The 418,142-nt window shown below is 52.0% G+C and overlaps 137 protein-coding genes across 137 annotated transcripts, besides 1 other annotated feature; 74 read left to right on the top strand and 63 right to left on the bottom strand.

The window, feature by feature from the left end:
* Window positions 1-290: 290 nt before the first annotated feature.
* On the top strand, window positions 291-1,395 carry CTRU02_203823 (fructosamine kinase; the record flags this gene model as incomplete). The annotated part of the gene is made up of 3 exons (XM_036722396.1): window positions 291-477; window positions 556-1,243; window positions 1,302-1,395. 3 exons carry the CDS (start codon window positions 291-293, stop codon window positions 1,393-1,395), a joined length of 969 nt encoding a protein of 322 aa, XP_036586002.1.
* A 672-nt stretch (window positions 1,396-2,067) lies between these two features.
* CTRU02_203822 (protein sey1) lies at window positions 2,068-4,782 on the top strand (the record flags this gene model as incomplete). Its single annotated transcript, XM_036722395.1, has 4 exons — window positions 2,068-2,159; window positions 2,225-2,656; window positions 2,714-4,449; window positions 4,499-4,782. 4 exons carry the CDS (start codon window positions 2,068-2,070, stop codon window positions 4,780-4,782), a joined length of 2,544 nt encoding a protein of 847 aa, XP_036586001.1.
* Window positions 4,783-4,960: 178 nt separating this feature from the next.
* On the bottom strand, window positions 4,961-5,989 carry CTRU02_203821 (Ribonuclease H2 subunit A; the record flags this gene model as incomplete). Its single annotated transcript, XM_036722394.1, has 1 exon — window positions 4,961-5,989. The coding sequence occupies one exon, from the start codon at window positions 5,987-5,989 to the stop codon at window positions 4,961-4,963; it is 1,029 nt and encodes a 342-aa protein (XP_036586000.1).
* A 585-nt stretch (window positions 5,990-6,574) lies between these two features.
* CTRU02_203820 (cupin domain-containing protein) lies at window positions 6,575-8,727 on the top strand (the record flags this gene model as incomplete). Its single annotated transcript, XM_036722393.1, has 4 exons — window positions 6,575-6,651; window positions 6,736-6,884; window positions 6,947-8,545; window positions 8,600-8,727. 4 exons carry the CDS (start codon window positions 6,575-6,577, stop codon window positions 8,725-8,727), a joined length of 1,953 nt encoding a protein of 650 aa, XP_036585999.1.
* Window positions 8,728-11,694: 2,967 nt separating this feature from the next.
* Window positions 11,695-13,710, top strand: CTRU02_203818 (heat shock 70 kda protein; the record flags this gene model as incomplete). Its single annotated transcript, XM_036722392.1, has 2 exons — window positions 11,695-11,741; window positions 11,808-13,710. The coding sequence occupies 2 exons, from the start codon at window positions 11,695-11,697 to the stop codon at window positions 13,708-13,710; spliced, it is 1,950 nt and encodes a 649-aa protein (XP_036585998.1).
* Window positions 13,711-14,121: 411 nt separating this feature from the next.
* CTRU02_203819 (uncharacterized protein) lies at window positions 14,122-14,859 on the bottom strand (the record flags this gene model as incomplete). The annotated part of the gene is made up of 1 exon (XM_036722391.1): window positions 14,122-14,859. One exon carries the CDS (start codon window positions 14,857-14,859, stop codon window positions 14,122-14,124), a length of 738 nt encoding a protein of 245 aa, XP_036585997.1.
* Window positions 14,860-16,188: 1,329 nt separating this feature from the next.
* On the top strand, window positions 16,189-18,000 carry CTRU02_203817 (mitochondrial escape protein 2; the record flags this gene model as incomplete). Its single annotated transcript, XM_036722390.2, has 1 exon — window positions 16,189-18,000. One exon carries the CDS (start codon window positions 16,189-16,191, stop codon window positions 17,998-18,000), a length of 1,812 nt encoding a protein of 603 aa, XP_036585996.2.
* Window positions 18,001-21,135: 3,135 nt separating this feature from the next.
* Window positions 21,136-23,384, top strand: CTRU02_203816 (uncharacterized protein; the record flags this gene model as incomplete). The annotated part of the gene is made up of 7 exons (XM_070204268.1): window positions 21,136-21,197; window positions 21,250-21,613; window positions 21,713-21,995; window positions 22,060-22,402; window positions 22,480-22,526; window positions 22,580-22,858; window positions 22,918-23,384. 7 exons carry the CDS (start codon window positions 21,136-21,138, stop codon window positions 23,382-23,384), a joined length of 1,845 nt encoding a protein of 614 aa, XP_070062031.1.
* Window positions 23,385-28,547: 5,163 nt separating this feature from the next.
* CTRU02_203815 (mechanosensitive ion channel family protein) lies at window positions 28,548-31,366 on the top strand (the record flags this gene model as incomplete). The annotated part of the gene is made up of 2 exons (XM_036722388.1): window positions 28,548-30,044; window positions 30,092-31,366. 2 exons carry the CDS (start codon window positions 28,548-28,550, stop codon window positions 31,364-31,366), a joined length of 2,772 nt encoding a protein of 923 aa, XP_036585994.1.
* A 295-nt stretch (window positions 31,367-31,661) lies between these two features.
* CTRU02_203814 (dienelactone hydrolase family protein) lies at window positions 31,662-33,020 on the bottom strand (the record flags this gene model as incomplete). The annotated part of the gene is made up of 6 exons (XM_036722387.1): window positions 31,662-32,087; window positions 32,197-32,322; window positions 32,405-32,556; window positions 32,765-32,805; window positions 32,864-32,906; window positions 32,957-33,020. The coding sequence occupies 6 exons, from the start codon at window positions 33,018-33,020 to the stop codon at window positions 31,662-31,664; spliced, it is 852 nt and encodes a 283-aa protein (XP_036585993.1).
* Window positions 33,021-33,538: 518 nt separating this feature from the next.
* Window positions 33,539-35,675, bottom strand: CTRU02_203813 (ARS binding protein 2; the record flags this gene model as incomplete). The annotated part of the gene is made up of 2 exons (XM_036722386.1): window positions 33,539-35,176; window positions 35,223-35,675. The coding sequence occupies 2 exons, from the start codon at window positions 35,673-35,675 to the stop codon at window positions 33,539-33,541; spliced, it is 2,091 nt and encodes a 696-aa protein (XP_036585992.1).
* A 1,518-nt stretch (window positions 35,676-37,193) lies between these two features.
* On the top strand, window positions 37,194-38,036 carry CTRU02_203812 (7alpha-cephem-methoxylase p8 chain related protein; the record flags this gene model as incomplete). The annotated part of the gene is made up of 1 exon (XM_036722385.1): window positions 37,194-38,036. The coding sequence occupies one exon, from the start codon at window positions 37,194-37,196 to the stop codon at window positions 38,034-38,036; it is 843 nt and encodes a 280-aa protein (XP_036585991.1).
* Window positions 38,037-38,427: 391 nt separating this feature from the next.
* CTRU02_203811 (deacetylase complex subunit) lies at window positions 38,428-40,093 on the bottom strand (the record flags this gene model as incomplete). The annotated part of the gene is made up of 2 exons (XM_036722384.1): window positions 38,428-39,624; window positions 39,680-40,093. 2 exons carry the CDS (start codon window positions 40,091-40,093, stop codon window positions 38,428-38,430), a joined length of 1,611 nt encoding a protein of 536 aa, XP_036585990.1.
* Window positions 40,094-40,893: 800 nt separating this feature from the next.
* Window positions 40,894-42,048, bottom strand: CTRU02_203810 (uncharacterized protein; the record flags this gene model as incomplete). The annotated part of the gene is made up of 1 exon (XM_036722383.1): window positions 40,894-42,048. One exon carries the CDS (start codon window positions 42,046-42,048, stop codon window positions 40,894-40,896), a length of 1,155 nt encoding a protein of 384 aa, XP_036585989.1.
* Window positions 42,049-42,477: 429 nt separating this feature from the next.
* On the bottom strand, window positions 42,478-44,263 carry CTRU02_203809 (c4-dicarboxylate transporter malic acid transporter; the record flags this gene model as incomplete). The annotated part of the gene is made up of 7 exons (XM_036722382.2): window positions 42,478-42,872; window positions 42,921-42,963; window positions 43,013-43,274; window positions 43,331-43,480; window positions 43,577-43,754; window positions 43,808-43,847; window positions 43,946-44,263. The coding sequence occupies 7 exons, from the start codon at window positions 44,261-44,263 to the stop codon at window positions 42,478-42,480; spliced, it is 1,386 nt and encodes a 461-aa protein (XP_036585988.2).
* A 2,111-nt stretch (window positions 44,264-46,374) lies between these two features.
* On the top strand, window positions 46,375-47,865 carry CTRU02_203807 (uncharacterized protein; the record flags this gene model as incomplete). The annotated part of the gene is made up of 2 exons (XM_036722379.1): window positions 46,375-46,563; window positions 46,621-47,865. 2 exons carry the CDS (start codon window positions 46,375-46,377, stop codon window positions 47,863-47,865), a joined length of 1,434 nt encoding a protein of 477 aa, XP_036585986.1.
* A 406-nt stretch (window positions 47,866-48,271) lies between these two features.
* Window positions 48,272-48,478, bottom strand: CTRU02_203808 (uncharacterized protein; the record flags this gene model as incomplete). Its single annotated transcript, XM_036722380.1, has 1 exon — window positions 48,272-48,478. One exon carries the CDS (start codon window positions 48,476-48,478, stop codon window positions 48,272-48,274), a length of 207 nt encoding a protein of 68 aa, XP_036585985.1.
* A 1,304-nt stretch (window positions 48,479-49,782) lies between these two features.
* CTRU02_203806 (mitochondrial 37S ribosomal protein uS5m) lies at window positions 49,783-51,324 on the top strand (the record flags this gene model as incomplete). Its single annotated transcript, XM_036722378.1, has 2 exons — window positions 49,783-51,031; window positions 51,104-51,324. The coding sequence occupies 2 exons, from the start codon at window positions 49,783-49,785 to the stop codon at window positions 51,322-51,324; spliced, it is 1,470 nt and encodes a 489-aa protein (XP_036585984.1).
* Window positions 51,325-51,611: 287 nt separating this feature from the next.
* Window positions 51,612-51,959, bottom strand: CTRU02_203805 (dash complex subunit dad3; the record flags this gene model as incomplete). The annotated part of the gene is made up of 2 exons (XM_036722377.1): window positions 51,612-51,785; window positions 51,852-51,959. The coding sequence occupies 2 exons, from the start codon at window positions 51,957-51,959 to the stop codon at window positions 51,612-51,614; spliced, it is 282 nt and encodes a 93-aa protein (XP_036585983.1).
* A 660-nt stretch (window positions 51,960-52,619) lies between these two features.
* On the top strand, window positions 52,620-54,419 carry CTRU02_203804 (cysteine protease domain-containing protein; the record flags this gene model as incomplete). Its single annotated transcript, XM_036722376.1, has 2 exons — window positions 52,620-53,181; window positions 53,233-54,419. 2 exons carry the CDS (start codon window positions 52,620-52,622, stop codon window positions 54,417-54,419), a joined length of 1,749 nt encoding a protein of 582 aa, XP_036585982.1.
* Window positions 54,420-55,654: 1,235 nt separating this feature from the next.
* On the top strand, window positions 55,655-59,287 carry CTRU02_203803 (ubiquitin conjugating; the record flags this gene model as incomplete). Its single annotated transcript, XM_036722375.1, has 1 exon — window positions 55,655-59,287. The coding sequence occupies one exon, from the start codon at window positions 55,655-55,657 to the stop codon at window positions 59,285-59,287; it is 3,633 nt and encodes a 1,210-aa protein (XP_036585981.1).
* Window positions 59,288-60,576: 1,289 nt separating this feature from the next.
* CTRU02_203802 (Protein phosphatase 2C-like protein) lies at window positions 60,577-62,503 on the top strand (the record flags this gene model as incomplete). The annotated part of the gene is made up of 3 exons (XM_036722374.1): window positions 60,577-61,268; window positions 61,321-62,325; window positions 62,386-62,503. 3 exons carry the CDS (start codon window positions 60,577-60,579, stop codon window positions 62,501-62,503), a joined length of 1,815 nt encoding a protein of 604 aa, XP_036585980.1.
* Window positions 62,504-63,951: 1,448 nt separating this feature from the next.
* On the bottom strand, window positions 63,952-65,990 carry CTRU02_203801 (serine threonine-protein kinase nrc-2; the record flags this gene model as incomplete). Its single annotated transcript, XM_036722373.1, has 4 exons — window positions 63,952-64,309; window positions 64,364-64,742; window positions 64,796-65,095; window positions 65,156-65,990. 4 exons carry the CDS (start codon window positions 65,988-65,990, stop codon window positions 63,952-63,954), a joined length of 1,872 nt encoding a protein of 623 aa, XP_036585979.1.
* Window positions 65,991-69,384: 3,394 nt separating this feature from the next.
* Window positions 69,385-70,467, bottom strand: CTRU02_203800 (C2H2 finger domain-containing protein; the record flags this gene model as incomplete). The annotated part of the gene is made up of 1 exon (XM_036722372.1): window positions 69,385-70,467. One exon carries the CDS (start codon window positions 70,465-70,467, stop codon window positions 69,385-69,387), a length of 1,083 nt encoding a protein of 360 aa, XP_036585978.1.
* A 1,015-nt stretch (window positions 70,468-71,482) lies between these two features.
* CTRU02_203799 (short-chain dehydrogenase) lies at window positions 71,483-72,386 on the top strand (the record flags this gene model as incomplete). Its single annotated transcript, XM_070204267.1, has 4 exons — window positions 71,483-71,534; window positions 71,590-71,884; window positions 71,937-72,243; window positions 72,288-72,386. 4 exons carry the CDS (start codon window positions 71,483-71,485, stop codon window positions 72,384-72,386), a joined length of 753 nt encoding a protein of 250 aa, XP_070062030.1.
* A 372-nt stretch (window positions 72,387-72,758) lies between these two features.
* CTRU02_203798 (translation machinery-associated protein 46) lies at window positions 72,759-73,871 on the bottom strand (the record flags this gene model as incomplete). The annotated part of the gene is made up of 2 exons (XM_036722371.1): window positions 72,759-73,188; window positions 73,240-73,871. The coding sequence occupies 2 exons, from the start codon at window positions 73,869-73,871 to the stop codon at window positions 72,759-72,761; spliced, it is 1,062 nt and encodes a 353-aa protein (XP_036585976.1).
* Window positions 73,872-74,495: 624 nt separating this feature from the next.
* CTRU02_203797 (uncharacterized protein) lies at window positions 74,496-74,657 on the top strand (the record flags this gene model as incomplete). The annotated part of the gene is made up of 1 exon (XM_036722369.1): window positions 74,496-74,657. One exon carries the CDS (start codon window positions 74,496-74,498, stop codon window positions 74,655-74,657), a length of 162 nt encoding a protein of 53 aa, XP_036585975.1.
* Window positions 74,658-76,175: 1,518 nt separating this feature from the next.
* On the top strand, window positions 76,176-76,653 carry CTRU02_203796 (RNA recognition domain-containing protein; the record flags this gene model as incomplete). Its single annotated transcript, XM_070204266.1, has 3 exons — window positions 76,176-76,406; window positions 76,461-76,490; window positions 76,516-76,653. 3 exons carry the CDS (start codon window positions 76,176-76,178, stop codon window positions 76,651-76,653), a joined length of 399 nt encoding a protein of 132 aa, XP_070062029.1.
* A 1,068-nt stretch (window positions 76,654-77,721) lies between these two features.
* On the top strand, window positions 77,722-78,282 carry CTRU02_203795 (uncharacterized protein; the record flags this gene model as incomplete). Its single annotated transcript, XM_070204265.1, has 1 exon — window positions 77,722-78,282. One exon carries the CDS (start codon window positions 77,722-77,724, stop codon window positions 78,280-78,282), a length of 561 nt encoding a protein of 186 aa, XP_070062028.1.
* A 684-nt stretch (window positions 78,283-78,966) lies between these two features.
* CTRU02_203794 (cs domain-containing protein) lies at window positions 78,967-79,893 on the bottom strand (the record flags this gene model as incomplete). The annotated part of the gene is made up of 4 exons (XM_070204264.1): window positions 78,967-79,133; window positions 79,219-79,239; window positions 79,349-79,741; window positions 79,866-79,893. 4 exons carry the CDS (start codon window positions 79,891-79,893, stop codon window positions 78,967-78,969), a joined length of 609 nt encoding a protein of 202 aa, XP_070062027.1.
* A 1,522-nt stretch (window positions 79,894-81,415) lies between these two features.
* Window positions 81,416-82,163, top strand: CTRU02_203793 (Snf7 family protein; the record flags this gene model as incomplete). The annotated part of the gene is made up of 2 exons (XM_036722366.1): window positions 81,416-81,463; window positions 81,525-82,163. The coding sequence occupies 2 exons, from the start codon at window positions 81,416-81,418 to the stop codon at window positions 82,161-82,163; spliced, it is 687 nt and encodes a 228-aa protein (XP_036585972.1).
* A 4,680-nt stretch (window positions 82,164-86,843) lies between these two features.
* CTRU02_203792 (uncharacterized protein) lies at window positions 86,844-87,697 on the top strand (the record flags this gene model as incomplete). The annotated part of the gene is made up of 3 exons (XM_036722365.1): window positions 86,844-86,901; window positions 86,968-87,150; window positions 87,216-87,697. 3 exons carry the CDS (start codon window positions 86,844-86,846, stop codon window positions 87,695-87,697), a joined length of 723 nt encoding a protein of 240 aa, XP_036585971.1.
* A 3,309-nt stretch (window positions 87,698-91,006) lies between these two features.
* CTRU02_203791 (uncharacterized protein) lies at window positions 91,007-91,207 on the top strand (the record flags this gene model as incomplete). The annotated part of the gene is made up of 1 exon (XM_070204263.1): window positions 91,007-91,207. The coding sequence occupies one exon, from the start codon at window positions 91,007-91,009 to the stop codon at window positions 91,205-91,207; it is 201 nt and encodes a 66-aa protein (XP_070062026.1).
* Window positions 91,208-98,679: 7,472 nt separating this feature from the next.
* CTRU02_203790 (uncharacterized protein) lies at window positions 98,680-99,138 on the bottom strand (the record flags this gene model as incomplete). Its single annotated transcript, XM_036722364.1, has 1 exon — window positions 98,680-99,138. One exon carries the CDS (start codon window positions 99,136-99,138, stop codon window positions 98,680-98,682), a length of 459 nt encoding a protein of 152 aa, XP_036585970.1.
* A 6,989-nt stretch (window positions 99,139-106,127) lies between these two features.
* CTRU02_203789 (uncharacterized protein) lies at window positions 106,128-106,592 on the top strand (the record flags this gene model as incomplete). Its single annotated transcript, XM_036722363.1, has 1 exon — window positions 106,128-106,592. One exon carries the CDS (start codon window positions 106,128-106,130, stop codon window positions 106,590-106,592), a length of 465 nt encoding a protein of 154 aa, XP_036585969.1.
* Window positions 106,593-108,893: 2,301 nt separating this feature from the next.
* CTRU02_203788 (uncharacterized protein) lies at window positions 108,894-110,122 on the bottom strand (the record flags this gene model as incomplete). The annotated part of the gene is made up of 2 exons (XM_070204262.1): window positions 108,894-109,403; window positions 109,490-110,122. 2 exons carry the CDS (start codon window positions 110,120-110,122, stop codon window positions 108,894-108,896), a joined length of 1,143 nt encoding a protein of 380 aa, XP_070062025.1.
* A 9,880-nt stretch (window positions 110,123-120,002) lies between these two features.
* CTRU02_203787 (idc1 protein) lies at window positions 120,003-125,139 on the top strand (the record flags this gene model as incomplete). Its single annotated transcript, XM_070204261.1, has 5 exons — window positions 120,003-120,417; window positions 120,479-120,605; window positions 120,661-120,972; window positions 121,040-122,333; window positions 122,368-125,139. 5 exons carry the CDS (start codon window positions 120,003-120,005, stop codon window positions 125,137-125,139), a joined length of 4,920 nt encoding a protein of 1,639 aa, XP_070062024.1.
* Window positions 125,140-126,889: 1,750 nt separating this feature from the next.
* CTRU02_203786 (GPI-c transferase complex) lies at window positions 126,890-127,645 on the top strand (the record flags this gene model as incomplete). The annotated part of the gene is made up of 1 exon (XM_036722360.1): window positions 126,890-127,645. The coding sequence occupies one exon, from the start codon at window positions 126,890-126,892 to the stop codon at window positions 127,643-127,645; it is 756 nt and encodes a 251-aa protein (XP_036585966.1).
* Window positions 127,646-127,751: 106 nt separating this feature from the next.
* On the bottom strand, window positions 127,752-129,617 carry CTRU02_203785 (tRNA pseudouridine synthase A; the record flags this gene model as incomplete). Its single annotated transcript, XM_036722359.1, has 1 exon — window positions 127,752-129,617. One exon carries the CDS (start codon window positions 129,615-129,617, stop codon window positions 127,752-127,754), a length of 1,866 nt encoding a protein of 621 aa, XP_036585965.1.
* A 405-nt stretch (window positions 129,618-130,022) lies between these two features.
* On the top strand, window positions 130,023-130,726 carry CTRU02_203784 (rho-like small; the record flags this gene model as incomplete). The annotated part of the gene is made up of 3 exons (XM_036722358.1): window positions 130,023-130,090; window positions 130,169-130,382; window positions 130,445-130,726. The coding sequence occupies 3 exons, from the start codon at window positions 130,023-130,025 to the stop codon at window positions 130,724-130,726; spliced, it is 564 nt and encodes a 187-aa protein (XP_036585964.1).
* A 106-nt stretch (window positions 130,727-130,832) lies between these two features.
* CTRU02_203783 (DNA-directed RNA polymerase III subunit rpc9) lies at window positions 130,833-131,401 on the bottom strand (the record flags this gene model as incomplete). Its single annotated transcript, XM_036722357.1, has 2 exons — window positions 130,833-131,144; window positions 131,261-131,401. 2 exons carry the CDS (start codon window positions 131,399-131,401, stop codon window positions 130,833-130,835), a joined length of 453 nt encoding a protein of 150 aa, XP_036585963.1.
* Window positions 131,402-133,377: 1,976 nt separating this feature from the next.
* Window positions 133,378-135,000, top strand: CTRU02_203782 (ribose-phosphate pyrophosphokinase; the record flags this gene model as incomplete). Its single annotated transcript, XM_036722355.2, has 4 exons — window positions 133,378-134,088; window positions 134,237-134,512; window positions 134,567-134,870; window positions 134,924-135,000. The coding sequence occupies 4 exons, from the start codon at window positions 133,378-133,380 to the stop codon at window positions 134,998-135,000; spliced, it is 1,368 nt and encodes a 455-aa protein (XP_036585961.2).
* A 1,271-nt stretch (window positions 135,001-136,271) lies between these two features.
* On the top strand, window positions 136,272-137,288 carry CTRU02_203781 (uncharacterized protein; the record flags this gene model as incomplete). The annotated part of the gene is made up of 3 exons (XM_036722354.1): window positions 136,272-136,376; window positions 136,497-137,018; window positions 137,121-137,288. The coding sequence occupies 3 exons, from the start codon at window positions 136,272-136,274 to the stop codon at window positions 137,286-137,288; spliced, it is 795 nt and encodes a 264-aa protein (XP_036585960.1).
* Window positions 137,289-138,103: 815 nt separating this feature from the next.
* Window positions 138,104-140,710, bottom strand: CTRU02_203780 (pumilio-family RNA binding repeat protein; the record flags this gene model as incomplete). The annotated part of the gene is made up of 6 exons (XM_036722353.1): window positions 138,104-138,634; window positions 138,685-139,199; window positions 139,242-139,311; window positions 139,375-140,352; window positions 140,398-140,475; window positions 140,615-140,710. 6 exons carry the CDS (start codon window positions 140,708-140,710, stop codon window positions 138,104-138,106), a joined length of 2,268 nt encoding a protein of 755 aa, XP_036585959.1.
* A 1,306-nt stretch (window positions 140,711-142,016) lies between these two features.
* Window positions 142,017-142,480, bottom strand: CTRU02_203779 (mitochondrial 37S ribosomal protein mS33; the record flags this gene model as incomplete). Its single annotated transcript, XM_036722352.1, has 4 exons — window positions 142,017-142,036; window positions 142,087-142,133; window positions 142,186-142,391; window positions 142,442-142,480. The coding sequence occupies 4 exons, from the start codon at window positions 142,478-142,480 to the stop codon at window positions 142,017-142,019; spliced, it is 312 nt and encodes a 103-aa protein (XP_036585958.1).
* A 458-nt stretch (window positions 142,481-142,938) lies between these two features.
* CTRU02_203778 (nucleolar rnase) lies at window positions 142,939-144,230 on the top strand (the record flags this gene model as incomplete). The annotated part of the gene is made up of 2 exons (XM_036722351.1): window positions 142,939-143,190; window positions 143,286-144,230. The coding sequence occupies 2 exons, from the start codon at window positions 142,939-142,941 to the stop codon at window positions 144,228-144,230; spliced, it is 1,197 nt and encodes a 398-aa protein (XP_036585957.1).
* A 1,416-nt stretch (window positions 144,231-145,646) lies between these two features.
* Window positions 145,647-146,692, top strand: CTRU02_203777 (Autophagy-related protein 37; the record flags this gene model as incomplete). Its single annotated transcript, XM_036722350.1, has 3 exons — window positions 145,647-145,662; window positions 145,777-146,074; window positions 146,140-146,692. The coding sequence occupies 3 exons, from the start codon at window positions 145,647-145,649 to the stop codon at window positions 146,690-146,692; spliced, it is 867 nt and encodes a 288-aa protein (XP_036585956.1).
* A 919-nt stretch (window positions 146,693-147,611) lies between these two features.
* CTRU02_203776 (uncharacterized protein) lies at window positions 147,612-148,256 on the top strand (the record flags this gene model as incomplete). The annotated part of the gene is made up of 1 exon (XM_036722349.1): window positions 147,612-148,256. The coding sequence occupies one exon, from the start codon at window positions 147,612-147,614 to the stop codon at window positions 148,254-148,256; it is 645 nt and encodes a 214-aa protein (XP_036585955.1).
* Window positions 148,257-148,953: 697 nt separating this feature from the next.
* On the top strand, window positions 148,954-151,480 carry CTRU02_203775 (NADH-ubiquinone oxidoreductase 78 kDa subunit, mitochondrial; the record flags this gene model as incomplete). Its single annotated transcript, XM_036722348.2, has 6 exons — window positions 148,954-149,068; window positions 149,135-149,158; window positions 149,209-149,260; window positions 149,316-149,330; window positions 149,404-151,308; window positions 151,363-151,480. The coding sequence occupies 6 exons, from the start codon at window positions 148,954-148,956 to the stop codon at window positions 151,478-151,480; spliced, it is 2,229 nt and encodes a 742-aa protein (XP_036585954.2).
* Window positions 151,481-152,731: 1,251 nt separating this feature from the next.
* Window positions 152,732-154,687, bottom strand: CTRU02_203774 (YdiU domain-containing protein; the record flags this gene model as incomplete). The annotated part of the gene is made up of 1 exon (XM_036722347.2): window positions 152,732-154,687. The coding sequence occupies one exon, from the start codon at window positions 154,685-154,687 to the stop codon at window positions 152,732-152,734; it is 1,956 nt and encodes a 651-aa protein (XP_036585953.2).
* A 1,146-nt stretch (window positions 154,688-155,833) lies between these two features.
* Window positions 155,834-156,961, top strand: CTRU02_203773 (nadph-dependent alpha-keto amide; the record flags this gene model as incomplete). Its single annotated transcript, XM_036722346.1, has 3 exons — window positions 155,834-155,941; window positions 156,085-156,205; window positions 156,252-156,961. The coding sequence occupies 3 exons, from the start codon at window positions 155,834-155,836 to the stop codon at window positions 156,959-156,961; spliced, it is 939 nt and encodes a 312-aa protein (XP_036585952.1).
* A 314-nt stretch (window positions 156,962-157,275) lies between these two features.
* Window positions 157,276-158,582, bottom strand: CTRU02_203772 (mitotic apparatus protein p62-like protein; the record flags this gene model as incomplete). Its single annotated transcript, XM_070204260.1, has 4 exons — window positions 157,276-157,710; window positions 157,741-158,040; window positions 158,110-158,305; window positions 158,380-158,582. 4 exons carry the CDS (start codon window positions 158,580-158,582, stop codon window positions 157,276-157,278), a joined length of 1,134 nt encoding a protein of 377 aa, XP_070062023.1.
* Window positions 158,583-160,469: 1,887 nt separating this feature from the next.
* Window positions 160,470-163,511, top strand: CTRU02_203771 (cytokinesis regulator; the record flags this gene model as incomplete). Its single annotated transcript, XM_036722344.1, has 2 exons — window positions 160,470-162,888; window positions 162,940-163,511. 2 exons carry the CDS (start codon window positions 160,470-160,472, stop codon window positions 163,509-163,511), a joined length of 2,991 nt encoding a protein of 996 aa, XP_036585950.1.
* Window positions 163,512-164,507: 996 nt separating this feature from the next.
* Window positions 164,508-166,828, bottom strand: CTRU02_203769 (25S rRNA (cytosine-C(5))-methyltransferase nop2; the record flags this gene model as incomplete). Its single annotated transcript, XM_036722342.1, has 2 exons — window positions 164,508-165,204; window positions 165,261-166,828. The coding sequence occupies 2 exons, from the start codon at window positions 166,826-166,828 to the stop codon at window positions 164,508-164,510; spliced, it is 2,265 nt and encodes a 754-aa protein (XP_036585948.1).
* Window positions 165,245-166,420, top strand: CTRU02_203770 (uncharacterized protein; the record flags this gene model as incomplete). Its single annotated transcript, XM_036722343.1, has 1 exon — window positions 165,245-166,420. The coding sequence occupies one exon, from the start codon at window positions 165,245-165,247 to the stop codon at window positions 166,418-166,420; it is 1,176 nt and encodes a 391-aa protein (XP_036585949.1).
* A 431-nt stretch (window positions 166,829-167,259) lies between the features above and the next one.
* Window positions 167,260-167,925, top strand: CTRU02_203768 (uncharacterized protein; the record flags this gene model as incomplete). The annotated part of the gene is made up of 2 exons (XM_036722341.1): window positions 167,260-167,370; window positions 167,422-167,925. The coding sequence occupies 2 exons, from the start codon at window positions 167,260-167,262 to the stop codon at window positions 167,923-167,925; spliced, it is 615 nt and encodes a 204-aa protein (XP_036585947.1).
* A 347-nt stretch (window positions 167,926-168,272) lies between these two features.
* Window positions 168,273-169,134, bottom strand: CTRU02_203767 (cofilin; the record flags this gene model as incomplete). The annotated part of the gene is made up of 6 exons (XM_070204259.1): window positions 168,273-168,413; window positions 168,468-168,516; window positions 168,573-168,646; window positions 168,709-168,892; window positions 169,056-169,066; window positions 169,132-169,134. 6 exons carry the CDS (start codon window positions 169,132-169,134, stop codon window positions 168,273-168,275), a joined length of 462 nt encoding a protein of 153 aa, XP_070062022.1.
* Window positions 169,135-170,063: 929 nt separating this feature from the next.
* Window positions 170,064-171,392, bottom strand: CTRU02_203766 (heat shock protein mitochondrial; the record flags this gene model as incomplete). The annotated part of the gene is made up of 1 exon (XM_070204258.1): window positions 170,064-171,392. One exon carries the CDS (start codon window positions 171,390-171,392, stop codon window positions 170,064-170,066), a length of 1,329 nt encoding a protein of 442 aa, XP_070062021.1.
* A 1,398-nt stretch (window positions 171,393-172,790) lies between these two features.
* CTRU02_203765 (uncharacterized protein) lies at window positions 172,791-173,318 on the top strand (the record flags this gene model as incomplete). The annotated part of the gene is made up of 1 exon (XM_036722339.1): window positions 172,791-173,318. The coding sequence occupies one exon, from the start codon at window positions 172,791-172,793 to the stop codon at window positions 173,316-173,318; it is 528 nt and encodes a 175-aa protein (XP_036585945.1).
* Window positions 173,319-176,465: 3,147 nt separating this feature from the next.
* On the bottom strand, window positions 176,466-177,755 carry CTRU02_203764 (uncharacterized protein; the record flags this gene model as incomplete). The annotated part of the gene is made up of 1 exon (XM_036722338.1): window positions 176,466-177,755. One exon carries the CDS (start codon window positions 177,753-177,755, stop codon window positions 176,466-176,468), a length of 1,290 nt encoding a protein of 429 aa, XP_036585944.1.
* Window positions 177,756-179,215: 1,460 nt separating this feature from the next.
* On the bottom strand, window positions 179,216-180,127 carry CTRU02_203763 (uncharacterized protein; the record flags this gene model as incomplete). The annotated part of the gene is made up of 3 exons (XM_036722337.1): window positions 179,216-179,879; window positions 179,944-179,996; window positions 180,050-180,127. 3 exons carry the CDS (start codon window positions 180,125-180,127, stop codon window positions 179,216-179,218), a joined length of 795 nt encoding a protein of 264 aa, XP_036585943.1.
* A 1,314-nt stretch (window positions 180,128-181,441) lies between these two features.
* CTRU02_203762 (uncharacterized protein) lies at window positions 181,442-181,966 on the bottom strand (the record flags this gene model as incomplete). Its single annotated transcript, XM_036722336.1, has 2 exons — window positions 181,442-181,567; window positions 181,637-181,966. 2 exons carry the CDS (start codon window positions 181,964-181,966, stop codon window positions 181,442-181,444), a joined length of 456 nt encoding a protein of 151 aa, XP_036585942.1.
* A 1,229-nt stretch (window positions 181,967-183,195) lies between these two features.
* Window positions 183,196-183,812, bottom strand: CTRU02_203761 (uncharacterized protein; the record flags this gene model as incomplete). The annotated part of the gene is made up of 2 exons (XM_036722335.1): window positions 183,196-183,573; window positions 183,654-183,812. 2 exons carry the CDS (start codon window positions 183,810-183,812, stop codon window positions 183,196-183,198), a joined length of 537 nt encoding a protein of 178 aa, XP_036585941.1.
* A 1,406-nt stretch (window positions 183,813-185,218) lies between these two features.
* CTRU02_203760 (uncharacterized protein) lies at window positions 185,219-186,061 on the bottom strand (the record flags this gene model as incomplete). The annotated part of the gene is made up of 2 exons (XM_036722334.1): window positions 185,219-185,935; window positions 185,990-186,061. The coding sequence occupies 2 exons, from the start codon at window positions 186,059-186,061 to the stop codon at window positions 185,219-185,221; spliced, it is 789 nt and encodes a 262-aa protein (XP_036585940.1).
* Window positions 186,062-186,738: 677 nt separating this feature from the next.
* Window positions 186,739-187,149, bottom strand: CTRU02_203759 (uncharacterized protein; the record flags this gene model as incomplete). Its single annotated transcript, XM_036722333.1, has 1 exon — window positions 186,739-187,149. One exon carries the CDS (start codon window positions 187,147-187,149, stop codon window positions 186,739-186,741), a length of 411 nt encoding a protein of 136 aa, XP_036585939.1.
* A 2,163-nt stretch (window positions 187,150-189,312) lies between these two features.
* CTRU02_203758 (Actin cytoskeleton-regulatory complex protein PAN1-like protein 1) lies at window positions 189,313-190,373 on the top strand (the record flags this gene model as incomplete). The annotated part of the gene is made up of 2 exons (XM_036722332.1): window positions 189,313-189,464; window positions 189,797-190,373. The coding sequence occupies 2 exons, from the start codon at window positions 189,313-189,315 to the stop codon at window positions 190,371-190,373; spliced, it is 729 nt and encodes a 242-aa protein (XP_036585938.1).
* Window positions 190,374-191,308: 935 nt separating this feature from the next.
* CTRU02_203757 (uncharacterized protein) lies at window positions 191,309-192,921 on the top strand (the record flags this gene model as incomplete). Its single annotated transcript, XM_036722331.1, has 5 exons — window positions 191,309-191,424; window positions 191,621-191,821; window positions 192,027-192,188; window positions 192,448-192,609; window positions 192,705-192,921. The coding sequence occupies 5 exons, from the start codon at window positions 191,309-191,311 to the stop codon at window positions 192,919-192,921; spliced, it is 858 nt and encodes a 285-aa protein (XP_036585937.1).
* Window positions 192,922-194,267: 1,346 nt separating this feature from the next.
* Window positions 194,268-195,031, top strand: CTRU02_203756 (uncharacterized protein; the record flags this gene model as incomplete). Its single annotated transcript, XM_036722330.1, has 2 exons — window positions 194,268-194,425; window positions 194,557-195,031. 2 exons carry the CDS (start codon window positions 194,268-194,270, stop codon window positions 195,029-195,031), a joined length of 633 nt encoding a protein of 210 aa, XP_036585936.1.
* Window positions 195,032-196,033: 1,002 nt separating this feature from the next.
* CTRU02_203755 (Ubiquitin fusion degradation protein 1-like protein 1) lies at window positions 196,034-197,300 on the bottom strand (the record flags this gene model as incomplete). The annotated part of the gene is made up of 3 exons (XM_036722329.1): window positions 196,034-196,870; window positions 196,934-197,239; window positions 197,298-197,300. The coding sequence occupies 3 exons, from the start codon at window positions 197,298-197,300 to the stop codon at window positions 196,034-196,036; spliced, it is 1,146 nt and encodes a 381-aa protein (XP_036585935.1).
* Window positions 197,301-197,780: 480 nt separating this feature from the next.
* Window positions 197,781-199,178, top strand: CTRU02_203754 (lin1 family protein; the record flags this gene model as incomplete). Its single annotated transcript, XM_036722328.1, has 1 exon — window positions 197,781-199,178. One exon carries the CDS (start codon window positions 197,781-197,783, stop codon window positions 199,176-199,178), a length of 1,398 nt encoding a protein of 465 aa, XP_036585934.1.
* Window positions 199,179-199,371: 193 nt separating this feature from the next.
* Window positions 199,372-200,904, bottom strand: CTRU02_203753 (tbp-interacting protein; the record flags this gene model as incomplete). Its single annotated transcript, XM_036722327.1, has 3 exons — window positions 199,372-200,548; window positions 200,611-200,837; window positions 200,896-200,904. The coding sequence occupies 3 exons, from the start codon at window positions 200,902-200,904 to the stop codon at window positions 199,372-199,374; spliced, it is 1,413 nt and encodes a 470-aa protein (XP_036585933.1).
* A 1,814-nt stretch (window positions 200,905-202,718) lies between these two features.
* Window positions 202,719-205,179, top strand: CTRU02_203752 (uncharacterized protein; the record flags this gene model as incomplete). The annotated part of the gene is made up of 2 exons (XM_036722326.1): window positions 202,719-203,019; window positions 203,090-205,179. The coding sequence occupies 2 exons, from the start codon at window positions 202,719-202,721 to the stop codon at window positions 205,177-205,179; spliced, it is 2,391 nt and encodes a 796-aa protein (XP_036585932.1).
* Window positions 205,180-207,596: 2,417 nt separating this feature from the next.
* On the top strand, window positions 207,597-209,902 carry CTRU02_203751 (uncharacterized protein; the record flags this gene model as incomplete). Its single annotated transcript, XM_036722325.1, has 2 exons — window positions 207,597-208,096; window positions 208,159-209,902. 2 exons carry the CDS (start codon window positions 207,597-207,599, stop codon window positions 209,900-209,902), a joined length of 2,244 nt encoding a protein of 747 aa, XP_036585931.1.
* Window positions 209,903-211,425: 1,523 nt separating this feature from the next.
* Window positions 211,426-212,669, bottom strand: CTRU02_203750 (glyceraldehyde-3-phosphate dehydrogenase; the record flags this gene model as incomplete). The annotated part of the gene is made up of 2 exons (XM_036722324.1): window positions 211,426-212,313; window positions 212,541-212,669. The coding sequence occupies 2 exons, from the start codon at window positions 212,667-212,669 to the stop codon at window positions 211,426-211,428; spliced, it is 1,017 nt and encodes a 338-aa protein (XP_036585930.1).
* Window positions 212,670-216,819: 4,150 nt separating this feature from the next.
* Window positions 216,820-217,848, top strand: CTRU02_203749 (NAD-dependent epimerase dehydratase; the record flags this gene model as incomplete). Its single annotated transcript, XM_036722323.1, has 1 exon — window positions 216,820-217,848. One exon carries the CDS (start codon window positions 216,820-216,822, stop codon window positions 217,846-217,848), a length of 1,029 nt encoding a protein of 342 aa, XP_036585929.1.
* Window positions 217,849-218,097: 249 nt separating this feature from the next.
* Window positions 218,098-218,907, bottom strand: CTRU02_203748 (dj-1 family protein; the record flags this gene model as incomplete). Its single annotated transcript, XM_036722322.1, has 2 exons — window positions 218,098-218,253; window positions 218,311-218,907. The coding sequence occupies 2 exons, from the start codon at window positions 218,905-218,907 to the stop codon at window positions 218,098-218,100; spliced, it is 753 nt and encodes a 250-aa protein (XP_036585928.1).
* Window positions 218,908-221,207: 2,300 nt separating this feature from the next.
* CTRU02_203747 (uncharacterized protein) lies at window positions 221,208-223,200 on the bottom strand (the record flags this gene model as incomplete). Its single annotated transcript, XM_036722321.1, has 4 exons — window positions 221,208-222,056; window positions 222,109-222,367; window positions 222,465-222,526; window positions 222,871-223,200. The coding sequence occupies 4 exons, from the start codon at window positions 223,198-223,200 to the stop codon at window positions 221,208-221,210; spliced, it is 1,500 nt and encodes a 499-aa protein (XP_036585927.1).
* A 3,819-nt stretch (window positions 223,201-227,019) lies between these two features.
* CTRU02_203746 (hlh transcription) lies at window positions 227,020-228,536 on the top strand (the record flags this gene model as incomplete). The annotated part of the gene is made up of 2 exons (XM_036722320.1): window positions 227,020-227,086; window positions 227,158-228,536. 2 exons carry the CDS (start codon window positions 227,020-227,022, stop codon window positions 228,534-228,536), a joined length of 1,446 nt encoding a protein of 481 aa, XP_036585926.1.
* Window positions 228,537-230,575: 2,039 nt separating this feature from the next.
* Window positions 230,576-230,662: a sequence feature (Short protein (CTRU02_203745, KAL0940982.1) was converted to a misc_feature.).
* A 794-nt stretch (window positions 230,663-231,456) lies between these two features.
* Window positions 231,457-232,576, bottom strand: CTRU02_203744 (uncharacterized protein; the record flags this gene model as incomplete). The annotated part of the gene is made up of 2 exons (XM_036722319.1): window positions 231,457-232,346; window positions 232,429-232,576. 2 exons carry the CDS (start codon window positions 232,574-232,576, stop codon window positions 231,457-231,459), a joined length of 1,038 nt encoding a protein of 345 aa, XP_036585925.1.
* A 477-nt stretch (window positions 232,577-233,053) lies between these two features.
* CTRU02_203743 (WD domain-containing protein) lies at window positions 233,054-236,974 on the bottom strand (the record flags this gene model as incomplete). The annotated part of the gene is made up of 3 exons (XM_036722318.1): window positions 233,054-233,098; window positions 233,154-236,709; window positions 236,766-236,974. The coding sequence occupies 3 exons, from the start codon at window positions 236,972-236,974 to the stop codon at window positions 233,054-233,056; spliced, it is 3,810 nt and encodes a 1,269-aa protein (XP_036585924.1).
* A 534-nt stretch (window positions 236,975-237,508) lies between these two features.
* CTRU02_203742 (RNA recognition domain-containing protein) lies at window positions 237,509-238,023 on the top strand (the record flags this gene model as incomplete). The annotated part of the gene is made up of 2 exons (XM_036722317.1): window positions 237,509-237,829; window positions 237,883-238,023. 2 exons carry the CDS (start codon window positions 237,509-237,511, stop codon window positions 238,021-238,023), a joined length of 462 nt encoding a protein of 153 aa, XP_036585923.1.
* Window positions 238,024-238,279: 256 nt separating this feature from the next.
* CTRU02_203741 (uncharacterized protein) lies at window positions 238,280-238,787 on the bottom strand (the record flags this gene model as incomplete). The annotated part of the gene is made up of 4 exons (XM_036722316.2): window positions 238,280-238,416; window positions 238,474-238,536; window positions 238,648-238,663; window positions 238,725-238,787. The coding sequence occupies 4 exons, from the start codon at window positions 238,785-238,787 to the stop codon at window positions 238,280-238,282; spliced, it is 279 nt and encodes a 92-aa protein (XP_036585922.2).
* Window positions 238,788-239,135: 348 nt separating this feature from the next.
* Window positions 239,136-239,660, top strand: CTRU02_203740 (cytochrome c oxidase polypeptide vib; the record flags this gene model as incomplete). Its single annotated transcript, XM_070204257.1, has 4 exons — window positions 239,136-239,173; window positions 239,253-239,460; window positions 239,513-239,576; window positions 239,626-239,660. The coding sequence occupies 4 exons, from the start codon at window positions 239,136-239,138 to the stop codon at window positions 239,658-239,660; spliced, it is 345 nt and encodes a 114-aa protein (XP_070062020.1).
* Window positions 239,661-239,969: 309 nt separating this feature from the next.
* On the bottom strand, window positions 239,970-240,824 carry CTRU02_203739 (uncharacterized protein; the record flags this gene model as incomplete). The annotated part of the gene is made up of 1 exon (XM_036722315.1): window positions 239,970-240,824. The coding sequence occupies one exon, from the start codon at window positions 240,822-240,824 to the stop codon at window positions 239,970-239,972; it is 855 nt and encodes a 284-aa protein (XP_036585921.1).
* Window positions 240,508-240,834, top strand: CTRU02_203738 (uncharacterized protein; the record flags this gene model as incomplete). Its single annotated transcript, XM_070204256.1, has 1 exon — window positions 240,508-240,834. One exon carries the CDS (start codon window positions 240,508-240,510, stop codon window positions 240,832-240,834), a length of 327 nt encoding a protein of 108 aa, XP_070062019.1.
* A 391-nt stretch (window positions 240,835-241,225) lies between these two features.
* CTRU02_203737 (40S ribosomal protein eS10) lies at window positions 241,226-241,881 on the top strand (the record flags this gene model as incomplete). Its single annotated transcript, XM_036722314.1, has 3 exons — window positions 241,226-241,264; window positions 241,341-241,753; window positions 241,839-241,881. The coding sequence occupies 3 exons, from the start codon at window positions 241,226-241,228 to the stop codon at window positions 241,879-241,881; spliced, it is 495 nt and encodes a 164-aa protein (XP_036585920.1).
* A 3,648-nt stretch (window positions 241,882-245,529) lies between these two features.
* CTRU02_203736 (l-threonine 3-dehydrogenase) lies at window positions 245,530-246,435 on the top strand (the record flags this gene model as incomplete). The annotated part of the gene is made up of 4 exons (XM_036722313.2): window positions 245,530-245,712; window positions 245,796-246,061; window positions 246,124-246,221; window positions 246,278-246,435. 4 exons carry the CDS (start codon window positions 245,530-245,532, stop codon window positions 246,433-246,435), a joined length of 705 nt encoding a protein of 234 aa, XP_036585919.2.
* Window positions 246,436-248,315: 1,880 nt separating this feature from the next.
* On the top strand, window positions 248,316-249,147 carry CTRU02_203735 (uncharacterized protein; the record flags this gene model as incomplete). Its single annotated transcript, XM_036722312.1, has 2 exons — window positions 248,316-248,395; window positions 248,466-249,147. The coding sequence occupies 2 exons, from the start codon at window positions 248,316-248,318 to the stop codon at window positions 249,145-249,147; spliced, it is 762 nt and encodes a 253-aa protein (XP_036585918.1).
* Window positions 249,148-251,568: 2,421 nt separating this feature from the next.
* CTRU02_203734 (HECT-domain-containing protein) lies at window positions 251,569-255,177 on the top strand (the record flags this gene model as incomplete). The annotated part of the gene is made up of 2 exons (XM_036722311.1): window positions 251,569-254,206; window positions 254,255-255,177. 2 exons carry the CDS (start codon window positions 251,569-251,571, stop codon window positions 255,175-255,177), a joined length of 3,561 nt encoding a protein of 1,186 aa, XP_036585917.1.
* A 400-nt stretch (window positions 255,178-255,577) lies between these two features.
* CTRU02_203733 (mitochondrial 54S ribosomal protein mL61) lies at window positions 255,578-256,425 on the bottom strand (the record flags this gene model as incomplete). Its single annotated transcript, XM_036722310.1, has 3 exons — window positions 255,578-256,022; window positions 256,118-256,224; window positions 256,387-256,425. The coding sequence occupies 3 exons, from the start codon at window positions 256,423-256,425 to the stop codon at window positions 255,578-255,580; spliced, it is 591 nt and encodes a 196-aa protein (XP_036585916.1).
* A 307-nt stretch (window positions 256,426-256,732) lies between these two features.
* Window positions 256,733-258,929, top strand: CTRU02_203732 (DUF974 domain-containing protein; the record flags this gene model as incomplete). Its single annotated transcript, XM_070204255.1, has 2 exons — window positions 256,733-257,264; window positions 257,314-258,929. The coding sequence occupies 2 exons, from the start codon at window positions 256,733-256,735 to the stop codon at window positions 258,927-258,929; spliced, it is 2,148 nt and encodes a 715-aa protein (XP_070062018.1).
* A 743-nt stretch (window positions 258,930-259,672) lies between these two features.
* CTRU02_203731 (type 1 phosphatases regulator ypi1) lies at window positions 259,673-260,252 on the top strand (the record flags this gene model as incomplete). The annotated part of the gene is made up of 2 exons (XM_036722308.1): window positions 259,673-259,871; window positions 259,933-260,252. 2 exons carry the CDS (start codon window positions 259,673-259,675, stop codon window positions 260,250-260,252), a joined length of 519 nt encoding a protein of 172 aa, XP_036585914.1.
* A 536-nt stretch (window positions 260,253-260,788) lies between these two features.
* Window positions 260,789-261,795, top strand: CTRU02_203730 (urease accessory protein; the record flags this gene model as incomplete). Its single annotated transcript, XM_036722307.1, has 2 exons — window positions 260,789-260,973; window positions 261,156-261,795. The coding sequence occupies 2 exons, from the start codon at window positions 260,789-260,791 to the stop codon at window positions 261,793-261,795; spliced, it is 825 nt and encodes a 274-aa protein (XP_036585913.1).
* A 249-nt stretch (window positions 261,796-262,044) lies between these two features.
* Window positions 262,045-264,580, bottom strand: CTRU02_203729 (pre-rRNA processing protein; the record flags this gene model as incomplete). Its single annotated transcript, XM_036722306.1, has 2 exons — window positions 262,045-264,380; window positions 264,472-264,580. 2 exons carry the CDS (start codon window positions 264,578-264,580, stop codon window positions 262,045-262,047), a joined length of 2,445 nt encoding a protein of 814 aa, XP_036585912.1.
* Window positions 264,581-264,959: 379 nt separating this feature from the next.
* On the top strand, window positions 264,960-266,673 carry CTRU02_203728 (small nucleolar ribonucleoprotein complex subunit; the record flags this gene model as incomplete). Its single annotated transcript, XM_036722305.1, has 2 exons — window positions 264,960-265,652; window positions 265,702-266,673. The coding sequence occupies 2 exons, from the start codon at window positions 264,960-264,962 to the stop codon at window positions 266,671-266,673; spliced, it is 1,665 nt and encodes a 554-aa protein (XP_036585911.1).
* A 625-nt stretch (window positions 266,674-267,298) lies between these two features.
* Window positions 267,299-268,088, bottom strand: CTRU02_203727 (peptidyl-trna hydrolase 2; the record flags this gene model as incomplete). Its single annotated transcript, XM_036722304.1, has 2 exons — window positions 267,299-267,624; window positions 267,692-268,088. 2 exons carry the CDS (start codon window positions 268,086-268,088, stop codon window positions 267,299-267,301), a joined length of 723 nt encoding a protein of 240 aa, XP_036585910.1.
* Window positions 268,089-268,703: 615 nt separating this feature from the next.
* Window positions 268,704-269,593, top strand: CTRU02_203726 (nicotinamide riboside kinase; the record flags this gene model as incomplete). The annotated part of the gene is made up of 3 exons (XM_036722303.2): window positions 268,704-268,843; window positions 268,902-269,019; window positions 269,060-269,593. 3 exons carry the CDS (start codon window positions 268,704-268,706, stop codon window positions 269,591-269,593), a joined length of 792 nt encoding a protein of 263 aa, XP_036585909.2.
* A 111-nt stretch (window positions 269,594-269,704) lies between these two features.
* Window positions 269,705-271,984, bottom strand: CTRU02_203725 (glycosyl hydrolase family 15; the record flags this gene model as incomplete). Its single annotated transcript, XM_036722302.1, has 6 exons — window positions 269,705-270,795; window positions 270,858-270,989; window positions 271,040-271,113; window positions 271,165-271,312; window positions 271,365-271,586; window positions 271,690-271,984. The coding sequence occupies 6 exons, from the start codon at window positions 271,982-271,984 to the stop codon at window positions 269,705-269,707; spliced, it is 1,962 nt and encodes a 653-aa protein (XP_036585908.1).
* A 2,283-nt stretch (window positions 271,985-274,267) lies between these two features.
* Window positions 274,268-276,280, top strand: CTRU02_203723 (sart-1 family protein; the record flags this gene model as incomplete). The annotated part of the gene is made up of 2 exons (XM_036722300.1): window positions 274,268-275,087; window positions 275,148-276,280. The coding sequence occupies 2 exons, from the start codon at window positions 274,268-274,270 to the stop codon at window positions 276,278-276,280; spliced, it is 1,953 nt and encodes a 650-aa protein (XP_036585907.1).
* A 303-nt stretch (window positions 276,281-276,583) lies between these two features.
* Window positions 276,584-277,171, bottom strand: CTRU02_203724 (uncharacterized protein; the record flags this gene model as incomplete). Its single annotated transcript, XM_036722301.1, has 1 exon — window positions 276,584-277,171. The coding sequence occupies one exon, from the start codon at window positions 277,169-277,171 to the stop codon at window positions 276,584-276,586; it is 588 nt and encodes a 195-aa protein (XP_036585906.1).
* A 1,236-nt stretch (window positions 277,172-278,407) lies between these two features.
* On the bottom strand, window positions 278,408-278,620 carry CTRU02_203722 (uncharacterized protein; the record flags this gene model as incomplete). The annotated part of the gene is made up of 1 exon (XM_036722299.1): window positions 278,408-278,620. The coding sequence occupies one exon, from the start codon at window positions 278,618-278,620 to the stop codon at window positions 278,408-278,410; it is 213 nt and encodes a 70-aa protein (XP_036585905.1).
* A 721-nt stretch (window positions 278,621-279,341) lies between these two features.
* On the bottom strand, window positions 279,342-282,144 carry CTRU02_203721 (pre-rRNA processing protein; the record flags this gene model as incomplete). Its single annotated transcript, XM_036722298.2, has 3 exons — window positions 279,342-280,159; window positions 280,261-281,208; window positions 281,325-282,144. The coding sequence occupies 3 exons, from the start codon at window positions 282,142-282,144 to the stop codon at window positions 279,342-279,344; spliced, it is 2,586 nt and encodes an 861-aa protein (XP_036585904.2).
* A 994-nt stretch (window positions 282,145-283,138) lies between these two features.
* CTRU02_203720 (ornithine carbamoyltransferase) lies at window positions 283,139-284,305 on the top strand (the record flags this gene model as incomplete). The annotated part of the gene is made up of 3 exons (XM_036722297.1): window positions 283,139-283,468; window positions 283,523-284,213; window positions 284,265-284,305. The coding sequence occupies 3 exons, from the start codon at window positions 283,139-283,141 to the stop codon at window positions 284,303-284,305; spliced, it is 1,062 nt and encodes a 353-aa protein (XP_036585903.1).
* A 397-nt stretch (window positions 284,306-284,702) lies between these two features.
* On the bottom strand, window positions 284,703-285,476 carry CTRU02_203719 (acetolactate synthase; the record flags this gene model as incomplete). The annotated part of the gene is made up of 1 exon (XM_036722296.2): window positions 284,703-285,476. One exon carries the CDS (start codon window positions 285,474-285,476, stop codon window positions 284,703-284,705), a length of 774 nt encoding a protein of 257 aa, XP_036585902.2.
* A 1,397-nt stretch (window positions 285,477-286,873) lies between these two features.
* Window positions 286,874-288,886, top strand: CTRU02_203718 (KH domain-containing protein; the record flags this gene model as incomplete). Its single annotated transcript, XM_036722295.1, has 8 exons — window positions 286,874-287,075; window positions 287,132-287,367; window positions 287,544-287,565; window positions 287,620-287,672; window positions 287,726-287,890; window positions 287,936-288,144; window positions 288,196-288,805; window positions 288,863-288,886. The coding sequence occupies 8 exons, from the start codon at window positions 286,874-286,876 to the stop codon at window positions 288,884-288,886; spliced, it is 1,521 nt and encodes a 506-aa protein (XP_036585901.1).
* Window positions 288,887-291,323: 2,437 nt separating this feature from the next.
* Window positions 291,324-292,364, top strand: CTRU02_203717 (DUF974 domain-containing protein; the record flags this gene model as incomplete). Its single annotated transcript, XM_036722294.1, has 2 exons — window positions 291,324-291,394; window positions 291,458-292,364. 2 exons carry the CDS (start codon window positions 291,324-291,326, stop codon window positions 292,362-292,364), a joined length of 978 nt encoding a protein of 325 aa, XP_036585900.1.
* A 4,097-nt stretch (window positions 292,365-296,461) lies between these two features.
* CTRU02_203716 (uncharacterized protein) lies at window positions 296,462-296,757 on the bottom strand (the record flags this gene model as incomplete). Its single annotated transcript, XM_036722293.1, has 2 exons — window positions 296,462-296,659; window positions 296,719-296,757. The coding sequence occupies 2 exons, from the start codon at window positions 296,755-296,757 to the stop codon at window positions 296,462-296,464; spliced, it is 237 nt and encodes a 78-aa protein (XP_036585899.1).
* A 1,712-nt stretch (window positions 296,758-298,469) lies between these two features.
* On the top strand, window positions 298,470-302,022 carry CTRU02_203715 (DENN domain-containing protein; the record flags this gene model as incomplete). Its single annotated transcript, XM_070204254.1, has 2 exons — window positions 298,470-301,533; window positions 301,586-302,022. 2 exons carry the CDS (start codon window positions 298,470-298,472, stop codon window positions 302,020-302,022), a joined length of 3,501 nt encoding a protein of 1,166 aa, XP_070062017.1.
* Window positions 302,023-302,903: 881 nt separating this feature from the next.
* Window positions 302,904-304,077, bottom strand: CTRU02_203714 (alpha-soluble NSF attachment protein; the record flags this gene model as incomplete). Its single annotated transcript, XM_036722291.1, has 4 exons — window positions 302,904-303,318; window positions 303,420-303,726; window positions 303,810-303,933; window positions 304,045-304,077. 4 exons carry the CDS (start codon window positions 304,075-304,077, stop codon window positions 302,904-302,906), a joined length of 879 nt encoding a protein of 292 aa, XP_036585897.1.
* A 643-nt stretch (window positions 304,078-304,720) lies between these two features.
* On the top strand, window positions 304,721-305,287 carry CTRU02_203713 (DUF726 domain protein; the record flags this gene model as incomplete). Its single annotated transcript, XM_036722290.1, has 1 exon — window positions 304,721-305,287. The coding sequence occupies one exon, from the start codon at window positions 304,721-304,723 to the stop codon at window positions 305,285-305,287; it is 567 nt and encodes a 188-aa protein (XP_036585896.1).
* A 229-nt stretch (window positions 305,288-305,516) lies between these two features.
* Window positions 305,517-308,103, bottom strand: CTRU02_203712 (uncharacterized protein; the record flags this gene model as incomplete). Its single annotated transcript, XM_036722289.1, has 3 exons — window positions 305,517-306,232; window positions 306,283-307,152; window positions 307,200-308,103. The coding sequence occupies 3 exons, from the start codon at window positions 308,101-308,103 to the stop codon at window positions 305,517-305,519; spliced, it is 2,490 nt and encodes an 829-aa protein (XP_036585895.1).
* A 1,609-nt stretch (window positions 308,104-309,712) lies between these two features.
* Window positions 309,713-311,525, bottom strand: CTRU02_203711 (DNA polymerase; the record flags this gene model as incomplete). The annotated part of the gene is made up of 3 exons (XM_070204253.1): window positions 309,713-311,031; window positions 311,087-311,384; window positions 311,463-311,525. 3 exons carry the CDS (start codon window positions 311,523-311,525, stop codon window positions 309,713-309,715), a joined length of 1,680 nt encoding a protein of 559 aa, XP_070062016.1.
* Window positions 311,526-314,562: 3,037 nt separating this feature from the next.
* On the bottom strand, window positions 314,563-315,664 carry CTRU02_203710 (GTP-binding protein RhoA (Ras family protein); the record flags this gene model as incomplete). The annotated part of the gene is made up of 5 exons (XM_036722286.1): window positions 314,563-314,721; window positions 314,824-314,958; window positions 315,046-315,243; window positions 315,421-315,448; window positions 315,597-315,664. The coding sequence occupies 5 exons, from the start codon at window positions 315,662-315,664 to the stop codon at window positions 314,563-314,565; spliced, it is 588 nt and encodes a 195-aa protein (XP_036585892.1).
* A 3,875-nt stretch (window positions 315,665-319,539) lies between these two features.
* Window positions 319,540-320,761, top strand: CTRU02_203709 (mitochondrial 54S ribosomal protein uL24m; the record flags this gene model as incomplete). The annotated part of the gene is made up of 2 exons (XM_036722285.1): window positions 319,540-319,977; window positions 320,036-320,761. 2 exons carry the CDS (start codon window positions 319,540-319,542, stop codon window positions 320,759-320,761), a joined length of 1,164 nt encoding a protein of 387 aa, XP_036585891.1.
* Window positions 320,762-320,993: 232 nt separating this feature from the next.
* Window positions 320,994-325,329, bottom strand: CTRU02_203707 (Elongator complex protein 1; the record flags this gene model as incomplete). The annotated part of the gene is made up of 5 exons (XM_036722283.2): window positions 320,994-322,665; window positions 322,718-323,060; window positions 323,114-323,896; window positions 323,947-324,887; window positions 325,139-325,329. The coding sequence occupies 5 exons, from the start codon at window positions 325,327-325,329 to the stop codon at window positions 320,994-320,996; spliced, it is 3,930 nt and encodes a 1,309-aa protein (XP_036585890.2).
* CTRU02_203708 (uncharacterized protein) lies at window positions 322,492-322,650 on the top strand (the record flags this gene model as incomplete). Its single annotated transcript, XM_070204252.1, has 1 exon — window positions 322,492-322,650. The coding sequence occupies one exon, from the start codon at window positions 322,492-322,494 to the stop codon at window positions 322,648-322,650; it is 159 nt and encodes a 52-aa protein (XP_070062015.1).
* Window positions 325,330-326,597: 1,268 nt separating the features above from the next.
* CTRU02_203706 (uncharacterized protein) lies at window positions 326,598-327,722 on the top strand (the record flags this gene model as incomplete). Its single annotated transcript, XM_036722284.1, has 1 exon — window positions 326,598-327,722. One exon carries the CDS (start codon window positions 326,598-326,600, stop codon window positions 327,720-327,722), a length of 1,125 nt encoding a protein of 374 aa, XP_036585889.1.
* A 6,967-nt stretch (window positions 327,723-334,689) lies between these two features.
* On the top strand, window positions 334,690-335,434 carry CTRU02_203705 (histidine phosphotransferase hpt1p; the record flags this gene model as incomplete). The annotated part of the gene is made up of 3 exons (XM_036722282.1): window positions 334,690-334,710; window positions 334,817-334,989; window positions 335,176-335,434. The coding sequence occupies 3 exons, from the start codon at window positions 334,690-334,692 to the stop codon at window positions 335,432-335,434; spliced, it is 453 nt and encodes a 150-aa protein (XP_036585888.1).
* Window positions 335,435-336,572: 1,138 nt separating this feature from the next.
* On the top strand, window positions 336,573-337,469 carry CTRU02_203704 (uncharacterized protein; the record flags this gene model as incomplete). Its single annotated transcript, XM_036722281.2, has 1 exon — window positions 336,573-337,469. One exon carries the CDS (start codon window positions 336,573-336,575, stop codon window positions 337,467-337,469), a length of 897 nt encoding a protein of 298 aa, XP_036585887.2.
* A 1,054-nt stretch (window positions 337,470-338,523) lies between these two features.
* Window positions 338,524-340,202, top strand: CTRU02_203703 (uncharacterized protein; the record flags this gene model as incomplete). The annotated part of the gene is made up of 3 exons (XM_036722280.1): window positions 338,524-339,376; window positions 339,458-339,667; window positions 339,742-340,202. The coding sequence occupies 3 exons, from the start codon at window positions 338,524-338,526 to the stop codon at window positions 340,200-340,202; spliced, it is 1,524 nt and encodes a 507-aa protein (XP_036585886.1).
* A 2,107-nt stretch (window positions 340,203-342,309) lies between these two features.
* On the top strand, window positions 342,310-343,101 carry CTRU02_203702 (uncharacterized protein; the record flags this gene model as incomplete). Its single annotated transcript, XM_036722279.1, has 1 exon — window positions 342,310-343,101. The coding sequence occupies one exon, from the start codon at window positions 342,310-342,312 to the stop codon at window positions 343,099-343,101; it is 792 nt and encodes a 263-aa protein (XP_036585885.1).
* Window positions 343,102-344,922: 1,821 nt separating this feature from the next.
* CTRU02_203701 (hsp70 protein) lies at window positions 344,923-347,183 on the bottom strand (the record flags this gene model as incomplete). Its single annotated transcript, XM_036722277.1, has 5 exons — window positions 344,923-345,255; window positions 345,323-345,851; window positions 345,900-346,151; window positions 346,199-346,798; window positions 346,984-347,183. 5 exons carry the CDS (start codon window positions 347,181-347,183, stop codon window positions 344,923-344,925), a joined length of 1,914 nt encoding a protein of 637 aa, XP_036585883.1.
* Window positions 347,184-351,977: 4,794 nt separating this feature from the next.
* Window positions 351,978-354,406, bottom strand: CTRU02_203700 (uncharacterized protein; the record flags this gene model as incomplete). The annotated part of the gene is made up of 2 exons (XM_036722276.1): window positions 351,978-354,170; window positions 354,233-354,406. 2 exons carry the CDS (start codon window positions 354,404-354,406, stop codon window positions 351,978-351,980), a joined length of 2,367 nt encoding a protein of 788 aa, XP_036585882.1.
* A 13,516-nt stretch (window positions 354,407-367,922) lies between these two features.
* CTRU02_203699 (stc1 domain protein) lies at window positions 367,923-369,276 on the top strand (the record flags this gene model as incomplete). Its single annotated transcript, XM_070204251.1, has 6 exons — window positions 367,923-367,951; window positions 368,009-368,041; window positions 368,113-368,347; window positions 368,403-368,567; window positions 368,618-369,094; window positions 369,151-369,276. The coding sequence occupies 6 exons, from the start codon at window positions 367,923-367,925 to the stop codon at window positions 369,274-369,276; spliced, it is 1,065 nt and encodes a 354-aa protein (XP_070062014.1).
* A 681-nt stretch (window positions 369,277-369,957) lies between these two features.
* CTRU02_203698 (uncharacterized protein) lies at window positions 369,958-371,751 on the bottom strand (the record flags this gene model as incomplete). Its single annotated transcript, XM_070204250.1, has 4 exons — window positions 369,958-370,117; window positions 370,269-371,251; window positions 371,325-371,473; window positions 371,637-371,751. 4 exons carry the CDS (start codon window positions 371,749-371,751, stop codon window positions 369,958-369,960), a joined length of 1,407 nt encoding a protein of 468 aa, XP_070062013.1.
* A 1,561-nt stretch (window positions 371,752-373,312) lies between these two features.
* CTRU02_203697 (uncharacterized protein) lies at window positions 373,313-374,532 on the top strand (the record flags this gene model as incomplete). The annotated part of the gene is made up of 3 exons (XM_036722272.1): window positions 373,313-374,116; window positions 374,168-374,247; window positions 374,307-374,532. 3 exons carry the CDS (start codon window positions 373,313-373,315, stop codon window positions 374,530-374,532), a joined length of 1,110 nt encoding a protein of 369 aa, XP_036585878.1.
* Window positions 374,533-381,712: 7,180 nt separating this feature from the next.
* CTRU02_203696 (uncharacterized protein) lies at window positions 381,713-383,312 on the top strand (the record flags this gene model as incomplete). Its single annotated transcript, XM_036722271.1, has 2 exons — window positions 381,713-382,499; window positions 382,600-383,312. 2 exons carry the CDS (start codon window positions 381,713-381,715, stop codon window positions 383,310-383,312), a joined length of 1,500 nt encoding a protein of 499 aa, XP_036585877.1.
* Window positions 383,313-384,291: 979 nt separating this feature from the next.
* CTRU02_203695 (uncharacterized protein) lies at window positions 384,292-386,288 on the bottom strand (the record flags this gene model as incomplete). Its single annotated transcript, XM_036722270.1, has 4 exons — window positions 384,292-385,232; window positions 385,282-385,384; window positions 385,439-385,938; window positions 385,985-386,288. The coding sequence occupies 4 exons, from the start codon at window positions 386,286-386,288 to the stop codon at window positions 384,292-384,294; spliced, it is 1,848 nt and encodes a 615-aa protein (XP_036585876.1).
* Window positions 386,289-387,835: 1,547 nt separating this feature from the next.
* CTRU02_203694 (sphingosine-1-phosphate lyase) lies at window positions 387,836-389,685 on the bottom strand (the record flags this gene model as incomplete). The annotated part of the gene is made up of 3 exons (XM_036722269.1): window positions 387,836-388,829; window positions 388,882-389,487; window positions 389,585-389,685. The coding sequence occupies 3 exons, from the start codon at window positions 389,683-389,685 to the stop codon at window positions 387,836-387,838; spliced, it is 1,701 nt and encodes a 566-aa protein (XP_036585875.1).
* Window positions 389,686-391,616: 1,931 nt separating this feature from the next.
* On the bottom strand, window positions 391,617-392,660 carry CTRU02_203693 (alpha-mannosyltransferase; the record flags this gene model as incomplete). Its single annotated transcript, XM_036722268.1, has 3 exons — window positions 391,617-391,832; window positions 391,888-392,312; window positions 392,366-392,660. The coding sequence occupies 3 exons, from the start codon at window positions 392,658-392,660 to the stop codon at window positions 391,617-391,619; spliced, it is 936 nt and encodes a 311-aa protein (XP_036585874.1).
* A 1,110-nt stretch (window positions 392,661-393,770) lies between these two features.
* CTRU02_203692 (uncharacterized protein) lies at window positions 393,771-394,754 on the bottom strand (the record flags this gene model as incomplete). Its single annotated transcript, XM_036722267.1, has 1 exon — window positions 393,771-394,754. One exon carries the CDS (start codon window positions 394,752-394,754, stop codon window positions 393,771-393,773), a length of 984 nt encoding a protein of 327 aa, XP_036585873.1.
* Window positions 394,755-395,389: 635 nt separating this feature from the next.
* On the top strand, window positions 395,390-396,458 carry CTRU02_203691 (proteasome A-type and B-type; the record flags this gene model as incomplete). The annotated part of the gene is made up of 5 exons (XM_036722266.1): window positions 395,390-395,433; window positions 395,483-395,502; window positions 395,592-395,642; window positions 395,692-396,288; window positions 396,340-396,458. The coding sequence occupies 5 exons, from the start codon at window positions 395,390-395,392 to the stop codon at window positions 396,456-396,458; spliced, it is 831 nt and encodes a 276-aa protein (XP_036585872.1).
* A 3,311-nt stretch (window positions 396,459-399,769) lies between these two features.
* On the top strand, window positions 399,770-404,376 carry CTRU02_203690 (dicer-like protein 2; the record flags this gene model as incomplete). The annotated part of the gene is made up of 6 exons (XM_036722265.1): window positions 399,770-400,021; window positions 400,081-400,109; window positions 400,164-400,212; window positions 400,263-400,515; window positions 400,564-403,014; window positions 403,064-404,376. 6 exons carry the CDS (start codon window positions 399,770-399,772, stop codon window positions 404,374-404,376), a joined length of 4,347 nt encoding a protein of 1,448 aa, XP_036585871.1.
* Window positions 404,377-404,793: 417 nt separating this feature from the next.
* On the bottom strand, window positions 404,794-405,968 carry CTRU02_203689 (uncharacterized protein; the record flags this gene model as incomplete). The annotated part of the gene is made up of 5 exons (XM_036722264.1): window positions 404,794-404,962; window positions 405,008-405,116; window positions 405,167-405,267; window positions 405,319-405,520; window positions 405,575-405,968. The coding sequence occupies 5 exons, from the start codon at window positions 405,966-405,968 to the stop codon at window positions 404,794-404,796; spliced, it is 975 nt and encodes a 324-aa protein (XP_036585870.1).
* A 1,731-nt stretch (window positions 405,969-407,699) lies between these two features.
* Window positions 407,700-409,054, bottom strand: CTRU02_203688 (uncharacterized protein; the record flags this gene model as incomplete). Its single annotated transcript, XM_036722263.1, has 6 exons — window positions 407,700-407,843; window positions 407,894-408,108; window positions 408,162-408,280; window positions 408,333-408,403; window positions 408,479-408,537; window positions 408,595-409,054. The coding sequence occupies 6 exons, from the start codon at window positions 409,052-409,054 to the stop codon at window positions 407,700-407,702; spliced, it is 1,068 nt and encodes a 355-aa protein (XP_036585869.1).
* Window positions 409,055-409,886: 832 nt separating this feature from the next.
* On the top strand, window positions 409,887-412,384 carry CTRU02_203687 (intracellular protein transport protein; the record flags this gene model as incomplete). The annotated part of the gene is made up of 2 exons (XM_036722262.1): window positions 409,887-410,415; window positions 410,463-412,384. 2 exons carry the CDS (start codon window positions 409,887-409,889, stop codon window positions 412,382-412,384), a joined length of 2,451 nt encoding a protein of 816 aa, XP_036585868.1.
* A 1,086-nt stretch (window positions 412,385-413,470) lies between these two features.
* Window positions 413,471-416,494, bottom strand: CTRU02_203686 (WD repeat protein; the record flags this gene model as incomplete). The annotated part of the gene is made up of 1 exon (XM_036722261.1): window positions 413,471-416,494. The coding sequence occupies one exon, from the start codon at window positions 416,492-416,494 to the stop codon at window positions 413,471-413,473; it is 3,024 nt and encodes a 1,007-aa protein (XP_036585867.1).
* Window positions 416,495-418,142: the final 1,648 nt, after the last annotated feature.

Below are 418,142 nucleotides of genomic sequence, written 5' to 3'. Positions count from 1 at the left end.
TGAGCTATCGATCCAAGTGGCTGTGGAAGCTGACATTTGAGCTTGTGTGAGAGTTGATGAACCAACATGGTGAGGACACGGTGGTAAGAACCCGTAAGGTTGGGGGTTTGGTGGAGCCAAAACTGCGGCCCGCTCAATGTGGAGACCGTTGCCGTTCTACGTCACTCAAAGCTCATCTAATGTCTGGGCTGGATGGGCCGGTAGCTACGTGCTTAAGTTGAGTGCAGCTCATCATGGCAGCGATTCTTTTTGCAACTCGAAGCTCATAATACTAAATGATTTAAAGCAAAATGCCACCAAGCGTAGATCCTGCGATCATCGAAGCTCTCCAGCTCGACCCCGAGCAGACCAAGATCGCCTCTCACGGCGCATCCGGCTTCGCATCATCTTTCAAGCTTACATCGGTCGTTGATGGCCAGCCCACCAACTTCTTTGTTAAGACTGGTTCCGGGAAGGATTCCGAAGTCATGTTTAGAGGTAAAATTTGGTTAAGCCAGAATTGCTCCTCAGACACTCTTTGCGTCATAAATCAGTATAAGTCCTGACACTTGACAGGTGAACATGAATCGCTAAATGCAATTCACAATGCCGTCCCTAACTTCTGCCCCAAATCTTATGCCCATGGACAATACCAGTCCACACCCGGCAAATATTTCATGGTTACAGACTTCCTCGACCTGGGTTCGTCGGCCTCAGGCGGCTCTGGGCTTTCTCTAGCGGCAAAGCTAGCTAGGCTGCACACAACTCCGGCCCCTATACCGGAGGGCTTTGACAAACCAATGTATGGGTTTCCTGTGACTACATGCTGCGGGTCGACGCCGCAGGACAACTCCTGGAAGGAGTCATGGGCCGAGTTCTATGCTGAGAACCGACTGCGAAACATCTTGCGAGCAGGCAACAAGAACAACGGCTCCGACGGTGAGCTCTCAAAAGCCGTGGAGACAGTCGCTAGTAGAGTTGTTCCACGGTTGATAGGTGATGGCCATGTGCAGGGTATGAAGCCAGTGGTGATCCACGGCGATCTCTGGAGCGGGAACCACAGCAGGGGGCAGATTGCCGGCAAGGGCGGCGCGGAGGAGGTTGTTTACGATTCATCGGCCGTGTACGGTCACTCCGAGTACGAGCTGGGCATCATGAAGATGTTTGGTGGATTCGGTAGCAGTTTCTGGAACGAGTACAACAAGCTGGTCCCCAAGGCGGAGCCAAAGGAAGAATGGGAAGATAGAGTTGCGCTATATGAGCTGTAAGTGTACCCCCCTCCCCCCTGCGTTGCCTGGTCAACAATCTAACTGCTTTTACAGGTATCACCACCTCAACCACTATGCGATATTTGGTGGAGGATACCGGAGCGGAGCGATGGGTATTATGAAGAAGCTGATTTCGAAATACGGCTGATGGGCATGGTACCTAGTTGACTATTTGGAGGCATACCCGAAATTCTATGGGTTGTGAGTTAATTGAAGGACCCTTCTATATTAAAGCGGCCCGCGCCGTTTAGAACTTAGTGCATCTCCGCTAGTAAATGGCGTTTATTTCCAGAGACGACGCGTATCCATTGAAGGGCTTAATTCGTCGCATTTTGAGGGCTCATGCTATGGCCCCTCTGCCCAACAAACCTGAGGCTTTTTAATGTTCAATGCTCTGTCAAAACAGCGATGGAAACATGTCAGTGGTGTCGTCATGCCATCTGATGTGAGTCTAAGGGCATTTCCTGCAACAATAGGGGGGGTTGCCGGGGTTCACATGCCAGGGGTTGCCCTGAGGCCGAGCCTATTATGGACGCTGGTTAGGGGGAGACACACGGACCATCTATTCATCCGGCGCATTTGCACCGCTGGAAATCAAGATTAACAGCCCATGACAGGGTAATTTGATCACAAGGGTTGATCTGGACACTTCCCATCCTACTGCCAACTCCGATAGCCACATTTCCCCCCTTGCTGGTAATTGCAACGCACCGACGCCTGGCCTTGTCTTATTTCTTGGGAGGAACGACAATGTCCATATAGAAAACACAAGCTCTTCTTCGCTTTCTTTTAGATATTTGCCTCAACCGTCCCTGCGACCATGAACGGGCACTTTGCTGCCGTCGGCGAAGAGCCGGACGCTCAGAACTATGAGCATGGCATTCAAGTCATTGACGACCAGAAGGACTTCAAGTGCAACTCCCCTCCCCCGCCATTACGGCCATACGACATATCATAGCTAACGTGCAACCTCACAGCGTCAATGTCAGCAAATACTTACAAAAAGTCCACGTCGCCGAGGCGGGGTTCAACTACCACCTCATCTCCGTTTTCGGTTCCCAGTCCACCGGCAAGTCGACGCTGCTGAACAACCTGTTCGGAACCGACTTCTCCGTCATGTCCGAGACTATGCGACAGCAAACTACCAAGGGTATTTGGATGTCCAAGAACAAAAAGGAGGCCGGCATGGCGCAAAACATTCTCGTCATGGATGTTGAGGGAACCGACGGCCGCGAGCGCGGCGAGGACCAGGACTTTGAGAGGAAGAGCGCCTTGTTCGCCTTGGCTACGAGTGAGGTACTGATTGTCAACCTGTGGGAGACGCAGGTCGGCTTGTACAACGGCGCCAACATGGGCCTCCTGAAGACTGTCTTCGAGGTGAACCTGCAGCTCTTCCTGAAGGACAAGCAGTAAGTCGTCTGTGCCGCACGAGCAGACCGCCACTTTCTGACATGCCACCACCACAGATCAAGCCTTAGGTCCCTGCTCTTCTTCGTCATCCGAGACCATCTTGGCACCACGCCCCTCGCGAACCTGCGCAACACCCTTGTTCAGGATCTGACTAAGATTTGGACCTCTATTTCAAAGCCGCAGGGTCTCGAGAACTCCCGCATTGAGGACTACTTCGACTTCGCATTCGCCGCGCTTCCCCATAAGATTCTACAAGCCGATAAGTTCGCGACCGAGATCCAAAACCTGGGGAAGAGGTTCACTGCGGGGCACCGCTCGGGTGGAGCCACCAGTCAGGAGTTCGAGGGCGGTGTGTTCCTGCCCGAGTACCACCGTCGCATTCCCGCCGACGGATTCTCGATCTACGCCGAGGGCATTTGGGACCAGATTGTCAACAACAAGGACCTGGATCTGCCAACACAACAGGAACTGCTTGCTCAGTTCCGTTGTGACGAGATTTCGCGTGAGGTTCTCATTGGATTTGATACCGCTATTGTTCCCTTGGAAGATAAACAGGCCGACGCTGCCAGGGCTGGCAAGCCTGCCGTCTTATCGGAGCTCGGTGTTACTGGACGTGAATCCCGTGAAAAGTGCCTGAAGGCGTTTGAGATCCAGGCTAGCAGATACCATAAGGGCGTCTACACGCGCAAGCGCCAGGATTTGGAGGGCAAGATCGACGCCAGGCTTAAGAATCTTTACAACGCCCAGCTGTCTGCCGCACACAAGTCCGGCATTGCGTCCTTCAGTGATGCTGTTTCAGGAGCCGTCAAGGCTGGCCAAAAGTCCGGTGCCGCTTACGAATTTGCCGAGATCGTTGCCGCGGAGAAGAAGAAAACTCTCGAGTCTTTCAAGACTGAGGCTGAGAGCCTCGCCATTCCAGGTGTTGCATGGTCCAACTTCAAGTCGCAGTACGGATTGTTTGAGAAGGAGCTCGACGATGTGAGCGGTAAGCTGCGTAAGGAAGAGATGCGTCGGTTGGCCACGAGAGTGGAGCGATGGGTCAAGTCTCGATTGGGCGATGCGATTGGGCTCGAATTCAACAAGTTGGGCTCTGGCAGAGCCGGTTCTGGCGCACCTGAGACGGGTGATAAGCCGTCAGAGAAGGACCTCTGGGACCGTATCTGGAATGTGTTTGTCGACATCGTCAAGGATGCGCAGAGCAGGTTCACCGATCGTGCCAAGAGCTTTGAAGCTACTCAGGAGGAGGTTGAGATCGGCCTCTGGCGCCTTAGACGCAAGAGCTGGGTAGCTCTGCGAGAGAAGATCGAAGAGGAGGTTATGGAGGGTAACATTCTGTTGAAGCTGAGGGAAAACTTCGAGGACAAGTTCAGATACGACGAGGCGGGTGTTCCTAGGATATGGCGACCCACCGACGACATCGAGGGTATATACACAAAGGCGCGAGAGTCGACGCTGACTCTCATCCCTCTGTTGTCGAAGTTCAAACTGTCAGAGACCTTTGGCCCTCCCGACCTGCCTTCTTGGATCGGCAACCAACCGCGGGGTGTTGAGGCGAGCGATGAGGAGGACCTTACGCCGATCGGCGGTGTGGATGAGGAGGACGGTAAGAGTCTTGAGGAGGAGATGACGGTTCTAAGCGAGAGCAAGCGTCAGGATCTTGTGATCCGGTTCAAGAAGACGGCCGACGGTGTGTACGTGGAGGCCAAGCGCAGTGCCATTGGTGGTGTTGCGCAAGTACCTCTTTACTTTTATGCCCTGCTCGTCGCCCTGGGATGGAACGAAATTGTTGCTGGTAAGTATCCGACGATATGCTTTTTGACAACGATACTAACGTGGCATAGTCCTGCGCAACCCCTTTCTCTTTATTTTCCTCATTTTGTTGGCGGGAGGCACCTATGTCGCCTACACGTTGAACATGCTCGGTCCCATGTACCAAATGGCCAATGCGGCGGCTAACCAGGGAGTCGAGATTGGCAAGCAGAAGCTGCGCGAGTTTATCGAGAACTCGGACACAGCGCGCCAGGCCCTGGCCATGCCTGCTCGCGATAGTGATTCTGTTAGCATGGACACGTTGGACAGTCGGGGCAAGAAGAAGAACGCGGAAGATGATATTGATGACATCTAGATTACTCATTGAGCTGAAACTCAGCTGCGGTCCAGACGCAAGGGACACCAAAAAATGCAGTCATGGATATAATGTCTATAAAATACGTTTACAGTAAACTTGCCGATTGTCCATGGTGATCCTACATGATATACAAACGCTGAACGCCTCCCATTACCCGAAGCCCACACATAACTTCTCAGAACGCCTCAAGGCCTGCAGGCCTTCCGAACCAAGTTCCCAACTCATCACCGTCCTCTCTGTCTGCCGACATGAAGAAATCGGTCATGCGAGCCTCGCCGTCATCGTCGACCGGCCAATCCACTTTCAAATTCCCCTTGGCCTCGAGCATGTCCTTAGCAGTGCCCCAGCTGAACCGGCATTCGGGGCCCCATCCGAAGACGGGATGCATGTTGCCCCTCATCCATGACACGCATCTTTGGTCAGAGGGGTAACCAGAGCCCCAAGCCATGCCTTCCTCCGCTTCAGCGGCCTCAGGCGCACGCGCACGATACAGAACCTCGAGCGCAGCGTCGCGAGTAACCTTGGCGCAGACGGAGGCCGCCGAGACGCAGGGATACAAGCTATCCGCCTTCTTGGCGACGGTGATCTTGGTCGCGGGGAAGAAGCGCTGGAGTTTTGCCTGGTAGGCGGCGGGCTGGCCGACGGTATCGACATAGATCTCGGTAACATTGACTCCGCGGGCAAAGACACCCTTGATGAGATCAACGGTGGCATCCATGGCTTGAGCGTTAAGGTTGTAGGTGGCGCCCGGGCGGAGCATACCCGTGGAGATATCGCGCGCCGAAAGGGATCGGGTGGCGAAGCCGCAGGACTCAAAGAGGTCGGAGCCGGGGGTACAGAGCGCTGTCATGAGTTGGGAGCGGACGGCCGGAGTAAGGACCTTGGAGTCGTCGAAATGGTGGGTCTCGCGGAGGAGGGGATCTGAGAGGGGAAGGGGAAGGAAGAAGACGCCGTAGACCATGGGCCCCAGAACGGGGCCGCGGCCGGCTTCGTCTACGCCGAGGCAGACGGGGGTTCCTGTTGCTGGTGTCTCTGAGGATGTTGTGGTTTCTGATGTCGGCGGAAGAAGTGATGGGGGAATGGGCGAGAAGTATGAGTATGAGTCGCCAGACAGGAGGGCCGTTTCATCGATTGAGGGTGGAATAAAGACATTTGAGACCGGGGTCTCAAGGGCGATGTCCTCGACTGTTTGAGAGTCCTCCATTATATAATTGGAGATTGAAAGAATGATGTGGGTGTATTTGATTCTCAAGCCTTGTAGAAGATGAGGAAGGTTCAAGTATCGCCTAGGTATATATTTGGTGAAGTACCGACTTCTCAATCTTTGATTCGAACCCTTCAAAATCAAAACCGAAAATTCGTTGAGCAAACAGAAAGTGAAGACTGAAAGAGAGTGACTTGATCCGGCAATCATTAGTCGCAGATCCAGCCCCTCGACGCGTCCCAGTTGACTGGAGACGCGTTCTGGTCGTTAATTATAGTGGGTCCAGCCGCACACGTGCCCCATCAACTTCCGGATTGCAGCGGGTCAGCCACTGACAGGCCCGGGAAACATTGCCAGTGCCAGGAGTCTCTCGGCGCGCGACGCCATCTTTCCACCATCCAAAAAGTTGCGCGCCCAACACGACGACAACCACCAACCTTGCTTGGGGTAAACAAATACGACTTTTTGGCTTGGGATTCTGCCCGAAACTGCCCGCAAACTCTGGAAATTGTGCTCGAGGCTACAATTTTGCTCCGGCAACTGAGTTGATTTCTTTTTGAGCTCTCCTAGGACCCCACAGTCGCGATGCCACCGCGACCGACGAACGTCCGGCGTCGCGAGACGTCTACGGGCGATTTTCATGAGCTCGGTGTCAAGGGCCGGTATGTTATGACTTTTACACCACAAAGCTCGAGCCACAGCTTTGGATTAGGACACACGAGGGCATTGGAATAACTCTGCTATAGAAAAACCGGTATTGAATTGCCTGACACCGGTGTACGCGATGAACATGGCATGCAGCCCATTGATGGGCTATTTTCCTCGCCAGAAAAGGATGGCGGATCACCGGGCGACGATGCCACGAGAGGCGAGCAAGATATGGAGCTTGACTCTGGTGAGTTCTCGCTGCTGGCGGTACGCACCGTCGTGTGCCTTCTAACGAAACCCATGTGGTAGATACCGGAGCTGGACCTGCGACCATTTTGAAGGGCCACCCCCGGTTGATCCCCCGTGGAACCTCGCCACGGAAGACGAACCTTTCTTCACCTGCAGTACGACATCCCAATTTTGGCGTTTCATCTTCACCGACTCGAGGATCTCCCTACCGAGGCTCCCCTCCTCAATCGCACTCTCAACCCGTCCGTGGGGAGTCCGTTTCTCGTCGACTCGATTATGGTGCTTCGGAACGACATGGCGCTGGCCTAAATGGAAAACGTGCCAATGGAATTAATGGACGCGCGCGCTCTACCGAAGATGACGAGGATGAGCCTGTAGCAAATGGGTCGCCAGTCGATGATGGTGGTGAAGAATCAATGCAAATGGTAGGCATGGATGGGGGCGATCAACCCGAGCCGGAATCCGAGGTGGAGGCCCCCGATGTGGAACAAAATAATGTCGAAGAATCAGAGGAGGAGGCACCTAAGCAAGCAGTCAAGCGTAAAGGACGACCACCCAAAGCGAAGGCGCCTGTTATTGAGGAGGCTGAGAGAGAGTCTTCGGATGCCCCCGAACCTGAGGATGAACCAGCACCACCGAAGAAGAGAGGACGTCCGGCTAAGGGCAAAGGGAAGGCCACGGCCGACGATGTTGAGCTCGAACCGGAGGTCAACGCTCCCAAGCGCAGGCGCTCACGGAACTCCAAGGGCAACGAGGACGAGCATGGGAGAGAGGAGGCGGAGGATCGCGCCTCTAAACGTCAGCGCACAGAAGTTGAGACCGCAAAACCTGGCAAGCGTGGACGGCCCAAGGCTACTGCTCCAGTGGAAGCGGCTGAGGCATCGACCAAGCAAGCCGCCAAACCTGCTGCCAAACCTGCCGCCAGGGGCAGGCCGGGGCGCAAGCCTCAAGCTGCCGTTGGAGATGATTCAATCGTCGGATTGGTGCAGAAGGGACCTCCCATGCCGAAGGCTCGTGGCTTGGTCTCTCAGAAAAAGCAGCAAGATCCTCATACTATCACAAAGACAAGATCTGGCCGCCAATCGTACCGCCCACTGGCGTACTGGAAGAACGAGCACGTTACTTATGACGACGACGAAGCTTTCGAGGCTGGCAAGAAAGACAGGTTTTTGCTACCCAGCATCAAGGAGGTTGTTCGTGTCGAGGAGGAGCAGGAAGCACGCAAGAGGAGGACGAGGGGTCGGAAGCCTGGAAAGGGCAAACGGCGACAAGATGATTCCGAGGATGAAGAAGAACCGGAGCCATGGGAAATGGATCCCGGCAACATTGAAGGCGAAATCGTCGTTTGGCAGCCTGAACACGAATTCAACCCGCCTGCTATTAACGAGCAAGTCGAGATCGACGAGGACCGCATTGCCGTATCGGCGAGCGCCATCCAGACGCGTGATATTCGGGACGCTACCTTCCGCTTCGCAAAGACACTCAGTTTGCCCTTCTTTGGTTCAGGCGTTGTTGACCTTCCGCCTGGCGCAGAGAAGCGACCCAAAAACTCGCGTAAGATGCAGATGGTCTTTTTCGTATTCCAGGGCAAAGTTCTGGTGACGGTTCACGAGACGCAGTTCAGAATTGGTGCTGGTGGAATGTGGTTTGTGCCGAGAGGTGAGGATTACGTCTTCGGAAACCGACATCAATCAAGCTAACAAGTCATGACAGGAAACTATTACAGCATCCACAATGACTACGAGAACCCAGCACGTATCTTTTTCGCCCAGGGCTGCGAAGTGAGCAACATGATGGCTGGGACACCGGGTCCCTCGCAAGATACTACCATTATGGGCTGATTTTGAGCAGACGAAGTAAGACCACGCGTGGCTTTTTCTGAGGGACTTGATGGATTAGGCGGAGTACTATTTGCATATCGATGAAAAGCTGCCCTTTGAGCTTTTAATACCCTACAATAGCTTTATTGGGTTCCATCAATAGCGGCGTTTTGAAGGCCCGCAGGCCGGAGATGGGAAACGCTTTAGCGGACGTAGTGGCATGCTATAATGCGAGCGTATTGGGTTTCAAACCATTTCATGTTGGAATTTTACGAGGTGTAGCGATTTATGGCACGAGAGAAGATGGAACGGCGATGGATTGGCATAATCATACGGTATTTCCGTGTTCATCATATCAGCAAGTGCGTTAACTGTGCATATGCGTTCCCGTTCATGGTGATACTCTTGTTGCCCTCCAGCGAATGTGACATCTCGGTGGTGGTGTCAGCAGGAAGACTAGTTGCTACTTTTCGCGTTATCTAGCCCTGGCTGCAGTCATGATCCTGGTTTATACCACCTTCCTCCCTTCATCGCCAACGCTCATCTTTAATGATGGCACGTCTATTGTTGGCATGTTGGAGTCCTTGGCTGTACTCCTTTAACCTACAAATTCATTCATATGCGAGTTGGCATGTCGCCTGCTCGTTCGCTCGCATATAGCGGATATAATTAAAGCGCTCAGTGGCCTATAGGTCATCGACGCCCTGTTCTTCGTTCCCTCTGGCTTGGTAAGTCCCCGCCCTGTAGATATTTGGTTACTTATAGACCAATTCACTGCGGCTCCAACAAGAATGGTACATTCTATACGGGGACACGGTCGAATCTGGTCAGCCTGGATTGGATTCCCTATGCTTCAGCAATAAAGCTCAATTGATCACTACAAATGAGCATTCGATGAACGAGGCTGCCGCCCAACCCACTTTCCCCAGTCCCATTGAATCTATCTATACTCTTCTTAACGGCTGCTGTGGTTGCCTCAGAACCCTTCGAGGCATAGACTTACTAATGGCTACATCCCTCGGGTATTTACTGCAATCCGAGATGGTACGATCGCTGACGATGGTAGTGATGAACTTTTGAGGTTTACTCACTTCCATTTCTATGGTCAGGTTCAGAAACAAGGAAAATTGGCAACCCAGCAGAAAGCTTTGTGGGAGCAGCTAATTAGATCAATTTGTGTACGCGACTAAAAGACATCTAAAGACCAATACAGCAATCTCGTTTGAGACCGCCACTAGCTTAATATGTCTCGTCATTACTACGTATGAAATAGAATCCGTATGGACAGTCAGTGTTTCCGGAAGATACCTCCGTTAGAGGAAGTAGTGAATGCAGAATCTCGCCTTCCCTCCCGGACTGACGCTCCGAGTTAATGACCCGGGTACAGTTTCTCAGTGCCCTCCCCTCCGGTCATGTCTGTCCACATCCGTGACCGATAGCAGGTCCCACGCCGAAGTAATCGCCATCCCGCATCGGGAAAATTCTCTGGGGGCTGCTGGCCCCAGCCCAGCCGCGAAAGCACGGACTCTGAAAGTGCCCACCACCGTCTTTTGCCCCTGTATTAGGTAAGTCCATCTGCGGGTGTGTAAGGCTATCTTGGCACGCAATCGCAAGGTGCCCTGCACTCAGATCGTTGCCTAGTTGTCACCGGGCGGACACATGCTTGAGGGATTGGAGGGGGAAGTGAGGGAGGGGAAAAAAAAAAAGTTGCCCGCCGCGCTGTGGCTGCCCAGCAACAAAGAGATGAATTTTTTTTTTTCTGTCTGCATGCAACCATTGAGATTGAAGTGGAATATTTTTCACACATATGGTAGTTGCTATGAATAGAAGAAATCTTTGACATGGATGGATGCACTTTTTTTTTTCCATGTCTCGGGGATGCTATCGCATTGCTCGTTTTGCGATCTGCTTGTCGGATGCAATTCCATGGCTGTGTCCCCTTACCTTGATGTTGGTTGCTGACTGTTCCTGCCTTGTCTCTGGCCGTCTTGCCCCCCTGTCCTCAGACTCTAGTCTATTGCTGCCATTGTCTCTGTTGGCGTCTATTCACTTCTCTAACGCCTGTCCGATGTCTGGCCACTCGATCCCTGTCAGCGTCTTCCATTGCCTTCTTTGCCATCAATCTTGGTTACGTGCCTCCGTTGCCCCTGAACTTGCCCCAGATTATTGGGTTGAGAAGCAGATAGAACTGCAAAGCTCCTATGTTGGCTCTACAATACAGTGGGTATCAAGTCTCGATGCTTCTTGCAGAGTCTCAGAACCACCTAAAAACGCTCTGGTGATGGGGAATGATATCACTAGCGGTGTGGATTTCTGGCAGAGGATGGCTGCTGTCGGAGGGGCTTTGGAAGGAGGGGGAGGTAGAAGGTACCAAAGTCTAACGTGCACATGGGACGAGGACTAGGGTACAGGAGACATGGGGGGTGTTGCCCCTCTAGCGATTGTAGAAGCTTCCTGTGGATATGATGTCAACGAATGGACTCAAACGGATTCCATCGAATTGCTTCCAAAGGGAAGGAAAGCCTTTCGAATCCTTGGAAAACTGGGACTTGCCCTCCTGAAGAGGCTGAATCGGTTGCTAGTGTGTTCTTAGATCCTTGTAGAAAATTTCAGCGCCTTCTCGAGGCGCCCTGAATCAAGTGGAAGAGTCTTGCTGGGCCGCGACGCTTGGTTCTACCCCACCATTGGAGAGCAGGTGGAAGAGCGAAGAACCCTTTCGAAGTTTTGCGGGGCCTGGCGTCGCTCTTGCCATCAACCTTTTAAGACCAACTTCATACCAGACAAATCCGATTCTTGTTCTTCACTCTTCACGAAATTCCTCTACATCAACAAATACCCTAAATAAACAAAAAGTGTCCATTGCGTCTTTTTTTCTCACGGAAAATTGATCGCTGATATCTTTCTACCGGAAAACACACAAACTACCGGTTTTCGCGCATACACTACTTTGATACCCCACGTACACATTCACACATCACAACCATCACAATGGCTTCCGGCAAGGCTATTGGTATCGATCTCGGTACAACCTACAGGTAAGAAATTTATTCTCCAGTCCTCTTTCCTTGTTCAATGATAAGCTGCTAACTTTTTCCCGATAGTTGCACGGGTTTCTTCGCCAACGACAAGATCGAGATTATTGCCAACGACCAGGGTAACCGCACCACCCCTTCCTATGTCGCCTTCAACGACACTGAGCGCCTGATTGGTGATGCCGCCAAGAACCAGGTCGCCATGAACCCCCACAACACCGTCTTCGACGCTAAGCGTCTGATCGGTCGCAAGTTCAACGACCCTGAGGTCCAGGCCGACATGAAGCACTTCCCCTTCAAGGTCGTCGACAAGAACAGCAAACCCGTCATCGAGGTTGAGTTCAAGGGCGAGACCAAGACCTTCACCCCTGAGGAGATCTCTGCTATGGTCCTCGTCAAGATGCGTGAGACCGCTGAGGCCTACCTTGGTGGCCAGGTCACCAACGCCGTCATCACTGTCCCTGCCTACTTCAACGACTCCCAGCGTCAGGCTACCAAGGACGCCGGTCTCATTGCTGGCCTCAACGTCCTCCGTATCATCAACGAGCCCACCGCTGCTGCCATCGCCTACGGTCTTGACAAGAAGGCCGAGGGTGAGCGCAACGTTCTCATCTTCGATCTCGGTGGTGGTACCTTCGATGTTTCCCTCCTGACCATTGAGGAGGGTATCTTCGAGGTCAAGTCTACCGCTGGTGACACTCACTTGGGTGGTGAGGACTTCGACAACCGTCTGGTCAACCACTTCGTCAACGAGTTCAAGCGCAAGCACAAGAAGGACCTGTCCTCCAACGCCCGTGCTCTGCGTCGTCTCCGCACTGCTTGCGAGCGTGCCAAGCGTACCCTGTCTTCTTCTGCCCAGACCTCTATCGAGATCGACTCTCTCTTCGAGGGCATTGACTTCTACACCTCCATCACTCGTGCCCGTTTCGAGGAGCTCTGCCAGGACTTGTTCCGCTCCACCATCCAGCCCGTCGACCGCGTCCTCACCGACGCTAAGATCGACAAGTCCCAGGTCCACGAGATTGTCCTGGTCGGTGGTTCCACCCGTATCCCCCGCATCCAGAAGCTTATCTCCGACTACTTCAACGGCAAGGAGCCCAACAAGTCCATCAACCCTGATGAGGCTGTTGCCTACGGTGCTGCCGTCCAGGCTGCTATCCTGTCTGGTGACACCTCTTCCAAGAGCACCAACGAGATCTTGCTTCTCGATGTTGCCCCTCTTTCCCTCGGTATCGAGACTGCTGGTGGCATGATGACCAAGCTCATCCCCCGCAACACCACCATTCCCACCAAGAAGTCCGAGGTCTTCTCCACCTTCTCTGACAACCAGCCTGGTGTTCTTATCCAGGTCTACGAGGGTGAGCGTCAGCGCACCAAGGACAACAACCTTCTCGGCAAGTTCGAGCTCACTGGCATCCCCCCCGCCCCCCGTGGTGTTCCCCAGATCGAGGTTACCTTCGATGTTGACGCCAACGGTATCATGAACGTCTCTGCCGTTGAGAAGGGCACTGGCAAGTCCAACAAGATCGTTATCACCAACGACAAGGGCCGCCTGTCCAAGGAGGAGATCGAGCGCATGCTTGCTGAGGCTGAGAAGTACAAGGATGAGGATGAGGCTGAGGGCCAGCGTGTCGCTGCCAAGAACGGTCTTGAGTCTTACGCCTACTCTCTCCGCAACACTCTCGGCGACCCCAAGGTTGACGAGAAGCTTGACGCTGACGACAAGGAGAAGCTCAAGACTGAGATTGACAAGGTCGTCACCTGGCTCGACGAGAACCAGCAGGCTACTCGCGAGGAGTACGAGGACCGCCAGAAGGAGCTTGAGGGTATTGCCAACCCCATCATGATGAAGTTCTACGGCAGTGCTGGTGCTCCCCCTGGTGGTGCTCCCGGTGGCTTCCCCGGCGCTCCTGGTGCCGGTGGCCCCCCTGGCGCCTCTGACGACGGCCCCACCGTCGAGGAGGTCGACTAAATTGATACCCTTGATGAGTCCTTTCCTTAGAGTCGCAGTCATGGGTGTGACAACAAGGAGGTTGTCACTGAGTTTCACGACTAGACTTTTGCTTTCTTTGCATTTATGAAATCACGATGGGAAAAGCACGGTTACGCATGGGTCAGATGTATTCTAGTTTGGCTGTCCAGGTTTAGGAAGCCTAATACAAGAACGTTAAAAAATAATTCCGATGTTCCTCTCGCTATGTGACATGTCTTCTGTTGGTATAACTTGAACGCACTAGTACACTAAACACAAGGTTTGTTGGGTGTTTCAAGGACTTTGCTACTAAATTGATATGTGTGGGGGATTCTAAAGACATTATAAGAAGGAAATGTTGCTACCAGTCCTTATATACTACCAAGCTCATGCCGATGTTCATTTATCAATTCATGTCGATGCTGTCTCAATGCCCAAGCCAGTCCTGATTTGACGTCGTCGCTCCATCTCAGCCCTTTGCCATTCCTCGTCATCGAGTGTAGGCTCCTCAAACTTGTCCATGAAAACTGTTCCTGGCGGGACCTTGGTCGTCCTCGCCTGCCAAACATCCTCGCTGTTCGGCTTCCCATCACCATACTTGTCGTGCTCCTTCTGCCGGTAATGGCTTTTGATTGCCTCCTCCTTCATCTTGCCTGTATAACCCTTGATTCTCATACAGAACCAAAAGTCCTCCCAGTGCTCGCTGCACGAGCGCATTGTTCCGTATCGATAGATGCTATTCCACTGGCCGCCTACGGACTGGCAGTGGAAGGCCATGTCGAAGGCCTGACGACAAGACATCTCTGTCGGCAGAAGGGATTCGGAGACTGAGTTGGGGTCTGCAGGTGGCGTGATCTTGCGGTTGTTGGTCTGGGATGGGGCGTTGGGAGAAGATTTAAGAGAAAACCACGAGGAGGAAGCCTTCGAAGGTGCTGAGGAAGATGGTTGCGCCGGTTCAGGGGTAGGCTCTTCGGGTTTGTTGCCAGATTCTGACTGGAAGAGGGAGATGAACTTCTGGATCTCAGGGTCGATATCGGAATCAGTCGACTTTGGGGCAGTTGAGGATGGCGGGGTTGTGGTGGGAGCTTGGGAAGCTTGTCCCGGGGCGGGAGATTTAGGGGGAGACGAAGATGCCCAGAGCCAACCCATTTTGACAAGTGATTGAGGAGTGAAGAATAGAGGTTGGAAACAGCGAAATCAAGCTTGAAGTACAACGGTCTCAGTCAATTTAGCAAGCGCCTAAAAATGAGGGGGAACCGGTTATCACTACCCGTCGATGACCTTTGAGAACGGCGCGTCGGGCCAATGAGTGCTTGCATTATTTTTGCTGCACTGCAAGTGCTCTGGTGGGGCGCCGGTTCGGATAAGACTATTTCCGCCGCATCCCAGCGTCGAATAAGGTTGTGGAGAGGACAAGGTCCAGCCCATGGTAGTGGGACCTCAGGCGATGATATCATTTATCGCGAACGGGTTCGTGAAAAAGATAGGCGAGTAGCTCGCTTCACCTTCGCCCAGCTCCGCCCATGCCCTTTCTTCCATCTTTCTTCGTCGCTCCTCAGAATACCATGTGAATTGCTTCAATCCCAAGGTGTCGCTATGTTTTCCAGCAGAGCGATGTTTCGCTCTGGTCCTGCAGCCATGCTGCAGAGGACATGGGCCCCTGTTCGACCAATTGCTGGATCCCAGCATCACCAGGGAACAATTGTGCGAGCCGCGACAAAGGCGTGGGAGAGTACTTCAACAGGGGACGACAATTCTGGACATATTACAAAATCCCAGAGCGAATCGATTCTTTTCTTTGATAGTAAGTTAATTGCTGCTGGCATGGCTTTCTGTCACAAGGGAAGTGGGCTGACCTCGATTTTCTTGAAGACCTCTTCCCGTTGAAGCTCACCCACCTCCTTCGGTCTCGGGCGTGGCAGTCAGATCGCGACTTTGGGGACCTCCTTCAGCGTTTTGAGACCTCGAGCTTTGGTATTGGTGACCCAATCAACTTGGTGAAGCGAGCTATCCCGAGCGATTTGCCTATCAAGGTCACCGAAATTCTACCGCGGTTCAAGGATGGTGGAGTATACGTCAAGTTCAGCCATGGGCCTGAAGTTGAGCCAAAGGAAATTGAAGGTAAAGTCAATCGGATGCAACAGAGATCATCATGCCTGACTGCAGCCAGGTACTCTCGCACGGTCGTTGGAAAAAAATCCCCTACGCCCATGGTTCAATCCCTTTCGTAGCGTTAAAGCAGGCCTTGTCAAGGGAGTTCCTTGGCTGGAAGACTTATACCGGTTCCCTAAAAGTAGGGTCAAGGTCGAGTTTACTGGAAAAGATGCTGGTGGTGAGGCCGTTGAGCTGTCCCAAGAAGATCTGTACAGTCTCTTCCGCAAATACGGCAAAATCGCTGAAATTACGTCACAACCATCCGACTCCAAGGTTCTACCAAAGTACGCATATGTTGATTTCGCCCTGGTTCGCGATGCCATCATGGCAAGGAATTGCCTTCACGGCTTTGTTGTGGGAGAAGCTCTTGGGGGAGGCAAGAATGGCACCAAACTTCGCCTGTCGTACGAGCAAAGGGTCAAGCCGCACAACATCTGGAACTGGCTCTCCAGCCACCCGAGGATTGTTGTGCCAATAGTCGCTGCTCTTCTCGCCGCCATCACCGTAGCAATCTTCGACCCTATTCGCGAATTCTTCGTCAAGGCTCACATCCAACATTCTTTCCGATTCTCGGACAGCAAGCTCTACAAGTGGGTTAAGAGTCAGACATCCGATATTATTTCTTCCTTTGGGCACAAGAAAGCAGACAAGGCTGGCTTCAATGCTGTATGGCAACATCGGCGAGATCTCATCGAGCAAATCCAGACCTGGCTCCTCGAGAGCTCTGATACTTTCATTGTTATCCAGGGCCCTCGAGGTTCCGGCAAGAAGGAGCTCGTATTGGATCAATCACTGAAAGGTCGCAAGAATGTTCTCGTCATTGACTGTAAGCCCATCATCGAAGCCAGAGGAGAAAGTGGCACGATCAAACGCCTCGCCAATGCCGTAGGATATACGCCAGTCTTCGCATTTATGAACAGTATGAGCAGCATGATCGACCTTGCAGTTCAGAGCACTACTGGTGTCAAGGCTGGGTTCTCGGAGACCCTTGAATCACAAGTAGTCAAGATCTTACACACCACTGCGGAAGCTCTCAAAGAAGTTTCTCTCGCCGGACGTGACAAGGACGGCAAGGATGCCGACCTTTCAGACGATGCCTACCTAGAAGCCCACCCTGATAAGCGGGCAGTGGTTGTGATTGATAACTTTCTGCACAAGAACGAGGGCTCGAGCATTGTTTACGACAAGGTTGCTGAATGGGCAGCTGCCATGGTTCAAAACAACGTCGCTCATGTCATCTTTTTAACAGACGATACATCCTATTCAAAGTCCCTTGCTAAGGCCATGCCGGATCGGGTTTTCCGACAAGCAGCTTTGGGAGATCTTTCTCCCGATGTCGCCAAGAACTTTGTCATAAGCCGTCTAGAGGAGGATGAAATCGAGAAGGTTCGGGAGCATTCAAAGGAAGCACAACAGGAGACAGAGGACAGCGCTACTGTAGAACCGGAAGCAAAACCTGACCTTTCGGAGCTCGACGCAGCCATCGGTATTCTGGGTGGTCGTCTTACAGACCTTGAAAATCTCGCCCGCCGCCTGAAGGGGAGACAAAGCCCGCAAAAGGCTGTCGAAGATATCATCAATCAGAGCGCCACGGAAATCGTCAAGATGTACCTCTTGGGCGGTAAAGATACGGTCGAGGGCAAGAAGTGGTCTACTGAGCAGGCATGGTATCTGATCAAGCAGCTTGCCTCGCATGACGCTCTCCGATACAATGAGGTACTCCTCTCAGACACTTTCGCATCCTCCACCACCCCCGGAGCTGCAAACGGAGAATCTGCGCTCGATGGTCTCTCCAATGCCGAGCTCATCACAGTTGAGACGTATAACGGTCGCCCGCAGACTATTCGCGCCGGCAAGCCCATGTACCAGGCAGCATTTGGCATGTTGCTTCAAGACCGTGTTCTCAAAGCCAAGATGGACCTTGCTATGTTGAAGGAGCTTGCTAAAGTCGAAGCTAAGACGATCGAGAAGGTTGAGAGCGAATTGGCACTTTTGGGTAGCCTGCCAAAGCAGCCTGCTCAGACCGGTGCCCGGGTGTCTTATTTACTTGATAAGCTTCAGGGAAGTCAGGTAAAGATTACCAAGTACGAGAAAGACATGGCGGCACTTAAGCAGGTCCTCAAGCACAACTACTAACCCTCTGGTACTCTTTCTGTAATTGTATCTCAAACACAGTAGTCATGCGGTGTGACAACGAGAAGCTGTGGTTGTGGAAAAGTGCCGAAGTTACATTTAATGGCGAATACACGGTGGTTGATACCCTTCTCATCATTTTTGTAATAGTATGTGGAATCTCAAGTATATTCTACTACCTCAACAAAGATTGTAGAATCCATATGTGACGAGTGTTCATCTTAGTACTAGCCAATTGGACGTTCACTCAAGACGCAAGCACTTGAGATCTAATTTAAAGTCCCTCGATCAACTAAAGGTATGAGCTATATTGAGTTTCTCCTAACTGAGGCGGTCCTTGCCTACATGCGGAGTATTAAAACAATAAATAAAAAACTAAGAGCATATTATAGGTGTCAGGCAACCTCACGCTTGGCATACCTACGCTTCCAAATTGGCAACACTATTCCTGGAGTTTCTGCCTGAATGTCCGTTGTGCGCGGATTTTCGCACTGGCCCCACCACCACCACCACGGAGCCAGCTGTTGGAGGGTGAAGACGCTACGAGACGAGCATCTCCCCGGCCGGTTGGAGAAATGAAACGAACTGCATTTGGCCCCCGCGGGGGTAAAATGAGGATCCAATGGAGAGGGGAACAAACACCCTTATTGGCCAAACACACCACACTCGAACCACTGTGTTTTCTCATTCAGTTCAAGACGACACGACTCAGGCCTCACATATCGACCGGGAAGTTGACCAAGAACCAAGATATTTCAAGACAACCCCGGTCGTATAGTCGGCCTGATGTGAACGCTAGGGTGTGGACGGTGGCCAGTAGTCGTCCAACAGCTGTGACTCCAGCCAGTGGCGACGCATGGCCTGGAAGCGACCACCAGGCAGATGGAAACCCTAAAATGCCTGGCCAGTCAAACTTTGCGGTGGCAATACAAGCCTTTAGGAGGGCTGGGCATCTTCTCGGCATTCCTGGGCACTAAAGGCGGCTCTTTCAATGGCACGTCTTGGCTGTAATCCAACAACGACACTCCAACTCTCTGGTACTTGTTTAGCACCGAGGAAAACAGAAAAGGGGTTTTCGTTATCTCACGAGGGAAATTTTAAAAAAGAGTTTATTGGAATAATTCAAAGGTGCCTACAATAGCGGGCATGCAACGTTTCATACTGTTGCCTCTTTTTACCGCCCGAGTGAATACTTCCAACCACTGTAAGCTAACCAAGGTGAAAAATCTATCTACCTAGCACTTCATTCGGCCTTCAAGTGGATATCTAGAGTATAGTTTCTTAGTAGAGACCAATAGCAAGCATGCCGTCGAAATCTAGTGACGTCGTCTCGCTGCCTTCGAATGAGGAGAAGTTGGCCAACCCCGGTCGCGCATGCTCTTTTTTTGCGCAGGACTTCTTTCGTCGCGGCCGCTTCTCCGCAACTTGGAAACAAGGGAAACGCGTGGTTATCTCTTTCTCTACTATTGCTACGTGAATATCTATGAATGACAACATCGTTGGACACACAGGTTCTCGATAGAGATAGAGATGCTAAAGATATGATGGTCTGCAGCAGATCATCGTCGCTCTTGGCTAAGCTTTGAGGATCTCTTGTCTTTTTCTTGGCTTCAAGATTTCCCCATGGCCAAAGTAACCTGGCCTGGCAGCCAGGTCAGCATCCGATGATCCAAACGACCAAAACGGTTCCACTTTGGACAAGCCCACCTCCAGCAAGCTTGACAAATAAACGGCACTACTCCGCAAACATGGTGGGATCGGCACTTAGTGACCTCTTGGTCGTCTAGTACCTGTCCCGTATCTCTGCCACATGCCGGGTGTGCCTGCCAGGGGCAGTGGCCATCACCGCGACTTCCAAGTCGGCTGAGTTTGCCGGGACATTGTACTTCTAACGGAATTTGTCTGACTGGGTCCCCGTTTTGATTACGTCTAGAGCCCGGACCAGGGACTCCGTGCCACCAGCCGTAACGTGAAAGCCCAAAGGGTGGGTGCTGGAGCATGCTTCTGCTGGGGAAGCCTGGGGAAAACGTTAAGCTGGAGAAGTAACTTGTTCGTCAACTTGCAAAAGGAAGCCCACTCCGTACTTTCAGCCAAGTTTTATGACTTTCAATCCGCATGAGCAAGTGAACACCTATACATAAGAAGATGTGGACAATATAGCACCAATTACTTCGGTACCTAACAAGTTCTCAACCTTCGCTTCGTTAGATGTGCCATTTTTCTTCAGCGAGCTGGATGGTATTCAGCCAAACCGCCTGCTTCACAGGTTGGGTCGTCTTACATACAAGCTGCAACCACTATAGCCGGTATCATCTGTGCCGATCTCTGCCAACTCTGAAGAACGCTACCGAGGGACCGGGCATTGATTCGCACCCCAAGTTCTGCGAGTGACAGACAGCTTGGTGGAGATGTTTAGTGATGGCTACCAACCAACGCGCCTTTCCTGGCGGAGTATTGTTACATTGGCACATTGAGTCCAATGTAATCTTGAGAATGACAAACTCCGGTCACAAACTCCGGCCTTTCGCTCTCGCAATGGACGGGTGAGGAGGCTGTCGACTGCTGCCGCAAGAACCTCCCTTCTCCACACTCGAGCGGTCTACTTCATCTGAACATAGTGGCTACCTCCTTGGCGTCAACCCCAGCGGACCCATCAACGAATGCTTGGATTTCTCCATGGTGCTCCAATCGTAGCAAGCGCTCGTCGATGAGGGGAACTCTGAACCGCCAGGTTGTTTTGCGGGGGAAGGTGGTTGCGCCGGTCTCAACCATGCGACCCGTGGGATGAAATGTCTGTGTGCCATCTACAAATACTACCGTGTCCATCCCATTGTTCCCCTCTTCATCCAAGCCTCGGCCAGGTTGCTATTCACTCACTTATACCTCAGCTGTAACTTCACGGAAAAGTGCTCCTATCTTGCACTTGTTGGAGGAGTCCAGTCTTACGGCAACATATACCGGTTATAGGAAACTTGTTCACAAATCGGAAACACTGCTCAATTGGATTTATCCACCTTGTCGCAACCATGGCGGACGACAAGCGTGCTGGCGGTGGTGTTGAGCCGTACGAGCTCCCTATTCATCTCATTTCCTTCTTCAACTAATAATGTCAGATTGGATGGCAACGTCGTTTCCAACATGGAAAAGAACCGCCGCGGGTCCCAAGCAACCGTGGATCTGAACGACAATACTGAGGCCAAGTCTGTATCACTGAATCTGATTCTGCCTTGAGGGATGCTAACCTAATACCAGAATCAAGAACCCCCTTCTTGGCTTAGCCCGCGGCGAGCTTCTCCGCGATGTCGAACACTTCGCTCATGACAAGGGGTTAGACGAGTACCTGCCAATTCTCAAAAAGGGTGCTCTTGTCGCACAAGACCCCACCGGCTTTGAAGACATTGATGGCCCTGAGGCTCTTGACACCGATGAGTTGCAGGCGCTGCGCGATGAGATCCTACACAAGTGGCGTATTCCCAAGATCCTATACCTGACCATCATCACCTGCTCCATCGGTGCCGCTGTCCAAGGTTGGGATCAGACGGGAAGCAACGGCGCCAACTTGTCTTTCCCCACGGTCTTTGGCATCGGAGGAACCTCACACCATGATACTCTACTTGTAAGTAAGAGACTACTGTTTTGACTGTCATTCTTCCCGAATGCCCCTTCGGCTGCTTTTCTGATTTGGTCACATGAATTGTGTACTAACAGAACGTAGGTTGGTCTTGTTAACAGTGCTCCATACATTGGTGCTTCTGTGGTTGGTTCTTGGCTCTCTGATCCTCTGAATAATTATCTAGGACGCAGAGGAGCCATTCAATTTGCTGCCCAGTTTTGCATTTGGCCGGTAATTGGTGCCGCCTGCAGTCAAACATGGGAGCAGCTCTTGGTCTGCCGTCTCCTGCTCGGCATTGGCATGGGCGCGAAGGCCAGTACCGTTCCAATCTTCGCTGCCGAGAATTCGCCCGCGGCTATCCGAGGCGCTCTCGTAATGTCGTGGCGTGAGTAGAGCCCCTTTGACCCAGCTTCTTCTTCGATAACACACATATACTGACAATATATCAGAAATGTGGACTGCCTTCGGTATCCTTCTGGGCACTTGCGCAAATCTTGCAGTTGGTAAGACAGGAGATATCTCATGGCGTTTGCAACTCGGTTCGGCCTTCATTCCTGCCGTCCCGCTCGCCGTTCTCATTTACTTCTGCCCGGAATCCCCGCGATGGTACATCAAGAAGAACAGGTACCAAAACGCCATGAAGTCGCTTCTCAGATTGCGCAATCACCCAATCCAAGCTGCGCGTGACATTTACTACATTCATGCCCAGCTTCAGATCGAGGCCGAGATTATTGGGCAGTCTACCTATGCCAAGCGATTCGTTGAGCTGTTCACCATCCCTCGTGTCAGACGGTAAGTAAACCTATACTATAGCAAGCAACATCTTAGATGATGAGAGGATAAGGACAAGGCTGACACGGAAGATTTAGAGCTACACTGGCTTCCTTCACCGTCATGATTGCGCAGCAGATGTGTGGTAAGAGACACTTGATGGTTCCCCTCCTGATCCAATACTCACAAAGCATGAAGGCATCAACATCATCGCATTTTACTCCAGTACCATCTTTAAGGAGGCAGGCACATCCGAGTTCAACGCACTCCTTGCGTCTTTTGGCTTTGGCATGGTCAACTTTATCTTTGCCTGGCCCGCCATCTGGACTATCGACACGTTTGGGCGGCGCTCACTGCTGCTCTTTACCTTCCCTCAAATGGCGTGGACTTTGCTCGCGGCCGGTCTTTGCACTCTCATCCCGGGGACCGGAGGTCTCCATCTCGGACTTGTTGCACTCTTCGTCTATCTCTTTGCTGGTGAGTCAATCCGACTTGAGGGTCCCGTTCGATATCCCAGGGCTAACGTGTTACTCAAGCATTCTACTCGCCCGGCGAGGGACCCGTTCCATTCACGTACTCGGCTGAGGTGTTCCCTCTATCCCACCGTGAGGTGGGAATGTCATGGGCAGTCGCGACTTGCCTTTTCTGGGCGGCCGTTTTGTCCATCTCCTTCCCCATCATGCTGGCAGACCTGGGCGTTATTGGATCCTTCTGCTTCTACGCCGGCCTGAACGTGGTGGCGCTTGTCATGATCTTTTTCTGGATGCCCGAGACCAAGCAGCGCACCCTCGAGGAGCTCGATTACGTCTTCGCCGTTCCCACCAGGGTTTTCATGCGGTACCAGCTTACAAAGGCGCTTCCGTACTGGTTCAAGCGCTGGATCCTTTGGCAGCGAGATGCCACTCTTGAGCCGCTGTACAAGTTCGATCTTACACATGAGGACCATAATGAGAGCTACGAGAAGCCCCAGGTCGAGATGCGGGATACGAAGAACAGCACCTAAAGGGATGGTAGTTGTCATCAAGCGTGGATGCAGTTTATCAATTAAATGAAGTTTTCGAAAGGCAGCATGTAAATACTCCCGGCCACCTCCCGGCCGAAACAAAGCTCAAAAAAGATGATTGATACTTGGAGAGTCTAGCAATCTTCAGATGATACTCATAGTATATATACCATGTTCGATCATTATCTTTTTTGAGGTGAACGTATAATGGAACGATTCATGGCTGGTCTATGAACCGACAGTATAACTTGTTGACCAGCAGGCATGAACACCTTGAATTAGCTGTCGGTTGAGGGCATCTGTTATCAACCATAACAATGAATTGTTGCTCAAGATAGGGCACATTTTGCTACTGATTTGACAAAGAATCCAACTATACCCAAGGTATCCCAGCTCCTGGGTCACATCACCCTGTCAACATCTGCCTTTTCGACACTGATATCATACCCCCATCTTCGCAGCCGATAGCCCGACCGCGGCCACCGACCGAGGTGTTTTTGACAATTGACGCAAAAACCCCCCACTCCGGCGCCCCAGTTCAGGAGCCGCCGTCTCGCGCCGGCTCGGACGATCACTGAGACTTTTTCCGACGCCCCCCCCCTCCCCCTGACCGCCTCAGCCAGAGACATTCCTTTGCCCACCTCCCCTCCCCTTCTCTCTCTCCGACCGGGCTAAGTGGCGGCTGGGAATGTGGACGAGCCCTTTTAAAGAATGTTGTCATGATTCGTGAAGACGAGAGGCGCAGCTGAACTGCAAGTCATTCTTCACGGAGACGGGGCGAAGGTGGTAATCATCGGGGCGTATTCCGAACACGTTTTTGATAATGTTGAATACGGATTGTGGACGACAGGGATGGAAATCGATACAAAAACACACACACACACACACACACACACACACACTTGTTGTCGAGTTCGTCGAGTTCCACATGGTAAACTCGTCAACGATTACGTCGGTTTGTATACACGCCCCCCGGTTCTCCTACTTCTCTCTGATATCGAAACTCCCTCCCCCAGGTAGATCCGACGGAACGCTTGTTCCCCCTTGTTTTTGAAATGTCTTTTTTGTGTGTTATTTCGATTAGTCTTTTGAGGATTGCATGAGTAAATGGAGGCGCGGTGGATTTTCAATGTGAACCAGTAAGGTAGTGTTGATCTGCATACTTGCTTTGCCAATGTCTAGCAACTTTACAGCTCAAGTATCCAAAACTATCTTCAAACATTCAAAACCGTTGGAGAGGTTTTGGAATAATTAAGGGCATTCAAGAGCAGTTAACGAATCTGGCATCCGAGGATATCATTTACACAACTTTCCAACCCCATATGCGAATGCTTTTTTCTTTACAAAAGAAGAAATTGTTTCAGCTAGTAATTTTTGTTGACGAGCGGGTAAGAAGAAAAGCCCTCGGCCATTTGGAACCGTCTTGAACATGAACAGTATCCCCGTGCGGCCCCTTTACGGACAATGACGCAAGGAATGGGGGGATGATCAAAGACGTTTACGGCTAACGCGTGGTTGAAGGAAAAACAATCCCGACTTTGACACGAGGGTAAACGGCAGCTAGTACGGGCAAAGGGCGGAAACTTCCTTTTCGATTGGAGAGTCTCCGCGAACTGTGCCAAATCGAGATTCCTCCTCGCCTTTGCGTGTTGAGCCTAGCGTCAAACCCCAGCAATGCAGTCTGAGGCGATCAGTTAATAATGATTTTCGCTCACGGCCTGCAGATCCGATCGCTTTTCCCCCTCCCGGTAGCAGATTGTCGAGCATGTGAGACGTGGCACGCCGTTCTGCTGCAGGATGGACAAGCCTATTATACGTATACAATGCAGTAAATAACAGAAAGAGAGAAAAAAAAAAAAAAAAAAGCAAGCACATTGGAATGGACGAGTTGCGCGGGGCGGGGGAGGTTAGGTAGTTCCTCGCGCATCTGTTTGTGGCTTTGTTGTGACTCGCGCCTCAACCTCGTTCCGTTTGCACTTGCAAATCTCTAGCGCTTGCTTTTTTTAAAACTTTCTCAGGTACCCGTGTCGGTAAGGGTCTAAGATGTCTCTGACGATCCCCTCGGGTTTGGCAAACGTTCTTGGGGAGAGCAGTTGTGTCATTGGTTGCCACTGGCGCGAGCCATAATCAAGCCAACGTCGGGCTAGAGGGACGCCGTTGATGGCGCCGGCTGCTGGGCTGCCGTGTGCCGCGGGAACAAGTAGTGGCACTTGCGGCTGGGCCAGGCCGGGTTTGGACGGTTCATTGACTAAGTCCCGGGAAGGGCTACAGTACCTGTGTGAGAGAGGCGCCGAGACGACGGAGTGACAGGCCACCGGGGTTGAGCCGGCGCGTCAAGGACACGAGGATGGTCAGGTGTTGTTATTACTATTATTGTAAGGAACATTTGGAGCCGCAGTGTTAGAAACAAAGAGACCTTGGATTAATTTCTCAATTTGTCGAGTGCAGGATTGAGTGGCCTGTCCAAAGCAGGGGCCATGGAGCACTCCAGACCATCCAGACTCGAACGCGCGGTGCTTCCAACTCCTGTGACAGTTTGTCTCTCTTTCTTTTCCTTGTAAGGCTCCGCTCGGCCGCAGGGGGTGGAGATGTGGGTTTTGAGGAAATAATGGGGGGGAACTGAAAGTTTACCACGGAGTGCTACTATGTATGTACCGTAGAGACGAGACGGCGGAAAGGGAAAAGACAACGGACGTAAGTGGGCGAGGTAGAGGCTTGGTGCCAACAAGATGCGAAGCCGCGGTAACGAAACAGAAACAACATCGGATTGTGGGCAGGCTTGAATGTATCGTATGTCGTATTCATTGGTAGGGCCAGTTTTTGATACTAAAGACGGGTCGGCATTATTGTCGAAGACGGGCTGTACCGGCGGCAGCAGCCAGGAAGGAGGTGGAGGGAGAGATGGAGAGAACATGTGTGAAGAAAAAAGGGTGCTTGGGGTGGTGGGTGTGCCAAGAAACGCGGATGGTCTCCAAATGGGGGAGAAGTAATCGGTTCCAAGAAGTTGGATGATAGGCGATGGGCTAAATCAGTGGATGCCATCATCATGCACTGAATGGATGATCCTTCTCGACGCTGTCAATGGCAAACATGCCACTGAGAGGCCCTTGACATGTGCCGACAGCGGGCGGTGGGGGTAAGGGAAGCCTCGACCCCGAAAGCAGCAATCCCTGAGGGGGATAAAAACTCTCCATGCTCGTATTCCACTTGGAAGTGGAGCTTGGTATTTTGTCGTGAGTTGGTGTGTTTATTCCTGGATCGCGTTGGCCAGCAGGCCAGATCGTACACTAAAATGTTACGAAGAGGTCAACATGATCCACGCAAGGAAATGGCAAAGGTTAAGCTTCTAACACTCCACCGCGTTTCCACCTCGGCGGAGAGATAGGCCTCTATTGGAAGCTGACTGGGAAGCGACTCGTCATCAGGGTGGGCCATTCTCAAAGAGATGTTGTGAGGCGACTATCGTTAATGTCCCCTGTGTTTTGTGCTGGCTGAGTGGTCAGCGGATTACAGAGGACGGGGCCCCCGTAGACGCTACGACGTCAGCCAGGAGTGTGGCGGCTGTTCCGAGCAAGGGGCCGCTGGAATTGCTGGGAAGATGGAAGGCTGGGGTCCGAAGAATCCCTTCCACTGCCCACTAACCCAAAGGCTCAGCTCATTCCAAAACAGTAAAACGGGGCCTTCAGACTGCCGGTAGAAGTCTTGACCTTGGACATATGTGATGATATTAAGGAACAAGAAACGACTGATGAATGCGTGCATGGGGACATGGAGTTACACATCTGTAAGGCGCACTCATTAAACAATACTGTGCAGTGTATGCAAGTACGCTTTGTATACAGAGTCTTTGAAGAGATATCAAGCTTCTGCAATTGGGCGGCGCCCGACACGGAGCACTGCCTTCAATGAGGCAATGATAGCCAGTGCAGGTCAATAAGGTGTTCCAACTCTGCCAGCTCAGAGTTCAGATGGTAATTACTATTATGGAGTATTGTCCAAGTAGGAATTGCCCAGTGGCGCTCTATGCCGTAACCTCAACCCTGTATGCAGTCATATGCAGACGGGAAGGAGTACCTAACTCCCGACGCGTCCATTCACCTTGTCGGGCAGTTTATCCTGCACAGCACAGTCACCAGAAAAAAAAAATAAAAAGTTGTTGTTGTAATTAATTGCCCTGCACTCCGTACCTCCAATGGCATTCCTCACCAACAGGGGAAAAAAGGCCCAAGAATTTTATCGGGGAGCACGGCATCTTCAAGGTCCACCTGGCTGAAAGGTGAGGTACGTTCGCTGAGCTGAAATACGTACTTGAGTGGAGCTACATCCTGTCCACCACCCACAGTATCGGCACCGGCCAATCCCAGCAATCGATCCGAGAGTTCTGAAACTCGCCTGTCAGTGGCTTGCCCCCTGCATCAAAGCTACCAACCGGTCCTGTACCTCAAAGCCTGCCATTTTCGACCTGGTCACTAAAAGGCAGGTACAGGTACGTAACTATTGGACAGGCTTCTGGAGGAATCCCAGAGGTCACAGAGAAGGAAACCCCCTAAAAAAAAAAAGCCAACTTCCAGGGGTTTGCACGCTCCAAGCCTCCGTCCCTCCACTAACGCGCTCTAGCGGCTGTGGCCCCTTTCGTCCTGTCTTTGAAGAGATCTTCAACCAGAGCCAACCTTACCGTCACTCTTTTCCTATCACTCGCCTTCGCTTAAACCCTGAAATGCTTCCCCTCCTCACGCTCTTTTCATCCTGACCTCTCCTTGCTCCGACCTCTTTTCTCTCTCCCCGCCCTGCTCTATCTAACATCCACCTCCTCATATTACGATACCCTTTTCCTTGTAATTACTTTCGCTTTAGGAATCGAGCTTGTCGTCATACGGAGCACAACACAGACTCCTACTTACCCACGCGCCAACTTAGTAGCAGAACCAAACTCGATCGTTACCTTGGCTCTCACGCCCTTTTCCACTTTTCCCAAGTTCTACGAGTCTTCAATTGCCTTCTTGTCAGAGACGGATTCGATATCCACTCACCTATGCGTTATTAGACTGCGCTTGTGCAACGAGTGGCACACCCAGCCTTCACCAGTTACTCTTATACCACAGCATTCTTCTTGCTTCCTCGGCTAGAAACATATATACTTCACCCACCTCTCGTGAAGTCGGCATGCCCGGGCCCCTCTCCCCACGGCACTCTGGGTTTTTACCTATCGGCGGCACACAGTCTAACGATATGCCTGAAGTTGAAATCCCCTTGACCCAGGTCAAGAGCGCCGCCTCCACGGGTGCGCGGAAACCCACCATGAACGCTGCCGCCAACGACGACTCTGGCACCGGCGACAATGAGAAGCATGGCCTTTTTCATCGCAACGGCAAGGGTGGTCGTCGCAAGAAGGCTGCTGAGTTAAGCCGCCATGGAACTGGTGGTTCCGACGATGTCAAGGTCAATGCCATGGGCAAGTTTTACAGCAAAATTACCAATGCCTCTGTCTTTACGCGTTACCTGGTCTACATTATCCCAGTGGGCCTTCTTCTAGCCGTTCCTCTCATCGTTCTACCCATTCTCGGCCTCAGAGACGACATTCTGTTGACCGGAAACCTAAAAATAGAAGAAGACCAAAAAGCAAACTTCCAGCACCTCTCACTATTCCGACTCTTCCTATGGATCGAGATTGCCTGGCTCACCCTATGGGCTGGCAAGCTTGTCGCCTGGTTCCTTCCTCACATCTTCATGTTCTTCTGCGGTGTCGTCAGTTCCGGTGTCCGAAAGTACGCTACCGTCCTTCAGAACTTGCAGATCGCTCTGTCTCTCTTTTTCTGGGCCCTCGCATCCTGGCTATCTTTCCAGGGCTTGTTCAAAACCAGCAATACTGATACTCCTTCATGGGCCACCACCATGGTGCGCATTCTCGGCGCTACCATGGTGTCGTCGGCCGTCTACTTGGGCGAGAAGGCCATTGTCCAACTTATTGGTATCTCCTATCATCAGCGGTCCTTCGCCCTCCGCATCAAGGACTCTAAGCGCGAGGTTCGCCTGCTCGGTCTTCTCTACGATGCCTCGCGAACGCTGTTTCCCATGTACTGCCCTGAATTCGAGGACGAGGATTACATCATCAACGATAGTCTTGACTTGATCTTGGCCAAGGCCGCGAAGGGTGCCAAGGGTAACGGCTCAGCCACTCCTTTGCGTCTGGTTGGTGACATTGGTCGCATGGGTGACAAAATTACGGGTGTTTTTGGCAACATCGCCTCTGAAATCACCGGAAAGCAGGTCTTCAACCCCAATTCGGCTCACTCCATCGTTATCGAGGCGCTTGAGAAGACGAAGCCTTCAGAGGCTCTTGCTCGCCGTATTTGGATGTCTTTTGTCGTCGAAGGAAAAGATTCGCTTTACATCGAAGATTTCCAGGAAGTTCTCGGACCCGCTTACTCTGAGGAGGCCGAGGAGGCCTTTGGTATGATTGACAATGATCAGAATGGCGATATTAGCTTGGACGAAATGACGCGCAAGGTTGTCGAGATTGGCAAGGAACGCAAGGCTATCACCGAAGGAATGAAGGACATTGGTCAGGCACTTCGCGTGTTTGATAAGGTCCTCATGTTCGTTGTTCTCTTGATCGTCGTCTTCATCTTCCTCGCCTGGTTCCAGTCCAGCTTCTTGACTGTAAGTTTGCCAATCGCTGGACTTCAGAGTATTGCTAACAGCCGTAGACCGTCGCTACTGCCGGAACTGCACTTTTGTCTCTGTCTTTCGTCTTCGCTGTCACTACCCAAGAGTTTCTTGGTTCTTGTATTTTCCTTTTCGTCAAGCACCCTTATGACGTCGGCGACAGAGTCGACATTGCTGGTGGCGAGAAGCAGCAGCTTATTGTCGACAAGATTTCCCTTCTTTATACCGTCTTTACTCGCATCGATAAGATGCAGGTGGTACAGGTCCCCAACATTCAGCTCAACAACCTTTGGATCGAGAACATCTCCCGTAGCAAGGCCATGAAGGAGGTTATTGATCTCAACATCTCATACGACACCACTTTCGAAGACATTGAGCTCCTGCGCGTTGAGATGGAGAACTTCGTACGCCATCAAGACAACTCGCGCGACTTCCAACAGGATATCGCCATTGGTGTATACGGCGTGGGCGACTTGGACAAGCTGCAACTCAAGATTGCTATCAAGCACAAGTCTAACTGGCACAACGAAGCTGTCCGGGCCACCCGCCGCTCCAAGTTCATGTGTGCTCTTGCCCTTGCCCTCAAGAAAATCCCCATTTACGCCCCCGGCGGTGGCTCCGATGCCCTTGGTGCACCCGGCAACCCGTCTTACTCTGTGGCTGTTTCTGACGAATTTGCGGCGGCTGCCCGTGAGAAGGCCGCGAAGGCTAAGGATGAGTCACGCATGGTGCCCTCTGCAGCCGCCGACGGTTGCGACAGCAGTGTTAACTCTAGCGTTGAGAAACAAGCCGTTAATGAACTGAACACGCGCGACATTTACGCCGACGAGGAGTGGGGATACCGAGTGGCGGACGAACAGACATTATCGGGATCAAGGGACCGCAAGTCGGAAGACCGCCGCCGCTCCAACGATATCGAACGCGTCCGCAGCCAACTGCTGAAGCGAGGTAGTACCAAGGGCGGTGGTGGCCGTCGCAAGCCCGGCGAGGCGATCCCCGCTTCTCCTCTTGGCGAGGGCCCCAGCATGTACCTGACGCAAACTACATCGCGTAATCGCGCGTACGACGAGGAGGCCGAGACTGGCGTGACGGGAACCTACAACTCCCAATACTACGGTGCCCAAGCCACTGGCTACTCACAATACGCGGGACAATCTCTCTCACCCACAGTCTCGCAGCCTCCCGGCACAGCAGCATCCCACCTCGACGCACCCCATCCTCTGCAAAGCGCTCCTCCATCCGGCCAGCGCCCTAGAGGACGGAGTGTGTCCAACAGCCAACAGCAACAAAATGCTCAGCAAAGCACCCAGAAGTAGTAGTAGTAGTAACAATGGGAGGATGTAAAACAAAATAAATGGAGAAAACTTAATACCAAGCCGGTCAGACACATTAGCAATGACCGCTCTTTCATTACTGGGCATCGAGACTGGTTCCTCATGCCTAATGAATTTCCTTACTCGCTATGGGGGGACAGATAGATTACGAATAGAGTATGATGACATGTCGTCCGCAGTTTAAAATACAAAAACATGCCATTGAGAGTGCATAAACTCTTATTTCCTTTTCTACTCAGCGCGAAATCTCAGTGACAAAAGATTAATCCGGAACTGCTTAGCAAACGTGTTCCGGCTCACTAATACCCTCCTTGAGCCCCAGATCCGTCTTCAACGCGCGTCCAAACAACTCGAGCAAAACCTCGAAGCAGACCTTGGTGATGGCCGGGTCGTAGCGGCCCTTGCTCAGTTCGTCGCGGATGAAGGCGTGCTGGGCCCACGCGAACTCGTAAAAGGACGTCGTGACGCCGGCCTCGCGCAGCTTGGCGCGGATGAGGTCGCGGCCCTCGGGGGGCACGTGGGTGTCCTTGACGCCGAAGATCATGGCGACCTCGGCGTGCTTGAGGGTGTGGAAGAGGTCGAGGGTGTGGGTGCTGTTCTCGGGAGGGGTAGGGGAGGTGTTCTTGGCGGTGTGAGGGCCGAGGGTGCGGCTGTGGATGTCGGTTGCGAAGTAAGAGACGCAGGCGCTGATGCGAGGGTCAAGCTGGCAGGTAGTTGGTTTAGTTGGAGGTTAGGGTGTAGATGGGATTGAAGATACAAAAAAAAAAATGAAGTGGGAGTTTGCGAGATGGGCCAGGGAGGTTGAGACTTACGGAAGCACGCACGGCGAGGTGGCCGCCAAGGCACATGCCTGTGCTGCCGACGAGACCGGTGCAGGTGGGCAGGCTGAGGAGGTGGTCTACGGTCCGGCGGGAGTCCTCGTCATAAGACTCGAGGGTCTGATGGTATGAACATATCGTGTTAGTGCGATGGCACATGTGATGGAAAATGATTGCTTGGATAAGGATAAGACGGCTTCACCTTCTCGACTTTCCAGGCATTGCCCTTGTCGGTACCGGGAACATCGTAGGCCAGAGGCTCAGGGCCAGTGAAGTCGTGGTAAGACGAAGGTGCGGCGACGATGTAGCCGTGTCCGGCGATCTGACGGGCAAATCTGGCAACGGGGCCGGTCACTGGTGGTCACTTTGTATGAGCGTACTGACAAGTAAGAGCAAAATGGAATAGGATGTAAGTGGGAGCAATATGTTCGGTAAAGGACCCGGTGTGGGCCGGTGAGCCCCGGTGAGTGTGGGGTAAAAACGTGGGTGTGGAGGGGTTCTGCAGTGCTGTGCGGGGAGCGCGCAATTCAAACCCCGCCATGGTGGGATGAGGTGATCTGACCTTGGTAGATCTCAGAAAACAGGGCGACGCCGGGGAATTTGCTGTGGGAAAGTCAGTACGTAGTCTGTTTGAGCTTGCAATTGAACCGAGAACTCTTACGCGTTGGGGTAGCCGGGGATCGAAGGGTGGAAAAGGAAGATTCCTGGTGAGACGTTAGCTTTCCTGTCTGAAGGAGGATTTGGAGAGACAAACGCATGGTGCCATCCTTGCCGTCGGCCGTGGTCGGCACGTCGACGTAAGACTCTTGGATAAGCATTTTGGCGTACTTGTGAGGGACGAACAGAACAGTTAGTGCTCAGTGTGAAAAGCTTGTGAGCTTGAGATGTTGAAGTTGAGTGGTTTTACTTCCCATTGGTTGACCGGGTTTGACGTTCACTTTGCGGGGACTTAGTAAGCCCTTCCTCCACATCTAAAGTCCATCAGCAAGAGCCTGTCATCTCTTTGACATTCCCTTCTTATTATCACAATCGGCCTTTTTTCAGACGTGATGAGCAGCATGAGGCTGAAGAAGTACAAGAGGGAATGTGTCATGAATGGTGGTATAACTAATAATCCTTTCGGTCTTTAATACCGAACCTGATGCAATTCTCCTAAACCGTACGCCTGCTTGACGCCTTTGGCTATATTGCCCAAATGCCATTTATCGCTCCTTTGCTCCCGAAAACCAAACCTGAAGCTTCCCTATCCCCAACGGCCACTTTGCCACAATGCTCTGTAGTGTTGTCCATTTTACGTAAGAATTCCTGGTCGTGTCAGATCGACGTTCCCTTTCGATTACGGGCGCTCCTGTTCCCCAAGCTCTTTGGCATCCGTGAACGTTTGATTTAACGACGACAACACCCCTGCCCTCAGCTCCTGGAGCTCTCGATCCCTCAGCTCAGATACTCTCAACAAGTCTCTGTACCTCGTTTCCCAGTCCGATTCCGGGGTGGTGCCTCCCCCTATTGTTGTCTTTTCGACTGGCTTATCAGTCTTCTTCTCTTCCTCGGTCTTCTTCCACCGGTTGTACATAACTGTTTGTACCATGTTGTAATTGCCACGGATATTACCCATTCTAAATTGCCATGAACAACTGTATATGGCGCGGTCCTCGTATTCAACTTCCCTCTTTATTTTCAACTTGCTCGTGTTCATCAGTGCCCTGCCGCCCGCCAATACGGCTAGATTAATCATGAATGCGTCTTCGTTCGCCGCCGTCTGCCACATTCTCTCTATCGTTGTGTGCACCAGCGCATACGCTTCAGCCATGCTACAACCCTCGATAGGGTTGTTCTCTGAGTCCACCCATTCCCCGTTAGCTGTTTCGTGAATGAAATAGCCAAGCACCGCTTCGATATTCGTCCGGTCTTCCATGTTCTCGAACATGCCGATAGGGATGTCGTTCGGCTGCGGCGCAGGTCCGTTTCCTTTTCGAGGGGGCGGTACGTCTGGGGTTGTTTGTTGTGCCTGCAGACATACGGGAGGTTTCGGTGGCGGTTCCAGAGGAACGTCTACAGGGGGTGCCGTTGCTGTTAGATTCCCGGCGTCTGTTATATTCCCGTTGACTATTACGACCGGCGGCGGCGGTGTTGCGAGACGAACGGATCCGCCATGGCGTTCAGGGACTTGTAACGAAATACTGGGCTTCGCTGGCCGGGGCAAGGGCGGTTGATGATCTGGGGCCACAGCTGGCGGCGTGCTCTGTGTTATTGATGCCTCGGGTGTGATTGGTGTCTGTATACTTTTGCTCTCTGGGCTTGGGTTGCATGCTGATCCTTCGACAGGAAAAGCTACAAATGGCCCATCGGTGTTTGTCTTGTTCAACGGCGGCCTACCACGAGCCCTGCCAGAAGCACCCAGCGCACTGCTCCGCCATGCGGACGATACGACCTTCGCGCCGTGTCGACGATGCGAAGCCTTAGATCTCAATGGCGTGACTGCCGACTTCGGCTCAGAATCGGCCCAGAACGCAGTGCGATTTGTTGATGGTGTTATCGCGGACATTGACCCTTGAGGATATGCCGAGAGTGGTGTCTGAGTCGGGTCAGGTGCTGGTAGCCATCCCGACGTTGAAGCCGTAGTTGCGCCCTGCTTGAGCGTATCCGAACCGCCATAAGTGCTTCGTCCATCTACGTGGGCGGACCATGGCCCAAGACTGTCTCCACGATAACCGTCTCCAGTCGACGGGGAATCTAGCCGCGCCCTTTGCAATGGAGACTTCGCGAGGTCATCCTCATCCGGACGTTTCCTACCACGCCGAGGTCTGATCTCGGGTAGCAAAGCGCGAAGAGCCATATCGTCCTCTGCCAGTACGCCATCCCTCCCAGTTTCGCATACAGGAGTTGGGTCAGTGGGGATCTCAGTCCAGTATGGATGCGGGTGATCCATTAAATACTCAAAGAAGGCATCTACGTGCATGGAATGCATCCAGCGCTGTAACTGTCAGTATCTTCTCACCTACTGGGCTCATCACAATTACCTTGAGCCGGACAGCATACTGCTGAATCTTCTGTGAGCTCTGACCTTTGTCCTGGTCAGGGGGCTCAACGCCCAATTTCAGGGCCAACTCGGCCCACGTCTTGATCTCTTTAACCTCCAGTTGCCGGATGAGCTGAAAGAGGGTAAAAGTGCTAAAGGTCTTGCCGCCACTCTTGGGCGGTATCCGAAACGCCTCTCGCAACCCGGACGTGTCTGTCTCAGCCGGCACAGCGGGGTTGCAGTACAACACAAACTGCACGTAGGCGTCCTCGATAGTATCTGCCATTACATTTCTGTCTGGGAGAGCCGAGCGCGCTGTCACCACCGACGAGGATGGCCGTGGAGAGGCTGACATCTGCTGTGCCATGGCAGGTGACTGGGATTGCTCATGCAGGCCAACTGGAGGCTGCTGTTGCTGATGCTGCTGCTGCATCGATACCTGTGGGAAAATCATTGCGCATGAGTCGATGTTGAAGGGTTCTGTTCAATAAACAACATCACCGAAAAAGCGTGAGCTGGACAGCGGGCATTGACAGCCGGCGCGAAGCAAGGCGATGATGAATAGACAACAGGGGACGCGACGTGGCTGGGGATCGTCAAGGTATTGCCGGACTAGAGATGATAATCATTGACGGTGAACATACTTGATACAACCAGGATGTAAAGCTGATGTCGACGCGATTCTTCTATGGTTTTGGAAGTTCTCGGCTCCGTCTTAATGGAGCTTCCGTCAAGATGAGAAAGCTCGGTCAATCCAACCATCAATCAACCGGCAGGCAAAGTCAGGGTTGTGTTAGGGCCCTTGCAGATTAAGTTGGGAGGAGGTCACGGCTACTAAAATTGGTGTTGAACGCTAACCATTGCTGAATTGCGAGGTACGCTCTCTTTCACAGCTGATTGGGTTTCTAGACCCAGGGCCTTGCTGCAAACAGCGCGTCAGTGCATCCTAGCCCGCTCAAAAAAACCACTAGGCGCTGAAGAAAATCAAAAGGAAGCCGGCGCTTACCTGGGGATAAGAGAGCGATAAAGCCTGCGACAGTTCACTGACCGATAGCACGGTATATTCGCACGGATCTATGTCATCATCGACCAGCTTCCCCAGACCAAGTTGATTATGTTATTGAGATCCTTATTCCCGACAGTCCCAGTGCGGAACGCTCCCGGGCTTCTGTCGGCATGCCTCAGCGCCACGATCTGATCCCGCCACATTAAATTGTCTGGTGAAGCTGCAAGAAATTGCACCTTAACTAAGCTTCTAGTGAGCTGAAGGCGGACCCTATCATTCAACCCTTTAAGACGGAAACATTAAAGATGAGCCATTTAATCCTGTCAATCTGGAGAGGAAATTGAGCAGTCCTAATTCATATCAAGATCAACTCGATCCCCTGTATTATCTCGAGTCTCTCGCCCATGCAGCAATGAATTCTCAGGGCCCAACCAATGGCGCCATCTTATTTCGCTCGGAGGAATTTGAAGTATCTTTCATACGCCCTTGACTAATGCTGTACAGTGGCCAAGCCAAACAAACCTCAGGGTCTCCTCCACTCTGCACTCTTCCAGAATTGAAGTTGACTAATCCAATCCCGAGGGGCTCCTCCGCACTGCTCCCTTCCCGCCCAATCACCGAAATGACGTGATTACTCTTTCGCAAGCAATGGCCATTTTGTGGTTCATAATTGCTTCTCGTTCCGTCTTGCTTTGAAATACACGACAAGCAGCTACAAGTATAAAGAAAGTAAATCTCCCATGTTGTTAGTGATTTGAATGTCATCAGATCCAGCTACTAAAGCATCATCAACGGCACATTGTGCATATCCTTTACCGATTTGGCCACTGCATACCTCAGTATAAGTCATTTTGACCTCAGTTTCAAACCTCATTCCTAAAACGCAGCGCAAAGTCTGAAAAGAAAACTACAGGTGACCTGCTCAATTGGTTTCCCAAAACTATTTTGTAATATACAATCACCAAAATGGCCATCGACACCGTCCCTCGTGGAGACGTTCGCGCAACCTTGAACTTCTTCGCCGGCCCCGAAGACGGCTCCGCTCCTTACAACCTCATCGTCCCCCAGGGCCTCCCAGGACGCAACTACTCTGACGACCCACAAGAGGCCCTCCTTCACGACATCCGCGGCCGTGAGTCCGACTTCAACCTTGACCACGACGCTTTCGCCGTGATCCGCAACCAGCCCCCTTCTGCCGAGAAGGATTTTGTGGATGACGAGTCCATCCAGCAGAACTACTACCCCGAGCTTGAGAAGCTCCTCCTGGAGCATGTGCCGGGCTCAAACAGGGTCCTCTTCTTTGACCACACCGTCCGCCGGGCAGACCCAAAGGCGAACAGAAACCCCGTGACCAGGGTGCACATTGACCAGACACCTGTGTCTGTAATCCAGAGGGTCAAGAAACATCTGCCAGAGGAGGCGGACAAGTTGCTTGCTGGCCGTTATCGGATTATCAATGTCTGGAGACCGCTGAACAAGAACCCTGTCGAGTCGTTCCCCTTGGGCTTCGCATCTTCGTCGACGTTGGATGATGCCGACATCGTTCCCATTGAACACCGTTACTCTAACGGGTATACTGGTCAGACCGCCGGCATTAAGTTCAGCCCTAATCAGAAGTGGTATTACTTGAGCGGTATGACTGGTGACGAGAGGCTGCTGCTTGAATGCTTCGACAGCGAGGGTCTCCGAGACGGTACTGGAGTCCACGGAGGAAGGCTAGCTCATACTGCCTTTGTGGACCCAAGGACAAGGCCTGATGCCGAAGGTCGCGAAAGTATAGAGGTACGGGCACTGGTATTTGGGCCATGAGGGATGGGGTTTGATGAGAAAGGAGGGGAGGAAGATTCTAAGCTAATATCACGAACTTTATGAGAACATGTTTTATTAAGAGCATTAGGGTATCAATGCATGCGAGCTGTTCTAAATCAGACGGGGACTCGTCTATCCCCTCGTAATTGTAAGCTCTCGTGCTACATGCCACCCTGTGTCTTGGAACCATATGCGTCCACGACGTTCAATCCTCAATCATAGAAGCTCCTTATTGTGAAAATGCAAATTCGCTCTATGCAGCGGAGTCTACCCGCGGTAAGGGGGGCCGTCTTCCCCAAATATTGTCCGTATGAAAGCCTCCTTGACAATGACTAGGACAGTTATCATCCCAATTCCAAAAACTCCGAGACTCCGAGAAATCATTCGCGCATCATGACTGGTTCTTGCGGCCCTTGCCACGGGAGCTGCCCTGTCGGCTCATGGCTGCGCCACCTGCGGCACTGCTAGTGCGACTCATTGGGACTGCGGCTACAGCCGCCAGCGATGATACAGGGGCTTCGTCTCTAACGCTGCTCTCGATCGGTTGAAGATCCTCCCTAAGGTTAGTCGGGTCCGGTCGAGGGCCTGGCTTGAAGCCCGACCACGGCGTCCTGGTGTAAGGTGTTATGGCAGCTTCAAGAAGCTTTCTGCTGCCGTTGGGATGATCAATTGAGTCGCCAGGCTTGTGGCTAGCGTCATATTTTTTGAACAAGTCCATAACCATGATGTCGGAGCTTATCTCATCTTGCGACAATGATTGTGGGAGATTGGCGTCGGTGTTGCCTCTGACCGGCTTGAAGTAGTTGGTCATGGACGATGATGGCAGCTTGGCAGGCTCATGCGGGTGCATGATTTCAAGGTACTTGGGCAGTTCTAAGCCATTGGCTCCCTCAACAGCGTCAATGAGGTTCTGGTTAATACCAGCTCTTGTGCTCCTAGTCGCGTGAGAGCTGGTGCGCTCCATCATCGGCGCTGCAGGCCAAGCCTCGCTATCCTGGTCGCCGTCCTCGCCGTGACCGGAGTCACTGCCAGGGGACGAGCCACCATTTGCGTAAGCTTTGTGTCTCAGGATGTGCTTATGGGCAGCAATAGCTGCGGCGTTATAAGCCATCGTAAGCTCTTTTTCGGTAAAGAGCTTGTCGATGCTATATGCTGGACCGTTCTGCTTGGCGGCGACGCGGAGCTTCTCGTTCTGCCAGAGGGGCGTCGTACTGTTAGGGTCGAGCGCTCGTCGGGACGGAACAGGAGAGCCGTCGTCCTCGCCTGGATTTCTCTTTCGCTTCTTGCTGTCCGAGTAGCCGGAAAGATCTTCGGCATCCTTGCGCAATCTCGTCGCTCGCTTTCCATGTGTGCCGCCCGGGCTCGCTGGGTTGGTAATGCTGAATTGATTGGGGTGGAGTAGCAGCGCAGAGGAATCGGAGATCTCTAAAGCCTCCTTCTCTTTGTTGAGACGGTATTTTCTCGAGAGAAGAGTGTTGACGAGACGGTCACGGAGTGTAGCAGAAAGGGCATTATGCTCGCGCTTTGCAGTTTCGATCTTGTAGAGGTATTCGTTCTTGTACTGGTGGAGGCGGCGCTCATGTTCGTGCTGTTGTTGCAACTGTTAGCTTGGGCCGACTAGACGAAAAATTGGTCGCACTCACCATGTGTTGGAGCAAATGAAAGTCTCGGTACTCAATGAGATCCTCGATTCCCTGGACAAAGTCCTCAAATTTGGGGCCAGCCATCTGCAGAAGGGTACGGCTGTTTTCTGCGAGCGGTTCCTGCCCCTGGGTTTCGTCATGCTCCTGGCGCAGACTGGCGATGACACTGAGGACATCTTCCGAGTAAGGGTCGATACGTTGAACGAGGTTGGTATCAACCTGGACCTTCTGGAGCTGGTCACGATATCCGAGATCACGATCTCTGTTGAACTTCTCTTGTAGATTGTTAATCTTGTCGGCAAGCACCTGGCGCTTGCGGTCGCGCTTCGATTGTGGTGCTGGAGACGCTCTACCAGGTTTTGCCTGATCAGAGGCGCCCCCCAGGTTGGGGGGAGCTGTGTCATTGGAAGCCATGACGGTAGTATATTTGGATTCCTAAGTCAGTCGGTTATATCGTGAGCTACCAGCAGAACTGGTCGAATGAGAAGATTGTTGTTTCTGGGCAGAGAAGAAGTTGGCTGGGTAGTGTGAAGGCCGGGTGTCGCAAGCCGCTCGGGCGAGAGGACTGTGCTGGGGAAAGAAGAGAATGTTTATAAAAGATGCAGCAAGATATGTGAGAGAGAATATATCTCTCAATCACACCTCTCAAGAAGGGAGAAAAACCGTTCAAGGCCCATTCGAAAACAGCTCTTCACGATGATTGTGTGGGAGATCAGATTTGGGAGAGAGGTGAGGGCACTACGAAATGGAATGGTCCTGTGCCGGTTGGCCTTGTCAGCCTTCCCGCTAAATGGCTGCATGGGTATCCGTATTCTGTTCCTGACCACTGAGGGGCTGAATTTTCTCATTGGCTGTTGGGGTCTCCGATGACTTCCGCTGGGACCAGGCACAGTGTACCCGTGGACAGAAGGGATGCAAAAAAGAGCAGCACTGTGCCATGCTAATTATTAGTGTGTTATCCCTGTATGTTACTCGATGTTCACCGAACAACAGCAACAACACTTTCGATTCAAAGCCAAGGCCGGAATTTCAAAGTTAGCAACGATATGGAAAGGGAGGAATTCCAAAATAACTTATTTCGTATTTTAAACTTTCTAGAGTTAATGATTCAGCGCTCGTTGATGTACCTATTGGACCGGCAGTTACAACATGGTACAGAGAAGATTATCCTCTCGAGTCTTGGTCAAGCCATCTCAAGCCCATCATGTCACGGTCTACAAGCCGCTTCTAAGCTTCTGCAGTTGACTCATTAAGCCGTAACCGCCGAGATAGGGCTTGTTCTCCACGGCGTCCGCATGAACACTGCCCTTCCTCGCCCTACCCTCGTTCCCATTGCCCTGACTCCGGCTAGCTTGATCTACTTCCCTCATTAGATCCCGATGGCGATCTTCGACCATTTTTGCCAGGCTCTCAATGAACTTGGTTCGGCCCTTCTCCTCCGCCGTCCCCTTCCAAACCTGGTTTAGGTCTTTGAGCTCCTCAATTCGCTGTGCCGCCTTTTCTATACCCTGAACGGGGTCTTCCGACTTGTGCAGAAGCTGCGATATCTCGTCTCGCAGGTTTTGAAGTACTTGCTGGCCCTTGTCTTCTGTGCTATGCTGATCCGAGCCTGGCTCCGGTGCTGAGACAGACAGAAAGGAAGAACTGACTGAGAGCTCAGACGGCGGGAACACAAATTCCATGGCGTCGCCGAAAGTCTTGATAACGGAGTCCAGTCGAGACCGCACGACAGTCAACGTCCGGAGCTGGTGAACGTATGGTGGCTCCGCGGTCGTTGTTTCGCCCTCTGTTGCTGCTCCTGTCGCCAGGGTCTCTTCCGACTTGGCTGCACTGACTGACGCCCTCCTCTCTCCCCCGTCTGTAGCCTTGGCAGACGACTCTTTCGCAGCCTCCTCAAGCCCGCCAGGCACGAATTTCTTGATGTCGTCCTGTAGAGTATCGTTCATTGTCTCCGCAAGACTCAAAGTCTCGCCTCGTAAAAGCTCAACCTCATACGCAAGCCGGCTCCCGCTTCGCAGGATATCGTCTGTAAGCTGCGTCAGGGTGCCTGATAGCCTCGTCGTGTGGACGTTGAGCTGGGACAGCAAAGTCTGCGCTTCACTAGATAGATCCGCCAGCTGGACGGCCTGGCTACCGCCCCTTGAGGAATGATGCCCGCTCGGCTGCAGCTGCGGCAGAGAGGCGTTTAGGTATGCCGCGGGATCGAATGATGGGTCCAGAAAGTCTTGTAAGAAGTCGTCTGCCACATGTCTCGACTTTGGCTGGATCGTCGGCTTGGGCTCCTGGCTTGTATGAATAGGGAGGTTCTTGGTTGAGGCAGCGTTGCTGCCCTGGCGGCGACGCGATACCGACTTAGAGTCCCACGACATTACTTCTGTTGAAAGGTTGTAGCTGATTATGCAGTATTACATTGAATGTATGTGTGTGTGGAAAGTAGGCTAGTTGGTATATCAACCTAATTTCATGATAAGGACACCTGACATCTGTGAGGTGAGGCCCTGCTATGAGTTTACAGGAGGTTGGACACGCAGGACACTTGGGACACCACCTGGCCCCACTCACATCCCGCTGTCGCTCTCCCTTAAGCGAATGACAGGCACTGCCGGGGCATCGATGTCGGGACGTTCACCGCAGGGGGTTATCAGGATGCGGCGATACTTCTACTTCCACTGAACATAATTGCACGCCATGAGCATGATGACTGTAACACTTTTTCTTCCAGGACCTGAGTACGAGTCGCATGCATCTGGTACCTCATGTTTAATAAAACTGCATGGGTTCAGTCTAGTACTAAACCACTACTGGGTATCTTTCGGCCACAACAACTCTTTCTTATATAAGCATCGAAGCATGGTGACAAACACAATGATCCAGACAATGATCAAACAAGCAGCCATAGTACACCCAAATATTTGCAGGCCTTTGTTCTGTAAAACATTCCCGAGAGCAGTGGTGGCGGTAACGAGCGCTGTGTTTGGGAACACGAATGACCACCAGGTCATCTGAAAAGGCATCTTGCGTTCCGGGCGTACATACTTCCATAGCGACCCGACAGAGACGATGAAGAACCAAACAGACAGACCCCAAAGCCATAATCCGATCATAACAGAAAATACTTTGACGATAGGCACGGCTAGGTCAGTGCCTAAGAAGTCGTGAGGGAGAATCTTGTCCGCTTGGTTTCCGAGTTGGACTGTGATGATTAGCTCTATATCCTCCAATGCAGGCTAAGAAAACATACCAAGTCCTCCGACTGTGAACGCAAATGGACCGATCGAAATGAACTAGACACTGATAAGCCTTGCTTTGGTTTTTGTATACAGCCGTACCTACCACACCAGGCCGCTGAAAGTCCCGAGGGAGTTTTTGTGTCATCAACCGATAAATGAAGGCAGCCGAAATCATGAAGGCAATTAAACATCCGGCGCCTTGAGTAGCAACAGCGCATAAAGCAATTGCCGTTTTATTTAGGACTACCTGCTGCTGGTCTGTCTGTGACGCAGCCGTAATAAGTTGTGAGGCGAAAGGAGCCGTGAGAAGAAGCGGATACGCCGGAAATACCCAAGTTGGGGTCATGGTATGAATGGGGAATACACTGCCATACGTTTAGTCAGTCTCCAGGGCTGGACAGTTTAACAATAGATAACGTACAGTGTCGACCAAAGGATGAGATACATGGTGGCACTGGATAACACGCTCATGGCTATATATGACCAATACAATATTTGCATGATCCTCAAGAGCCATGGTCCGACATGTGGAACACCGAACTGGCATATGTTGATTGATATGACAGCAAATCTGTAACATGTAAGACACCACCTTGGCTATTTGCAGAAGTACTCACGAGACAACCTTGGGCTCGCATGTTAGCTATGTGCGTAGAATGTTGGAACCTTACTTACAGATGACGGAATAAAGAGCGATTCTGTCTGGTCATTGAATGAATGCGCCAGTGCCCCTGGCCGGAAATGAAAACGGAGTGCCGCGAGGGTACAGTTGATGATGAAGAGAACAACATTCAGTAAGAAGAAGGCCACGGCTATACCATTTAACCAGGCAGCTTGCTGTGGTACTGTTCCGCTGTGAGTTATAGACTAAAGCTCACAAATATGCAGAAATACTGACATGAGTGTATCACATTTGCCATACCCCCAGTTGCCTGTGGCGCTGTGAGTGAAAGTTGAAGGGAGTGAACTGGTATCTCATACCATTGTCTGCTAGCGGTTAGCTGGGTGAGTCTAGGTGAACGGGACAGGACCCTACCATTGTAAACCATGTCCATTTGTGACAGGCAATCCGATCTTGGAGTCCAACTCGACCGTTGCCAGGAGACTTTTCCATACGAGCATTCAAATTGTCAGGGCTTTGGCCATTCATGTCCGGTAAACCGTCAGGGTTTGAATTTTCTGAGCCAAGTTCCGGCGGTAGGACTGGCCCATAAGACGGATGAGGAACAAATGGCGGACGCCTCACTGGAGCGTGGACGCTGGGTGAAGAGGTTGACGGGGCATCAGCGGCAGGAGCGAAGTAGGACGGGCGGTTATGCTCATCCGGAGTCTGGTAGCCACAATCGGCTACCATTTGGGGACGGGCGGTGGCCATTTCGCTGTAGGGGAATCCCAATCTTCTGGTCCTCGAGCCAGCAGTTTAGATACAACATAAAGAGGGAACAGCAGACTGGGCTCGGCATTAGTCAAGGCGATATTCATGTAGACGAGGTTGGTGATGAAGACGACATGGTCGAGGAAGAGTGATCCAAGATCGAAGAGAGGCATGCTCCAAGCTGGGCGGGCGTTCAGAACGCAATTCCGCACACCGCGCTTCGAGCCAAAAGGTAATGGTGGTGGTGGAGGAGCACGGGGGAGACGGAAGAGGGAACAGTTAGCCCCGGGTGGTCGACGAGATGTGTGGGTGAATTTAGTCAGATGCCGACCCGAGTGTGTAGTGGTACAGGATTGCGGGTGCAGATCCTGGCCTCTTCCTTGCGCGAGAACGGAGCAATGAGTCGTCAAACGGCTGCGGCCAAGATAGCCTGGTGTTGTTCAGTCTCTCTGACTACCTGCCGCGGTGGTTGGTCGTCCCTGATTGGTGGCGGTGGTCGCGTGGATGATTCACACTGGCACCCGCGCAACTAGCGACGTTGTGCGCGACTGGTTACAGGTCAAGAAGAGCGTTGTCAGGGTGTGGGTTGATGCACACGCGCATGCCTTGGTGATATGGTCAAGGATTCCTTGGAAGTTGCGAGAATATGTTCCGTAGTGGTATGTGCAGGCCCCAGCAGGAAGTTGAGTTGTGCTATCTAAAGTGGTCGCCTGCGTCATTGGGCTTTGGCAGCGGCGAGGTCAAGCGTCCTGTCGTGCTTGCCCACAAAATCGGATGCACTATGCCGAGGATGACACTGCGCGCACTGTAAGCCCCCTGCCGATTAGCCATCATGTGGAACTTCTCAAGGCGCTATTAGGCCTTGGGGCCACCCTTTCGTATCGTTGTAGGTACATCCACTAGCAGTTCGAGTGCGCCGGAAGATTTACGCTAACCCAAGCACACAGCAAATACATATAAGGCTGTGGCTCAACGGTTCAAGTAGCGCAAGGTGGCGCGGATCGGCCGCCAAAAGTTGCTGTTGGTTCCTGTAGAAGCTGGCGGGCAACGAATATATTAACGGTTCTTGCAGTTCCTTACACACCGTGCAGCATGTAAGAAGCTCACACCAACCCCGCAAATGAAAATCCAGGAATGACAGGAACTACCTGCCAGCATACCTTCTCTACCTTACCTGACCCTGCCTGCACGTTACAGAAGCCCGGTGAATAAAATACTGTGCCGTTAGTTGGACTCGGCATGGCCTTCCAGCATCAACTCACCTTTCTAAACCTACCAAAAAGATTCGGACCAACTGCCGTGGTATCAGGCCGAATCTCATTGTAGTGAAGGAAAATGGGCGTCCGTCTCATTCTCGGAATTCCCTATTCTGCGCAACTCTGACCATGACTACATCTGTCATCGATTTAGACCATTTCACAATGCGCAACACTAATACCACAGCAAGCATTACTGTTGCATCCAACCTTTCCCTCCGTTCGTTATGCGGCGAAATCCAAATCACGACTGCTGACGAGCTTCGGCACATTGTCCACCAAGGTCGGGTGCAGATCTCCAAAGCTTCAACATGTCGACTGCATATTTCAGTGATCGAGGAGAGGTCCGACGGTAAAATCACTAATCCCAACTTCATTAGCCACGTGGCCTCCTGTATCCAGAACTGCTCGGTGAGAGTTTCCATTTAGAACGGGTAGCTTTTACCTAATAAAAGTACTTAGATATGGAGTCAGCTAGGGATCGATCTTGTCTGCGATACTGAATTCTCCCCGAAGTCCCGTTGTGTATCATTCAAGATCGAATATCAAGACGCCATTTCACAGCCCACTGAACTACCGGGTGTGCTGGATGTTATATTACAGCACCTCACATGCACCTTTTATTTTCATCAATCAGTACAGGACGATTCGGATGCTCAGATGTTGGCCCAATCAACAAGCAACCTCCCGGTCCTAACCATGAGCCCTGGCAACTACAGGAGTTGGGATTCCGATGAAGTGGCTGCGAAATAGGAGAACCAGCATAAAATCGGAAACCTTTTGTTAGCTCAAGGCTCGAGACATTGTGTTGATCATCCTGATGACGAAGAAAAGATGGAGTGGTCTATCCAGGACCATGGCCGATCTTTGCTCTTCCACTCAACACGGGGCCTTGTAGAAGCTAGTTTGTACAACCTTCTGGCTGGCCCCCAGAAAATGCCCGGGTTTCAAATGATTGTAGAGATGAAATCCCCTCCACTAGGCCTTTTACTGCCACAGGTTCTAGATAGGAGGTATCTCTCGGTATGGTAACCTAATGGCTGTGAGGTCACCCCTTAGACCACGAACTAACAAATCTAGGCTATTGCCATTCGATCTCATCTTCTGCTCAAGCTTGCTTCCATATTCCATGACGTAACACGCATCGACTCTAGCCGTTTGAAAAGGGCTCAAGGTCTTTTGGCTCAAGAAACAAGTCAAAAGCAGAAGCAGGCCGAAGTCGCGAACGGCAACGAAACTGAGCTTCTTTGCCAGCACTTATGGGGACTCGTCAACACCAAAACCAAACTGCGTCCACTTCGAGGGCACAGTCTGCACAAACGATGGGAACCGCCTAAGAATCGAAACAAGTTCCTCGCAGCTTTAACCATATACAGCTCTACACAAGACAATGAAGAATCCAGTGGCACAATTCCGGGAGGAGTGAATCACATCATTGACGGCAGAATGACGTCGGAGCCACTTAGAGACCCTCATAGCTGTTATACTTCGCCAGATATTGACTATGACAATCAGTACGGAAGTACTCTACTCGTGAAAGAAAGCTCAAATTCTGCTATCACCTCGACCCGAGAATCTTTCGAACACCACTACGACGAACACCCCGTTCAGACCTTTAATCGGGAGAAACTTAGGAACCAAGAGATGTTCTCTCATCAAGACGCCGTGGAAGAAGATGTCTATTCCCCACAGCCGTCATTAGCCACTGAGTTGGACCAGCTGGTCCACGACCAATGCTGTTGCTCAATTTCGCCTTGTGACAGTATCAATACAACGAGCCCAGAGCCAGACACGAATATTGTCGACGAGCTCTTGAATGAGTGGTGGAGCTTGCGGGCCAATACGCAGAAAGAAATATATAGTGACCAAAACCTGGTGCCATTCGACAGCGCAGCAACTGAGAAGTGGGTGTTGGGACAGCTTTCACATACAATAGACTACAGTACGGTCACTGGTCCAATATCTGAAGATTTCCAGAACTCCGACCCGCTCATGGCTCTAGATGATGGACTTCCTGCAGAGAGCCCAAGCTATGCAGACTTCATCGCGGCGGATGGCGATCATTTCCATCACGTAAATGATGGATTTTTGACAGATGAGGTCGGTTTGAGCCTTCAACCTGTACAAGCCGAAAGCCTTCAACAACCCGACATAAGAATGGAAAACAGTTTCTCAGATATACCATCAACTATAACATCATGGTCGGACAGCATCCAGGACAATTCCGACCTCGACAACGTCGAACTGCTGCGTCGTCCAAAAACGTGGCTGGAGGAGTTCGAGGATGAGGGCGTAACAGAACATCTCGAGTACGGACAGGAGTAATGATTATAACTTCAACTTTCGAAAGCAGCTGAATTCAGAAACTCGATTGATATCCATATCTGAGCGCCTGATAGGTGAGAAAATCTATACCGAAATAGGTAAGTTGCAAGAAGTTGACATCAAATGCAGCCTGTGACACTTGAATATCATGATATGTGGATCCGCCCTCCATCATGGCCGAACAAGGCCAGATTCAAACTTCCCGGCCCTCTTTCAGCCCATCCATTATTCAAACTCGCCGTTGTGTTGTTTCCTCCAACACGACATCGTCCCACCTGCTTCTCGTTCAAACCTGAAAGTCGCGCTTGACAGTAGTCAAGGCCAGCACGGCCGCATTCCAAATGCGCCAGCAAAGGTGTTGTCGAAACAAACTCGTCAACAAAACATATCCCCTTCCCAATATCCTTTATTTCTTGCCACCCTTCTTGGGCTCCTTCTTTTTCTTTTGCTCGGGCTTCAGCGTCGCGAAGTGAATGTACCAGAGCAAAACGATCTGGAGGATAATGGCGACAAGAACGATGAGTAGGATCGTGAACAGAATCGGTTGATCGTTCAGGACGGCAACGGCCTGAGGCGTAGCGCCAATGGATCGGAACCAGTCAAATTGACCCATGTTTGCGGTCTCGCGGTTACGCAGCGATTGATGACTTCCGCGTGATAGGAACGGCGTTTGACGGTGCTAAACGGCTCAATAGGTTGCTGATTAAAGTCGACGGACACGCAGACAGGAGGTTCTGCTCGGAAAGGTTGGGTGCGATCGGTATGGACTGTGGTGCTTTGGAATTAAAGGTGTGTATCGTAAAGTCAAAATGAAGGTCTGAGTCTCAAGTGCGCCAGTCACAAGGGAATAAACACCACAAATGTACAGGTGGGATGGGAGGGCGTGATTAGAGCGAGAAGGTTTCGAAGGATAAGAGGAACACGAGATGCAACGAAGGAAAACGAGGGAGGGTTCGCAGAGGGCCAAGATGTAGAAAAGATCCGCTCAGGTTCTCGAAACGGGAGACGTCACATTCAGGCACGCTTAAGGACCTGGGAAAATGGCCCTATGGTGGTCACAGTGCCCTCGCAGGCTAGACCGCCTTGGGTGGATGAGACTGGGACGCGACATCGTTTTAGTGATGAGTGTGAGGATGTACCATCCTGCCCTGCCACAGGGGAGGGGCCGGGCTCACTGCGTGTTTCAGGCCTGCAGCAGAAAGTCGACTGATGTCTACAGCAGCTGATTGGTTGTTCAGAGACGAGCTGCAGCGGTTAGTCGGCATGGGCAAGGGGTCCAGCGAACAACACCTGGTTTGTGGTTGTGCGTGTATTGAACATCTATGGGCATTCAATGCGGCTTCCGGTCTGAAGAGGTTTGGTGAAGCTGCCGGGGACACTGCCGTCAGGAACCGTGATCATCGTCTATACTAGCATCCGTTGCCTTTGAAGGCGGATATCAGCCAAAACGATGCTGAGTGAAATGTGAGAGCAACCAAGCGCCTTGCTTAAGTAACCCGACCCTTGGAAATTAGCCAAGCAACGCCTTTCGGTGAGACACCCGATTTCAGCTAAGCCTCAAAGGCACTTCTGAATGAGGCTTGTCGTTGTGGCACTTGCCCACCATCATTCTCCCGAATCATGTGACTTCAGGATCAATTCTGGCCCGGCTTTCGGGATGAGACGCACGAGCCAAGGGCAGAAGTCTATGGGGCTCATCCAGCCAATGAAGTCGTCTCAATCAGCCTCAGGCAATTGGACATTGGCCGATCCAATTGAGCTTCCAAAAAAATTATCGACCAGCTGGCGCGCGACCCTGAGCTCAATTCGAGTAGCCATCACGCGACTGCACCTACCACCACCGCCACCACCACCACTCGCAAGACCCTTTGCAGCCAGCGTTGGACTGGCGCAGAGACGTCGCTCCTATCCGCAGTGATGAACGCGGTACGCCCGGCCCGGGGCGTCCTGTCGAGATGCGTATCCGCTTCCTCGAGCAGCACTGCTCCGGCACTGCCCATCCGCCTATTCCACAGTTCCGCTAGCCGGTCGACACGGAGAAGATCGAGGTTCAAGAATGTTACCGCCGAGAAGATGGGTCTGACAACCCCCGAAGCGATCGATGAGTATGCGAAGCGGCGGTTCCCCGAGTACACCCCGGAAGAGAAGGAGGCATTGCGGCAAAAGTACACACCCGAGCAGATGGAAGCCCTCGAGGCGGCGGAGGACGCCATTGACCCCAAAGATCTGGCTGTCCAGGGCCGGTTACGTGTCGATCCGTACAAACAGAACTACATTGAGGATTTTGCGACCATTCAACCCGTCATTGATATGAAACCTCAGAAGCCGGTGCAGCCACGAGAGGTAGAGTGGCTCCCGAGAAGGGAATGGGTCGACAACTACGTCGAGAAGATGGCAGATCGGGTCGAGGTTCAGCTCAAAGACTCCATGGGCAAGGCCTATGCTAGAGCTCTGCGCAAAATCAAGAAGACGAACCCCGACAAGCTCGACTTTACCGAGGAGGAGCTGAAGGAGCTTGAGTCCAATCCGGAGCTGCGTAGGAAGTTTTTGGTCGACGAGGACACCGATATCCTCGGGAAGAAATCGTCGAAGAAGACCAGTGAGGCTCTGGACAGTGAATGGCTGAGCAAGCTTGATCAGGAATTCTATAAGGAGCTTGAGCAGTCGTTCAGCACGGATGAGAACCCCCTCGAGACGTCCCGCCTGGATTCATGGAAGGCCATGGAGGGTGAGGACGGTGACTCGGCGCTGGCACCCAAACTTGGCAAGGTTGAGGGTGTCAAGGGCCTCTACACCCCTGAGGACGCCGAGGAAGATGACCTTGATCCCACGGGAGACTTTGCCAAGATTAAGGCGGTTACCGGTATCAAGATCGCCGACCTCCAGACTCTCATTACCAAGCCCATCGTCGTCCGTCAGGTGCACAACCAGACCCGTCTGGGTAAAATCCGAAGTGTTTCCGTCATTGTTGTTGCTGGTAATGGTAACGGCAGACTCGGACTGGGAGAGGCCAAGTCGACGGATTTCGCCGTTGCCAGGACCACAGCCAGAATGTTGGCTATCCGCAACATGAAGCCGATCCGGAGGTACGAGAACCGTACCATCTACGGCCAAGTCGAGAAGAAGATTTCCGGAACTGTCGTGAGACTTCAGTCTCGTCCTCCAGGTATTTTATTCTTGCTGCCCCCTCAGTCTCTTTTTGACATGAAAGAAATGACATGCTAATTGCACTATGTAGGTTTCGGACTCCGCGTCTCCCACCGCATCTTCGAAATGGCCCGCCTTGCCGGTATCCACGATCTGGCCGCCAAGATCCTCCGATCCAAGAACCCTTACAACACGGTCAAGGTCGTGTTTGAGTGTCTCACAAACCAGCCCGACCCTGAGCAGATTGCTATTGGTCGTGGAAAGAAGCTGGTTGACGCCAGGAAGGTGTACTATGGCGGCTCTGTATATTAATTTGTGTACCACTTGTATACCACTGTAACATGTCAAGCGCATCACTAGAGATCTCCCACAACCGATTTGTTTTTTATGTGATTATGCCATGGAATTCATGACCTTTTCTTCAGAATGCCCTGCTCTGAATCAAGGGGTATATCCTCTCAGTCGTATGCTTCATCAGCCCATGTATGCCCGTGTATTTCACCCACGTAGAAGGTATGTGCCCTCAATCATGACCATTGGTCAGCGGACGTGCGTAATCCGATGACCTTTCTCGTTTCAACATGTCTCTCCTATGCCCTCTACTGCTGGTTACCAGCCTGGTCGCCCCAATCAATCTCCTGTTGCAGCACTATACTGTACACGCTCGCCTTGAGAAGGGTGAAGACCAAGCTTGTCTTGCGCTCCAGCTCGCGTAGCCCGTCAAGGATCTCGGTGCTTGGAGAGCTGCTTAAGTCTTCTAGTGTAGATGCAAGCTGTCGTTGCGGCCTGGTTAGCACATACAGCTTTTAATCTACCTTCAATAGACAAGAAGAACGAACTTTTTTCATGTTGTCTGCCAGCTTTTCGTATTCCTCCAAGACCTCACCCTCCAGAGGAGTTAGCTCGGGCTGCGAGTGTACCAGCGTTGAATCTCTTCCTTGCTCCATGGCGTCGCTAAGTCGAGCTGCAGCCGTATCTGGCGACTGTGTGGTAGGGCGGTGGTGGTTGATGTTTCGGTGAGTCGCGGCGGACGCGTTGTGGTTGCGAACCCGCGGGATGACTACCCCACTTAAGGGGGGCATCGGTGAACATCCAATAAAATGACAGCGAATCAGGCGCCACACCACATGGTTAGCTTCGCGCCGTCGAGCCATTACTTCTCAGCATGGACACAACCTTCTTCAAGAATAGGGAGGGGGGGTAAAGCGCCGGCTTTCATTCATGAATGCGCGTGGTGCAGCCTGACGTGGCAAGCTCTGTTGATCTCCTTGAGTAGTTCCAAGGTTAGAAGCTCACCAAACGCCACGCCTATTCTCATTTCACGGAAAACCCGCCATGGAGCTGTCATGGTTGTCGACTATACCAAGTGGCTTAGGCTAGGTTAAGGGGAAACTAGTGTCCTCTGGCGGATTGGTGAGGGAATCTTAATACGGCAATTCGGACGGTCTAGTTCAGGTCACTTGACGGCCTTGTGGACAAGCATGCCCGCTATGGCAGTCTTTTTTAATGACAACAATTTCTCCCCTGGTGAAAGACTATGTCTAAAGGTGCCAGTTCCATGAAAACGAAACCTTTGCGAGACGAAACTCTTGGGAAGACTTGCAAAAATGTCGGAGAAGCTTGATCAACAATCACCACCTCTTACAGCGAACGATCCTGCCGAACACACGAAGCGCCCCAATAGGCCGGCATTGCTCGTCCGCAGATCATCAGTTGGAAGCAAGCTTCCCGAGACTGGGTCTTCCGCTTATGTCCTCGATTGGGAGGGCGGTACATGTAGACAACGACTCTTAAGCCGTGCCGAAGACCTTTTAGGAGAGTCTGTCGGGCGGAGGAGGCTTACCATCATTCAGGGGCTCCCATTGGACTTGGTTCAGGTTTTGAGGGACTCGCTGGGTGTCAGCCCGGGATTTCTCGAAGCGCATGCGGGAAGACGACGGTATCGGCCGGTGACGCAGGACAATGGCGAAAGCTTCGTCTCTTTTGAGTACCCAGAGCTCGTCAAGGTCCATCAGGCTGCTATTGGGCCAGATCTGGGATATAAGCCGTCGGCAAGGCAATCGGACTTGGTAGATGTGATGGATGAGGCACCATTTTATTCAATGTCTCGGGATGGCCAGGCAGTCATATTCTGTCATGCGTCCTTATGGATGGGCAGTAAGGCTGATAGTATGTCTCTCACACTTCGTATGATGTCGTCAGTCGCTAACATGTTTTCAGTCTTATTTCTAGATCGTCCAATATGGCATGATCCTTCGTCGCAACTCAGAAAAGCACGACGGCCGCTGTCTGTGGCAAGATCATGGCAGACAAAGATTGACGAATCCCAGCACGACGGCACTTCTGTGTGGAACGTGTTGATTGCGGAAGGAGACGAACTCCCAGGGCTTGAAGATAGCTTGCTGAGAACGTTCCGGCATACGAATGTGACTAGACAGACATTACCTGGTTTACTGTGCAACGCGGTATATGGCAAATGGGCCGACTTCTTCGAAACTCTTCCGTCACATTCCCAGCCCGAATCCCTCCAGGACGCGACTCTTTTTTGGCAGGCTACAGAGTCTTTGGAACAGAATCTAGACGTTGCCCATGATCCGGCGCCTCCTATCATACACCACCCTGACTGGCGTCGCCTACTTGAAAGACTACAACGCCGCGTAACGATCTCACGCCTGACCACTACAGCTCCGCAAACCTCCTGGCTGCCCTCGACGCAGGGATTGACGACAGCGCAACCACAAACGCGTGGAACAGGCATGCTTGATAAGACGTCAAGAGCGTATCCCGTTGCGGATCGTGACTGGCTTGGTGAAAAGGAGATGGACCAGCGAGCTCTCGACCGTGTCACATATCTAGGAGGCATTCTCCTCCCTTTCAGCATAGTGTCAGCCATTCTATCCATGAATGACGAATATTCCCCAAATGCCCCTCGATTCTGGGTGTTCTGGGCAGCCTCCATCGGCGCTGCTATTTTGTGTTTATTCATCATCTACCTAGACCGGCTGCGGTGCCTCGAGGTCTACTTCGAGATCTCTGCCGCGGATACAATCGAATCGATATTCGCATCTGGTGACGGCAAAGCCCGTGTCTACAGCAGCAATGGGCTCGGGTCAGCCTCTATGCTGCCATCTAGGCTGCGACTGCCCTCACGGTGGAACACGGAGATGCTTGTCGACATGCCGCAGCCTGGTGTGGGCGATATGGAAGTTGTAGCCGACTCCGCGGTAAATCCAACGATGATTGTGCAACAATGCCGGGACGGTTCAAGGCCTAAAGCGTGGCAGAGAGGCGAATTGGGCTGGGGCGGCGCTTTCAAGAAGGTTATAGGGTATTATAGGTGGAGAGGCGGCATGCCGGTGCAATTCAGTACGACTGGACCGGAGAGGTTTCGTATGAAGATGATTTAGTGGTTGTTTAGACATATCGGCGGTTTTGCTATTTTTTGCGAAGTTGGCATGCAATGACCATTCACGTATACTGGAGTGACAAAAAGATAACGCTCGAAAACGTCCAAACACAGCGGTTCAATAAAATACACATACTCTGCCCTTCGTACCTTATCCCAGATGACAACACGAGAAAGGTTGCAGCTTATTGCCAGGTCATCTAGCCTATTGAAGCTGCCCGGCTTATGGACCTTTTTTTTTTTTTTCTCGCTATGTCCTTCTCATTTCATGAGTTGGGTCCTGCCATCAAAATTGAGCCATCTAGGTTACTTAGGCTGCATTGGTTCGTAAGAAAGTACCTAGTTAGTTGGGTATGCTCAAAAGCATAAAAAGACTTAGGCAAGTACGGGACGGCGTGGGGCCGGATGTCACGTCCGGCAAGGTTATACAACACCCGGACTTCTGACCACGTTTTTGAATATCTAAATTGTTTAACCAAGTACGATATTCTGGGAACTCCCGGGCTATAATATCGAGCGAGAGCAAAGGAACCTTGGATAGGCGGACAATCGCCACCTGCAATGGAGCCTTGGCGGAGGTCGGGTCACACACTCGCGGTTGTTGGATGACTTTGGCTGGTCAGCAGGCAGCAGGCGGCGCTGCAGCCTGGGCCAAACGACCAACAATCTTTAAGCGGCTCACGTCCCTTCTCACCTACTTTTTTGGATCGGAGAAAGAGTGTAATTATTGCTTGGACCAACCGCAACCCAAGCACCTATGGTCTGACTGATTACTCCAAAGAGGTAGCTTGAGGAAAACGTTCGAGGAAGGTGTAGGCTAGTCACTGAACCTTCCCCGCCGTTCCTTCCCAAATTCTTCTAGGCACCTATTGAAGGTATTATTTTTTCTCCCCTTTCTCACGTTGCCAACCTGTGTTAACCCTAAACTTCTTTCCATTATAGCTGTATACCAAGAAGCACACCCGCTTTTGTCGTTCTTCGCACAACCAAAGTGAGTTCTTCACCAGGTTCTTACCTTCCTTGTCACAAGCTTTGTCGCCATACTTCTTCATCACATACTCCATAACCATCCTTTTATTCCTCACTGAACATCCGCCTAGAACATATGTTCTATCTTAACCGCCAGAGGCTACAATGCTGATTCGCTGATTGTCCTGTCAGACCGTGGCTCACCAATAAACACATCAGTCCGGTTTGTCAAAGTCTAGTAACAGACTTGTTGATGACGGAGTCGCCATGACCCGTAAAAAGTTCAACTCCGACTTGGCTTACGCTTCCCAGCAGGCAGTAACGCATATCTCCAGTGTCGCCAAAGGAGACGATGATGGTCAGATTGTCCTCACCTTCTCACATGACAATCTGTCATCCCCTCTTGTCATCCGTTTGATCGCTCTGAGTATCGATAGCTATCCAAGCTGCTCTGGCTTCCTGGCTTACACCGACGATGAGGCTATCCCTCATGCCGTTTCTGGTCTCTTTGACGACCTCCCCAATCTGAGCCAAAGGAAGACAGTACTTGAAACGCTGGACTTGCTGTCAAAGAAACTCAGTGCTGCCCTCACTTCAGAGTCCGATAACGGTTCTGATGTCGAGATGACGGATGTGGATGACTTAGACGAACAAAGCATTGATACAGAGGATGAATACGACTATGGATTCAACGACGATGTTGATTTTGGTCTTGGTACCACAACCCCAGCTACTCTCCAGCAATTGCCCACAGCCACCAAGGAAGAAGTTAAGATCACCAGTCGTTTTATTGACGATATTCGCAAAGCCAAAGAGGTTGGCTTCAAGATTGCACTACTCAGTGACGTTTCCAAGCACCAGACAGACTGCATCTTTGCACTTTCCCTACCCGTTCACCATCTTGGACTTCCAGACGACACTCTCGAGGCCTGGGATGTTGAATCCTCAAGTTATGTCGTCTTGCTTTGCCGATATACTTCTGGATACCCTTGCGTGGAGAACTTTACAAATCTTCCTCCTGGCCACCCTTCAACAATGCAGTTCCTCTTCGGAAAATGTGCAAACTACAAACCCACTTTGAGCTCGGCCGTAACTGCGTTCAACCCCAAATTCAACCACATCAAAGGTGAACCAGTTGAAGGTTCCCTACGATATGAAACTGAGGAGCAGGGCGCTCCATTCGTTCAGATGCCCATTACCAACTCAATCAACACATTCATGAACACTGAACTGGCGCTGCTGCTGAAGTACCGATTGAAACATGGAGTTTCATGGGACCGAGCTAAAGAACTGCTGCAAGAACATGCTAAAGCAGGTCATCTGCGCCAAGATGATGGCATTTTGGCTCACGATACTAGCGATACTGCAGAAGAAGAAGAACAGGTTTCAGCTACAGCCCGACCTTTGCTCAACCGGGATTATGTTCAAGACGGTTATGCTACCGCCAACTCCCCCCCTCAAACTCAGCAGCTAAGTATGCCTTTGATCGCTATGCAGTTTGCTTTGCGATACTTCGTTAAAAGCACAAAATATTGTGTCGTCTGCCATCGAAAGGCAGAGCCGGGCTTCACCGCGATTAAACCATACGTTTGCACCGAGCCGCTGTGTCTCTTTCAGTACATGGCTTTGGGCTTGGGCCCTAGTATTGAGCATGAAATCATTGCCCGACCTTATGTTGTCGATCTTCTCGTAAGCTTCTGCGCTGCTGGGCTGCATTCTGACCGAATCAGAGAGTGGCCACAGGGCTTAGCTATCAAAGTGCCTCTTTTGATGACTCACTCCTTGCAGAAATTACTTGAATACACTTCAGGGGATACCAACAGTTTCGGCGACCAAGTGGCAACGCCTCCCACTGAGATGGTCGTTCATGAGCCTAGATCTGTGTGGACTTCGATATCCGCCGGTGAATTTAACCTGGACAGTACACAAAACTATCCACTGAAGGCGGGAGATATCATCATTTTAACCAAAAAGCCTTCTGTCACCGATAGAAGCAATTACTATGAAGTACACCATTGTCGAATTCGAAATGTGGACATCGCCCGCGGCGCCGACGGGAACGTTGCTGGCAGAATTGTTGAGTTTGACTGCCTGGTGTCTGCGCCACGATATCCCAACATAAGCAAAGAATCACGATGCTATGGACCGGAGTCGCTTTCAGTTCCAGCCAACGAAGACCAGAGCAGCGAATCAACCGAAAACAACGAAGGAAATATGGAGCTATACTTATACGAGCACGACCTTGACGACCTACCTCCTGTGTGTCAAAGAGAGGCTTTGCTTACCCTGGTGCAAGCTGTGCCCCCTATCCGGACTTTGCGGGAATACCTCCTAAGTCACAAAGGCTCTTCTCTGGACAAGTGTGACAAGATTCCCAAATCTGCACTTGCTTTGCTTCGATGGATTGTGGCCTCTAACCGTTCGTACATTGTTCAACTTGAACAGAGCGACGAGGTTGACAATGGCTCGGGCGTGAACAACCGCAGCAGAGAACATGAGAAGATAGACGGACTGGACAATACCTGGATGCAGTTCCGTTTTGCGCAGGGATCTCCTGAAAAGGAGCACCGATTTAAACAAGCCCTGGATCAGCAGACGTCAAGCTCTCACCCTACAATCTTTGCGTGGCACGGCAGTCCGCTTGGAAACTGGCACAGCATCATCAGATCTGGCCTTGACTTCAAGGATACACTCCACGGCCGTGCCCACGGACACGGAGTGTACTTCAGCAATCAATTCGGTACCAGTCAGCACTATAGCGGACACGGAAGTAATCCCACTGTCTGGGTTGGATCGGAATTGAACGTAACTATCGCCCTCAGTCTTTGTGAGATTGTCAACAAAACAAGCCAGTTCCGATGTATATCTCCATGCTATGTCGTCGACAAGGTCGACTGGATTCAATGCCGCTACCTAGTTATCCAGAGAAAGCTTTCTCCCACGCCTCAAGTCCCCACTACCGAGCAGGACGATTCCGAAACACGATACATTGCTCAGGATCCTAAATGGGTTGTTTGTGGACTCAAGAGTCAACCCGTAAGGATTCCTGCGGCTGCTCTTCCGAAATGGCGTCAAAATGCGACAACTTCAAGCCTACCTCTGTCTCAACAAACCAACGCAGACGATGAGGCAAGCAATGCACTCGATGATGAGTCCGACGACTTCGATACTATCGTAAACATACAGGAGAATAACTCACAAAATGATCAAATAGAAGATGAAGAAGAGGAGAATAACACAATCATCCTTGGATCTGACCCGGAAAAGTTGAGCTTCACACAAGGCACCCTTGATGTGGCCTCGCTCCCCCAACTCCCACCCCCGATGTGGGCCACGGACAACGGACGGAAGCTGCTCGGTAGAGAGCTCAGCAAGCTACAGAAGCTTCAATCAATGACTCCTCTGCATGAGCTTGGCTGGTATATTGACTTTGAAAAGATCACGAACATGTTCCAATGGATTGTCGAGCTCCACAGCTTTGAGCTATCTCTGCCACTGGCGCAGGACATGAAACGTAACGGCGTCAACAGTGTCGTTCTCGAGATTCGATTTGGTCAACAATTTCCACTCTCTCCGCCTTTCGTCCGCGTCATTCGTCCGAGATTCTTGCCCTTCTCGCAAAGGGGGGGTGGTCATGTTACAGGCGGCGGCGCCTTGTGCATGGAACTTTTGACGAACAGCGGTTGGAGCCCAGTGAGTAGCATGGAGAGTGTGTTGCTCCAAGTCCGCATGGCGATGTGCAATCTCGAGCCGTTCCCAGCCCGACTTATGGGCAGTTCTGGGGGCTCTTCGACGAGTGATTATGGAATATCTGAGGCTATTGACGCGTATAAGCGAGCTGCCGCCGCTCACGGTTGGCAGGTGCCTTCTGATCTGGATGCAACAGCCCGCGGACTTTAATCAACAAACGACAGCAAGGAATTTGGAACGCTCCAATCGAGAGCAATTACCTTGTTGAGCATTTTCTTGCACTTTGGCCGGCGTTGGGGGATGGAAAGAGACGTGTTGTACATGGTATTAAGCAAACGGTTCTGGATGGTTCAGAATCACAATACACAGGGTCATTGTGTCATTAACAGCATAGCATAGAACATAGTGCAATAGGACAACGAACAATCGGACATCAAGGCTCCCTGCGTGGTCTGTGAGCATGGTTGCCCATATCTTCCGTTGGATTGCCTCCTCGATCGTTCATGTGTCACTTTTGCAGGCCCTTGGCCTGCGACCGCAGCCCAGAAGATGGTGACACTTGGCGAAGCAAAATGCGCCACTTTTCTACCACCAAACCTCCGTCTGGAAACCTGTCAGAGTCTCCGTACCTAGTCAGAAGACAGATCTGCGCACACACTGTTCGGATCTGGCTTCAGAAATTGGTTCTGAGAGCCCGAACTGCGTTGGAACTCAATGAGACAAGCCTAGATTTCAATGAGCTCTTATGCGTCTGCGTACAAATCCAGATCGACTGTTGGTTTGTGCATATTCGACAAGTCCAAATCAAATATGTCAAGGTACTGGCGAATATTATTAAAGTGACATGGTCCAGGCTTTTGTCTTTCGGAAACTGCCAACCTTGAGATGTACGAGTCAACTGGAGCAAGCAATGTGGATGAAAGATCTGGGGTTGGCGGGCCCGTTCGAAGAAGCGGTCCCTAGTGTAGTGTAGTGCAATTCGGTTGGGCGGGATCAGCAGGGCGATAAGATTAACGTCGTCCTGGATTAGCATATTTTGGGTGGCATGGGTGAGACCCTGTTTGCTGTAGTGGCTCCTAGAGAAGCAACCACCACCCCCTTCAGTTTCCTTTGTCATGTAACAAATAACACTCAGAGCTCAGGCTGATCTGGGTCAAGTGAATCCCTGAAACATCCGACGACACAAATCACTTGCTCGATCCCGTGATTGGTGTCATATCGTTCGTAGCGCAGTGGAAACATCGTCTTTAACTGACTTACAGATCTTCCAATCTATACTTAGCAGCATCGCAATCACGACAACCAACGACAGAACGCCCGCCACCGCGGTTCCCCCAGACGCTAGCCTGAGGCACGACGTCTCGGCACCCACTCCCTCCCACTCAATCCTAGACCGGCAGCTTCACTCCTCAAACCCTCTCACGACCGCTTTCTAACCTCCATAGGACTCGGGCCGCCATCCAGTCCAAACGCTGCACCTTCTTCCCGGCTCGCCCCAAATGCATCGCGCAGCAGTGAGGGCCTTGCGGACAACCTACCGATGTACGGCTCGTAGCTTCGCACGCAACAGCCGACGAGGTCTCTTCGACCATCAACCACCTTCCTCATTCTCCTACTCGACCCGACACGGCCTGCGATCCTCCTCTCAGGCGACCCAGCATCACCAACCATACCCTGAGCATGCTGTGCAGCCGCTAAAGTCCTCCATGTACATCCGCCGCTTCTCAGTCGCCCTTGTGTCTACCCTCGTCGGTTACGGCGCCTGGTACTCGTACAACGGAACCTCCAGCCTCGACAAGTCCCAGAGCTTGACGAGGAGCTTCACCACAGGTGCCGCCACCGGTGGAGATGCTACCCCGACCCGCGCTGTCCTTGTTGTTGGAGCCGACCAGCTACACACCGGCACATTTGTAGGGGAAGGGCCCATCTCCAAGACGACCAGCGACGACGGACGCAAGGTTATCGAGATGTTGACACCTGAGCAAGTTACGGAGAAGCTGCGCAAGACTGAGCAGTCATTCCTCGTCAACAGAGGACAGGGTGTCGTGAGATATGACTTGGTTCAACTGCCCAGCAACGACCCCATCGAGGACGATCATGCCGAAAAGATCGTCGAGGTCCCTAACAAGGCGGCCGGTGCGGAGGGAAAAAGCAACGACTGGATGTTCTGGGGTGTCTTTGACGGCCATGCGTAAGTTGCACACGGAAAGACAAGCAATCGCAGACACTAACAAGTTCGGCAGTGGCTGGACTACCTCGGCGAAGCTTCGCCAGGAGTTGATCCTTTCTGTGGCCAAGGAGCTCAACACCACTTACCAATCGTCCACTGACTTGTCACCGCCCGCCGAAGCCATCGATGCCGCCATCAAGTCTGGCTTTACCCGTTTGGATGACGAGATTGTCAACCAGAGCGTCGAGAGGGTCCTGAAGGCTGGCTCCAAGACCATGGCCGCAGAGCTTCTCGCGCCCGCTCTTTCTGGATCCTGTGCTCTCCTGTCCTTCTACGATAGCAGATCGAAGCTGCTGCGCGTAGCCTGCACCGGTGACTCCCGCGCCGTTCTCGGTCGCCGATCGGCTTCTGGTAAATGGACGGCTACCGCGCTCTCCGTCGACCAGACGGGCAGCAACCCCGATGAGGCTGCTCGCATGCGCAAGCTCCACCCTGGCGAAGACCGCGTCGTGCACAACGGCCGCGTCCTCGGTGGCCTAGAGCCCACCCGTGCCTTCGGCGACGCAAGCTACAAGTGGAGCCGCGAGATCACCAACCGCCTCAGAGAGTCCTTCTTCGCCCGCTCTGCCTCGCCCCTCCTGAAGACGCCTCCCTACGTCACGGCCGAGCCCGTCGTCACGACGACCAAGATCGAGCCCGAGAACGGCGACTTTGTCGTCATGGCCACTGACGGCCTGTGGGAGATGCTGACCAACGAAGAGGTTGTTGGTCTTGTCGGCAAGTGGATCGAGAGCCAGAGCAGCGGCTCCGGATCGCAGTTCGACTCGGCCTGGTCTAAGATCTTTGGCTCGAAGAAGTCCGGTCTGCCTGTCGAGCAAGCCAACGATAAGGGTGTCGATGGCCAGAAGACACCTATCCGCATGCAGCAGTGGGGACTCTCCCCCGACGCTCCTGAACGCTTCGTCGTCCAGGACAAGAACGTGGCTACTCACCTTGTGCGCAATGCCCTCGGCGGCAAGAACGAGGAGCAGGTTTCTGCGTTGCTGACCCTGCCCTCCCCCTTTTCCAGACGTTACAGGTAAGTTTTGTGTGTTTTTTTACCTAACCGATAGACCAGAACTAACCTACATTGAACCAGGGACGACTTGACCGTCCAGGTCATCTTCTTTGGCCATGGCGAGAAGACGGGTGAGGTCAACCTCAACGAGGAGGCTACGGCCCCGTCCAAGCAGCAGCCCATCAAGGCGAAGCTTTAAACTTTTAAGCCACACATTTCCCCCCTCGCGGCAGAGCTCTGACAGCGACCATCAACGGGGATATCTGTTTTGTGTTGTATTAGAGGTTGTGTATGTTTTGACTGTATCAATGTTTCCGGTCCGCCCAACAGAGCGATGCAAGGCGAGGACAGGAGGACAGAAAGTAGGAGTCGTTGAACGGCTTCCAATAACTTTCTGTAAAGCGACAACAGGAGGCTGTCCAACGAGACAGACACCGGACTTTTCTATTTTGAGAAAGGAAAAAAAAGACAAATAAGATTTATTGTTCCATTGGGATTCCTGCGTGTAAACGATTTTGAGTTGAGCCCAAATCCATCTTTAAGCCCCCCTCCCCTCACACGATCTGTAGTTCCTACCGACGGAGTAGACGCCCGATCTCATCTCATCGTGTCCTTGGTAATCCTTTTTTTTTCGACTGAAGAACGCGCGCGGTCCGTCTAGTCTTTTCGTGATGAGAACCAGGATGGGACGGACGGATGGAAAACCCAACAGACCCAGACCCAGACCCCGTCCGTAGTCTCAAGAGCTCGTTCGTTCAATTGACTCACATTAAACACTTCAGACCGGGGGGGGGGGGGGGGGGGGGGGGGGCACTCGGCGCACAGGCAGATACTGCGAACATTACTGTTTTTTTTTTCTACACTTCACAGGATGAGAAAGATGGGAGGATTTACAATACGTTTACATCTGGCCTTCCACAGATACTCAACAGCCAGAGACACCTTCACACGCAGGGACACACGCAATTTTTTGTTTTTTAAAAAAAGCTTTCTTATCTCCTATCCATACGCTCCTTCCTGACAGTCCCTCTCTCTCTCTCTCTCGCTGTCTGCCTGTCTGTGTCTTTGGTTTGAATGATTCCCACTCGAAAAACGCCGGGGGGTTCGGTTTCCAGTAAAACAAAGCAGGTTTCGAAGGCAAAAAAACAAAAAACAAAAAAAGGCGACCGAATAAGATATAAAAGAAAGAAAAAAAAAAAAAAAACATAAAAACTCCCAATGATGAAGGCACGGAGACCATATGCTGCTGGTTCGATTTTGTTTTCGTCGTAAGAATCCCAAGGAGGACCGAAGGGTCGTAAAATGTGATTTTTTCGCCTTGCAACGCAAGACGTGGAATATCCTTCCCTGCTCTCATACTCGTCGTTCTTCCTTCAGATCTCTGGCTTGTTTCTTTCCCTTCCCTTTCTCTCTCCAATTTCGTCGTTGTACAAGATAATCCATGATTACAAGCACTGGGTTCCCCAAACCTAGCACTTGCTCCCCCTCTCGTGCGCGAGGGGGACTCATCCCTTCTCATCAAGTCCATAAGTAAAAGTCAACTCGGCTAACATCGATTCCTATACACATAACCTTCGTGGCAGGTCAAAGTTTGCAAACTGGTGCGCGTGCACAAACCGCGGAGGGCGATTCGTGGATCGGAACCATTCACCTTGAGTGATCGTCGTCGCCGTCGTGGTGAAGAGTGACACTGTTGAATTCCTCAAAAGGATCCGCAACATCACCACCGGGAGTCGCCAGGCCGCTATCCAGGGGTACTCCCTTAACGTTCATTGGCCGTGAGCCGCTCAAGTCCACGCTCTCGCTCTCCTTGACGTTGCGGAAGTTGACCGTGTCGACACCACGTCCTGCAACAGGCACAATTGGTGGCTTCATGTGGCGGATCAAAGCCCATTGGGTCGTCCTGAAGAAAGGGTGCGCCTTGATGTCCGATGCACCGGCCTTGGCACCTAACCTCCGGTTCTCGTCCTTGATCAGGAGCTTGCGGATCAGGGATTTACAGAGACTGTAAGCTTGTTAGTGTCCGTTTTCTCTGCCATAGCGGCCTTGGCGGGCTTACTTGGTTAATTGCGGAGCCCCGGCATGGTCGGGGAAGGGAATGTCTTCTCTCAAGATGTTCGCAAAGGTTGCATTGCGGTTTTTGCCCTTGAAAGGAGTAGTGCCGTAAAGCATCTCATAAATCAGGATGCCCAGCGTCCACCAATCTACCGCACTAGTGTGGCCGCTACCCTTGATGACCTCCGGTGCGATGTACTCTTCCGTGCCGACAAACGAGTTGGTGCGGAAGTTCGCGATACACGATCGGGTATCGACGTGCATTGACGTAGTGCTGGCCCCATTCTTGCCGACGATCATGGTGGGCTTTCCACCAAGGTCGGACTGCTTAGACAAGTCAAAGTCCGAAAGCATGATGTGACCCGACTGGTGGAGCAGGATGTCTGCGATTGTGTCAGCAACCGATTGGTAAGCAATTGTCCCATTCCAGACTCACTCTCCGGCTTCAAGTCGCGATAGATGAAACCCATCAAATGCAGGTATTCCAAAGCTGCAGTTACCTCGGCGGCATAGAATCGAGCGTCTTCCTCGGGAATGCACTTGCCAGGGCGTGTCTGGAGAGCTCGGAAGAACTCTCCACCACTACAGTACTCCATGCACAGGTACAGGTAGTCCTCCGATTGGAAGGAGTGGTAGAGAGTGACAATGAACGGATGGTTGCTTGTGGCCAGAATCTCCTGTTCGGCGAGAGCGCGCTTGATCTTGTTTCGCTTGATCATCTCCTTCTTGCTCAGCACTGCAGCAAATCAGCATCACGTCGGCGATAGCGGTAGAAGCACCCTGTGACTGCGCCTACCTTTCATGGCATAGAGCCGACTGCTCTTCTTCTCACGGACCAAATAAACTTTTCCAACATCTCCCTTTCCAATCAACTTGATCTTGTCAAAGCTCTGAGGGCCGACTTCGACGTCGCGGACCTTGATGGAGTTGGAGCTATACGTCCTCCTGAAGGCGAGGCTGTTGCGGTTGGGTGGTGGCAGGTTGCCAAGAGTGTCCTTATCGGGGATGCCCAGGTTGGACGCAGACGCAGCACCATTGATGCTGGCGGCGTCAACCATCTCGAGGGTGCCCGAGTCTTTGTTGATCACAAGCGGATCTTTGGCCAACTCGGCGGTGGCCGGACGTTCGGCACTACCCTTGCCCTTGGAGAACATGCCCTGGGCATTGGGAGCGCTGGCGACTCTCCTAAGTTTCCGGGCCAATTCCTCTCTCCCGGCGCTCGTAGTCTGTTCGGGGCCGCCGTCAGGGCCCTGGATCTTAAAGTTTGGGGTATCTGGGGGACTGGGTGGTACGGATTCGTTATTATGGTGGCGAAGGCCTGGCTGGCCTTGATGGGCAAAGTAAGGGTTCGCATGTGCGGTCGGACTCAGAGCCTCGTCGAGAGGGTTACCTTCGCTGGCGGTGGTATTTGTCCTCAATCGGCCGACGGTGCCCTTGAAGAAGCTGCTGCCGAACTTGCTCCGTGCTTCGGGGCGCGTGGGCGTGGCATCTTGCGAGGAGTGGACGTGGGCGGTGGATTTCTCCCTGTCTCGGTCTCGGTCGGCGCCGCTGTTTAAATTGATGCGGAAGAGGTTCTTCAGCTTCTGATTGAACTGGGCGGCGCCATTCTGATGGGTTCGGCTGGCAGGCATATCGGTATCTCGGGGGTGCGCAATCAAGCGACCGATGCCATGGCTAGGCGGGCAATTACAGGCTGAAGATGCGGAGGGGGGCCGATGATTTTGGGGGAGATGGAGACGCGGAGAGAGAGAGAGGGAGAGAGGTGTGAGGGGGAGCAGTAGAGAATGGGGGAAAAAAAGACGAGCAGGTCGAAGGGTGGAGAGAGGTGTAAGGTGGTGGTGGTGATGAAGTGAGGGTGAGAGGAACGTGGGACAAGACGCGAGGTGTAAGTAGCGTTGGCAAATGTAATGTACCAAGGCTGGGTTGGAAGGTAAAGAGGTATGGGCGGGATGGTAAGGTGACGGGGAGAGTTGGAGCGAGTTAGTAATGTGGGCATAGCGTCTTTCCGGACGGCTTCACACCCTTCGCTTCTCTTGTCTCTCTGTCTCTCTCACACTCACTCACTCACACATAGTGCGGCACACCCCCGCTGCTCTGGGCTCGCTGCTTCGCACACTGGCTGGGCCACCCACTGGTGTGGGAGACATGGAGAGCGTGGTGGGCGTCCAGGCCCGCTGAGGCGGAAAGCGGGCTGGGCTTGGGTGGTCTCGCTCCTATGGCTGACCACTCACCTGGGCCTGCCCTGCCCACCTTACTGGCGCTCTCGGGCAGTGCAGCGCAAGGCACAGGGGGCAGCCCAGTGCAAGCCGAGGACCGCAGACAGCGAGAAACACGCCTAGGAATAGGAAAGGGCAAGGGAGTCAGTCGGCCTACTGTGTACGTAGCGCTCCGTACAGTACCTCGTCTACCTAGCTCTGGCACACGCTGGACCAGAACGGGACGGATTTATGGCAGGGGTGTCCGGTGAAGGCGGGCCCCGGCTTGGGATGCCTACCACTACGTAGTACTAGTAGGCCGGGCCCCAGTGTTGGCGTCTGTTGCGTGTGTTCCCTTGCTGATGTCTCCTTCCTGGTCCTCTCTGGCTCCGTTGGCTCATGGGCTGTGCGATTGGCGTGGCCTTTTTTTTTGCCGTCCTTTACCCATGTCAAACCACAATCAGCGCCTCCTCCTCATCCTCTCTCCAAGCATTGTGTCGATTGCGATCAGAACTCCATTCCACCCATCTACGTGCGTTGCTTTGCTTGTAGGTACCTGTTCTGTAGCTTCGTGGTACTGCTCTGGTAGACGGTTGGCTTTGTAATTCAGAACCGAAGCCATCTCTGATCCGATCCCCCTTCTTCTTATTCTTTCTTTCCTCCCCAACTCTATCTCTGAATGATGCTTGTTCTTTGTCTCAACGTTGTACGTGTTTGTTTGTTTATTCGCCCGTTGTTGAACTTCGTATCACGATCCCGTTTTATCCTTTCCCATGCCCTCTCAAAGCGGCCGGCCTCATCTTTACTAATGAATGCACACGTACACCCTACCTCGTCGTTTGACGATGCCACACGACTCAGGGAAGAAGGAGCCGGAGGCACATACGGACGGAGAAATGGGACGCCTGGCCGAAGGGCTTGGTACTGAGCGCAGCCCATGCACACATAGATAGTACTGGGGGCCAAGAATAACCCAGCGCAGTTGACGATACGAAAACACATCGGCAATTGCATGCCAAAGACATATCCATGGCAATCCATCCCCTGTACTACGCAGTAAATCCCCCCTGCGACCAAGACCGCCACACCGCGGGATTCTGGTTGCTGTTGCAATGGGCTTGTTGTTTGGCTCGAGCCAGAAAGAAACATACCTAAACACCGTGAACAGGAACCGATCGGATGCAATGGCTAGGCGAGAGCACAGATGTTGGGTGCATGCATCCTCATTGCGTTCGGCCATGCAGGCCATTCCATCCATGCCTGCGGCTTTCGGGTGTGGGGAGAAGGAGGGGGGGAAACTTTGGGCGTTGGGTTGAGGACTGGATTGGATTGGTCTTGTCTCTGTCTCTATGTCTAATAAGACATTCACGATACCTGCGAGACACCCGGGCTTTTACTTTTTGCACTTACGGATAACCCTGCCAGCCAAAAGGCATACCCTGCTCCCGTAATCGTGCCGTGCAATCCCGCGCTACGGACACTTCCTTAAAGTAGTCCTGCTGCTGTGGACGGCAATGGCACCACACTACGTCGTAGTGGAAGTACAGGTAGTGCAAGTACACCACCACTTACTACACCCACCCAACCTACCAGGGACCGTCAGCGGCACCGGCCTTTTTCCTCCCCTCCTTTCCCCTCCCCTCAATCGGTCCATTCTAATCAATCCACCCATCGATGAGAGGGCTGCTTTCTGACTGGTGAACCAGCAGCTTGGGGGGCCCTTAGAGATGGCGGATTTCGGTTTGCCGCTTCAAATGCGAGAAGCAAAGAGAAAAAAATCGAACAGCACGCCAGCGCCGCCAACCCGCCTAGCCCATCGCCACTTGATCCCCTAGCCTGCTTTCTCAGCGAATCATTTGCCCCAATTTCTCAGCTCTGTATTGGTCCATCCGCCAGTCCGTCGACTTGTGTCGCCCTGGGAAATATTCTAGAACCGATCTTCAGGTCCTTTCTTTTGAATGTGTGTGTGTGCGTACGTATGGGTGTTGATCTTTGTGATGTGTAGTACTACCTACCTTTCGTCCTTTTTTCCCCCCATTGCTTTGCCTGATATGCGCCGTGCACCAGAAACTTTCGAAACTCGATGCAAACTGAAGATGCGGTGTTTGGCCTAGCCGTCCGTCCCTCCAACCCCTTGCTGAGGTGAGGGCGAAAGAAAAATGGGCTGGGACTTGTTTCTTCTTGAACAGCGGGCCTCCCTGGATGCTCAGGTGTCACTCCACCCCGACTCCTCATGCAACGTCCAGCAATCTCCCCCACAAAACACCGCATATCCCCGCCTATGATGTAAGGTGGGAATGCGTGCCAAACCCCTTCCTTTTTTTTTTTTTTCTTATTAACCGTTCAATTTCGCAAGAGCCGCAATGCCAAGTCATCCTCTTTAGGTGAAAAAGAGTACCGTGCTTTGAAATTGGAGACGACCATTCTCCGGCCCATCCGCTCCCGCCTTCCGTCGGCGAGAAAGGCCCTGGCAAAAAAAAGCCATCCACCGTTACGTCTGGGGAAGTGGGAAGCCCGCTTAACGGGCCTTCTCTCAGTATACGAACCAGGGCTCCTTCTATCCGATGATTCCAGGGCGCGCAGAACTATACTGGACCACGCCCCGTCGTCTTGACGTCGACCTCCCCCCCAGAGAGCGAGGCGCAGTCGATTAACCATCATCTGAAACCATGCCACGAAGCTTGGTTCCTCCTAGTTTAATCCAGCCCGTCTTGCCTGTCTTTTTTGGTTCCGCTGCTTCCCGTCGCCGTAGTCGTTCGTTCACCTACTACTAGGGCGGGGTGTAATGAACATGAGAGATGTATGCCATATTATGCAACGATCGGTCACATCACCCGCCTTCGGGCAGCTCTTCAACTCCGTTCCCCTCCTCCTCCTCTCCCTCACTTGCCATGTTCTGATCTCGCAGGAGCAAAAGGTCCTTGAGTTTCCGCCTGTTGTTGCGCCATGTGAGAAAATCTTCCTCTTTCTGATCCCGGATCGACGGCGTGATCTGGTTGCCCGCCTTATCAAAAAGGTAGTCAGGAAGCTCGGCTCCGTCATCGGGGGCGTATCGCTTAAGTGACACCTGCGGCCCGTCCCCCACCTGCCAGGCGATGGGAGGCATATGTAGATCTTCCGTGTGTGACTTGAGGTCCGCCGATGTGGAGAACTCACGAGGCGGCTGTTGTGCGGCGCACTTGGCCCATCGACACTGAAATGGAGGCTTCCGGGTGTGAACCACAACGACATGCTTCTGCAAAGTCGCAAAGTTGTGAAGTTCGGCGCGGCACCCTTCCCACTCGCAGATAAAGACGTTGAAGTGCGGGTCCAGACCCTCGTAGATTGCTCTAGGTTTGGGTGATGGTGCCTTTGGCGGCCGACCTCGCCGCTTTCCGGCGTACATGCTCCCGACCTTTGGCCTGTCCGGCCGTAGAGTTCTCGCTCCGGTTGCAGCCGCTCTGTCCTCTGAATCCTTGGTGACGGCTGCCTTTGGCCGGCCACGCCTTTTCGGCTGTGGCTGAGGAGTTTGACCTGATGAGGTTGCCTCTGCGTCATCGGTATTGGCGGCGGCTGGCAGAGCCGGCTTGGAGAGGCTGACACTCAAGGCCGCCTGAGCCGCAAGCCTCCTGAACTGAGGTGAGAGATCCGATGTGACCAAGTCGTCCGCATCGTCCTCCACCGTCCTCATTGGCGTCGGTTCCAAGCGTTTGTTAGGGCTTGATTTTATGACCACGGCGAACGTCGATCTGGGCTCGGGTTGTGCCGGTGACGTCTTCTTTATAATTGCCGACGAGGATGAAGCTGGCGGAAAACTGGCCCCCGACCGACTGAAGAACTTGTCTAGAGTGCCTTGTCGTGCCACGAGTGGCTTGCTCTGGCCTCGGGAGGGGCCAGCCTTCGCCGCGGAGTCTGGGGAAATTGCCGGCGGCATCGTGGCAGCCTTATTGTGGATTGTGCTTGACTTGGGATGTGGAAGCCCAAGTATCTTAACTCAGATGAACGCGCGCTTGAGACCAAAGTGAGAATTCGACTGAAGAGATCATGAGGTGGGGTCATTTAGCAGGCCAACAGGGCTGAAACAGGTGGTTCGATGTATTCTGAAAATCAATTGGATGAGAGCCCAGAGGAGGCCAAGATTTCAGCAGGTTTTTGGCATACTTGAAGCCAGATAATTTGATGAATGTGAGGTCACGACGCGTTAATAGGTCTGAAGCGCGGTTCGACCATAGAGGGTCCGGAATCATTTGGTGGGGTTGCCTGATTGGTTACCTGAGTTACAGTAGGTGGCTACCTAAATAGTTCCTGTCCGGTACAACTCTCCCCTTCCTCCTGGCAGCGCATACTACGCTCGTTTCCACTGCGCTCAACATGCCACTTTGTTGTATGCCTGGAGTCCATCAATTTGGGAGGTCGTCAGAGTTCAGAGTGTTTCATGTGCATACGCTGAAGTTCTATATAGCACTCTCTGTGAGAACCCAAAGGGCTTCTCACAGTGAACTCACGTAAGTATCAGCCATGGTACTCCTCCATCACCAAAGCGCCAGTTTATCTGCCATTTGAACGTACAATGCTAGTGCACAGTACTTGACCGTCTTCAAACTAGGCAAAAACTGGACTGTTTCATTTCAGTCAGCGTTGCTTCACAATCAGTTCCGCCATCTTCTGTCGGACCGGGTCGGAGACCGTAATTGGAGGAGCCGGGAAGAGATATTATTAATCGGCCATCCCGTTCGGCACTCCGCTCATGCCGTCATGCATCCGAGCAATGGTCTAATCTCCCAAAACACCACCTTGAACACTTGTAAACTTGCAAAGACTTAAATGCTTCATCCCTCATTCTTCAAAGTCGTTTCCAGTAGTCCTCAATCATAATCCGCGAACCTAATAACGCTCGATTCATACATTGTAACGATCTCACTTCAGCAACAGATACAGTAACAGAGAACATGGCGTCCAAGTCCTTCTACGCAATCATCGCCGGAGCCGGTTCCGGAACAGGTAGACAGGCAAAATCAAGCCTCTAGCCAAGTAACGCAGCTCACATTCACTGCAGGTCGTGCTGCGGCTGTCCGCTTCGCCAAGGCTTACCCTGTCGTGCTCCTTGCGCGCAAGCCGGAGAGCTACAACGACATCGTCAACGAGATTAAGCAGTCTGGCGGCCAGGCCTTCGGCATCACGGCCGACGCGACAGATGACGCCGCTGTCAACGCCGCCTTTGAGACCATTAAGAAGGAGCTGCCTGGCAGCAAGCTCGCCGCCGCTATTTACAACATCAATGGCGGCTTCGCTCGCAAGCCGTTCCTAGAGCTCAAGAAAGAAGAGCTTGAGGCCAGCCTTGATGCCGCACCGTGCGTACATCGCCCTTCTGGTGCCAACAAGCATGACTGACATGAAATACAGTAAGGGATTCTTCACGTTCGCTCAAAAGACGCTGCCTCTGCTTCTGGATTCGGTAGCGGACTCTCCTCACCCGCCATCCTTGATTATCACAGGCGCCACGGCGTCTGTCAAGGGCTCTGCCTACTTCGGCTCCTTTGCCGCGGGCAAGTTCGCTCTGCGCGCTTTAGGCCAGTCTCTGGCTCGAGAGTTTGGTCCCAAGGGCGTACACGTATCGCATGCCATCATCGACGGAGGTATCGACACCCCTTGGGGTAAAGGGGTTGCATTCAACGATGGCGTGGAGGATGGCAAGATTTCCCCCGATGCCGTAAGTTCGCATTAATGTACTTTATCGAACCTCATTGCTGACAAGTTTTCAAGATCGCCGAGACTTACTGGCACCTGCACACTCAACACCGGTCTGCCTTCACGCAAGAGGTTGACATCCGACCGTACGTGGAGAAGTTCTAAGAGAAGTTCTAGGAGAACAAACTTGTACTCAGGGTCGAGGGTATAACATTCTCAAAACTCGTTTCCATGCCTGATATCCGATTGCCAGTCTTGCACTGGCATGTCTAAATAGCCAGAGATCCTCAAATCATACCCCTCTAATTGGATGCCTCACGAGTTCGATTCTCAAAACGTGATATGTACGTCGCGAACGTAGTCATACTTCATTGATCTTAGGGCTGAAAAAGTAGACGGTTCCGCCTTGCGGCCTCGCGTCGCATCCGCACGGCCGCCGTGTAGACCTGGTCTTGCAGGTGCTCGGAATCGGCCTGTTTCGTGATGATGCTCGCAGCCTTGGGCGTGTACAGGAAAGTTTCCTTACCGTTAGCAACCTCAAGAGACGGACGCTTCCGCAGTCGCTGTACCCAACTCTGGAGGCACGACACCGCCGTTGGCCGCCATCAGGCGTTCCTCCTCCTTTCTGTCCCGCAAAGCCTTGGTTTCGGCACGCAGCTTCTCCAAGTTCCAAACACCGTCGTCATCGTCCTCGGATTCGTCGTCCTCTGTTGACCGCCAGTTGCCACTCTCAAAGAGCGCACGACCAGTCGCTTCCTTGGCCTTCTTCGCCTGTTCCTCAGCAGCCTTCTTATCCAAACGCTCCTTCTTCCATTTGGCGAACGATTCAGGTGTGACGGGTGTGAGAGTTCCGGTGAGCTTGTGTCGTTCGGACTCGAGGAAGTCTTCGAGGGTCAAAGTCTTGAGAGGTGACTTGTCCATCAGTGCCTTCTCTGCCGCCCGTTGTTCCTTGGTCTTCAGGACGAATCTGCATTTTGTTAGTTTTCTCTCAGTTTTGTATAGTGTGAATTTGACTTACCCAGGTGGCAGAGCATGCTTGTATTTGCACTTGTCACCTCCATTTGGACAAATCCAGAACCAACCGTATTTACCGTCCTCGATGGCCTCAATGAAGAATTTGCAGACCTTGTCCGTAGTGGTCTGCTGGTTGCCCTTCTTAGAGAGAACGACTGACCGGAGTTTGTCTTCATCCCAGTCGGCCGAAGTCTCAGCCTTCTTCTTCTCCTCCTCCTCTTGACGAGTATCAGTGTACAAACTCCTCTTCTCCGTCTTTCTCTCGTCGTCCAAGTTGTGGGAAAATTTGCACTTCTTTCCCTTCTCGCAGTTGCCCTTCTTGAAGAAAATGCAGACAACGGTTTTGGGATCCACGCCAAAAGGAACCTTTTGGATCTGGGCAGGCTTGTTCATGAGCAGTGCAGCCTCCTTCTTAGCGTCCTCGGCAGCCTTCTTTTCTCTCTCCCTCTGCGCCTTCTCTGCCTCCTTGCGCTTCTGTTCAGCGTTGCCGCCGTTCTTTGCCGACGCCTGCATCTGGGCAATCTGCTTCTGAGCGGCACCACCCTTCTTGTTCTTCATACCGAAGGTCTTGTCTTCGACAGCCTTGGTCGCGGATGGCTTCTTGCCACCGCCTTTTTCGGCCTTCTTGGGAGGCATCTTGGCGGGGTATTCGACGAGGCCTAGAAAACTGTAGTGGGGGAGCCTGATGGCTTCTGTAAGGACTGTGAAGGCGAATTTGGGATGCTCGATGTGCGTTGGCGTTGTATGGGTGCCGAGGAGGTCAGAAGTCGCTTCGATCGACGGGACGCAAAAAGTCGACTCTCAGGAAACCCGAGTCGAGTGGGAGGGCGTGGATGAAGTCAGAAGTTCAAGTCATAGTGGGTTGGTCACGTGAAGGGCTTGTCTTGGTGGGGGCGGAGCGTCAAGGCCGCCTGGCCGGGGCTGGGGTGCGGTAGTGGAGGACCCAAGTCCAGTGTCACTCCGGGCGGCAGGCCTTAGCGCAGGAAAGCTCCAGTGGTCTACCTGTCCCGTTCAGATCACCACCACTCTCAGAGCTCATCTGTGTCGCGCGAACATCTTCCCCCGAACCATTCAGATAACCAACCGAATTTGTCGCATTGAAACTCTAAAAGGGGGTATGTGAGTTATTAGCAATCCTAGTTCTGGATATTCCACTCAAAAGCAAAAGGCAAAGCTAATGAAGTAAGTGTAGACATTGCCTCAAGCTACCTTCTGAACGCCCACCCCTATTACAATCCCGCAGCCGATCCTTAGCCTACCATGATTTCCGACAACGACCTTTACCGCCTTGCGATTTTCCTTGGCTCTGCTGCCATGGTTCTGATTGTTGTCTACCACTACGTCGAAGTCAACACCAAAGAAAACAACAAGGTCGAGCAGAAGACTGCGCAGTCTGTCAAAGCCGCGAAGGCTTCATCATAAAGGCGCGTAATTGCTCCGGCAGTCGGGATGTTGATCAAGGAATGTTTGGATGTATGATATTTGGCACTGGGGGGGTTTTCAGCGACTTGTTTACTCGCGAGCGCTTCTCAACGCAAGCAACCCTCTCAGCATTGGGAACATGATTTTCAGCCGAGAGGGACAAAATGCTGCAATCAGCATGCAGAAGAGCATCACGAGATGCTCTTAAGAACAACAATAGAACATACAAAATGGGAAAGTCCTTTTCACGGTTTCTCCCTTTGTAATGCGAAGGGAGCTACAGACAGAACCGCAGCAGCTGCAGGTGTCGTCTTTCTCAGTCTACTTAATTCAAGACATCTGAGCATCCAGGTTCCTTGATTGTTAGAATTTTGAAGACTAGAGAACTGCTTAGCAAACACTGAACCTGTACCATAGCGCACTGAGAGTCCGTTAACTTGTCGACTTTCGATTCGACTCTAACGCGGTTGTACTTGCAAGCGCTTCATAGAATCCGTCGCAGGACAAGCGCTAGAATCATAACAGCACAGAAGACAAGTATGACCTCCTAGACTTAACAGAGCAGCTAGGGGAGAAATAACCATGCATCTTGTTAGCACTGATGACTTTCCCAAGAAAATGGAATGATTGTGAGAACGACATGCGTTTTGGAATCCCGCCCGACACAGTGTCAGTGGAAAAGCAGCTGCTACCCGATCATACAACAAGAACAACAACAACAGACAACAAAACTGCCAGGCACAGACGGATAATAGAATTACCACTTGTAAAGCCCCGTGTAGCTCTTATGGACTTGAATTGAGCTGACTTCGCAGTCCTCACCGACAGTATACCTCGAAGGGAAAAGGTGCGAACTTTGCCTTACGTAATGTCAATATGAGACACAGCTTCAGCAAGCAAGCAAATCGTTGCCTCCCTGAAATGGAACAATCGGAAGGCGCAGACGGAGGAATCGTGGCTGGGGCGCGAGGCAGCAGCTTAGGCGGATCCAGCCCAATATAGACTAGTTTCAGCCAATCATGCCTTTGCCTGACGCCCCTCTGTTTTTGTCAGGCGCGCCAGAGCCTGCTCCTACTCTGGGCCAGCCGCTCTGTCGGCAAGATGGGGCTGCTGTCTCCTTTCCCTTTTCGCCCGCATCTGACTGTTCCATCTTCCTTCTGCAACCCTCTTCTCCTTTCCCCCAAGGCAAATCTCATAAGAATCCCCAAACACCACGACCATTTCCATTTCCAAGATAATTCTTTTCTTTCCATCGCTGCACCGTTGAGATCACCTCGCAGCTTCTGTACTGCTCATAACATCTATTTCGGACCGACCAACGCTCACAAGAAAGCTCTTCGCGCAAACTTTCTACGCGTCAAACCTAGATCCTCTCCTTCACATCACCAACGCCACGTCGCATCGCGTCAATAGTCGCCTGAATAGTGCTTAGGAGCGACCGACCCAGCTGCGCAAACTCATCGCAGCATTTTTATAATCACACAAACTAAGCGAGCTATCCCAATCACTACATACACCATGTCTGGCAAGCTTGACCAGTCTCTTGACGAGATCCTCTCCACCCAGCGCCGCTCTTCTGGCGGTCCTCGTCGCCGCTCTCAGCGACGTTCCACTGGCCGTCCTGCGCCTGCTGCCCCAGTCGGCGGTGTTCAGAAGACATCGAAGCCTGCGCGTGCCGCTGCAAACAAGCCCAACGCCGCCAAGCCTGCGCAAGGCACTGGCGACAGCAAGGTTATCGTGAGCAACCTGGTAAGTTGTCATATCTACGTCCACCAAGATGGATCTTTACTAACTCTCGTATAGCCCAAGGATGTCTCCGAGCAACAGATCAAGGTATGTTGCCGATAAGGCTATCCAGCCCTCGGACTTTGTTCGACCTGTTATTTCTCGCCCATCCTCTTTCCCAGCCGGCATCGTAGCGAGATCAAGATTCCCCTGTGGCCATTGCCACTTTCCAGCTGGAACATGCCAAGATGCCACAAGACTCCTTCCCTGATACTGCAGTCCTGAGATACGGTGCATAATCGATTGGAAGTTGAGCACGTCCCTGTCGCGCAATGATACGTCTCTCTAGGTAGCCTGGTCAGCACCTCAGTAGATTGGTAGCGCAGACTGAAATAAATGGGACGTTGGTTATCCATGAGGCATGTTCATCTCAACAGCTTGGCTTGCAAAAAGCTGGTTATTCAGCATTGCAAACGAGATGAAGCCCTTTTTAGCGAGCACAGCAGTGAGCATCAATGCAGCACAGGCTAGGACGGCTTCAATATCCGGCTTTATGGCTATCGATATGCCTACCTATGACAACTCGAACTTCGGCGGGATCTGGGGGCTAATGCGGCTGATCAACAAAGTTGAAATATGCTTTGTTGGTAATGCTGCCAATGCCATTTGCTTCGAGATTTGCCTGTGGCTGCTGCCTCTCCGACTTGGGGTGATACCCTTCGAATAGATGGCGAACAAGCACGAGACGACTACAGCCTTGATTGGCCACTTTGTGGGAATAGACGCTAACATGCGTACTAACGCTCACTGCTCTGCTCGCTGCCAATCCTCCTGTGTTGTCGGCAAGACTTGGATTTTCTCGGGGTTTGCCCCTGCTAGGCGCGGTTTCGGACGACGATCATGACTGAACTACAGCACTTGCGGATAACTAACATCGAATTTCCCATCAGGAGTACTTTCTCACCTCAGTTGGACCCATCAAGAGGGTGGAGATTTCCTACGGACCCAACTCTGTCAGCCGCGGTATCGCCAACATCACCTTCCGCGAGCCGGATGGCGCTAGCAAGGCCTTCAAGAAGCTGAACGGCCTTCTTGTCGACAACCGCCCCATTAAGGTACACTTGGACATCGCATTTATTTCCATCATGCTCATACTAACGTTGTCTAGATCGAGATCGTCGTTGGTGCTTCCCAGGCCGCGAACGTCATTCCTCCTTCCAAGACCCTTGCTGAACGCACCTCGTAAGTCTATCTGAACGTGAGGATTGACGATGACCGTACTAACACAATCATAGTCAACCTAAGGCTCAGCCCAAGTCCGCTGCCAACGACAAGCGGAATGCCAACGCTAAGAAGGGACCTGCTGCGGCGAACGCTCGTGATGGCAAGAAGCCTCGCCGTGCTCGCTCTGGCCGCCCTGCCAAGAAGACCGCGGAGGAGTTGGACTCTGAGATGGCTGACTACTTTGAGTCCGGTGCAAACGCCAACAACGAAAACGCCGCTGCTCCTGCCGCTGCCCCTGCTGCCCCCAGTGGTGACGCTGCCATGGAGGAGGACATCATGTAAACGGTACTTTGATACGAACTTGGCCTCGAACACGCCCACGAATGCCAAGAATTGCGGAGGTCGAAGAGGAGCAACGCGTGGGGGCGCCTTGATCTTTCCTTTTTACGCGTTTCGTGGAACACTCAAACAGATTGCTGGAAGGGGAGTAGACAAGTGGAGGCTATGGGATTCTGGCTTTGGTTTTGACATGCATTGGTTTTCAAGCTTACAGATTGCCTCCACAGCCTTCCGGCTCTACCCAAAACTACAAAAGGGCGTACCCAGCTGGAATGAGCCGGATTACTGCCAACAACACATTTGCTTCGCTCGGTTTAGTAACGGGCATGTATTATAGCAAACCCCCCCAAGTCAGAGAGACTTTAATACACAAAGCGCCGAGCCCCCAAAGAAGAATTATCATGACGTGAATATAGTATGGATTATAGCAATGGCCCTCCAAGGTTGTACATTACCTTCATGTGTCGCTTTTTTCCCAATAGAAGTGATTGGTGCGTGTTAGCATTCAGCGTACAGGTCACGTAGTCTTGATGTCTAGTAAACAGTCGGCGTGTAACTACGCATCCTTGAGATCCATTTCCTACATTGCGTAATCATATGCGCATCACTCAGTAGTCAAGAAGAGAGATCTGGGTGGAGAAAACTGCTGAATTTACTAATGTATCGATCCGTCTTCTTGCATATTGCACCCTTCACCGAGATTATACTCAAATTCGGATGCCTATGAAAAGTGGTCGTATACCGCCACACAGTTCAACTCCCTCCTGGGTAGGGAAGCAGAGAACATCACGTCCATTCGCCGCGTGCCTTCTCTCTGCTTTCCGCCAGTAATAGATCCCTAAAAGAACATCACGAATCGTCTTTTTTTCGTCTTGATCAAAGAGTACATTCAGGTCATGAGTCTAGAGCGTAGATTCCGCGGCCGTACAAAGAAGCCGAAGATGCTGTTGGCTTGGCCCTGCAATCGGAGGAATTCGACCTCGCAGTCGATTTGACAGGTATTAAAGGGGAAAAGACTAGCTTATTTCTCGGCAGCCTTGCCGGCAGCGGGAGCAGCCGCCTTGTCGTCCTCCTCGCCCTCCAGAGGGGGCATGTCATCGTCATCTTCCTCTTCGTCATCAAGGTCTTCCATACCGGGAGCACCGCCGCCGAGCTTGGAGAAGTCAATGCCGCCGAAGTCGCCGCCGCCTACAATCTTTGGTTAGCTCTCTTTTCAACAGATCCAAGTTTGACCATTGGGCAAGCCTCCGGTCTGTCCAGAGTCTTCACGTACCACCCATACCGGGCATGCCACCTGTTGAAAAAATAGCGTTAGCGTTCTGCAGAACCGAAAATGAAGAGCAACGAAGCGCCCCGCCAGCGCGGGGTAGACAGTTCGCCAGGGGGTTCGAGCTTCTACGTACCCATGCCGCCGAACTGAGAGAAGTCCTCCTCACCAGCCTCGTCCTGCTCGTCCTCATCGACCCACTTGTCGAAGTCGGTCTTCAGGAAGTGAACCTTCTTGGAGTCCTTGAGAAGACGGGGCCAGTACTCCTCCTTAAGCTCCTTCTTCTGGAGCTTGAGCTCGACGTTCTTGGCGGTGTGGTTAATCTTGCTCTCGGCGGGGTCGATCTCGGCGTAAAACTCGAGGTCGACAGCGTAGTCCCGCTTGAGGGTGTTGGAGTGACCACTGAAGGAGAGACCAGTAGGCTTGAGGTCGAGCTTGAGGTTGGAGGCAGGGACGTCAGGGACGGAGATGGTAAGGTAGACGAAGTTCTTGGAGGCGTCGGAAGAGCTGGAGCGCTGGGCCCAGAGCACTGTTAAGGGTCATTAGCTTTCGGCGCAAAAAAAGTATACAACAGAGTAGGAATAATGAATTGATGATGAGTGTTTTATATGCGGCGGTTAACGCCACGAATGCGACAGTGGTCTTGCACGTACCTTCAGGAGTTGCCGTGGTGTTAGACATTTTGATGGTGGTAAATGTGATTCGCGTAGGGAGCTATGACGGGGATGAGGGGTAGTTCTTTTTACGCGGAAAGGCGCAAATACGTCGCAGTTAGGCAGATCGCGAGATTGCAATGTAGCCTAAAGAGAGGGAAAAATTGAGAGGTTGATGTAATTAACCAACGACTAATTTGGTGGTATGTGAAGCAAGTTGAAAGTGTGGGAAGGGGAAAATGGAAGCTAGAAGGGGTTTGTGAGGCTACGCGGTTGAAAAGGCTGGGCCCTTGGGTTGGGGTGAGGTCGGGTGGGTTCCAGTCGCAGTTACCGCCTGGGAGATCACGGGCAATTGTAGAAGGCGCTCGAATCCGAAAGATTTGGTAGGTAACCCACCAGACTTTGCACCGCTGGACCGCTGCGGACCGGACCCTGGCAGGGCTGAACGCACTGGACACCAAGGAAATCCCGTTCCCTTTCTTCCCCTCCTCTGACCCCCTTACAGTCCCTTTGCTCCAGGCACCTGGGCTTGCAGGCTGAGCCTCGCACACCTCCCTTCCAGTAACTGCCAGGTACCTCCCCCGCCAGGCTAAGTCCCACTCAGCCGGAGGTACCCTCTTCCCTGCCTTCCCCCTCTCTGCTGACGTTGCTTTTCAATCGCTTCAGGCCTGGTGAAGCCTAGCTGTATACTGTTTGGCTTCCAGCCCCCCCTGCAACCCCACGAAATTCCAGACGCATCGCAGTGAGTTGTCTGAACGAGCTTATCCACTGCAGCTCAAAATGAGGCGCATTGTTTCTCAAAACTCCTTTCATTGGTCCTATAAATATTTTCTTTCAAAAGTACGCATACAGCCGTTCTATCTCCCCCATTACCGCAGAGCGTTTCCGTACCATCAGACCCCGTTTCTCTATCCGAGACACCATGTGCTCGTCAACAGACTTCGCCTCATCTTTTCTGCCAAATGGCAGTGAGATCATCGTGGGTCCAGCCAGGCCCTCATTTTGTTTCTTTACGGGACCTAGCCAAGTCAAGTAATCTTTGCCTGCTACCTCTGGTTCATGCATTTGTCCACCGGACATCCTTTGGTAGACACAGCTTGTTTCGTTTTAGATATGATCCAAAGTTGTAAAGAAAAGAAGCATCTTACTAAGGATATCAGAAGCCAGCTTCAAAATGAACCAGCTAGTGTAAATCTAGGCCATGCCTGCCTGTTCAGAGCCAGCCGATGGTTTCCACGCCTCGGTTGATGATTTGCATGCGCTATGCTGCAAGAAATCTGGATTAAATGATGTGCGGCTTACTTGCATACCAACATCTGTTTCTCCACGTGACGCTAATCCCCCACCACGGCCCGTATCAGTTGAGGTAGCGGACCAAGGAATGACGACACATCGCTTCCCGACCCAAGGCAGCGCTTACTGATTGCCAACAAACGAGGCTGGTGACCGGCCATCACGTATCCATCAGCTTCGCGTTCGCACCTACAACTCAAACCAAAACCCCACAGATTGACGGCTTCCACCGGCCATTGTCCGCCGCCTAGCCCACCATGGAGACTCTCAAGTCGCTGTTTGTCAAGCCTGACCCGCAGCAACAGGTATGCCAGGTCCATCGCAGCATCCAGATCTGGAATACTAATTGTATCTTTTTTTACGAAGTTGCGAAAATGTAATGCCCTCATCCGATCCAATATCCGCAAACTAGACCGCGATATCAATCAAGTCAGGCAAGTCGAAGCCAAGACGAAGAACCTCATTGTCCAGGCCGACAAACGCGCGCAACGAGACCCCACGAGAGCAAAGCAAGCACAGAAAGAGGCACGCGACTTCGCCCGTGAGCTCATCCGAGCGCGGAAAACGAGCTCTCGGCTCATAACTTCCAAGGCGCAGCTTAATAGCGTGCAGATGCAGGTCAACGAAGCCTTCGCCGTACGCAAGATTGAGGGTAGCATCCGTGCGAGCGTCGGTGTCATGAAGGATGTCAACCGGTTGATCAGGCTGCCCGAGCTGGCCGGTACGATGCAGGAGCTGAGCGCAGAGCTGATGAAAGCCGGCATTATCGAAGAGATGGTCGGCGAGAGCCTACCTGAGGACATGGACGAGCTCGAGGAGGAGGAGGCAGAGGGCGAGGTTGACAAGGTGCTCGGCGAGATTCTCAAGGACCGCATGTCCAAGGAGAAGTTGCCCGCCGCGCCCGTCACTCAGGAACCCAAGCCGGTCGAAGCCGAGGAGGAGGAAGAGGAGGCCGAGGCCATGATGAACCAGATGCGCAACAGGCTCGAGGCTTTGCGGAGCTAAATGGGGCGACATCCATCTTTTGCATATCGATATACACGGCGTACACGGCGTTCGGTTGCGGGAAAGGTTAACGTGGGTTCTTGATACAGCGTCGCGTAGGCGCTTGGCACCGAGGAGCTTGAGCCAGTTATATCTTGGCGGCCCTGCTGCAACTCATCCGTTTGTTGTTACACATATCATCTACATGTCTCGTCCGGCGTTTGGAGAAGATGAAATAAAGAGATATACAATTCCTCAAAGCCCTTCCGAGGTCACAAACTTTACTTGGGTTCTTTCAATGGGCAATTCGATGATATCATGACGATTCGGAGTCCTATTAATAGGCCGCATCACCGAATAATCCGAACTGTGAAGTCTGCTGTACCAGTCAGTAAGGAGGATCAAAAAAAAAAAAAAAAAAGAGAGGCCAATGGAAGAAGATAAGAACAAGTATGAAGATAGACGAATTTTACACCACTAGGTTGGTCAATGCCACAAATTCATCAGCAATTGCGTTTTTACCCGTCCAACTAGATAACCACTAACTTGGAGGCCAACTGATAAATATATGCTCGAACAAGTCCAAGCTCAAGTGAAAGTACTCAGCTCATGGTATGGCAATAATAACGAACTGTGAAACGTAGGTAGTGAATAGCCCACTTTGAGCATATATAGAGTTGTATACACTGTGTCCTGTGGCGTAGTAGATAGAAATAGAGATCCCGCTGCTGCAGTCTGACAGCTTCATTAGAGAAGACCTAGCGAGTCCCGTCCAGATGAGCCCTTCTGCCCCTCGCCTTAGTAGCGAACCAACTCTCACCAGAGCATCTATCTGTAGCTGGTGCTGTTATAAGCAAGGCGAATTGTCTGCCGATGAGTTAGCCGTGAAGAACCCATCTATACGCATGCTGCAGTTGATAATTATTCTGTCAAGGATGCGGTGTCATCAACGGTAGAAAACGAATAATGCTGGTCGTCATAAAGCATGCCGTAAGGGTCATTCAGAAACTTGCAATCCCTCCAAGTCACTTGAGACTCATTCGCAAACATGGCGCTGTATTTGCCTAGACTCACTCCAGGTGAGGCCTAATGAATGTAACCTCTATTCACTTGATGATCTCACGGACAAATCGAACTAATGTCTGAATTAAGATGACTATAAAATCGGGGTGTAATGTAGCTGCACGCTAAATATCGGCATCTATTGGGTATTAGGGCATGGGATCATGGACAATCGTCTGCGTGTGGCCGTATGGCAGTGAGATAGGCATTCATCCATACCAGAGACATCATTGAGTGATTGTGGCCTTCATAACTCGGTAGATATCATATTGCTTCTGTAGGCTAATACTCGTTCACCTGGTTCTTGACTAAATTGTGTCACGTGGTTCAATGGGTCTCGACGATGACTCCAAACATCTCCTTGGGAAGGCATACACATTCGAACTGCTTCGCAGATCGGCGACTTGACCCAAAGGAAATATTTGCAAGTATATGCCACATTTCATGTCAATTAGATGGCCAGCTGGGTGTGAGCTGAAGCCATCTCCATTACGAGGATGAAACTTGTATTCGACTCATACCAGTATGTGCATCTATGTACACCTATCAAAGATTTTTCAAGAGATTTCTGTCCTATTATGTTACCGTTTTGATCTCCGTTGTAGTCTTGGTGTCGGGAGAGGATATGAGATGAAGGCTGACATTATTTAGGCAAGCTTGTATTTTACGTGACAAGAGCCAACTCAGGAACGCTCCCGTTGTGCTTTTCATATGTCCGCGAGGATAGCTAATATTTCGGCTTTACATAGACTGATAAATAGCTCGTAGGGATATCCTTTGATTCCCATTACTGCTGAGCGTCAGAACTGTGCTTCACTCTCAAAAGTTACGGTGCAGTGGAACTCGCTCAGTCGTTCAGTTGTGCGGACGGATTGTGAGTCTTTTGCAGAAAATAAAACGGCGAGGTACTTGTTGGAGATGGCATCATTTTACAGTCTACATTGTTTCACCCGAGTTATATTAATCCTGCTATTTGAGTTTTACTATTCCATAAGTAAGATACGAACTATAACGACATCAACTTTGTTAAATAAACAATTTACAATTATGGTTGCTAGAAAACTTCAAACTCGTTGTATATTTCGCCTTTAAACTTATCAAGTTCTATTGAATCTTTCAACTTGTCTGGTTTACTTCTATTCTATCAATCCTTACTCGGCGCATCCTCAGCCTTGTGATAATCGGCCAGCTACGACTGTCTGCTTGACATTAGGACTGATCCACACACTTTAGTCAGCATACAGCAGCTAGGAGACGAGTGTATGTGGTAGAAGGATTTAAAGCTTAAATTTAAATCATTCTTATTGTTCATTCCAGTCCCCGCCGAGGCACGTGGTCTTTTTGGGGCACTTTTACACTACCTGTATAAACATATCAAAATGGCTGCTGTACTGCATGTTTAGCAGCTGTTTGCATGAATATTGGACTCTATCAATGTTTTGAGGCAGCTAATATTACGCTGTAGTCATGTGAATTTAACCAGATTACGATTCAGGACCAGGCAGCCTACTTGATGAGTTGAGCGTGGCCAAGCAAGCTACGACCAACAGATTATTTGGTCTGGGGAATCCAACAACGCCTCGCAGCGTTCTGCATGACTCAACTACCTGCTTACAAAGATCTGAACCAAGAACTACTTCTGCTGATTTCGGATATTTTCACAGGCCACGTGGAACATCAGGCCATAATTTGGTCTACAGCAGCCTTCTGTCCCACACTGCCGGGTACGTCTCCGCAGTCATGCATAATGCAACGTCTAGAAAAGGGGCCGCGAAGCTTAACGTCTCTCATGGGAGCTATGCCATTGTTGGCTGTCGAGTGTTGACGACATGTGTCGATTGGAAAGCAAAAGTCTCAACCGAAACGTATCTGTCTCCCAACACCACGCCGGCGACGCGTTACTTCAACCACGGCGTACGAGAGGATTGACTAGTATACTTCGTGGCAGTACCAACAGTTACAATCTGAAGGCATTCTGCTTGCGTCGGGTGTCTGCCTCTTTGGTATCAACCACGCCTCGTAGCAAAAGTTCAAAGCTACTGAGAGACGTGGTACTAAGATCAGTAGTTCAATTCAAGAGAACAGCTCTGCTTTTTACCGTTGTCGAACACTCATCCATAGAATACTCTGCCCATTGGCTGGTGTTTGTCGTGAAAAGTGCCAAAGCAGCGTTTGCCAACAATGGCAACAGCCTCAATTGGCTTCAAGTTTGCAGGTTGATTTCCAAGGTTGACATTGCGCCGACACTATGAAATATGAAGTGAGAATATCCGCCCATTGCAACGTTCATCAGCAATTATTTGGTCAGACGCTTGGATGCGCTCGCCTGGGATCATATCAAAAGAGTGCTTGGAGAATGAAATTTTAGAGACTGATTAGTCGGCCCAATGTTCGAAGAAGCGACTGAGCATTCCATGTGACATATTAAACTTGAGAGAGAGTGTTTCACCAAAAGAAACATCAGCCGAGGCAGAAAAGAAAACCGAGGCGGGATATTTCGGCTTCTTCGTTAGATTTCTCCGTTGAAGTTGATAGAGATAATTGGCATTTTTTTTCGCCCTAGGTGGTTGCTTACACACGTTAGCATAACAGCTTAGGAATCGGGCGCGATCGCGGCATCGGCGATGGGGGCTTACCCCACAACGGAGCGGGACGCACTTGTCTAAGCAGAGCTCCCATCTTATCAAATGCCAACCAGGGTCCTTAGCTAAGCCAGCACCGAAGGGTACCGACGCTAGCAACCCGCCATGTCCAACGAGGTAGGACCTACGTTGCGTGCCTAGGTCGAGCGGGGCTTTAGGAAATGAGTTATTGATGCTGAGGAACCGCTTCCACGACGCCTGGTGACATCGCTTTGCGTCAAGCTTAGTCAAGCCCACGCATCGGCTCGAGCACCGAGATCTTGGGGATGCTGATTATGCCAAGCTTATTGACCAGTAGATGTGAGATTGACAACTTCGAGAATCTATGGAAGAAGTCATTCTCCGCAAATTCTCGCCTATTACACCATGGCATCGGACTGAGAGTGGATCTCAACGGCGGAGTTCCACCACCGTCCTCCACTTTAGGCCGCTCGGGATAAACGAACGGTCCAATGACGGCTCTTCGAAGTGCCGTAGAGGCTTAAGATCTGCCAAGACACAACAGGGGGAGCTGACTAACGTACAGTAAACCGTTACAACATCCTTCATCCAAGCAGCCTTTCACCATCTTGCTGAATGGGGAAATTTCTGAAGGGCATGGCTTGGATGGGCATTTTTTTCCCAACCGTGCACGACATCGGAAGTGGCTGCCTGTCACATTGGAAGACAGCCGAAGGGGCGGAAACACCGCATAGTTCGGCACGCACTGCGAGTTGTTCAAGGGTTGAGTTGACTATTGGCAAGAAAAAGAGGCCCGGTCAAGAGACTCCGGCCTTAGCGGAGCCAAGTCCGAGATGAGGCCTTGCAACAGCGGTATCTTTGATGTTGGGTATCTCGAAAATTCTGTATATAAGAAGACTGTTTTCTCGCCATCATCGGTTTGTTTTCTCTCCATCCTCATCCAGCAGACAATTCGAGCTCACAGTCTTCCTCTCAACTCCCAACAGACTTTAAGCCTTTCGCTCCAGGACCAACCCTCCAAACACCCTCCAGCAAAATGAAGTTCTCTTTCACCCTCGCGGCTTCTGCCCTCATCTCCGCCGTTGTTGGCGATGGTAAGTTTTCCTAGCTTCTCTTCGAAGCAGCAGCAGCAGCAGCAGCTCGACTAACACGCCTTACAGCCGTCCCTTTCGAGAGACTCAACAAGAACGACACCCTGCTCCTCGTCGTCGACATGCAGGAGGGTCTCTTCAACATCGCTCGTGACTTCGATGCCACCCTCTACCGCAACGCGATGCTCGCCCACTCTTCTCTGGCCAAGGTCTTTGACCTCCCCGTCATCCTGACCACCTCCGCCGAGACCGGTAAGCACCTAACCACCCTCTTCTTGCTCGCACCAGAAACCCGATGCTAACAAAATAACCTCAAGGCCCCAACGGCCCCCTCCCCCAGGAGATCCTCGACCACCACCCCACCGCTCCCCTCATCAAGCGCAACGGTGAGGTCGACGCCTGGGACAACTCCGAGTTCCGTGACGCTGTCCGCGCTGCCAACAAGTCCCAGATCATCCTCGCCGGTATCACCACCGACGTCTGCACCACCTTCCTCGCTCTCTCCCTCCGCGCCGAGGGCTACTCCGTCTGGGCCAACGTCGAGGCTTCCGGCACCAACACCGAGCTCATCCGCGACGTCTCCAACGACCGCATGGCCGCCGCCGGTGTCCAGATCGTCTCCCTCTTCTCCATTGCCATGGACCTCATGCGCGACTGGCGCAACACCCCCGGTGTCGGTGAGGTCCTTCCCTGGCTCGACCAGTACTACCCCGTCTACGGCTACGTCGCCCGCGGCCACCGCGCTGCTGTCGAGAACGGCACCATCAACGACGGCCAGAAGGCTTCCCCCCGCCGCTAAGCTATCCGCTCGTCGTGTTGGCTTCTTCAAGCTTTCAACGCAACTAATATGAGAGATTAATGGGAGGATGGTACGATTCCCGGGATACAAGCAAAAATAAAAAAAGGCAAACAAACGGCAGGGAATCCTCAAGGATGAGGATGTCCCCTCTCCTGTTTTTTTTTCATCTTCTAGTCTCTCATTGACGAGCCCCGTGGCTATTCATTAGAGTGTTTCCGTCCTTTGAACGGTCTTGTTTCGCGACAGTCAAAAGCAGGTTTAATAGAGAATCTATGCACTTAATCTTACCTCGAGTCCCCATTGCGTGATACACTGACACTTGCATTTTCATCTCATCTCATTTCTTAATCAATCATCAAGAGAATTCCACTGCTCCCTTTTGACTGAAGTAGCTCACTTCCGAATGCGAAACTTCCATCCCGTTCATCGTCTAGTCTCTCCGCTTGTCAACCCGGTGTTCCGACGTTGACATTCCTAAAAAGGCAAGTCATGGGTCCCCGGTTCCGGACCCCAACGGTCAGACGGTGTCCGTCAAGTGGGGCCGCCGCGAGCACACCCTCACGGACCACCACGGTGTAAACGGGGCCGAATGGGTCAAGGACGTCGCCGCCGATGATGGGGGAGCGGCAACGGCAGACTGCAACAAGTGCCGCGGCTCCATCTCTCACGCATGTATACATGCAGGAGAAGTTTCCAGAAGAGGAGGCACAGGGGAGCAACCGGGGAAGGCCTGCCGTATGCGGGGATAAGTGAGAGAAGCAAACCTCCGCGAAACCTCCTCTAACCTCTCCACAACCTCACGATACGGAAGCGGACCGGGCAGGGTATACTCAGAAAGCTGTACGATTGCGATCGATCGACTGCTGGAAAACCCCATGCGACATAAGCATCGCCGGGATGGGCAGTCTCTTCGGCATGCAAAGCTCGGACGACGACCCCTTTCTTTTCTCGGGGGGGGGGGGGGGGGGGGGGGGAGTTCGCGGACCAAGTTTTTTTTATTTTATTTTAAGGTATTCTGCAAAGCTCGCCAGGCGAAAGCTTCCTGCATCCGCGGGGTAGCACACACACAGGCACACAACAAGGTCCAAAGGTTAGATGGGAAACCTTGAAGTAGGCTGTCTGTGCTGTCCACCGATCGATGAAGAGCACACATCGGCAGTCGATCGCCATCACATCCGGCGGGCGGGAAAGGATACGGGGGAAAAAAAAAAAGCATCTTCTCCTCGCATCTCCCACCCCCTGAGCCACATCATTCCTCTCCCGTCCTTCCCCGGGCCAGGGCATGCAAACGAAAAAAGGCACACAGAGAGAAGGGGGGGAGATGAATTTGAGTGTGGTCAGGGCGCGCGCGGAAGCATCAACGGCCACCGGGAGAGAGAGAGAGAGAGGGATCGTGCGTTTCCCCCTCCAAAAGCAAGTTTTCGTTGGTGTAAGTGAGAAACAAGACCGCCGCATAGCAGTCGGTTCCCCCCTTCCCCCCTCTCCCCCTGACGATCTGACGTCTGATCAGAGACAAAAGACAAAAAGGATTGGGTGCACCTGGCAGTTGGGCGCTGCGACCGGGGTATATGTCGCAAACGGGATCACGGTTGGAATGTGGAAGTCTCGTTTTGGCGATGTCTTCTTTTCTTTTTTTTTTTTTTCTTTCGGGAGGGGGAGTGTGAAAGGAAAGGGGAGTGAGACAAGACATCTCTCAGGGAGATATCTCACTTACAACACAAGTGAGACCAGACCGCCAAGATCGCAAAGGATCATGTCTCGCAGCCTCGTTTTTAATCATTCCTTTTTTTTTCTGATAGCTAATTTTCTTCCCCCTTGCGTGGATCGTGATCGTCATGGAGCGGTGAGACCTTTGCATACATGTCGATTGGCGGTATGAGAAATGTGACTTGGACAAGGAGGGGGGCGTAGAGGTTTCAGCTCTTGCTTGCGTCCTGTATGTTTTCTTATTCCTATCGGGATGCAGATGTAATGCACGATGGGTGGGAAAAAAAGCACGAATCGGGGAATCACCTCACCCACATGGACGACAAGCACCGTCCGTAACCTAGCGCACGTAAGGGAAATGGGATTACCTGCTTGTTTTTAATTTTCCTGATTATTGCTCCTTTTGACCCTTTGACAGGACAAATATACACACATGCAGGGCCCGCGGAAGGACGGGAATGGGAAGAAGAGGGTGTGATGCAAGGCTGTAAGCTTCAAGCCATCCAGGTCTATCGAAAGCGGCGGCCCGCCGCCGGATGTGACCCAGAGGTCGCAGCGTTGCGCAGCCCATCGCAGCGGGGAATGGACGGCATGCCGCCGGGAAATTCGAGAGAGGGACCGTAAGAGGAAAAGGAACGAGGATGACGGCAACCTACACGAAAGCCTCTTTTTCGTATTACGGGTGTCAATTTAAGTCTTCAAACAGTGAGTCACCGACCTGATGGTTTGATTGAAAACTATCATTCGCGACGACAGCACCCTCGGCAACCCATTTGTGTGTGTGTAACCAAGTGTGTAAGTGTGTAAGTGTGTGTATGCTATGCGCCGGTGATTGGAGCGCCGGAAGTCGATAGTTTCGCACGCGCCCGACCAGTCAGGTCCCGAGCGCCGGCCATGGGACGCGGTGCCATGGGTCCCACCTCTCCCCCTTCACCCTGCTGTTGAGTTGAGGCCAAGTTGGTTGGGTCGCCGACGGAACCTATCAGGGCAGCATATCGCGATGGGCAAAGACGATTTGTCCGGCGTCCGGTTTTCGGATTGTTGAGAGCGCGAGCAGTCTTCAACCAAGCATCCAAGGCCACCCGCGCTTTGGTGCGTGGGGGGGAAAACCCAAAAGGTTGGTGGGATAGATGGTGTGGGAATCGCGAATCACGGTGAAGGTATTTCGACATCAGCATTACGAAGAGGGGGACCGCGAAAGGAGTTTGCGACCGTTGGGATGACAAACACCCCCTTTCCCTCCCCCTCTCTGTGACTCTTCTTCTGTCTGCCCCTGTGCTGCCCCCTCTATCGCTCCATCACGGCGGGTATGAGAATGCGATGGGTGTCAACCAGACGCCGAGGGTGTGAGATACGGGTATCCAGTATCATGACTGAGATCGGGCCCTGACCTCTCCCCCTCTGAAGGGGGCGTGAATGCATGGTAATTGCGGTATTCACCGCTGACGGAGGGGGCTTGCAGGCCCCCCTGGCAAACGATACGAGACAGCGGGTTCTGGGTCTGTCTGGCTGGGGCTGGTTTTTCGCGTGGAATGCGTGATGGGATATACGGAGTACGGGGGTGATGGATAGGAGCACCCATCCATCTCCCGGGGACGCAAAATGCAAACAGAGCTTCCTTGCTTGCTTGTTGCCGCACAGCCTTGCTTGTCTCCTGCGAGATGCGGTCGTGGCCGGACCCAGGCCTTGGGTTCGCCGGACAGCTGGGTTGTGATCGACTCGCTGGGAGATTACCCGACCCTCGCCGCGGAGCCTGGCCCGGTCACTTGTCATTTCGTCTACTGCCGCCCAGGGCCGATTTGATTGATTTCACCTTTTATGGGGGAGGTTGCGGTTGGGCTGCAGAGAGGAAAGAAAAAACGAAGCAAGCGGCGCCATCATAAAAATAAAATGACAGAAAAAAAAAATTGAACCTTGTTGTTGTAATGAGGTGATGATGGTCGTTGGGCAGAGATGAAAAGAGGGACACACCGCAAAAAGCAAGTTGCTATGGCATCTGACGATAACCTCGCAAGCACTGCCAGCGCAGAGAACAGCAGACAAGCAGGCACGCACCCACGCAGAAACAGGAAATTGGGATGCTCGGGGGAAAGAATGCCCAGGCGGAGTGAGTCCGGCGGTCCAGATCACATCACACATCACACATCAATCACACACACACACACACACCACACATCACATCACATCACCGCCTACCCAACCAACACCCCCACGTTCGCGCCATATAGACCGTAATATATCGTCGGTGTCGGGAAGAGTAAATAGCCAGCACATGTGAATACCCCCGCGACGGAAATGGCGCGGACTCGGAATCCGTTTTCGCTTATCACAACAGCCCGCAAACCCGTCTTTTCCTGGCGCTGAGCTTCGTCTCGTTCGGATTCCGAGGCCCTAGAATTATACCAAGTATACGGAGTACGGAGCTACGGATAGCAAGATACGGTATCTGCTATCCGTACAGCTGATTAGGCTCTGGGGTGTAAGTGCTGGCGCTGGGGCGCTGGGAGACACTGAATGGGACGACGGCGGGATCCTCCAGGGGGGTGTTGGCCCTGTGGCGCGCGCGTCGGGGCTGTCGGTTCCTGGAGCTGTCTAAAGATAAACACACACAAGACAGCGACGGACTTTCGGACGGGAGCACGGAGCGCCCACGCGCCCACCACCAAGCCTCAAAGCCTACTATAGTATACTAGGAGGGGGTATGGGAATATACTACGTACAGAGCGGACTGTGCAGAGGCCTCACGGAGTCGTAGGGCACTTGCAAGTGCCCGAGGAGGCGCAAACTGGCTTGCGAGTTGTAACGTAACCGCCGCGATGGAGGTGTCACGGACGAACCGGCGTCCGTCTGTCTACCTCGTTTTTCCACCCTTCTCGTGGTGCCACCGGCGCCCGACCGCGAGTAGGCAAAGGTTGAAAATAGCAATGCCAACGCCGATGACAGCATACGAGAATGTTCGCTTGGTGGATGGTGGATGGATGGGTAAGCAATACGGGCACGGCGATAAGACCATTCCTGCAGAGAGGTGAGGGTTTGTGCGGCGTATTGCCGGAGTGTGTAAAGTTCACCCCACGCCGCCCTCATCCACTCACAGCACACACATTGACAGTCAGTAATGGTAGACACAATGGAACAGACAGTAATGGCTTATCTTATCCATGACCTAAGCTGAGCTAAGATAACGCGGTAACGGCGGGTAGACTAAGTACACTAGCGACGCAGGGTCCGTTTTGCCTACCTTCCGTTTTAGGCAGTCAGCAGCCAACGTTCTATTTATTCCGTCCCTTACGGCCTTTAATATGATACGGGGTTACGTCCGATACGGTTGTGGAGGATGGACACCCTCCGTTAAATCGACTCCCGAAGCGCATCGCACATGCATGCACCTTTCCGCTCATCTTTGTTCTAGGCCCTTGTGGACCTGGAAAATCCTCAACGGATGAACCAGACCCGTTCCCACCAGTCAGCGTCGACAAATCCACCACGCAACGTATCCGAGGGCCCATTCCCAGTTACCCGCGAAACGTGCACGCAACGAGGTCGGTAACTGGGGTTTGGGCTTTCGAAACCCTTTCCACACTGCTACCGTAGTACTGTAAATAACCCTTCACCATTCTCATTATCAGACGGCAGGCAGATCTCCCGGAAAACCAAACCCCCCCATGCGGTTGTTGCTCCAGCCAGCAGAGATGCGATACGGCAACTGACGGATCTGCCGTTTCTGTTGGCGAACAAACACGCAAATGCAAACGCAAACGTAAACAGAGACACAACCCTTACACTTCGTACTGGATGATCCTCGCCCTGGTTCTGCGTCTGACATGCTGCTGCAACCTGTGGTTGAGAAGCAAACCAAGAAATAAAACAAAAAAAAAAGTCATGTCTTGCTTAAATCTGGGCTTTTGTTGGCTTTGAATACGCATATGAGACTTGTGAGAAGTGTCTCGTGTAACGCAAGTCTATCTCTGACGCACCCAGCCAATGGGGTTACAGAGTACACGGACTCAACGTGGCTTGACGCCATGGGTTTCAACAAATCACCAAAAAAAGAAGACGCCGGCTTTTCTTACCCCAGGTTTTTTTTTTTTTTTTTTTTTTTTTCCTTTCTTTAGTTTCTTGTTCTTTCTTTCCTTTCCGTTAGCCGTGCTACGTATACTTCTCTTTTTTTTTTCCGTGCCCTTATTTCCTGCTAGTCAGGATGGTGTACGAAAAACGTCACATATTCAGGTACGGGTGTGTCCAGCGCTTCAGGATGCCGGCAAGGAAACCTGATGGTCGTCTGTGCGGGTGGGCCAAACCGCGTGGGCGTCCTGCGAGATGATGCTATTCGAGAGATTCCAGAAAACTTCTGCTGTCATGATCCTGGCTGCCTTGATCTGGGGAAGAAGAAGATTTTTTTTTCTTCCATTTGCTTGTGAAAATCGTGCCCGGATAGAGTCAGTTGAAGTCATAATTGACGTCTTTCTGACTATCATCTACGATTCGTGGGGTTCGCGATTCATTCAAGACCCTGACAGGAAGCGGAGAATTGCGTAGGAGGGGGGTGTTCTTTTTTTCTTTGTACGTATCACTCAAGTGTATGTGTGTGTGGTCCCGGCATAGTAGAAAAGAGTTTACGGCAGAAGATGCGCTTGAGGATGCTTCTTTCGGTGGGTAAACGCCTCTCTTCCAGGGCCGTGGTTGACTTTGCGCCACGACTCATGAGCCACCGGAACCTTGCCCGGAGAGAAGACCGGGAGGGGGGTGTTCATCGGACAGGCTCCGACTGGGGGTTTTCTTGGTAAGTGTGTGCCCCCGTCTCGGTGTCGTTTCGGTAAATGAATCGCGACACGCATACCTGACGGTGGCTGGCAAGCGAAAAAGACCTCCTACCACAACACGAAGGGGAGAATTAAAAGAATTTTGAAAAGAATTTTTCCATTAGTGGATCTTTATTACTGCTGACTACGGGGCCATACTGCCGAAGAAGAGCCTCGGAAAGCGGAACAGAAGGGGGGGGGGGGGGAAGGGGAGCCACTAAGCAGGAAAAAAAAGGCTGGACGAACGGGACGTATAGATACCCGCCTGTCAAATTTGCATTTGCCAAAAACCGCTACCAAAAAAAAAGGCCCGTTTTGCTGACTACTGACTTCCATGTAGTACCACGCAGTATATTGCCTTCCCGTTGAGCATCCTCTTCTGTACAAGCGTTATCCGTTATCATCCCCTGCAGGCAATCCCCCAGGCCCCTTCTATCTATCCCATGTGGGTTCGGCAGGCAAAAAAATTTGCTGGAACGAGGAGGAGGAGGAGGAAGACCTTGATCCTGGAGCTTCGAAAAGTTCCACCGGCAAAATGTTGCTCCCAAAGAGGATCCCTCAACCCCCGGTCCAGAGGACAAAATGCCTGGAAAACGGGTCCCCCCTCCGCTCTTGGCCCTCCTCCCACCCAGACGACGGGACGATCGCTCCCGGGGGTTGACACGTTTGGGTCCGCTGGGTCATCCCTTTTTGTCAAACTTTCCAATCTCTCTTCCCTGTCGGGGGTTGAACATGGGTTGTGAAGAGGGCCCAGGCGCCGGGAACCCATCCCGGCGCAGGGTTAATCAGAGAGCAAGAGTCATATCCCTGCATCTCAGTTCCCCGTTCTGGCGGTCGAGAACACAGAAAACGGCGGGGGGGAAAAGGAAAAAGGAAGAAAACGCAGCTCCTCGCTGGCTCGGTTGATCATTATACGAAATGATAACTCCCCCCCTTGTCAACAGTAACTGACTGCCCCATCGAGGGCGTGCATGTAGATTACGGATGTTACTTGGGACAAACCCCATGGCTGCTTTAATTCATAGCCGGCGGACCGCGCTGCCACCTCCCCCCCATAGGGCCTTTTGGTAAAATGGCACAATTCAAAGCAGCAAGGGACCCAGTTATGGTCTGTGGACCCTGTGGTGTGCTCTGTAGTGGGTAGAGAACAGCCCGTTCTGCCGGTACGGTAACAAACGGAGAGAGCAATTTGTTATCTCAACCCACACTTACTACCCCGCGCAAGCAAACTTTGCGGGGGAAGATGGCAAAGGCGTTATCGTCCCCCAACGATTACGATTACGGATCCCGCCCTCCGTTCTCTCCCGTAATGCTTGACGCACTTACGCAGCCCTACCAGGGATATCAGGGATTTTGTTACTACACACGAGAAAAAGATGAGTCAATGACAGCACGAAATCAAGGTCAAGCAAGCCCCCAAGATAAACATTACACACACACACACACACACAACTATCAAAAGCTTTCTAGACGACATTACCGGTTTCGCAGCCCGATCCCGGGAAGAGGAGGAGGTGGTGGGAGGGGTGTGATTTTTTGGCGTGCAGATACCGAGTCGCTCCCTTCTCGGGGTTTTCTGAGGGTGTAGAAGAAGTTCGGAATAAATGACTTGAATGTGTTATGTTGTCCAGGCAGGCCAGACGCACTGTGGAATGTCTGTCTTTTCGGAGCACCTTGACTCTCCAAGCCTCGGTCAATACCCTCCATGCCCGTCTGACCCCCTCCGGAGCCGCACGTAGATTGACCGCCGGAAGGGACCATGCATGCATCATTATTATTATCATCATCATCATCATCAGTATAGCGAATCCAGGAGTGCGACGTGATGAATAAGATAAATGACCCAGACATGACTCCCTCGTACGCCACAATCTCGATTATTTCCCCAAATCAGAGATGAATCACCGCCAGTCAAACTCGCGAAAAATAAGATCGTGATGTGTCAAAGATTGGCGGGAAGGCGTTGACTCGGAACCATGCTCGAAAAGAAAAGCTTGAAATGCCAATACTGGACGGATCAAGTAAACAGACGTGTCACTCACAATCACTGACGACAGCCTCACCTCACTCAACACCACCACCACTACTACCAACACCACAAGTCCGAAACATTCCGTATCTTTCGGCACATTTTTTTCTTGGTAGTCCCCCTTCAATCAAGCTCCCCCCGCATCAACCACTCTCGTCATCGGCAAAAGAGCTCCATGTCCATCAATCACAGCTCTCTCCCCAGATCACCGCCCAGTCAGCAGCAACCAACTGTGTAGTATAGCTTTTTGGATTTTTCCCCGGACTCTCGCCCCATCGGCAGATCACCCCCGCGTTCCTTTAGGTGAATTATCTAGCGTATTTCGCAGAATTACAGCCCAGCTTTTCCGAAAACGCAGATTAATGGAAATGGTGTTTCGCAACGCACTCTTCGTACTGCAAATCCCCCCCCCCCCCTTTTCAAAAGCAACCACTAACCAAAAATTGGGCGTTGGGCGCGGGATCCCTTTCCCTTCTCACTAAAATAATCATGGCTGATCCAGACCGCCGGATCTCCGGTCCACCCCGAACCTGGCCCCTAACCCCCAAAGAAAAGCCCCTAAAAAGCCCTGCTGAAGGTGCCAAGATGTGCAAGTAGGTGGGTGTCGGAAACCAAAGGGCAGCAGGCACCGTCGGACGCAAACGGTTGCGGCAATCGCAGTGTGCGAAAAAAGGCCTAAACTGCGAAGATACCGCGACCGCGGTAAACTCAACTCTAACCCTCATGAAATCCAAGTCCTCGTGCCGAGGACGAAAATTGTAGGTAATGCATCTGGGCCTCGGCCGAACATATCCCTCCCTCCTCCCCGCGCGGCATCCCATAGTAAACTGTGGCGGTGATGACGAATGACCTTGGAATCCCCCCAAATAGCAACAAATCCCCATTAATCCGCCTCTCCAGAATTCCAGTTGATCCGTGTTTTTTGCTTCTGCTCGACGGTCTAGATTGAACGGGGGGCAGTGTAGGCGGAGCAACGGCATAACTACGGGTGAAGCGTATCAGTATTAGTGTCCACTTGGAGGAGGTTAGATACGTAGTCCTATTAGTAGTGTAGTTGCTAACCCAACCCCACAAATCCCCCGAATCTGGTATTTCCCGACCGTTCCCGACCGTTTTCGAATTTCGCCCAGTCGGTCAGTCCTCCACCACCCATTCGGTCCAGCCCCAACCAGAACTCGCCGAAATACCAATGACGACATTCTTCCCTGTGGCTAATGGGGGTCAACCCTTCAGCCCGACCCCAACACACACACACTCACACACACACACTCTCTCTCTCAATCAAGAATCAGCGAGCGAGCATGCATGCTGCCCGCCCTGCTGCCGCTGACTGGCCCTGCCGCCGCAAGCTTGTGGCGGCACATGCTTACTGAATGACTTGACTGACTGACTGACTTGGGCCAGCCAGCCCGTGTATGACTCTCTGTGTGGCCTCAACATGACTCTGAAAATCTCAACTCTGACGTTTTCGAGGCAAGGGGTGCAATGATCTGTAAAGTCTGTTGCTCAAGTCTTCACTAGTCACTGAGTCGAGGGATGCAAAGGCTCTTTTTTGTTTGGTTGGTGAATAGAATCAAATATTGTCTTGTCGCGCGTGGCGAAGGGTATCTCGTACTACTTAAAAAGCTAACTACTAAAAATTGAAAAAAAAACATGACGCTGATACTATGATGGTTCCCATGCTGATCCCAGAAATGTCCTGATACCTCGATGCAGTGATGCAGTGGGTGTACTGTTACCCTTTTCCCATGTTCCCTCCCAGACAAGATGTGATAAAAACTCCATGCGACAATAGATGACTGTTCAACCTCAGAGGGTTACAGCAAGGGGGGTATCAACACGAGAAGAAAAAAAAAACCAAATAACCCAAGGCAGCAGCGACATGTGAAATGCCTGCGCGCCCATGATGAATCCACGAGGCCACAGCGTGCGGTGCGATGCGACGAGGCAGCGCACCCGACCTGCCCTCACCTGCCACACTACCAGTGCCCGATGACTCCTCGGTAGGCCACCTGTTGTGGTGGCCGATACCGCCCAGCTCGTGCTAGTGTGGCTGAGACACACTACTGCGGGCTCCCCCACGATCGGCTTTGCTTGTGTTCCCCCACACACGGGCTTCCGAATCGCCCCGTGCTGGAAACCAAAAGCTGCCTTCCTTTGGGGCGGTAAAATCCCCAAAGGCGAGTTTGAAGTGTTTGATTGCCGGCGACCTGAATCGTCGGAGCGAAAGGCCATGTTCGCTTCGTCTGTATCCCGGATTGGTGGCCTTTGCCGTCACTATTTGTAGATGTGACCGTCATTAAGTATTAGAGTTCGCCGAGGCGAGGTGTAAGCGAAGCCAGGCCATGTTCTTCGGAAGGTCAACCTTGATCGTCCGAACAAGAGCTGGCTATGCGCATCGCCCAATATTGTAGTTGTTGGTTGCTGTAAGATTGTTGGGGAAGCTTTCACTCGGCGATGGGAGTCATGACGGCCTGCTTGCTCTTGGGGCTCTTCTTGGAGCTACCACGGCGGGTTTGCTTTTGCCTCAGGGCTTGCTGACGACGACGCTCCTTCTCGAGCATGACGCAGCGCATGGCCTCGCGCTGGAGAGCCATCCTCTCACGTTCCATCTCGAGAAGCTCGGCCTCGGTGATCTGGGGAGAGCGCGAGCTGGGCGAAGAGAAGCTGGCGGAGCTGGCAACGCTGTGGGTGTCGTCCTCGAAGTCTTGGGGAAAGAGGTCCTCGTCGGAAAGGTAAGAAGTAGCTCTGGACTCGCCATCAAAGTCGGCGAGGGTGTCGCGGCGCGGCCACGAAGGGAAGGCGCAGGAGCGGTCGTGGGCGAGCATGTTGCTGGGGGCGATGTCGATGGGAGCGGTGATGGACACGGCGCTCATGGAGCTGTATGATCCGTATGAGCCGTACATGGCTGCGATGTGGATGTGAAGAGTGGAGTTGGTTCTCGTAAAGGTCTTGTTGGTATAAGCCTTTTGAGCTTTGAGTGTTGATATTGTTGATCTCACGTAGAAGCCGAGAGTGTGGGAGAAGGTGGACACGGGAGACTTATAAGCAAAGGCGCGTCTGCCTGCCTCTGGTCTTGGGGGGTGTAAAGGGGGTGTGTGGTGTGCAGGGTTGCACGAGCTAACGTTCCGAGGAATTTCGGAGAGTGGATTTTGCAAGCCTAAAAATTGGGGGGTACGGTCCTGGTTACCTGTGTTCCCGGGATCCCGAGGGGGTGGGAAAACAAGGCAGGGAGGCGGTGACGGAGATGGGAGAGCTGACACTGCAGGGAACCTTGGGCTGGACCTTGAGGGGGGGTGTCTCGTCAGGGCGGGAGCGGTTGCAGTTGTCGTTGGGGGCGTATGTCAGATGGGGGGTGTAACTGACGGGGGTGTCGGTGGTAAAAAAAGGACCGTAATGTCGGCGACAGGGCTGGGCTGGAGTCGCGGGAGGATGTCCGTAATCCGTATTTGCTTGGTGCGAGTGTTACTGTTCCTTGTGGTAACGGACGGAGGCTTTTGGCTTTTTGCTTGCTGGTGGCAGCTTGTTGCTTTTGGGTTGGACGGCCGAGCAGCTGGTGACTATTCTTGACGTGGCGTTGCTGAGGACTCGGGCAAGGCTTTTTCTTGAGTCGCTGTTGTCCGAGTGGAAATCCTGCTTTGTGGTGGGTGGTGGTAGTGGTGGTGGTGATGTGTAATGTACGGGCAGACGGGATCTTGTTGCTGATTGTTTGATGACGATGACTCCGACGCTTAATTTGGAATGACGATGTATATAACTGACATGTAGACTGTTGTCGTTCCCCCTTAGATGCGAATAGGTAAAGGATCGAAACAGAGGGATGACTCGAACAGGTGGGCAATAGAGTCATGGAAATATACGCGCAGACGACAGATGGGAGGCCTTGATGAGTAGCAATCATGATCATGGCGCAAACAAAGCTGAGTCGTAAAGATGGGGGAATGTGAGCGGACGGGCCAGGCTCAGTGGTGCAAGCGGTCGAGGTTGCGATGGACAGGTACGCAGGGAGACGACATTCCTGACTGTACGGTTACCGTAAAGGGAAGTACCTGATGTATTCATGGTGTAGTGATTGATTTGATTGATTGATTGTCCCCCACGCCGCAGGGACAAACACACAAACACCCCCCCCTATTGCTACCCCGGCTATGAGGCTTGCCAACTCTCTACTTTCTTTATTTTTTTTTCCCCTTTGATGATGTGTCCCAGGCCGGAGGGAGACATTATGGCAGAGACATGCGATGCGAAAATGGACGACATGAGACGGAAGGGGGCCGCATACGGGGAAGCAACGGGAGAGGACAGCGGTAGAGCGGGCAGCCACCAAAAAGCAAGGAAAAGTAGTGGAAAAAAAGAAAGCAAAGAAAACGGAAAAAGAAGAAGCGGTGTTTGACCGCCTTGTCGGGAAGGGGGTGTGTACCATAACTTCCAAAGTGAGTGTGTGTGTGTGTGTGTGTGTGTGTGTGTGTCGGGATTCATTGGGTAGTAACTACCCCCTCCAACCCTTTCCAGCCGGTGGACCATGACTCTTTTCCCGTCCCTTGGGCCAGAGGCGGCAGCTCCTTCCTTCTCTTTTTCAGGCTCAGGTCCCCCCAGGCCCCCGAAGCCCCCCCGTCTTCACAGTGCTCTGGCCCCCCTTTAGCGGTTCGCTTAGAAGAGGGGCCCCGGGAGTAACAGCAAGCCCCAAGTGATTGCGTGCCTGCCAATTTCGTCCCGACAGCGGCACAAGTAAATTGCTTGGCTACGCTCTTTCCTTCTTTGTGGCCCTGCCTTCCCGCCTCCAGACTCTTTTCTTTCCCTGGCTAATATAACAAATAAAAAAAAGCCACGGTACCTTCCAGGCCCCCTTCCCCCCTCCAGGCTCAGTGTCCACAGCTTCTGGCCTTCCATATTTTCTTCTGGCGGGCCCATGTCCCCGGGGACACAATCTGGACTGCCCCGGGCCTCGGGGCCAGCCAGCACGGGCAGTTGGGTAGGTACCCTGCTTGCCTCGGTGCGCTCGGTGCTTCTCCGTCCAGTCTCAGGCACTTCTGTCGCTGTTTGCTGGGTTTTGTGTGTTTTGGGATTTGCCCTTCATTTTGTGTCCGTATTTGGCTGATCGCCAATGCTTTCCTCGTGGTGTTCACCCCAACCCGTCATTGGTCACTACTTTCGTCCTTTTCTCGCTGAAATCTTGAACTTTAGCTTATTTACCGAAAAATTCGAATCAAGAGGGGAAATAGATTTGATTGTTGTACGTGTCGTGTACTTGTCATGCTGTCTACGTCTTCGCTGTCGTACACCCCCTCACTATCCCATTTTCAAACAGCTTCAGGTTGATCGACCCGAAGCTATCCATCACACCCCCTCATTCTCAACAATCGTGGATCGTCAGGTTCCAGCTTCAAGGTGTTGTTGTTCCCTTCTTTGGGCGTCAATAGGTCCCCTCTTTCACTTTCCAGAGGGAGGGGCCGACCAGGGTGATGGGAGGGGCAGTACATTGTAGAGGGGATAGAGCGTAAAACTACGAGACGACCGCGTTCGGGGAGCCACAGTAGTGAGTACATGGATGGTAGCAATCAATTACAATCAACTCCAGTAAGGTATTCGCACCTCTACGGCGCACACACTTACAAACGCCTCACCGCCGCCTAGACCCTTTCCCGAGAGACGTCCTCCAGTGCCGGCCGGCTGACTCTAAAATGGAGGTGTGGTTGTGGTTACGTCTGATCTCGTTCCTGTTCCAGTAACCGACAACACCGCTCTCTGTGGGAACCTGTTTGGTTGGCTATTATACATAGTACACTGCATCTCAGCAAGCCCACTACAGACAACACAACCAAAGCATCAAAAAGTAGGTGTGCCACCAGTCTGCCGTGGCTGCATTCGGCACACCGTTCCCCGTCCCGTCCAGGGCTGAAGGAGTCGAGTCGGCGGTCTTTGGGGCGGCGCATCGCATCGCATTGCATCCGCGCCCATCCCGCTCCAGTTACATACGAGAACGGCGAAACAGAGGTGAAATTTCCTTTTCAGATTACCAGAAGGGGTCCAACAAAAAAGCAATCACGGCGGGGTGTAAAAGGCCAGGAAAGAACCACAATAAATCGATTGAGTAAAGGTGTGAAAAGAAAAAAAAGAAAAAGAAGAAGCCATTTCCGTACCCCTGGCTCCCGACCGTTGTCTCTCCATCTCTCCTTCCCCATCCAAACCACTGGGCCGGGTTGGGCTGCTTGCATCTCATTAATCCTTTTTTGATTTTCTTTTTTAATTGATTTTTTTTTTACCCTAGGTGGTGAGTGTGCCTTTTTCGGCAGCAGTTTACCTGTTGCAAAATTTTATTTCCCCGTCGCTGTCTTCCTCGGTCTCTATTGTCGCGATGCTCGACTCTACCCTAGCTCGTCCTACCCCGGCATCTCATCTTAATCATTTACATGTAGCCCACGACGTACCAGGTGCCCGGAGTCAGGCATAGATAACATGGCCAGGGCCAGGTGAGGCGAAGGTATGCACCCTCGTCATTTGCGGCGCTTCTTATTTCTTCCGTGAGATTCAAGACTCAGGGGGTGTGTGTGAAAGAGAGGGGAAATCAAAAAACACCGTCAGTTATCATCCAGCCATCATTATTACCACGGCAATGAGATTCATAAAATTGTTGCCCTGGCAGGCATCGAGACCCGTCCAGTCAAGGTTTTACACCTTGAATGATTCAGGACAATTACTTGACGAGAATGCGACTGGCTTGGATGGGATGGCCCGGATGCAACAATGCGACGAAGATGTTTGTTTTCCTGTGGAATTCCGTTGGATGCCCGAATTTCCTCCATTCCTCCAGACAACCACCGACATCACCATTTCTGATTGCGACCCCCCTGTTCCCCTCCCGCCATCGCCCTCCAAGAGATGCGACGAAAGAAAACTTACGAATCCATCTGTTTGTCGGGATGGGTGCATCGGCTTGCCTTCCGACCGTCACTACTGGTTTCTGGCTGCTGTCTGACTAGCCGTCCCCCAACGTCCAATGTTTCCGAATTCACCTATTGACACCTTGACCGTCAGTACATTTCCCATCCAACACGCGATGCGACTCAAACAGGGTACAAACACACCGAAGCACCAAGCAGCACGCAATAGGGCAATACTCTTTCCGCAACAGGCGGTATCAGTATGCAGCACACAACACGCAGCAGGGCGGTGACAGCTGCATCCCTGACCGCCTTGTCCTCACCACTTGCTCACGTCTCTGACACTTACCGCCTGCCCTCCCATACAACCTTACTCTCACCTCCTAAACGCAGAGTACTTACTGTCCAGACATGGCTTGTACATCATTCGTCCATATCTCTGCCCTCCGTGAATCCGGCCGAGCTGACTGGCTGAGCCGTCTTCGCCTGTGTCTGACCCGAGACGTGTGTGTCCTTCCCCAAGCTGGCCTGACTCAGAATGGGGGTGGCGCCCCAGATTACACTGACTTACTCTTCCTACTCGGTCTTAGCCCACCACTACCTTTGTTTCCCCGGATCGTCGTGGCTGCTGCGGGTGGGTGTGTTGGGTGTGTGGGTGTGTGCCGCCGGCCCAGCCAGCCAGCCAGCCTTGGGACGAGAGCGGTGTTACTCGAATGCCACACACCTTTTTTGTTTGACCGAGCTTTGCTGCTGCTGCTGCTGCTGCTGCTGCTGCTGCTGCTGCTGCTGACCTTACCTCAGAACAGGCAAGAAAAGCCGTTACGTTGCCTTGTGTAGCTTGCTGCTTGTTACTTGGCCACCCCCAGCCCGCTTCGCACAAACACTTGGACGGCGAGTTCGGATTGGGCCTTGAACGCAGTTTGCGATGGCCTACCCCATCCCGTCTCGTCCCATCGTTTGCGTCGTAAGCCAACCGAAACGGAGCGTTTGGCGATATTCTATTCTGGCCTTCTTTCCCCCTCTCAAATGATATGACACAGTTGCTCCCTTGCTATCTGACTGGTCCCCCGCCATCAGCGGCAAATGCTCATCCGGATCGAATAGAATCGAATTCTATCATGGGAAAGGAGAAAAAGAAAAGAAAAAGACGCCCCTATTCACCCGAAAAAGGCGGGATGCAGGCACGCAAGGGAAAGTCATAATGATGGCGCACGCAGGGGGTTGCCCAAAAAAAAAAAAAAAAACACCATCTTTTGCCTCTCTTATTGTGTTGTAACCCCCTTGGGCGATGAGATCAAGCTGCGGTCGACTCAGAATGCCAAAAAAAAAAAAAAAAAAAATGCCAATGCTGATGCTAATGCCAATACCAATTCCTTTTCGTCTTGTTTCAGGTCCATTAAACAAGACCACCGAGACGGATGCTACTCCAGCACATGCCTTAAGGGGCCATCCGGCTGCATCCAGTCGCATCCGGGTCCGTGCCAACGACGGGACTGAGTCGGCGATCAAGAGCAAAAGATCAGATTGAAACGGCAACCCTGACATAGCTCCTCATCTTCCCTTCCGTTCTCTCCTGCTGCTACATTACTAGTAAATAGTAAAATTGTAAATGAACAGAGGCCAGGTCCGGACGGATAACCTCCAGGAGCGGTTACCGACACCGAAAAAAAGGGAAGACACACCGAAACAAAAACCCACGCGCTTTTCCGAATTCCACTCAAAACAGGGGGTTCGACGAGAAGAACTACATCCATCAAAGGAAAGCTACCCCGTGGCCCGGCGCACATCACATCTATTTGCAAACACAGGCGAAGCCCGAGCGATCCCCCACCATGGGTACTTCGCCCACAGGTACAAGACACCCGGTTGACTGCTCTCGCTCGCGTATACTATTATGAATTTCGTGATTTTAGCCTAACCAGCAGCTCCCCTAGCTCTCCTCAATCTGGGCCCCCCGGTCCCGTCGCGCACTGACCGGCAAAATGGGAAATGGAACCTGGATGCACACGTTGTTTGCTCGGTCAAGGAAATTGAGGGCTTCTAGAAACCGCCGGGGGGGTGGTCACCCCTGGGGCTCCATATCCACCACCAGAGCTCCCTCCTGAATTTGGCCGGCAGCGGCTCGCGGGACCCGGGGCAGGGGGGGCTTCCCTTTAGGCAAGGCTAGCGGCCATGTTGTTTGTTTGCTGCTTTCTGTTCTTCTGCCCGCCCTCCGGCTCTTGCTCGGGTTCCCAGCCGGATTGGTTTCCCGGAGAGACGGAACCGATTGTGCATGCAGCTCGAAACGTCTGCATAAAACTCCAAAGACGAAAAAAATTATGTGCCGCAAACGGTATCTGCGGGGGAGGAACGGTCTGATGTAGAGATCGACGTTCGAGAGAAGGCCGTTGGACATTACCGCATGCGCGCTGGATACTGCCCCCCGTGGTTTGAGCATATCCTGACCGCACTTGATATATTGCTCTTGTTTGAGGACGTCGTCGATCTGACTTGAGGCCGCGTACGGACAAACCCGACAGAGTCGCAAGCGGTCCCTCACGCATTTAATACACACGAGTACATACTTTCACCGCTTGAAGAATAGTGAGCCAAGATGCATATAGAACCTTTAGCAACTGCAAGTCCTCGATATGGAAACTCGTCGGCCAATGGAGAAGTCCCCTCCACCAGGGCAGCGTCGTTCTGATTGGCGCAGGACAAGTGATCTTCAACGGCCCTATCCGTTGTCGAACAAACATCCGATGCGACGACCTCGAGGGGCTCGTTGTAAGGCCATCGCGCAGCATTCGTATGGAGTATTGCTTCCTTCGAGGAGACGATGTTGCAGGGAATCTCCACTTGACCCCTCTTCTGGCGGCCGCGGTTCACACAGTCACTCACCTTATATGGCGAGATCACCGCAAGAAGAACAATCGTAGAGACCGTTCATAGAAAACAAACTCACAAATAATCTCCCGTCGTTACTCTCCGTGTGTCTCGTTGAAAAGGAGAAAGAAATAAGAGAAGAAAAAAAAATGAGTGCAAATCCGATAGTCCCCTACGAAATCGCTGAGACGATCCGCCGCAAAAAGGCAAAATACTGCCGATACGCAGACACGAACCAGTGGCACCTGTTCGACCAGATCGCGCTGCCGGACGCGACGTTCAAGTTCGTCGACAAGAAGAACGAGGTGGTCAGGCAGAACGGCGCCGCGCACGAGTGGGGGTCGCTGGCCGAGTTCCAGGAGCACTTCACCAAGACCAACGCGCACATCGACGCCATCCACATGGTCAACGCCGGCGAGCTCGAGATGGTCGCCGACGACGAGGTCAAGGCCATCTTTGGCGTGCTGTTCCACGCCGGCGCGCTCGACTCCGAGGCCGGGTTGCACTCTACTGGGGCCGGGCACTACCACGAGGTGTGGAAGAAGGTTGGGGATGATTGGTTTTTGAAGAGTTTGTGGATGCAGTTGATTTATTGGAAGGTTCAGGTCATTTGAGATGAGCGTGCGCTGGGGTGGTGGGTTTCGTTTTGGTGAAGTTGTGTCTTGAATGGTTCCGGTCTGTTTGAGGAGGAGTCGGATGCGGTTGGAGTATGAGTTTGATGAGTTATATTATGAATGAAGATCATGCGGTTCGGCATCCGATGTGTTGAGTTCACTTCCGCACACTTGTCATTTGCGGCGTCAAGTTGGGGAATGCGTGAGAAACAGGATCGACGACAAGGTTGTCTTCGTCTCGCGGCTCTCGGGTATCCTGCAGCTCACCTGCGTCGAGGGGTGCTTTTACGGATCTCAACTGCAGGCTGGAGTGATTATCCGATCTCGCCGAGCAAAAAAGTGATCACGATCCATCGCGGGGTGGAGGGTGTGCGGATGGCCTGGGTGTGTGCTTGGTGTTTTGGAGGATGCCGCGATCACGCGATGCCAGAGAAACCAGCAGTGAAATTTTCCGTCTCGATGAAGTGGATCATGGACATCCGTTTCTTGGTAGGAGTTGTCTGTTCGTTCTGCTGACGGCGATTGGTGCAGGTTTTGTTCGATCGCGGAGGCTGGCGACCCGAGACTCAACCTCCACGATCGGGACATGCGGTCCGTGGTATTGGGTGTGCACACATGAGCCTCGACGAGCGAAGACGGGCCGCCATCGAGGAAGAGATTGGTTTGTTTATTGGGGGGATACGAAATGCTTCTTGGCGGGTGTCTGCTTGCGCGGCGTCGGGTTCTACCCCGATGCTATACTCAACCAGGACTCCGGAGGAGGTTTTTCGCAGCAAGATGTTGGAGGTACGCAGAGAACGTGTTGATGATTTATACTATGCTATGACAGAACGTTCGGTCACTTTGGTACATGTCGAACATCAGGGGCTTATGATTTGAATCCTCAGATTAAGATCAGTTGGCTTGACCACTTGTGCATCACACCTTGGGTGAATCTATCACTTGACTGAAGGGAACAGCATTCTCACCAGCTACACCACATCACTACGTTTGAAGTAAAATAATCATTCACGCATAGGCGGCGCAATAATGGCACCGCTGGATGCTCGGCAACTGTGGGCTGCAACAGGCTCTGGCAAAGGGAACTGTAAGATACGCCCACTTCATTCTGGACGGCTCTGCGGCCGCGACGGGCCGCCCATCTGAACTTGCCAAGCTAGTAAGATAATTGTAAGCTGATTCTATGACGGGACTGTCGTGCCGAATAGTGACATGGCAGTTCCCCGCGAGTTAGCATGCGGTGCCGGCCCGTAAATTAGGTTGCTGCCTAGTGTTGATATGTCGTCTTCTTGAAGATAACCCCGCTATGAAAGAGTTGGCGTTGAAGCTACCGGCTGATTAGTATATGAGCTGGCCTGGGATGTCTCCGTGTGTCAGGGGCAGTACTGTCAAGGTTTGAGGTCACCGAGGCAGACCGAACTGTCGCCTGGGGTACCGTGGAGGCATAGGACCCTTTCCGCGTCCGCCAGTCTTTAAGCTGCTGGACGTGGAAAGTGATATTTCTGCCCTCGAGACTAAAATTGCGTACCTTGACCTCTTTCGATGAACTCGTTTAATGCTATGTTTGGCAAGCGTGTACTCAGAGGTGGCCTTCATATTCTCACCAGCCCGGCTTTCGTCTGCTCTTTAACACGGAAAAGAGACCTACTATGTGGTGAGTTCCGCTTTACTTGTCAGGGGAAAGGCAGGGATTTGTGCCTCCGTTACTCAGAACCGAATCAGTTTCCAGCATGAGATGAGAGTGATGTGCTTCTGCATCGGCATGATCGGTACGACTACACTAGCCATATGAAGCGTCAGGGCTGCACTGATACACAGCAAGTATTCAGGTGAAGGAGAGAACAGGGAAGATTCAACTAAGACTTAGCGGAAACACAAATAGTATGGAACTGGACCAGACTGTTTTATTTCTCGGCCCAAAGGTATATCCATCAGGTTGTGGTACTTAAACGCATCGCACAAGTCCATGAAGGTGACTGTGGTTCTACAACCTCACAGCACAGATGTTCGTCCTCGATTACTCGACGGCGCTTTACCAACTTACGATACGTCGCCTTAAGAATCTGTATTCGCGATAGTCATGAAGGATGGGGACAGGCCGCCAAGTCCAGATCTTTCATGCCCAGCTTGGCAACCTTTTCGACCCTATGGGCGGCCTCTCGAGTATCCTCGACAAATTGATAACCATCAAGTCGCCTCTGGACTCAGAGACGTATTGTGATGATGTGGGCTAAAGACGCAGTTCTGCTTGCTCTGCTTAAATCACGGGCTTTTACTGAGGTATTAATGATGACATTATGACTACACAACGATACCCCTTTCCAACAATTCTCTCTCTGCAGGACGAAAATTCTCCAATGTTGACTTACTCACTCCGGTGACAAAATTGACGTTGGAAACCCAACGTGACGTCTCATCCTCTACTGGGTTAGACTTTACCTCGTTCTCCCGATCTCTGAGGAGATAGACAACCCTTATTTTGCCTAACCTCCTAAGAAACACTCCGTGCGCCCGGCTGATGAACCTTTTCCACACACCCTTGGAGTCTGTCATCCGGAGTGTGTCAGCAATGAGCATGACATCTTCCTGGAGACGGTAGATACGCCATTCCCCGGAACCCGTGTTATCGTCAACGAAGTTGTCGATTCGAGGGACGGGTATGCTTCCAGGACCCATCGACCCCCGAACTGATCCGTAGTCATGCCCGACCGTCGTCTTGAAAAACATGACGGCCATTCTCTGCGTCGACGTAAACGGGACGATGGAGTTTCGCTCGACAGGTGAGATCCCACGGCGCTGATTCTTGGGCGACCACTAATGATGAATACCGAAATTAGTCCTCACTCACAAGCACCCACGCATGAGCCGAACACGCATGTACGAAACAGAGCGCTCACCTGCCCCCCATACAGCACCAATCGAGACTTGCAAAGCGACTTTAGCAGCTCAATCTGCTTCTCCATGTTCGACGCGGCAATGTACGCCTTCATGAACACGAGTTCGATGATGGCGATGCTCCGAAGGGTGATGTAATCCTTCAACCTTATGGTCGAATCGCCGTGCAGGACAACCGCGACGTAAATCAGCGTGAAGAAGTTCACAAAGGGCGTATCAGACCATATGAACCGCCCGGCTCTCCGCAACGCGAGGATCACCATCAGCCAGCTCTTGCGACACGAAAAGATCGAGGCAACCCAGCAGAAGCCAAATGTGCACGAGACAAGAATATTGAGGCTCAGGTCGGAGAGGAACAAGTTCATCGCGACGGCGGAGGCAAGTGAGACGCCGAGGAGGAAGAGGCCTGTGTTGGTGAAGTACAGCTCCGCGAGGTCGCCGTCGCAGTCGCAGGAGAGCACCGAGGTGTAGCCATCGAGAACGACGGAGCGCGCGATCCCGTGTTCGTCATTGCGGGCGAGGACAAGCCGACAGGCGATGGAGATGACGTTCAAAGCTTCTTTGATGATCACGGTCAGGCAACTGTGCAGCAGCAATGCGCTTGCGAAATTGATGTCTGTATCCCAGCCGACCATATTGAAGGTCACATTTTTGCAGATGAGTTTGGGAAGGGAATTTCGAAATCATGATCAGGCTGGCTCATGTTGTGAAATGGATCGAGTTATTTGTTTGAAGGACCAGCATCCCTGTCCGCCTTCTTTTCGAAACGCGTCGATGTGCAGCTTGACGAACTCACTAGGACAAACTTGAACTCGGTCTTATCTTTGGTGGAGAGGCAGTGGGGAAAAAGAAACATCTCAGGGGCCGGAACAAGCGGCGAAAGGGGGAATCTGAACGAGGTAAATCTATTGTGTCGATTGCCGCTTTGAATACATACGCAAACGAGAATTTTGGTCAAGGAAAATGTGAAAAAGTCACAGCCTGATTTGCAGCTAGAAATTTGAGAGTACCTTCGAGGCTCTCTCGCGTTTGTGGCTGTGGCTTGGTTGAAACGTCCTGCAGGGGGGTTTACAGCCTGATCACTCTTGAACAAGCCTAACTTTATACGCTACAATGCCAAAAGAGCGATGCTAGAGGGATATTTAGATAGATATGCGCTTCAGTAGGATATGCGAGGTTCTTCAATGGATAGGTAGTTGCCTTTTCTACAGGATAGGCTTGTCGTCTATTCCATCCGCTCTAATATAGAATATGATCTAGTCAAAGAGTTTTCAAGCAACAATAAACGCTGTAGGTTCCTAAGCACTAAGGTATCACAATTACATGTGTCCTTACTCTCTCAAATTAATTGTAAAATCTAAAGCTCCCGTTTCAAATCCACTTCTAGGCAAGCCTCGTACCTACCTAGATGGGCACATCAGCATTTGCCAGAAGAGTGTTCTGCGGGACTATTTGATGGCTGGGAATTCATTGATGATGTCTATTGGAACTATTATGCATGTTTTTAGCCTGATTTAGTGCATTGTGCACGATGTCTTGTCTTGGTTCGTTACAGCCAGTTACGATTGTGAGCAATACAGTTGTGTTGTCATTGTACTGAATTGTGAAGATGCATTTTGATTGTGCTTGGAAGGGATTGGGTTAAAAATGATATATCTAGCTTCACTATTTGAATAAGAAAGTACGCAGCGTTCTAATTGGCAATGTCTTTATCTGTTTCCTTGCCGACGTATGCGTCTACTACTAACAATCGTTGAGCCGCCAACCGTTATGTGTCAGTGCCTGCACTATTCGCGTCTTTTCTCCCTTTTATATTCCTCATGATCATCTCCAATGTGTTTAAGAACATAGAACCTAGATCGTTGAGCTTGGGTACAACTATGACAGATCAAGAGCACGACATTGGGATCTTGAGTTACCTTTCAGACCCTGATACATGGTCACAGTCTTGTATTAGCCGGGGTTGTATGTGCTCCCAGTAGTAATTACTTTCTTTCCCAACGAGCCGATCTGATACAAAGCAAATTTTACGTGGCATTCTGTCCACCACAAGGACAGCCATGACATTAAGACAATAACTGTGAAGCTTTGATGTGTCTGCTAGTCTCAAATGTTGGAACATTCCTCCCATCTTGCAAGACGACCAAGTTGGAGGATTTTGCATTGAAAAGGTACGATCGAGCAACAACAGCTCCGAGCCGTATATCTGAGCGCAAACCACTAGCTAAGTTGAATAAAGCTTGGTTTCGAGGGTATTTACAGGATGGGTCTAAAAAAGAAAGTCTACATCAGGATCCTCCAACAGCCAAGACCAGAAACGAGAACACAAGTTCATGGTCAGTATATTCAAATAGCACCCGAAAGACGTATTTAACATGCCATCACGCACTTCCTGAGAGCCATGAACAGAGCAGCACAACTAACAATTCCAAATATCGATGCCAAGTCAACTTTGGCCAGAATCCCAAAGAGCTTCAAAACACAAACCCTCCATTACATCGACTTATCAAAAGCCATCTTCGTCCTCCACACACCAGCAAGGACCACCCGACGTCAGACGTCGTCAAAATAGACCTGCACCGTTGCAACGGGAGAAGCGGGGCAGATCTGAGACGCATCCGGCCCGGCGCACACCGGAGCGGGTCCCCCTAGCCCGAGACCGGGGACGGGTATGCAGTCGTCGGCGTCGGGCCACAACCCCCCGTCCCTTCTTCTCCTTGCATCCACCCCGGGCAAGGGGTTTTTCCAAGCGTCACCGGGATGCAAAGGCGGGAGGGCAGCGGTAGGGGTGGTGGGAGTGCACACTACGATTCCCCGATTGGGCATTCACACGCGGGATGTAAAAATCTCGACCGAGACATGATGATACCGAGACGATTGCAACAGTTGAGATGGCTGGGAAACACAACATAACTAGCTCTACTCTCTCTCAACACAGTAATCTGTATACCTTTTGTTTGTTTGTAATCAACTTGATCCATTGCACGAACTAACGCACGGGAATACGAATATCGTCATCTGCCTCTACTCGCTAGTTCCGCATAGGTGTCCGACGTCGCTTCACCGACTTCGCTGACCTTTGAACGTTCCCCTCAATCCCCCATCCCCCTCCGGACTGGCTCCCGGACAAGTGATGACTTCTACATTTCGTCTCATGCGCCCGAAATCCCTGGCAAATGGAGTTACACCGCGACCGCCGTTCTCGGGTCCCACGAGAACAAAAGTTCACAAATGGCCCCCCTCCCCCCCGAACAGTGTACTGTGTGCCAATCAATCACCTACAGCCCCACGATGAGGTCTTGTCGACCTTCCCGATAAACGGGTCGCACAAGACCACGTGCCCGACGGTTGGGCGTCTAACAGAAGGAAAAAGCAATAGGGCACAGATCGTTGTGGCACGAAATAATCAAGGCACTGAGATAAAAAATAAAAGATAAAAATAAAAATAAAAAAGCCACCCCCAACCGCCCCTGATCCCTCGTACGTTGGACAGGGCACATGACTACGGGGGATGCATCTTGCATTATGCTCGCTCACGTTTTTTGCGCTCACCGCTTGGCCGTCCAGCGGACGCTCTTATTGTTTCCGTTCAGAGATGCTCAAAAATTGGCTTCGCCGAGGCACGCATTTGCCCCCCTCCCCAGCCTCCCCCCTCTCTCTCACCCCTCTTTCGCTATAGAAGCGGACAGCACCGGCTTGAGACATACAGCGGCTCCAAGAAAAAGGCATATAAATTTCCCGAGACACTTCGCTGGAAAATACGAGGCGCAGAACGAGTGAGATGGAGGCCAGAGATATTCAAAACTCACTTATGTAAGTAATCAGCAATGTCCCAACGCCACCAACGAACCAGGCCCTGTTCGATTCCTTCCATCACAATCGCTTTGAGTGTGTAGCCCCCGGTCCGCCGCTCGCCGCCCCGCGCGAGCCCTAGCGTGCCCGTCGCCCGCGAGCGTTGGCTTGCCTCTGGCTCGTGCCGGCCGTAAACCGGGGGCTTGCACTGCGGGTCCATGTCAAGTCACAGATAGCGCCGTTCGAATCACACGCGGCTAGACCACATGCGGGTGGTAGGGCGGCTGGGACCCAGGGGTCCAGGAGTTGTAAGTCAGCACAGCAAAACTTGGATGTCAGCAAAAGGTAATCGCCATCGGCTGTTAGACATCAGACGGGGTGACTTGCTGTTGTTGGCCAAGCCCGGCGAGCATGCGGTGACGGTATGGTAAACAGAACGAAGAACATGTGTGATGGGACAAGGATGCGCTCGGTGGTGATGATCTATGCAGACGGGGAACAGCAGCTAAAAGTGATCGGAGTAAGGGCACCAGCGCCAAGTGGAAATCTGTTCTTGGTTTCCCCCTGGTATTATGCTACACAGGTCGAGCTTTACTTGATGAGATGCTCTAATCTTCTTGTTTTGCACATTTTCTGACAACCCTTTTTGAGGAGTTGAGAGAATCGGTTCAAATGCACCACCGCTTCCGCCGAGAAGGATGAGGGGACAGGGGTAAGCGAACGTGCCCAAATGGGCTTTCCTTCACAGGCACAGTTTCCGTATTGCCACGAGGTGGTGTGTTACTCTTTTTGATGAGACATGTCAAGTCTCCAATGAAAGCCCAAAGACGAGGTTTTCATCACCTTTGGTGATAACTGAGTAGCAACCCTCAACCATTCATAAGCATACGCCCAGGTCGAGGCCGCATCTACTCGTAGTCACGGGACGCCGCCCTTCCGTGGAAGTTGAGACTGGCGGTCGTCGGCAGAGGCCTCTTTGAATTCTCACAGTTAAGAGACCTCTATTTGCAGGGGACTTCTCCTTGACACAGATATATGAGTGTGCAGGCCCGATTGAAGTTAAAGCGTTGCATGAGCCACTCATCGAGTATTACGTGACGTCCATTCTGTAGGCGAATTACAGCTGACCGCCAATAAGAACGCCAAAGCGGCACAGCAACCTCCCATTCGTCACACAACACGCAGCGGCCCCGGGCACCAAGAGTTCCTACAGGTATGAATAGATTGCGGACTGCGCGGTATTCTCAAAATAATTGTTAGTATTGATCCTATCGTATTGTTCGTGAGGCGCGACATTCGAATCTAGTTGTCGTGAGATTTGACAGAAATCGCAATCGTGGTCACAGTCCCTGATGGCCGTTACGGTTTGGGTCGGGGGATACAATTGGATATCGGTCGTCGGCTCTGAGGGGTAATTCGAGCCGATTACTCCGCAGTAGCCAGCCATCTCGCAGTTGTCTATACACAGGCACGAGAATTGTACGGCCTGTGTGGTGCGGGCACTGAGAGACAAATCGGAGCCGATCACCACGGGCCCCGACGCCTTCTGTAAGCAGATTGTCAGAGACGCCACTCAATCCCTTTCCAACGAGCAAGATCCTGGCGTTGATTTGAACGATCAAATGTCAGATTTAGCAGCATTGCGTGAGGCAACAACTGCCAAGCATTCAGGGCCTCCAGCGGTGGCATTGCCCGCCGAATTGCGAATGTGTATCAGCGTGAAATGAAATGTGACGGAATATGCCTCTCAGCTCATTCAGCAGGCTATATCAGATTGGCATGAGGGTGACATCAGTTTCCGTCACATAATTGCACCAGCTTTGGAGCATTTTGGTGCAACTGATCTGAAGGATGAGCTGATTAGCCATGCCTAAAGTGGCTTTCCGAGCATGAATATCACTGTTGCATCAAATGCGAGAGTAAACCCAGGTGCCTAATGCTGGCTCCGATACAGCTCAGTGGCAGGATTCTATTGACAGGGTCAGGGATACGCGTGCCGTGAATTTTGAATTCCTGTGATGGGTGTCGATCATCGATTTTTAGTCTACGATTACGACTCACGACGATACAAACCGAGTCTATGAACGGGGATCGGATTCGTAATGGATGAATGTTACCTAATGAGCGATTATCTATCAAACAGACAGCACTTGATCAAAAATATCCAACCTCAGCTGAGCGAGGAGGGCAGGCGCCAGGATCAAAATGGAAAGTTGACCAGGAACATGAAAGAACCAGAAGGCCAGAGATGTTAGCTTAACGGCAAAGCAAACATTTGACCCCTGCTGCCGAGCCGAGGCCATGTACGACATGACAGGGGGCCAAAGCTCTGCCCACTAACGCATCTCTGAATTGGAGGGAACCCTCTCAAAGCCCGGCTTTAAGTTGCCTAGACCATTAGTTATCGATCATTGAAGTCCACCGTCGGCTTGTTTTCTTGGTACACGAGCTGGGCACTTGCCAGTAGATTAGGCTCGATTACCTCTCCACATAACTACGATGTCGCAATGGGTTGTCTTGTCTATCTTCAGGTCCCGTTTGTCGCCCAGAGAGAGCGGTGACCATTGATAATGGGACCATAATGATAATGATGGCATTATCCAATTAGTCCTATAATCGTTCGCCGATACCGAATGGCTAATGCCCCCTACTCAATGAGTGGGAGGCAGGTCTATAGTACTGTGAGACACAAGGTATAACTTGCACGTCGACCTGGACGCGACTGTCACAATCTGGATGCCTAAACGATTCAAAGACGAAGTCGCCCAACAAGTAGCTACCCGGTGGAAGAGTGTGGCATGAAAGCCATGATGGTTGTCGCAGGGGGATTAACCACCCGTTCCGGGGTAGGATCGTGGAATTACGAGAGGGGAAGAGCACGTTACATATCTATGGTATGTGGCGTCAGCTCAGCCGTCGCCTTGGGCAATGCTTCATAGGTGAGGCGACCGTGGGTTGAACCCTGCCCTGAAGATGCAGCCATATCTTATTATGTGCTTCATTCATGCACGGGGAAGAGGCCGGCGAGGTTACATGCTAAGCCAGTGTGTGCGGTGTAAAATCTCATTAGCGGCCGATGAGGGAGCCGTCAATAATGAGGCTGTCCCATTCCTCGACATTATTGGGCTGCAATCGGATGGTTTTCCAGGGGTTGCAGCGTGCAATTGATATCCGGGGTCTAAAAAAGCAGACCCGGCCAGGCCCAAAATTTTGAATGGGTGTAGCGAGGAGCGAATGATAACTCCAGCAGGCCGATGAGGAATTCGATAGCTGCAGTGAAAGCCGTTTCTTCGGCCGTGGATGAGACAACTGCTTTTTGCAGTCCATGACACCAAATCAAGATGATGTAACAAGATCCGTTCCATTGTGTCAAGTGGGATATTGCGATGGACCTAGTTGTTGACCAATTCTCCACAATGGCAGATACATTGAATGAGGGCCAGCACTGGTCCGACAGAGCATCAATACTTGTGGTGAATCAGAGCCGGATGCCAAAGTACGAGGCTTTATCTGATACGAATCAGTTAGGGGGTCTGTGTCGTGCATAGCATTTGTAGTAGTGATCGGCCCGCAAGCACAACGAGCCAACGGCAAGCGAATGCAGTATTACTGCAGTTTGATTCCTGGATATGGTTTTGGGGCTGCAGAGGCGGAGGTGGGCCACTTGAAGGAGCCATTGCACGCTGTCAGGTCGTTGAGTTGCCCCATCTGTGTGCAGGAAGTGTGAGAGGGGGATACCACGATACCTACAGAGCTCCGAGCTCGAAGCAGGTGTGGGGATCGGTGATGGATGGTGGCCGCTTTTGTGCCGGCCAGCGGATTGTGATTCCAGACCCACGCCGGCAGAGCCGATAATAAAGGATGCAAAAGGTGGCGTCCAAATACAGCTTCTGGAATCAAGGGGCTAATCGGGGGCGTAAGATGAAGAGTTGATGTTATTGATGGGAAATGGTCTGAAATACGAGGGCAAACCTCTCAGGTTGGTGGTAAGTGAATGATTGCCTCGATCTTGATGAAGAATGGTAGATAGTGCGCGGGACGAGGAGTTTGGCAAGAATTCGTGCGATAAGAAATGGAAAACTGTCATGTAGAAACAGCTCCCACATAGATGTGCCGTCGTTGACAGCGAGAAAGAAGCAATGAGCAGAGAGACACGATGTTCATGCGTCGTCACTTGGAAGAGGTGAAGTTCGTGAGGTGGCACAGACGGGGAAACAGCCACAAGTAGCGGCTACTTCTGATTTTGCCGCTATCCTTCCAAAAAAAGGCAGGACCAATTCGTACCGGCTACTCTTTGGTGGGTCAGTGTGGGGCATCCAACGGGAGGTTAAAAGGAAGGAACCAGTCAGATGCATCTACAAGGGTATCCTTGTAATGCAGCTGCTGAACACAAGGCACATGCGGCTCCGGATTGGCCCCATGCAAGTTCCATAGGCGCCATCACCCTTTCCTCGGCGCGTAGATTGTTCAACCCCGGCTCCATGTCACCACATCAGAGAAAGAAAGAGACAGAGCCCAGAGCTTTGCCCACTCCCACTTTGGTGGACTCCTCTCATCTGCGTCCATCCTTCTCCTCCAACTCCCAGCTCCCTCTTTTGAGGAGTCTGCTTGCCTACTGGCTCTTCTCCCGGCTCCCCCAACCACGTTCTTTTCCTCATTCCCGCCGCTCTCCATCGGCTTCCCTTCCATGCATTCGATAGGCTCTCAAGCCTGTTGATGAGACTGTCCTAGAGGTACTAGCGATGGCTGAGAAGGCGAATCAAGGCTGCCTGTGCCAGGATTCACAACCGTGACCACCGCCGAGAGGAGGGGAGTCATGCCACTCACACTCACACTTCCCCCAGACAGATACGCATGCCTCTGTGCACATACCGCGCATTGCGCATTCCACAGCAGTCTGTAAGGTACCTCTGACCAAATCTTCTGTTACATTTACTCCGCTACTGCTTGCTTGCTTGATAATGCGAAATTAAAACTTCGAGGGCCAAGGGGGCCCAATAGCTTCAAAGCGAGACACGCTTGTTGGAGAACAGCCGCCGACAAGACGTCACTGCGGACCAAACACGGGACGATGCGCTTTCTTCACTTGAAAGTGGTCCATTATGCTTTTTTGCCTCGCTAAGCCAGGACACGGTCTATGGAACTCTGGACAGCATGGCTTAGCTGTTGCGACAAGCAGGAGGCCATGTCAATTAAGCTGGCGGAACGATGCTTCGACTCCTTATGATAGGCCGGTATTCCTGTAACCCGCGCACACATACGCAAGCGGGCAATATCGCAAGCAGCAAGTAGTAGCAGCAGCAGCAGCAGCAGCAGTGCCAGCATCGAACCGCATCAAGCAGGAAAGGAAGCGGAAGACTAGATGTGAATACCTCGAATCAACTCGATTTGCGAAAGGAACTAAGAAGTCAGAGACCTAATTATGGCAAAATATTGATGTACTGCCCTGTTCAGACACACTTTGCTTGCCCCGACCCTCGACGAGCTGCCCAACCAGGCCGCCTCTCCCACTTGACCATCTCCACCATCCCCCGGACCCTTGTCGACTTGCTGCATATCCCCCAATTCTGAACCCCTCGGCACGCGGTGGCTTGCACCTTGCACACCTTGGGCGGTCCCCTCGACTGGCTTGACAGGCCCCTCGACAACCACCATCCCCGGTCTGGTCTCCAGAGCCATGCAGCGTCTTGGCTTGACCAGATGAGCCGGACCGTATCCGCTCCTAGATTCCTCGACCGTTCAACGAAAAGCTCTAATTTTGTGGTCAAGGGTTGCTCGTCCAGTGACAAGCCATTTTCACGACTTAGGCGCCATGCTCCATGTTGCTTGACTCTCGTCCTATTTGGCTCCATCACACCCCGTCCACACCCCCTTCAAGCGCAACCTCTCTTATTTTCTACCGGCCTTTTCGATTCCTTCCCTTTTCTTTTCCTCTCTGTTGCTGCTACAAGCAAAAGGGCTTCTGGCTTCTCTTGTTTACACACATCTTTGTGTTGTGAATCGGCAGAACCGACCTGCAAGTCAAGCGCCGGTACACCCCCTCGAACGGACCTTATCCAGTGAGATCTTTAGCCACCACCAACAGTGCCGCCTTGAACGGAGACAACTGCATCACCTCACACCCTCCGTCTGCGTCTATAGCGTCTCCCCCCCTCAACTCGTCCCGACAGACTGTAACCGTCTTTTAACACCCCATCTCCCTGAATTTTATTTTCTTCTTCCTTTCCTGTCCTACTACTTCTACTTGGTAGCCCGCTGGAAGCGAAGAAGAGAACCCCGCGTCGTAGGAACAGAGACATCGCCAGAGTATCACGGCACAACCATCAACCGTAACACGACGGCAAGCCAACGATACCGCTTTTTCGAAAGAAGCTCGCGCCGAGTTTCCGCAAGTCCGGAACCCTGAAACGTGGAAGGACAGCCGGTCCGGGAACGGACATTGGAAAGTGCTTCATGTGATGGTTGGAGTGAAAGAGGTGTAGCTTCCCGACTGTCTTTGGTTCGCCACGAAGCAGCCGGACGGGCGCTGTATTGCCGCGGATTGGTGAGTAAACCTGTCTCACAAAAGTCATGCACCCTCTTCTGGGGTTGAGGGGGGCTTAGAGGTTCCGGTAGAAATGGACCTGCAGTTGTTTCCCAGGCCTTGTCCTCCTTGAATGCAACCTGCCGGCTAACATCGCACCGGGTCGCAGATCGAAATCCGAAAAAAGATATAGTGCCATCATGTCCGCCTCCGCCAGAAATCGAACCGGCACCGTGAGCTCCGGGAGGTCGTCAGCAAGAGGTCGGAGCAATGAGATGCAAGACTTTACCATGTCGCAGCCCAACATTATGCGCTATTTCGAGCCGTGCGCCGCAACGGCGTCCATGTTCTTGTACGCGCAGGGCTGTTCCATTGTGTGCTGTCATCACGATACCCTTACGATCGAGAGAAGGTTTTCGAGGCACTCGGACGAAGTCCGATTACTCGCAGTTGACACCCAGAGCGAAGTTGGAGCTGGGAGGTTGGTAGTCAGCTACGATGCAGGCCAAACAGCAATCGTATGGGATCTTATGACGGGTGACGAAGTCGCCCGATTTGCTTCTTATGAGCACTTGACCACCGCTGCATGGATGCGCAACGGCAACGTCGCGTTTGGTAAGCATCGCTCGCCTACTTCTGTAACACCACGAAATGACAATTGCTAACGCAATGTCAGGCAACACACAAGGCAACATCATTCTGTTTGAGCCAACAACGTCAGAACACATATCCTCAAGAACAATTGACCAAATAGCAGTCACGGCTCTTGCACCGGCCGCAGATTGCCGGACATTTGCAATTGGGTGAGCTTGGCAGAAACCACCAAGACTTGGCTACATGAAATTGACCCTTTGATAGTTACCAAAATGGCTCTCTGTTGGTTGCAACTCTGCAGCCACGATTCACAATTCTGCACAATCTGGGAACTTCAAGAGCACCCTCGCCAATTGTGACACTAAACTGGCACGCCTCATCGTCTCGCCAAAAGTCGGACATGTTGGCAACCCAAACTCATGACGGTGACCTCCGGGTCTGGAGCGTGTCCAAGTCATACAGCAGCGACGACCCTGCAAAAGTCGTCAGAATCCTCAAGCGCACCGATAACTATCAGACTGGCCCAAACTGGATGGGCTGGTCGAAGAACGGCCGAATTATTCAGTTCTCAGACTCGTACGTCACTCTTGCCACTTGGGCATACGCGCGCGCTTATGATAGGCACTGACAATGCTCACATCAGGGAAACACTTTCATGGGACGTCCGTACCAAGCACGTTACTTGGGACAGCATCCCAACTCTTGAACACGTCAGAGGTCTGGCAGTTTATGGCCCTGGTGCCAGTCTATTCACTCTCGGTGCCAACAACACCGTCCAGCAGTTCGATCTCAACACACCGTCAATCATGGTGGCTAATGTACAGCACCCAGCCAACCTGTTGCCGCCGTCGCCGCCTGTCTCAATCGAGGAACAGCAATCGCAGAAGACGTCGACGACAATCGCAACCGACTCGGATGCTACATCAGGCACAATCGAGATGGGCATTTCCGAGAGCGATGAGGACCACATGTCCCCCTTCGACCGCATCGTTGGTCGGAAGGAGACGAGCAATGCGCCGGTCAAGATGGCGCTTGACCCCTACGATGCCGATTCCGCCAGCGCGGCGTCTAGCCGCAGCGGACACTCCATAGGGCTCTCCACCATATCCAAGGGATCAGGTTCCGGATCACGGACACCCGGCGTCTATCCTTCGTCAGCTATTTCGCGAGGAACCGAGAATACTTACATCTCTGTTGGATCGTCGTTGCAATCTTCCGCTGCACCGTATCAGGAGCGGGACATGTATTCCATGAGCGGAACTTCCATGCTGACCGGCACTTCAATGTCATCGTATCGATCTCGTCGTTCCAGGCCATCCCGTCTGCGAAATGAGGTTATCCCTAGCCCTGTGGACAACAAGGTTACAGATCTCTTCAAGTACATCAGAAGCCGATTGAGCGATATTCCCTACAAGCACCCAATTGCCGCCGACAATACCCGTCTTACCAATGATGATCTTCGCAAACAAATGCTGAGCACCATCTTTGGATGGAACAAGGGAATCGAAGACTTGATTCGAGAAGAGTTGAGCCGGCACCAAGCCGGTGCGCCTGCCCGCATCCTTCTCCTTCGATGGCTTGGAGACCTTGATGCAGATGTCTTGGCTGCCAGCTCAGCTTCTATGACGTCGTCCGACTGGATGTTGTTGGCCCTTAGCGGCATTGGAGGTCATGCATCGCAGCACAAACTCGGTCGAACATATGTCCAGAGACTCCTAGAACACGGTGATATCCACGCCGCAGTCACCATCTTGATCGGCATGGGAGACCACACCGATGCCATTGAGATCTACGTATCTCACAAGAAGTATATGGAAGCCTTGATCTTGACTTGTCTTTTCTTCCCGGCCGTGTGGGAACGACAGTCCGCCATCATCAAGAAGTGGGGAGAATGGGCTGTTATGCATGGACAGCAGCAGCTCGCCGTTCGATGGTATGTCATTTGCTTAACACCCAGTGATCGTCTGCTAACTTGTCCACAGCTTCGCTTGCACTGGGGCTGAGTCTGATGAGCCCTGGACATCCCCATCTGCCGCTCAAGTAACTTTCCAGAGTATCAACCAAAACGTCAACCAAGGCATCCCAGAGATCCTCTCCCCACCTCTTTCACCCCCCGGCGTCAATCGTGGACCTCAGAGAAGCATCGCCAAGACCTCCGCACTGAAGCTTATCACCTCTTTCGGTGACCAAGGAGGAAAATCCAAATTCTTCTCCCAGATGGACGGAGGCCAGACGCCAATCGCTGCTGGCCCTACCCCTATCGCAGATTCCGCCGTCTCACCGGGTGGGTTCGATGTTACGACTGCTTTCATTCGCCCACCCAACCGCAGCCAGTTTAACACACCAAACTCCGCCAGATCTGGCACTTCTGCGTTCAGTCGCAAGCGTCTCCCGTCTATCGGGGAGGTCCCGGGCGACTTGTCGCGAGAGCAGCTCAAGGGCGAAGCCGACGATATTAACGCTCGCCGCGCCGCTCACATGCGCATGTCCTCCGCCGAGCAAGACAACCTGGCAGCTGGCCTGAACTTGCAGAGAGCCGCCACTGCTAGTCCCATGATGATGCGCGACCAGTACAAGATGGTCACTAGGACGAGGGACCTCCCTCCCCCATCTCCTGACGCTAGAATGATCATCAAGATGGAGGGTAGCCTGCACCAGCGAAACGGCTCTCGCGACCGCAAGCCTAAAGGTCTTGTTCTCGAGCTGGAAGGCCTTGACAACCCCCTAGCCAACGAGACCATCTCTCCCGAGCAGTCCGTTTCATCCTCGACTCGTTTCCACTGGCCCTCTCGACGACGAGGCCCCGGTTCTGTCACGAGCTCTGTCAATTCTCACTCGACCACGGGCAGAAGCTACCGTAGCAATACTACTGGCGGCGGAAGACAAGACTATATTCACAGTTTGGACACTGCACAGCGTGTCCACCAACGGAAGCAGCGTAGCCGCCACGGCAGCCGGGAAGGTCGACGTGACGGGTCCACTGGCCGCGATCGCGAGAATAGCCGCAGCCGCAAGGCACCATCTCGTGAGACGTCGGCGGATCGTGGCCGCGCTGCCAATCGTACCTGGCCCAAGCCGAAGCGTTCCCCTACCTCCCCGATTCCCATGTCACCTGAGGATCTTATTAACTTGAGCACTCCAAAGCTGCTGCCTGATTTCGTGGATCCTCCCACGGTGAGAAAGGCGAGCGCTAGCAGGAAGGTCGCCAGTCGTACATCTAGTCGAGGCAGCCAAGTTCGCCACAAGAGCCCCGAAAGCAGACACCGCCCTCCTGCTCTTGAACTCCGCGGTCGCAGTCAAGACCGCAAGGGATCTCACATCAGGTCGCCCTCATCCCCTCTTCCCCTTTCAGCCAATATTGGCCACTACCAGGGGTCCGAAGATGAAGAGGATTTCACTAAGGCTGTCATCGCGCAAGAAAACTTCAGAAACAGGCATAACAGAAGCACTAGCCACACTGAGGGACGTAAAGGCGTCTCCCCTGAGCTCACAAAAGAGTTCCCCCAGCGCGATCGATCTGAAAGCCGCCGTCGTAACACGGCTGAGAACATAGAGCACACTCGGGAAGTTGTTGCATCACAGGCCAAGTCGCGTGCCGCATCAACCGAGCATGCCGGGGATCTCAAGGCCATGAAGGACGAAAGACAACGCAAGAAGGAAGAAGCTGCCCGCGAACTCGAGGAGCGTCGAAAGTCGCTTGCGCAGCGTCCATCAGCGCCCCCCATCCCCCACCCCAACCAGATTCGCGTGGGTGTTGAGCCTCCAGAGAGTTCCATTGAGCTTCCTCCTCGCAGCCACACTGCCGACTCGCCCCAAGCCCACAGGAGCATGTACGCCCGCAGCTCCAACGTTCATATTGGCCTGCCGGCAACGCCCAAAGCCATGCGTCTCATTATTGAGTCCGACAAGGAGAAGGGCCAGAGCATTCCGGTGCCCCCAATCCCAGCCACATTTGCACAGCGGCATTCGCCGTTGACATCGCCTGACCAACTGTCTCCCGAGAAAGGCCAGGAGGGCGAGGGGCTCACGCTCCTCCCGCAAACCACATATCAGCCCCCAGTCCGCGGTATGATCCCTCGCAGCATGTCCGCTCCACCAATCGACGTACCCTCGCCCAAGACCGTTGGTCCCAGTGGACTTGCGCTTTCGAGGGGTCCTTCGATGAGACGGGGAAATTCGGGAGAAGTCCGTACCGTTGACCATCTCTTTCACTCCAGGCGCGCCTCTCAAGAGGACAACGACTACATGAATGTGCCGCCACCACCCCCTCCCCCACCAGTGTTAAAGGAGCTGCAGCACCTCGCCATGCCTCCTCCACCACCACCGGCGCCGCTTCCTTACGCTGTCCAAAATGGCGCCGGTGCCATCGGCTCGGGCATGATTGAGATCGTCATGGACGATGACGAGCCCGCCCCTGCTGCTGCGCCCATGGATATGGTTGTTCCTGTCATTCCAGCGCCAGGTCCTCCCGTTTCTAAAGGTCACAGCCGCGGCCGCAGCTTTACCGAGCGTGAGCACAGTCTTGCTGGCCGTATTTCCAAGGCCACCGACCGCTTCAGATCCGGAAGCCGCAGCCGCAAGGATTCTGCTGCCATGAGACCCAGACAAGATGATTACGAGTTCGCGCCTTACGAGAGCGTGCCGATGCCGGCTGCTTATGGCCGCGAGACGTTGAGATCTCCAATCACAGCACAGAGGCAAAAGACTCTTCCTACTGGCTTGAACGCCGGCGACCTTATTTAAGCTACCAACATGATCAAGGCTATGCCGAGCTACTACCCCAAACAAATATCACCCCCTAATTATCTATTACCCATTATGTTTCGATTCGATTCGTTGCATGGCGACTGGCGTTTTTCGATGAATCTTGATACCACTACTTTTCGACAACAGAGGAATACAAACATTCGCGGCACGGCATCCTTCATGTGTGTCAGGTTGCCGATAGCTGAAAACTTCTGATTAGAAAGCGCCATTTGTACACTTCAAGTCTGTCCTTCATGACTACCTTCAGAGCACAGAGCGAACTATTTATCCCTTTTTCTTTGCTTTTTTTTTTTTTTTTTCGTTACGTTCGCATTCTTCCTTCTCAATGATGACTGATGATGGCTGGATCTTGGACTGGGTAAAGCCGCGAGGCACACGCAAAGGAGCACATGATATCGTGAGTAGCGATGTACCTGAGGGAAGGACACAGGCCGGGAAATCGGGGATTTATGGAAACGAAAATACTTTTTCTTTTTACTTTTTTTGGGGAAAAAGTGAGGATCGAAACGGTGCCGACGCTGACTGTTTCGCCTCGATGAGGTTGGAAAAGATGGGGGACAGAAAAGTGCTGGAAACATTCGTCTTACAATGTTGCCTCACGGCATCTTTGTTCATCTAGTTGAAGCAGGGTGATATCTTCCTGCTCTTTATTTTCTTCTTGCACCTTCTGTTGGGTGTCGCCTTTTTGTTCATTGTTTTTTTGTTTTTCTTTTTCTCTCAGGGGAGGATGACAATGTATGTAGTTAGCTGCACGATCTAGGATAGCCACGTACAGGCTGAATATTGAGAAGAATGCAACTCGACCTGGCTTTTACCATTTTGTGCAACTAATATTAAGTTTGATTTGTCCTGGTTCGATTTTCTACAAAGGAAAACATGAAAAAAACCGAAAAACCTGCGTTGCGAAGGTGACTCGAACCATGTGCGCGGCGTACTGTGGAGCATATTTACACATCGCCATTGTGACTTCGTTAGCAGGAGATTGGCTTTGCACCAACATAACACCATCATTATTCGAAATTCATGGAAATTAGGTGTCGCTCATATAATACAGCAGAGGCAAAAGTAAAACAATACATACAATCATGAACATGACCACTATAGGGAGGGGTTCAAGTGGATGTGTGCATCGAGACTTAGAAAATCATCAAAAAAAATTAAAAAATTGGAGTTGACATCTCCATCCCCAACCACTACCTCAAGCCCCTAACGATCGTAATCCAGCACGCCATGCGACGGTGAAGATATCTCTGCAGAGTGAAACCTCCCTCAAGGGTTATCTTCATTGCTTAGGGCCACACGCAGCAATCGCAGGTTACCCATGCGAGTGGGTGGCCACCGCAGCATTCGCACTGGGCGCCATTAGAGGGTTCTAATGGAGATGGGGTAGCGGAAGAAGAATAACGAAAGCCTTCAACCATTTGACCATTACAGCCGGTAGTTTCCGCCCAACTTTTTGGTTATATACCCTCTACGCCCACAGCTAGGGCCGTGCACCCAGCCCCACCCAGGTTAGGTAAGCGGCTGTCATGCACTGACGGTGGGCAAGATACCGATCGCCGACTTACAGTTCCAGCTTCTTGGAGCTGCGATTGCATCCCAGAGGATCTGGTGCCAGGACAGCGGCGAGAGAGCAACTTCTCAGAGCTACCTCAGCACCTCCAACCACCCAATGGCATGAATAGCACCGCAACTGTATAACTGCGACGCAGAGCGCACCTCCGACATGCTCACCAGCTCCCCACGCCTCCACGTCCGGCGCCCCTCGCCCACGACAGCCGAGTTCACAGTAACGACACGCCCCCCACCGACCCTGGCCGTTCGGCTCCTCTCCGCTTTCCTTCTTGGTCTGCGCGTAGTGGTATTCTTCTCGTCCATCCTCCTCCTCCACGCCGCCTGGGTTCAATCGCCCTACGCCGCGTCCTTCCTCACCCCCTCGCCGACCTCGACGGGAACATTCGAGCCGGACGAGTACGCAGAAGAGACGCTATTCTCGGGCGCGACGCTTTCACAGGCTGTGAAGTTTATCGACAACTCAATACCCGGCCGCCTAGCCCAGCGTCTCGCTTCCTCGCACGCCATTCCCCTCCCCGTTCTTATCGTGGGATGTCTCCTTGCGGCCTACGCGACGCTGCTGCGCACACATACGACGGAAAGCCTTCTTGTTCTGCGCGGGCTGGGTATACAGACTAGTTCGACAAGCGGGAGCTACCTCTCGTCTGCCGCGACGCGGTTCATCCCGACGGAGAAGATACAGGACGTCCTCGTCAACGAGGCGTTCAGGGGGTTCGAAGTGCGGTACTACCTGATTGTCATCGTCGAAGGGGAGGAGGACCTCGTCGTTGTGTTCCCGCAGATATTACCCCGCAAGAAAATTGTAGAGACGGTATGGAGAGGCGTCAGGGGTTGTCTATGGGAAGGGGATGGGAGCGGCGGTTACGGGAGTAAGTGGAAGACGGACGATAGATGGCAGAATGCCTGAGCAGAAAACAAAAAAAGACTAGCTTCTTTAATGAATTCATGAACTTTTCTTTATTTTTTATTTTCATTTTCTTTTTTTGGAATTCCCTGTATTAGGAACTCTTGCGCTATTCATCGGCGTCACCGTTGACGGAAGCCGCCTTCTTAGCGTCCTTCGCATCTTTGATCGCCTTCCTCCAGTTCTTCGACTCCCTCATCTCGTCAGAGTTCTTGAACCCCTTCCTCTGCGCCCACCGGTCATTGATCTCCTGCGGCGTCGGCGTCAACTGCTTCCTCTTGATGGACACATACTCCCCGGCCAACTTGCCCAGGTGACCGCCGCCAAACACCCTCGTCCCTTTGGCCTTGCCCTCAGTTCCCTGCACCTGCCCGGACACCAAATCGAGCAGCCGGTTAGCCAGCAGCTCGTCCATCTTCTTGTCGCGGTAATACGTCCACAGATTTTCGACGATGTCAGCCTCGCCGTGCACCCACTTCAGCGCGTTCTCCGCGCCTTGTTGCGTCCGGCTCTCTGGGTCACCGGGGAACACGCAGTTCCAGAGGACCAGGGGCGTCTCGTGCGCGAGGTCGTAGTTGGGTTTGCGCGGCGACTTTTCGATGTCGAGCAGCTCCGTCACGATCTCGGGCTTCTCGAGGCGCTGGCCCACGAGGAACAAGATCGACACGATATGCCGGATCTGGTGCCACAGGAACGCCGTCCCGCGGATGTTGAAGGAGTACACCTTCGGCAGCTTGCCGCCGTCTGCCGCGCTGACGCCGAGGTACGGCAGTGCCGATCCCACGTCCTTTACCTCCTCCACGCCGGCCTCGAACATGCGCCGTTCAAAGTTGGTGATTTGCTTGCTGCCGTCTACTTTGCAGAAGTTCCGGAAGTCGTGGTTCCCCACGAACCGCTGTGCCGCCTCGTTCATCGCCTCGATGTCGAGGTACCCTTCCTTCAGGCCGTCCGCAGATACACCTGTCGTCGGCGCGAAGGCAGGCTGCGTGAAGAAGTAGCGGTACTGCCTCTCTTCGCAGGAGAACCGCGCCGAGAAGTCCGGCGGCGGGGACGGGCACCACGCCAGTATGCGGATGTCATCCGGCAGCAGACGGTTGAGGGTCTTGATGTAGTCGATCTCCCTTGCGTCTGACCATTCCACCTCGGGCTTTTGCTTTTTGCTCTTCTTCTTCTTCTCGTCCTCTTCCTGCGCCTCAGCCTGCTCGGCTGTTCCCTCCATCGGGGTATCTACATCTCCCTCCGCCGCGGGCACAGGCTCCGGTTTGGGGAGCGGCTTGTTGCTGCGCACCCTCAACCCGATAACCTGCCCGAAAGCACTGACACCGCGGTCCGTACGGCCGCACTTGGAGTACTCACAGCAGTCGAAGTTGACGACCTCCGGATCCTCGGGGAAGATGAGGCACGCTTTGGTAAGTGCGTTCCACAGCTCGCCCTCAATGGTAGGCAGAGCCGCCGAGGTGGCGTACTCGAACCCGCCGTACCGCTTTCCCAGGTACGCCAGCTTCAGGGCGATGAAGCGCGTGGAGTACCGCGAGGGGTCGATCTGCTTGTTCTTCTTCCGCTTCTTCGCCGGTGGCGGGGCGGGTGCCCCTCCATCCGCCTTACCGGCCTCGGGCCCGGAGGTCGCCGCGGCGGCGGCAGCATCCCGCTGCTGCTTGTTCAGTTCATGTTCAAGCTGTCTGATGCGCGCGATGAGACGGTCCTTCTCCCATGTATCGTACTTCCCGGCCACGTCGGCCATTTTTGCAAAGTGGGAGATGCTCAGATGCCGAGATGTTGCAGGCAGATGAGTTATGAGATGAGTCCCGAGATTGTGGTGCTGTTTTTGGGTGTGGGCGGGTAAAATCTTTCGACAGCCGTGTAACTGTCTTTCTGTATGTCTGGATAAGTGCAGATTCGGGCTTAGCGGGCGGTGCAGACGTGAGCCCCGGAATAGTCCATGTAAGAGCCTCATAAGCCCGCCGCTTTTTCTCATATGACTCCCTCTTTTTTTTTTTACAGTAATTTTTTGGATGGAGGGGGCTTTAGACCAGCATCATGCGGGTACTTTGCGCGCTGTCACTCGGAGGGGGGCCGTAATGCAGCAAAAATGGACTTTTTTTTCTTTTCTTTCTAATTCGTGTATGGACACTCCGTGCATAGTACGTAGTTAAAAAATTCGCCCTGTAGGAAAACAAAGTGTGGCTTGAACAATGTGGCTGGTTCCCACTTCGATTGGAAGGGCCTGAACCGATCTGACGGGACTGGGGGGGGGGGGGCGTCTGGCGGGCAGTGCGTAGACTGCGGCTAGGCCCTTTGGCCCTGCGCCATTTGTTCCCCCAGACATCCGTTATCAGAACGACACTCGAAGGTCGACTTCGAGTCCGGATAAGTATCGATCATGGAAGAAGATGCCATCAAGATATTGCTAGTTGGTGATGAAAAATGTGGAAAGACGTATTTTCTCTCGTCCGTATGCCCCCCGCCCGGTGAAGCCGTTTCCCCACACTCCGGACCTTATCGCTAATGTGAGCGGCCCCCGTATAGGAGACTGAGTGCCGGGGAGGGGACCGGTCCAGTGAAGTTGCTCAGGGACATTGATCAGCCGTACATCTTTGAGATTAAGCTGTCGAGTAAACCTTATCGGATGGAGTTCTATGATACAAACAGTCCCGAGAACTGGCGGCTCCTCGAGCCCGACCTCGTAATCATTTGCTACGACATAAGCCAGCGGCTCAGTCTTATCAATATGCAGAGACTCGTGCGTTCTCATCCCCCATAATCCCTACTCTTCACTCTCCACGGTCTTAACGTTCAAGATAGTGGCTCAAAGAGGTGAAAACCGCCTTCCAAAGACCTGACCGTCTCCCTATCCTCATCCTGGGCCTCAAGAGAGATCTTAGATCTGAGGCTGATCCTAACGGCATCATCTACCCCCAAGAGGCTTACCAGATGGCGCAATCGATGAGGGTAGATAGGTACATGGAGTGCTCCGCCATGACTGGGGAGCTCATCAAGTTGGCGTTCGAAGACATCTGCACAACAGCAATCAAAACGCGAACTGCCGAAGGAGGGCAGAGCGAGGGCGGGTGTGTCATCATGTAAATGATCGTCAGTTCTCTATTTGAGAACTCGACTGCGAAGGAGACGGAGCCCCGTCGTGCTCGGCAGGTTCTGGAATAGGCTCCAGAGTACGATCCGGGAGGGCCTTCTAGGCAGCGCCGTTCGCCTCATCATCGCCGGCCTCTTCCTCTTCCGCCTCTTGAGGGAACGAGCCGAGGACTTCGGCGATGATGTTGACTATCTCCTCCTGCTGGGCATCGTCGAAGCGCTCCGTCATCTCCTCAATGACGGTATTCAGCGCAGCAACAGAGGCAGGGCGGAGGTTGAGGATCATGACGACCTCACCCTTGGCGAGGTCGTAAGGCCTGAGCTTCTCCAGGAGCTGGGTGATGCAGTTCGGGTGGTAGGTGATGGGGTCCTGGCAGAGCGGGTTGGGTGGTGTACGCAGGTACTGCACGAGCTAACCGGATGAGTCAGTCAAGGGCATACGTACAGTAATAGATACCCAATTTTATTCATTTTCCTCAATAACATGTGTGAAGGAAATTTTTCAAAATTGTTCATTGGGCAACTCACCTCTTTCGCTAGGGTCTCGAGGTTACCAGGGCCACGACGCTCTCCTCGCTTCTTCTGGCCCTGGCCGAGCTTGCGCTCCGTGAGGTGCTGGTAAACCTCGTAGTTGGTCAGGACCGCCGTCTGAGCCTCGAGGATCTTCATTGTAACGGTGTACTTGGCGCGTAGGGGGTCGTTCTGTGTTGCGATTCCGGGAAAGAAAACTTGGTGGGATTAGGGAATCCTGTTCGTTGACAAGGCCCAGCGGCACCGGCAACGGCGGTGGTAGAAGAGGCGGAAATGCAGGTCGCGCTTAAGTTGAGTGATTGGTGAAAATTGACTTGTCGGTGTAGAAGGTGAGCGAGGCTAGTCCCAGCGTCCCTGTCACTCGTAATGGGACCTAGTAGGTGCACCTAAAAGGCCGGGTGATGACGGGGTCGAGTCACACGCAGCCTCGAACGAGCTGATGTCTAAGTTGATGCTCTTTGACAAGGGCAGCCTGGAACAGAGATAACAAAGGGACCCAAAAACACACAGGGTGAGTTCGTCTCAAAGTTCAATGAAGACCAGACTTCAACAACAGCGGGACCGAAACAAACAGACTAGAGTCTGGGTAGCGGTTTAGCACAGTAGAAATACGGACAATACGGTTTATGCGGTGCGGGTTGCCGTGTGAATATTTTTTTCTTACAACTGCCCCGCGGTGGTTGTCACAATTTTGCAGCCGCCTGCATGAGACAGACACATTCGCGTAGAGGGTAGCAGAGCAGAAAAAAAGAAAAGAGAAAAAAAGGCTGCATCAAGACGGCCCAAGCCACCAATCATGCTGCCCATCGCCCCCACTCGCGCCATGTGTTAATGTGGTCCAGTACGTACCGTTTTTGGGAATTGCGCAATGAGGAGGGGAGAAAGCGTTGGCGGGCTTCCAGACGGCGCCGACGCTGCATCTAGTTTTCTGCACCTCTCATTTCTCTCATTCCTTCCATTCTGTGTCTGAGATTGGTCTACAACAATAACGAGAGGTATTTAATTGCTGTCATACCTACATCAGTGGAATGTGCCGCCAGAATGAGGCAACATCAGATGCTTGTTCAATTTCACTATGCACTATGTATGTACAGTTTGAATTTACAGTACCTGGTCAAAGAGTCACAGGTGCATTCCATGCTGGTTACAATTCTTCCATGTACGCGGCTTATTTCCGACACTGTCAAGGTCCTCATGGTTGGTCGCTGTCGCCGCTATCGCTTCAGGTACCATGGCAGCTGCATGATGACCGTTCTGCGTAGCCTTCGAGGAGGCTCGGTACGTGGCCACCATTAGAAACACAGTGCATGGCCAGACCGCCACGGGCGCAAAATCTCTGCCGTACCTCAGAGTCATGGAGGGCACCAAGGTGTCCAGACCTAGCCTAAACGAGCACATTCTGCACCCAAACACCCTGTATTCTACCCTGTGTCGTGCCTTCTTACCCCACCAAGCCAGCATTCTCACCCCCTCAGTCCACATGGTAGCGACCGCACCCGACCCGATACTTGCAATTCCCAAACAAACTTATCCACTCAGAGATTTTCCTTTACAACTTCTCGACAACCCCAGCTTCAGAGAAATCCCCCCGCTAAGAGCTTTTTTCTTTCTCTCCTCCCACTCTTCCCCTCGATTTATGTTCGTCATGCTTCCGTTGTGATCGCATCTTAGAGGCTTTCCCCCTCTTCCTCATTGTTCGCCCTCTCCATCCTCTTACCATATTCTGTCTACAACCTTTTTTTTCTGCGCATACCCTCGGCTCGGCACATTCCTAGTCCCTGTGACGTCGCCTTGCACCCCACTAGCAGATTTTTGACGCCTCCAGCAAACCCGAGACCGGCACTGCTCGTTCGCGATTCTCCATCCCGCACACGACATCCCACCACAACCACCTCCTCCTCCAATATTTTCAACCACCAAACCGACCATTCTGTCTGCAAAGCTCTTCATTGTAGCTAAGCCAGACGTTTCTTCAAATCTTCCGAGTCTTATTCAAACCAAGTCGTCACGAGGTGTACCACTTTGGCTTGACCATTACCGGTTCTGCCCGACCCCTCCAATCATCTATCCTTCTACCCGACCACCACCTCTTCTGAGACTACAGACCTGTCACAATGGTCCGCAATATTATTGTTCTCGGTGGTAACACCCATTCCGAGCTGATTGACAGCGTCTGCAGCAACCTCGGTCTGAACCCTTGCGAACGGGTTCTCACCAAGTTCTCTGTTGGTGAGAGTCGTTGTGAGATCAAGGACTCAGTCCGTGGTAAGGATGTCTTTATCATCCAAACCGCCTCTGGCTCAGTGAACGACGCTTTCATGGACCTGTGCATTATGATCTCTGCCTGCAAGACCGGCTCTGCTAAGAGAGTCACTGCCGTCATGCCTTTGTTCCCTTACTCAAGGCAACCCGACGTCCCTTACAAGAAGGCCGGTGCGCCTCTCTCGAAGTCCTCTGCAGAAACCCCCAAGAACGGCTACACCTTCGAAAGCGTCCCTGCGACCCCCGGCCCCGGCATTGCGCGCACTACTGGCCTCCTCAACGGCATTGACGGCATCGCCTCCAAGCTCGCTAAGAGCAAACTTAACGACGAGAGGACCAATGGTGTCAACGGCGACTACTTCAAGAACGGCAATGGCGAGCCCAAGACCAATGGCCGCAGCCACCACGATTCGATCTCATCGCAGGTCAGCTACACCACCCACGACTACGAGAACCAGAGCCGGATCAACGGCTTCGAAGCGAAGCCGGGTTACAAGCAATGGGTTGCTCAAGCCGGCACTCTGGTTGCTGACCTCCTCACCTGCGCTGGTGCGGACCATGTGGTATGTACTCCCCCAAAAAATCACTGAGCGGGTGTTTGAGCGCCCCAGTATCCTTTATTCGTCAAACACTAACACCACGCAGATTACGTAGGTTCTCTCATCTTCTGTGGCATGCTGCTCTGCGCATGAGCCCTTGTTGCCAATTCAACAAGAACATTTGAGGCTCCTTGTCTCCTGCGATTCATTGCTTCTTTTCGAAGCAATTGCTAATGATTGCAGGATGGATCTCCACGATCCTCAATACCAGGGCTTCTTCGACGTTCCAGTGGACAATCTGTACGGTAAGCCTCTTCTGAAGAGGTATATCCAGCAGAACATTCCGAACTACAAAGACGCCGTCGTCATCTCGCCCGATGCTGGTGGAGCCAAGCGAGCTACCGCCATCGCCGACGAGTTGGACATGGCGTTTGCCCTGATTCACAAGGTAGGTCGATTGTTTCCTTGGGAGGGAGTCCACGATTCATAATTTTTCTTTCAGGAGCGACGCCCGACCAAGTATAGCGAGCAACGCAACGCCAGCATGATGCTGGTTGGTGATGTCAAGGACAAGGTTTGCATCCTTGTCGACGATCTTGTCGACACCGGTAACACCATTACGAGAGCTGCCAAGTTGCTCAAGAAGAATGGTGCTACTCACATCTACGCTCTCTTGACCCACGGCATTCTCAGCGGTGATGCAATTCCCCGCATCAACGCCTCAGCCATCGACAAGATCATTGTGACCAACACAGTCCCTCAGGGAGATCACATGAAGGTTTGCCCCAAGCTTGGCTATCTGGACGGTTAGTGCTCTCAGTTTTCCGGTGCCATCTTGTTTCTGACTAAACTTTCTCAGTCTCCCCTGTCTTCGCGGAGGCCATTCGCCGCGTCCACCACGGAGAATCGATCAGCGTCCTATTCCAACATAACTAAAAGCATCATCACATGGCGTTTGAAAAGAACATCGGCTTTTGCATCGGAGGGTTTATTGGATTCCGCAACTACTTCTAGGGAGATTCGGCAACGGTTGTTGCTATTTTACAGGCGTTTAGCTCAGGAGGTGGTCAAGTGTGGCATCCTTTTTGCCATGGACATTCTAGACGTTTTCTTTTTTTTCCTCTTTTACCCAAATTACCCACGACATACCAGCTTGCTTCCCTTGGGAAGCAGAGCTACTCATTGGCGGCCCTACACGGCTCGTCATCTTGCTACACACAACACACAAAACACACAAACATAGGACCCCATCGGTAAGATGGAGGCTCTCTGTACAGCAGACCGGATTAGCGGTCCTTGGTACTGCGGCCTTGCTATACACACACTTTTATGCCCCGCATGGATTACAAATGTCTGTTTACTGTCTGCGATCTTGGCTGTTTCGTTTCTTTTTACGTGGGAAGTCGCGCGTTTTCAGGCAGTGCTGTGCTGGTTCAATAGCTCTTATGCTACAGCCCGTCCACATAACATGAAATCATCCGTAGGATCTCAGCTGGAGTAGTCCCGGGGAGGTTCCGCCGCTTGCACACCGTGAGCGTAGTCGTAGATACTGTGACATATAAGATAGACTAGACCATCTAGCAATCAAGATATACGAAACCTCTGTCAATTGAGCCCGTGATGCTGTCAGTTTATACTGTGTCGCTTGACATATCGTCTCACTCATACCATGCTGTCATGACTTATTACCAGTAGATCTTGACTAGGAATTTTTAAGATATGACCTGTGGAAAAATACAGTTCATAAGTCACAGTGATAACTAAAGCGTCACACGCCATTTTCGCGCCCTTAATTCGGTATCTCACTATTGAGTTCATCCAAGCAAGTGTCACCCTCGCAATGCCGAATCCCAATCTCCTCCGACAAACAGAGAGCCACTTACACCTCAATCCAAACGCACCAATCAAGCCTCGGAAAAAGCAAGGCGATGACGATTGTGCAAAGGCAGAAACACAAACCCGGAATGTCTCACTTGAAATTTCCCCAAGTGCGGCCCCGAATCCCCACAAAACCTGACCGGGCCCGATGCGGGGTGCATCCCCTGCCCACACCCCGCTTATCTTATCGTACCTAGCCAAGCAAGCTTCCCCCCCACCATCCACCCATCCCTCCCTCCCTACCTAAGCTCCCGCCTCCATCAACTACACCTCGGCAACCGAGTCAAACACACGGGAGTCCCACGCGCCGCTGCACGACGATCAACGAGATGGCGACACTATCCGGCGTAGAGCGCATCCGCGCGATATCAGACGAGGACGGCATGTTCAAGGCCTTCGACTCGTATCCCTGGAAGAAGGATAAGATGTTCCTGGTAAAACCAACCCCTCCAGCGCAAAGCTGCCGGCCCCTTCAAAACCAGACCGCTCCATTACATCTCACCACCCAAAAGTTCACAGTGACAAACAAACAACTGACAAATCTCCACAACCAGTCCGGCCTGGCCGCGATCCTAGGCGACCCAAACACAGAAAACCCCAGGGGGACGCCCTCCGAACTCGCGACGCACGCCCGCATCTTCTACTACGCCTCGCGCATCGGCGTGACCATCGATTTCAACAAGTACAAAGACTGGCTCGCCCGACACCCGGAACACACGCCACCCGACATCCTCCCCGAAGAATACAAGTCTCAGACCTCAGAAGGCACTGCCGCCGCCGCCGCCGCTGCATCGACAAGCGACATTCCGGATCTGACTTCGAAGCTCAACGACCTCAAGACCGACTCCGATGACAAAGAGGAAGCCGGCCCAGAAGACAGCAAACTGTCATGGCAAGCGGCGGCGCCGAAAGCGGACCTCTACGTAGAGCGCAAAGCTCCTTCGCAACTCGACGGCTCAGGACAAGGGGACGAGCCAGCTTACCCCATGGGTTTCGCGGAGATGTTGCAGATGTTGCAAAAGGGCATTCCGATCCCTGGAATCAGACAAATCCCAGACACGGTAGTCAGGGACGCGGTACGTCTAGAGGGCTTTTGATCGCCATGCCGTCACCCTTCTTCTTCTTCTTCTTCTTCTTCTTCTTCTTCTTATTTCCCTCTTACTTATTCTTTGCCGTAGTCCGTGAAACCATTCGGAAAGCGTGCGGTGCCCAAGAAGCCGTGGGAGAAGGACGACCCAGCTGCGGAAACAGAAGCAGCTGAGAAACCCTCAGTAGTTGACGCCGAGTTCCCACCACTTGAAGAGACAGTAGCATCTGAGGCCGAAAAGCCGAGTAAGGAGACGTAGGATCGTGATCGAAGATTGGGACCTTCTCAAGTGATGTTTTATGGAGTTAGATAGATCTTGGTCATTTTTAAGCGAGTTTCTGCTGGGTATAGCGAGAAAAGGCGTAGATTACTGATTTGATGCAAAAGCTCAAGTACACCTTTTTTTTTTTTCAGACAAGCCAATTAAAGTCAAACGGGGCTGTAAGAAAAAACCATTCTCTAGGAAAACTACCTAATGTTTGACTGAGGACTGCCACAAATAGCTGCCCAGTACGGACCAAAGGACATTCCATGATTCTGGAGTGCCATAAATGCTACATACAATCGTTGCTTTTCTGTTTTGATATTCCCATACTTGCCCAACTGTCCACTTCGTTCTCCTCCAATTCACCCCTCCAGTTGCCTGATGAAACTGAGGACAGGTCAGGGATGTTGTGGATGTGTTGATACCCGCCACGTATAGACCCATAGCATCCTGGCTGAGCTTCATGACGCAACTTCAACTCTCAGGATGAGGTTACAAGGACACACTGAAACACTTCCTCCATATTGCAAAATCCATAACCATGATGTGTCCAATGCACTCGGACAAGTGATAACTTGCCCGGCGTAGGATGACAGCTGATCTGTAAATTAATGGCTGTGGAAGATGTTTTCGTAAGCGCGGACAAATGCTGCGGTGCGATGACTCGCCAGAGTTGAGAAATTCAGAATAGGAATGGTGAAGAATTAGGACAGGAGACAATGATGACGTAAAGAACGAAAGAACAGGCAGAAGAGGCTCATGACAATATTGAGCAGATCATAACACCCGTTGGGGCTGAAAAAGAGACTTTAGCGAAAGCTGTTGCTGCTGGCATAGCGAGCGTTGCCTCCCATGCGATTCATACCAGGTCCAACTGCCGGACCGGGACGGGTTGCGACAGCGGGGTTGGTGCAAAGCATGCCAACTCGAGAGCCAAACTTAGATCCGCGCAGAGATACCATGTGCTTGCGGATGTGAGCAGCAACGATCTCACGATGCTGAATGCCAGCGTGGGTGAGGATGTACTGAATCAGGTAGTTGCCATACTGGTCGCTGGCAATGTCGACAAGTGGAATACGGGGGCGGTCAACACGACCCTCGCACACGCGATCAAGGTAGCGGCCAAGGAACTCTCCACCACCAATCTTGAGACACTTTTCGACAACTTTGGAGGCATACTGGTCAGTACTGTACTCTGCGGCGTAGCGGATGACGTGATCGATGGCACGAGAGCGGTCAGCAGGCGCTCCATGCTCGCAAATGTGCTGAATGCACCAGTTTCCAAACTGGCCATGGGCCACAATGTCGATGTTGGCAAGAACCTCTTCAATGCAGGGGCGCTAGAGAAGCCGGTTAGTACAGTGTTGGAGACCACCAAAGGATGACTTACCTTGTCTTCTTCAAGACAGTTCTCGAAAATATTCTGAACAACCAGACTTCCAGTCTCTCCAAGGGCAACCTCGTGCCACATGCCGCGCAGAGCATCGTTGACATACTTCATGATTTGAGGCGGAGACTCGGACCATCGGAGCTCAAAGAGCTTCTGCCAAACATGACAAGCGTACCGATGGATGACGGTCTCCGGAATCCGACGTAGCAGTTCGTGAACCATGATGGCTTTGTAGTCCTCGGGAACAGAGTCAAAAGCCTTCTGAACAACGTGACAACCGAAGGGGTCCATGGAAAGATTGAGAGTATTGCCACGGATAGCCTCTGCAATCTTAACCACCTGCTCAGGGGTTCCGTGCTCAAAGCAACGTTGAACCAGGAAATTTCCGAAGCGGTTGACCATGAGGGGATATGCTTGGGCAACAATGGCCTCCACAATCTCATACTTCTGGTCCGGAGTGCCCACCTTCAACTTCTGCTGCAAAAAAATGGAGGCCTGCTGGTCGTTGTTGCAGACTATCTTGTCAACGATGTACTTCTAGTTGCAGTTGACATTACGGTCAAGCAAGCGACGGTAGTTGAGGGGTTCAGTGGTTGGGAGGTACGTCTGGCCCTCAGTAGCAATGGCCTATCCAGGGCAGAAAGTTAGCGCAACGAATTAAGCATATTTGGTGTGGCTCCCTAGACATACCTCACTCTTCCAGCCAGAACCAGCTGTGAATTCAGTTGCATGAGGTGAAAGTTGGCTTCCAGCGGGCTGCTGGTTGTATTCCTGGTACATGCCAGAAACCATGTTGCCTCCAGGAATACCAGGACCCCCAATCAAGGGCTCAAAGGGAGCAGAGGGGGGGCCGAAGCCGCCGTAATTTGGTCCAAAGTTGGAACCACCATACGGCTGGGGAGACGGCCAACGGCTGTTGTCGTAGCGATTGTTGCGGCGGTTGCTGGTGGGACGAGAGAACATCTCAGTGTCCTGGCTCATGCGATCTCCACGGAAGCTGTCTCCCATATGATAAGGGCCGTTAGGTTCCATGTAACCCTGATTGAACCCGCCACGGCTACCTCCGTACCAGTCTCCAGTCATTGCCTGAGACCCAATTGCCTGAGATCCGAAGACTGGAACAGCCGCACCGCCGTTGGACAACGGAGCTCTAGAGTTGGTCCAGGCAAGCTTGGAGCGACTGTAGCCTCCAATAGAAGGGGTATCAGCATCCGAACTATGGTCATCATTAAGACCCCAGGCATTTTCAGCTCCGGGCATAACGGGGCGTGCCGAGAGAGGCAGCTGCACGTTATCGTCCTCCTGCTTGATGGAGCGTGTCTGGGCAAGCTCGTGATCGAGACGAGTGATCTTGCTTTGTGCCCGGGCAAGTTCTATCTTAAGTCGGAGGAGCTCCTCCGTGTTGCCGCGATTCTCCTTAAGGGCGGCGCTGGCGGGGCGAGTCGTGGGTGCGGTCGTAGGAAAGGAATCCGTAGCTGGAGTGATTGGGACGGAAGTACTTGCAGAGGATACCGGTTCAAAGCCACGGGCGCACAATCCATCGGTAGAATTCTTCAGAGCCTCGTTCTGCTGGTCGATAGCAGCTTGCTGCTCCGAGAGCTTTGCAAGGAGCAAGTCCATGGGATTCGTGCCAGCGATGATGGACGACTCTTGAGTGGCCTTCTTCTGCTGTCGCTGTGAGCGAGGCAATAGACGCCGAGTGTGAGAACCAACCTTCAGAGTGTTCTGGTTCACGAGCTTAGACGAAGCAAGGGTCGAGACGTTCGGCTTTTGGTGGTTAGCCAAAAGATTCTGTTTGTGCGGTTAGCGGATTCTTCTTCAAAAACAGGTGTGTGTTGCTTGGTTATTGAGTTATCGTCTTCGTGACCCTTCGGGTGGAAACAGACTCGCTATGAAGGGCAGATAAAGAAAAAAGAAGGTCGAGACCTACATTGAGGGAGGAGCCGGGTGACAGTTTGACGTTCTCCTCCTCGAAGAAAGGTTTCGAGGGGGGAGACTCTCGCTTGGGAGAGGGAGACGCGGACATGATGGCAAACTTGCGTACAATGTCTCGGTGAAGGATCGATACGTGGCAGAAAATCAGACAGGGTATCGGCAAAGGTGACAGACGAGATTTAACAGATTCCTTTGCAAGAGGTGGAGATGGGAGAGGGTTCGTGAGGATTTCTCTCAGTATTGAGGAGGTTTGTAGTGGTTAAAATTGACCGGTGGAGGGGTCAGGGCAGCTTTTTGTTTGGGGGGTCGCTGAGGAGATAAGAAAGAAGAAAGTGAGGCGAGGAAGGTAAGAGGGGCAATGAGGTAACTGCAGGGAAGGAGACCGTTCTGGGTAGTAGAGGCGTTTCCTTCTGGACGAACTGGGTTCGGATTTCCCACAAAAGCTGGCAGCTACGAGGCGAAGAAGGTCAAGATAAAGTGAAGATAGAGCAGGAGTACTGCGCTCGTTGCCAAGGGGTACTGATTTTCGGAAGAGGAAGGGGGACAATGGGTATAGAGAATGTTGAGAAGGATCGGTAGATGCGGCCAATATTCACAGAATCCACCTTTTGAGGGAGGGTGAAGTCTACATCGTCTGAATTTGAGGCGAGGGGGCTCTCTCCAGCGTGAACCAGTAGGAGGCTAAACAGTAAAGTGAATGAGGCGGAATATTCATGGCGAGCAAGTCTTTCACCGTTGCCTAGCCCTATTTGATTTCAAATGAACTAAACATAAACCACCTGCAAAATCCTCGCTAGCATTTGGTAGGAAAGGCACCAAGCGTCGTCGTAATTGCAGTTTCCTTGAGCCATTTAGCGTTGTGAGAAGCAGTTGTGAACAATGCCTACTCTGGCCTCAGACTGAATGGAATGAGCAGGATAGGCTATAGCTGTCCTTTGATGACTTCCTTGTGTCAGCTTAGCTATTGACCACAGGTAAGGTCTCAAAGAATGTTTGCAAGAATGACTTTCCAGTCTTGACGCAAAAAGCGATCAGCGAGCATCACACTTTGAAAAGGTAATGTCATGAAACCGTCCAAGTTGGTCTAAGCATTGCAGCTCTTGCTACGAAAGACCTCCATATACATCGAGATATTATACATTGGATGCCCTGTCTATTGACATCCATCTCCGATCCCTGTATGCCAGAAACTGTCAAGTAGCATACTGGATTGCCCTTGGTACATTGCAAGATTCTTATGCATCGCACGAGCAGAGCGCAGGGAAAGTATAGAGCTACAGCGGGAGGCAGAATGCTGATCGTGCCGTGTCTGGGATATTTTGGCGGGAGTGATTCTGACGGTTCGTTTGGTAGTTGTACAGCGTATCGTACAGTAGAGTCGGGCTCGTGGGCAGCGTTTATTTCTTCTTCTTTTCGACTGCAGCGCTGTTAGTAGACCTCTCAAAAATAAGTAGCAGGAAGCCATACCCTTCGCCTTCAGCTTCTTTGGCGCACTCTTTCCTCTGGCCTTCAGTCTGTATCGGATATTAGTGCTAGCCCATTATCTACATCTATGCCAGAACGCACCCAGCAATGTGGTCCAATCGGTCCATCTCGTCCATGTCGATAGTCGTAAGCTCAGGGCCGAATTCTTTCTGGACGTCTCGGACGGTGAGAACCTTGCGAGGGTAGTATGAGGCGAGAGTAGGTCCCTTCAGACGTTGGCGCAGGATCTTGTTACCCGTCCGAACTCCCTGGGGGTTAAACACTGTCGCAAAGATATCGCATTGGGCCTGGCTGAGTTAGCTAAGAGGTAGAGCGATCAAAAGTACTGCAGTCATACCTTCATGAGGTCCAGCAACCTCGCGCGTGGGACACTCATCTTTGCATCGTCTTCAGTAGCACAATGACGAGATGCGGAATTTTGTCGCGACTTCCATCAAGCTAAGCCGTGAGTTCAATCCCTGGTCCACATTGTTGTCCAATCAAACGGGTGTAACGGATCATTGATTGGCCGCCAAGGGACAATAGCAAGGGACTACACAGCATGCGATGGGCACACACCATAGCGACTGGAGTGAGAAATGCCCCACTTAAGCTCTTAGGTACCTGCTACACGACCAGCAAAAGCTGTTTATACACACCATAGCTGCTATCTGGAATAGGCCTTACAGGTACATACGGCATTCCTATCTTCTCTTCCTTGTGTATATACAAGTGAATTCGAACATAGGTAGTTAGCAGGGATAACATTGAGGACATTCAGGTGCACCTGAGACACCGATTTGGTACTCAAGAAGGACTGCTTTTCCCACTCAAAGCCAGTCAACAGGCGTTACGATGAGCAAACGCTCAAGCTCAGGAGGCCTTCCTCCAAGCAAAAGAAGACAGATGGGCCAGGATTCTCTGGACTTGCTTCTTTCACATAGCGACGAGCTCATCCAGTGTCTCCAGGCGCTGACTAACTCATCTAAGCGCGAATGTGAAGCGCTGCAGAATCTTCGCGGACTCAGCAAAACACTCCTACCAGCATTCAAATATTTGGCTGGTGAAGAGCCGTCTCCAAGTGAGCCAGAGAGACTTGAGACAGAGGTAAGAGCATAACTGCCATTGCCGTAATCAATAATATTTCTGTTCATGTTTGCCGCAGTCTATGGTATCTTGCAGTATCACTAACAAAGTCCCAGGAAAAAACAACAAACAATGTTGTCCACTCTGGCCCACCTATTCCATCTTTCACTTTTCTCAAACCATGGACGTCTGCGGACATAGCCACATCACTCCCGCCCCTTCCTCAAATCAATAATCCTGTCTTGGAGACGGCAGCTTTTACTCATCAAGGTATGGTCAAGAACAAGGGCGACTTGAGCTACGACCGTCTCGAGTGGCTCGGGGACGCTTACGTGGAGTTGTTCTCGACATGTCTTATTTTCCAGACTTTTGGGGGCATGCCCACAGGCAAATGTGCCCAATTACGAGAGCTCCTTGTCCGGAACGCCAATATTGGGGAGTATGCTACAAAGTATGGACTCCTTGAAAGAGCAATACTCCCTCCGGAGTATGACCCGAATAGCCAAGTGAGGATAAAGGCGAAGCCTCAAGAAGTCAAGAAAGTCAGAGGCGACCTGTTTGAGGCTTACGTCGCCGCTGTAATTCTCTCCGACCCAGCAAACGGCCTTTCAAGAGCCGCAGAGTGGTTACGGGCGCTATGGAGTAGGACAATTCAGGATCAAATCCGGGCAGCCGATAAGAAGCCAGATGTACGGATGGTGAAGGAGCTAGGGACTACATCAGAACCAGCTGAAGTGGTTACGATAGCCCCAAAAGTCCGCTTGTCACAAACCATCGGTGCCAAGGGCATACAGATTCGATATGAAGACATGCCCAACGGCAATAAGAAGGATAAGTACAACAACAAACTGGCCCTGTTTACTGTTGGTGTGTATTTGGACGGATGGGGCGAGACGAACAAGCTACTAGGGACAGGCAGCGATCTCAATAAGAAAGAGGCGGGGCAAAAGGCAGCACAAGTAGCGCTGAACAACAAAAAACTGATGAAGGTTTACCAGGAGAAGAAGGCAGCGATGTATGCAGCCCTTGGAGAGTCAATGGAAACCACACCCAATGCCTAGAGTAATGCAGTTGTATACGTACCAACAATGTCAAAGAGGAAGGAGGAGGGCCAATGCCTGTGATTGCGGTCAGAAGTTGTGAAGTAGTAGTGTGATACCCACAATATCCATGTGCTACAGCATTTTTGAGACACTTGCCACACACTTTGTGGATTGGCTAATAAGGACTGCCTTGGAGGTTTAGAAGGAGGCTTGCTTTTGTTTCTTCGGACGGCTGGTATATTGTCTTGCGCAGCGTCAGAAGACCTATAGCATCAACGGCGAGGAGCAAACACCTAGACCACTTCAATATCTAGTCAGCGATGGAATTAGCGGCGACATACCCTAACTGGCAACTTGGCCGCGCCCCAGCTGTATGATATCTTATAGGGGTATCATAAAAAGTGGTGCAGGGGATAACAGTAAGGAGCTCCAGGAGCGCGTGCTCATTCCAGAGCACAATGCCGAAAGACGACCTTCGGCCGGGGTACGCACGATTCCTGTAGGCTCAGACGTCCCTCGGCTCAGTGTTAACCGGCCCAAGGAGCTAGCGTCAATTGACTGAAGTTTAAAGAGCGAAAACAAAACCAAAAAAAAAAAAAATCAATGGCACCTCCAGTCCCCCCAAATAACCCTTTAGCTTGAACCGGCTGCCCGCATTTCACGTGTCTTATGTCTCGGCCGACAACCACCAGCCGGCATCACACTACGTAAGGAGAAAGACGCGGGGTGATGAAATTAATTGCTAGTCGGGATCTCGGAGATGCAAACCCCTGACAAGCCCGCGTCAGGCCCGCGCGCCCACCCCCGGCTTGTAGTGCTGCTACTACTGCTGTGGAGAGGTTGGTTGCGTTAGTTGCGTTGCGTCGTTGCGTCGTTGCGTGACCCGGCCGAGGCAAACGATTATCGGCAACTCACTCTCATTCTCACTCGCACTCGCACACCACTCCCGCTGCTACGTATCCGTACGTCGGTACGAATTGCTGTGTAGCGCTCTAGACAGCTGATTGCTGCTAGCTAGCTACCCCTTGTGTCAGCACCACCCCAGACGCTGTAACTTGCCTATCTTGCCTTTCCCGCGGCATTCCCCCAGAACGCTTGCTCGTGGACGACGAACCGAGCAATTCCATGGCGGATCTCTCACATTATGCATGTCAGCGTGCTGAATTCCTAAATCTGTCTTTCTGCCAGCACCTGTTTTCTCAACCCATTGTTTCAGCTCCCGCTGCCAAGATACCTTGTAGGTGAAGCAGAAGGGGGCACTTATCTAAGTTATCCTCGCCCGGCTGTTGAGCCGAACCCAGCGCCCCGACCCCGACCCTGCCGCCGACTCAGATCTAAACCTCGGCCATAACGCGACTCTATCTCCCACCCCCATCACCACCCACCACAAATCATTCCTGTTCGGTCTGTTTTCTTTCCAGGACAGCCGTCCAGATGGCTGACTCCGTGGGTGAGTTCTATTTCTTTTTTTAGAAGAAAACCTAACTTCTAATGCCTTTGCCCCTGTTGTGGGGTGTGTAATTCCCCGGCTAATTGTGTCGTTATGCTCTTCCTCCGTCCGCAGATCGCGTTTTCGTCCATGCCTTAAATACCGTCAAAAAGATCCCCAAGACGGGGGCCTCGCGTCCCCCGCCGTCTGACAGGCTGCGACTCTATGGTCTTTACAAGCAAGCGATGGAGGGGGACGTCGATGGCGTCATGGAGAGGCCGACTTCGGCTTCCGGAATGCCCCCCGATGAGCTGCAGCGCGAGAAGGACAAGTGGGATGCTTGGAACTCGCAGAAGGGCCTGACCCGGACGGAGGCCAAGAGGAGGTATATTGAGGCATTGATCGAGACGATGCACAGATACGCGACAACACCGTAAGGCTCAAGTTCCTCTCTCGTCGCGCATGTCGTCGCCAAAGCCACTGACTCGTTGTCCGTAGAGACGCTAAGGAACTTGTTGCGGAACTCGAATTCGTATGGAACCAGATCAAGAACAACAGCCCGAGCTCGACAGACTCCTCGCCGAAAGAAACGGGGTATACCGGCGAGCCGCGCCGCTTCCTGCAGCCTTTAAGCGGATCGGAGGGGCCCATGAAGGTACTGAGCCCGATGAGCGAAGACGACGCCGCCGAACGGGACTCAGATAGGAGGCTAGGATATAACGAGGGCGTTGAAGAGGAGGCACTTGTGCCGAGCAGCAACTGGTCACGAAGTGTGGAACGCGCACTTGAAAAGCTAACAGCCGAGGTCGCCGCATTACGAGAACAAATAACGACTGGAAGAGAGTGGAAGTCTAGAAAGCAGCGCAGCTTTATGGCATGGATTCGATGGCTTCTGTGGATCGTCATGAAGCATCTGACCATCGATATCGTTCTACTGGCGTTTATACTACTCTGGTTGCGCAAGCGGAAGGATAGGCGGTTAGAGGATCTTGTCCGGGCAGGGCTGAGGCTGGTGAGAGAGTACGTGCGGAATGTTCTACCGTCCAGATGACAACACATCTGCGGGACGTAAGACACCCGCTTTTCACAAATCATGACGGAGAACAGGGTTGGGTCGTCCTTTACAACACCATCACCATTATGCCAGTAGAGGGCAAGATTAGTCTGCAAATCAGTCAAAAGCGAAGCTGAGAAGCTCGCTCGACGTGCACGCCAGCTCATCACTCGGATCAGCATCATCCGGCTTGAACTTATACGTCAGTTCGACAACACCTCATTTTCATAAGGAAGTGCATCGACGCGTGCTATAGCTGCCGACATTTTCAGATCTTCCCTTCGACTATGCCATCGATCCACGACATCGATAGGCGCCGGTGATGGCCACTCAGCCAACACCATGGAGCTTTAAATGCCGAGCCAAGCAAATATTGGTGTTGGCTCAGAGTACTATAGGACGACTGGACCGTGGGGGAAGAGGCCTACATGCAGTTAATGTAAATCTCAATGCTAGGTCTTCCACCATGTTGTAGAAAATCAGTTATCCGTCTTGAGTAATAAAACAAAAACTGCAGTTTTTCATCCTTCTTCCTTGATGCATCTAGTGCTTCCATCTTTCGCAAAAATGACGGCAAGACAGCCAACGTAAAATGTAGTAAGTATTGGTCCAAGATGCAAATATAAACATCGTTTCACAACTGGTCGAATTCTACACTCTAGTAGTAAGGGGGCTCAAGAGTGTGGTTTCCGCATTAGGGAAGTTTGGGCATGGGACCTTGCCAGTCATGGGCCCAAGCTGACTTCCTGCCTTGAACCAAACTTTGGGCCGTCTGGACTTAGACTGTTTTCCCCAAAGATCCACATTTCAACAAATCTAGCGATGAACCAAGTTGAGGCTCCTCGCCTTCAGTGCCTATGAACTCATACAACCGGACAATTCAATTCCCCGGGGCGGCCCAATAGCAACTGAAAAGATGCAGGACACAGGCAAAAAAGAAACCGGAGGTGATGGGTCCTCATCCGCTTCGACGCAGACGAAGAATGACCCTCTGGAAGACGAAGATATCCCAATCTATCAGGAAGGTACAGAAACCATGGCTATGTTTGTCCCCTTAGAACATTCTCTCTTTGAACCTTTCGAGCCACCAAGAGACAAAGTCGACCGTCTCAAGGTTTCCTTGGAAACCTTTGAAAAGCACTCGGCTGCGGTATCAGCAAATCTTGAGTTCGTTTACGAGCGAGAACGTCGGCGCATTATCCGACATGCCCAAGGGTTGGAGGCAACCGATGGTGTTGTAGAAACCAACGCCGGTCTCGAGCCCCGCGACGAAGAACTTATGATGGCATACGTCGAGGCACCGATGCCGCCCGGCGCTGACTACAACAACCGGCACCTGTCGACGTACAGGCCACCTAGTCCGCCGCAAGTGTGTCCGCCCAGGCAGGCGGCCATTCGTTGGTCGCTCTTCAATGCCGGGCAGGCGCTGCAGCAGGTTACTGGCTACGCCGCTCACGCCCAGACGATCAAAGACAGCTACCAAGCATCGATCCAAAGGGAGCAGAATTCCGCAGGCGGACAGGCAGCCAACAGAGAGGAGGGCAAGGACGCTCGAAACTAGAAGTTTCAGCGGCCGAAGAAAAGGGTGCGGTTTTCATTGCCGGAGGGACACAGGAGCACAAGTTCGGCGGGAGCCAAAATGAGACATCATGAACAAGCGGCATACCGTGCCGTTCCCGGCACAACGCAGCTGGTAGCAATGCAACCAAACAGATCGAAAGGCTCTCTTAGTAGATAGGCACCAAACATAGCCATCATGAGATACCCGCAAATACACACACGAACAAGTCTACAATTTGGTCATCAAAAGATGTAACGACCGGCGGTAAGAGGCAACGGTCATTGAGGTATTCTCCCATGCTTCCATAAACGGCGTCAAAAATGTTACTCTAGAGTCACTAGATAGAGGAAGGCTCGACAGAAGCAACCTTGCGGCGCTCAAGCTCACCTACGATAAGTGCCCATGTACAATTGATGAGGAAAAAAGAAAAAGAAGAATCTTGCGAGGAAAATTTACCCGAGGACATAAAAGGTGCACGGAGGAGTTTGTGGGTGCCTCAGGCCTCAAACAGCTCCCGGCCGGCTCAGCCAATCACGATCGACGTAAATTAATCGCGATTTACGCACTAGCGCCACCAAATCCCCATGGCCCGGGACAGAAGAGCAGTTCCCTCCCGACGTCAACGATTGAAATCAATCCGCCTCCCACATATCCGCCTTCCCCCGTCTCGTCTGGCTCAATCCGTCAAGGCGACACGATGCTGCGGCACACTCTAGCACGTTCGGCTTGGCGGACTGGAAAGCAGGCCGCCAATGCCTCGCGAACTTTTGCTACCACAGCTCGCAGGAATGCCGAAGTTGAACTGACGATTGGTACGCCTATCCCGCCCTTGCCACGACTCAATTGGGCTTGATAGAGATGGCTAACATGATCTACAGACGGAAAGAAAGTTTCAGTCGAAGGTGAGATGTGCTGTATTCGTGTCCGAGGATTCCTGCTCACAGTTACCCAGCCGGCTCTGCCCTGATTCAAGCTTGCGAAAAGGCAGGCGTAACAATCCCCAGGTTCGTTCAGACGTTGAAAAAATGCGTTGGATGCCATTAACTGACTCCTCGATAGATATTGCTACCATGAGTACGAAGCCCTTTGTTCGAATCGATGACCGTTGCCGTTCCGCGGGATAACCCCGACTGACAAATACAAACAGGAAGCTCATGATTGCCGGTAACTGCCGTATGTGCTTGGTCGAAGTCGAAAAGGCCCCGAAGCCCGTTGCCTCCTGCGCATGGCCCGTCCAACCCGGCATGGTCGTTAAGACCAACTCTCCCCTCACACACAAGGCTCGTGAGGGTGTTATGGAGTTCCTGCTCGCCAACCACCCCCTCGACTGCCCTATCTGCGACCAGGGTGGTGAGTGTGATCTTCAGGACCAGTCGATGCGTTACGGCGGCGACCGCGGCCGTTTCCACGAGACCGGTGGCAAGCGTGCCGTCGAGGACAAGAACATTGGCCCTCTCATCAAGACCTCCATGAACAGATGTATCCACTGCACAAGATGTGTCCGTTTCTCCAACGACATTGCTGGCGCCCCCGAGATGGGCTCCTTCGGCCGTGGCAACGACATCCAGATCGGTACCTACCTCGAGAAGAACCTCGACTCCGAACTCTCCGGCAACGTTATCGACCTTTGCCCCGTCGGTGCTCTGACATCTAAGCCCTATGCCTTCCGCGCCAGGCCTTGGGAGCTGAAGCACTCCGAGTCTATTGACGTTCTTGACGGTCTCGGCTCCAACATCCGCGTCGACTCCCGTGGCCTTGAGGTTATGCGTATTCTCCCCAGACTCAACGACGACGTCAACGAGGAGTGGATTAACGACAAGACCCGTTTTGCCTGTGATGGTCTGAAGACCCAGAGACTCACCATGCCCTTGATCCGCCGTGAGGGCAAGTTCGAGCCCGCCGACTGGGAGCAGGCTCTCACCGAGGTTGCCAACGCCTTCCACCACATCCAGCCCAAGGGCAACGAGTTCAAGGTTATCGCCGGTGAGCTGACTGAGGTTGAGTCTCTGGTTGCCATGAAGGACCTGGCCAACAAGCTGGGCTCTGAGAACCTGGCTCTTGATATGCCCTCCGGAAGCAAGCCTATCGCCCACGGTGTCGATGTCCGCTCCAACTACCTGTTCAACTCTAGGATCTGGGGTATTGAGGAGGCTGACGCCATCCTCATCGTCGGCAGCAACCCCCGCCACGAGGCTGCCGTCCTGAACGCCCGTATCCGCAAGCAGTGGCTCCGCTCTGACCTCGAGATCGGTGTCGTGGGTGAGACCTGGGACTCCACTTTCGAGTTCGAGCACCTCGGTACCGACCACGCCTCTCTGAAGCAGGCTCTTGCCGGTCCCTTCGGCAAGAAGCTTCAGGCCGCCAAGCGCCCTATGATCATCGTTGGCTCTGGTGTCACTGACCACGAGGACTCCAAGGCCTTCTACGAGACCATTGGTGCTTTCGTTGACAAGAACGCCGCCAACTTCCTGACTGAGGAGTGGAACGGATACAACGTTCTTCAGAGAGCCGCTTCCCGTGCCGGTGCCTTCGAGGTCGGTTTCGTCACTCCCTCCACCGAGGTTGCTGAGACCACCCCTAAGTTCGTCTGGCTCTTGGGTGCCGATGAGATCTCTGAGAAGGACATCCCTAAGAACGCTTTCGTTGTTTACCAAGGCCACCACGGTGACCGCGGTGCCCAGATCGCCGATGTCGTCCTTCCTGGTGCTGCTTACACCGAGAAGGCCGGTACCTACGTCAACACCGAGGGCCGTGTCCAGATGACCCGTGCTGCCACCTCCCTGCCTGGTGCTGCCAGAACTGACTGGAAGATCATCCGCGCCATCAGCGAGTTCTTCGGCGCTCCCCTGCCCTACGACGATGTTGCTCAGCTCCGCGACAGAATGGTCGAGGTCAGCCCGGCCCTGGCGGCCTATGATGTGGTTGAGCCCGTCTCTCTTCAGCAGCTCAGCAAGGTTCAGCTGGTTGACCAGAACAAGGGCGCCAAGGCCACTGGTTCTCCCTTGAGGAAGGTTATTGACAACTTCTACTTCACAGACGTCATCTCAAGAAGGTAAGCAATCGTCATCCCCAGGCATATTGAACAGTTGCTAACAATATATCATAGTTCGCCGACAATGGCCCGCTGCTCTGCGGCCAAGGCCACTGGTAACCCCAAGACCAACTTCATGGCGCCTGGCATGGAGGAGGACAGGCCGATGGGCCAGATTGCGTACGGAGCATGAGAAGCAGGCTGTACGATCGTAGTGAAGACAATAAAAGAAAGTTCTTTTGTCAGGGTTGGGTGCATTGCTTGTACATAATAGGACGCGATGGTAGAGCCGGGGTGGAAGTTGAAGAAAGTAAATAACTTCAACCTGTTGTTCCTTTTGTGAAAGCAATTGATGATTAGTTCTTGATTTGTGCGGCCGAGTACTGAGTATCTGGCCTTGTTTCTTGTTCGACGTGATGTGTTTAAATTACCGAGTTATGTCTTAACGTGGTACTAATATCCATTCTACAGCATCAAGTCTGTCAAGATTCAAGTTATTCTGTAAGTGGAATGCTCATCAACATCCAACATTGAGATACCCCAACAATTCTTGCTTCCTTACGGCAAACCGGTGTGAGTCTCCTGCTATTTACGAACCCCTACATCAGCTTCTTGATATGAATCTACTATCCTCGCGTTTGTATAAACCCAAATCCTGCCCAAGCAGACGGAGCAAGAACAAGATACTAAGGGAGCTATGGGTTTTTGTTAGTAATTTGACACATTGAATGCTGTTCAAAGCAGCCGTCCGCCTTGTGTTTGCGTGTCACATCCGGTACAGCCCGAGGCATATCGGAAGAGGCGTGATATACTCTCATTGCAGCCTGACCCGTTTTCATGATGACCACTTTGGATTTCCGTCGTTCTCGTTTCTAGGGATCAAAGTCCGTGGAGTCAGGCCTAGGGAGCAGGAACATGATTAGACGATAATGTGGTTCGGTTACATGATGGACCTGTTACAATAAAAGACTTATTCCAGGTTGCAGATACCGCATTTCGCCGGGATTCCTGGGGGTCCACGGGACATGGGCCGATAGGATATACCTGTCCTCGGTACTTGGACCGAAACTGTCGAGTTTGTAACCACTCCTCCGACAGTCAAGTCGACCACAGCGCTTTTCGCAACATAGGAGAGACCATGAAAGATATGGCTTTAGTATTGCAGATACTCCGTCAGTAGGAATTAACAGGAGGTTGGGACTGCATCCGGTACAAGATTCTCTTTTACAATGTAGATCAAGGATTGGCATCCGCCTGAGCACCTTCATTAAGACTTGATACGATAACTCCGGCTCTGTAACAACAGCTGTGAACATTGCCTTAACATGTTGATTGCAAATATCTTACACCACAAATTTTGAACAAGCAGAAAGTAGTAGCACATGAGAGCCAGTCTCAATTAACCTTGGACGGAAACTATTTCATTACGACTCAAAGTAGCACATCAAGAACTGCAGCTACACTGGATAGCCCGCTTCATCTTGGGCACGTCGCCGACCCACCGTTCCTCCTCTTGCTTATCACCCTTGTATGTCTTGCCTTCAAACTCTGCTCCATCCCAGCTATCCGCGAACGGATTCAGGGCCATGTGCATAACACGCCTCAATACATCCCTCTCATCTTCCTTCTCAACTCGCCTGATGATCTCATCAAGTACCCAACCGCGAGGCACAAAGTTGGGGTTGACGGCCTTCATGGCCTTCTCCCTTTCGGCATCCTTGTCCTCACCCCAGTCCTCAACCACGCGGGCCCGCCACTTGCCGAGCCAAGTGCCAACATCAGAACGGCCCTTGGGCTCGCCGCCAGTCACGCCCTCGTTGTGGAAGAAGCGTGTAGCGACCTCGCGGCAGGCGTCTTCGTCTGCAATTTCCGAAACCTTGACGGAGCTGAGGCGGCGGAAAAAGTGGTTAAAGTCCAGCTCGTGTGTCTCCATGGTGTCGAGGAGGTTGCTGAACAAGTGATCAAAGTCGCTATCCTTGAAGTTCTTCAGTCCCAGACGGAGAGTCATGAGACGCTTGTACTCTGCCAGGAACAGCGCCTTGTACTCCTCGCCAACCTGCATGATCACCTTCTCCGCACGTGCGACGAGGGGTTCGGCTTCACTCTCCTCGACGCCCTGGTTGACGAATGTGTCATCATCAACGCGAGCTCCGGCGCCGATGAGTTCACCCAGCGACTCACCAAAACGGACGAGGTTCCACCAGATGATGGTCGGCTGGTTCTTGTAGCTGTACCTCAACATGTAGTCATCGTGGTTGGGAGTATAAGAAGGGTCGAAATTGTCCATGAACGCGAACGGGCCGAAATCAATGCTCAGGCCCATGATGGATGTGTTGTCCGTGTTAAGCACGCCGTTCATGAAGCCGTAGGCCTGCCACTGGGCAACTGTCAGCGCATTGCGGCGAACGACTTCACGGAAGAGCCGAGTGAATCGGTTTTCGGCAGAGTCTTCCGGTCCCTGGATCTCTGTGGAAGGAACACCACGGGTGGGTGCCGGAGACTTGGCCGGCTCATCCGGATTCTCGAGCCGAGCGGGCAGGCTTTCCCAACCGCCGAGAACATCCTCAGCAACATAGGTTGCGAGAGTTCGGATGAGGTTGCGGTCACCTCTTGCACGGGGGAGATCGAAGTTGCCGAGGCGGATCCAGGATTGCGCAAAACGCAAGACGATAGCGCCAGGCTCAATGGTTTCTCTCCTAACTCTGGAATTCGGCAGAAGAGTAAGGGACAGAGCGCGTGTGCTGGGGATGCGGAGGGCATTGAGAGCTTCTGACACAATAAACTCGCGGATGCTGGACCGTAACACGGCCTTGCCATCTGCAAACCGCGAGTACGGCGTCAGACCCGCGCCCTTAAGCTGCAACTCATACCGGACCTTAGTCTCGGGGTTTGTTATTTCAAACAGAGAGATAGCTCGGCCGTCTCCGAGTTGGCCGGCCCATTGACCGAACTGGAAACCACCATAGCATTGCGCCCAGGGGTACCCTCCCTCCAACTTCTCTTCATCCCAGCCGTGCAATCTGTTTCCTGCCACGGTCTGCTTAAACTCCTCCGTATTCTCGTCACCTTCCTTTATACCGATGTCGCGTAGCGCTGCGGGACTGACAGCCAGAAGCTCTGGGTCCTCGGCCTTCTCAGGACGTACCCATGTGAAGGCGGCTTCGCGGACCTGGCGGGGTCCGATTTGGTCGCGAGGGGTCTTGTGCGAGTCGGCGGGGGTGGGAAAGAGGGAGTCGGGAGGCAGAGAAGAGGTGTAATGCCATGTCTTGGGCAGTTCAGCTAGTGGAAGGCGCGCTTGGCTATTCGGAGTCGGGGCCGACCCGTTAGACAGTTGGGCGGCCATGGTAGGATATGTAATGACTCTTGGGACGGCTCGACGGGAGAGCAGTCGCGAGAGCATATAAGCGGATTATAAACCGTTCACGGCGCAGGTGATGCGAAAATCAAAGATGAAAAATGGCTTCTGCGGTAGAATTATAGACGAGGGGTATCTTTGTTGAGTTTATAAGAAAAGAGAAATCAGCCAAGTGAAAGTAGTATTTGGAGGGGTATTTGCTAATAATGATGATGGTATAAGCCGTCTTTAAACCGCTGGTGATGAACGGTTGACCTTCCGCACGTCTTAGTGGCGACTGAGAAATTTCATGCTGACCTAAGCTGGATGTGCGCACCTGGATAGAACCTCGGCACCCAGCTCAACAGTCGCCGAAGGTCGACTTAATTCCGATCACGGAGCTTTAATCCAATTCAAAAAAAAACTCCATTGTTTATTGTCTGATGCTCTGCTTGGTCGCCGGTCCAGAGCCGAACGGGTCGTCTTCCACAGTAGCCGGCTCGGGCCCGTGTTCCAGCAGTAGGCTTCCAGCACGCAAAAGCTTTAAGAGTGTCGTCATCAGACGTGCTATGAGTTAGGTGTTACTCCCTGCAGAAGCCCCGCGTTCTTGAGTTTCCAGCGCTCAACAGCTCCAATTGGGCAAGTGGGGTTCCAGAGAGTGCCCTGTGCTGAAGTGAGAAGCTAGCAATAAGCAACTGATGCTACTCTTCAAGGACATTGGCCGGCACATATAATTCCCTTCCAGCACACCGGCAGAACCGGCATCCTGGATGGGGTGGGAAGGACGCAAGCCATAATTTCGTCACGGCACCTTGTGCTAACGTATATCGGCGCGGTACCACATGAATGATGTCAATGGCCAATCCGGACAGTGCTAAGGCGGGCCTTGATGCATGACATCCATTCATCGGAACGAGGAAAGCGGAACACGCACATTCGGGGGATAGTGTTCGTAGCTACCTGTATCATCCCATCGCCCTGATACACCAAGTGCAATTCCACAGGCTCGTCTGAAAAGGAAGCATAGATCCATCTGATTAGAAATACAAGCCTGCTTCAGCTCCATTGACCCTCTGGCACCTCTCTTTATCGTCTTTCCCACCGCCGCAAGTTCCTCACTAGACGAGCTCAAGATTGACCTCAACACCATCGTCTTGGCTTCGTCATCATTTCATTCCGCAACTCATCAGTCACCAATTTCAATTGCCCAACATGAACTCAATTCTGTCAACTTTCAAGCCTGATGCCTCTGGTACGCCCCCGAAGCAGATGCCATACATTCCCTGGCTGAAGCTAAATGATGGCAATGAGATCCCTATGGTAAGTCTCGTCTTTCTGCCAGAAGGTGCTTGCGGGAGGATCCACAACTCGGTAATCCGTGTCAGCACCATAATTCCCGCTTGGGATCTTGGTTGGCTGTCACGTTGCTTGAGAAGCTACGGCTAATGCTAGTATATTTATAGCTTGCATATGGATTGGGCACTGCCAACTACAAGTCTGGCGGCGCTGGATTCGATGAGAAGATTGTCGACAACACCGTCACAGCCATCAAACTCGGTTATCGTCATCTAGACGGCGCAGAAGGTATTTTAACAGCCCGTCTTTGCAACGATGGTTCTGACAAGTACAGTCTATGGCAATGAGGAGGAGCTCGGCGCAGCGATCAAGAAGGCTGGCGTCCCAAGAGAGAAACTGTTTGTCACGGCCAAGATCGCCGGAAACAAGAAGCAGAACACCGAAGAGGCCTTCGCTCGCACGTTGGAGAAACTCGGTCTTGAATATGTTGACCTGTACCTGATTCATGCCCCCTTTTTTGCCGACTCCGACGAGGAGCTTCAGCAGAAATGGGCCGACTTTGAGGCTATCAAGGAGTCTGGCCGGGCCAAGTCTATCGGTGTCTCAAACTTCCTGCAGTCTCACCTCGAAGCCATCCTGAAGACGGCTAAGATCCCCCCTGCGATCAACCAGATCGAGTATCATCCTCACCTCCAACATGGTGACTTGCTGGACTTCCATCGCAAGAACAACATTGCTGTTTCAGTCTATGCCCCCTTGACACCGATCACAGCTAATATTGAGAGCCCAGTCAGGACTATCTGGGCCAATCTTTCCAAGAAGTATGGCGTCAGTGAGTCCATTATCGGACTCCGATGGTGTATCGATCAAGGTCTGGTCACTATTACGACCTCGTCAAAGGAAGAAAGATTGCAGAGTTACCTGAATCATCTTCCTGCTATCAAACTGACACCGAGGGAGGTGAGCGAGATCGCAGAGGCTGGAAAGTCTAAACATTTCCGAGGCTTCTGGAAGAACAAGTTTGACCCTGAGGACACTCGTTAAATCTGACAAGGGAAGAAACCCTCACTAATGGCCGTCGGTTACTTCGCCCTCCAATTCTGCGGGAGCCTTATAGCATTCCGCTCAATACGATTAATTAACATGATGTGGTTCCTTCATCTGCATAATGGCATAGAAGCTAAGATGGTGATCCGAGGTGTGAGTTTTGAATCAGAAATATATACCCAAGAACAACGCAATCGAATGTCGGCCTCGCAAGACGTTTCTGAATGACCAACCATGACGCCGCCGCATTAACTAGACTTAGACAGCATGCAGTGAGAGCCACCATTTCTGGCCACTGGTAATCATCCACATCACAACTCGTCGTCGGATTCTGTCTCGCTGTCCGCAGGAGGCGGAGAGGGTTTAGCCGGGGCTTGCTTCTTCCTAGCAAATGGCAAAGCACGCTTTGGTGGAGGTGCCTCTTTGGTTGCTGGCCCTGGCTTCTCATGTGACTGTGCTGACTTCTTTGGTGGTGCTTGCTTTGCCGGTGGTACTTCTACCGGGCTGTCACCATCTTCTTCTTCTTCACTTGCCGTCTCATCTTCGTCCTCAGTCGTGTCGCGTTGTTGGTCAGACAGCTCTGGAGCAGGCTCCATAGCTGCATCAACATCCATTTTTTCAAATTCTTCATCAGAATCATCATCATCGACTGGTGCAGGTGCAGCCTTTCTTTTGGTTGCTCGCGACTTGCCTGCCGCACGCACAGTGCCTGAGCTCGACAGGTTTGGTTCCTGCGCAGGGTCTTCCTGCTTGACAGCTGGTGAAGCCAGTCTCTCCGGGTCGACGGAAGCAGACGCTAAAATTCGTTGCTGCTGCCGGATCTTGACCTTCTTCTCATTAAGCAGGTCGCGGAACTTCTCCAGGAGCTCCGACTCATCGGCCTCCTTGGCCGCAACTAACTCATCGAGCTGAGCTTTGAGCTCGCGCACGGTTTCTTCAAGCTGGCTGGCTTTGGCGGTTGCTGAAGCTAGAGCCTCCTTGGCCTCATCCGCGGTCTGGACCGACAGGCCACACCAGTCGTATAGCTCAATCAACTCGCGTGGGTTGTGGCTTAACTCAATGGCGCCAAGACGTTGCTAACGACCAACCATCAGTCTTGCCTCCCCGAGCAAGGCTGGAAAGGGGTTTGCGTCCAGGACACTTACAGTAAATTCTTTCCCCTTTTTGCGAATGGTTAGGGTGATGGATGACTGGTCTTCAACAGAGGCAAGGACCTCAATATCGCTGGCTGGGTCTTGCCTGAGGACTGCAGTGAGTATAGAAACCCACTCATCCTCCGAACAGGGGCTGTTCTTGACACGGAAGGATGAGACTTTGTCATGACGCACTGCCAGAGGAAATCGTCATTAGCATCATAGTTCTGTGATCGTCGTGCATGAGTTCACTGCACGAAACAAACGTCGGCCAAGACCCACCTGACCGGGCCGTAGTGATCGGCGGTCAGGGAGGTGGCGGGATACTGATTATTCAACTCACATGAGATGGCATACGGCTCCCTACCATCAGTGCCCACCAACTTGACATCCAAGGCCTTGGAACGAGTTGACGTAGCCTGAACAATGACAAAAGCGCCTTCCTCATCTGACCGGGGAAACCGGAGGACGTGCCCGGATGTCATGACAGTCGATGAATGAGATAGATTGCACTTTATGTTTTCCGAAATGAAAGTAGTGGCCTGAGGAGTGGGCGTATCCACGAGTCTATAGTACGACTGTCATTCGCAAGTGTCAATGGATTCTTGCTGGCGCGAGGTCTCAGGGATTGCGTTATTAATTTTTTTCTTGAGAATGTGTGGCATGCAATATTGAATTGTCGCTCGGCATGTTGTAGCAATCTTGTTGTTGTTGTTGTTATCGTTTGAGTGTAAGAAGTAAGACAGGCGGGGAAGGTCAGGCTGGAGTTTCAAACGTCCGCAAAAGCAGGTAGGTGTTGGTGAACGCAGCTACAGCGGCATTGAACTGCATGCTCTGGTTGATGTTTGGCTGGCTGTTTGAAAGCGAAATGCCCTTAAGTACGAAAGTGGTAAAAGAGGGTATTCGTGCCTGAGTCACAAGGGTCTAGAGGATGCTGAGCTGAGAACTAGGCAGCTGCGGCGCTCAGACAGGCAACGAAGGGGATGATGGCTGGTAGTGCATCGGATGGCAGGCAGCTCATACGAGGTTAGGCCATAGCCTTAGGCAGCCTGGAAATTACAACTGCAAGGTACCTAACTAACAGTGAAGTAGATAGGTACCTACCCTGAGGCAGGAACAGGACGGAGGGCACGGAAGACGGAATGCAGCAAAGTATAAGCGGTTTGTTTTGGTGGGAACTATCAACAATAAATAATAAACAGGACCTTTTTCTCCGAACTGCTCTTCGGCTGGGGTTGACGACACAGAGAGCGGGCTTCTGTTCAGATGCATTTAACCTTAAAGAAAAGGGGAAAAAAAATTCAGATGAATGCAAGCATCGTTATTGTCGATGGTGAAACAGATGGAGTGCAACTTGCAGGCTATGATTTGATGCTCTCGTTTTCTCCCTAAGCTGCAGTCCCGTTCGTCCCTGGTCCAGACGAGAAAAGGGACATCGCGCCTTCAGCGCGTCAGAGTCGTGCAAAGCGTTGCCATCCCCGCATTTGATGGTTCGTCACCCAATCAACTAGCCAGTATCTGTCCCCGCTAAATCACGTGGTACGCCCGGGAAAAATTCCAGATTCACCTGGCAAGTGCCCTGGGCCCCATTTTCCGTCCTCCCACCCGTTCTGCCCACCTCATTCTGCGCAAGTCATAGGCTCAATTCTAGTGGGTTCCCCCCGTCAGCGCCAGTAAGCAACACCAGCCACCCACCACATCACCCACTGCGCACGCTACTCCTGCATCCTGTACACCACTGGGCAGCCCTGGGCCACCCAAGACTGCTGACTGGACCCAGCCCACCATCTCGCTGGCCTACCACTTCGCTTTGTTTGGCAGGCCCGATCCATCGGCCCCCAGCTTCCCAGCCATTTTTGCTTCACTCGTCCAACAAGGACGCAAATCCAGTCTCCCCCCCGACCTCACGACTGCCCTGATCTCAATATACTCCAGTCCGGCAAACGTCACCCTTCGAGATATTGCACCCTGACGCAAGTTACCCCTACGACGGCCCTTTTGGATCACCTCCACTTGCTCTGCATCTGTTTGCATCTCTGGCAAAGCATCCTACCAATAGCCGACACAGCGCACATTCCCGAAAACGACGATACTCGATTCATAACAATCAAAGCCGCCATTTCTACGCCCTCCCACAAAACGAAAACTCTAGCGCACGCAGCGACCCTAACGAACCGCCCATCACGCTTGCGACAGCCATTTTTCTGAAAGACTATGTCGACGAGCCGTAGCTGCTGTCATTGTTGACGATATGATCTTGCTTCATTGACAAGCAGAACTGCGCTGTCGGGAGTCTCTCGAAAAACGACTGCGACTCCTTCAAACCCAAAATCAATTCTGCGCTCACACAAACAAACCGATATAACGAAATTATGGAACCTTTACGCCTAAAACCACGCCTGCCGGTGGCAGAGCCCGATATCGAGAACTGGGACGATGACGACTTCCAAATCGAAACCGAGGACCTCACCTTTCGGACCGCCTCTACCGCTACCATTGCTGCCCCAGCACGACGCGACTCTGCGTCTTCTCACATGTCTTTTCGCTCCGAACTCGAATCAATTCTTGACGAGGAAACTCATGTGCATGTCCCGGGTGACGATGAGAAGTCGACAATGGATGCTATTGCCGCAGCCACACAGGCCGGCATCCCCATACCCAAAAACGTACCTTCTTCTGCCCTAATGGGTGGCACTATTAAACGACTAGGTGGAAGGAAGATCAAGAAGATCATTCAGGACGACTGGGAAGACGACTTGGTGCTGCCAGAATCAAGTCAAGGCCTTCGGATCAAACCTCAAGACAGCACCAAATTCCCAGACATGCTGAGGCAAGTCAGTGGAGGCTCTAACCAAACCAGCCCTACGAAGCCCATGAAGACCCCCCCAACCTTTTCACAATTAGACCGGAGAGAGTCGTTAGACCGGAGGCAGTCAACGGAATCGAGGACGAGCACGCTATCAGCGGCCATTACCCTTGATAAGTTCCGTGACAATGATGACGACGACGACGACTTTTTCGGCGATGGATCGGAGACTATCAAAGTGTCCAAGACCCGACCATCTAAACCTATTTCACTTATTACCCCTCCAACGCCTTCAAAGAACGAAAAGCCACTAGATGAGGATTTCGAAAATGACTTCGAATTGCCTTTAGATGGCAAGTTGAGGCTCTCAACTCGCAAGGACATCCCGAAAACTCCAGCACCATTTGCTGATGACCTCGACTGGGGTGAGGGAAGCCTTGGTACCCGCTTTGGAGGCACTCGCAGAGACGCTCGTTCTAATAGAAGCTCATCTGTCTCAGCGATGAGCCCCAGTGTCTCGAGCTCATTCACCTTTGAGAGCGAGGATGAGAATTTTGATGGCCTTGTGCTTCCAAGTGGCCCCGTCAACTTTGAAGAAAGGCTACAGAGGAGGAAACTGAGTCGTTCGCCCGTCCGACCCGTGGAGGAAGAACCCCCCAATCTTAAGACACCCAAGGCTGAAGCGGAGACTGAAGACTTGCTGGATGGTCTTGACGTTGGCGACGGCGACGTGTTCAACCCTGGCAAGCTCACACTTCATCGCAACATCCGCTTGAATGAGAATCGACCTCCTAGCCCCGCGCGCCCCAAAACGGCGGTCTCTCTCACATTCTCAAACAAGCCTACACCGTCACGCCTGCCACGTCCAAGTCATGAGAGGACAATGTCTGCATTGGAGCCTGTCTCTGAAAGTGGCGGGCCCATCTTCTCCCGCTCGCGGAGGTCTCAGTCGCGCATGGGTCATCAATCCCAATCCTCTGTTACCAGTGTCCACAGCATGCCAACCCCTACAACACCTTCTCCAGCCAACCCTCTACTACCCGCTACTCCACGGAGAAGGGAGCTGGGCTCCAAAGCATCCGCCACATCACTGCGGAATGAGCCTACAACTACAAGCTCACAGCTGCTGAGATTTAAACGATCTCTGCCGGCAATGAAGGCATCTCATTCGCCCGCCAAGGGAGCCGGATCCCGCTATGAGAGACCGCCTTCAAGGACCGAGAGTAACCGCCAACAATCGGGGGTGCGACCGAAAACACCGGTCGAGAGGACCCGCCCTGCCATGGTGGAAAGCCATGCTGCACAGCAACGACGGCCTTTCCTCCCTGCTGGGGCTTCACAATCCCAGTCGCAACACGTGACCGCTAAAACTTCTCGCACCTTTCGGCGTCATGATTCCGAGAATGCTCTGGACCTGCGGCCAACCTCGAGAGCATTCTCGAGATCAACGATGCGATCGCCCAGCCCCAAGAGGCTCAATCGGCATTCGGATCATTTTACTCCCGATGGCTTCTCCAGTCTGTCTTTCCGTAACATGACCAAGCCGCACCGAAGCCGAAATTTCGGTGATGGTCACGAACTGGACGGCTTTGACGACCTGCCTACCTCAGCACAATCTGAGGCGAAATTCATTCGACAACCTGCCAAGGCGCCGCTTCGCAACAAGATCTACCAGAATGTGCAGGCGGACCGGACTACCACGCCATCCCCGGCACCGTACTCGTCCCCTGCAAAGTCTGATTACACGCCCCATTTCGCCCGTGATACCCAGGCTAGCCGAATTGCACGGGAGACCTCGCTTGCTCAACGAACTCCATCAGGCCCACTGGCGCCTCTCACCTCGTCACGCGTCTCGCAGCTATCGTCGAGGAACAATTTCACCCCCGGCATGCCGCAAGCCTCGGTACGGTCCAAGAAGAAGAGGAACCCTCCTCAATTGAAACCTCATCTTATATCGAACATGAATAAAGAAAAGACGCCACAGCGTAGGTGCAGCAGCTAATTGCGCTTTCATTGCATTACTAATGGCATTGCAGATCTCCAGGGCATGTTTTATAACCCCGAAACATTTCGTTGGGAAGGCAACGAAAATGTATTGAACGCGTTCGACCCACCCGCTTCATCACCATCGACAGCATCAGTGCCGCAGCACATGATGCGAGATAAGGAGACTTCCACCCCCAGACCGGCTTTAATTACGAACATCAGCCATACAAAGGGTGTGCAGGTTGTGGGGGGAATGGTGTTCGACCCACAGAATATGTGCTGGCTGAAGCTCGGTCCACAGACAAATTCAAAGTCCGAAGTTCCTGACCCCATGGACGGCTTCAACGCCTTGGATGATGACGAAGATGTCTTCAAGGACATTCCCGATCTTGAAGATAACCAGGGCGATTCCAAAGAGTCCGGCCGCGTTAGCGAAGTCAAGGACGAGTGGCTGGTCGGCGAAGAATTTGACGTCGGACCAGAGTTCATCCGAAGACAACGAGAAGAAGAAGACAGGTGGAGGAAGAAGTGCGAGAAGTGGCTCGGCGTTGGCGACCGAGATCGCGATGCCTGGCGGTGGGCGATTCGCGACATTCTCCTTTACCAGAGGGCTGCCCAGTAGACCTCATCTCACGAACAGCATTTTATTTCGGGAGGCATTTCATGCGCTATTCTTCACACATACTTACTTTAATATCCCCGGCTAGCATTGGCGAAGGCCAGGGCAACTTACGACAAAGGCGTTTTGGGAGAGAGGTTACGACGAGCAACATTTACGACGATTCCGGTGACGACTTTCTGGATTCCTCTGTGTACTACATACTCCAAAAAGGTTATGATACCATTCATGACATACGGCTTTGATGATGAAAAGAGGTACGGCTGTGGAAAAGGGACACGCCGACCGCAACGATAACAGGGAGGATACTATGCGAGGAAGGGCTCGATACCATCCAGACCTTGACTGGATAGAAAGGGTTCATGACGAGGGACGGATTGCTTTTTAAACGTCAGTTGTTTCTGTACAATGTTCCTCTTTTTGTTTTTCCTTGCGTGTTTAGAGGCAGGTGAAGGATGCGCAGGCCTTCCTACGTCCACAACACCGGTATGTGGTCGACTGGGCATCCATTGCCTAGGTGATGATGAGAGACGTCTTGATGAAAAGCTTTGCTTAGACTTTTTTTTTTTTTTTTTTTTTTGGCGTATTGGATTAGTAATACTGCATATTTTTCAATTCTCTTCGGGCCAATTGGGGCATTTGGTGAAATCGTGAAGGCAGTCGAATTGAGGCGACACTTTTAATAGCCACTTTTGGTACACGGTCACTTGCGATCCGGACTGCGGGATATAAGACTTGAGACGACAAGGTTATTGATGAGACGACAGGACGATGACGGCTTTATCATTGTCCCATACACTTTTTATATTTTCCGAACCCCCTTTTGAGCTCCGACTCCCTAGTAATAGGTAATTATAATGCAACGACAAAAAAAACAGGTCCGACATCAACCTCGACCTCGCCATGATGCTCTCGTCAACTACAAAGATACATTTTGAGAAAAAATCATTTGACTATGCAGATGCAATTTTGCGTGTCTGTGTTTCAGCGTTCCCCTCCTTACTTTCCGCCCTTCTTTTGCTTGGGGCTTTTGGTCTTGGGGCTCTTGGTCTTGTGACTCTTTTCTGTGCTGGTTGGTGTCTTCTCCTCGGTCTTCTTCTCAGTCTTGTCTGCCGCGGCCTTCTTCTTCTCCTTCTTCTCGGGCGTCTTCTCAGGAGTCTTCTCGACTACTGCCTTCTTCTTGTCCTTCTTCTCAGGGGTCTTCTCGACGGGCTTCTCGGCCTCAACCTCGGCCTCGGCCTCCTCTGCTTCCTTCTCGCTCTTCTTGCTCTTCTTCTCCTTGGCGGACAGAGCGTTGGGGTCGAGACCTCTCCTACGCATGGCGTTACGCTTGGCCTTGTTGATGTACTCCTCATCGTCCTCCTCGTCGAAGCCGCCGAAGTCGTCGCCCTTCTTGTCGGAGGCGGCGCTCTCGTCGTCGGTGGTGATGGGTGTCTTGTCGACGACCTCGGCACCGCTGGCGGAGTATCTGTCGCCGGAGGCGCCCTTGGCAGGTGTAGGGCCGACCTTTTGGAACTTGGCGACGAAGAAACCGTCGACGTTGTAAGTGTGGGGGTAGTAGCGGCGGGTGAGCTTGAGGGAGGGGTCGAACTTCTTGCCCATGAAGCTGGTGAAGCCCTCGCGACCGAAGGGAAGGTTGGTGTCGACGAGCTTGACGTTGGGGCGGCGGGAGAGCGCATATTGAACGACGGCCTCGCTAGGAGTTTATTAGTATATATCACTTCAAAGGTAGAGAGATGAGTGATGACTTACTTCTCCTCAACTGTCACGGAACATGTAGAGTAAACGATGTAACCGCCCGTCTTGCTGTGGTGGTTGACAGAGTCAATAGCAGCAAGGATAAGCTGCTTCTGGGTGTGCGGGAGCAGCATGAAATCTCTCTCCGTCTTGTTGGTCTTGACGCTAGCATCCTTGGCAATGACACCGGTACCAGAGCAAGGGGCATCGAGCAAGACACGGTCGAAACCGCCCATGGGCTTAGGGAACTCACGAGCGTCGTAGTTGGAGACGACGACGTTGCGAGCACCCAGACGGTGAATGTTACCGATCAGACCCTTGGCACGCTGCTTGCTGGGATCGTTGGCAATGATCATGCCGGTGTTCTTCATCATCGCGGCCATGTGCGTCGTCTTACCACCGGGAGCGGCGGCCATATCCAGCACACGCTCGTTCTCCTGGGGCTCGAGAGCCATGACGGGGAGGAACGAAGAGGCAGCCTGCAGGATGTAGTGGCCGGCGAGGTACTCGGGAGTGGCACCCAAAGGAACGTTGGACTCGAAGACCTGAAGACCGACCTTGGACCACTTGCCGACGGGCTCGAGGGTAACACCGCGACCGATGAGGGCTTGAGCCAGATCACGACGGTGAGTGCGAAGGGTGTTTGTTCTGAGGACAACGGGACGGGCAGACTCGTTAGCCTCGAAGAAAGCGAAGGCCTCGCGGGGAGAGAACAAGTTAAAGAGCTTCTCGGCAAGGTACTCAGAGTAGCCGTAGTAAGAGCAGATATCCTTGATAAGCTGGTTGGTGTACTCGGCGCGCGAGCGGCCCTCTTCGTGGAGTTTGGCAAAGTCGTCAAGAACACGGATGTTCTCAGTGATTCTGGTTCTCAGGAGCTGCAGATCAGGAGCCAGCAGGCCCTTGGTCTTGATGGCGAGATCGTCTTCTTCTTCGTCATCCAGGATGTGCGGCTTGTCACCGTCAATGTTGGTCTGCAGACCCATCTCCTCGAGTTCGGCCTGGGCGTCCGCCTCCTCATCGGCGATTTGCTTATCGAGCCGCCTTGCGAGACCCTCGATGTTGGCCTTTGTGAGCAGTTCCTCGCCGTCAGAGTCGTCCTCGTCCTCCGAGAACATGTGCTTTCCGCCACCGCCCTGCTCCTGGTCCGAGTCGAAGACAGAGTCATCGTCGTCTGATCCAAGGAAATCGTCTCCCAGACCCTTGCCCTCGAGGTCGGAAAACTCGTCGGCCGCATCGCTCATGTCAGAGTCATCGGCCGCGTTAAAGTCACCGAGATCATCGTCGTCAGACATTTCCTCGTCCGAGTCGGGTTGGGGCTGCTTCTTCGACTTCTTTCCGTTCGCCTTGGGCGCGGCCTTAGCCGCTGGCGCAGCCTTGGCGCCATTGCTCTTCTTCGTGTCCTGCTTCTTCGCGGCAGCGCCATTGGCCTTGGGTGCGGGCTGCTTGGTTGTTCTCCTCTTCTTCGTCTCGGGGGCCTCAACGGGTTCGACTGGCAGACCGGCCTTGCGCTTAAGCTTTGCGAAATGGGCCTCCGAAAGGGGTTCGGGAGGGCCCTGCTTCTTCATGCGACGTCCGACACCCATTTTGACCGGTCAATTCGTGTCGAACTTGGAAAATAGGGAAAAGGGTATAATGTGTAGAAAGGGTGTATGGTAACGGCTGGTCGGCCGCCAGAAAATTACTGCGCCAGACGGTCCCCTCCAAAACTTTTTTTATCATGCACGGGCCATGTCCCGATAAGATTGTGATTAGAGCCACGCCGCCCAGAGTGTTCGTGCTCCACACCCCAGCTCCGCCCCGCCATCCATCCCTCCTGCGTAAGTGGTGAGTAGCAGACGTGACACCGGACGAAGTCATCTACTCAACCTGTCAACGTTCCCGTCAAGCCGATTCCTAGCGCTTTAACCTTACCACTCCTGCATTATACCCACGCGCGGCTTAACTTCCAAACTAAAAGCGACGACCACTAAAGAACACAACTACGAAGGACTGATCAAGAGTGCCATCCGCAATCATGGCCGAAGTTGTCTTTGCCAGATCTTTCCTGGCGACGTTGGAGTCGCGGCCGGCCAAGCTGTCGGCCGACCATGTCGAGGACCCCAAGAACTTCCCGGCTCGCCCTCCCGTAAGTTGCATGACCCTCCGACAAGTCAGACGATAGCTAACGTCACTCCAGTACATCCTGCCGAAGATGCCCAAGGCGATGAGCAAGCCGACGAGCCTTGCGCCAGGCCAAGAACGAAGCGTCACCGTCTCACTCAAGTCCCTTCGTAACCCTCCACTGGATATCAAGCTGTCCTCTCAGTCACTCAACACCTCGATCCTCGACATCAAGGCTCAGGTTGAGTCGCAATCGCGGATACCTGTGGACAAGATGAAGCTGCTGCACAACAAGAAACCAGTGCCGGACAGCAAGGTGCTAAAGGACTTGCTCACGGATGACCAGTCATCCGTGGAGTTTTCGGTCATGGTCATCGGTGGAGCTGCAGCAATCAAGCCTGCTGAGCCTGTGGCTGTTGCGAATGACCCCGCACAAGGAGAAATCGGCGAGGCTGCACTGGAGACGGAGGAATTCTGGAGCGACCTCAAGGGCTTCTTGTTGCAGAGACTTAAGGACGAGAAAAAGGCAGAGGAACTGTCAGCGCTGTGGCGCTCGACACACCAGGCAAAGAAGTCATAAGCGCGGCATCACATAGGACGGGACTAAAACATAGATAATTGTCTAATAAAGTGATTCTGTCGTCGGACAACAACATGAATGCTCTGCATTCCGGCATGAGATGTTTTCCTATGGCAATGGGTTGGTATAACCAGGCGGGCAGCCAAATCTGGAAATTTACTTGTCACGCCCCAAAAGAAACTCGGAGTGGTAAGGTCTCGGCCCTGAAACCGTCAGGGAAGAAGTAGCCTTCCATATTCGTCGTAAACTCTCCATGATCGTCGTCAATCGTCCCGGAAGACTGCAGCCGCCAAGTGTATGCTCCGGCTTGCATAAGGAAGGGGGGTTTGTTAGAGGAACGAAAATATTTAACCAGCCAGGCCCTTGCTGACAGTCTTGAGAATGCTGTCGTACTCAATGTCATCGGGGTCGTTGGCCTGGAGCTCGGTTGCGATGCCGGTCAGCGAGCGCTTAAGAGCCTCCTTGGAAGAGGCGTAGACCATCTTGGCCTTGGCAAGAGTTAGCGACAGCTACAATTAATTTGACGAACAGTAAAAACTGACCATGACACCAGCATCATCGGGGGACCAGGCAAGGAAGGTAATCTTGTTGCTGTTCTCGGGTTAGCTCCTAGTGCTTTGTAGGCGGACGGATGCGGGGCTCCATACCGCTCACCCTCGCCAGAGGCAAGGCTGTACTCGAAGTCGTAGACGGCGTAACGGGGGCCCTTGCCAACAGCACCCTAGTACAATGTTAGCATTGAACCTTTGGAAGTTGCAGCAAAGGAGTTCAGGGTTTGCATACGCTCTTGGTCTTGGAGGTGGCGTTGATCAGCTTCTCGCGGAAGGCCTCCCAGTCCTTATCGGCCGAAGCCTCCTCGACAACAATCTGCTTGTTATCATCCGAGAGCTTGTAGATGATGTACTTGTACTTCTTGGAGAGCTTGAGGTCGTTGTAGGCCGTTATGCACTCCTGTGCGACGGTCGCTCTGGTAGGAAAATCGGGTTAGCATTGCGGCGGTTCTGGCGGGAACGGAAATGGAGCCAGCTTGGCCTGCTCCGCCGGTGATCGTCATCGAACAAGCGGGATTCAATCGCTCATCAAATGTCGTCGGCGCGGGATGTGAGGCTCTGCGGAGGGGGGAAACCAACCCGGATTGCGACTGCGATTGTGGTTAGAATGGCGATCAACTAGACGGCTGATCCTTGGAAGCTTTTAGTTACTCACCATGATGCTGGTTTATGGCGGGGGTGTGGCTAGGAGAGAGAGCGGGAAAGTGGGCTGAGAGCAGATTAGCAACATAAAAAGAAAGCACGGGAAATTGGAAATGGGTAATTAATAATTAGGGTGCAATGGGGGAAGAGATGGAAGCCTACTTGAGATGGAGTGGTCCGGCCGGGGGAGGTTTGCTGCACTTGAGGTGGTGGTGGCAGGAAAGGCAACAGCTTGCGTCGGGCTGGTGAGGTATCTTGGACAGAACGGAGTGAGTTGGGTCACAGTGGAGGGGAAGCGGGCGAGAAAAACACCCGCATGGTGGGGTTGTTGTCCAGGTGAGATTGGAACGCACGTGACTCTCTGCGTCAGCCACAGCACGTTGACGAATCACCCCTAGGCGGCAGTCAATAAGTGAACGGGATGGACCCCCGGACAGGATGAGGTTCATTTTAGGCGGCCAAATGCATGAGTGTGCAGTTCTGCAGGCTGCAAGAAAGGGAAAAAGTAGAGCACAATGGGTGCCTGTTCTAGAACTAAACAGTTTCAATGGCTGCCTTGAAGACACTTGTCGGTATCAGGCCAAGGAAGCTTTCCTGACACAGGTCAACTAAAGTAGCGGCCGTGGCCTGTTCTCATTTGCGGTAGGTCGAGCCCCATATCAGTTGACAGACGTCACCGTGCACTCTTCACCATGCACCATCAGTCAATGCCTTTGTCTCGCTTTCACTTTTGCTCTTTAACTGGTTTTGCTTTCTTCATCTTACATAACTTGCTAGTGCTATTGTACAATACAGAGCTCTTCAGTCCCCTCGGGGAATCTGCTGGTAAAAGGGGTTAAGAGGGGAGATTAGTACAAAGGGCCGCAGTTATCCATCTTTTTAATAGTAACACCGTAGCCATGCCCCCCATTTTGACTTTTAATACAAGACGTTGAGATCATTTTTTTACATCATACCACCCATGCCGCCCATACCGCCCATGCCACCCATGCCAGCCATAGGGTTGGCAGGGCCCTTCTCCTCGGGAGCCTCAACGATGGCAACCTCGGTGGTACCGAGCAGGGAGGCAACACCGCTAGCGTCAACGAGACCAGTGCGGACAACCTTGAAAGGGTCAAGGATACCAGCAGCGATCATGTCAACGTACTCGCCCTTTGCGCTGTCGAAGCCCTTGTTGAACTCGTTGGCGTACTCGTCGGTGAGCTTGCCAACGATGACAGAGCCCTCAAGGCCAGCGTTCTCGACGATGCTGCGAGCGGGACGAGTGATGGCGTTCTTAACGATGCTGACACCGAGCTGCTGGTCGAAGTTGCTGGTCTTGACATCCTTCAGGGCCAGGGCAGAGGCCTTGATGAGAGCGGTACCACCACCGGGCAGGATACCCTCCTCAACGGCGGCGCGGGTGGCGTTCAAGGCATCGACGAAGCGGTCCTTCTTCTCACCAACCTCAACCTCGGAAGAGCCACCGACCTTGATGACGGCGACACCACCAGAGAGCTTAGCAAGACGCTCCTGGAGCTTCTCCTTCTCGTACTCGGAGGTAGTGGGGTCGTTCATGACACCACGGATCTGCTCGCAGCGCTGAGCAATGGAGTCCTTGGAGCCCTCACCGTTCAGGAAGATAGTGTCCTCCTTGGTGATGGTGATGGAGCCAGTGGAACCAAGCATGTCAGGGGTAGCCTTCTCAAGCTTGATGTCAAGCTCATCAGTGAAGACGGTACCGTTGGTGAGGACAGCCAAGTCACCGAGGATAGACTTGCGGTTGTCACCGAAGCCGGGAGCCTTGACGGCGGCGACCTGGAGCTGGCCACGGAGCTTGTTGAGAATGCAGACGGCGAGAGCCTCACCCTCGATGTCCTCGGCGATGATAACCAGAGGGCGGCGAAGCTGAGTAGAGGCCTCAAGAGCAGGGATGATGTCCTGGACAGCAGAGATCTTCTTCTCGGAGAGGAGGATCAAGGGCTTCTCGAACTCAACCTTCTGAGACTTGGCATCGGTGATGAAGTAGGGGGAGACGAAGCCACGGTCGAAGCGCATACCCTCGGTAACCTCGAGCTCGTCGACAAGAGTCTTACCCTCCTTGACGGTGATGACACCCTCCTTGCCAACCTTCTCCATAGCGTTGGCAATCATGCGGCCGAGAGCCTGGTCACCGTTGGCAGAGATGGTGGCGACCTGAGCAATCTCCTCGCTGGTGGTGATATCTCTCTTGTTCTTCTTCAGGTACTCGACGACGGCATCGACGGCGGCCTGGATACCACGGCGCAGGTCCATGGGGTTGCAGCCGGCGGCAACGTTCTTGACGGTCTCGGAGAAGATGGCACGGGCAAGGACGGTGGCGGTCGTGGTACCGTCACCGGCAGTCTCGTTGGTCTTGGAGGCGACATCCTGGAGGAGTCTGGCACCGAGGTTCTCGAACTTGTCCTTAAGGGTGATTGCCTTGGCGACAGTTACACCATCTGCGTTTGGTCAGCTCGGGAATTCATCTGGAAGCTTAACTGGGCTTTTCCGTACCCTTGGTGATCTTAGGAGAGCCATAGCTGGACTCAATGAGGACGTTGCGGCCCTTGGGGCCAAGTGTCGTCGCGACAGCCTTAGCCAGAGTCTCAACACCAGCAAGCAGGGACGCGCGACCCTCAACACCGAACTTCAGCTCCTACAGAACGAGTCAGCATACCGTCACTGATGGCATTGATAATGCTACATGGCATTTTGACGAACCTTGTGGGCGAAGCGAAGCTGTTGTCCCAGGCCGGCACCGGGACGGAACTTGGTAGCGGCAGAGGAGGCGACGGACGCTCTGGCCCGGGAGGCAAGTGCACGCTGCATCTTGATCTTATTATGAGGGTATCTAGATAAGAAAAAAGAAATACAGAACTAAGGATTGAAATGTATCGCCGGGTTGAATCGCAGAGTTTCGCTCACAAGGAGTTCGGGGAGAGAAGGAAAAAGTTCAGTAATGATAGAATTGGAGAAGCTTCCTGACGCGCCGGCTCCAAAAATTTATCTCGGACGTTCGGCTAAACGAGGCCCCTTTGAGGCGCTAAATCCAAATAGTACTAGCGTATGGAGCTGCATTTCCACCGTCTTCCAATGGCATCTGTCATCATTCACACATCCGCACATGGTATCACCCAGTGAACACACCGATTGATTGATATGGATTGTTGCCATTGGTTGGCAATGGATGCTCATGGGTTAAGTCTTTTGCGGCATCGGCGAATTCGTCGAGTAGCCGGCACTTGATGGGTAATCAGTTGGCTGTAAGCTTACATACTATGTAGTAGCTAATTGCCGAGTGCTCCGTACAGTGTTTGCCTTCCAAGGCTGTGTGAAGTTACAGGTTTATTCGATTGTGCCAACCTAGCAGCTGTTTCTTTTCATAGGCAGTTAAGCTCCCCAAATATTGCTACAAGTCATTGTACTTGAAACAATGGCGACCAAGTGTTTTAATGCATCCCCTAACCTTTTGGCTACAACGCCACCTAGACAAGTTATGGAACTGTAAGTGTAAATCTGTTAAAGGATCAGTATTGAATAGATGCCCATGGTCTCAGGTGTTCCTCACAGAGATGCAATTGAAATGACATAAATACCTTTGGGAATCATAGATTTTGAGTCGCCTCTGTGCACTGTCAGACCGCCTTCAGAATTTCTTTCTGGTCCGTCAGTATGAAGCTCTTATTCGTCACAATCATCGTAGCTTCAGCCTCTGCTGTGCAGAGCGCCATTACCTGGACGCTGGAAAAGGCGGCAAACCCATCAGCCGACCAAAACGAAGCCTACAAAAAGATTGAGGCGGCCATGAAAGCAGCCGCCGCGAGACACGAAAAAATAGGCAACGCCAACAAGTCGGTCAAGGTCTTCTATACACCCGGCGTGCCCACGGCAGAGGCGAGCTCTAACGGCGACGTACGCTTCGGTTCGGACCGCTCCTTCATGACCGAGCGGACGGCGCTTCACGAAATCTCACACACGCTTGGCGTCGGCATGACATCCGCCTTTAATTCCATGTGTTCGTCCGGCGATTGGAAAACGGCATGGCCATTACTCAAGTCTTGGGACGGCGATGACGCGAAGATCAGCTGCGGCGGCCAACATTTTTGGCCGTACGGTCTGAACTACGAGAAGGAATGGACTGAAACCACTGCAGACCGCCATGTTAAAATGGTCAACGCCATGATTGCTGATGGCATGTGAGTGGAGGTTTGGCCTTCAATATCTTATTCATGATACTGTATGTATTGGTCGACTGGGTCGAAATACATATTTAATCCTGTACATGAGTTTACTCTTTTACCAACTGGCGACGCCTGATTGGCGCATTGACACCGCTAAGTCGGAATTGGGGCCGTTGCACAGTGGCCAATGACCCTTGACAGGCAGGCATTGAGCGTTGAGTTGCCGGACCAATGGAACACTGATCAATCCTAAGTGCTTACCATCAGCGAACTACAACTCTAACTCGACCTCGCTTCTGCCCTTGTCTCCCTACTAGATATTGTGATTGTAATTTTCCATCACGGAGAAAGTTCAGCCGGATACTTTGTCCGTGTGAGATGTCAACTGAGCATGTTTGCTTGAAGAAGAACGCCAATCAAGTCGAGCCGATCTTACGTGCGTAGCAAAACTTGAACAAGCATATAGCATGTGAGTGAAATGACGCCTTTGGCTTTCAAGGTATTCATCGCATCTCCAGATATGAGCTTTAGACGGTCAACAGTGAGATTCAGTCGTACCAAAAGTATCGTTGCTTGAGCGCCATATGAATGCCGCTGACAAATTAGGGCTCTTCAAAGATAGGAAGGAAGCGAGGGCAACTAAGGGGGGCTTGGGAGCTCTCCGGGTTGCTCTTCTGCTTCTGCCCCTTGAATCACTTCAGTGTGAAAGTGCCCCGCCACAATAACATTGTTGCCATGTCAAGAAAATCAATTAGGAAAACAACTCAAGAACTTCTATAGGAATAATCACTTTTGTTTTCCTGTCTCCCCCCCCCCCCCCCCCCCCCCAAAAAAAAAAACTGTCCTATCCACTGAACTCCTCTCCTGTTCTTATTCGTGCCCATTACCCAACGGCCAACAAAAAGCCAGCTATTCCAACTTCAAAAATGATCTGACGTCGGGGTCATCCTCTTCGGCCATGGCACCATCGTCTCCGAAGTGGTTGTCGTCGGAGTATCCGGCTCCCTGATTGGCAACAGGGAAACCGGCAAACAGAGACGAATACTGGGACGGGAAGGTCCTGGCAGAAGAGGAATCCCTGTGGGAAAGACCGATTTGCGGAGAGCCAAAAGGAAAGGAATTGAGGGAAGGGTTGTAGGCAGCAGCTGTATACATCTCCTGCTGGTAGGGATTAGACATCGGCATGGTGTTGTACGATGCCATGGGCATAATATATGAGTGGTTGTGAAGCTGTTGTGGGTTCACATGGGTGTATGGTGCCTGAAAGCAGTAGTTTGGGTCGTTAGGTGATCCCTGAAGGACACTGGACTGAACAACAGGAGCCTGCGGCTTCTGGTACATTTCCTTTATGAGACACTCGTCCTAGTGAGTATTAGCAATGAAAGTATTACCATCGTGGCAAAGGACTCACCTCTTGCTCATGGGCTTTGTGGTCCTCCTTCTTCAAGTCAAGGGCAGGGTTCACGTAAAGGGCCTCTCGGTCTTCACCTGCAGGGAAGCAATCTTTCTCGTCAATCTGTTCCGAGTAGAGGACGGGTCGAAGGGCGGACGAGTCTCCATTGGTGTCATCCTTGATGAATCCCCGGATGGTCACGTCAACTGCCGTCTTCTTTTTCCACGCTGGTGGGACAACGCGGCCCTCTCTAATATGTCTCTGGCGAAGTCGATTGAAATATTGCTCAACAGCATTGCCCGTCAAGTTGGGCTGGATTCGGTGGGCAGTCTCATCTAATGGGAGCTTGATACCCTTCTTGTCACACTCATAAATAAGGTTGAGAAGCACCTTCTCCGCTACAGCTTTGCCTGAAAGACGGTTAGATATCATAGCCGATAATCCTGAGGTCTCTGAAGCTTACGATTCCACATGTACAGCTCGCGACCCTGAACTCGCCCCTTGCCCTTGATTTGCTCATGGGTAGGAAGATTATGAGTTGGGATTAGCTTGTTTGGGACCAAGCCTTGAGCCAAGGTATGAGTGGGTGGAGCCAAATCTGAGTTAAAAGAGGCAGCGGCGGATGGATTAACAGAGTTGGTAGTCGGAAGGGAAGCCTTGGTGAGTGTTTCCTGATCCTTAAGTTTCTGTGAGGTGCGAAGCTTCTCGCCAACCGGGCGCGACAGCTTGGCGGATGCCTTAGAGGGAGTCTTCAAAGAACCCATTTCCTGTGATTCGATCCATTGTTAGATTTTGAGGCTTCACATTTGAGTTGAGTATAGACAGTGAATAGGCGCAGATCAATGCCCATCCTTGTATGGATGAAAGAAAAGTTCATTTGCTGAGATCATAGAGAGAGAGAGAGAGAGAGAGAGAGAGAGAGAGAGAGAGAGAGAGAGAGAGAGAGAGAGAGAGAGAGATGAAAGGGTACTTACTGCGATTGAAGTTGATGATACTTGTTGATCAAGCGCGGAGTGAGAGATGAACAATACAGGTGAATTGTTCTCGGGAGAAGAATTGGTGTGTTTTGAGGTAAAAGTTGGGTGATGAGATTCTTACAAGTGAGGTGAGGTAGATATTGGTAGGAGAAGAGGGAGAGGGAAGGAAACTATCTGCCAGGCACACGTAAAAGGCAGGCACCGGGCGGATTGTGGGAAGGCACGCTGAGATTTTCAGGTTGGATAACTCGGTAGCGCCTGCTCTCCATTTGGAAACAGACGACAGCCAGCTCTAGACGGTATTGGGATTTTTGGATTGAAAGACACTCCATCTCTTATGCTTGCTCGCAGAGCCATCATGGCCATTGTGAGATTATGAATACTCCTGTGTCGCGAGATTCAGTGTAGAAAGGAATTGCGAGTGTTAATAAGTACAACATTTTGGTATTTTGTTGAAAAATCCTGAGCCGCTCAAGGGCAGCAAGTAATCAACAAACATTTTAAACCAATTTATGTTCATGTTTCTGTTTTAGACTCCAGGTTCCTACCCGGAAATATGAGGTCACTGCTGCAAAGGCTATTAATAGGATGAATTATTAGTCTCGCAATAAGAGAGAAAACTAGTAGTGATCTACAAAACCAATGCCCTTCTATGATGCCTGTGATCTTTCCAACTTCGGTGGCCAAAGATCTCCCTATCGTCCAGGTCAAGGACGATGGTTCGTAAGTCTGGAAATTCCGTATTGATACCTCACCCCGATATCCCTTCCTTCCGGTCCTTGACTTCTGTACTGCGTCATTTCATACCGAACTTTCCCAGTAACCTCCTCAACCTTGATCTTGGTTCTGTTTTGCCACCGTGTGGTGGGCACTCACGACTCTGTTGCTTCAAAGCCTGTTGTGTGTGATCGGAATCGTGGACACACCCAGGAAAATGAGTACTGTTGCTCATATTCGTGACGTAACTGGGTGGTGCATCTGCGGTTGCGTGGGCTTGTTGATGAGGCGTGTGTTGATAGGACACGGCAGATAATTGTTCACGTACGGCTGCTTGAGTTGCGGCAGCGATGATGGCTGGCAAGTCAGCGGTAAACTTTTGCAAGTCCGTTGTGACTATGCTTAGCGATGTGTTGAGCATATTCATTGACTTGTCAAATGTGTTGCTCTGGGCCGTGAGCATAGTGTTGAGGGTACTGAGCTGGCATGACATTGATTGGTTCAGATTAGACATGACGGCATTTATTGTGTTGACTTGAGCACTCATTGAAGCATTCACTGCATCATTAATAGATGACAGGCCGTTCAACTGTCCAGAAAGGCCGTTGAGCTGGCTGTCGAAGCGGCTTATGTTGCCTTCCATCCGACTGGCATTCATCCGCAGGGGATTGGCGACGTCCAGCAGCGTCCGCTCCGCGATCTGCATGAACTCCTCCGCGATGGCGTCCAAGTCGTCTTGTGTGGGATTGCTGATGCCCTTGCGCTGGAGTGCGGCCTGCGTAATCTCCAGCATCCGGCTCTCCTTGTTGATTGAGTTCATCCAACTTTGAACTCTGTTGTCCATCTCTTGTAGGTTGGCTGAGCCGCCTTGAGCTTCATCGCGAGCCTTGATGCGACGAGCGATGTCGACTCTTAGCAGGTTATATTTCTCAGGAGGTGGGTTGGATGGGTTGCCCCTGGCATCTCGAAGGCGCTGAAGGTGTTGATAGTCTTCCACAATTGTTTGGGGCTCTTCGGCGCTGATTGTGCTGCTGGGGAACTCTCCTGTGCTCCGTGCCTGGAGAAGAACGTCACGTCTGGCTTGTATCTGCCCAGGAGTGTACAGCGTCTGCCCTACGATAATATGGTTGGGGTGATTAGGCATGCTTATGACGTTGGCTTGACTTGAAGTCACAGGCTGCTTTGTGTCATAATGCTTCGGGCTCAGGAATGACATCTCAGTGTTCGCGGGCGACTCAGGCGTACTCGGCGTCGAAAACAAGCTGACGGGCGAGCTCGAAGAAGTGTTTGATCTTGGAGAGGAAGCACTCGACGAGAGCTCCCAATTGTGCTCATTATCGGTGACGAGCACTCTCTTGGGGTTGTCCATTTTGATTATAACTACGTGGTGTCGATAGGAAGATTCGGTCGCGGAGTAAAAAGTTCGGATCGTTTGTACCTGCTCAGATGGTCAATTGTGCGTCCGACAGCCACGAACTGAGATATGAGGACATGGAGAGGATTATAAGGGGATTCTCTGAGAATACTTACCAATTGGTCGGAGAAAAGGTGTTCTTATACGTAAAAGCCGCCGAACAAGGTGGTTGCAGAAAAGAGCAGAGGTTGTGAGTTGTTCGTGTAGTGATTAGTTGCTTTTCGCAGCAATTGGGAGAAAAGAAAAGTGTTGGAAGAAGGGAAGAAATTTTATTTTTCGGCGCGTCTGAAAAAAATTCGGTCGTGTGTGTGAGCAATAGTTGAAAATTTCGTCCTTGTGTGGGCTGCTTCAGAGTGGTTGAGAAGAGGCGAGGGCAGGAGCTCAAGTCAGATGGGAAGGTGCGGATGGGAGCTGAGAGGAAAAGTGAGAAGATACGGGCGGTATGAGGACTTAAAGTCATCAGCTGAACTATGGCACAGGCGAGAAGTTTCTCGGTGAGCGAAGGTGGGTTAGGATTCCCTTACCGACGTCTGCCTGGCCACCACATCTACCTTAGGCACTGTGCTGCTGGCAGCTCTGGGCAACGACCATGCCATCTGTACTGCCTCGAAGATTAAAGGCATCTCTGATTCTCAAATACTAGCCCACGGGACTGTGAGCTTGCCACATTGCCGTCATCAATCCTCCACAAGCAATTCAAACATATTACGGATGCCGGTTGTCATTTCAGAATTGCAAGACACGAGGTCATGAGCTGTATGTTGACGAGGAGTAATTGAACCGCTAAGTACAAATTTACCTTGGATCATTCATCAATATATCTTGCATCTGTTCGTCTGCGAAGGTTTCTTCGTGTGTCGTGTCTCTCGCTAGTGAAAGTGGTCCACTGACACAACGGCCTGGGCGGCGCAGATCATCCTTATAAGGCATGACTAAACCTTCAGAGATCCATTCTTGCAGATCAATTTCATTTTACAGCTTATGGTCCAAGACAAATGTTCATTGTCAAATCCATCAAAGCCACACAGTCGTGAAAGAAGCAAGCTCAAACGGCGCAAGCATGTCGTCCAAATTAGCGCCTCAGTCTTCGGCGCAAGAAGCCACATCCCTGCTCCCCCGCAAGAAAACAGCCCCCACCTGCCCGATCTGGCCGGTACACATTGATCGACATATCGTCAACGGCTGTGGATGTTCACATTTTTGTCAATTTTGTTAGAGTCATTAAGCTGCATAGTAGAGATAGAAATAATGTAAATTTTTATTTCCTATCTGTCCTCTCGTGCCCGAAACAGCCCCAAGATGGCACCTTTGCCAAGAACTCAGCTTTTGTCGCAGATCGCCTTCGTCAAACCAGGCAGGTCTCCGTCCTGCAGGTCGTGTTGTTAGCTTGATCCCATGCAAGAACTTGGATAAGACTAACATATCCCAACCAACTGGACAGCATCTCGATCTTCATGTATGCATGTGTCTGGCCAACTCGGAAAAAGTGAGCCTGGCATCAAACCCCAAGCATGATACGAGGCTGGTAGCTGGGTGAAGTTAAGCCTGGAACTGCTCATCGGCGTTGGCAGCATCTGCGTGGAAGAATCAGTGTTAGTATCGCTCGAAACGGAAACGGATGGCGGGACTCGATATTCGCCGGTATCGTGAATGGGGCAACCGATCGTCTTCTCCACGACGTAGAGAAGTTGCAGGTCGTCGTCATCGTGATTGCGGGCTCGAGGATTATCGTAATACGAACCAGTAGTGGTGAATGAATCAACATCGGCATGATCTTCCTTCTTCATCTTGAACTCATCCTGTTCCTCCTCATCATCTTCATTGTTGTAAGACGAGACAGCAGGGTGCGAAGCGATGAGCTTGGCGCGCTTGGTGTTGCTCGTGGGGGAAGCAACAGGAGCAGTGCGCTTGCTGGCCGACTTGTTCTTCGGGGTGGCCTTGCTAGCACCTTTGGAGGGAGTCTTTTGACCGGTCTTTGCGGGACTCTGGGTGGGGGTCACGTTGCTGGCGGGACCGCCCTTGGAGAGGTCACCAGGCTTCATGCCGTGAGCCTTGAGGATGCGCTCGAATCTTTTGGCCCTGTATAAGATTTCTCATCAGTTTATACTCTTATTAAATTCAACATTTGAAAAGGGCAACCTACGCAGCAGCCTTGGAGACAATGGTGCAGTCATTGGCAACGGCTTCGAAGTCAACCTATGAAAGTCAGCGCGCCTTCTTGCCCCGGAGTCGAGTTAAGAGATTCGCACTTTGCCATTGGCTGAGAATCGAATGCAGCTCACGAGGAACTTGACCTGTCCCTCAGCGTCGGTTCCGACAGTAGCCATGTTGAGCGGTGTGATGAGTTGAAGGCTGAATGAGTTTGTATGAGCAGCTTTGGCTTAAAGGCAACTGTACTTCCAAGAACGTCAGTAAAATGTTGAGGTGAGTGTGTCTGAAGGTTACAGGCAATTGACTGGAGTTGAGTGGGATGATGTCTGTTTTATTTTAGGGTGCTGTCAATGGTGGTAGGGTAGACTAACGGGACTGATGGGTAAACGCGGGCAGGCACCTCGGTAGTAATTAGGGGAGAAACACCAACTGAGTAGCAGGTAAGGCAGAAGAGGAAAGTGCCTGGGGTATAAAATCAGGAGAAAGTTCGACGTAGCCTGAATGGAGGCAGACACACTTATGTCAGAGGTGGTCTAAGAGTTCAGCAAAAGCCGACGTTAGGAACTTTGAAGAGTGTGGTTTAGTGACTCTCAACTTGAGATCAAAAGCTTACCGATGGCTTTTCAGATTTCTTGAGAGAGTCGCAGAAAGCAAAAGGGCCTTAAGTTACTTACAATGACTTCGAAGTCGACTCTGTGGCAAGAAGGAGGTGCAGCAAGTGGTAGGAGGAAATTGTAAGATTGACGAGATCCCTTGGGTGCTTGAAGAAATTGACAGATGGAGGTTTTCAAGGAAGTTGCAACTGTAGATCGTTATGGAGTGGTTCACTCTAAACGTCTCGTAAATTCTTCGTTGCGAGCCCAACTCGATCAGAACGCCTCGATGCCCCTGTATCTCAAATGACGTGGGAGAACAGGGGCAGGAAGTTGAAAAGTCTCAAATATCCCATGGGAGACACACCAACAGACTCAAATATTTAAGCAAGCCAGCCAAAATCGGAGCCAAGGCTGCTCCAAATGTTCAAGGCGAGGACAAGACATGTCCTCTCAAAGACATGATGCTACCTTTTGACTTGTTCACATTTGGAGAAAGAGTAAACAAAAGGCTACCCTCCAAAGACAGCTATGTTGTTGGAATTCTATGAGACGTTCACAACATATTGAGCCTAAAAAAGACTGGAAGCTCCATGAAAGGTCCTGTCCACGCAACGTGGTAGCTTCTGGAACATGCCAGCCAGGGGGATGTGGCACATGGGACCAACATGTATCTCAAGAAGCTTCAAAGGCGAGACCAAAAACTTTTACCAGCCATGAATCACATCAAATAGAAACTTTTAAATGAGAGCAGCAAGATCTTATTGCGATTATAGGCTACCACCCAAAATCTGGATCCAACCTGCCTGAATTTCATGACCCTCCATCATCTGAGCATTGCTGCAAATCTTGTGGTTCTCTAGCGATAAGCGAAACCAAAGCTGTGATTTGAAGAGTTTAAACTTCGTCTTCGTTGACACTGTCCATAGATTGGTCGTTGTCAGTGCCTTTTCCGTCACTGTCGGACTCCAACTTCGCAGAAACGTCCTCATCGTTGTCCGATTCAGCCGGTTCAGCCTTGGTCTAAAGAGACGGCTGTCAGTAATTGCGAGAACTTGATAATATGAATAGACTCATTCATCAGCCACATACCTTCTTGCGGGCGACTCCCTTTTTCTTAGGGGTTGCCTTCTTGGCAACTTTGTTGGCATTTTTGGGGCCCAGAGTACCCTTGGCTTTGCCGGAAGGGCTGTTGCCACCTCCGCCGGCGATAGAGCCGTTGCCAGACCAGTTGTGGCGCTTGCTTAGGGTTCGGAAACGCTCCTTGGCAGACTTGGCTGTCATGCCCAAGTCTTCGCCGACTTCGTCCCAGTTGATGTCGGGACGCGACACCATGTGGTCGAACATCGACTTCACAAAGCGCGACTCGGCCTCGTTGAGGGCACCAGCCGGCTGGTTGTCAGCATTCTTCTTGGGAGGCATGTTTTCCAATGTGTCGCCTGTAGAACATCTAGTTAGAGTGCTGCCTGGAGGAGTAGGAGGTGATAATCTGACTCACGTATGATGACTAGTTGGTCTATACTATTTTTGTTTGCTTCGGTGATGTTGAAGGGAGAAGGCTTCGGCGTTGAGAGACTACCACACAGAGGTGAAATTTGGTAGTGAGGAAGAAAAGGAGATGGAGGACTTGGGCCTGAAGGAAGATCTTTATAGCCTTAAATTCTGTTCGTGAGTGCCCTACGAAACGCTGGCTGTTTCTGGGCTGCACCCGCCTTGTGAGAGCTGGTGATCTCGCAGCTGGGCGAGAACCCAACTGTTTGTCTTGACGATTCAGGCGAGAGCATTCGGAACGACATTTCAACTGTTTTCTGGGGTGCACCCGCCTGTTCCTCACAACTGGTCAAAGCGAGAGCACCCAGAACAATGAGCTAGCTGTTACCTGAGTGTGCAATCGTCTTGTGGTGGTCATTGTTTTGCTAGATAAGTCGAAACCCAGCTTTTTCTCTTGAATTATTATGGCGGGAGCCCTTGAGACAGCGATTAAAGCAATGCCTGTAATGAGTCCGCCTGTTTCTCAAAAGTTATCGAGGCGAGAACACCTTAGCTAGGAAGTTAACTGCAGTCTTAACGCTTTGTGAAGCTGTCTTATATTAAGAACACGCAACATAATGAAGTTTCAGCATGAGCTGAAACAATTACAAGAAGAAACAAGAGAGCTCTTAAGCGCTTCATGGTCATTAGTGATACCAAGACCTTGGGGAAGTCTTTCGACTTTGAGTTAGTATATAAAGAACAGTATTAGTTGGGCTTACTTTGAAACCTGGTACCCACACATAGCGAGGCATACAATTTTGATAATTGCCTGCTTCGAACGATCAAATATTATTAACAGCATGAAAAAGGCCAGATAGAGATTATTTCTGATTTGTTGCTGGCAGTTGACGAGGACGGTGGATTAGCAACAGATGGTGGAGGCCGTCTGTAGGCGTTTCATGTTCATAGTGCCACAGAAATGGCATGACACAAAACCTCACTTGTGAATAAAAGCCAAATGGTTGATGCTAAAAAACTGTCTTATTGCAAGATGTACGATGTACCGAGCAACCTTCCTCGTCGGGTAGACACATAGAAAACCAGAATCGGGTATGCGCCTCTCCGGCTGGGCGAAGCCAAATACTCACTATAGAGTTCAATGCAGCATCCGAAGCACTTTAGATCTCGGACTGTTCTTCAAGCTTGATGCAGAAAGCACCGACTTCCTCATCGCCATCGTCCTCGATCTTCAGGGGCATGGCAGCGTTTTTGCCTTTCATTCCTTTGGCGTCACCACTGCCGAAATCTTCCTTCTTGATCGAAGAGGCTCCATAGTCAACGCTCTCCTCGGTCTTAAAACTGATCTTGGCATAGTCTTCGTTCTCCTCGGCCATGGAAGCGGTCTTGCCCTTCTTTCCCTTGGTGCCGACGCGACCAGCACCCGTCTTGTTGACCTTGGAGGCAGAATTACCCTCGCCAGCAGCTTTGCGCTTCTTGACCGGCGTAGTAGCCATCTCGTTGGTGCCGAACTTGCGTTTAATCTGACCGTATCGGGTCTGCCCAGGACTGTTAATATCTTAACCACAAAAGGAAAGAGTGAACGTCATGTTTTGGCCCATCCCAGGAGACTACTTACCAGAGCGACACCTGCACTTTTGAAGCCAGCCGCAACGGCAAATGCATCCCAGTCAAGTACAGGCTTCTCTTGCATGTGGCGAAAGACGTGAACCATGAAAGAGATGTCGCCAGGAGTGGGCTCTTTGGAACCCGTGGTGGAGGAGTTGTTGTCAGCCATAATGTTAAGTTCTGTTTTGGCGATCAGCAAATGATTTTGTATGAGAGCGGATATGATTCTATGACTGAAGACTTACCTCTGAGACGATGAGGACCTAGATAAAAAATCGCGATCGCAGAGAAAAAAACTGAAATTTGAGATGTCAGCGCAAAAGAGAGTTTAGCTAGGTGTAGGAACAGACAAGTATTTACTCACCTTTTTGAATGATGTTGTAGATGTCTGAGAACGCTGGCTGATAGTGATGGTTGGGGCAAGGTTTTGTGTAAAGCAGAGAAGTGAAGGGATACGGGCTGTGTTGAAAGCGGTGATGGGAAAGTAGCAGGTTCGGGAAAGAGGACCCCCCGAGTAGGTAGAAGTTTTATATCAGGAAGGAAGGTGGGAGATGGTAAAAATCAAGATAACAAGGAGACGAAGCTACGTGTGGTGGAAAACGGAGACTTCTGCCTCTTCCAGAGTTTAAGAGAGAACGTTTCATATAATATCAGACAAGAAAGGCAGCTAGTTGGTTTAGGTCGCGAAGGTGAGCTTCAAAAATACGAGCGATAGAATATCAGGGCGAAGATCGGGGTGGCGATTATATGCTTGGCTTCAGTGGTCTTTTCGATTCTCTAGATTGAGTTACGTGAAAAATGTCAATCAATAATTTTTTTTTTTTGGCAAAAAAAGAGTGGCATACACAACTGCACGAACTTGTATAATGTATGTTTCCATTCTGCTAGTCTTCATCCAGTGCTGATCATGCATGCCCAAAAAACCTCAGCTGGCTGGCTGAACCCAAGTCATCCTGCAATGGAAAAAAGACGAGTCTGGACGCAAGGCGGTGAGCACATCTTGTATTTTGAAGGGCCGGGATTTGCAGGTGTTGTGACCCTATTGTGAACCGTTGCCTGAGCGAGAGCCTAGAAGCCAGAGGTTGCCTGAAATGGGGGGTACTAGAACCCAGAGGCGAAAGCATTTGCTCACGAATATGGTTTCTGCTCCCCTGCATCGGAAATTCTCTGGAATCAGATGCAGACCGGTCAGTAAACACAAAAAGGAATCTTAAGTCTATCATATATGCATCTTTCTAACTGATCAGAGAGGCAATGTTTCAGTTGCGGCATCGCTGGAGCAGGTGGCTGGGGAGCCGGGGACCAGTACACAAAGTCATGGGTCGTCAAAGTCATCATGTTTCTTGAGAAGTTCTAAAACCCCCTAACTCTGGGGCAAACATTCTAAACCAACCGAACGCCGTCCAGGTGTGCATAACATCATTAGTACAACTGGCCATCCAGACAGGAGAGCGGAGTGACCAGCACAAGACAATAGAAAGAAATAAAACCAAACAACAGCAATCTTTTCAACCATTTCCAACCTGGACTCGGCATGTATAGATAACCCCACCCACCGCATTTGGTAGCAACGTATTAAGAATGGAATCGAGCATCCCAGTGCTCGTTCTTGATGTTCATATGCTCGGGCATGAGGCTTGCCAGTGTGGGTGACCCGTGCAGCTCGCCTGAATGCCCTTGACCGTGTTGCTGGTCGCACATAGCACCTATGTTAAATCCTTCAATGTCGTAGGCGGCCTCGAAGGCCGAGTAGATAGGACTTGATCCCCAAGGGCCGTGCTCGTGCTCGTGGTGGTGCTCTTGCTCGTGAGCGCAGGGCAAAACTGATGGAATATCGAACGCAGGGTGTGCCCCCACCATGTTGGCAGACGGACTAAACTGCAAATTTTGGGGCGCTGAGAACATGTCGTCGCTGCAAGGTGTGAGGAGTCTAGGCTGGAAGGTTGATTGGCATTCAGGGGCAGGAGGTGATGACATGGATGCCGGCGTGAACTGCTGTTGGTAGGGAAGCTGGCTGTGCTCTTGTTTGACCTTGACTGGAGATCTTGCACGAGTGTCGAACTCGCCAGTCCCTGGCTCCGGTTTGACGCGGTCGTCGTCTTCTTCCTTCTTCGGTTTCTGCTCCTTCTTAGACTTGGTGACGCGGTTCTTGTTTGCAACAGTGCGGTTGCGTTTTTGAGGCTCGAGACCTAGCATCGCAGAGCGGAAGCGGGAATATCTCATGCGAGCAGCGTGGCCGTTGGTGATGGGTTGCAAAAGTATCGGATCATGGGCGACGGCGTTCCAGTCAATCTGGAAGCTGTGAGAAAAGGGATAAGATGCTGTGGAATAGGTAAAATGACTTACATCCTTCAAGTTCTTCTGCTTCAAGATGGCAAAGAGGAATCTTGTCATTTGGTTGTCTGTGTTGGAGGACATTTTGAAGAAGTATTGAGAGGCTGGCCGCCCCGAAGCTCATCCAGTAAGAGACTGGTGGTGATGAGACCGATATCGAGTTCAGTGAGCTGGAAAGATAGGAGTAATGTAGACTGCACAGCAATGGTTGCAGAGGCTTTGGGGCGGCTTAGTCAAGCGGCACACAGCAGGCAAAAGTGATGATGTTCGAATAAAATGAGTCACTGTGAAGATCGGTGAGGCGATACCGAAGAGATATATGGCGGCCAAGTCAGCAGGTTGCGTATTGGAAATGGTGCAACCAGTGAGGGCGAGATCAGTCACCCGTAGGTGTGGGTGGTGAAGAAAGATGAGGCGGACAAAAGAGGCAGACAAGGAGGCATTCGACTACTGTCAGCCAAACAACCCCGGGACACCAACGGTAGTTATAGGTGCTTTGGGAGCCTTGGGTTATGGGGCTAAAGGGAATGGGTATGCATGTCGGCTTGATGCTGCACTGGGGACCGAAGATGATGGAGCCAGCCAGAGGCGATGAATAGCGGAGCTTGAGCTAGACCAGTACAGTATGAAGAAAAAAGAAAGACGAACTCGCATGCTTTCAGGGAAGACGCCGCGCGCTTGGGCCGATATTTTATTGACCTGTGAGTGGCAAACCTGCTTAAGACACAAAAGGAATCAAAATAGTCCCTTGTTGCCTGGAGTTACGGCAGGCTTTGACAACGAGGACCTTTTTTTTTCCTCCCTGGGGGGAGTGACATTCTGGGGGGAGGGGTGATGTGCAGGCATGGCTGCAAGAGCATGGCACCCATGAGTGGTTGATGGGTGATGCAGTGTGGATGGGTTGGATGGCGGAAAATGGTGGTGGAGGGGTGAGAGAAGACTTGGAAGGTTGAGGGACCAGGTAGTGGTGAAAGTGGTGTCGCGGGGGGCCGTGTAATCGCGTAAAGTGGTTTTTCTCTCACCTTTCCTCTTTTGCCGAAGCCACCCCTGCACGCAGCCGACAAGATGGAGTACACTTGACTTTCCCCGACGAATAAATGTTTGAGCGGAAGGACAGGAATCGCGAGGCATCTGACTAGTGCACCCACCGACATGCAAGCACTATCGGTCATTTACGCTCACGAAAGAATTGACTCGTCAATTGACACACAGCTCTGGCGATGCTGGGGTCATTCTGGCCCGGTCAAAATTGGCCGTGATGCAAGATCCAGGAACGCCCGCGGACCACTTGAAAACGCAGCAGGGATCCTAATGGGATGAGACACACTGATGGTAAGGATGTGTGACTCACACAGCCGAGTAAGATACATTAGCTGAGAAATAGAGGGGGTTGGGCCCATTGGCTATGTCATGTCGCAAAGCCCATTTCGTACTATTCATTGGTAGCTCTCCCGCATCGAGGTCGTCAAACAAAACTTGTGCCGCACCATTTTGATCAACGAACACTTTTGTCGATGCATAATGCTTGCAGACGCCTAGCTTTCAAGATATTTTATGGTGCGCCTGGGTGTTGGACTATGGAAGGGAGTGGTTGTTGAGGCTTGAGTTGGCGGACTACGACATGCAAGCTACGGTGAACAATTGCAAACAGAGTTTGAGCCTTGTGATTTGGCTAGCTTCCCCCTAGATTCTTTCCTCGGACTACCATGCAGTCGTAATCATTATTTCGTATTTGACGAGAACATCGGCCGGATACTGGCGATGATAAGCATCGAGAAAGGGGCACTTGAGATATATGATAGTCGTAGCTGGCAGTTGTGGTTGAATTAGCCATTCAACGAGTAAAAGCAAGTTGGATCCCGGACAAAAAGGCAGGATAATCAAATTCTGCATATTGAAGGCATTTTACTGGTGTTTATATCTTCTCAATATGCCGTTGCTGCCGTGGGCGACACGCGATGAAGTTGGTGGGATGGAGGGAGGTGGTTAGGAGACGCGTTCTCGCGAACTTTTGGGTGGCACTGTGTGACAAGGTACTCGCCAGGTTTCCACGAAACCACGTGATGTGGGTCCGATACGTAGTCTTGTTGCCTGAATTGTGCCTGAAATACCTCCTTGCCGCAGCACCACCAGTCCGACTTGGGAAGTTGTTGGAGGTCCAAGGTTCTCCACCATGTCGACTTCTGACGCTGAGAGCTGCAGCTGAGGTAAAAGCAGCGGTGGAGGACGAGGATGAATTACCTTTGGCTGATTCAAGCGCCCCTTTTGCTCACATCGGGTGACGAGCTCCTGAGAAATTTTCCTGGCTTTGGACAGGGTCTACGTCGTGGTGTTGGGTAAACGTCTTACGCACCTGTAGCCGGACTCTCCCTCCGACTTCGAGTCTGCTTCGGTGGCTAATCCTCCTTCGAGTCTTCTTTAAAGCAAGACTGATCGGCATCGGATGCGTCCCGAGGCAGGTCTCCCTTGAACCAGCGAAAACTTTTGGAGACGGCATTTTCTCTCGCATGTCTTGAGCTAAATCTCGACAGAAACACTTATGACAGGAGCAAACGCTATTGCCAGACCAGTTGTCTTGGAGCGGAAGCGCGCCTCATCGGTGTCTCCCGAGCTTATACACTCATACAAGGCTTGGCGCACAGGCTTTCTTGTCGGGAGAAAGGTACAGGTATTGGATAAGAATGCAAGTTTCGCTGCATGTTTAAGATACTGTTCGTATTCATGAAGGAAAGTGACAGATCGAATATTTGTAGGAATATCGTCTGTTTTCCACCAGTGACCCTTCCAGCCATTGTTCTTAGGTACCTCAGATAGGTGCTCTACCAGCGCCATCTGTTTTCCCCTCTTGACATTTGGTGCTGATGGTCTGGGTTAAGGGGTTAAACCTCGGCTATGCACGGGCCCCCTGCTCCGCTTGGTGGCTATCACCAACGTCTTGAGCATGCAGTATTGCGAGGCAAGATACTCGATAAACCAGATTGCAAAAAGACAGGAAAAACTTTCAGGTATAAACTAGATTATTTGATTTACATTAGGATCAATTTTCTTGATTCTTAACTTCCGGAAAGTCGAGGTAGAGGAGCTACAAATGTATGCCTCCCCGGTTAATTGTTAAGCCGAACCCATATACCCCACTTCTTTGGAGGCGCCTGGCACGGGCGCCCCAACATCTGCCCCAGTTTCAATCTCAGCTCCGTCGCGCTGTCGCCGCTCACTACCAATTTTCTCATTTGATCGAGTAGAGCTGTTAAGACTACTAGCAGCTTGGTCTCCATTCATCGGTATAAGTCCCAAGTATCATTGTCGCATATCGCCTACCCTCTCCGCCCGAAGTCATGAACAAGAATTGGAACGACAGGGCCGACAAGGACCTCTTCTTTACTATCTTGTCTGTTAAGAACATTGGCGTCATCAGCGGTTCGGAATGGACTACTATTGGCAACCACATGCGCTCTTTAGGTTACGGCTTCACCAATGAGGGATGTCGGTAAGTTGATTCTTTTATGTCTTTTGACTTGCATGCCAGACTTGGCATCCTCCTCCAACTTCGCCTTCGATGTCATTTCAATGCTTTTAGAGCCTTCTTATTGCCCATACTATCTACGGAGGGATTTATCATCCTCAAAGCTGAGTTATGCACATCTCATCTTCTCATGTTTCACTCATCCGCCATATGAGAATGTGGTTCTCGGATATATTATTCCAAGCATTCGCGTTGTGCTATTGGTACTCGTGTGACCAACGCTGGCTACAACTCACTGTCTTTTCAGACCGAACGCCTACTTGCTGCCTGCAACTTCCGTGACTGACATACCATAGCCAACATTTCCAAGGTCTTCGTCGCGCTCAACACAAGGCCGATACCAATGGAGGAAGCTCAGAGAATCCCAGGAAGGTCGATCCGACGTTGAATCCCATCACTCGTCGCCCTGGCCCAGGCCGCGGGAGGCCCAAAAAGCAGCCTCAGCAACCTGCCCCGATGCCGATCCCCTCGCTGCCGGCACAGGCCGCTCAGCCTGGCCAACCTCCTCAACCTGGCCAGCCTCAACCTGAACAGATTGCCCAAGAACCTCAACCCCATACGCCCACACCTGTTATACCTGATGGTCTCCCTTCTTTGCCCGAAGCTTTGCCCGAAACTTTGGACCTTCCCATCAAAGACGATACTTTAGACATGTCTCTCAAGGACGATGACCACGATGAAAACGACAACCACGATGCTAAGCGTATTAAACTTGACGAACCACCCCAGGACCAATCCCTTGACGATGAAGCGGTGCTAGCTTTAGCTGCCCACAGCAATCCCCCCTCTGTTGACGCCTACGCCTCTGAGTATCCCACAGCTGGTCTTACCGGCTCAGACCCCCATGCCTTTAGCTACGGCGGCGAAACATAGGAAGAAAAGCTGGCGCCTGTGGCTGTTTTTGTTCAACGAGGCCCAGGCGCCGGCGACCATTCAGACGCCATTCAGCCTGGGATCAATGCGATTCATCAAACCGACGTTCCTCCCGGATCTATCTGACAGGTAAAGACATGATACATAGGAGCAAGAGCGGTATCAAGAGCGAAGTGTACATGAATACGACGGATGGGCGCTTTAGGAGTTCGGATCAAATGCCTTGTTAATATTTTCTTTCCTATCACTCTTATGGCTCATGAAGAACGTGCGCCTTTCTGGCGGCAATAGGTTGCTCACGACAAGGTATAGCTATTATCGGGAGAATCATTCAAGCGATTATGTTACCTTTCAAACGGTTCAATGTTTTTAGAGACCCCTTTGTTGCGAATGTTGCGTCGAGCTCGGGTACTCCATTCGCGGACAACAATCAATAAATGTCCTTCTGGTTCAGTCGTATTCCACCAGTTCCAGTAGCTTCAAGGTGACATGTAAATATCATCCCGGCCTAGTGCTCTCCTTGCATTCTCCATGGATTTCAAGCCGCTTCTGCATGATGACTAGGAGCGTTACAACGTAGGCCTCTTAAATCAACTGGTGCCTTTAGGCACAGCGTTGTCAGAGTGATATTGCCTTCCACCAGTTTCGTTCCTTTCGTCCTACAATTCTCTGGGCAGGAGCTGCTTTCTTCTTCCACTTTCCACTTGCGCCCTTTCCCCCGGTTCTGGACGCAAAGTAAGTTAGTCTACTTTTTATCCACAGCACCCACCGCATCCGCTCTCGTCTACAACTTCCACAGTCTGCTACACCTTTCGGGAACACGACCGTCTCTAGCAACACAAGTCCAACACAGTCGACAACCACTGCAACTAATCGGCACGATGTCTGAAAAACCCGCGGGCCGCTGGTCTAACCCTGAATTTTTGAAGAGCCTAATGATGTGCTTCTACGACCAGCTCAAGGGTGACGGTCTCACTACGGAGACGAAGAACGCCATCGAGGCTCGTCTTCACAAAGAAGGTTTCGAAGATGTCACCTGGAACGGTATCCGGTAAGCACCTTCCTGCTAGTTCTCTTTCTTTTGCCCTTCTTCGAGCAAAGTATTTTCGTCGATCTCATTCGCTGGCTTTCCTTGCACCCAATTTCTTTCCCTATTTACTTCCACCTACACCACCTCACTTTTCTACCACTTCTACTTTACACCAATCATTCCATCGCCCATACTCAGTCAAACCTATTACTTTAGTTACCCATATTACATTCTTCACCATGTCTGAGGCGGCCACTCCCAAGGGCAACGGCAAGTGGGCCAATCCTGCCTTTCTGGAGGCTCTCCTGGTTGCCTTTTATGGCGTCGCCAAGGAGAATCTGAACAAGGAGGTCAAGGATGCGCTCGTTGACAAGGTCCATACCCAAGGCTTCCAGGATGTCACCTGGGAAGCCATTAGGTAACTCTTCTCTCATGTTGAATGCTCTTGCTTTACAAACCTTCGATATGCTCCTTCTCTTGGTGTTTTTTTTTCACTTCTATACTTCTCAGGCGCTTCTAAACTTCATCTGGCTGAAGCCGACACTTTAAAACTTCACTTCTTCCATCACCCTATATCTCTCGTCTCCGTTCGCTCCATACAAAACACCTTTGTCACTGAACAAACTCATCACAATGTCTCGCAACCTTATGAGATGGACCTCTGAGGTCGACCAGCATATTCTCGTCGCGATGGTCAAAACCATGAACCCGACTAGCGAGCAATATGACGCCATCTTGAATTACCTTGAGCCTTGTGGTTACAACTTCACTGTCTCAGCTCTGAAGTGAGAAGCTGCTCCCTACTCTAATTTCATTTGAGCGACCCTGCCTTTCTCTTCACTGACTCAGTTGCCACTACCTCCCTGTTTGCTTGCTCTTTCCTTCCTAAAGTTCCCACCTTTCCCCTTCATCTTCATTAAAGCTACCTTTTCTTCCCATCTCGACTCACTCGTGTTCTTGTGCCACGCCACAATCAAAATTCTCTCTTGATACCATAATCCCCTTCCCCCTCCTCACACCGATACATTACCAACTGTTATCGCGGACATACTTCATTATGGCACCTAGTACTGTCTGGGACGATAAGGCTCATGCAGACCTCTTGTTTGCGCTCTTGTCTGTGATCAAGCCGACGAAAGAGGCGTGGGATCAGGTCCTAGCTGTAGTTCACGCAAAGGGCTATATCTACACCTCTGGGGCTGTCATGTACATCATTTCCTTTCTGGTTCTTATCTCATTCATTGCGTTTTTTTGTCTTCGCGACTTATATGCTTAAGTTATAGATCCTAACATATTCACAGGCAGCACCTCCAGAAACTTCAGAAGAAAGAGGTCACTGCCTCTGCTGACGGCGACGGTGGTGCTTCCGCTGCTTCTACCCCGGCCAAGACTCCCAAGAAGGCTGCTACCCCGCGCAAGCGCAAGACCCCGGCCAAGAAGGTTAAGTCTGAGGACGACAACAATGAGGATGAGGAGCAACCTGCCAAGAAGCCTCGCACTCCTTCCCGTCCCTCGTAAGTGATGGTCTACAACGTCACTTCTGCCCCTGATTCATGCTACCAAATACTAATGATGCTTTTTGAATAGCTTCCAAGAGGCTAATGAAGCCCAAGCTAAGGAGGAACTCATCAACTACCAGAACGCCGGCAACAACTCCGCCTCTAAGGACGAGTCCATCTGATGACTTACCAACATTGATCCAACATCCAGCTATGTTTGCCGATTGCTCAGGGGAAGAAGTGGAGAGACTCGGGACCTTGGATGGAAGATGGATCTCATGGTTGACAAGAAATATCTGATTGCTTGGGAATGGTACTCGACAGACTCTGGTTTTACATTGGGCTATGAATAGTCCTCAACTTTGCAGACAGACTGAAAAAAATTGAGAAACATGGATGTTTTCTCGTATTTGATTGACTGAAAAAGTAAATGTGAATAATTCTTTCTTCAATGATAGGGTTGTTCAATGCTCTCATGCTGTGAGCCTGCTCTTTGTCGCTGAATATCTAACCTTGTGTTCCATTGCTCATTTTCTCTAGTGAACTCAGCCTGTATCGTCGGGAAACTATGCTCATTTCTCTTACGCGCGGTTATTCCTTTCCTTTCGTAGCCATCATCATTTCTACGACAAGCAACAAGCATCCCGTGACGACTCATAACTTTGATCTGACTCCTTCAAACATAGGTCTGCAATCCAAGTTTGTTGACCTATAAGAAAAACTTTAGCGTGGCTCCTTCTCTTTTTCCTCGTCTACGGGCCGGCATTCAGATACAACTCCATCTTTTCTTCAAACCTCAAGCTTCCTCACTCTCTTGCCAGACCAAACCCACGACCTACGCAAAAAACACAATCTACAGCCTCCAAAGAACTGTTTCTTAACTTCGCAAACCAAAAACAACAAAAACATATCATCATCAAGGTAAGCACTTTTCCTATTTATTTATTTGACTCCAAGATCTATCAGACTTTTCCCATGGTGTTTCTTTTGCTCTCCTTCCGTCTAGGTATCTTAAAATCCTCCTCGTCTTGGCCTAACTAATTCACCCCTGTTGAACTGTTCTTCTTTCCTCCATTAATACCCGCACCATACTTAAGATCTTGTTAGAGAGAGGCCTTCTCAAAATCAACACTCACATGGGTTCTGGGCTTATCTTCCTTCACTAACTACCTTCCGTTCCTTACAATATCTCTTTCTTACACTTCACCTCACGTGCTTTCCTTCAACTTATCCCAATTCCTACTTCAACACCTCACCTCGTCAAAACCTTTCCATTACCACAACTCACCCCACCCAATATTATTCATACTTGATCATCACAGACACAAACTGGCCTTGGCTTACTTGAGAAGCGCTTCATCCAGCATGGCACCCAACACCTGGACTGAGCAAGCCGAGAGAGATCTCATCATGGCTCTGTTTTTTAACAACGCCAACAACGGTCCTCTCCCGAAGCTTGATTACGCCAAGGCTCACCAGATCATGACCGTTCTGGGCTATTCGTTCACCAAGGACGCCCTCAAGTAAGTCTCTGATCATACTCATCTTTGCCATTACCCCAGCTTCTAGATGTGCTTTTCTCCCTCTTTGATATTTTTTTGCTTCTAGTCGTGTTACCGTTATAATTCAATTCATTTACTGATATGTCTTGTAGCCAGCGCTGGAACAAGGTTATTCTCAAGGGAATCCGGGAGCGCCTCAACACTATTGCCACTGGCAATAGTACCGGCCCGGCTACCGCCAGCGCCTCTCCTGCCTCACGCAAGAGAGCTGCCCCCGCCTCCAGCGGCAAGAAGACTTCGACTGCCCGTTCTGCCGGTCGCAGCAACCAAGTCTCCGTCCAGATGGCCCAGGCTGCCACCTCCCATGACGATGGTGGCGATGACGAGGAAGATTTGGACACCAAGCCTCCCGCTGCCAAGCGCGTTAAGACTAACGTCGGACTTGTCGCTGGCCTCCAAGGTCAGAACATCGACCTTACCAACGACGAGGCCCACACGGAACTCTGTTTCTACAATCCTGTTCAGGTCAAGAATGAGGTGAAGATGGAAGAGGGTGGCTGTGGTAACCCCATCAATTTCCCCGGCTTCGCTCGTGAGCGCAGGTTAGTAGCCTTCCCATGCCTATAATCGCTAGGCACACCTGATACACCATTTCTTGTTATTATTATGAGCATTTGGTAAACTAACATCTGTATAATACAGCACGACCTTGGCCCCTACCGCCTTCAACAAGGACGGCACCCAGAAGATGGCTTCTGCCAAGTTTCGGAACACTGATGACATGAACGAGATTTAGGCGACATCCGAGGCCCGCTTCGCTTTGACCTATTTCCGCCGTCTTGATGCTCTGAACGATATGGATGATGAGGGTGAGAACATCGTTTTGGAGAAGTACTGAGGCTCTGCTTCAACAACTTCAACAAAACTTTCTTATTTTTCAGAATCACACGCGGCTCTGGAGTAGGCTGGCATTAGTAAAGCCTGCTAGCTTTGGTTTAGTGCTTTCGCTCTTTTTTTGCTTTCGGGTTTTCAGCTTTTCTTTTTCTATGGCCTTTTCTTGATTTCGACCCGACTATTACGCCTGCTAATACCACTTATTGGTTTTGAGTTGGTTGGTTGTGCTCGACTTCAGGCTTGGGCTAACTTGGAACGCGAATACGGACACACAAAAAAGGCTTGTGCTCGACGATGGATGGCTGAAGGGTCTCGTTTTTCATGCATGAGATTTCCGAGGACGGACAGATGAAGCTTTTTCTTTTCTGAGATTGTGCTATAGAGCTCTGAGCTGGCAGCATTTGCCTGCGTTTATATAGAGCTGAATGCACATTGAGATACACTCACTTTGTTGAAGTTTGCAGTGACTGGGCCCTCCAAATAAGATGACTTAAGGAACTTCAACAATTTTTACGCCAAGCCTAGTCAACAAACAAGCACGATGCGCACTGTCCACTTGCTCAAAATTTTGATCATTCCTCTCATAGAGGTTCTGGTCCCTATTTGATTGTCCCTTATGATGCCCTTGTAAGTACAACGATGCGCCCTGAATGACCACCGACCCTGTCCCTGAACGCCAACCCGCCCCCAAGTCATGAGGATCCAGACGAGAAACTCATTTTGCATTCATTCCATTCAAGGCTTGCGACCGTCCAATCTGTACCCCTCACTGGGTCCCTTCTTCTCAGGCGCCTTGGCCTTGTCTTCTCCTTCACCCTTTCTCTTTACCGCTCCTCGGAGAGTCTGGCCAGCACCCGCAAAATGAGGCCGGTTCGCCTCCTCCTTCTCACGCTCCTTATCTGCGTCTGTCTTGACCGGCTTAATCTCATAGCCAAAGAAGAGCTTGTTGGGCGGTAGTCTAAGGGGCATGGGCCCGTTCGCCCGGCGTGGAAGGGGCGCAGCGGCGGGAGCGTTAGCGGACGCACCGGCGACTGGTGTCGCTGGCTTAGGAGTTGATGTCTTGCTGCCCTTCTTGTTGAGCTTCTGGCCCTCACCGTAGAATTTGGTGTTAGTTGTCGTCGCTGACGGCGCGATGGCGCTATAGTTGATGGACTGCGCCATAGATCCCTGGCTGTGCAGAAGTCCGCCAGCTGGCAGGCCGCCGCCGCGGACGCTGCGAGGGGTGCTCGTACCACTGCCGCGCTGCTGCTTCTCGGGCTCAACATAGCCAACAGGAGGGGCAAAGTCGACCTCGACATCTGTTTCGATCATGCAAACACCCATCTTGTCCGTCTCAGGCTTGACTTCAAGCACGGCCACGTGGTATATCTCGTCATTGTACTCGAAGTTGAAGACGTCCCCCTTGGTAAGAGCGGCAAAGTTCCTAAACGCCTTCTCCAGCACGGCCTTGGGGTCGCTGATGTCGAGGAAGTTGGTCGACTGCGGCTGAAGCTTAACCAACCTGGCAAGCTCGAGAGAGGTGGTCTTGATCTGAATCATGTCGCCAACATCGAGCTGGAGAGTTACCATCATCTATTCTCAGGTTAGCATCACCGCTCAACCGCCTGTCACCATCATAATGTGGCGAAAACGAACCCATTGTGGAAGGTAAGCTCTGCCCTCCTCTGCGACGAACTCAAGCACACCAGCGTGTGAGTGCTTTCCCTTCTCTCCGTTTATGATCTCCATCAGCAGTGGCCACTGCACGTGGAGCTTCGAAACTTTGTCGAGGGCGGAAGGTGGCAGGAAGATCTTGGAGCCATAGTTGAGATCGGGTCGCTCGGGGCCAGGGGCCATGACCATGGGGTAGCATCGGTAATACTCGTCGAAGCGCTGGACGATAGGACGGCGGCCACCGCGGGCGAAGTTATACATGTCTGCTTCGCTAGGGTCGAACTGATACTACGAGCTCACGGTCAGCTTGAAGTTCAGTGATGCAGAAGCCAGCCAGGTAGCTTACCATCTTGGCGGTCTGCAGAGGTGGAAAGGTGGATGTCTTGTTTGTAGATGAGGTGAAGACAGACGTCTCGACCTGATTTTTTGTGGTCGAGATTAATAAAGGTATGTCAGCAGTTTTGGATCTCAAAGCCAGTGATCTGGTAAAAGAAGGGTAGCTTTGGCTTTGGATTTGGGTGTGAGTGATTGAGGGCCCGGTTTACGTGGGGCCGAAAGGCAACTGATGAATGACGAAACTCGCTGGAAGGTCGGAAAGGCCCCACTAAAAAATCCCACGCTTTGGACCCCAGACGGTACCTCAATGCCCATGCAAATTGGGTGGATGACGAGATGCCCACCCGCTCTCAGATTTGTTCTAGCTCCAGTAGGTACATTCGAGCTGCATCCAGCCCACCTTTGAAGCTCTCGAAGATAAAGCCCAGCCGATATGACTTACTTCTAAACACCCACGAAATTTCAGGAAATAGACCAAAGAAATAGCTTTAATATGTCATCGAGACACTCAGCAGCTCGTCCGAAACGTGCGGGCGAAACATTCGCGCGGACGCACCATCACGACGAGGACGAAGCCCATGACTCCAAGAAGCTGAAGTTCGATGTCCGTAATCCCTCCGCGCTGGCCCCCGACGCACCAGACGACGACGCGATCCTCGATGCAGATGTCATCGGCGCAAATGCCGGCGCGACAAAGCGCGGCGCTGTGAACTTGGACGGTTACGACAGCGATTCGGACAATGAGCGCAACTTCAAGGGGCGCGCTGAGGAGCGGCACCGCGGCAAGAAGGGTGGCGATGCAAACTTTCTCGATCAACTTGACAATTACGACGCCAAGAGCAGTGGCCCTAAGGGCGGAGACATCAATGAGGACGACGAGGATGATGACATGTTCGCGGCAGACGACGATGAGGAGCAAGAAGGCAAAGCGGCGCAGGAGGCGATTAAGGCTTCCGGTAAAAAGGACAAAGCAGTGCGCTTCCTCGAGGACGATCAGATTGAAGGCCAAGAACTCAAGAGCAAAAGTGGAGGACAAATCCGGCTGGATGAAGACGAAAGCAGTGACGACGAAGCGGACAAGGATCTGGCGATTCAAGAAGAAGGCATCGACGAAGAGGTCGGTCTAGGTGGCCTCAAGCGCAACGCACCAAAAGTCGAAGCTTTCAACATGAAGGAGGAACAAGAAGAGGGCCGATTCGATGAGGACGGCAACTACATCAGAAAAGCCGTGGATCCGAACGCGGTACACGATAAATGGCTCGAGGGCCTGAGCAAAAAGGACATGAAGAAGGCTGCTGCGGCGCATGAGAAGCGCGAAGCTGAGGCGCGGAGGTTACGCATGGAGAACGACGACCTTTTGACTACGGACCTTCTCAAGGCGCTTATTTTGAGGTTAGAGAGGGGCGAAACACCGTTGGAGGCTTTGGCGAGGTTGGGCAAGGGACAGCCAAAGCAAAAAAAGATACCCAAATGGAAGCTGAAGAAGCAGAACAAGGGAGAAGAGGACGGTATGGACGTCGACCAGGAAAAGGAGATTACTCCTGAACAGGCGAAGAGGAAAGAGGCTATCGAGGCTATCACTGACGCTGCGGATAAGCTTCTGAGCCGTGATCATGCGGAAATTTACGACCAGGAGAGAGAAATGCTCATCCGCGAGTGGCAACGGGAAACGGGCGATGAGTGGACAGAGCCCAAAGAAGAAGCCAGTGATGATGCGTCGGCGAAAATGTGGGAGTTTAGGTGGACAGACGGGCGCGACGGTGCCGATAAGCAGGGCCCGTTCGACGGCCCAACAATGAAGGCATGGCAGGATGCCGGCTATTTTGGCGAAGGGGTCGAGTTCCGGCCAGTAGGTGAAGAGGGCTGGACTAGAGTCGCCACGTTTGCATAATTAGTGTTCTCACTCGAGGACCTCTCACGAAAATGCGATGTTATAAGTCAGGGAATCAAAAGCCTAGCATTCCTGGCGTTGTTTGCCATGCAACCACGCAATCATTTATGGTACATAATCTATCACACATTCCCAGGGGTGGCCTCCAATTTTACCGCCCAAAAAACGCCCTACGTAAAGACCCGTGCTGCCCTTAACTCAAATCCATCGTCTCACCGTGACCGTTGGTGACGGTAAAATCGACGGCTCCGTCGTTGCCTATCAAACGCTTTTCCGACTCGGACACGAACTTAACGCTGCGGGCCGGGTCGTAGAATAGGGAGAAGCTCCTCTGGACATCCGCAATCTCGACCTGCTTCGCTCTCCGCTTGTTGCAAATCAACTGCGATGTCGTGATGAGGTTGCTAGCATAGCGCAGGCCGGCCTCCTGGCCGATCTTGGTGAGCAGAGCCAGAGCATCCGCGGAGACATCAACCTCTTCTTCTTGGGCGCGGATGGTAAGAATTTGCTTAATCTCCTCGGGGGTATAGGTGTTGGTATGGATGATGACAACACGGTCAAGGAAATCAAGAGGCAGACCGTGGGGGCTGCGGTAGTCGGTTCCCCTGATGCGGGAGTTGCCCCTGTTGCTGGCCATAATGACGACGGGCGCCAAATCATCTTCGAGTGCACGGTTGATGTATGAGAAGCACTCAATGTCGAGCATGTGGACCTCATCGATGAACAGAACTCCGGGAACGATCTCAGCCTTGCCCTCCTCTTTCCACTCGCCGACCTTGGTGTTGATTTGGTCGCGAATCTCACTGCGGATCTCGCCAGTGTCTCCTGAGAACAGGGCCAGGAAACCTTGTGTTCTTGAATTGATGACATCGATCTCGTGCAGCGTAACAGTGTGAACAACCTCCTTGCGCTTCTGCAGCTCGCCATCAGGGCACTGCAGGAACTTGGTGTCAACGCCCATGGCGTCGTAATCACGCGAGCGGGCGTATGACCGACCGAGCTTAGTGATCTTGCCGGAGGACTTGTCGATAGAAATGATGTCGCCGGCCATGACGCGCTCCTTGGTCATGGCGTCAATCATCTTCGCGCCCATGTCATATACAGCTTCCATGTCGGTAGTCTTGATAGTAAGCTTGCCTTGCTTCGCGCCACCAGTGACACTGCGGTCAATCTGAATCTCGACAACTTCTCCCTCCATAATCTCGCTCTCTTCCTTGATGCGAACGCCAATCGACTTTCGGAAAGCTTGTGTAAGGGCTTCGGTCTTGGACATTTCGAGGGAGAAGATCTCGGAGGAGGCAAGACTGGTGAATGGAACGTCGGGTCCAAGGGATTGGGCCATGCCCATGGCAATGGCGGTTTTGCCCGTGCTATGCAACATCAAGTCAGCTGATTGACTTTTCACGAATGCCTGCATCATGAAAATGCTAACCTTGGGGGGCCAGCGATCAGTACGGCTCTTCCAGCAATCTTTCCCTCCTTGATCATCTGCAGGATAACAGCGGCAGCTTTCCTGGCCTTCTCCTGTCCAACAAGACCCTGGGATGCAGCCCTGGGCTCCAATGTTGTTCCATCAACACCCAGACCTCGGATGTGAGAGTGAGCTGCAATGAGGTTGAGTCCTCTGAGCTCTTTGCTCTCGGAGACGGTCATGACGGGCTGCAAAAGCTTATATTAGTTTAAAAGAATTTGTCACCAAGGGAAGCTTGACACGTACCGCAGCCATCTTGATGTTGGTTTCCAAGCCGTCCGGATAGTTAAATTATGGATTTGAATGTACGGGATTAACTGTCGTTGTTTCGGCAAGATGGTAAAGGATTGGGAGTCTGCAATGCGACGCGAAAATACTTTGTCAATGGTTTGCCGTCGAGGCTGAGAGCTGGTCTGCGCGTCCAGAAATTTGGAGATGGCGCTTAGCGGTGCAGCGTGGCGCGGCTAGCGCTTCTATCGGTACGTACACTGGCCTGGGCTCAAATCTCGGGGTGTCTCACAGCCCAAAGTTCACACCAGCTCCTCTCAAGAAGCTAAATTCTACTTCAACTCTGAGGATTTGCCGTACGCTGGAGTGGACTTACGAAATCAGCTTCACTATGGTCGTCGCAGTGGTTGCCGCTGTCAAAAGGTCTTCTCGCGAAGATAGTCAGAAACACATAAGTTTTCGAGAACTATCCAAACTGAGTAGCTCTGTAGCTCACATCAAATCGATTTTACTGTTCTAATACTTGAAACAACTCCGATAGTGTTAGGCAGGCTTTCTCAAAGACTGAAATGGAATTGTGCAAAGATGGCTTGAAACTAGGGCCGTTTTATTTGCTATGTAAATTCCTGAAGCATTCAGATTCATGGCCATGGTTGGCATGCATTACATACAAGTAGCTAGGTATTAATAATGCAAAAGGAGAGAAAGAAGGGCACCAATCGTAGGAGTAATAAATCTTGCCAGGGGTATTTTGTTTGGAGAGGGAGAGCAGGTACGTGCGCAAAGATGGCAGAAAATTCAATGGTAAGGTCAGAGTAGGTGCCCTGCATGGGCCGATGTGTCCCCCTTATCCACTTCTCTCCCTATTGCCTTGAATTTCGTTGGACGGAGCTGCTCCCCGGGAAAAGCAAACATGCCTCGACCAGCGACCACTGGGCAAACATTCCATGGCGACATAGTAATCATGTATGTCACTGGCGCCTTCCACGTTTGAGCTTCCCAGCAAATAGACAACGACCCCACCACCAACGCTTTATTCAGTTGGTTGGTTGCGCAAAAAGCTCAACGTGCTAAAATGAGATCCGTCGCCTAATAAAACGGACCCTTGCGTTCTGGGTGTTTGCGTGTTTGGGCCCAGACCTATAACAAGCCAGCGCCAGCAAACGGTCTTTATTACTTCTGACAAGACGTTGCAGCTGCAAAAATCTCGAGGGCTCTTCCCCCCGCCCCTGAAAACCCACGGCCACTAGACTTTGACTTTTCATTCCTTTATTTGCCAACCTAACCTGGACCCGAGGATCATACATTCTTCCTCAGATCTGGGTGGCGACTTGACCACACCACACCCCAACCCACCCATAAACGCAGTTGGAGTGATCAGTGTGTGCGGTGCAGGCGCACCCCTCGCGTGGGGTAAGGTGCAAGACGCGACAACTATTCAAGCTTAATCCACACCATAAGAAAGTGTTGAAGCACGAAAAGACGCACTCACTCAGAATTTGCCGTGGAAGCCCTCGCGATTGACAACAGGGGATCTGTGGGCGAAACCAGCACAGAACGCTCAGAATGGGAAAAGTGGTGTTGTTGGTTGGAAGAACTAACTAACTGGCTAGAGGGCTGTGGAGGCTGGCTAAGACCAGTGGTGGCGGCCGTCAGCCCACGTGACGGGCCGGCGAGGCCTGCCACCCACAGGATCTGTCAGCAGTTGGGACGAAACTCCGAAAACACTCGTAAATAAAAGAAAAACCCCTCTTGTATTCGCCTTATCCTTTTACTAGAGTCTTTCATCTACGCAACCTCTATGAGACACAGCAACCAGCACGGTCCTTTCCTAGGTCAGAATGCCTTCCTCTTGCGACAACATGTCGACATATAGGCGCTCAGAGAATTACCGCGACCGCGATCGACGCCTCGATCGTGAGTCGCACAGTCACTACGACCGGCGTGGCCGTGATCGTGAGCGTTCAAGGTCTCGCGAACGTAGATTACCAGACCGAGATGGAGACCGAGCTATGTCAGATCATTATGATAAACCGCCTTCTGGCCCGCGAGACACTCGTCCTTCGCAGAAACGCTATTCTTCCCCTTTACATATCAACTCAGCCGGCTCAGATTCACGGCTTGACAACCGCCCAAATTCTTGTAAGAAACTTCAAACTGTTTGAATAAAGAAACAAAAAAGTCTGTGTGCTGGGACTAACTATGGCAATAGCTCCTCGAGGACAGCCGTCGAACTCCACGAATTCCAAGCCAACATATGAAACCGTCCATGTTGGCAAGATCACTGAAGCCCTGCGAGTCGTCTCGAAACGAAGCTACGATCATGTAGCAATACAGTTGCGAAAAGAAGTAGTGGAGACTCGAAAAAAGGAAAGGGAGAACAATAACAAGATGTCGCAACACAAATATCTTGAATTCCCTTCCTTGAAAGAAGCGCACCGCAGGTCAGAGAAGAAAGACCAAGATGATTTAGCTGCATTGCGCAAGGAGGAAGAGACAGCAGACAAGAAAAGTCTCAAATCAACTGAAGACCTTGCTTTCACTCTACTCCAGGTCTTTGCCGAATTACAACAGAACAAGGATAGCCGCGTGACAACGTCTGGTGTATCAGACGGCCTTGAGGCTCAGCTTGTCTCTCGCCTGGACCAGCTGGAAAAACAGCGTAAGGAAGATGCTGAGAGACAGGAAAAACGCATAGATGAATTGCATAATGGGCTTCGGACTGAAATAGCCCAGCGTAAGGCGTTGGGCATGGAAAATGAATCTCTGAGAGCTAGACTTCTCGAGTTAGAGACAAAGAGCCAGTCTCTTCATTCCGTGGTTGATGATCACGGAAGCTCACTTAAGCGTCTGCATGACGAGAAGCCAAAAGCTGTGCCAGAAGCTATGCCAAAGGAAACAACGCTTGGAGCTACTGTTCAAGCCCAATATGTGGAAGAGATCAAAGCCTTCAAGGAGGAGTGTGTCAGCGCAATTGCTGACTTGAGGGGTGAAGTTGAAAAGCATGATGCAAAGCTCGGAGAGATGGATGTTGAGCTTATCGGCGAAAGCTGCGACGCGATCGTGACGAAGCTGCCCCGCTTCGAGCAGAACGTGAAGAAGGTGATAGCTGATGTTCTTGCCATACGAACAGACACAGCCCAGCTTCAATCAGATCTACGGCAACTTGAATCCCGTACTAAGGTGCCCAGGGCGGATGAAGAGTGCTGTGCGAAACGTGCAGACCAGCTTAAGTCAGATACAGAGCAGCTCCGGTCCCGTACAGAGAAACTTGAATGCGACTCGGCTCAAATCCGGTCTGTCCAAGAGCAGCTTCAGTCAGCATTAGACAAGACTCGAAGAGATAACCAGCAGCCCTCATTAGCTATGGAGCAAGCCAAGTCGGGCGTGGAACAGCTGCATTCTGAAATGGAGCGACTAAGATCTAATATGGAACAGCTGCAGTCTACCGTGCAGTCACTCTTAACAGGCGACACCTTTGTTACAAAAACGAAGCTGAAGGACTTGAATAATGGCTTTATTACAACGTTCGGTGGCTGGGTCAATGAACTTAAAAAACGGTCTAGCACCCTTGAAGAGCAGGTGAAGATATTGCAGAATGATATTGCTTTACAGAAAAGCAACGCAGCTGCCTCGGCCGCTGAGTCAAGGATCCTCCCTCTGGAGACAAAATGGGAAGAGCACGACGAGCGAATTAAAACCCTTGAAGACACATCAAAGCAGTATTCACAAGGGGCAGCGAAGCTCTCTTGGGAGGAGCACGCAGATGCTCTCGAGAAAAAGCACACTTCATCCATGGAAACAACAAGCGCCGTAATTGAAGCGCTGAAAACTCAGATAGCAATGAGTGAGCAGAGTTTGAAGACCATATCTGGGTCGATTAAACTTATGAACGACAATCAGACTGCGCAGACTGGCCGAATTGCGGAGGCCGAAGCCCAAATGTCGAAGCTAAGTATGCAGCTGATGGACCTCGCCCAGAACATTAAGGCAGTTGAAGATAAGATGGAGAAAAGGATGGACCTTCTGCAACACCATTACATTTGCCTCGACTCAAAAATGAACAACCTGACAACGGAAACCCTCTTTAAGGCAATCATTGACTACATTGACAAGTACCAACCCACCGAGCTGCACCTGGGACAAAGGATGGAAACGATCATACAACAGGTGAATCAACATGAGCACAGGCTTGTCAAGGTTGAGCGGTCATCAAGTTTAAGCGAAGAGCCGGCCAGCAAGAAGAGGAAGCTCAGCTCAAACGAGTTCGGGCCAGTGGTCATGGCAAATGGCAGCCACTGATGGCGGGGCGGCAATGATTTCACAGCGGAACGGTAACGACGGCGGCGCATTGAAATGTTTGAGATACCATAGTGTTCAGAGCAAAAGTATTAAGATTCGCTAAGCTGGGTAGGATAAAAGGGTGGCATGGCGGCCTAGTCATATTTCATGGCTACCTTCAGGGTTAGGGTAGACAGGAAAATAGCATTTCAACTACTAGTAGCAAGACGTCTTATATGTGATGTGATTGGTTGAATGTTTGTTTACCATGTACAGAAGCAATAGAGGGGCATTGCAAAGAATGCGGGTGCGCAGTTGGGCGTAGATTAACCAGAGTGTATATAGATTTAAAAAGGCTCTCTACGTCTCCTGCCGTTGCTCAAACGCTTGAGATGTGTGCTGATCAAGTTTGCAGTTAAACCAGGTAGCCAAATCAAAGATCCTGGGTGGTCCAGTCAGCAAGTATTAGTAGGGACAGGAACATTTTAGGCTGGACAGAAGAAACAAAAGTGCGCGTGTTTGGTGGCTGTCCTAGCGTTTGGAACAGTATAAGTTGCCGCTGCGGCGCCCGTCCCGAGGAAACAGCGCCAGCTTAAGCCGCTCCAAAAACAAAAATGGCCTACCTGGCCTCCCGCCCAAAGGACCACTCACCAGGGCACCTAGGGGCACGGGCTGGAACCCCCCAGCCAGCCCGCGGACATTTTCCCAGCACATCCCATCCTGCCATCCTCCCATCATCCACATGCGACAGAACGGCTACACACATATAGGTAGAAGTACATACATAGTATATACAGATACAGATACGATACGAAACTGGATCAGCACAGATTTGCGCCGCAGATCGCAGGTCTTATGACCTTTTGATTGCTGGAGTTGTTAGGTAGACTTGTCAGGCACAGGAGGAAGTATCTTGTGATAGCGCGGTGGTCAGCAACTCCCAACAGCCTCCCATTCGTACTTTACTGCTCGGGCTCAACAGCTAGTGGTCCCAGGAAATCAATGTGGGATCACTGAGGTGCCGTACAATTGGAGCCTCCAAACAGGAGTGGGAGGAGCACGCGCCTCACACAATTCCCCGGCGCCCACCACGCTCTCCACACCTCCTAGCTTAGTCCAGTGTCCACACGCTACACATTGCACTACACTACACAACACAACGTACCTACCTACCTTACGTGCCCCCGTCTCCCTCACGCATCATCTGCGTACCTAACCTTGGCCTTTGCGTGATATGGTAGCGCGTGTCTCGCCTTTTCCATCTTCCATCCTTACCTCACCTCGCCTTATCATTCACACTCGTTCTACCTGACCTGACCTTACCTTACGTTTTTACCTTCGCACTAACTGCCACTGGATTGCACTTTTTGGGACCAGGTCAGGCTGGGCATCCACCTTTTTTCCCACCTCCCAATCCACCATCGCACCGCACCGTCTCCCGTCCACCACTACCACTCCCCAACCCGACCTGACCCTTCAATACCACATACCTTGACCCTTGTCCCCCCCGTATCATCGACCTGCGGCACGTCGTCCCGTCCTCTCTACCCCGTCTAGATCCGGCGCAACTGCTTGGACACGCTTGCACAACTCACACCAACTCGCCTCGCGTCCATTGACCTGCACTCTTCAACCGCCGCGTCGCTGAGCTTCGCATCGCATCATTATAGCAGCAGGCCGCGCTGTGAAATGCGCTGCGGGTCATCTGAGCTGCTGCTGCTGCAAGGGCTGATGTTTGGACGCTGCATACACCACTGCCACGACAACAATCACCACCACCACCACCAAAAGAAGACGAGCTGCATCCTGAACCGCAACTGCAACCAAGACGAACTGCAGACGAGACCCGACCCCCCATCATCCTCCACAAACCCCCGCGATACATAGTCCACGACGCGACCAGACATCACTGCATCAGGCTTCCCCCGTATTGATGCCTTCGATTTGATATCAGACCGCCTCGTCGCGTTTTCTCCGATTTTGCTGAATCAATCCCGCCCGCCCTTCGTCGGCACTCGCTTCGTCCCATACGTCGCCCGGTACCGCCAATTCCCACGTCACGCTATCACGACATTTCCTCCCAAATACCCACCCTCCGGGCATCAAACAACCACCCCCAATAATTGTCGGCGCTGATTGCCGGCGATTCGAATTTACTCCCTCTTGGGCTACGGAGAGAGCTTTGTGCTCTGCTCCGGCGCCCATTCCCCTTCCTTCGGAGTCATCGTCATAGCCGTCGATCGACCTCGCATTGGCCGCCGCCATCGCGACCCTTTGTTATCCAACTCAATCCGACTCTCGCTATCGGTATTCAGCCACGATAGCCACGATAGCCACTATCGCATCACTCCCTCCGGTTCCCTCGTACTGCGCTTCCGGCCGCGCATATTGCGAAACCTTCTTCTCCATGCCCCCCGGCATGCAAACGCCACCAAACCATGGAAGCAGCGGCGAAGAAGGTCCAACTGCTGGCCCAGCGCATCCTGCCCGACCGACCGCATCATCTCTCTGTATCTCCAGACCAGCGCTATCGCGTCCCGCCGGACCATAGCAAGGCATTTGAGGAGTTCAAATTCCAGCGCTTGCAGTACATGACGCTGCTGTCCGACGCTGACCGCGGCATGCTGCTCACTCGCCCCTATTATGACATGCGCGAAGAACCCCCGAACACAATCGCCGCCAAAGAACCGAACGTGAAGATGGAAAAGAAGACAGTCACCAAGCTGTCATTGAGTGATTATAAGAACAAACAGAAGAAGCCATCTGCATCCCCTACCGACTCGGGAACGACACCAAAGACAGATGTCTCTAGGAAGGAGACGATAGATAGTCGATACGATCGTGAGCCAAAGAAGGCTGAACCACCCAGGAGTCGGGAGCCCGAGGCATTGAGGGATGCAAAAGCGCATAAGCCGCGCGATATTTCCAACGATGACAGGTGCGATCGCGAGACACGTCCGACTTTTGATCCGAGAAATGTGCGCTAACTATTTGAAATAGATCAGGTAGGCCTGAGGCAAGGTATAAGGCAGCGCAGGAGAACAATGATACCCCAGAGAAGCGGAAACGTGCCCCAGATACGGACGGCGAGCTGCGACCCCAGAAACGAGCGAGACCCGAAGCTAGCACCCCTGCTGACGATCGATCACGAACGCCCCGAGACGATACCCCGAAAAGAAAGGAGCTACATCATTCGCAGGATAGGACGCCGCAGAAGGACAGCAAGTCGGCCGCGTCCTCGTCATCGTTAACAAACGGAAGGTCCGCCCTGAAAGCTGCCTTGGGCCCGAATACCAGCAAATCACCAGTGTCACGTGCGCGGGGCGATTCTATCAACGGCAACAGACCGAACCTGTCGAGCAGCAGGAGCAAAGCCGATTCGTCGAGGACAGCAGTGCCGCCATTGCTTTCGCCTTTACACCTACCCAACGATTCAGACTCGCACCCCAGAGACAAGAAAAAACGGGATGATGTTGGCGAGCATAACAGGCCCCACAAGCCTCTAAAGCCGGAGCCGCCTCCGCCTCCCAAGAGGCACAGATCTCCCGTTCGGCTTCCCGCACTCCTTTCTCCTACATTACCTCCAATGATTGAGGAGGAGCTGGCTCGAATCAAGAAAACGCCAACCAAGGGTTCAGGGTCAAGCCAAAAGCTACAACCTCCGGACTCTCCCACTAGCAGCAAGAGACTACACGTCGTCCCCAAAGAAGAGGACGAAGACCGAAAAGACTTCAAGGACAAAGTCAAGGAGAAGCCACGCAGGTTTATGGTGACGTTAAAATACAGCAGGAAAATCTCCAAGACGGTGCAGAGATTGCTGGCTCTGCCACCAAAAAAGGATACAATCAAAAAGGAGCGCTCCGTGAGTATAGAGCCTCCAGCACCACCTCAAGCAAGGAAACGTCCTATGGGAAGCTCCGACAATGTCGGCGACTCAATCGCTGTCAAGCGACCAAGGACGTCGGACATAACTAGCTCCTCCAAGCTCGTGGCGCCTTCGACCCCTTCAAAAGCAGCCACGTCCATGTCAAGAGTAGCATCAAGCAACTCAGTAAACACTCCCGGGGATGGCAGCAGCCTAACTCCCGCAGCACCGCCTTCAGCAGACCGAGACCGGCCGCAAACAAGAGGCGATATGAGGGAACCATACAATCCGGCCAAAATCCAGGCGCTCCGCGAGCGGTACGCTCGATTCAGTAAGCTTGGTACGAAGTTGAAGCATGAACGTGATTTGTTGCTCGATCGTAAAACCGACTCAGACGGCAAGTTGGGCATCATACTAGGACTAGAGACCGCTTTGGCATTCATGGTCGGCTTCAGGGCGGTAGTCGACGCCCGCTCGATTGAGAGCAAGGCGCAGGACCCCAAGCAATGGGGCAGCATACTGCCGATGCTCAACATTATGCGTCCCGAGCTGCGCAGATGCGGGCCTCTGGAGGCCTTATTTTGGCAAATTCAGGGTGTGATTCACGAGGAACTAATCAAGTGTTACTGGTCTATCGATCCGACCCCGCACGCGGTTGCCATCGTGGGCCATGAGCGAGGTCGCGCCAACGCGTGGAAGTCGGCAGCAGACTTTGTCGAGCGGATCGAGGATGGCGCGATGCGTACCAACATGGGGCCCTGGACTTCAGTGGAGGAAGCCGTCTCGTCGGCACTAAGGATCATGCGTCGCTGGGCTCAACAGGAGCACGTTTCGTGGCGCGCAGAGGTCACGGTATCAGCCGCCAACGGAACGTCATAGCATGACGACGAACCGACCGAGACCAAGACGGACAGTCGGTTCCTCCCTTTACTCTGACGTACAGTACAGCTGGATGTTTTGTGTTGTCATCACGTCAGTCGAAGCAAGAAGAAGAAGAAGCAGGGCATTAGGGCCCTCCTAATGAACATGTATTATGAACTCTTTTCCCTTTCCCGTTCTCTCCATCTTGGTGGTTGGCGTGGTGGAAGCGTGGTGACGGCGTTTATTAAATTCAAGGGGGGAAAATACGTGGGTGGAGGAGGTGAAGCATGTGTGTATGTGTGAGAGTGTGTTTGTGTGCAGTTTTGTATGACATGACCTCTACCACAGTCCAGGGAACTTTTTCTCTCACAAAAAAAGCCCGCACGATTTCTTTTATTACTTTCCATTTTGTCGTTTTATCTGTCAGTCTACCACTACCTCGGCCGGTTCTCTCCATCTCCTTTACCCTCTCTCTTGTCACTCAAGCTCGGCGTTTTACGAGGAAACCAGGGTCGTGTATGGCTTTTTGTACATAAAAGATATCCCCCTCTGAGTTTTCATCGCTGCTTTCCATACTTTTCTTTTTTCTTTTTTCCCCTTTCATATTTGTTCATTTTCATATCTCTCTCTCTCTTGGGAACTCTCCCGATAGGTCTAGGGATAAACGAACAGAACAATTTTCTGTCCGTCTTCTGAAATATCCCATCTTGTGTATTGAGTGGCATCGTCACGCGCGTGGTCAGAAGAAACAAACCAAGTGGGAAGAGACTCCCGGAGGAGGTGAGAGGAAAAGGAGACAATTCTTGAATCAGCCTGGCTCAGCTACTCCCATACATACCATGCGAATAACACATCACAAAAAAGGGGGGCGGGGGAGGAGCTAGAACAGGGGACCTCCTCTAGAGGAGATCTCTCAAAAGCTATGAATGCAAAGAATTCAAACAAAAAAAAAATAAGGTGACATGTCCGAAAAACAGAAGAAGAAATAAAATCATAATTTGGTGATGTAGTGATGTCGTGGTCGTGGTCGTGACGATCTCGATGTATTGGCCGACGCCGCGGAGGAAGGCCTCCCTCTCGCCTCACCGCGCGGAGTGACCCCGCATTTGCGACCCCTCACCCACCCACCCACCTGCGGAACACAGAGTCCTGGCAGCCTCTCCAAAACATGGTCTGACTGATAAGTGCATGATCGTAACACTTTCATCCGTAGCGAGATTGGACAGTAGTGAACATTAGTAGCAAGCACAATGAACCTCTCAAACAGCACGACTCTAGAGGAACTTATATGATGGGTAGGCATGATCTATTTCATAGACGTCATAAGGACATGTATTTCGGGAGCTTATTCTTAGGAAAAGACACAACCATAATCCTTCCCGGCTTCACGAGACTCTTCGTCATCGTCGCCCTCCCAGCTGAAAGACTTGCCCATCTTCCGATTTTACTGTTTTTGATGGTCGTTGATTTTTTTATCATCTCATTAATGGACTATTGCGGTCCTACTTCGTTTCATCAACATCCTCCTATGCTCTGCACATTTATTTGGAGGCATCGACCTTGGCGACGTGGGCCAGGAGGTCGAGGACACGGCGGGAGTATCCCCACTCGTTGTCGTACCAGGAGACCAGCTTGACGAAGTTGTTGTTCAGGGAGATACCGGCCTTGGCATCGAAGATGGAGGAGTTGGGGTTGCCAATCATGTCAGTGGAGACAACGTCGTCCTCAGTGTAGGCGAGAATGCCCTTGAGGGGACCGTTAGCGGCCTCCTTGATGGCCTCCTTGATCTCGTCGTAGCTGGCACCCTTCTCAATGCGGGCAGTCAGGTCAACAACGGAGACGTTGGCAGTAGGGACACGCATGGACATGCCGGTGAGCTTGCCGTTGAGCTCAGGGATGACCTTGCCGACAGCCTTAGCGGCACCGGTGCTGCTGGGAATGATGTTCTGAGCAGCGGTACGGCCACCACGCCAGTCCTTGGCGGAGGGACCGTCAACGGTCTTCTGGGTAGCAGTGTAGGAGTGGACAGTGGTCATGAGACCCTCAACGATGGTGAACTTGTCGTTGATGACCTTGGCGAGGGGAGCCAAGCAGTTGGTGGTGCAAGAAGCGTTGGAGATAACGTCGGCGCTGCCGTCGTAGGACTTCTCGTTGACACCCATCACGTACATGGGGGCATCAGCAGAGGGAGCAGAGATGATGACCTTCTTGGCACCGCCCTGAAGATGGGCCTTGGCCTTGTCGGTGGTGGTGAAGACACCAGTGGACTCAACGACGTAGTCGGCGCCGGTCTCCTTCCAGGGGATGGCAGCGGGGTCACGCTCAGTGTAGAACTTGATGGTCTTGCCGTTGACGACAAGGTCGTTGCCCTCCTGCTTGATCTCGCCGTTGAAGATGCCGTGGGTAGAGTCGTACTTGAGCATGTAGGCCTGCGGAGGGCGAGTCAGTAAACCATTGAGCTTGACGTAGTTTGCCTGGCCACATCCGCCAATTGGGCAGTGCCATCTATTGCTTTAAAACAAAAGCTTATAATGATTGACTTTCTGCCTCACATCGAACTCTCGTTTTGTTTTTCCAACGAGAGTCGAAGGCTGGCGTGTTTGGAAGGCATGATATCATGCTGAGGTTTTGAGGGGTAGAGTGGGGTGATACATACAGCGTACTTGGTCTCAATGAAGGGGTCGTTGACGGCAACGATCTCGACATCGGGGTGCTCGACGGCGTTGCGGAAGACGATACGGCCGATACGGCCGAATCCGTTGATGCCAACCTTGATGGGAGCCATTTTGTCTGTTTGGGTATGTATTGGTAGTGTCTGCAAAGATGGCGATGTCAGTCAAATTTCTCAGACGAAGTTTACAAGAGGGTGATGTTTCCAGTAATGGCGGGGTTGTCCGAGACGAGCAATATGTGATGACGACAAGCTGGAATAGAGCTGGCTGAAGCTATTTGGAGCTGGAGCTTACCTTATATGGGTATCACGTCGGAAGATTCGACGAGATCAGAGATGGATTGAGGTGTGGAAGAGAATTTTCAATGGCAAAAGAAAGAGAGAAGGAGAGACGGGATGGAGGGGAGGCGGTGGAAGGGCGTGGGAGATATAGTAAATTTGGTTGAGGGAAGATGGTGGGGTGGTCTTCCAACGTAATGCCCACGCCGTCCGAGGGGCCAGGCCAGGAGCAGGAGGAGGCAGGAAGTGCAATGCGGACTTGACGCAAGTTAGGGAGGTACCAGGTACGGGCACTCCGCATGGGGGGTAGCAACGGTGACTCGTAGTCGGTGAATTGAGGTGATTGTCCGGTCGACGCCAGGTGGTGAACGGATGAGTGACACACACTTTCTGGCAAGAGGCAGCTCCTCCCGTAACGCCTGTCTCGTACTTTCCCATGCCGTGCTTTCTCATCCACTCAGTCAAAGCAGGTGCGTCTTTTTACGGCCCAGGCGGGGCATCAAGCGGAAAGGCTGCTTACCAGTTGTGGCGTTATTATGATACTCCTCCGGGTACTCGACTTGCCAATTGGCCTGATGGGGAACTAGCAGGCAAAAGGTGGGATGTGTGGTGCTCTCTGTCCATCCCACTCAGCAACCTCAACCCAGGTGTTTGATGGCGGATGGTGGCGGCGCCCTTCCCTTGCTCACCACTATTTTTGACACCTCAACTACGCGTATTGTCCGTGCTCGCTCCTTTTCCCATCAAACATCTCATGATGAACTACTCATTACTTACTTGTTCTTCCCAATTCAAGCACTATTGCAGCCGGTCTCTCATTTTACTACCAGGGTTCAGTGGTGTCACTTCTTTTTTTTTTTTTTTCACCGGTCCGACGACTCGAACGGGCAAGCATTGACAGGATCAGGAAGTGAGGTATGGAGGGGCAAGGAGGGGCAGCTTCCTGGATTTCCAGCGAAAAAAAAAGTCAGCTACGGCACCTTATCCCTGGCCCCTGTTGGAAGTTGCTGGCCTGCCCCTCGTTACATCACACTCGCAGCTACCCCCCGGTCAACATCAACAATGTCCGACACCCCCGTCGCTGCCACTGCCACCATGCACAACGGCCCACGCCAAAGCTCTGGCGCCTTCTGTGATCCTCTCACCGTTCCCAAATGAGGGTCGATTCTTTTTATTGCCCATCCTCAACTGGATTCAAGACACGACATGCCACAGGGTTCAAACACCTCATCTATCCCCGTCCCGCCAAACTTCTCTCCTACACTAAGCCACCCCTGCCACCGGGTTTTGCGAAAAGGCAAGCTCATTGAGAAAAAAAATAATCCATAGCTCCATAAATCACTCATTGCTCCATCGCTCAACCCGCCAAGCTTGACTGAGCCCAGCTAATGAAACACGTTGCCTGGTCCATGAGGCACTTCCAGCCTCGACTCGGCTGATTTTAGCTCATGATAGCTGATGGTCGAGAAGGGCCGTTTACCACTCCGTTCTCGGTCCCTCCAACAAGGGCCGCTGCTGATATGTATCCGACGACCGGTCGGTGTTTGCGTTGGTAAATAAAAGATGCGCACAAAATTACCCATCCAAACTACGGAGTCTTGAATTCCAAATTTGGGTACTGATACGGGAACATTGGCCGGGTGTACCTACAAGGTACATCATATCAGTCCAATTCTGCTTTTCGGGTCTTGGCCTGCCACTTGAGGGCAAATCCGGTCCATCTAAACAGGGCTGGTGCCATTCCGGCTGTTGGTGGGGTCCGAGATCTGCTCTCGACTCCCCCAACCCAATGAGCTATCATGTTAGCCCGGTTCGCCCGATGCGCCGGAGCATCACGGCTTCATCGGTCCCAGAAGCTCCTGGCTTCGCCTATGTTGTTGTTGAACTTCCGAATAAGTCGGGACTGACGATAGGCCTACCGAGGATACCCGCGAATATCAATGCCGCGGCCTATATGTTTACCGCCGCGTGTCAACTCGTCGCCTAAGCACCCGACAGACGGTAGGGCTAAGATTGGATCATTTTGTATGGTCTGGACATCGATCGTCTTAGCATGATATGACTTTACCGTCACATTTCAACCACTGCCAACACCGTACGACCTGTAGCCCCTGGGCACATCCTGGCTTTGCCTGGAAAATTAGACATGACACTTCTCATACTATGCTAGATTTCTCGGCCAGATCCTTCATAAACCTGTACAAACTTTCCAAAATCAGATGAGCAGATTTTGTCAGATCATGAGACCCCCAGATTCTTACATTCGCCTCCGGCTTACCAATTTGACATTCCAAGGGCGTAGGCCGTGCTGTTAGTGTCGTATCTTGCAATATGTCACTATACGTCCGTCCGCATTTCAACGTCGTCACGGCCGGGTGTTGTCTTCGTACGTGTCCACCGTTACCAGGGTGTGTTCGACTTACATGGAGCATGTTCGACGGGAAGTGTAGTCCTCCAGCATTGAGCTGGCCCCGTTTGCCGCCATCAGCCCCGGAATGATGCGCCCTCGTCGAGGTTCGACCCGACCTACCCCAGATTTCAGCTCCGGTTCCTCCCGACCGCCGCCCCGATGCCGTACATAAGCTACAGTTTACCGAGCCGGGGTACAGGATCTCGTGCCTGGAGATCTGGAACCTCGTCTCATCTAGCAGCGGTTAGCCTCAGAGACTCTTCAACGACCCAGGGTTCGTGGCCGTCCAGTGGGTCGCTTGGCAGCCGTAGCAAGGAGAAGCGGAGGGTTGCGGGAGTGTAGGTTGGAAGTTGTCACTTCTGTCAACCCGGTCCAGCAAATCGCAATCCACCTCCCGGCTTGCATAATCTGGGGGCTCTTCTTATTACGGTTACAACGGGCGACCTTGTGCTTGACTAACAGCAGTATCACGAGCAACACATTGGGAGGTGCCACCATCTTGTTTGGCAAGCGTAAGCCCGGTTGGATACCATTTGGTCTTAGCTATTGGCCAAAGAGTATCTCCTTATGTGGGTCCTCGTCCCAGCGTGAATGAAAATCTCAGAAAGTCCATACTCTTAAGTAATGTCGATCTAGATGAGATCTTGACTTGGAGCTTCCAATCTTTACTAGTAGGGTCCGGCATTTCGGTAAGCCGCCTTCACCTCGGTGGGAGACTGCGTACACCGAGAAATTTACCCCGCTCACACCCGGCTCCGTGTTTGATAAATTTGACGTAAAAGACCCATGACGTCGGCCCAAATCGGGCTTATCAACTGCCGCCCCATAGATAGTCTGTGCAATACTTATGCACTGCGTTGTGCAGCATATGAAGTGTATGACTCAGCCAGAAGATCTGCTTTCCCACCGAAGACCAAGACAGTTGGCCAACCCCCACGTTCCCCACGGCCATCTTATCGCCGGACCTTCACCTTGAGAGTTTCGGCGAAATGCTGACAAGCGCTCACCGAAGATCGTCACCCTAACATCATGACTTCACATCCTGTTGCCCATTTCACATAGTGACTCTATTCTTGCCACGTCTTAGCTCATGTCCATGGCCATGTGTCTAACGTCTAGGAAATTTCCATTCGCCTAAGCAGGTTAGCTCAAACCCGCTTCTGCGGGAGTTACGGTACTAAGAGCTCTATACATGACCAAGCGGCCGAAGAGGTTGCCCTAACAAGTGATATCCGGCGGCAATCTTGCCGCAACGCTGGAATTTATATCCACATGATGCAATGCAAACTTCACCCACGTGTCATTCATGGAGCCCGTAAGCCACCCGCGCCGCCTTGCAATTGCTGGGCCCCGACTACAGTCCGGAGCCTTCGGAGCCGGGTCCGGATCTTTATGGCAAACAATCGTCAATGAGAAGATTTTTATGGGTTGTTGTAAGACTATAAATTTAAAGTAGTTCAAGCAAGTATTAAGTGAAATCCAACAACATCAACTCAAGTTTGCAAGCAAGATTCACTCATCGATACGACTATATAAACAACTTGCAAGGCAAGAAACAAGACACACGCACTCGAGATGGCGCCGAACCAAACCCTTCTCATTACCGGAGCCAATGGCTACATCGGTACCCATGTAGTCGGCCTCGCCCTGGAACGCGGCTACAACGTCCGCGCAACAGCCCGCTCCGAGTCTTCCCTTTCCAACCTTCGCGAAACCTTCCCCGACGCCGCTTCCGGAAACCGCCTCTCATTCGCTATCGTTCCGGACATCACAAACTACGAGTCCTACAAGGACGCTCTGGCCGACGTGACAGGCATCATTCACACCGCTTCCCCCTTCATCCTCGACCCCAAGGACAATGACAAGGACCTGCTGCAGCCGGCCATCAAGGGCTCCATCGCCATCCTCGATGCAGCACTGCGGTATGCCCCGCAAGTGAAACGTATCGTCAACGTTTCGTCTTTTGCTTCCATCATCGACGTGTCGGCAGGCAACCGTCCCGGGCACACTTACACCGAAAAGGACTGGAACCCAATGACTTACGAGCAAGCGTCCAAGACCGACAGTGGCGTAGCGGCGTACTGCGCGTCCAAAGGCCTCGCGGAGAGCGCCATGTGGCGATGGATGACGGAGAACCAGGGCGTCACATTTACCCTTTCCAACATTTGCCCTCCGTGGGTGCTCGGCCCGTACCGTGGCAAGCTGGACCTCAACCACCTGTCCGAGTCGATGGGCTTGTTGTGGAAACTAGTCGATGCCAAGGAAGTTCCGCCGACGGACTTTGGCGGTTCGGCTGACGTCCGCGACGTCGCTGATGCTTTGATCAAGGCAATCGAGACGCCTGAGGCCGGCGGTGAGAGGTTCCTTGTCGGTCAGCACTTTGACTGGCAGACTGCGGCGGATCTCATCCGTGAGGAGCTACCCGAGGCAAAGAGCAGGATTCCGGAGGGCAAGCCCGGGGCTGGCAAGACCGAGGAGATCTATGCTGTCGACGGCAGCAAGGCGGAGAAGGTCTTGGGTATCAAGTACACGCCTCTGAATGTTACACTCAGGGACGCGGTTCGTCAAATGTTGGATGTGGACAAGGCTTCCAAATCGTCTTGAGATGACTTGGCCGAGTTGGCAAGCATATTAGAAATTCTCATGAATAACGATAAACTAGCGAAAGATGTGATAGTATCCATCAGATAGAACGGAATTTAATGGCTCCAGGGCCTATCTCATGCTGTATCGGAATTTTCCATGCGGCGTCTCGAAAAGATGATTCCGCCTGCTATGCAATTCCCATGCAAATCTTGAAAGTGAAGGGGACTGAAAAGACTCAAACCTCAGTCCCACAGCTCTACTTCTCTATTAGTTCCCCGTTGGCGCGACACCCCAGATGTCAGCAAACACATCATTGTCTGCGGCAAGGGGCGTGTGCTCCATCGTGTTGGCGATGATGGTGCTTTGGTTCTTGCCGTAGACCGCCTCAACAAAGGCGTAAGTTAAGTCCAAGCTTGAAGTGATCTACATATCCATGCCAGTAAGTTTTCATACTTGATACTTAGATCATGAAGAACTTACACCAGACGAAGACCAGATGTTACCATCAACTACATACCGCGCAGGCGAAACCCACTTGACCTTGGGGCCAAAGGCAGTGATAGTCTGCCAAGCACGTTTGTTCGTCGTAGCTCGCCGGCCGTCGAGGATGCCTGCGCGGGCAGCAAAGCTGGCACCAGTGCATACTGTGATCAGGTACTTGACCTTCGGGTACGTCCTCTTGACGTATTCTACAATAGGTTCTAGGCCAGGAGCGCGCACGCCGGGGCCGCCAGGGACGAGCAACACGTCAAGGTCGAGGTCGTCGTCGAATGTGGCTGTCGGGACAATGGTAGGCCAAAAAGAGGAGCCAAACTTGTTTCTAGTCGGGTCAGACGGATCAATGATGCCGGTGACAATGGGGTTCTTGTCAGCGGCTATGAGATGGAGATTCAGTTTGTTGCTGAGGGCAGTGAGCTGGAGGATGTCAAGGGGTCCCCATATATCAATCATGTCCATGCCAGGGAAAATGATGGCGCCGTAGTTGACCGGAGTGCCAGTACAGCTCCTATGTGTGAGAGGATTGCCCGCGACGAAGGTGGCAGCCGTTGTCACTACGGTTAGGATGGTAAACTTCATGGTAGATGCTTCAAGATGTTCAACGACGCTGTTGAATCGAGTCGTTTTATAAGATTCCGATAGTAAAATAAGAGTATAGTCGAAAGCGAAGTTTAGACTAGAGCAACTGAAAGCGAGACGAATCCAGCGGTGGGCGGTCGAAGGAAGCAGAGTCAAGAAAACGCCGGCGTTTTTCACACAGTATTTTGGAAGAGGGTCTACCTGACGGTCTACCTCATTATATACGTAGTGATACATGTTCGAGTATATCTTGCCATTCGCCCTGTTGCTGACGCCAAGCAACCGGCCCTAGACACATCCCTTCGAGTCAAGAGATCTGGTGACAGGGTTTCCACCCAGGCAAACTGAAGGGGCGGCTGAGCATGATATGCGCAATCTAACGAGTTCTTTTGGGAGAAAAGAAAGCCCAAGGCGGCTGTCGGGTCGAATTGTCGTTTGTCAGCCTGCATGTGGGTTTGTCTTGACAAGCGGGAAAACTGAATTAGTTTTCCCTGCCCTTGGGTCAGCAACCACCCCTTACTGATTTCTGATTCAGACTAGAGTATGTGCATGGAACTATCTCCTTCATGTGGGCAATGCGCCACCAAGAGGCCACTTACGCATGCTCTTTAATATATTTATATTGACAGAAACAGGAGGGCGGCCCGGAAGAATTATGAAGGGCAAACATTTAGAAGTCGAAAAGGGAACCAACGGCGGCGGAACCTCCGGGCTCGCACGTGGGATTCGGTGCCAAGCTTTCCTGTTAAATACCACTTGGCAACTCAATTGGTCAAGATGGAGTAAGACCTGTTGACCCATACATGACATACGAAATACTCTCTCGATTTGAGGACTCTGTGTTTTGTTAAATAGTGGGACTGGGATGACTGCTTATACGATGGCACGTTCATGGTTACGAGAAGCTCGGACTCTTACGCGAATGTCATCGAAACCGTTTATGTCATTACCATATCCTTCCATTAGTATCCGGGCGCTGTTGGGGGCTACGGAGAGCATCTTTGCTCAGGTTGTTTGTTATGAAGTTGCTCTTGAGCTAATAAATAGAGGTTCAGGGAGTTGCCGCTTCCAAGGATGGACGAGCCCTCGGCTCGAGCACATTATGCTACAGTTGGCGGATTACACAGGTTTTCCAATTCGTGATGAAACTAATCTAACTTTCATTTAGACATGGGACAGAAGGCTGAGCCTTATGTCACGTGGTGTAACTGCGCAAGCAAGTTGCCGGCGTGTCTTTTCATCCTAAAGATGTTTATTGTAGACTGCCGCAGCGAAGCAATTCCTGGCTTCCTCCCAGCTTGAGGTTGCCCTCATTTCGCGGCTGTGAAATCCGAACTTGGGATATGGTCGCGTTGGGTAATCTCAGCAGTTCCTGTCGATGTTCAGGCACAATGCCAAAAAATCAGAAATCCTGGCTTCACATCATTTTGGGGTAAAAGAGAGAAAATCCAAGAGACGAGATTGTGGTTTTAACTTGTGGATTTTTACTTCATTTTTAGGTGGCTAACAGGATTAAATTGAGATGGCCACAGGACGGAGCGTCTCGGTGTTTTGTATCAAAAAAAGCAAAGGATATAATGTGAATATTGCCGTTTATCAAGACCATAAGACTCAAGATGTGCAAGTGGTTGTCTCGATTTATAAGCATCCGCATTGCAGTAGCAGTTCCTATAACCAGTCATCAGAAGAATGAAATGCGATATTCGTAAGACGAGACTGCTAAAAAATTGTAATGATAACTCATGGAAATCAGTCAGTGCTATGTTAAAACGATGAAAGCTAATATAGACGTACCTCATGCTTGACCAGCCAATGCTTTTCTGTGGGAGAATTGGCAAGTCTACATTCATGAAAGCGTAGTACCAGGACATGAACTTGTCAAGTAGCGTCAGGTAGGAGCGAGACAAATGGCAAAATGATGGCAAGAGGACGACTCTGGCAAGGTCACTCCTACTTTTTTGGAGGTTGCCACTAGGTGGTGATGTAGAGGACCGAAATAGAAACCAGAGCGAAGTATGGAAGCTGGAAACAAGCCATATAGAGCGGCTGTTCATTGTAAGATATTGTTAGGGTTCTCCGGAGTTGTAGCTCCGTCAGGGCATTCGTATTTTTATCCACGTATAGCTGAGCACCAAGGCCATCGATTCCACAAACTCTATAATCAATCTTACTCTAATCTATACAATCGGAACGTTACAAACGTTTAGCCGATCGTACGCTCATGTTCTATATCGTTTCACAAGTGTCTACCAGGACTATACCCATTTAACTGCATGTAGCACCGATACCCTTCTTCGACTTTAGTTGCGCATGACCAATCCCAGCACGCTTCCAAGAACGCCTCGTACACGTTTCGGATTCTCCATAATGCAGGTAAACACGACCGCCGCGCTGGCGGCGAACACAAGAGTCTCCCTCCACTGCTTGTCCATGCCATACCGGCGCGGGAGCAATGTCGCCATGGCACGGGGAGCAACAAACAGAGCCATGTCCTTCTGACGGCTCGTAGTCTCGACAAGTACACTCCACCCGCAAAGGCAGCAACCCGCACCGACGCAGAATCCTCCGTCAATCTTTTGCCTTGCTGCCTGGTCCTTGCCAATGATATGTGGCCCAATACGGGTCCTTGCAAGACAGACACCATAGTAAAACAAGGTAATATAAGTACCCAGAAATGCCGATGACCGCGACGCCGAGACCAGAGCCCGTACGAAGCTCTTCCTGTTGATGGGCCCCCGTACGAGGAGCGCCATGGTCAGCGGTAGGTACATGGCCATAGACCACTTCCAGGACCGGTAAAAGCGGCTCAGCGCGTGGATCTCGCATGAAGGGCCACTGCCCATGTGGACCATCTCGCAAGGGATGGGAACGGACTTGGCTGGATCTCCCCATTCCGTGGGCCATTTGTACTTTTCGCACATGCCCTGAAGCAACTCTGCCTGCCCATTATCGACACCATAGATGAATTTGCCGTCACGCAACCGTTGGAGCGCTTCGATCAGCCGCATATCGACGTTTGCCGCCGAGCTGATCCACTTGTTGTAGGCAATGGGCAGCCTGGAGGGGTTATAAAACCACGCCCACATGATCAAAGCACATGAGGAAACAAACAAGCATGGATCAGTAAGTCTGCCGATGATCGACTCAACCTGCGGAACGTTAGCGGCAACAATGGCCAAAGGGGTAATTGATCAGGGCTACCTTGGTCCATTGACCCTGGGCCAAACGACGCGCGCGCCTACGAGACCATACTTCTCCCACCAACACATCGAGTGCCCGTGTCAAAGTGAACAAGGTCAAGTCAAGAGTTCGTCCGGCATATCGGACCTCTTTCCGCTCGACTCCGGGAGGAGCATCGGACTTTACAGGGACTGTTTCGGTGAACCCTGAGCTCTTCTTAGACTGCAGAAGCTTCAGACTAAACCAAGCGGCGATAAAGGTAGCGCTCCATCTCGCAAGCCTGGGGCCAAATTAGCATACGTTCACTACAGACGAACCACGCAACTCTATATTTACGAGGTCCACAGACAATGAGCCACCAAACCGGATTGACACACCTTACACGCGTTGCTTCGTTGAGGTTTTTGGCTGTCTGCTGGAAGAACCGCCGAAGTGGCTCCTAAGAAATAGATGTCAGTGACCTATTATAGGTATGTTTAGCGACATCGTAGTACAATGTCACTGAGTGTATGTTGCAGACGACCGTCAGAAGATATTGGTGCAAGGATCATGTGTGCTTTGACTGGCAGAAAGTCGGGCTTGTTGAGGGGATGGTAACCTCATGATTGGATTCTTCATCTCAACACCGGCCGGACCAATGGCAAAGCTAACGCTGAAGACCCTCACAATGATGCTGCTGCCACTCAGTTGGAGACACTATAGCTCTCAACTGAAAGAAGCGGTGATTTGTCTCATCCCAATGGCTGGCGTTTATGCCCGGCTAACAGGCGTCAAGTAACGTACCTCTAATATCGTACTGCCGCCAACTATAACGGCACAAAACGTTGGAAAACGCTGAGGGTCCAGGCCAGCAAGAACTATTTGCCTCAGTTGCTCCACAAAGCCTGAACATTGTTTGTCGTTCGTCAGGTTCTTGCGTCGCCTCTTGGTAATGTACTGCATCAACAAGGTCAAGATCCTTGGAGCGACGGCAGAAGCATAGCCTAGCAAGTAGGCCCGCAGAAGGGGCCGTAGGATTGGCGGGACTTGATGTAGCTCTAGCAAGCCATTCCGGCGGATTTGCATCTGACTCCGAGGTAGCATTGTGGAGGGCAAAGATGCGACGACAGCCATAAGGCTTCGACGTCAATGCCGGCAGATGGATTGAAAGCTGTTCCTGACCAGATAGTCAGCGATCAGTATCCAAGTCGAAGGCAGTGCGTCTGTGCATCAATATGCAATGATGTAACCGTACAATGCAGAGAGGCTGAAATGCAGAAAGAACCGCCCAAATAGGACTTCGGCGCGACGGTGTGGGATATTGAAGATGTGGCTGAAGACATGGGGTGCCAGCCCAGGCTGGAGGAACGACAGAAAGTGTGATGGCAGGGAGGCGCAAACACAATTGAACCGCGCAAGGATGGGAGGTTAGGTTGGGTTAGGGATGGGAGAAGCGGCAAGCCAACATTTGGTTCCGCATAGCAAGAGGTTGAATCACATCGGTTGAAGCCAACTAGGCACGACTTGTCTCTTGGTTGTTAAGATGGAGTCTCGGCATTGACCGGCCCTTTCTTCACTCGAAAATTGTCAGATACCTCGGACCAAGCTTGCCAATATGCATATTGGAGATGGACAGTCTCGGCAATGTACAATATTGAAGAGCCACAGGGGATATGCGAAGGAACGACATGGTGAACTAATGCACGCGTCTTACCAGGGTAAGGTGACTCTCAGATTGATCAAATTGATCTTCATCAATTGGCTCGTTTGGTCTCGTGACGGGTGTTCTTCCGCCGCCTACCCTCCAACGCCAAGGGCAGGACAAGAACAGTGCCCAATATCGATAGGAAACCGTACCTTGCGTATTAGGGAGATGAATAGACTGGGAAGGAAATAAGAATTGTGGGGAAGCGAGCAGTGTGTCCCACGATGTGACGGAGTGACGGAGAGTGCAGACCTCAAAAAGTGAGAAGACGGGGGGACGGGGAGCCAGAGGGGCAAATGGCTCCGAAGTTAGAATGTCAATTGGATGTTTCGGCACGCTTACTTAGGTCGGATCTGGTAAGCGCGGCCGAGGCTTTGATGACTGGTACCTCCTAAGGGTGGCAGCTTTGTAATTGGCTGCAGATGGGAACGTCTCAATCAGCTGGTCTGTCACGCCGATGTTCACGCTGAAGACCAGGAAGGGTGCGGTAACAGCTGGACACCCAGGAAAGGCGCAGGCGCAGCAATCCATGCGAGTGCGACGGGTCTCGAAGTGGGAAAGGGAAAAAAGACTTCAACGGAAGTCTGAAGTTTGTATGGCAAACGTGCGGTCTGAAGGGAACGGTGTTTTGCGTTGGCTCGGCAGATGCCAGGCGGTGCAGAGCAGGGGAGGCCTTGCTCGAGTCCCAGCTTGGGCACTGGGTTCTGGAAGTGCGTAGGATGCTGCTGGATCAGTGCGATGGTCAAATTCGACTGTAAATGTCGGCGCTTGTTCCCCCTTCCTAAACGAATTGACAGTTTGAAGGATGGAAAGTCGCAATCAGGGAGGCAGGTTGGGACGACCAGCCGTTTCGTATCGGCCGAGGCGATGTTTGTTTCTTTGTCTTTGCCGTTCTCTAGGCTGACCTCCTTTGGAGGCTGGACCGTTCAGCGTCTGTGAGGTGCTTTTAGTGGGATCCGTGGGCCGCTAGTGAACACGTTCTCTGTTGCCTATCAGTCTAATTTGAGGCAAGTAGGTTTGGTAGAGGATTGAGGCAGAGCTGTAACGTTGGGGCGGCAGGGTCAATTGACTGCCGGCGTGCTACAGAGGGGCTGAAAAAGAAAAAGCGGCGTAACAGATTCGGTCCCAAGCAACAGGTGGAAGCAACGAGTTTGGCCGAAAGATTTCGGCCAAAGTGACAGCAAACTCGATAAGTTCGAATGCCTGGAATATGTCGGGTGCTGGACTAAGACAACTGCCCTAAGTGCTGGGGAAAGCTTGGAGGTTCGATGATGCGGAGTACTGGTACAATGTACCTCACGAGCCAAGCCTAGAACGGCATGGTGCAAGATTATTCCTGGGGTGAGGAAGATGTTGAAGGATGGCTGACAGAAGACAGCGGCAGGGCAGGCAGCGTGTGAAAGCTCGACGATGGCATGTGATGCTGCGATAAGCGAATAAATCCACTAAGCTTCGGAACTGTCATGGCCGTACTGTTTAAGTCAATAGGCGTATACTGACATTGCCCTACGTGACTACGTAGTCTCGGACTGACCAGTGGGACCCAATAAGCTGTAGCGTCTGCTCCACGGTCATCCTGCTGACCGCCATTTCATTCCAGCTATATCCCCTTATTAAGCATCGATTCAACGATGTCACCCCGTTTGTTTCATGTCCGCATGCTCCGACATGATCCTTGCAGAACCTTTCCTCCCTGTACAGGCTGTTGGGGCAGGGAAGACAAGAAGACAGGCCACCGACTCAAGACAGCAATCAATACCTACTGTTACAATACGCCGTCATTACTCCTGCTGCAGCAGGCCACTAACCGTGAAGGCTTGCAGCGCGATGCAGGTGACCGGGCCATCTCCCACACCCCCCTCACGCACTCGTTGCCCTCATTCGCAGCCCTCCCTCCAACTTGACGCTTACCTTTTCGGGCACTCAACCACCCCCGGTCAACAGCCAACAGGGGTGGCCGTTTGGCTCTTTGGTGCCCCAGACATTCATTCTTTTCGACTCAGCGCCTTGATTTCCTGCTCGTCATTTTTCCGCAGTCAAAAACCACGGGGTCTTTTGAGCCCTCCGTCCTGGGCCCGTGACCATCATTTCAACCTACCCGTACCTTATTTGCCCTAAGCTACCTCGAGTAGTGCTTTGAGAGACCACTCTTCAATCGCTGTTGTGCCTGCTTGCTAAGGTATGCAAGTACATACAGCACGAGCTGGTAAGCAACGGCATTAGCATCAGAACCAGATTCCGCAGCCGCACCTACACCAACGCGTCTACGTTCGTCAGAGAATGTATTGCCCCAAGTGAACCTCGGGCTCACATCCGATCTTCGACGACGAACACACATACCCCCGTCGTCGTCTCTTGGCCCGGCACACTCAGCCCAGACTACGCAGTCGACTCCTCTGCTTCCTTTCCGGGAGCTCACCACGTCTCAAGGGTCTTCTTATTCTTAGCCCTGCATGGGCCGCATTAACATCCGCCGTACGGGTTAGACCTTGGAGTTGCTCGTGCAAGAGCTCAATCGAGACGTAGCACTGCTACATCGTCCGCACCTCCACCGCAACCCAGCCCAGCTCTGTTCTGCTCGCTGCCTTGCCTTATTTCACAACTCACCTCACCTTCCTTACCTTACACGGCCACTTCCTTTCGCACACCCATCCTCTCAACACCACCATCTCTCCTGTTCACCCCCCCTACTCCCCCGCTTTTCAGACGGGCAAGAAGAGGCAAACACGTCTTCCTGGCAAGAAAGAAGTACTAGAAGTCCAGAAACCCGGTGCCGCGCCTAAGCGCAGCCACCTCTCCACTCCGTCTCTACGTAACCCGACCAGCTCGACTTTGGCCACTTCCACTTCTGCCACGGCGCACTCCTAAAGACGGCAACCACACCCACCAACCTCTTCAGTCTCCTATCAAGCTGCACCGACCACGCTCACTGCTATCACAATAACAAGCCTTCACCCCGCCATATCACAAGGCAAACCAGCAACAGGTCGAACCATAATTACTACTACTGCACGCCCTCTCCCAAACAGGCGACCCTCCTCGTATACACGCGCTGCTCATCCGATAGAAACACGTTCCTGTTGCCATGTGCCTCTAGTATATCGACCTTCCCAGAGGAATGCGCATATCCACCACCGAACCGTCCGCATTCAATCTCTCACACAATCATAAGCCACTTCGCCCAACGTCTCTCCCCACCGGAATCACCACTTTGAACGACTTTCGTCCAGTTGCCAGAAGACGCACCCATGCTCGCCATACAACGTCCCAGGATGGGTTCGACGCAGCCGTCAGACCCGAATTTGCCCTTCGGCTGTAAGAATACCGTCTATTCGTCTTATTTTATCGTTGTTGCCGGCCGTGAGAGCTAATGTTTTTCGCTTCAGATGCCGTTGATCCTTCTCAAGATTTCTTCCTTGACCCTCCCGAACCTGCGCCTGGCGCACCTCTCCTCAATGCCGATGACACAAAACTTCTCAGTTCCTTTTTTGAGGATATGACCGCGGACCACTACAATCTCCCGTCTTTTGGAGAAGGTCTTAACTTCAGCGATGCTTGGCTGGACCTACCACCGGTGTTTATGGGGACGGCAACGTCCTTTGGCCAGTCCCCAGCACCGCCTCTTGCATCTCCAGGACACGCCATTCCCCATACCGATTTCCCTGACATGATGTCCATGGGCTCGAATCTGATGCCACCGCCACCGCCTCCTCCCCAACAACAGCAACAGCAGCAGCAACAGCAACAACAACAACAACAACAACCACCACCATTACAGCAGCAGCAACAGCAGTCACATCAGACTCTGGAACAACATCATTCGGCAGACGTGCTCGCAGCCGCCACACTTCTCCAAAATGGCTCATCATTAAGATCAAGCAACGCTGGCTCCAGCGCGATGTTTAGCAATAGCAACAGAGATATTACACACTCTCTGGGCCCCCCAGTCGGTCACCTCAGACACCAACCTATGGAGGACTTCAAGCGCGCTGAGCGCGGCAGCGTCGCCCAGGCCAACCTTGTCGAGGACCACGAAAGCACCTTTGCGGATATGTTTTTTGGCCCTGCGCCAGGTGAAAGGGTCTCGGCCCAGCGGACGAGTCAAGCCCCGATCGATCTTCAGTGGGGTACCGATGCCCGGTTTGGCCGTGCCAACTCATTCGTTCCCGACCCGAAAGAATCGTATGACGCTTTGGCCAAGGGCCAGCTAAGATACATGGAATGCCTCGAGCCTAGCCAGAGCAACAACAATACACGCCCTCCAAGTGCTAACGGCGAGTCTTCCTTGGGTAAGGGACACAGCCGAAAGTCGTCTGAGATCTTGAAGAAAGAGGAGGATACTGAAGCGCCACCACGCAAGAGGAGAAAAAGCCGAAGTACGAAGGAGGATGTGGACGAAGAGGATGAGGAGAGTGGTCCTTCAGTAAAGGCGGCAAGGAAACGAAAGACTAAGACAGAGCCCTCCAACACGCCACCGGCGGAAAACGGAACAGCAGGCAGGAGACGCAAATCAGGCACCGGAGCCAAGCCGCCTCGGGAGAATCTTACAGAAGCACAGAAAAGAGAAAACCACATCCGGAGCGAGCAGAAACGGCGGACGTTGATCAAGGAAGGCTTCGACGACCTCTGCGATCTTGTGCCAGGACTCAAAGGGGGCGGTTTCAGCAAGAGTACCATGCTCACCATGGCAGCTGAGTGGTTAGAGGACATGCTCAAGGGCAATGAGGAGCTCAGTGCTCAACTGAATGCTCTCGAGGGCCGGTGATGATCACTGCTTCCTTCATATTACTACTATTATGTGTTGGAGTGTACATGTATATACTTGACTCGAGCTTCAAAAGGAAGCCGAATTATTGGGAGCAGGCGTTCATTTCGTTGCGATGAAGCAACACATGACAAGAGGGGGCTAAGAGAAAGAACGGGATACGGCGTCATATTGAAACGACCGGAAGATGGAGGTTTTCTGGGGGTGCCAAGAACAGTTGGATGATTATGAGAGTGATTCACGAGAGAATCCCGGCTACGATGCGGGCCGCGGACGGGAGTCGATGACGATTAACGTGCGGGAACAGACTTAAACATTCTTATTTTTCTTTTTCTTTTTTTACTAGGGAAGGCTCTTGTAGTTGATACCCTTCACATTGTTATCTCCAAAAAAAATAAAATTCGTTAAAGTATGACACTCTCCAGTGCGTTCTGTACAACTTTTGAAGTCAACTACTGGAGTGAGATACTCCTTCTGGTTCTGTTGAGTCCGTCTGCCATCTCAACTTTTTGCTCCCTAGGAAGTGACACACATACACACAGCTTGCAAGGGTTGGTCAAGCCCAGGTATGGGTGCCATAGGAGTCGGCCGCGCTCTACTTTTTTTTTTCTTTCTTTCTGACATGTGAAAGCTCGCTCGCGTGGTGCGGATGCACCCCGCAGGTTCCTCTTTTTTTTTTTTTACAGTGTCGATCACATATGTGCAACTCACATACACACTAACACCCACACACACACTCTCTCTACGAGATCCCCTGTCTTATCCATTCAGCAGCGCTGGACGGAGGGTACGGTGTTTCGCCTGCTCCGTGCCTGCATGTCTGCGATATTAAATCGGAAATGACTTCCGCATATTTCCACTAGCTACATGCAATATTTATTCATTCATCGTCTCGTGAAGTTCATGTCTTGGATGCCGGGGGTGGGGAGGGTGGGAAAGGGTGCTGCTCGCTGTAGTGTAATGGGTGGGGTAGACAACCACCCACGACGCCCATTTGCCGCCCGCGATTTCTTGATCGCGCGCGGGGTGAAGGGGGCAGAAATGGAGATCTGAGCGGCGGGCGGTGACGGGTTTGGGCTTGACAGGCGGAGAATTTTTGGCGATGGACTGGAGAGATAAGGCTACGGCAAGGACAAAGCGGTAGGCGTCGAGTTGCTACCTGGGCGGCTGGGCTTGGCGGCTGCCATATACTCGACTATCTCGCTACCTACCCTACGGTTGAGAAGGATGAGGCACGGGGGGTGTGTGCGTGTGAGAGAGTGTATGTGGTGCTTATCTAGGTTGTCAACGACAATGGTTTTGGTGGGATGGCTGGTTTGAGGCTAGGGTGGAAATATACACCGGGCCAATCTAGCAAAAACAATATGGCGTTCTTGTTTCTTGAACTACGTGTTAGTGCCCGTCGGTGAGGAACGAACGAGATCTCAGCCCGGGCTGGGCTTGGTGCGGACTAGCCAGCCTAGGCCGAAACAACGTGACGGCGAGGTTCGTCGCCGGCGCCGAAAGGGAACGAGGGGATCGGCGAAATCGGGGATCTGTTGACGAAGATTCCTCGGGTAGGTATGGATGGTGCCATCTTGTTATGTGAAATCTAAGTTTCCTAATGCGTTAGGCTCGTTCTTCATGGGCAATGGGCTGGGCGAAGCTTCAGGTCGTAGATGGTGCTGTTTTGTTCCCTCTTCTTTCTTTTTTGAAAACGGGAGTTAGGTCTCAACTGCCACTTATCAAGACACTTGCTTTGTGTCCTTTTTGTTTACTATGGGATGAAATACCAGGTATTATTGCTGCTGACGTACTACCACGTTTTCTAAACAATCTCAATATCCGAAGTGTTGGGGTCATGATGTCAAGCGATCGCGTCATCACGTGAAACAAGACCATGCCCATGAAGCTCTTTGCCCACTGGTCATAGTTTCTCATGATTAGCGGAGCTGCATATCATAAAGTTAGATCTTGCGTGATTTTCCATCAGCTTATCAATTAATATTCTCATTTGAATGTTGAAAGTCAAAATTCGTCGCAGCTTACAGCGAGCTTCTCTAGCTATATGAGCACCTTGACTGTATTTTTACCAACACATACGACCATACCCACTGGAAAACTCGGGATCCCGTCCGCTCTCCCATAGATAAGCCAGTGAGGGCCGGATTAGTAGTTGGGTCGGTGACGACCAGCGAATACCTGGTGTTGTATGTTTTTGCGAATCGTAATTTTGCCCGGGTTAGGCTAGGGCGCTTGAACGTTTTTGAGCAATGTTTCACTGGATCCCTTTTTGCACAGGTCGAATTGTATTCAGGAGACAGTTCGGGTGTTTCATTGTTCTATGTCGAAGGGTTTGAAACGGTGGTGAACGAGGCTGAATATGTTGAGCCACTGGTGTAAGCCTATCGGCCAGTATTCGGGCCTACCACTTTGTACGAAGAGGCTGGAAGAGTCTCCTGGCCACCTATTTGCGAGGCTGTAGGCCCTTTAAAAGAAGTTCGGCATTAGACACAAACTAACGGGGCGGTAACAGCTTCGTCGCGCCACGATGGGCCACCGTCAGTCAAGACCAAACACCGAACGTGGCGGTCTAACGCTCCCTTGGACATCGTGCTATACGCGTTTCCGCTTTAGCTAGTTGAATAATATCGTCATATTGGACATGGGGGCGAGCAGAACAAAGAGAACAATGATAAGGATGGCGGATATGAGAAAGACCCGGAAGACGAAACCTAACAACCCAAATCTCGCAGCCCTGCCGACAATATTGTCCCTAAGAACGGGCAATCTCGACCAGACTACCACGGAAGTTTCATACAGTCACATTGCAGATAGCAGGACAAACGTGTGCTCCATTTGTGGATAGAACTGATGAATAGTATTAACTTAATAATGCACTACTCTCAATTCCAACCCTCTTCACCCTGAACACCACCCCTTAACCACGGACCCATGAGCAGATTCCCAGCACAAACACACAAACAAGGATATCGCTCCTGACCGTCACAAAAATTTGCCCATACCGCAGCAAAGTCTCAACATACGTCTTGATGTTGCCTGGCAAGAATGAGACAACAGTCCAGACCAATCCGCTCGGCGGCGCACGCCCCCGATCAACAAAGAACCGCGTGGTAAGCAGCACCGCCTCAGCCGTCGCAAACATCCAGAAGAAAACCTCGCGGCCCTTCTCCATCGTGTTGACGTCGGTGACCGCCTCATCGCTGCCGACTGGGTAGCTGTATGCCAAGGCTGTATGCTCGCGCTCCATCTTGCTTCCAGTGAAGGTCGTCGAGAAGGCAATGTAGAGACCCAAAGAGATTGCGAAGATGGCGTGGAGAATGCGCCAGAGGTATGCCGACGAGGTGTCTGCTTGTTGTTGGGGCATCTGCATGCCGGGGAATCCTGCCGGGAAACCTCCCGCACCCGCACCTTGAGCTCCAGGAAAGCCTGGGAACCCTCCACCACCTGGACCGCCGGCGCCAGCCATCATTTGTGAAAGCATCTTCATCATGGGGTCCTCCTCGCCGCCTGGCATGCCACCTGCGGCCGCGAAAGGGTTCATCGGTGGGGCACCGCCGGCTCCAGGACCGGGTCGGTCGAACCCAAGCATCATCTGCCGCAGTTGATCTTCACTCATAGAATTCGGGTCGATGGGAGGGCCTGAGGGTCGGGGAGTGGCGGCAGGTTGGTAGTAATGTTGCGAGATATCGATTTCCTCGGGGTCTGCATGCTCAGCGGTCGCCGCCTTGGGCTGAGAGGCGGCTGGCGAGGCGGAGGGAACAGGGGATTCTGTTCTCGAAGACGGAGCTGGAGATGGGACTGGGTCATCTATGTTTTCAGTCAGCACTGCTATAATTTCGAGGCATACGGTAGAGAACTGAGCGGTTAACTGGAAAGGATTTGGTCGTACCTCTCTGGAAGCCTCCACCGAGACCGGTGATCTTATTCAGTCTGGCCGTACCGCCCGCGCGAATTTTTGCCTCACGCTTCGCCTTGCGTAGGCGCGCTTGCTCTGCTGCACGCTGAGCGGCGGCATCCTCGGGTGTTGTGTCCGCCATCTTGTCGTTTTTGGTGTTTAAGCGTGGGGAGAGCACGTTGCTGAGGTGTGACGTGTGGATTAGTTGGCTTAGCCCGCGCTTATCTTATCGGGAAAAGGGCCAACCCAGGCCCCAGCACAAATGCCCCTTCAACGTCACTAATGTTCAACCATCGTAAACGAGAATGAGAGAAACTACATAGTTTTGAAGCATTCCAAACACAAATCAAGAGCCAATTGGTGTTCTTGTTAACTATCATCAGCTTCTGAGCAGGGTTGTGTGTTTTGTTAAAGGACGGTAAGTGGTTGTTGAACTTGACGCTAAACTAGAATCTGCCAATACACAACACAACATTATTAGATTTCGATGGTAGGTAACAGTTTAAAGGCATTTAATCACAACATTTTCGTTTTGATTCTAGTGTATACGTAAAAGTGCAACTGGCTATCATCGACTACTCATTCCAACGCAATCAGCTCCTTTCATCCGTCAAGGCATTCATGGAGTAGCCTTGCTCATGCTGATCAACCGCTTGACACCAACCTGGGAAACTAGTTAGCATGCTTATTGAGACATATGCTTTTTAGACTGTACTTACCATCCAGTTACCACACTCTTCAGTCTTCTCCTTCTGAATGTCGACTTGGATCTTTTGAGCGATATCGTAGTTCTTCTGGTCAATGGCCTCGGCCAGTGCCGAGAGCTGGTCGATTGTGTCAGGCTTGACTAGCTCCTCATTGTTCAGGTGGTCAAACAGCAGGTTGAGACGCTTTTGAGTGTCTTTCACTTGAGCGGCAAACGAAGCAGGCGCCCGCGAAGCGACACGCTGCATGTCCGAGTTGAGGACATCTACCAACCGCTGAGCATGGGCTGGGATGTGAGACCTATCGCCGGCGGGATGCCGGGCCTTCGGAGGGGGCGCTGCCTTCGGGGGAGGGGGGGTAGCTTCGGATCTAGCAGCGGGTGGGGGGCCGCCCGCTGGAGGAGGCCCAGTGGGAGGTCTTGATGCCGCTGGCGGGGGTGCACTAGCAGCAGCAGGGGCTGCGTACGGCGAGGGCGCGTACTGGCTCTGCGGTGCTCCAGCTCCAACCTGTGGGGGCGGAGCATACGGGTTCCTTGGCGGCTGTTGGTTGCCCGGCGGTGGCGCTGATCCCAAAGGCGGTTGGCTAGTCTGAGGTTGCGCCGAGGGAGCAGGGGCATAACGGTTGGAAGGAGGTGCGCCGGAGGGAGGCGGGTTGTACGGCGAGGGGCCCCGGGCCATGGGTGGCGGCATGGAAGAAAGCGGAGCGCCGGCCTGAGGGGGCGGGGGAGCATATGCGTTCGACGCGGCCGACGTCGGTCTCGGAGGCGCCTGGAAGGCTTGCGGAGGCCCAGCCAGAGGAGAGGTAACGCGAGGGGGGGCCGGACCCTTGGGAGGAGGTGGAGGAGGGGTTGAGCCTGTGCGGCCATAGGGGCTCTGAGGAGGAGCGCTGGCCTGGTTCACCTGGCCAGGGAAGGGCGAGGTGATCGGAGCAACATTGGGAGTCGTTCTACGAGGAGGCGGTGCCCTGGCAACTAATGGCACATCGTTCCAGCTCTCCTTAGGACGGAAGCTCGACGTAGGCGTAGAGTTTCGCGGAGGAGGGGGCGTGGCACCAAAGTTGTTTGGGGGTGCGCCAAAGTTGGTAGGCGGTGGTCCGTAAGAGGGTGCTTGGTAGGGCTGAGCGGCAGGAGGCTGGTAGCCTTGGCCAGGAGCATATGGTGAATGAGTAGCAGCGGGCGTAAAGCCTGCTGCAGGAGTTGGAGTGAAACCAACTGAGGATGTGGGAGCATACGGGTTCGATGCTGCTCCTGGCGCAGGAGGGCTAATGAGGGAAGGCCCGGCCGGCGCGTACAGGTTGGAGCCACCTGGAGCCGGAGCCGGAACAGTGGGCTGGTAAGCTGGGGTGGCTCTCGGGTTCGTCACGGCCGGAGGCTGTCCAGGCCTGCGAGCGGCGGCGGCAGTGGCGGCCTTGGGGGCACCCTGGGAGACTCCGCTCCTCTGAGTTGCAAGTCTCAAGCGGTTTCTTGCCAGATCTGCCGCGGGGTAGCTGTCGGGCAGTAGGTCCAAGTACTTCTGCGCAACCGCGAGTTGACCGTGTGCGGCAATAATGTCGGCGTACTCTGTGTACTTCTCGTACAGAGCTGACAACTTCCAGTCGGCAGCTTGGGTCTTCCCAGAGTCTTCGAACTTGGTGACTTGGCGGAAGATGGTGACCTTTTCGATAAAGTGCTGTAGAGAGCGGGCATGGACAGAGAAAGTCGAGTCATCGCTGGGCTCTTGAACACCGGCCTGTTCAGCCTCCTCAAGCTCCTTGATCCAGATGGAGACGACCTTCTCGAGCTTCGAGCCGACTAGGTAGCAGAAAGAGGCATCCTTGCGGGAGCCGCTTTCAAGGATACGGTCTCCAAGGGCCTCGCAGAGATCGGGGAATTCCTTAGGATCAGAGAATGTGCACAGAATAGCCATTGTCTCCTTCCAATTCTCAAGGTCAGCATTGTAGACGACGTCCCATAGGTTCTTGGCAATGACGGATCCTAAAAGACGGATATAGCTGGGAACACCGCTCTTGCTGGCCAAGTAGGCGCTCTGCACCTTATCGACCAGTTGTTGTCCACCGCAGTTAGCAATCAAGAAAGCGTCAGCCCAGCGCTCCTCCTTGAGAGAAATCTCGGTGGCCTTGGTAAAGTCACCGAGCATCAAGGCCTTGGTAATGGACTTCTCCACCGCAGTGTCGGTATCAGCAAGCAAGTGGAAGGGGCTGTCGGTCTTAGCTCCCTTGTTTGCAGAGAGGTTAGACAGGAAGTCTTCACCCTCGCCTTCGCCATCGCCCCACAAGTTGTCTTCATCCTTGGTATCCTCCTTCTTCTCCTCTGCAGGCTCCTCGGACTTCTCTTCCTCGTCCTTGCTAACTCCATTTGCGACCTCCTTCTCATCGAATCCGAGGTACTCAATGATGCGCTTTCGGGGGTTCTCGGCAGTCAGAGTTTCCATGACAAGCCAATCCGCCTTCTCTTCCTCAGTCTTAGCCTGCTCTTTGCGAGTCTCGCAAAGACCAACAATGTCACCAGACTGGAGTGCCTCCTCGAATTTCTCAGTTGCGCTGCTAACGGAAGAATCAACAGCAAACTGCGAGATGGAGAGCTTGGACGTCCGCTGCTGAGCGTTTTGCTTGAAGATAACCAATTTTCCACCAAATCCAAAAGTAGCACCAATCGGTCGCTCAAACCACTTGGGCGCCTTGTTCAGCGAGAAGGATGCCCCCTGAGGCTGGGTCTGCGCGCTGGTAAAGAAGTCCTCGCCGTCCAGGTTGTTCTGGGTCGTGGCTTGAGTGTTTGAGGGGTTGGTGTTTTGTAGGGTTTGGATAGTAATCTTGCCATCAAATCCAGCGGTGGCGGAGAGGTTGGGGTTCGAAGGGTTGAACCGAGTGAGGAAGGTCCAGTTTGTAACCTCGGGGAATTCTCCATACCGATCACCAGTCTGAGGGTTCCAGATCAAGGTCCTGTTGTCCTTGCCGCAAGAAATAAGCAAATCGCTGTCCTGTTGACACCAAGACAGAGACAAGACGCCCTGCTCGTGGCCCTGGAGCGTACGCTCAGGCGCATTGGAGTTCCTGAGATCCCAAAGGAAGATCAAAGGATTGGTATCGTCGTGGGTCGCGGTCAGAAGCTTGGTCGAGTTATTGGGATCCCAGGCAATCGCACTGACGGGTTTCCTGTTGTTGTTCAGCGTCAAGGACGCCTTCTTCGTCTTCAAATCCCAAACAGTGACAAATCCGCCAGATCCTCCAGTGGCCAAAATGTGGGCAACCTTGCGGTTCCACGCAACACATTCCAGGTCGTCTGAGCGAGCGGCAGCAGTACCAAGTCGGAACGGGTTCGAAACGTCGTTGACATCGTAGATGAAAAGCTCTCCCTTTGCCCCAGCAGTTGCGAGGATCTGGGGTCGGAGGGGGTTGAATTGGAGGGATTTGATTGCACCAGTGTGCTTCGTCGTTCGGGACATGTGGGCGTCGTCAGAACCCTCGATGAGCTTCTCAGCATCCCAGAGGTCGAGGGAGCCATTCTCCAGAGCACCGGCGATGATGCCCCTAGGATGGTCGGAGTCGGGAGGTCCCCAAGCAATGTCATAGAATCTATGGATACTGCGTGAGTGACGAACTTGGTTGGGTTGAATGGCGGCGATGCCTACCTCGAATCGGTGCTGATGCTGGCTACGGGCTGTAGCTCGAGGCCCTGGTCTTGGTTGTCAAGGTTAAGGTCCCACAGCTCCAGCTTGGTTTCATCAGAGAAATCGGCATCGACGGCTCCAGCTCTGGTGCCGGTGATCAACAGAGGCTTGGATGGGTCGGGCGACCAGGCAAAGGCCGCGGTCCTCGGGATCTCGCGAAGGCGAACCATGATTGCGAGAATCACTCAGTCCCCAGGACTGCACTCGGAGGGAGGTGAGGGTCGTTGCAAAAGAAAGGGTCTACCAGACAAGACAAATCAGATGCAGATGTGAATTGGCATTGGCTGATTATGTAGAGACAAAAATCTGGTAAGGGGTGGCCCAGACTCTGCTGTGGTAAAAGAAAAGCAGCCTAGCCTTACGAGAGAGGTGGCTGTCAGTTGTTTGGATTGGTACGCTGGCCTCTATACTTGGGAATTATGATGCCAGATTGCAGCCCACATCCAGGTTCAAGCTCCCCCAAAACGCAGACTCCACGTCCCGGGACCGTGCGCCTGGCACCAAAAGTTGCGTCACGTGCATCCAGGCAGAGCTCCCCTCAGGTTCAGCCAATAGTGAGTTACGGGAGCTATTGCACTGGCACCCCGCCAACGAAAGATTCCCTCTCACTGAAAGTTATACTGTCACTTCTGATATCTCATGAGAGTTCGACAACTAGCGCCCCAATCGCTCATCCGAAGAACCAAAACATAAAAATAATAAAAATGACAGACGCCGCACGCTGGAAAGCCACTGTATTTGTTGGCGGTCTAGCATCAGTCGTCACCGCCGCCAACGTTCATGATGCCTTCATCCCCTTTGGCGAAATCGCAGATGTGTCGCTGCCCAAGAACGACAAGCCAAACTCAACTGACCCTCATCGGGGGTTTGCATACGTTGAATATGAAGACGCGGAAGACGCCAAAGAAGCCATCGACAACATGGATCAGTCGGAATTTTTCGGAAGAGTCATAAAGGTTTCAGCCGCCAAAGTACCAAAGAGCGCAGACGAAGGTCTCGGCAGCAAAAAGGCGCTTTGGGAGCAGGTATGCCAGGTTCATCTCATCATGGAGACTGCATATACTAACTAAGGTCACAGGAAGGATGGCTGGCTGAACATGCCGTCAGTGAGGAGGACAGGCTCGCTGCGGAGCAGACCCAAGCGCAAGTTGAAGTGCGCGGAGATGACCCCATGCAGGGTCTGGAGGGGCTTGATGTCGCAGGCCCAAGGCCGGAGTGAGGGCAAGGCGAAGTCATAGGGTGACTTGGGTCTTATTTCTTTGCATAGCGATGGCGTTCACATGGTTACTGATGTACAAGGGACCTGGTCTTCCTTCAAGACTGGGACGAGAAGCACTATTTTGAGAAAGGAAAATTGAAAGCAGCGGTCCTAATGCCCTTGATCTGTCTCTGTCGTCGACATTTACAAATAAGATCCCCCTAATCACACATGGACGCTGTGGTCAACCATCTCCCATCACTCCCTCGATTACCATTTAGTGGTGGTTCTCAGCGGCCTCGGCGGCGTCGGCGGCCAGCTTGCCCTGGCGCTTGAGACGGATGGTGCCGTCGGTCATGAAGTGGCGCGCGATGGAGTAGGTAGCAGCCGTAAGAGCGAAGCCAACAACGACACCTGTGTTGTGTTAACCAAAATCCGAGTAATTTTTTCCCACACCGGGGTCTGACGTACCGAGGGGGATCAACTCGGGAGGGATCTGGCGGAGCTTGCGCAGTCTCTGGGAGACGGTGTGGCCTATATAGATGTCAGTCCTTGCCAATGGTTTCGCGGCGGTTTTCGCTGTCGTCGGCATCGATGCTCGGTATCGTGGGATCCGTCAATGGCTTGTGGCAGGTGTCGACATACCAACTTGGTCCTCGGCCTTGGGGTAAACGTCACAATTAGTTATGGCGCTCGTCCGGGGCAGCGAAATTTCAACGTACAGGAACGGGGGACATCATCCGCATGGTCGGGCGGAAAGCGCGGAGACCGAGAGTAGGACGCATTTTGACGGCTTTGAATTTCTTCGGAGAGGGGAGATTTTCGAGTTTTTGGTACAGCTGAGGGAGCAGTATTGCGTTGATTGGATTGGATCTCGAAATGAGTGATAGAAGTTGGACCTGCTTCCATCAGTCTGGTCTGATGTTAGGATGGAGCTCGGCCCACCTTTGCAATGCCTGAGGCCCGATTGGTTATTTCAGGCATCCACCCGTTCTCGCCCGTCACCACCTGATTCTCGGTGCAGAAACGACCTTCGATTGCTCTCACAGCAACAACACCAATCGTACGCCGCTGCCCACTATACTCCATCAAACGAACCGACTCCCAGTCAATTGCACTCGCACGCAGTCAAAATGGCCGACGATCAGGAACTCGTGACCAAGCCCTTCAAGTTCGTTACTGGTACGTTAAGAAATATCCCTCGCCGAATATGGCCTGATCTTTTTCCGAGGCTAACTGACGATTTCTAGCCGGTATGAACCCTCCGCTCGACGATCCGGCACCTGGGATGCGACAGCATCAATTGATGTCAAGCACCATGAACAATGGCTTAACGTGAATACAGGCACCGACGCCCGCTTCCCGAACATGAACCAGACCAAGCACTGCTGGCAAAACTACGTCGACTACCACAAGTGCATCAACGCCAAGGGCGAGGACTTCGCTCCCTGCCGCCAGGTCCGAATCACCTACGATGCTATTGGAGCAATTGACGACTGACTTTCTGCAGTTCTGGCTCGGCTACCGCTCTCTGTGCCCCTCCGGCTGGTACCAGCGCTGGGATGAGCAGCGCGGTTAGTACCAAACCCCGATATGTAGAAACTTAATGCTGACAAAGAACAGAGGCTGGCAACTTCCCCGTCAACCTGAACGCATAAGCGGTGTTGGAGTAGGCTGTACGCAAGTTAGACGGAGGAGCCGGGCGACTGTATTACTTCGAAATGGATCGAGACCTCAAATAGAGCATCGGAGGATGTGTCGTACGACGAGGCTGAAAGCGCTCATGGGCGCTGAATCTGATTTCGTGACAAACTATTTGTAGACCCCACCCATTTGATCATTTGTACAAAACCGCAAAGCTTGCTGCCTTCCATTAACCCGGTCGACCGGAACTCCGTGCGCTCTCAACGGCGCAAAACTCATCGCGCAGATAACTCCAAGAAACCAAGAAAACATATGCCGTCCTATTACTTTGCCTTAACATCATCCTCATCATCTGAGCTCATAAACTCATCGTCTTCATCGAACCCAAAAAATGTTCTCGGCTTTTCCTTGGCGACCTTGACCGGTTCTGAAGGAGGGGTTGACTCTTTAGAGCTGCTACCCTCTGCCTTTTCCTCCTCACTCGACACTGCCCCATCGGTCTCTTCAGATCCCGTAGATCCTTGTGATGTGCCCAAGAAGTTGTCTCTGTAGTTGCCAGCCTTCATCGCAGCGAGGACGGCATCACGGGTTCTCTCGTTTGACTCTTCCTTGTCCTCAACCCACTTTCCATCAAGACGGCCCTTGCCACCATTCTTGATCTCATCTTCGCGTTTCTCTGCCAGTTCAACAATCTGCTCCCACCTCTCACGTCGCCTCTCTTTCTCCTTCTTCTCCATTTCCGGCTTTATAGCGAGATACTCGGCCAGAGCCTTGGCCTCGGTTACTGTACGTAGGCGTCTGCCGTCAAGGTTTCTGCTCGAGTTGTTGGCATCGCCCTGGTTGCGCTTCTTTTTGGAGGACATGCGACCTCCAGCAGCCCTCAACTGGGATCCGAAACCACCCTTGCCACCGCAAAGCGGTACCGAAAGTCGCAGTGAAACAAAGTCATCTTTGATGGAGGAAAGCAAGTCCGACACTGGTCGTGAGGAAGAAGCAGACAGCTCCTTGTTCGACACGGTTGTCAGAATGAGTCGACTTTCCGTAGAAGGCAGCCTCTCATCGAGTTGTTGTCGAAGCTCCGATAGAGAAGTTGATGATGGTACGGGGAGGACCAATGTTGATGGAAGGCCCAGACCAGCGAAAGTGCTGACAAACACGTTAACGTTCTTGACAGCCATTTTGAGTTGATTGACACTGATTTCTGCAATGAAGTTTTTTTCTAGCGGCTCGAGAATACTGTCGACCTGCCGTCGGGTAAGTAGAGGATGTTGATGCAGTAGCCTGGCAACCACTCAGTGATGTTTGATTTGGTTGAATCGCGACCATCGGAGATAAGGCCAAAAATTGCACCGCCACATCGAGGTGACACGACAGGCTGGCTTGTCGCTTATCTCTTATCAACACGTGAGCGCACAAGCCACTGCCCGCTGGACAGAAAGCCCCACCCTCGCTAGCCCTTGCCAACCACACTTGTCGTAGCTGCCGCACAAAATATTTCCAATTTCACTGACCTTTAAGCCTATCGTCACGATCTCAACCCCTTCAACATCGACCAGCAAGCGACCAGACAACCGCCACGATGTTGATCCCCAAGGCCGACCGCAAGAAGATCCACGAGGTTAGATTTACAATTCGCGGGAGCGCGAGAAAATTATAATTCGCAGGTCATCGATTGCTGACGCCGAAATTTACAGTACCTCTTCCGTGAGGGTGTCCTCGTCGCGAAGAAGGACTTCAACCTCCCCAAGCACCCCGATATCGACACCAAGAACCTTTACGTCGTTAAGGCCCTGCAGTCCCTCAACTCCCGCGGCTATGTCAAGACCCAGTTCTCCTGGCAATACTACTACTACACCCTGACTCCCGAGGGTCTCGACTACCTCCGCGAGTGGCTTCACCTCCCCGCCGAGATCGTTCCTGCTACCCACATCAAGCAGCAGCGCTCCCACGCTCCTCCCCGCGGCATGCTCGGCGAGGGCGAGCGCGAGAGAAGACCCTTCGGCGGCCGTGGCCGTGGCGAGCGTGGTGACCGTGAGGGTGGCTACCGCCGCCGTGATGCTGGCGAGGGCAAGGAGGGCGGTGCCCCTGGTGGATTCGAGCCCCAATTGTGAGCATTCCTTTCCGCCGGCGATTTCGATCGATGGCCGGCGCATATTCGAGAACCAGGACAATGTGCTAACAATTGATTACAGCCGTGGTGGCTTTGGCCGTGGCCGTGGCGCTCCCCCCTCGTAAGAGGTATCTTTCCTATCGGCTTTTACTCTCGAGACGCATTGGCAAAACAAAAAGGCACCGACATGTACTCTAAAAAGTGGATGGCCGGAACAGTCGCGCGTCTGTTAACGTCACAGACTACGGGGGAAACATCGTGGGAGTTTGGAGGTTAGATCCTCGGAAATCGTTTGCATCAAAAGGTCATGAATTGCAGCCTGCGGCTTGTGCTGCTTCCTCCAAACTGTGAAACGTCACTTTTCTCTTTCTTTACAACGCTGTGATGAGCACGCGGTGTCTGCCGGTCTAGAGCATGGGTCAGTGCTGAAATCTCGAGATGCCACGTTCGAGAATCCTTTATGCATGTCGAGGGAAGCGAGATGAAAAGAACGACGAGGACGACTGGTTATCATTGGTGTTCTCGGAGTCGAGAGGGCTGGAAACGAAAGGGATCGGTCTGGCTAAAAAGTATGTTGAGAGGCAGCTTTCCTGCGGTAAGCATCGATGTCGACGCACGTAGGATAGCTTCAGCAGGCTGCACGCACGAATGAACGTATCGTACACTGGACCTTCAAACCCGTTTCCTCGTAGACCCGTAGAGAGGTACGACGCCATGATCCCACCCAAGCCTTGCTAACCCCGCCTGCTATTTTGACCCTGAATGAGTGGGCTGTCCAAGAGCAAGATGAATGATTGCCGAGAAACACTGGACGTAATCCTGGGAAGTGGCGGTGACTGCGCGAATCGAATCTCATGATTACCAGGTTTTCTAGTCTTGTAGGAGTCTCGTTGGTGCCCCCCCCCCCCGCGTGAGTCCGGGATTCGAGTCCTATCTCCACACTCTTATCACATTATTACAGTGAGATGCTGCAGATCGGTACTTCTAAGAAACAGGGAGGGTGTGTCAATTCCTCGACGTCCCTCCAACGGCTAACCTCAAATCGAGTGGCAACGTATATGATTATCTCCCTTGTGTGAACCCATTACCTTCTTGATGTATGTAGGCCGGATTCCGGAACTACTCGCCTCGAAGCGCCCGACCCGTGGCAGGGGGATGAGGGGCAGTCCTGTCCTTGATCCTTGGATAGTATCGCTTTTGCACTCTGGCAGGTCATCCAGTCCGTTAATTCCCCAGTGCCTATTCGACATAAACTCTCCTTGAGTGAACTCCTATCGGCAAACGGCAAAACGAACGGTTGAATTCTGGGCTCATTGGTCATTTAGAGATACGAACTTCTCGCAATTACAGCCTGGCAGGCCATCAATCCCCTCTAATTACGTGAAAACCCTCATTTTGTGTGCTAATTTGACCTCGCACATCAACGAACCGCTGGGTTCAAACTTCCGTGTCTCACACAGCGCCCACTGGATCAGATGAGGACCAAGTAGTCATCGCGCCCGCTCACATCAACCCGATACGTAAGTCAATTCCATGTGGAGGAAGTGTCTCCACGCCAAGGGCCGGATACAGAGAGTGCCAACAAACCGGGGAACGGCCGGTTGAGGGCCACATCCAGGGTACCGCGTGGAGAGGGGAGAACAACTGTCACGGGCACGGGCATGAGAGCGCTCCGGTGAGCAAAGCCGAAGTGCTAGTATAAGTTAATGCGGTATAATGTTAATTGTCTTTTATTTTTCACGCCCCAAGTCTCTAGAAAGGTGATTTCGTTAAGGTGGTCTGCTTGGCTCTCTGGGTTCAAGAAGAGTTGATGGCTTTTGCATGCACAAGATTAGGACCGCCACAGTGTTAAAAGTGGAGCTGCCAGCTGGAATGGAATATGTTGGATGAGACAATGGTGGTCTTTCTCCCTCTCAGTGGTGTCAGGTTTCCTGGTTCAGTTGGCTCTTGGTTGCATTTACGAGCTTGCAGGCAGTCCAGGATCCTGTTCCCCCTGTTTCCTCCTTTCCCTTTCGGATGCATCTCGTGCACTTGGACATCCTCCAACTGGCCCAAGGAGACATCGTCCGACCCTATTTTGCTATAAGATAAGTCAGTCTATGGGAGCTGGACTGACTAGCATTTGCCAGGCACTCCTAGTGGGGTACGGACGCTTCGGCTTCCAAACTTGCTTCTACCCCTCGTTGCTCAATTCTGACTTTCTGCTCTGTCCTCCCTGCAGTACGACTGAGCGGGCAGGCCCTACAGTATATTCCTCTCCATTCTCCCAAGCTAGACAATTCTGAATGTTGGTGAGAGCCCTGTTCAATGACGCTCAGTATGCAGCCATTGCTGCAGGTCTCGTGGCAGGGCAGCTTTTGGATTGACAGGGCTCTGGAGAGCGATGGGCAATTTGGGAACTCATGCTGCTTTGCTTTGATGATTCTCATGCGGTTTCCCTCTCACCGATTCAACGTTTTCCAGGCCAAAACGGGTCTTGTCACGCCGGTGGCATGCTGCTTTGCGTATGTACCGTGATCATCTGGTGGTCTAGTGATGCGTGGAGAGGATGGGACGACGCATAGAAGACGCGGGGGTGGATTGCGGATGCGGGATAGTGCAAGTCTTTACGGCGCAAAGGTGCCACGGCATTGTGAACTCTCGCTCGAGCGGTACATTCGGTGTAGCTTGAAGAAGCTCCTCATACAATGCAATTTCTAGGGGAGGGCAAGACGTAGGTACCCTGCCATCAGACACGCCGGGCAATCTTCGTCCTAAGATGTGCCCATCCCCGCGCCGCCTTCAAGTGGACTTATTTGCAAGACCAGTATATAAAGCCGTGAATATCAGTCCCGACTACCTGTTCGGTTAGAAACCTTAAGCTCCTCTTCAACATCCAACACCTCCTGTGAGCTTTAGTAAGTCAACGATTTTGTCGTCTCAACCCCTCTGCAGTAGCTCTGTAGTTTGCCCTTCACTTACACGTTAAGATGTGGCACTGATTCATCTTAACCTAGATATACTCCAGAAACCCAATTTCTACCAAGACAACTTCCGTCATGGCGAACCTCCCAAAGCAGATGAAGGCCCTCCGGTACGGTGTACCCTGATCAAAACCCAGCTTTCCAAGAACCAAGCGACATAGCGTCGCGTTCCTTGCAGCTTGGCTCGGCAAATATCCTACCCCTCCATCGGCTATGAGCTAACCCCTCACAGATACGAGAAACCTGAGGATTGGTCAATCGTTCAGGTGCCGCTACCAGAACTCCGGGAGAACGATGTTCTGGTCAAGGTTCGGGCTTGCGGTGTGTGTGGCACAGGTGGGTGAATCTGCGAACCCTCTCACGTGGACATGAACGAACGCAGGACGAGTGCCCTTGGAACTGACAGTGCGGTCACAGATCTGGTAAATTCTCAACGAACTCTATACCCACAGCTCGATACTGATACATAGTAAAGCACATCCACGAGGGAGAGTTCATCGCGAAGTTCCCCCTGATCCCCGGCCACGAGACCGTTGGTGTCGTCGCCGCTGTCGGACCTGTATGTCGTTTCTCGGCCGCAAAGTAGACACCCATTGCTAACCGCAACAACACAGAAAGTCAAGGACTTCAAGGTCGGCGACCGGGTCGCCGCCGACAATAGCGAGCTCTGCAATGAGTGCTTCTACTGCCGCCGCGGAGAGCTTCTGCTCTGCGAGCACGTACGGCCACGGCCCCACTTTCCCAACTTACACGGCCGACCAGGCACACCCGCTGACGGATTCCCTCCAGTTCGAGGCTCACGGTGTTACCATGAACGGCGGCTTCGCCGAGTACTGCGCTTATCCAGCTGGCAAGGTCTTCAAGATCCACAACCTCACCGACGTCGATGCGACCCTGCTGGAGCCCGCCTCCTGCGCCTGTCACGGCCTCGACAAGATCCGCCCCCGCCTTGGCTCCAGCGTTCTCATGTTCGGCGCCGGGCCCACCGGTCTTGTAAGTCCGACTTCACACACACAACTCCCTGAAACTCTGCAACGAGATGTGGACAAACAACGTTGACCTCTTTCTCCGATTAGATGCTCGCGCAGCTGTTGCGCCAAAACGGCGGTTGCAACGTCACCATCGCCGCACCACAGGGTCTGAAGATGGACCTTGCCCGCAGCCTCGACGCCGCGGACAACTACATCGAGTTGTCCCGCAAAGAGCCCGCGGCCCAATTTGCCCAGCTCAAGAAGGATAACCCCTACGGCTTCGACGTTGTCGTTGAGGCCACTGGCTCCGTCAAGATTCTCGAGGACGCCATCAACTACGTCCGTCGCGGCGGCAAGCTCGTAGTCTATGGGTAACATTCAGAAATCAAGAAGAAGATGACAAATGTTTCACCGAAACAGCTAACAAATCCAGTGTCTACTCCGACTCCGCCCGCGTTACCTGGCCCCCTTCCAAAATCTTCGGCGACGAAATCACCATCCTCGGCTCCTTCTCCGAGACTTACATGTTCCGTACGTACCTCCAAACCTCTCATCTGCAAGGGACTTGGCAACTGACCACACGGCAGCCGCCACAATCGACTACCTTGACTCCGGCAAGGTCAAGACCAAGGGCATCGTCAACAAGGTTTTTAGACTGGAGCAGTTCGGCGAGGCTCTCGAGTCCATCAGGAACAAGAGCGCCATTAAGGCCGCCATCGTCTTTGACGACGCTACCGGAGTGTAAGGGCTCACTTGTGCGAACACATGCCAACACTGGAAAGAATCATGTCCACGTGCCAAATACGTTACCCTTCTAAGAGCGTTCATGTTCCTTTTGGAGCAAATTTGAAGAACAACAAAAAGTTTCCAACTGGCTCATCTCATAACCTTACTTAGACAAGCATCGGATCGGAGTCAGGAAGCGAGGCTGATGGGACGGCTGTAACAGAAGGCGGTTAGGTGGGTTCGTGAAAGAGGTTGCGGCGCAGAAGATGGGTTGAATGGGTGTTGCTGGACTTCAAGATTGGCGATATTTACGACGACGATTGGGTTTCGGAGTTGACGGTAGGAGTGAGAATGATTGAGGCAAAGGTCAGCAGGCCAGCGGTCATGCAAAGTATGTTAAGGTAAAGTCTTTCCTTGCTTGAAAAATCCGTCTCTGTGGGAATTAAGAACGATGAACCGGTATTTGTCTCGATCACAGCCTCGCCGGACAACGCCGGCCTGTGGCGTCATAAAAATGTCCCGATTCAAACTTGCTTCTTTAATTATACCAAACTCCCTACTCCAAGTTCTCGGCGGCAGCAGAGCCAAGAGCCTTGTCACAGATGCATTTTGCATCCAGCCGTAGCTCTCAAAACAGCGAAGCGTTGTGAGCAACTCATTGCGCAGTCTACTCCGCATAGTTTCCACCAAGTCTGAAGCCTAATACACCATCCCCTCTACCGGATCGCCATCTTCCCCGCCTTCACTTGCAGCCCTGTCCCTACAAGAGCCTGCGTTAAGTGCGTCAAACTGCGTAACGTCACCAACCGACGGCCCTCCCGCGCCTCCTTGCCCCCGATGTAGGTTAGCCGGCGAAGCACATGTCTCCGTTCAAATTCAACTGGCAGAGGATACCGAGATTCAATATGCTTTCTCCCACACGACTTGCGTCACCAAACAACGATGCATGGCTCAAGCCATGGAATTATGCTTCAATATTGGCTCATCTTTGAACCCACCATGTCGAGTCAGCAATCCCAACGTTGTAGTGCATTTGCCAACACAGCCTCCCCCTTACGGCTCAGCTGTCGGAAACCTCTTTCAGCTTCGTATTTTCTGCCGCTGACACTGCTTCTGTGATAAGTCTGCCGCGGATACTGCCGCCGGCTGAGTGCGCGGGTGGTCTGGGGTTGAGAATTCGACAACGGCGGGTAACACAAGCGACAATACTTCCCGAAACGGGACGTCCAAGCGAGCGTAGCAAAGGTGGTCGATGCTTACCTATGGAGACTTGGGACTAGCTATTGAGCGAATGCGGATGCGGGTGCGGTGCGTGAGCTGGCTCCTGCTAGGCGTATCCCCGTTGACAGTCTTGGTGTTTCAACGCACAGGGAAAGACGGTTTGGGGAAGGGTTCGACTCCGCCTGGTCGGTGATCGATCTGGCCTTGTCGCATAATCGAATTGCCCCGTCTGTTTACCTATTGCCATAATAGTTCTGTTGAAATTTTGAGTTTATTCATCCCATGCTTCATCTGCTTCTGGGACCCTGCCTGTCTGGGTCGAGAGGGCAGGGTAGCTATGCGAGGAGCTATGCGAACGAGTCTCGTGCAGGTGGGTTTTTGTTGGAGACAGACTCAAGTTCCGAGGCAAGAAATGCTGTGGCTGCTTCTGGCACATGGAAGCTGAAGCTGCATGTGTTCTATCAAGAATGAGACCGCATCGTTGTAATTATGACCGCCACATTAATGGGATGGAAGGTCAGAGTATATAAACTCGTAGTTCCTTAGCCTTTTGTTGGTCAAGCAATCAATCAGCAAGAATCAGTTGCAATCAAGTCTTCATTCAACCACTCACAATCTATTATATCAGCTATTCGTCACCACTTTTGAACGGCTCCACATATCGTCAAACCAGCCAATATGGAAGCCATCACTCAAGCCATTCTGAATCGCTCCAAACTGGAGGTGGAGTTGATCAAGATCACCCAGCCGACGGAGGAGTAAGTGGATTGATCATCGACTTTTTTTTTGATCCAATGCAAGAGCTGTGCTAACATTAAAAAACTGTAGCTCCTTCGTTATGACAATCGAGAGCAAGGTCACGGGTACCGGTCCCATGGGCGCGACCATGCAACCGATGACGGTAGATATGATGTTTAACGGTGCTTGTTTTGGAAAGCTGGACCTGCCCGAGGTCAAGACTAAGTCAAGCGGCACGATGGTCATTGTTACGGACCAGCACATTAAGATACTCGATCGCAACGCCTTCATGGCTTTCGTAAAGGCCATCATGTGCGACGACAATTTGATCCTGAGACTTGACAATGGTAACTGCACCATCAAGGCGCTCGGTCTGTCGGCCAACGTCAAGTACTCCAAGGACGTGCATATCACGGGCATGAAGGGCCCTAAGCTCGCTCAGGTCAACTCTGCGCCAAGGGGTAGCGGTTTCGCCAACACAATGAAGGTGTATAACCCCAGCCCGCTCGAGATCGACCACGGTGTGAGCATGTTTGAGCTGCGCAATGAGGGCAGCGGCGAGGTTCTGGCGGAGTTGAAGGGTGACTTGAAGATTGTCCGGGGCGAGTTTGAAATCACCATGGAAGGTACCCTGAACAAGGGAACAAAGCCATCCGACAAGGCCGTGATGGTCGGACTTGGCACGCAAGAAAAGAACTGGTGCAGCGAGACGATCAAGAACATCAACTGTCCGTTCTCAGTAACGCCTCAATTTTGCCAGCTGCTCCAATAGGGAGCTGACTGCTAAAGATTAATGACCGAATGAGAAATACCATGATTATCAGATTTGTTTTCGGTTTCGAATCTTATTAGAAGACATGCATATTCTGCAGTGATATCAGCAGCCCAGGAATAAGTCGTCCATACTGTCTGTCTAGGTCAACTGTCAACTCAGAATTGAGATTTGGTATCCAATAACGTAACAATACGCTCTGGTCCTGCGTCCGTGGCCAACGGGCATATTTTTTCTTTACTAGGTGGGCCAAACCGTTGGGGACCAAGTTGTTCGGGCTAGCGAACAGTTCTCAGTATTTGACAGGTATTGCTCGATGGTTGAGGAATGTCATAACCGGAGCTCCTTTGCTGAAGCTTTTCCAATGAACATGGGTCAGCCTGGCTAGCGAAAAGTGACGGACGGAACACGTCGAAGCGGGTAAAAGCTCAGAAGCATATTTGGTTATGTAGCAAACGGCTGAAACGGCCGAGACACTTTGTTGCTTGAGTGTTGACCACAGCAGTTGAGGATGAAGTTGAAAGTGTGACAGCAACAACGGAGGAGTGATCCAATCGGCGGAGGTTATCAGGACGAAACGGGACCCACGATCGAGTTCCCCCCTTCCCATTTGCGAGGTTAGCCAAGCTTGGCGCAGATGGCGGGAGGGAGTTTGGAAGGGGGGAGCAAACAACCATTCCGTCTCTCCGGCTGCGGGGAAGTGTGACCTTGAACCACTAGCGTCCAGCGCAGTAAAAGCTAGCAGGCGGTAAGGCGCGCCAGAGAGAGCCCCCTGCAGACGGAAGTTGCAGGTCTCGGTGGGTGGTTAACGCAGGTACTTACCTACCTAATTTGGGTGTTGGGTTACACCGGCGAGGAGGTTGGGGGGGAGGACAGCTGGAACCAGGCGTTTGTTTGGGGGACCAGAGGACAGCCCGCAGGAAGCCCGCCCCAGGGAACAATGTTTGCCTTATGGAAGGCACCACAAGTTCGAAGATCCCTGCTAAAGTAGCAACCGAGGACCCTGATTAACCAAAGGAAAAAAAAACACAACTGAGGATGAACAGGGGCACTTTCTGGAAATTGCAGCATTTCGCATCACTCCACAATGGTCCAGGCTTTTCCCGGCGTTAGTACAAACTAGCTGGATCGTGTTTGGCGTTTTTGAGGACGTTAATTATAACAAGCTCTTTACCGGTTTATGCGATGGATGCAAGGTGTTTCCAAAACCGTGTAAAATTCGTAGGTCTGCGTACTAGTAGTAGGTAATGAGAAAGTAATCATGCCCCTGGTGCTTGCTAGGGATTGTGACAGGGAGGGTTCGTTAAGGTGCGCACAACCAACCCGCCACACTGAGTCGCGAGCGCTGGTTGGGTGATACCTTGACCCAGATGCACCGATGATTCGTCCACCCTGGGGACCGCGCGCCCAGTATCTGAATACGAGATGATGTGTGCCCAGTTACATAGTAGGTCGGGAGACTGCCGCCGTCTACTATGTATTGTTCAGGCCCTGAGCCGGGTCCTCTGCTTCCAAGGTTGTCTGATACCTCGTTGAGGTCGAGGAGGGGGGCAACTCCGTCCTTTGGGGGAGGAACGGGCGTAGAAAGGAGAGAAGCCCGTACAAAAAGAAATGGAAACATCGTCGGCGCTCTGGTCAGAGATATGACATCCGAATGAGATGCGCATGCACATGCACACTGACTGCACTGTCATCGTCTGGACTGAAATGCCCGCGTGCATCGCGCAAATTGTTGGCTGAGGCGCTAGAGGCGGCCAATTCCACTAGGTACTCACAGTAAAAACAACCTTATCCTAGCTAGCAATAAACAAGAAGAAAAAAAACAGCTTCGACGACATCGTACAACAGGTGTCTGCAGGGACGGTCCAGTCGGGTTTACCTGTCGCTTGAAGAGCAATGGCGCATCTGTGGCCTTCAAGCTAGCTTGGAACACTGCAGCATAACCCTCCCCCGGTCCGCTGGGCGCATCGGGATGACCCTCCTTGACTTTTGCGCCTGCACCAGTCCTGCATCACGATCCCATCGTCTTGCAGAGGTCTCAGTTGAACTGACGATCTGCCTTAGTCAAACATACAAGAGACAGGTCAAGTGCAGAGCCTCCCTACTGCTGCTATCTCGGCATCCCTACGCACCTAACAGCTGTTCTTCCTCTTAGTTCCGAACATCCCACTTTTACTTCATCTACAATTGCTTTACGTTACCTTGTCGTATACTTACTCACATTTCATCTGTGCCGGAGCTCCCCGTGTTTGTTTTTATAATTTAATGGAAACCTAACCTTGCTGTCCATTTCTCCCCATCTTACTTTCTTTGCTGTTTTGGTTGGCCCGTTGCACATGCCGATCTGCTGCTGCTTGCAGAAGAAGCTTGTCCCGATGCTCCTGCCCTCGTCGCAGACATTAGACGACCTCACTCGCAAATATGGCTCCTTGGACTCAACGTCATGCTCCACCTCCTCGCCCTCCTACTCTCCGTCAAACTTCCGCCGACCTGGTCTCCCGAGTACACAGCCCCTCGCTGACAGCACCACCTGGCCAGCTGGGACGTCTGCCAGACTATGTGATTTTGAATAACTCGCACATCCCCGGAGACTCGAGCTCTTCCGAATCCGATTTCCACCCAAGACGCCCTCGTCGCCCGACCCATTCCCGGTCCATGAGCCACCCCTTTCCCGCTCTATTCTCAACCAAGAAAAAGCGCCCCGACACCACATATGAATCCGATTCCGACGACAATGTGCCCGTCATGACGAAACCGCAGGGTAATACGCATAAAAGGGGAGGCGCCAATAGCGGCAGCAGAGACTTCGCTACGGGCAACTGCATGACCTGCGGTTCTCTCGTCCGTTGGCCTCGCGAACTGAAAGTATTCAAGTGCACCGTATGCCTGACCATAAATGATATCCACACCGACCAGCAGACTGCCAGGGCCAACACCAACACCGGCCCCAAATGGCTTCAGCGCCCGCCCCAGGAGTCGACGTCGCCCCAGAAGCAGCCTGCCCGTCCAGCCGAGCGGTACGAGACAAGACCAATATCTCTCGAGCAGACTAAGAGACTTATTCGACAGTGCATTCGGAGCCACTTGGCAAGGGCGATCAGGAGAACTTCCAGCTTTGAGGATGAACAGCGTGAAGTCCTGGAGAGGCACACGCCACCTTGCCATGGGCCAGAACAACTCGACCGCCCGTATACCTCGAGGACCTTCGGCCCTGCAAGCCATCGGCGACAAACAAGTCACGACAACCGGTTGGGATACACTTTCCCTCAACAACCTACTCTGCATCCGAGCCCGCAGCGAGCGCCACCCTCTAGGTCGTTCTCCTCATCATACCCTGAACGTCCCCCCTCAATGCGGCAACTCGCCGCCGAAGTCAGAGGGCCCCAGCCGGCAGACCCAAGATATTGGCAAGCCGACGACCCTAAGAGAATATTCAAGCCGCTAGAGGACTACATCACCACTTGCTTCAGCTCATTTCACTGCGTCAACTCATCGTTTCTCTCCCGCCGCCCAGCGTTGGCAGTGCGATCGGGAAGTGAGTCTGCCCCACGACGGCCATCCGTTCCGCGACTCGAGCCGAAGCACTCCGAGCAGTATGTTGAGTCGCCAATTTGTGACCTTGACCCTAAACTGCTTCTGCTTGGGGACTTCGCTGAGAACGGAACTTGGTGGACGGGAAGCCAGACGAGCAGCCAGAACAGGGCGCGGCATAAGAGGTCTGCCTCACAGCGGGTTGACGATACGCCTTCCTTTGTCACACCCCGCTCTCCGCAGGTCGATTGGAATGAGCTTGCAGAATGGTATCGGTCCATCCTCAATGCAGCGGAACCATGGGTAGCCATTTACGAAGAGATGAACAGAGAAGCAGGAACTGAGCCTTTGTCGGCGACGGAACTACGAGCTCTAGAATCTCAATTGCTCTTCGGTCAGGAACATACTCACAGGGCCTTGCTGAAGGCTACTGAGAATTTGTTGAAACGACCTGGCCGTCCTATGACCGACCCTGAAGACCTCCGATTTCTACTCATCGTTCTAGAGAATCCACTGCTCCATGGGGAACCGAATGTGTTCCAGGGACGTCGCAAGGAAAACGGCTTTCAACAACGCAGACGCGACGATGCTTTTCAGGACGACAGACCGATGTTGAAGACCGGCCCTGTATCTGGACAGCACTCTGTGATCATCAAACGGATTCTGGGTTTGATTTCCAACTCATCAAATTCATGCCAGAACCATCTGATCACATGGTTCGCGCGTTACTCTGAGTCAAGGTTTATCAGGATCAAGGATCTTTCTGCCGGGTTCCTCACGTACAGGCTCATTCGGCAGAATGAGAAAAAGCATGAGGTTAGGGTGGACATTACAGCCGGGCTGATACCCAATCTGAGTGCGGGCCACTCGGCGGCCTCGCTCCATGCTGCGCTGGGAACGCAGAGCAGCTCCTCAAAGAAGCAAAAGGAACAGCCGAAAAAGATCATTTACAACGAAGACTGGCAGGTTAAGGCTGCCGCAAGAGTCTTGGCTTTAGTATTTGCGGCCAATAACATGACGCATATCCGACGTCCGGACCAGAAGGCCAGTACCAGCAGCAGCAGCACTTTCAGAGGAGGGATTCAGGCCCATGGCCAAATCATCCCAACTAGCGACTTTTATAATACCATGATCGATTACACTGATCTGGTGGCTGATTTTGAAGCCTGGGAGTCGAAGAGAGGCAGGTTTTCATTCTGTCAGTATCCGTTCCTGCTTAGCATGTGGGCCAAGTCTCAGATTCTGGAGCACGACGCCCGCAGACAGCAGATGACCAAGGCTCGAGACGCTTTCTTCGACAGCATCATGACCCGAAGGGCTGTCACCCAGTTTCTTGTTCTTGACGTTAGACGAAACTGTCTGGTTGAGGACAGTCTGAAGGCAGTGAGTGAAGTTATAGGAAGCGGCAGTGAAGACATCAAGAAAGGGTTGCGCATTGCTTTCAAGGGCGAAGAAGGACTCGACGCTGGGGGCCTCAAGAAGGAATGGTTCCTTCTCCTCGTCCGTGAGGTGTTCAACCCCGACCATGGTAAGTACTGGTGTCTCTGTTGTTGAGTTGTATCTGACGAGTGATCAGGCATGTTCATCTACGACGAGGACTCTCAATTTTGTTATTTCAACCCTAACTCCTTCGAAACTTCTGACCAGTACTTCCTTGTTGGCGTCGTAATGGGCTTGGCCATTTACAACTCCACCATTCTGGATGTGGCGTTACCGCCATTCGCGTTCCGGAAACTTCTTGCATCGGCACCGAGTGCTTCTGCTGGACCTTCTGCTCATCCACGTCCGACAATGAACTACACACTCGAGGATTTAGCAGAGTACCGACCCCGGTTAGCATCTGGCCTTAGGCAGCTGCTTGAGTTTGATGGTGACGTCGAAGAAACGTTCCAACTCGATTTTGTTGTCGACGTTGAGAAATATGGGACAATAGTTCAGGTGCCTCTCTGCCCTGGCGGAGAGCGGAAACCAGTTACCAACGCCAACAAGTGGGAGTATGTCAATCTGTATGTCCGGTACTTGCTTGAAACAGCAGTTGCCCGGCAATTCGAGCCATTTAAACGCGGGTTTTACACCGTGTGTGGAGGCAATGCTTTGTCATTGTTCCGGCCGGAAGAGATTGAACTACTTGTGCGAGGCTCCGACACGGCACTTGACGTGGATGCCCTCAGGGGCGTGGCTGAGTATGATAATTGGGGCACGAAACAACCCGACGGTGCGGAACCGGTCATTGGCTGGTTTTGGGAGACCTTCAAAGAGGCTACACCAGATGAGCAGAGAAAGTTGCTCTCCTTTATCACCGGCACTGACAGAGTACCGGCGATGGGTGCCGCACTCCTTACAATCAAGTTATCATGCTTGGGAGACGATGAGAGCAGGTATCCCATTGCCCGAACATGTTTCAACATGTTGGCTCTGCAACGCTACAGTTCAAAGGAGCAGCTGGAGCGGATGTTGTGGACTGCTGTCCACGAAAGTGAAGGTTTTGGATTGAAATAAATGTATCACGCGCCAATGAAACAGGATTCATCAGCATATGGAGTTACACAAAAAATCAAAAGGCCCCAACAACCTTTGGCGGGCATTGAGATGCATCTAGATAAGGCGGCTAGCAACGTCACTGCGGTTCACGACCTGTCTGGTTTTTGGGTTGGCATTGACTCTTGGATGTCCATGAGCGACAAGCTCTGTATAGTTTATAATGATCAAATACTTCTCTTTCTCACAGTAACTGCCACTGCATTTGCACTGACGTGGGTCATCCACTATTGCTCACCATCGATATGGTCAAACTACCCCTGAAATCCCAATTCATGCAGAGATTCTATTTGGTACATTTTGTACAGGATATTCATACAGTTTTTCCGCCTTTCCTTTCTTCCGCCCTGCTGCCCCTGACTTACGTGCTGACCTCGGCACGCGCCTTGTCCAGCATGGCCTTCTCCTTCTTCGCCTCGTCGCGAATCTTGGCGACAAGCTGACGGTCCTTCTCACTCTTGATACGCAGCGCCTCGATCTCCTTCATCTCGGCCTCCTCCTCGGGTGTCGGGCGCACAGGATTCGCCTCGGTCTCAGCGAGGAACCGCTCGAGGATCTCCTCGGAACGCTTGTTCTTCATGTCAATCTTGACGACGCGCTCGCCCTCGACAGGCGCAGGGGCCTTGCTCTGATCGATGGCGGATGAGGGGAGCTGAGGAAGTGTTGAAGGGTCGAGAGGGGTAGCGCCCGTGTTGAAGTAGACGGACATGACGGCTGCGCCCTCGTTGTTGGACTTGCGGTTCACGATCATGGGAATCGCGGGGTTGTGGAACTTTAGACGGGGCAGCATATCGCGCCAGAACCTCCTGTAGGCCTCCGTGTCAGTGTCTATGTGTTTTTGGCCCTGGTGCAGTTGTGGTGCCATAGAGGATCGGCAACGTTGAGAAGGGGGAAGACGGACCTGGGGCCGAAGTGGCCTTCGTTCATGGTCTTGGCGAACTCCATGTGTATCCTCGTGACGTTGGAAGGAAGAAGAGCGGCACCGGGGCCATGTCGGAGTGACATAATCTATTGGCTCATCATGTCAATTGATGCTGCTCGAGATCTGTATTTCGGGTTTCCTGGGGCGGTCATATGTACCTTCTGTTCATTGTATTAGCTTCACCACGAACTTTGCTTGAGGGAGCGGGGTGCAAATTTGTTTCTTTTTAAAAGGGTCATAAAACTTACAGCTCTAAGAGCGTGCCATCTCTTCCCTACGCGAACCATCTTGGCGGTTATGTGAGAAGTCTCCAGATATCTTACAACCCAGAGGGACTACTGCTTCACCAAAGCTCTGCGCCTCGCACTCGGTCGCGTGGTAGAGATTCTGGAAAATTGCTGCGACCCTTGGTAGGAGCGGGCCGGGATTTCTCCGGATAAGGAAAAATAGTCGTGGATCGCTTATCGTATGAGCTTAGACTAGGGGATCGACAAGGAATTTTTGAGCTTCAGTTGCTGCAAGCATCTCAGCGGAAAACATTCCGTGAGCAAGCCAATTCAATTTCTTTTCATTCATCCGCTTTTCTTCACGATAATGCATCGCGCGCTGTCCTCGAGATGGTTGCGAAGCGCACTGAGCATTGGCGATAGGGCAGCTCTGGCTGAGGTACCGGTCTATCTCTGCCCAAGCCTAAGCACCGCGGGCACGAGACACACCTTTGCGCCGGTCGAAGCGCAACAGAATCTTTCGTACAGACAGCGACGATGCGTACATGTTGATACGACACCTGCGATAGAGCCCACATCCGAACAGACGCCTACATTCTCGCTGATATCCACGAATTCGAAGGAAAATCTGGTCAAGAAGGTGCCCTTGCTATGCAGCGGCTGTGGCGCCCTCAGTCAGGTTTCTGAGCCTGGACTGGCTGGGTACTACGACTTGAATCGAAAGACGGTGCGAGAGTACTTTGCGCACGACAAGGAGGAGAAGATTAAACAGAATACTCAAGAAGAGGACAATGCCGTTGAGGCGGCCCTGCAGAACCTTGGAGAAGAGAAGCTTGCTGAGCTAGGCTTGGATCCTCGCGCATTGCGCTACGGCGAGGAGCTGCAATCGAACAAGCCTAGTATGTGTTATTCTGCATAAGTTTGGAAGCTTTTACTAACTTATTGTTGCAGCGAAGGGACCAGCGCCCCAAAGAGCACCCCTCTGCGACCGATGTCACAAACTCATCCATCATAATGCTGGCGAGCCAATCTTCCACCCGACGGTGGACTCCCTGCGCGAGACGATCGAGCAGTCACCCTTCAAGAGCAACTACATTTACCACGTCATCGACGCTGCCGACTTCCCCATGTCCTTCATTCCTAAGCTACACCTCCTCCTCGAGGCCAACCTCAAGCATCGCAACCGTAGGAACAATTCCGGACGGTACTACAAGAACCGCAAGTTCGATATGAACTTCGTTATAACGCGCGCGGATCTGTTGGCCCCCAAGAGGGAGCAAGTCGACGCGATGATGCCGTACTTGCGGGAAGTCCTGCGCCAAGCTCTTGGAAAGTTCGGAAAGCTCATCACGCTCGGTAACGTCAGCTGCGTCAGCGCGCAAAGAGGCTGGTGGACCAAGGCTCTAAAGGATAGGATTTACGAACGCGGCGGGGCTGGGTGGATGGTTGGCAAGGCTAATGTTGGCAAGAGTCAGCTCTTCGAGGCTGTTTTCCCCAAGGGCACGACCGCGAGCATATCCTCGAAGCATCCCTTTGAGGTATCTATGTTCTCGAAGGAGGAGGATAGCGCGAATGCTCACTATCTGACGGACGACCTGGACGAAGCTGAGCGCCTGAGTGCGAACTCGTTGCTGCCGCCCATCCGAGCCGAGACCAGTTTCCCCGAGATGCCACTCGTATCTTCTCTTCCGGGCACGACGGCGTCCCCTATTCGTATTCCCTTTGGCAATGGAAAAGGAGAGCTCATTGACCTGCCCGGTGTCGCCCGATCTGACTTGGAAACCTACGTCAAGCCTGAGCACCGCCAGACACTCATCATGAAGCATAGAATCAAGCCCGAACAGCACACTCTGAAGCCAGGACAATCACTTTTGCTCGGCGGCTTCATTCGCATCACGCCTACCACCCCCGACCTCATATTTCTTGCATATAATTTCACTCCGATCCCTGAGCACAAGACGTCCACCGAAAAGGCCATCGAGTTCCAGAAACAGACGCGTGCGGCTTCAAACGTGTATCAGCTTGCTGCTCCCGATGTCGCCGACAAAATCAAGCTAGCCGGAACCTTCCAACTTCGCTACGATGTGACCAAACAGCGAGCTGGCCCCCTCACCCGAAAGAACGTTGGGAACCTGAAGGTTGAAGACCTTCCATGGCGTGTCCTTGCCATTGACATTCTCATCGAGGGCTGCGGTTGGGTCGAGATTGTGGCCCAGGTGCGGACCAGGCACTTATTTGAGGGTATTTCGGCATACCCTCCGGAAGCCGAACCAGAAATTGAGGAAGAACCTACCGATCCCTTCGCAAAACTGGAAAAGGCGGCGAAGGACCAGGCCGGCGTCGTTGAGAAGCCAAAGGCGCCTCCTAAGCCCATGGAGCCCCACTGGCCTGTCGTGGAAGTTTACACTCCCGAGGGCAAGTTTGTCGGCTCTCGTTACCCTATGAATGCGTGGTTGATAAACAAGTCACCCAAAAAGAACATCAAAGCTCGTCCCCGCAAGAGCATGAAGGGCGCGAAGAAGGCGGCCAAGTCGGCCAAGAGGGCTTCTGAGGACAGCGCGTAACGGCGCTCTGTACCATCTCCACACTTGTACATCATACGTTTAAAAAGACATGTAAAATTATGTAACAACATTTGTATGACCTACTCAGTTCACGATCATCGCAGCGAGTTGGGAAGGAGGTCACGTCACCTAAGCATAGCTCAGTGATGTACTTGGAATAGGAGCTATGACATCAACGCACATGAACTTTTGAGAATCGCGATGCACGTGAAGTCACATGGCCTGTTTGCAACCCCTAAATGACGAAGCAACTGCCAGCTCATACCCCGGCCCGGCCCGTTGGTACGCGATGGATGCGCCGAATGCGGAAGATTACGGCTCCGGCGTAGCATCGGGGGCGGCTGGGGCGCTACAGGGTAAGCTTCCGGGTGTCGTCCGATGTGGGGCACATAGAATGACGTGGGGTACAATGGACTTTCAGCTGCGCATGCCAGAAAATTAACACAAAAAAAAAGTATCCTGCCTTCTAGAGCCTCCTCCAATCCCCAATTACAAACCCCGACGACCCCTGAATATCCTCGATCTTCCTCCTCTTGGAAGATCTACGACTTAGAAGTTTATTCGAGCACGGAACCGGTCACAAACACACTCAAGACCACTGTATCACACTTTACTGTTCGAGAAATTTCGGCGGAATTTCTGACAGAGTATTTATCGGTGTACATACGGCCCCTCAGCTGGTGACATACGACCAGTTCTCCTGCTCTCACTCCTCGCCACAACCTGCACCCACGTACAAAAAAATGGCCGCCGTGCACGATACACAACAGCGCTCGGCACCTGGGCCCTCTCAGACTCAGACGGAGACGACAAGCACCCAAAGCCGGACCAGCACCCAGGCGATCTTGCGACTGAGAGGTGCGCATGCGCCAACAAGGCAGTCGGTGCGATGGGCAGAGGATGTGGTTGATAACGAAGGCCTTGGACGCAAGAGCTCAAAAGGTGAGCGCAACTGCTCTTTTCACCCAGCTCTTGCCATAGTCACTTACACTCCCATTCACAGTCTGCTGCATCTACCATCGCCCCAAGGCAGTCGACGAATCCAGCGACGAGTCCTCTTCTGATTCCTCTTCAGACTCCGGCTCCGACTCCGACGATGGTGGAAGAAGGAGGGTACCCTCGGCCGACCACAAGGGCAAGGGTAAGAGCAAGAAGGCTCACGATTGCGACGACCATGACGGTCACCGTCACGGTAGGAAAAGTGGCCGCGACGGGAAGCAGAAGAGAAGGCCAAGTCCCAACGCGTATGAGAAGGTGCCGAAGCCGCCTAAGCCTAGAGATGAGTCGGGTGAGGGGAGCAAGGAGCCACAGTCCAAGGCTTGAAGTGGCGATTACGAATGATCAGAAACATGCATTGGTTGGCGTTGGTTTGTTGTCACGGTTTATAGGTACATCGCCCCTGGTGAGGGCGAGAGAACAAGAACACAAATGCTAGAAGCATTCTGGTAAAGGCTGTGAAAGTCTGTACGAAGTCAATTCAAGAGGGGCATAGCAAATTGATATCTATCCATTACTTTATGCTATGTTACAATGTTTCTGAAATGAGCCTTTAGAATCGTCTATTTCGTCTGATCCTCGAATTGCGAGACAGCCTCACACTATATTCCCCATGTCAATCGTGAAGGCAACGGGCGCAGTTAGGTCACCCCCGCACCACGGCCGCCGGCGGCCGTGGCATCCCACTTTCACTTTACCCACCATGATATCTTATCGATAAGCTTTAGACCCCGCGACCCTTAAAGCTCACGCAGCCCCCTCCCTTCTGAAGCTTTCAAGAAGAACTCATTCTCCTTTGGTTTTGAAGTTTGCGAGATTATTTTCGCTTTTGTATTAATCTTCCAGCCTCAATTGTAGCCAAAATGTCTCACACTCACTCTCACGACGGTCCCAGCGGGCACTCCCACTCCCATGACGGCTTCAACGCCCAGGAGCACGGCCACTCTCACGAAATCCTCGACGGACCTGGTAGCTACCTTGGGCGCGAGATGCCGATTGTCGAAGGCAGAACCTGGGCGGATAGAGCCTTCACTATTGGTATCGGAGGGTAAGTTTGTCAAGCAGATGGTGGTTCACTTGGTCTTGAAAAAACCGCTCAAGTCACACTCTTTATCATGTAGATAGGGACGTTTTGATCTGTGTGTAAACGTCATTACGTATTTATCCACATCAATGAACAATTTTCATTTTTCTAGACCAGAGATAGAAGACGCTAACAACAGTTTACAGACCCGTCGGCTCCGGCAAGACCGCCCTCATGCTCGCCCTCTGCAACGCCCTCCGCGAAAAGTACAACATTGCCGCCGTAACAAACGACATCTTCACCCGTGAGGACGCCGAGTTCCTTACCCGCCACAAGGCTCTGCCCGCCCCTCGCATCCGCGCTATCGAGACCGGAGGTTGCCCGCACGCCGCTGTGCGTGAGGACATCTCAGCCAACCTCGCCGCCCTTGAGGACCTCCACCGCGAGTTCGACACGGACCTGCTTCTGATCGAGTCTGGAGGCGACAACCTCGCCGCGAACTACTCCCGCGAGCTGGCAGACTACATCATCTATGTCATTGACGTGTCGGGAGGCGACAAGATCCCTCGCAAGGGCGGCCCGGGCATCACGCAGAGCGATCTGCTGATTGTGAACAAGACGGACCTCGCCGAGATTGTTGGTGCCGATTTGGGTGTTATGGAGAGGGATGCCCGCAAGATGCGCGAAGGCGGCCCTACAGTCTTTGCACAGGTGAAGAAGAACGTCGGTGTGGACCACATTGTCAACCTCATCGTCAGCGCGTGGAAGGCTAGCGGTGCTGAGGAGCAGCGTAAGTCGGCTGGTGGACCCAGGCCGACGGAGGGATTGGACACTCTCAATTCGTAGAGGAGAGAGGGACTACATGTCGATTATGATCATCATTTCAGCCAGCTTTCAAACACAATAAAAAAGACCAAAAAGGGGGAGGAATAAAAAAGTAATATGAACCATTAACTCCGAGTTATGGCATCAGGCCAGTCTCTATAGCCGACGTTACTGCTAGTATCTATGCTTTTTCCGGAGCCTGTTTTTTTTTTGTGGACATTCCCATCTCATGATCTTTTTTCTTTCCAGTTCCTGTCATTTGGTCCTTGTTCATGCCATCATCACGTCATCCTCCTCGGACTGGCCGACACCAGGCTCAAGAAGAGGTCCCTCAATCGGGACGGCGTTACGCGGCCACACACGCTTGTACAGACTGACACCAATGGAGTCCTGCGGGTTGATGCGGCCGTCGAACGTCGCCTTAAAGTAGCCGTGGGTACCGAGGGGCTCCTTGACGAAACCACTGCGGCCACGCCTGGTCCATAGCGGCAGAGCCTTGAACCATTCAACATCCTCACGGTTGAAGAACATGTAGCGGATGGTGACAATCTTCTTGTGGATGTGGTAAGGGTGACCCGTGAGGATGATGCGCTTGGCAATGACACGGGATGTCGAGGGCGGCAGGGCAGTACCCGTACCGATGAGGGTGAGGCCGACGGTCGACTCGTTCTCCGCCTCCTCGGAGCCCTCCGGCACGGGTGTGGAGCGCTTGAAGAAGAGAACCGGGACGGCGCCCCAGGTAACGGGACCCATGAAGGTGGCGACTGCGGACTGGCCCGGGTGAAGGTAGCGGCAGAACTTGTGGACGTCGTTGGGGGTGTTGCCCGGCTGGGAGAAGACGGGCTTGACGGTGAAGCGCCGAGGGCCGCACTGCACAATCAGCTCCTCCTTGGCCTTGATGGACCTGTGGTAGTCGGCGCTGAGGTTGATGAGGTAGTTGACAGAGGTCTTCTTCTGCTCGTGGCGCAGCAGAGAGAAGAGCGTAACAGGCCGGCTGGGCTGGTACGACTTCTCAAAGGACGCCGGGACGCCCTTGAGGTAGACGTGCACGCGGGTGCCAGCGGGGACACCGCCGACAAGGGCTTCGCGGGTGGAACGCGAGCGGGATGCCTGGTAGTCTGGGATCTGAAGCAGCTTGCGCCACTCCTCAGGCTCGAAAGCCTTATCTTCATCCTGAACCCACTCACTTGTGCGCAAGCTCTTGAGGCCTCTGTATCTCTGCAAGCGCTCACGAGCCAGCACGTTAGGGTGCAACTCAATCTCGTCGGGGAACTCCTTGTCCTCCTCGACCTCATCCTGCTTCCTGGCACGGTAGGCGGCAAGGCCCTTTGCGTCCTCCTCCTCATCTGGCTCGATGAACATCTCTGACTGGGGATATTCTGAGGGCGCGCCTTCGGTGGGCTCCCTTGGTGCGTAGCCCTCGAGACCGTCTTCGGGGCGGGCTTCGTCCTCCTCACTGTTCTCATCATCCTGCATCTCAAAATCTTCCATGTCCGAGCCAGAATCAGACACGTCGTCTCCAAGGTACCACGCCGCTTGGTAGTTGGAGGTTCCCTTGGGAACTTTTGTCTTGAGCTTATCGCCTTCCTCTCCATAGTCGTCAGAGAAGTAGTGGTGATCATCAAGCAGAACACCCTTCTTGATCTCAGGGGGCTCATCATCCTCCATCTCGTCACCTTCCATCACGGCGTCGGGCGCCAACTCCGCCAGGTCATCCTGGCCCTCATCAGGGGTATCAAGAACTTGCTCCGTCTGGTCATCTTCAATCGCCATCTCGCCCTTCTTCTGCTTCTTGGAAAGTGGTGCAGAGGTGATCTTCTCAATCTGGAACGTTCCATAGTCGCCCAGCTGAATAAGACGGTTGGCCTTCAGGCCCCTTCCTCTCACGACACCAGTGACGACAGTTGAGCCAAGACCCGAGTTGGGGAACTTGATGTCTTCCGCCAGCAGCCAGCTCCTGTCCTCACGCCATCTGACGCCCTTCGGTGTGGTGTTGCAGAGCGAACGCATCAGATTAGAGCATTCCTGTCTGTTTTCAAGGCTGTAGAGCTTCTCTTGCTCGGGGTGGAAGTGGGTAATGTATGACTTGAGGGAGGCGAGAGTTGACTGCTTCTGTTTCGCCTGCTCAATCTTTTCAAGTCCATAGACGACGGTGAACAGCGTCGAGAGACCTTGGCTCTCAAGACCGCGCAGCATCAGCTCACCAAGGTCGTCAACCTCGACGTCGGCCGAGAGCATGACTACCACAAAATCGGCAACCCGACTAGCGTCAAGAACAGCGTTGAGATCGCGCTTGAGGGGGATGTACTGAAGCTTCTGCTTGAACCGATCGATCGAAACTCGGAAGGGCGTCTCCTCCACCTCGGCCTCGATGTCCAGACTGCCGTTCAACTGCTTGATGGCAGCCGCTGCGTCACCATCCTTACACAGGGGTACAACCGCAACAATCCTGGGGGCGCCATCCTTTCCGACAAACACTGAAGTTTCCTCTAAGTGCTCCTTACGTTTGGCCAACTGGCGCTGCTTGGCCTGGTTTCGTCGGTCGAACTTAGACATGACGGTCTGGTGGGGTGTCTTTCGCTGGCCGCGCTCGCCTCCGAGTCTGCCTATTTGAAGATTGTCAGTCTTTTTGTTGGAAACCGGTGGCCGGAATGCTTAAAAAATTTGTGCGGGGAGAAAGATTGGAGAGCGGCGAACCTTTGGCTGCATCCCTCAGCGCACCCTTGGACGCATGCTTGCCCGACTTGAAGGCCTTGTGGGTTTGCTTTGTGGTTGGCCGATGAGAGTGACTCACAGAGGCAGACATGTTGCCGTCTCCTCCAGCCTTAAATCTAAAAGGTAAAGAAGCCAGTTTGAACGGGAACTGTTTAAACCGACGCTGAGAATCCGTGTATGGGCGCCCTCAACGCAAATCCTCGAATTTCGGTTTTGCGCCTGTGATAATAGTGGCGGGGTTCTCGACTTTTTCTGTTTTCTACAGTGGTTGTGCGCTATCGATAAGCCCCACATGTATCCACTTACGCCAATGGCCGGCTCCGAATATCAATGGCCCAGGGTCTTGATAAGATAAGTGAAATTTTTGGTCCTAGCCCATCCTATTGCTCGTGAGCCTGGACTTTTTTTCTCGTGACGGCACTGCACGACAAGACAGTCTCCAACGACAATTTCAGACGGCGTCGCCCACCATGGAGATTGACAGAGCCGAAACGAAGACGATATCCCGCGAAAACACCCGTCCCAATGGTGCCGTTCAGGTGAAGCGACGGACGGACCTCCTCCCAAGAGAGGAGCGGGAGAAGATTCGTAGGCTGAAAGAGGCGAACAAATCGTATGGCCGCGGCAAGAACATCAACGTCAAGTCGATCAAGGACAAGAAGCTGCGCACCAATCTCTCGCGACTCGAAAACAAGTACCGCGACGCCACCATTAAGGCCAAGGATGCCGAGATCCTTCTCGAGAACAGCGGTGGCTTCCTCGAACCCGAGACCGAGCTCGAAAGAACCTACAAAGTTCGCCAGGACGATATTACCGAAGGTGTTGCTGTCACAACGGCACAGAAGCGCTTTGAGCTAAAGCTTGAGGAACTTGGACCATATGTCGGCGAATATACTCGTAATGGCAGGGAATTGCTGCTAGCTGGGCGCAAAGGTCATCTTGCGACATTCGATTGGAGGGAAGGTAAGCTGGGTTGCGAGATCCAGCTGGGAGAGACGATCAGGGATGTCAGGTGGCTTCACAACAACCAGTTCTTCGCTGTGGCGCAGAAGAAGTATGTCTACATCTACGATAGAAACGGTGTGGAGATCCATTGCTTGAGGAAACACATGGAAGTCACGCATATGGAGTTCCTCCCCTACCATTTCCTCCTCGGTACAGTGGTGAGTAATGCAGATTGCACAATGAAGTTCTCTGGGCTGACTTTTTTAGGCGTCAACTGGCTTCCTCAAGTACCAGGATGTTTCCACTGGCAACATCGTCTCTGAAATCCCCACCAAGCTCGGCCCCCCAACAGCATTGACTCAAAACCCTTGGAATGCCGTTCTTCATGTCGGCCACCAGAACGGCACGGTCACTCTCTGGTCGCCAAACCAGACAGATCCGCTAGTCAAGCTCCTGGCCCACCGGGGCCCAGTGAGGTCGTTAGCCGTTGACCGCGAAGGCCGCTACATGGTTTCGACCGGTCAGGATTGCAAGATGGCAGTGTGGGATATTAGAATGTTCAGGGAGGTTAACAACTACTTCACAAGACAGCCTGGATCGTCAGTAGCCATCTCTGACACTGGCCTGACTGCTGTTGGCTGGGGCACGCAGACGACCGTTTGGAAGGATTTGTTCTTGAAGAACGAGCCCGTTCAGAAGAAGGTGCAGAGCCCATACATGGCATGGGGCGGTGAGGGTAACCGCATCGAGAGGGTGAGGTGGTGCCCCTTCGAGGATGTCCTCGGAATGGGTCACGACGATGGATTCTCGTCCATCATCGTCCCTGGCGCTGGAGAGGCCAACTTCGACGCCCTGGAAGTCAACCCCTTCGAGACCGCCAAGCAGAGACAGGAGGCCGAAGTCAAGGGCCTGCTGAACAAGCTCCAGCCGGAGATGATTGCCCTGGACCCCAACTTCATCGGCAACATCGATCTGAGGTCGGACAAGCAGCGCCAGGCCGAGAAGGATTTGGACAGTAAGCCCCTGTCGATCGAGGAGGAGATCCGGAAGCGCGCAAGAGGCAAGAATGGCGCGTTGAAGAAATACCTGAGGAAGCAGCGGAAGAAGAACATCATCGACGAGAAGAGAATGAAGGTCGATGCCATCTGGGAGCAGCAACAGAAGGCGAGGGAGAAGAAGCACCAGGAGGTCGAGGCGGACCTTGGACCGGCGCTGTCCCGATTTGCGCGCAAGGAGTAATGGGCGGAGTGTGTAAAAATGAAAAGTTGGACAGGGAGTTGGTTGCATGTAAGAGGCGTTTAGGCATTTGCTCCCTTAGTGACCATGAATACCCGAAACTGGGAAGATTTATACGTATCTTTGATTCTTGCCCTGAGACTTCAATGCCGTCTTATATCCATTCTTGTGTTTACATGGCTGGCATAACATGGCTTGTCATGAAACCCCAAATACTTCGCCGTAGGACGCCACCTCGTAATACAACGATAGTCGGGTCTTGTGAAGGCTCCATACTTCTTGGACTCGGATAGGAGCTGAACAAGAACACTGACGAGGTTTTGCGTTGTTCGGCTCACATTTTCGAGCTAGCTTTGTGGGCGCTGCTGGACCATCTCACTATTTCCAAAGGGCTGGTATGTCCCCTCAGCTCGCCTCTCACTCGTAGGAAAACGGATTTCAAGTAGACTTTTCATTCATCATCGAGGACAGGCTCGTATCCCCATGCTAAGTGAAATACATCCAGGCCCGTCGCCAACTGTCAGCTTTTATGTACCGTACGCCATTATGCTCCTCTCATACAAGTTCCCAGAAGTCTATGTTTCATAATAGTTTTGATATCCACAAGCAGGATCCTTTTCGTCCATATTTACAGCAGCTTCAGATGGCTGGTGACCTGGTCGACAAGGCTCCTAGGAGCGGGACCGACACCGAGCACAGTGAGACTGCCAGCCTCAATCTGGGTTCGGCCAGCATCGGCGATCACCTCCGCGGTGATTCCTAAGCTGCGCGCTTTGCCCATGAGCTCGAGCATCTCCTCCTGATTCTTGATCTGCACGGCGATCTTGGCCTGGCCGAGCCGTTCCCAACGGGAGAGGATCTTTGCAGCGGGGGAAGATGGGTCCCGGGCCGCGGCGTTGGACAGCGACTTGTAGCATGCGAGAGTTGCGTGGGAGGCTTGCGCTGCCATCTTGCCTATTTGAAAGAATGTGTAAGCTTTAAGAAACTTACAGGGGGTTGTGTAAGGGGCAAGCAAACGTACCCTTGGTCATGCCCAGATCGGTTCGGACGACAAGAACAAGCTTGCACTCCTCGTTAGAATCAGCGAGAGGCGCTTTCTCGGGGTTGGGCTTCTTGGATTTGCTCTTCTTCTTCTCAGAGGACGCAGTCTGGCGTTGGCGCAGACCGTCGCGGAGGTCGGCGGCGCGGCCGTTGGACCAATTAGGCGCGTGGTCGAGAATGGTGTCGTCCTCGTCAATGTCGGACTCCTCACTCTCGACGGGATCCTCATAGTTAGCCCGGGCCTCAGCACGCAGCTCAGGTGAGATGAAGTAGCCGCGGATCGAGTATACGCCAAGCATGAAGCCTGAGACGAAGGCGACGAGGGTTGTCGAGAGAACGACGGCGCTCTGCGCGGTGCTTGCCTCGGCGATGGTCATCTTGAAGGCCCCTATCTACCGAAAAGGTCGATGTGATAGATATGCAGGGAGAAGGGAAAGTATCGTCGTGATCGAGGCCCGACGAGGATTTTGGGGGTCGGTAAGCGCGGAGAGTTGGGATGAACTGGAACTTTTTTGTGGGCAAAATGGGAATTGGAGATGCTCCTGCTCCTCCTGGGCAGCATTGTGCCTGGCCGGATGACGCACATCAGGGGCTTGCCTACTTGCTCCATATCCCATTCCATGTGTGGCTGAAACCCCCCTGTGCCGCTGCTGCCGGGGTTTTCTTTAGCGGATGATGCCCCCACTATAGGGTCTCTGTGCGAGGGAGGGGTAGTAGTGGGGGATTGTTGATATGAGGATCTAAGCTACTGCATGTGAGGATCGTGGATGAAGACTTGGCTCTGACTATCTCCCGCTTACACATCTCTGAGTTGGCGGTCTGTTCCAAGGGCGACCAAGTGTTCAGTCAAGTCTTTCCCTTAGCCAGGGAAGATAACTCACCGAGGCGGCTTTGTCTTTGAACTTTCGTATGCAATAGCCCTTCAAAGCATGACTTATCCAAACTAACTTCCATTAGTTTTACACCCACTACACATGGTGGGCAATCTCAAAATGGGAGCTTCGAACGCTGTGGTTGTTGCGCTGAGCGGTTGCTCTTCCAGCGGGAAAACAACGCTGGCTCGTCTATTAAGGGACATTTTCCCTAATACCTTCATCCTACACGAAGATGACTTTTATAAGCCTGAATCTGAGTAAGTGATACTTGGTATATGGCTCCTTTTGGTTTGCTAACTCATGTCTTCACGCCAGACTTCCGACCAAAAATGGCCTCCTGGACTGGGACTGCGCTGAGGCCATTTCTGTCCCTGACATGAACAAGGCTCTCACTCATATCCGAGAAAACGGAACGTTTCCGGTACGTCGCCAATAGACGTTTAGACCTCCATCTGCTTACAAGTTTTACCCAGCCCTTTGTGGACTCGAAAGAGGACCAGAACTCCGTTGGCAAATGTCCAGTATCGGATGAGAAGATATCCGCTATGAAGGCTAAAGTTGGGGCCTGGCTTCAACCTGGCCAGCCTGGCAACGCCATCTTCACCGAGGGTAAACTGAGGATATGCCTCTTTGACGGTTTTCTCCTCTACTGCAAGGAGATGGAGTCCACGATGAGCCTCATCGATATTAAGGTATTTCTACTCGTAAGCCGAGCGAAGGCGACACAGAGACGCGAGGCGCGTGATGGCTACGTTACCCTAGAGGGTTTCTGGAAAGATCCCCCCGACTACGTGGACAAGATTGTCTGGCCCAATTACGCTGAGGCGCATGCTTGGTTATTTGAGAACGGTAACGTGGAAGGAGAGTTGAACCAGCGTGTATTGCAAGAAACAGGCATACATGCGCAGGTCGGCAAAGGTCTAGACATAGACATGGAGACGACTTTGGAGTGGACTGTCGATACCATCATGACGGAACTGGAGAAGCGTGCTTCAGGCAAGTTTTAGGAAAACCACACGAATCAATTATATACTATTCAACATATTCCTTGCTTGATGTACGCCCTTTGCCTCAGTCCTGCATTACGAATCGACGAAGTGCTTGACAGTACGGTATCTCTAACCCTGCCAAGAATCAGACTTGGTTACAGCCGTTGCACACGAAGATGGGACAGTGTACGTGTGGTTAGGGTCCCTCTCCCACGTAACTGCACCGTTACTGGCCACGTTGATATACTTATATTCGATCCTTTGTCCGGCCTGCAACTCAATCGTGACTGACCATACTGGATTGGCCGAGGTGTACTGCGAAGCACTCAGAGGAATGGCGTTGGCTGTATTCCAGTTTCCAAGCGAGGGAATGTTGCCAACAATCTTGATCGTCTGGCCAAACTGCGTAGTGACTCTCTCATTGAACGTGACAAGCACAGTGTTTGCGATAGGACAGGATGTAGCAGTAGGTGTAGTTCCGGTTGTGGTCCCCGTTGGCACACCAGTTTGCGGAGTCTGGTTCGGAGGGAATGATGTTGCGGTAGCGCTAGAGTAAGGTCCAACAATGGAGGTAGCCTGGCAAGTACCTGGGACAGAGGTTGCCGAGGAAGCAACCCAGCCAGGGGGGATAACCCCAGCTCGTCTTTGGGCAGCTGTCAAGAAGGCAGCATACGACCAGGTAAGATCGTCGGCCGAGAGTGGCTGTCCGTTGCTGCGGGAGAACTGTTCGGCAAGAGAGCCGTTATTCTGGGCATATGTCGCAACAACGTTGATGAAACCATCTGCATAAGCGCTCACCGCGTTGATGAGGGATGTGTAAGTTGCGGTTCCTGACGCGTAGGTTCCTGGCGCGACCGAACCCAAGCGGTCTCTGAAGAAAGACAGAGATATCTGCGTGACTGTAATGGAACCTTGCTTTTTCCAAACATAGAGAGCATCATAGAGCTGTTCGGCAGCTGCTAGAGTGTTCAAGTACCAAGGGTTACCCCCGTAGTAACTGTCCTCGGGGTATCGTCCCACGGCAATGGCAGCAGATTGGGCAATTCCGTTATTAATAGCGTAGATTGAGCGGAAAGAGTCCACGACGACTTTGTGGCTTGCCAGCGCTTTGTCGCTACATGGCTGGAAGGTGGCAGCATCGCACAATGCTGCTGGGTCAAAGTTGTGGATTGAAGCGAGAATAACATTAGCGTCTCTGCCCGACCTGCCGTTGCCGTTGACTGACGTTCATGTGAGTATATTGTCGTCGACCAGTGAGTGACCTGCAGTGATATGTACTTACTGTTGGCGACCATGTAGTTGCCGGACGGAGACCAGAATCTTCCTAAGAAGCACAAAATCTGTGGTGCAACAGCGTCACAAGCGTTGCATGAAAAGCCCAGAGATCGAGCCAACGCACCGCCCTCAACCAGTGCTGTTTGGAACAAGTTAGCCTTGGACGAAAACAGATGCAAGCAAACGTACCCCGATGTTGACTTGCTACAGTGAAGAACGAGCTGCCTCTAACTTCTTCCCATAAATCAAAGCCTGTTTGGTTCCTAATAGCAGTCAGAAACAAGTCCGGAAGGCGATTTCACATCCTTCCTTACCAGTACTGGGCGACGTAGGTTAGGTCGTTTCGAATTACAGGCCAAAGGACCGATGATGCTGTGGACGAGTATCCGTTGGAGACTAGCCACTTGGCATACGCGATAATGGCAATTGCACGAAGGGCCGGGCCATCCCTCTGGGGTCGGCCTACCGCGGCAGTCAGCATGTAATACTTTGCATACAAGGTTGCTTGCCATACCCCAATCTCCTGTATAAGCTCGCAGGTCCACTTCGAACTTTGGCTCTCCAAGGCCAGCACCATCACCGAGACCTCCAGAAGGGTTTGACACCCCCTGGAGGCGGGCCTGAGAAGCAATGTAGTTCTGAATATTGACCTGTAGGTTTACATCATAGCTGTTGGTGAAAATGTCTACCACGGCCTTGAAGACGAGGCCGGCATCTCTGGTCCAGGTATAGAAGTCTTATCAAAGATTAGCAACTGGTGATGCAATAACTCCATAGAAAGGATGTAGTTCTATTGTAGGCCTCTAAAAGCATAATCCAGTTTACTAGAATTCACTTACAAGGCGGGTCAACTCTGTCGGGGGACGCAATAACAATGCCGGGGCTCACGCCAGAGGCATGGCACCCATTGGGACCAATGTTGCAGAGCAACTCCCTCAAAGCGATGGGAGTCTCCGTGGCGATGAAGGAATCGACGTCTCGCTTATTTATACTTGCCCCTGGATATCCGAAGATTGTCTGAGTGGCTAAGGAGCCGAGGAGAAGTGCAGAAGTGACTAACTTCATGATAGGCTGTGTGTATTCAGTTGTGTTGATTGCCAGTGCTCCTGACATGACGTTCTGGAGGAAAACCATGATGATTATATAGCCCTATGAGGGTCGTGTCACTGGATGTTACTCTCGTTACTGTCCAGGGTGGTTCGATATGATGTGTGTCGAAGGCCCGAATACTAGAGTATCACCGAGCTGTCAAGACGGCCTGCATTAGTCTATTGATGTCCAAGATGCCCTTCGCCGCGTGTTGGACCTGGGACTATTTCGGCCAAAACGACGACAAACGCCTAATGTCAACTCTTTCCACTCGTCACAAACTACCTTGGCAGAAGCTTCGCCCTAGGCCGACAATAATGCCCTGACCTCCCTCGACAAACCCCTTAACTCTACTCGTTTTGCACTGGCTTCTGTGGGATTAACGCTCACAACATCCACTTCAAGATGTCAAGTTGACGTGCTCAGGTAGTATTGCAGTGTTGAGCTACCAGCTCAGGCAGTGCCGCGCAAGGCACGTGGGCAAGTTTGGCCGATTGTCAGGAGTTGATTCGGGCAAGGCCAAGAAGGAGACAGGGGTTGAAATGATGTCGGCAAGCGATCATAGAACCTTGTCGTTCGGTCCTATCCGCCAGGAGCTGGAGTGTATTATTGGTGGTCTTTGTGTATGACGGGCAGATCAGGTTGGGGTGGAGATGGATGTGGAGGAGGAAACGGCATTCCCCCGCACAGCTCCGTCCCGAGGCCTAGGCTGATCGAATGACCAAACTGGTCAAGCATCACTCAGTTTCCACATTGGTATTAGCAAGGCGATTTGTGTGCATTTTGCTAAATTTACACTAGTAGGTGGTGCTTGATGGTGAGGACAGTTTTAAGAGGGTCTATGACTGCTCAGGTGTTTCTTGATATACACATAGCCAAACCAGAAAAATCGACAACTATAACTTGTGAGCCTACAAAGACATGTTTTGCCTGTTGTTCAACAGAAGGACAACTGAGCTTGCGTCATTTTGGAGAAGCCCACTCATCAAGGTCGACTGAGCTTCACGTTACGCTATCCTTAGTATCGTGCAGTAGTGTTGGTCAATATGTGTGATGGATGGCAGGGCGGAGTCTCCTGTTGATATCGGGCCGGACAATGTACGGCAGCCATACCAAAAGCTACCCCAGATCACACGGATGCACCCCACACCGAGCATCGTCCACTCCTCAACCGTCCTGACGGCCGGCCGGGATACCCAGAACGGGGACCTGCGCCGTAGCCGACAAACCTTGATTCCATCTGGAAGCGTAATGGTGGGCACCCAGATGCAGGAGCAATATCCATCATGAGATATCATGCTTGGATGATGGCGCCAGGCACGGAATGCGCCGAGCAATTGACCGCAGATAAAACTGGTTGGTGCCTGTCACAATTTTCATGTGCTCATCGACCCCAAGGTATTTTGCCGTCCTTGGGGCGGGGCGCTTTGCAAAACAGCCAGCAAAAATTTGCACTTGACTAGTCTGGGCAACCAGGTCGCAAGCTACGTCTTTCAAAGTTTGAGGCGCCTACAGATATTCTGAATTTCGCGGTCAACCTTGGTGGAATCTTCAAGTTTCAATGTGGGACGCGTTTTTAGAGACGGAATTCTCAAAAATCCATCCATGGGTGCACAGGTCGGAGACATCGTGGACTAGATGCCACTAAAGCCACCAGCCGCGCGGCAAGAGCCCAAGAGCTCCAAGCAATGCCACGAAAGGTTTGCAGAAATTTTACGCAGATGAAAATATATGGGCAAGTCATGGTTTTCCCTAACCTCATGGATCGACGATCTCGGAAAAAGGGGTAGGAATATGACGTCCCCAGTCGAAGTATTTCACCACGCTCAAGCTTTTTACGGCGAACATGGCTTCCTACCAGACCGGTCTTTCTTGGATCTGTCGATCGGAAGATTGACATCATGAATTTGATGGCTCCTTGAGTGATCGAGCTGTCGCAGTAATCAACTCTGACCCGCGAACGGGCAAAGGATCGCTGGACACAGACCCGTGTTTGTTGAAGAAAGAAAAGAAGAGAGGAAAGAAAATTCGCAAGGCTGCGATATGTACTAAATCTGCGCCCCACTATGATTAGCTAAGCTTTTTAGGCTGCCAGGGTGGGTGAGCCGCATACATTTTTGGGTTGGCCACGAAGTGTGGATCTCTATCGGCATTGCGGCCTCCCATTCCACTTAGCCTTGCTGTGGGCATCACCTCCATCATCCACAGTATTCTCGGTGCATACTCACGAATCCACATTTTCCACTTCTCGTCAACAAGCCTCAGCTTCAGATTGATCGCAACGTCCTCCATTTTCATATAACGCGCTGTCCTTTCAACACCGCCAAAATGGACGCTGCGACCATCGAGGAGACGAACCGCATCCGCGTGTCGCTGGGCATGAAACCTTTGCCAGTGCCTGGCGCCGCACCTGCTGAATCACAACCAGAGAGATCCGCTTCTGGCGACGGAGAAGCTCCGAGCACCCTTGAGAGCCGCCAGGCGCAAGCATACGACAACTATAAACAAGTTCGGGATGCCGAAGCTGCAAAGCGCAAGCGAGAGGAACGAGCAGCCGCCGCAAAGAGGGAAAGAGACAACGCGCAGCGATTCGCAAGCTTGGAAGGCAAAGGTCTTGGCGAGGCTGACGAAGGCGGCGACGTCGACGCAAAGGCATGGTTGAAGGCGCAGAAGAGGCGACAAAAGGCAATTGAAAAGGCAAGGAAACTGGAAGAGGAGCAGGCTGCTGCTGAAGCGGCTGCACTCGCGGCTGTCGAGTATACCTCCAAAGATTTGGCCGGTGTGAAGGTTGCACATGAGCTGGACAACTTCCTTGACGGAGATGAACAAATCTTGACATTGAAGGACTCAACTATCGATCAAAATGAAGAAGAAGGCGATGAGCTGGAGAACTTGGACCTCAAGGCACGGGAAAAGCTGCAAGAAACACTTGATTTGAAAAAGAAGAAGCCCGCATACGACGTCCACGCATCAGGTGAAGGAGACGAGCGTGGTATTCTGTCTCAATATGACGAAGAGATCTACGGCAAGAAAGGCAAGAAATTCACACTTGACGGATCTGGGGCGATAGCGGAGCTAGCCGATATCCTGGGAGAAGCGTCCGAAAAGTCGAAGAAGCTACAAAACATCAATCTTGACGACGTTGCTGGTAAGTCATGTTTTGTTACCATTTCATCTGAAGAACCAACACTGACTGCTTCCTCTACAGAAGCCACTCCGACCTCAGACTATCTCGACATATCTGAGATCAAAGTCAAGAAGCCCAAAAAGAAGAAGTCGAAGTCCACAAGGCAGAAGCCAGTTGCCGAGGATGACATCTTCCCTATTGACGTCGCACCGACCAATGACGATTTGATGGACGTCGATTCTGGTGCGACTATCAACAAGAAGAAGCGTAAGATTGAGGACGATGTCTTCGTCGATGATGAGGACTTGCAGGCATCCTTGGCAATCCAGCGCAAGAACGCTTTGAAGAAGAGGAAGAAGACTCGCCCCGAAGATATCGCACGGCAGCTCAAGGAGCAGACCGACGAGCCAGACAATGAAACAGCAAACGGCGGTGTTGTGATAGACGAGATCTCCGAGTTTGTGTCAGCATTGAAGAAGCCTGATGAGGAGGAGGAGCGGAAGGTGAAGAAACCCAAGGCGGCTGAGGAATCTGTCACAGCAATGGATGACTCAGGTGACGAAGACCACCCGATGGGCGATGATTCATATGAACAACGCGAAGGCTCTCTTGACAGAGCAAGGGAAACCTCTACAGATATTGCCACAACTGGTGTCGACGAAGAGAAGACAATCAGTGCCGGCATTGGCTCAGCTTTGTCGTTGCTGAGAGAGCGTGGTATCCTGAAGGACTCTCACGGAGCCGAGCTGAACATGAGCGATAGGCAGAGGGCGGAGTTCTTGGCGGAGAAGAAGCGCATTGAGAGAGAGCAAGACGAGCGTGCCAGGATGCAGCGTGAACGCGACAGAAACAGCGGCCGACTGGATGCCATGTCCGTCAGAGACAGGGAGGAGCGCGCCCGACAAGCTAACGCGCACCGTGAACTGCAACAGTCTCGTGTTGTCGACGAACTCTTCAAGAAGCACTATAAGCCTAATGTGGAGCTCAAGTATACGGACGACCACGGCAGATCCCTCGACCAGAAGGAGGCTTTCAAGCATATGAGTCACCAGTTCCACGGCAAGGGCAGCGGCAAGGGTAAGACCGACAAGCGACTGAAGAAGATTGAAGAAGAAAAGCGACGCGAATCCCAGAGCGTCCTTGACGCGAGCGAGAACGCGAGCATGAGTTCATCAGCGGCGAAGCGGCGCGAGGCCGGTGTTCGATTACAATAAACTAATGGTTTGGGTGGTTGATGACGACCAGGACAAAAGGTGCACACCCTTAATATGTACAATTCCAAAATTGATCAGGTTTATTCCATGCTGACACAACGCGCAATCCCTCAGAATCCCGGTTGGTGACATATCGCCCCGTTTTTGATGCTGACCCCCGTCGTGGGATACACGTCGTACTCATGACTCCTCTTGTGTGCGTTCCACATCCACTGAACGTCTCCTTGATTTTGTGTGTTGGCCTTCCCTGACGCCAAGTGGCTCTCTTTCACTTGGTTGTTGAACTTTGCCAGTTTCCAGTCGCTAGGAATGGCCTGCTGGATTTCCGAAGCAATCATCTCCGTTCCAGCTAGGGTCGAATGCCAGGTTAAATCTCTCTCTCGCCGCAGGCGGCTCGACAAGACCCTCGTAATCTCTTTGAGCCTCCTCGATAAGTTTGATAAGCTCGAAAAGTCCGTGCATATCAAATACTGAAGGTGGTCGTTGGGGGGCCATTGCGATATACGGATCTGCCCCACTGCTTTCTATGGCATCTGTGACCTCGAGTAGAAGGTCCTCCATCAGTGGTGAGACACAAGGTGAGAACTCTGAGGATGTTGTCGAACTAGGACTGTCGGGCTTGCTACTCTGGCTCAGCTGCCTCCTCAGAGGCGTGACGTTTCGGCTTGCCGACACAGCGGCTGCTGCCGCGGCCATGACCACCGTCTCGCCGCTCTGCGCTCTGCACCTCTGCTGCAGTCGCGCACGCCTTCCCTCTCGACGTGACCTGATAATGTCACGCACCAGCTTGCAGTGAAACTCGCAATCCGGGGACGCTGAGCTGCGGAAGCAGTCTTTCCGGCTGCAGCCACGTAGGAAGGCATCCGGGTATGCGGGTCTGAGGTTAGGCATACTGGGACTTGGCCGAGGGCCGTTGGCTCTCACAAAAACGTCCATGTCAGGCTCAAAGTCGAGATCGGTGCTGACCTGGGAGTGCCGTGGAGAATAGCGGACAGCTCCTGCTCTCTGTAATGGTCAAGCCGAGTATTCTTGTAACCCAAGATGATTGCGCGCTGTGTGGATAGTAAGTAAAGTGCACAACCAGACACATATGGAAAGATGGGGATAGTTACCTGTCGACTCCATCAATGTTGACTGAGCAGCTTACTTTGCCTGATGTAAACTGAACGGCTGGTTGTTGATTCAGCGGCCACGGCCGCTTTTTGATACTTTTTTTTTTTTTTTTCCAATGTTGATTATTCTCTCTGACTGTCTGCTTGCACCCCTTCCTGGCTCTCAAGCTTTGGATGCGTGAGGCGCCGGCTCAGGTGAATCGCTGCTAATCTTGGGAGCGGTAAGACTGGGACAGAGGGTCCCTTTTCAACCGGGTGGCTTTTGCCTTTGGCGCCAGCTGAACTAAATAGCAAGTAAACAATTGGACAAATTCACACGTGCGTGGGGTTCGAGAGAGTGAGCTGTTCAGGACGACGCCTCTGCGTTCAATATTGCAAGAAAGATAAGAAATACTGAAAGTGTTCATAATTCCCTTCCCGCGACAAACATGCGCCATGCTTTCCCCCCCTGTTGATCTCCGATGAAGATGAGTTTTGGTTGCTGGTCACACCCGGTCTGAGCCTCCCTTGGAAAATTCCAGTCGTCTCCCCTGGACTAATCTCCAGGAACCGGTAGCCCTGAGAACCTACTTACATGCCACTCCCCCGCCCAATCCCCTCCCCATTTTCTCGCCCCTTCCTGAGAAATCGCCCCCGTGATCCTTCCGTGTCGCATGTTTGTATAGCCCCGGATTACGACAAGTCTCCTGGTAATGATGGAGCTCTATCTGCTTCACCAACGAACAGGTGGCGCCGACGTCACAGTCGTGACATTCTAGATCGAGCCAGCGCGCCACCAGCCTCATGTCCCATTCTTGCGACAGCCTGTATTGATCCCGCGATCACGGAGGTGGCCGTTGTTGATAATGGAAGATGCAAAAACTGTCCCCCCTCTTCTCCCCCCCATCCTTTTGCTTCGGGTTCTTGTGCGCCCGCCCGCCCGCGCGGGCTAGTAAGACACAATAGAATAAGAAAGTACCGCCATTTGTAAAGGGAGCCCGCTGAGATGAGATGAAATAAGATGAACAAGACAAAATCAGTCACCACCGGCCTCCAGAGGGAGTTCCTTGCCTTTGATAACCGCGTCCGCGTACGATGATGCCATATCAGCTGCCGCAGACTGCCGCGTCGCAAACCACCACGTTAGTGCAAGGACGAGGAGCCAGACACCGACCCAGGTGATGACTACGCGCGGCGAGCGGCGCCTGCGTGGGGCATATGGGGAGAAAGAGCCCTGAAGAGTGGGCATTGTGGTAGCCGTTATGCAAGGAAAAGTGTGGCTCTAGCCGTAGACGGATTTGTGTTGATGGGCCTCGTGGGAATACTTAGCACCCGCACGATATGCCGCTTCGAGGGAGCTAGGCTGTCTTGTGGTGATGATGGCTCTGTTTGATGGCGTTGGGGGCTTGTAAGGAGGTGAAGCTTGCTTCCAGAACTTCGTGCTCCGTGTCAAATGACGATTTTTATGATTTAAAATTGAGGAATGGATGTAGCAGCAGAAAACATGCCGCGAATTCAAAAAAATGCGATGGACTTTCACGGGTCGTAGATGGGATAGATGAGCGACGATGAATGGGCAGTGGTGGGACGTTGGCGCCAAGGGTACATTGCACTGTCTCAGCGCACTGTGATCGCCGACTACATTTCTAAAGTGATACCCTGGACCTCCTTGATCATCTCCGAGAAAGCTGCCTGCCGCTTATTTGTAAGGTGATGTCTTTCTTCGAATCAATGACGTTGAGGAAGTTGGCCAACTTGATGATCTTGGGTCCGAATACCAAACATTTGTGTAACTCGCTTTTTGACATTTAACGGACTGATGAGTCTAGTCTGACTGAGCCGCGATGCGACTGGTCTAATACGGTTTAATAAAAATAAAGTGTGTCTGTCCTTGCGCTTTGTGCGCGGCCGCCGACCCCCAATTTGTTGTATTTGTTACCACCTCCAAAACGCCGTATACCTATAATCACTTATAAACGAATGCGTGCCCCGATTCCCTGCCCCTCATACCAGACCGTTTCTCTCCAATTGCCGATACGAACCGTGACATTTGCCTTGGCATCGAGTTTTAAATCACCTCCAATCGCCTTCCTTACGGCGTCATAGCCAACTGATCCTACAGACCATTCAACAGGCAATCTTGGGGTCGTCGATGTTCCTGGGGGTGCCGCAAAGGGTAGACTGTACAGGATGTGACCGACCGGCTCCGTGTGATTGTAAAACGCTGTCGCGTTTATCCAGTCAACATAAATAGTGTTGTAGGTCAGCGGGGATACTAATGTGAATGTTGCTGCTGAAGACAGGATGTGGAATGTCGCATCTCTAATGAAGTGCCCCTTCTCTTCTCCCTCTCCGGGTATGTCTAACTTTGGAGCGGCGATAGTGATATTTATCTTGGACAGGGCTTCACCGATGATGGGAACAGACGGGAAAGTTCCTCGATGAGTCCTGACATCTATTGTGACGTTGCGTCCAGACAGATACTCGGATATTAAGTCGCTAGCGATCCTGCGGCCAGCGTTGCCGTCTGCCGTGGGATCCCACTTTGCCGTAACGAGCATGTTGGTGTTATTACCTCGAACGACATTCAAGTTTTCTGCCGTGGCGCTGCCGAGGACGGTTCCATCCTTAACGATATGGATGTTGACATAAGGAATATTGGCAGAATATGGTGTAGGGTTTGTGATGTTGACTGTCGCCTCCAGCGTCATGGACGTTTCAGAGGTGTCAATGATCTTGACGTCTCCGACCTGCGGGCGGACGCTGCTGAAGGTGTTGCCAGGTAAAGCTGCGCAGATGTCAGCTCCACCGTTCCTCAAATCCATCTTTCTGGCAGGGACATAAGAAAACAACCCACGATAAGACAAGCAGTATCAAATTAATACGGACGTTTTACTGGGATTTTGCCCTCAGCAGGGATGTCCTTCAGGACCAAATTGCCGAGGGCTGTGTTGACTTTGACATCAACACTGGCCTTGACATCAAGCAAGACCTCCTTTGCGCCGAAGAGGAGCTTCTGCATAACATCTGTCAAAACGTCGCCATCAGTGATGTTCAGAGGTGCGTCGACCACTCGGGATGTGATTTTGAGAAGCGGCTCCTTCTTTTCGGTTCCTTCGATCTTGGTCGAGTTTGCAGGTTGCCATTCCTGCAAGTTGAGTTCTCCCAGTTTCTTGTGTTGGTACATGACATCAGCTGTCGCTCTCATGTTCGTTACATTTATGTCGAAATTCATCTCCTTAGGTAAGCCAGCAAGGACTTGAACAGTCCCAGAAACCTTGGGGCTTCCGTCGTCATCATCTGGGTCAGGAAGCTGAAAGTTCACGTCGGTAAGAGAAAAGCTCTTGATGAGGTTGTCAAATCCTTGGGCGGGGAATGGAACAGGCACCATGATCTCGGACAGGATGTCACCAATCCAGCCAGGGGTCTCTGAATTAGGCAACTTTCGGCCACGGACGTAGACAGTCGCATCCTCGCCGTGCAGGTAAAGGTCCAAGAACTTGTCTAGTGGCGACGACTTCGAATTCGGGCACACCCGGGTCAAGTCTTTCGGCAACTCCCTAACGATGCCTGATACGTTGGCAGTGACCTCGGCTCGTGGTCTGATTGAGAGGGGCTCGGTCGTGGCATCGGCCAAAAGAATGTAAGGGTCAAATTCATTGCAGTTAGGAACAAGAACCTGGAACCCAAGCTCGGGCACATCAAGACTGATAGGGAACTCGTTGAACGCAGTGACGGCAACATCTGCACCGACAGCCGTTCGTCCGTCAGAGTCTGGAACGTCTCGGAAATTGAGTCGCGAGATATTGTACGTAGGCAGCGTGGGGATTTGGTTTGCTGTATAAGACATTAGTTCTATGTTTGAAATAAGGTAGCAAACAAGGCATGTTCAATTCAAAGCAAGGCTTTTTCTCCAAAGTACAACGAAGCAAAGGAGCGGTAGAGTGATTGACCTTCAAAGACCAACACCTCACTGATCGGGTGTGTGCCTAGCGGAAGAATTCCGGACTTGAGTGGAATATCGGCCTTTCCAAGAACCTTCAATTCCTTGAGCTTTCCCTCTAACCATTCGTTTGCGACTTTACGGTACGCTTCCGCATCCCCGGGTGACAACTCGGCGACGAAGTCTACCTTGGTGGTTTGGCCATCTACGATGCTGATGGTCAGAGGCGGCACGACGGCAGTGCCAAGCAGTACGCTGTCATATTCCGGCAAGTATACGCCGACTTTCATTTGTTCGGTTCCAAGCGCCCTCACTATCCAGGTCGTAAACTTCCCTATCCGCCTGGAAGTCGGGTCCTGAACCTTTGAGCCGTCAAGCCTGAAGTTTGCTTGTATGCGAGCTCGCACGCCATCGGCCGTGATGGATTCGAGGGACAGGTTTGTCGGCTCAACAACCGCGGCCTGCTTGGCGTATTCCTCGACTGCTGCTGGTACAAAGAAGGCCACGAGCATGATGCAAACGGCTAACGTTGCTAGCACCACGATGGAGATAATTGAAGCCCATGGTGTGGAGCTCTTCTTGGTCTTCTTCACAGATGTATGCGATCCGGCATTCGAGATGTTGGAGATAGAGGGTGGGCCTGGTTGAGGGCTGTTGCAGATGTCGCAGCAGAAACTTGCCCTGTCCGGATCGTCTTGTTCGCCATCGTATCGGGGGGTGCCAGACGAGCCAGAAAGAAGAGGCGCGGACTCGGAAAGCAAAGAGTCGTCCTCGGCCTTTCCCTTGCCCTTATTTGTGAGGAGCGGCGTTCTCTCAGTGTCTTCGGACATGATAGGCAGAGGGGTTAATCGCGAGTTGCGGATGATGCTGTCGGATTACCGTGGTAAGAAGGCCGTCATCGCCAGGCAAAATAGGAATGGAACCAGTGATGAAAGTGACAAAACGACGGGTTACAGAATGTAAAGGCAAAAGCTACTGGGTTTCTGATTTTGCCCAGGGATTCGTAATGGTGATGATGATGTCAAATATCTTGGTTCATCCTGGGGGGCGAGCTGTACGGGCAATGCTGCTGTAGAGTCTACTAGTAGGGTGCAGGTCACCTGAAACCAATGAGACGAGATCTAGTCAGCTGGACGGGTGGCCATCGGGTGGATGGCTGGGGATGATCTTCCTTTGAGTGCTTGGATTGGAGTGCCTGACCAGGGGGGCACGGGCCATCCCTCCTCAGGCACGCGTACCACAACGCTGAGGGATAGACAGACAGTATCGAGGCAGGCAAGCACGGAGTGCCTAGCACCGCAACCATCTTCCCAGCCGTTTTGTTGCCTTACCAAAGTAAGAATTCTGCTCCACACTGCGCTGCTTGCACGCATGGCACGCAGGTCCGGTTCCGGCGGTTTCACCGGTCCGGTCTGGGCTCCTGCAGCCACTCCCCGCCTGTAGCATCCTTCTGAGCCATGCAGCAGGTGCCCTGCAACCTGCTAATTTTACAGGCCTTCAGTGCTGTTTCCGAAATTTTCGGTGTATAGCGGTGAGGAACGCACCACTGAATGGGTCCAGGTTTGCCAGGCGGAGAGTTTCTTTGTGGAGTTCTAACAGCTATCTATCGTCTGTCAATGAAGCTATCAAATTGTGACTCAACCTCCCTTTAAGACACATCAATTGACCGCCCACGCGACTCATTCGAGATCGACAAATTTCTCGGGCCGTTGCTCAAAAGTTTAAAAGTCTGTGTTTCTCAAAACAACAACTCAAATCCGTTCGCAGCTGTCTCAAACTTCACATCCTTCTGTCCATCCAGCTCGAGTCATTCAGTCGCCCGCCATGAGGCAGTCAGCTTTCCGTGTTACCCGCCAAGCCTTCAACGGCATTCAGAGTCGGGCTTACTCGCAAGCAACGGGCCCCCGTCATCTCATGTCCATTGCTGACCTCACTCCGGCCGAGTTCGCGACTCTCGTCCGCAATGCCGCTTCTAACAAGGCAGCTGTCAAGTCGGGCAATGTGCCCCAAGCTCTGGCGTCAAGCCTTACGGGGAAGACCGTTGCCATGATGTTCAGCAAGCGCAGCACCCGCACCCGTGTGTCGACCGAAGCTGCAGTAGCTCTCATGGGCGGTCACCCTATGTTCCTTGGCAAAGACGACATCCAACTTGGAGTAAGTGAAGAAACCCTCTCGTATCAGAGGTTCAACAAGCTCACTCCCATATAGGTTAACGAATCTTTGTACGACACCTCGAAAGTCATCTCATCAATGACTTCCTGCATGGTTGCCCGCGTCGGCCCTCACTCTGATGTTGCTGGACTGGCCAAGGACTCTAGTGTCCCTGTCATCAATGCTTTGTCTGATGACTACCACCCGCTGCAGATTATTGCAGACTTCTTGACCATCCACGAGGCTTTCCCCGCTACTTCTACATCAGACAAGGCAGACCTTGGTGTGAAGGGGCTGAAGGTTGCATGGATTGGTGATTCTAACAACGTCCTCTTCGACCTTGCCATCGGCTGTGTCAAGATGGGTGTTGACATCGCTGTCGCCTCTCCTACTGGCTACGGTATTCCCAATGCCATGAAGGCCGTTATCTCCTCTGCAGCCAACGGCGTTGCTTCCCCGGGTAAGCTCAGCGAGACGACTATCCCCGAGGAGGCCATCAAGAACGCCGACATTCTTGTCACCGATACTTGGGTCTCCATGGGTCAGGAGGCCGAAGCTCAAAAGCGTCTTAAGGCTTTTGCCGGCTACCAGATCACGAATGACCTGGCCAAGCGTGGCGGTGCTAAAGAAGGTTGGAAGTTCATGCACTGCCTGCCTCGTCACCCTGAGGAGGTTGCCGATGAAGTCTTCTACAGCGACAGGTCTCTTGTTTTCCCTGAGGCAGAAAACCGATTGTGGGCTGCTGTTGGTAAGTTATTCCGTGCCATCATGTCCTCATTCCATATTAACAACTACGCAGCTGCCCTTGAGGGTTTCGTTGTGAACAAGGGCAAGATCTAAGGGAAAAGTGTCGACGTTGCGCGGCTCACAGCAAGGGAGAAAACAAAGGCGAGGCGTTCATTCTTGGCAAACAAAATGGTACAGATTGTATAGCAACTTGGTAGCATTGAAAGATGGCAATACCCCTTTACCAACGCCGGATATTTCTTAATACAATTCCTCTTAACCAGGAGGAAGCTGGCTAGCATCAACAACCTCGTCCGCCTCCTTGATAATCGACTCCTCGTTCGGTCCGTACAAAGGCGAACGGGGCAGGGCCATGAGACCAGTGCGAGCCGACTCGAGGATACCGAAGGGTCCAATGAGCTTCAAGAAGGAGTCAATCCTGGTGGGCTTGGCGGAACTGTGCAATTATCAGTTAATCCTGTCACACTTAACCTCGGTTGGGGGGCGATCCTTACATCTCCACAATACAGCTGTTGGTGCTGATGTCCAAAACCTTTCCGCCGAATTGATGGGCGAAGTAGGTGATAGACTTCAAGTGCTCGTGCTTGTGACGAAGAGCCTGACTGGCAGCGAGCTTGCTAGGGTGGAAGTCCTTGGCGATGTCTTCCAGTGACTGCTGCTCGTTGCCTTCGTGGTGCTCAGCATCGACGGCCGTGATCTCACGGTGGTGAGCCAACAGCTCCTCGAAGTACTCGGGACCCAGAATGTTGATCTTGGCCAGGAGAAGCTCACGCTGCACCAGGGCGGCGCTGGTGTAGTCCAAAACGGCCCAGACAGGGACAAGGTCCTCCAATTGACGTCTGGCCTGCTCGACAACGCCATCTTGGCCAGTGAGGACGATGGTCATGCGCGAAAGATCCTCGACCTCGGTGCTGCAGACAACGAGCGAGTCGATGTTGAAGCCGCGAGCAGCCAGGATACCGGAGACGCGGGACAGCACACCGGGCTCGTTCTGGACCAAGCAGTTAAGGATGTGGCGCTTCGGGGGCTGCATCGACGGGGAGGGCGTCTCGTAGAGGATGTTAGAGACGGCGGCCTGGGCCGACCAAGCCGGCGGGCTGTCGCTGACGGGGAGAGGAGCGGCACGGCGTCGAAGAGCTTTGTAGGCGATGGCAGAGGTCGAGCTGCTGGACGAACTCCATCGAGCGGCGGCTGAGAGCGGTATCGCTTGGGGAGCCTGGGAGGCCCGCCATAGCGAGGTGGAAAGTAGGCGGCGTGACGCCATCTTCTCTGATCAATTGCGAGAACAGCCAATTGTTCTCCTGATCAGAAATGAGACGAAACCCGAAGCCTGATATTGAATATGAGCTCGAGGTTCAATGGCTGGAGTGATAAGGATTGACTCACCGTCTGTGTCAAGTTCCACTGGGAAAATTTGAGGAGAATTTGGGGGTAAATGTTCGGAGGCAAGTCGGAGGCCAGGAAGCTGACCGTTTGCAGGGGTGCTGGAGCACGGATCAGCTACCGACAGGGGTATTGACCGAGCGAGTGGACACGCTGCATCGCGGGGTCGATTGGAGGGTGCGGGGGTGCGTCCTACACTGTGCCCGAAGCTGGCCTGTAGCGGGAGTTATATAGTAATCGCACTTTGTAAATGTCTCCGGGTCCGTACATGAAGTCTCAGACAGCCCGTGGTGTCTATTCAGTGGCTAGTCATGCCGGGCGTATCAGTGGATGACGAATTTCGCCGGGGGTCTATACCTCTCAAGACCTTTAAAACCTAAGCCAGCCTGCAATTAGACAATAATATCTTGGTATAAGGTAGGTTCTGGAAGCATTGTTTTTTTTTTTTTTTGAAGCCTTGGTAATCAAGTAGGATGATTCGAACAACAACACCTCTTTATGTTTATAAAAGTAGATGATATCTTGGATTGACTCGAAGACAATTATGTGACAGTGAGTGGAGTTCCTCGACGTTGTTGGTAGGCTCAAGTTCACTTGTGACAAACTGCCAACGTCTTCTTAAGTGCTTGTCCCACTTAGTTGTTATTGCTAACACGACCGAAGTCGGCGCAATAACTTAGACAGACTCTACAGTAGCCTTCAAAATGCTTAAAGCCGCAGCAGGATCATCAGCACAAAGGCGGCCAGTCAACTGGAACAGAATCCTGAATCCGATACATGTCAGTGACCATCGCTTATTATCGGCCATTGTTGTCTTATACGGCAGAAAGAGGCCGAAGATGTTGCATTTAGGTAATCATAGTCAGTTGGAAGTATAAACGAACGACAAGCAGACATGCCTTCCATCTTGAAAACGTCTCTCACCATGTTCTGAGGAAGCAATTGCGTCACCAGAGAGTGTCCCAAGTGGCATGGATTTTTTTCCCCTTGTCTCAGGATGTGGCTGGTACCGTAACACTCCAGTCCACCTATAAACTGAGGCGCAAGTGTCCGTGATCGAAGTTGCGACTGACTAGCGCACAGACCAAGCCACTTTATTTCGGCCTGTCCACCTTACAAGGCTCCACCTCCGAAGAGCTTCAAACCTCGTAAAATTTCCAAACTTTCCTTGTCCATAAACAAATCGCCCAGCACTCTTCGAATTGATTAGACGCGCGCCGTGGACGAGCCCCTGCATTTTGAACCCTAGAAACGATACCACTGCATTTTCATTTCGTAATGGACGACACCGAGCGACGCTCCGCCAAGCGCTCGCGATTCGACCAGACCGAGCCTGAGCCGCGCAAGGCTTCGAGATTCGACCGTCGCTCCCGATCCCCACCCGCAAGACGCTCTGAATCTGGTAGAGAGCGCAGCCCCGTCGCCAATGATCATGCGACGGAGCCCAAGAAGTCACCCGTAGACGCTGCTGCTGCGGCTGGTAGGGATACCCGCCACTAACCAGAAACCTCGGAGAAGGAGCTAACGGAATACCAGCTGCTGCCGCTGCGCGAATCAACGCACAACTCCAAGCGAAGAAGGGCATTCAACATGTCGATGTTCCTCCGATCAAAACAGCGACTCCACCTGCCAACTCGGACGCTCAGTCACCCGATCCGGCCAACACGATCAATGGCGAGATGTACATTGCCGATGGCGACTATATCAAAGACATTGAAGTCAACGATCTCCGCAACAGATACCTACTGACTAAAGGATCGACTCAGAAAATGGTAAATATTCCTTTGCAAAGCCACTGATCATACTTCCTTCCCAGGCCTCATCCCGGGCGCATTCCGCTTCTTCTCACATCCATTGATTTGTGTCGAGATCATCCTGCTTACTTGGCACGATAGCTCACACAGATCGCCCCTCTTTGGCACCTGCTGACTCCATTTGCTTGATTTAGATTAAAGAAGATACTGGTGCTGGTACGCAACACCTCCCAATTTTACGTCCTTAGGAGCAGAGGTTGACTTTGAAAGATGTTACTACCCGAGGAAGTTACTATCCCGATAAGAGCATGGCGACGTCCGCGGTAAGTCTATGATTGATAATATCAAAGACTACGTAGTCTGACAAACTTTCCAGAATCCGCCCTTGTATCTGCACGTTACCAGTACATCGAAGACGGGTCTCGAGCAAGCCGTGGCCAAGATCGAAGAGTTGATGAAACAGGAGCTCCCTGCTCTGGTTGATGAGCGCCGTTTCCGTCGCCGTGACCAGGAGCAGGTTGAGAGAGACGAATATGGCAGAGTGCGTATCATCCCTGGGTATAAGCCTTCAAGCTAACATGCTCAGCGTAAATGGCCTGAGGAGAAAATCCCCATTGGTTTGGAATCCGTCCCCGGGTTTAACCTCCGTGCTCAGGTGGTCGGCCACGGTGGTGCCTACGTCAAGCATATTCAACAGGAGACCCAGTGCCGTGTCCAGATCAAAGGCCGCGGCTCTGGATATTTGGAAGCTGCCACTAATCGTGAGAGCGACGAAGACATGTACCTTCACGTGGCGTGAGTCAATTCGGCACTCAGTAACCTGGGATGTTACTAATCCGCTGGCAGTGGTCCTGATCCGAAAATGGTTGAGAAGGCCAAAGAGCTCTGTGAAGATTTGATCGCCAATGTCAAGGAGCAGTACGAGGAGTTCAAAAGCAGACCTCCCCGCAGCTACGGCGGCGGCGGTGGTTATGGCGACCGCTCGCGTAGCCATGACGGCGGCCATGGAGGGCATGGTGGACACGGCGGCTACCAGGGATATGGTGGCGGTGGGTACAACTCTGGTCACGGAAGCCACGGTGGTCACGGAGGTCACGGAGGCCACGGTAGCCATGGCGGTCACAACTCTGGGCAGTCGGCCAGCCCGGCTCCCCCCGGCAGCTCTAACAGCCCTGCTCCTGGAGCTGACTACGCCGCACAGTACGCGCAATATTATGGTGGACAGGACCCCTATGCCGCTTACGGTGGTTACGCTGCATACGTTCAGATGTATCAGCAGTACTATGCAGCTGCACAGCAGCAACAGCAGCAAGGTTCGCCTGCACCTCCCGGAGCGTCGGCATCCCCTCCGCCGCCACCCCCGAGTGAGGCCGCCCCGCCGCCACCTCCGCCAAGCTCTGCTCCCCCGCCTCCGCCTCCCTCTGGCTCTCCTCCGGGGACTGGAGGATACGGTGCAGTAAGTCGCGTCTTTGACATCAAAGCTGAAAAGTCCAATCACTAACGCAGATGATAGGTTCCACCCCCTCCCGGCCTTTAGAGAAGGGATCAAACCTAGTAGTTGACGTCAAGGTTGAAGTTGAGCTCAGGGGAGACCACCAAACAGCTCTCGCCACTAGAACAACGCAGTAGTTGCGTTTTACACTGATTATCTTATGTACCAGGAGAACTTGTAAATGATCATACAGATATATTAATCGAACCGGAAAATTCATGCATCTCATGCATGTTGTGAAGAAAAACATCCTGTTGCTTTTCCCCACTGTTTTAGTGCTTTCTCAACCTTGACGTGCAAAGGTTTGCCAAATAACTTTGCTCCTCGGTTTTGAAAGGCATGGACTTCCTGCGACGAATTATACCAAAACAGCGATTTCCTAATGTCTGCAGGTCTCGGTTCACGTCTCCATGTTCGACTAATTCATTGACCACTTTTTTGGCCGTCTTCTCTTTTGTTCTTGTGCTCGGCCCAAGATAAGCTTGACATTTGTTGTCTAAAGTGAAAGTAAACAATAAGAACAACAAAAGTGACACGAGTCCTCTCCGAGTTAGACTGAGGGTTTGCTGGCAGGGGAAGCAGAGGAACACGGGCATGTTGGGTTTCCTTATCACATGTAAGAGATCATTAACGAGAACTGCAAGACACTCACAAATCAATCAATCAACGTACATGCTGTCAATGCTTCCTCGCTTACAATGAAAATTCTCATGACCAATGCTATGTAGGCTACAGAACTGGCCGGGGGAAGAGAACCGCATATGTGGCTTGAAAATACAAGTCACAGACCAAGCTCGAGGAATATTGCAAGATAAAATTCGCATTGGTCAAGCCGTGAGTCAAATTTCCTATGGAGTATCCGTTATAAGGATGCTTAATGGAAATGATTAACCGCCAAAACAGGCTTTAGTCCTTGTAGACACCTTCCGCTTTTCGTTTCCACCGATTCCAACCTTCTCTAAGCGGTTACAGATGGGCATGCAGTTAATTTGTTTTTTATGTACGTTGCGGATTAGGTTACGTTTTATGCTTCATATAATCTTTGTTAGAGATTATTCCTAAGCTTTGAATCTTGTTCAAATTCATACAGTAAAACGAAAAAAAAAAAACAGTCTAGTTTCTCTTTTGTGATGCTTCATCACTGGCAAATACTTTGCCGTGGTTAGCCCGTGCTGCTTGACTCCTTTTATGGTAAGCCAGTCCTGGGTACTTTTACCCAGGTCAAATTCAGCACATTCATGTAGGATACTGGGATGTGAAAACTGATAATGGGAAAAAGACAGCTTATCCGCATGCCTATCTATAAGCACGTGGACCCTTCAGCATGTTCATCCTATACGAGAGTCCATCAGGGACAGTGAAGATATACAGTGCAAGGGATACCAGCACAAAACATTTCACCTCATCTTCTTCGAAGATCGAGTAGAATAAGTTTTACGAGAAAATAGTTCAAATTGGAGGGTCGTGTAAGTTTCTTTACTGGGAAGGTTTGTCTTCCAGGTAATCTAGATGAGACTGTTCGTCTTTAGATCAACACCAGGATCGACATAATAGGCATATATTGTCCCACGTTTTACGGAGTACTTCTAAACCTGATTCACATGACCAACCAAGTAGGCCCTGATGGAGGACAATATTTAATCAAACTGGAAGCCGGGATATTCCATCTACCAGGCTCCCATTGCAAGACAGTCAGGAGAGATAGCGCAAGGCTGCTCTTGGCTCATTATCACAGTTTTGCTTTCCGGAAAGGCTAACAACCATGCTCTTAGAGAGCCCATAAATGTTTCACAATGTAGTATTCTTTTGTAACCTTGCCAATATCGAACATAGACAATAAATAAAAGTATCGATTTGGCAAAGAATGAGCCGCCTACATGTCTATCCTCAACGCGGGTCAGAACCGAGGTCAGAGAAAATTCATACCAGGAAAACGGCCATTAGTTCGGAAGCGTAGGCTCGCGAACGGCGTGATTCACGTAGCTACATGGCACTTTGGAAGGTTCTTCATACCACCGCAGGGCCAGCCATGGAGAATGGATCTCAAAACTTTGCGTTTCGCAGCCGAGGCCATCAAAGCTGTAACAAGCATCTCATACGGTTCCAACTGATCAAACATTAGACTAACTTTCGTGTTATTGCCATGAGTCGAAAGTGATTTAAATGAATATTCAATAATCATGTAGGCAAGACAACGCCTGAAGCGCAGTCGCTGAACCATTTCGGAGAATTGACGTCCCCTATCACATTGCGTCGTCTCCCAGGTACTCAGCGACCACACCGAACGTGGGGAAGCTCCGCCGAAGAAGCACGCGCCTTATCGATAACGTTCTGGCCCACCACAGCTCCGTCGTCATTTCTGTCCTACAATGAACCCTCCTACTCGTCGCATCGTTCGTCCTTCTGCCGTCCAACGACATCACAAACCACCAATTCAACTTCCTACGTACCACCCAGCCGCACCAGGACGGGAGAACTCATAATGAGCCACCAAAGATATCCGTCACACGACCCTCTGAGAGAGCCCCACTCCGTCTCTTTGAAAGTCCTTAGGTGCACATCATCCGCTTCATGTCATGCTACATATCGCAGCTATCTCTAATGCGCGCCGTCCAGGCTCTCCCGCCCGTCACTAGTAGTTCAGCATCCGATCCGTCCACCGCTAACGCCCTCTCATGTGCCCACGGAACCGACTCCAGCATCCCTAGCCTACGACACCACAGCCTCGACGAACCCCTCCCCCTTCCTCCTCTCCCCGATACTCAACCTGCCACTGAGCTTCGGGTCGGCGTACGTTGGCGAGGTGTTCAGCTGCACGCTTTGCGCCAATCACGATACAATCGAGCCGCCTCCAGGCACCAACCGCAAGAGCATTCGCGATGTGCGTATCGAAGCGGAAATGAAGACCCCCGGCGCGGGTGCGGTGCAGAAACTAGAGCTCACACCAGCCGGCGCCGCCGCCAGTGACAACGCCAGTGGGACAGATCTCGATCCAGGCGAGACGTTACAGCGTATTGTGAATTTTGACTTGAAAGAGGAGGGAAACCACGTCCTGGCCGTGACAGTGAGTTACTACGAAGCCACTGAGACCTCAGGCAAGACACGCACGTTCCGCAAGCTGTATCAATTCATATGCAAGTCCTCGCTTATTGTGCGCACCAAGATCGGCCCGCTGGCACCGTCATCTAAAAACGCCTCCCGGAGGTGGGTGCTCGAAGCGCAGCTGGAGAACTGCTCAGAGGATGTGATACAACTGGAGAAGGTCCTGCTTGACCTCGAAGATGGACTGGGATACAAAGATTGCAACTGGGAGGAGGGAGGCGCCGGCGGCGCAAGACCGGTGTTGCACCCGGGAGAGGTGGAGCAGGTGTGTTTCGTGGTCGAGGAGGCGGAGGGGGTCCATGCCGAGCCGGACAACGATGGGAGGATCATGTTCGGGGTGTTGGGGATCGGCTGGAGAGGAGAGATGGGAAATAGGGGTTTCCTCTCGACAGGCAAGTTGGGCACACGACACATAGCATGATAAAAGTATGGGGGAGAACTTTTACGCCGACAGTTGAGGCGTCTTTCAGGGGGCCACCTAGCGGTGCTCTACAAGTGTATGCTGGAGAAGGAGGAGGCGGATAGACTGGGCCGTGGGGTTGGAGAATTCTGCGCCAGGAAGACGTATTTGGAACCGCGCTCGAGCGTGGCATAATCAGGCCATTGGCAGAGATAGTCAGCCGCGCGGCTGGTGTCTGCTCAGCCATCGGCGTCCATAACGAGCGCCTCTTTGCTATGCGCAGCTCGACGTCGAGGCTGATCGTTTGCGACGGGAAGGAGCCAGAGAGAAGAGGACCCTTAAGGGTCAGGCGCATTAGCGTCGCCCATATGCTTTTGCGTTTTCACATGAGTTACGGTCCGGGTATTGCTAGATAGTATATTCGAGACGGTCCGAGGTGTTGGTGAATAGCATCTTCGAAATCTCTGTAACTGAACACATCTCCAAGGAGTAGGTAGAGTTCAAACCCTCCACGCTCAGACGCGCCACTATAGCCGTACTAAGATACAATGCTGGGAAAGGCCACCCCCCCCATGGTTTCCCTGGAAATCTGCCCAAGTGGGAACTGTGGCTGAAGTGACAGCTCCAGATCTAGCAGCAGTTCATCTGAGATCCTAAACTTTAATGGGCGCCCTGAGACCATTGACGACCGTTTATTAGCCCCCTTTCCGCTGGGTTTCCGGGTCGTCTCCAACTTTCGGCCCTTCTACGGCCGAGAAAAAGGGGGTCACAACGGTAGTGGCCGTCACAGCGCCGTCGCCACTGGTTCTCGTTGCGATGGAGGAAAGTATCTGGGAGGCTTGAAATCAACAAGCCCTACAGAGGAAATGCTACATAGACTGTCACGCGGAGATATTATTGTCCGTCCGGAAGGGCAACCTGGCTCAGTGGTCTGCAGTCGCCTGCATCAGAGGATCGACATGGAAATTTAACAGACCCTGCCACGCCGGGCCGATGTAGAGGATTAATTGCGGTAGGATTAGATGGGAGGCAGAGGACAGTCCTTTGGGCCTCTTGCAGGGGGAAAAAAGCAATGAGCAAACGAGTTATCGGGGTTGGTTTCTCCATCTAGAATATGCCTCACGTAAGCGATCTTAGCGATAATAGGAACGATCTTAGTGCCTGCCAACGGTCACCGTGCCAGATTCTCAGCTACAAAGTTGGCGGCGATGTTTCAGGCTACCTTTGGTGAGCATAACACAGAACTGGCGTGAGCTTTCTCCGAGGCGCAGAGAGTAAAATGGTGTTTGTAGTCGACAACCAGTCATTACCTAGTAATGAGATGAAAGGGATGTTAGATGGCTTGCTCGGTCGAGGGTTGAACAATCAGGCTCATTGCCTATTACAGCAGCCTTTCATGTGGTAAACGTCTGGATAAGCCAATTTTGGCGCAAAGATGAGTTAGTTGCCACTGGTTTTTGTCAGGGGCGAAATGTAGACTAGACAGACCATCAAGGACTGACTATGCTGCATCCCGTAAGGTGGTATAACATGGGTTGAGAACAGATCTGAAACAGAAACTTCCTCTTCAGGGCATTTGGCTGTCTGCAGAATGGAAGTCTGTGGTGGCTAACCTACCCGTCATGTCATAAGGCGGCAGTGTTCCTACCTTGCTACCCAACAATCTCCCCGAAAATGCGCGCCAGCCGTGATGCGGGTCTGGGTGAATGAACCCTTTAGACCTTCACGGATCGTCCTAGGTTCTGGGGTCGGGCAGTCGGCTCACGCGAGAAGAAATGGCCCAAAAGTTTGCATGGGGGTTCCCAGGCATTTCGAGTATGCTGAGTGATATCGTGGGCATCTGCCGGCGTTGCTTTTGGTGCTGATGACGAGCGGCCCAGTTCTTGTGACGGATTTCTTGGCCCAAGTAGCCAGTGAGCACCGACCACCAAAACCACCCACAGACACTTGAAGCTGTGCGCCGATCCCTGGCCCGCCATGTTCGACATCGCGGGCCCACGATCGGCCATGGGCCGTGATATCAGCCACGTTAAGACTAGCTTGGTATTTTCTCTGTTCACCTGGTGAGATCTTTTTTCGAGGCTTTTTTTGAGTTGCGGCCGATTCTGGCAGTCGTCTCAAGAAGCGACAGGGAAATGAATTCTTCAACGACTATTCACAGATACCTGGTCGTCTAGCATGACTGCTGGATACAGGATTGCCAACTGTAACCTGCTAGAGCACACCTCGTTGTGAATGGCTCTTCACCCGCTTCTCTAGCCCTCATGAAACGTACGAATGCATGCTAAGGCAGACCCTGGCATTGCCATGCGAGCCATGTCAGTCGACAAGCAGGTACAAGCAGGTACGACAGGGAGGATGAGTTTGATAGATGTTGTCTCGAGGCAAAGTGCATCAGGCAGGCATGTGGACAAGGAAGCGAGCGGTGGGATGCAGACCGCCTCCATTTGTCGCTTGCTTGTCGTTGCTGCTTGCGTGCCTACCTGTCTGACTGACTAGTCGATTCGTATTCGTTGGGTTATGGTAAAGCGCTTCATCTTCTGCAGCCATCCTCATAGGTCATGTAGGAGCCGTAGAAGGGCAATGCACTTTACCCACCGCTGGGGAGGGTGTGAAGCAAAAGCCCGACAACCCCTGAAGCATATGCATGGTTGGCTGGTCGACTTGGTACTGGGCTGGCTAAGTACTCTAACAGGCGTTGTGCCCGTAATGTCGGACGAACAGGTCGCAATTAAGTGGCTTGTTGTGTTTGCCCAGTTCAGAGAAACAGAAGATTAGGGTTTCAAGATGGAAGGCAGGTCCTTATAACAGGGGAGATCGTTATTGAACAGCAAGCGAGGAACGGTAAAATGGATGTTGAGAATGACTGTCGACATCACAATCTTGGAGACAATGTGTGTGTGTGTGGGGGGACGCTCCACCAGACTTGATTATTGTTCAAGGGGTCCTTCTAGTGGTTTTTTCCGAGGGAATTTGGATCTCAAAGATTCTTTCCTGATGGGCGGGAGAGTGGGTTGGGCCAAGCGCCGGGTTGCGGCTATTCGGGTTCTGCATCCAGTTCCTGACAGTGATTGAGCCATGACGGTTGCCATTCTGTCAGTATTGTCTCGTGTTGTCCCCAACAAGTCGCAAAGGGTTTGGCTGGTTGGAGGCTCTTTTGTGTCTGTGTGTGTGCGTGTGCTTGTACTTATGAAAATTCTTACTTTTTTGCCGGTTGTGGTGTGTAAGAAATGGCAGGCGTAGGTGTGCTTTGAGCAGAATGCAAGCTGGGATTCGTTCCTCATGGGAGCAACGATTCTTAATTGGGGAGGATACCCATCATACGTGCAGAAGGACTTGACAAGCCCTGCCCAATGAGGAGAAGATGTGGTTATCCCAGCATCTCAGGCATACTACGAAGTAGCAGGAAGGGGTAGTACGTTGGCCTAGGGCAGATGTGATACCTCATACTAGGGCGGGCATCGGGCGGCAGTAAGAAAAAGCGAGTGAGGGGAAAGAGCGATTTACACTACCTTGTCTATTCCGTAATAGCACTTCGTCCCCGTACGGGAGGTGAAAAAGAAGGTCCTCGAGGAGAGAGAGTGTGTGAGAGGGGCACGGTCGTAGGAGGAGAAAGAGGAGAGCATGTGGATGAGAAGGAGCCCACTGCCCTAGGGGGACACTTTACGCCGCAGTGAGGGCATTCATGTGGAAATCCGAGGGTGGACTAATTCCACGAAAATGGTCTGGCGGGCAGAGTGGCAGCAACAGTGGGCGATAGTGGACTTGCAGTGGTACTGTGGAGTTGGGCACAGCGGTTGCCAATTGATCGACAGGCAAATGCCTGCGACAGTGTTAGTGGTCCAGGGGGGAACGCCCAGGGGCCGATTGTCGACGCCTATCTAGGCAGCTAGGGTAGTGCGAGCTTGCTAGGCCCTTCCCTGGAACGCTAGTTCAGGGACCACAAGGGGCATTGGAGGAGGACGGAACTATCTCTATTTCAGGAGCATTAGGGAGCAAATGTAGAGCAATACGTTCGGGGTATCCAGGTGCTCCTCAAGAAGCTGTGAGAATGAATGGCTCCAGATGCCCAATAAGAGTGGGGGAGACAATGCGAAGAGAACTACCTTGGGAAGAACTTATGCGGTACGGAGCATTCCATGACACGGAACGTCCATGATGGAAGCCCGGCATAGAAAGACGAATATCATGCTTACACCCAGCGAGACATAGTAACGGGAATCGAGAGACACCCTGCGATGGAGCCTAACTGCATCTGCCCTTGCTTCTTCCTCCTTCTTCGGGGTCGCATTCTTGAAAAGAAAGTAAAACATAAACTGGATGAGACATGTCAGTTATCTGTCAGTCTCGTCTAAATAGATTCTGGTGCATTTACCCTATCGGAATCGTATAGCCTGTGGCTCTCGGGAGGCATTTCGCAGCAGCACTGTTTGGGCAGAGCCCAAGTGTCTGTTTCAGAGAAGTAAATAAAAACAAAAACGAGGGGAAAAAACCAAGCAAACCATTGAGATCGTGGTGCTAGCCAGCCCTACTGGAAATATAGCATGAATGAGGTCAGGGACAGGCGTTGTGTAAGGCGTCGTGTTCTGGTTCACAGCAGTAAAAACGCCCGTCCAGGCTCTAGGAGAAGCTCAAATCAACGTCTCATTCGGCCCAGAGTTTGTTGTGTTGCCTGCAGCACCTTCCCTATCCTGTAGCCCCAAGTACCCCTTGCCCCAGTCGAGTTGCATCCCACTCTTGGACGTTGACCAGCGATCATCCAGTCAGGCGATGTCCTCAGTGCACTCGTTGTCTGCACTGCATACACTGCACTGCAACTTCCAAACCCCCCTAGCCCGTCCTGTTGACTCCTTCCCCTCCCCGTGTCGACTCCGCTCATCCCACACCACCACCCCTCTCCAAAGCACACGCCACCTCCTTCTCCGCCCATAGCGGCAACCACGAACGAAGGCGCCTGGTGCTTGCCCTTTTTCACTCTCGCGTTGGGCCCGATCACCATATTAGCTTCCCATTTTGTCCCAAAGCATCCCATGTTTTGTTCGTTGCCCATCGTCCGTTGGACTGCCTCGTTGCTTGTACCTGACCCTATGAGAAAACGACGCGGCTTGAAGAAATAGAAAACCAGACCTCGCATGGTTTTTGCTCCCTGACTGATTTGTTTCCCTCTCTTTTGCCTTTTCGCTTGTCTTGTAGACTTGTTGGTCCGCGTCCATCTCCAATCTCAACTTTTTCCTAAACCTTTCTTTTCTTTTTTTTGGAGGCTCTGCATCTGCTCTTCTGTCAACCCCAAGGGGGACGAAAAACAAAAGGAAAAAAAAAGTTTTGGCATAAGCCAGAAAACAGCCTCGCCCTTCTCTCGTTCGCTGCTGTTGTTATCTTTGACCAACCAACCGAACCTGGCCAACCTAAACTTGATCTGATCAAACCTGGTTTCCTTTCGACCTGGCTGACGCCTCTCGTCACTCCTCACTTTCTCACCAACAACCAAAATCACACTCTTCTCCAGTCTTTCCATTCCTTTGGCGGCTTCCTGTTCTTGTTGTTAATTCGCTCTCGCGACCTTCGACCGCTCGGACGGCCCTCTTGCTCATCAACTTCACCCAGTCTACGCCATCTCAAGGGCCTTGACGACCACTTAACACCCCTCTGCCCCGATCCGATTCGATCCATTACTTCCGGCTTCCCTGCCTACGTCTGCCCCTTTTGCTCCGCTGCTGGCCTAGCCTCTCTGTCACTGTCGCTGGTCGAAAACCTGTCGCGCTTTTTCCCTGGTTCGTGCGTTCACCGCCTTCTGTCTCCCCTCCCTTCTCCAGTCGTGGATGGGGACCTGGCAGGAGTCCATACTAAACGAGCCGATTCCCTACAGCCATCGCCTGAGACTTTTTTCTTAGAAACCTCCCGTATCCTGGCACCCCTGCCCTGTCCTGCCCGCCCACCGCAGCACTACCCAACTACCACCCCAGTCCTTGACTGACCAGTCAACGACCCAAAGGACCCCGAGACCCTCTCGCGATTAAAAGCCCGGGCCAGCCCCGTGCGAAGCAACAAGACGAGGGAAAAAATATACTCGTCGGCCAAGCATATCGCCCAATCGCCTCTCGGCTGGTCACCAGCAAGTGACATGTCATGGACAGCTCCTCGACGCCGCTCGCCGACTACTTCTGGATCGCCGGTGTAGAGTCCATTTCCTACAATGACCCTACCCCGCAGCCCCCATCCAACCTGGAGTCTACCATCGCCGAGGACAGCGAACACGAGGACAGCGACGGCGAACTGAACGCGACTCCGAGCAAGCGCGTTGCTCGCCATTCGAGACAAAATTCGGGAGGCCGTACGGCCAACGGTCGCTTCTCCATTCACACCCTGGAAGAAGTTGAGGGGAGCACGAAGAGCAACCGAAGCAGCGCTACAATCCGTCCTTCTCACGCCAGCCAGATAAATGGCACCAGCAGCCCCCCTGGTACCGGCTTCAATGGTTTAAATGGTTTGAACGGCCTCAATGGCCTCGGCGGAGACATGCCGTTCATGGAGGGTTTTGACTTTGATAAGGCCCTGCTCAAATTCGCCGCCGAACGGGAAAACTTCCTCGAGGACTTGTCCTTCACTGCCGGTGCCAAAACACAGGCGAAACCAATGGTTAATCCGAGAGCCGAGCGCATCAAAGCCGATGACGGTGATATGAGCGGTCGGAGGAGCCCCCTCCGCAGCATCGAGAGGAGCATCAAGGGAAGCATCCGCCGAAAGATGAGTTTTAGGGACATGAACAGCATGCGCAAGCAACCCACCACTCCAAGAGCAAGCACTCCAGGAGCCGGTACGATCCCCCGCCAAGGTCCATCCTCCTCTGCTACGATATCCCCAAGTCCTTACCGGCATACTAACACTTTGGATCCAGCTTCAATTAGGACGTCTAAACGCTTGAGCAACTATAACTCCGTCATCCCTCCCCCGGAGCCTTTGAACACAGACCCGGACATGCATCCCCTCAGAAGGCGATTTGAGCCCGTGTTGCTGGACAGGTACCCTGCCAAGGACGCAACCGACGAGGTCAGCCGCCGTGGAAAGTTTCCGGATTACGTTCCCATGTTTGCTTTTCCCAATGACATTCAGATTGTTTCTTCCGATGACAGGCCCCGCTCGACCTGGCATGGTTTCACCATGACATCGGACGACAACTCCAAGATTTATGGCATTACCATCATTATTTGGACTGCCATAACCTCCGAGGTTGCAGATGAGGTAGAGCAGCGCTGCGAACAATGGCGACAAAGCCACATGTCTAACGAGGAGCGGGAGCTGGCAGCTAGCCTTGGCGTGCGACTAGCTGCTGAGCGTGCCCATCTCTCTCAGCTGCTCGCGAAGTTGCCAACCGTCCCCTCGGGATCATTGGCGCGTGACAATCTGGATGATCAGATCAGCGCTGTGGAGGAGAAGATCAGTCTCATGACAGAAATGTTGAGGCCGGTTCGGCACGGCGCCGCATCTAAGATTGACGGCCTGACTGCTGGCGAGAGTGGCTTGTGGGCGCCTAGAGCCTACGGCATCTTGGGTAGAGATGTTACGAGAATGTCTTTCTGGAAGGAATGGCTGAGAGCGGTCGTGGTTCCCATGACCGACGGAGCTATCCTGCGAGTGCCACCCAGCTCGCCCAAGGTTGGCCGTTGGCAACCCCTGGAGCGCTATGTTGTCAACCTCTGCACGGAGGCATTCAGTCCTCTGGGCTCCAAGACCCAAGTTGAACTCGGCGTGCGAGAGCTGCGATTGTACTGTCGGCAAGAAGCTATCAACGAGATCCCTGGGGCAAGAACCATTGACATTTATGCCCTTTTCCGGTGCCTCTCTATGGAAAACATCGTCGCCCTCTTCGAATACGCCATGTCCGAGTCTCGCATCATCTTCATCTCTTCACATACCGGTATGCTTCATCTGGCATGTCATGCGCTGGCCAACTTGTTGTACCCCCTTAAGTGGGCGAGTATCTTCATTCCGGTGCTTCCAGCGCGTCTGATCTCTGCCCTAGAGGCTCCGTGCCCCTACATTGTTGGTATTGAGCGACGTTACGAGAAGATCGAACTGCCTGATGATGACTACGTTTTGGTCGACTTGGACATGGACACGATAGACGCAACCGCACAGCCTGTCCGACTGCCACGACAGCACCGACGCAAGCTCCTTTCGCTGCTCCATGTGGCTGCCCCCCACCACATTCGGTATGGCGTAACCACCGGCCCGCCGCCGTACGCGATGGAGTCGTACCCGTATGACGCCTTCTCGGTTGAAAACGACACCCTTTTTAACTCCAACATCAGCTCCAGCTCTCTGGGTAAATGGGTTACCCAGAACTCTTCGTCTTTTGGAGAGCCTGATCCCGCCGCCGCTGTCCGCCCTCCCATCTTCAATGCCTTCTTGCATTCGAAGGTAGACCATGGGCGGTCAGACCGGCCGGGGACCAGCAAATCAGGAAAGACCAGTCCTCAGTCTTCTGTTTCCCCGGTCTCCATGAACTTCCCGCCGATGCCAACCACGCCAGTATCTCGAAGCGACTCTGGCTTCGCCCAGACTCTCCGGGAGAAGAAGTCTGGCCATTTCGACGAGAAGTCCCGCCGAAGCTCGTCCTTCGGCATGGACAAGCATCCTCCCCTGCACCGGCCAAGCCTGCCATTCCTCAACGGACACAATGCGAGCATGTCCGTCTCCGCCATCTCAGTTGACTCGCAGTCTTCGTACGGTGGGTATGCCCCCTCGACTTATGCGCAGTCTACGATCGCGGCGTCCACCATCATGCCCAACATGTTGATTCAGCCTGTCAAGAATACGGATACAACCGTCTGGGTTGAAGGCCACTGCTTCAACTGGGTTGCCAACGACACCTCCTCGACGTGTTCTGTTTGCGACGAAAAGTCCGAAGGCGATGGCATCTACAAATGCTCTCATTGTGGCGGCCATGCTCACAACCGATGCTTAGGACACGTCTCGATTGTGTGCAGCGAAGCCTTCCACCCCGACCGAGTGCGGGCTGCTTTTGTGCGTTGTCTTGCCAGCTTGCTGTACACTTACAGAAAACACCTTGGGCGGCCCACTAGGGAGCAGAAAAACAATGGCCAGCTGTACGCCTTTGACATGGATGGCTTCGTAAAGAGCCTTCCGTACGATCAACAGGAGTACGCCACCATGATGCGAGACACCCAAGGTACTTCCACCAGAATCTGCATCTCATATGCCAATACTGACTATTGCTGTAGCGTTCAACGAGTTCATTCACGAGCGTGAAACCCGCTCAGCGACCCACGCGTCCATCCGTCTTTTCGACGAGATTATTATGGCTAAGAAGGCCCGAGGTCGACCTGGATTGACATCGGGACTGTCTCGTCTATCCACTATTCGCATGTCGCATGGTGCATCGAGCAATGCGTCAGGCTTTGCTGCGCCGTCGAAGCTCAAGATCCCCAGTTACCTGGGCGATACCTCCGACCATATGTGGCGGAATGCTTCGGTGCCTGTGCCTAACGCCAAGTTCCCTGGCGAGTACCGAACCGTCGTCACCCGGATTCCCACCAAGTTAGACCCTGCGCTAATGAGAGAGCCCCGAGCAATCCAAGGTGTCCCTCGACCCGAACAACGGACCCGTGGCCTCATGCGCAAACAAGTACCTAGCATGGTGGGCAGCCCGCCAAAGTAAAGATTAGCGACAACGGTTGCCGGCCACGATTCGACGACCAATTTACCTTCTGCTTCTGGAACTGTACGATAGGAAAACTGTATGTTTAATAATGACTGGAGGCAGAACTGTACAAAATACACAACGGCATGGGAGGGGAGTCTGGGGATAAAAGAGGCCAGGGGGTCTCAGCAGCAGTCGTCTTTTTTACCGAGTCTTTATTTCCAGTTGTAAGCAGGAATTTGGATTTGAAGTCATTTCCGGATAATTGCATTGCTATCGAGCAGGAAATGCGAAATGCAACGAGCAGATAGGTAGAGAGCATCGGTGAGCGGATGGGGTTCTTTTTTTTTTATTGCAGAGTCTATATCATGGGCATTGTGCATACCGACATGGATGGACTCCTTCCGCAATTAGAGTCAGAAGAATAAACGATGAATACAACAAGACCCGCGAGGTCTAATGTTCCCACACTAAGAAACTTGATGGCTCAGCCTATATCATGTGACTGGACAAGCGTAAACACGCATCCTGTCCTGGGGAGATGAGATTGATACGCAGTGATGGGTTGGATGTGGATTCTATTCGAAACGGAAATGACTCTGCCGATTCTCCCTAGTGTCCTACTGTAGTGTATGTTATTCTTTTTTTTCATACCTGAACAGACCGATGATCTCTCATGCGCAATGCATCATACATACGCACTACTTATGCCTACGCTCCGAACATGCGTATTCGGAGCCTGTTATATTCTCCTCCGCTCAAACTTGTGATATCCCTACTGAAATCAGTCGACCACCGCGGGACCCTTTGGTAGTCCCGTATCCCACGCTTTCTTAACCCAAGAACAAAAACGAGAGTACGCATCATCATCAGCCACTGCCGTTACTACAATCACTACTTTAAGCAAACTCGCTCTCGGGCTCCTCGATGGTGTTCTTGACGCGGACAAGCAGCGTCGTCTTCCACTTGTCGAGCTTGCTGACCTGGTCGTACTGGAACAGTTTGTCGGTGAACTCCTCCTGGTTGCCGGACTCGACAGCCGCGAGCAGGTCGTTGAGGAGCATGGACTCGCGCTGCTGGGCGAAGCCGGGGTCCATGTCGGCGTACTTCTCGACGGCGCGGCGCGCGGCAACAGTGTCGCCAGTCGCGAGGTGGCATATGCCGGCCTTGAGAAAGTAGTCCTTGACGCTGTACTTCATCAGGTTGTTGTTGATAGAGGCCGCTGCAACTTTCTCGTAGTTTTCAATTGCCTTGTAGTAGTCGCCCTCAAGGGACGCAACGTCTGCTACCTTGAGCCACAGCTTGTTTGCGAGGCTATGTGTGTCGTTGTCAGCATGAACTGTCTATTCTTCAAGGCAGTGAATGACCGCCGAAAAAAGAAAAAAAAAGGGGGGAAGAGATTTGGATTAACGTACGCCGCCGCATTATCGCCCTCATACCACCCTGCCGCAGCCTCGTAGGCCTCAAGGGCTCTCTTGGAATCGCCAAGCTCCGTCTCGAACAGCTCACCCAACGCCTCCTTGTGTCCGGCGGCGCGGCGGAAGTTACCCTTGGCGCAGTACTGGTTGACGGCAACGTCGAGGCAGCGGACAGCCGCTTCGGGGTCATCTTTGCGGTAGGCTTTGAAGGCGTCAACCATGGTGTTCGCCGCATCGTCGGGCTCCTTCAGGTTGTTGGTCTGCACCTGCGCTGCCTTCTCAAAGGCCTGGCCTGCTTCGCGGTCTGTCGGGTCGTCCATGTTAGTGCCGTCTCTTAAAAACACCGCTTTCAGAGGAGTGTTATAGAGAGAACAGGTTTCGACTTACTGAGCTTTTGCATCTTGAAGGCATTCGCGGCTTGGATGTACAGGTCTGCGGCATTCAGGTACTTGTCCTCCCGGCCGCCGAAGAAGCTGAAGCCGCCGCTGGCGCTCTGGAGCGTCTTGTCTGCCTATGTCACCGGTGAATGTCAGTATCTCAGCCGACCAAGAGTCTGGATTCCATTCTCCGTCTCTCAAGCATAGAAAACCATGCTTTGTGGACGCATGTCATCATCACTCACCTTCTGCAACAGAGCGCGAGGATCCTGAGCCATGGTTTCGGAAGATTAACAATGTATACTATCGTACGGTTCGGTTCGGTGGGTGCTTAAAGTTCGGAGGAATCGGATCTCTGATGTTGCTTCGCTCGATGTCAAAAAAGGGTGTGCGTGCGTGTCAAAAATGACAGGTCGCGATGTAGATGGTGTACTGGAGTTTCGTGGTGTTGCGTGCGCTGGCACAGCGTCAAGTGTAGCAGCAGGCGACGACGAATCGGTCACTCTTTCTCTCTGCGGTCAGGTCTCGCCCACTCAGTGAGCTATGACGCGGGGTGTACTGTGGCTTAGAGAGCCGCTACTCAGTGGCTTGCGTATCCTGGGCTGGCTGAGTGAGGTGTGTGCTGTTCTATCGTGGGGGTCGCCTGGCGTTGCAGAGCGGAAAGCGTAGCGGGTCCTGGTACCCTGATTCGCTGGGAAGCACGTTTGGTCTATACAAGCATCTGTTCCTTGTGCTATGAACCAGGGTCGATCACGAACTCCAAATTAATCTTCCAGAGCCTCGAGCTACTTTGACTTCACCCGGATGCCAGTTGACGCCATCCCTTAACCTACAACTGCGTTTATCCAACCCTCGGCCTCTAGGACACCGGAATTGATTACACCAGATCAACTGGGTCATTTCTCCGCTCAGACCACCATCATGCGCCCCCTCTGCATACGGTGCTGCGCATTCTTCCGCCAACAGCGCGCATTCTCCTCATCCGCCACCCAACTCTCTTCAGCCTCAAAGTCGATCCAAGAAACCCTCACAAAGCCGACATGGTCCGTAGCCTCCCTTCTACCACAGTCAGATAGCCCGAATCCATCGACAGAACAACCAATTACTCGCTCGAAACTACACCACCTTCTCCGTCTCTCTGCCCTCCCGCTCCCTGAAACTGAAGCAGAAGAGGCTGCTATGCTCCGCACTTTGCACTCACAGCTGCACTTCGTGCGCGACGTCCAAAGCGTTGATACATCAAGCGTTGAACCACTCCGCTCGTTACGTGATGAGACTACCGAGGGCGCAACGGAAGCAATGGTCGGATTACAACAATTACAAGAAGCTCTGGCAAAGGAGGTTCATTTTGGCCACAAGAGGCGGCCTAAGAGACAACATGGAGACAAGGTCGACACCAAGGGTGTTGAAGACTGGAACCCATTGGAGACAGCGTCCAGAGCTGCTGGAAAGTACTTCGTTGTTCAGAGCAGGAAGGAGGAGTCATGATACCCACAGATATAATATACCCGGTGAGAACCATTGCTAGACAAGTGTGTTTCCATTTCTCGTTACCCGTTTCGTCACAAAATGTGTATACTGATTCTGTCTGTACCTGTACCATAGCAAACTTTGTCAAAAGAATTCTTCCGTTACCCACGCCGTTTGCCCCTAATAGCCATGTCATGTGTCTAACCATGTTTTCACCGATCGTCCTAGCTGAGATGTTCTCTATAGCCTAGTTCTGGATCTTCATCTCGCCCATTCGCGATTCGAGTTTAGTATCATTTTTGTGCTTGACTTCCTCCTGAATCTGCGCGACTTCCTTGTCCGGGTCAATATAGGTCGGCTTCTGGCTTTTGTCTCGGCCGTATTTCTCGTCCATGAGATGAAGAGTCTCTTCATCTCTAGAGATCTGCGCGTAGTCAAGGTCCTCCCAGCCGATGTTCTTGAGAATGGTACCGATCATGTATTGGTATCTCAAGTGGCCGCTAACCATGTTGCTCACGTCGTAGTTCTCGACACCATCGGCGCCCTGGATTGGTTGCAAACCTGCGACACCGAATTGCAAGTTGGAAGTCCGGTACAAGAAACCAAGGATGTAATCGTTCTCCGAGTACACATTAACAAGTCTGCCTGCAACGACGCTCTTCAGCGCGAGCCACACACGACTCTCAGATGGAGCTGGAGTGCCGATCATGACGACCGAGTCGATGAGGCCAAACTGTCGACGCTCTGCAAGCACCATCAAACAGGTGTAGATCGCTCGAGCAGCCAGACTGTAGCCGATGAGGCTGACTGGGCGGTCACCTTGAACCTTCCTGCTGATAGCTTCCGCCAAAATCATACCAACCTTCTCTGCTCGGACCATGCCGACGCTCCAGGGGTTGTCGATGACCTTACTGACCTTGAGTAGGCCGATGGGCCACATGGCTGACATGAGGCTGGCAAAGACTGCAAGGGTTAATACCTGTGACTTTGGACTTTGAAACGATTAAACTTACTAGTCCGCGTGATTATTTCCTTCTTGGCAACACCCCAGGCGGTGCTCTTGATGACAGTCTCGAGCGAATTTCCCATGTTCATGAGATTGGCAACCTCCCATCTGACGGCGTACACTTCGCCTTGGTGGCCAATGCAGCGCCAGGGGTTTATCACATCTTCCTTCTGAGTTAGCCAGCCACTGAGGGCGAGGACCACACGAAGGCGTCGATCCTTGGGTGGGATCTCCTTAGCGTCGCGATACTCAGCCTTCATGTCGCCGTGCAAAGGTAGAAAAGCGAAGTCAGCAACATCTCTGGCATACTGGTCCATCATCTTGGATGTCTGACGGGCACCATAAATACCGAACAAGCTGCCAACAACAACGCCACTCTGGGCAAGGGTTCCAAGCAGGCCAGCGGCTGCAGTAGTGCCCAGTCCAACACCACCCATAACGGTGCCAATACCAGCAGCAACCAAGGGAGCAGCAAGTCCTCCAGTCACACCGATGATAGCAGCACCTGCAGCTCCGGCGAGGCCGACCTTCCACCGTCTAGAAGTCTTGTTCTCTGCCGCCTTGTCCTCCATGACTTCGTCGGCGGTGACCTCTTGAACGGTCTTGCCAAGGCCTCGCGCAACTCGAACCTCATCCTCCTGAAAGATGCGGAGTGTTAGGTGAAGGGATGAGGTCAGGTGGAGCATGAAAACGCGGGAGAATGCAGTATACTGTTCCAATGACAGCAATAGAAGAAGGACTGTGTGAAGGATGAGCTTGCGTCGTTCAACTGGAAGAGAAGACAGTGTTGTAGAAGTCGGAGGATATCGCCGTATGAGCCAGGGGTCAGCCTCAGCCTGACGGCTAGCTGGTGAGCCTACATTGGTTAGGGACGATCCTAAAGAGCAACCTGGGCTTTTTTCCATATCTAGGTGCAAGACTCACTTCCAGTATTGACGCTAAGCTGGCCACCTCTACCACGTCCGCGTGGCGTGCCGCGACCTCCCTGGGGTGCGCCACGATCACCACGACTGCCGTGTGATCCCCTTCCACCTCGACCACCACGGCCAGCAGTGGTCTCTGAAGAGGCAGGGTCCTTGACTGAGATGTCCTTTGCACGCAGCAAGACATTGCTTTGCCACTTGCTGAAGACAACAAGACACTCTTTCTTGAGCTCTTGTAGCTGGGGCGTCATAGCCTCTTTTTCTTCCTTCTCGACAATCTCGTGGGCCTTGTAGTATGTGTTGCCAGCGTTCTCTTGGCCCGCAGATGATGAGCTGGATTTATTGTCCTGGTTCTTAAGGCTCTTGCCCTTCAGAAGTGAGAGCGAAAGCCACGAGTGTTGGGGGTTCTCAGTCGATGCTGGGGTGATTGGAGGGGAGTGGAAGATGTTACTGATCCGATTCTTCATGTTGTCCAGGATGTCGGAGACTAGCTTAATGGTCTCATTCTTCTCCTCAATGGAAAAGACGCCAGTCAGATCGGTCTGGGTGCGGCGGCGTTGGTTGTGAGGACGTCGTGAGCCGCCCATGGTGTCGTCCTCCTTAGGGTCTCTTTCCCAGTTGCCGTCCTCTTCTTCTTCAAAGGAACAAATCGAGGATGCGTCCTGGTTCCCCTCTTTAGAGTAGGTGTAGCTGTGATGGTCCTCGTCGTAGTCGTCCGAGAAGCGGTGGTAAGTTTTATTGTTTTGGTCAAGCTCAGGTGGTTGTGAAGTAGTAGGAGGAGCGTCAGTGTTTGTAATTCGGGGGCCGTTGTACGATGGCAGGTCCGCCGCTGCCTCCTGCGCAACGGGTGCCTCCCCCGCGGCAGGTGCTGCCGGGGAAGGCGACGGAGGGCGCGCAGTTTCCATTACAGGTAATTCTGGAAAGGTCCCCAACGCAAAAAAGGGCAAGAAGGAAGCAGGGACGTTACAGGTGAGCCACAAGGTGAAGCAATTACAACGGCGTACAATACAGCTGACTATTATTGGGAATTATAAGACTGCAGTGAATGAATTTTCTCTGGCTGATGCTCTTCGTTTCAGTCTGTGCCTATCACAAAGGGGCAACAAACACAGAACACGGAAAGAAAAAGTGAAAGGGATATGAGCTCTGTTTGTAGTCGCAGCTCGGGAGGCTGCGACTAATAGCGGCGGCCCCTGACGTCAGCCGTCATGTCACACACAGACACTGTTCATTGATGAAGTAGTGCATCACAAGGGTCACAGACGCCGCTCCCGGGATATGGAGCAATCTTATCAATAAACTACCTAAAAGCCCTTTCTAAGGCCCAGTTAACACCATCTGATTGGCGGCTACTGCCTGGAACGTCTGGGCCCAAGCCACCCTCCGCGGATACTTGCAGACGCTAATGCAATGATTTTCGGCCCTCTTCTGGAAGCTCAAACTCCCCATAGCTCCAATGAGATCTTGACCCAGTCAACTGGTCGTGTCCCGTCCCGTTTGCCATCGCCCTGTCGTTCTAATTCTGCCAACTCTATTTTTGTTCACAGTGGTGTCGTCTATTCAGAAGAAGTCGGCGCTACTGTCATACAACCGGTGTTTGGCTTTTTTTTCCTTTTGGTCATTTTCTGTTGTCGTCTTGAACGTCAGGAGCTAAGAGTGCAGAGTCCTTGCTTCCTTGCGTCCTAGTTGCTCCTTGCTAATCCCATCATCATGCGCATCGCATCATTACTGAAGAATATACACCGACAAAGGAAGTCGGAGATTTCATCATAATGTTTGCTTTAGTGGTTTTAAGCCACTGTTTCTTCTGGCACGGTTGTGTTTGTGCAGTCTCTATTTACACCCACAAACTTTCCAGTTACCATGGACAGCTCAGCCATGGACGGTATCTACGAATCTATGCGTTATTCGAAGTAAATCACCCGTAGTCTTCTCCTTTGACCCATAACCCAGAAAATAGCAGCGATCTGCAGGTGTGATTCATAAAAACCCAGCATCATCGCCAGCAGTATTATGCGTTGCCAAGCAAGTAACGGTGTGTTCACGTTGAACGCTCCCCGCAACATGGCACGTGAAATCGTCCACTCCGTCTGGAATGCCTGCAAGGGTTTTTTTCGTCTGCGCCACAAACGCCTACCTCGCCTGTCGCAGCCTAAAGCGGCCTTGATTTATGACATGGCGGCGGAAAGAGCTAGATCAAACTACCCCAACGGTATTAACGGTACATTGCCGTGCTCGCAGCGCAATCCTATACACATCAGTCTGATTGCCACCTCCAACAATGTCGATAGCAAAACCGTAAGATCCGATGAGGCTGGTCTAAGAGATCACAGTATCAGAACAACCTCGTCGAGATACGACTCGGACCATGAGCAAGATGGATATTCGGCCGATGACTGGACATCTGAAGTTTTCTCTAGCGATGACGAAGATGAGGACGTCTTGGCCAACAGCCAGGCCGACGAGGGTGTATACTTGAGTGTCTTTCTCAAATGAGGATTCCCAGAAACTGGCTCATTCCCCCAGGTCGTGGTAACGAGCATGGGCGGCCAAAGCAAAAGGAGGGATACAATGTCCGCAAAGCGGACACCGCACTGTCTCTTGGCCATCCTCCCAAGAATCACCAGCCTCAAAATCCATCAACTCCGCTCCTTCCATGGATTCATCGGAGATTGATTGGTCATCTTCTAATATTGCAGTGTCGGCCTTCCACTGCCGAAGCACGTCGTCCTGCCGCTTGAACATGACAGATATGTCTCGACCAACACCAGGGCCTGCCTCGCTGCCGCTGGCAACCATATTGGCGACGCAAACATTCATGAGCTGCAAATTCCACTTATGGTTGGCAGGATGAAATTTCTTGACTGTAGGGAGAAGTATTTCCGTTGTGAGCCGTTCTGCAATGAACTCAGGGGTGTCTTTGAGGCTGAAGATGAAGTTAGGCAGAGGCTGAGATCGGGAGATACGTTGAAAGTTCGGAGTAGATTCAGCAGGCCATGATCGTATAGAAAGTCGAAGCGTCTTAGGATGTGCAACCCATCTCTTGCCTCCCTGATCTGACGTGCCGTCGTCTGTCAAAAGATCTGTCCTAATGCGTCTAACCAAGGATGCGGCAATCTTTCTCAGTTCGTTCTCAATTTGAGAAATTGTCTCTAATCCCTTAAATGTGTCTTCGATGCTAATTTGTGAGGGTATATCACTCGCATCCTTGACATCGGTATCGTCGACGCCGTGCAGGAGACCCCATACTCGATCTCCAACGCCGCGCTCGGCTCCCGGGCCACCAAGCAGCTTTTCCAAGAGTTCGGGTGCGGTATCAGCATGAACTCGCACATCGCGAACTTTCAGAGGGGAGGTCTCTCTGTCCGCGTCGTCCGGTCCCGGTTGTACCGCAAGATACCGAGATTCAAGCATACGCGACATTTTGAACCCGATTCCGGGAACTTTTCTGATCGAGTGCGCATCCATAAATTCTTCAACTACAGAATCGGTGAGTGACATAAGTGTGGTCTGGTTTCGTGGTTTATTCACGCCACCAACGAGCTTGCTCAGGAGCTTGTTGGTCGAGACCCCCACGGAAGCCGTAAAACCGAATTCCTCCTCCAGCTTCATCCGCAGATGAAAAGCCAAATGACTCCCAAGAAGTAATCGCACGTAATTGGGATCGTCAACACCTGCTTGACTGGCGCGTGGCCCGTAGGCACATCCTGCAACGTGTGCCATGTCGCAGGTGAACCCCTTCTCAGGATCCAACTTCGAAAGGTGGATAAACGACTCAGACAGAGACGCCTTGTTGAGGCAGAACATATTGTAGTTGATGATATCCGTGACATCTGAATTTTTATCAGTCATATTTCAGGGGTAAAGCAAAAGGTAGCACACACACACCCATAAAGACCTCGTCAAATCCCAGCCTCTCAACCTTATCATTCCAAGAGTACCTCCTCAAGAACCCAAAGAGCGTCTTGCTCATGTCCCGAAAGGGTGTCAGGTCCTCGCCCTCGATAACGACAAGATCAGGGCATATCTTCTTGGCCTCGAAGATAAGCATGAGTTTCTTGACGCCCCGCCGGCGTGCTACATAATTGCAGGTCGCTAATATGTTTTTCTGCTTCACGCCCAGGGGCAGTGCCTTGAGCCTCGGATCCCGGTTCTCGTATACTGAGGCGTAAAAGCAGTCGTAGTCCTGGGAAGGGATTTAACACATGAACATGCCATGGCTCCAAAAGGTGTGCCACTGAGAGCCATGAACGGGAAAACGTACGAAGTGGAGAATAATTCGGTCGTCCTTCCTCTTGGGGGCTCGCTTTCTCGGTAAATCCATCATTTCAGCAAATGGATAACTCAGTCTTATCGAATAGAACAAAAGCAGATAGACGGTAGTGATCAAAGCGAACCCCCACCGCCTTTCCGGCCTTCGTTCGGTGGTAGTTTGTTCGGGGAGGGCATGGTTCAGCGGCGGAGAGGGAGCCCGTGCAACCGGTAGCTTATCTCTCGTCTAGCGCCGAGTCACCCGACTGACAGCCCACACCGATGACCGCTTTTCGAGGGGGCAGGTGTACTTACCGCTCTCTTTAAGCCAGTGCCTGCAGGGCTCTCGCGCGCTACTTTGGTACCGTCGAAGTATGAACCTTCCCGAGTGGGTAAACATCGAAAAACATAATACTCCGAAAGCGAATAGCCCTTCCTTCGGGGGCTTGCTATTGCTTTGTTGCAGAAGGTGCAGATATCTCTCCACCACTCAGTGACTCTTCCTGCCAATTCTGCAAAGCGCTCTTTTGAGCCACAAACCCTTATCATCCACATGCCTTTCTGTTTCATATGCCGCCTCACTTTTGGGACTTCTGGACATCACTGCAAAGACGTGATCGTGTGTCTCTAAAAAAATTGCACCTGTCATTTCGTCCCTACCCGTGAATACTAGTGGACACATCCGATATGAACCCGTCTCTTCATAAGCCTGACAGCCTAAACTTCGCGCTACTTTCCTGCCTCTTCTACCCACACACCACGCTCCACGCCCGCCCGCACCACACAAAACGACCATTACTTTGCTCGACCCAAGGCCTATCCTGAACGTATGATAACTAACCAATACCGCCCCAGACCTGAAAGGAGGGGCGTGAGGTCACCTATGTAGGCCTAGCCCAGCCTACCTTCACTCGCCAACACGTCCTAAAGGACCCCCAAATCTTCTCAGCCAACGAGAAGGCGTCCATCTCGCATGACGGTTCCTTACCCAGCCCGTCCGTAAGCTCGTCATGCTCCATTCCCACCCCTCCCCACCTCTCCACTTCAAGAGACACTTTCACAATGAGGGTTGGTCAGAGGTAGTGTGGTGTAGTTCTTGTAGTTCTGCGTTGGTCACAGGCAAGGCCAACCAGCCCACGGCCGCCTCGTGGATAGGCAGACAGGTAGCGAGAGACGTGAGGTCTGAAATGGGAGAATAAAAAGAACCCCGCTTTCCGTTTACTTCTTCCCAAGTTCGCACCTTCTCTTCCTCACACACACATCAACCCAACGTCTCTTACACACAACACTAAACTCGTCCGTCTTCCAGACTACCAAAACACGCAAACATGCAGCCCCTCACCAACGCCCACACTTCCGCTTGCCCCAAGTGCGGCGCCGCCACTGCCTCGTCTTCCAAGACCTGCTCGGCTTGCGGAGCTGTAAGCCTCTCCCCTCCTCCCCTTACCTCTCCTCTATTCGGCAACATCTATCCGGCAAGATTCAGCTCTTGCCCCCTACAACTCGGCCTTGTCTTCATATTACTAACCACACTCGACTTCTCCTAGACCTGCCCTGCTTAAATCTGTTGCATCGCCAGTAACACAGTCTGACTTGGGGAGTGACACCGAGTCGTGAGGATGTATGGATGTATTGACGAACCTATGGGACGACGAGAGGCGAGAGTTGACGACCCCTCACATTCCTTCAAATCATCTTTCGTGTTATTCGACGCACGGGCAGAGCTGAGCACGTCAAACGGGGGCAGCATTCACTCTTCTGAAACGATGAACTTTAGCTTATCTCAAAGTGTACCTCCTTTTCTCAATAGCCAGCCACAGACGAAGTCTTAGAGACGACGTCCGCCAGCCTGACCCTTAGTACCTCTGTCGAGGAAGCAAACCAAATAACCAAATAAATACCCCAATGCCATCCTTGTAGTGTTCGGCCTGATAAGATTCGAATCGCGTCATGTCTTCCTCAGTGACATGTTAGCTCTTACTTACGAGCAGGGCCGTCCCTTTTATCATGAGGCGGGGCACCATAATTAACGTGCCACCACCTTGCAACCTTACTACTGCTGCTTTCAATACTCAAATGAATCCACCTTGGAAGCACTCATTACCCTATCTTTAGTATCGCAGCAGTCAGTCATGGGGTATCCGGCAGAATGCAAGTTACACCAAACTCTAATGGCGTCCCCCTCACAATAACACACCTCTTTATCTTACGTGTTGCCTGGGTTACCTTACTTGGTTCATCGTCCTTCTGTTTTATGAGAGCGGTGGTGCCTGGCTGCCCTGTGTTTTCATCCGATCTCTGATGATCCTTTGCACGTGAGTATGACAACACGACAGATCGTTGGATTATTGGTTGAGTAACACTCGTGTATCTCAAAAGTCTCGGATAGAACAGCGGTCATCATGATGGCATCAAGGGGGCATCGAAGTGAGTTATCAAAGACCTGGATTGAGAGAATCGACAAGAGAGAAGAAGAAGCGGCCAAGAAGTAACACATGTCCATCTCCGCCATCTAAAGCTGCGAGGCGTCATAAGAGAAAAACACGACAAGATTTATGATGTAGCCGGGCTTCGTTGCAATAATTCGGCCAGACACGCCGTTTCCACAGCTAAAAAAATCAACCGTTGCCATTCCGCCGTTCCCGAAGTCACCAAACAACTCACTGTCCATATCGTTACCCAGCAGCTGCCGGTCATGCCAGCCACCAAGCCCTTCCTTCCCGTATGACTAAAGAAAGAAGAGACAACCATGGTTGAACCACATCTTCCTTGCAGCTTTTTGTAGGGTCGTGGCTAGCTGTTTTTTGCTTCTCCCCGTCACCGTTCGGCAAGGAGAAATGGATTCAGTAAAAAGGAACCCCCGCAGAACCAGACACGGTGACACGCCGACCAATGTGTGCCAGGTTTGTTATGAGACACAATGATTGAGCAAAACTCCAAATTCCGAGAACCTATGCAGGCAGATGTTGCCCCGCCTTCCAGACCGCCACCACAAACCCTTTCTCATCCGAAGAGCTGGGAAAAGACAATGGTGACCGGGACCTTGATGATTACAAATGGGGGTTGAGGTCGAAAAGGGAGAAAGGGTTTTGGGATGTTCGCCCAGAGGGTATTTAGAGAACCATGCACTTGTGCTTCTTGCCGCTGCTCCGGCTGCGGGAGAGCAGGGCGGCGCGGGTAGCGTGCTCAAACACTTCACGGACACCCTCATTCGTCTTGGCCGAGCACTCAAGGTACTTGTAGGCGCCGATCTTCTTGCGGATTTCCTCACCCTGAAACGGTTGTTAGCATGTCTTGATATGTGAGGGGCTGAGATACCGCCGGCATGACGAAATGCCTGAGGCGTTCGTATCCCAGTAGGCAGATAAGCTTACCTCCTCGGGGGAGACGGGCTTTTGGCTGGTCTTACGCAGCTCTTCAATCGTCTTGGAGTCGTAGCGGAGATCCTTCTTGCAACCGACAAGAATAATAGGCAGGCCCTGGCAGAAGTGCAGAACCTCGGAGATCCACTACAGGAAGCAGAGCACGTGTTAACGAATGTTGCTTATCGGGACGCGACCCGCGAAATTAGCAAATAAAAAAAATAATCATCGTACCTTCTCCTGAACGTTGTCCAGGGAGTCGGGGGAGTCGACAGCGAAGCAGATCAAGATGACGTGGGAGTCGGGGTAGGAAAGGGGGCGAAGACGGTCGTAATCCTCCTGGCCAGCCGTATCCCAAAGGGCCAGCTCAACATGCTTGCCATCAACCTCGACATCGGCGACGTAGTTCTCGAAGACGGTGGGGACGTAGACCTAATCCAGGTGTTAGAATATTCGCAAATCGAAAACGGATTGATGAAGGGCGGGTGCGGCATCGTTTGTTCAAGCGGTCGTGGTTGATACGTTGATGGAACGATGCAGCATCTCGGCCTGGTCGTGTCGGAAAACAGGAGGCGGAGGCCGCGTCGGCAGGCGAGGAGATGATCTTACCTCAGGGAAGGTACCCTTGGAGAAGACACTTAAGGGAAGTCAGCGCGATGAGGTCTCGAACAAATGCGAAATGGTGCATGTCTATATTTTTTCCCCTATCGGCGTTGATGCGACGATGGTAGGATGGTGGTCGCGAAAAGAGGCGAGAGGGAGAGACAAGAGACAGAGATACTCACATCAACAAGCAGGTTTTACCACAGGCACCGTCGCCGACGATGACGAGCTTTCGGCGGATTTCAGCCATGATGTCTAATGTGTGTGTAAGAGAGTGTGCGTTTAAAGGCGGATTGAGTAGTGGTCGGTTGGTGAGGTTGAGCTTGTTGGCGGAGAAGATGGAGAAGGAAGAGCTGCGTCGGAAGGGGGAATCTGAAGGTGGAAGAGAATGGGATGGGTAGAAGTAAGGTAAGGTAGTAGCAGGTGGAGTTCACTTGACGACGTGCAAGCAGCAGCAGGGCAGGCAGGCTTGTGTTGGGGGGGGGGGGGGGGGGTGTCAGAAGAGGGCGGGAGGGAAGAGTGTGAGAGGAGGAGCGAGGCGGGAGTGTCAGTACCAGCAGTACGAGGGACAAAGATTGGGGGAACCTAACAGCCCAGGGTGCAGGCGCAGACGCAGGCTTAGGTACTAAGGAGGTAGGCTGGGCTTGTAGGGAAGGGTGAAAGTACAGCAAGGCAAGGGCAGGTGGGTAAGTACCGTGCCTTGGGTGCAGGTAGATGCAACACGATAGGGTAGTCTGGCTTCTTCTTGGCCGCTTTTCTTTGGGCCCTTGTCTTTTACAATGAAATTCTTGCCCTCTTTTTGGACTGAGTCGGTGGTTTTACGGATACCTCAGTAGACTGGTGACGACTGAACGGGCAGTAGGTGTTGGCTTGGACAAGATGAGTGGAAGGTGAAAAGAGAGGCCAGGAAAGAGAAGTGCGGAGCCTGTTCTACTGATAGTGTGGTCCCTGTTATTAGGATGAAAGTAGGTACGGTGTGTACCGGGCTGTGCTGTGCGTATTTGTGTGGTTAGTGGTGTGTGCTTCCCAGCTGAAATAACAGAGCGACGGTAACAGTGACGGGGTTGGATTGGACTAGACTCACTTGTTGACTGGCTCGTCCGCTGACGACTGGACTGGAAGAGTGACCAGATGGGGCTGTCTGGCCAGTTGAGTGTGATGAGGGAGCCGGGCTGGGTGCCGCGTCCTTGTTTTTTTTTTACCCTCTCCAGGTAGGTTTTATTTTTTATTTTTACAACGAGAAGATTGGTAAGTATCGTTTTGCTGTAAGAAGCATACAATCAGTACTTGTGTTGCCCCGGTAAGCGGGTGAGTGCGCGCGTGTCCTTCTCATTAAGGTAGGGGAGCGGTGTCCTGAGGCAGCCAAACAAGGCGAATTGAAATGCGAAATTGGATTGAAGGGGCCGTTACGGATACAGGGGGCGGGGTGGCTTCTGGGGGGTCCCCTCACCTCTCAATTGGGTGGCAACATCCACTAGAGTGCCCCTGTCTTGGTGGCCTTGTGGGAATCTCACCCACTGAACAACAGCGGATATGCACTATGACGGGCTGCTTCTGATATCCTCAGAGTGCTGTGACAGGCACTAACAGTTGTCGGTAGAGATGCTGTCCCTGCCGATTTGTTGGGTCGGTATCCGTGGGTAGCAGCCGGATAAGAGGTAGACAAACGTGTGGCAGATTAGGAAATGGTGAGATAGGATAAGACGGGGAGTATACTGTTGTGGTTGATCCCCAAGCTCGGATCTGGAGTATAGACTGAGGTGCAACAATAGTAATAGTGGACCTTCGTGATGAAGGGACCTGGTGACGAACAAAGCAGCTTTAAATGCCGAGCTGACGACGTTGGTCTCAGGTCTCAGATGTACGTATCGCTATACTAACCGGCCTACCTATTTGCTCATCTATGCAATCTTCCAACGGGTCTTCTTCGGCCACAGCCCCGTTGGTCCTGTTCCTTCGAATTATCAAGGACATGTCGTTCTGTTAGGCACCGGCGCCGACAGGACGAAAGCAGGCACATGACAAGCACGGTACACTCTACACAAGCAAGAGATGTACAGGCGTTGTATGATTCAACCCATAATCCTGATACCAAGTCCTTTGTCGTCCTATGCCTTGACGTCGACCCCTTTTACGCTGATGTTCTGTGCAGATCCGCCTCTTCCTGAAGCATAAACTATTAAATCCAATTTGGGGGAACAACCCCCTCCAAAGATCGCTGCCTTCAGGGTCCAAGCTTGGGCTGAAACCAGATGTTCAGTGGCACAGTCAGATTATCAGTCACAGCCGTTGCAGGAGCCAGGACGGCGACAACGGTCATCAATCACCATATCCAGGACCAACAGCGACAGTCGCAGCCACAGCTTCAGCCCGGGAGCTAACGCTGCTTCCTGAGGGAGTAGAGCTGACTAGGCACATGTTAGCATGGCGCCGCCTCTTTCAAGGCAGGGCGAATCCGTGAGGACATTCGCCTTCTGCAGCACCCACATGTCCTAGCTGGGTCGGCTAAGTCCTGGTCATGCTTTCTATTTCCGTGATTCACCACATTGCGGTCAAGATTCACTAGGAGCCGCCAGGGCAGACAAGCTGGACGGTGATACGCTGTCTAGGCAATCTGCTGTGTTGTTTGTTTGCAGACCCTCCAAGCTAGAGATGGAGAGTGACCTAGCTCTGTACAAGCTCCAAGGCCACACCTACATGCTCTCCAGCCATTTGTGCATATAAACCCACTTTGGAGGGTGATGCGTGGAGGCCCTGGAGGTCAATAAGCTGCGTATTTCCGTTTACATCTACAGATAAAGGCGGTACGTATCTGAGGATGACGCCTTGCTGGACACTTCTAGTGCCGCATACCTAGTACCAAAAAAAAAAAAAAAGTCCTGAATCTAGGACTCAACCCCTGCCACTGTACCGAACATCGTACCTTGCGTCTAGGGACTGTGCGTCGAACTGGAGACTCGGCTGGTGGACTGCTGCGCGTTTGTAACCGTGACATGCTACTGACTGCGGCACTGAATCCTAAAGGCGCACTTACAACCCTATGTCATTCAACAGCCGCCTTACCGGGCATTTTGAAGGGAGCAGCCGTGCCGACTTGGGGCTGGAAACTGACAAGAGTTTAAGGGCGTCCAAATGTCTCGCCTCTCGACCTTTTTGGAAACGGGCCACGGCGGATGGGCAAGGGGGTATTGCATTGTCTGTGGCATCATCAACGCAAAATATTCACCGTCCAGACCAGGTTCTCTGACAATCTCAGTGTTGGCCCAAACCGAGTGAGAATATCCGATGCATACCGAGGTTGTGTCCTACTCAGACAAAGACACGAAAATGATCACGAGGCGCCACAGGCAAGAATTGACGACATTCGGCATCCATATCCTTTCTTGCCGTCCCCACGCATCCTTCCGGCGTTTGTTTTCCTCCCATAACTATTCTGGGATAACGAACGAGGGATCATCGTAGATCCTGCATGACGACCCCGTCGGCTTGGATTTGCCTTGGGGGGCCTTAAAAAAAAGTAATGCAAGAGCATCAACAACGGGAAATTGCGAAAAACTTGAAGATAGACATTTAGCCAATTCCCAGTATGCGTTGTGCCTCGTCATCCAAAACATGTTGTGATCCCGTCAAATAGCTTTCGGACCAAGCACCGATGTTCACACGCACTGGGACAAATAATCCCTTCCAGCCAAGTGTTGCAGCGGATACTTACCGCCATCTCCCCTGAGCCGGGGGATGTGGGGGTTGTCCAATCATCCATCAATCCATCCTTGGCACCGAGAAAATGGGATGGTGACAACAACTTTGGGAAAGTGGAGTTCCATTCCAAAGGAAATCCCGGTAATCCGGCTGATCTGATTTTCCGAAGAGCACGCACCCGCGGGCCGGCGACAGCTGCAGGGATCCTGGAAGCTCCCGACTCCAGTCTGAAATTTCCAAATCGCCAATTCAAGGACGTCGATAGCACCACCGCGGCTGCCAGCATCTCGACGCTCCTACCGAGCCACTCCTCCGGCCGAGCTCGATAACCGATACTCCCTCGAACACCTATCAAGCTTGTACGAACGCGAGAACTGAATAATATAAGTCAATTGGCGGCTTCGACCCGCCCATCATCTGCCCACGATGCAGAAACTCATGAAGCGCACGGCCCAGGCCGAGAAGCAAGTCAGACGTCGCGTAGCTAAGCAGGCACGCTACCAGCAGGCCGAGGAGAGAGGCCAGCGGTTCAGAGAGCAGCGTCAGCAACTGGACGAACTCAACCACGACATCAAGGTCTCCCGTCTGGCTCGCCGTGAGAAATGGGACCTCGGCCCCGTGGCCCCGCGCCGCGACATCTTCGACAACTGGGGCGCCATCGAGACCAACCGTCAGGGCCGCCAGTCGGCTCTTAAGCCCGAGGAGGTCGAGGCCCGTTGCGCCTGGGCTGGCGGCAGGAAGTACCTCAACCTCGCTGTGAAGGACCGTGTTGTTCTTCTCGAGGGTCCTGAGAAGGGCAAGATTGACCGGATCGCGAGCATCAACAAGGAGCACGGCACCGTGACATTGGAGAACATTGCAAAGGTATGAGGGTCCGCTTATAGACTCCCCTGGTCATACGGCAACTAACTAACAGCTATAGATCACCTCGTCTGTTCCCGAAGCCTTCCAAGAAGCCATGGAGGCACCTCCCACGCAAAACGCAGCGATGAACATCCCCATCTCTGCAATCCGCCTCGTTCACCCTATAGTCGACCCAAAAACTGGCACCGCCCGCGACGTCGTTGTCCGTGCCATCGCTCGTAGCCCTGTCAAGTGGGATCGTCACTCCGGCTGGCACTCCTGGACGCGATACATCCCCGGCGAGAACATTGCGATCCCCTGGCCCGAGCGGGAAAAGGCTGTCCGCGAGGACACGCCTGCCGACACGAAGCTTATCGACGTCGAGGCCCAGACCTTTGTCCCGACCCTCCTTCGCCCGCCCATGCCCGAGAGTGTCATTGACGAGCTACGTAACAAGTACTCTCGCTTCCGTACCCGTCACGAGGCCGAATACATTCAGCGCAAGGAGGACGAGGAAAGCCTCAAGAAGGCCCTCAAGCGCATGTCGGCTGACACAGTCGCCTCCGTTCGCACGCCGCTGCAGGAGTTCAACCGCCAGCAGCGTGACGCCCGTCGTGCTCGCGGCAAGCCTGAGATGTCGGACGATATGCTCGAGAAGATTGGCGAAGTCATTGCAAGGAACAAGGCCAGGACGCTCAACGGTGCCGGCTTGTCCGAGGTTTCGTCCACGCCTACCCCTCAAATCCTAGATTCTGCTGTCCCATCAACGGAAGCGCCCAAGGAAAGTCAACCGCCGCCTCAATAGAGGTTGGCCAAGCGACGAGTTTGAAAGTTGGGGAGGGGGTGTCAGAACATGTATGAACAGCCAAAGTAGAATCTCAAATGTGCAATATTGTACTTTTAGTAGACAAAAGACTCAAAAGCCGGTCTATTCCTTTTCATTGGATTTTTGTGTTTTCCATCTAAACCTATGTCTATTTTTATATTTTCGTGACCTTTTTCTTTTTTAAAAAACCCTTTACCCCTGAACTGTCCATCTAAGATCCCAACAGTGTCAGCTTCTGGAACGCCCCGAGAACAGGCGGCTCCAACTTCTTGGCTCTCGCATCGAGATGCTCCTGCAAGACGGCATCCGCTCCGGATGGCGTCCACATCTCCCCATCAGGCCCGACAACCGCCTCGCGGTCCGCCTCCTCTTTGACGTCGAACACCTCACGGACCGCCGCCTTGCATCCCTCCACAACCTCTGCCATCAGCACCTCCACGGCTCTCGCGCGCTCCGTCATGCCTCTCCTGACAAGTGCGAACACCAAGCGGCTAACCTCATCCTTTGCACCGCCCTCCACGCGCTCGACAAGACGCCTGACGCTGTTGACGAGGTACTCTTCCTCGTACACCGTGCCCTTCCGACCTCTCGCGCGCTTCTTTTCCTCGCGCTTGCGGTTCTTGCTCGTCGCCCGAGACACGCCGGTGCCCAGCGTCCCGACGCTGCCGTCCTTGCCAGTGTATCGAGTGAACAAGCTGGCGCTGGTGCTAACGCGCGAGCTGGCTGCGACGGAAATGTCATCAGGGATATCGCCGTGTGCACCAGGACGCTCGCCCTCGTAAAAGGCCAACGGGTCCTCGGCCGCTTTCCGGCGGAGCTCCGCAATACGGGGCACTTGCGCCAGCAGCTGTGCCTTGCAGTCTGCCAGGAACTCGGTGCTGCTGCTCAGCGCCTCGACAAGACCATTATCAAAGACCGTCAGGAGCAAGTCTGCACGCCGCTCGCGGGCGATGAGGCGGAGGGCCTCGGCGAAGTGATAGCCCTTGCAGAGGCACTTCACCGCCGTCTCGAGAGAGGCGAGGTAGTCTGCGTGGACGGTAGCTGCGGCAGCGTACTCCTTGCCCTCCCAGAGGGCATCGGCCAGCGCCGATGCGAGTTCCGCGAATGCTTCCTCTGAAGGCGGGGGCGTCTGCTGCTGCGCGGCGAAGAGACATTCGCGCCAGGATGTCACACCGGCTGCACGGTAGCAGCTCGTCGCCTTGGAGAAGTTCTGCAGAGTCTCGTACGCCAGACCGGCGTCGCGGTATTTAGAATTGGATTCAAGGTAGCTCGCATACAGGCCCGTGATAACCTGGTGCCGCGCCTGATCGTATCTGTACAAGCCCAGCGCTTCTTGATACAGGGCGTATTTGGTGACGTACTTTTGCAGCTCGTCGAAAGCGTCAAGCGCTTTGAGGTGCGTGAGGGCCTTCGCTCTGCGGTCGAGGTGGTCGTCGATCTCAAACTTGCGGCGTAGGTCAGGGAGGTTGTGCAGGTTTTGAATAAAGGGGAGGTACTCTCTTGGGTCACGTTGCGACTGCTGAGCGACGAGTAGGGCGAGATCGAGGTTATAAAGGCCGAGAGCGTTGTCATAAAGTCTGTTAACATCAACAAGGAAGCAGATGTGTTCCACGGCACGCTCCGCGAGCTTCTCGTCCTCCTGCATCAGTTCCGAAACTAAGGTGAGACCGTCGTCGAGGGCTGGGGGGTCCTTGCAGACATGGGCGGTGATGATGTTCTGTAGGTTTGTGCTCTTCTTGCTTTGCAAGCTCTTCAGGATGGCATCACAGATCTTGTTGACCTTGGACTTGGAAGACAGGTCTGCGGAGGCCTCTGCCGGCTCCGGTGCAGATTTGTTGGTGCGCTTCGTGTCCTTGTACATACTCTGAGTGACATCCTCTTCCCTATCAAACGGTAAGCACAGGTCCTTTTATGTGGTAAAGAGCTTAAAGAGACCTTAACGAAGAGAGAAACAGATCAATGTATGTAATGTCCTTGAGCTGCTCGAGGAAAAGGCCAACGTTGGAGATGAACTGGCTAGGCTGGTGGTCGTAAAGTATGTTCATGTCGACTCGCTGTGTGCGGCAGAAGGCGAAAGCCCTGCCGTAGTTCTTCTCGTCGACGAGTTGTCTGATACCAGCGACAACCATGGCTCTGGGATAGATGGTCTCGAGGTTTCCTCTCGGCATCTGAAGAACCAGGTTCATGTTGGTCGGCGTGGCGGTCACCAGACGAGCGCCACGCTCAATGCTGCGGCATCTCTCGTCAATTTCTGGATCGTCGCCGGGCACCTCCATTTCTTCAACACAATCAGTAATCTTCGAATTGAGTAAGAGCAATAATGCAACCTACCTTCGGGGTCCACCAAGTGCACAAACTTCAAGAAGTGGTTGTTTGTCGTAAAGATAATGTGCGCAGGTGTGACAACAAACGACGTACAGTTCTTCGCCAATTGTCTCGAATTGGCATAGAGATGACCGTTTCTAGTCATACCTAGAGCGACCGTCCTTCCGTTGATATCCCTAACCTCACACCAAGGGAGCTGAGTCGAAAGCTGGGTTGCCAGCAACTCAGGGGCCTGCTTGCTGACAAGTCTGTACAGCTTACCCGAGCGGTCCTGCGCGACAGCCACAACCCCTGAGTCACCTTCGTAGCTGAAAATGGAAGATATCGTCTCCGTGGGCTTCAGCTGAAGGCTGTTGGAGAGACTAAGTGACGGTGCTTCGATCGAATACGTTTCAAGCATCAGACTCTCTGCGGAGAAGAGAATCTGACACTCAGCTGGCCCAGAAAAGACAATCTGGAGGGGTACTTTGGTCTCGTCCGCCTCAAAAGCAATCTTTGCCAGTTCCTTGGGTTGAATTGACCGGTCTCCCTTCGTCTGCCATTGGAAGACAACAAGACCCTTGCGGTGAAGCACGACCATAAGTGAGTTGCTTGGATCGAAAACGACGTCAATCACGCTCGCAGGAAACTCTGGTTCCGCCCAAGCCATAGGCGGCGGGACATTCGCCGTCCGGAAAGGGGTCAATTTCACTGTCTGCCCGTCAATCACGGCCACGGCTCCGTAGTCATTGGGAGGGTCCAAAGAGCCACGGGCCACGGTGAAGATGTACTCGGCAACGTTTACGCCTCCTTGAAATATCGTCAGTAATGGTATTCCACGACAGTATGGGACAACCCACCTGATGTCGCGGCAGCGAGTCGCAGAGGCTTCTCGGGATGCCACGAAAGACCAGCAAATGGAGACGTCAACGGCACTTCCTGCTTGAGATACCAGTGATAATTGCCCATGGTCCAGAACTGTATCCTGTCCTTCAAGACAACGGCCAGCACAGTTGAGTCCGAGTTCCACTCTAGCCGAATCTTGTCGTGTTCGCTCAGAGGGCTATCGGCGCAGCGAAGTGTAAATTGTCCGTGTCGCAAGCCGTTTCTCTCAAAGAAGACAACATCCGTCCTCTCCGGCAAGCGTTGGATACCGGCAATCAGGTTTCCCGACGGTCTCCAGCTGAGGCCTCCCTCGAGATGATCCACGGGTTCGCTCACGCTGTCGAGCACGCCCTCACGGGAATACACTCTAATAGCTCTCCTCGCGCCGCCAGCGACAGAGTTGATAGCAACGTACGCGCCATCGCCCCTCCAACTCACAGCCGCACTTCCGTCTTCATTTGGGCTGGGGATACCCTCATCAACCTTCTCAGGAATCGTCGGATCGCGAAGCGCCTTGGCACCCTTTCCCTGAAATTGCGTCTCCTTCTTACCCCAACCAACAGAGACATGCTTAGAAAGCTTCAAGTCGTCGGCCGTCATGGGAACATCGGCAATGGGGTCAAACGTACGGCCCATGAAGACGGCATTGCCCTCCTTGGTAACGACGATGAGCAACTCCTCGTCAGGCGACCATCTCGCCGCAGCAATGCCGGCGTCAATGGAGCCGACGATCTCAATCTGGACATTGCCGTCTCCCCCAAAGCCGTCATCCTCCTGGACGGTGACGATGTCTCCTCCCTCAAGGATAACGCACGTCGTCAGCGTATCGCTGAAGTGATGGAGGCTGACTATCCTATCCGCGGGGAGGTCTGGGCTCGGGCTCGGCGCATCCCAGCTCGCGACGGTGTGGGATTTACTTCATACGGCATGTTAGTCTAAAGTCCATTGCTCGCACCCACACACAACCTTGCTACAACTTTCAAGGCAGGCACCTCGAGAACTCATAAAAAAACAAGATATTCTAGCCACTTGGCTCAGAAAGAATAGACGATGAGGTATGCGCAAAGGTGATGGGAATAAGCGGATGACCAGTAGTGAAACAGGGAAACGGGTTGCATTGTAAAGATAGAAACAAAACTAGAATGAAGGGGGAAAATGGCGCCACACATTTGTTGTTGTTGCTGGTGGTCTGACAGCCTCACCAGCTCGATGGTGGCTTTCGTCTCGGTCGGCCCCGTGGTGCAGAGAACCTCGTCTTTGGCGGGGTCCCAGCAGCATGCCGAGGTGACGGCGGCATCCGATGAATCTTGCACCTGTTGCTGCCAGGCGCTGAATCGAATGTTGCGTAGATTCCGCATGTTTGCTAGAGCTTCTGCTTCTACTCTCAAAAACGACAGCTCCCAAGCATAAAAAATTTGTCAGCCGATAAACGTTTATGCCCAGGAGTTCATCCGGTGGGGGTGAATGAAAGTTGACTGCGAGTTGAACTGTGAGTCGTTTGTCCCGCCTCACTTTCTCTGATACTACGATTTTTTTTTCTAATGCTGAAAATCTCAATTGCGACGGCGCGGCCTTACGCGGGCACACTAAAAGGTACCTCGCCCTAGTGTTGCACGCCGTCTGGTACCTGTGTGGCTTGGCGGGGCCCAAGCTGTCACTCCTTTCCCAGTCCTCTCTGTGGCCCTTGCCCCTCTCCTTCATTTGACAGTGGGTGCTTCAAGCAAAGCGCCGCCTCCTCCCGCCACAAGCCACAAACTTCCCGCTTGCCCACAGCTTCAGTTGAGGTTCCCGGAGAAAGATTTCATGCCCTCTGGCTCTTTCTTAGCTTCGGGCTATACAAATGAAGCTTCTGGTAACGGCGACCTCCGATGTCACACATTTGACGAATGGAAAATGAAAAAACTCAATAATCATCTTGCTCGACGCTGTACAACCACGCAACGTTCGCATTGGAATGTTCCGGCAGCACACCGACCTCACCTGACAAAATGCCGTCCGCATGAACAGTGTCTCGCAAAATGGTGCTAAAGTGAGCTCACGTTGAAGCATCCGAAGGCCTAGAACTGCCGCAAGGCTTCAACGCAGAGGCCATTGGCATATGCCGTGGAGGGGTTGCATGATGAGGGTACATCAATCGCATACGTTGCTCGAGCACAATTGGCGACGGGATGGCCCTTCAAGTGTGCCTACGTAATCATGCGTCCAATCATCGCCTTCCCCGCAGGACCCCATTAGCAAATCACAGACGAGCCGATCGCTCCCACTTGGTAATAGCGCCCAAAAGTCTTCTGCCCCGGATTTTGCCATTAGCGCATGCTTTCGCATGTCCCCGGCGTAGCTCTCTCCTGTCTGTCTTCCGTCAATGGCCGACGCCTCCTTTCCCTTTCTCATTCCTCAACAAGCTTTCCCAGTACTTCCCAACCCTTTTCGCTGTTAAAAGGGCACCAAGCGAAACCACCCGAACTCTTGCATATTCCTGTCCAAACCAAATCTACTCATTTATACCCTTGGTCTGCCATTCCCATATTTGCTGGCCAATTCGCGTCTTTCTATCAATACCCTACCTTTTTTTTTTGGCTCACCAGACGACACTTTGAAAAGGACAGTCTAAACTAAAGATAAGAAAATGGAGGAGGCGTATAAGCAGTACGCGAATCAGGCGCGTCGTAAGAACCGCTCCAGCACAAACCTGAACCACCTCTCTCTCGCTCCCTTCACCTCGAGGCTGCCCCTCCAGGACGATGACGCCCTTCCCGATCACCTTATCTCGCCCGCTCATAGCACCTCCTACTTGCAGGGCAAATCTGCTCCTACTACGCCGGGCCTCCTGACTCGCTCACCGGCCCGATCAAACTCCCAAGCTCGCCGCGCATCCGTACCGCACGCCGAGTTGCCCAAAAGCAAATCCGCTACCCACTTGGCTCCCGCCGCCAACGACCGCAAAGCCCACTACCGAAAGTCCGTCTCCGGAACGACATCGCCAACGGTACGCCGGCGCAAGGATGATTTAGCCGCCCGGGATCCCGACGACAGTGACTGGCTTCTGCGAACTGGCGCCCTTATCAGTAACGAGAGCCGCGAATTCAAGGGCCAGGCATGGTTGGTTTCGAGGGCGAGCTCTACGAGCCTGACAGGCATGCGTGATGGCGAGGACGAGGCGTTCGAGAGAGAACTAGCCCGCGAGCGGGAGTTAGCGAGCCGGCGTGGTAGCCGACGCGGTAGTATTGCCGACATGGACGGGGCATATACACATTCAGCTCGTCCGAGTCGTCCTGGAAGCCGGTCAGCCAGTAGGGTAGGCCCGCGAAGCCAGATGATGACGCCCATGGAGCGACACTCGGACGAGGGATACTTTCCCCGTCACCATGAGGGTGAGGACGTCATTCCCGGTCCCGACTTCGTCAATTTGGACGAGAAGCTCGAGGCTTTCGACTTTGATACTACCCAAGACGATGAGGCGGCCGTTAGAAAGCTCGTCAAAGGTGAACGAGCAGGTGCTGCATCTTGGATTAGCAATGTCATGGGGTGGCCACTATTTGCGGTTGAAGAAAACGAGGAAGAGACAGATGATGAAGACGGAGAATTTGGACATGAGGCTGATGAGGCGCAGGAGCTCCGCTCGTGGTCGGCACGGCATTTTGAGGGCGTGTCCAACACCCCGGAAGAGCGGATTCCGCCCCCAAAGGCTAACGAGGGTGGTTGGCAGGATGCAGCATGGTTGCTCAGCGTAGCGACCAAAGTATTGCTCTAAGTGGACAGGGGAGAGGACAGGGGAAGCGGGAACGGGAAAAAAAAGAAAAAAAAAGAGAGAAAGAAAGAGAGAGAGAGAGAGCAAGACCAGTCCTTGTCCGATACGAAGAAATTGCACCATTACTTTTCAAGGGGACAGAGGCCCAGCCGCCCCTTGGAGACTTGTGAACGGTGATGTGGGTATTACTACAGCCCTAGTAGGACTGAGATCATCAACACCGTTAGGTTATTTGGGAACCCCGGCAGCCGAATCTGCAGGGTGATTTTGTTAATGTTGATTGGCCCCACGCTAGTAGTTTTTTTTTCCCTTCCTGGTGCCGCATCCTCCAAAAGTTCAATATACTGAGAAGCATTGTTGTCCGCGATACGGAAGTCGAACACGGTGCCCCCCGATACCCCCCGTCACTTGCCCGTCACTGGATGAATGGCTGCCCTTGTCCCCTTTAGTGGTCCAGCATGCAGATGATAGCGCGAATATTCCTTCTTCCCAGGATCGGCGCTGCAAGATGGAATCAATGCAGTCAGCTCCCCGGCCCGTGAGGCCTTGAAAAAAAAAAAAAAAAAAAAAAAGGTCCGCCTCCTCCCGTAATAGCAACAACCACCCGGCCAAGTCGAAGCCGAATAGCTAGTGAGGGAAGAACTCTACCAAAACCCTTCGCTGAAGGCTGACAAGCTAACTCGTTGGTACCTGGTGAACCACGTGACAGTCTGCTTACATCGTTCCGGGGATAAAAGCGGCTACCAGGGGAGGGAAGGCTGGTGAAGTCTGCTCCGTTTTCAGCCGTGTCAACCATGCTTCTGGATTTGCTCGACGAGATTTCCGGACTGGGCAGGAAACCATTCTGGCATTTATCTGGCGTCTAGAAAGATTGGGGGAAAAGTTTAAAGCAAAACGGCGGCTCGTCCGTCAGACCCCAACCTGAGGGCTTCGTCTGAACCATCCCCTCGAAGAAGGCACCCCCATGAGCCTGCGAAGCCGGCCAAGCCGGCGCAGGGAGACACTACTGGCCGCACAACAGGTCAAAAACAGGTTTTTGAGAATGTCACCTCGCACTTGCATGCAGCGCCGGCGGGAATCTCGTGTTGTTCATGCAGATAGGCTTGCGAGACGGTGTAGGAAGGCAAGAAAGAACGAGAGGGGGTGTAAAGAGAGAAACAGCCGGAAAGAGTCTTGAGGATGCGAGGAGCATGCCTTCTTACGATCACCCACCGCCTCGCCGCTGCTGCCAGTCACGCCCGTGGATCAAAAACGTTTCCGCCGCGATATCGCATTGCCTGAGTGTCCCCGCAAATCGACGGTATCTGAACGTTACTTGAATGATAGGTGTATTCCTTGTCACTCGGACGGATGCCGACCGAGCAAGTGGAGCTATAATTCAGCCGTACAGCGGGGAGCGAATGAGGTTACCAACAATCACCTCCGGCTGTCATCTGGTAGCCCCGTGTCTTGACATCCAACCACCACCAAAGGTTTTGCTTGAGGCTCCAGGATTAATCTGCAGTAAGCTTTACGAGATGTTGTTGTCTTAAGCAGTTGATTCGCATGACATTGTAACACTTCCGGGGTGGAGATACAATCGTTTGGCCCGGACCATCGCAAGTTGTCACTGTTGCATTAATCATGAGAGGCCCAGTAGACATCCTACCAGTTGAAGCCAGACGAAAGTAGACACATTTGACTTTGCAAAGTTACGGGATGGTTCTCAATAATGTGTATGTGTGAAGATGTCACCGTACATTATCCATTGGCTGTGCGATGTTGAATTGTCCTCCACTCATGCGACGATCGAGGTTTTAGGCGACAGAGGTAAAGGTCTTGAATTGTTAGCTCGATCAGTCCCTCATCTACGGCGCGCCGTCCCTCACAATGGCCTTGGCGTATGCGTGACACCAGAGTTCAGCCGATCCAATCATCAGACGAATTGATATTACTGTCCTGTGTTCCCTATGCCTACGTTCACCGAAGATCGAAAGGGGCTTTGGAAGGTGGGATGCGGAGCGAGTTGTCTCGGGTGAAAAACCATAGGTGTGAGTAACCAAAAGGATGGACCTGATGACGGTGGGACGACGGGACCCGTGGAGATGAAGTTCTCAGTTAGCGGCTTGCCGATTTCCGGTCTACCGCACTTTGAGACCCGACCGTCAAGTTGTGGGTCTCCGTTAAACACGGAAACTTTCACGATACCGTCCCGTTCTGCCGGATCATGTCGTCTTTCTGTGGATGTAACCGTGGCTTACCTTCAAGTGGTCGCTTGCACCATGTGCTACAGAAGTCGCAGATTTCTATTGAGCTTCCAAACCGGTGTCATTTAACTTTTTTTGTAGCTCAAACAATCAGTTATGGCGACTGCCAAAATGCAGAGTCGACGCTGGCTAGAGGTGGAAGTTGCAGAGGCTGCCGTCGGAGTGGCCTGCTACCAGACGGTTGCGACCCAAAACGGAAACGTCTACCACCCAATGCACCCCGGTCCTTGCAGAGCTTGCAGTGTAACCCACCGATGACGTCCAAGTGCGGTATGACGTCTATGACGTCTATGGGGACGCTAACTCCAACCCCCCAGATATAGTCCCACCTCACCACCAGTTGACCACTTCGACGGAACCCCATCGCGGAAGATGGTGGACAACACCACCACATCGGCCACACAGGGCGCGAAAATCCTTCTCCTTTTGCTGAAAAGTGTTCAGATGTGGGCCATTGACCGTCGGCCGAGAAAGTCTAGCCTCCATCACGGGCTTCTTGTGCGATGATTCTGCAGCGGTGTGGGACTGTATTTCGCCGTGCTTTCCCTGTCTTGCCTGCAATCTGTCTAGCACCAGTAGCATAAGTGGCATGTGAGCATGGCCAAGAGTCTTGAATCAGGAACAGATCGCCAAAAGGTCCTTTGACGGGGTTAGGTCCCTGCATTCCGCCGTTGCTGGCCCCTTGACTTTCCTCTTTTTTTCTTCCTGGTCTCTGCCTCTAGCGGCTGGCTTTGACTCGGCTTCAATATTTCCCACCACAGTACTGTACCTGTGGCCTCTCATTAGAGTGCAGTGGGGAGCATGGTATTGCGAGAATTGCACAGTTGTCAGCCATGGAAGGCATAGCGGCTTGCCACAGCACCAATAGCATGCTGTTATGTATTGAGCTGTTGCGGATGGGTCGTCTCAACTGATGGCTCAAGCTTCAATGAATGACCACAAATTTCTTAAGTAGGGCGGGCTGGAAGAGGGGTCCAGGACACAGACGATTGGTTACCTACGTCGGGGAACTGTGCTCTGTCTCGTGGAATGATTGTGGGAAAACTCACGTAGTCTTACGCAAGTGTATGTCTAAGTCGCTGTTGATCAGGGACACTGTTGGTAAAGGAGACGGGGGAGAAATAATCGAGGAGACTACAAACAATGGCGGAAATCACGTCAAGCGACAAGACTGGATCGGTGAGATCCCATGTCGGTGAATTACTGCGTGGGATTAAGCAGAGGCCAGGCGGCTAAGTTGTTGGGAGGAAGTCGGAGGAAAGTTGCAGAAAGCGCTGATCATAACCTTTTCGTGACTGAGCTGCACGAGACGCCATGTAGCCTGCCATGCAGGGCAGTGCTCTCGCATGGTCGGGGCTCCTGGCTGCTGGCGAAGGATGTGAGGAGAACCCGGGAGATGGGGGTAAGTAGCGTCCCTGTCTTGGGTCGGTGCTCGTGGGTACTGTACGGCCGGAAAGAAGTTCCACAACTCCACGACCGATGTCTGATCTAGAAGCCTTCCGAGAAGAGGAATACAGAGAGCGGACAGAAGTGGTGCGTCCCCATCAGGATAAGGTGCAGTCAACTGACAAGCGAAACGGCGTGTTCGGGTGAATCCTGACGCCTAAAAGTCCTGAACTGGGCCTTCTCATGACGTGAATATGTGGGATTTTCCGAGAAACTTGGTCAATGTGGGAACTCTTGAAGGTCTAGACTCTGAAATAGAGCGCCGAGGACGCCCGTGGTAAGACGTTGTGAGGACGTGGATGGCTGATCCAGGCTGATCATCGGGGCTGGCCTGGTGTTGTGCGGTCGACATACGGATGTTGCATGAATAAAAGAAACGATTAGGCAGGTAAGCGTAATCGTGGGAGGAGTGACACAAAGCAACAGGCGGGAGGGGGGGAGTGAGAGTCTAGCTAGTTATTACGGTGTTCATCGAGGTAGGTGCATATTGAACACAACTATGGTAATAGCTGCCAACCGCAGAAGTCACAGTCGACGATGCTTGGGCGGCCCTCTCTTCCTTCAAGCCTACCACGGGGACAGCTTTTCTTTATAGGACAGGGCTGCCTTGTTACCTAGAGCTACATAGGGCGTACATGTGGGCAACTTGCCAGAAACGCTACACCAAAAGGAAGATGATGATACGGTGCGCCCCGTACGTAGGGGGTTGCGAGGCGCGCTAAGTCGGCTAGCAGGCTATCCCCTAGCAGTACTCTACTTAGTTATCCACCATGGGTGCCTTACCTTAGCTTAGCACCTCGGGCTGCTACTAGTACTGATGCTGTTGCGGCAAAGCTAAGCGAATACCATGACTTGTCAGCTTTATCAAGAAGCAGATAGCAGCAAGCATCCGGAAGACCCAGTGTTTAGAAAAAGAGAAAGCGCTGGCAAAAAGTGGCATGCATATTGATTGCGGCACCCGAACGGACCCTTAAAGACAAGGGCTGGTGATGCAACTCTGGCGACGCTTCCATGAGTTTTTTTAGGTATGAGGTCAGGTAGCCGCGCCTGGACCTACGCTGTGGATATCCCAGCCAACCCTCCTCCTCCTTGTCCAACAGGACTCCATTCCGTTCTCTACACCCGCCATACTTTACTTCACACATTGCTGGGCCATCGCTGTCACCACAGACCTGGCAGCCTTTTTTTTGGTTCGCCTTGCTTTTGCATTGAGTTGGTATATCTCGTCTCAACTCGCCGCGCTTGTCGCCCTTGACTCACCTGCGCTCTGTGATATGAACGATCGCGGTCGTGAACTTACATTTCTACTTGACTGCTCCCGTCCATTTTCAGGGTGTGCGCGTGTGTGCCATATGTTCTACGGTTCCATCTCCGGCCACCTCACCACCATCCAAACCTCGCACCACCACCACCACCACCACAACTGCCAACGACTACGTTGAGAGCAACTGCATCGCATCACCCGCGAACATTCCTACCCACGCCCGCTAACGCACCATACCCGGACGAAGGCCCTGCAGAAAAGGTGACCAAATCCCGCCGTACCATCGTTTGACCCTGTCTTTTCCCCCCGCTTCTTCTCCCCCTCCCAGCGCCTCTTCCACCTCCACCAACCTTCCCCCTCTTAGGCAGTACAGCGTTCGTCCGCTGTGTGTACCACACAGTACTTGCAACAGCGTTTCCAGCAAGGGCCGCGGTGGCACACGCCTTCTCCCCAAGCCCCCCCAAGGCTTGTCCGTCCATCTTAATTGGAAATCACTGCAGTCTCACTTGACTTTCATCGTCTTGTTCTCACCTTACCTCCTACCTACTACCACCTCACCTTACCTCACCTGTGTCTGTCCCAGCTAGCAGGTAAGGACATCTCATTCTTAGCATACACACAGCACCAAGGTCCCAACCAAAATCGCGCTAGAGATCACTCTCAGATTCGCCCTTTTCCTTTTTGAGAAATCATCTCCCCTCCTCTCGTGCACCCCCCGGTACTGCTGCCGGCCGTCACGCCTTCCGCTTTAATCAGCCGCTCAGGGGCCATTCAGTCATTTTTACCTCAATTCAGGCGCTCAACAACCGTCACGTTGGTTACCCACTCACCACCGCGGTGACCTTTATCCTCCTCCTCATCGTCTTCAATAAAACTTCCCCGCGATTAGACAGTTGAGAAAAAAAAAAATTCTAGTCGCGTGCTGATACTGCTGAGTTTCATCGCGGATGAGCTGTGTTTTTTGTTGGCCTTGGACATCTTTTTTCCCTTTCGGCCTTATTCATCTGGCATCATAGTCACCTCATCATAGTTTGTGGTGCTTCTTACATCACCTCGTAACCTTAGCTAACCTCAAAGCTGTCAAGTACCCCATCACCACTGGAAAATCGCGCCCAAGCAAAAGCCGACGAGATCCCCTACCTCCATCCACTTACCGACCCTGCAGCGACCTGGTCTCCCATTCCAGTAGGTACAGTCTTGTCCTTTCCTGCCCTGGGGTGTCCTTCTCCTAACCCAGCAAGTTCAGGTACTTTGCAGTTACCAACGCAACCCCACCACGCCGTTCTTCCCCTCCAAAAAAGTCCACCTACCCACATCACTCACTGCGTCCCCCGCCGAAAAATTATTAGACACCTCGGAAGCCCTATCTGCCTTTTGCCTGACTTTACCTTCCGAAGTCGTCTTATATGCGCACCCGACCAGAATCGGACCCGACAGCTTACCCTTTCCTACTCTAGCTCGCCCAAACAACGGTTCATTGTATCCAATCCTCATCACTCAGTCCTATTCGCATCTGTAAGTAATTTGTTGTTGTTGTGCGCGTTGCTGTTCTGTTCTGGCTCCTGCTGTTCTGTTCTGGCTCCTGCGCTGTCCCCTTCTCCCTTCCTGCCCTCCATCCGAATACCCACACTCAGCTGCACATGCCCTCGTGCGGTATATCTCGTTCATCATCACCCACAGCAGCACCACCGCAGCCTGTCCCAGCACACCATATCACACCCAGCCTGCCCCCCGAAGAGCCGGGCGCAAATATTCCCAAGCCTTCATTCCCACAGTCCACATCGTGGGATCCACCGCCCAACTAAACCTCCTTGCCTTAACGCGGGCTTTCTAACCAAATCTTCGCCTCAGTAGCTCCTCCGTGCCTCCGTGTTACCGCCAGTCACACCTCAGTGTTCATCTCGGTCGCTTTTACCCCTCCAAAAGCCTTTATTCGCCCTGCTGTCAACGGCCACATTGACCATCAAAATACACACCACCACAATTAACACAAGATAATCCTTAGACCGCCAAAATGCCTGCCTCTGAGGACAAAGTACGTGAAGACGCTTTCATTCACCAAAGAGAAAAAGAAGGAGAAAAAAAGCTCTGATCATGTGTTGGTTTGAACTATGAGGGCTGACGTGGGGTGTTGGGCACAGAGCGATGACGGTCCCCTCAACTCTGTTGACTTTGGCGACGCGATTGACTCAGTCACCTTCGGTCAGATTCTGGAGATGGACGACAGCGAGGATGATCGCGAATTCAGCCAGTCAATCGTCTTTGGCTTCTTCGAGCAAGCAGAAGAAACTTTTGAGTCGATGGACTCGGCTTTGTGAGTCGCATCATCACCGCCCGCCCTCACTTGCTTCGCCCCCCACTCTCCTTCCTTCCCCTCTCTCCCTCTCCTCCCCCCCTCCCCCCCTACCCTCGGCACCAAAGTTGCTTCGTGGGCCCTCAACCAGGTCTGCAGTATGCTCCTAGACAAGGCTGACGGTCATCTGTTTCTTATTTCGCACAGAGAGGAAAAAGACCTGGAGAAGTTGTCGTCGTTGGGCCATTTTCTCAAGGGCTCCTCGGCCACGCTTGGCCTCGTCAAGGTTAGGGACAGCTGCGAAAAGATCCAACGCTATGGCAAGAAGGAGAATGAGGATGGGTCTCCAGAGAAGGACGAGGAGCTGTGTCTGAAACGTATCACGGAAACGCTTAAGGCACTGAAGACTGAGTATGAGGACGCCGAGAAGCTTCTGAAGAAGTTTTACAACACTACCGACGCCTAAAAGGCCACGATGTACAACTCCTGGCACGTCGCGCTCCATGTCCCAGCATCAGCCGTACCGCCGTCCAGCATTAGAAACGATGGCTGTGACGACGTCAAGGATGTGGAACATGAAAAGGGCGGGCTCGCCCTTCACCGAGGGCCATTCAGCTCTTCGACTACCTTGGACCTTGGACGCTTTGCTCACGAACCTACTTCTCATACCCCTCCCCTACGCTTACGAATTTGAATCATGAAGAAAAATTGGCATTTTGGCTTGGAAATCCGGACTGGCTTTGCGTGGAAGGCCCTCCTCTATCGAGGGAGCAACCGAATAAAGAATCGAACGGTCGAGGTAGTCTACTGGGACAGCAAGAAAGGTTCTAACACCTGCATCCTGGGCTGTCACATCTGCGCCTGCCATAGTCCTAAATCAACAGCATGCACCATCACGGTCTTTACCATTTCTGCTGGGTAGACGGGCAATAGCATTACTTGCTTACAGGGCAATGCAAGGCTTTACGGCGACTATTCAGAAGCCGTTCATGCGAGCATGGACATCAAAGGTGCCTTCGTGAAGATGCTAAAAAAAATAATTCTGGAATGGGATCAATCAACATATAGTCATTGAACCCTATACAGTCTGTGACTTGTAATGTAGATATATTCGCTTTGCTTCAGTTATCGAAATGCCCAGCCGCAGGGTTTTTCGTTTCTGGCTTACGGCCAGGCTTCCATCCCAAGTACAGTGCGGGCGGGGAACTCGCCAAATTTCTCCCGAGCGCACCTTTCAGCCGTGACCGACTGACATCATCAAGAGCTGTGACGAAGCCCAGGCCAGAGATCGACAAATTGACGCCATAGGTTGTTTGTGGTAAGCCTAGACCTTTTCTCAAAGGAATGAAGCTGAATACCAAACGGTCGACCCCGGAGCTGTGCGGGTCCTTTGGAGGCAGAGCCTGCGAACTGGCCTTCCCACCCGCTCTTGCACCTAAGGTTGGCTACTTTCGCGTGGACAGCCCGTTCACGGATCACGATCTACTATGGCTCTCTGAGGCAGACGGTCACGCGGCAAGACTCTGGGGACGCCATACTCGGGCCGGCCCGTTGGGAGCACCTGGCTTAATCCCGTGCCGCCACGGTAACGAACCTTGAATGCCATGGAGATTTCTAACGTCGTTGTAGGTTCTACGTGTGTGCCCTGCACACCTTTTCCGAGGAAAGAGACAAGTTTGTTTTGTGTCCTTGATCGAGGCTATTCAAACAGCAAGATCTTGAAGCAAAACTGGAGATCATCGTACCCGCCTCCCAGCATACTCACTATGCCTCCTCGACCAACCCCCAGATCGGCTCCCACGCACTTCCTGTGTATCCCTCTTGTAACCCCTTCCTCACGATCTCAGCTATCTAAGAGCCTGGCCTCCTTCAGAGCGGATGTCACCAGCCCAGAAAGCTTCGCCATTCCGCCGGACGCTGTCCGGCCCCTGGGCACCCTCCACCTGACTCTCGGAGTGATGAGCTTCCCCAACAATGAAGGTGTTGAAAAGGCGATCGAGGTCCTGAAGAGCCTCAAACCACGCGAGATACTATCGGGCATCAAGCCTCTATCAACTCTTACCCCCTTGGCGGGCGCCGTACAACCGTCAACAACCCTTGAACCCAAGCCATTGTCCATCACCCTTCGCGGTCTGCACTCTATACAACCAGCCCCCAAAGCAACGGTCCTCTACGCACCGCCGATCGATCCGGAGGGTATCTTTCGCGCCTTTTGCGAGAAGCTGAGGGCCGTATTCCAGGAGGCTGAGGTCATAGAGAAGGAGGATCGGCCGTTGTTGTTGCATGCTACCATCATCAACACTATCTATGTTAAGGGCGGAAGAGGGAAAAGAGGGACGAAGATGACTATCGATGCGAGGGACATACTCGACCGCTATGATGATCATGTATGGGTGGAAGACATGCCAGTGGAGAAGATTGCAATCTGTCGGATGGGGGCGAAGCAAATTGAGGGTGTGGATGATCAAGAATACGAAGTCGAGGCTGAGATTGCTTTCTGAGTAAACTCATCTTGGCTTATTCGTAAACTCAGCGGCTCGTGTTAAGCCCGATGGCTTTAGGTTACAAGATGATTGCTCTCCCCTTGCGTAGCCTCATCAAAGGCCAATTTGAGCAAAGAACGAGTCCCACGACCTGATTAATCGATCGTGCATTTGCAGTAAGACGCGTCTGGAGATGCATATGCATCGATGTCTACGAATACAATCTATCCTCTCCAATGCCCTTTAGACAAACACCCGTAGCGATATGACCTTGCCACTTCCAATCCTTACAAAGCGTGAGCGAACAAACGTATGAGCCTGAACTGGGGCGGACAACAGAAAATGCCCCTGGTTCAACTGCTTAACAGGCAGGTTGGGAACGCCAACAATTATTCTGCTTGAAGCTCTCTATTTATCTATCCGTAGCCTTCCCTCCTTCCTCGCGGAAATTCTACCCCCAAAACCCACGAGTCGTAAAATAAGCAGCTTTATGAGGGCTCTTGCTAGGCGTGCAGCCACTTGCAGGGCTCCATCAAACAGCTCAGGTGCCCCGGGCGGCAGGAAGACCACCGCACAGCCCCCACGATTCTCAGCCCCGAGCGCGGCCACAAGCGGCCCGGCCGCTATAAATACCGCTCCGGCGGGGCATCTTGACGGAACACCCCAGCCCCAAGTCAGCGCATCCCCGTCGCGCCCCCAACTACCTACGTTAACCTAACGTAGCAACCTGCGTGTTTGCTTGCGACGAACTGTCCTGCTCGGCGGGGGTGCATCGCCGCCTTTTTAAGAGGGCTAAGTAACCAGCCCAACTTTTGCCTCCCAGGCAGACAGCCCAGTCCAGCTCTTACAACACAATTGCCCGGCCCCTCTGTCAGGCACCGACCGAACGAAGGAGTCGCTGAACTCTCCCAACAGGCGGCCGTCTAAGCGAACGGAAGAGGAAGGAGACACACTTTGTCTAGTTCCCTCCGTCGTGAAGCTGCGCACCGCTCCGCCTCGAATCGTCCTTCCCACAACATGCAGCAGTGCCGCGACGATAGCCGCATGCCCCATCCCCTCCCTCGCCATTCTCATGACGAAAGATAAGAAGCTCGGCCGGATGTCCACGACATCGGAGAAGCGCCGCTCCTTCATACCCGGCGGCAGCAGTAGCGCCAACAACACCAGTGGGGGTAGCAATAGCAACGCCGGAAGCTCGAGTACCAGCTCAAACAAGTCGCCAGGCGGCTCGAGCACGCACATTCTACATACTTCAAATCCCCGGAACAGCAGCGTCGCATCAGCAGCGGCAGCGGCAGCAAACATCATCGCCCCTCCGCCTCGCGCACACCACGCCCCAGCGAGCTCGTCTACGCCTCTCAACCCGGACGATGCAGGCACTTCACGCGAGTCTTCTGGCAAGGATGCCAAGGACAAAGATTCAAGATCAAAGGATACTTCGAGTGGCAGCGGGGGAACTACTGCCGTCAACATGACCAGCAGTAGCAGCAGCGGCGGCGGCGGCAGCGGCGGCAACACGTCGATATTGCTAAAGGACAAGGACGCCCGCATAGCCCACCTCGAGCGTGAGCTAGAGATAATGGAGCAGGAGTTTACGCGCGAGCTTGACAAACTCTCTCAGAACGAGAGTGAGACGGCGGTGTTTTGGCAGGCGAAGCACAGCGACCTTAACCAGCAGTTTCTCCGTGCTGACGCGGACTTGCGGATGTTGAGGCAGGAAGGTGAGACCCGGGACGCCGACAGAGATGCCTTACGCCGAGAGGTCGGGGAGCTGCGCGCGCAGGTGCGTGGGCTCAAGGAGTTTGTAAGCACGAGCACGCGGATGAGCGGCCAGACTTCTGACGAGGTCTTTTGTGAAGGCATGGCGAGGTTGGGGAATGGATTACAGAATTGGATTATTGTCAACTTTCGCAGGGCTAAATTAGGTATGTCTAGGAAGAAGAACTCTCTCTTTGATTTTGTGCTTTTTTGAAGGAGCACAGGACTGACTAAGAGGGTTTGGACAGACATTGCTGGCGCCGATGAGGAGGCGCGTGAAGAGCTGGGTCGTCTGGTGCCCATGTATGCGGACCTCGAGGCCACGGCCAAGGTTCACATGCTACAATCGCTCGTCTCGAAGCTTCTTGTGGACAGCGTTTTCAATTATTACTTTTTCGGCCTACCTAAAGAGCAGGCAGATCAGTTCAAGGCTATGGAGGAAACGCTTGCTAGTTATGGTTCGTCGGCACCCCTTTCCCCCCACTTCACTCCTTACCTCGGGAGTCTGAGACAGACATATTGACGACAGCAGTGGAATCCCCAGAAGCGCTAAATAACTGGCGCTCCTCCACCCTCGCCCTCATCCAGCGTGAGGCGGAAGCCAAGATGCAAACAGAAACATCAGCAGCGATGGAGAGCGTTATCGCTCGCGTAAACGGCATCCTCGACGCCGTGACGGACGTAAAGGCGACCGAGGCCCGCGACACGGCACTCCGGGCTCTAGTCGGCAGCGCGGCGGACCTTGCGCGGCAGCTCGCCGTGCAAAAGGCCGTATTCAGGATCCACATGCCCGACATCGTCCCGCATCAGCAGACAAAGTTCGACGCCGCCACTATGGAGGATATTGGCGGGGAGGACGAGGAGGCCCTTGCACAGCGCGATATCGCCTGCGTCACATTTCCCGGCATTATCAAGCGCGGGGATGAGAACGGCGGACACATGCAATACGAGAATGTCATTGCCAAGGCTAGGGTACTTTGTAGTCCCGAATGATGAAGCTGCTGCTGCTGCTGCTGCTGCCAAACAAAACATTACTCTCCCAACTATCGTCAGTTTACTTGTAATAAACGGCGCCGCCACCGGTGCCGATGACCTCAAAAAAGTGCACATCTAGCCTGCCTGTCAATCTACCGTTATCACTACTTACCAAATCCAGCCATCGGTCATCGGTCATCGGTCATCGCCGCCACCAGCGACCCATCCAAATGACGACTTATCCAACCAACTCTCACTCACAAACCCCTCCCCCCGTTCTCCCGCCTGCGGGTTAGCCCGATATGTATTACCACACTTCGTATCTTGTCCATCACGAAAGCATTGCTTCAGCAATGTTCATGAAAGATGTAGGAGTGGCCCCAGCATAAGCAACCAATAGATGGCATCCATTCACTGAAATTCAAGCCCACCCCGTGCCCCTTAGAGACATGCAGGCCGTTCCGAGAGAGCGAGCCAGCTTCCTGCTGCAGCTCCCTGGTTACAGTCGACAGGGTGCGGGAGCGGGGTTCAGTCGGATCTTCTTTCCCCTTCCCGCAATTACCTTACCTCCCAGCTCAATCTGTTCCCTCCAGAAATTGCGAGTGAGGGGGGGGGACGAGACGAAAGGGATTTGCGGCTCTGCACCTGCTCGCTCATCAATCCTTCCGGGTCTATGGCATCCCCCCGACACGCATTGGCACCCTCTGCACAGCTTCTGCATTCTTTCGCGCTTGCCTCCATGCTGTGCTAGACGCCACTGCAACAGCTGATACTCTGGTTTGAGTTGACGCTTAACATACCTGTTCCAACCTCAACCCAGGCAATTGCTTTCTCCTTGCATTGTTTGAATCGGGTCGTTCCTTTTTTTTCCCTTTTTTTTTTTTTTTTTTTTTTTGGACAAAGAGAATACGCAGCCAGAGAGAATCAATTTATTCCTAGCTTTTGGTTGCTGTTCTCAGTCAGAGCAGTAATTCATGTGATGCTGCAGACGCCGCGCTGCATTTGTCTGCTTTGGCTCTCCCTACACCCCCTCCCTCTGCTCTTATCGATCCCAGTACCTTCCCATACGCGTGAGCAGTATAGAGGGGGTGATTCACCACGATTTTGGTTATGGTAATGAGTAACGTACCATGCCCTTGGAAAAGGCCAAGTTGAACTTTGGGCCAATGTACACTTGTAATATATGACAAAAGTATCCTGGGGGCTTCTGCATGTGGGATTTCCTCGGCCTTAGAAAGTCAACATAAGCGTAGATGATAAAAAAAAACACCCCCAGCTGCCGTGCCAACGTTCATATGACCGTCGGTTCTTGATATCAGGGTATCACGCCGAAGGCAAAACCAGTTAAAGACGAATCTCTTGAGAGGAGACGCTCCTGGATCAAGCTGGGCTCGTTCACTGCTGATACGCTTGCTTCATTTTTCTCAAGTCTAGTAAGTGAAAGGAGACTGACCATAGAACTTGAGCTGGGCCTTTGATGGTGGTGTGGATAGCGAATCCTCTGCTGGTATCCGTTCCGGCACGCTTGGTTCGTGCCGAAGGCTGTGATTCGCATTTGGGAATCCGCCGACGAGGGGGTTGCAAGCCTTTGGACTTTGGTGTGCAGGTAAGCTGCTGTCGGTCCATAAAGACTAGCGCATAGCCCAAATCCTTGACAACGCAAGGAAAGAAAGCCAGACTTTCTTCTTCCGTTCCTCTTCGTGGCCCTATATCAAGTGTTTCTCAATCTCGTGGGTACTGCACCCCATTGATCTTCGAAGTTTTGTTGTCCGTCGAACAGTAGTATCCTGTCGGGGGTTCGAGGTGCAGGCACTCGGCTGCAGCATCACCTGCGTACACCCAATCGCCTGTTTCTACTGATCCCCTAAGTAATCCAAGATCCCCACCCCTCCGCCTGAGTTCCCTCCTCGTCGCTCATTGCCACCTCCATCGTGTCCTGTGTTGAAACCTTTGAGCTGGGACTCGGTCGTCGACCCGTATCTTGTCTAGAAGCGGTTAGTCAACCTCTCATTCGGGTGTCATTAACAAACACCACGGCTGGCCTTGTCTAACTTCCCGGAGAATTCCCTAGTTCCGGCACAGCAAACTTTTGTTTCGACAAGCTTGGCCATCTCCTTTGGACGCGATGTCAGGGCATTCTTCTGGGTCTGAATACCCCTATTCCTCAGCAGACTATACCTCTGTGCCCCCTTCCCTCTACAATAGCGATGCACATTCTGTAACATCGTCCACTGCTTCCTGGGGAGTGCCCTCTAGCAGTTCCGAGTACAGCTCTGGTAGCAGCCAGAGTAACTACACCCACTCGTCTGGGTTTTGGGCTCCGTATGGCAACGAGCACCGTATGCCAGATGAATACTCTGATACACCAGCCCCTTCTGAGTATACTACTGCGAGTAGCTTCACTCGGGCCATGATACATTCTCCAACTACCGTACTGCCGAGTCGACAAATGCTGCATTGCGAGTTCCAGCCCTGGACGGGGTGTCAGTATAGGTTCCAACTAGATGAGGCTGAGTTGTGGATCCGACATACCGAAGATGACCACCTGCGTCGTAACTATCCCGCGCTATGTATTTGTTGGTATTGCGACGATTTTCAATACGACACGCAGCAGTCTCTCGATGCTGGATACAACTTCGAGAGCCGAATGAAACATATTGCTGACCACATGTTGTATGATGGTTGTCTTTTTGAAAACAGAAGACCCGACTTCCACTTCCTGGACCACGTGTATCGATTGCAACTTATATCTCCTAAGGCATACCAGCAAGCCAAGGGGCTGAGTGAAGGTCCCCCACCACCGACGGAGGTCTTTCCTCTAGGCTGGAGACCCGAAAGCTCTGGCAGGGATGCGGTTGTTGAAGTGGTAGATAACAGTCGACGACGACGACACAGAGGGTCACGACGCCATTATTAAGAACGACAAGGTGTTGCACGAGGAGAACGGATGCTGTCGTGTTCCCTTAAAATGCCGTTGTTCCGGGTTATAAGTAAGAACGCATGGGTCCCGGGGCGGGCCGACGTCGATCACTGACCGGGGCGTACGGCATATTTCCGATTTGCTTCGGAAGGCGTTTTGTGCGAAGGATAGTTCATCTATCCATCCATTTGTTAGCAAGGTTGTAGGATCTTCATATCCTAGGAACGCTGTACAGGGCAATTCGCCTGGGACAAGGCAGCACTACAGGAACCCGCAGGCTCGTCCTGCAACCCCATGACGGATTTCCCACCTTGTGTTCCTGGGGTCGAAGATGTGCGTTGGAATATGAGGCCACCTGCATCAAGTGCGAGTCACGCCCTTCTATACGAGGCTGACCAGTCGAGGGGCCCAAGTAGCCGGCAAAAGCAGACTTGGACAGTGGGAGTATCCCTCGGCATCCAGGATGACCTAACCCATCTTCTAGTGTGCCATGGGGCTCTCATAGCCTGACTTTGGAGAGATTTGACTCATGTTTTCCGCTTTGAAAGGCTACTAAGTGCCAGTTCGGCAAGTTTGATCCGCTGTGGTTTTTTTTTTTTTTGGGTACGATTTGGTCTAGCTTGATGATCTTTCAAGAAGTTGATTGCTGTGATTACTCTATGAACACGACAAGGGAGCACAGGAGGGTACATTATCATTTACCAGGCTGGATCCCTCGGACAGGCGGGAGCTTACCAATGGACTTCCCGTCTACAAGGTCTTAAGGGTTATCTTTCCTTTCACTGCAGGGGTTTCTCCTTTCGGTTTCGTTCTATGCTAGGTTTCAAATTTGGAAGGAACGCTCTCCACTCAGGTCAGCAACAGAAACGGCTCGAAGACTGCAGTCATATATAGGCAACAGACCTCCCATAAAATTAACGGCAGTATTCTTACATACCGAAATCCACTTGCTCGCCTACGTTCATACTTCTTCTATTAGACAGAGGGGATATGGGACTCGTAGTCTCTCGGACTAATATTAAGCAATGGGCTGTCTTGTTCGCCCCTTTTTATATTTAATCCACCCCCAATGGGTCGCAAATGTCAGCTTCGCCTCACCGGTGTGTTTCGACACGAACAGATTGCCAATGCAGGCTGGACAAATCCCGACTCATCCTTGGCCCAATAGGCGCCTCTTCTCGAAAACAGGGCTGTGGCGAAAAAAATCGTAGTCAGTACCTCTGGCTCGCAATTTTTTTGCCTTACCACTAACACCCACGTGCACAGCCTCCTTCGGTCTGCACCGGAATGAGTCGAGCTGAATTGGAAGATTCGTACACCACGAGGATATTGTTCCAGGGTCTCCGCTCGGGTAGTATCGCCGTTCGTGCACAAAGGTATGATACGTGACGAGCAAGGAAGAAGAAAAGAGTATAAGTCACAAAACCCCCGTCGCCAACCGTTGAGCTTGTCAACCCATGCGGGGTCCAGGATATCCGCCGAGAGATACCCCTGTGCTGCAGTCGTCAAGCCTCATTTTCCAGGGTCGCCGGCATATCACAGATACTTTAATCCCAATCAAAAGAGGAATCCAATGGTGGATATACGTGTCAGACGCGTCAACCGTTGCACAATGTGCTTCATACCTGGCGACTTATTGCGTTCTCGAGACTGGATACTCGCGAACTATATATAATGAGGAGGTTAACCAAGCTTTTTGGATTTGATACCCTTTGCAATCCCCCCGTGCCCGAAAACTCCGTCGTGCAGTATGCTTTCGCCGCGTTATTTCTTCATTATGTCTCATCTCACACCGCTGTGCCTTTTCCAACCCGTATCTTAATGGAACTCAGCGTCAACACGTCCGTACCTGACACCATCCACCTTGAGTTCGAAGCCCAAACCGGCACTATCAACAATCATTTCCAGCGTGAAATCGAGATTGTCAAACTCAACACCTCGTGTTGTTGTTAAGCGCGTAAACAGACTCCTCGGCACCGCTGCAAGGTCCGTTGTAAGTGTGCACACATGGATGAGGTCACGGGTGTACGCCGATGGCGGATCGTCAGCTTCACACGCAATAAGGTCGTCGGTCACTGTCAACGACTGCCCTGGTCGGAAGTTTCGAGTGTAGTGGAAGGCAATGGGTTCAAGAGGCGATATGGCTTCTCCCTGTGTTCACATCTCAGTCAGTTGCCATCTCTCAGAAGCAGCTAATGATATGCCAGAACCAACTCACCTTTGCAATGTGCCACTGCATACGGTCTGACACCATCCATCGCTCCCATAGCGGCGACCAGTACCGCTCACTGACCGAATGTTTCTCCTCGTCGTACACAGTTGCATATGATGTACCGTAGTGGTATCGCGCTTTTCTTGAGATCACCATGTTTCCCTCAAGCCCTCGCAACACTGCGCCGCGCACGACAGCCGTCCAGGCATACACTGGCTGCATCACTTCGATCGAAGCCGTCTCTTGCATTGAAGTCAAGGTGCCGTGAGTCGGTCTTTCAGTGTATGGCGGTGGCGCGGAGCTATTGAAATGCGACTTGAGTCTTCGGTAGAGATAGTCGCTTTGGCCAAATCCTCCCACTAGCACGATGCCAGAAACAACGCCTCCATCCTTGCGAATGCCATCGACCTGGCCCTGGACAAGGTCGCAAACCTCCTTGACAACAGGCTCAAAAATTTCCTTGATTTCTGCCGCCGTCATGATCATGAACCCACAGTCCAAACCGGCATCCTCATCGTCCGGCAACCCTGGAAATCTGATGCAAGTTAGAATGGTTCTCCTCGTAGAGGTGAGGTGGGCTTACGGCACGTTGACCTCCTGGTGCTCATCCTCATTGAAATTCCGCTTCACAAATTCTTCAAAATATCTGAGACCCATCTGCCATGTCTTTTGTTTCTTGTGCATCATCTCATCAAATCTGGTATGGCCAAGCTTATTTTTGACATGTTCTTCAAACCTGTAGTTCAGAAATGCGCTTCCGCAGAGGCCGCCAGTACCCACAGCCGATTCCTCGACTTTCAGCGGCTTGAGCGAAATGATTTTATATGCAATCAAACTACAGTTGTTAGTGGTGTCCCCGTTAGCCCAACGGCATAAACTTACTCGACAGTTCCACCACCAGCGTCACACACAATGAAGTTATCACCAGCATTGAGGTGGTTCGGCTGGATCGCCTTCAACGTGTACACTGCAGCGGCTTCCGGTTCGCTGATCATTTGGATCTCTGACATTGATCCCATACCCGCTCGTTCGGCCGCCTGAAGCGTCGTGTTCTTTGCGGCGTCAGACCACACGGCTGGGCAAGTCAAGACGAATTCGACTTTTGTAGATGCCATAAAGGACTCGCCGTATCTTCGGGTCAGAGTGTCCATGGTGTGCTTGTAGATCTGGGTAAGATAGTCGCTCACGGCGTCGAGGACGTTTTTGTTGTAGCGCTTCAGCTGAGCAGCTGTTTCCAGCGGGCTCACGTAAAAGGGCAGTTTCTGTGAGCGGTCGAGGAAGAGCTTGATACAGCGAAGACGCGACTCTTCAGGCTTGAACTGGAACCCCCATTTCACAGTAGGAGTTGTGCCCTCGGGCGTGTTTGGGGGGAAGTCATAGCTTATCTCCGTAGGCACCTTGTCCGAGGTGATGCCGTTACCGCCAGGCCAGGTCTTGATGATTTCGACATCGTCTGGGGTTGATGTGTATACGGCAGCGACACTGACATGATAGTCAGCGAGCCATCCCAAATGAACAAGATCAGGTGAGCTCATCAATTCAGCGACGGGTTTTGGTGTCCCATAAATGAGGGGAAGCATCAAATAAAGCACCCGGCGTGAACAAAAATAAAGATGCCTCTTACGGGCAACACGAACTCGCGCTGAGGCGGAGGGCACACGACTCACCCTGAAAACGTGGTTCCGAAGTCGACACCGACAATCAGCCGATCGGTCGTGCCAAACAGCTCCCGAGTGGGCTGGCGTTGAGGAGGGCCGTTAACGGCTTCGGTGGATGAACTAGGCGTGTAATTTGTAAAGTAACTGCTCCTGCTCGCCTGGTTCCGTATACTGCTGGAGCTCGGCCGGAGGGGGAGATTGAAGCTCATGGTGGCAATACCAAGTCTAGATGTCTGCTCAAACCCATAATCCGCACCAGCTGACTCCGACGACAGAAAACAGAACGCACGGGACAAGCCCTCGTGCGCGACTACTGGCGATCCGACTAGAATGAGTGGCTAGAAGCGTTACGGCGCTGTTTTTTCGTTGTGCGCAAAAAAACGAAGAGTGCAGGTCGACTCTTCAGGACAGCAAGGCTACGGGACCATGATCGTGGGGGGAATGGTGGAGGAGGGGTTCGGTCCTGAAGTGGGCGGGCGTGTTGGGTGGCAGAAAAAAGGAGGGAAAAGTGACAAGTTGAAGACGGCTTCAGCCCAGGAACGAAGGGGCCCCCGACAATGACGACAAGAAGCGACAAAGGGTCAACGTCGACAGATACGAAGTCGTCAAGAGCCACGTCTGATGTTTGGGAACGCTGTTTGGCGAGCAAAGTATTCTGCTGCCTAATTGAGTTCCTGGTTCACTTGACGAAGGAATGAAGACAGAAGACAACGCTGGCTGGTCGAGATTGTACCGAGCAAGTACCTACCCTGACGCCGCTAGTTGTTGTAGTAGTAAGGTGGGAGGCAGAATGGGAAGCGTAGCGTCCGGCAGGGCGGGAGGAACCTGGTTCGCGACAGGGCAGGACAGGACAGGCAGGCAAACACTGCCCCACGTCATACGCTGTTGAAGTCAGGATGAATAGCTAAGCTGAAAATGAGCTCTTTCTTTGGGCTAGTTGGACTGTTCAGAGCTGGTGCTGGCGCTGGAGCTGCTGTTGGTGGTGCTGGGGAAGGGGGGCGCACCTGAGAGTTGCTTGCAGCACCTGCCCTGGCTACCTGTACTGGCGTTGCGCTGATGAGGCGCAGTGCGGCAAGGTAGCCCGGGCAGAGGTTGCCAAAGTACCGTGCCATGGCTGGCTGATGTAAGCAAATCAAGTGTGCAGATATGGCGGGGCACAGTTACACAGGAAGCGCTGTGTTATCACGTGATCCAGTGAAGTAGACGAACAGGAACTGCCCGAGGACTTGCCCGAGGGTCGGCGTGGTTCCCGAGGCACATCCTTGGCACGTCTCGCTTGTAGGCCAGCAACGTACATGTCTTCGTCATTCTTCACCCTCCAAAAAGACAAGATTCACATACGTCTTGTTTCCAATTCTCAGAGAACGCGTAGGCCCTGACAAGCAGCACTCTCGTATCCAAATGCCAAGATGATCCTTTGGTGCATGAAAGCTGCTGTTCCCCTTGACGGGCGCCTATTGCGTCTTCGGCCAACCGCAGGAAGAGGAGCCTATATAGTGGGGCATGAGCTTCAAAGCTCGGGCTTCAATGCCGAAGACAGGAACCTACGCAAGCAATCGCTCAGGCGGTGATGGGCTCCATCAAGTGGTTCAGCAACGTAATACCAGTGGAGTTGCATCGTTCTGCCAAGGCAGGGTCACTCTGAATCTCACAATTCTCCGTTTTTTCTTCTGATTTTAACTAATGTGAAAGGAATGCGGAAGCTCACCCTGAGAGCAACTTCGTCAAGGTCAGCGCAGCTGACGTTGTCAAAGTCACCGTCGATCGTCAATCTGTTTTCGTGGATGTTGGCTGTCTGAGCGGACTAAACCACCAAGGCCAATCAATCTCCCAAGTCCTTTTAGTAAAGGAATTACACTAAGCCCAACAACAAAGAATGTAAACAAAAATGTGCGACTAGGAGGAATCGAACTTCCATCTCCTCGGAACCAGTTGAGAGGCCACAACGAGGTATTCTAACCGTTAAACTACAGTCGCTTATTGATACTTGAATTTAGGGCTATTGCTATTCATGACGCTTAGTCAAATCGAGGGCACACAATCAAGAGATCCACTACACAGGGCTCAGATGGGTCATTCCGAGGCGAAGCGCTAGCATCACTTCCTGCCATGATCTCAAAGTGGACCTGACTTGGCAGCATCTAGCTGCTGAGCATCACCAGCTTAGCTATGAATCAAGCTTTGATTCATCGTCCTGTTTGGATGATTGTCATACAATCCCGGGGCTTGAGTTTTAGGATTTGGCGGATGGGGTCCAGCTCAAGCGAATCTCCATCAACGCCAATGAAGCGTTGTCAGGAAGCCAATTCAAACGGTGCGAGCTAAGAAGGCTTACAGGCAGGTCGACGGAGCTATGTAATAAAACCAACGAGCGAGGTTGCTTCCGAGAGTGTTGAATATTAATCCCAGTTTCGTGAGACAGAAGCGCCAGCATTCAACCTGGAAACCTATTATCAGAGACAAATGCTCTCAAAAGCAGAGGCAAGCTGGGCCAAGATGGAAGCATCCGATAATCTCGAACCCTCTCTATCCGCAGCTACAAAGTCCCGCTTTCTTACTTTTACAGATCGGACCGAGATGCCAGCTTGGGGTCGCTGCTGACATACTCGCCTTGCTCGTGACACCAAGCCCCCCTTCTTACCTCTCGGCAGTGACTTCAGCCTCGAGGCTGGTCAGGCTGACTGGCCTTCACAGGATCCAATTTCGACAAGCCATGGCGAGTCCCATCTGCTCCCGTCTTCTGACTGAACCTCTCCCTTGATGCGGCCCGTGGTTCCATCAGTGTTTTTTTTTTGTCCGCCGTCAGCGCCATGACGTGTCAGATATCATAGCCCGAACAGAAACATCAGTATGTCAGTGCATCTAAGTCCACAATCAGAAAACTACCTGAAAAGCAACTGCTGTCTAGATTCTCACCGTTGTGGCTGGACCTCTGGTTTCACCTCAGCCGGTGAGGCGTACAATCAAGGCAAGTCGGGTGAGAGAGCGTAAGACACGTTCAACAACACTTTCCTTCTATCACCGCCGAAAAAAGAAAACCACTCCGTGCTTCTCTGCCTCTTCACCCGTTGAAGGAGGGGAGGACGAAATAAAGAAAGGACGAAACTGTCTCTCGTAACTAAAACGTGACGACGACCAGTCTCGGGAGAGAGATGCAAAGGCAAAAATAAGTAAGGAGAGTCTCACCGGCTGGGCTGAGACAAAATAAGCCTATCATGGCCATTTGTCACCATAAACCAACAATCACTGTTAACTGATACGGATATCAACACTCCTCCCCTACACCACTACTATTATTCACTTACCTTTTTTTGCCTCCCTCTCTTTCCCCTTCAGCGTAAAACCAGTGGACGAAGAAACGCCCAAAACCCTTTCTTTTCTCCAAAACAGCCCGTTGTCCTCAGACTCAGAAACACTCACCCGCAAAAGGTGGCTTGAAACTTTTTAGCCCCCGCCATCCGCCATCACCGCCTCCTTATATTTTTTCTCACCTGGTCGTCTTCCGCCTCACCTCCGATAGCTTCGAGTAAAGAGGATCTAGCCCTCAGCCACAAGAGGTGTGAACAGTAAGTGCCCATGCTCGTTAAAAAAATAAAAAATTGTACACACTCATTTCTTCTCTGTTTATCTATTTCGAGTCCTACTATCCATGATGTTCGGTCGCTCCACCAGTTACACGAGACACAGCCACCGCGAGTGTCCCTAAACCGGCAAGTACTTACTTACGGATGCCTTGGGAGGGGACGGCTATTTTTTTTTTTTTAGCGTCCTCGTCGCCCGGGGAGTAGCTCTGCAGGCCACCCCCCCTTTTGGCCCCCAAAACCCGGCCGCAGCAAGCAAGCCCGATCCTCCCGCCCCGTCTCCTCCGCTGCGTTACAACGCAGGCGACTACTGTAGGCAAAGAACAATCTTACGTTCTTGCTGCGTTTCTGGTACCTCCCCCTAATGCAGACCCCATGCACTCGAATCCAGTTTGTCCCTTGACGCTAGCTTCGCAGCGACTAAATTCGTCCGAACCTTTCTCTCTTTTTATAATTTTATGAATGAACTCGCCACATGCAACAGCTTAACTCGGCCGAGATCCGGCCTTGGGTCTGCGCTACGGCATCTGAACCGTCCGATTTGAAGTCACGTACATCGCAAAGCGAGAGTCAAGAAGAATTGGGTCATGACAGTGAACATCTCTCGGATGCCACCTATTATGTAAATATGTTGAGCGGGACTCAAAATATCGTCCGCCTACGTACAGCCCCTTCCTTCTAACTAGCTTCTTTTTTCCCACCTCATCCGCAAAAATCAAATAAAAGATAGTTTCCATACAGCCAAAGCTGTTGGACTCAATGCCGCCGTTCCCGAGTAGCTAAGATAGATGCCCATATATGTACCATTTGCGTGTAGTGTCCGCGGACCGCGTATATGACAAACTATCCATTTGGGTAATCCCCGGCCACATGGCTTTCTTTCCTCGAGTCTTCTGACGTGTCCAGCCCGCAGAGAGTCTAGAAAAAAAATATTGTGTGCCTTGTTTGTTTCCCTTGTACAAGAACATTGTGACCTGTGTTGGACCCCCCCCTTTCCTAATCTTTTGCCTCCCAATCCCTAGAACCGTATTCTCTCTTTATTTTTCCAGATTGGGAGACTGCCACTCCTTGCCCGCGTGAGCCCTTGAAAACAAATGAAATGTTATCTTTGGTTGAGGCCGCCGTTGGTAGCCCTGCCAGTCTATAGTGTCGGGTATTTCAAAACAGATGAGTTGATAAACAGACAGCAGAAGGAAAATAAGATGTGCGCGATGGCGGATGGGATGCCGCCCTGTGGTATCGAAGATATCATAGAATAATCGAAATGCCACCCTGCTTCCAAACATATATGGGTGAAAGAAATTGAGATCCGGCATGAACATCGCCTCCTTCAAGACGATGCGATGGGCACGCCGGCTAACGCCAAACACCAGGCCCATGCATGTGAATACACAAAAAACTTTTGCGGTCGAAGCCGTGACCCTAGAAACGATTGCTGGCAGCCCAAATGCTGGCCGATGCCGAGGCAGCCCATTCACTCTCCTCATAGGGAGGCGTGGGCCACTTGTACTGGCTCTCGGCACCATTTGACTTCTTCAGGTCCAGGGGTTTGGGGGTAACCGCTTCGTGATTGTCGCCGAAGAGAACGCCGTTGCCGTTGGCTGAAGGTGACGGGGTGGGGTACGGGTTCGCCATCGCGATGTTGCTGGCCGATTGACGCAGACCAGGCTTGCCCTCCTTCTCGAGGCGCTTCATGGCTCGATGTGTCGAGTTGAGGACTTCATCCAGAAGCTCATCCTCCTCATCAGGCGCATCATAGTGCTGTACACCCTGCACTGCCTGAGACCTGCGAGTACGGCTCGAGATGGGGCCGGCTCCTCGGGCAGCTCCCATGATATTGTCGACAGAGCGCGGCTGATGTTGAGGCAATGAGTGGTGTCTCTTCAGGGTGCTGTTGGGCGTGATGAGGTGAGCAGGAGGGACGGGTGCGTTGTCACGGTTCTGCTGGACATCTCGAAGGGCCTTGTCGAGGGGTTCATAGATCTCAGCGGGCTTCGGCGGAGGAGTAGGCGCGTTGTCAATGACCATGGACGACCTGTTGCTGTTCCAGGGACCGCAGCCAGCCTGGGCCTCGATGTCGTCCGAGTTGGGCGACATTGGTGCCTGGTGACGGCCAGAGAAGCGACGAGCGCGTTTCCTGAGGTGCGAGAAGAAGCTTTCCTTGTGACCGCCCGGCGGGGACGCAAGACCGCCGTTGCCATTAAGGGCACGCTCTGCCTGCTGGCGGTGGATCTCGGCGTAGTGGTTAGTGCTTGAAGCGACTGACAATTGTCTGCCAATCTTCTTCTTTTCATCCATTTGAGCGGAGCGTTGGTTGCCGTTAGCATACGAGTCGTTGTATCCGTTGCTTGCCTGGGCGGTCACGGCATCGGACAGGGGAGAAATAGGTCGAATCGTGGGGAGTATCGGCATGGGAGCAACGTTGGACGGGCCATTTGTCCATGTCGTGCGCTTCGATTGAGCGGGGCGAGTCTTTGCGACAGGGACCTCGTTGGTCGTCTGCGAGGGGACGGGAGAAGGCCTCGGGGTAGAATCCTTCGAAACGGATTGAGTCACAGTAACCTCGGCGCTTTCAGAGCGGCCGATCAGAGACTTTCTGAACCAAGAAGGCTTGGAGGACGTCGGGGTGGACGAGTTCGAATCCTTTCCACGGCTCAGATCCGACTGCTTGCGACCGAGGATTCTCGAGGCGGAAGACTTTGGTCGAAGGGGGTCGACGGCATCAACGAAGTACTCGTGGGCAATGGCCTGTGTTGATGTCGGACGGCTCTTGGGGTCCCACATCAAGCACCACGTAACGAAGTGGCTCAGCGCAGCGGGCCACTGGGGTGCTTGCAAAATGGTGTCGATGGCATGGGGGGCCATCTTGGGGAACGAGAAACCCAATTTTCCGGCCAGTCTGGTGCCGTCCCTCCACTCACCGCCGCCGACTCGAGCACCGGCCTTGTTGTACCAGTTTCCGGGGCTTCCCATAATTTCGCAGACCCGCCAAACCTGGTCAACCTCGTTTCCGCCAGGGAAGAGTGGCTTCAGAGTGGCAATCTCTACTGCCATGGCACCAACTGCCCAAATGTCGACAGGCGCCGAGTATTCGCCGGCACGCAGAAGGACCTCGGGTGCTCGGTACCATCTCGTGGAAACGTAAGTCGTGTAGGGCAGCTTGGAATGGGTCTCACGGGCGAGACCAAAATCGGCAATCTTGACTGTGTAGTTCGGGGGAGTGGAGGGAGGCGTAACGAGAGCGGAGTATCTGCGGAAGGATGTGACGGTATCTTGGTGGGAGGAGGTGGATACGAGAATGTTCTCGGGCTTGATATCACGGTGGAAAAAGTGATGTGCGTGGATGTGCTCAAGACCTTGCATAATCTGGAAGAGAATGCTCTTGACGCTGGCGTTGTCGAGGCACTTGTGGTCGCGGGCCTTCATCAATTGGTACAGGTTGCCCTCCATGTACTCCATAGCGATGTGAAGCTTCTTGCTGTAGGGGTCCAGGAAGATGTCAAGAGCGGGAACGAGGTGGGCGTGGTTAGGGAGCGTCTTCAGAAAGACGACCTCGCGGAGCTCTAAGCATGGCGTGAAAGACTCGAAAGTCTTCTTCATGGTCTTGATGGCGACCTAAAAATTGATTCTGGTTACCATTGATGATACACACAATGGGGCGTCCTGCAGGTACTTACCACCGTCCCTCTGCGAGCCACGCTAGCACCTGCGCTACGAACTCGGGCGAGAACGACACTGCCAAAACTACCATCGCCAATCTCCTTGAGAACCTCAAATCGATCTTCGAGGGCCATGGTGTTGGCGGAATGGGATGAGGACCCTCGATGGGCCAAATCGTGTGCGACCGTCATTGTGTCTTGTGTGTGTTGGGGATGTGATCGTTGAGTCCAGTCAAGATCCTCGTGATGACGGTGTTTCTGGGGCGAGTCAGCTGGTTAGGGCCGCTTCGCAGGCGCGTAAGCCTGGGCCGTACAGATGCTGTGCCTAACTAGGAGCTCTCAGCAAGAGCCAGGTGCGAGTTCTGTGGCATTCAGATGGGTTCTGATTTTTGTATATGTTTGTGGTGTGAAACGCAGTTGTAGTTGTGGTGAATTGTTGTAGATCTTGTAGTTGTAGTTGTAGTTGTAGTAGAGGTAAGGAAATGGTGTGCGAGTGCTGGTGAATATGATGGTCGGAACAGTAGAAGTTGGATATAGAAAAGGCGCGAAGAGAAGTGACTGGGATAAACCAAGAGAGCGAAACCAGATGAAGAAGAGGAGACTCGAGAGGGACGGGCAAAGTCAGGAGGTGGTTGATATTATTAAAAAGGGCCAGGTAAGGGTCCAGGGGTGGAAATGGAGCTAGAACCAGTCGATCGGGGATGGGTCCTCAGGCGTGGATATTCAGAGGGTACGATATTCTCGGATACGTGGGTCGAGATTGTGATGATGAGGAAGCAACCCTAGGAGAGGTGGGATTGGCAACCAGGAAGGCGTCTTCTCGCTGTTGGTCGTTCTTTTGGCCTTGAGGCTGGGATTGAGATTGAGCATCAAGACAAGGAGAGTTGTGTATGAGCGATGTGCTTGGGTGCATACGGTGCATGTACGGAGATGCAGCCCGACCAGAGCGTTCGGCGGGAGGGAGTAATGCTTGTCCTAGGGTCTCCGTAGCTGGGCGGGGGGGGGAAGCTGCGTCGCAGAAAAGCGTTAATCAAAATCGAAGGACGTAAGAAACGGGCAGACCAAGAGAGGCAGGAGCAGGGAACGAGTGGGAAGAGGGAGAGGGAGAGCGAAGCGAAGCGAGAAAGGGAAGGGAGGGAGAGAAGAGAGGGTAGTGTAGACGAGGATTGGGATGGGCGATGGGGACGGGTGTGTGTGGTGCTGGGAGAGAAGACTGAGAGAACCCACATACGATCCAGCAAAAGTGATTCACCGTGGGCCGCGTCGGGATGGGCGAGGGACGAGGGGGAGCAACAGAGAGAGATTGATTGACTGAACGATTGATAAAATGAACGATTGATAAAATGGAGCGAGGAGCCGGCCACTATGCTATCGACGACTCGAAGGTGGCCGGGGCCCGTTCTTAGCATGAATGAGTGAATCTGGGGGGGGTGAAAAGCAGAAAAGAGTAGGGTGCAAAGCCGTCGTCGATAGGGGCCCAATCTCGCTAATGATTCGGGGGTGCAGTCGTGCTTTTTTCTGGCCCTTCCCTTTCGCTCTGGCAGGGCAATTTGCGCTGGGGGTGGGTGGATGGTGGGAGCGTCAGGGGGAGGGGGTGGTCTGGGAGTTTGGGACCTGGCAAGCCAGGGAAACAAGGGTTAGGTTGTCTTTGGACAGAGAGAGAGAGAGTGTGTGTGTGTGTGAGTGTGTGCGCGCGGGAGAGGTACCTTTTCTTTACCCTACGCCGCAAGGTACAAACCTGGCGTGGGAGAGGAAGAAAATATGCAGGCAGAATAAAGAAGAAGGAAAAAAATAAAAACGATTATAGTGGGCTGCACGGTCGACCTTGGTTTGATTATGTTCGGACGTTGGTTCAGGCGATGGATGGCTCTCGTCTCGTAGTGCTAGTTTACTCGCTTCTGCTAATGTATGGCAAAGTAAGGAGATGTGCTAACTTATTTCTTAGAAATTTGTTGCGGCAGAGGATGGATTTATTGAATTAATTACTTTCGCTGGCGTCCCGCCGTCAGCCAGCTGTCTGTTGTGTCTGTTCCTTCGTCGCTGGCATAGCGACGCCTTGTGCCCACTCCAGCCAGTCTCTTTTGATCTTGATTGACAGACGGTTGGACGGAAGACGAGGGTGCTCATGCATTCACGCAGGTCCTCTCTTCCAATTCAGCCCAATCCAGATGGATGGGATATGAGTTGATGGGGCGGTGTCGCTGCTTGATGAACTGGCATAGCCCGACAGAGCATCTCTGTCCGGGGCGGTCGGCAGTGATGGCCCATAAACGCTTCGTCGACTGCCTAATGGAGGTTGGCTCGCTTCACACTTCAGTCACTTTCCTACCATCATGCACCCTTTTTTGTCAGTTTTGGAGTAGGGATGGGACAGCATGATACATATTGTAACGCGCAGCATCAGCAACGTCAGCAGGAAAAGACGGTGCATCAAAATATATAACAGGCAGTGCAAGTTGGATTACACATGCAGGAAGCAGCAGCAACAAAGAGCAGCATCGACGCCATTATCAGCAACAGGAATGATGAATGATATGATGCACCACCACAAGACTCGGCCCGGTGGCCCAGTCGAGGGGGAAACGAACGAACGAACGATGGGTCACAAAACGCGACCGGGTATCAAAGAAACGACCTGCCGGCGCCGTTGGACGAGGCTTCTAACCAGTCTGTTGGGGTCGACACGCAGGGCCAGGATTGGTGAATATTTGGGCGACGTGCTTGCAGCAAGAATAAGTGCGCAGCAAGCCAAGGCATGTTGTGTTGTGTTGCCTTGTGTTTGGCCGGTGTGATATGCCAACACAACATCCAGGAAGAGTGCAAGCTGGGCTGATGTATCCAGTTCCTTTGTCTGCATCGCGTACCTCGGACAGGTACTGACATGCAAAGTCGCGGTACCGTTCCTGACCGTATCATGCGTGTGGCCAGTCAGTATCATACCTAGCCCAGCAGGGCACGACCGGCGACCAGGCCCAGAAATGGAGCTCCGTCATGGAAATACTGCACCCTTATTCGAGGAGACCCCCTTGGAACCGACCAGGACGGGGGTCGTCATCTAGTGGATGATGCACTCTAGGAAACGGCTGGTATTTTACGTCTAAGGGCCCTCTTGTACTATGTCCAGTTGTGTCTCGTAGTGGCATGTAGTGTGTTCTGGGGTTGGTGTGCGGCCCGTCCGTCTCTTGTGATTGATGGACATGAGAGAAAGACCCTTGGGGCCTGGCAACGTCCGAGTTAGGGGACCAGGAAGAGGACAATGCAGGTGGGCATAACGATGACAGGCTACTGAAAAAACGAAGGCTACCCTGTCCCGTCCCCCCTCAGGCGAAGAGAGACGAGACAGTGCATCTATCAAGCCGTAGAAATTGAGCAACTTTCAAGTGATGGGGAAGCACGGCCAGAAGAGGGGGTTGATACCATTGAAAGGATGATGCACAAAAAAAAAGTCAGTGTCAGGTTGGCCGCTGTTCCGCGCATGAATCTCCCGTTCCACATCACACAACACGAAGACAGGAGAAAAGGGGAACCTGGCGACGTGCAGTAATAGAGCTTGCCGTCTATCACCAGCACCCTGGGCCGGGGAAGTCTTTGGAGACGCAATGATCAGAAGGGTGCCGTCTGGAGTCCTGGTTGTGTCGCGGACGGAGAGCTAGTACTAGTAGGCGATGGTGGGTTAATTCTCATTTCAGCCATGAAACCAAGCTCAGGGCGATGCTTTTGGTGATTGATGAGCGCAACATCACTATCACATCACTGGAAGTCAGGAAGATTAAAAAAGGGGGGGCGAAGGCTCGGGGAAGGTGGAAAGTGGATGCAGCTCAATGTCCATCAGTTTGGTGCTCGGGCAGGGTAAAATTGTGTACGTACCAATTATCAAGTACTGGTAGTCGTAATGTTTGGTTCGGTGCCATCGGTACGTACTTCTTCAATTTGCGCGACACCGACGCGATGAACCCACGCTTCGGGTTCAGGAACTCGAGAGAATCGGAGTCGAAGAGGAGGCTGCCGTGCCTGAAGTCGTCTGGTTGGAACGTGAGGCTGAGAGAAGCAACAGCCTGCTTGAGCAACGGAACAGAAAATGCACAGCCTACTCTGCTGCTTGCTCCCTTCGTCTTCCTCCGGTATTTAGAGAGCTGTGGTCGCTTGAGAAGGTCCAGCAGGAGGGGCCAAACATGAAATACGGATGGAGTGCGTGCCACAGCGTTTGTCAGTTAGTGATCACCCAGAAAGAGACCGGCATGACGAAGCCAAAAGAGGGAATAAGCAAGGGGAGAAGGGAAATTGACCACGCCAGCCAGTAGATCAGCCGGGAGCCCGGGATGCGCCACATGGCGGCCTAAGGGCTAAGGCAAACATTAGCCTAACTCTTGTGAATGACTGGCAAATTGAGCGTCACGCCCTCATCTACCGCTGGGTCTAGCACAGTAACATGAAGTACCAGGTGCTGCGAACTTCTGTACGTTCACGGCATGGCATAGCTTTGGATGGATTTGTGACGGAAGATAGAAGCACGGCAAACGCCTACTAGGGCCGTTTATGGGCGGGCTCGTGTGTCCGACTAGAGCGGGGATGTTCAGGTACCGTAGCACATCTTTCCTCTTTGGTGCTCTGGGAAGTATTCGGTACCTGTCCCGCCCTGCATTGGTGGGCTGGCACGCTGGCTGCTTAACGGACAGCCGCCGCACCAGCACCGTCGGCACCGTTAATTGGACTTCTGTATGCCAGGGGCGCAGAAGGTGAATGGAAGCATCCGAATGGTGGGAAGTGATCAGAGACCAGGGGCCTAGGCGAGAAGAGCGAAGATAGATGCCGCGGTAGCAGCAGGTAAACAGCAGTGAAGGGCACCTCACCGAGGCACGGCTGGCGCGGATATGGGGACGTAGCCCCGGTAAGGTATCCGTATCTGGCCTTCGAATCTCATCTTGTCGCTGGGGGAAAACGTGGAAGTCCACCCTGCAGCCTGGGATAGGCGCCACAGTAAGTATACGGTTAGCGTTTATTGTCGTTCTTGTCGTTTCATGTCCTGCTATGAGGCACTAGATTAGACCTCAAGATTGCCCAAAATCTCATATGAGCCAGTCCACAATTTGGTTGTGAGGAAAAACTCAAACGTCCTCAAGGCCACGGTGCGGAGCATATGCTTTATTGGTACCCGCCCGCGTGCCCTTGCTTGCTCACGTCGTCTGCCATCAGTGTCACGATAGGTCGGGGCATGCGGAACGGCCCTGATGAGCCTTGCCTGGGTCTTTTACCGTCCGCCAGAGGTGAATTGCTGTGAAAGACCAGCGACACCGTAACGTGGAGTTATGTGCAAACCCGTGTCTGAGCAACAGCGAATCCACCTTCTGTCTCATCCTGCAAGGTCCCTTCTATGCTCCAGCCCCATAGCGCGGCGAACATACGTATCGATATCCGAACTTCAGTCAAAAAGAAGGTAAAGTGGTGACATCAGCCGAAACGGTGGTAGCCGCGTTTCTTTTTCAGGGTTCCTGCTTAATTCCTTCTCCAACAGGCAGCGGGAAGTAGGGATTCTCGGTGCGGTATCAAATGTGTGGCCATGGAGGCGCGTCAGTGTGGACACGAGCACAAGCCAAGAAGAAGAAAAGAACAAGAATACGGACACATGATAACAGGAACAAGGGCTCAGAAACGTGGAGGCAGCCAGCCCAAGCCCACCTCTCAGCCCGGTACGGTACACTTGATTTGCGGCTGGTGATGCAGATGGCAAGCGAGTCCAGCTTCCCAGCTTCTCGGTGTTGACTTAATTGACCCAGGTACAGATACCATGATGAAACACGGCGGGAAGGTTTGCGGGAAGAGGAAAAAGCAGTGTGGACGAAAGGATTGGATGATGACATGATGCACCAAAAGGGAGGGGGAAATGCAAGGGCGCTGCTGTCGGTCTTTGCCCAGAACGGTAATGAGCTGCCTCAGAAAAGTGCCTGCTTTCCTGCCCTCTGTAAAGTGCCGTACCTCCCTCCGGGCCTTTGGGCCACTGGACCTTCCCGGTTATTGTTGCTCTTTTCTTGGCTCCTGGAGTTTGGGAAGCCACCAACCACCGGCCGGTCCTACCGGCTCCAATGCAACTGCTACTATTGAAGGTTGAGCCTGGTGTAGTAGTACAGCTGCGAACTTGACTGCTGCTACTGCTACTCGCCCAAACCAAGTAATTAAAGCCATTCATACGCAAGGACTACCGACATGGGTCGATTGGTTTTGCGTTCATTTCTCCAAATACCTGGCATCGCCGTTCCTAAGCCCGAGGAAAATTCTCCCCGTACCTGGGCAGAAGCTAACTACACTACGTAGCATGCGGGTCGACTGAGGCAACCAGGGGTTCGCCAAGCAGTCCTACAAAGTAGCAACGCAGCCCTGTGCCGCACCCTGTGCATTGGGCCTCTTCTTCGAAGCTCGATCAAGCTTGTTCCGAACACGGGGAGCCGGAACTGGCGATACAACTCCTCATCCTTCTTCCCCCTCCAACCCCTCGCCACACTCCCCTCCTCTCGTCTACGGAGTACTGGGATTGCAATTTTCTGGAACACAGGGGATTTGTGATGTATTGGGAAAGCTCACCGGTGACCATGCCAACCGATGGGGCAGAGGAGTAAAGACGGACCAGCTCCCGCACGCCCATCCCATGGCGATGACAAAAAGTCCTAATCAGCAGCTTGTCGCAACACGACAGTCGGTGGAGTGGCCCAATCCGAATGATACAATTTCAACCTGTCGCAACCTGCCGAAAATATGATCGATTCTCTCGGGGCCCATCAATAGAAAACGTCTGGAACGTGTGGTCACTTGCACCCTCCTAGCTCCTCTAGCCGGCCCCCACCTCCCCCTCTCTTCTCCGTTGTGAGATTCCTGCTACCACAGGGCAGAAAGACAATCACAAACCTGAAGGTTTGCTGCGATTGGTGTTGCTTGGGACGATGTGCGCCTTCCTGCCGTCCATGGATATCTCCCGGAGTATCTGCGGATACCTTACGTCGCCACGCCACCTGAATGTCACTCGAATGCCAAGCACTACGTATATGACAAGAATCAAGGCACTTACTAGGCGGCGACGTCAACAAAAACAACAACAGAAACAGAAGAAGGGACATTGACGGCCGTGAAGCAAACACGCCCCAACTGAGCATGTTGCAACACCGCAACGCGACGCACTCGACGGTCGTCCCCTCGTCCCGCCCCTAGCTCGACACAGCTTGCCCTTACTCCGTCCCAGGGAAATGATGTTTGCTCACCCCCGTCTACCAAATGTCCTTTTCCCCTCCCCCTCCCCCTCCTCTCATCCCACGGGCCTTCCCTTAGATTAGGGGCCAAATAGGATCCGTCATCCTTAAACTGGGACTTAGATGAAGAGAAACTTTGATCGACAAGCCACGAGGGACGTTGGGCACCCGCGCTGCCGGAGCAATTTGGGTGCCACCAGATCTATACCCCTTGGATCAGGTTGGTTCACCACCCCACTCACTTGCCGCATAATTCGTGATGCATTAAATCCCCTCTCTCACTAGCCGCACACACTCACTTATGAGGTTATCGCATATTGTTCTCAAACGGTTATGGTCAGATAACTGTTGAGTGCCGTATACAGCTTTGCGCTCTCAGTAACACGCCTTGCCTGGTTTTTGACGGGCCTCGTAAAAGGCTCTGTCGTTTTTGCTCTATCTTGACAGAGCTGTATCACCAGGTATTTCCTGGTTTTATTAGTAAATCTCAAAATGGCCAACACTGCTCTTCAACGTCATGCTGCGTCTCGTAGTTATGGTTCACGGGAGGTGTGGGCTGTCCTCAAGCTCAATTCTCCTTGCCTTAATGTCTACTATTCCGATCTGTTCCACTTTATCGTTATTCGATCTCAGAGTTGCATATCCAAACCAAAGGTCATCAGACAGACTTTCCCATTTTCGGTTCACCCAGGTGCTGACTATACTAGCCGCGTATGATGGTGGGAGAGATCTCGTTGGCTCTTGCCTCTGAATAAATGTATCACACGGACGCTTTAGAGCTCGATCCAATATGCGTTCACACACCATCAGCAATTTCATACTCATATTAGTGGCCGATAATCCTCAATGTGATCCGCATGAGACCACCAAGGGCTGGACCCTGAGACGTGTCTTTCGTTTGTCTTTCCGGCTTACCATAGCTGCACCACGTGGCTAGTATGGTTGGGCATATTCTCTTCAGTATGGGTATTTTTCAAAATTGAGCTCCGGAATGTTTGCCGGTTTGTTAAAAACAAAAGAGTCTACGCCGTAAGTGGCTTCTTGCCAGCAGCCCCGGCCCGTACAGTACGGGACTGGTTGATCGGCCAGTGTCTCAAGCCTCATATTTCCCACAGCACGAGCCGTGCTAATTGTTTCTTCCAGCGTCCCTGCCACATAGGAACTATCCATCATAGCCGAGATGTTATTTCGTTCCTCAGGACAGTGTTATTCCTTCGCTGAATCTTGCAGGGGAAACACCGTCAAGCCATGTACATGTTTTTGTCTGTTCGGTTTCTCCCACAAATCTCTTCTCCCACGCTCTCGGGGTTAAAAATCACCCCAGCCTGACCCTGTTATAGCTGCCAAAGTACCCCGCCAACAAGACCCCACAAGCACTGAAGCTATCGTCAACGCCCAAGCTCCAGGAATGACTCGACTATGTATTGTCATTACGACTGTAACCGTAGGGTGAATATGCCTTGCAGTTTCACTTACGATCTACATGGGCTAATTTGCTATCTGCAGGTACTAGATCTGAAGGATAACGTTTTCAGATACACTCCTCCCCTCTACAGCTCTTTGGGAGACAGAAGCGGAACTAGGTAATTTGTCACTTTGAAAGCGAACCTCCCAACAAAGCAGCGCACTATGAAGCAAGGCCGACAGCGCCGATAAGCCCTACCGCGGCGCCTGTGCCGTTACTGTAATGGTTTATGGCCCCGGCACCTGCCACATCTGAGGCTCAAGCAGCTCCGGACCCTAGGGATCGTGCCACAGGCCGCTGTCTACCCTCATAATGCTGGGGTGTATGAGCCCGTCACGCTCCGTGAGCCGGACTTCCCCGATATCAAGGACGTTCCGCTTGATCAGCCCACACTCTCAAACCCAGGAGCCGACCGAAATTTGCTCAATGCCTCTTAGTTTCTTCATTTTTCTAGTCCAGGCGGCAACAGCCGTTAATGTTTCCCTACAAGAACTACTGAAAAGCTAGAACGTTACATTGACAGGTAAAGATGCGAGGATGCTTGGGAACGAGGTGCTCACCGTGATAGATGATTGATCCCGGTCTTGGATGCGTTCAACACTGCGCCTGCAACTCTAGCACGGGCTTCACCAGCCAAATTTTTATTAGCATCATGAAGAACGGTAGATTGTAGCAATCAGAGACTTCCTGGGCCTAAGACCTTCCAGTTCGGCGGTGTCATCGGCTGCTAGCTCATTACTACTCGACAGCTATTTCGAGTAGCTCCAAGGCCCACAGCGGTAACAAGCGCGAGCATCAGAGGACACTCATTATCAGCAAGCGGCCCCACGTCCAATCCTTCCGTAACGGTCCCGTCTCGGAACCGGTCAACGTCGACAAATCGGCGTCCTTCGCTGAGACACAGTTCTTGAAATGATGGCAGACGTCGGTTATGCCTACATCAGAGTCCTACATCACCAGGAATGAATGTTTACACAAGGCTGAGAGCACCCATGGTATTGTGCTGCTTGTAGTAACGAGGAATAAACTGGAGGCGGGAGATTACACACACCGAGTCAGCGAAAGGAGAATGGACTAAACGAGTAGGACGGATCACAGTGAGACGTTGGAGAAGATCGTGTCCTTGAAAGAGGTCCCCATTATCTAGGGTTGGGTCGTACGTATCGTGCTAGTTCCTCTGGGTGTAAGGTACGTAGGTAGAATCGTCTACAGATTGACATGGATGGCTTACATGTAGCCCGCAGTTCTTGACTTGACTCTTGCCTTACACGTGTTCGTCTGCTGTTTGTGTTCGGATTAAGGCATCCAAGCAAGAAGGGGATTTGCATAAGAATGGTCCATGATTCGGTTAAGTTCATACAACAAACAACCGGCACATATTGGTCCACAAAAACAATGCACCCCACACCGAGCGTTTATGCTCAACGTCCGCCTCTTAAGGCAAACGCCGCAACGGCTACCAGTGATCGACGGTCCACGACGGGCGGCGCCAGGACGGTGATAACCTGGGACTATTTGTCCGTCATGTTGAGGTCCAATATATAGATATCCACCAACTGTCTCCGTCAGGATTGCTCCCAAGATCGGAGCGTTTTGGCCGTGAGTTCCCTCGCGTTCCCACCGCTGGCCTTAGCGTTACAAGCCGTAGCGTCGCACGGCTCTCCTACGATTCATAATTTCAGCAATCATCCCAGGGCCCCTGAAGCGAAACTCGCTCAAGAGAAAAAAAAAATTCACAGGGCCAGGGTTTGTTGGGAAGAACACAAGGGAAGGACAGCCAACCGGCACATCCGCGGTGCAAGTCCATTTGGAATGACAGCTGGAGGTGGGGTTTGAATGTCCGTGCAAAACAGGATCCGTTTCCATCGTGAGATGAGAAGGGCCTCAAAAGACCAGTGAAGCTGTCGGCTGAGCGCATGACAAGGAATCAAGAAAGATGACCAGCGTCGGGCTCTTTTTTGGCCATCCACCCCTTGGCTGCCGCGGCTGCAAGTAGCAGCCATTTTTATCCATTATTGCGCCCCCCATCAGCTGCTTTTCTGTGGCACACGATCTGACCTGGTCCACGGGCCTTCTGCCACCTGCACGGTGGTATTTTTGGCCAAGATCAATAGATCGCCAGTTTGGGATGAGCTTGTAAGGGGATTATTCGACACTCAGTTATGCAGGCATGGGATGCCCATCCCTAGCAAGGCATAGACATGGCGAGCACTGGCGTCGCTTTACGCTGGGATCATGGCTGGCCGCACTATGCACAGCGTAAAGAGCGACTTTATGCTTCTCCTGGGTCGGAGCCCGGGGCAAACCTACCTTGCAATTAGCGTAGGAAGGTCCCTTGAATTATTTTTGATGGCTTGTTCCCCGCCAAATTGAACTGTATGTATGCTGGAAATTGCCCATGCGGGCACCAACGCCAATTGCTGACGGGCAATGGCATGAATCTACCAAGGGTCAGCAAGCTTCCTTCCCCCAAATTTGGTGCCGTGTTTTGGGCTGTTCCAAGGAACCATACGGTCAACCATGTCGAGCCAGAATACCAGAGTTGTGGCCGCATCCTCACAGCAGATTGGCACCATGTCGTTCTCGCGAATCCCCTTTCCTTCTGCCCCTCTCCTCCTGCGCGGGACCATGCTCCGCTGAGCTGCGAAAGACTAGTCCATTTTCACCACTATAATTTGGGGGCTGGTTTGAAATGGCCTCGAATATTGCCTTACAAGGGGGGCGTCGTTGTTGAGAGCTATGACCTTAGAGCCCCTCGTTTTCCATTCCTGAGGAATTTCGCCTTTGTTTCCACCCCCTTTTCCCATTATTTGGGAACTGGGACTGGGACGTGCGTGTGCAGCATCTTGTCTCGTGGAAACAGGCAACATACTCCGAGGTTGCATGGGCTGCGTCGCGTAGATGAGTCTTCCAGAAGCTCTTGGCTGCGATTCTGCGTCCGGGGGGGGAGGCGAACCCATGCCGTCTCAAGTCACTCCCGTGAAATCGAGTCCCGGACTCGGCTCCTTGTGTCCCGTCTGCTCTGACAGGTTATGTCCGTTCTCTCGTTGCTGCGTCACGGCTGTACTTTGATGGGACGAGGGAGCCTGACACTCCGTTCCTTCGAGCAACCGGGTATAAGTTGTCTGCCGTCCATCGTCCTGCCAAACGTGGTTTGGTCCGAGGAAACGATGACATTGGGCAATCTCGGGGTTTGAGTAGGATGCTTTGTAAAACAGCCAAATACGGGCGTGATCTCGTGGGCTGTGGGTAACTCCAAACAGACCACCACATGCATGGGTCGCCGTCTACCTGGTCGTCAAGCTGACTCGATGGAGATCACGATGTCGTGCTGCCGGCCGCTGTGTGTGCATATGTGCACAGCAAAAAACAGAGTTCTGACCTCTGTGTCCTGCAGTAAATTGCATATTCCGCTCGTCTAGACCCTGGAAGCGAGCAATGGCGACGGACATTTTTCCCTCAAGTTTGTGCTTCTGCACCCTTGGACACTAGCTAGCTCGGGCAATGAAGGATGCTGCTGCGACAGGGGGAGCCGCGTGCGCCCATCTTCGAATTGATGATGGGTGGTATTAGTTTACCACGAAGTTGGGCCCGTCGATCCGGAGCCGCCGTGAAGGCCCGGGGTGGGATTTCGTTTCTAAGCCATTCGCGGGGCCTATTGCTACCTTCTCACGGAAACCACAAGCCGTTGTCCGCGAGATCCCCTTTGGTAAGAATGCTCCTTTCTAATTTTCCCTCGCGTTTGTCAGCTGTCAGTAGGTTTTGTCTGCTGGCAGATGAGATGAGCTGATTTCTCTCCTACTCGCCTTTGCCGCGTGGTATATGTCTAGTGAAGGAGAGGATGAGGATGCAAGTCATGCCCAGCGAGCTTTAGCGTCCTTTCCTCGTGGGGTCGTGATTTCTATTCTGGAGTTTACTTAGGGCGGTGAATGAGCCACTTGTGGTTAACGGCACCGAGAGAGCGGTGTATATTTACGGATACAGACTCGCATCCACTATCGTCGACTGGACAACGTAGCATCACACTCTGTCTGCCACGATTTACATAGGCACGCTATTGGTCGGATTTATGTGCTGTTGTCAGACGGCGGTCACCATCGGCCCGGCACGTCAATGTATAGATGAGGCTCAAGTGAGAATCTGTTACACTGCTGCTGTATACCCCAAGATGGACTGGCAAGTTTGAAGGTGGGCAGTTCAGCACTTCCTCACCTTGCCCCATATTGCCAAGGGTGCCTTTTGCAACAGATATCGGCGTCGACGTGAACAGGGTTTAGCTGCGTCGATTTTAAGTTTACTTGAACAGTTGTAGTTTGGCATGGTCTGCAGTGAGATGCAATGACTCTCTGGGTGACTAAGTGTAGCCTCGACAAAGAAAACACAGGGGCAAATAAGGAAACCTGCACTTCTTGATTATGGGGCAGTCAAACACAGCAACAGCACGTCACGCTCATTAGGAGCAAGTGAGTGTCATCAGTCGAGTATTAGTATCTAAAACAAAAAACACTTGCTGCAGTTGAAACGATCTAAGTCACCCCAAATTCAGACAACGTCGAGTAAGGCGATAGAGAGCTCACTGGCTGTTCGATACTTCCCTATTCAACTGCAGCAGGCTGTTCCTACCTTGGGAGGTTTCTAAGTAATACTGTGGTCCTTCTAGAAAAGTCGTAGTTCACACCGAATTGTTGAACCCAAAACAGAAGAGTCAAGAAGGGAGGACCGTACCTTATTTATTCTACATTACTGCCTGAACGGCCTTCCTTCTGCCGTTACCGTTCTTCCCACTCCATACATTCCTGCCTCAACCATTAACCCCCTCTCATCTTTCTTCTAATACTCCATCTCCAACCGTACTTGACTTTCTCATAACCATAATAGTTACTGCGCGGAGGCACGACTTAAGTGTCTCTCTGTACAACTTACCTAGCATCAGACAGTTCTCGTCGGCCTCTTCGAAACGTCTCATCGTTTACACACTCCCATTTTGACCTTTAAAAGGCTCGCGACAATGTCCGCCAACGCCAACCGCCCCAATGGGTAAGCTCTGTCACCCTAAGCCTCCATAATTTTCAGCAACTGACGGGTGGTCTCAAGTCCTCGCAACTTCGGACAGAAAGTCCCCGAACGGTCAGTCATAACACTTAGGAATCGAAAATGTCACGTTTTCTATCTTGGTAGGACTGACATGAACCTTACAGCTTCCGTTGCGACCTGGGTGGAGAGTGGAAACCCTTTTCAAGCTTCTCCAAGCGCCAGCAAAAGATTGTCACTGACAAACTTGAGCGCCGTATCCGGATTGACGCTGCAAACACTGGGATGACCTGTCGTATGCACTCCGGAGAGCCTGTGAAGGAGATTCAATGTGAGGGACCGTGCAATGAGATCCGCGTTCTCGATGACTTTTCAAAGAACAACCGCAGCAACGGCGTCTATGTAAGTCGTCGATAATGCGTCTAAGACCACATTATATTATTAACCCTTTTGTAAGGTGTGCAAGTTCTGTCAGCATTGGACGAATTCCCAGGAACCTGGGTACACTCCTTGGGCAGCGCCCTCGAATATGTTGGACCCATTCGAAGAAATGGATGACTTCGAAGCCCGCATGCCGACTGAGCCCGGTGACATCTTTGACTGGCATAACGGCAATGAGAAGGCAAGAGCCCCCAATCGGCCTCATTTCAATATGCTAACATCTACTGTAAGCCCCTGGCGCCTATTACCGGAACAGATGGCTTAACGGACCCTGTCGGCGGCGAGATGGATGGCCCATCTCTGAGAGCGGGACTTGCATCCACCGACAAAGATGGAGGTAGGAGCCGCGAAATTTTTGCACCAAGTATTGACACAGAGAGTTTAAGCTCTGCTCGTCGTACCGCCGGTTCTACCGTTACCTATACCACGAGCATGAGCCGAGTTGGTGACCTTTCAGCTTCTATGGCAAACCTTTGGTTTAACAATGCAGACATTGCCAAGGATCTTACAGATAGTAAGATTGAATATAACGCTTGGGACTCGGATGGTCGTCAGCATAGGATGGCCAAAAGCCCCACTGTTCAGTCCAGAGGCTCCTCGGTCACGATGGGTTCGGCAGCGGGAGAGTATTCGAATGGCCGCGAGAATAGTGCTTACAACTATCGTCTTCAAGGAAGTAACCGCAGTCGTGGATTTGGTTCTGCTCCAGTAAGAAAACGCCCAATAATTTCACTGCTCATAGCCACATCATTAACTCCCAGTAGGACAGACAGGGCGACAGAAAGCAACTGACCGAGAAGGAACATCGAGAGCGACAGAAAGCCTTACCCAAACGCCCCAACCTACTACCATACCAAGACGAAGATGAGGAAGACGAGGAATCGGAGTAGATTGCCTAGACATCAGGGCGAACGATTGATTCCATTTGCATTTATGGGCGGGGTTGAACGCGAAAAACTGAATGGCGCAATCACCAGAACTTTGCTTCACACATAGCTTGAGAGTCGGATAGCATAATGCACTCTAGTCGCGATAAGTCTTCAACGCCATCGTTGTCAATGGACGTAATCATGTAACCCAACAAATATTCAACCAAAAAGAAGGCGGTATAAGAAACATACAAAGACGCCACTGCCGCCGGATCTCAGTGTTATGAATGTGGCCGAATGCGACCTGTCCCTATATACCCCAAAGGACCATTCCTCGCCGGGGTTTGCTCTTTTCAAGATGCCCTCCCAACCGAACCCAAATATAATGTGTGCTTGTGTGTGTGTGTGTGTGTGTGTGTGTGTGTGTAAAATCGCTATCCCGCAACATGTGCGGGCGTCGATCATGAGCAAATCAATCCCGAACCAAGTATGTTCTTTTGGTCCACATCGATCAGGCAGTCCCTATCCCAGGGCTGCTTCGACCGTCCTCTACCCAAGTCCTTCATCTCTCCCTATGCACACTATCCCTTCTTGTGAGTGCACCGGCACACTACAGTCTCGCGAACACGCATATATGAGAATGTAAGCGACCGGCAGTAGCCAAGCAAGAAACGACCATCAGTGAAGTTGTCCAAACAACTTCTACAGATCGCTATCGCGCTTGTAATACCCCGGATCGACGTCGTTGCCCCGGCTCATCATCTCCTGGGCATCTCCAACCTGCCGACGCTCCGTGATCTCGCGATCCTTAAGCCTCTTGTTCAAACTATACCTCAGCCCCAGCGTCAATCCTCGAGCTTTCTTGTCCCTCATGACTGCTGGTCCCTATTGCAATGGTTCTGATGAGCTGGATAGACGGTTTAGATGGAGGTACACGTCCGTGCCGTATCTAAAGAACATTACAATCAGTCTCGTTTCTCATTACATATGCCCTGAGACAAGGTATAACTCACCCCTCCATACTGATAAGCTTCAAATCACCGCCGAAATAGCGTGCGTACAGACGTGAGATGGGCAGTCCATATCCAAAGCCGGCCATTGGCGCCTTGAAGTCGCTCTTATCGAAGTCCGGGTCGAGGTTCGGTGTCCTGTCCACAGTTGTATACATGTAAGTCCAGACAAGGGGGATAGCGCTTCGTGGGATGCCGCCGCCCTCATCCGAGATCTTGATGGTAATGTCCTCCTTTCCTTCCGCGACGATAACCTTTGTCACGGGGAATTCTTGCTTGTCCTGACCGTGGGTTTCAACGACGGCGCGCAGCGAGTTCTTGAGGGTCTCAAAGAGCATATGTGACAGATGCCCCGGGACGTACATGAAGTTAATGTTTGGATTGCACACAAGCTGAATCTTCGGGGCTTCGAAAAGTCCGTAGTGATCCTCACAGACGAAGCGTGCGTTCTCAATGGCCTCCTGTGCGAGGTCTTGAACGTTGGTCTTGGTGCAGATGATACCGACGTAGGTAGGGTCGCGGTGATGGCTTTGGTCGGTCAAAGCAATGTGCTGGCCGATAAGCATACGAATGCCTATACGCGACATGTAGAAGCGGTCGAGGAATGACTGGATGTTGTTGTCAATCTGCATGCGCTGTCTCTTGCGCTTGTACTCTAAGATGCCTTGGGCCATCGTTGTGACGACGCCATCGTGTCTTCTCTTGATGCCATGCAGAGCCTTTGCGAATCTCTCGTTGTATAATCGTAACTCGGCTGGCCAATCTCCCGTGTCGTCTACCATGGCGAAGTATCTCCTCGCGGCAACGGCCTTGAAGCCATTTCCGTTTCCGTTGGATTGCGGGAGGGATGCGTATTGCCCATCTTCGATACTGGGGTTTCTTGTCGCCTCGGACAACATGGAGCCTTTGCCGTACGACTTGGTTGGTTTCAGGAGTCTTTCCTTTGTGCTTCTATCTAGGTCGGGTCGTGGGAGTTGTGTAAGTTCCTAATACGAACGACCGAACGTCAGTGAGTCATGTCGCTTCATGCGTCATGCAGGTAGGAGAGCTTCGACGTACCTCGAACGACTGTGCGTACCAATCTTGCACCCGCCTTACGGAGGGCATGTCGTTAAGGCCATCTGGTAGCTCATCGAGTTCTTGGACGCGGTGGGCAAGGCGAATTGGCAGCTCCTCGGCGAGGAACTGCGAGGCACGGAAGAGGGTTCCTGGAAAGCAAGCAATGACCAGTCAGCGAAATTGTCAAATGGCTGATGACGAGGCTCAAAGAATTGGCGCATTGAGACTCTGAGTACAAGGGCACATGCAGAAGCACCGCAAGGCAGGACGAGACGCTGCTCGGGTGACCGGGTGTGGAAGGGATAGACGAACCGACAGAAGGCTTCTCTCCAAATTGGACCATCTGCCTCAAGCTCACGCCAGTAGCCGGGAAACTGGCGTAATGCCTGATGGTGTCCATCAACTTGTCTGTCTTCTTCCACGACATGTTGGGCGAAGAAAAGTTCCGGCGGGCTACTGTTTTGGACGTATTCGAGGACCCCGCGGGAGCGAGTTGCTACGGCCTTTACCGAGGCTTTGGTATGACGCAGGGCAACATGGAACCTGACGAGCACGGGAGAAGAAATCTGTCGAGGGATTGCGGGAGGAGGTCGAGAAGGACGACAGGTCTAATGTTGCATGGTCAATCTGTATAGGTACGGAGGTCGCGTGCAAGCAGTGTGCGAGAGAGGTGTTTCGTGTAGGTTATTTCTGGTAATGGAGACAAAGTAGAACCTGAGCAGATGAGAGCTTGGATTGCCGGGAGCAGACAGAACAAGGCCGTGGCCGGGCCAGGAACTCTCTCCACTGTGGCCCGGTAAAGGTACGCTGGTACTTTCCCGACTCGGCGTCATGGCCCATGCGGAGGTCAGTCGATGATAGCGCGATACATGCTTCCTTAGCCGACCGGAGAGGTGCGCTTCGAAACAAATGTGCGGCGGTGGCCGCTCGCAACAGTTTAGCCCGAGGGTTACGATGACTTGTCTCTTCAATTGATGTTACTGGTTTTCATTTTTCCCACTCTATTTTAAGGCGAATTTTCTTAATGAAAAGAAAAGAAAAGTACATGATCCATTGCATATCTAAGTCCAGCCTTTCAAGTGGCTGTGTTCTTTTTGTGGTAGTACCAGAGCTGCTTAAGAGTGCCTTTCTCTAGGCTGTGGGCGAGCTTACCTGTTGGTGAGCTGAGGTGCTACTAGAATCACTTGCTGAGCAGAACAACACATGTGACCGGTAGAAGGGAACGTCGCCGGCAATGTACCGCACTATCAATTTTCTCAGCACGCGACCCCATGGGTTTGAACCGATGGCCGCGGCGGCGGGGGACCTCCTCCAACAGCTGCCACCCGTATGCTTCCTGGTAGCCGAAAAAGATGCGGTGCCATCTTCCCCCACATCACAAACTGCAACTACGATGCAGCAGCCGCTCAGACCGCCCCCGCCCAGTTGGACGTCCAACGTCGTAGAATCCCGGTCCTTTCCTTTCCCTTTTCTCTGCCTTCCTCGATGTCCCCTTCTCCTTATGTGCGCTCCGCAGCGTCTCCCCTGCGGTCACATGCAAGGCGCCACAATTCTTCAAGCCCCTTTCGCTTCCGTCTCCAGCCTCCAGCCTCCGACACGCCTCAGACCGCGTCGAACGCGCCAAAGACAAAGAGCCAGACTCGACGCATTGGTTGGCTTCTTGACCGACACACCTCATCACACCTTAACGCAGTCACTTGCAGCTACCGCCCAAATTTCATTCCAAGCGCGCGCACACAATTCGGCCTCTCGGGGTCTTTCGGAAATACTACGTCAGACTAGTTTCTTACTACGTTCCCATTTTGTGTGCATGCACATTCGACTCGGGAGTCGCATCGACTCGACCTAACCGGCTCTGACCCTGAAGTCACGTCTTCTTCTCCCTTTGATCGACCTCCCTAAGAGGGCACGGGAGGAGGCTAAAGACCCGGTTTTTTTGGTTGGCCCGTCGCCGCCCCAAGCACACAAACTACTTTCAATGCACAGCTATGCCGGACGTCAGGTCGGATTCGGGGCTGGGCCTACGTTTTCTCGACTTGAACGACAATGAGGACGACAACAGCCCTTGCAAAGGCCTGAGGCGTCTTCGAAGCCACGGCCATGCTACCAATCTACCACCACCCTCTACGCCTCAGGTCGGCACGCCTCAGGCTTCCTCTCCCTATGTCTCATCACCGTCTCTCCCCTCGCCGGTGAGCTTCCGTGGATTCTCACCTTTGTCACCGCCTCGCAAACAATTTTCCACTCCCGCCCAACATTTTTCCACGCCTGTGGCTAAGAGCCCCTTGGCGCGCTCGTGGACTGAGGATGATCTCACGGCATCGGTCCATTCAGATGAGAATGCGACTCAGACCACCCGAGACACACTTGCTCTAGTTCAGCGGCTCAACGAATTGGCGGAAAAGCTTTTGTCAGGCGAAGACGTCCCCGACACCAACGTTAGCGTCATGCACGTGAAGCTTGACGAAATAGAGTCCGTCATGACCGGAGAGGTTCATATGTCTCAAGAAACTCCCCAGGGCAAGCCTAAGACGTGGCCAACGGAAGTACAGGCCGAACAAGACCATGAATCTTTATGGACCTCACCGTCGCCTTCTTGGTTCCGCTCTGGGTTGTCGGATATATCACCCTCATGGCGGAGCTCATTCAGAAGAGATACGCCTACTCCCGAACCTACTGTCGAAAAGAAACCAGCCGTCGACACTTTCCGCATCGCATCTGAGGCGGCAAAGCTGAATACCGAATTGGAAACCCTGGTAACGAATCTTAAGGCTCGACAAGAGGAGTCAGAGGTGAGATATGTGAGTGTCTTACTTGCAAGACCACAACTGATAATTTCCCAGCATATCCATCAACTTCTTGTCACACGCGCCGAACGTGCAGCGCAACGAATTATCTTCCTCCAGTCCAGAGTCCAGAATTTGTATGTACCGTGAGACGCTTCGTGCGGCAGCCCAGCGCGCCGTTACTGACATACCGCAGGGAAGAGGAGCTTCAAGAGAACGACTCCGAGCTTACCTACCTCCGGCTAGGCCTCAAGGCCATAGAAGTGCAGTGCCCTGGCGATGTTGACCCAGACCTCGCTGAGAGCATTCAGAACTGGAAAGCTGACTGGACTGCTCTCAAACGTAAACGCGCCAAGCACAAAAGTTTCGACCGCTCTGCTTACAGCACCCCCGTGGGCACGCCAATACGACCGGCGCGATGACCCTCCCACACTTGTTTTTACCCCTCTGCTTTCAAGCGTGATGACTTAAAAAGACATGAACGAGTGATGAAGCCATTAAAAGCATCGAGTACGGTTATGGACTGAGCATAGCATGGTGTTTCGGGAACAATGGATACCCTGTCTAGCAAGCAAAAAATCTCGCATTTCTTTTACGGTCTTTTACGACAGCATTATGGATACCAAAGTCATGAAATTAGTTTATTGTTCAATGACTGTGGCTCTCCAGGTTAATCTAAACTCCAACTAGGCCTTGTTGTATGATTTAAACAAGTAAAAAAGAACTGATTTTCCCCCCAGAATATACACACCTCTATTGGCAGGCTTACAATCACGGCACGCTTTCGGTGTCGAACCCAACCCCACTCGCAAAATGACAGACAAAATTATCATTCACCTGCACTCTGCCATAATTGGTAGCGCAGCCCGCCCTCTGCCCATGTATGTGGGGTGAGTAAAATCGAAACGTCCATAGTTGGCATCAACTGGAGTGGCTTGCTAGGCTGTCACAGAGGCGGGGGACTTCTTGGTTGAAGAACTGGAAATATGAGAGGTTTCCTTTTTATGAAACTGCCGCATGCATTCCGGAAAGCTGACCGTGAATCTAATGTAAGTTCTTGTGGAATTTCATGGAAATATTTCGAGGGAATCCAGAGATCTTATGAACTCCCAACTTCATCTCATAAATCTTGAAAAGGATATGCAAGCCACCCATCCTCAAGCCCTTGCAGTCTCATGATCAATAGTGATTTGAGCACAAATATAGCTTCTGAAGTCTGGCTGTCGGGCAGGTGCAGGTGCCTGAAATTGACAACGAGAGGGATTTCCCAATCGCAAAGTGGCGTTCAGGTTATTTTTATTCCGAGCTCCTTCCGCCTGACACGGCACAGGAGACCCAAATATGAAGCCACATATAAGCTCTAGCGCCTCCAAAGGAGCGCTAAATGTATTGTCTTCGTCGTATCTCTGAGGCCACTCTCGCTTATGACCACTGAGTTAACCTCCTCAACAGCGAGATAGTGGTTGCAAATGCCTCAACAGCTTCGTAAAAGTCCTTCCGTGTTACCTTCCCGCCACTGAACTGTGGTGCCATGATTTCTATAACCAGGAACTCATTGTCAAACTCAAGTTGGTTGAATTTTGAGTATGGGTACCTTGCCTCCACAATAGGCTTCTTTTCATCTGACGTCAGGCTACTCCCTGCAGTTGTTGTGTTCGAAAAGACCATAAAACTGCAGTCTCTCGTTTTGTAACTACTGAAAAGTTTGGGGAAGATGCAATTCTGAGCGTGCGGAGGAATATGTGAAGTATTCCCAGCCATTGATGATCCCAAGAAGCAAATACACGACGGTGCTGAGAGTTTAGGGTGGCCTAATGATCGAGCTCAAAGCTAGATAGGCACCAATATTGATACAGGATATAGCTGCAACGAATAACAACGAGGCATGATATGACGTAAGCTATGCATTTCTGTTGAATGAACGTCTACATGATGTAGTTAATCATCATCGCAGGAACTTGCATATGCAGGAGCGGAGTTTGATGAACAAGGCAAGTTTTCTGTCCTGTGATATCGCTCCGTCGGCCATACAGGTAGCTACTTGGTAAGTGATGCAGATTTCAAGCTTACAGAAGTAGATCTCGTCGCTCGCATCCAATTATTGTGAAGTTTGAGCTGATTGTTCTAGGAATAACCTTGTGCAACGGATCTTGGGTCACCAATTAGGGAGAGACAGTCTGCACTGTTGGTGGAATATCTCCGGTTGGCTGATAGGCGTACATAATGGGTCACGTCTCAATCAAGCCAAATCTCAGCACCGTCAAAAATCCAATATTTTCGCTAAGTTGTAGTATGAGCTGGTCAACGGTGAATGATAAGGAACACGATAACAACTGGTTGCGCATTCAGTCCTCCCTTCACCAAGTAGTCATCACCATGAGTGTCTGGCGATTCACATTGCCGGTGCAAGGACCACAAATATACAAGGGCTGGCGATGAGATCAAGATGAGATATTTTCATTACAACATACATATTCCGATTTGCTTGTGAAACAACAGGTTGATGAGCGAAGAAGGCGAAGTTTTCAGTGCTGGACTTTTGCATTCTCAATCTCCGGGCTCATGCCAGGTTGATAATAGGATCACCTCCGCCTGGATCTCGAAGATAGCGGCGGACATAGCTCAGTTGGGAGAGCGTCAGACTGAAGTGGGTTCTCTACCCTGGAAACTTCATTCAATCAATCTGAAGGTCGTGTGTTCAATCCACACTGGCCGCAACTTCACATTTTTGCCTTCTCCAAAACAGAAGGAAAGATGAACGAACGCACATTTCATTTTTGTTTCTTTTTATTTTTTTGTTGTCTGTCAGTCAGTCAGTCAGTCAGTCGTTCGTTGTCAGCCGATCTAACCCCGTTTATCTAACAATCGATCCTTTTTTTCTTTTTTTTGCTTTTTTTCTTTTTCTTATTTAGCCTCGCCTGATGGTAGATGACGGACAGCTTCAGCTCGCTTCGATGTCTGGAAGATGCAACTGAACGCAACCCAAACAAGACAGTTAGTCACAATTTGATTGAGTTTAATTTATTATTATTATCGTTAAAATATGGGTTGAAATGGCATCGTGGCCGTCTGTAACTTATGTGACGGGCAGCTCGGATGATATCTCTCTCTCTCTCTCTCTCCCACTTCAATATCATACCTGAACTTCTCGTTAGATATTACCAAACTCTTTTACTTGGGCTCTCTTTCATCCCTAAGAAAGTCCTCATACAAACACTGATTTGATTAGTTCTTTAGTTGCAGCAAACACTTGCTACGAACAATCTGCACATCGGCCAAGTCCATCAAAGGAGACAACTGTTTATGTTTTTGAGGACATCTGTCAAAGTCTTCGTCAAAAGCGGCCAGTTAGCTTGAATTTGCAGATAAATCAATATTTTTGGAGTCTAATAAGATGGCAGAGCGTTCACCCCGCAATCAACCAACCTCATAAAAAGGGATCAACCTATTGATAGTCCTCTGAGCTCATCACTCAACGACAACGACATTACCGGTTTATGAGCGAAGACGGTAACTTTCACAGTGGCAACAGTGAATATGTCTCCTCAACCAGCAAACTGCCTATTACCGGATGGCCATTGTTTCAACTTGCTTCTGCCCTCACAAGCTGCCCTTCTTTCAATTTCTCGCTGAAACAACAGACATGCACCTGTTTACCACTTGCCTTCCTTACTTCGGCTAAGGTAGTTACTCGCAAAATGCATTGACCGCCAAGAAAACGCTCTTGTCGTCGAAACCCGACGAGCTACGGGGGCAAATGCAGATGGCTGCTCGACTGTTGGCTTTTATAGACCTACTTTGCACGCGTGCCCGACGTCTCACAGATTGACAACATCCATCCTATTCGTATGTGATGTTTCTCCCTACATGCCGACAACTTGCTCCCTGCCAGTCTCCCCTTCGTAACACCACTTACCTCTCACACTTCCGAACTTTCCCGGTTTTCAATTTCCACCTCACTGCGTTGCAGACCAAAGAGACTATCCGCGGTAAGTAGGCCAACAAATGTATACGTCTCCCACGCGGTCGAAGAGAAACGCTTTGGTTGAGGGTTGTTAGGGCCAATTGCCTGTTGAGATTCACCACATATTTCCCTCACATTTCGCTTCTCGTAACATTCCCCGTGAAAGACACGCCTGCTGGCTCTAAACTTATTGACCGTAGTTATCTGCCTTTGTAAATGCTTGTTGGATCGGCTCTCAGCTTCCCAATTGGGTTTAATCAGCGGCACAAGCTCATAATCCAGGGCCTCTGGGGTGAGCTCTGTAAAGACTTCGAATATTGGTCTGAAGGAGCCATCCTTGTTGCTTCCCATAAAATGCTTAGATGTCTCCGTACCTACCTGGTGGCTCACGGGGTCTAAGTTGAGACAAAAGGCAACCAAATCGACAAGAACATCGCAGGCGCCACCAACCGTAAGGCTTTCCACCTCTGGTTCGAAGCTGAGATCAAAAAAACTGCTTCTAGGAACTGGACGTTTAGGCAGTTCGCGGAGGACTCCAACCTCAGTAATGACATAACCAACTCAATGTTCACTGCGCTGCCAAAAGTACGGATCAGCAACAGTGACAGCGGCAGCATAGTCATTCCTATATCACTGAAGAACGACATCTTCGATATACCCCTCACTCCGCGTCTTCGCCTAGGTAGCTCGTCAACCCTTAGACACTACAGCCGGACGATATGAAGTAGGGTGGTGGATTATGTGACGTTCTGGAATCTAAGTGGTGTATATTCCGAGATAGCCGCTACAAAGCTGGGATCTCTCAGGACTAATTCGCTGGCGCCTTCTCTTCAGTGTTGAAAGATCAGGGCCTGGCGTTCTATTACGAACACTTGATCGAAGTCAATTAACCACTGGATTTACACGCCATGGTTAGCCGCGTTGAAACCTGCGTTGAGAAAGAAGGACACCGTCTGGCGTATTATCTGAGGCTGACAATATACTAGCCAGCAGCTCATTCATCTCGCACATGACGGGGCACCGAGATATTTGAATCCTCTCACTACCATCAATGATCGACTGAACTTCAAAGATAATCAAGTACAACCGAAAGCAATAGCAAAGGCTCTTCTGGGGTTCTGAGATAATTTTCGGCCTAGTTTCAGAGCGTGACGCTCCAGGACTAGGGTGTGTAAAGTGGTTTCTATGGATAGCAGTAAATGGTCATTGGTTCCCAGACAATATTTTCCCAAACCTGGGTTAACGTGTGGCCAACTGGTTCCACCGTACAAGACGTTGGTCTCGTTGGGATAGCCCCTCGCCGGTTCGATAGTGATGTGCACTCCACGGATATAGCTTCGAAATAGTGATCAATGACGAAATAATGCTAGTAATACAGGTATCGAGGCATAATGATAAGCGTGTAAGCCTACATTCTCCTGGCGGATTGTCGTGTAATATGACCCCGAAAATGGAGGTGCGCATTGGGTGGCTCCACCACAACTGCAACCCCTTGAACAGATGCTATGACATGACGTAAAGCGGTCGAACTATTCTCAGAACCAACAGCGCAGCTGGTGATTGTCTGCTGCCTAGGGTACAGCAGCCCCAACACGACTTCCGGATATCTTTGACAAAGTGTGGGAATATGCCACAGCCTTTAATATGGTCGAGGGTGAACGTGAACCAGCACCATTGAATGGGGCCACCAACCTTATTCAATGGACACCTTCAACCCTCTAGTCTTATGTCCGGCCATGTGTAAGTCTCTCTTCTAGATGGAAAATCAAGACAGCTGCTACGACTCGAAAAGCCGACCAGCTAATGAGACACGAGATTTATTTCCATATACAGCAATTTCGAATCGGCCACTAATACTTGTTTCACGTCCTCCCTAAAGAGGGTGACACCCGAGGGATGATGTCAATAGGTCCAACTGCGGCCAAGAAATGCGGCACATTTAGAGCCGTAACAGGGCCATTTAGTGCCCTTCTGGGCACTGCGGCCAGGCGTCCTAGCAAAGTCTTAACTTCTCTCGGCGATGCCCTTGGCAGCCCTGTAGAACTTCCCCAACTTGGCAATCAGATAATGATCCAATGAAGCCATTTGATGGCTGGCTTTGAGGTTGCTCTGACCACGACCTCCACACCAGGGTCACCCAGGTCTTCTTTACATGATGGAAAAGGGAACAAGGAACCACCATCTCTGTCTAGCATTCACTGCAACGGACCCATTTTACTAATGCAAATTCAACGTCATCTCCACTCGTCACTCGCTTTCCCTCCCACCACAGACCTGCCTTAGACCGACATAGAAGACCAACCGCCTCTTTACTTCGACCTATCCAACGTCGATCCTTTCGATTTTCTCAATTCCACTCGCATACAAGGGTCTTTGACCGACGAATAGCCAACCTTCACCCTCCTTCTCAACCCCATCCCCGGTTTTTTCTCCTCTAAGATCTCTTACACAGCGTCGAAAACACAGTTCCAACGGCCCTAGACTAACTCACCTTACTCACCCTCCTGGAGAAGAGGAAAATTCTCTCGACGCCCGAAATCGAATCCTCTTGCCTTAAGAAGACATGACGTCACCCAAGATCCTTCTTATGCAGCCCGACAGCTTGCGGAGAGCCTGATTGTCAATGGAGACCAGTTTTGTCGATTGTGTTTGGTCTCTTCATTCACATTTCCGGCGGATTCCATTGCGTCTCCGGGATCGACCATCCCCAAAGTCCCCATACCATCCACATGAACCACAATTTTAGCTTTGCAACGTTGTGGTGTCAAGCGTACTCAAGCGCAGACGGAGAAGTCTCTGTTTGAAGTCGCCAGCATGGCTGTCCTCGACAAACGCCCTTCTTGGCGGCTTGCAGAGTAGATAAGAGACCACACTGCCCCCCAAAACGAAAAGGCTCGTTTGGTTATCTTGGGAAACCCAATCTTTCCACCTGTCTCTCTTCCCCATTCTCAATTATTTCATTCTGCCCAATTTTGGCATCATCAATTTACCTGCTTGACACTTTGGTGGCTACATCTTGCTCCCCTTCTAGCGTTCCTGCACACATACATCACCCTGCGTTAGAGGCGGTCAACCTTTGTCGCTATCGCCGCCAATATGGCTTCGGAGTTGAAGCGAGAGAAGATAGGCGATCGCTTGCCTTCGGACCGGGCTGAGACTGAAATCGCTCACATGGACCACCCTGGCCGTGCCTCTGAAGCTACGGCAGTTGACCAGGACGAAAAAAGACGATTCGAGGCTTCTCACAAGTTGGAAAACCCCTTGTCTGGTTTCTCTGCTGAACAACTAGGTTGCATGGGAGAGGAATATTGCCAAAAACATGGCATCACCAACGAGGAAGACATTCGAGCTTTCCGTCTTGGTGCTATCATTGCTGGGAACATGAACAAGTATGACACGATGACAGAGTTGACTGCCCAAGAGCGGGCGATTCTCGATGGAGAGACTACGCATAAGTGGCGGAACCCAAAAATGCTCTACGCAGTTGTTGCGAGTGAGTGCCCTATTACATTTCCCACGTCTTCCATTATTTCTACTGTGCTGCCCCAGGACAGAGACACCTCTTCTATTCAAACATCGTTGCGCGGGCGTCTTATTAACCATGTTTAGTCTGTTCTTTCTGTGCTGTTGTGCAGGGAATGGACGAGACTGTTGTCAACGGCGCCCAGTCTTTCTACAAGAAGCAGTTCGGCATTGGTGGCGACACAGAACGCGATACCTGGCTGCTCGGCCTCACCAACAGTGCTCCGTATCTATGCTGTGCTGTTATCGGCTGCTGGTTAACAGAACCCATGAACAAAGTCTTCGGGCGTCGTGGCACTGTTTTTATCTCCTGTGCTATTTCGGCCTTGGCATGCTTTTGGCAGGCGTTCACCAATACATGGTGGCACATGTTCATCGCACGTTTTGCTCTTGGCTTCGGTATCGGACCCAAGTCAGCTACAACCCCCATCTTCGCCGCCGAATGCTCGCCACCTCGCCTTCGCGGGGCCCTCGTCATGCAATGGCAGATGTGGACAGCCTTCGGGATAGCCCTGGGCTATATTGCGGACTTGGCATTTTATTATGTTCCTGATCACGGGATTCCTGGCTTGAATTGGAGGCTAATGATGGGAAGCGCTATGCTCCCGGCGGTGTTTGTCTGCGCATGCTGCTATATGTGCCCCGAGTCCCCACGGTGGTATTTGACTAAGGGCCGCCATGCCAAGGCCTACGAATCGATGTGCCAGTTGCGCTTCGAAAAAATTCAAGCAGCTCGAGACCTCTTTTACGCCAATGCACTGCTTGAAGCTGAGCGACAGACCGCAGGCATCAGCAAGTCTAACCGCCTAAAGGAGCTTCTCACCATACGCCGCAATAGAAACGCCATGATAGCATCTCAAATCGTCATGTTTCTCCAACAATTCTGCGGCGTAAATATTATCGGTAAGTTGCTAATAATCACAGATTTAAGGCCCGTGGAAGCCTACAGAATCTTCACGATTGCCCAAATGTTCGTTTTACACAATATACTGACGTTCTCCAGCCTATTATAGTTCCGAGATTTTCCTATCTGCTAAATTCTCCGAAGTCAGCGCTCTTTCGGCATCCCTCGGGTTCGGTATCATCAACTTCCTCTTCGCTATCCCCGCATTCTATACAATCGACACCTTCGGCAGGCGGAACCTTCTACTGACGACCTTTCCTTTGATGTCCATCTTCCTCTTCTTCACCGGATTTTCCTTCTTCATCCCAACCAACCCGGCACGAGTAGCTTGCATCGCTACAGGAATCTACCTCTTCGGCATGGTCTACTCCCCAGGAGAGGGACCTGTGCCTTTCACGTATTCGGCTGAAGCGTACCCCTTGTACATCCGCCCCATTGGCATGTCCCTCGCAACAGCTACGACATGGTTTTTCAATTTTGTCTTGGCCGTTACATGGCCCTCGCTCCAACGTGCGTTCACACCTCAGGGCGCGTTCAGTTGGTATGCTGGTTGGAACATTGTCGGGTTCTTCCTAGTACTCTTTTTCCTCCCCGAAACCAAGGAAAAGACACTTGAGGAACTCGACGCCGTCTTCAGCGTTCCGCTACGGACATTTGCACGATATGGCCTTGCTCAGTTCTTCTACTTTTGGAAGCGCTATGTGTTCAGGCAGGACGTGGCGCCGCCTGTTGTGCCGCATGCTAACGGGGTTCAATATCATCAAAACCAGTTCTCTCAGGAGAAAGAACACAGCCCAACTTCTCGTGTTTAATGTGTGTATGGGATCTGGCGAATATTTAGTTCTCTGGGAGTCTCTTATAATGGACAGTTGAGGGATGTTTGGCGAACTACTATGTACTAATACAACGATACCACTGTCCTTTAGGTTTCGTAATTCCTGGAATTGGAGCTGCAACGAAAGCACTAAACAATAAAACTGAGTTGGAACTATTGAAGTTAGCGGAGCTTGACTGAGTCTATGTGTGGGTAGCAGCCATGTATGTAAGACGCCGCTGTTAGCAACAGTAAGATGCTGCAGTGGGCGAATCAAGAACTTAGCCTGAAAAGGAAAATACGTCTCAAAAAAGTGTAATCCAGCTTGGAAAGCTCAGCCGATTTGCTACTTTACTGGCAGCTCTAGTCCATTTGCCGTAGAATAGACATCAGATACAGCTCACTTTTGAATATAGTCAAGTTCACGAGCCTGGACAGATGCAGAGTGTACGTCAACAAGATCTCAATTATATATTGAAATCCAAAAGATATAACTAGCGCCCCATCTACGAAACTGATCTAAGCATTTTTCATTAGCTTTTGAACTGTATAGCTTCCAATTATGTCCCCTTCTTCTTCCGTCTGGGCATGTTCCATAGAAGTATGTTGGTTTCATGTAGAGGCCAACAAACATTATTGGCAAACTGTCATTGAATGGTTTGATGGAGCGACTTAGGTTTGTCGTGGTGGCAACTGTTACATTAAAGCTGAAGCTTACTTGAGTATGAGCTACATTCATAATTATCACAGCTGAGGAAACTTTGTGTGCTCCGTTTTCCCATTATTGTAACAACTTAGAATCAACTCCAGTAGTACTTTTAGCTTTTGTAAAGACTTGAACCTCTGACCCCAAGAGAGCCCAAAATGTCAGCCGACCAAGACAAATGGATTAATGCTGGTCTTCAACATCATGCTTCGTCATAAGCCTCACAGAGCTAGAACAAAAAATTCACTTTAAACAGCGCATATGACTTCCATCAACGGAACAACCGTTGTAGCCCAGCATCAGCCGAACCTCTCGTACCACTTTCAGTCCTACTATATACCTCCTCCCAAGTTGGGCCCCTGTCTCCCCCAAGGCATCGCCTCCCGAAACCAGGAGATCTAGGCGACTCATCTCTTGGCCTCCGCCCTCCAGCTTGTCTGGAATACATGCCATAGTTCCCTTCGTTCTCTCTGGTATTCGAAGAAAGTGCTGCAGAGTGCGCAGATGAGGTTGATGAGACAGCATGATGCGGGATCACGGGAAGCGAAGAACTATATCGATTCATGGGCGGAGGACTTCGTTGGCGCTGGGGAAGGGAGTATCGACCAATTGGCGGTGGCGGTAAGTCACGGTGCCTACTGCCTGAAGAACCTGCGTCCGAGTTTGAGCGGGGCAGACGTGCTGGAAGGGAATCGGTGCCAGCTGTTCTGCGGTCGTAGGTCCTAGAGGAGTAAGGGGGTGCCCTAGGACGTTTCCAGTCGTCTGTAGGCTGGCGAAGGTGGACACCAGTAAGGCTCTCTGAGCGTGGTCTGGTGGCGTGAGGGATGGACGGAAGAGGTGGAGTGGCATCCTCCAAGCAATCCCATATGGCTTCATCGAGGATTTTGCGGACCTTCTTGTCATGTTGTTCTGGGAAAAGGTGGCGGGATAGCTGCCTGGGTAATCTTTCTGTTTTGCTATCCTTACCATTTACAATAGGACTGTCTGCATTCAGGGGTAAAGAAGACGTTATGGCATGCAGGCGTCTAGACTCTGGATCGGGGTAGGCGAGTATGTTGCTGACCATCCACTTTGCGAAACCATCAGGCGTAAGGCTGGGAACATTAGGACGTAATCGGGGGTTACTTTGAGTGAGGTAATATTGGCAGTCCAGATCCTGATAAAGAAATTCGATTCTTTCGAGCGCGTCTGTTGAACACGACCGAAAGATGTCTACAAGGTGTTAGTGGGCAACCTAGATGATGGGAATATCCACACTGACCTTCATATTGAAATCGTTCGGGCTCAACCTTGTATTTTGTATAAAAAGCAAGCATCTTCTCCGGTGTAATGACCAAAGATTTCCCTGGCTCGAACTCTAAGATCTGGGCCAAGTCAGCCAGTGAGAATTTTAATCTGAAAGCGCGGTGCTATCATACCATGTATTTCGCCAACCCTCTGAGAACGGAACTAAGGCGTTGAGTAGGAAATCCATCAGAGTCAAATAAAACACCCCATGCCTTGTCCACACTGCTCAGCTCTACTTGGGGTGAAATAGCGGCAGTAGGAGAAACAGCCTCCGGCTCGACACGAGGCTGGCAGTGGATCACGGGGGGTCCTCTGTTCCTGAAGCGAACGGCTTTCTGTTGAGAGCTGATGGGTGCTGTATCCTGAGACTGAGATAAAGACGGCATGACCGACGCTTGGGGAGGTGCTAGGGGCGAAGTTTGTGCTACACTTGTGTGAGCGACTTCAGGACTCTGTTCGACGGGGGAAGAGGCTTTGGATTGGCTAAACGGCTCAACATCTGACTGAGGTGGGGTGGGGTATGAGGGAGTGAAGACTGAGTTTTGGCTGGAGCAGGGCGAGAAGCGAAATGTGTCAATAGGGGTGACAGCCTCGCTGTTCCGCAGCTGGGCAACTTGAGCAACTTCACATAGTTAGTAAGATGAATTTCTGCCAAACTGAAACAAACCGAGACTGACCTTCTTCCTTAATAATCTTTCTCAGCTCCTCCAACATGTCGGAAGACATACTTCCCATACTATCACGAGTCGGGGTGGCAAGGGGAGGAATGCTAATGTTGATAGAGGTCGATTGCTCATCTGTGATGTCCCAGAGTTTCTGGCTTTCCTTTTGTTCTTCCCAATTAGATTCTGCAGTGTCATGCTTGGGTGACCGCGGTGAAAACTCTTCAGACCCCGGACGCTCTGGGTTGTCCTGGGGGAAACCCCATTTAGTTATGTTTAATCGTGGCCGTGCGGCCTCATTAACAGAAGTGGTGGTCATGATCGACTTGCAGCAGCTAATACGTTGTATGCAGATGTATGCGAACTCCCGTAGGCCTCATTAGATCATTGTGCAAGACAAACAAGAAAGCGATGGTTGGTTTGCTGCAACTGCACATAAACAATGTATTCCATCAAGATAGACATAAACGAAAAGACAACAGGAAAATGATTGGGAAGTCGCGATGGGCTGTTGTCATAGACCCATGTTCCTCCCTCGGTCAAGAATGCAGCACCGAAGGCGACTTCCTAAAACAGTGATTGCACTTATCCCCGCGTGTCAGGTGGGTTGACAAAGATGCACGATATGTCCATAAGTAGGCTATGGTCACGCTTGGAACACACGACGAGATTGAAATGGTGCTGCGGAAAACTGCATTTTCAATACATGTGGGAGTACGTGTGGAGTTCACCCCTCACAGATATCGGCATCCAAGAAGCAGTTTGCATCTTGGAAGTCTTGTGGTTCGTCTAGATAAGTCGGGCGAAAGTGGTGTAGACGCCACACTGGCTGCCTTTTTCATGTTGTAGTACTTCGCCGACAAAGCCGATCCCTGTCTGATTGGCCCGCAAAGTACACCTTCCAAGCCGTTTACGCGGCATACCAGGTATTTTGACGCGCCATCCAGGCCGCGGTGAATGCAGAATTACTTGGCTCAACTTCCGGGAACATATCTCTCCCGACAACAGAGCGACATCGGGATGGCGGCTTCGATTTTGAGGCCAGAGATGCGGGGCATAAGTGGCTGGGCGATTCCATCTGAAGAGAAGGGTTTTGCCTTCCTGCCGCTCCCGACCATATCAGCCAAGAACGCCTTGAGTTGCGTCGGACACTAAAGTCAGGAGATATGTGTGTTTGCTAGTCGGTAGTGTTGGCCGGCAGTCGGGGCGCAAAATGTTTGACGGTGTTGAAGCTGGTGAAGTGCCACCGTGACAGTTAGCCCGCCTTAGGCTGGAAATGCAGCTTGAGAGAACCTTTTCAGCTCAAGCGATACGATGCAATGTGCAGTGGGACAAAGATGATATCATGTACAGTTTCCGGGATTGGACCGTGGTTTCCGGGTGTTCCGGGAACTGTCCGCGGTAAGGCGTCTACCGAAATGGTTCGCGCATCCGCGTGGCAGTCCGCAACCTTCCTCGCCACCGGCTCCCGAGCTCGCTGATCGGATCGCTGGGCTTGCGATGCTAATTACGTTTATCCGAAGCGCCATCGGAGCGGCTCCTTTGACACATCCCAACTGTCCGCTTGTCATATATCGGCTTGAGTAGTACACTGGGAGTCGTTCGTGATCATTCCGGACATGTCTTGGGCGGGTGGGTTCCTTCTGCGCTGGTCAAGCTCCAAATACGCAGAAGAGACACCTAGACTAGTCCATATCAATTCGTTAAGTTCCTTTCGGGTCAGACTTGCAAATTGACTGTATGACATTGGTGAAACTAGTATGATGCTGACAGAATATGTTACACCCGTGTTACTGGAGCTTAAATTCCAGATCGAGATCAACGCTCGCAATGTATGCACTTACAACAACCCTCACCTTGCGTCCCTTATGCTTTGTACAACAAATCCAAAAAGCCGTTGGCTAAGTCAACAACCACACTTTTGTTTGGCAGGGATCCAGCAACTCCGTAGAGAGCAGCCGAGTCACCCATGGCCTTGCCCTTTGGACCCTTGCCTTCAACCGCACGTACTCTTTCCTTCTCCTTCTCTGCTTCGACAACAGCCTCCAGATCTGTAAGAAGTTTCTCATAAACCTTGGTAATGGGCAAGGTGACGGCAACGTGAATGGCGGGAGGGTTTTGCAGAGCATTCAGATGCCAGCCCTTCTCAGACATGCCATCGGCAATGTCATAGACATTGAGGTTCTTGGCGGTAAAAGCGACGACAGAAACAAGGGGCTTGCCGAGAATTTCGAGTTCGTTGTCGAGAGCTGGTGTCTCACGAATCTTCTCCGCGATCTTCTTAGCCGTACCGACAATCTTGACACATGCTTCGACGTATCCTGCCTCACCAACTTTCATCAAGCTAGCCCAGCACCCGGCAATCAAAGCACCCGGGCGGGAGCCGGCGATACCAGGAGAACCATAAACACCGCCGGACCAGTCCGGCGAAACGTAGTACTGGTACTTGCGGAGTTCGGCTGACCTGTAAAGCACAGTAGAGTTACCCTTGGGAGCGAAACCATACTTGTGAGTGTCACAGCTGATGCTGGTAACGCCCTTCAAGCGGAAATCGAACAATTCCGTCTCGAAACCGGCCTTGTCTAGAAAGGGTACCATAAAAGAGCCGAGGCAGCAGTCAACATGAAGGCACAGTTTCTTCTTGAATGCCAGCTTCGAAAGGGCACTAATATCATCGATGATGCCGTGGGGGAAGTTCGGTGCGGAGCCAACCAGCAGGACCGTATTGCTGTTAATCAGACGGGAGACGGCGCGGACATCAACCTGGTAGTTAGGCGCAGGGCATGCGACGTAGTGAATCTTGATCTTGAAGTAATCGCCAGCCTTTCTGAAAGCAGTGTGGGCGGTTTCGGGCAGAATCCTAACGCAGGTCAGTGGGAAGCCCACAGGGTGACCATCAGACACGGACTTACATCTCAGGCTCGGTGATACCCTTCTCGAAGTATCCTCTCTGGCGTGCACCTAAGCAGGCGGACAGAATGCTATCAGTGCCGCCGCTAGTAGTGGCACCGGCAGCACCGGGAGGAGCGTTGAACATGGCGAGAACCATGGCCACAATCTCGGCCTCCATCTTTCTCACGCCAGGGAAGACATCGGGGTGAATGGGATTGGCGACAGTAAACTTGCCAAAGGCTTCGGTCTGCAGCTTCAGCAACTCGTCCTCGCCATGGTAGACAGCACCAGACACATATCCGTCCTCCCATCTTGTGTGGTCCAGGTTTGCCAATGCCTCCAGCTCCTTCTTGACGTCTTCCTCTGACATGCCTTCCTTCGGGAGTGTAAGGTATCGAGTGAGATCTTTGGGGATCATCTTAGTCTGCAGCTTCGCCATAGTCTCGTTGACCTGTTTCTGGACCTGGCCACGCACGCCCGGGGCGCGCAGGAAGTAGCCATAGAGGACACGACGAATGTCAATATACAATTCGACAATGCTGCCGATCAAGCCGCGGCCCTTCAGCTTTAGGAATGTCTTGCGTGTCCATCGCCAGACGAAGAGGAAGAAGATGATGTTGCGAAGCCTGCATAGAGAGGAAAGCGGGAGATCCGTAATTAGCCTCGGCTCGCATGACATGCTGGTACTATGAGCAAACAGCCGGGAGAGATGAATCAGCTTACAAGTCGAGGTTCAGAACAAGCAGCGGATTGGCCTGCCTAGTGCGCTTGACGTGCTGCAAGCTTTCGCGCAAGCTGGCGGGAATACGGGAGCTGCCTGGCATCTTGTACACCTACTGCTTGAAGCTCGGCACAGTGGGGTAGATTTGGTGTTTGCGACAACAACAGAAGGAGAGCGGAAGTCCCGAGGCCTGTTGAGGGTGGATGCGAACGCTCAATATATAAAAAAATGGGGATAGCAAGAAAAGACGAATTGGGGAAGGGCGTGGAAAAAAGAATTGGAGACGTGACTAGTTGGAATTGGGAGGTCCGATGTTTAAGCAACAACACAGTAGAGGAGCATCACTGCGCTCCTTGCGCCTAAAACTAGAGATAGACGACCTAGAACACACAGAAGAACCAACGTTAGAACACCGAATACCGTGAATCCCAGACGGACAAAAATCGTGGGGCATGGCGTCTTCTTGATTATTTCTTAGCGCGGTTTACCCCTGTCGCTGCAGCTACTACGTAAGGCACTTTCTGGGCCTCCCCTTCTTCTGGGGGGCCACTGCCGCCTTCCGGTCAATCACATGCACCGCTATAGGCCAGAGGGGCCCTGCTTCCCCGGCGTCCGCGTCCGCTGGCCGCAGAAGTCACCCTCCACGCCAGTGATTACAGGGGGGGTACCGATACTGATGAAGGACTTGGAGATAGTAAGAATAGTGTCTCTTGGTGGAAGGCAAAGTGACCTAACGCACCGCACCGTTCTGAGCCAAAGTTTTCCCTGCCGTAACGTGAGGTGTCAATGACAAAGTGGAGCAACCAGCGATGAAGACTACTTTTTTCCCAAAGGGGATATTCATCACCGCGCCGACCTGTCTCCCATCTCATCAGATGCGTCACCATTCCCAATAGGAACCGAGAGTTGCGAAACTCGGCCGATTGGACAGTCGAGCCGATGCGCGCATGACTTTTCGTCGAGATCACCAGCTGCTCTACCCCTCATCCCCCTTGGTACCATGAACCCATTTTTTCCTCAACTGGTTGAGCCTGTTTTTGGAATGTGATACAACCATCACTGTTATCCATTTAGAAACGACACGAAGCCCCGCGGGCCGGCCGGAGACCCGTCAAAGCGGGGCGTCGGGCCCGCGGGCTACCGCAAATCGATTTCGTTCTCCCGAGTCCACTTGACGGTCAGCGATGGTTACATCTTAAGTAACGTCTTACGGCTTGTTATGCAGAGCGCGTGATGGCTGGTTGCCATGCAAAGATGGCAGCCGCGGAAGCTTGGTTTGATGATCATGACTAGAACGATCAAAGTAGTAAGTTGTGGACACACTGACTCAAATTTGAAGTTTGCCATGACCACGTCACATCGCTGTCTACGTTTGAGAGATCCAAGCGGATCCCAGGCACTGTTCGGGACCTCGACCTTAGCGTAGTCTGACCTTGCAGTCGGATCATGCTTGGCACCAACATACCTCAGCCCGCTCAAGATACTTTTTGGTCGGTCGCAACTAGCATTCCCAGCTCTCAGCGTCACATCAAGACAGGCCACTATGACAAAGATGCTGAAGCGTCTGTGGGGAAACTGTCAACTGCAGATCTGGGATCCAGATAGATCACCGCACTACAAGGATGGATCAAACGTGGAGACACAGTCTGTATTAGCACCCGTACCCTGACAGGCCTGTCCGACATCTATCAATGTGATATACAAACACAGGAAGGTTTAATTTGGGCCTTCCATCATCAGCGCGTCGTCATCTTGAACACAGAAACCAAGAAATAACATAAATATCCCAACATGAACTGGCTCATGCAACCGGGCGAGCCTCCAAAGCCGGCAAGCCTCTCAGTATAACCCCGAATAAAAATGTCTCGTGAATGTTCTCCGTAGCAGCCACAATAAACGCCCTCTTCCAGCTCTTATACACTTCAAAATATGCCGAGTTCATGCTTCCTGGGAAATAAAACGCCTGGAGATCTTCCGTGTCTGGACCCTATTCGGAGGGTCGGCCTTTGCTTGCTCGTCTTCCTCTCTCTTGGTTTATGTCTTGAAAATTGCATGCCACTTCGTGTTGTAGCTTTCCAGCTCCTGTTCACAGGACCGCTCTCCGGATGCAGTGCAGCCAGCAGCTCGGACAACAAGATCACCGTCCTGGAACATTTCGCCCTTGTCGTATCTATTGTAGGAGTTGAAAGCCTTCTGCGGCACGATAGCGAGTCTCGAAAGGATGGTAGGGTGCCATTGCACAATGTGCTCCTGCCCAGATGGTCAGCGCTGTGCACCACTAAATGCAGAGGAATAAGAAACTTACCAAGGCATGTCCCTCAGCCTTCTGGAAGTTGTAACTGCGGTACAGCGGATCGAACCACGTGTCAATAAAGAATTTTGCCCACTCTCCATTACGGATGAAGAAGCTTCCTGCAGACAGGCCCTCTCGGTCTTGAGTAAGAACAAAGTCAATGTCCTGACCTTTCAAGTGGGGGAAAGTCTTGATGATGCTGTCTGGTGGCACAACCGGATGATCCTTCAACATTAGGCTCTCGATCTTCTCCGCGTTCAATAGCAAGCTTTCCAACGGCTGGGTATCCATGATGTAGGAATCCTGATCCAAATACCAGAACCAGCTTGCGTCTGGGTACTTGGTAATCGCGTGCCTCAGTGATACCACTTTATTCCATGACGCCGGTGAGCCGTTAAGATCGTAGTCGCCCGCATTTGTAAACATCACCTCGTATCCTAAGCAATAATAATAAGCAGCTTGAATATCAAGAGAATTGATCTACCCTTACCATGGAGCTGTGCATATCGATTTCTATTGTCGCGAACACTCGCCAGGTAGTTTTTGCCGTAGGCAGTTTCGTCTAGCGCTGTCACTATCACAACAGGGGGATTGCCCGACGGCATCCGAGGGCCACTGCTTGGTTTGAAGGCCCCAGACAACAGGTAAATGAAGCCAAAAAATGCGAGAGCACCAGCGGCAATGAGTTTTATCCTGCTTCGTCGAAGGAATGGCGGTATCCTTGAGGACCTGGCCCTGAAGGGGGGCGGGTTGGAGCTCTTCCGTGGGGGGTATGCGAAGTGCATTGTGCCGGATCGATTGAGTACTTCGAGAGGGATGTGCCACAGTAGTTCGCGATGGAGGAGAATGCAGGCAAAACCAGCGTCGAAGGGCGACGGTCGTTTAGGTGCAAATTTCGTAGCTTATCGAACACGAGACTGGAGGCTGACTGTCGCCGTTGCGACTAGAGGCTTGGCAACAACGGAAAGGAGTGGGAGGGATTCAGCGAGTCTGGAGGGCCGTAAAGGGGTCGCAGAGCGTTACTCAAAGAGTCGCATAACTTCGAGGCCTTGTACTACCGTGACGACACCTTCCAAAGCACAGAAAGTGAGGAGAAATGGTTTGTGCAAGGGTGACAGCGGGCGACCAAACTACAGTTGCTGAACACGAACTCGAAGGCATCGCTTCGTTTAATTCGAGGTCCACTCTGGGATCATTAGATCTCGCCCGTAACAGTGACAAGCCCTGATTGGGCAGGTCGGGGGCATTATGATCCGGTGGATGGTCCCTGAGGTCCGTGCCCCGCCATCCCAGGGTTGCAAACAGCTGCCCCACGACTCAAAGTGACATGAACTGCGGCTGCGGGGTGTAATGACGCGGTTTGGCTTACTGAGATCGCCAAACTCTGCATTACCAGGCATTTGTCCAGTTCAAGGGTTCCAGATACGATCATTGAGTATGGACGTTGAACGACATCATTTGTTTGGCCCCAAAAATTTTGTTGTGTTTAATTGACACTAACTCGGCTATGTTCAAGTTTTTCAATATGTTACGTATTAGTGTGATAACTTTAAGCCAAACACTTGGTTGAGCGAGTTTGTGTATCAGTTTGCGCGTTTGCCAACCCGTCGAATTCGAGGGCTGCCATCGGCTGAATTCAAGTCAACAAAACGTTAACTGAGTTGAAGCAACCTGATGTCATCCGGCTGTCCAAAGTGAAACTGACCAAAACGGTCAGATTCAAGGAAAGGCCAGGGACTTGATCTCTGCACACAGACTAGTTGACACGATATGGAAGAGAATCTTCGAGGCAACTTAAGAGTGTGCAGGATGAACATCATCAAATAGTTGACATTTCAAGCGGTATCTGTTTGTGATAACAGCCGTTTGTATTGGCCATATGCATCCGTCCTACGTTAGTCCTGCTTGGTGTCTTCATCGTCATCATCATCACCACCCACGTCAAATACCCTGTCACTTGCGCGCTGCAGGGCGGACGCACTGAGAGCCCTTACTCCTTTCCAGACACCCCACATGAAGGTAACTGCGCCGATCATAACGAGACCCAGGTTGATATTTTCAACTCGCGCGCGTCCTGTTCCTCCGCGACGTCCGGTGGTACCAAGGAGTCCGCTGGACCGAAGATTCCACCATTGCCATGGTGTCATAGCAAGAAAGGACTTCAAGAAACCAAGCAACCCAAGGGAGAAGAAACCTTTGAGAAAATGCTCCAACCAGGTTCCTGACTCTTCGGGCTCTGGGTCGTTGATGGCTTCAATATCGTCGAGCACATTCGCAACCGTATCAGCAATGGTGCCCATTGGATCACTCCAAAGGTTCAAAATCGGGTCTGCAATGAATCCAAGCAAGAAAACCGAGAAGATGAATATGAAGATGGTCAGTAGAATCTGCGCATAAGCGCTTGATAGACGGTTTGCCCAAGACAGTCGCTGAAGTTTGTACTGGTAGCCACAGGTCGGGCACGCGAAGAAATTTCGATCGGCCGTCGAGTCGGCATATCTCCAAGCCTGTAAGCAGCCTTCATGAACGTAGCGCTGAGAACCCTTGCACTTGCATGGTGAAATAAGCCGTCCACAGTCAGGATCTTCAGATTTGTAGATAGGTCGCGGTGCTGTGTTCATGAACCCGCCCATAACGTTAGGCTCCTCGAATGTAGGGTGAACAACGTCGAAACAAATGCGACATGTTCGTGGGCCATAGTATTTCTGCTTTGGCTCAGGTCGCGACTGCTTTTGACTGTTGTTTTGATTCTCATTCTGACTATGACTATGGCCCTCAGAATTGCTGGTTTGTGACGCCTCGGGTGCGTCGGCTTCGGAGTAGCCCGTGCCTTTTGGGATATCGGATGGCCAGCCCCACTGAGGCATTGCTGAATTCATGATGAAGACTGCAGAAGGATGTTTGTAGTTGAGTGTCTTCTTGTGGGTGGTGCGCCAACAGCAATGCAGATGCCTGACATGTAAGATTGCCGCGCGGCAGTAAACAATGAGATGAGGGATGGTGTGGGAAAAGCTCAGTGCGGAGGTGTAAGAAGTAACTCTGGGGTTTCACCTTGGCTCAGTTAAACCCCAGACAAGGACCTACATGGCAAGAAGTAGGAGAAACAGACTCGGAAGGAAAGGCCTGGCCATCTGTCCTTTCGGTGACGGTGCCAAGCTGCTGGGTTCTTGAACGAAAGGTCGTCACTTGGGAAGGATTGACTGTAGAAAAAAAGAATATTCCAGCACACTTTATTCTGAGCTGTCTCCAGTTGGTCATAGCTTCAGCAGCAGCCAGATTATGTCAGCTGTTCCTCCGCCCGGATCAACTGCCCAGCCGGCAAAGTCACGTGCTGGCTCTTCCCAGGCGGCCGGCCAGACGACGGGCAGCTTGACGCGGCGCGAGTTGCCTAGGAGGGAGAGCTTCATAGCTCTGACAGCCTCACCTCGTTTGACCGCAGCTAATCCGCTTTCCATCTTCCCAGTCAACTTCACCCAAGAAATAGCCCTCGATCATACAATTTAACAGTCAAGCCATGGCCGACCGTTACTCCTTCTCGCTGACGACATTCTCGCCCAGGTAAACTGCTCGATCCACTGTGTGACGTCTATGTGCTAACTTGGAGCAGCGGCAAGCTGGTTCAGATTGGTACGCTTCAACGCAACCCCTCCATTGATTTTCACATTCTATCTAGATATTCAAGACGACACCGGGGGCAAGACTGACTGAACAATTAGAGTATGCTCTGAACGCTGTCAACCAGGGTGTTACCGCCCTTGGCATTAAAGGCAAGCTCATCTGCCCCTCATTTTGATGGTCCACGTTAACCTTTTGAAGCCACCAACGGTATCGTTCTTGCGACCGAGAAGAAGTCGTCATCCCCGCTTGCCGATCCCAGCTCGCTGTCCAAGATTAGCCTCGTCACCCCGAACATCGGAATGGTTTACTCAGGAATGGGACCTGACTACAGAATATTGGTGGACAAGGCCCGCAAGGTATCGCACACTGGCTACAAGCGAATCTACAACGAGTACCCTCCCACGCGGATATTGGTTCAGGATGTTGCCCGGGTGATGCAGGAAGCGACTCAGTCTGGAGGTGTCCGCCCTTACGGTGTCAGCTTGCTCATTGCAGGTTGGGATGAGGGCATCTTGCCTGAGGACGAGACTGAGACCAAGGAGGGCGAGGAGAAGAAGCCAACCGGCAAGACTGGTGGTACACTGAAGGGTGGACCTATGCTGTACCAAGTCGACCCCTCTGGTAGCTACTTCCCTTGGAAGGCGACAGCCATTGGCAAGAGCGCCACATCTGCGAAGACATTCCTGGAGAAGAGATACACGGAGGGCTTGGAGCTTGAGGATGCCGTGCACATCGCGCTACTTACGCTCAAGGAGACTATTGAGGGGGAGATGAACGGAGAGACTATCGAGATCGGTAAGACCCAACACTCTACGGTTTTCAGACACCTACCTAACCAGCTTATAGGCATCGTTGGGCCCCCAGCGGACCATCTTCTTGGTATCGATGGTGTCGAGGGTGCGAAGGGCCCTCGCTTCAGGAAGCTCAGTCCTCAGGAAATTGAGGACTATCTTACGAACTTGTAATGCACGGCTTGAGAGGTTATGGGTCTTACACTTGTATCATAGAACAGCATAAAGGCACGGGGGCAGAAAAGGACTCCAAGCTCTAGAATCAATGGATGACCTGCGCAACGATGATGCCATGAATCATAGGTACATTTGTGAGTACTCTTAGCAAGTTGAGGAACCGGAGCACCTTGTTAAGATAGATTTTTGTTTACACATGATCCTTTTAGCCATGAAATATCTTGTCTACCGTAACAGCAAGTGCCAAGTTGCTGGGTTAATGGGAAACGCACTGGACCTAGAGCAATACGGCCGACTATGGGATCGAATAATCTCGTGGTAGAGCGCAATGCCACTTGAAACTGGCCACCTATGGCTGTGCCATAAACGTGCAGTGTCTGAGTTGGTCACCTGAGGGTTCCACTGAGGGGATGACGGCGTCCCGAAGGGATCACTAGCCGAAAGCTGTCTAATGGCAGGCAGATAACACGCCTCTATGGCTGTCCAGGCCGTCTAGACCAACAGAGCCCAGTCAGCCCCCTGTAAACAAAGGTTCGTTGTACATCGGGATTGCAGCTTGCAGCAGGCAGAGGTGGCGCAGCACAGCGAGCTTCAACCTCAACCGGCCCACCGCTCACCTTGCACTCTTATTTGTTTATGAAGCAAACCATCAGGCGCGACCTTACAAATGGGAACGCCCCAAGCCTCTTAAAAATGAAGCATGTTAATGATCATGCATTATCACATACTCCTGAGGGGAATAAACCGGGACAACCTTATTGTTGCTGCGCTTCGCCACACGAACAAAATTGAGGTTGAGTGGAGGTTTTTAATCTCGAAGCTTGACTGTTGGCTGCAGGGTTTGTTGGGGCCGCCGGGAGACACCCCTTGAAAGAAAGCCATGTTATGAAAGCTGTGTTGACATCTTTATCAACGTGATTGTTGCCTTGTAGTCATATGGCGATACAGGTACCTACCTCCATGTCAGATTTTCCACCCTTTCATTGGCTGCCAAAGCCGGGGATTCTACCACGTAGCAGACACTTTTAAACCCTGATTGAACATGGCCTCAAGCAGAGGCATCTGGGAGCTAGAAAAACAAACACTTTTTTCCTCTGAAATAGACAACGATTGGTCGAACATGATCAATTGTCAGCTTCGTTGTTTATTTCCCCCGACTCACATCGTCATTCTGCCCTGCCGTCATTGATTGCTAATCCTCGGAAGATATATCATAGGTCCTAATGCAACAGGGAAATGTCTGGCAGCACATGCAAGGTTGGCCAAAGAGTCATAGGCCGTGGTCTATGAGTCTTACACGGCCGTCATGGTCTCTATTCGTGCCGTTTTTTTTCTTTTTTTTTCTCCTTTTTTTTTTCTTAAATAAAAAAGAGGGAGGAAAGCTTGAGTTGAATTTGGTTTTGTTGTTCTCATTTTCTCTAGCTTGGCGCCAAGTAGAACCCAAAGCCAAGAGCATGGTTCTCTCATTTGCCGTGCGTAAGATGTTGCGAACCTGCCTACGTCGGCCGGCAGTGGGCCTCCTGCAGAACTTTAGTTTTAGGTACCGAAATACACGCACGCAGCAGCACGTATACGAGTTAAATTGCGAGTACACCTGCCGTCACACACTTGCACTTTTGTTTGTTACATTTTCTCTACATGGAAAATCAGAAGCATCTTCTTGATGACTAGGTGCCATGATGGCAGCTTGTAGTCCACCCACACTTAAACCCCGGTTCCCTTCTGCCTACACGCAAGCGCTGCTGCAACAAGACTCGCGGCATCACTCCCATTGTTAGTGCTTGTCGTCAGGCAGTTGTTGTCAAGTGAGATTGCATCGCATCACCAACACCCACCCCCAACCCTGCACTGCATCCCGTACCCCATCCTAGGCCCCGCGTCACCCAAATTTTAGGATTTGTCTACATTGCATACTACTTCAATCTTTTTGAGCCGCGTCATTTTTACTTCGTACCTGACTTTGTCACTTTGACTCACACCGTCCATACTGTTGCAGGGGATTGCTCGTCATCGCACTTGTGTCTTCCACACTGAGGTAGCATCACTACGGGAGGGTGTGGTCAAGGCGACCATTGGGGGGGGGGGGGATAACCTGACCAATTACCCACTTATTTTGTGATTTGTGGGGCTACCCTGAGATCAGCTGACCATGGTCAGCTAGTTAGCTATAGTCAGGTTGAAATTCCTTAGCGCGGTTTGAAACCTTACCCTTGATATACTTTTTATAAGAACATACGACATTTAAACGCTTCCAAATCCGTTCCGAATCGATTTACAATAGCTCTTCAATCGATTGAAAATCTCTTCCCTCGCCTAGAGGGAATAAGTCCTCTATTAGAACCTACTAGTCTTGATGCAGAAGCTAAAGAAGACTTAAATCTTTACTATCAACTACCAGCCCAGGCCCAGTCTAGCTTACTAGTAAATAAGGAGGTAGGGATATATAAGAACGACTTTGGAATTAGTTCTAAATCGATTCAGGATCAACTCGAAACCGATTCAGAAATACCTCCAATACTTGTTTTATCAGAGGCAACCCGTTCTAGGCATAATAGCCTTAGGGATGTTTATATACTTGCTTAAAAAGTAATCTTTCTACCTATATTTATAGAATATCTAGAAATAAGTAAGAATAGAGTCCTTTATGTTATTAATATAAGGATTTTAAATAAGGAGGATATTAAATCGCCTTGGAGAATGGTAAACGAACTACTTTTGAATCGATCCGGGATCGATTTAAAAGTAGTACGCCAGGGGGGGGGGGGGGGGTATACGATTTGAAAGGGTTACGGAGGGAAAAGGAAGAGAATCAGAATGGAATAGGGATTTAAATATTAATATGGGGTATGCACCCTAATCAGTAGTGGGACGTAATTAGTAACTGGTCCGTGCACCTGACCGATTAAAAATTCCATGGTCAGGTGGACCTACTTCACCTCAATACAGCCAATCATAAAATTGGTCAGATAGACCCATAATTCATTTAAATAAGTGGGTAATTGGTCAGGTTATCCCCCCCCCCCCAATGGTCGCCTTGACCACACCCTCCACTACGGTGGATGTGGGTGGCAGGCCTCGCCGGCCCGTCACGTGGGCTGACGGCCGCCACCACTGGTCTTAGCCAGCCTCCACAGCCCTCTAGCTAGTCAGTTAGTTCTTCAACCAACAACACCACTTTTCCCCATTCTGAGCGTTCTGTGCCGGTTCTCGCCCACAGTGGATCTTGGCTCGGCCTGCAAACAGAAGGACCTTGCATACAGGACTGAGGACTCTCCAGGGCCCTTGTCAGTTCACGCTTTGTGCATACCATGACAGATTATTTCCAGTCCTTATCCGGCGACAGCTTCGATCCATTAGAGGATGAGGTGTTCTATGAAGTGCCAGGCCCTGGGCCTCATAACCTGGGAGCTCTCTCCGCCACCGTTGAGGATTTGTTCCTGGGCAGTGAGGCTGCATCGCCCTCACATGAAACCGCCTCAGGCACACCGGCCATCATGAATTCAAGAGCCTATCAATTGGAAATGCTTGCCGAAAGTAGGAAGCAGAACATCATAGTGGCTGTAAGAGCTTTGGTACAAACAACCTGTTACTCAGTGTGTTAACTAACACTGGTTGGTAGATGGATACTGGGAGTGGCAAAACCCAAGTGTAAGTCCAACTCCAAACTCTTTAGTAATAAGGTACTGAAGCAATTTTAATTAGAGCCATATTACGGATAAAGGCGGAACTAGAGAGAACGGCCACAGAACAGGTTGGTTCTACTTAGTGTCTTGCTGATCGAACATTTCCTGACTAGAACAGATTGTTTGGTTTCTGGCGCCGACGGTATCGCTCTGTGCCCAACAGTTCGAAGTCTTGAAGTCTCAGATTCCTTCTGTTCAGATCAAGTTTTTGAGCGGTGATGATAATGTCGACTCTTGGTCTGACCAGTCACTATGGGATGCGGTACTTCTGAATGTTCGCGTGGTTGTGTCGACATACCAGGTCTTGCTGGATGCCCTTTCGCATGCCTTTGTACGTTTGGACAGGTTATCATTGATCGTCTTTGATGAAGGTATGAAAGCATAACTCCTCTCCATTCACATAGCTAACAAGCTTACAGCACACAACTGCGTCGGCAAATCCCCAGGAAGTAAGATCATGACGAATTTCTACCACCAGCACAAATGCAGAGGGCAATATGTACCCCATATTATGGGTTTGACAGCCAGCCCAACCTTTGGATTCAACGTAAAAAGTATCAGTGTCTTGGAAACAACACTTGACGCCGTCTGCAAGAGTCCCACGATACACCGTGACGATCTCCTTGCTTGCGTCAAGAAACCAAAATTAGGATATGTGCCATTCCTTCCGGAAGAGGACTATAGGCCTCCAAAGAGCCTACAGAGCCTTCGAAGGGTCATTCAAAGCCTCGACATCTCGGAAGACCCCTGCATACTGCACTTAAAAGCCGAAGGAACAGACCGGAGTCGACGTGAACTCCACGCAGTTCTAGAATCCCACGACACCTACGCTCAAAACCAAATGATTTCATTTGGACGCCAAGCAATCCAAATATGTCGTGAACTAGGGCCTTGGGCTGCCGAATATTACATTTGGGAAGTGATATCCCGGTTCAAAACTGCTGTGCGATCGCGAAATAGTTGGCTTGAAACATGGAAAGATGAGGAGAAGGAATATCTCGCCAAGGTCCTCGGCCAAGTCGAGTGCCAATGCCCATCAGCGGATTCTCCAAGCAAGGATGTTCTCTCAGGAAAGATATCAATCCTCATTGAACAGCTGCTTCAAGAGAACGGAGACACTATCGGTATTATTTTTGCCAAGGAACGTGCTATCGTCGGTGTTTTGTGCCATTTGCTCACATCTCATGACCTATTACGAGCGAAATATCGGGTCGGAGCAATGGTGGGCACATCGCAATATCAATCCAGGAAGAGAGACATATGGGATCTCACTAGGGTAGAGGACTTACAGTCTTTACAACAGTTTCGGTCCGGGAGGATCAATTTACTAGTTGCCACTAGTGTCCTTGAAGAAGGCATTGACGTGCCGGCCTGCAACCTGGTTTTCTGCTTCGACAAACCTCCAAACCTCAAGTCTTTTATCCAACGCCGAGGACGGGCGCGAATGAGGGATTCGAAGCTACTCATGTTACTCAATGAATCCGAGTCCTCCCCTCAGGGGTGGGAAGCTATGGAGGCGGACATGAAAAGGCAGTACGAGGATCAAGAGAGAACACTTGAACATTTACAAGAGATCGAGGGGATGGAGGAGTCGGAAGGGATGAAATTCGTAGTTGAGAAAACAGGAGCAACTCTTGATCTTGACAATGCGAAGCAACACCTCGACCATTTGTGCCGGATATTGTCTCCCGGGGAGTTCATCGACTGGCGACCTGACTATATCTTGAAGGTACTCGACGCCACAGACACACCTGATTTGATGTATACCGTGGTCTTGCCAAGCTATCTGCCCTCTGAAGTGCGAGAAGCCAAGAGCCAGTTCGCGTGGAAGTCTGAAAAAAATGCCGCGAAAGACGCCGCATTCCAGGCTTACAAAGGCCTTTACAGCGCGGGTCTTGTCAACGACAATCTGTTGCCCTTCAAATCAGAAGATTTCGTACCTGGCATCGACAAAAGAGTTGCAATTCTACAAGTTAATGGGTTGCTCAATGCATGGAGCAGTGTTGCAAAGGCCTGGAGAGGCGGTAATGAGTTAAGGGTAACTCGTCTCCTACTCAAAGACGGCCAAGGTGTTGCTCAAGGCGACTATGAGATGGCTCTGCCTGCTTGGGTTCCGGGGCTACAGACTATGCCTATACATCTTGACTACAACACATCTTGGACTCTCGAATTTGGAGAACAGCTTCCTACTGAAGCTTTGACGACCCAAGATCATACTGCTGTACTCCTTGCCTTACCATTCGGCCATCGCTGGTTGTCGACTAAGGATCAACAGGTTGTCAGGTTCAGCGCAGTAAATGCTGAATTTCCTGTTGACGGGATCAGAACAAGAGACTTCGTACCAGGGAAAATGTCGACGGATGATCTTTCCTGTTTCATACGGGACGATACCGGGTGTCCGTACCTCTATGAGGGAATTATTCCCAGAAAGCCGGCTTCTGAGTTGGTACAAAAGACCTTTTATGGATTCGAGAACGCCCCTGAAGATGTGCCATATCTTACTCTCAAAAAATGGTCCCGTCGATCAGACTTTCTTCATCGACCCCAGAGCAACCCCAACCAAAGCCCTAGCAGCCCGAAACCGTACTCAAGAGTGTATCCTGTACCGATGGCAAAGATTGATACTATCCCAGCAAAATATGCCCAATTTGGTGTGCTGATACCATCCATTCTACATCGAATCGAAACCTGTCTGGTAGCTAAGGAGCTATCTTCAACTCTGTTAAGGCCACTCGCTATAGCCGACTGGTCCCTGGTTCTCACAGCTATCAGCGCTGGGAGTGCTGCTGAACCTACCAACTACGAGAGACTCGAGTTTCTTGGCGATTCGATTCTTAAGTTTTCCACCACCATTAATGTGGCTGCTTTATGTACGCAAGGTTAGATTTTTACTTATACAGCAAAGCTGACTCTTAATAGATCCTCATTGGCCGGAGCGACTGCTTTCATTCAAAAAAGACAGCATTGTTGCCAACTCGACGCTCTGCAAGGCGGCCATAAAGCACGGTCTTGACAGGTTTATACTTACTAAACCATTCACGGGACAGAAATGGCGTCCGATCTACGTGGACGAAGTTCTCCGACGCAGCGACAATACGACCACGAGGAAAATGTCCACTAAAACTTTGGCCGATATTGTTGAGGCGCTTATTGGGGCCTCAATGATTGACGGTGGCACTGATCTCGGTGTAGAAAAGGCTCTGAAATGCATGTCGATTTTTCTCCAAGAAATCAAATGGAGAAGCATTGACGACTGCAGACAGCAGCTGTACGATACGGCACCGCCGAACATTGAGTTGCTTTCAACTCTCCAGCCTTTAGAACAGCTCATCGGTTACAAATTTGAAAAGAAATCCCTTCTCATACAGTCAATGACACACGCCTCGTGCCATTTCGGTAACTCTCTCGGCTGTCTTGAACGCCTAGAATTTATAGGAGATTCTGTCCTTGACTACATCATCGTCAATCATCTATTCGATGTTCGACCGCATCTTCCTCACCAGACAATGCACCTCCTAAAGACGGCTGTGGTAAACGGAGATTTCCTTGGCTTCCTGTCTCTCGAACAAGCGGTTCACCAGGAGGAGGTTTTGATTGCCGACACAAACGGCAAGGAACCCACCCTTCAGCACACTCGCTTCACTCTGCCTTTGTGGAAGTTCATGCGATTTCAGTCCTCGGCCATTGGCCTAGAGCAGATTAGCGTCGAGAAACGCCACGTGGCGCTCCGCGAAGCCATCATCGACACCATGGAGCATGGACAAACGTATCCATGGGCTTTGCTGGCCCGTTTACAGCCAAGAAAGTTCTACGCGGACATTTTCGAATCTCTTCTTGGCGCAGTATGGGTAGACTCGGGAGATATGAAAATATGCAAGCAGGTCGTCGGGCGGTTTGGTATCATTCGGTACCTAGACCGAATCATTCGCGACGGTGTTCACGTTTTGCATCCTAAGGAGGAGTTGGGGCATCTTGCGGATAAAGAGACCGTTCAGTATATACTCAGCTCGAGAGAAAACGATGAAAGGGAGAAAGAGCTTCTGTGCAAGGTCATGGTCGGCAACCGTCTCGTTGTGGAGGTTGATGGCGGTCTAACCAAAGACGAGGTCAGAGTCAAGGCCGCGAGGGCGGCAGTGAAGATTCTCAAAGCAGAGAAAAACCGAAGAAATTGGAACGAGAAGGACACTGATGATGGCAGGTTCGGGGATTCGAAGATTGATGAAAGCGACTGAAGGTTGACTTCATGGAAAGACCAAAAAGACGTGGTATTAGGAGGGGTCAGAAACAGCGGGATTTGCATGCGCGTCATAGAGCAACGAAAAGTAAAAGTAGTGTGTTTAGGATTTGATATATCTGCTATCCCGCTACTTTGGATAGACAGATAGCGAGAGGTATAAGAATGCGCAATCAATGGGTATATCTATTCCTCCTCTGAACTCCCGGGCCGAGAAACGTCATGGTCGTAAAACTACGCAAAACTCCTGTGGTCTGAAGTATGCAAGTATCCCTGGATCGCAGAATGGTGCCTCCATGGGACGAAAGGAAAAAGAAGAAGAAAAGAAAAACAAACAAACAGTAAGTCAAACACCTGAGATCTTTGTGAAAGGACATGGTCAGTCGCCGCCAGAGCCCGAACCATCTGAACGCTCCTAGTCGTCCGTGAGATCAATAGCCTCGTGCATGTTGTCAATCTTGACCTTTTTCCATTCCCGCTTGGTCGGCTCTTCCGTCAGGTCATAAAACTCGGCGTGTTCACGCTTAATTACGGGATCCTTTGCCTCTCGCTTCAGTATGGGGGACTGGCGGTTCTGCTGATTTGTATTAGTTGCAATTCATTGAGGAGTGACCGGAAGACAAACATTCATGTCCTCAAGTCGCTCAGCAGCTAATCGGCGGATCTCAGCATCTGAGAGTCCGTTGATGCCCTGTGGGCTTGGAGAGCGAGGTATAATTAGCTCCTTGTGGAGAGCATCTAGAATATGTTAGCTATGGCTTTGTTTGCTCATGATAATTGGAAATTACCTCTGGATCGGTATTTAAAGCTGTATAATGCGATGGGTTCCTTCGGATGGAAATGAACAGATACTGAATGAGTCTGCGGGATGAGTCCGCCGTCGGCATATCTACGATCAATGAGCTGAAAAATTCAAGACTTGGATCAAGAAACAACTCACGAAGTTCCGTGAGAGACGGCTCGGCCCTTGAGCGCCTTCTCGGCCAACTCGAATGACTTATCTTGTGACGCGGCTGGCGTGGCCCGTCCTTCAACGAAACGATTAGACTTAATCGTACAACTGTAGACATAGACCTGAATCATTCCGAGTGACTCTGAAACCTTGATGTCGTCGGCTACGCGTGTGTTCTCGGCGTCGTCGACTGCCCTTCAGGTTCAGCATAGCAACGGCACGTACAAGTCAGAAGACTACCCACCAGTCGTGACTTTGGCAAATTGGAACTTGCGAAAAAAGTCCAACCCCGAATGTGCGGAAGCAATCCTCGCTCCACTGACAACATGTCGCCAGACAGCACCGTCACCGGGATGTCGAGATGCCTCCCAGAGGACGCTATCCATCTGATTCCCGTCGACGAAGAGAAAAATTCCCAGAGCTTCCTGATCCGCGAGCCGACTACTCCTGTTGTCTACTTCATAGACAACGGAAAAAGGAGCGTTGTCATGCGACTCGACATATTTGTAGCTGCGACGCTGAGCTCGTCTGGGATTCTTATCCTCTGTCGGGCCGTCTTGATCCTCATATTCTTGTGCGTTGAGGCCGTTGACTTCAATAGTGATTTTAACGCCTGGGAGCTCGCCAATAATCGCCATTGTTGCATCAAAACGATCTTTCAAGTCTTAGTACAACAGGAGATGATAAGATAGGATGCGATTAGAATTGGTATTGAGATGAGCAGAAAGATATGGACTCTCCACAGTGTGAGGTGGAAGTTGGCCATGGTGCAGCTCTTGAAAAGGCAACTTGTTGGTGGGGCTGTTGGGTTGCGCTCACTGTCTGATTGGCAACTACCCAGGCAGAAGTGGGGGCTTGCCAATCATGTGTTTTCATTGACGGCTTCCGACGTGCAGCGCCTATGGACTTGACAGCTTAGGACAGTGTTCCTCTTGCAGCTCGCATGCCCGCCTGGTGATTGCCAGTAGCTCTTGCCTTCATTTCCCGTATGTCAAGGGTCTATGATACAGTTTGTAGCAATAACACGATAAAAATTAACGATTCGAGCATTATCACGCCGAAACCCTCAGCCTGCAGCGACAGATCAAGACTGTTTATTGCCTCGATCCGATCCCCAATTAATAGCGCCGGGTACCTGCAGATCGGATACGCTAAAGTATCGACCCTGCTGTCTGAAATGGGACTGGTGAAAGTGACAGTGCTGAGGATCTCTTAGTTGAACTATGAGCAAACGAATCTTAGCAACTGATACGCACGCCCATTGCTAACAGAATATAACACTTTACCCTACATATGCAGGTCTGACTGCAGATGAACAACCAGAACATTTGTTTGGTAGTTTCTGAAATGACACTGGCTCAGCGACGCTAATTATGGTGGCTACAAAAGAGAAGAGCGTGAATGTAAAGAGAGATGGGCATTGGCTTGGCTAGACAAACGAACAGAGCAGTTGAATGTTTCAGTTGAAAACATTTTGATTAGGAACTACGTAGTAGATGGGTGGTTCTATTACTTCTACCTGAAAAAGTTGTTAATCACGTTCTTTTCTTGTCTTACCAGCCACCCAGGAGTATCCATCCTTTTCAATTACCATGGATCTGCCTACAGGTTTGCAATATGATCTTGCCTGCCACTTTTACCTTTTCTCTCTATGATTCTCCTGTTTTTTTTTTTTTTTTCAACTTTAGCGTGGCGGCCTGTTCAAGCCTCTGGTGTGCTCTCCGAAAACGCTGACCATACAATCCTCTTGCGTGGGTTCATGGCGACAGTGGCCTCGCCGAATTGCAAGGTGATACCTTTGGCTTTGTATTTTATTGAGTCAAAACAAGATCTTTACTGGTTCCAATATCATACTATTCAAGGGCCTGAATACGGTCTACCATGTACGAAGTCGTGGGGTATATCATTCAGAGGCAAGCCACTATCTCTCTTTCAGGAGCTGGAAGGAATGAAGTTTGCTTTCTTCGAATTAAGTATTATGTCGAGTGTGCTGCTGATTTCTGACCGCAGTGTTCATATGAAGCTCATTTGAGGCTCATTACCTCAACACCCAAGCCGCAAATTTGAACAGGGAGACTTGTAATAAAAATCTGCATTATCGCTCTACTCAGCCTCGCCTTGGTCTTGCTCATCGAGAATTTTCATCCGTCTAACGCCGCCATAAAGTAGGCATTCGACAAAGCAATAGTATCTGCCCGTACTTTCAAAGATGTAATTAAACATTCCCGTTGAATTGCAAGTTGTGAGAAATAACGAGCTTTCTCCTCAAGAAAAAAACCCACATTGCCTCCCCTTGCTGGCAACTCTTTTCAGTGGCCACGCACGGAAACAGCCATGGAAACAAATAGATCATTGGAGACCAAAACTTGTTAATAGTAACCTGTGAGGTCGATAGCCTCTTTACCGGTTCCAAGTCTGATGATCTTGTATGGGCGAGCCGTTACACTGTCGTCGTTGGGCTCGCAAAAGTCGGTATGATTACGCTTCTTGGTAAATGTTTGCAGTCTCTCATCCTAGAAGAAGGGTCAGTTCATGCCGTTTCTAGCAATACTAAGGTTCTGACTTTGATCTGCATGCACCTCTCACGCGCGAGTTTATTGGTCTCACGAGTGTGCAACTCCTCAAATCTGTTCGCTGCAGATTGCTCGTAGTGAAATTTCTTTCTGTAAGTCACGGAGTCTCTCTCGGGTGTTCGATGAACAACATCCACAATCTTCAACGCCTCTGGACAGAGGTTAGCACCCTGCGCCTCTGGACAGAGGTTAGCACCCTGCGCCTCTGGACAGAGGTTAGCACCCTGCGCCTCTGAGTTATACTTGCTAAAGATTTACCCCAAGACCGGTATTTGAATGTATACATAGCCACTAGTGGGCCAGTCCATATCTTTTCAAAAGCTGCTCTCTGTTCACGACGCAGCGGTCGTAACGGCGTCTCATCGAATTGGGCAAACCTGTGAAAGGTCTGGTAAGCGACATCAGACTCGAGAATCCAAGACCACTCACGAGGTGCCATGTGAGATGGCTCGGCCCTTCAAGGCTTCTTCGGAGATATGGTAGCTGTCATACCACGGCTGCTAGAGAGGTTCACCCACAGCTCCAATTCGTTCTCGATGTTCGATTCCGGAGAATCTGGCAAGCTTAACCCTCACCTCAATGACACCGAGGTTTCGAGCAAGACGAATTTCCTGCTTCGAAGCATCTTCATTCACTAGACGTATGGCGGCTAAGTTGTAAAATAGCGCAAAGAAAGCAGGTGGGAACTTACCTGTGCTAATTGAGTGAAACTTGAACTTCCTGTGTATCAGTACAGAGCGAGCCTCATCCGGATATTTCTTTCCATTGAACGTGAATTGCCAGCGCCGGTTAAGAAAATCGTCACTGTGACAGAATCTACGACGAATGAACTGTCCATCGATGAACAGCAGAAACACTAGACCGTAATCTCCGTAAACCCAAGGATCCAGTGATTCTTCGTCCAGGACATCCACCTGAACCGCGAACTCGACTCCATCTTCACTCTCAATGTAGTTGCGAGAGCATTGTTCGAAGTTATCGAGATAAGGCTCGCTATTTTTGTATGGATAAGGGTCTGGGTATTCATCAGCGTCTCTGGTTGACGTCCCGAGACGGACAGAAACGCTGACTGCAGGTAGCGTGTCGATAATCGCCATCTTGGGAGTAGTTAGGTGACGAAATAGCTTCTTCGAGGACAAGAAATAAAACATAGAAGTTGGAGCATGCCAAGGTACTAATAATTTGAGGATGGGCACTCAAAATGTAGGGGCGTTCTTGGACACAGCTTGGATCTTGAACCTATGGAAGGGAGAAGGGAAAGAGGTCGGGCAAGGCGAGAAATGAAGGAGAACCTTGAGAAAGGGGAAGTTTGCCGCTGACGAGAATTATTGATCAGGAAAGAAGGAGCCTTCTGGGAGGGCCAGCCTTTTCTAAAAGAGCACTAAAGAGTGTACCTACACACTGAAGGAGGTGCAGCTCAAAGTGCGCGCAGAACAACAGGCCCCGTTGTCTTGGTCAGCAGAAAGCCTGCCAGTTCGAAGAGTTCCGTTTTCAATGTAGGAAGATTGAAACTTCCATGATCTCTGAAATAGATCACAGATTATTAACCACAAGTTGAGGCTGCTGAGGCTACCACCCAGCAATCGTGTAAGTGAAAGACGTTGTGAGCGAGGTACGTACCGAGGTTCCGAAAGCCACCCCGTTGCGACATCACTAGTGGATCTTATGCTGAGGTAAGGCCAAACGGGTTCCTCAAGTGACGCTAGAAGGGGAGCAGGGACGTGGGCCCAACCCCTGCAACGCGCGCGAAGGGGGCCCCGTCCGACTCGTAGCGACACTGGAGCTAGCTCACTCAACCTCCTGTTTCCCGCCAACTCGGAAACCCATGACGTTCAATGCACCTGTCAGGACTCTTTGTCCCTCTCTAACCCACTCCGAACGACGCGATGATGGTTGATGCCAGACATGTGATGTCCCGCTGATTCGTTGCAATTTCAAATTATCCCTCCCCTCCAGTCTCCTCTTCCCTGGAGGAGCGCCATCATGTCTCCAGAGACCTCCAGTAACAGCAATATCCGAGTCTTTATCCGCTGGCACGACCAAACTGTCTTCGCTGGCGAGGAGATCAAGTGTACCATCACCTTCAAGAACATCGCCCGCGATCCCAATCAACAACGCCAGTCCCAGCGACTCACTCCCGCCGACCGCCCGAGGCATGTTTCGCCCTTGCTAAGAGCCAAGTCTAACTCTGGCTTAACCCCGCCGAACTCTGCCCAAACACGCGGTCATCGATCTGCTCTATCTCTCAATGTACCAGCTGCTCAGACACGAAGCCGATCAGGCTCGGTACCATGGCCGTCGCCGCTTGCCTCCAACTCCGCCGAGTATCGTGGCAATGGTCACAAGAAATCTGTTTCCATAGTATCAATTGGTTCCACGAGCACCATAGCCGACGACCTCCAGAGCAATGCCAGCTCGGTGAAGCAGCATCGTCCTGGCCGTCATGGACGAGCCTCGAGTCTCCAGATAGTTCCACGTGCAGCCGCGTTGGGACTTACAGGGCCCCAATCTGGTGAGTTTCTTTCTTCGTGCCCGTGGCGCAAGTACTAACCCCTCCAGCATCACCTAGGCACATAAGTTCACCTTTGTTTAACTCGACATCTGCTTCTGATACACCGCCCGCAACCTCTCGATCATCATCATTCCCGGCTCCGAGTGCAGCGGGCGCTCCACGCCCAATGAGGTCTCCCAATAGCGCGCTGTCCGAATGGCGGTTTCCCATGGCTCAGTCACCGCTATCCGAGTCCACGACTACTCCCCTAGCAGCGCATCACGACGGGCTGTTAAGTCCGAATACTGAAGTATCTACGAACATGCCTATACGATCCAAAGACGGCATACCTACGATTCATAATGAACATACGGCCCCGGCCATGAGAATATTATCCACGACGAGCATGGGAGGAGGCACACCGCGGAGCAGCGGAGAGTTCTACTCCATGAGCAACAACTCAACAGAAACATTGGCCTCAGAATACCCATCGCAGCCTACGAGAGGACCTATGCGACCGCCACACTTTAGACGGCCTTCCAACTTGGCGCCGCACAACCCGAAGCTGCCGGAGTCGCTTATGATGGGTTATGCGCAAATCCAGGGCTCATTCACACTTGATGGTTCACTAATAAACCTGGGCCCCTTTGAGCAGGTCAAGCGCAAGGCCGTAGTCGGCGGTCAGGGTGGCGGTGTCATAGGAGTGGAACCTTCGAAACGGGACAGTGGGTTGCTACGAAGCTTTGGGTGGGGGAGCATTAGCAACTCAATTGGCGAATTGCTCGGGGGCGGCGAGCTAAGCAGCATCAAGGACATGCGTGGCATTGCCAGTTCCAAGTCCGTTCCGCTACTCTCGACGCCACAGTCCATTCTCTTTGTAGACCTGAATCTGGCTCCGGGAGAGCACAAAGCTTTCGAATATTCTTTCCAGCTTCCCAAGGGGCTGCCGCCGACACACAAGGGAAAGGCAGTTAAGATCTCTTACAGCCTTGTTATTGGTACACAGCGAGCTGGTGGCTCAAAGGAGCAACAAGTGCGCTCTGTCGAGGTCCCTTTCAGGGTACTGGGCAGTGTGAATAGTTATGGCGAGATCTTAGGCCATGATCTCATGAACCCCTACATAATACTTCGCGACCAGGCGAAGATCAAGACGGTTGACAAGCTATCGACGCTAAATGAGCTCAAGAAGATCAAATCCACGAAGCCGGATGCATCGACGATCAACGATTTTCTAATATATGTTGATGAACTTCTCACCAAGCCGAATGAAGGTTCTAATGCGGGCTTACTCTCGCCTACAGCATACCCCAGCTCTCGGCGGCCATCGGCGTTCGAGGATGCGACAACGGCAACAGAGGCCATCAACATGGCCATTATGCGCAGCAACATGACATCTGAGGGCCAACAGAGTCCGAACCGCTTCGAAATCGCCCGCAATGGACAGCGCGTCGGCGTCGTCATGCTTACACGTCCGTCGTACCGCCTAGGTGAGGTGGTCACAATGGCGATCGACTTCACTGACGCCGAGATTCCTTGCTACGCCGTCCACTCATGCCTCGAATCCTCAGAGCGAGTCGAACCTCAGCTGGCTATCCGCTCGGAGGCGTCGATCCACCGTGTAACCCGTAAGGTTCACGTTTCGGCGTCGGAAGCAACACTTTACAACCGTAGAATGGTCTTCACGCCCACGATACCCATCAACGCAACACCCGAGTTCGTTACTACAGGCGTCTCCCTCGACTGGAAGATCCGTGTCGAGTTCGTCGTGCCGAGCCAGGACACGGAGCTCGAGCGTGAGTCGCCCAGCACCCATCCCCTTCTGGAGGAGATATCGCGCGACGAGCGCGGTGGCCTAGTGCTCGTCGCCGTCGAGAATATTGCCTGCGAGAGCTTCGAGGTCGCCGTGCCGCTCAAGGTGTATGGTGCTGTCGCGACGGGTCTCGAGAGGCTGGAGCGGGATGAGGCAATGGAGGAGGGTCTCGTCGTCTGATTTTTGAAGGAAGGGGGGGCATTTATATCATATGCGAACTTGCAGGACAAATCCAAAATCGACTATATTACGTGTAGAACAAGCAGAAAACCACCGAGGCGTTGGATAGAAAAACGTGGATTGTTGTTTATTTATTTATTTTTCCTCAATACTTTTACGTCGCTCGCTCACTGCCTTTTTTTTGATCAAAAGCGTCTTTTGGACCGCCCTCATCAACTACACATTATTCACGACGCAAATGTATTGGGAACTGCTCCTTTTTTTCTTTTTCTTTTTTTATCTGGTTCGTATGATTTGGAGAATTCACTTGTACATGAGACGCAATACAAACATTGTCCGGTTCCGCGGCATTTAGGAGGGGGGGAGGGATTCAACATGGACTTGCGATATACGCGTCTTCCACATCGGCGAACATCACGTTTCATCACGTGTCGTTTGGAGAAGGGGGGTGAAGAAGAGTAAAGGGTCATTAACGAGGATTCCTCGTCATGTAAATATTTTTCCCGGCGCCTCTCCATATGGAATGAAAGGGAGCGCAACCCCCCAAAATAGGAAGTTATGTAAAAAAACAAACAAGAAACTTCTGCAGAAAAATCCGGTGACGCGAGTTTTTGGGGGACTAAATCCCACCTCTCTTTCGCTATCCATCCATCCGTTGGATCAATCCGCTATCCAGTCTTCGCATTCATCTTCTGCGTGTCCCGTTTAACGGGAAGATAGAAAACTCCAGGCTCCAGTTCGCCAACTTCCTCAGGATTACCGTCTCCAACGACTGGTGTTCTGCTGGGGCCTGCTTATGTATGCCAAGATAAATGGCAGTCCGCAAGGAAAAAAAGAAAATAAGAAGAAGAATAAAAGCAGTCGCTGTGCTGTGTCGGAAAAAAAAGAGAAAAAAAAACTAAATGATGACATATCAAATGGGAGAAAGATCCATCCCCCTCAATTAAACCCCAAGTCTCAAGGCCAGAATTTTCTCAGTAGGATTACCCTCCTAACCGTAACGCCGTTGCCCGTATTCAGATAACTCCAGTGGGTGTTGTACAGTATAGTTAAACTGATAACGTACGTAAAGAACTACAATGAGTGTTATGATGATGATAATGATGTCGAGGTTGAAACTGTTTCTCCGCCGGCCGTGCTTGGCCGATCGAGCACTAACTCAATCTCACGCTCCTCAGTCGGGGTCTGCACGTCCCTAATCTCTTTGTCTTGGAACGTCCGTCGCAGTTTCTCATCGAGCATCGACGCCAGGCGTTCCTCGTACTGGTCCAGGAGCCCGCTAATGAGGGCGGAGTCGTGCGTTCTGATGGCTCGATCGCCAAGGGCGGCGGCGGTCATGCGAAGCTCCTGATCAAGCTCCGTAAGGACGTCTTGACTCAGAGGCTCCGTTGATGATAGCTTCTTTCTATATGCTCTTAAAGTGCGGCAAGCCTGTTCTGTGGCCATGTTGAGGCTGCCGAAGTTACGGCCCAAGTTTGGTGAGCTCTTCTTGGGCGGCAAGCCCAGTGATGGGAGCGAGGGCCGTCTGGACGCCCTTGACTTGGGGCTTGCCGGCGGGCTGCCAGATCCACTGCCGGACGAGCGCCGAGAAGATGTGCCTTCAGCAATTGACGGGCTGTTTGCCATGCTCGACTTTGGCGTGCTGATGCTGTTGTTCAAGCCGTAACGTGATGTTCGCCTCTGAACAGCTCTGGGTGACCGGCGACCGCTGGAAGTGGGGGACGGCCGTTGGAACTCAGCAAGTTCCGCTTTGGAAAGCACTCGCCTTAATGGTTGACGAGCGGATGCCGATCCGTCTTTCATCGGTGATGGATCTCGACTGATGGATGATAGTGAAGAGTCTTCTTCCATAGCCCAGAGCATCACGGTACCGTCTGAACCAACGCTGATTACTCTTTGGTTGCCGTCGTCGTCGTCGGTCAATGTTACACCGCTGATGGCTTCCGTATGCCCCCATTCTCTGTCCAGAAAATGACCCGACTGGGCATCGTAAAGACGCACAGATTTATCTGTATTGGATACGCCGAGGAGAAAGCTCCCATCCCTGCCAGGTGACTGGCCGAAGATGAGAGAATCCATGATTGCAGACTCGATTCCGCCTTCGTCAACGCACTTGAAGCAGTTGAGAAGCTTGCCGCTGGAAAGATCATAATGACACACGGACCGGTCGAGCATAGAGACGTAGGCAGTCCTGTCATCGTGACCCAAGACGAAGGAAGTTGGTGATGCCTTCAAAGTGATGGTACGAGCAGAGAGAGCTGCAATCTCGTCGGGCTCTCCCTCCTTGCATACTATGTCATGGATTTGTAGAGTCCTGTCCATGGAGCAGGTGATGATTCTGTCTTCTGATGGAATGACAGTCTGGACGACTTTGGCCGCGAACTCGAGCGTCTGGAAATGCTGAAACTCGCCAGAGGATAGGCGTTGGAACAGCTGGGCAGTTCGGTCCCTTCCACAAGTCGCCATCAGGAATCTGGAATCGTCTTCGTAGATGCTGATGCCTTGACAGTCCGACGAGTGGGCTTTTGTCTCGAGGAGGCACTCCTTGGTTGCTGAGTCCATTATCCTGAGCACGCCATACTTATCTGCTGTTACAAGCATCTTCCCAGCCCTCGTGGCCCGGACCACATTGAGCTGGTTGACTAGGTCCATCCCGTTCTCAGGGATTACCTGTTCGATGGGCACCTCGACCGAGGACTTGATGCTACCCTTCATATCCCAGAAAATGACATTGCCAGAACCAGACCACGTAAGGAAATCCGCGGTCTGGTCATTAGGCTTTGTTAAAGCCTGAATTCCCGAGATGGGATCTCCATGACCGGGAATGGGAATGTGCGAAGGGTCCTCTTCGGTTAGTCCCGGCAAGTAGCTAGAGCTCCAAATATCGATGGAATGTTTCTCGTCTATCGTGACGAGATTTTCTGTCAAAAAGCCCATGGCTATCAGGCCGGAGGGCGCAACGCTGTTGGAAAGTACAGCGCCTGACAAACTATTCAGAATTGCCCTAACGCTTAATGTTGCGAACTGGCCGCCTTTTCCTGACACATACGCGGTGGCGTGTCTGATAGTAATGGACGTAATTGGGAAGTCGACAGTGAGGCATCGAATAAGCTTGCTCTGTTTGCCATCGTCCTCCACAATGCAAATGTCGCCGGCTTCGGAGCAAATGATGATGTTCGTCTCGTCCACGACGGCAGCACAACTAAATGTGGCTTCGAGAAGAGACCCGAGGAGAACGTTACGGCCATGCAGGAGCTTTTGTGATGTCTGAATTGCCGAGTTGACTTCATTGAACTTCTGCTTCGACGGTGAAGTAGACGGGCCCTCCTCCACTCGCCATATCTTGATATGTCGCACACCCAGTGTGATCAGGCTGTTGCCCATCCACACCATACCTTTAATGGTCGATGTGCATCTGTTTTGCTGATACAGCTTGGCAGCGCCAGTACGAGGGTCGATCCTCCAGATGAAGAGAAAACCGTCCGTCGAGGCACCTAGAGAGGCAAGCCATCTGGTGTCCGAAGACCACGCAACGGCATTGACACCGAAACCATGCTCGCTGATGGATACCAACGGAACGTCAGAGGAGGCGTCCTCCAAGTTGAAAATCAGCACGCGCGGCGCATATCCTGTCTCGCCAACAGCCAAATATCTTCCATCCCTGCTCAGGGCTAGGCACGTCGCTGCCTTGATGCGCTCACGGCTTGTCCAAGTGTTGGGGGTTGGAGAAACGGACCAATCCTGAGTCTCGCGAATGGCAATTCTGTTCCTGCTGTCGTTGGCCTTTGGCGTTGAGGGTGAGGAGTTGGCGTGGGAAAGCGGCGCGCAGCCATAGACCGGTGCGGCGGTAGGTCGGGCTCGATAGAAACGTTGGGAATAGTGCTCGCCGTCAACGTCCACGACAACGACGGCACCGCCTGCAATGTACGCAAAGGATGAGTTTACGGTGTCGAATCCCGTGGGTGAGGCGCAGGTTGTGCCGACAACTCGCTTGAGAGAGAGGCGGGACTCGTGGGGCTGGCGTCCACGGAGGGGAGATCGAGGCGGACGTTGAAGGTAGGGGGAGTTTCCCGGCGTGAGTTTAAGCCGGTTCGTGGGAGTTGCGCTCATTGTGTCGCCATTGGCTCGTGGACGTTCCTGGAATGTGAGGTTATGAAGTGTAGAATTGGCGCAGAGGGCATGCGTCTTGTAGAATGGTCGATGGTTTGGAAAAGAGTGTAGATCGGTTGGTCGTCGCGAGAAGAAGGCGGGAAAAAAAGGTGGCCGTATGGTAAGGTAGGCGCGAGCGATGTAAGTCAAGAAGGAGAAGAAAAAAAAAGAAGTGGCTGTTGCTGAGTTAGGTCTTATGATTCAAAGCTGCGAAAAGAGGTCAGTCCCGTCAATCTCGAACTCAATTGAAGGAAACATCCAATTGGTTCTTCGCAGGCAAGAACGTACAGTGGCGTCAGGCTGGGCAACATTCCCCAGAGCCTGCAGGAATTAATGTAATAATCTGAGCGCGAAGAGAAAATTAGAAAGAGAGGAGGACGCGATGTGCCGAATGTGAGGTTTTGCTGATGGACGGTTTTCAGACGTCGGGTCAGGGTTGGAGCCGGTTGAGCAAAAGGACGCCTGCCGGGAAGAGCCCTGGTCTGGGGACGCAACTGCCTAGTGGTGGTGGTGCTAGAGGGCCGCCTGTTGGTCACAGCTACAGAAGCTCTCCTGGGAGCGTGGGATGGTGGCCGCAACGCACGGCCGGCCCAGTGGGAGTGAAAGAGGTGGTAGCGTCACACTGCAGTGTGATGGGCAGAGCAGGAACACCCTGTGAATCGCCAGACTTACCGGTGAGCGGGGTGTTACTGCTCTTTTCTGGACCAGCCCTGTCCGTTTCTTCCCAATACGGTCACCCTAACCCACATCGAAATCCACTAGGTATGAAAGCTAGATGTGGGTGCTTGAGGCGGTCTGGCATGTCAGCCCAATCACAGCACTTGCTCTCATCTAAACCCATGGAGTGAGGGGGTATTGATGAGGGTCAGAATCTCCAGCAGACAAACCGTTTTTCTGCATTCTACGTAGTACGGATACAATCTCGTAGCTAACGAAAAAAAAAAAAAATATGTTTACATAGTGAGTCGCGTTGATGGAACAACCAGAACAAAGAAACGGTCTTGGTTCGGTTTTTAGCGTCCCTGCAAAACTCAACCGCCTCGTCTCTGTGAAGTAAGGCCATTCTCAAACGAGGTGATTTCCACCAAGTCGCAATCCATTACAGCTCGTCATCTCCCTCACAAGAGATCCAAGTGCGAACATTCACCCCGTCATCCCCATTGCCTAAAGTGGCTCCTCTTCGCCAAAAGGTGAGGAGACGAGAGAGGAGAAAAAAAAAAAAAACAAGCAAGACGCCGTCACCGGACTTTACCCCCCCCCCCCCCCCCCCCCCCCCCCGTTCTTAAACAAAAAGCAATAATCCAGACGTCAGTGTGTGGTCAGCCAAACAGTTTCCTTGCAGACATCCAGGGGTTCGCATTGTCGACGGAAAAAGAAAAGCAAATAGGAGGTCCCAAACGCCGCGCTCGGAATCGAACCCTGACAAGTTTGACAGCGGCGCGCTCTTGGGCCTTTCATGCCGACATGCCATCCATCCTGCCGTCCTGTTTGCCCGCGTCTTAGTCCTAGCGCATGGTCGACCGTGCGTACGCCTGGGCCGAGAGAGATAATGAGTCGGTCGTGAAATGAGCTCGTGCCAGGGGTCCCTGTTGTTGCGGCTGTCCCTCCT

Source organism: Colletotrichum truncatum (assembly GCF_014235925.2).
Source record: "Colletotrichum truncatum strain CMES1059 chromosome Unknown Contig_0002, whole genome shotgun sequence".
NCBI lineage: Eukaryota > Fungi > Ascomycota > Sordariomycetes > Glomerellales > Glomerellaceae > Colletotrichum > Colletotrichum truncatum.
This window is presented reverse-complemented; position numbering and strand designations above follow the sequence as displayed.